This window comes from Bufo gargarizans, chromosome 3 (genome assembly GCF_014858855.1).
Source record: "Bufo gargarizans isolate SCDJY-AF-19 chromosome 3, ASM1485885v1, whole genome shotgun sequence".
Lineage (NCBI taxonomy): Eukaryota > Metazoa > Chordata > Amphibia > Anura > Bufonidae > Bufo > Bufo gargarizans.
Window position 1 is genome coordinate 241,366,407 of NC_058082.1, and position 576,716 is coordinate 241,943,122.

General features: G+C 44.3%; 1 protein-coding gene across 5 annotated transcripts in view; it reads right to left on the reverse strand.

Annotated features, from left to right (window-relative positions):
* DMD (dystrophin) overlaps nucleotides 1–25,086 on the reverse strand; it is a 3,186,583-nt gene extending 3,161,497 nt beyond the window's left edge. For all 5 annotated transcript variants that reach the window (XM_044284724.1, XM_044284721.1, XM_044284723.1 and 2 more), the window contains exon 1: nucleotides 24,847–25,086. In XM_044284724.1, the coding sequence (XP_044140659.1) occupies nucleotides 24,847–24,931 (85 nt within the window). In that variant the 5' untranslated portion in view covers nucleotides 24,932–25,086. The remainder of the gene's footprint in view (nucleotides 1–24,846) is intronic.
* Between the last annotated feature and the right edge of the window lie 551,630 nt (nucleotides 25,087–576,716).

The following is a 576,716-nucleotide window of genomic DNA, read 5'->3' on the forward strand; positions in this document are numbered from 1 at the left end:
TTTAACTCATGAGGTGGCAAATTGCTCTAGATCAATCAAATATAATCAACATACTATGTGGCTGTTCGAAAATAAGAACAAAATATATCCTAAAATAATTTAGACTGGTCAAGGTTAACCATTGTACGCTATCATGTCCTCTTGATGTTATACTTGCTTATCTGTGATAAGTGCTGTTTGCTACTTTTTCTCTCCACTATGCTACATTGTCCTATAAAGAATGTTAGCACTGTATATGTCCAGAAAAATGGACTGTGGAGAAAGATAGCACTGGGTAAATCCAGGAAAATGGGACTTTGGGAATGTTAGCACTGTATAAGTTCAGAAAATATGGATTTTATATTGTAATTAGAGAGGAGCGAATCAAAGTTGACGAAGTGGAATTAGATCCGAATTTCAGGATAAATTTGATTTGCACCGAATCCGAATTTCCTCACGCTTTGTGGTAACAAATCGCAGGTTTTCCTAAAATGGCTGTTGCATGTGTAAGGACATGGAGCAAGTAACTCTGGGAATGCGAGATCACACATAATGCCATGCATGCAGCCAATCAGCAGCCAGCCCTGTGATGTCACAGCCCTATAAATAGCCTCAGCTATCTTGGATTCTACCATTTTACAGTGAACTTAGTGCAGGGGGAGATGTCAGCAGGCGCTAGGGACAGTGCTAGGAAAGACTTCTTTGTGCTAAAAAATTATTTGCAAGTTCAAGGAAAGATTATTCAAGGTGTAAGAAAAGGACAGGGAGGAATAATTCCACAGCATTTATGTTGAACAGTGTTTAGTAGGGGAGGTTACCGCCTGGGTAATAGGAACAATCCTATTACACCTTGATGCACTGACTGGGGATCTAAATTGTCATTATACAGCTCTGTAATTCCAGCAAACCGTTCTTGTTATTGGGGTGAAGGTGCTGTTTGATACAGGCATTAACAGGGTTTATTACAAGGAAATATTTATACGTCTTATTTGCCCTTCTGTGGTGCAGTTATATGTTCTAAAGTAGAGATGCTCAACCTACGGCCCTCCAGCTGTTGTAAAACTACAACTCTCACCATGCCCTGCTGTAGGCTGATAGCTGTAAGTTGTCCAGGAATTATGGGAGTTGTAGTTTTCCAACAGCTGAAGGGCCGCAGGTTGAGCATGCCTGTTCTAAAGCATTTTTGGCTTGCATTAGTTGAAAAAAAGGGCTTATTAGCCGTTGTGTGGTAAAGTGCAAAAAATGATAGCCCTTTCTGTAGTGTATTAGTGGCAAAAGAAATATATATTTGCTGTTCAGCGGTGCCGCTATATTTTCTAAAGCCCTTTTTGGCATGTATTAGTAGCAAAAGAAAAATATATTAGACGTTCAGCAGAGCAGTTGCATGTTCTAAAGGCTTTGGCAGAGTGTATAAGTGAAAAAAGGGCCAATTTGACGTTGTGTTGTGCAGTTCTATGTTCTAAAGCCTTTTGTGGAGTGTATAATGGAAAAAATAAGGGCCTATTTGCTGTTCAGCAGTACAGTTATATGTTCTAAATCCCTTTTTGTCATGTATTAGTGGCAAATGAAAAATATATTTGCCGTTCAGCGGTGCAGTTATATGTTCTAAAGCTTTTTGTGGAGTGTATAAGTGGAAAAAAATAAGGGCCTACTTGCCATTCTGTGGTGCAGTTATATGTTTTAAAGCCCTTTTTGTCCGATATTAGTGGCAAAAGAAAAATATATTTACCGTTAAGCAGTGCAGTTATATGTTTTAAAGCCCTTTTTATCATGCATTAGTGGCAAAGGAAAAAGATATTTGCCGTTCAGTAGTACAGTTATATGTTCTAATGTCTTTTGTGGAGTGTATAAGTGGAAAAAAGAAAAATATATTTGTTGTATAGTGGTGCAGGTCGCAGCAGAGTAAGGGGGCATGTCAGCAGGAGTTGTAGCGAGAGGCCTGAGCTCCCAGTGTCATCTAGCGGTCGTGTCTTGACCAGCAACCCAGCGGTTCTTAAAGGGCTTCTGTCACCGCACTAAAGTCTTTTTTTTTTTTTGGGTACTTATAATCCCTATACTGCGATATATCAATACATAATGTTATTAATCATTTTGGTTCAGTAGATAATGCAAAAAACTGACTTTTATCATATGCAAATTACCTTCTACCAGCAAGTAGGGCGGCTACTTGCTGGTAGCAGCCACATCCTCCTCTCATAAAGACGCCCCCTCCTCATGCTGATTGACAGGGCCAGTGAACGCGCTCGTTCTCTGCTGGCCCTGTCTGCATTCAAAATCTGGCGCCTGCACCGTACCTGCCTTCAGTCGATGCAGGCGCAGTGAGGGGAGGGCGCTCGCTCGGCCGCTACTTCCTCAGTGCGCCTGCAGCGGGTGTAGATGTGACATCATCGGCGCAGGCGCATTGAGGAAGGAACGGCCGAGCGAGCGTCCTCCTCTCAGTGCGCCTGCGCCGACTGAAGACAGGTACGGCGCAGGCGCCAGATTTTGAATGCAGACAGGGCCAGCAGAGAACGAGCGCGTTCGCTGCCCTGTCAATCAACATGAGGAGGGGGCGTCTTTATGAGAGCTGTAACTGCTCCTACACCCCCACCCTGCCACAGCAGCCATGGCAGAGGAACGTGGGCGCAGAGGGCCCCCCACCCGTTCATACCTGCGAGAGGAAGGACGATGGCCCAGATATGCAGCAGCCAACTGACTACATAGGATGTCTCTATAGTAGATCGGTTTGTCCTCCCTCTCAGCGGGTGTAGAAAAGACCCTCATTTTGGACCGGTAGCGAGGGTCCAACAATGTGGAGAACCAGAAGTCATCCCTTCTGCCGAATGGTGACAATTCGGCTGTCACTACTCAATCAGGAGAGCATGTATCAGGCCATTTGTGCAAGTGACTTGGAGGGACTCCCTGCCTCAATCTCCACTGCATACTGCCACTGTGTGTCTGGGTCCTCTGCCTCATCTTTCTCATTGCTCTTCTCCTGTCACCTGTGAGCTCTTCTCCTGTCACTTCTCCTCTATGGCCTCCTCCTGATGCTGCTGCCACCTCCAGACTGTGTCATTGGGCCACTCTGTGGTTTCTTCATGCTGCTTCTACCTTACCACTATGTCATAGGGCCACTCTGTGGACTTTTCATGCTGTTCCCACCCTCCCCACTTCATAACTGGGGCCACAGTATACTTGTATAAGCATTTAATAGAACAGGTTTTGTTGACATCTATGTGGAATCAGCTGCTGACAGTGTAAAAGGAGTGCCCTTCTTCTTAACGCTAACATTGACATGTAATGCTGAGTTCACGCTTCAGTTATTTGGTCAGTTTTGGACCCGTAACTGCCCAAATAACTGAAGTGTGCAGTGATTCTACAAGTGATGCCTGTCATCTGCATGTCATACTGACTCACAGTATTGTTTCACTGCCATAGCAGACTTCCTATACGTATTACTGTAAGACACACCACTATAAAGACTCTCTTCAGCCAGGAAATAGCCTTTTTTTTAATGCTATTCGCTGCAAATAAATTTGGATCTAATCCAATTTTTTAAAAAATTCTGTGAAACGGCCGAATCAAATTTTGAGAAATTCGCTCATCTCTAACTGTAACTTTGCTGTATTGTACTTCATGTTTTGTATTAACCAAATGAATTTAGAATTTAGTATGTAGATTGGAAATATAATAAAATGTCTTTGCATTAATGCAGAATAAAACATTAATGGATATTCTCTTTCCATTTTGATAAGCTTTGTTGATTTGACTTTTTCAATTTCTACTCTATTACACAGCACATTATCATTTCAATTTTTCATCTCGTTTGTTAATGAAGGATGGCTTTTAACCTCAGTGTCTTCAATTATCTCAAAACTAAAGTGAAGCATGTCAAACACTAAAAAGAGCACATCATATTACCATAAAAAAAACATGGACGTATCTCTTAATGACATTGTATCAAGAGTAACTGAAACTTATTGTTATGTCTTTAGTTTTTTCCCTTTCGGGGAAGTGTGATCAGAAATGTGACTTCCAGTGCATTGTCTCCTGCTTTGCTGCAGCCATTCACTGGCCTAAGTTGCCACATGCCGCTTGGGGACACATCAGTGCTGAGGATAATGAATGGCTGCATGTAATAAAGGATGAGACATCAGCCTTACACTCTACTGGGAACCAGAAGGAACAGGGACAAGACCCTTGGCACTGCAACCGACATTAAATAGGTGACCACTTTAACCACTTCAACCCCGCTAGCTAAAACCCCCTTCATGACCAGGCCACTTTTTACACTTCTGCACTACACTACTTTCACCATTTATCGCTCGGTCATGCAACTTACCACCCAAATGAATTTTACCTCCTTTTCTTCTCACTAATAGAGCTTTCATTTGGTGGTATTTTATTGCTGCTGACATTTTTACTTTTTTTGTTATTAATCGAAATTTAACGATTTTTTTGCAAAAAAATGACATTTTTCACTTTCAGCTGTAAAATTTTGCAAAAAAAACAACATCCATATATAAATGTTTCGCTAAATTTATTGTTCTACATGTCTTTGATAGAAAAAAAATGTTTGGGCAAAAAAAAATGGTTTGGGTAAAAGTTATAGCGTTTACAAACTATGGTACAAAAATGTGAATTTCCGCTTTTTGAAGCAGCTCTGACTTTCTGAGTACCTGTCATGTTTCCTGAGGTTCTACAATGCCCAGACAGTACAAACACCCCACAAATGACCCCATTTCGGAAAGTAGACACCCTAAGGTATTCGCTGATGGGCATAGTGAGTTCATAGAACTTTTTATTTTTTGTCACAAGTTAGCGGAAAATGATGATTTTTATTTTAATTTTTTTTTCCCTTACAAAGTCTCATATTCCACTAACTTGCGACAAAAAATAAAAAATTCTAGGAACTCGCAGTTCCCCTCACGGAATACCTTGGGGTGTCTTCTTTCCAAAATGGGGTCACTTGTGGGGTAGTTATACTGCCCTGGCAATTTAGGGGCCCAAATGTGTGAGAAGAACTTTGCAATCGAAATGTGTAAAAAATGGCCTGCGAAATCCGAAAGGTGCACTTTGGAATATGTGCCCCTTTGCCCACCTTGGCTGCAAAAAAGTGTCACACATCTGGTATCGCCGTACTCAGGAGAAGTTGGGGAATGTGTTTTGGGGTGTCATTTTACATATACCCATGCTGGGTGAGAGAAATATCTTGGCAAAAGACAACTTTTCCAATTTTTTTTATACAAAGTTGGCATTTGACCAAGATATTTTTCTCACCCACCATGGGCATATGTAAAATGACACCCCAAAACACATTCCCCAGCTTCTCCTGAGTACGGCGATACCACATGTGTGACACTTTTTTGCAGCCTAGATGCGCAAAGGTGCCCAAATTCCTTTTAGGAGGGCATTTTTAGACATTTGGATCCCAGACTTCTTCTCACACTTTCGGGCCCCTAAAAAGCCAGGGCAGTATAAATAACCCACATGTGACCCCACTTTGGAAAGAAGACACCCCAAGGTATTCAATGAGGGGCCTGGCGAGTTCATAGAATTATTATTATTTTTTTTTTGTTTTCTTCTCACAAAAGTCTCACTTTCCGCTAACTTAGGACAAAAATTTCAATCTTTCATGGACTCAATATGCCCCTCACGGAATACCTTGGGGTGTCTTCTTTCCGAAATGGGGTCACATGTGGGGTATTTATACTGCCCTGGCTTTTTAGGGGCCCTAAAGCGTGAGAAGAAGTCTGGAAAATAAATGTCTAAAAATGTTTACGCATTTGGATTCCGTGAGGGGTATGGTGAGTTCATGTGAGATTTTATTTTTTGACACAAGTTAGTGGAATATGAGACTTAGTAAGAAAAAACAAACAAAAAAATATATATATTTTCGCTAACGTGGGCCAAAAAAATGTCTGAATGGAGCCTTACAGGGGGGGTGATCAATGACAGGGGGGTGATCAGGGAGTGTATATGGGTGATCACCCCCCTGTCATTGATCACCCCCCTGGTAAGGCTCCATTCAGACGTCCGTATGATTTTTACGGATCCATGGATACATGGATCGGATCCGCAAAACACATGCGGACGTCTGAATGGAGCCTTACAGGGGGGTGATCAATGACAGGGGGTGATCAGGGAGTGTATATGGGTGATCACCCCCCTGTCATTGATCACCCCCCTGTAAGGCTCCATTCAGACGTCCGTACGATTTTTACGGATCCATGGATACACGGATCGGATCCACAAAACACATGCGGACGTCTGAATGGAGCCTTACAGGGGGGTGATCAATGACAGGGGGTGATCAGGGAGTGTATATGGGTGATCACCCCCCTGTCATTGATCACCCCCTGTATCACTCTTATGCTGACAGCACGCAAATCTACATCTCTGGTCCAGACATCACTACATTACTATCCAGAATCCCACAATGTCTATCTTCTATATCAGCCTTCTTCTCCCCTTGCTTTCTAAAACTTAAGATGGATAAAACAGAATTCCTCATATTTCCCCCATCTTGCTTAACCCCCCCCCCAACAGACCTATCTATCTAGAATCAAGGGCTGCACACTCTCCCCGGTCAACCAAGTCCGCTGCCTTGGAGTGACCCTGGATTCTGCCCTCACATCCAAGCTCTTTCCACCACCTGCCGCCTCAAACTCAAAAACATCTTCCGCATCAGCGATTTCCTTAACTTTGAATCTGCAAAAATGCTTTTACTTGTCCTCATCATCTCTCGCCTAGACTACTGCAACATTCTCCTCTGTGGCCTTCCATCTAGCACTCTCGCACCCCTCCAATCTATCCTCAACTCTGCTGCCCGACTAATACACCTCTCACCATGTTTATCCTCTGCCTCTCCCCTCTGCCAATCCCTTCACTGGCTCCCCATTGCCCAGCAAATTCACTTCGAAATACTAACAAATACATACAAGGCTGTTCACAACCTGTCCCCTCCCTACATCTCTCAGCTACTTTCCTGATACATCCCCACACGCACTCTGCGATACTCACAAGTCCTCCTTCTCTCCTCTCCTCTTATCACCTCTTCCCACAACCGCCTCCAAGATTTCCCCTGTGCATCCCCCACACTCTTAAATTCGCTACCCCAACATATCAGACTCTCACTTACAGTGGAATCCTTCAAAAGAAACCTGAAAACCAACCTACAACCAGTGACCCTGCTGACTCTATACCACCATGACCAACCTCACCCTCACCTACTGTGTCCTTCTCCTATACCATGTAGATTGGAAGCCCTCACGGGCAGGGCCCTCTCCCCTTCTGTGCCAGTTTTTAACTTGTCTTGTTTATGCTTAGTTTAATTGCCTGTATTATGTAGGTATACTCCTTTTCATATGTACAGCACTATAGAATGAATGTTGCTTTAATAATAAATAATAATAATAATAATAATGTCACTTATGTCATAAATAGGTGCCGACAGGCAGAAAATGTTCTTCATCACCCTTTTACAGCTATTCAATATCTAGAATGGTCAGCTTTAAAGGACAGAAGTATCAGTAACCTCAAATCATATAATAACCATCTAGATCTAGCAAGAAATATACCTCACCATATAAAAATATTTCCCATCTTCATTAGCTTATTTTAGGCGTAGAAAATGCTCTAAATCTACGTAAGCAAGGAAGCTGCTGTAGATTTAGACCGGCGGTGGATGCGCCAAAAATATATAGAGGCTAATGCCTTTACATAACTTTGATAGATCCACCGCCAGCACAGGGATTACTAAGACCGGCGTCATTAATGAGCCCAATTATGTCTATAATAGCATCCTGACTAGGGCCCAGCCAATTAGTTAGCAATGTCAATAGAAGCCTTTGAGATATAGTGACCTCTGTTTTCTTGTTATACTATGATATTTTAAAGCAAACAACTATGTTTGCTGGAGGTTATTTCTTTCGATTAGGTGTAATGTAAGGTATTAGAGCCAATAAGGAAATTAAATGTTTTTCTCCATTACCGACGGTAGAGCAATTTTCTCTTTATATACTGCTTGAAAAGAAATGAAATATTGAAGGTTGACATGTTGAGATTCACATATGTGAAAAAAACGGGTTCCTGAAAGATTTTTCTAAATAGTCTCTAATATGTTATGGAACCATAGAGTATTTATATGTACTTTCAATAAGCTAAAATAGCACTGAGTGACAAAACCATGTGTGTAACTTCATTTAGACCATGACAACTTCCAGTGTAATAATAAATATTCTTGCTCATGTTAAAAGGGGAAATCCAGTTGAAATGATAATCTAGTATTGTATTTCAGAAACACATGTGAGATGATTACATTGGTGAAGTCTGTAATCTTTTCCAGAATAGAGAACATCAGTCGCTTTGGCACTGGTTATATGATTTTTACTGAAAATGTAACAGAACATTCTAGGACACTGCCATACAGTTGAGTCATGAGTCTCTGGCATATTTGACTCATTTGGACTGGATTTCTGCTTTAAAATAAACTGTCTCACTGGTCTGTTATCCTGGTTTTGTAATATGATGAATCATATTAAGTATTTTTAAAGTTTGGGCTTACAAGACCGTTAATACCAAAGTAAGTCATTACACTGACAGGATGAGTTGACTTCTTAAAATGCCATCTCTCAGAGGACAATATAGCAATTCAAAAAGGTTTTTATTTTGAAGCCCACTTCAAAGATGTTTCCATGATAAATGTCAACATTTAGTGGCCTTGTTAACTTTTTGAACAAGGCCATCACCTTTTCTCTTTATTGGTCCTTTGGGACCAGGCTGGACAGCAGAGAATTTGTAAAGATTTATCATAGAAGCCTCGCTGAAAAGAAGCAGAGGGACTGTGGATTTATCTTATTCAATCCTTGTAACTAACAAATTGACATACATACATACATAATGACTGAAACAATGATAGAAATGGCTGCAGCTCTCACCTCTGACTGGGCCTAAAAAAAGGCCAGAACTGGGCCTAATAGAATATCCAATAGAAAGAGATAATCCAGCTTCTTGTGGAGTAAAAAATAGTTCTTTATTGGCTCATCCTATAAAATCCACCAAAATCACAGTAAAAAGGTGTACAGTAACATGTTTCGGGCTACAGAATCCAGCCCTTCATCAAGACATAACACACATATTAAAACCATTCCTTTTTATGTAGCACAAGGGTCCAACCCCCTCTAATCAGCAAAGTGTCCGCACCTGGAGCCTGGAATGGGAACCATTCAGCGGTCTAGGGGAGGAGATCCAGTATCACAGGTGATGCATACATACACATAATAAGCATATCTTAGGCCACTTTCACACCTGCATTAGGTGCGGAACCGTCTGCCATCCGCACAGACGGATCCGCACCTATAAATGCAAACGATGGCATCCGTTCAGAACGGATCCGTCCGCCTTCTATGTAAAAAAAAAAAATAATAAATGGATCCGCACCTAACGCAGTTGTGAAAGTGGTCTAAGATATGTTTATTATGTGTATTTATGCATCACCTGTGATGTTGGATCTCCTCCCCTGGACCGCTGAATGGTTCCTATTCCAGGCTCCAGGTGCGGACACTTTGCTGATTAGAGGGGGTTGGACCCTTGTGCTACATAAAAAGGAATGGTTTTAATATGTGTGTTATGTCTTGATGAAGGGCTGGATTCTGTAGCCCGAAACATGTTACTGTACACCTTTTTCCTGTGATTTTGGTGGATTTTATACAATGAGCCAATAAAGAACTATTTTTTACTCCACAAGAAGCTGGATTCTCTCTTTCTAATACATAATGACTGATATGTGACAATAATGGCCTAAAATGTCATGCTTTTCAGAGCTTTGGAAGCATCTACTGTATATAGACTGTTATGTGAACATGTGGACAACAATCTGCTCAACATCTGATGACCTTATTTCAGCACACAAAATGTTGCAAAGTTATAGTACATTTAAAGAGGTTGGGCCAGGTTTTGAACTATCTTCTACCATCATCTACAATGGTTATTGGGGATAGGGGATAACTAACTGATCAGTGTGGTTTTGAACACTGGGATGCCCACTCATTCTGAGAATGTCAGGATCAGTGGGGGTCCCATAGGTAGGCCCCCCATCAATCGGTTAGTTATCTCCTATTCTGTGGATAGGTGATAAGTTCGCCCTTTACGGATTTTTCTACTCAAGGCTTCCGCTTTTGATATGCCTTATTAGAGTAGAATATAGAGGATAAATAGCAGCATACACATCAATAGCGATTGTTTGCAAAATAAAACTTTTCATTTAACTGGATAATATACAGTAGATTTTCATACATTTGGTATCCTATCATACTAGATAAAGGAAATAAACTATAAGATTTTAACTGCATACTCCATTTGGGTTCCACTTGGGCATTTTTGGTCCCAAGACAAGAAAATACCCCTCTGTTAGGCACAGATAATTTTCTTATGGATAATCACCTACAGTAATGATAATTTTCTGAATAATTTTGTTTTACAAAAACGTTATTCTGATATATCCTTGTTTGTCCCATAGACTGCAATGAAATATTATTGCAGCCAATGAGTGTTCCATTACATTCCTATAGAGCCCTGCCACATGCCAGCTAAATAGAAATGATTGCTATGGTAGCCTTACTGTAGATTCTTCAGTAAGAAAGGGGTTACTACAGCAAACAAACATATTCCTTAATCTTAACACAGCTCTCCCAGGGCAAAGCTTCTCAGGTTAGCGCTGATCACAAACATTAGCCCGGATTGCTGCTTTTTTAAATCAGCACACGTGCTTTGGAACGGCCCACCATCTTTAAGGAACTGACTTCAGCCATATGTATGGCTGAGGTTGGGAGAGTGTTAATATTGATGGTCTATCTGCAGGATAGGCCATCAATATCTGAATGATGGGGGTCTAGCTCCAGCTACCCCTGCTGATCAGCTGTTTGAAAAAGCTTCCTGGGCCAATGATGTCATGTTTTTCACTCACATGCACTAGATGCAGCTCAGCCCCATACAAGTGAAAGGGCCTGGGCTGCAACACCAAGCAAAGCTGCTATCCAATGGACAGTTTTGTGCTTCATATGCCATGGAGAGGAGCGCTGTGGCCTCTTCAAACAGCAGATCAGTGGTGGTGACAGGAGTTAATCACCTATCCTGTGAATAAAAACACCCAGAAATCCCCTTTACCTGAATTACTTTTAATTTTGACAAATCCATTATAGCACCCTAAATTTCAAAGGGATTTTCTGGGATACACTGGAAGTCTGCTCCATGCGTGTCACCTTTATGAATTTCTTATTTATTTACATTTTACCCTGTAGAGCTTATTTTGTATCACAGAAAAACAATAAAGTGTATATCGATACATTGCAGATCTGCTGAAGAAATTTCTGCACCAGAAAATCAGGTTGTTTTGGTGTCAAGCAAATAGATTTCTGCAAGCCTCATTCATGTGAATGGGGAAGTTATGGGAATTTCTGCAACAAATCTGTGTGAAAAATTTTAAAACACCGATTCCCATTTGTTAGAACCTGTTTATAAGCTAAAATATGCTGGAATTAAAGTAAATCTATTATCATAAAAAGGTCATCTTTTTCCCAAAATGATGGCTATGGTTTGAGTCACTATATTAAATGTGAAATGATATTGCGACATAATGCACTGAGGGGTTGAAAGAGGTAAGCGCTGAGGCAGGTAATCCATCTTTCTGTATCTCTTGTGCTTTACAGTCTCCTATACTGATTAAATCTTATATTCCATTGAAATTATGTGCAGAGATATTCATGAATTACTTTGACTAAGGTACTATAGTTGACCAGCAGTGAGTTTATTTTATGGCACTCTCATAGGTTCAGAAAGGGCCAGTAACTACCACCAGGCTGTTCATAAAGCACTGACGGCATGCACAGATTACTGCATTCATTCAACATAGACATGATAGAGGAGGAAGGAGACCAAGTACATAAAATATTATTTCCACATTAGACTTTTATTCTAGAAATCTAATAGACCATGCAGTTGGAGTGATATTTGTGATTATCTGTTGAGCTGCAGATATTTTGCAATCCTGTAGGCCAGCTACAAATCGAGGGTTCATATTAGGTTTCACTGTTTAGTCAATAGGATGTAATAAAAAAAAACGCATGCATTAAAGCAAGTATACAGTTTGATTAAAAGCTCACATTTGCTGCCATGTGACCCTTAAAGATGTTTTACAGAAAAGTAAAAGTTTAGTATCTTATGTCGATTTTTAAGTCAAAGCATTGTTGCCTTAATACTGTAAATATATACATATATATCAACTGTAAAAGTCATGGACATTATAGCAATCGTTTTTCATTTATTTTCATTGCATCTACCATAGTGGCTGCCACCCAGCTTTACCCGAATCCTGCAATTCAGTGTTCTGTCAACCTCTATTACACCAACACTAGTTTAATTTACAATTCAGAACTTTGGTGCCAATCGACAATCACTTGGGGAGCAATAAAGGTGTTGTCTTCTTTCAAAAATCCCTTTTAATTACGAGGGTTCAAGGACATACATTTTTATGGACAGCTTATTAGAAAAGAACAGGTAGCTATTCTTTTTAATCATGAATATAATTTACTATGAACTGTAAAAAATTACTCATAAAAAAATATACGATTAGAAGTTAATGTTAGCTATTTTCCCAAAGATATAAGGGGCTATTTTAAAAGGGACATTAAATGGGAATTAACAATGCTTAAGCCTGACCATTGCCTCGTGTAAAAATGCTGTTGATCACTTATCAAACAAACAAACATTTATTTGCCCTGTGATCACATGTTTTATGCAACACTAAAAACTAGAAATGAATGGAGGGTGGCTGCTCATCCAAGGTCTGCTCTCCTTCCCTTTGGGGGCCCCATTCTACAGATAGAGGAGGGTTCCAGAGGTAAGAATCCCACCTATTAGACATTGGTAGCATATCCTAATGTATAAGATGGACCAACCCCTTTAAGGCCCCTTTAACACTGCCTGATGCTTGGGCAGATTATCGCTTGTTCATCTGGTTATAGGATCATTCACGAGGACACCAAAATCATTGTTTGCCAGCAGCAGATTGTACCTTCTAAACAGCTCTCTGCTGCTGATAAACAAGGATTCTGTATGGGGATAACTGATGGCTTAAGCGATCATTCCTCCCCTTACTGTGGAAGTGATCGCTGCAGGTAAATGGGTAGCATCCTTTCTGACATTAGATTGTATACAGCCATGTAAAGGGGCCTTAGAAATGACTGAATAGAATGTTTTAACACATTGATAAAGGAAAATAACGCAATTTCATATTTACAAGTCATTTTTTATTTTAGGTGAAATCTCTCTTTAATAAACATTTCTGATTTTGTACTTAACAGCTGCTAAAAATGTGTTAATCCAATCAATCGTAATAAAAAAATAATAACTACACACTTGTCTACTTGTGAAGACTAAACACTGTAACATCTAATCAGTCAGCAGGCAATAATGTTGGTGGGAATGTGCTGGAATGCAGACTACCCCAAGAAATTACACATTCAGTTCATTAGATTACAGGTTCCTTGTAAAAACAAGAGACAAATTACATAAACAGTACTGACAAAATATTTCCAGCAATCAAACATATAAATCATATTCTAGAAATCGCTTGCCAGTAAACAGCACAGATTGTTTTTTTTACAAGAAGTTCTGCAAATGTAAAGGTCACCCATCAAAAAGTGTGATAATCTTCAACAGCTCATTTACTGCACTTTACTCCCACATAATAAAGGAGGAAGCTTTTCACTATAAAGACCTGAATACTGTACAGTATTTCAGACTTGTCTTGTAGTTGTAAACATAACCGCCATAATCATAGCCATATATAATATTTAAATCTCTTTTTGGACTGGGTTACTTAGGGACTATCAAAGAAAATGCTTCAGTTATACAGAACGTTTTCACAGAACATGTGAAAAAGAATAATCTGCTACACACATCTCTTTTTTGTGCGATTTTTTATTTTTTTTTAAGTGACAGCTGTCTTCTGCTGAAGGTACGGTAGGATAAACCTTCATGTTGGGACACATCTAAGCATGACAGTCAAGTGCTGTACTTGACTACATCCATCAGTCCTGTACTTGGCAATCTTGGTCAGACCCGCAGACAGTGAATGGAGTGATGGTCATGCATGAGTAATACAGATTCATTCAGACAGGGACCCATTAATCAGAACCCCAGCAATCATACAGTTATTTGCTTTCCTTTGGATACATGATTAACTCTGTTTATGGGAAAAATACATTTACATAGTTATTATTTCAATTATATTTCCATAAATCAGTACGGCTACACTACATAAAAAAAACAACTTTGTAATATATCTTATTAAAGAAAAATGCTTATTTCTCCACTTATCAAACCTTACCACCAAACTCACCACCCCCCAGGCCCCCACCTCCTACACTTGTCTATCACTCTCAATTCACTGGTAAAAGGGAAGTTAACACTACTAAGTGAAGAAGTTAGGGATGAGGGATCTTCTCTTCTCTATGTGTGCAGTGTGTAGGAGACATTATAGTATTAAGCATTTCAGTCACCTGTAGCAATTACAAGTCCACAGCAGGAGCTCTGCTTAACTCAGCACTTACAGTCTTTCAAACTTGCAGACTTGTGTGTTCTTTTTACCTCATTGTGCCAATGTTGTATGTGAGTGAGCAATTGAAGTCATACTCGCAGGTCACTGGTACAAAACCCTTTGTTTCTTTTATTTCTTTTCTTCATTCCAATATATAATGGTACATCATGAGGAATGCTGAGATAAACATTGTTCACATATCCTCCCCTCCACGTGACGTTTCGAGAGAACAGGCCCCCTTATTCTTGCGTGCAGGTAGAGGGGGAGGTGGGGTATTTATAACACCAACAGCTGATACATATATACAAACCATATCCTTTATACAAAATACATAGCCATAAATAACCCTAAAACATATAAGTGATCAATCATATAAATGCACTAAAGCCACAAATTTCATTTAACCCTTTAGCTATTAGAGACTGCGGTTTCACTATCCAAAAGGTCTCCCTTTGTAACAATCTCCTACTGTTATCCTCCTCATTGTCTCCACTTTTTACTACCTCCAGAACCTGCCACCTGAGATCTGACACCTGATGGGCCCAATCATAGAAATGTCGGGCAACCGTAGTTTAACCTTGTGTTTTCACCTCCATTGTATCCATCTTACTCTCCCTCCTGAGTTCCTTCCTAAAGCTGAACTTATGCTCATTGATTCTGATCCTTATAGCCCAAGACGTTTGCCCAAGATATATCTTACCACATGGGCATTTCAAGCAGTATATGACATTATGTATCTCGCACATTGCAAAATCTTTAATTTGTATCCTGTCTCCCTAGGTGGGGTGCACAACAGTGTCACCTTTAATTGTAGCACTACAATTCCCACAGCTCAGGCCGGGGAAAGTACCCCTCCTCTGGGTTGCAAGGAAACTCTGTCTTTCAATTTTTTTTAGAGCGTATGTCACTTCTAATCAGCATGTTATTCAGAGAGGCACCTTTTTTATAGGCAAAAAGGGGGTTCAACAAACATTCTTCCAAATTTTTGATCATGTCCAAGTACCTCCCAATATTTTAGAATTACCTTTTTTGTGAGTTTAGAATTTCAATCATATTTGGAAACATACACAAATTGTTTCTTTTGCTTATCCCTCTTTTTAACATGTCTGATGTCCTGTCTTTTTTTTTTTTTTTTTTTTACCAACCTCCATTCATCTTTTTCTTATTATAACCCCTGATGTTATAGGGTTATTTATGGCTATGTATTTTGTATAAAGGATATGGTTTGTATTTATGTATCAGCTGCTCGTGCTATAAACACCCCATCTCCCCCTCTACCTGCACTCATCAGTAAGGGGGCGTGTTCTCCCGAAACGTCATGTGAATGGAAGGAGGTGTGAACGATGTCTGTCTCAGCGTCCCTCATGATGTACCATTTTATATTGAAATGAAGTAAAGAAATAAAAGAAACAATAGGAGACATTATAGACATTATGGCTAATCTCTGCCCTTTCAGGTATAACTGAGAACTGTAAATGGAACCTGCAAAGGAGAAAACTGCTGAAAAATGCAGGATGAGTCATATAATGACCAGACATATTATTGTTTTTCGTGTATGCACACATGACAAATATGCTGTAATGCACTTATAGGATACCACCTTTCCACCAAATCTGTTTGTAAAACAGCATATAGAAACAGTAGAGACGCAATGCTGGATTTCACTGATTCGTGCCATACTGTATATATCACGATTTTAGCTCATGTTTTCTGTACTGTAATCTCCCCTTCAATGAAGGGACAGCTTTCTGTAAGGTCAATAGTGAATCAGCCTGTAAGATAAGCGACCACAATGTTTTCTATTGACACAATCAGTTTTCTGATCTTAGCGCTTGTTTAGTTCAGTGTGTGCTTCTCTGGGTCGCACAGCCCATACTTATCAACATTGCCTCACAGTCATTTATCCTGTCAATGTTTTATAGCTACATAGAAGGTAGAAATTTTGACTAATAACTTATAAAAGCCATCTGTTAAATACCAGGAAAATAACATTTCTTTTCTCTGAATATTAATATCAAAATTCTAATTTAACAGCATAAAATATAAAGAGAATAATATTGGCCTGGTCAAAATAAAAATATCTTGGCCCTGTGACATAGTATTATATTTATTGCATGGATCCTAAAAAAAATAATGTTTGCCATTTACTGAACTTACTCATTTACTATTTATGACAATAGCTAGCATAGGATGGCACCACTTGCCCATCCAATGAGCTCTTGCTCAGTCACTCTCCCAATAGCCAGGTTACTGTATAGTTATCTTCTGCGCACTGCAGATCAGCCAATTGAAATAGCTTTCTACTTTTTTGAGAAGGAGAAAAGTGACTGCAGTAACATGGCAAAGAGTATTTTGAAAAAGGGACTAATTCTGTAAGAAATTAGTATCACTTTTTTATTGTAGGAGTATTCCAGGACCAGGATCAATTTACTTTTTATTATTTACCCCCCCCCCCCCCCTTCCTACTAGTTAACCCTCACCCATTCCTTTTTTTTCTCTGAAAAGCCCTCTTCTGTTACTATGAGTAGGTCTAGTGATGTAAACTGGCTTGTTTGATTCCAGTCCTACTTCCGTCACTTCTACATTTCAAGTGGGTCCTGGTCTCTTTGGCTCTGCGCGACCAATGAAATGACAGCATTCCCTCTCATATCTACAATGCACATGAGTGAATCCAGCAGACAGGTATTGATAGACAATTGTGCATTGGACACATCATGGAGTATTTGCTAGACTCCTAGAGGGTCCTGCTCCGGGATGAAAATAAATGGTGCATGGAAAACTGTGAAGTGAGTTAAATTAAGTTCAAAGAATGATCAGTGTGCTCCAATTATGTAGTGAGGCTGAATAATCTTATAGGAATTTTTTTTAATTTTTTTTTGGAAAACAGAACACTCCTTTAAAATCCTTTTACCACCAAGTCCAGAAGTAAAGGCCAGCAGAGGTCACAAATACCAGTTGCTAGAGGTTGGATTGTTGTATTATTTTATGTCCGTGCACGGTCACAGAATTGACTCTGTAGCTTTAAATTAATTTGCAAGTATCTTAACGTCATAGCAAAATTTCCTTTCTCTGAACCAATTATCCATTATATGCATAAATGCACTGATGGGTTTAGGTCAAGGGATGACATCTTTCATATCAGTCACTAGATACTCCACGTCATTTACAAAAGATGCTGAGATAACTTAAGATAAATTCCTTTTAGAGGTTATCAAACTTTTTTATGGATAAGCTAATTTCCTCAAACATGCAGTAAGTTTAAGGTTGCATCCTGGTATTCAGACCTATGGTTAAGTAATATCGCTGTATTTTGAGCCTCCCATATATCAGCCATATAGTTTTGCCTTCATGAACTTCTGTGAAATCCAAACAAGTCCTATTATCTATAAAGGTAGTAGTGTCATTATAATACATTTCATAGCTTCGCTTGACATATTTAGGTATAACAACATGCTTTTCTGCACTATATTGTAGGTACCTGTGTACCTCAATTGTGGATGCATTTATCATAATGCAAAATATGGAAAATATATGGTAAATATTGATAAATGTTTTTTAATAGCCCAAGACACAACACAACTTATGTCATACTACACATTTACACCATTTCATGGTGGTCAAACACTAGTAGCACAAGCAGTAGCACAAGCATATAATACACTAATTAATGGCGCCTAGGCCATGTGCACGATGTTTATGAAATTATGACATAACTGGCCTAGGCTAAGCAGCGAGAAGGCCACTGCACTTACATCGGTCAGAGGCCTATCTAGAAGATAGGAGATCAGTTGCAAAGAGTTGGATAACCCCTTTAAAGAAGAAAAAAAATATAATTTAAACAGCATTTTTCCACATTTGCATGCATTTTTGTGGCTTGTGTCCATATTTTTTTGAGGGGACTAAAACCTTGAGGTCAGATTTTGGACTAAAGTCCTTAATGAGATAGAAAAGTGTCTGCCTACACAGGTTTTTGGTTTGTGGCATTTTATCAAAATATAGCATGCTATGACTAAAGTGTTTTCTTATTAGTTTCCCCATTGACTTACCTTGTGTGTCCAAATAGATCCGTTTGGCTCAGTTTCGTCAGATGGACCCCAAAATGCTGCAAACTGAGGCAAACGGATGCATTCTGAGCAAATCCTTTTCCATTCAGAATGCATTAGAATGCAAACTGATCAGTTTTGGACCGCTTGTGAGAGACCTGAACGGATCTCACAAACGGAAAGCCAAAACTCCTGTGTGAAAGTACCCTAGATGCCTGGTCATGCAGGTGGTGCTCAGGTTTTGAACATTTATGCCTCTATTCAGGCTCTGATTGCACAGCGTGCAAACCACTTGTTCTTGTTATCAGCACATTGTCTGAAGAACTGCCACTCCAGGGAACTCCTTGGATCTGGCTTTGGTGTGCTCGGTCCCTGGGTGCGGTGGGCAGTAGCAGGCGTACTGGCTAGGGGACGGCCGCTCCGCTTTTGCACACTGCTCCCTCTTTTGCTGTGCGGCTGGTGCTGTGTGACCTTGATTCCATGTGGGGTCTAGGACCTCATCATCCTCCACATCATTTTCCACCCACTCTTCACCCCTGCCCTCCTTGCCGGTCTGCACACTGCAGAAAGCCGCAGCAGTTGGCACCTGTGTTTCGTCATCATCAGAGATGTGCTGCGGTGGTCCTCCCATGTCCACATCCTTAAACATAAGTGGTTGGGCATCAGTGCACTTCTCTTCCACTTCTGGAGCAGGGCTATGTGGACGGCCCTCGTAAACACTGCCAGCAGAGTCATCAAAAAGCATAGGAGACTGATGCAAGACTTGGGGCTCAGACTGGTTGGCTGATTTGCAAGGGGGTGAAAAACAGATGCCCATGGGCTGCAGGTGCCAATTCTGCGCTTTCAGCAGGGGACCGGGTGGGAGACAATGTGAAGGAACTGGAGGCACTGTCAACCACCCAATCTACTACCACCTCTACGTGTTCTGGCCTCACCATTCGTACACCGGTATTCGGTCCTACAAAATGACGATGAACGTTCTGTCGCCTACGTGCACCTGAGGAAGGTTTTTCATTTGGGTGTGTAGCTGGCACAGATCGACCACGTCCTCTCCCTGCAACAGAAGCTCCACCAACACCAGCAGCACCACGATCAGGGCCATGTCCCTTATTTGATCCTCTCCTCATTCTTTGAGGTCACCCACTGAACTAACAGACAGATTAACTATATTATTTTCACTGTCATGTATGCAGTGCAGGTGTACTTCACGCAATAAACGGGTGTATGACGTGCACCTAACTAACAGACGGATTAACTATATCAATTTCCCTGTCACATATGCAGTGCAGGTGTACTTCACGCAATAAATAGGTACAGGTCCTTCTAAAAAAATTAGCATATTGTGATAAAGTTCATTATTTTCTGTAATGTACTGATAAACATTAGACTTTCATATATTTTAGATTCATTACACACCAACTGAAGTAGTTTAAGCTTTTTATTGTTTTAATATTAATGATTTTGGCATACAGCTCATGAAAACCCAAAATTCCTATCTCAAAAAATTAGCATATTTCATCCGACCAATAAAAGAAAAGTGTTTTTAATACAAAAAAAGTGAACCTTCAAATAATTATGTTCAGTTATGCACTCAATACTTGGTCGGGAATCCTTTTGCAGAAATGACTGCTTCAATGCGGTGTGGCATGGAGGTAATCAGCCTGTGGCACTGCTGAGGTGTTATGGAGGCCCAGGATGCTTCGATAGCGGCCTTAAGCTCATCCAGAGTGTTGGGTCTTGCGTCTCTCAACTTTCTCTTCCCAATATCCCACAGATTCTCTATGGGGTTCAGGTCAGGAGAGTTGGCAGGCCAATTGAGCACAGTAATACCATGGTCAGTAAACCATTTACCAGTGGTTTTGGCACTGTGAGCAGGTGCCAGGTCGTGCTGAAAAATGAAATCTTCATCTCCATAAAGCTTTTCAGCAGATGGAAGCATGAAGTGCTCCAAAATCTCCTGATAGCTAGCTGCATTGACCCTGCCCTTGATAAAACACAGTGGACCAACACCAGCAGCTGACATGGCACCCCAGACCATCACTGACTGTGGGTACTTGACACTGGACTTCAGGCATTTTGGCATTTCCCTCTCCCCAGTCTTCCTCCAGACTCTGGCACCTTGATTTCCGAATGACATGCAAAATTTGCTTTCATCCGAAAAAAGTACTTTGGACCACTGAGCAACAGTCCAGTGCTGCTTCTCTGTAGCCCAGGTCAGGCTCTTCTGCCGCTGTTTCTGGTTCAAAAGTGGCTTGACCTGGGGAATGCGGCACCTGTAGCACGGTGGCTCTGGATGTTTCTACTCCAGACTCAGTCCACTGCTTCCGCAGGTCCCCCAAGGTCTGGAATCAGTCCTTCTCCACAATCTTCCTCAGGGTCCGGTCACCTCTTCTCGTTGTGCAGCGTTTTCTGCCACACTTTTTCCTTCCCACAGACTTCCCACTGAGGTGCCTTGATACAGCACTCTGGGAACAGCCTATTCTTTCAGAAATTTCTTTCTGTATCCTACCCTCTTGCTTGAGGGTGTCAATGATGGCTTTCTGGATAGCAGTCAGGTCGGCAGTCTTACCCATGATTGCGGTTTTGAGTAATGAACCAGGCTGGGAGTTTTTAAAAGCCTCAGGAATCTTTTGCAGGTGTTTAGAGTTAATTAGTTGATTCAGATGATTAGGTTAATAGCTCGTTTAGAGAACCTTTTCATGATATGCTAATTTTTTTAGATAGGAATTTTGGGTTTTCATGAGCTGTATGCCAAAATCATCAATATTAAAACAATAAAAGGCTTGAACTACTTCAGTTGGTGTGTAATGAATCTAAAATATATGAAAGTCTAATGTTTATCAGTACATTACAGAAAATAATGAACTTTATCACAATATGCTAATTTTTTGAGAAGGACCTGTATATGACGTGCACCTAACTAACAGACGGATAAACTATTATATTTGTGTGTCAGGGGTAAAAAGTGCAATGTTGCATTGCACCCACAAAAAAAAGTCGCTGTAGGTCACCCATTGAATTACCAGCCAAATTTATGATTATCTTTCTGTGTCAGGGGTGCAAAGTACAATGTTGCATTGCACCCACAAAAAAATCGCTGTAGGTCATCCACAGAATTAACAGCCAGATTTATGTTTATCTTTCTGTGTCAGGGGTGCAAAGATGGTGTATTGCACCCACAAAAAAGACGCTGTAGGTCACCCTCAGAATTAACAGCCAGATTTATGATTAGCTTTCTGTGTCAGGGGTGCAAAGATGGTGTATTGCACCCACAAATCGCACTAACACTGTCCCTCACTTCAGCTGCCTGCTTTCTGTCCCTTAACTACTGAGAGCTGATGGACGGTGCTAGACGTGATCCAGCTTATATAGAGGCTGGGTCACATGATGCATCGGCCAATCACAGCCATGCCATTAGTAGGCATGGCTGTGATGGTTTCTAAGGGCATACAGCTTAAAAGCTTGTTGATTGGCTGCCCTGCAGCCTTTCATCAAGCTTTATTAAATTCACAAACACCGAACTCGAACCTGAACCTTTTCGGCAAAGTTCACGTTCGGATCCGGGTACCAAAAATCTTAAAGTTTGGTACGGACCCGAACTTTACAGTTCGGGTTCGCTCAACACTAATCACAGACACAGAGGTTTGAAAGAGATCTTAGGTATGCATCATGGACCAAAGTAGTGCATGCCCCTGTTGTTTTTCCACTGACCCATGATAAAGTCAATGGTTCCATGTGCTGTCCATGGAGAACACAGACAACACACATCAGTAATTCACTGTCATATGAAAGAGGCCTTATAGCACAGATGTACTCATTACTTTTTAGCATGTGCTGAATATTAGGGGGAATTTACCAAGGCCCCTTTTACACCGGCGAGTTTTCCGCACGGGTGCAATGCATGAAGTGAATGCATTGCACCCGCACTGAATCCTGACCCATTCATTTCTATGGGGCTGTGCACATGAGCGGTGATTTTCACGCATCACTTGTGCGTTGCATGAAAATCGCAGCAAGCTCTATTTTGTGTGTTTTTCACGCAACGCAGGCCCCATGGAAGTGAATGGGGCTGCATTAAAATCGCAAGCATCCACAAGCAAGTGCGGATGCGGTGCGATTTTCACGTACGATTGCTAGGAGACGATCGGGATGGAGACACAATGATTATTAGGTTATAAGGGAATATAAGGGAATATAATAGCATTCTTAATACAGAGAGCATAGTACAATAGGGCTGGAGGGGTTAAAAAATAAAATAAAAATTTAACTCACATTAATCCACTTGATCGTGCAGCCCGGCTTCTCTTCTGTCTTCTTCTTTGCTGTGTAGAGGAAAAGGACCTTTGATGACGTCACTGCAATCATCACATGGTCCGTCACATGATCCATCACCATGGTAAAAGATCATGTGATGGACCATGTGATGAGCGCAGTGACGTCATCAAAGGTCCTATTCCTCAAAGAGGAAGACAGAAGAGATGCCGGCTGCGCGAACAAGTGGATTAACGCGAGTTAAATTATTATTATTATTTTTTTAACCCCTCCAGCCCTATTGTACTAAGCATTCTGTATTAAGAATGTTATTATTTTCCCTTATAAGCATGATATAAGGGGAAATAATACAATCTGCACAACCTTGAACCCAAACCTGAACTTCTGTGAAGAACTTCTTTGAAGAAGTTCGGGTCTCGGTACCACATTCAGTTTTTTATCACGCGCGTGCAAAACGCATTGCACCCGCGCGATAAAAACTGAACAACGGAACGCAATCGCAGTCAAAACTGACTGCAATTGGGTACCTACTCGCGCGGGTTTGCTCGTGTGAAAGAGGCCTAAGACTTGTGTTTCATACTCTGATATTTTTTTTTAGAAAAGTGGTAAACACAGTGTAAAAGTTACAAATAAAGGTCTGAAAACTGTAAACACGTTAATAATTTTCTTACACTTTTATAATTTGTAAAAAACAAACAAACACATTATGTTCCAGTATTTGTACAATGTGCCCAGAAGAAAAGATAAAACATAAATTAAATAAAATAAATGTAGTAGTCCAGTCTACAATATAAATGGTTTCACTTCTTTTAACTACAGTATGTGTGAAAGCCATACTCAGATCAACACCTGCCCACAACACATGCCAAGAGACGTTCAAAGCTTTCATTTAGGCCTCTTTCAAACTGGCGTGTGCATTTGCATCACGGATGCGGACCCATTCACTTGAATGGGTCAGCGAATCCCGAGATGCGGAATAGTGCGAAACGGAACCCTACGGAAGCACTACTGAGTGCTTCTGTGGGGTTTCGTCACGTACTTCCGTTCCGCAAAAAGATAGAACATGTCCTATCTTTTTGCGGAAGGGCCGGATCGCGGACCCATTCAAGTGAATGGATCCACGATCTGCTGCGGCTGCCCCACGGACTGTGCTCGTGTATTGCGGCCCGCATTTTGCGGCACCAGCAACGGGCCGCACACGTCAGTGTGAAAGAGGCCTTACTGTGTTTTTCAGCACACTTTAGGTCACCTGATTTAAATAGTATTCTACTGACACACAACAAGAATATACTGTTCTGCTATACAGTATATGCCTTAACCTCTTACTACAGTTGCTGTATTATCATGCTCATCTAATAACCAAAATGAACCATACAGTACCCTATTTCATATTGTGCAGCCTTATATAGCATGCCTAGTGAACTTGTAAATAAACTAAATATTGAATGGGCTATAAATGAGTTGCTGACCTGCTGAGAAGGGAGGCAGCTGAAATAATATCTTACATGGAAGCATAGCAGACACTTCCATTTACAGCTCTACAAACCAGTTCCATTACCCAAATGGCAGACGTATCTGTCAGAAAATCTATCACTAAACAAAAGTGTGGACCATCACTTTTAGATCTCTGCATGAGATGCACACTAAAGGTAAAAAAAAGGTCACTATTATTGATCTCATTCTTTAACACCACCTCATTTAGTCGTACATTTTGTAATAAAGCATTAACCATATCAAAAGGATCAGAGTGAAAGAGTAAAATACCAAGCAAATAGGAGGAAGTTCAACAGTTCTGAGCAAGAATGGGTTAAAAATCAACTGAAATGAAATTATCCCAAAAACTGCAGCAATAGAGACTGTCTTGCAATGTTGAATGTAACAAAAGCTACAAAGCGATCGTAAATAATGTATCTGGCCTTGTAGACGGTTTGCAGGCTTGTATCCATTGATAATTAATAACAATAAGACACTTACCAGATCGATTTCTGATCATGTCAGTGAACTCATCAAGCATGGCTTCCTCCCTGTTCTCCTCCCCTTGATAAGCACTTTCAGCCATATCTCACTTGGGGTTTAGAGTTGTAAATCAAGAAGTCTTCAATGTTTTCTCTCTTCCAGTACAATACCTTTGTCCAATGTTCAGTAAATATTTCAGAAAGCTCTTGAGATCAGGATGTATGCAATACCCGCTGGGTCAGACTGGCAAAGCTGCAGAAAGAGTTTGCATTGAGACGGCAAGAGTAAACTGTCAACCCCACAGATCAGGGAAAACAGGTGCTGATCTGTTACTCCTTAAAATAGAAGCACCCAGTTTAAAACAAGTAGAATGTGAATGTGAAGTAGGGAATATTAAACCTGACACTCTATAAATCAGCATCAAGTTGTAGATTCCAGAAACTATTTCCGCACTCTTTCCAATCAATACAAAGACCAATAAAGTACCAAATTGCCAAAATAAACTCAGAGGGCATACATAATTTAGTTATACCTCACTTAGTTGCTTGCATTCAAGATATGATGGGTCTCTGTTCAATATATATTGTATCATAAAGGCTAGAGAGGATGCCAAACATTACTAGCAACCACCATTAATCCTGCTGTATTTGAGAAAATGGGCAAACAGGTACATGTGTAGTCATCGAAATGAATGACTAATTTACATTATGGAAGATTTTTTAATTAATGATATACAGTATATACTGAAATCAGCATAAATACAGCATAAAGGATGTATATAGCATTATCATATGAGTAATATTTATACCTAGAATGTTACATAAATATTTCTATATAGTAAGTAAGTCGTCAGAGTTATTTGCTTTACTGTATATAATTTTTTTTGTTTTGTAAGGTCCCCTGACAATAAGCTAGGCTGTCCAGTTGCTAGGACCCATAGAGTTCAACCTTAATCCGTAGGGAAACCTAGCAGAAGGTAAGTAGCCACAAAGAAAATCAAGCATTGCATGATGCCTATTGAGATAAATAGTAATACACATACTGTAGTTCCTCCAGGGTAAAAGGGATATAAATCTTTTTCTGGACCAGGAACTCCCTTGAAATTCAGAGATGAAGTAGTCTAGATGTCAAATATAAGTTATAGCATTGGTCAGATGTACAAAAAGATTTTAGTAGCTACATGAGTTTATACTCATTCAGGGACATCATCTCTATTTCCCACAGCACAAATATTGAAAAGAATAAGAACTGGGGCTGTTGCAATGTTGGAAACACATCTTGTTACATAAAAGGCATTTTATTCCATAACCACCCCAAAGGAAGCATTTTACTTGTGCATTTAATATTAATGGTTTGTGGTTACTTAAAAAGTGACATCTTAGGCCTCATGCACACGACCTTTTTTCGGGTCCGCATCCGAGCCGCAGTTTTTGGGGCTCGGGTGCGGACCCATTAACTTCAATGGGGCAGCAAAAGATGCGTACAGCACTCCGTGTGCTGTCCGCATCCTTTGCTCCGTTCCCTGGCCCCGCAAAAAAAATATAGCATGTCTGATTCTTGTCCGTTTTGCGGACAAGAATAGGCATTTCTACAATGGCCTGCCCGTTCTGTTCCGCAAATTGTGGAAGGCACACGAGCAGCTTCGTTTTTTGCAGAGCCGCGGTTTGCAGACCACAAAAAATGGAACGGTCGTGTGCATGTACCCTTAGCAAATGTTAGGAGAAAAGTTACTTGGGGGAATTTATTATGGGGGAAATATTTGAAGTCAGTGGTGTACTGCCAAAATAGGCAGACCACACAGCTGCTATGGGGCCCGTGGCACAGGGGAGTCCAGAGCACAAGGAAGGACCCACTTTTCTTCTGCTCCGGGCCCCTGAGAGGGGAATTTCCCTGCTTAGGAGTCCATGCTCTGACTCCATATATGGAGTCAATGTTATGAACATGAAAGGGGTATTCCCAACCATTATAACTATCAGTGATGAGCGGCATGGCAATATTCTAATTCACGATACTTTGCGAATATTTGGGCGAATATTCATCATATATTTGCAATCTCCAGTGATAATTTTATTGATTACGAAAAATTGGCAATCGGAAAATTTGTGATCAACACTACTCCTATAGGCAACTTTCCTATTGGCTGCTAGGGATGTTGCTAAGTGCTGATATTCGCAATAAATTTGCGATTAGAATATTTGTGAATACGGATATATAACACTATATTCTATTGCAAATTCTCGAAGTGGCGATATTCGACACTAGTCACTATGCTTGGAGGACACCCTGTGTACACATGTCTAATTTAGACTATTTTTTTTTTTTATGTTTCTGTGAGGATTCAAACTCACAACCATCTGCATTAAAGACAAAAACATTAACCACTGGGCTATAGAGCTCAGTGCCAAGTCATTACTTAAAAACCTCACAGAAGTTTATCTTGTATGACACAACAGAAACTTCTGAGGATTTTAATATAAGAGAAACTTCCATGAGGTTTTTCAGTAATGACTTAGCGTTAATCTCTATAGCCAAGTGGTTAAGGTTCTTGCCTTTAATGTAGATGGCTGTGAGTTCAAATCCCCACAGAACATTTAAAAAAAAGAGTCTAAATACACAGGACTCACTTCATAAAAATTCTGACCCTCATAACTAATTTGCAATTTTTTCTTCACTTCACCTTCTAAAAAAATTTAATGAAAACTGACCAAAAAGTCATCCACACTTATACACAAAATGGTTTAAATTAAAAATACAGATCGGCCTACAAAATATGAGCTCCATAGACATAACTATAAAAAAAATTATAAGGGACAAGATATAGCGATGAAAAGAAAAAATACATATTTTCCAAAGTTTGCTTTTTCAGTATTAAAATAAGAAAAACTGTTTAAATATGGTATCATTGCAATCATACTGATTCAGATAATGATGAGCATAGGTCAGTTTTACTGCATAGGGAACACTGCAAAAACAAAACCCATAAAGCGGAAAAATTGAGGTTTATTTTCAAATTTTACCTGATTTGGAATATTTCCCAGCTTCCAGTAACATTGTATGCAATCGTAAATGGAGCCCTTTAGAAAATACAACTTGTACTGCAAAAAGCAAACCCTCATATGGCTGTGTGAATGGAAAAATTAAAAAGATATGGCTCCATGAATGCAAGCATAAAAAAAAAACCAAAAATGTTTTTTTTTTTTATAGTAAGGATATATGTATTATTTGCCTGACTTTTTATTGAAGTAATGTAGGTTCTACTCACACCATGTTCATACCCTCTCTATAATTAAAGGGAACCTGTCACCGGGATTTGGGGTATAGAGCTGAGGACATGGGCTGCTAGATCACCGCTAGCACACCCGCAATACCCAGTCCCCATAGCTCTCTGTGCTTTTATTGTGTATAAAAACCGATTTGATACATATGTAAATTAACCTGAGGTGAGTCAGAGCTTGAAAATATGATTCTTCTCTGGTAACACAAGTAAGATATGACTCTTTTATGTTAATTTGCATATGTATAAAATAGTATTTTTTAACCCAATAAAACCATACAGAGCTATGGGGACTGGGTATTGCGGATGTGCTAGCGGCCATCTAGCAACCCATGTCCTCAGCTCTATACCCAAAATCCCGGAGACAGTTCCCTTTAAGTAGAGTTGAGCGGACACCTGGATGTTCGGGTTCGAGAAGTTCGGCCGAACTTCCCGGAAATGTTTGGGTTCGGGATCCGAACCCGATCCGAACTTTTTGGCACTAAAAAGGCTGTAAAACAGCCCAGGAAAGAGCTAGAAGGCTGCAAAAGGCAGCAACATGTAGGTAAATCCCCTGCAAACAAATGTGGATAGGGAAATGAATAAAAATAAAAATAAAATAAATAAAAATTAACCAATATCAATTGGAGAGAGGTCCCATAGCAGAGAATCAGGCTTCACGTCAGCCACCACTGCAACAGTCCATTGGCATATATTTAGGCCCAAGCAACCAGGCAGAGGAGAGAGGTCCCGTAACAGAGAATCTGGCTTCATGTCAGCAGAGAATCAGTCTGCATGTCATAGCAGAGAATCAGGCTTCACGTCAGCCACCACTGTAACAGTCCATTGTCATATATTTAGGCCCAGCACCCAGGCAGAGGAGAGAGGTCCCGTAACAGAGAATCTGGCTTCATGTCAGCAGAGAATCAGTCTGCATGTCATAGCAGAGAATCAGGCTTCACGTCAGCCACCACTGTAACAGTCCATTGTCATATATTTAGGCCCAGCACCCAGGCAGAGGAGAGAGGTCCCGTAACAGAGAATCTGGCTTCATGTCAGCAGAGAATCAGTCTGCATGTCATAGCAGAGAATCAGGCTTCACGTCAGCCACCACTGTAACAGTCCATTGTCATATATTTAGGCCCAGCACCCAGGCAGAGGAGAGAGGTCCCGTAACAGAGAATCTGGCTTCATGTCAGCAGAGAATCAGTCTGCATGTCATAGCAGAGAATCAGGCTTCACGTCACCCAACATTGGAACAGTCCATTGGCATATATTTAGGCCCAGGCACCCAGGCAGAGGAGAGAGGTCCCGTAACAGAGAATCTGGCTTCATGTCAGCAGAGAATCAGTCTGCATGTCATAGCAGAGAATCAGGCTTCACGTCAGCCACCACTGTAACAGTCCATTGTCATATATTTAGGCCCAGCACCCAGGCAGAGGAGAGAGGTCCCGTAACAGAGAATCTGGATTCATGTCAGCAGAGAATCAGTCTGCATGTCATAGCAGAGAATCAGGCTTCACGTCACCCAACATTGGAACAGTCCATTGGCATATATTTAGGCCCAGGCACCCAGGCAGAGGAGAGAGGTCCCGTAACAGAGAATCCGGCTTCATGTCAGCAGAGAATCAGTCTGCATGTCATAGCAGAGAATCAGGCTTCACGTCAGCCACCACTGCAACAGTCCATTGTCATATATTTAGGCCCAGCACCCAGGCAGAGGAGAGAGGTCCCGTAACAGAGAATCTGGCTTCATGTCAGCAGAGAATCAGTCTGCATGTCATAGCAGAGAATCAGGCTTCACGTCAGCCACCACTGTAACAGTCCATTGTCATATATTTAGGCCCAGCACCCAGGCAGAGGAGAGAGGTCCCGTAACAGAGAATCTGGCTTCATGTCAGCAGAGAATCAGTCTGCATGTCATAGCAGAGAATCAGGCTTCACGTCAGCCACCACTGCAACAGTCCACTGTCATATATTTAGGCCCAGCACCCAGGCAGAGGAGAGAGGTCCCGTAACAGAGAATCTGGCTTCATGTCAGCAGAGAATCAGTCTGCATGTCATAGCAGAGAATCAGACTTCACGTCAGCCACCACTGCAACAGTCCATTGTCATATATTTAGGCCCAGCACCCAGGCAGAGGAGAGAGGTCCCGTAACAGAGAATCTGGCTTCATGTCAGCAGAGAATTAGTCTGCATGTCATAGCAGAGAATCAGGCTTCACGTCACCCAACATTGGAACAGTCCATTGGCATATATTTAGGCCCCGGCACCCAGACAGAGGAGAGGTTCATTCAACTTTGGGTAGCCTCGCAATATAATGGTAAAATGAAAATAAAAATAGGATTGAATGAGGAATTCAATAATATATGGTTAAGGGGAGGTAGTTAATGTCTAATCTGCACAAGGGATGGACAGGTCCTGTGGGATCCATGCCTGGTTCATTTTTATGAACGTCAGCTTGTCCACATTGGCTGTAGACAGGCGGCTGCGTTTGTCTGTAATGACGCCCCCTGCCGTGCTGAATACACGTTCAGACAAAACGCTGGCCGCCGGGCAGGCCAGCACCTCCAAGGCATAAAAGGCTAGCTCTGGCCACGTGGACAATTTAGAGACCCAGGAGTTGAATGGGGCCGAACCATCAGTCAGTACGTGGAGGGGTGTGCGCACGTACTGTTCCACCATATTAGTGAAATGTTGCCTCCTGCTAACACGTTGCGTATCAGGTGTTGGTGCAGTTAGCTGTGGCGTGTTGACAAAACTTTTCCACATCTCTGCCAAGCTAACCCTGCCCTCAGAGGAGCTGGCCGTGACACAGCTGCCTTGGCGACCTCTTGCTCCTCCTCTGCCTTGGCCTTCCACTTGTTCCCCTGTGACATTTGGGAATGCTCTCAGTAGCGCGTCTACCAACGTGCGCTTGTACTCGCGCATCTTCCTATCACGCTCCAGTGCAGGAAGTAAGGTGGGCACATTGTCTTTGTACCGTGGATCCAGCAGGGTGGCAACCCAGTAGTCCGCACACGTTAAAATGTGGGCAACTCTGCTGTCGTTGCGCAGGCACTGCAGCATGTAGTCGCTCATGTGTGCCAGGCTGCCCAGGGGTAAGGACAAGCTGTCCTCTGTGGGAGGCGTATCGTCATCGTCCTGCCTTTCCCCCCAGCCACGCACCAGTGATGGGCCCGAGCTGCGTTGGGTGCCACCCCGCTGTGACCATGCTTCATCCTCATCCTCCTCCACCTCCTCCTCATCCTCGTCCTCCTCGTCCTCCAGTAGTGGGCCCTGGCTGGCCACATTTGTACCTGGACTCTGCTGTTGCAAAAAACCTCTCTCTGAGTCACTTCGAAGAGACTGGCCTGAAAGTGCTAAAAATGATCCTCCATCTTCCTCCTCCTCCTCCTCCTCCTCCTGGGCCACCTCCTTTTCCATCATCGCCCTAAGTGTTTTCTCAAGGAGACATAGAAGTGGTATTGTATCGCTGATAACGGCGTCATCGCCACTGGCCATGTTGGTGGAGTACTCGAAACAGCGCAACAGGGCACACAGGTCTCGCATAGAGGCCCAGTCATTGGTGGTGAAGTGGTGCTGTTCCGTAGTGCGACTGATCCGTGCGTGCTGCAGCTGAAACTCCACTATGGCCTGCTGCTGCTCGCACAGTCTGTCCAGCATGTGCAAGGTGGAGTTCCACCTGGTGGGCACGTCGCATATGAGGCGGTGAGCGGGAAGGCCGAAGTTACGCTGTAACGCAGACAGGCGAGCAGCGGCAGGATGTGAACGCCGGAAGCGCAAACAGACGGCCCGCACTTTATGCAGCATCTCTGACATGTCGGGGTAGTTGTGAATGAACTTCTGCACCACCAAATTCAGCACATGCGCCAAGCAAGGGATGTGCGTCAAAACGCTAGTCCCAGAGCTGCAACGAAATTTCGCCCATTATCGCACACCACCAGGCCGGGCTTGAGGCTCACCGGCAGCAACCACTCGTCGGTCTGTTGTTCTATACCCCGCCACAACTCCTGTGCGGTGTGGGGCCTGTCCCCCAAACATATGAGTTTCAGAATGGCCTGCTGACGTTTACCCCGGGCTGTGCTGAAGTTGGTGGTGAAGGTGTGTGGCTGACTGGATGAGCAGGTGGAAGAAGAGGAGGAGGAAGCTGAGTAGGAAGAGGTGGCAACAGGAGGCAAAGATTATTGCCCTGCGATCCTTGGCAGCGGAAGGACGTGCGCCAAACAGCTCTCCGCCTGGGGCCCAGCTGCCACTACATTTACCCAGTGTGCAGTTAGGGAGATATAGCGTCCCTGGCCGTGCTTACTGGTCCACGTATCTGTGGTTAGGTGGACCTTGCCACTGATGGCGTTGCGCAGTGCACACTTGATTTTATCGGATACTTGATTGTGCAGGGAAGGCACAGCTCTCTTGGAGAAGTAGTGCCGGCTAGGAACAGCATACTGTGGGACAGCAAGCGACATGAGCTGTTTGAAGCTGTCTGTGTCCACCAGCCTAAATGACAGCATTTCATAGGCCAGTAGTTTAGAAATGATGGCATTCAGGGCCAGGGATCGAGGGTGGCTAGGTGGGAATTTACGCTTTCTCTCAAATGTTTGTGAGATGGAGAGCTGAACTCTGCCGTGTGACATGGTTGAGATGCTTGGTGACGGAGGTGGTGGTGTTGGTGGTACATGCCCTGTTTGCTGGGCGGCAGGTGCCAATGTTCCTCAAGAGGCGGAGGAAGAGGCCGAGGCGGCAGCAGCAGAAGAGGTAGCAGGGGGAGCCTGAGTGACTTCCTTGTTTTTAAGGTGTTTACTCCACTGCAGTTCATGCTTTGCATGCAGGTGCCTGGTCATGCAGGTTGTGCTAAGGTTCAGAACGTTAATGCCTCGCTTCAGGCTCTGATGGCACAGCGTGCAAACCACTCAGGTCTTGTCGTCAGCACATTGTTTGAAGAAGTGCCATGCCAGGGAACTCCTTGAAGCTGCCTTTGGGGTGCTCGGTCCCAGATGGCGGCGGTCAGTACCAGGCGGAGTCTCTTGGCGGCGGGTGTTCTGCTTTTGCCCACTGCTCCCTCTTTTGCTACGCTGTTGGCTCGGTCTCACCACTGCCTCTTCCTCCGAACTGTGAAAGTCAGTGGCACGACCTTCATTCCATGTGGGGTCTAGGACCTCATCGTCCCCTGCATCGTCTTCCACCCAGTCTTGATCCCTGACCTCCTGTTCAGTCTGCACACTGCAGAAAGACGCAGCAGTTGGCACCTGTGTTTCGTCATCATCAGAGACATGCTGAGGTGGTATTCCCATGTCCTCATCATCAGGAAACATAAGTGGTTGTGCGTCAGTGCATTCTATCTCTTCCACCGCTGAGGAAGGGCTAGGTGGATGCCCTTGGGAAACCCTGACAGCGGAGTCTTCAAACAGCATAAGAGACTGCTGCATAACTTGCGGCTCAGACAGTTTCCCTGGTATGCATGGGGGTGATGTGACAGACTGATGGGCTTGGTTTTCAGGCGCCATCTGTGCGCTTTCTGCAGAAGACTGGGTGGGAGATTATGTGAACGTGCTGGATCCACTGTCAGCCACCCAATTGACTAATGCCTGTACCTGCTCAGGCCTTACCATCCTTAGAACGCCATTGGGCCCCACCAAATATCGCTGTAAATTATGGCGGCTACTGGGACCTGAGGTAGTTAGTACACTAGGACATGTGGCTGTGGCAGAACGGCCACGTCCTCTCCCAGCACCAGAGGGTCCACTAACACCACCACGACCATGTCCGCGTCCGCGTCCCTTACTAGATGTTTTCCTCATTGTTACCGTTCACCACAATAAGAAAAATATTATTTGGCCCAATGTATTGAATTCAAATTCAGGCCTTTTTTTACAGACACCTAACACTATCTGGCTATCTATTTAGGTACCGTATTACACTAATACAGGCACAGCAGTAACAACAGATTTAGCTGGATATAAATTTGAGGCCAATTATTTAGGCGCTGGGTGACAGGTATAGGTTTACTGACAGAATTAGACTTGGAAATGCACAGTAGCGTGTGTGTGAAGTTATTCAGAATGACCCTATGTGCACCTTGAATCTTATATACCCTTTTAGGGATAGATTTAAAATAGCTCTGATACAGCAGAAACCACTAAATTAGGAAATTGCTAAATTGGGAATTGTATTTCAACCAAGAACAAAAACTGTGCTTTGACGGACACTAAATAACTTGACCAGCCACAGCAGTAACGACAGATTTAGCTGGATATAAATTTGAGGCCTATTATTTAGGCGCTGGGTGACAGGTATACGTTTACTGACAGAATTAGACTGGGATATGGCCAAAAATAACCACACTATTGATGGTTAAATGCACTTGGTGTGACAGCTTGACCAACCACACTATTGAGGGTTAAATGCACTTGGTGACAGACTCAGCTTGCCCCTGATGTAGTATATGGCCAAAAAATAACCACACTATTGCTGGTTAAATGCACTTGGTGTGACAACTTGACCCTGATGTAGGATTTAGCCAAAAAACAACCACACCATTGAGGGTTAAATGCACTTGGTGACAGGCTCAGCTTGCCCCTGATGTAGTATATGGCCAAAAAATAACCACACTATTGCTGGTTAAATGCACTTGGTGTGACAACTTGACCCTGATGTAGGATTTAGCCAAAAAACAACCACACCATTGAGGGTTAAATGCACTTGGTGACAGGCTCAGCTTGCCCCTGATGTAGTATATGGCCAAAAAATAACCACACTATTGCTGGTTAAATGCACTTGGTGTGACAGCTTGACCCTGATGTAGGATTTAGCCAAAAAACAACCACACCATTGAGGGATAAATGCACTTGGTGGCAGCTTGTGCTGGCACACCACAAGACACAAAATGGCCGCCGATCACCCCAGAAAAAAGTGACTGAAAAACGCTCTGGGCAGCCTAAAAACAGTGAGGAATTCAATAGCAGCATTTCAATCATCCACAGCTGCAGATCGATCTCTGAATGAAGTCTTTTGGAGGAGTTAATCACTGCCTAATCTCGCCCTAACGTCGCGGCTGCAACCTCTCCCTATGCTGATCAGAGCAGAGTGACGGGCGGCGCTATGTGACTCCAGCTTAAATAGAGGCTGGGTCACATGGTGCTCTGGCCAATCACAGCCATGCCAATAGTAGGCATGGCTGTGACGGCCTCTTGGGGCAAGTAGTATGACGCTTGTTGATTGGCTGCTTTGCAGCCTTTCAAAAAGCGCCAAGAAAACGACGAACACCGAACCCGGACTTTTACGAAAATGTCCGGGTTCGGGTCCGTGTCACGGACACCCCAAAGTTCGGTACGAACCCGAACTATACAGTTCGGGTTCGCTCATCCGTACCTTTAAGGCCTCTTTCACACGACCATTTTTTTTTTCCGTTTACAGGCCGTTTTTTGCATTCCGTATATGGTCCGTATACAGAACCATTAATTTCAATGGTTCCGCAAAAAAAACAGAATGTACTCCGTATGCATTCCGTTTCCGTATTTCTGTTTTCCGTGAAAGATAGAACATGTCCTATTATTGCCCGCAAATCACGTTCCGTGGATCCATTCAAGTCAATGGATCCGCAAAAAAAAACAGAACACATACGGAAATGCATCCGTATGTCTTCCGTTTCCATTCCGTTTTTGCGGAACCATCTATTGAAAATTTTAAGCCCAGCCCAATTTTTTCTATGTAATTAGTGTATACTGTTTATGCTATACAGAAAAACGGAATGGAAAAATGGAACAGAAACTGAAACACAACAGAAACAAAAAATGAAACAACGGGTCCGTGAAAAACGGACCTGCAAAACACTGAAAAAGCCATACGGTGTCCAATTATATAACCAAATACTTTATATGTTTAAGGCCTCATGCACACAACCATTAGGTTTTTTGCAGTCCACAAATCGCAGATCCGTAAAAAAACTAAAGCCGCTTCTAGAAATGCCTATTCTTGTCCGCAAAACAGACAAGAATAAGACATGTTATATATTTTTTGCGGGGCTATGGATTGGAGCAACGGATGCGGACAGCACACGGAGTGCTGTCTGCATCTTTTGCGGCCTCATTGAAATGAATGGGTCCACATCCGAGCCACAAAAACTGCGGCTCGTATGCAGACCAAAACAACGGTCGTGTGCATGAGGCCTAATATATATGTTTTTACTGGATACCAATAAGTGAAATTGCATAGTCTACTACACTATTCAATCCTCTTTTAGTAATATTGTGGCCCGTGCCGCATTACTCACCAGAACTTGTTATCCATCTGCCCGGACCCACTTAACCTTCTCCTGCTGTTGGCAGCGTCCCTGGGTGCTGACATTCTATGCCAGAGATCAGCAACCTTCGTCACTCCAGCTGTTGTAAAAATACAACTCCCAGCATACTCCTTTCACTTCTGTGGGAGTTCATAGAACAGCCAATCAAGTGTTCCTGATGAGAGATGTAGTTTCACAATACCTGGAGTGACGGAGGTTGCTGGTCTACAGTCCAACATTTGCAGAAAATTTTGAAGAATTTGCAATTTTGTTAATTTTATTTCTCCTATATTTTCAAAAAAATTTCTTTCATCATATGTCTACTGTACAGTATGTTGGCATCATTTTGTAAATAGCATTTTATTTTTGTAGGACACTAGAAGGCTTTTAGCCTTAAAATTAATCTTTCAAATTTTCAAAAACATTTTCAAAATTTTTAAAGGACCAATTCAGATTTGAAGTGAGTTTGAGGGCTTAAATAATATAAATAACTCACAAATGTGTTAATACATTAGGTGTTCTAAAGGAATTAAAGGATGTGAAATTTAAAAATGTAATTTTTAATCCAGTCTTTTATTTTTTACTATAATACAGCAAGGGTTAACAAAAAAAAGTAAACACTCTTTATTACCCTGATTCTGCACTTATAGAAATACTAGCAGAAGGACCCGGCTTTGCACGGGTATATTTCATCTATTTAATTTAATGTTTGTGTGTGTCGTTGAAAGATATCGACTGTATTCCCCATAACAGTGACCTCTACAGCACCCCGCCCCTTTAACAGTGAACTCCACAGTCCCCCACCCATTAACACTGACCCCCCCCTCAGTGCCCCGCCACTTTAACCACTTCAACCCCGCTAGCTGAAACCCCCTTCATGACCAGAGCACTTTTTACACTTCGGCACTACACTCCTTTCACCGTTTATCGCTCGGTCATGCAACTTACCACCCAAATGAATTTTACCTCCTTTTCTTCTCACTAATGGAGCTTTCATTTGGTGGTATTTTATTGCTGCTGACATTTTAACTTTTTTTGTTATTAATCGAAATGTAACGATTTTTTTGCAAAAAAATGACATTTTTCACTTTCAGCTGTAAAATTTTGCAAAAAAAACGACATCCATATATAAATTTTTCGCTAAATTTATAGTTCTACATGTCTTTGATAAAAAAAAATGTTTGGGCAAAAAAAAAATGGTTTGGGTAAAAGTTATAGCGTTTACAAACTATGGTACAAAAATGTGAATTTCCGCTTTTTGAAGCAGCTCTGACTTTCTGAGCACCTGTCATGATTCCTGAGGTTCTACAATGCCCAGACAGTAGAAAAACCCCACAAATGACCCCATTTCGGAAAGTAGACACCCTAAGGTATTCGCTGATGGGCATAGTGAGTTCATAGAACATTTTATTTTTTGTCACAAGTTAGCGGAAAATGATGATGATTTTTTATTTTTATTTTTTTCTTACAAAGTCTCATATTCCACTAACTTGCGACAAAAAATAAAACATTCTAGGAACTCGCCATGCCCCTCACGGAATACCTTGGGGTGTCTTCTTTCCAAAATTGGGTCACTTGTGGGGTAGTTATACTGCCCTGGCAATTTAGGGGCCCAAATGTGTGAGAAGTACCTTGCAATCGAAATGTGTAAATAATGACCGGTGAAATCCGAAAGGTGCACTTTGGAAAATGTGCCCCTTTGCCCACCTTGGCTGCAAAAAAGTGTCACACATCTGGTATCGCCGTACTCAGGAGAAGTTGGGGAATGTATTTTGGCGTGCCATTTTACATATACCCATGTTGGGTGAGAGAAATATCTTGGCAAAAGACAACTTTTCCTATTTTTTTATACAAAGTTGGCATTTGACCAAGATATTTTTCTCACCCAGCATGGGTATATGTAAAATGACACCCCAAAACACATTCCCCAACTTCTCCTGAGTACGGCGATACCAGATGTGTGACACTTTTTTGCAGCCAAGGTGGGCAAAGGGGCCCAAATTCCAAAGTGCACCTTTCGGATTTCGCAGGCCATTTTTTACACATTTTGATTGCAAGGTACTTCTTACACATTTGGGCCCCTAAATTGCCAGGGCACTATAACTACGCCACAAGTGACCCCATTTTGGAAAGAAGACACCCCAAGGTATTCCGTGAGGGGCACGGCGAGTTCCTAGAATTTTTTATTTTTTGTCGCAAGTTAGTGGAATATGAGACTTTGTAAGGAAAAAAGAAAAAAAAAGAAAAATCATCATTTTCCGCTAACTTGTGACAAAAAATAAAAAATTCTAGGAACTCGCCATGCCCCTCACGGAATACCTTGGGGTGTCTTCTTTCCGAAATGGGGTCACATGTGGGGTATTTATACTGCCCTGGCTTTTTAGGGGCCCTAAAGCGTGAGAAGAAGTCTGGAATATAAATGTCTAAAAATGTTTACGCATTTGGATTCCGTGAGGGGTATGGTGAGTTCATGGGAGATTTTATTTTTTGACACAAGTTAGTAGAATATAAGACTTTGGAAGAAAAAACAAAAACAAAAACAAACAAAAAATTTCCGCTAACTTGTGCCAAAAAAAATGTCTGAATGGAGCCTTACCAGGGGGGGTGATCAATGACAGGGGGGTGATCAATGACAGGGGGGTGATCACCCATATAGACTCCCTGATCACCCCCCTGTCATTGATCACCCCCCTGGTAAGGCTCCATTCAGACGTCCGTATAATTTTTACGGATCCATGGATCGGATCCGCAAAACACATGCGGACGTCTGAATGGAGCCTTACAGGGGGGTTATCAATGACAGGGGGTGATCAGGGTGATAACCCCCCTGTCACTGATCACCCCCCCTGTAAGGCTCCATTCAGACATCCGCATGATTTTTTACGGATCCATGGATACATGGATCGGATCCACAAAACACATGTGGACGTCTGAATGGAGCCTTACAGGGGGGTTATCAATGACAGGGGGTGATCAGGGTGATCACCCCCCTGTCACTGATCACCCCCCCTGTAAGGCTCCATTCAGACATCCGCATGATTTTTACGGATCCATGGATACATGGATCGGATCCACAAAACACATGCGGACGTCTGAATGGAGCCTTACAGGGGGGTTATCAATGACAGGGGGTGATCAGGGTGATCAGGGTGATCACCCCCCTGTCACTGATCACCCCCCCTGTAAGGCTCCATTCAGACATCCGCATGATTTTTTACGGATCCATGGATACATGGATCGGATCCACAAAACACATGCGGACGTCTGAATGGAGCCTTACAGGGGGGTTATCAATGACAGGGGGTGATCAGGGTGATCACCCCCCTGTCACTGATCACCCCCCCTGTAAGGCTCCATTCAGACATCCGCATGATTTTTACGGATCCATGGATACATGGATCGGATCCACAAAACACATGTGGACGTCTGAATGGAGCCTTACAGGGGGGTGATCAATGACAGGGGGGTGATCAGGGAGTGTATATGGGTGATCACCCGCCTGTCATTGATCACCCCCTGTAAGGCTCCATTCAGACGTCCGCATGTGTTTTGCGGATCCGATCCATGTATCCATGGATCCGTAAAAATCATGCGGACGTCTGAATGGAGCCTTACAAGGGGGTGATCAATGACAGGGGGGTGATCAATGACAGGGGGTGATCAGGGAGTGTATATGGGTGATCACCCGCCTGTCATTGATCACCCCCTGTAAGGCTCCATTCAGACGTCCGCATGTGTTTTGCGGATCCGATCCATGTATCCATGGATCCGTAAAAATCATGCGGACGTCTGAATGGAGCCTTACAGGGGGTTGATCAGTGACAGGGGGGTGATCAATGACAGGGGGTGATCAGGGAGTGTATATGGGTGATCACCCGCCTGTCATTGATCACCCCCCTGTAAGGCTCCATTTAGACGTCCGTATGCGTTTTACGGATCCGATCCATGTATCCGTGGATCCGTAAAAATCATACGGACATCTGAACGGAGCCTGACGGGGGGGGGGTGATCAATGACAGGGCGGTGATCAATGACAGGGGGGTGATCAGGGAGTTTATATGGGGTGATCATGGGTGATCAGGGGTTTATAAGGGGTTAATAAGTGATGGGGGGGTGTATTGTAGTGTGGTGTTTGGTGCGACTGTACTGACCTACCTGAGTCCTCTGGTGGTCGATCCTAACAAAAGGGACCACCAGAGGACCAGGTAGGAGGTATATTAGATGCTGTTATGAAAACAGCGTCTAATATACCTGTTAGGGGTTAAAAAATTCGGATCTCCAGCCTGCCAGCGAGCGATCGCCGCTGGCAGGCTGGAGATCCACTCGCTTACCTTCCGTTCCTGTGAGCGCGCGCGCCTGTGTGCGCGCGTTCACAGGAAATCCCGGCCCTCGCGAGATGACGCATATATGCGTGACTCTGTGCAGGGCCGCCACCTCCGGACCGCACATCTGCGTTAGGCGGTCCGGAGGTGGTTAAAATGGGACCACCACAGCAGCTTATCCCCTTAACTTTGACAGTTTACAGCCGCCCGTCCCTTTAAGGCCTCTTTCACTACCATATAGCTATTTCAGTGTTTTGCGGTCCGTTTTTCACGGATCTGTTGTTCCGTTTTTTGTTTTTGTTGTGTTTCCGTTTCGGTTCCGTTTTTCCGCTCCGTTTTTCCATATGGCATATACAGTATACAGTAATTATATAGAACAAATTGGGCTGGGCATAACATTTTCAATAGATGGTTCCCCAAAAAACGGAATGGATACGAAAGACATACGGATGCATTTTCGTATGCATTCTGTTTTTTTTGCGGACCAATTTACTTTAATGGAGCCACGGAACGTGATTTGAGGCCAAATACAGGACATGTTCTATCTTTGCATGGAACAGAGACACGGAAACACAGAAACGGAATGCATACGGAGTACACTCTGTTTTTTTTTGCGGACCCATTGAAACTAATGGTTCCGTATACGGACCGTATGTGGACTGCAAAAAACGGCCCACAAAACGGAAAAAAAAACGGTAGTGTGAAAGAGGCCTAACAGTTAGTTTCACAGCACCCCACTCCCTTGACAGTGACCTCCTCAGGGGCCTGCCACCTTAACAGTGACCACCACAGTACCTTGCTGCCTTAACAGTGACCTCACATTACCCTTCTGCCTTAACAGTGACCTCCACAGCAGTTGCCCCTTTAATAGTGGCCCCTGCCCCCTTAACAGTGACCTCCACAGTGTCCGTCCCTTTAACAGTGACCTCCACAGTGGCCTTTCCCCTCAACAATAACATCCACACTGAACGCCTCTTTAACAGTGACCTCCACAATGCCTGCCCCTTTAACAGTGACCTGCACAGCACCTACCCTTTTAACAGTGACCTCCACAGTGCCCACCCCTTTAACAGTGACCTCCACAGTGCCCTTCCCTTTAACAGTGACTTCCACAGTGCCTGCCTCTTTAACAGTGACCTACACAGTGCCTGCTCCTTTAATGTTAGGGCTACACAACATGTGTCATGCAACATTTTGTCTTCAACAATTTTTATAATGATAGACTATGGTGTCGCACTGAGACATATGACATACTGCGACACGACAGATGCAAAAAATCCTTCCAAGATGGTCATGTCACAGTCGCAGCATGTCACATGTCGCAGTGCAACACCATAGACTATCATTATAAAAATTGTCGCGCGACATTGGTGCGAGATCAATGTCACACAACACATGTACGGATGTAGCAGGGTTAACACACATGCTTTATGAGACATGTTATCTAAACTAAATGCAACTAAATGCGTTAAGCAATTACTTTTCAATGGCTTTTGTTTCAATAATAACGAGATGAGTTAAGAAATTTGAGTTAAGAGTGTGTGTGTTACCCCTGCTACATCTGTAGCAGTGTAGTTGTGCCCTATGTGTCATGTGACTTATTGTCGCGCGACACATGTTGTCATGTAGCCCTAGCCTAAAGCTGACCTACAGCAGTGAAGAAAAATGGCTGGGTTGTTATGGAAACCTGGAGTAAAACTGCGTGTATGTGGAGACTAAGGGCCTGTGAGCTTCTATTGGCTAATAAGAGACAAGAGACCCTGTGAATTGCAGTTGGGATATGAAGAGAACTTGCAGGCTTGTATTGGCTAATGCAGATAATTTTTTGGGAATATCTCAGGACTGGTATGTCCTAGAGGGCTGAGACCCCCACAAGATTTCTTTCCAGGTAGCAAGGGATGCATATATAAAGTTTTGTTGAAATCGATGGTTGCGTTTTTGAGTGATGGCGGAACATACACATATATACATATATATATACATATATATATATATATATATATATATATACGTCCTTCTTTATATATATAGATGTGTGTCTATGTGTAGCTTTAGTATACTAATTAGCTCAAACACTGATGGTGTACTTTATGGACTTTAGGCCAAGATATAAGAAACTCCCCTCAAAAGACCCTATATTGGAGTCTACATTCCTGATAGAATTTATCTAGGAGTACAGTGAGCAGTTTTACCCCACATGTGTGTCATAGAATTTATTAGAACTAGGGCTCATTCACCTGACGGTAAGGTTGCCGTGCCCCTGCTGCGGACTGCAAAAAGCTGTCCACAATGAACAGGAGCAGGCCATGTGAATTCTGTACTGTGCTTCTGACCCATTGACTTGAATGGGTTCGCGATTCACAAGATACAGCTAAAGATAGGACATGTCCTATCTTTTGCAGTGCAGAGGCACAGTCTCGAAAACCCACAGAAGCGCTTCTGAGTGTTTCCATTGGCTTGTGATCCGCACCTCCACTCCGCATGTCCTATCTTTTGCCGCATCTTATGGATTGTTGACGCATTCAAGTCACCGGGTCTGCATCTGCAGGATAGAGTGCATACAGAAGGTGCCCATGTATTGTGAACCCGCTGTTTGTGGTCTGCAATACTGGCATGGATGACTCACATTTGTGTGAATGGGGCCTTAGGATTAAAAAAATAATGTTACTTTAGCCCAAACTCTTTCATTTTCACAAGGGGTACTAACAAAAAAGCACCCCCACAATTTGCATTTTTTAATGAATATGGCAACACTCCATATGTGGCTGCTGTTTGAGAAGGAGCACCATTTGGCCTTTGGAAAGCCGATTTTGCTGGAATGGTTTTGAGTGCCATGTTGCCTTTGCAGAAACTGGAGGTGCCTGTACAGTGAAAAACCCCCAAGAAGTGACCCAATTTTGGAAACTACACCCCTCAAGAAATATATTTAAGGTTTTAGTGAGCATTTTGACCTCACAGGTGCTTCATAGAATCGGGTCTTAAATTATTATTTTTTTTTAAATAAAAATTTAGTTTTAGCCCCAGATATTTTTAACCTGTAAAGGACTTGCGCCATACATGTACGGTGCTACCGGACGTGACTTAAGGACCAGTGCCATACATATATGGTGTGAGGTCCACCGGGCTCTGGGTGAAAGTCGTGGAGGGAACGGAGCGCAATGGCTGCTCTTACCGACAGGCAGTCATGCCGGGTCACATGATGGACCATGTGATTGGAGCATGTGATCTGACGTCACCACAGGTCATTTAGCCGGCAGCTCATCATTAAAGAAGTAAAGAAGAGACCGGGAACTACGCGATCAAGAGGAGAAGGTGAGTTAATTTTTTTTATTTTTTTTCACCCTCAATTGATCACCTACTAAGCATTCTGTATTCAGAATGCTATTATTTTTCCTTATAACCATGTTATATGGGAAAATAATAACATCTACACAACACCGAACCCAAACCTGAACTTCTGTGAGGAAGTTCGGGTCTGGGTACCACAGTCGGTTTTTTATCATGCGCATGCAAAACACATTGCACCCGCGCAATAAAAACTGAACATTGGAACACAATCGCAGTCAAAACTGACTGCAATTGCGTACCTAATCGCGCAGGTTTGCCACAATACACTGGGATGCAACAGGACCTAATCCGGACACGCCCGAGTGAACCCAGCCTTAGTGTTAGATATAAATCAATTTTAGTTAGGTAGTGTTAATGTAGATTTTTGCATGCACATAATATCTGTGTGCATGCGTGCGTCCTGCACCTGCTGAGCACTGATCAGAAACATGTATTTTAACATATTCTAGGTTCTTCAAAGTAGCCACCTTTTGCTTTGATTACTGCTTTGCACACTCTTGGCATTCTCTTGATGAGCTTTAAGAGGTAGTCACCTGAAATGGTCTTCCAACAGTCTTGAAGGAGTTCCCAGAGATGCTTAGCACTTGTTAGCCCTTTTGCCTTCACTCTGCGGTCCAGCTCACCCCAAGCCATCTCGATTGGGTTCAGGTCCGGTGACTGTGGAGGCCAGGTCATCTGGTGCAGCACCCCATCACTCTCCTTCATGGTCAAATAGCCCTTACACAGCCTGGAGGTGTGTTTGGGGTCATTGTCCTCTTGAAAAATAAATGATGGTCCAACCAAAAGCAAACCGGATGGAATAGCATGCCGCTGCAAGATGCTGTGGTAGCCATGCTGGTTCAGTATGCCTTCAATTTTGAATAAATCCCCAACAGTGTCACCAGCAAAGCACCCCCACACCATCACACCTCCTCCTCCATGCTTCACGGTGGGAACCCGGCATGTAGAGTCCACCCGTTCACCTTTTCTGCATCGCACAAAGACACGGTGGTTGGAACCAAAGATCTCAAATCTGGACTCATCAGACCAAAGCACAGATTTGCACTGGTCTAATGTCCATTCCTTGTGTTCTTTAGTCCAAACAAGTCTCTTCTGCTTGTTGCCTGTCCTTAGCAGTGGTTTCATGAAGTCATGAAAATAAAGAAAACTCTTTGAATGAGAAGGTGTGTCCAAACTTTTGGTCTGTACTGTATATTTAACAGTTGCAGTATTATCTTGTCTATATTTGCCAGATAGGATAGATGATGTATGAGTCTCAAAGACTCTTTGGGACTACACCAAGTGGTGAAATTTGTAAATTTTTAAATGGGGGTGATGAAAAAGGACCCTCAATTCTTCCAGTTATCAATTCATGTTTCATTACAGATTTTAGATTGTCTACCAATGAACATCTGGTATCTTTAAATTCACGTATATAAAAACCTTTTGTGAATCCTTCTAACAATAGATTAGCACTCTCCCGTTTGGATCTTTGTAGTATTGAATATTGTCTCCTTGTCCAGTGCAAAAGAAACATTTGTGTTTATATCTATAGTTTTGGAGCCATTTACACTGGTTTTCGTTATATGCAAAGCATATTTCCTTTTCGTGCTAAGGACGTTTGTAAAATATTTTCTATTATTTTTTATTATACAGTCAGGTCTATAAATATCGGGACATTGACACAATTCTAAAATTTTTGGCTCTATACACCACCATAATGGATTTGAAATTAAATGAACAAGATGTGCTTTAACTGCAGGCTGCCAGCTTTAATTTGAGGGTATTTACATCCAAATCAGGTGAACGGTGTAGGAAATACAACAGTTTGCATATATGCCTTCCACTTGTTAAGGGACCAAAAGTAATGGGACAATTGGCTTCTCACCTGTTCCATGGCCAGGTGTGTGATATTCCCTCATTATCCCAATTACAATGAGCAGATAAAAGGTCCAGAGTTCATTTCAAGTGTGCTATTTGCATTTGGAATCTGTTGCTGTCAACTCTCAAGATGAGATCCAAAGAGCTGTCACTCAGTGAAGCAAGCCATCATTAGGCTGAAAAAACTAAACCCATCAGAGAGATAGCAAAAACATTAGGCGTGGCCAAAACAACTGTTTGGAACATTCTTAAAAAGAAGGAATGCACCGGTGAGCTCAGCAAGACCAAAAGGCCTGGAAGACCACGGAAAACAACTGTGGTGGATGACCGAAGAATTATTTCCCTGGTGAAGAAAACACCCTTCACAACAGTTGGCCAGCTCAAGAACACTCTCTAGGAGGTAGGTGTATGTGTGTCAAAGTCAACAATCAAGAGAAGACTTCACCAGAGTGAATACAGAGGGTTCACTACAAGATGTAAACCATTGGTGAGCCTCAAAAACAGGAAGGTCAGATTAGAGTTTGCCAAACAACATCTAAAAAAGCCTTCACAGTTCTGGAACAACATCCTATGGACAGATGAGACCAAGATCAACTTGTACCAGAGTGATGGGAAGAGAAGAGTATGGAGAAGGAAAGGAACTGCTCATGATCCTAAGCATACCACCTCATCAGTGAAGCATGGAGGTGGTAGTGTCATGGCGTGGGCATGTATGGCTGCCAATGGAACTGATTCTCTTGTACTTATTGATGATGTGACTGCTGACAAAAGCAGCAGGATGAATTCTGAAGTGTTTCAGGCAATATTATCTGCTCATATTCAGCCAAATGCTTCAGAACTCATTGGACGACGCTTCACAGGGCAGATGGAAAATGACACAAAGCATACTGCAAAAGCAACCAAAGAGTTTTTTAAGGAAAATAAGTGGAATGTTATGCAATGGCCAAGTCAATCACCTGACCTGAATCCGATTGAGCATGCATTTCACTTGCTGAAGACAAAACTGAAGGGAAAATGCCCCAAGAATAAGCCTGAACTGAAGACAGTTGCAGTAGAGGCCTGGCAGAGCATCACCAGGGATGAAACCCAGCATCTGGTGATGTCTATGTGTTCAGGACATCAGGCTGTAATTGACTGCAAAGGATTTGCAACCAAGTATAAAAAAGTGAAAGTTTGATTTATGATTATTATTCTGTCCCATACTTTTGGTCCCATAAAAAGTGGGAGGCACATATGCAAACTGTTGTAATTCCTACACTGTTCACCTGATTTGTATGTTTCGGTCTGTACTGTACATATATAGAAATCAATTTTAGTTAGGTAGTGTTATTGTCGTTTTTTTGCACACACATAATATCTGTGTGTGTGCGTGTGTCCTGCACCTGCTGAGCGCTGATCAGAAACATCTATTTTTCTGACCGGTCTGCTCAAGATATGTGTCACCGAGGTTACTGGCCTTGGTGAGGTAAGAGCCAGTAATTTTAGGTGTCAGCGGCAGCTAGTGCTGACTGACACAATTAGTTATTTAGTGTGGCTGTAAAGCCGATCCGGGACGGCTTTTAATGGGAGCAGCCAAAGTGCAGGGTGGGTGGCTGTTCCCCACATTCCAGGCCGGGTTTTAGTTAGGGATATAAAACCCAGCTAGCAGTCTCAGCTGTGTGGATAATCCTCCATCTGACAGTGGAGCTTTGCCAGCCTCTGTGTTGGAGCCTGAGAGTTTGGGCCGGATTAAGGCCTGCTATCTTGTTTAGATGAAAGCACGTGGATTTCTGTTTCACCCAAGGACTTATGTGTTGCTGCCTGGTGTGAACAAACACCAGACTCAAGGTGAAAGTTTTTTCCTTCAAATTGACTTTTTGTTGTCTCCTTCCTTATGTGTGAATAAAACACTGAACTATTTAAGGTAAAGACGTTGTCGTTGCCTCTATACTGCGTCCGCAAGCCTGTCTACCAGAGTTACCCGAGACCAGTGGGCTGAGGTCGTCGCTCCGTTCCTGGCATCTGGTCCCCAGCAAGTATTTTTTGATCTCCCCGATGATCAAGCGGCCGACTACCTGAAAGTAAAAGGTAAGATCCTAGCGAGACTCGGGGTGATTGTATTGGTCCGGGCCCAGCGGGTGCATCAGTGGGAATGTAACCCGGCTGAACCCACCAGACCACAATATTATGATCTGCTGCACTGATTGCAAAAATGGCTGCAGCCTGACATGTTGACTCCCACTACTATGTTGGATCGGCTGCTGGCGTATGTGTTTTGGAGGGCTTTGCCGCACCCTCTCCAGCACTGGATCGGCCAGGTGTCTCTGGATAATACCTTGGAGATGGTCGACCTGGTGGAGCACTACGAGGCCACCAGAAATCTGCGAAGGGAATCTTTTGTGAGGAGGCCAGCCAAACCCCGGAAATCTCCACTCCAAAGGGCTGGTGCCCCCAGCAAACCTAGCCACAGTGGTCTGCTAGCGGTGTCACGAGCCTAGACACATAAGAGCCGACTGTCCCCATCGGGGTGAACCCATGGATACCAATTATAGTTATGGTACTCATTGTATGCCAGGAAGCTGTGCACCACAGCCACCTCCGAGACTGTAGACAATAGTCACCTATGCCAGGTGGAAGTGGGGGACACTCTGGTGATTGGATTGGATTCAGGGAGCCTGGTGTCCCTGGTAAGAGCTGCCCTGGTGCGGCCTGCCGAGTATGCTGGACAAAAATTCAACGCTGTCTGCATTCATGGGGACTTAAAGGAATATCCTACCGCCCTGGTCTTTTTGTCAATAGTGGCTGGCAGGTGGACGCATGATGTGGCCATATGAGTTAATAATTGGGAGAGACTTCCCAGGTTTCATGGCACTATGGCCGGGAACGAAAGTTACTGATACTCGGGAGACAGATGTAACCCTAGCAGAGTGGTCCAGCTCAGGGGGGAGGCCAGAACCCTGGGAACCTGAGTCAGAAGGGCCAGCAGTAGGGGTGACCGCCACTTTGGTGGAAGAGGTGGAGACAACCCCGCTAAGTGTGATGGTGGGAGACGTGGAGGACTTGCCGCCGGGTCCCGAGCTGGCAGACCTCAATGTCTCAGGAGATAATTTTGGTACAGCACGGCACCAGGACTCAAGTCTGCCTCGAGTCTGGAAAAATGTGGTAATAGTTGAGGGTGAGCTGCAACATCCGGGGGCCGAGTCTATGTTCACCTGTTTTGTGGTTCAACATGAGCTGCTGTACGGGGTGAGCATATTGAACAGCTGGTGGTGCCCAAGGTGTATTGCAAGCTCGTGTTGGAGTTAGCCCACCAACATGTTCTTGGGGGACACCTGGGCCAGCAGAAAATGCAGGACCGGATTCTACAGCAGTTCTACTGGCCCAGTGTGTTCAGAAAGGTGGAAGAGTATTGCAATTCTTGCCCAACCTGCCAGATAACCAGCCACATTTCCGTAGTCCCCTGGTCCCTCTCCCAATTATTGAGGTTCCATTCGAGCGGATCACTATGGATCTCATAGGCCCAGTACCGAAATCCGCTAGAGGGCACAACCACATCTTGGTCATCCTCGACTACACCACTCGGTACCCGGAGGCGGTGCCACTGCATCATACATCAGCCAAACTTATAGCTAAGGAGTTAATGGAGATGTTTTCCCGAGTGGGTCTTCCTAAAGAGGTTCTGACTGACCAAGAGACCCATTTTATGTCCAAGCTCATGAGAGAACTCTGTAAGTTGCTCCACATGAAACAGTTGCGGACATCCATCTATCACCCGCAAAAGGACGGCCTGGCGGAGAGGTTTAATCAAACATAAAAAAATATGTTAAAAAGAGTGGTGTCTAAGGATAAGAGGGACTGGGATCTTCTTCTGCCCTATCTCATGTCCGCAGAGTGAGAGGTGCCCCAGGCCTCTACTGGATTCTCATCCTTCGAACTGCTATACGGCAGACACCCTCACGGTTTATTGGACATGGCCAAAGAGGCGTGGGAACAACAACCCACACCGCACAAAAGTGTTGTTAAGTATGTCACCAGGATGCAAGGACAGATTGAAACAGTGTTACAGTTGTAGCAGGGTTAGCACTCCAGCTCTTAACTCAAATTTCTAACTCATTGCATCATCTTGAAATAAAAGCCATTGAAAAGCAATTGAAGGTGTTTGCTTTGATTAGATAACACAACTCAGAAATCTCAGAAAACAGCAGTGTTAACCAGGGCCGTTTGAAGGAATTTGGGGGCCCCAAGCAAAATAGACATGGAGGCCCCCCTCCCCCTCCCGCTGACAGACGCTAGCGACTTTTCCGTCTGGCAGGGCGACCTGTCAATCAGGTGACGTCACAATACGCCTGTTGTAACTGTAAACACAGCGCTCCTGTCCGTGCCCCGGTCAGTCCCTCATCCCTTCACCTACCGTTCCCTCCGGGCTCTGTTGCCTCTGCACACGCCGGGCCACCTACCTGCAATGCAGACCTCATCCCATGACAGTGTCATCCCATTTCCCCCTTCATAACAGTGTCATCCACAGATCTCCCTCCCCGCCTCTCACAGGAGTGTACATATATAACAAACATATTTCACATGAACACTTACAATTACTTTGCTTGGCCCTTGGGGATCTCGGACACCACTTCCACACTTTGGCCGGGGGCTCGGCGGAGCTAATGTTGTGTTTTATCCTAATGAGAAAGATTTCATAATAAGGATTTGGAGAAGGAGCAGAGGGATAGCAGAGCAGAGAGAGGCTGGTGCTGCTACTAGGGGGTCATACCATGGGGGAGTAATAAAGCCTACCATAATGCCCCCCCAAGTAGAAATAATTCTCCTTATAATGTGACAGTGCAAAAAATACCCCCTTATGCCCCCAGTTGAACTAATGTCCCCCATAATGTGCCAGTATAAAATACCCCTATATAGGGCCCCCAGTGAATGCCTCCATAGTGCTCCTCTCCCCCCTTCCTGCTAGTGCCCCCCCATAATGTACCAGTATAAAATGCCCCATATATCGTGCCCCAGTAGATGCCCTCATTGTCCCCCATAATTTGCAAGTATAAAATAACCCTTCTTAGTGCCCCCGTAGATGACTCCATAGTACTCCTCTCCCCCCTTCCCCATAGTACCCACCATAATGTGTCCCAGTATAAAATGCTACTGTACAGACCCCCCATATAGAACACCCCTTCTTTGTGGCCTCAGTAGATTCCCCTATAGTGCTCACCAATAATGTGCCAGTAATAAGTGCCCTCAATAACGTGCCACTGCCAGTAACAAGAGCCCCCATCACGTGCCAGTAACAAGAGCCCCCCAATGTGCCAGTAATAAGCCCCATCACGTACCAGTAATAAGCCCCATCACGTGCTAGTAATAAGCCCCCATCAAGTGCCAGTAATAAGCCCCCCCATCACGTGCCAGTAATAAGCCCCACATCACGTGCCAGTAAAAAGCCCCCCATTACATGCCAGTAATAAGCCCCCCATTACATGCCAGTAATAAGCCCCCCCATTACATGCCAGTAATAAGCCCCCCCCATTACGTGCCAGTATTAAGCCCCGCCATCATGTGCCAATATTAAGCCCCCCCATGTTCCAGTATTAATTCCCCCCATCATCATGTGCCAGTATTAAGTCCCCCATCATCATGTGCCAGTATTAAGTCCCCCCCATCATCATGTGCCAGTATTAAGCCCCCCCATCATCATGTGCCAGTATTAAGTCACCCCCCATCATCATCATGTGCCAGTATTAAGTCGCCCCCATCATCATCATGTGCCAGTATTAAGTCGTTGTCGTCCCCCATCATCATCATCATGTGCCAGTATTAAGTCCCCCCCATCATCATCATGTGCCAGTATATTAAGTCGTCCCCCCATCATCATCATGTGCCAGTATTAAGTCGTTCCCCCCCATCATCATCATGTGCCAGTATTAAGTCCCCCCCATCATCATCATGTGGCAGTATTGTAATAAAAAAATAAAAAAAACACATACTTAACTCAGTGTCAGCGATGCGATGCAGGCCTCTTCTGGCCTGTGTCCCGCGCTGTAAGGCTCAGGCGGCGTGATGACGTCATCGCGCCGCCTGCGCCGGCCTCTGATATGCTGCCGGTCTAGTGCGCCGGCAGCCTATCAGAGGAAGGGACACACCTCTCCTTCCCCTGCACCGCCGCAACACAGGCACATTACAATGGAGATGAGCGCAATGGAAGCGCTCATCTCCCTGTGCCCGGCGGCAGCAGCTCACTTGGGGGGGGGGGGGCGGGGGAGCACTGGCTCTGCTGGGGCCCCGGGCCAGCTCGGGGCCCCAAGCAATTGCTTGTTTTGCCTGTCTGTTAGCGACGGGCCTGGTGTTAACTCTACTCCACCCGTACCTCTGGTTAGGGAGCATTTGGAGGCAGTGCAGCAAACCTAGAGTAGAATCTACATCCGGCAGGCTTGGGTCTGGAACTTTAACCCGGGTGATCGGTGCTGGTGTCACCTGTAGACAGTAAGTTCCTAGCTAGGTGCAGGGGCCATACGAGGTACTTGAAAAAATTGGAGAGGTAGATTACAAGGTACATCAGCCGGGGAGGCGAAAGCCGGAGCAGGTGTACCATGTGAATCTGCTCAAACACTGGAAAGATAAGGAAACCTATACGGAAGACAGGCCACGTCCAGGGCTTCTAGGGGAAGCGGATTCGGTCCCTCTGTCTGAAGCAAGGAAAGCGTCTGCCACAGTGCAAATCGCTGACAGCCTCTCCTCTAAACAGGCTCAGGAAGCCAGGGAGTTTGTTTGTCGGAACACGGATGTGTTCTCGGACCTTCCTGGATGCACTTCCATAATCCGACATGCATTATCACTGAGCCTCAGGCAAAAGTCCGGTTAAATTTGAAATACGTAGTTGTAGATAGCTCACCACCTTTCTCAGTTTGGTGAAGGTGCTCTAGTCTGGGACTGATCACCCAATCAGTCAGAATAAAGTAAAAAATGGTAAATGAGCGACTGGCACTCACTATGTGGGTCACAACAATAGCAATTTATTAACCATAAAATAGCAAGAATTATAACATAGTATCACAATCTCCACAAGAATTAGTACATAAAATATCCCCCTAAAACATATATAAAAATATATAAAATAAGCAATCCACTGGTGTATAAGCCCTATATATCAAACAAGGGATCTCCTAAATATGATATGGACTGTCCTATTGACTGCATAACGTCCCAATGTTCCGCTTATATGGTTTGCAGATTTGTAGCGGTGTCCCTTTAAATCAAGGTGATATGCATCCGGATAGTTATTTCTGTATATTCGAGTCTCAATGTCCACACAATGTGTAGCGTCAAATACCTCTTTCAGAATAACTTAATAGTGTCTGGTGGTCATTGCTGTGGAGAGAGGATGCTTACCAGTATGTCCAAACGTCCGGCACTCTCGTTCTCCAGCTTTCCACACCACGCTGCTGCAGTCGCTTCCGGTGTCCTCGCTCTCTGGTCTGTATCACGTGTTCTCCCAGTGATATCGCCAGTTCTGTTCCAGTATTCGAATGCAATTGTACTCGCAGCAAGAAGAGAAAGAATGGAGCGCTCCAAATTCAAAAAGATGGTATCACGATCGGCGTGACTATCACATACGTGACACAGAGGGAGGGAAAGAGGAAGGCCCTGCCCAAGTGAGAGGGAAGGTGGTGACCCCTGACTCTCACTTGGTCGGCTCTATGTGAGTCCCCGGTGTTGGTTATGCCCGACTTCAAGAGGGAGTTTGTGGTACAGACAGATGCCTCTGAAGTAGCCCTCGGAGCTGTACTCTCTCAGGACATCAATGGAGCGGAACATCCCGTTGTTTTCCTGAGCTGAAAAAGTACCCCAGCCGAGACTAGGTACAGTATAGTGGAGAGAGAGTGCCTGGCCATCAAGTGGGCACTCGAGTCTCTCCGCTATTATCTGTTGGGGCGAAAGTTCCGTCTGGTGACTGACCACCCCCTTCTCAAATGTATGAGCCAAGCCAAAGAGAGGAATGCTCGGGTCACCAGGTGGTTTTTGTCTCTACAGAACTTTAAGTTTTCTATGGAACATAGGGCAGGCAGGTTACAGGAAAATGCAGATGCCTTGTCCCGGGTACACTGTCTGGCGGGTAATTACCCCCTCAGGGTTGAACAAAGGGGGAAGGTATGTAGGAAAGTGCAAGGTGCCGTCATTGACGGAAGATATGTGTCACCGAGGTTCCTGGCCTCGATGAGGTAAGAGCCGGTAATTTAACAGCCACACTATTGGTTATCTAGTGTGGCTGTAAAGCCGATCCGGGCCGGCTCTTACTGGGAGCAGCCTAAGAGCAGGGTGGGTAGCTGTTCTCCACTTTCCAGGCCGTTTTTTTTTTTTTATATTGACAATTTTTATTGTTTTTTCATATGTTAGTAAATAGCCATGGACATTATAAAATTACATCACAGGCGTAGTTCTAAAATGAGACAGGTACAAATAAAAATGGCATGTACATAACATGACCGGCATGGTCCAGTCAGGACAGGTAACAGCCAGGTTTAATCAACAGTGCTGACTTAAAGTAACAGTATGACATGAATACCTAGACACATAGAATGTGTTGTTAGTTAGGAATTTTCTAGTGCATGAACACCTTAATGTTAGTATGTAGGTTAGGGAACAAGTAGCGGGTGAGTGCCAAGAGAAACTTCTGTAGATCCTCCAGGGAGTCCAGATCTGGAGAAAGGTGGCTCTAGAACGAGACTCCTGGTGAAAAATTTATTCTAGCCTGTAAATCTGGTCCACCTTATTTACCCAATGTTCAACACTGGGAATCTCAGAGGAGAGCCAGTGTTTTGGTAGAAGTAATCTGGCAGCTGCTAACATGAGGGAAAAGAGTGATGATTTATGAGAGCCCACTCCCCCAATCCCCAGGGAGTGCAAAGTTAGTTCAGGAGTGCAGGGGAAAGAGGTCTGACAGATCTGGTTGCTGAGCTTCACTATGTTGAGCCACCAGGGTTTGATTAGCTCACAAGACCACCAGATGTGGATAAAGGAGTCTCTTTCTTTGTGACATCTCCAGCAAACATCAGAGGATCTAGGCTTCTATAGACAGGTCTTGTCTGGAGTCCTGTACCAGCGTGTTAGGACTTTGTAGCAATTTTTTTGTATATGGATGCATCTGGAGATCTTATGGGGGGTGATTAATATTTTTGTAGTCTCAGAGGGTGTCAGAGTTTGCTGTAGGTCCTTCTCCCAGAGGCTGATTACAGCAGGCTTTGCCAAAGAGGGAGGTGATTTTAATTGTTTGTATATTGTAGATATGGTTTTAGGGGGATACAGCGATTTCCCTATCATCTTCTCAAACCAACTAGACTCAAGTGAATGGGGAGTCTTTTTTGTAAGGAGGAGTGATTCTGATCTAAGAAAACGCATAAGGATAGGGTTCTGGATATGTGTTTTGAGTATCTTGTAGATATCAAGGTCAGAAAGCATACAACCGTCTTGGTCTAACAGTTTTGAAATGGCGATCTCAGATGACTTTAAGAGGATTGAAGAGCTCTCTTTCAGCTCTTTGGGAGCTAAGGCAACAACATCTTTTATAAGCATAAGGGGGGTGTCACGGCTGCGGATGGGGGAAACCCCCAGCCGTGCGGTGCCAGGAGATGGTAGGGTTACCACTTGGCCAGGACCACAGAATTAGGGAGCAGGTCATCTCCTATTGCGTCCCTAACGCTGACCCTGTCTCCTGTCAGTATGAGCCGACCTTGATGGTAGGAGGGCTCATACGCTGGAACCTATAGTCCCTACAAGCCCTCAAGTCAGCCCTGACCTAGAGAACAGGGTAGACAGCCCGTTCCTCCTGGAGACGGAGAAACAGGAGTCTAATGTGGCCAAGCTACAAAGGGAAACAGAAACAGCTATGGCAGTGACAGGCAATAGTAATCCACACAACACTCACCTGCCACAGACAACACAACCAGGAACCCATGTGCAGGTGCTGTTAGTTCAAGACACCAAGGAACACAGCACACACCAGACATCACACAGGAACCCTGGACCATAAGCTGCAATAACACAAAACCCCACACACACACCTAGATAACACCGTGTAACAAAGATTTATGACCAGAAGGGAGGCCCCCACTGGTAGATGGTAATATACAGGAGGCTGCTCCAGCTATGCCTGGCTGAGAGCAACCTACTGAGCCAAGCCAGAGACAGAGGCTTTATAGGCCTGAGTGGCCACACCCACCGGTCAGAACACACCCAGTGACATCACACACACTGGGAAGGGAGTTAACCCTTCCTACACCACAGAAGGGAAGGGAAAACACCAACTTAAAGGGAAATAGCACACACACTCACTCACCTGTTACCGCTGGCAACGGCATGCGTGGCAACCGTGTCCTGAAGAACAACCAGCAGGCCGAGACCCTGCCACCACATGCACACAACACCAGACGTTGCCGCGGACAACCGCAGGTGAAGGGAGGTGTCCAAGTGCATACAACCAACACAACCTCATGCACAACAAACACACAAAGGGAGTGCACATAAAACACGTTGCCAAGGGCAACCGCACGCATGCCTGTTATCCGCGGCAACCGCACCTGAGGCAAACCACTAAGTGCCCCCAGCTGCGGTTGACACAACACCAAAACCGCGGGTAACTGCATGCGGCTCCCAAGGAGTCACGACCATGACCAAGGGTCGTGACAGGGGGAGGGGAGTGCTACGACCCCAGAACTGGCCGAGAACCACCTCCAGACCTTTAGAGTATTTCGGATCAGGGGATTAGGATGCGGGTACAGGAGGTGGTCTGTAAGCCAGCAGAAGGGCCCGGATAGGGGAAGGTAAGAAGGCATTTTCTAATATGAGCCAGGACTTATAAGTTGGGCCTCTGATCTAATCTACCACTCTTGAAAGCTGGATAGCCTTCATGTATGTCTCGGGATCGGGTAGCCCAATGCCCTCTTTAGTTCTGGGCTTGGTTAGTGTATCAAAGGAGATACGTGGGTTTTCTCCTTGCCATATGAATTTGCGAATATGTTTGTTTAGGGAGATAATGTAAAATTTGGGGATCTCAATGGTGAGTACCTGCATCAGGTATTACCAAAGACATGAGGATATTTTTTCTCCCAAACCAGGAGAGATAGGGAAAGTCCAATGAGTCCAACTGAGCAAGCATAGATATCAGTAAAGGTTTATAGTTTAGCTTGAATAGATCTGATAGGTGGGGGGAGAGTTTCACACCAAGGTATGTCAGTTGTTGAGTACTCCAGGTAAAGGGAGAATTTGTCTGGAGGGACGAGAGAGTTGGGGGAGAGAGGCCAACATGAAGTATTTGGGACTTGGAGGGGTTGACTTTGAAATTGAATAGGGATCCAAAGTGAATACGTTTTGATAGTATCATAGTCATGGATTTGCGTGGGTTTGTTGTAAGGATCAATAAATCATCATGCTGCTAATTTAAATTCACAGCTATCTACCAGTAGGCCCCTAATCTAGTTGTCCTGTCTGAGCGCCTGTAGGAGCGTTTCAATCACTAGGACAAATAGGAGGGGTGAGAGTGGGCAGCCCTGTCTCGTTCCGTTTCTAATTGGGAAGCGGGAGGATAGGATCCTGTTGACCGACACAGACACCGATGAGCAAGAGTACATAGAGAACACAGCGTTAATGTAAGGTTCTGGTATTTGAAATTTAGAGATAGTCAACCTAATGTATGTCCAGTCAACTCTGTTAAATGCTTTGTAAGGGAGTTAGAGACAGGAGGTTAAGGGTGTCAAGGAATTGGTTAATGTTGGCCTCTTTACCCTGAGAAGGATTTGAAAGTTCAGGGGAGGGGAGATTATAGAGTGACTCCTAGAATAGTCTGAATTGTTCAGCAATCTCTTCTGCTTTAAATAATTGGGTTCCCTGAGGTGATTTAATGCTCTGAACGTAACGGGAGTTTTGTATCTGTTTTATTCTTTGCATCATAAATTTAGAAGCCTTGTTGCCATGGGCAAAGACTTTTTGTTGAACAGACATTCCAAACTTGGCTGAACATTCGTTAAGAAGGTTTTTTAGTTCAGTTCTGAGAGAGGAAAGTTCTGAGAGTTGCTGAGCAAGTAATGATTGTTTGTGAGCTTTTTTTAACACATGGATTTTTGATAGCAGAATAGTGAGTTTTTTTCTCAGATTCCTTTCTAAGGAAGGAGCAGAGACTAATCAGTCTGCCTCTAATGCAGGCTTTATGGGCGTCCCAGAGGATCTGGGGGGATATTCCTGGAGTGTTATTGGTTGAGAAATATTCCTCTAGGAAGGACGATATTTGGGATTTATGTTTGGCACTGCCCAGCAAAGACTCATTGAACCTCTAACTTGTGTGTCTACTGGCAGTGGGACGGATATCACAAAATATTGGGGAGTGATCAGATAGAGTTGTGTCTCCTATCCAGGAGGATGGGCAGGATTGTAAATGTTCTTTTGGTATTAGGATGTAGTCTATTCTGCTGTACGAGTTATTTGCTGGGGAGTAGAAGGAATAGTCTAGTAACTCAGGGTTAAGGCAGCGCCATACATCTAGGACACCTAAGCTATAGAGTTTTGTTTGTAGTAATTTGAGTGCTTTTAACGAGACAGTGGATTTCTTTGAGGAGGTGTCAATAAGCGGATTGAAGGCCAGGTTAAAGTCTCCAGCCATGATCAGAAATCTCTCTCTGTCGGTTTCTACTAGAGAGAAGAGGGTGGTGAGCCAGCTAATTTGGTCTGTATTAGGAGTGTATATGTTTACAAATGTGAACAGAGTTTGTCCCACTAGGCCTTTGAGGAGGAGGTATCTACCCTCAGGATCCTGAATGTAGGACTTGTATTGAAAGGGTAGTCCTATGTGGAAGCCTACACTGATTCCCCTCAAGGCGACACCGCCAGCCCCGCAATGATACCAGCTACGGAATTTAGAGGAGAGATTGGGATAGTTATCATGCTTGAAGTGAGTTTCCTGGAGGAAAACTATTGAGCACTTCTCTTTGTTCAGAAGGGAGACGATCTGGCATCTCTTTGAAGGAGATCTCCACCCCTTGACATTATATTATACTAGTCTGAGGTCAGACATGTTTGAATATAAAGAGAGGTATAGGTAGGGCTGTGATTAGCTTGGTAAGAAAAACATAACCAACCGGTAAAAGATGAAGGGGGAGGGTGCCACCTTGAGAAAAGGACGCCCCCAGCCACCCTCCCGGAGAGCGACACGTCGATGTGTTCCTTCTTTGCACAATCCCAATAACCAACACATAGTTGAATAGTAAGGCTAATCGGTGGTACCTGTCAAAACAACAAGAGTGTAAAACATTAAATAAATCAAGGAATAAAGAACAAAACTGACAGTTTTCCTGCCACTCAAGAGAGGATTGAGCAGCAGAGCCTCTCTGGTTAGGTAACATAAGGGGGTAAAGGAAAAGTACCTTGAGGCATTTCCCTCTTTGGAACTACTGGTACTGGAAACTACTAGTAATAGGGGTCTAAAGGAGCTATGCATTTCTGGAAGGCCACCGTTGTTGAGGTTATTCTAACTGAGTGTGGAGGGAGGGTAAGCCTCTTCTGGCCTGACTTGGGAAGAGAGCCTGGTGGGATATTAAAGATATTAAAGGTACGGGAGTGAAAGCTCCACTCGTTGTGCACTAAGGGACGCAAGTTGTTATGCTAAGTGTAAAATCCTAACTCCCCAACTATGGAATTGCCCTAGGCGAAAAACATGTAGGGGAGATCCCCACTGTCTCCTTGTACCATACCAAGTGGAGGTAGTATCTTGGCTGGGTGATGCAAGCATAGAAGCTCTTTTACCTCCACTTAGTAGTGAGAGCAGTATGGTGTGGAGCATACAGTACTAAAACATTAGCAATAAACAATCCCGTTTTGTAGGTTAGTAGGCTCTCCTTTCAAAGTGAGGTTGGCTGAGAGCTGGTTACTTATCCACAAGCGATAGATGCTTTGGGGTAGGTGGAAAGTTCCCTCTTCTGAGCCTTTGGAGTTTTGGTGTGCGAGGAAGTTCCCAAGATGATATTTTGGTAAGTCAGGTAATGCGGTTAGGTTCTGATCCATTTCCCAATTTTCTATGGGCAATGGGGAGATTTGGAGGAGGTCATAGGCTTTATTCAGGTCACTGTAGGAGGAGATGAGGATGCGGCGACCATCATGGAGGAACGAAAGCCGAAATGGAAAGGTCCAGCGTTAAATGATTTTGTGATGACGCAACCAATCTGTAAGCAGTTTTACTGTCTGTTCAGGGTTAGATCCGTCCTTGATCACTTTAACACTAAGTTTGCTGAGGTGTACACCCCTGATAAAAATGTAAGTGTAGATGAGTCCCTGTTACTTTATGAGAGTAGCTCCGGGTACACACACAGATTCCCGCATAGAGCCCCCAGAATGCCCCCCCCCCCCATACTAGGAGTTAGTGGAAAGATTGTGTGGGGCTTGCAGCACCCGCTGCTGGATAAGTTTTAAGGCCGATTTATTGGCCTGTATTTGTGGGAGGGGCTATGCCACGCTATTTAGGCTCTGTTCCCCCTCCCCTACATCCTACGTCTGCTCAACACAGATCGTGGCCATATCCGTGTGCGTCTGGTCAGTTGCCTTACTGCTCCTTATTCGCACCGTGCGCTGTGCCCACCGTTTCTACATCCAAACTCATTCGCCCGCCTTCCCAGGTAAGTTGCCGCCTCAGTCAGCGGCCCGTTGCTTAAAGTCCGGTCGGCAGCGCCGGCTCCCCAGGTAAGGGGGAGTCACGCTGCACCGGAGCGAACTGCCTGGATGCATCGGCTCCCACGCGGCAGTATAGGCAGGGTGCAGGGGTCAGCGTGGTCCCGAAATCGTTCGCAAATGTCTGGCACGGGCCGCCATGCCATTAGTGAGGCAGGTTATTTGGTTATATTTGCTGTACTTACCTCTGTGTCTTCTCCTGCTGCTGCCGGCTGCTTGCTTCACTTCACTCGGCGTCCCAGGCTCCTTCCTGTCTGGCTCCATTCGCCCCCGGTGGCCGCATCTGAGAATGCAGGACGGGGAGCTCACTACACAGGGTGTAGCAGGTTTTTAGTATGAGCACCCTCTGGTGGTCACTCCTGCTACTGCAGTTGAGAAAGAAAAAAAAAAAAAAAAGAGAAAACACATTTACTTACCTATGCCATTGTTTTACTTAGGCAGGAAAAAAAAAAAAAAGGGGAAGAAGGTTGTATTAACACGATGGGGTGTATATATATATATATATATATATATATATATATATGCGTGTGTTTCAAAAAAAAAAGGGGAAAGAAATGCCCTGCACATTTTTCAGGTCATGTTCAGTCGCCTCAAGTACGCATTCACTACGTCAGTTCATTTTCAAACCTCCGTAGTTTACGCATCATACGCATATTTGTTCGTCAATCTTGTCCACATCTCAAGTCGTGTATAGCCGTTCCTTGTCTGTTTTATGTTTTCTCCATTTCTCTCCAGGAACGTTACTTCTTTTCAGGTCTACCATCGTTTCTCAGTGACCCAGTATCATATCCAACAGGTAGTATAGGGAACGTTTCAGTACTAGTTCACCTTCTCATTTTGTCGTCTAAAAAATCTCACGGTTTTATTTAGATACTCTCCTCATTCCCGCTATTTGCTTCTTCCGTGCTGTGGGTAAGTCAGCTCAGTTGTCGGTGGCGGTAATCATTGATCACGAGGTGACGTTGTCCACGATGGCATGCGCACGCACACTACATCGTTCGGTGGTAGGGTTGTCACTGGTGTCGAGTCCCGGGTCCCGTGCCTGTGCCTCATTCTCACGTACTGTATCTACAGGATCATGTCTCATGCCTCTGACATCATGGAGGCCTCGGTCAACGGGAATACAGCCAGGTTGTCCGAAGCAGGTAGCATCCCGTCACTACGGAGTTGGACCGTGCCAAGGTTGATGGCAGAGCTGTCCAAGAGGGGTATCCCGTTTACAGCATCGGCCAGAAAAGCGGAATTATACCGCCTACTCATGTCTTCTGCAAGTCCTCAACGTCAGGAGGAAGTCTCGATGGCCACAGTCCAGACCTCGCTCAGATTCACCTCATGCTAAATAATCTTACGTCATCTGTCACGGACATCCAATCCAGACTGGACACAGTCGAGTCCCGGGGTGCCGTTCTCACTCCTTCGGGTCCAGAGCTGGCCATCCCGTCCACATCCGCTGTGGGGTGTTCCGGTACGACAGTATCTGTTCCTAATATCACCCCCGCTCATTTCATACCAGCCAACATCAGGAAAGATATTCTGGAAGGCAGGGACGTCAACCTGGCTTCCCTGTTGATTGCTACTCGGGATTTCTCTGACAGCAAAGTCATCGCGTGCGGCGATGTCTCAGTAGTACTCAGGGGCCGCGATCTCAGGCTAAACAGGAAGCTTACCATCCCGGAGTTCCTTTTAGCTTTCAGCCTGTATAGAGACTAGTGTTGAGCGCGAATATTCGAATATCGAATTTTTTTCGCGAATATCGGCACTTCGCTAATTCGCGAATATTTCGAATATAGTGATATAAATTCGATATTTCGAATATTCGTTTTTTTTTTTTTTTTTTATTTTTTTTATTGTTATATTTTTTTCTTTCCCACTTCCCTAAAGTTGTTCTTACCTGTCCTTTGGATTCCTGGCTTCCTGGCTGCTCCAGTCAGTGCCCGTTGCCGCTTCTGCCGACTTCCATGCTCATGGAGCGTCCCCATCACCATGGGAACATCTCCATATACTAGAATGTACTGTCGGATTTGAGAATTACGTTGAAATCGCAATTCGATTTTTTCAAGTTATAATAATCGAATTTCGATTTTAACTTAGCACTGCTATATGCCATATTAGGCTAACTAATATGGCATATAGCAGTGCTAAGTTAAAATCGAAATTCGATTATTATAACTTGAAAAAATCGAATTGCGATTTCAACGTAATTCTCAAATCCGACAGTACATTCTAGTATATGGAGTCGTTCCCATGGTGATGGGGACGCTCCATAAGCATGGAATATGGCTTCAATGGCTTGGTAGAATTAGCGAATTGACGAATATATTCGTTATATTCCACAAAACGAATATAACGAATGTATTCGTCATATTCCACAAAACGAATATAACGAATGTATTCGTCATATTCCACAAAACGAAGATAACGAAGTATTCTGCATCTTCATTTTAGCTACCTATTCATCAATTTCGCTAATTCTAGCAATGATATAGGAAAGTTGACTATAGAGACAGCTAAGTTTAATTCGCTATGCGATTATATTACTGCTTTTTTTTTAAATAAATAGAATAATTATAATACCTGATAATTATTATAATTATACTATTTATAAAAAAAAAGCAGTCATATAATCGCATAGCGAATTATACTTAGCTGTCTCTATAGTCAACTTTCCTATATCATTGCTAGAATTAGCGAAATTGATGAATAGGTAGCTAAAACGAAGATGCAGAATTCTTCGTTATCTTCGTTTTGTGGAATATGACGAATACTTCGTTATCTTCGTTTTGTGGAATATGACGAATACATTCGTTATATTCGTTTTGTGGAATATAACGAATATATTCGTCAATTCGCTAATTCTACCAAGCCATTGAAGCCAACCATATAGTAAACCAGGTCCAAGTTGGAATCGCAATTCGATTATTTCAAGTTATAATAATCGAATTTCGATTTCAACTTAGCACTGCTATATGCCATATTAGGCTAACTAATATGGCATATAGCAGTGCTAAGTTAATATCGAAATTCGATTATTATAACTTGAAAAAATCGAATTGCGATTTCAACGTAATTCTCAAATCCGACAGTACATTCTAGTATATGGAGTCGTTCCCATGGTGATGGGGACGCTCCATAAGCATGGAATATGGCTTCAATGGCTTGGTAGAATTAGCGAATTGACGAATATATTCGTTATATTCCACAAAACGAATATAACGAATGTATTCGTCATATTCCACAAAACGAAGATAACGAATGTATTCGTCATATTCCACAAAACGAAGATAACGAAGTATTCTGCATCTTCATTTTAGCTACCTATTCATCAATTTCGCTAATTCTAGCAATGATATAGGAAAGTTGACTATAGAGACAGCTAAGTATAATTCGCTATGCGATTATATGACTGCTTTTTTTTATAAATAGTATAATTATAATAATTATCAGGTATTATAATTATTCTATTTATTTTAAAAAAAAGCAGTAATATAATCGCATAGCGAATTAAACTTAGATGTCTCTATAGTCAACTTTCCTATATCATTGCTAGAATTAGCGAAATTGATGAATAGGTAGCTAAAACGAAGATGCAGAATACTTCGTTATCTTCGTTTTGTGGAATATGACGAATACATTCGTTATATTCGTTTTGTGGAATATGACGAATACATTCGTTATATTCGTTTTGTGGAATATAACGAATATATTCGTCAATTCGCTAATTCTACCAAGCCATTGAAGCCATATTCCATGCTTATGGAGCGTCCCCATCACCATGGGAACGACTCCATATACTAGAATGTACTGTCGGATTTGAGAATTACGTTGAAATCGCAATTCGATTTTTTCAAGTTATAATAATCGAATTTCGATTTTAACTTAGCACTGCTATATGCCATATTAGTTAGCCTAATATGGCATATAGCAGTGCTAAGTTAAAATCGAAATTCGATTATTATAACTTGAAAAAATCGAATTGCGATTTCAATAGGAGAGTAGCCTTTAAGTTAAAATCGAAATTCGATTATTTAAATCGCATATTAATCGCGATAACAAGAATAATGACGAATATTCGATTTCGACGAATATAAAACGAATATTCTATCGAATATTCGCGAATTTCGTCGAAATCGAATATGGCACCTGCCGCTCATCACTAATAGAGACGTAATTTGTTCCGTACAGCCTGGGAAGAGCTAGATCTTTATTTGTTTAGAGTGACCGAATTGGGGTACAAATATGGTGGTAGCTCATTTTACGATTATCACTGCTCCTTTTCAGCTAAAGCGGCGGCGGCCCTCAGTCAATTTCAGTTTCTCACAAACTGGGCTAATATCGACACTGAGATATTTTGCAGACACTTTGCTGGTCTTAGGGCTCCTGCTTGTTCTCTGTGTCAATCCATCTACCACACAGCAGAATGGTGTCACAAAGCCGCCTCTAGTGCCGATATTAGCCCTCCCGCACAGCCGTCTAGGCACCCTGCTCCCCTGCATGCCCCTGGTTTAGTCGACAAGTTGGGAAGGCCCATTCAATATCTCGGCAGATCACAGATCTGCAATAATTTTAACTTTTCCTCCTGCAATTATAGCCAGTGTAGGCTGTTACATGTGTGTGTGTGAATTGTTTTAGAGCCCATCCCAAGTTAGTCAGTACATTAAAAGCGGATAAGTCGTACCTCAGTGTCCGTAACGTTGATTGTCTGCTGCACTTCCTATGCAACCACCACGACCCTAGCTTCGTTCAGTTCCTCATTTCAGGGTTTAGATCAGGTTTCCAAACTGGCCTAGTCGCCTTGCCTGAATCGTCTTATGAGTGCAGGAATTTGTCAGCCCCCTAAAAAGGTGGAAGGTCCGTCCCCAGTTATTACTTTCTTAGGTATCGTTCTGGACACAGTAAACATGGTCGCTAAATTACCGGAAAACAAACTGGACAGGGTTAGGTTCACCCTCCACAATTTCACACAGACCAGGACCGTTAAAGAAAAAAAATAAAAAAAAAGTTGTAATTACAGTGTCTTTTAGGCATGTTCAATTTTGCCGTGCGAGTCATACCCAAAGGTAGGCCGTTCGTGTCACGACTGCTAGCTCTCCTTCCTTCAGCTCCCTCCCAAGACAGCCTCGTATGCCTTGACGACCAAATAGTTGCCGACTTAGCCATGTGGGATTATTTTCTTATAACTGAAATGGTATTTCTTTCCTTATCCCGGTGGTGTCCAATAGTTCCCCTATAGTCTTTTCTTATGCAGCTCCCAGCTCTGGATTCGCAGCCATTTTTGGCACACATTGGCTAGCGGACGTATGGCCTGACGAAGTCAAGATACTGCCAGGGTTTCTTCAGTCTTCAGCTTCCTGTGAGATTTACCCCTTAGTCGCAGCCGCTCATATGTGGGGTCGCGAGTGTACCGGTCACACAGTGTTGTTCATTTCCGACAATGCAGCAGTTATGGATATCCTAAATTACGGATTATCTAAATCCCTGCAGGTGTTGCCATTCCTCAGACGGCTAGTGCTTTTTTCATTTCAATATCAGTTTCGTTACACGTGCTCACATATATCAGGACAGAAAAATGTCGCAGCTGATGTGCTGTCTAGAGCTAATTTTGGCCTTTTCTCGCAGGTATTTCCCGACGCAGACGCCAGCGGAGCCACAGTCCCTCCGTTCCCTTCACTGGTTTGGACATAAACTCTCACTTAGCTACAGCTCGTTCTCTACTGGCCAAGTCCTTGTCACCCAACACGGCCAGGGCTTATCAAACAGGATGGAGGGCATTTCTTAAATTTCAAGACAAATTTCCCCAAGGCGTCCTCGATTTTACCAACTACATCCTGGCCTTCATTGGTTATTGTCACTCTGAGTTGAATTTGTCGTACTCCACAGTCAAGTCTTACTTAGCCGGTGTACGGCATTTCCGAGCCTCTAGTCAACCGCAAGCTCCCTCACTGTTCTCCATTCACGTAGTCAAGGCTACACTCAGGGGACTTGAGAAATGTAATCCTAACACGCAGCCGGGTCGCCAGGCCATCACTGGGCAAATATTTTGTCAGCTGTCCGACATGTTAGACCATAGCCCTTTCGGAGCCCAGCAAAGTCTAGTGATAAAAGCAGCCATATACCTGGCTTTCTACGGCTTCCTGAGACCAGGAGAGTTTACCTCAGCCCATAGCAGCCGCAGGTATCTGACTGTCGGACAACTGAAGACTGACACAGATAATTTCATTCTCTCGCTCATGTGCACCAAAACTTCACAGACAGGCCCTCCTACCCAGGTCACATACTACCCAACCACTCACCGCTGGTGCCCCATTCAAGTATTTCATCAGTTGTTAAGTAGTATTGACAGTTCGTCACCTCAGAGGCCACTGTTGCCTTTCAATGCCGCACACCTCACAAGCTCCCAATTTGTTTCACATGTTCGCTCCCTGATGGCCAACCTAGGCTTAGACCCGGCATCTGTCTCCGGCCACTCCTTCCGGATTGGCGCCGCTTCTGCAGCTTCCAAGAACAGAGTTCCTGCTCACGTTGTCAGGAAATTAGGGCGCTGGCACTCCTCCTGTTATTCACGATACATACCTCACCCGAACATTGAAATGTCTCACGCCTGTCAGAATCTCGTACTATAAATGCGGTTCGTAAATTAAGTTTCTGGTGGCTTGCTCTTTTGGCCTCCTTCAGTCATCCCTACGACGTTGCGGTTACGGCACAAATCAAACCGTTTAGTTAACTACTGGTTAGGGTCCCAGTTCAGGGGTAGCCCCGACCACAAGTTTTAAGGCCGATTTATTGGCCTGTATTTGTGGGAGGGGCTATGCCACGCTATTTAGGCTCTGTTCCCCCTCCCCTACATCCTACGTCTGCTCAACACACCCACCCTTCCCACCCTCCTTTTCATCATCTCACCAGGGGATGGCCTCCTTCAGTCATCCCTACGACGTTGCGGTTACGGCACAAATCAAACCGTTTAGTTAACTACTGGTTAGGGTCCCAGTTCAGGGGTAGCCCCGACCACAACTATTATACCAGTATACCCCGATTCAGATCCGTAACTGCCAGAAGTACTGTGGCTTGGGGCACAGTGTGCAAAAATCAGAGAGGCCTCCCTAGATCCCTGGTAGGGCAACCACTGAGAGTGGGTGAAAGCAGGGCTTTCCTTCATGAGAACATGCTGGCAGTTAAGTACAAGGACAAGAGGGATATTCTTTTACTGATCACCGTTCACACAAATACCATCTCCCCTGCTCATGTGCGAGGTACCACTACCACTGTCCCCAAACCAGTTTGCATCCTGGATTACAATAAGCACATGGGAGGGGTTGATCTTTCAGATCAAGTTCTGAAGCCCTACAGTACCACACAAAAAACAAAAGTGTGGTACCAAAGCTCGCCGTACACATTGTACAGGTGGCAATGTACAATGCGTACTTGCTATTTCAATCTGCAGATCACACAGGAACTTTCCTCCACTATCAAGAGTTGGTTATCAAGGCCCTAATTTTTCAAGGCCGGGGAGGGTCCCAGTACTTCAGGAAGTCATGGTGCCCGTGTTGTACCAGGGCAACATTTTCCAGGTCAAGTCCCCCAGACAGCAAGAAAGGGAGGGATCCCAAAAAGATGCAGGGTGTGTTCCAAAAGGGGGATAAGGAAAGACACCATTTACCACTGCGAAACTTGCCATAAAAAACCTGGCCTGTGCATGCAGGAGTGTTTTAGAATCTACCACACATCCATGGAGTATTAATTTCATCCTTCATGTACCCTGTAATTTTACCACCTGATCGTTGGAGCTCAAGGGCTCTAGTTTGGGACAAATAAGTCTACGAAACCGTAAACTATAGGAACCTTTCTGATATCAGCATTATCTCACACAAGATATTGTTGTCTTACCTGGATACCCTGACCACCTGAAGTTCCTATAGTTTATGGTATCGTGGACTTATATAGACTTATTTGTCCCAAACTAGAGCACTTGAGCTCCAACGATCAGGCTCCTATACACATCATCTATTAGGAGCATCCAGTGATATTTTATATTTTTATAATTTTTATTCTTTTATTGCTTTTCATTGGTGCCATAATGTGTCATGTTATGTTCTTTAATGTTTGATTTTAGTCATGTACTGAAGTGGATCACACCACTACTATTTCTGGTTTATCTGAATAAATATTTGTTATTATACTGTTCACTATACTCTTGTCCATCTGGTACCAGGTAGGTGAGTACCCCTATCACTTGACAAATCTATGAAACACCTGTTAGGTCAAAAGTGCCCTTTCCACCCCTTAAAATGTTCGTACGGGTGTGCTCTTTCCAAAATGGGTTCGCTTCTGGGGATTTTTCATTCCTGGGGACCTCAAGAAATTTTTCAAATGTGACATGGCAGCTAAAATGCATGTCTGCCAATTTGGGCCTGTGAAAACCATATTTTGCACTTTGCCTCTGGAGGCCTGCTGTACGCCAATACAACAGGCTACGAGCACATATGAGGTGTTTGCAAAATGGGGAAAAAATGGGGCACGTATACTGGGGTGCATTTTCTCCTTTAAACCCTTGTGAAAGTGAAAAATTGGGGTCTGCTTGTAATTTTTCATTTTTACAAATGTGTGCTTTGAAATGCTTCTCTCAAGTAATTCTGCCTTCTGTGAGACACCTGTTTGCTAAAAAGTACCCTTTCCACCACTTAAAATGTTCGTACCGTGGTGCTCTTTCCGAAATGGGGTCACTTCTTGGGGTTTTACATTTCTGGGGACCTCAGGAAATTTTTTAAATGTGACAATGCAGCTAAAATCCATGTCTGCCAATTCAGGCCTGCAAAAACCATATTTTGCACTTTGCCTCTAGAGGCCTGCTGTGCGCCAATACAGCAGGCTACGAGCACATATGGATGTTTAAAAGATGGGGGGGGGGAATGGGGAACATATACTGGGGTGCATTTTCTCCTTTAACCCCTTGTGAAAGTGAAAAATTGGGGTCTGCTAGTAATATTTCATTTTTACGATTGTGTGCTTTGAAATGCTTCTCAAGTAATTCTGCCTTCTGTGAGACACCTATTTGCTAAAAACTACCTTTTCCACCGCTAAAAGAGGACCTTTCACTAGAATAAAACATCTAAACTAACTATACAGACATATAGAGCGGCGCCCAGGGATCTCCCTGCACTTACTGTTATACCTGGGCGCTGCTCCGTTCTCCCGGTATAGCCTCCGGTATCTTCATAGTTAGGCTCCACCCAGTTGAACCTGCCGGCGTCTCATTCTCCCATGCTGTAGCGCTTGCCAATTGCAGCGCTCAGCTCATAGCCTGAGAGGCTTTTTTTTTCTCTCAGGCTATGAGCTGACCGCTGCGATTGGCCAGCGATACAGCATGGGAGAATTAGACGCCGGCAGGTTCAACTGGGTGGAGCCTAACTATGAAGATACAGGAGGCTATAACGGGAGAACGGAGCGGCGCCCAGGTATAACAGTAAGTGCAGGGAGATCCCTGGGCGCCGCTCTCCATGTCTGTATAGTTAGTTTAGATGCTTTATTCTAGTGAAAGGTCCTCTTTAAAATGTTCGTACGGGGGTGCTCTTTCCGAAATGTGGACATCTGGATATTATTTAATGTGACATGGCACCTAAAATCTATGTCTGCCAATTCAGGTCAGCAAAATCCATATTTAGCTGTTTGTATCTAGAGCCCTGCCATGCGCCCATACATAATATTTTTTTAGCACATATGGGGTTTGGGCTTATTTGGGGGTAAATGGGGAACAAAATGTGCGGTGCATTTTGTCCAGTTACCCCTTGTGAAAGTGAAAAATGTGGGTGTAAAGCAACTTTTTTTTTTTTTTTTTAACAGCCAAGCGTTTCCTAATTCTGTGAAATGCCTGATGGGTCTAAGTGCTCATTACACACCTTAAAATATTCCTTGAGGGGTGTAGTTATCTGAATGGGGTCACTTTTGGGGGGTTTCCACACTAGGGCTACCACTGGATGTCTTCATATGCGACATAGCTTACAAAACTCAATCCTGCAAAATCTGTCCTCCAAAAGCACTATGGCGCTACTTCCCTTTTGAAACCTGACATGCGCCTATACATCATATTTTTAACACATATCGGGTGTTTGCTATTCGGGGGGGAAATGGGGAATAAAATGAGAGGTGAATTTTGTCCTGTTTGTCCTTGTGAAAGTGTAAAATGCAACTTTTTCTGGAAAAAAATGTATAATTTTTAATTTTCACAGCCAATTCCATGATTCACCTTTGAGGACAAAGTTCTCACTACACATATTGAAATGTTCCTTGAGTGGTGCTGTTTTCAGAGAATGGAGTCACTTTTTGGGGGTTTCCACTCTAGGGGTATCTCAGGGTGTCTTCATATGCGACATAGCTCCCAAAAGACAATCCTGCAAAATCTGTCCTCCAAAAGCCACGCTACTTCTCTTTGGAACCCTGCCATGCACCCATACATAATTTTTTTTAGCACATATAGGGTGTTAACGTATTCGGGTGGGGGGAATGGGTAACAAAATGTGGGGTGCATTTTGTCCAATTTTCTCGTGTGAAAGTGTAAAATACGGGTGTAAAGCAACTTTTTCAGTAAAAAATTTTAATTTTTCATTTTCACAGCCAAGCGTTTCCTAATTCTGTAAAAAACACCTGATGGGTCAAAGTGCTCACTACACACCTTGAAATATTCCTTGAGGGGTGTAGTTTCCGTAATGGGGTCACTTTTTGAGGGTTTACACTCTAGGGCCACCTCTGGGTGTCTTCATATGCGTCATAGCTCCCAATTGCCATTCCAGCTAAATCCTCTTTCCAAAAGCCATATGGTGCTCCTTCCACTCTGAAGCCTGCTGTGCGGCCATAAATCAGTTTTTGAGCACACATGGGGTGTTTCTGTAAACTCCAGATTCAGGGTAATAGATGTTGAGCTTTGTTTGGCTGTTAACTTTTGTGTGTTGCATACAAAATTGCTTAAAATTTAAAATCTGCTAAATAAAGTGAAATTTAGAAATTTCATTCCCATTTTTATTTAATTCTCGTGGGACACAAAGGGTTAACAAAGTTTGTAAAATCAGTTTTGAATAGCTTGAGGGTGACGTTTCTAAAATGGGGTGATTTATGGGTGGTTTCTAATATGTAATCCCCAGAAAGTGACTTTATAACTGAACTGGTCCCCCAAAAATTGGGGTTTGGAAATGTTCTTAAAAATTTTAAGATTTGCTTCTAAACTTCTAAGCCTTGTAACGTCCCCTAAAAATAAAATGTCATTTTCAAAATGATCCAATGAAGTAGACATATCAGAATGTAAAGTAATAACTATTTTTGGAGGTATTACTATCTATTATAAAAGTAGAGAAATTAAAATGTGGACATTTGGACATTTTAAATTTTTTGTGGTAAATTTGGTATTTTTTTTATAAATAAAAATGAAACTTTTTTTACTCCATTTTACCACTTTCTTGAAGTACAATATGTGATGAGAAAACAGTCTCATAATCGCTTGGATATGTAAAAGCGTTTCAAAGTTATTACCACATAAATTGACACATGTCTGATTTGCTAAAAATGGCCTTGTCTTTAAGGTGAAAAAGGCAGGGTCCTGAAGGGGTAAATTGTCACAAAGGGTCATAGGAGAAAAAGCCCCCCATAATTTGTTAAGCATTTTATCTTGAATATGGCAACAAACTATAAGTGGTCATAAACTACTGAATGGGCATAAGGCTGTACAGTGTAAAACCCCAAAAGGTTTGCCAATTTTGGAAACTAATGCCCTCAAGGACTTTACCTTGATGCATACTGATAGGCTTGACCCATAGATGCTTCATAGATTTTTTTTTTTTTTTATTGGGACAAGAAACTAACAATTACATTGTATTTTAATTAAATTTTGCTTAGCCTTAAATATTCACAGTAATACTGGCAGCACGGTAGCACTGTTGCCTTGCAGTGCTGGGGTTCTGGGTTTGAATCCAAAGGACAACATCTGCATGGAGTTTGCATGTTCTCCCCGTGTTTGTGTGAGTTTCCCCTGGGTACTCCAGTTTCCTCCCACACTCCAAAGACATACTGATAGGGAACTTAAATTGTGAGCCCCATTGGGGACAGTGTGATGCTAATATCTGTAAAGCACTGCGGAATATAGCAGCGCTATATAAGTACATAAAATAAATATTTCATTTTCACAAGTGGTAATAAGAGAAAAATCACCCTGAATTTTGGTACATAACATTTCCCTGGGTATGATAATAATCCCTATGGTGATAAACTGTTGTTTGAGTACACTGCAGGTTCAGAAGAGAAAGAACATAAAGTTCAGGCCCAGGTTGGTGATTTATACAATATTGGGCAACAACTGCAGAGGCTCGGAGTTGAAATAAAAACCTCCAAGTAGTGACTCCATTTTAGAGACCACACCCCTCACAGAATTTACCAGGTGTGTAGTGAGTGTTTTGACCCTATTGGTGTTTTGCAAAATGAATGCACACCAGACAACACAAAGTGAATATTGCAGATATGCCATTTCAGTGCCCAATATTTAGTGCCAAGTGTGTTATGCTGTGATTCCTGGTTTTAGAAACACCCTACATGTGACCCTAATCTTTTGCCTGGATGTATGAGAGGGCTCAGGATTAAAGGGGGAACCATGTGCATTTGATGTGGTGATTTATACAGTTTGTGCTGACAACTGTAGTGACAATTTTGAAAACTGTGCCCCTCAAGGAATTTATTAAGGGGAGAAGTTAGCATTCTGACACCACAGATATTTTGCAGAGATTAATGTGCTGTGGACAGTGCCAACTGAAAATTTGAATTTTTCTACAGATGTGCCCAGCTTGTGTCATCTGAGACTCACACCACATCCCATAAATTGTTAGCTGCGTTCTACTGGGCACTGAACACATTCCATAAATGTGGATATAAACTGCTGTATTGGGTATGCCACAGGGTTTGGACGGGAACTAGCGCCATTTAACTCTTGGAGACTGGATTTTGCTGCAATGGTTTTCAGGTACTACATCATACTTGCAGAAACCCTAAGGAACCTGTACACTGCAAAACCACCAATAAGTGACCCCATTTTGGAACTATGCCCATCAAGGTATTTATCAAGGTGTGCAGTAAGCATTTTAATAAAGATATAGAAAGTCAAATTGCAGCGCTCCCCTGTGTATCGGATTTGGCCAGGACAAAGCCAACATAAACTGTGTAAAAAGTAGAAGGGTCCAGCTTCTGATAAAAAGATATCCATTATTTGATATTGCATTGCATTGAATAAATGATATTGTTTTATCAGAAGCTGGACACTTCTACTTTTTACACAGTAAGCATTTTAACACCACGGGAATTTGCAGAAATTAATGAGCAGCAGACTACAATATGAAAATTGAAAGTTTCCCACAGATATGGCATTTCAGTATCCAGCTTGTGCCATCTGACACTGACACTACCCCTGTAAAATTATTAGACATTTCAGAAGGGAAAGGCCACCTTTTGGCTTTTGAAGTGCAGATTATGTTGATTTCGAACAGCGCCGAGTTACCAGTACATCCATTTTCTGTGAGAGCCACATTTTTTTTTCTCTCTATGGATATCATGCGCTGCTCTGACTATGTGCAGAGGTCGGCCAGATTAGCAGCACGTGTTTAGTTTTTTGTTTTGTTTTGGAATCGTGCTAGCTCCGCCTCCCTTCAGGTGCACTGGGTGGGGTCATTGGTTTAAATCACACTCTATCCCAGTGTTCCGTGCGGGTTATAGAAATCAGTCTGGCCTCGGAAGCAAGGAAGGAAGGATTGTCTGTTCCGGCTCTGATAAGATAAGTTTGTTTTTTGTTTTTGTGGTTTGCTGTCTAGGCTGTTTGTGTTACGCCTGTCCCCTCCAGGTTCTGAGGGAGCAGGCTGCCCTTTCCTCTTTCACAATTTCAGGGATTCTAGGGTATTTGCAGCCCAGGCACGAGGACACATTATTCCCACCTTTAGGGACTGAATGTGTGCTTAGCAGTATAGGGAGAGCTGTTAGGGATTTGCTAGGAGGTGACCTTACCCCAGCTTCTCGCCTAGAAACTTGTTGCTTGGTTTATCTGTGTTTCTGAGATCCTGTCCGCCGTGACATTATAACCCAACATACTGTTACTGCCATTGCTCAGCGGGTCTGTGATGGCGTCAATTGATGCGCTAGTTGACCGCATGCAGGGATTATCCCTAGAGGTTACGGATCTGCGTAATTCAGTCACATGGTGTCAGAATGCTCTGGCAACTGGTGCAGGTCAAATTTGTGGGGAGCCTAAAGTCGCTCTTCCTGATTTGCAGGGGGTACGGATGACTTTATTCGTTTTAGAGTATATATATATTTTTTTGTGTTCAACTAACTTTGCACAATAAAAATATTTTTGAAAATAAACATGCTTTTATGTAGCCATGTGGAATATTAGTTTTATTTTTCTGGCTATGATCTTGTGTGTGAGCTTGTTGTTTGCAGAATGAGGTGATGTTTTCATTGGGACCATTTTGGGGTACATACAACTTTTTCATGACATGCCATGTTCTTCTTTTGTTTTCTATTCTGGAATAATTTTTATCTATTTTTAATGGCGTTCACCTGACGGATCGATCTTGTTATATTTTTATAAGAACGGATGTTGAAAACCAAATATGTAAAAAAAAATTTCAGCTTTGTTCAAAAAACACTTATATTTATTTATTTTACTTTTTATTTCAGTCCCAGGCGAATTTAACTTTTGATTACCTGACCAGTACAATACATATCGATAGGCTTCCGTAGCTAAGGCCTTTGTAATGCTTCCAGTTGCCATAGCAACCATTAACAGTCTGCAATCAAGTCGCAGGGAACTGATGAGAGTGATAGTCTGAGCCCCCTCTTTATGTAAACCCCTTTGATATGTCTCCTATCCTGCCTGGGACAGCAGGAGCCTTGCTGTCAGTCACAGCCAAGCCCCTTCAGCCTGTCATGCAGTACATATACATGTACAGCACATGTCGTGAAGGGATTTAAAAAATAATAATAAATGATTTACCCTGTAACATTTTAATGATTTCAATGAAGTGCCTGTATAACACAAGTTACCACTGCAGCCAATCACTGACCTCAGTGGTCTTGTGCTGTATACTGCTGAGACCAGTGAATGTGCCATGCGTTTTTTTTTTATCATTATTCTAATAGCTTCACTATTCCTTATAAGTCTCTCCACAATATTCCAGATGTGGTCTCACTACAACTCCATACAGCAGAATAATAATTTCCCTCTTCTCACTGGTTATATTTTTATTTGGGTAGGATCTCTTAAATCCTTACTTTCTTTCCATACTTTTCTTAATGATATTGATCCTGGGGTTAAGTTTACTGTTGTATATTCTTTCAGTCATATTGAAATTCTCGACACGACTGTAAATATACTAAATGGCAGATAACAAACGGAATTATTTACCAGACTTACTGATTAGAATTCTTTGCTTAGATGTAACAGTTGTCACCCTAGAAATATTATTCGACATCTACCATACAGTAAATGTTTACATGTGAAACAAATTGTTTCTAATCCTTATGAGTACCTTTGATATGGTTCACAAATTTTGGAATAGGGGTTACCCCAATTCAATATTACAACTGCAGAAAACCAAGGTACTCACTCTTGATAGACAGCAAACATTGCAGAGGACAGTCATACCCCCCTCTTAGTCCAGGGTTCCTTTTATTTCTACTTATAATGTGCAACGTTTGCGCATTAATTCTATCATCAAACGCCATGGCCTATGCTTACTTGATGTGTAAAGGGTGTTCCTGAATTTACAATTCCTCCTTCATTCTCGTATCGCAGGTGCAGGAATCTTAGGGATCAACGGGTATCTGCTGATGTATCATATAATGTGAGCCCTATACAGACTTTATTGTCCATACGGGAATCTGGTTGCTTTACTTGCTTGAGATGTGTCAACTGCCACCTGATGATCAAAAGCGACCGTTTCACACATCCAATCACGGGAGAGACATTTCTTATTAAGCATTTTTTTATATATGACAGTGATCACGTCATTTATGTACTATCCTGCCCATGTGATTTCCTTTATGTGGGTGAGACGACTCTTGACCTGAAAACTCAACTCATCCAACATTGTTACACTATTCGCAAGAAGCGTCAGGATTTACCAGTGCCCAAACATTCCTCTGAACACAAACATAGTGAACATCAGCTGCGGTTTCAGATAATTGACCCTGTCCCCTCATTAAGGAGGGGTGGCAATAGATCTGACATTTTGAATAAAAAAGAGCTCCAATGGCTCTTTAAATTAAACACGTTGAAACCCACGGGACTCATTGTACAGTCGTGGCCAAAAGTTTTGAGTATTACATAAATATTGGAAAAGTTGCTGCTTAAGATTTTATAATAAAAATTTGAATATACTCCAGAATGTTATGAAGAGTGATCAGATGAATTGCATAGTCCTTCTTTGCCATGAAAATGTACTTAATCCCAAAAAAACCTTTCCACTGCATTTCATTGCTGTCATTAAAGGACCTGCTGAGATCATTTCAGTAATCGTCTTGTTAACTCAGGTGAGAATGTTGACGAGCACAAAGTTGGAGATCATTATGTCAGGCTAATTGGGTTAAAATGGCAGGCCAGGAGTGTGATGCTTGACCAGGAGGGTGATGCTTGAAATAATTGTTCTTCCATTGTTAACCATGGTGACCTGCAAAGAAACACATGCAGCCATCATTGCGTTGCATAAAAATGGCTTCACAGGCAAGGATATTGTGGCTACTAAGATTGCACCTCAATCAACAATTTATAGGATCATCAAGAACTTCAAGAGGTTCAATTTTTGTTAAGAAGGCTCCAGACTTTCTTGTCCAAGAAAGTCCAGCAAGCTCCAGGATCGTCTCCTAAAGAGGATTCAGCTGCGGGATCGGAGTGCCACCAGTGCAGAGCTTGCTCAGGAATGGCAGCAGGCAGGTGTGAGCGCATCTGCACGCACAGTGAGGCGAAGACTTTTGGAAGATGGCCTGGTGTCAAGAAGGGCAGCAAAGAAGCCACTTCTCTCCAAAAAACCCATCAGGGACAGATTGATCTTCTGCAGAAAATATGGTGAATGGACTGCTGAGGACTGGGGCAAAGTCATATTCTCCGATAAAGCCTCTTTCCGATTGTTTGGGGCATCAGGAAAAAGGCTTGTCTGGAGAAGAAAAGGTGAGCGCTACCATCAGTCCTGTGTCATGCCAACAGTAAAGCAGCCTGAGACCATTCATGTATGGGGTTGCTTCTCATCCAAAGGAGTGGGCTCACTCACAATTTTGCCCAAAAACACAGCCATGAATAAAGAATGGCACCAAAACACCCTCCAACAGCAACTTCTTCCAACAATCCAACAACAGTTTGGTGAAGAAAAATTCATTTTCCAGGACGATGGAGGTGATAACTAAGGCAAAAGTGATACCTAAGTGGCTCGGGGACCAAAACGTTGACAGTTTGGGTCCATGGCCTGGACACTCCCCATATCTTAATCCCATTGAGAACTTGTGGTCAATCCTCAAGAGGCGGGTGGACAAACAAAAACCCACTAATTCTGACAAACTCCAAGAAGTGATTATTAAAGAATGGGTTGCTATCAGTCAGGAATTGGCCCAGAAGTTGATTGAGAGCATGCCCAGTCGAATTGCAGAGGTCCTGAAAAATAAGGGCCAACACTGCAAATACTGACTCTTTGCATAAATGTCATGTAATTGTTGATAAAAGCCTTTGAAACGTATGAAGTGCGTGTAATTATATTTCACTACATCACAGAAACAACTGAAACAAAGATCTAAAAGCAGTTTAGCTGAAAACTTTGTGAAAATTTGGCCACGATTGTAGATTTTAAATTGAACAAAATAATATGCTTATCTTCTTCACTGTAAACGTATGGTGGATGGCTTGCCCACCACTCCTGGTGCTCTCTCAATCAGCACTAATGTGATAGCAAGTTTTTTGCAGTATATATATTATAATTTTAAACTAAGCTTATTGTCATTTTCTTTCATATATCCATGATTAATAATATTTTTTTCTTTTTTCTTTTCTTCTTTTCCATTTTTTTAGATGAGCCTTGACAACATTTGACTTGCCAGGGGACGGACATAATTTTTATATTAATTAGTTCTTTTATATCTTTTTTGAGGTGAGAGGAAATGTCCATTTCTTGTCTGTAATGCATGAGGCGGCATATCTTTACATATTTGTTCTATGGGTGGTTTGACATTGTGGTGCGAGCTAGGTATGAGTGTCTACTGGGGGGCCTATAAGGGGGGGTCGCTCCACATTTATGGGGTTTTCCACCCATTTAGTTTCCTGACAGTTAGGGGCCGTCTCTCCAGTTTTTGAGTGACCTCTTTCTTCACTTCTCTAGTAATGCCACATTATTTACACACCGTTACCATTTTAATGAGGAAGCCCCTCTGTTTCTGGTTGACTTAAGAACCTAAGTATTCAGTATTATTTTCTACATGCTTGTCTCTTTCCTATATTTAGTTTAATTTAATATACGCCAGCCCTCTGTAATTGCTCTACAAGCATGTTTGCCCCTTTTTCAATAGGGTGTTAGCGCCATAGTAATAGCTAGGGCGATTATCAGTGATTACTGGCTATAGAACATTTTGCCCTTTTGTTTTCCCTTTTCCAAGATGGATGCCACCCATTCCAGAGTGGCAGTGTGCATGTCAGACATGCTCAATACTATAGAGAATTTTGCCCTCTTGTTTTCCCTCCAAAATGGCTGTCGCACAGTCCAGAGTGTCAGAGTGCATGTCAGACATCCTCAATACACTTTTGGCTTTCCTCCGCCTCCTCTATATTTTCCTTGACATGCGCATTGGAGCCGTCATTGGTGTGCACACATGTTGTTTGTCCCCTGCTGAGCCTAATCTTTTGATCTATTCATTGAATAATCATTTTCATATGAAGTATACGTGTAATAATGTTTTGTAATGCATATTAATCATGGTATTATGTGATTTGGTGTACTCACTGTATTATGTATAGGGATATGATAATTATGTGCACAATTGTATGAATACATTATGGCACCATGCACTTTTTATGGCACTTTTAGCACTTTATTTTAGTTTTTTTTTTAAGTTTAATTATGTATATTGATTCATGATTCATTGCACATGCACTTTGCATATATATATATATATATATATATATATATATATATATAGCATTTTCTTCATTTTTTACTGATTTTGGAGTGCTGCCTTTTTGCTACTTTGCGTATATTTGTAGCTATGCATCCCAGTATCCTACTCATTTTTCCTACTTCCTGTCAGATGATTACTTATTTTGAAGCTGTCAGAAATCAGACCACTTAAATCCTTCTGTTCTAAAATCCAGGCTAACACAGATACTCATGAAGGGGATTCCTTACCCCAAATGCACTATTTTACATTTGGAAACATTAAACTGCAGTTTCCATAGTTTTGGACCATATACTGTATCTAGTAAAGCTAAATCATTTCCATGTTAGAGACATCTCCAGGAATATCAGCCTTATTGCATAAACGTGTGTCATCCGAACTGGACAGACTAAAGAGACAGGATCCTGAAGAATTCATGTTCAGTAGCCTAAAAAAAAGTCATCTATATTTGTGTAGCATAGAGGCTGAAAGTCTACACTACTGCTTTTCTCTATTAATATTTGACTTGAGAGGGATCGCATAGCAAGCGGTAGGAAAACACCTTAAAAAAAAAAAAGTACTGCACCACATCTACAATTGTGTATTAATGTTGCATTTGGCAACTGTATGTATTATATAAAAAAAATATACCACAACTAGTTATGTTTAGTTTTTTTATTCAGTTGAACAGTATTCAAAAATTTCCTAGAACAGTTCTTCATGAAATCCCATTGCATGGAAAAAAAAAAAACACAGGTTGGGTGACTGTATAAATGCATTGTATTACTCATCTTAGGAACTGATTCTGAGTTACAGCTTTTTTTGTATGCTATAATACTCATTTTAGTCAGACCACACGGAGTACTGTGTACAATTCTCGGCTCCTGTGAACAAGACAGACATAGCAGGGCTGGAGAGGATTCAGAGGAGGACAACTAAAGTAATAATTGGAATGGGAGGACTAGAGAAAGATTATTAAAATTACAGTTATTCACTTGCACACGACCGTATGTATTTTGCGGTCCTCCAAAAAACAGATCCGCAAAAAATGCAGATCACCGTATCTTGCGGTACAGAACAGCTGGCCTCTAATAAAACAGTACTATCCTTGTCCATAATGTGGACAATAATTGGACATGTCCCAGTCACCACTTCTAGGAGATCTGTGGATTACTTCAATTACTTGGAATTTTAAAGTCCTATAGTCTCCGTTATGATATTCCAAAACATGACATGCTATAGGTTTATTACGATGATGACTAATATCACCAAGATGATGTCCTAACCTACGTTGCAACTCATGCTTTGTTTTATCAACACCCTGGGGGGCATTAACAGGTACATAAGTAGACCACACCCTGAGTCTTACAATTTGCTAAATCTCGCATTTGATAGGTCATACCTGTAGATACACTAGTAAAGGTGGTAGACATCAGGATCATCGGACAGCATATACAACCATTGCCGCATCTAAAGGTCCCAGGTAGTTTGCGATCAAGCCAGGTCCCCTATATATGCGGTTTTGTATAGTGAAACAATCTATTTCTGATTGATCTGTCTCTTCTATAGGTGACTTACGGTTGTGGAGAAATAAGATCACTTATGTCGGGATCCGACAAAAGGATTCCCCAATATCTTCTCAGGACACCTAGAACTCTTTTGTCAAATTTATCAATTATTCTCATAGTCTTGTTCTCCTCTTTGGGGTGAGGACTGGAAGTAAGGAGGAAGTGTCTATCTTTTTGAAGAGAATGTTTAAATGCATCTTTTAAGATCTCAGGAGGATATCCTCTTTGAGAGAAGCGTTCCCACAGATACTTTACCTGAGTTCTAAAAGATGCAGATGTGGAACAATTTCTTCTAACACTTAAATATTGTCCCCTTAGGGACAGGGCAGGTGGAACGCACAAGGAACAATATCATTATTTGCCTTGCCAGCTTGCTTTCCACTGATGTGTCTGCACAGTGCGTTCCAAGGACTGGAAGTGCTTTCAATCTGCCAGAAGCTCCGGCATTAGCACTCACTCCAGGACTTTAGTTTGTCCTCAAGTTTATAAAAATATGGATTAGGCGGCTCTCTGGTAACAATGGAGTTTGGTGCTTTTGTCCAAAGCTGACTCACCCAGTCAGAAAAAACTATTGTATGCATTAAATGGGGGACAGGCACACAATCTATGGAATAACAAATATGATTTGATTCCCAACAATTAAATGAATCTATTGCAACAATATATACATAGAACATAATACTGTAACTTAATAAAAGAGCTGGATAAAAGCATAAAATACAAGAATATCATATATAAATTATAGATAGATACAAAAAAAAAAAGATGGCTGCACACCATTATACATACAAACAATAGAGCTGAGAAATGGGGGTCAATCCAGATAAAAGTGGTACAATACCGACTATAAATAAATTAATGGAAGCTCTTAGCGCATATATTTGCTTAAACATGTGTCGGGCTCATCTACCAGACATCAAGGTGGCTTCCGCAGATGGGTCCCTAACACTAAATATACTGCCTCTCTTTGGACTTACTTAAGCCTACAATATTCAGGGCAGTGTAGGAACCAGCTACACACATACTCTGCTGAGAAGTCCCAGGTAGATGGGCGTGTTCAGTCTAAAAGAGGTGCTACCCTCAATATATACTACAAGAAAATTTAGACTAGAACCTTCAGAATCACAGGTGCATATCCATGAAGCAAAGATAATTACAAAAAACAAGATGGCTGCACATCTGCAGAAGCAACCTTGACGACTGGTAGATGGACCCAACACATGTTTGAGCAAATATGTGCGCTAAGAGCTTCCACGAATTAATTTATAGTCGGTATTGTACCACTTTTATCTGGAATGACCCCATTTCTCAGCTATATTGTTTGTATGTATAATGGTGTGCAGCCATCTTGTTTTTTTGTAATTATATTTGCTTCATGGATATGCACCTGTGATTCTGAAGGTTCTAGTCTAAATTTTCTTGTAGTTGATTATAGATAGACCATATAGTTCTGCAACAAGAGGATTTCTATAGTCGCTCTAGCAGCAAATCACATATAATCCTACAGGAAAGGAATTATTTTTAGTCCTTCAGGAAAGGAATTCTTCTAGTCCTACAAGAAAGGACGTTTTTTAGAAGCAGTCACCTCTTTCTCCTATAACATAGGTGTCCAATCATATAAAAATTGGGAATTATTTTTTTAAAAAGTCGTCTTGTGAGAAATAGTCCTGCAGGAGGAAAAATATACAGTTCTGCAAGAGAAAAGATGTATAATTCTACAAAAACGGAATAGAATTGTATAGAATTTTAGTAGTGCTGCTTTTTTTATCACTATTTAGACATGAGAATAATTGACCATCTCACTTCTTACACTTCATCTGGATCCGGAGCACACTCTCTATTCACTCAGCATACATGAAATCAGAGTGGTTTACTTACGGTTTGTCTGTCTCCAACTGTGGCGTCCCACGTGGGTGGGAGAACAGACTTACCAGCCCCAGTCCGTACGTGATCTGCCATAGGTATACTTCTATACTTGTTCGGGCTCAGCGTCATACCAGTACAGGCCCCAAAAATTAGGTATTCCCCTGACAGAAAAAAACTTGTGATGATGTGGCTGGAGGTACATTAGGTGGTCACTGGATAAAAATTTAACTGTAGGCCACTGGAGTACAGTACAGGCCCCAAAAATAAGACATTTACCTGGCAGAAAATAACTTGTGATTATGTGGCTGGAGGTATAATAGGCGGTCACTGGATACAAATTTTACTGTAGGCCAGTGGAGTACAGGCCCCAAAAATTATGCATTCACCTGACAGAAAAGAACAAGTGATTATGTGACTGGAGGTTTTAGACGGTCATTGGATAACAATTTTACTGCAGGCCAATAGAGTCTAGGCCTCAAACATTATGCATTCACCATACAGAAAAGATCAAGTGATAATATGACTGGAGGTATATTAGACGGTAATTAGATAACAATTTTACAGCAGGCCAGTGGAGTACAGGCCCCAAACATTAGGCATTCAACGGACAGAAAAGAAGAAGTGATTATGTGGCTGGAGGTATATTAGGCTGTCAGTGGATAACAATTTTACTGTAGGCCAGTACAGACCCCAAAAATTAAGCATTCACCTGACAGAAAAGAACAAGTGATTATGTGGCTGAAGGTAATTTAGACGGTCACTGGATAACTATTTTACTGTAGGCTAGTACAGGCCTCAAAAATTAGGCATTTACCTGACAGAAAAAAACAAGCGATTATGTGGCTGGAGGTACATTAGGTGGTCACTGAATAACAATTTTACTGTAGGCCAGGGGAGTACAGGCCCCAAAAATTTGGCATTCACTGGACAGAAAAGAACTTGTGATTATGTGGCTGGAGGTTCATTAGGCGGTCACTGGATAACAATTTTACTGTAGGCCAGTGCAGGTCCCAAAAATTAGGCATTCACCTGACAGAAAAGAACAAGTGATTGGCTGGAGGTACCTGCATTCCGCTAGCCCTCTCTGATGCTGGTAACATGTCTGCCATTTTGTGTTTGTACCGGGGGTCTAAGTACGTTGCCACCCAGTACTAGTCATTGCCCTTTATGCTTTTTATATGGGGGTCCCTCTTCAAACACTGGAGCATGAAGGCCCCCATTTGCACTAAATTGGAAGCGGTGGAGCGCCTTTGCTCCTGCTCATCGCCCAGGAGAATGTCGTCCTCGTAATCCTACCCCCAGCCACGGACAGCACCAGGGATCCCCAAAAAGTTTAAAGCCCCACTTAAAGCCTGCTCTTCTTGCTCCTTCTCCTCCTCCCCCCAGGCACCATCCTCCTCTGACTCCTAATCAGACTCATGCTGACTTGTGTCAGATGGAGTAGTCCCCCTGGGAATTCATTCAGCATTGCAACTTCCTCATCTTCCAGCTCCAGCTCCTCGACGGCTTGATCAATGACATGACACAATGCATGCTCCAGAAAGAAAGTGTAAGGTACAATGTCACTGATGGTGCCCTGGCTGCGACTGACCAGTTTGGTGATCTCATCAAATAGCCGCAGAAGTCTGCATGCAACGCACATGAGTAGCCACTGGCGTGGTGAAAAGAAACCAAGTTCCCCAGAACCTGTCCTGCTGCAGAGTTCGTACAGGTAGTCATTAATGGCACGTTGCTGCTGGAGCAGCATATGAAGCATATACAAGGTGGATTTTCAGCACGTAGGGCTGTCACAAATCAGATGTCCTTACGGGCAGGTGGTGTCGCCACTGAACGTGAGCAAGGCGATCCATGGCCGGTAAGATCTATAATGGCCAGAGATTTTCCTGGCCTGCTGCAAGACGTCCTGGACGCCGGGGTATTTGGCAACGAATCAATGCACGACTAAGTTCAGGACGTATGCCATGCATGGCATGTGTGTCATTTTGCCCTGTTTCAGCGCGCTCAGCAGATTGTCACCGTTGTCGCACAACACTTTACCAACTGTCAAATTGAGTGGGGTTAGCCACTGATCAGCCTGTGACCACAGAGCTGAAAGCAGTGCAGGCTTCCAGGCGCAACAGCTGCAGCACAGCATAGCAACGTCTCACCTTGCACATCAAATAGGTTCTGGGGAGCTTGGGGGGTGCAGTGGAAGAGACAGTAGCAGTGGAAAAGGAGGAGTCAGCCGAGGAGGAGAAGGAGTATGAAGTAGGAGGAGGAGAAGAAGAGGCAGGCCTGCATGCAATCTGTGGTGGTAACACCAAATCCACACGGGTGTCACAGGTTATATGCTTGATGGCTGTCAGAAGGTTCACACAGTGGGCAATAAAAGTTATGTACCTTCCCTGCCCTCCTCGGGTCGAACACATCAGGATGCTTGGGTGATCTACCGAGCACCCGAGTATAGTGGAAGTCAATGGGAGAACCCGAGCATTAAACCAGGCACCCCCTGCTCTGAAGAGGGGAGGGTATCTGGTTCATAGGAAAAGGTCAGAAATTGATGGAAACACCACCAAAATGATTCAGGAACAGCATGGGGAGGATGTCTGGATGCATCTTGGACTCCCAGGTCGATGTTGTCCAAGTAGTACGCCACTTTTACAGACTCACAATAATACACACAAAAACGAAGATAAAATCAATTTTAGAGGAAACATTGTTAGGAAACATTCTTTCCTGTATATTTACTTGTATATAAAGTGCAAGTGCTGCCAAAAATTACAAGCAAGAGGCACTCTGATACAACCTGTATATCACATAAAGGAGGGCCTCATTCACATTATGGTACAATTGTTCAGCTAGTGGGACTCCTACACTCATAAAGCCTATGCACTAAGTTAAAGGGCTGCCAAAAATTACAAGGAACCGGCACTCCAATACACCCTTTGCTACAAATAAAGGAGGGCAATCATACACAGCCTTGAAAAATTATGATTGATTGCCTGCTGGTGACCCTCAAAAACATTTGGAGCAAGCGCCTGCTAATCTGACCACCTGAAACATTATGGGCGAGGGCCTGCTGGCACTTTGGTGACTCAAGATAGCCTGGGGCCGATTGTATGACCCCGTGACGGTGACAATACATTTTTAAGTCTTCCCTTTCAAATTTTTATGTTATTTTTAGCGCCAACCATGGTGACCACGGGTAAGGAGAAATCAGTGTTCAATTCCGGAGAGGGCGCCTGAGAAACGTCTACTGCTACCACATCCAAGCAAGGCAGCATGCGTGCAAATTACCTATTAGGTATAATTAGGTAAGGGCATGCAGGTGACCTGTCCCTGTAAAAGATTGTAGGTGAGGGCCTGCTGGTGAGCTGACCCTCTAAAAGATTGTAGGTGAGGGCCTTCAGGTGAGCTGACCGTCTAAAACATTATATGCAAGAGCCTGCTGCTGAGCTGACCTTCTAAAACATTATGGTTGAGAGCCTGCTGCTGAGCTGACCATTTAAAAAAATATGGGAGAGTGCCTGCTGCTTAGCTGACCATTGAAAAAATTCACAGTGTTCAAAGCAGACCAGGTCGCCTGAATACTTCAGCAAGGAATAATGGAATAGGACTTCGGTTTGGTGGGCACCCGACCGTTTAGGGAGTGTGGACAGGGACTGGTGGTCCCTGTCCGCTCCTTTCCTATCCCCATCCCGGTGGGCGGAGTTTGGCCCCTGGGTTGGCCGTTAAATGGTTAATTCAATAGCGGGGGTAAATGCTGGGATCTGGCTATGGAGAGGAAGAGGCAGGCAGTAGGACAGGGCATATATACCACTGTCCCTCCTCTTCTTGTCCTCTTGATCGGAAGAGGCATGTGGTGAGTGTTACCCAGCGTTCTGTCCACAGATAGCCATGGCCTCAAGTGATGCCCCCATCAGGGATGCGTTCCTGGTGAGAGTAGCGGAGGGAGGAGAGGGATGGCTGCACTCCTGAGCAGCCTTGGATCTCCCCTGCCTTCCTCCTCCCCTGGACTAGCGTTTACTGCTGGGGAGTGGGGTATGGTAGAATCTGGCTCCAGGGCTTCGGTGGGGGGCAGGCGGTCTGCCTGGCATATCTTCCTCCCCACTAGGCTGGGTCATAGTCCCCCCCCTTCCCCACGCACCTTGAGCGCTGATAGATCGTCGGCTGTGGCTCCGCCCCTTCCTCCCTCCTATCTCGCCCAGCACTTCCTGTCCCCACATGTATGCTGGTAGCGCGGCCTGAGTTTGTAACAGGCAGAATGGGTGCTAACGCCACCAGCTCAGCTTCTCAAGGGCTCTCCCCTACCCCTCCTTTAACCCAGCCCTTAGTCACCCCTGCAGTTCAGTAACAGAGGGCTGAGGAGGATACAGTGGCCCCTGCTTCTGGCATGATTGATGCTGCTGCCCACGGTAGTGGAAGTGGGTCGCATATGGACATCACTGTACTACATACCCAACAAACCCAGCCCCCCCTTACGCTCCCCAGCGGTCACGCAGGCTCAGGGAACAGTCTATCTCCTCATCCTCCTCTCATAAGAGCCAGAGGTGAAGTCATGGTGGATCACGCAGGCATCAGTCCCGTCGCAGGTCTGGTGACTCAGTGTGGAGTGAACGCTCCAGGTCTTCCAGGTGGCAGTCTTCATCCTCCTCGGATGGGTCCTCGGCCGCATCGGGAGAGTCTGGTCGGGAGTCGCATGTTAAACGTAAGAGGCAGATGCCTAGCCGATCTTCCAGGGCCCATAGCCTGGTTTCTGCAACGTCTCCTCAGCCCGAGGTTCCTATGCCTGGTCCTTCAATGGCACCAGTCCCGTTTATGTGCCTGTGCTAGCAGGGGTGCATAAGGAACCCACTTAGATGAGGCCATGTGGGAAAAAGTTTGGGCTATCCAGCATGTAGATCTCTGGTCCCTCATATCAATTGACCACCATACGGTGGACAAGGAGAGGCAATTTTCAGATAAACATTATTAGTGCAGACCCAAAATTGCTAAGACCATGAACAATTGATTACAGGCCTTTTCATTTTTGGATTGCATTATGGTTCAGTGTCACCCTGAGCTTTGTTCTGAACTATTTATTTATCAGGACATCATTTACAGCGCCTACAAATCCCATGGGGGCAGGGGCGTAGATAAAGGGGGTGCAGAGGTAGCAGTCGCTACCGGGCCCGGGAACCTGAGGGGGCCCAAAGACCCTTGTGCCGCATAAGAAGACACCAGTATTATAGAAAGTGCATGCAGGTAAAGTTTACATCACTGGCTGGAGGGAAGGGGTTAGGTCAACAATTTGGCTAGGGCGTCTCAAATTTTTGCCTCAGGCAGCATGAAGGCTATGTGCCTCCCTGCCCCTAGCCACAAAGTACTGAGGGAAGGGGGGCCCAAGCTGAACTCTTGCACCAAGGCCCATGAGCCTTTAGCTACGCCTCTGCATGGGGGTAGTGCTTGGTGGCACTATGATGAGGAATTTCGGCGCTGCTTGGCGCTGCAACCTGAGATCGGTTGGGGGTAAAACCCACGGATGTTTGGCTGAGACTAATGGTCGGTCAAAGACCACCTCCCTTTTCGGGGGCAGCCGCTGGTTCAGGAGGATCTTGGCTGTCTGTTGCCCAGGGGCGTGTTGGCTGTTTAATGAGGGGAACTGCAGGTTCGCCGGTTTGTGTAGATTTAAACACGAGTGCTCAGCCTGCGGCAGCCCCCACCCGGCAAGTAGGTGCTCCCACCCTCCCATTAAACTTTCCAAGCAGCTTGAGAAGAGGGACATAAGAGGCAGATACCCCAGTGAGCGTGGTAGAGATGGGCCCCTGGCTAGACAGATACACCAATAGGCAGGCGGCCTCCCAGCTCCACGTTGGTTTTTCCTTCGGGTTTTTTATCCCTTTTGTTCTCAATCGTTCCCCCTTTTTTTTAGATAACCTGAAGTCGGCCTGTGACCTTCCGGAGGTTCTCAGGGAGAAGGTCAACAAAGAGGTTTCCCTGGGTCGGATTAGAGGTCCGTTCATTGACATACCGTTCCCTAATCTACGGGTTTCCCCGCTGGGCGTGGTCCCTAAAAAAGAGGCAGGTAAGTTCCGGTTGATACATCATCTCTCCCACCCAAAGGGTTTGTCCGTGAACTACACCATCAGTCCTGAGGATGCTTCAGTGTCGTATGTCTCCTTTTACCAGGTGGTTGAGCTGGTCAGGGAGGCGGGTAGAGGGGCCCTACTGGCTAAGTCGGACATCGAATTGGTTTTGACCTCCTCCCTGTTAATCCCGATTGTTTCCATTTGTTAGGTTGCTGCGTGGATGGCCAGTTTTACTACAACATATGTCTCCCCATTGGTTGTTCCATTTCATGCCATTACTTTGAGATGTTTGGGTCCTTCCTAGAGTGGGTCGTTCGTTAAGAGGCGGGCTCTACATCGGTTTTACATTATTTAGATGATTTTCTTTTTGTCTCCCCCGGGGCGGGTAATGGTCGCTTATCCCTGTTGAATATTTTCTTGGAAAGGATGGCTTAGTTCGGGGTTCCCATTTCGGCAGAAAAAACTGAGGGCCCGGTCACACGGCTGTTGTTTCTGGGTATCGACACGTTTTTTGGGTTGCCGCGCAAGAAGCTTCAGAAACTTCTCGGCTTGATTGATGTTTTTTTAAGCAGTCAAAAAGGTAACCCTTTAGCTTCAGTCCCTATTAGGCCTTCTATGTTTTGCATGCAGGGTAATGCCCATGGGCCGAGATTTTGCACGGCATCTGTCATTGGCCATTTGGGGTGTTAAAGCTCCTGGGCACCGCATCCAGCATTCCAAGTCACTGAAAGAAGACTTGGGAGTCTGGAGGGCTTTTTTGCAATATTACAATGGTCATACGTGTTACATAGCCAAGGAAGTCCCTAATTCCGAGTTGTCCCTTTTTTCCGATGCTGCCGGGACCTGCAGTTTTGGAACCATTTTGGGGAACGTATGGTGTGCCGCCCCATGGCCCAATTTGTGGCGTTCCCACAGGTTATGTAAGAACCTGACTGTCCTCGAGTTGTTTCCGATTACTTGCGGCCGTGGAATTATCGGGGGACAGGTTGTCCAACAGGCACCTTTCTTTTTGGACTGATAATTTGGCTTCCTCTTCCCTCCCGGTCCTGGCCTTGCTGCGATGCTTGGTGCTTCGGTGCCTCAAGTTCAATATTTATTTTAGGGCAAGGAATGCCCACAACACCTGTGGTATTTGGTGGACAGCAAATTATGTCGTTGGTCAGAGCCTCTGTTTCCCCTGCTACCTGGCAGGCTAATGGTAAGGCATGGGAGGAATGGTGGGGGATGGTGGGTGTCCGAGACATTGGTTCCAGAGATAATCTGCGCTTAGAGGTCACAATTGAATTGTGCATTTACAATCTAGGGGCGTTTCGGCAGTGGTTGCTCAACTCACTTTCCATTTTTGATTGCGCGGCTGGTCGGACGTTACCAAGCAGTTTGATATCCGGCAGGCGTTACAGGGTTGGAGGAAAGAGCTCGTCTACCGGGAGATTCACGTCCCATATCATTCAGCCTCTTAGGTAGGCTTATTGCTAAGCTTCCTGAGGTTTTTGCATCCCCCTTTGAGGTCGCTCTTTTTGCGGGGAGCTTAAGTATAGCCTTTTTTGCAGCCCTGCGAGTCAGCGAGTTGGTAGCCCCCTCCTGTCGCAAGCCGGGTGGTCTTTCTTGTACAGATATTGTCCTGGGTAATGACTCATTGAGGATTTGGGTGAGTCGTTTCATTTCATATGATTAATTAGGTTTAATTAAACTGAACCCACAAAAAAATGTTTACATTTCATCCATAAGAATATAGAATAAAAAGAAATGGACTATTTAAGTTTGAGGCATATTTTTACATTAAAGTGTGCTATTTGCAAATTATCGCACTACCCTGTGTATTGTTTTACTGATCTGTGTACTACTGGCTTAATTAAATTCAATAACTCCCTACAAAAAATAGGAACTGTGTGTGTGGCGATAATAAATGGATTTACCATAATAATTATTTCTCAATCACTGATTTATATTTTTTTCATAAAAATACAATAAATTAATTAAATATGTGAGCAGTGGCGTACATATAGGGCTCGCAGGGGTCGCAGTTGCGACCGGGCCCGGCACCCCAGGGGGGCCTGGCCGCCTGCGGACCACTGGCCCCTGCTGAAGCTGCATCTGGCATCCATCCGTCCGATTCACATATTCAATCACATTTAAGTTGCCCCCCCCGGGCCCGCCAGCCCCCTGCCCTCCTCCTTCCTTCCTCCTCCTTCAGCGCCGGGCCCGTGAACTCCAGCGAGACCTGTGTGAACTCCAGTGCAGGTCTCGCGGGAACACGCGCCTGAACTCAGACGGGATCCAGATGTGACTCAGAGAGGACGTCAGGCCAGACATTCGAGAAGAACGTCGAGACGAGAAGAGGACCGCCGAGGCGCCGACCGGAAGAACAGAAGAACTGAAGTTCCCCTCATCTCAGCAGCAGGCCAGCTGCTTTACAGAGTCTGACTATTTGAGTAGGGGGCCCTGGCCTGCTGCTGAGAACAATGACCTGCAGCAGTGAGGCCCTGGGGGGCAGCTTGAATTTATTGATGGGATTGCCAGATTGGGGCCTGGGCTGATCTAATCATCTGAGGGGTCTTTGAAAGCAAAGACGGTCTTTGCTTTCAAAGACCCCCTCAGATGATCAGATCAGCCCATCCTGCCCAGGCCACAATATGGCAATCCTATCAATAAATTCAGGCTGCCCCAGGGCCCCACTGCTGCAGGTCGTTGTTCTCAGCAGCAGGCCAGCTGCTTTACAGAGTCTAACTACTTGAGTAGGGTGCCCTGGCCTGCTGCTGAGAACAATGATCTGTAGCAGTGGGGCCCTGGGGGGCAGCCTGAATTTATTGATGGGATTGCCAGATTGGGGCCTGGGCTGATCTGATCATCTGAGGGGTCTTTGCTTTCAAAGACCCCTCAGATGATCAAATCAGCCCAGGCCCCAATCTGGCAATCCCATCAAAGCAAGGGAATTCAGCTGATTGATCCAGTGGCTGATGGGGGGGGGGTCTTTGGGCTGATGTGAGGTCTGATGGGCATGGGGGGTGGCTGGGGGTCTTTGGGTTGATGATTGATCTGGTGGCTGAGTGGGGGGTGTGATGGGGGTCTTTGGGCTGATCTGAGGTCTGATGGGCATGGGGGATGACTGGGGGGTCTTTGGGCTGATGATTGATCTGGTGGTTGAGTGGGGGGTCTTTGGGCTGATCTGAGGTCTGATGGGCATGCGGGATGACTGGGGGGTCTTTGGGCTGATGATTGATCTGGTGGCTGTGTGGGGGGGTCTTTGAGCTGATCTGAGGTCTGATGGGGATTGAGGTAGCTGATATGAGGTCTCTTTGCAGAGAGACTCACTGAGGCCAGCAGCAGCCATTTTAGTCAGATTACAGCTACTCTGCAGCTTTGTCTCTAATCTGACTGTAATGGCTGCTGCTGTATTCAGTCTCTCTGCCACTGCTGCTTTTAGGGTGGCCAGACATCCGGTTTTAGGCCTGACAGTCTGGTTTTTAGACTCCTGGTCTGACGCAAGGCCAGGACGGACGGCCATAAAAAGTCCCCCTTTTTTGTTGTTAAATATGATGGGACAGCGGGTCCGGCTTAGACACAGTCACTGCTCGTCTGCAACTGCCCCCTTGCCTGACTCTATACTACAGTCACTCACCCCACCTCATTCTCTCTCTCTCTGCCAGACATTTCTGCCAGCCTTAAACCTGACCCAGGAGCAGCACTCATTCAGCCAGCCAGAGCCCACACTGAGCCCATCTAGCCTCCAGCATTCAGCCTTGCCAGTTGCCACTGACTTTCAGCAGGTCGATTCAGCAGCGTTCAGCCGGAGCCAGCTCAGGTAATAGTTCTTATCTGGCCTTGGTATGTTCTGTATATTATTATATGTGAGCTGACCTGGTATAAGGTATACATCTTCTGGTATATTAACATGTATAACTTATACCAGCTGTACATATATAATCATATAAGGAGATACCAGGTTATACCAGCATGGTCCATATCACTATATACAGGAAGATGTATAAGTTATACGAGCTGTACATATATATAATTATATACATAAAAGGAGATGTCCAGGTTATACCAACTGTACATATATAATTATATACATAACAGGAGATGTCCAGGTTATACCAGCTGTACATATATAATTATATACATAACACGAGATGTCCAGGTTATACCAGCTGTACATATATACTTATATACAGGATATGCACAGGTTATACCAGCATGCTCCATATTGGGGAGACACATGGAGGAGTTGGGGATGCATATTCAGGGCTGCAGTTTATGGTGGAATTATAAGAATAATTAGGTTAAGTTTTGTTTTTTTTTACTTTATTTACAGAAAACTAATTCTTCAAAGTATGGCATCCTATCAACATAAGAGTGATGCTCAGAAACGTAAACAGAAAAGGGAAGACAGTTTGAGAACTTCCAAACTTCCAAAAATAAGCAGCTACTTTTCCACTCCTACACCTGCTAGTGTTCCTCCTGTACAGAGTAACACTGAAAGTGAAATGTCTGTGGAAAGTGCTGTTGATGTCAGAGAGGTGGAAAGTGCTGTTGATGTCCGAGAGGTGGAAATCAGCCTGTGCACTTACTCCAGTTCTTTAGATGTAGCAGGTGATGAGAATCCCGATGAAGGTAGTAGCACAAGTCTACCAACTAAAGAAATTGTGCAGTCAACAGAAAGCAACAAATCAGGTGATGATTTTGAATTGTTGAAATCTACAGAGGTTTCTATAGAAAGTAATGTTGTGGGAGAGAAACATGTTACTGATAGGGGACATTACCCTATTACAATAATGGATTCAAATATCAAAAGATTTATAATAGCTCATGGCCCGTGCCGACCTCCAGGACCTTTTCCACGAGATGATGAGAGAAGGTGCTTTTCTGAAAGCTATTATGTACGAGTTACAAAAACAGGCCTTAAGATCCCTGTGATGTGGCTATGCTACTCACCTAAACTTAACGTAGCCTACTGTGAACCATGCTGACTGTTTGGGGACCGTAAAAAGACAGGATTTTAACCTGCATGGGCCAAAGGAATACAGAAATGTCAAAGGCTTTCTGCAAGAATTCAGGCTCATGAGTCTTCCAAAACTCATATAGAAGCCTGTGTAGTGTATGAACAGTGGAGGAAGAACAAAACAATAGATGAGGAAAATGAAAAGCAAATTAGACAGGAAAAAAACTATTGGAGACAAGTATTACATAGGATTATCAATGTAACATTGACAATGTCAATGGCTAATCTTTCCTTCTGTGGTCATAGAGAAAAACTTGGCGAAGTAAACAATTTTCTCTCCATTATAGAGCTGCTCGTGGAGTATGACCCTGTTCTAAAGCAACTCCTCTAGTTACCCCAAAAATCAGTAAGATACTTGAGTCCTAGAATCCAAAATGAAATTATACACATACTTTCAAATAAAGTCCGGAACATCATTGTGCCTGAAATAAAACAGGCACCTTTTTTTTTCCAAATGAGTCAAATAATAAGATATGTTTCTGTGGAAAGAGATGAAAGCCAGAGAGCAACTAGTGTGGAGATCAAAGAGGTATTCCTAGGGTTTCATGCCGTTGAGGACCAGAGTGCTGCAGGCCTTGAACATGACATTGTCTCGTGCATAGAGAGCAACAGCCTCAATATAACAAAATGTCGTGGCCAGGGGTATGATGGGGCATCGACAATGAGTGGGGTGTAGTCTGGTGTTCAGGCTCGAATTGCACAGAGAGGAAAAAAATGCCTTGTATGTACATTGTGCAGCTCACAATCTCAACCTGGTACTTCAGGATGCTGTTGGGAACATATCAGAAATTTCAAGTTTTTTTGAAGTGGTCAAGGAATTGTCTGGTTTTTTGGGGGAAAGCATACGCAGATGGAACATTCTTTCATCATTCTCTACAGAGTCCTCAATTACATTGAAAAAACTTTGCCCCACTCCATGGTCATCTCGCCATGATTCACTGCTTGCTCTACGCTTTCGTTTTGTGGACATTATGCAAGCTTTCACAAAAATAAACTTGATGTCATCCAAGTCAAAAGAAAGGGATGATACTGCTCGCCTTAGAAAAAAATTAGGATCTTTTCAATTTGTTTGCCTAGTTGTCCTGCAAAGCAAGATTTTTGACACCATAAATGTGGTTTCTAAATTGTTGCAGTAAAAAAATATAGATTTATCCAGTGCAACACATCTTATACAAAAGGCAGATCAAGTCCTTTCAAAATATAGGGATAATTTTGATGGAGCAAAACAAACAGCGGTAGAACTGGCAGAAAAGTGGAACATCCAGCCGCAGTTTGAAAACAAGAGAGCAAGAAAAGTGAAGCGTCACTTTGATGAACTTTCAATAGACGAAAGGTTGCAGGATCCAGAACAATACTTTAAAACCGGTGTGTTTTATAGGTGTTTAGACATTGTGACCAACCAGCTGTCTAACCGATTTGCTGGAATGAGCAATGACATGCAGCGATTTAATATACTACAGCCTACAGTACTTGCCTCTGAAACCGATGATGATTTGTTCAAAGCTGTTTCACAGCTACAGGAATGCTACCCAGAGGACATGTCACCAGCTTTCCCAGAACAGCTTCTGAGCTTCCGATCAACTTTCAGGAATTTCAGGAAGAGATTTGTAGATGTTCCACTGTATAGGACCTTTCTCACCTTCTAATTGTTGAAAATTGTGCCTTGTCATCCAATCTACAAGATGTGTGCATAGCGTTGCTGCTGTTCCTCACCATTCCAGTTACAGTTGCAAGTGCAGAAAGGTCCTTTTCAAAATTAAAGTTTATAAAAAATTACTTGAGAAGCACCATGTCGCAACAGAGACTTTCTGGCCTAGCTCTGTTAAGTATTGAAAATCAGAGAGCTAGAAGACTTAACATTGAAGCCATTGTGGACAACTTTGCTGAAATGAAAGCACGGCAGCGTCCATTTTAAAGAGATTCGTAAGTTTTCAGTTTGGCCTTGAGTTCGGCCCTCAGTTCTGCCTTGTGTTCGGCCTTGAGTTCGGCCTTCAGTTCGGGCCTGGTTTTGGCCCTTAGTTTGGCTTGCAGTTTAGAGTTTATACTACACTTTGTTGCATGGTTTTAAATTGTTGTACTAACCAAGTTAAATAACAGTTTATTCTTTATTGTTACTAAAAGGTGCTAATACATGGTTGTTCTTTGGTTACTTTCTGCAGATCGATCTTCTCGTTGTGTTTTGGATGTTTGTTGAAAAGTTCTGTTAAAGAAGATTTTAATGTTACAGAGCTGGAAGGCATCACGTTTGAATTTACCAAGTTGGAAGTTACCATTGTTTGTCTTGCAATCCTGTTTAATGAATAAGATTCCTCGTTATGGAAGATTTGAGTAAGTTACTTCTATTATATGTCTGAACTACAGTGGAAATAGTATAAAGTGGCAAGTTATTGCTGTTTCTTATTTCTGCAGGTTCAGACTTCATCCAGCTTGCTGTAGCAAATAAAATACGGTTTGGAACCAGCTGAGAATTTGAGTAAGTTGAGTTTTTTTTTTCTTCTTGGTCCAATTGTACAATAATTGTCACAATAGAGGCAAAGGCAAAAGGATGGTAAATAAAAATGTCTTTTAAATTGGTGAATGAAAATTAGCTTCATAGACTAGTTTATCACAACAGAATAAAATTTCCTGTATTAATGTGTCTGCCTTTTCTTATTTTGTAGGTATGTCTCTTTTCAAGAAGGATGAGGATAGTTTTTGGAAGAACACCAAACTGTTAATGCCCCTAAATAAAGCTTGTTTTTGGTGGAGTAAGTACAGCATGCATCATTTTTTTTTTTCATTCTGCATGCTTATGACATATAATGTACATACCTCCCAAATCTTACCCCTGGCAATTCGCTCAGAGGTAGAGCTTGGCAGGACAACAAGATTGGCATTCAAAATCAGACTTTACCGCACAAAGTGGTACTATTGGGACTGGAGGCATGTTGGGTGAATGGTAGGGGCGGTAGTGGGGGTGGGTGCGGCGGTGGGTTGGGGGGGGCCCATGGATCAATTTCGCACCGGGGCCCCATGGATTGTGTGTATGCCACTGTATGTGAGATAACCTAACACATAGTTCTCACTAGTATTCCATATGATATGCTGGATTAATGGGAGAACACATGTTGTGCAGTTTTCATTTAAAGTTTTCTATATTAAAAAGAAATAAACAATAAAAAATAAACATCATTAGCATTGCTGCATACCAAAATACCCATACTAATAAAATATAAAATAAAATTATTCCATATGATGTTTGGCGTAACAAAATAGAAATCAATGTAGCCGATTTGCATTTTTCTCCATTGCTTCACCTAAAATAAATTGAATAAAAAGTGATCAAAATGCCATACACACCTCTTAATGGTATCAATAAAATCCACAAATTGCCCTGCAAAAAATGAGCCATCACAAAGCTCCGTAGACGTAAATGTATAAAAGTTATAGGAGTCAGAATACAGGTAATGCAAAACCAAAAATTTGTTTAAAAAAAAACACAACATATTCAAACACAAGAAATACTGTACAAATGTGGTATCTTTGTAATTGTACTGACCCACAGAATAAAGTCTGTTTTACAGCATAGGCAATGCAGTAAAAACAAAACCCATAAAACTATTGTGGAATTAATATTTTATTCTCTAATTCCACCCCATTTGGATTTTTTTTCAGGTTCCCACTACATTGTGTGCAATAGTAAATGGTGCCATTGGAAAGTGCAACATGTCATGTAAAAAACAAGTCCATACAGCATAGAGCTATATGAACAGAAAAAAAAAAAAGTTATGGCTCCTGTAAGGCAACGAATAAAAAAAAAAAAATTACTGTTTCAGGAAGGGGTCAAAGAAAACATTTTTCTCCTATGTGTTTTAGAGGTTATAACTTTTTTTTTCTTATTCAATATACCTGTATGAAACCATTTATTTTGTGGGATGATTTCAAATGTTTAATATGAATAATTTCAAAGTGCATATTTGTAGGTCAGTGTTAAATTTCTTTTGTCTGCAAAACACAAGTTTAGTGGGGAAGTGTCTTTGCTAGTTCTTTTCTCCTATCTACACCATTCAATGTTCATTATACTTTTTAACATTTATACTTACCGACACTATTTATTCTGTGTGGTCAGTACCGCTCGGACCAGCAGAGGGAAAATTCACAGCATAAAGCTCCTCTCAATATATTTATCATTCCAGGATTTAACTTGAAAACTGGTCAGACAGGGGCAAGGAAAGTAAATTATATTTATTGTAGTTCACAGAGGTGATGAGCAATGGTGAACCAGAGAACAATTCATTATTGAAGGGGCAAAGAGGACAGAAAAGACTGCTACACAGGAGCAGGGAGAAATGAGAAAGCACAGAGAATTATATTATTGAATGGAAAGGCAAGGGGTGGCACTGGAAAGGATGTGAGATGGCAAAGGAACTAGAGCATAGAAGGCAAAAATGTCATTATGGAAGAGAGAGGCCAACATTAAGAAGAAGAGTTACAGGGTAGCAGCAAACTTTATCATGAAAGAGAAGATGGAGGGAAGGCATGGAAGAGACCCACAATATACTTTCTTTATTTAACAGCACACACAGCTAAGACGAGGGGGCACTCTTAGGCCTCTTTCACACTACCGTATAGCTATATCAGTGTTTTGCGGTCCGTTTTACACGGATCAGTTGATCCATTTTTTGTTTCCGTTGTGTTTCAGTTTCTGTTCCATTTTTCCATATGGCATATACAGTATACAGTAATTACATAGAACAAATTGGGCTGGGCATAACATTTTCAATAGACGGTTCCGCCCAAAAACAGGAACGGATACGGAAGACATACGGATGCATTTCCGTATGCATTCCGTTAGTTTTGCGGACCCAATGACTTTAATGGAGCCACGGAACGTGATTTGCAGCCAAATATAAGACATGTTCTATCTTTGCATGGAACAGAGATACGGAAACACGGAAACGGAATGTATACTGAGTACATTCAGTTTTTTTTGCGGACCCATTGAAATGAATGGTTCCGTATACGAACCATATATGGAACGCAAAAAACGGCCCGCAAAACGGGAAGAAAAAAAACGTAGTGTGAAAGAGGCCTTATGTTGTGCAAAGTATTCCTTAAGGTAGAGTCCCTCAGCTCCAGGGCTTACCTACCGGTAATGATTTAAGAATATCCCACAGAATGGATACCTGTGGTAAGTCCTGATGCATGGACACTAATTATATCACCTGTTCAATACTAAAGAAATCCCGAAAACATGATCAGCAGGTGGGCCCCTAGGACTGGAGTATACGTCCACACAGTCAAGTTTCTGCATGCAGTTTTGGAAGGCAAAATCAGGAGTGGATCATAAAAAGAGAGAATGTATACAGGACAGATATGACTTCTCCTATTTTTTTTATTCACTCCTGGTGTTCGCTTCCAAACCTGTCCGTGTAGTCGTACCCTTAGGAATACTCTGCCATCCATTATTTTACTTTATCGCCTGTCAGCCTGAGCTGATTAAGAAGTTGCAGAGAGAAACAACTGCTTCTAAGTAACAGATGTTCCCCCACTTAGACCAAGTTCACACATCAGTGTTTTTGTAAGTGTTTGGTCAGCAATTTCCAGGAGTGCTTATGAGCCAAAACCAGGAGTGGAACCTCCAAAGAGATAACGTATAATGGAAAGATATACATTTGCTCTCTCTGGTTTTGGCTCACAATTACTGATGAAAATCGCTGATCAGACATGTCAGTATTCTGGCCAGTGTTTGATCAGTGACTGAGCCAAAATCATGAATGGGGCCTACACAGATATACAAAAACACTGACCAAAAAACTGTTGTCTGAAGTAGGCCTGAAACTGAGGCACAAACCACTTTAGCTCAGGACAGGATTAATCTGTTCTACTTGAATTAACACAGCTGTGGGTATGAGAAACTGGAGGGGGGAGGTGGATTAGCATGCTTAGTAGCTTCCTTGCTTTCCTCTTCCTCTCAGTGCTGATGTAGTGATATCAGAAGCAGGGGAAGCACACCAAGACATGTTTTTATTTATTCATACGTACTTCTAAATTCATAGAAGTATACTATGCATTTGGAAAATCTTCAGACCTTTTTACTTTTTTTTTTTTTTTTCACATTTTGTTCTGTTGCCGCCTTGTGCTAAAATAAATAAATCAAGCTTTACCCCATCAATCTGCATTCAGTACCCATTTTCCTAAAATGTTGGCTACATGTGTTACAAAGTGAAAGTTCAGATGCAGCTGAACTAAAATTGTCTCATGTCACAGTGTTATCATGGTTATCTCATGACAAAAACCATTGAAATGCATTGAAAAGTTAGTTACTTTTTTCTTGCCGTTGGTTGATTAATGCATTAACCATCAAGTTTAGTTCAGCAGCATCTGTAAGAAGCCCGGGAACTCAATATGACCCATAATACAGTGCAGCCAGCCAATCAGCATCCCCTGTGATGTCACAGCCCTATAGAAGCCTCTTCCTGCCGGTCTCTGCCATTTTATTGTGAGCTGAGCATAGAGACAGATGTGCCAAGCACTAGCTTTTCATTGTAGAATATTGGATAGGGACAGTGCAGGGGCAGTGAAGGGACAGTGTAGAGAGATCGTAGGGAGAGATTTTACAACTGTAGGGAGAGCATAGGGAAACTGCAGGGAAAGTGCAGGTTCAGAGTATGTGCATCTTGTTCATCTGATATGCCATTCATTATTAATCTGTTCTGTTATACATTAACTTATAATGCATCAGATTTAGTCTCAACAGGCGGTCAAATATATAGTTGCACTTACCTAATTCATCTGTTGTGCCATTTATACTTAATCTGTTCCATTATACATAGACTAAGGCTGGGTTCAGACCTGAGCGTACTGAACGTACGCTCTGTATGCGCGATTGTACGGGCGTTTGCAATCGCGCATACAGAGACAAGCGAACGCCCATTGTCGTGCGTTCCCGCTGAAGTCTATGTACGGGAACGCGCGACAAGACGCCCCAAAGAAGCTCCTGTACTTCTCGGGGCGTCGGGCGTTTTACAGCGCGATCGTACGCGCTGTAAAACACACAGGTGAGAACCACTCCCATAGGGAATCATTGGTTCTTGCCTGTTGAGCGTTTTACAGTGCGTAGGAACGCGCTGTAAAACGCTCAGGTCTGAACCCAGCCTTACTGTGCATCAATCATGAATAATTAATTGCCTTTAATAATTAATCTCTGGACTTACTCTGCATCAGACTCATTGTCAACAGGTAGTCTAATATATAGGTGCATTTACCTAGTTCATCTACTGCGCCATTAATACTTAATCTGTTCTGTTATCCATAGACTTAGTGCTCATTATTGTCAACGGCTGTCTTATATATGCACGCTTTTCTAGTTCATCTATTGCACCATTCATACTTAATCTGTTACATTACTGATTCAGTTATTGTACACTATGGCCAACAGACTGTTGCCTGGACCCTTAAAAGGAACGTTCAGTGGCAAAAATGTTGCTGTAGCTGGCCCAATAGCAGAAGGGGTGGTGGTAGCAGCAGCCGCAGCAACAGGCCAGAGTTGTCACTGTTCTACTGAATAGATTAAATGTCCAATCCCAGTTTTTCTTAAAATTAAATATATTCTTGATAAAGAGACATAAGTGCTAGAGCAACAAGAATATTGCTATGCCTTCAGATTCCACATCCTCCAATAATCTAGTAGTAGGGCCTCCTGTAACAGTCTCCCAAACTGTGTAATACCCATGGCTGTCTGCGGTATGTTAGTGAAGAATCTGTCTATCACTGGGTCAATTACATTATTAAAGTCCTCGATCAATATGACTGGAATATCTGGTAGCTGGGCAATAAAGGAAAGAACCTTTTTATTCACTTTAGGCCTCATGCACACGGCTGTTGTGCGGCCGTTCCGTGCATTGGGGACCGCAATTGCGGTCCCCAATGCACGGGCAACATCCGTGCAGCAGGCCGGACTCATTCAACTTAAATGGGTCCGTGGTCAGTCCGCACTGCAAAAAAATATGACATGTCATATTTTTTTGTGGTGCGGAGCAACGGAAAGAAACACGGAAGCACTCCGGATCCGTTTGCATTATTCATAAAAAAAAAGTCTAAGTCAAAACAGATCCGTCTTGACTTACATTGAAAGTCAATGGGGGACGGATCCGTTTTCAATTGCAACATATTGTGTCAGTGAAAAACGTATCCGTCCCCATTAACTTACATTGCAAGTCAGGACGGATCAGTTTGGCTCCGCATCCTCAGGTGGACACCAAAACGCTGCAAGCTGCGTTTTAGTGACCGCCTCAAAAACGCAAATTGATGCATTCTGAATGGATCCCAATCCATTCAGAATGCATTGGGGCTTAACTGAGCTGTTTTGGGCCGCTTATGAAGCACTGAAAAACTATAAGGAAAACAATAGAATAGTAAAAAAACTAAAAAAAGACGCCAAACTAGAGACAGAGAGATTAATTGCCAAAAAGAGAAAAACTAACCCTAAAATGTTCTTCAATTATATAAATGGTAAAAAGTATAAATCTGAAGGTGTCGGCCCTCTACAGAGCAATGAGGGGGAAGTTGCGACGAGGAGAAAGCAAAGCTATTCAATATTTCAAATAAACTGTCAGATGAAATGCAGTGCCCTGTCTGACCCAGGAAGAAGTACAACAGCGACTTAAAATGATTAAATTAGACAAATCGCCAGGACCAGATGGCATACACTCCCGCATCCTAAGAGAATTAAGTAATGTCATAGCCAAACCCTTATTTCTGATATTTACAGACTCCATACTGACAGGGAGTGTTCCACAGGATTGGCGCATAGCAAATGTGCTACCAATATTCAAAAAGGGTGCAAAAACAGACCCTGGAAATTATAGGCCGGTAAGTTTAACATCTGTTGTGGGTAAACTGCTTGAAGGTTTTTTAAGAGATGCTATCTTGGAGGATCTCAATGAAAACAAGCATCAGCATGGCTTCATGAGGGATCGATCATGTCAAACTAATTTAATCAGTTTCTTACCTTTAATCAGGTAAGTTTTAGACTTGACAGTGGTGAATCAATGGATGTCGTATATCTGGATTTCTCCAAAGCATTTGACACTGTACCACATAAAAGGTTTGTATATAAAATGAGAATGCTCGGACTGGGAGAAAATGTCTGTATGTGGGTAAGTAACTGGCTCAATGATAGAAAACAGAGGTTGGTTATTAACGCTACACACTCAGATTGGGTCACTGTCACTAGCGGAGTACCTCAGAGGTCAGTATTGGGCCCTATTCTCTTCAATATATTTATTAATGATCTGGTAGAAGGCTTGCACAGTAAAATATCAAGTTTTGCAGATGACACTAAACTGTGTAATGTAATTAACACTGAAGAGGACAATATACTGCTACAGATGGATCTGGATAGAGTAGAGGCTTGGGCAGAGAAGTGGCAGATGAGGTTTAACACTGACAAATGTAAGGTTATGTACATAGGAAGGAATAATGCAAATCACCCGTACATACTAAATAGTAAAACAGTGGGTAACACTGACATGGAAAAGGACCTAGGAATTTAACAGCAAACTAAGCAGTAAAAACTAGTGTCAGGCAGCTGCTGCCAAGGCCAATGAGATAATTGGTTGCATCAAAAGGGACATAGATGCCCGTGATGAGAACATAGTCCTACCACTTTACAAATCACTAATCAGACCACACATGGAGTACTGTGTACAGTTCTAGGCTCCTGTGAACAAGGCAGACATAGCAGAGCTGGAGAGGGTTCAGAGGAGGGCAACTAAAGTAATAACTGGAATCGGATAACTACAGTACCCTGAAAGATTATCAATAATTAGGGTTATTAACTTTAGATAAAAGACGACTGAGGGGAGATCTAATTACTATGCATAAATATATCAGGGGTCAGTACAGAGATCTATCCCATCATCTATTTAAACCCAGGACCGTGACTGTGACGAGGGGACATCCTCTGCGTCTAGAGGAAAGAAGGTTTGTACACAAACATAGAAGAGGATTCTTTATGGTAAGAGCAGTGAGACTATGGAACTCTCTGCCTGAGGAGGTGGTGATGGTGAGTACAATAAAGGAATTCAAGAGGGTCTTGGATGTATTTCTGGAGCGTAATAATATTACAGGCTATAGCTACTAGAGAGGGGTTGTTGATCCAGGGATTTATTCTGATTGCCTGAATGAAATCAGGAAGGAATTGTTTCCCCCCTTAAGTGGGGAAAATTGGCTTGTACCTCAGTTTTTTTTTTTGCCTTCATCTGGATCAACTTGCAGGATGACAGGCCGAACTGGATGGGCAGATGTATTTTTTCGGCCTTATAAGCTATGTTACTATGTATGTTACATTCTATGGCCCTGTAAACACAATTATTATTTAATTTGATTATAAAGTGGTTGGTTTAACTCAGCAAATAGCATTGATAATAATTTAAAAGACATGAATAAAAGCCATTTTATCATATATGTATTTCAAATACATTTCTTCCTACTCTGGGTGACGACATTTTAACATAACTTCATACACTTCTTGTTTCCATGGTTACAAAAACCATGAAATCCATCTGCAGTGACCGTGCTTGAACACTACAGGAAAACAAGGTGAATTATCCAATCTGTAGTGGTAACATCCAACAGAGAGGATGGTACGTTTTACAATACTAGGATAGCATGGCCACCACTTGTTGTAACCATGGAAACTTGGCAATGCTAATAAAGTTGGCAAAAGTTATATAGTTTACATACAGGGACACCCAATATGCAGCTCTACAGCTGTTTATAAACTGCAGCTCCAAGCATGTCCAGACGTAATAAAGAGATCAGCCTAGAGCAGGGCATGGTGGGAATTATACTTTCAGTACAGCAGGAGAGACACCGGTGGTCAAGGCTGCTGTCATTAAGCTAAATATGGTGCTGTGGAAGGTGACATTTGCAATTAAAAGTGTTTTATAATACATCCTCATAGTGTATCTTCATTAAGTATACACCAGTACATCAAAGTTTATACATAACTAATACACATTTTATAAAGAACTACACATACGGATGTGGGTTGGCTTACCTAATCTGCGGCGTTTAGAGGAATTGGCCTTCCCCCACTCTCTGGCCAGCATCTCCTGAGTGACCTTCTCCCACCCAAGGGTGTCCCATAGCTGAGGATACTCTTCTATCAAAGAGATCAGCTTCTCAACATCCATTTTTGGTTTGCAGCCAAGCCAGACAGGTTGGGCCGGTCTCAGCACCTGCCCATGTGCTCAGCTCCAAGTTTGTAAACACCAAACACATGGCCACAGTGGGCTGGGCCTAGCATTTGTATAACACGGATTCGCAAAAACGGATGACATACGGATGTGTTCCATATGCATTCCGTTTTTTTGCGGATCCATTGACTTAAATGGAGCAACGGAATGTGATTTGCGGGCAATAATAGGACATGTTCTATGTTTGAATGGAAATACGGAAACGGAAGGCATACGGAGTACCTTCCATTTTTTTGCTGATCCATTGAAATGAATGGTTCCGTAGATGGTATGCAAAAAACGGAACGTAAATGAAAAAAGAAAATGTTCGTGTGATTTTGCCGTCCATTTTAAACGGATCCGTTTTCAGTTTTTTTTTTGTTCCAGCAGTTCCGTTCCGTTTTGCCATTCCGTTTTTCCATTTGGTTTCCGCTTGCGATACGTTTTTGCGGATCGCAAATGGAAACGGAAGCATACAATAATGTTTAAGCAGTAAAAAATTAGGCTGGGCAAAACATTTTCAATAGATGGTCCCGCAAAAACGGAATGGATACTGAAGACATATGGATGCATTCAGTTTTTTTTTGCAGACCCATTGACTTGAATAGGGCCGCGGATGATTATTCGCGGGCAATAATAGAACAAGTTCTATATTTCAGCGGAACGGAAATACGGAAACGGAATGTAGACGGAGTACATTCCGTTTTTTTTTGCAGAATCATTGAAATGAATGGTTCCGCAAACAGACCCCAAGCCGAATCTGCAAAAACGGAACGGAAACGAAAAGAAGAAAAAAAGAGGCAAGAGGCCTTAGGGGTTGGGATATAAATAGCCACAATGACACAGGCAGTTGTAAATATCCTCCCATAGAGGCAGATATACCAACCATCCACATCCACTTCTTTGGAAAAAACATTTGAAAGCTATATTTCTATGTATAAGGATACTCACTCCTCTGGCATAGGTGGAGTACGTAGCATGTTACTAATGCCATGCCCATGAGGGTCTGAGCAAATGAGTCTCTTCCACCAATAAATGCATTTCTTGAAAAGAGCATATTAAAGGCTGATATTGCTTTATATAGCCCTTCTTTTATTAGCATCTTTCAACCCCCTGACATTCCAATTTGACAGAGCTAGCCATAGTCATCACATGCCCCACAAAAACACCAGAACAAATTATCCACAAATCTCCCTGAACCTTCTTTGGACCAACAACATTCTTCTCAGATGCACAGACCACAAAAAGTAACACCATAACTAGAGATGAGCGAATTGAAGATGACGAATTGGAATTCAATCCAAATTTCAAGAAATATTCAACTCGTACCAAAGTCGAATTTCCTCATGCTTGGAGGTAACAAATCATATTTTTTCCTAAAATGGCTGCTGCACATGTTAGAATGAGGAACTAAGAACTCTAGGAACAAGGGATCAGCACTTGCACCCCAATAAAGAGAACGGTTTGCTGGAATTACAGAGGTATCATCTATTGCAAACCTGAAAACAGCAGTAAAATTGCAATTTAGAGCCCCAGTAGGGCAGCAAGGTGTAATAGGATTGTTCCTATTACCTAGGCTGTACACTCCCTATTGAACCCTTTTCTGCTTCAATACTGTGGAATAATTCCTCCCTATTCTTTCCCTACACTTATAATGCTCTTTCCCTGAACTTCTACTCAGCAAAATAAAAAAATTTAAGTCTTTACTAGCACTTTCCCTAGCGCCTGCTAAGGTCTCTCCCTGAACTAATTACATGGGAAAATGGCTGAATCCAAAATGGCTGAGGCTATTTATAGGGCTGTGAGATCACAGGGCTGGCTGCTGATTGTCTGCAAGCATGACATTGTTGGTGATCCATCATTCCCACAGTTTTTTGCTCCATGTCCTAACATATGCAGCAGCCATTTTAGGAAAAAATTAGATTTGTTACCATTAGAAATTAATGAATCAACTTCGAACCGAACCCAAGTTCGGGAAATGTTTTTTTACAGTACAAATTAATTTATGAAGTTATTGCGCAAAGTCTCGGCAGACTTCGCAAAGAAATAACTTCAGGTCATCGGATCCAATACATTCTAATACCGTACGGAGCAAACATCCAAATCGACTTCGGATGTTTCATCCAAGGTCGATTCGCTCATCCCTAGTTACCATGAAGCATGAGGAAATTCAGATTCAGATCGAATTCCACTTCGTCAACTTTGATTCGCTCATCTCTAATTTTAATCATTGGGGACATTTTTTTAAACCATTTTTTCTATTCTTCTCTGATAATCTGTTCAAGCTCAATTAGCATAAGGATCTTAACAATTTTCAGGTTGAGCTACTGGATAAATGTGCACCAAAAGTGTCATGAACACAGGATATGACGTAATGTAGGTCCTTACGCTATTAAAATGAATGGTCCCAGGTTACAAGTAGTGAACCCCAAGGTTCAGTGCAGGGACCCCTATTATTTAATTTATTTATTAATGATATTGAGGATGGGAGAAATAGCACTGTGTCTATTTTTACAGATGACAACAAGCTGTATAGTATTGTTCATTCTATGGAAGATGTCCAAAAACTAAAATCTGACTTGGACAATCTGAGTATTTGGGCATCAACTTGGCAAACAATGTTCAATGTGGATAAATGTAAAGTTATGCATCTTGGTAGTAATAATCTCTGTGCTTCATATGTCCTAGGGATAGTAACACTGGGAGAGTGTTTGTAGAGAACAATATGGTAGATCATAAACTAAGTAGCAGCATACAATGTCAATCAGCTGTTTCTAAGGCTAGCAGTATATACTCATGTACAAATTGAGGCATGGACTTGGGGGCAAAGGATATAATATTACCACTTAATAGAGCTTTAGTGCGTCCTCATCTTGAATATGCAGTTCAGTTCTGGACACAAGTCCATAGAAAGGATACCCTGGAGCTGGAAATGTACAAAGGAGAGCAACTAAACTGATAAGGGACATGGAGGGTCTTAGTTATGAAGATAGATTAAAAGAATTAAATTTATTTACAGTAGTCTTGAGAAGAGACATCTAAGGGGGATAATTTTAACCTACACAAATATATAAATGGGCCATACAAAAAATATGGTGAAAAGCTGTTCCATGTAATACCTCCTCAAAAGAAGAGGGGGCACTGCCTCCATCTAGAGAACAAAAAGTTCAGTCTCCAGAGGCGTCAAGTCTTCTTTACTGTAAGAAATGTGAATCTGAGAATATTCTACTTCAGGACTTAGTCACAGCAGGATCAGTGGGAAGTTTTAAAAGGAGCTTAGGTAAATTGTTAAAAGTAAAAGTGGGTATGCATCCTGTTGACAGGACTTTCTTTTCAACCACACATAATAGAAAAAAACAGAACCGTTATATGCACCCATAGAAATATATTAGGATGGAGCAAAACTGAATGCCTCTTACAGGGTTATGTTTTGCATTCCATCCTAAAATTTTGTTATATAACCCTGTTATAATGGAACAGTATAATGGAATTGCTAATGCTGATGCGAACCCACCCTAAATGACATTAATGCTAATGAAAATGTGCAGAAATCTGTGTCTCACTCCCCTTTTCTAAACTTTGCATCCCCAGCTATTCATTGGTTGAACTTGATGTCATTTTTCAATTGTATTAACTATGTAACTATGTAAAATAGTAGACGTGTCAAATGTAGGGCATACATTTTCCTGTTCTTTTTTACCTTTTATCTTTTTTTATTTTTCCTGGAATTTACAAACAATAAGATTTTGTATTTTTTTATGTATTAGATGCATTTTTCCCCCAATAGTGTGTGTGTGTGTGTGGGAATGTCATCGCATCTTATAAAGCGTATACTAGTAAGCACGTCCATTATAAAAGCGCTCACTAGTGTGCAGTAGGTGCAGGGAGTGGAGCACTGCGAGCACTTCCTATTACTCACCCTCCATAGTCTTCCCTGGGGTCGCGCTGCACTTTCCTGACTGTGTGTAACCTCAGGACATAGTGTGTGCATAGTGTGTGGGGGTCTATTCTGAGCATCTGATACGGAAGTCTGATCTGAGGATCTGATCGGAAGTCTGATAAAAAAAAAACTGGGGTACGTCTTATCATCAGGTGCATCTGATAAAGCCAAAAATATAGTACCTATTTTCTTTGTTCTTGGTAATATTTTTTTTAATGTATTTATAATGACCAAATGACTAGTAAAAAAATGGACATCAATGCAGATTTAAACTCAGATTTCACCTTTTACAGCAAACAGCCTGAACTGTTTTGCATCCAGCATATCTATTGTTTCATAATGTGTTTTGTTGCAAATTTCCGATAGACGGAATATCTGCAACAAATATAATACATTAATTTATACAGTAGGATTACAGAGAATGTTCCAATGTAACAAGAAACACCACTTGTTAAAAATCTTACTTTTGGAACACCAAAGTCTCAGCATTTGGACTCCAACCATTTTAGAGATTAAATAATAGTTTAAGTTCTATGAATAATATATTTATCTCACACATCTTACAGAAACCTCCATCCTCTTCAAATATACTGCTTTTAAGAAATTATTTGAAGAGCTTATTTTCAAGGCTTAACAATCATATACGAGTGTTTGCAGCTGCTTATCTTTGATGTTTTGCACAATAAGAAATACAGCCTTTTAAGACCTTATATGTTTTCTGTGATGTGTGTGATAAAGAAAATAAATGCAGATAAATTAAACAGAAAGATCAAAGAATCTTTATTTTTATTTTTTGCAAAGGTGTAAATTGTTAAAATTTACACTAAAGAAATGAACATAAAACAAGTAAAATAAAACAGAACAATTAAATCCATTTAAAAAAGACAAGCAGTATTTAGATACATCAAAATCGATTTTGTATGGCCATACCTACCAGGGTAGCAGGCACATAAGGTGAAGTTAGCAATGAAATGTATATAAGGTGGCAGGGAAAATGTATACAATCACATTCTAAGTTTTATTATGGAGCCTCGAGGTCAAGGTTATTTCTTCTATTTGCATTATCCCTTCTGCATGACATTAGTCTTTGAATTTTGCTTGTGCTGTGACATCACTAAATTATTCCTGTACTTTGACATCATATGTGCATTACACTTGAATAATTTCAATGTTGCAAGATTATTCCTGTTCAGTGACATCATTGTCTTCAAGTACTACTGACATCACTGTGTGCATTATTCCAATATTATTGTGTAAAGCATGGAGGCTCAATGGTTTGGACTAGTGCCTTTGACCAGGCACAATATCTAAATGCGGGTTTTCTATCATATTCCAAAAATATTAAGATCTGAAATTTGGTTTCCAACAAAATTGTGTTATGTTTTGGGGTCGATTGTCTATATGGAAGCCTATGACTTCCCAGAGGGTCGCCACTCAACTCTCCCTGCGCTTTGAGTCCCTTTGAAAAAAGTGCATTGCAAATGTTTGTTATTGTCACTATGACATCAATGTGTGCACTACCCCCCTTCGGTGACTTCACTGTGCACATTATTACATCACTGTGTGCACTATCCTTGCACTGTAACATCACTTTGCATTATCCCTGACATCAATTGATGGCTTAACCTTGGGCATTAGGGAAGTAAATCATAAGCTTTTACCAGCATGTTCCAAGTGTTGCTGTGGGGACCCATGATTACTTGTTACATCCCTACCACTATGATCTTGTAAGGGGGGATAAAAGTTACACCACCACATTAGATAAGAAGACTGTGGGATGCATTACTAATGTTCATGCACAGTTTTAAACCGCACCGAAATTTGGCTCAATTTGGGGCAATGTGGGTCAGTCTGGCACATTTTTAGCACAATTTGGCTTCTCTAGTTCTTGAAAAATCTTCTGCATCTATCTTCATAAGGATAGTATGGCTTACTGGATTATGAATGTGACTTCATTAGAAAAGGATTAGGCAAAAGTGTCTAACCATATTTATCGTTCAGCCAGAGCTACTGTGATAAAGCTGATGCATGGCTAGACAGCCTGCATAAAGAGGCAATGTATTTTTGCACATTTTTCTTGGATTGTCTACTTGGTTTGAAGTTATTTTTCTTGTCATATTTACAAAATGTTGTTAGATTTGTTGTTGTACGAAATACCTATGGTATTTTATGTCTGAAGTCTAAACTTTAGTTGGAAGTGAAAGTGACTGGTCCCCTAGCTGACAGTGCCAACTAGAGATGAGTGAATCAATTCTACTGAACTAGAGATAAGAGACCCAGTTCATAACAAACTGGATTCGTTATGAACTTCCCAAAATTTAGTCCGGCATCCTAACCTGTAGTTTTTCAGACATAGCATGCAGCAAAATTTTACTGCACATTTCAGTGATAAAAAGCACTAGGGAGTAAGAAGGATGCTCACATGACCCTGAAAGGAAGTGGGTGGGGAGGGATTTCCCTGATTGCCCCATAGGCTGACAGACAGGCTGGATGAGTAATTCATTGCTGCAGAAGGCAGAGAGGTGTCCTTGCAGAATGAGTAGAAGATCATTCTGTGTTGGGCTGTGAATGAGTTACATAGTTAATATGGTTGAAAAAAGACATACGTCCATCAAGTTCAACCAAGGGATAGGTGGGAACGCAAATCCCAGAAGGAAGCGAGACTCAGATTTCTACACGTTTTCATAAGCATTATTTTTTTTTACTTTTAAGAATTCGTCTAAACCCTTTTAGAAAGTGTCCACTGTTCCTGCGGTGGGAAGTTTATTCCACAGATTCACAGTACTCACAGTAAAGAAGCTTTGACGCGTCTGGAGACTGAACTTTTTCTTCTTCAGTCGGAGGCAGTGCCCCCTTGTCTTTTGAGCACAATTTACATGGAACAGCTTTTTGCCGTATTTTTTGTATGGCCCATTTATATACTTGTATAGGTTAATCATGTCCCCCCCTTAGACATCTCTTCTAAAGACTAAATAAATTCCATTATTTTAATCTTTCTTCATAACTAAGACCCTCCATGCCCCTTATCATTTTAGTCACTCTTTTCTGTACTTTTTACAGCTGCAGTGCATCCTTTTTTATGTACTGGTGCCCAGAACTGGACTGCATATTCCAGATGAGGCCGCACCAGCGCTTTGTAAAGTAGTAGTATTACATCCTTGCCACGTGAGTCCATGCCTCATTTAATGCATGACAATATCCTGGTGGCCTTAGAAGCAGCTCATTGACAATGTATGCTGTAATTTAATCTACCATCCACAAGGACCCCCAAATCCTTCTCTATAGGTGCCTCTCCGAGTGATACATCACCTAGGACATATAAAGCACAGAGATTGATACTACCAAGATGCATAACTTTACATTTGCCCACATTGAACCTCATTTGCGAAGTTGATGCCCAATCACTCAGAGTGTTGAAGTCAGCTTGTAATATATGGACATCTTCCATAGACTGTACAGTTCTACATAGTTTAGTGTCATCTGCAAAAATCTGCAAAAACTGATATTAATCCCGTTCTCAATATCATTAATAAACAATTTAAATAATAAAGGGCCCAGCACTGAACATTGGGGTACACCACTTATAACCCGGGACCATTCTAAATAGGAATCATTGACCAGAACTCTATGGACATGGTCCTTCAGCCAGTTTTCAATCCAATTACAAACTATACTTTCAAACCTATAGACCTTACTTTACTTATTAAGCGTCTATGAAGGACAGTATCAAAAGCCTTTGCAAAATCCAGAAACACTACATCCACAGCCGCCCCTCTCTCCAGGCTACTACTCACCTCCTCATAAAAACAAATAAGGTTAGTCTGACAATGTTTCTTGAGGTGATGTGAGGTATTTCAACAACTTTATTCAGACACAAACAATATAACAAAGTCATAAACTGTCATAGCTATATAGCCTAAAGGTGGCAGTAAACATGTTAACATCTATAACTCCTAACATCCTCCCTTTCTTGTGAAATCAAATAATATATAGCATAAGATGATTGGATAAACACAATACATTCCAAAGGTGACAATGTTTTTTATAATGTATCTAGCATACAAAATCCTTATATCTTGTTGGTGTTCTAATAACCCTAGTTCTAGTATGTCTTGGTGTGGCAGGAGCTTCACATTGTTGCATATGATCATCCATCCCTGTTTCTTTGGGAGTTGTCTCATCTGGAGATGTACCTGGTGTAATCACTTCACTTATTTCAATGTTAGATTTATCATTCACATTCCTCAGAAACCTCATATTCCTTCTGTACAACTGTCTATTTGCTTCCACTTTATAAGATCGTGGAGCAACTTTCTCCAAACAAATACCTTGTCGCCAAATTTGATCTATCACCTAAAATGCTCAAAAAGCTTCCACACAAAAAATTATTATAATCAATAAGTTCCTTTATTAGACATCCATTAACAGTATATCATTAAAAACATACACAAAAGCAGCAATCATGGGAACACGATAGTGTTACAGACAAATGTATAAAAACAGAGAAAGCTCCAGACCAAAATGGGACTAGTATCCCCCCACACACAGTTGTGGCAGTGTCAGCTGAGTGGGGCTCATATGGCAAGGTGCACCCAGAACATAAATTGCAAAACACTACAACCATGTAAGGCGGTGTGAGCCTGTGTGCAACCCCACACAACAGGGACTGCAGGGGGAGAAAAAAGTACAAAATGCACAAAGTGCCACAAAACAGATTCCTCGCTGACCCTGGTCTGAAGCAGCTGCCAAATTTCATCTGTTGACGACGGCGATGGTTGAATTCGCACTGGCTGACCAATGCTTAGTTCGGGAAGTTCCTTGGCTCCTTTATCATAATATGCCTTTGCTTTTTTGCGTCTTTCAGTTAGGTTCATGACCACTCCTTTTATGACCTTTGGAAACAGCAGTTTCTGAGCAGTTGGAAGCAAAGTCCTGGTCCTTCTTGACATTAGCCGTTGTACAGGACTACTGCTGGTGCCTTCTGATGGGGTATTTCTCCAGTCAAGAACCGCTTTCCAGATAACCTTGTCATCTCGTTTAGCTTTCTTTATGAGTGTTTTTGATATTTTTACAGTAGCTTCAGCTTTACCGTTAGACTGACTGTGATATGGGGATGATGTAAGATGTTCAAATTCCTACTCTCTACAAAATCGTGCAAACTCTGAGCTGACAAACTGTGGTCCGTTATCTGTAATTACAGAATCAGGGATTCCATGTCTTCTAAAATGTGCTTTGCAACAATCTATAATTGTTTTTGAGGTGGTATCAGAAACTAAATCAATTTCCCAGAAATCTGAATAATAATCAACATTTATTAAGTAATCTTGTCCTGTTAAGGAAAATAAGTCCATGCCTAGTTTGCTCCAGGTTAGAGTGGGCAATTTGTGAGTCATCAGAGGTTCTTTTGTTTGTTTACGCATATACTCATTGCAAGTATTACAGTTCTTTATTGCCTCTATAATCTCTGGGCCCATGTGTGGCCAAAAGATGACATCCTTGGCCTTGCAAAGGCATGCTTCTATTCCTAAGTGGCTAGAATAAGTCCTCGCTATCATTTCTGGGCGCATGTTCTTTGGTATGATGACTCTGTGTCCTTTATACAGAATTCCATTTTGTATGCTTATCTCATCTCTAAAGCCCCAGTAGTCCCTGATACAAATCGGTATTTTTTCTTTCTGGTCTGGCCATCCTGTAAGAACAGTAGTTTTTAATGCTTGCAAGACTTCATCTTGTTCTGTGAACTTCTGAATTTGTTGTAGGCACAAATCAGACGCTCTTAGATATTCTGCAAAGTTTATCTCTTCCAGTTCCTTAGAAAATGCATCCTCTGGTTGCATCAAGAAAATCTCATAATCTGGGGTGTCCTTGTCCATTGTTTTGTGAGGTAATGCTGCTCTTGATAAGAAGTCTGCAATATACATTTCTGATCCTTTTTTGTAAACCACAGTCAGGTTGTATTTTTGCAACTGTAGCATCATGCGTTGTAGACGTTTTGGTGCTACTACGAGAGGATTTTTTTAAATGCTCTCTAGTGGCTTATGATCAGTCTCAATGTTAATAATATTTTTTCCATGCAAGTACTGATTAAACTTCTGGCATGCATATACAATGGCAAGACATTACTTTTCAATCTGAGCATATCTTTGTTCTGTTGAAGACAGTGTACGTGATGCAAACGTCACTGGCTGACCTCCTTGCAAAAGTGTTGCTCCAAGACCTTTTTCACTGGCATCACATTGGACTGTTACTTCTTAATTGACATTGTAGTATCTCAAAACTGGATGTTTAGTAACAATATATTTTATTTGCTTGAGGGCTTCATCATGGTTGGATTGCCAGGCCAACAAGCTGTCTTTGTCTGTCAGTCTGCGTAGTGGTTCACATACATCCAAAAGATGTAGTAAGAATTTTGAAAGGTAGTTTACAAACCCTAGTAGTCTCTGAACTGCTTGTACATTTTCAGGCTTTGGTACCTCTAAAATTGCTCTGACTTTTTCTGGATCAGGACACAGGCCTTCTGCTGTGAGTAAATGTCCCATATATGGTACCGAAGATAGCCTCAATCTCAGCTTCTTTTTATTGAATTTTAGGTTCAGCTTTCGTGCTCTCTCTAAGAGTCCAATCATATTCTTGTCATGATCCTTTGTGGCCTCCTCTGTAGTGTCACCACAGCCATACACCAATATATCATCTGCAATAACTTCCACTCCGGGCAGGTCTTCTACTGCTTCATGTTGTCTACGTTGATATTCTTCTGGTGCAGTAGCAATCCCAAAAGGCATGCGTAGCCATCGGTAATGCCCAAAGGGAGCCCAGAATATAGTGAGATAACTGCTTTTAGTGTCCAGTTTTATTTGCCAGAAGACATCCTTAGCATCCAAGACAGAAAATACTTTTGCATTTGTTAAACTTGGCAGGATTTCCTCTATAGTGGGCATTGGATAATGTGAGCGTTTTAGTGCTTTATTTAAGTCTTTGGGATCAATGCATATTCGCAGATTGCCTGGTTTCTTAACAGCAGCCATACTACTTATCCATGTCGTAGGTTCTATGACCTTTTTTTATCACTCCCAGTGTCTCTAATCTCTCTATTTTCGCCTTTAAGTCTGCTTTAAGTGGAGCTGGCACTCTAAGTGGTTGGTGTTGAACAGCAGGTATTGCTTCATCTATTTCTAGGTGATACTCTCCACGTAGACACTCTAGTCCTTTGAAAATGTCTCTATATTCAGTTGTGATCACTTCATAAGAAAAGGGTGAAGTTGTAGTTGTTTGCTGGTCATCATGTAATAATACATTATGTTCTACAAACCGGATTCCAAAAAAGTTGGGACACTAAACAAATTGTGAATAAAAACTGAATGCAACGATGTGGAGATGGCAAATGTCAATATTTTATTTGTAATAGAACGTAGATGACAGATCAAACGTTAAATCCGGGTAAATGTATCATTTTAAAGGAAAAATATGTTGATTAAAAATTTCACGATGTCAACAAATCCCTAAAAAGTTGGGACAAGTAGCAATAAGAGGCTGGAAAAAGTAAATTTGAGCATAACGAAGAGCTGGAAGACCAATTAACACTAATTAGGTCAATTGGCAACATGATTGGGTATAAAAAGAGCTTCTCAGAGTGGCAGTGTCTCTCAGAAGCCAAGATGGGTAGAGGATCACCAATTCCCACAATGTTGCGCAGAAAGATAGTGGATCAATATCAGAAAGGTGTTACCCAGCGAAAAATTGCAAAGATTTTGCATCTATCATCATCAACTGTGCATAACATCATCCGAAGATTCAGAGAATATGGAACAATCTCTGTGCGTAAGGGTCAAGGTCGTAAAACCATACTGGATGCCCGTGATCTCCGGGCCCTTAAACGACACTGAACCACAAACAGGAATGTTACTGTAAAGGAAATCACAGAATGGGCTCAGGAATACTTCCAGAAACCATTGTCAGTGAACACAATCCACCGTGCCATCCGCCGTTGCCAGCTGAAACTCTACAGTGCAAAGAAGAAGCCATTTCTAAGCAAGATCCACAAGCTCAGGCGTTTTCACTGGGCCAGGGATCATTTAAAATGGAGTGTGGCAAAATGGAAGACTGTTCTGTGGTCAGACGAGTCACGATTCAAAGTTCTTTTTGGAAATCTGGGACGCCATGTCATCCAGACCAAAGAGGACAAGGACAACCCAAGTTGTTATCAATGCTCAGTTCAGAAGCCTGCATCTCTGATGGTATGGGGTTGCATAAGTGCGTGTGGCATGGGCAGCTTGCATGTCTGGAAAGGCACCATCAATGCAGAAAAATATATTCAGGTTCTAGAACAACATATGCTCCCATCCAGACGTCATCTCTTTCAGGGAAGACCCTGCATTTTTCAACAACATAATGCCAGACCACATTCTGCATCAATCACAACATCATGGCTGCGTAGGAGAAGGATCCGGGTACTGAAATGGCCAGTCTGCAGTCCAGATCTTTTACCTATAGAGAACATTTGGCGCATCATAAAGAGGAAGGTGCAACAAAGAAGGCCCAAGACGATTGAACAGTTAGAGGCCTGTATTAGACAAGAATGGGAGAGCATTCCTATTTCTAAACTTGAGAAACTGGTCTCCTCGGTCCCCAGACGTCTGTTGAGTGCTGTAAGAAGAAGGGGAGATGCCACACAGTGGTGAAAATGGCCTTGTCCCAACTTTTTGGGGATTTATTGACACCATGAAATTCTGATTCAACATATTTTTCCCTTAACCACCTCCGGACCGCCTAACGCAGATGTGCGGTCCGGAGGTGGCGGCCCTGCGCAGAGTCACGCATATATGCCTCATCTCGCGAGGGCCGGGATTTCCTGTGAACGCGCGCACACAGGCGCGCGCGCTCACAGGAACGGAAGGTAAGCGAGTGGATCTCCAGCCTGCCAGCGGCGATCGCTCAGCTGGCAGGCTGGAGATCCAAATTTTTTAACCCCTAACAGGTATATTAGACGCTGTTTTCATAACAGCGTCTAATATACCTCCTACCTGGTCCTCTGGTGGTCCCTTTTGTTAGGATCGACCACCAGAGGACTCAGGTAGGTCAGTACAGTCGCACCAAACACCACACTACACTACACCCCCCCGTCACTTATTAACCCCTTATAAACCCCTGATCACCCATGATCACCCCATATAAACTCCCTGATCACCCCCCTGTCATTGATCACCACCCTGTCATTGATCACCCCCCCTGTCAGGCTCCGTTCAGACGTCCGTATGATTTGTAGTTCCTAGAATGCGGATGTCTGAATGGAGCCTTACAGGGGGGGGGGGGGTGATCAGTGACAGGGGGGTGATCACCCTGATCACCCTGATCACCCCCTGTCATTGATAACCCCCCTGTAAGGCTCCATTCAGACGTCCGCATGTGTTTTGTGGATCCGATCCATGTATCCATGGATCCGTAAAAATCATGCGGATGTCTGAATGGAGCCTTACAGGGGGGGTGATCAGTGACAGGGGGGTGATCACCCTGATCACCCCCTGTCATTGATAACCCCCCTGTAAGGCTCCATTCAGACGTCCGCATGTGTTTTGTGGATCCGATCCATGTATCCATGGATCCGTAAAAATCATGCGGATGTCTGAATGGAGCCTTACAGGGGGGGTGATCAGTGACAGGGGGGTGATCACCCTGATCACCCCCTGTCATTGATAACCCCCCTGTAAGGCTCCATTCAGACGTCCGCATGTGTTTTGTGGATCCAATCCATGTATCCATGGATCCGTAAAAAATCATGCGGATGTCTGAATGGAGCCTTACAGGGGGGGTGATCAGTGACAGGGGGGTGATCACCCTGATCACCCTGATCACCCTGATCACCCCCTGTCATTGATAATCCCCCTGTAAGGCTCCATTCAGACGTCCGCATGTGTTTTGCGGATCCGATCCATGGACGTCTGAATAGAGCCTTACCAGGGGGGTGATCAATGACAGGGGGGTGATCAGGGAGTCTATAGGTGGGCAAAGGTGGGTAAAGGGGCACATATTCCAAAGTGCACCTTTCGGATTTCACCGGTCATTTTTTACACATTTCGATTGCAAGGTACTTCTCACACATTTGGGCCCCTAAATTGCCAGGGCAGTATAACTACCCTACAAGTGACCCCATTTTGGAAAGAAGACACCCCAAGGTATTCCGTGAGGGGCATGGCGAGTTCCTAGAATGTTTTATTTTTTGTCGCAAGTTAGTGGAATATGAGACTTTGTAAGAAAAAAATAAAAATAAAAAATCATCATCATTTTCCGCTAACTTGTGACAAAAAATAAAAAGTTCTATGAACTCACTATGCCCATCAGCGAATACCTTAGGGTGTCTACTTTCCGAAATGGGGTCATTTGTGGGGTTTTTATACTGTCTGGGCATTGTAGAACCTCAGGAATCATGACAGGTGCTCAGAAAGTCAGAGCTGCTTCAAAAAGCGGAAATTCACATTTTTGTACCATAGTTTGTAAACGCTATAACTTTTACCCAAACCATTTTTTTTTTTTGCCCAAACATTTTTTTTTATCAAAGACATGTAGAACTATAAATTTAGCGAAAAATTTATATATGGATGTCGTTTTTTTTGCAAAATTTTACAGCTGAAAGTGAAAAATGTCATTTTTTTGCAAAAAAATCGTTACATTTCGATATATAACAAAAAAAGTAAAAATGTCAGCAGCAATAAAATACCACCAAATGAAAGCTCCATTAGTGAGAAGAAAAGGAGGTAAAATTAATTTGGGTGGTAAGTTGCATGACCGAGCGATAAACGGTGAAAGTAGTGTAGTGCAGAAGTGTAAAAAGTGCTCTGGTCATGAAGGGGGTTTCAGCTAGCGGGGTTGAAGTGGTTAAAATGGTACATTTTCTCAGTTTAAACTTTTGTTCCGTGATTTATGTTCTATTCTGAATAAAATATTAGAAGTTGGCACCTCCATATCATTGCATTCAGTTTTTATTCACGATTTGAATAGTGTCCCAACTTTTTTGGAATCCGGTTTGTACATTCAGTGTATGGAGGCCCATTTTCTGACATGTTTCTGCTGAGAGAAGTGGTTTGTGTTTACCTTGAACAACTTGAAATTGCAGTGTATATGCTTTATCTTTATATGCACAATTTAGATTACATTGGCCCATAGGTATCATATAGGTATCATTGTGCCATTTTAATTTGACATTACTCTTCTGTAATGTTGGCTTTCCTTCTTTAACAATTTTACAATAGTCTTTGTATGTCATAAGGTTGCAGGTGGCCCCACAGTCTAACTGACAGTGTAACCTTTCCCCTGCTTCTCTGTCAATGCTGAGTTCTAATGGTACAAACCACTGTGATCCCGGACTGCTTACTGCTGCTATTTGATGAATAATAGTGAATACTGATTCTTCTGAGCTGCTGCTCTTGATCTGTGCAGCCATATGTATTCTGGCATTTTCTTTTTGCCTGCATACTCTAGAAAAATGGTTTTGCTTTTTGCATTTACTACAGGTTTCTCCATATGCAGGACAGTGGTCTCTGCCCCAGGGGAGGTTGTTTCCACAGTATCTACATCTGATTGTTTTTACTTTGCTTTCTTTCATGGGCTTTTTATATGTTTTAGCAGTATAATGTACAGCTTCAGTTTCACTTTTGCTTTCTTGCATTGCTTGTATTTGCATTTCTGTAAATTCATGGTTTCTACACATACTAATGGCTCTCTGTAGGTTCAGGTCTGGTACTCTGAGCATTCTCTTTCTAGCATTAATGTCTTTTGATCCCAGAACGATTCTGTCTCTGATAAGTTCATCATGTAATACTCCATACTCACATGTAGCGGCTAGCTGCCTCAGTCTAGTCACATACTGATCTATAGTTTCCAATGGGCCTTGGTTTGTGGTATTGAATATATACCTCTCATATATGTTGTTACGTGAAGGCATAAAATGACTCTGTAATGCATCCAGAGTTTTCTAATGTCCTGCTTGGCATCAGAGAGGGAGAGGTGCTGACAAATACGCAGTCAGTCTCTCCCCATCACCGAGCGCAGTGTCGCTAATCTTAGCTTGGAGTCTTTCTTATCAAGTTCAGTTGCCGCCTCATAATCTTCTCACTGGGATTTGAAAAATGTCCAGTTAACTGCTAGGTCCCCTTTACAGTCCATGGGAGAACGCACAGGGAAGTTGTTTGCAGCCATTTTCTGTAACACTGTGTGTCTCTTATTATTAAATTACCAGAGAAACAATTCTTGTTGATCTTTTGTTCTGATATTAGGACTTTAGTGGTTTCCAAAACACCAAAGCCCTCTCCACTTCTGACACCATGTTTCCTAAGGCGATGTGAGGTATTTCAACAACAACTTTATGCAGACACAAACAATATAACAAAGTTTATAAACTGTTATATCTATATAGCCTACAGGTGGCAGTAAACATGTTAACATAACTCCTAACAGACAACTTCTGTTCTTGGTAAACCCATGCTGGTTATCACATGTACAGCAGGCTGGTTTTCCAGCCTGCATTTGTGGGAGGGGCATAGGGTTACTTAACCTTCCCTCGCTGCATCCATCAGACGTCGGCATTGCGTGGTGCGCATCTCGTGTTTCGGTGACGTCATCCGGGTGCGACTTCCGGTTCCGGCCTTCCCTGTGTAGACGAGCAGCGGCGGCGGCATCTTTCATCTCCGTGGTAAGCGACTCGGGCCCGGTTTCGTACTGCCGCCCGTCGGTACGTCCGGCCGGCCGGCCCCAGCCTCATGATCCCCCCTCGCTCACCAAGCTCCCTCCGCATGGCCATCCTGGCAGCCCCTGCTGATTCCCGCCCGGTCCCTCCCACGTCCGGCACCCTCGTCAGACTCGAGTGCGCCATCCTCGGTTCAAGTGGCCACCGCAGCTGGGGGCCGGGGGGGCCGCGGGCAGCAGCGGGGTTTTTTTTCGCCGTCCCCGTGGCAGGGCCTGCCCAAGTAATCATAATAAACTTGTATTATATTGCATATTCCCCCATTATGAGCTGTTTTTTGCACATGACATAATCTGACCAAGCGGCAGCGTGCTACGGAGACGCGCGCCGGCCACACAAGCTCCTCCTCCTAGCCCGAGGCGGCCTACAGGGGGCGTTGTGCGGTCCAATACTGCACAGGGACTGTGAAAACGTGCATCTATTGCTTCCTCCCTGCACGTTCTTTCAATCCACGTTCACACACCTTTTTGCCAGGAACAACTCTCCTGACGGGCCAGGCAGTCTCCGGCAGGGTCAGTGACCACCGGAGCACGCCATCACTCCTCAGAGGAGCAGCCCTCACCCACCCCGGAGGGGCTGCACCCAGACACGCACACGCAGCAGAGTGCCGGGGCCTTCCGCTCGGGGCGGGTCCGCCCCGCTACAGCTCCTCCAGGGTTCGTGCACCCCGGTTTCCGGTGCCGGAGCTGTGGTGGGGGGAGCTTGCCCAGAGCGGATCAGCAGGGCAAGTCAGGTCCCCTTCCTGGCACGCTGCACGGCACAGGCGTATCTTCCACCCTTCACCAGCCCCCCCTCATCCGTCCATTGCTCCTGGCAAAAAAAAAAATATATATATATACCTCTTCGTGTTCTGTCACCCTGTTCTGTTCAGGTTCTCTTCGTGTCCTGTCACCTGATCCGTTCAGGTTCTCTTCGTGTCCCGTCACCTGATCCGTTCAGGTTCTCTTCGTGTCCCGTCACCTGATCCGTTCAGGTTCTCTTCGTGTCCCGTCACCTGCTCCGTTCAGGTTCTCTTCGTGTCCTGTCACCTGATCCGTTCAGGTTCTCTTCGTGTTCTGTCACCCTGATCCGTTCAGGTTCTCTTCGTGTCCTGTCACCCTGATCCGTTCAGGTTCTCTTCGTGTCCTGTCACCTGATCCGTTCAGGTTCTCTTCATGTCCTGTCACCTGATCCATTCAGGTTCGCCTCGTGTCCCGCCTCCAGATACGTTCATGTTCTCTCTCGTGTCCTGTCTCCATGTCTTCTCAGGTTCTGTTCGGGTCCTGTCACCTGATACGTTCAGGTTCGTTTCATGTCCTGCCACCTGATACGTTCAGGCTCGTTTCGTGTCCTGCCACCTGATACGTTCAGGTTCACTTCATGTCCTGCCACCTGACACGTTCAGGTTCGTTTCATGTCCTGCCGCCTGATACGTTCAGGTTCGTTCGTGCCTTCTCACCTGACACTTTCAGGTTCATTTCGTGTCCTGTCACCTTTTAGGTTCAGGTTTTCTCGTGTCCTGTCACCTGTTTTTTCAGCTTTCTCTTCATGTTCCGTTACCCTTCATGTCCGGGCGCCCGATACGGTCAGGTTTCGTCATGTCCCCTTGCTTGTCAGGCTCAGTTTGTCTCCTTCACGATCCGCATGGATTTTCAGGGCCGGTTGCCTGACTCTCCCACTATCACTCAATGTTTTCCAGTCGTCCCGTCAAGGTCCTTCACCCGTCCTTGTCCACCCATGTCAACTCCCTCCCCACTGTCCTGTCACGCTTTTTTCGGCTTCAACATGCCATCACAGTCAGTTCAGGCTCTTCACCTCTCTCATTCGGGTCCCGTTGGCTCTCCGTCGCCGTCATGCGCGGGTCATGTCGCCTCGCTGGCGGCCACTATGGTAAATTCCACGTTGACACCCAGCTGAGGCCTCGTCACCAGGGGCATCTCGGCTTTCGGTCTCGTTTACGGGACCCAACCTTTCCAAGTCACCTGTCGAGCAGCTCATGCTCCTTTCATTACCCGACATGCTCAGGCCAACTCGTTTTCCGGCTTCGTGGGGGCCTCTCGGCCATGGTACCATTTTCTTGTTCTCCAGCAACCATCTCCCGGCATACCCCGGGGTCTTCAGTCCGATCTTTCTGCACAATCCATCACTCTCGTTAACTCCTGGCCCGCTCAGGTTGTCATTTTTCTTCCCTCATTCAGGTCTCGTTCTTCCTGATCATCATCTGCGTAAGTTCCGTTTTCAGAAATATTGTTCGGCGTACCTCTTCACGCAGGTACCTGTTAAATTCTGCCTCGCTTACAAATCCCAGGTTGCGGTTGCGAGGTCTCACCCTCTTCGTGAATTTTCCCGGGCTTTCGCTTACTCCCAGGTTCCCCTTTTTTTTCCACCCCAATTCCTCTTTACTCCAGGTAAGAAAAAAAAAATAAAAAACTTTTGTGGGGTTATTTGCATGAGTTTTGTCATTTCAATTTAGATCCTCCCAACAGGGTCCAGCTCAAACGAGGGCCATCCTTCCCGATACCATGTCCCACGTGTCTGACATTGAAGACTCAATGTCTATCCCGGAGTCAGCAATCTCCGAGGCAGCCAGCCGGGCTTCATACAGGCACTGGACCATCCCCAGGTTGATCACCGAACTCAAAAAGAAGGGGATCCGTTACTCTGCATCGGCTCGAAAGGCAGAGCTATATCGTCTGCTCTTTCCTGAAACGCCCAGGGCCCCTGAACCACCCAGAGCTTCCGAAGACCTGGTCTCCATGTCGACCATCCAGCTATCATTGACCCAGCTCCACGCAACCATAAACAATCTGGCATCCTCGATTTCGGACATCGACTCACGACTCCAGGTCATCGAGAACAAGGATTCCGCATCTCCTCCCCCGGCGGAGCCCGAAGCCGTTCCTTCTACTTCCTGGACCAACCCACCAGGTACAAGTCTTGGCACTCCCGACATCGCCCCCGCTTTCTTTGTACCAGAGAACATCAGGCGGGATATCCTAGCAGGAAAGGACATCAACTTGGCCGCTATCCTGATCTCTACCCACGACACAGTCGAAAATCGGACAATTGCCTGCGGTGACGTATCGGTGGTGCTGAGATCTAAAGACGTCCGACTTAACAGAAAACTCACCATTCCCGAGTTCATGCTGACCTTCAGCCTGTACCGTGACATCGCGTGCTCCGTTCATCCCCACCGCAGGGAAGAACTAGATACCTACCTATACCGGATCACCGAGCTAGGTTACAAGTACAGCGGCTCTGCTTTCTACGAGTATCACCGGTCATTTTCCGCAAAAGCTGCAGCGGCGTTCCTCCAGTACCAGCATGTCACCAACTGGGCCGTCCTAGATATGGTCACTAGGACCGAAGTGTGACTTTTTCTCACCTCACTGACTAGTTTTTTTATATAAAACATACATTTTAATGGTTCATTTTAAAATATTTATTTATTACCACTCTAAATTTTAAAATTCCTCAAATATTGGAGAGATGGGAATTATATATAGTACTGACAATGCGGACTTGTTGGGGTACCTGATATCTTCTCAGGGCTGTCTCCCTTCTCTTTATGTATCCTACTCCTATCTGTCAGTCTATTTAATATCTCGGCTCTTATTTTACTATATGCACTCTCTCCCCTGTTGGGGTTCCCCTCTCTCCAATATTGAACTAAAAATCAATGTCACTCCTGCATCCCTACATGTTTCGCCGTACAAACGGCTTCTTCAGGGGATGGCGTGCAGGTAACAGCGTGTGTGAGGCTATTCCAAGGCTTTATGCCTTCTCTTAGTGTGGGCGAGTGTCGTCCAGCCAATCGCTGCAAGATTCAGCTTGATTGACACTCCTCGCAGCCAATAGGTGTTTGTTGCCGGTATTCCGGGTTGACGTCATCAGTCCTCCTTTGATGACTTAGCGTCGCCTACCCGTGACGTTTCTACTCTGCGTCGCGGGTCCTCCTCTGATGACGTGTAGCCCTTGTAGCTCTAGAAGAACTATTCAGAGAAAGCAGTGGAGAAAATCTAACAGGTCAAGCACCATTCACAGACCTACATCCGAAATCAAGGTATACTCCCCCCTTCTCAGGGTATGCAAGTGTTGAGACATTTGTCAACCTTGTAACGAAAGATCTGAAGACAATAAAAACGAAAAAGAGTGAGGTAGGGAACAACCTCAGCCCAGAAGAGAAGGTAGCTTTAACTGACTTGATAGAAAGAGAAAATGTGGTGGTGAAACCCTCTGATAAAGGGGGCAATATTGTCTTAATGAAACAGGAATATTACATCAATATGGTAAATAGATTATTAAGGGATGGGAAAACATATAAAAAATTAGAACTAAATCCTACAGAGAAATTCAAAAAAGAACTTGAAACCCTTTTGAAAGATGCCAAAAAAGAGAACCTGATCTCGAAAGAAGAATTCAAAATGTTGTTTAATCCATACCCCACAATAGCAACTTTTTACGCCTTACCCAAGGTACACAAAAAAAGAGACCCCTTACCTGGCAGACCGATAGTCTCCGGAAACGACAATCTGTGTGAAGGCATCAGTACATACGTGGATATAATGATCAGACCATTCGTTGCAAGTCTTCCATCCTATATTAAAGATACACTAGATCTGGTCAGGAAATTGAAAGATATCGAAGTAAGCCCCAACACCTTAATAGCGAGCCTCGATGTTGAGGCGCTATACACAAGTATAAGTCATGAGTTAGGAATAGAAGCAGTCCGAAAATATCTATACACTAAAGGGATCCACTTTCACAATCATAATGAGCTTGTAATAGAAATGTTACAATTTCTTCTCACTCACAATTATTTTATTTTTGACGGCACTTATTATTTGCAGACACACGGGACCGCAATGGGCACGGTTTGTGCACCAAGTTTTGCGAATTTATTTTTAGGGTGGTGGGAAGATGAGCACGTTTTCACAGAAACTAATACTAAATACACGGATTCAATATTATTTTGGGGAAGATTTATAGATGATATTTTAATTCTCTGGGAAGGGACAAAAACAGAATTCATTCATTTCACGGAGGAATTAAATACTAACAGTCTAGGCCTCAAATTTACTATGGAGATCCAAGAGCATAGCATTGGCTTTCTAGATCTAAAAATCATGATGGATGAGAGAGGCAAAATACAAACCGAGATATATAGGAAATCTACATCAACGAACAGTTTCCTACACTGGCAGAGCTTCCATCCAGAACCATTAAAGAAAGGAATCCCCATAGGACAATATCTTAGGGCAAGACGGAACTGTACTGACATTGAGGCCTTCACCAGAGAAAGTGAAACCCTATATTCCAGATTCAGAACAAGAGGCTACCCGAAGAAAGTGTTGCACCAGGCATACAATAGAGCAAAAAGTACAGATAGAGATGACCTTCTGAGGGAAAAAAGGAGAAATACTGACAAGATGATCAGATGCATAGGGACATTTGATGTACAGAATAGACAGGTGTACAATATTCTGAAAAAACATTGGCATGTCTTGAAATCAGACAGAGACTTGGTACAGATACTTCCAAAAAATCCAAGTATCACATACAGGCGTGGGACAAATCTAAAGGAAATGTTGGTGAAAAGCCATTTTCAAAAAACTATCAGAAAAAAAGAAACTTGGTTAAGAACGAAAGGCTCATACCCATGCGGAGCATGCAGCTTCTGCAAATATATGGCACCCAAGAAGGAATTTGTAAACCCTGTCGATGGTAAAACTTACCAGATTAGGGAATACATAAATTGCAGAAGCACGGGTATCGTATATGGAATACAATGCGAGTGCAACAAGTTATACGTAGGAAAAACCATTCAAGAATTTAGAAGAAGAATTTCTAAACATTTTAGTGTCCTAAATACAACGGAAGAGACACCTTTATCCAGACACTTGCAGAGATTCCATAAGGGCCAAACCACAGGCCTAAAGATATGGGGGATACAGAAAATAAAGACAAACCCCAGACAAGGGAGCATAGACAAGAAACTCCAACAAGAGGAGACGAGGTGGATATACCGCCTCCATGCATTAGCACCGAATGGCCTAAATGAAGGATTCACCTTTTCTTCCTTTCTATAATAATATAATTTTTGAGTTAACGGCAATATGATACTCAACAAACAAAAGTGAAAAAAGATGAACAGGAAAAGTAAAATCAAATAAGGAACTCTAATTTAGATCATTGTGAGAGGCTTCCGGAAGCTAAAACAATAAATATAATATCAAGTATTACAAATGGCAAAAATCGTGGACAGAGAAATGTCATCTATCCAATCGGACGGTACGAATAACAATGATAAATGAGGTACTGACCTATAGTTCTTGCTCCAGACAAGCATTCTAGGGAGAAAGATATCCGAGGAAAGGAGGAAAAAGGAACCTATAGAAAAATAATAATGAAATAATTATAAGCAGACATTATAGTATGAATAAGAGGAAATAACAAGAATGCAATTGGGGAAGGGGGAAAAAAAAGGAGGAGGTAAAGAGATAAAAAGAAGGAAAAAGAAAAAAGGAAAAAAGAACAAAAGGAGAGATAAAATAATAAAACAAATAAAAATTCATCAAAAACTTAAAAAACAACAATAATATTAAAATAAAAAATAATAAATAAAAAACAATAAATAATAATAATAAAAAAATAATAAAAATAAAAACAGAGACAAAAAGATAAAAATTTGAAAAAGGAATAAAAGAAAAGAAAACATAAAAAAATTAAAAATTAAAAAATAACATAAAATAAATAAAAAATAAAAAATAAATACAAAAAATAAACAATAGGAGTAAGATGTTAGATAATTCAATAGGGATTAATAAAGAAAATATCTATAGGACACATAAAAGAATACAATTCTCTCTATGTAAATAATAACAAAGAGTGATACAAATGTGCAATATAAGTATCATAAAATAAGCTTAGTTCTCTTCCCTCCCCCGAAGAATTAATATAGGAAGGAAATGGATTTGGAAACAACAAATTAATAAACAATGAATAACATGGATTAAAGATATAAAAATTCCCCTATATAAAAATAATAATTAATACATGAGATATTCCCCCTGAAGTAGCGAAAATGTAGGCAATGTCAAAACTAGCTCTTCCCAATGGTTCTCTCTCATTTCTTCCTCCACCGTCATCTCTCACCTTCTTCTTTAGAAAATGATAGAGCTCGGGCGCAAGCGCAGGTAAGGCAGTCGGGGAGAGAAACCGCTCGAGACGTTGAAAAAATCTCTAAGTCTTGACGCATGCGCGAAGCAAGAACCAAGGCAAACCGAAAGAGTAAGTACACGTCATCAGAGGAGGACCCGCGACGCAGAGTAGAAACGTCACGGGTAGGCGACGCTAAGTCATCAAAGGAGGACTGATGACGTCAACCCGGAATACCGGCAACAAACACCTATTGGCTGCGAGGAGTGTCAATCAAGCTGAATCTTGCAGCGATTGGCTGGACGACACTCGCCCACACTAAGAGAAGGCATAAAGCCTTGGAATAGCCTCACACACGCTGTTACCTGCACGCCATCCCCTGAAGAAGCCGTTTGTACGGCGAAACATGTAGGGATGCAGGAGTGACATTGATTTTTAGTTCAATATTGGAGAGAGGGGAACCCCAACAGGGGAGAGAGTGCATATAGTAAAATAAGAGCCGAGATATTAAATAGACTGACAGATAGGAGTAGGATACATAAAGAGAAGGGAGACAGCCCTGAGAAGATATCAGGTACCCCAACAAGTCCGCATTGTCAGTACTATATATAATTCCCATCTCTCCAATATTTGAGGAATTTTAAAATTTAGAGTGGTAATAAATAAATATTTTAAAATGAACCATTAAAATGTATGTTTTATATAAAAAAACTAGTCAGTGAGGTGAGAAAAAGTCACACTTCGGTCCTAGTGACCACTGAACTTCATATATATATATAGAAATATAGTGTGACCACCCCCTGAAGGACCTAAAAGTCTGTTGAATAAATGAAAAAAGTCCTAGATATGGAACTCTTTTGCAGGCATTTTGCCGGCCAGAAAGCCCCGGCTTGTGCCAGCTGCCAGTCTGTCCTCCATGCTTCCGACTGGTGCCCCCATATCTCCAATCCAACTTCTGCCAGACCAACGAGCAACTCCAGTGCGCCATGGTCCAACCCCCTTACGGACAAACTCGGGCGACCTATCACCTTTTTAGGGAAGAACCAAGTTTGCAATAATTTTAATCTGGGTTTCTGCAGCTATGACAAGTGTAAAGCCTTACACATCTGCTCCATTTGCTTTAGGGCCCATCCGCAGTCCTCCTGTTACCAGCGCACGGCCAAGCGCTCATGACTAGGCGGGGTCGACATTGACCTATTACTCTCCCTCCTCCAATGGCATCATGATCCCAGTTTCGTCCTGTTCCTCAAGCAGGGTTTCTCCGAAGGCTTCCACACAGGGTTAGTCACCCTCCCACAGGTCACCCATGAATGCCCCAACCTTCTGTCTTCTCTCGCGGACCCCGTGGCAGTGGACGAGTTGTTGGAGGCCGAATTGCAGAAGGGCTTCATAATCGGTCCGTTCGCTCAGTCTCCTTTCCTGGTGTATCGGGTCAGCCCCATAGGTCTGTTCACCAAAAAAACCTCAAATAAAAAGAGATTAATATACGACCTGTCTGCTCCTCATGCATCCAGCACCCCCAGCTTAAATTCCCTGGTCCCTTCAGACGAATTTTCAATGCAATACTCTTCTTTGGATGAGGCCATAGAGCTCATCTTACAGGTTGGGGCAGGAGCCTGGTTGTCAAAGGCTGACATTTCTGATGCCTTTAAGCTGCTGCCAATCCTGCCTCACCTGTGGAGGTTCTATGGCATCAAATGGAGGGCTAAGTATTATTTCGCCACCCGCTTGACATTCGGGTCAAAGAGCAGCCCCTGGCTCTTTGACCAGTTCGCCCAAGCTCTCCACTGGATCCTGGTGAATCATGTCCACTGTCCGAGGGTGATCCATTACTTGGATGACTTCTTGCCCAGGACAGGCTGGACAGCCTACTCAACCTGTTCAGCCGCCTGAACGTTCCCGTGGCTTCGGCAAAGGTCGAGGGACCGTCCAGGGTGATCACCTTCCTAGGCATCACCCTGGACACCGTCAAGATAGAGGCCAGCCTTCCCCGGGACAAATTAGTCAGACTCAGGGACTCTGTGGCCAGGCTTGTGGGTACCCGCACGGTGTCAAAATTGGAACTCCAATTTTTATTGGGGTCCTTCAATTTTGCCGCCAGGATCATGCCCCAGGGCAGATCCTTCACCTCTGGCCTGCTCAGACTCCTCCCAACAGCCTCGGATCAGCATGCCCTCGTCCACCTCAGACGCGATGCATTGGCAGACCTGGCCATGTGGTCAGTCTTTTTGTCCAGCTGGAATGGCATCTCCCTCTTTGTTCCTCAGTGGAACGATGCCTCCCCCTTGGTGTTCTCTGACGCTGCTGCTTCCCTTTGGTTTCGGGGCCATCTGCGGGGACCAATGGTTTTCGGGTCCTTTGCCCACGCAGGTCTCTTCCGACCAGGAGGCTGCCAAGTCCTCCCCCTTACTGGTATACCCCATCGTAGCGGCTGCTCACGTCTGGGGGCAGTCATGGAGGGACAAGCCGGTGTGCTGCATGACAGACAACCAAGCAGTTGTCGACATCCTCGCCAGGGGCAGATCCAGCTCCCCCAAGGTTATGCGTCTAGTTCGCAAGCTCACCTGGCTGTCCTTACAACACAATTTCCGTATCATCTGCAGGCACATCGAAGGCAAGAAAAACACCGCAGCTGATGCCCTGTCCCGCCTAAACTTTAATTTGTTTTTTCAGATCATGCCGGGAGCACGGAGAGTCGGGATCACCCCCCCAGGGTTCGAAGACTTGATAATGGACTAGATAAGTACATCTCCGCAGCCCATGGTCTCATCCGCAAGTCACTCTCAGCCAACACTGCCCGGAACTATTTAACGGGGTGGAACACCTTCAGACGGTTTTCACTTCTTCACCCCAGGGGGGACAGGGACAAAGTCTCCTTCGTCCTGGCCTTCCTGGCTTACTGCCACAAGGAGCTACGACTATCCCACAATACCATCAGACTCTACCTGGCAGGGATCCAGCATCACCACATGGTCAGTCACCACAGTCACTCCTCCTTTTTTTCCTCTCAGGCGGTCAAGGCGGTCCTGAGGGGCATCCAGAAGCTCTCTCCTCCATCCGCTCCCACCAGGCAACCGGTCACAGGGGACATTTTCCCAAAAATTTCGGCCGCCCTAGATGGTAGTCCCTTTGGCCCTTTCAAAAGCCTGGTCCTCAAAGCTGCCCTCTATCTCAGCTTCTACGGGTTCCTCAGGCCTGGGGAGTTCTGCTGCACCTCGGCACGGAACTTAGGGCCAGCAATCGGTCAGCTCCACCGCAGTCTCGACCATTTCATTTTCTTCCTTCCTTCCTCCAAGACCTCCCAAGTCGGTCCGCCAGTGCAGATCGAGTATTTCAATTCATTCAACCCTTGGTGTCCCGTGACAGTTTTCAACCAGCTGCTCTCCGCTCTACGTGACAGAACTCCCGACAGCCCATTACTGCCTTTTCCCGTGCTCTCACTGACTTCTGCGCAGTTCATCAACTTCATTAGCCTCGGGGCTAGGTTTTCACGCTGCCTCAATATCCGGGCACTCTTTCCGAATCGGAGCCGCATCCGCTGCTTCCAAACACGGCGTGCCCGCTCACGTCATACGGAAGATGGGACGGTGGCAGTCTTCGTGCTTTTCCCGTTATGTCCCCCATCCACGGGCCGAGATCGCCAGGGCCTTCTCCAGTCTGGTTCTGTAAATTGCTCAACCAATAAACTGCCTAAATCCATGTTTTGCCCCCTTTTCTGGCTCACCCGCGTTACATGGCTAAAGGCACACCACTAGCCAAGTTAGGTTCCACATCTCCAGTTCTCCTCCTTCGGCCAGCGCTCCCCCGGAGCCTTGACCACAAGTACAGCAGGCTGGTTTTCCAGCCTGCATTTGTGGGAGGGGCATAGGGTACTTAACCTTCCCTCGCTGCATCCATCAGACGTCGGCATCGCGTGGTGCCCCACCCTACCCTCCCTCATCTCCAGTCTCGCTCCAAGCTCAGACTCCCTGGGTTAGCCCCCTTTTCTGGCTCACCCGCGTTACATGGCTAAAGGCACACCACTAGCCAAGTTAGGTTCCACATCTCCAGTTCTCCACCTTCGGCCAGCGCTCCCCCGGAGCCTTGACCACAAATAATATTATTTATAGTCACATACTCCTGTATATAGTCCCTTAAGAGTCCTTCAAACATTTTTCCCATAACAGAAGTTAAACTAACTGGTCTATAATTACCTGTGGAGAACCTTGATCCTTTTTTGAATATGGGTACCACGTTTGCCTTGCACAAATCACTTGGCACTGTACCAGTCCCTAGAGAATCTTTAGAAATGATAAACAGGTGAATGGGTCTTGCAGTGTCTGACAGAAAATGATCTTAAGGACAGTGTACAGTGAAGCTTCTATTCTAAGGGGCACGGAAAGGAAAGACTAGAATGAAGAATTGTATAGAATAGGGAATGGCAGGGAAATCTGTCAGCCAGGGAGTAAGAAGTGAGGAGCTGAGGCTGGTTATGCCTGGCAGTACATCCCCCCTCCAATTAATGCATTATAACAGAGCAGCAGCTTCTGCAGAACATCAGCTATTTTAACAGAAAAACATTTGTGTGTGTGTGTGTGTATGTGCGGGACGCATCTCCACACAGTGGAAATTTATTTATGTTTTGAAGTTTGGTAAAATAGCATATAAGTGTGTCTTACAATACACAAGACTGTGGACAATTATACCTCAGAGTAATAACGTGAAATAGTAGACAGAGATACATGTTGATGCATCTTCACACACATGAAATTACATTTTTTCGCTTGAAGTTTGATAAAATAGCAAGGGTCCAGAATCTGAGTAGTAGCAAGATCAGTTATTTTGACAAAATTAATAGTAGTAGGACTCAGTTGTCCCTGCTGGCTTCAGAAAGGCGCAACATTATCATTGAAGAAAAAGAGGATGAGATTTTGGATTGGATGGCTCACTCCTGCTCTCTGTCATAGCAGGATGACATGGGGTGACTTCTGAATCTGACACCGATAATTTCTCCGGACTGGATGCTTCAGAGAGGTAGAAATATAGCAATACAAAAAAATATATTTTCATATGCTAAGGATGGTCAAAATAATAGCAAAAGTCGGGTGAAGGATGTGAATATTTCCAATGTAGCAAGACACTTTGTGCAGGTTCACACCTGCAGGACAAAGGGCTTTTGTGCCTTTGCAGTAGAAAGGGTCTTTGCACCTTTGAGAGGTGGTGACCACCATAAAAAAACTCCTCCTTCGTGAGGCGTATTGGATATTTAGGCTAAACAGCAGAGCTCCTGCAGGCCAGAACCTAAAAATGGAGCTGATGTACATCTATCAATAATATGTGCTGGAGGTCAGTAAACAGATGTCTTTCCAAGCCGGTCATATAGATCCCTGTATGAAGGCCTTTTATAGCATAGGGTGTAGGCCATATAAGTGTTAGTTACCATATGTTTTATTAGATAGTATGCCATTCACACTATGCGGTTTTTTGTCCAGTGAGATGTTGGAAGTCTGGAGGTGGAGACTGTCAGTGTCCCATGATTTGAGACAAATAGGGGTTAATCTGGAGAAAGCCTGTGCATAGTGTGATAAGCATCTATGACTTGATTATGTGTGTTTAGGTAACAGGTTATAATCATGATGGAGTGATCAATGGTGGAGGCCTCTCCCTCCCCTTGACTTTGGATAGGAGGGATTAGGGCACACTTAAATTCATGCTCTCCATTATGATACTTTGTTACAACTAAGGACGTTGTGTCTGAAACGCATCAACAATCACTGTATACAAGGTGGAAGTGTCTGCTGCATTATTTTATACAAAAATAAAGGAGAAGTTTTAGAGGACGTTTATTGATTCTGAAGCCGTCTTTCTACATATTTTCTGCGCTGCCTAAAACTGGGACACACCTAAGGCTTCAAGAGTCGGGAGGAATTAAAGACCAGAGAGGTGAGCTGGATAAAGTATGTGGTAATAGTGGCACCTGTAGCCATGGCATTGACAGTGGGGGCAGTGACAGTGGCAGTTGGGGCAAATGCACAGCAGGGGAGAGGGCTATGGAGCCCACCATGATATTTGAAGGTGTGATAAAAGTGGCAGGGAGGGTGAGGACTCTAATGACAATTGTGTGCTGGACAAGCGGCATCGGTAGCAATAAAGAGCAGAGGCAACATACCTCCCAAAGAACAGCCAGGGCCATGTCTGTTTCTGGATCTGGTGATGCCACTATCACTGTGGGTGGGTTAGGCTGCCTCTAGCTCTGAGCGAGCAACTACTTTATGGTGTTTTTTCTCTACAAGTTGAGGACATAAAACCACAGTTGCGTGCTAGATGTGCAGGCTTAAAATAAGCCTTGGCCGTTCAAACACAATTGTAGGTACCAGATATATATTGCAGCACATGGGGTGGCATCACTAGCAAGTTGAAATCTCGTAAGTAAATAAAAAGCATTACATCTAATTGTGAAGGTGGTACGTCACTATTTTATTCTGTTTTGTCCAAGACTAACAGGGGAAGATATTAAATCAACGGAAGAATCCACAACCACGGACAATCGGTGCATGTTGAGAAAATGTAGCTGGAGAAGACTGGGTGGAGACCATAGAGTCTGGGATCCTTAGGCGGCATAGCTGGTGATAAGAAGGATTTTCCTCCACTAGTTTTTCTAAGATTATTCCTGTGGCGCGGATCCGGTGACGCTTTATATTTATTATGGCTACTGCTGCTGCCCGCATCATGCCAATGCTGCTTTTATGCCACTGTTGCTGTCTAACTACCCTCATGTCTTCTAATGCTACTGCTGCCTACACTATGTCACTGCCACCTTCATGCCACTGTTGCTGACTACCTACCAACATGTTGCATATGGCTGCTGCCACTGCCTCCATCGTGCTACTGCTGCGGCCTGTCTAACCTCATGTTCCGTTAGGCTGATTCTGCTGCTGCCTCCATCAAGCAACTTCTGCTATCAAGCCACTGCTGCTGACTGCCTACTATCATGGTCCATAAGGCTTCTGCTGCCTGCCTACAAACAATTACTATATGGCTGCTGCACTTGCCACCACCATCTCAGATGCCACGTTCATCACTGATAACGGCATCTGACGTTAAAATTGAGGCCTTTCAGGGGTTAATCAGGGTAAAAAATAAAAACATACTCACCTTATCCACTTTCTTGTGGAGAGGTTATCATCGCCATCTTGATTGAAGAAACCACACAAAATGGTGCAGTGACGTGATGATGTGGTGGCACTTTATAATAGGGCTTCCTCCTCAATATCAGAGATTCAGCTCTTCCTTAGGCCCCATGCACACTGCCGTGTTTCACGGCCGTGTGCGGGCCGTGGAACCGCGGCCTGGATCTCTCCTGAGAGCAGGAGCGCACGGCGTCACTGGTTGCTATGACGCCGTGCGCTCCCTGCTGCCGCTGCAATACAGTAATACACTGGTATGATCTATACCAGTGTATTACTGTACTGTGCCGGCAGCAGGGAGCGCACGGCGTCATAGCAACCAGTGACGCCGTGCGCTCCTGCTCTCAGGAGAGATCCAGGCCGCGGTTCCACGGCCCGCACACGGCCGTGAAACACGGCAGTGTGCATGGGGCCATATACTGTAGTACACTGTCCTATTCAGGGATCGATTTTCAAATAAAGTCTGTGCCCTGCTGCTTCCTTTATAGCAGTTTGCCTGTGTAAAAACAATAATTCTTTGAGGCAGCAGCAGGTTTAAGTAGTGGCATATAAAAGGTTGCAATTAATATTATTTTATAGCAGGGATAGCTAAGTGTGTAAAAAAAAAAAAGCATGATCCTTCTTCTATGCCTACAATACTTTGCACACATACAACACATATGAGGTGCTCTCTGAGGATGGTCCGTTTGGTGTAAGGAAGACCTGCGATTGCCCAGTTAAAAGATTTGGTTCTTAGTTTGTCCATCAGAAATTATTCAGTCAACTGGAGACCAGAGTGACTTAATTATCAGGTAAGCATCAGTTGGCTCTATGCCAGAGTGGCTAGTTCATTGCAACAGGGAGGCAATAAGTGACAAGTTGCCTGTGGAGATGCTGCATAGTGAGTCACATGGCCTGCTCTTGGAAACCATTGCAATATCGACAAACAAGGCCTAAAGGACTTTATTGTAAAGCAGACTTACCAGAAGAGTATTTACCACTTTAGAGTAGTGGGGCTGATATAATCTTAGAAGGAACAGCTTTTGAAGCTTTGTGCATGCTATTGCAGACACTGCATAGGCTAAGCATAATATCCGCTGTGGGAGAAACATAGAAACATAGAATGTGTCGGCAGATAAGAACCATTTGGCCCATCTAGTCTGCCCAATATACTGAATACTATGAATAGCCCTTGGCCCTATCTTATATGAAGGATGGCCTTATGCCTATTCCATGCATGCTTAAACTCCTCCACTGTATTTGCCGCTACCACTTCTGCAGGAAGGCTATTCCATGCATTCACTACTCTCTCAGTAAAGGAATGCTTCCTGACATTACTAGGGGTAAGATCTGGGGAGTCTTCTAGAGCTGTGTGAGAGGTCAGTCCAAAAGGGAGCCAAAGTGGGTGGTGATGTTAGATTCAATCCTGTAGGAGGCTACTGCTGGAGGCTTATGGGAAGGGAAAGGTGACATATAGCATATTTGTTATACAGCTAAACAAACACATATTGAAGTAGTATTTTTCTGTAGGCTTAAGAATTTTTAACCCGACCATTTCTGGACTGGATAGCTGAGAGGGGATAGTGCCCATCTTTCTCTGTCCAACTATCTTTGGGGTTGAAAATGGCTGACATGCTATTAAAGTTTGGAGAACGCTTGCAAAAAATTAGTGTGTTTGGTAACTGCTAAAAGTATATTTAACATTTTATACCTGTGCTGGGTTTAAGGACAAGCTGCTATAAGATTAAAATGGAAAAACATGAATCTTTTTCACACTTGAGTGATGTACAGGGTCCCCCAGTCAAGGATGACAGAAGCCAATGCAGTGCAATTTGGAGCTCATGTGGGGCAACAAGCTTGGCAGTTACAGAGTTGTTACAAGAGAAAACGGGCTTAGTAGATACAATCTCAGATGGGACAATAAGACAAATACTTTTAACAGTTTCTTATATAGACCACAGGCTTTCCAGGGAACTTGGACCAGGATTTGGAAGTACTGTAAGCCAACACTGCTACAGGCTACCCTTCTGCGGCTGGATGTTGCTCTATTTATGCCCTCTCTAGGCTCTGAAGAGCTAGGCCAATTGATGAACACCACTGTGCCTTTACTGTTGGGTAACTATCATGAAGGGTTCAGTTATCTCACCCAGTTGCAGTGTTATCCAGCACTCTTTCCGTGCGGCTAGCATGCTTCTGACCAGAATGTACTGTCTGACTGCATTCTCAGGAATGTAAATCCCATAACATTGCAATTTCAATGTTGGGATGCATGGGGGCCAAAGCCTTATTAATAACAGAATACATTTATATGTACAATATTATTAATAAGAGAAAATACTGACCACAAGACTGTAAACCAATAAAGTTTATTGATACTTATCATAACAGAAAATTGCCTTGTTCAAGATGTAAATATCACAGTCTTCAAGATTCAGGATATGCAGTAGCTGCTGGTAAAAGGCGAGTAAAAGCATGAGGCGCCTATAAAAGAAGAACAGCGGTTAAATCTCAGTGATGACGAAAGAAGAAGACATCAGAGAGGAGAAACTTATATGTGCTCTACAATGGAAGAACTATTACTGCAACTAATATACAGATCAGAAGAACTAGGCAACAAAGTATGGCTTGGGCAATGCTTTTCCATGAACACACCGCAGACAATTGGACTAGAGCCCCTCCATGCCAGTGACACTGCAAGCTATGGAAATCGTGATAGTAACTCTCTTAGTATTAGAGATGTCTTTTCCCATGCGTCCAGCTCCGTACACTGTTTTAGTTCAACTGGCAGTGGATCCTGCTATCACCAGATCAGTAGGAACCGAACTGATACTCATAACCCATCCTAAGGATAGAAAAGTACACCAGGGGAAGAACCATCACATAATAGGAAGACAGTGAGTAAAATAGCTTACTCTCCTCCACAATTCATTGAGAAAAAAAATTAAAAATGAGAAAAATGGAAAAAAAAGATAAAAGGAAAACTGGTTAGCATGAGGAAGCAGAAGAGGATACTTACCTTTTTACCAACAAAAATTGTCAGGACTCAAGCAGGACACTGCGGGACAGAACGAATCAACGGCTGGCAAAGAAGACGTCAGAGAGTGAGATGGATAACCACACCCACACGGATAATAGTAACTGCATTATGCAGGGCACTAATGGTAACAATACAGCTACTATTTCTACTGAAAACATGCAGCTACTTAGCAAATTAATTTCATTCATTCAACAAAAAGGAAACCAATAACAACAAAACAAAGGTTAACCTTAAAGGTGCTTTTAAAAAAGAGAGAAAACATACATCTATGTATAGATACAAATTAGCCGTGTATCCATCCATGTCATGGGGAGCTAAAGATGCAGGTCTTTGGCTAAACTTAATTCTGCCCAAAATCTTGATATAATAAAATAAACATACAGTCAGGTCCATAAATATTGGGACATTGACACAAGTCTAACATTTTTGGCTCTATACACCACCACAATGGATTTGAAATGAAACAAGATGTGCTTTAACTGCTGACTGTCAGCTTTAGTTTGAGGGTATTTACATCCAAATCAGGTGAACAGTGTAGGAAATACAACAGTTTGCATATATGCCTCCCACTTTTTAAGGGACCAAAAGTATGGGACAGAATAATAATCAGAAATCAAACTTTCACTTTTTAATACTTGGTTGCAAATCCTTTGCAGTCCATTACAGCCTGAAGTCCTGAACGCATAGACATCACCAGATGCTGGGTTTCATCCCTGGTGATGCTCTGCCAGGCCTCTACTGCAACTGTCTTAAGTTCTGGCTTATTCTTGGGGCATTTTCCCTTCAGTTTTGTCTTCAGCAAGTGAAATGCATGCTCAATCGGATTCAGGTCAGGTGATTGACTTGGCCATTGCATAACATTCCACTTATTTTACTTAAAAAACTCTTTGGTTGCTTTTGCAGTATGCTTTGGGTCATTTTCCATCTGCCCTGTGAAGCGTCGTCCAATGAGTTCTGAAGCATTTGGCTGAATATGAGCAGATAATATTGCCTGAAACACTTCAGAATTCATCCTGCTGCTTTTGTCAGCAGTCACATCATCAATAAGTACAAGAGAATCAGTTCCATTGGCAGCCATACATGCCCACGCCATGACACTACCACCACCATGCTTCACTGATGAGGTGGTATGCTTAGGATCATGAGCAGTTCCTTTCCTTCTCCATACTCTTCTCTTCCCATCACTCTGGTACAAGTTGATCTTGGTCTCATCTGTCCATAGGATGTTGTTCCAGAACTGTGAAGGCTTTTTTAGATGTTGTTTGGCAAACTCTAATCTGGCCTTCCTGTTTTTGAGGCTCACCAATGGTTTACATCTTGTAGTGAACCCTCTGTATTCACTCTGGTGAAGTCTTCTCTTGATTGTTGACTTTGACACACATACACCTACCTTCTAGAGAGTGTTATTGATCTGGCCAACTGTTGTGAAGGGTGTTTTCTTCACCAGGGAAAGAATTCTTCGGTCATCCACCACAGTTGTTTTCCGTGGTCTTCCAGGTCTTTTGGTGTTGCTGAGATCACCGGTGCATTCCTTCTTTTTAAGAATGTTCCAAACTGTTGTTTTGGCCATGCCTAATGTTTTTGCTATCTCTCTGATGGGTTTGTTTTGTTTTTTTCAGTCTAATGATGGGTTGCTTCACTGATAGTGACTGCCCTTTGGATCTCATCTTGAGAGTTGACAGCAACAGATTCCAAATGCAAATAGCACACTTTAAATGAACTCTGGACCTTTTATCTGCTCATTGTAATTGGGATAATGAGGGAATATCACACACCTGGCCATGGAACAGGTGAGAAGCCAATTGTCCCATTACTTTTGGTCCCTTAACAAGTGGAAGGCATATATGCAAACTGTTGTATTTCCTACACCGTTCACCTGATTTGGATGTAAATACCCTCAAATTAAAGCTGGCAGCCTGCAGTTAAAGCACATCTTGTTCATTTAATTTCAAATCCATTATGGTGGTGTATAGAGCCAAAAATTTTAGAATTGTGTCAATGTCCCAATATTTATAGACCTGATCGTATAATAAAAAATAATAGAAAATATTTTACAAACGTCATTAGCACGAAAAGTGAATATGCTTTGCATATAACGAAAACCAGTGCAAATGGCTCAAAAACTATAGATATAAACACAAATGTTTATTTTGCACTGGACAATGAGACAATACTACAAAGATCCAAACAGGGAGAGTGCTAATCTATTGTTTGAAGGATTCACAAAAGGTTTTTATATACGTGAATTTAAAGATACCAGATGTTCATTGGTAGACAATCTAAAATCTGTAATGAAACATGAATTGATAACTGGAAGAATTGAGGGTCCTTTTTCATCACCCCCATTTAAAAATTTACGAATTTCACCACTAGGTGTAGTCCCAAAGAGTCTTTGAGACTCATACATCATCTATCCTATCTGGCAAATATATACAAGATAATACTGCAACTGTTAAATATACAGTACAGACCAAAAGTTTGGACACACCTTCTCATTCAAAGAGTTTTCTTTATTTTCATGACTATGAAAATTGTAGATTCACACTGAAGGCATCAAAACTATGAATTAACACATGTAGAATTATATACATAACAAAAATATGAATAACTGAAAATATGTCATATTCTAGGTTCTTCAAAGTAGCCACCTTTTGCTTTGATTACTGCTTTGCACACTCTTGGCATTCTCTTGATGAGCTTCAAGAGGTAGTCATCTGAAATGGTTTTCACTTCACAGTTGTGCCCTGTCAGGTTTAATAAGTGGGATTTCTTGCCTTATAAATGGGGTTGGGACCATCAGTTGCGTTGTGGAGAAGTCAGATGGATACACAGCTGATAGTCCTACTGAATAGACTGTTAGAATTTGTATTATGGCAAGAAAAAAGCAGCTAAGTAAAGAAAAACGAGTGGCCATCATTACTTTAAGAAATGAAGGTCAGTCAGTCTGAAAAATTGGGAAAACTTTGAAAGTGTCCCCAAGTGCAGTCACAAAAACCATCAAGCGCTACAAAGAAACTGGCTCACATGCCATCCACCCCAGGAAAGGAAGACCAAGAGTCACCTCTGCTGCGGAGGATACGTTCATCCGAGTCACCAGCCTCAGAAATCGCAGGTTAACAGCAGCTCAGATTAGAGACCAGGTCAATGCCACACAGAGTTCTAGCAGCAGACACATCTCTAGAACAACTGTTAAGAGGAGACTGTGTGAATCAGGCCTTCATGGTAGAATATCTGCTAGGAAACCACTGCTAAGGACAGGCAACAAGCAGAAGAGACTTGTTTGGGCTAAAGAACACAAGGAATGGACATTAGACCAGTGGAAATCTGTGCTTTGGTCTGATGAGTCCAAATTTGAGATCTTTGATTCCAACCACCGTGCCTTTGTGCGACGCAGAAAAGGTGATCGGATGGACTCTACATGCCTGGTTCCCACCGTGAAGCATGGAGGAGGAGGTGTGATGGTGTGGGGGTGCTTTGCTGGTGACACTGTTGGGGATTTATTCAAAATTGAAGGCATACTGAACCAGCATGGCTACCACAGCATCTTGCAGCGGCATGCTATTCCATCCGGTTTGCGTTTAGTTGGACCATCATTTATTTTTCAACAGGACAATGACCCCAAACACATCTCCAGGCTGTGTAAGGGCTATTTGACCATGAAGAAGAGTGATGGGGTGCTGCGCCAGATGACCTGGCCTCCACAGTCACCGGACCTGAACCCAATCGAGATGGTTTGGGGTGAGCTGGACCGCAGAGTCAAGGCAAAAGGACTAACAAGTGCTAAGCATCTCTGGGAACTCCTTCAAGACTGTTGGAAGACCATTTCAGGTGACTACCTCTTGAAGCTCATCAAGAGAATGGCAAGAGTGTGCAAAGCAGTAATCAAAGCAAAAGGTGGCTACTTTGAAGAACATGACATATTTTCAGTTGTTTCACACTTTTTTGTTATGTATATAATTCCACATGTGTTAATTCCTAGTTTTGATGCCTTCAGTGTGAATCTACAATTTTCATAGTCATGAAAATAGAGAAAACTCTTTGAATATGAAGGTGTGTCCAAACTTTTGGTCTGTACTGTATATGATTAAATAGCACTGTTGAATACACTTTATGCGGACTATTGAATGAACAGTAGGATTCAGCTAATCTCATGAGAAGGAATTCCTATTGACTTATACAAGGAATCCTTAGTTTTTTCTTATATATTGCTTGTTTTCCCCATATTCAATATTATAATGTGTGTCAGCATGCACGTTTCTGTTTGATGTTTTATGATACTTTTATGATAGTTTTATAGTGTTTTATTGACATTTGTCTATTCATTAAATTCAGCGTGATCACTTTATGTACTGTGTATTATACATGTAGCCACACATACAGAGTGCCAGTCCGTATTTTTCTATTATTTCCAATATTTTTCTCTGTACGAGTGATACAGCCATTTGGACTAGAGCACATGTTCCCTGTCACATAAGAGTGAGCTATTCCTACTACTTTTTTCTCAACAATTGGCTTTAATAGACAGTCACACACCAGTTCAGTTTGGGTGGTATTGCCATCTGAATAAGGTCAGCAGTAACCCATGGTAATGGAACATTAAATTAGCAGAAATGAAAAAGGATACATATCTTCTTTAACGTGGGTCAAGAACACTTCCAAACCTCTTACACACTCCATCGTCGATACTAAAACCCACGACCCTAGTGTATTGCATCTACAGAAGTAGGCATTCAAGTTTTTTCATGTAACGTGAATATTTTTATGCATATCAATACAGTTTTTTTTATGTTTTAACCTTATACAAGGTCCTCCACCAATTCATTGACTATTTAATGTTAAAGAAGAGAATACCATGTTGATTTTCTCCAAGACGTTATTTTATACATGTCTATATACCTCTGTACAAAACTAAATGTGCTAAAAAGCACTTGCATACCTGTTCATCATAATTTGTTTTTATATTATAATATTATTATTATTATTAATATTATTATTTTCGTGCTGTCATTGAGTTTTGTTGATCATACCATGCAGTCTAAAGGAATCAATTACTTCAGTATATTTCATTTTCACAGAAAACTAATTTGATTTTCACAATTTTGATTAAAATACAAAGTGCAGTAGATTTTTGGCAATGATTCCATGGCAGCAGGAGGTAAATGTGGGTCAAACTTTCTATACCTAGAACCTACATTATTCGAAAAGTACACATTTGTCATTACAAACACTTAGGACAGTATAGTCCATGTTAACAGTATTAAAAAGATGGTAATCTTGCTTCATTCTCTTTCAGTCATACTCTTATAGAGAATAATGGTAGAATGAAAGGAGAACTATAATTATCATTTTCTTCCCTGTGACATTTCCAATGCATGGGTTGAAATTATCATTGCATTCCATAGAAGGGTTGGCTGCACTTCAGGTAGCTGCACATTTGTTCACTTCCATCACTTGTGAGTCAGAAATAAATATACACACGCACCCAAGACGTGAAATTCATTACTCATTCATTTCTGTTGCTTATTTCATTCTTTCTGCCTATTATTCTTATTTCAGTTATCAGTATGATGCTTCTAGTAAAACAGATTTTAATGTAAAGAAACATATCAAGGGTCATAACAATTTAGTGCTGTGTGGTACAGTAAAAGCACAATAACTTGCATATATATATATATATATATATATATATATATATATATACACACACACACACTGTATTTTTCGCACAGGCCCATAAGACGCAAATATTTACACTAGCAAGCATTTTTGACAGTCCAATACAAGTGTTAGATACTGCTGTTATATTCTGGTAATAAAAAAAAACTAAAATTTTGGGCAAGAAAATACATCTGGGGCCTTTGCTGCATTTGTCTAGGTGAAATATAAGCTTTAAATACTGCAATTATATTCTGGGTTTTAAAGAAAAACACACATTTTTTGCAAGATAATACATTTTAAGTCCTTTGCTAAATTTGTAAAAGTCAAATACAAACTCTAAATACTGCAGTTATATTCTGGATTTAAAAAACACCAATTTTTTGCAAGACCCTACATCTGTGGACTTTGCTGCATTTGTAACAGTCAAATACAAGCGTTAGATACTGCTGTTATATTCTGGTATTAAAAAAACACCCATTTTGTGAAAGACATTTGGGGCCTATACTGCTTTTGTCACAGTCATATACAACCAGTCAATACTGCAGTTGCATTGTTGTTGACAAATTTACATTTTTTGTGACCATGAAGTGATTATAAAATTCGCCTGTCACACTATTGTGTGACCTCAAGAAATTTTTCCTCTTTCTGACGCCGGCACTGCCTTACTCTCAGTGAACTTAATTGTTGACTATTGGCGGTTACATTGTAGCCTGACATAAACCATCTGTTAGTTTGGTGGGTGAACACAAAGAATGAGGAGATCGTCAAATAAGGGACGTGGCCCCGGTTGTGGTGCTGCTGTTGGAGCTCCTGTTGCAGGGAGAGGACGTGGTCGATCTGTGCCAGCTACACACACAAGTGAAACACCTTAGGCTAGTTTCACACTAGCGTTCGTCGGTCCGCTCGTGAGCTCCGTTTGAAGGAGCTCGCGAGCGGACCCGAACGCCTCCGTCCAGCCCTGATGCAGTCTGAATGGAGCGGATCCGCTCAGACTGCATCAGTCTGGCGGCGTTCAGCCTCCGCTCCGCTCGCCTCCGCACGGACAGGCGGACAGCTGAACGCTGCTTGCAGCGTTCAGCTGTCCTCCTGGCCGTGCGGAGGCGAGCGGATCCGTTCAGACTTACAATGTAAGTCAATGGGAACGGATCCGCTTGAAGAGGTCACCATATGGCTCAATCTTCAAGCGGATCCGTCCCCCATTGACTTTACATTGAAAGTCTGAACGGATCCGCTCATGCATCCTGCGCACTTAGAAAATTTTCTAAGTTATTAATGCAGACGGATCCGTACTGAACGGAGCCTCCGTCTGCATTAATATGATCGGATCCGTTCAGAACGGATCCGATCAAGCGCAAGTGTGAAAGTAGCCTTACTCAGGTGCGAGTAGGTGACAGAACCTTCAGCGTTATTTGGTCGGGCCAAATACAGCTCTACGAATAGTGAGGCCAGAACAAGTACAGGCGATAGTAGATTGGGTGGCTGACAGTGCCTCCATTTCTTTTACATTGTCTCCCACCAAGTTTCCTGCTGAAAGATCAGAGTTAGCACCTGCAGCTAATGTCCATCAGTCTTTCACCTCACGCCCTTGCAAATCAGCCAAGCAGTCCGATCTCCAAGTCATGAAGCAGTCTCTTCTGCTTTTTGATGACTCTGCTAGCAGGGTTTCCCAGGGCCATCCACATAGCCCTGCCCCAGAAGTGGAAGAGATTTTGAGTGCACTGATGCCCAACCACTTATGTTTCAGGATGAGTACATGGGAAGACCACCGCAGCACGTCTCGGATGATGACGAAACACAGGTGCCAACTGCTGTGGCTTTCTGCAGTGTGCAGACCGACAAGGATGGCAGGGGTGAAGACTGGGTGGAAGATGATGTGGAGGACGATGAGGTCCTCAACCCCACATGGAATCAAGGTCATGCGAGTGACCTGTGTAGTTCGGAGGATGAGGCGGTGGTCGCACAGAGCCACCATCACAGCAGAAGAGGGAGCAGGGTGCAAAAGCGGAGACAGTATGCCTGCTGCTGTCCACAGCACCAAGGGACTGAGCACACCAAAGCCAGCTCCAAGGAGTTCCCTGGCGTGGCAGTTCTTCAGACAATGTGCTGACGACAAGACACGAGTGTTTTGCACGCTGTGCAATCAGAGCATGAAGTGAGGCATAAACATTCTAAACCTGAGCACAACCGGCATTACCAGGCATCTAAGTGCAAAGCACGAGCTGCAGTGGAGTAGACACCTCAAAAACAAAGAAAGGTCTCTGGCTCCTCCTGCTTACTCTTCTGCTGCAGTCTCGGCCTCTTCATCCCCCTTTGGAGTGACAGTGGCACCAGCCACCCCGCAAACAGAGGATCTGCCAGCAACGCCACCACCTGGGTCACTGAGCATCTCCACAATGTCCCATGGAAGCGTTCAGCTGTAGCTCCGAAACACTGGAGCGAAAGAGGAAGTACCCCCCTACCCACCTGCGATCCCTGGCCCTGAATGCAAGCATTTTAAAATGACTGGCCTTTGAAATTCTGTCATTCCAGTCTGGTGGAGAAGGAGAGTTTTAAAAGCCTTATGGTGGTGGCTGTCCCCCCGTTAGTCGTGCCTAGCCGCCGCTACTTCTCCAGGCAAGCCACCCCTTCCCTGCACAACCAAGTGGGGGACAAAATCAGGTGTGCACTGTGCAACGCCATCTGTGGCAAGGTCCACCTAATTGCGGATACGTAGACCAGTAAGCACGGTCAGGGAAGTTATATCTCCTTAACAGCACACTGGGTAAATGCGGTGGCGGCTGAGCCTGAGGCGTTTAGCAGTTTGGCGCATGTCCTCTTGTTGCCTCCTCCTTCTACTTCACTTCCTCATCCTCTACCGCATCCTCATCCTGTCAGCTTAACACCTTCACCACTAACTTCAGCACAGCCAGGGGTAAACAACAGCAGGCAGTTTTAAAACTTATCTGTTTGGGGGACAAACCCCACACCGCGCAGGAGCTGTGGGCGGGCATGGAACAACAGACCGATGAGTGGTTCGTGCCAGTGAGCCTCAAGCCCTGCCTGGTAGTCTGCGATAATGGGTGAAATCTCGTAGCAGCTCTGGGCCTAGCTGGTTTGATGCACATCCCTTGCCTGGCGCATGTGCTGAATTTGGTGGTGCAGAGGTTCCTTAAATATTACCCCGATATGTCAGAGCTGCTGCAAAAAGTGCAGGCCGTCTGTGTGTGCTTTCGGTGTTCTCACCCTGCTGCTGCTCGCCTGTCAGAGTTACTTCGGCCTTCCCGCTCACTGCCTCATATGCGACGTGCCCACAAGGTGTAACTCCACCTTGCACATGCTGGCCAGACTGTGCGAGCAGCAGCAGGCGATAGTGGACTTTCAGCTGCAGCACGCACGGGTGAGTCACCACTTCACTACCAAAGAGTGGGCCGCCATGCAAGACCTGTGTGCCTTGTTGCGCTTTTTCAAGTACTCCACCAACATGGCCACTGCTGATGACGCCGTTATCAGCGTTACTTTCCCACTTCTATACCTCCTTGAAAAAATGCTTCGGGAGATTATGGAAGAGGATGTGGCACAGAACGAGGAGGAGGAAGAGGGATAATTTCCAAGGGTTTCAGGCCAGTCATTCACAAGTGGCTCTGAGGGTAGGTTCCTGCACCCACAAACACCAGGTATACAATTCTCCAGCAAGGGGACAGTTCTGGAGGATGAGGAGGTGGAGGATGAGGAGGAAGAGATGGAGGATGAGGAACCGTGTTCACAGCAGGGTGGCACCCAAACCAGCTCATGGCCTTCACTGACAAATGCTCATCTTTTGCGCTAGAAAGTACATTTGCGGCCTACACTGCATTTTGGACAGTACGAATGGTGAGGCCAGAACAAGTACAGACTATAATGAAACATAGATAACTGGGCACTCTCAGGATATCTGGACCATTTGAAATGTATTAACATATAATTGCATGAATAACTGTACGTGCTGACAGTGATAATATTAAAATATAAAATACCTATCTGCTAAACCATAAAACACAACATGCAGTAATACAATATTACAAATGGAAAATGGTATACTAAAAATATAAAATACTAAAATTTGAGGAGTAAAATGGAATATTCAATATTATCTCATATGAATATTCAGCAAATATTCGTATGGTAAAGTCTCGTACTAAATGGTTGCGATAAACCAATGTCCTTTAACAACGTCCCTTTCGATATGTATCAGGGATATTGAAAAATAAGCAAAGTCCCAATGCGCAATCAATGAAAAAACTCAAGCGGCGTCCCGCTAATAGCATCCACCAGCGGCGTCCCACTGGAATAGTGGACCTCGTTCTCCTAGATCAAGATTATTATTTTTAATTTTTATGTATTTTATGTTATTTTAAGTCATTTCCCTATCCACACTTGCCATGCTCGTAACCAAATTTTGCTGCCATTTGTAGCTCTCTAGCCCTTTCCATGACTTATTTAGAGCCATTTTTGTGCTCCAACGTTCGGGTCCCAATTGACTTCAATGGGGTTTGTGTTCAAGTTCGGGTCCTGAACTCAATTTTTTTTGTGAAGTTCGGCTGAACCCTGTCGAACCCGAACATCCAGGTGTCCGCTCAACTCTACTGCTGACCAGAAAGAACACAAAGCCCCATCACACATTTGTCTCCATGGACAACAGTTCTTCCCAGTCTTTTTATTATTTTTCAAAAATATATTTATAATCCCCAAGCCTTTTGGGAAAATATTCTGTGGACTAACAAGATAAAAGTGGAACTTTTGTGAAGGTGTGTGTGCTGTTATATTTTATGTAAAACTAACACAGCATTTTAGAAAAGGAACATCAAACATGGTGGTGGTAGTGTCATGGTCTGGGGCTGCTTTGCTGCTTCAGAACCTACATGACTTGCTGGAATTGATGGAATTATGAATTCTGCTCTCTACCAAAAAATCCTGAAGGAGAATGTCCAGCCATCAGTTTTTGGCCTTAAGCTCAAGTGTGTTTGGGTTCTGCAGCAGGACAACGGTCCAAAGCACACAAGCAAGTCCACCACTGAATGGCTGAAAAAAATAATAAGGATTTGGAGTGGCCCAAAGTCCGGACTTAAATCTGATTGAGATGCTTGTGGCATGATCTTAAACAGGACGTTCATGCACGAAAACTCTCCAATGTAGCTAAATTTAAACTATTCTGCAAATAAGAGTGGGCCAAAATACCTCCAGAAAGATGTGATAGATTCATTGCCAGTTATTGCAAATGCTTGATTGCAGTTGTTGCCACCAAGGGTGGCACAACCAGTAAGCAGGTTTAGGGGGCAATCACTTTTTCACCTAGGGGCAGTTTGATTTGGATAGCTTTTTTCCCTTAATAAATGAAATCATCATTTAAAAACTGCATGTTTTTTTTGTCTGTGAAGGTTCTCATTTATCCAGGTCATTGTATATATGTAAAGAATAAATCAAGGCAATTGGACGTACTGTAGATTTCTTGAAAACGTTTCACTCGTTCTTCCAACGAGCTTTCTCAATTCTGAGTGACTGTACAAAAATTCTGGGAATAAATATGTAACTGAATCAACATCTGGTAATTATACCCAGCATTGGGTCAAAGGTGTTGATTTCCATTATCCTAATTGGAGTCAGGTGATAAAGACTTCCCAGAAAAAGGTGTCAAGACAGCATTTAATGTGGCAGACAATAGATGTCTAACCCCCCCCCTCCGCCTCTATTCAAGCTTGGCTTCTCCATTTTTACGTAGATGGCCTCCTTTTCGCCTCATTTGTACCATTTTTGTGCTCCAACGTTCGTGTCCCAATTGACTTCAATGGGGTTTGTGTTCAAGTTCGGGTCATGAACTCATATTTTTTTGTGAAGTTCGGCTGAACCCGTCGAACCCGAACATCCAGGTGTCCCCTCAACTCTACTGCTGACCAGAAAGAACACAAAGCCCCATCACACATTTGTCTCCATGGACAACAGTTCTTCCCAGTCTTTCTATTATTTTTCAAAAATATATTTATAATCCCCAAGCCTTTTGGGAAAATATTCTGTGGACTAACGAGATAAAAGTGGAACTTTTGTGAAGGTGTGTGTGCCGTTATATTTTATGTAAAACTAACACAGCATTTTAGAAAAGGAACATCAAACATGGTGGTGGTAGTGTGATGCATGTTTTTTTTATTTACTCAGGTTATCTTTGACAAAAACTATCACTGTTGTCAATAGTTAGAGGTTTCAAATACTATCACAGAACAAAACGTTACCCCTCATGAAAATATACCTTTTATTAAATTCTTTCTAAAATAAACCATAAATCACCACATCAATATCACTATAGTTACTCTCTTAATTTTGGCACTTGTCATGCTCCATATATGTAATTTAGATAAATAAAGTCATGGTGTAGCCAGAACATATGTCCGCCCTTCTTTACTCATGGTTGTACCAATCGAGTAAATTCACCACTGAATGGAGCATAATAGGCATGGATTAAATTTCCTTCAAGGGCTTTCAGGCTTTTTGAAGAGAAGTGGGGTCCATAGTGAAGTCAGGTCTCCTGTCCCTGCTTGTCCCTTCACTACCCCTACCTACAAGAGGAACACCCGCCCTGAAAGGGGCAACCCCACTTCTCGTGGCTAAGCCCTCAAAGCCCCTCTCTCTAGCCCTATCAATTGTGCCCAACTTGCTACTTGGATCCCAATTTCAGATAGACATCACAACGCATTTCTCCAGTTCCTAGGATATACTGGTTTTTCAAGGGACCTTAGATTAGCTAGGCTAAACAGACAATACTGTGCCAAAATCCAAATGGCGCGAATGTTGGGAAGAGGGAGGATCGGGGAAGTGCAGGTGGCATTTAGGAGCGTGCATTCCAGGATGGAATGCATTTATCCCTCTACCTGGAAAAGAGTGGGGGGGGGGGGGAGCAAGTAGGGTTATTTAAAGCCATCTAGGGATAGGGGATATGGCACACCACTTTTCATCTGAGGTGGCCAGTGGATTTCTGCACAGTATTGTCTGTTTAGCCTAGATTATCTAAGGTCACATTTGAAGACCCCCTGATGCACCCCTAGAGTAGAAATTTCAAAAACGTGACCTCATTTTGGAAACTACAATTCTCAAGGTATTCAAAACTAATTTTACAAACTTTGTTAACCCTTTAGGTGTTTCACAAGAATTAAAAGAAAATGTAGATGACATTTCAGAATTTCACTTTTTGGGCTGATTTTCCATTTTAATCAATTTTTTTTCCCGCTAACAAAGCAAGGGTTAACAGCCAAACAAAACTCAATATTTATTACCCTGATTCTGTAATTAACATATTTTTTGTCCTATAAGACGCACCAGCCCATAAGACGCACCTAGGTTTTCGAGGAGGAAAAACCAAAAGGTGTGCTTTTGGTGGGTTTGAACTAATGGCGGTCTGTGCATGACACTATTATAGGGGATCTGTGGATGATGCACTGTTATGGGGTGGGGGATTTGTGGATGGCACTGTTATGTGGGAGATTTGTGGATGGCACTGTTATGGGGGAGATGTGGATGGCATTATGATGGGGGGTCTGTGGATGGCATTATGATGGTGGGGGGGATCTGTGGATGGCATTATGATGGTGGGGGGATCTGTGGATGGCATTATGATGGGGGGATCTGTGGATGGCACTGTTATGGGGTAGGTGGATCTGTGGATGACACTGCTATATGTGTCATCCACAGATCCCCCATAACAGTCCAATCCACAGATCCCCCATCATAATACCATCCACAGACCCCCCCCCCCCATCATTATCCCATTCACAGATTCCTAGAGAGGGACTGTAGTAGGCAGGGAGAGCGGCGGTACACGTCACGCTCCTGTAGTAAGCACTAGCAGCTAGCTGGCAGGCCGGGTGGCTGTAACTCACTGAGGTCACGTGCCTGCTCCGCCTATTTCATTCATGGTGTACAAGGTAACAAAAAAATTAAAAATAAAATAAAAATCGCTGTTTTGGCAGTTTAAATTTTTTGCAATTTACAATGCTCATCTGACAGTTAAGATTATGTGGTACTTTTATAGAGCAGGTTGTTATGGATGCAACAATACCAAATATTTTGTATATATACTTTTTGGTTGTTGTTTCAGTTTTACATAATAAAGCATTTTTGAAAAAAAAATCTTTAGTGTCTGCATATTCTGAAAGCCATAGTATTTATTTTATTTTGGGCGACTGTCTTATGTAGGGGCTCATTCATTTTCGATAAGAGATGACGATTTGATTGGTACTATTTTAGTGTGCATATGACTTTTTGATTGCTTGGTATTACACTTTTTGTGATGTAAAGTGGCTATTTTGACACTTTTTTTTTTACGGTGTTCACCTGAGGGGTTAGGTTATGTTATATTTTTATACAGCAGGTTGTTACAGATGTGGCGACACCTAATATGTATACTTTTTTCATTTATTTAAGTTTTACACAATAAAAGCATTTTTGAAACAAAATAAAATCATGTTTTAGTATCTCTATATACTGAGCCATATTTATATTTTTATTTTTTGGACGATTGTCTTAGGTATGTTTAATTTTTTTTGCGGGATGAGATGACGGTTTAATTGGTACTATTTTGGAGTTTGTATTAATTTTTTATCCCTTGGTATTTCTTTTTTTTGTCATGTAAGGGGACAAAAATGGCTTTTTGACACAGTTTTTATTTTTTTACGGTATTCACCTGAGGCTTTAGGTCATGTGATATTTTAATAGACCTGATTGTTACGGACACGGTGATACTTAACATGTATACTTTTTCTTTAAGATTTACACAATAATAGCATTTTTCAAACAAAAAATAATAATGTTTTAGTGTCTCCATAGTCTGAAAGCCATAGCTTTTTTATCTTTTGTGGGGGGCATACACCTTTTTTATTGCTTGGTGTTGCACTTTTTGTGATGTAAGGTGACAAAAAATTGTTTTAGCACAGTTTTTAGTAAAAAAAAATTCTACAGACTTCAGGTGAGGGGGTGGATCATGTGATATTTTTGTAAAGCCGGTCGTTACGAATGCGGCAATACCTAATATGTCTGGTTTTCTTTTTGTTCTAATTTTTTTTTACAATTTTGTGTGTTTTATTTTGGGAAATGTTATATATATTTTTTACTTGAAAATTTATTTTTTTATTATGAAAAACTTTTTTTTTTACTTTTTTTAAACTGAGCGGTCTGATCCCCTCTGCAATGCATTACAATACAACCTGTATTGTAATCCATTGGCTGTCAGCTTTTATGCTGACAGCCTGCCTGTGAGACCCAGCTCCTCCGCTCTCCTCCCTCCCCAGATCCTGCTCAAGCCCTATGGTTCCCCCCACTATCTGCCACTCGCCCGTGGCCTGCTGCCCACCTTGGCCGTCCTCCTTCTGCAAATGGCAGTGGAAGGAGCCGGAGCATCTGCTCTCCTACTTAGCTCCACATACCTCTTACATCCAGTGATGTCACCTTTGTTGTAGATGTTCTCTTTCCTCATCTTCTCCATTCAGACCAGACCATCATGATGATTTTTTAGCCATCTCCCCTCTCTGCAGAGATTGACAAACAGACATTTGTACACATTTTCATCATCTTCACATCTTCTGAACACCCTTTCCTGCCACCCCCAATACTATACTGCAGAAACAGTCCCCCTGGAAATACTACTACCACACAGATAGTGCCCCCTTCAACAATTATTGGCACACAGTGCTCTAAAAAATAACTGCGCCCAAACACTAATAGTATAAAGATAATGTCCCCCCAAAATAATTGTGCTAAGCTGTTTCTGTGCTAGTGTTGATCACGAATATTCAAATTTTTATCGCGATTATAGGTACTTCGAAAATTCACGAATATTTCAAATATAGTTATATATATTCATAATTTCAATTTTATTTTATTTTATTTTTTTTTCCGACTTTTTTTTTTATCAGTACACATGATCCCTTCCTGCTTCTAGCTTGTGGGCCAATAAGAAGGCTGCAATATACTTGACTTTAGGAGTAGTAGTGTTTGCGAATTTTGCTCTATATTAGTTTTTTCGAATATTCGCTATATTGCTATATATTCTTGTTTTAGAATATTACGAATATTCGAAAAAACGAAGTTATAACAATATAGCGAATATTCGAAAAAAAACTAATATAGAGCAATTTAGCTAATACAGTGCTATAATCATTTTTTTTATAATTACAACTATTAGAGAAAGAAGATTATAGCACTATATTAGCTAAATTGCTCTATATTCGTTTTTTTTCGAATATTCGCTATATTGCTATATATTCTTGTTTTAGAATATTACAAATATTCGAAAAAACGAAGTTATAGCAATATAGCGAATATTCGAAAAAAATCGAATATAGAGCAATTTAGCTAATATAGTGCTATAATCTTCTTTGTCTAATAGTTGTAATTTTTTTCTCATCTGAAGTTCACATTGGAAAAAAATTACAACTATAAAAAAAATACGATTATAGCACTATATTAGCTAAATTGCACTATATTTGTTTTTTTTTGAATATTCGCTATATTGCTATATATTCTTGTTTTAGAATATTACGAATATTCGAAAAAACTAAGTTATAGCAATATAGCGAATATTCAAAAAAATCGAATATAGAGCAATTTAGCTAATATAGTGCTATAATCTTCTTTGTCTAATAGTTGTAAGTTGAAAAATTTGCAATAAAAATTCGAATCCGAAAATTCGAATTACGAAAATTCGCATATTACACAATCATTACCTTGCCGATTTTGCCGAGTAAAAAAAATGTTTGTGAATATTCGCAAAATATCTCGAATTCGAATATGAACCCTGCCGCTCATCACTATTCTGTGCCAGGGTGCCCCCCAAAGTAACAGTCCTCCCTAAAATCCCACCAATAGAAATAATTATCTGCCAGAGCACACTTAGTAGTAATAATGCCCATATAGTGCCCATACTAGTAATCATGTTCCTCATATCCCCCCAGTAGTAGTAAAGCTTACCATATTGCCCCATAGTAGTAATAATTCTCCTTATAATATGACAGTACATGAAATACCCCCACTTAGTGCCCACATTTGAGCTAATGTCCCCATAATGTATGCCAATATAAAATACCCCTATATAGTGCCCCAGTAAACTCCCTAATAGTGCTCCTCTCCCCCATAATATTCTAGCAAAAAAATGCCCCTTCTTAGTGCCTCCAGCAGATGCCCCTATAGTGCTCCTCTCGCCCATAATGTTCCAGTAAAAAATGCCCCTTCTTAGTTCCACCAGATGCCCCAATAGTGCTTCACTCTCCATAGTGCTCCCAAATAGTGCCCTATAGTGCCTCCCATAATGTGCCAATACAATAATGCTCCCATTGTGCCACCATATGTCATAGTGCCTCCCATTATGTGCCAATAAAAAAGGCCCCTTTAGAGCCCGCACTTCTGCATAGTGCCCCCAAATAATGCCCCTATAGTGCCACCAGAGGCCCCATAGTGACACTCTCCCCTATAGTGCCCCCCAAAATGTGACAATAAAAAAAAGCCCCTTTAGAGCCACCAGATGCCCCCATAGTGCTCCTCTCCCCCATGGTGCCCCCCCCCCACAAAATGGGCAACAAATAAATGCCCCCAGAGTGCCACTCCAAAAACAATGGGGTTGTAAGAAATGCCAGATGCCCCCATAGTGCAAGCTCCCGCCCCCCCCCCAAAAAAATAAATAAATAAACTTAAAACTTACCTTCATCAGCGGTGATGCGATGCAGGCCTCTTCCGGCCTGTGTCCCCCACTGTGTGCTGCGGCCTATCAGAAGAATAGGGAAGGGAGACGCCTCTCCCTCCCCTGCCCCGCCCACCATCTGTGTTATTGTCTTGAGGACGGTGATACAGATGACAATGGAGATGAGCGCTTCCACAATGCCTCCTACTGCCCCATCAGAACTAGAACCAGGGCTAAAGGGATAAAAAAAATAATTAAATATTCGCTGGTTGTTCTAGGGGGTCCAGACCCGCTTGACCACCCCTGTCGATGCGCCACTGAATATACCTTCTAACATAGAAAGTATATTATAGTGCATTTGTATTGTGCAGCAGTTGTGTGTGGTTCCGCTGAGATACCGCAGCTAAATAGAGGGATAAGCGCTATTGGAATAAGTAATTGCAACAGGTGTGATATACCTGTCGCCCCCCCCCCCCCCAATTTTTTTTATAGAGGGGTGTAATATACCTATAATATACCTTCTAACATAGAAAGTATATTATAGTGCATTTGTATTGTGCAGCAGTTGCGTGCGGTTCTGCTGAGATACCGCAGCTGAATAGAGGGACAAGTGCTATTGGAATAAGTAATTGCAACAGGTGTGATATACCTGTGGCCCCCCCCCCAAAAAAAAAATGATAGAGGGGTGTAATATACCTATAATATACCTTCTAACATAAAAAGTATATTATAGTGCATTTGTATTGTGCAGCAGTTGTGTGCTGTTCTGCTGAGATATTGCTAGATAGAGGGATAAACGCTATTGGAATAACTAATTGCAACTGGTGTGATATACCTGTTGCCCCAAAAAAAGGGCATCCCAGAGATATATGGCCACGTTCAGCGGCAAGTGAATGTATCTCTGGCACCCAGTGTCAGTGCCAGGATACATCTGACCACAGACACGTGGTCTAGCAAACACGGACAGGGAAGGTACATTTTTTCTGCCCATTGGGTGTACTTTCTGACGGCTGTCAAGCATGCAACCCATGGCACCCATGTGGATTTAGTGTTGCCGCCACAGATTGCATGCAGGCCTGCCTCTTCTTCTCCTTCTCCATCCTCCGTCTCCTACTTGGCTGATGCCTCCTTTTCCACTGCTACCACCTCTTCCGCTGCACCCCCCCCAGCTCCCCAGAACCTATTTGACGTTCCAGGTGAGACGTTGCCATTAGGGATGAGCGAACTCGAACTGTATAGTTCGGGTTCGTACCGAATTTTGGGGTGTCCGTGACACGGACCCGAACCCGGACATTTTTCGTAAAAGTCCGGGTTCGGGTTCGGTGTTCGTCGCTTTCTTGGCGCTTTTGTGACGCTTTCTTGGCGCTTTTTGAAAGGCTGCAAAGCAGCCAATCAACAAGCGTCATACTACTTGCCCCAAGAGGCCATCACAGCCATGCCTACTATTGGCATGGATGTGATTGGCCAGAGCACCATGTGACCCAGCCTCTATTTAAGCTGGAGTCACATAGCGCCGCCCGTCACTCTGCTCTGATTAGCGTAGGGAGAGGTTGCGGCTGCGACAGTAGGGCGAGATTAGGCAGATTAACTCCTCCAAAGGACTTGATTAACTGATCGATCTGCAGCTGTGGATCATTGAGCTGCTGATCCTCAATTGCTCACTGTTTTTAGGCTGCCCAGACCGTTTGTCAGTCACATTTTTCTGGGGTGATCGGCGGCCATTTTGTGTCTTGTGGTGCGCCAGCACAAGCTGCGACCAAGTGCATTTAACCCTCAATGGTGTGGTTGTTTTTTGGCTAAAGCCTACATCAGGGTGAAGCTGTGACACCAAGTGCATTTAACCAGCAATAGTCTGTTCATTTTTTGGCCATATACAAAATCAGGGGCAAGCTGCGCCTGTCACCAAGTGCATTTAACCCTCAATGGTGTGGTTGTTTTTTGGCTAAAGCCTACATCAGGGTGAAGCTGTCACACCAAGTGCATTTAACCAGCAATAGTCTGTTCATTTTTTGGCCATATACAAAATCAGGGGCAAGCTGCGCCTGTCACCAAGTGCATTTAACCCTCAATGGTGTGGTTGTTTTTTGGCTAAAGCCTACATCAGGGTGAAGCTGTCACACCAAGTGCATTTAACCAGCAATAGTCTGTTCATTTTTTGGCCATATACAAAATCAGGGGCAAGCTGCGCCTGTCACCAAGTGCATTTAACCCTCAATGGTGTGGTTGTTTTTTGGCTAAAGCCTACATCAGGGTGAAGCTGTCACACCAAGTGCATTTAACCAGCAATAGTCTGTTCATTTTTTGGCCATATACAAAATCAGGGGCAAGCTGCGCCTGTCACCAAGTGCATTTAACCCTCAATGGTGTGGTTGTTTTCTGGCTAAAGCCTACATCAGGGTGAAGCTGTCACACCAAGTGCATTTAACCAGCAATAGTCTGTTTATTTTTTGGCCATATACTACATCAGGGGCAAGCTGCGCCCGTCACCAAGTGCATTTAACCCTCAGTAGTGTGGTTGGTCAAGCTGTGACACCAAGTGCATTTAACCAGCAATAGTCTGTTCATTTTTTGGCCATATACTACATCAGGGGCAAGCTGCGCCCGTCACCAAGTGCATTTAACCAGCAATAGTGTGGTTATTTTTTGGCCATATCCCAGTCTAATTCTGTCACTAAATCCATACCGGTCACCCAGCGCCTAAATACTAGGCCTCAAATTTATATCCCGCTAAATCTCTCGTTACCGCTGTCCTGTTGTAGCTGGGAAAGTTATTTAGTGTCCGTCAAAGCACATTTTTTGTTCTGGGTTGAAGTACAATTCCCAATTTAGCAATTTCATAATTTAGTGGTTTCTGCTATATCAGAGCTATTTGAAATCTATCCCTAAAAGGGTATATAATATTCAAGGTGCACATTGGGTCATTCAGAATAACTTCACACACACCCGCTACTGTGTATTTTCAAGTCTAATTCTGTCACTAAACCCATACCTGTCACCCAGCGCCTAAATACTAGGCCTCAAATTTATATCCTGCTAAATCTCTCGTTACCGCTGTCCTGTTGTAGCTGGGAAAGTTATTTAGTGTCCGTCAAAGCACATTTTTTCTTCTGGGTTGAAATACAATTCCCAATTTAGCAATTTCATAATTTAGTGGTTTCTGCTATATCAGAGCTATTTGAAATCTATCCCTAAAAGGGTAGATCATATTGAAGGTGCACATAGGGTCATTCAGAATAACTTCACACACACCCGCTACTGTGTATTTCCAAGTCTAATTCTGTCACTAAACCCATACCTGTCACCCAGCGCCTAAATACTAGGCCTCAAATTTATATCCCGCTAAATCTCTCGTTACCGCTGTCCTGTTGTAGCTGGGAAAGTTATTTAGTGTCCGTCAAAGCACATTTTTTGTTCTGGGTTGAAGTACAATTCCCAATTTAGCAATTTCATAATTTAGTGGTTTCTGCTATATCAGAGCTATTTGAAATCTATCCCTAAAAGGGTATATAATATTCAAGGTGCACATTGGGTCATTCAGAATAACTTCACACACACCCGCTACTGTGTATTTTCAAGTCTAATTCTGTCACTAAACCCATACCTGTCACCCAGCGCCTAAATACTAGGCCTCAAATTTATATCCTGCTAAATCTCTCGTTACCGCTGTACTGTTGTTGCTGGGCAAGATATTTAGTGTCCGTCAAAGCACATTTTTTGTTCTGGGTTGAAATACAATTCCCAATTTAGCAATTTCATAATTTAGTGGTTTCTGCTATATCAGAGCTATTTGAAATCTATCCCTAAAAGGGTATATAATATTCAAGGTGCACATAGGGTCATTCAGAATAACTTCACACACACGCTTCTGTGCATTTCCAAGTCTAATTCTGTCACTAAATCCATACCGGTCACCCAGCGCCTAAATACTAGGCCTCAAATTTATATCCTGCTAAATCTCTCGTTACCGCTGTACTGTTGTTGCTGGGCAAGATATTTAGTGTCCGTCAAAGCACATTTTTTGTTCTGGGTTGAAATACAATTCCCAATTTAGCAATTTCATAATTTAGTGGTTTCTGCTATATCAGAGCTATTTGAAATCTATCCCTAAAAGGGTATATAATATTCAAGGTGCACATAGGGTCATTCAGAATAACTTCACACACCCGCTACTGTGCATTTCCAAATCTAATTCTGTCACTAAACCCATACCTGTCACCCAGCGCCTAAATACTAGGCCTCAAATTTATATCCCGCTAAATCTCTCGTTACCGCTGTCCTGTTGTGGCTGGGAAAGTTATTTAGTGTCCGTCAAAGCACATTTTTTGTTCTGGGTTGAAATACAATTCCCAATTTAGCAATTTCATAATTTAGTCGTTTCTGCTATATCAGAGCTATTTGAAATCTATCCCTAAAAGGGTAGATCATATTGAAGGTGCACATAGGGTCATTCAGAATAACTTCACACACACGCTTCTGTGCATTTCCAAGTCTAATTCTGTCACTAAATCCATACCGGTCACCCAGCGCCTAAATACTAGGCCTCAAATTTATATCCCGCTGAATTTGAATACAATACATTGGGCCAAATAATATATTTGTTGTTGTGGTGAACCATAACAATGAGAAAAACATCTAGTAAGGGACGCGGACGTGGACATGGTCGTGGTGGTGTTAGTGGACCCTCTGGTGCTGGGAGAGGACGTGGCCGTTCTGCCACATCCACACGTCCTAGTGTACCAACTACCTCAGGTCCCAGTAGCCGCCAGAATTTACAGCGATATATGGTGGGGCCCAATGCCGTTCTAAGGATGGTAAGGCCTGAGCAGGTACAGGCATTAGTCAATTGGGTGGCCGACAGTGGATCCAGCACGTTCACATTATCTCCCACCCAGTCTTCTGCAGAAAGCGCACAGATGGCGCCTGAAAACCAACCCCATCAGTCTGTCACATCACCCCCATGCATACCAGGGAAACTGTCTCAGCCTCAAGTTATGCAGCAGTCTCTTATGCTGTTTGAAGACTCCGCTGGCAGGGTTTCCCAAGGGCATCCACCTAGCCCTTCCCCAGCGGTGAAAGACATAGAATGCACTGACGCACAACCACTTATGTTTCCTGATGATGAGGACATGGGAATACCACCTCAGCATGTCTCTGATGATGACGAAACACAGGTGCCAACTGCTGCGTCTTTCTGCAGTGTGCAGACTGAACAGGAGGTCAGGGATCAAGACTGGGTGGAAGACGATGCAGGGGACGATGAGGTCCTAGACCCCACATGGAATGAAGGTCGTGCCACTGACTTTCACAGTTCGGAGGAAGAGGCAGTGGTGAGACCGAGCCAACAGCGTAGCAAAAGAGGGAGCAGTGGGCAAAAGCAGAACACCCGCCGCCAAGAGACTCCGCCTGCTACTGACCGCCGCCATCTGGGACCGAGCACCCCAAAGGCAGCTTCAAGGAGTTCCCTGGCATGGCACTTCTTCAAACAATGTGCTGACGACAAGACCCGAGTGGTTTGCACGCTGTGCCATCAGAGCCTGAAGCGAGGCATTAACGTTCTGAACCTGAGCACAACCTGCATGACCAGGCACCTGCATGCAAAGCATGAACTGCAGTGGAGTAAACACCTTAAAACCAAGGAAGTCACTCAGGCTCCCCCTGCTACCTCTTCTGCTGCTGCCGCCTCGGCCTATTCTGCTGCTGCCGCCTCGGCCTCTTCCTCCGCCTCTGGAGGAACGTTGGCACCTGCCGCCCAGCAAACAGGGGATGTACCACCAACACCACCACCACCACCTCCGTCACCAAGCGTCTCAACCATGTCACACGCCAGCGTTCAGCTCTCCATCTCACAAACATTTGATAGAAAGCGTAAATTCCCACCTAGCCACCCTCGATCCCTGGCCCTGAATGCCAGCATTTCTAAACTACTGGCCTATGAAATGCTGTCATTTAGGCTGGTGGACACAGACAGCTTCAAACAGCTCATGTCGCTTGCTGTCCCACAGTATGTTGTTCCCAGCCGGCACTACTTCTCCAAGAGAGCCGTGCCTTCCCTGCACAACCAAGTATCCGATAAAATCAAGTGTGCACTGCGCAACGCCATCTGTGGCAAGGTCCACCTAACCACAGATACGTGGACCAGTAAGCACGGCCAGGGACGCTATATCTCCCTAACTGCACACTGGGTAAATGTAGTGGCAGCTGGGCCCCAGGCGGAGAGCTGTTTGGCGCACGTCCTTCCGCCGCCAAGGATCGCAGGGCAACATTCTTTGCCTCCTGTTGCCACCTACTCCTTCTCGGCTTCCTCCTCCTCTTCTTCCACCTGCTCATCCAGTCAGCCACACACCTTCACCACCAACTTCAGCACAGCCGGGGTAAACGTCAGCAGGCCATTCTGAAACTCATATGTTTGGGGGACAGGCCCCACACCGCACAGGAGTTGTGGCGGGGTATTGAACAACAGACCGACGAGTGGTTGCTGCCGGTGAGCCTCAAGCCCGGCCTGGTGGTGTGTGATAATGGGCGAAATCTCGTTGCAGCTCTGGGACTAGCCAATTTGACGCACATCCCTTGCTTGGCGCATGTGCTGAATTTGGTGGTGCAGAAGTTCATTCACAACTACCCCGACATGTCAGAGCTGCTGCATAAAGTGCGGGCCGTCTGTTCGCGCTTCCGGCGTTCACATCCTGCCGCTGCTCGCCTGTCTGCGCTACAGCGTAACTTCGGCCTTCCCGCTCACCGCCTCATATGCGACGTGCCCACCAGGTGGAACTCCACCTTGCACATGCTGGACAGACTGTGCGAGCAGCAGCAGGCCATAGTGGAGTTTCAGCTGCAGCACGCACGGGTCAGTCGCACTACAGAACAGCACCACTTCACCACCAATGACTGGGCCTCCATGCGAGACCTGTGTGCCCTGTTGCGCTGTTTCGAGTACTCCACCAACATGGCCAGTGGCGATGACACCGTTATCAGCGTTACAATACCACTTCTATGTCTCCTTGAGAAAACACTTAGGGCGATGATGGAAGAGGAGGTGGCCCAGGAGGAGGAGGAGGAGGAGGAGGAAGAGGGGTCATTTTTAGCACTTTCAGGCCAGTCTCTTCGAAGTGACTCAGAGGGAGGTTTTTGGCAACAGCAGAGGCCAGGTACAAATGTGGCCAGCCAGGGCCCACTACTGGAGGACGAGGAGGACGAGGATGAGGAGGAGGTGGAGGAGGATGAGGATGAAGCATGGTCACAGCGGGGTGGCACCCAACGCAGCTCGGGTCCATCACTGGTGCGTGGCTGGGGGGAAAGGCAGGACGATGACGATACGCCTCCCACAGAGGACAGCTTGTCCTTACCCCTGGGCAGCCTGGCACACATGAGCGACTACATGCTGCAGTGCCTGCGCAACGACAGCAGAGTTGCCCACATTTTAACCTGTGCGGACTACTGGGTTGCCACCCTGCTGGATCCACGCTACAAAGACAATGTGCCCACCTTACTTCCTGCACTGGAGCGTGATAGGAAGATGCGCGAGTACAAGCGCACGTTGGTAGACGCGCTACTGAGAGCATTCCCAAATGTCACAGGGGAACAAGTGGAAGCCCAAGGCCAAGGCAGAGGAGGAGCAAGAGGTCGCCAAGGCAGCTGTGTCACGGCCAGCTCCTCTGAGGGCAGGGTTAGCATGGCAGAGATGTGGAAAACTTTTGTCAACACGCCACAGCTAACTGCACCACCACCTGATACGCAACGTGTTAGCAGGAGGCAACATTTCACTAACATGGTGGAACAGTACGTGTGCACACCCCTCCACGTACTGACTGATGGTTCGGCCCCATTCAACTTCTGGGTCTCTAAATTGTCCACGTGGCCAGAGCTAGCCTTTTATGCCTTGGAGGTGCTGGCCTGCCCGGCAGCCAGCGTTTTGTCTGAACGTGTATTCAGCACGGCAGGGGGCGTCATTACAGACAAACGCAGCCGCCTGTCTACAGCCAATGTGGACAAGCTGACGTTCATAAAAATGAACCAGGCATGGATCCCACAGGACCTGTCCGTCCCTTGTCCAGATTAGACATTAACTACCTCCCCATAACCATATATTATTGGACTCCAGGGCACTTCCTCATTCAATCCTATTTTTATTTTCATTTTACCATTATATTGCAAGGCTACCCAAAGTTGAATGAACCTCTCCTCTGCCTGTGTGCTAGGCCTAAATATATGCCAATGGATTGTTGCAGTGGTGGCTGACGTGAAGCCTGATTCATCTGCTATGATATGCAGACTGATTCTCTGCTGACATGAAGCCAGATTGTCTGTTACGGGACCTCTCTCCTCTGCCTGGGTGCTAGGCCTAAATATATGACAATGGACTGTTGCAGTGGTGGCTGACGTGAAGCCTGATTCTCTGCTATGACATGCAGACTGATTCTCTGGTGACATGAAGCCAGATCCTCTGTTACGGGACCTCTCTCCTCTGCCTGGGTGCTGGGCCTAAATATATGAAAATGGACTGTTGCAGTGGTGGGTGACGTGAAGCCTGATTCTCTGCTATGACATGCAGACTGATTCTCTGCTGACATGAAGCCAGATCTCTGTTACGGGACCTCTCTCCTCTGCCTGTGTGCTGGGCCTAAATATATGCCAATGGACTGTTGCAGTGGTGGCTGACGTGAAGCCTCATTCTCTGCTATGACATGCAGACTGATTCTCTGCTGACATGAAGCCAGATTGCTCTGTTACGGGACCTCTCTCCTCTGCCTGGGTGCTGGGCCTAAATATCTGACAATGGACTGTTGCATTGGTGGCTGACGTGAAGCCTGATTCTCTGCTATGAAATGAAGACTGATTCTCTGCTGACATGAAGCCAGATTGTCTGTTACGGGACCTCTCTCCTCTGCCTGTGTGCTAGGGCCTAAATATATGCCAATGGATTGTTGCAGTGGTGGCTGACGTGAAGCCTGATTCTCTGCTATGACATGCAGACTGATTCTCTGGTGACATGAAGCCAGATCCTCTGTTACGGGACCTCTCTCCTCTGCCTGGGTGCTGGGCCTAAATTATGACAATGGACTGTTGCAGTGGTGGGTGACGTGAAGCCTGATTCTCTGCTATGACATGCAGACTGATTCTCTGGTGACATGAAGCCAGATCCTCTGTTACGGGACCTCTCTCCTCTGCCTGGGTGCTGGGCCTAAATTTATGAAAATGGACTGTTGCAGTGGTGGGTGACGTGAAGCCTCATTCTCTGCTATGACATGCAGACTGATTCTCTGGTGACATGAAGCCAGATCCTCTGTTACGGGACCTCTCTCCTCTGCCTGGGTGCTGGGCCTAAATTTATGAAAATGGACTGTTGCAGTGGTGGGTGACGTGAAGCCTCATTCTCTGCTATGACATGCAGACTGATTCTCTGCTGACATGAAGCCAGATTGTCTGTTACGGGACCTCTCTCCTCTGCCTGGGTGCTGGGCCTGAATTTATGACAATGGACTGTTGCAGTGGTGGCTGACGTGAAGCCTGATTCTCTGCTATGATATGAAGACTGATTCTCTGCTGACATGAAGCCAGATTGTCTGTTACGGGACCTCTCTCCTCTGCCTGGGTGCCGGGGCCTAAATATCTGAGAATGGACTGTTCCAGTGGTGGGTAACGGGAAGCCAGATTCTCTGCTATGATATGAAGACTGATTCTCTGCTGACATGAAGCCAGATTGTCTGTTACGGGACCTCTCTCCTCTGCCTGGGTGCTGGGCCTAAATTTATGAAAATGGACTATTACAGTGGTGGGTGACGTGCCTCTGCCTGGGTGCCGGGGCCTAAATATCTGAGAATGGACTGTTCCAGTGGTGGGTGACGGGAAGCCAGATTCTCTGCTATGGAACCTCTCTCCAATTGATTTTGGTTAATTTTTATTTATTTAATTTTTATTTTAATTAATTTCCCTATCCACATTTGTTTGCAGGGGATTTACCTACATGTTGCTGCCTTTTGCAGCCCTCTAGCCCTTTCCTGGGCTGTTTTACAGCCGTTTTAGTGCCGAAAAGTTCGGGTCCCCATTGACTTCAATGGGGTTCGGGTTCGGGACGAAGTTCGGATCGGGTTCGGATCCCGAACCCGAACATTTCCGGGATGTTCGGCCGAACTTCTGGAACCCGAACATCCAGGTGTTCGCTCAACTCTAGTTGCCATGCTGTACTGCGGCTGTTGTGCATGGAAGCCAAGAGCCACACCAGTCTTACACTGCTTTCAGCTCTGTGGTCACAGGCCGATCAGTGGCTAACCCCGCTCATTTTAACAGTTGTTAAAGTGGTGTTCGACAACGGTGCCAATCTGCTGAGCATGCTGAAACAGGGCAAAATGACACACGTACCAATCATGGCACCCATCCTGAACTTAGTCATGCAGCGATTTGTTGCCAAATACCGCAGGATCCAGGACGTCTTGTGGCAGACCAGGAAAATCTCTACCCATTTTAGAAGATCTTACACGCCATGGCTCGCCTTGCTAATGTTCAGCGGTGACACCACTTGCCCATCAGACGTCTGATTTGTGACTGCCCAACGCGCTGGAACTCCACCTTACATAGGCTGCTCCAGCAGAAACGTGCCATTAACGACTACCTCTACGAATTCTGCAGCAGGACAGGTTCTGGGGAGCTTGTTTTTTTTTCCACCACACCAGTGGCCTCTCATGCACAACACATGCAGACTTCTGCGGCCATTTGTTGAGATCACCAAACTGGTCAGTCCCAGCCAGGGCACCATCAGTGACATCGTACCTTACGCCTTCTTTCTGGAGCATGCATTGCGTTGTGACGTTGATCAAGCAGTCGAGGAGCAGGAGCAGGAACATGAGAAAGTCGCAATGCTGAATGAATTCCCAGGGGGGCTACTCCATCTGAGACAAGTCAGCAGGAGTCTGAAAAGGAGTCAGAGGAGGATGGCGCCTGGGGGAAGGAAGAGGAGGAGCAAGAAGAGCAGGATTTAAACTTTTCTGGGATCACTGGTGTTGTCCGTGGCTGGGGGGAGGAGACCGAGGACGACACTCTCCTGGGCGATGAGCAGGAGCCAGGCCGCTCCACCGCTTCCAATTTAGCGCAAATGTGGGCCTTCATGCTCCAGTGTTTGAAGAGGACCCCTGTATAAAAAGCATAAAGGCCAAGGACCAGTACTGGGTGGCAACATACTTAGACCCCGGGTACAAACACAAAATGGCAGACATGTTACTAGCATCACAGAGGGCTGTCAGAATGCAGCATTTCCAGGCCTTGCTGCATTCTTCTGTTGTGGGCGCTGGCAGAGGAATTTCCACCCACAGAGGAACAGTTGCCGGTACCAATCCTACAGCACATGCAAGAAGAGGGAGGTTTGAAGATGTGTTGGTCCCTTCTGTTTGAGATCATTCTTGCAGCCAACCCAATGACATTAACCCTCCGGATCCAGTGTCAGGGAACACCTAGACCAACAGGTGTCCTACTACATTGGGTTAATGATTGATGTGGACACTCTGAGAAGCGAGGAACCGCTTGACTACTGGGTGTGCTGGCTTGACCTGTGGCCAGAGCTAGCACAATTTGCCATGGAACGCTTGGCTTTCCCCTCGTCGAGTGTCCTGTCAAAAAGGACATTCAGCGCAGCAGGGGGGACCGATAAGCGCACTCGCCTAGCTCACGACAGTGTGGACTACCTCACATTTCTAAAAATTAATTAGGCATGGATCTCAGAGGAATTCAAAACCTGTGAAGACCACGTTTAATTGAATTTCCTCATGCCAGCCCTCACATATCCACCACAACCCAGAACAAAGAATGGTCCATGTCTTCTGTAAATACAGCGGCATAAAAGGCATTTTCTGTCCGGTGAATGCCTAATGTTTTGGGCCACGGAGGAATTCAACACCTGTGATGACCACGTGTTATTAAATTTTAACTATTATCATTAGTTTTTTTTTCAAGAGGGAGGATTTCGTTAGCCATGTTTTTTTTATCTAATTTTATTTATTTTTTAGTTCTTTTAAACATATGTATTTGACATGTATTTGTACTGGCCTGCAGTAAAATTGATATCCAATGACCATCTAATATACCTCCAGCCACATAATCACTTGATATTTTCTGTACAGCGAATGCATCATTTTTGGGGCCTGTAATCTAACTGGCTAACAATGTAACTGTTATACGGTGACCGCCTAATATTCCCTCAGCCACATTATCAATTGTTCTTTTCTGTATGGTGAATGAATAATTTTTGGGGCCTGTAGTCCACTGGCCTGCAGTAAAATTGATATCCAATGACTGTCTAATATACCTCCAGCCACATAATCACTTGATATTTTCTGTCCAGTGAATGAATAATTTTGGGGGCCTGTAGTCTACTGGCCTGCAGTAAAATTGATATCCATTGATCGCCTAATATACCTCCAGCCACATAATCACTTGTTGTTTTCTGTCTGGTGAATAAATAATTTTTGGGGCCTATAGTCCACTGCCCTGCCGTAAAATTGATATCCATTGACCGTCTAATATGCTTCCAACCACATAATCACTTGGTCTTTTCTGTATGGTGAATGCATCATTTTTGGGGCCTATAATCTAACTGATCAACAGTAAAATTGTCATAGGGTGACCGCCTAATGTACCTCAAGCCACATTATCAATAGTTTTTTTCTGTACGGTGAATGAATAATTTTTGGAGCCTGTAGTCCACTGGCCTGCAGTAAAATTGATATCCAATGACCGTCTAATATACCTCCAGCCACATAATCATTTGATCTTTTCTGTATGGTGACTGCATAATTTTTGGGGCCTGTACTCCCGTGGTCTAAAATAACTTTTCTATGCTCCAACAGGGCACATTTTTGAAAGTTTCCCTTTAAGATGCATAATAATGGCCCCTCTTTAAAAACATATTTTTGTGGGAATTTTTGCCATTTATCCCCCTCTGGTATGTCACTGTCTATGTTGTGGGACGATTTGTGCACTTCTAGTAAGTATTTAGTGGCTGAAAATATGACCTAAAGGTTTTTCAGGTTAACCTGCCATTAAAGTGAATGGGGCCTGCCACAAACTTGCGGTTCGCAAACATTTGATCACGTTCGTCCATCACTAGTTTAAAGGATTTTTATTTTTCCATTGATGTAACTTTTTGATCGCTTTTTATTCTATTTCTTGTGTGGAGGATGAACATAAAACAGAAATTCTGGTACGCATGGTAAGGCCTCATGCACACGACAGTATTTTTTCACGGTCCGCAAAAACGGGGTCCGTAGGTCCGTGATCCGTGACTGTTTTTTCGTCTGTGGGTCTTCCTTGATTTTTGGAGGATCCAAGGACATGAAAAAAAAGTTGTTTTGGTGTCCGCCTGGCCGTGCGGAGCCAAACAGATCCACCCTGAATTACAATGCAAGTCAATGGGGACGGATCCGTTTGACGTTGACACAATATGGTGCAATTGCAAACGGATCCGTCCCCCCATTGACTTTTAATATAAAGTCAGGAGTCCCTTTTATACCATCGGATCGGAGTTTTCTCCAATCCGATGGTATATTTTAACTTGAATCGTCCCCATCACCATGGGAACGCCTCTATGTTAGAATATACTGTCGGATATGAGTTAGATCTTGAAAACTCATATCCGACAGTATATTCTAACACAGAGGCGTTCCCATGGTGATGGGGACGCTTCTAGTTAGAATATACTACAAACTGTGTACATGACTGCCCCCTGCTGCCTGGCAGCACCCGATCTCTTACAGGGGGCAGTGATCAGCACAATTAACCCCTCAGGTGCCGCACCTGAAGGGGTTAATTGTACTATCATATCCCCCTGTAAGAGATCAGGGCTGCCAGGCAGCAGGGGGCAGACCCCCCCTCCCCAGTTTGAATATCATTGGTGGCCAGTGCGGCCCCCCCTTCCTCCCTCTATTGTAATATTTCGTTGGTGGCACAGTGTGCGCCCCCTCCCTTCCTCCCTCTATTGTAATAATTCGTTGGTGGCACAGTGTGCGCCCCCGTCCCCTCCTTCCTCCCTCTATTGTATCAATTCGTTGGTGGCACAGTGTGCGCCCCCCATCGGCCCCCCTTCCTCCCTCTATTGTAATAAATCGTTGGTGGCACAGTGTGCGCCCCCCATCGGCCCCCCCTTCCTCCCTCTATTGTAATAATTTGTTGGTGGCACAGTGTGCGCCCCCCATCGGCCCTCCCTCCCTCTATAGCATTAACAACATTGGTGGCCAGTGTGCGGCCTCCCATCCCCTCCCCCCCCCGATCATTGGTGGCAGCGGAGTTCCGATCGGAGTCCCAGTTTAATCGCTGGGGCTCCGATCGGTAACCATGGCAAACAGGACGCTACTGCAGCCCTGGTTGCCATGGTTACTTAGCAATAGTACAATAGTAGAAGCATCATACTTACCTGCTGGCTGCTGCAATGTCTGTGTCCGGCCAGGAGCTCCTCCTATTGGTAAGTGACAGTTCATTTAGCAATGCGCCGCACAGACCTGTCACTTACCAGTAGGTGGAGCTCCCGGCCGGACACAGAAATCGCAGCAGCTAGCAGGTAAGTATGATGCTTCTACTATTGTACTATTGCTAAGTAACCATGGCAACCAGGACTGGTTGCCATGGTTACCGATCGGAGCCCCAGCAATTAAACTGGGAATCTGATCGGAACTCCGCTGCCACTAATGATCGGGGGGGGGAGATGGGAGGCCGCACACTGGCCACCAATGTTGTTAATGCTATAGAGGGAGGGGGGCCGATGGGGGGCGCACACTGTGCCACCAACGAATTATTACAATAGAGGGAGGAAGGGGGGCCCGATGGGGGCCGTACACTGTGCCACCAACAAATTATTACAATAGAGGGAGGAAGGGGGGGCCGATGGGGGGCGCACACTGTGCCACCAACAAATTATTACAATAGAGGGAGGAAGGGAGGGGCCGATGGGGGCCGCACACTGTGCCACCAACAAATTATTACAGTAGAGGGAGGAAGGGGGGCGGTACTGGCCACCATCGAAATTTAAACTGGGGAGAGAGGGGGTCTGCCCCCTGCTGCCTGGCAGCCCCGGATCTCTTATAGGGGGCTATGATCCGCACAATTAACCCCTTCAGGTGCAGCACCTGAGGGGTTAATTGTACGGATCACGGCCCCCTGTAAGAGATCGGGTGCTGCCAGGCAGCAGGGGGCAGTCTTGTACACAGTTTGTAGTGTATTCTAACTAGAAGCGTCCCCATCACCATGGGAACGCCTCTGTGTTAGAATATACTGTCGGATATGAGTTTTCATGAAGTGAAAACTTAGATCTGAAAAAGCTTTTATGCAGACGGATCTTCGGATCCGTCTGTATGAAAGCAACCTACAGCCACGGATCACGGACGCGGATGCCAATCTTGTGTGCATCCGTGTTCTTTCATGGACCCATTGACTTGAATGGGTCCGTGAACCGTTGTCCGTCAAAAAAATAGGACAGGTCATATTTTTTTGACGGACAGGATACACGGTCTCGGCTGCAAAACGGTGCACTTTCTGATTTTTCCACGGACCCATTGAAAGTCAATGGGTCCGCGAAAAAAAACGGAAAACGGCACAACGGCCACGGATGCATACAACGGTCGTGTGCATGAGGCCTAAATGATATTTCAGTTAGATAGTATTGGCTACACTTTTCAGTTTTTTAATATTTTTTTATTTAAAGCAGTTCTGCAGGTTTTTTAAACTGATGATCTATCCTCTGGATAGATCATCAGCATCTGATCAGTGGGGGTCCAACACCCGGGACCCCTGTCTATCAGCTGTTTGAAAAGGCAGCGGCGCTAGCAGTAGTGTCGTGGCCTTCTCGCTGTTTACTGCAGGGCATGTGATGTCACGACTAGTATCTAATGTCCTGGGCGGAGCTAAGCTCCATTCAAGTAAACAGATCTTAGCCCCGCCCAGGCCATCGATACTAGTTGTAACGTCACTGGGCCTGCGGCAAACAGCGAGAAGGCTGTGGCGCTACTGCCAGCGCCGCTGCCTTCTCAAACAGCTGATCAGCAGGGGTCCTGGGCGTCGGACCCCCACCGATCAGATGCTGATGATCTATCCAGAGAATAGATCATCAGTTAAAAAAAAAAAATGCAGAACCCCTTTAAATGAGCGTTTTGTGTCTACTTTTGTTTATATATTTTCTTAACATTTCATTTAACTTTTTTCACTTTTATATTCTCATTAGCAGACTAAGATTATGTTGCAGGATAAAGGAGAGGATCCTCCTTCTATCCCTTCATGCTGCCTGCTTGACCCCATCCAGCCCCCATGTCCACCACAAATTGAAGTGAAAGCTTCAAGCCCAGTATATGCAGCTGTCTTTTCAACCTGCTCAAATTCAAGCTAGATCGCATCTTGATCTGATTTTCTTCTCTTGTTTTAAAGGCCATGGCAGAGGGTTAAAAGGCTACATATGCTATAACCACTATTGTTTGGAATGTTTCTGCTTTGCTATACAGGTCTGTGTCCTCTAAATATCAAGCTAGTGGCACCTCAGGAAACAAAGAGTTTAGATAGAAAGCGTGGAGTATGAATCCTTGCCTGCAGTTTGTATAATTCAGACAAGAAGTTTCTAAATGCCAACATGCCAACAGTATATTTATATTACCTAGCACCATCCCCAGCCAGCTCCATTTCTAATGTACCCTATCTAATGCTCCATATCTAATGTAAATACTACAAAATAAATTGAGGAGCTCACACACAGAAGTGGAGTATGATATCCATGATTTTATAAACTGTGTAACAGTGGGAGTAGTTTACCTGGCACAGTGCAACTGCCTTCTTGATTACGTGGGAAAGACTAAGAGGGAGTTTAGACGCCGCATGAGAGATCATTATAATGACATTGCAAATGAAAAGGACACCTCAGTGGCAAGACATGTAAACCAAGTACATAGAGGTGATGCATCATGCCTGAAATTTGTAGGCATTCAACACATTCCCCAACTGAGAAGAGGGGGGGATTGGGACAATAAAATCTTGAAGGCAGAGGCAAAGTTGATCTTTAAATTAAAAACGGTGACACCAAATGGCCTGAATGACTATCTTTCATTCAAGCCATTTTTACAATAAAGGAATAGACATCTAATGATGAAATCCCGGGTTTCGGAGGGGTCTTCAGGACCTTGACCTGTGATTTAGGCTAAGGGGTTAACCCCTGTTCCAATGAGGGATTCAAATCTGATCTCGGAGCGTTTCTATAATATAAGTATCCACAAACTGCCTAAATGCCCCAAAACATATTCCTCCCGTGGAATCCCATCTAGGGGCACTATATGATATGTAGTGTCGCCTGGATATGTTCGGCAATTCTGTATGGTAGGGTACATCTATGGTATATGTAATATACATATGCAATTCATGGTCCCAATAAGTAAGCCTAACTATCCAGTGTGATGCACATCAAGGGTCATTAAAGGTCTGATCAACACAAGGGTTAACAAAATGTGTCCTAACATTTCTAAAAGAAATAGGACTGAATAAGTAAACTAAATCAGTCAGAATCAATCTCTAAATATCATCTTATGTAGTGATGATCAAGCAAATCAGATAAAGTAGTCACCTTACACATCAATCTTACATACTGTCGACCGTAAGGAACTCCGCTTGGAACTGTAAGGAACTGTAAAGGAGTATTGATCGCTACCGATGCTGTCAGGGGTTTGACAGCAACGGCATAAACAGGAAGTGAGGGGCAAGGCTGATAGCCGGGGACGCGCTGTGAGATCCCCATAGCAACAATGACGCCCCCTAGTGTGCGTCACACCCAGAAGGCAGGGCAGGGCGGGCCAGGATAGCAGAGCGCTGCCCTCTGGCCCTCCTTCGTTCCCTAGGGATTGGTGTCATCCAAGTGGACGGTACTTTGAGCATAAAAGGAGACAGAGTCGTTTAGCAAGCTGCCACTGACGTTTTCTTATAAAGAAACTCTGCCACTGCACAGATTGCTCCCTGATGAGCCATTGTATTATGGCAAAACGCGTCAGTGGGGCTTGTAGGCAGCTGTTAGGAGAAGGGACAAGTAGGTCAGGCCCGAGGTTCCAGTGGCTGGGGGTCGCTCTTTTCAGGGCGAGTGCTCCGACTACAGACAGTTAGCCTATCTCCCCACTCTAGACTAGAGTTTGAGGGTCATAAACAAGTAGGCATAGCTGAATAGCAAGTAGTGAGCATCTCACGCAAAACTTACCTAAGAAGCAACCCCCACCATTAACCGTCAAGTTCTGATTAGGGCAAAAGACCACTGAAATCCTCTTCTCCTATTAAAAAGTTATACGCACAGCAGTGTGTTTAATAGAAATTTTAGTAACACTGTCTCACTTATTTTAACGGGAATAATCAAAGTTATGTATTATTAGTTCTCACAAAGGTACACTCAGTTTATGATATAAAAATTTGCTAGGATCTTCTATCAATGTCAGATAGTTGCAGATCACACCTCTGGGACCCACTCCTATTTCCAGAATGGGGACCCCCAAAGTGAAGGGAGAGCAGCTGCACATCCAGAGCCACCCTTCATTCACTGTTATAGGAGTTTTGAAAATGCTGACTGCTATTTCTGGTTGTCCCAAAGAGGTGAATGGAGAGATGACTACTCTTGCTCTGCTTTCCCTACATTCACTGTTATGGGACTTCCAAAAATAGTTGAATCTGCTAGTCCTGCTATTTCCTATAAGTCCTATAGCAGTGAATAGGGAGCAAGAAGTGCATGTGCAGAGTGCTCTCCTTCACTTCCAAGGCCTCTTTAGTTTGATCCAGCTGTAGCTTGTATGGCCGCACAATACTCAGCCACAAGGCAGCCATTACGTGAGCAAATCATGGCTGTACCCAAGTCCCAGAAAAGTTTGAATACAGATGTAGCAGACATTAAAATAATTCCTGGCACTTTACTTAGTACAGGTGAAAAAAGACACAAGTCCATCAAGTTCAACCAAGTGATAAGTAGAGATATGAATTTTAGGAAAGGGGGGTGAGAACAAGACTTCTCTACATTTTCATAAGCATTAGGGCTCATTCAGGCGACTGTATTCAATTTAGCGGTCCAAAAATTGCACATTTGCAAAACACGGATAACAGCCGTGTGCGTTCTACATTTTGCGGAACGGAACTACCAGCCATATGACAGAAATGCTTATTCTTGTCCACAATTAAGGATGAGAATAGGACATGTTCTATCTTTTTTGTGGGGCCACAGAACGGAAGTATGGATGCGGACAGCACAAGGCCACTAAGCCTAATAATAGACGCCAGTTCTTGGTCTTTACGGATCACGGTCACAGAGCATGCCTAGAAAACATTGATGTCAATGATGTACCCCCTGTCCATTGTGTCTATGGCCCACGTGCAGCCCCCAAAATCATGTTCACCAAATAGGATTTTAAAACTGTGAAAAAAAGATTAGAGAAAAATAATATGTGTTGCTATTTGGTTCTTACTGACAGAAAAAAAATTATGTTACACATTTCCTTTAAAGAATTTGGCAAGAGAAATTTTCCTTATCCTCTGGGCTGTCTTTGCTCTTATCTGTACCCGCAGGCGGCCTCTGTTCAACACCATCCACAGTACAATCTTTCTGTTTTTGCTGCCCATTTTTCCCCTGGTGCTGCAAATAATTTTTCAAGGATTTCTCTGCTTCTCTGGCTGATAGCAAAGAGCTTGTATTTCCATTTTCATCCTAGACTTTTAAGGTGACAGGAGCGAATCGAGATTTGTGTCAGAGATCCGAAGTCGATTAGTCCAAACACTTCAGTTTTAGGCTAGGTCTACACGACATTTGTCGCGCAACATTTTGTTGCACTAATGTTACGCGACAATTTTTATAATGGCAGTCTATGGTGTCGCACTGCAACATGTGACATGCTGCGACTGCGACGCAACAGTTGCAGAAAAATCCATCTCGAATGGATTTTCTGCGACTGTTGCTTCGCAGTTGCAGCATGTAGCATGTTGCAGTGCGACACCATAGACTGCCATTTTAAAAATTGTCGCGGGACATTAGTGCAACAAAATGTTGCGCGACAAATGTCGTCGTGTAGACCTAGCCTAAGCCCCCCTGACATGAGCATCGGAGCAGTTCATGCTCCGATGCTCTCCCTTGCCCTCCGCAAGATCGCGCAGGGCAAGGGCTCTTTTATTTACTTTAACACACTGCCTGGAGGAGGCTTCTGCCCAGCAGTGTGTTCGGTGACATCACCAGCTCTGATGGGGAAGGCTTTAGCACTGCCCTAGCCGTTTTACAGGGTAGGACAGCACTAAAACCCGCCCATCAGTGCCGGTAACGTCACAATGGCTAACTGCTGGATGGAAGCCTCCGCCTGGCACCCGAAGGAGAGCCTGGTTCATCAGCGGAACTGCATAAAATTCCTTTGCCCGGCGTGATTCAGCACAGGGAAAAGGAGAGCATCGGAGCATGAACTGCTCTGATGTTCCTGCCAGGGGCTGCCTGGGTGAAATTCTGGGTATGTCCGGATTCATCTCTGAACCCGGACAACCCCTTTAAAAAGTATTGCCTCCGTGGAGGCAAAATTCATTTCACCCGAAGTCACACAAGACTTTGGTGAATTAGTTTGGTAATCACATCTACGTCTTAAAACATTTTTAAACAGCAACCCAAAGTTGGGTTTGGTACCGAGGCACCAGCCAATACCAAAGCCCACTTCGGATTCCTATTTTAAAATGCTATGTGAAGTCTTGCACGACAGGTGAGAAGACTTTTGCCTACATGGAGGCAATACATTTTAAAGCTGTACATGAGACAGCATTAAAACTGAAATGTTTGAACAAATCAATGTCTGTTTCGAAACTCGGATGTCTGATCCTAAACTCGATTCGCTCAACACTAGTGACAGGTTATTGAAGTTGAATGTGTTTTTGGCATAGGGCAGAACACATTTTCCAGAAAGCTTTACAGTGGCTGGCTGCCTCCACAGCAGAAGGTTCAAACAGGAGGACTTTTGTAGCCGAAATTTCCAGGGGACCCTTACTATTTCTATATACCCATAGGGAACGTCTACATGAAATTTCTCGTTCAACTAGTCGCAGAAATGTTACACAACATTTTTTATAATGGCAGTCTATGGTGTTGTACTGTCACATGCTGAAACATGACAATTGCACACAAATCCATCCAATTTGGATTTTTGTGTGACTGTCGCAACACAGTCGTAGCATGTCACATGTCGCAGTGCAATACCATAGACCAGGGCTGGCCAACCTGTGGCTCTTCAGCTGTTTCAAAACTACAACTCCCAGCATGCCCAGACAGCCTACAGCTATCAGCCTACAGCAGGGCAGGGTGGGAGTTGTAGTTTTACAACAGCTGGAGAGCCGCAGGTTGGCCATCCCTGCCATAGACTATCATTGCAAAAAATGTTACGCAACATAAATGTCACACAACACAAGCTGCAGTGTATTTGTACCCTTTTGTCGCATGACTTATTGTCACATGTAGACGTATCCTTAGTATGTCCACCTTATTAAAGACAAAATATTTCAGAATGACTTTTCTCGTCACCTTGAGCTTCGCCTTGACTTTAGTTCTGGCCACACCAGGTGTGCAGGTTCCATTCTGTAATTCTGGAAGCCTCTTCCCATGTGCGGTGCATTTCAGGGGCTGGAAGACACAGCTTCGGATGACATTAGACTTGCCTGTAAAAAAATAAATAAATAAATTACCCCATATATTATATAATAATGTATTTTACAAACTGTAATATTTTAACTGATTTAATCTAAACTAATCTAGATATTATTACTTTTAAAGGTCATCATTTTATTCATAAAAAAAAAAAAAAACACCCAGCCAACAAATAGCTTCAGGAGTGCTTGCAAAGGAGCACAATGTGCCATATTTCTATATAGGAGACATAGAATATATATGAGATCACAGCCATTCTGAGTCATTTAACTGCCGCCTACAAGGTCTCAGCATAGCTTCCATTCCTTTATCTACTCCACTTCTGTTTCCAGTTACTGCACTGTTAATAGATTGACAGACAGCAACAGCGTACTGAAGAAGAGGAGACAGAAGGGAGAGGGTACACTTCACAACTGACTCTGCCAAGGCCATTGATTCTTTTAGTGTGAGAACATGAACAGTGAAAGGCTGCGGCTCTTCATATAGATGTAGCAGAGCTCAGTTGCAATGCAGTGGAACTTAATTTCTCATTCAGCACAGCTTGTAATGTCCATGTGTTAGCTGTGATTATCTATTGAACTCGAAAAGGCTACTTTATATTAGTCATGCTGTGCACAATGGAAAATGAAGGTCACTAGAAACAATAAAATTAGATTGAGGCCCAAACTTTCTCCATAATCAAAGAAAGAAAAAAAGAATACATAAAACAGTCACACGCCTCCTGCACACGACCATATGGCTTTTTCAGTGTTTCGCAGTCCGTTTTTCACGGATCCGTTGTTCTGTTTTTTGTTTCCGTTGTGTTTCCGTTCCGTTTTTCCATATGGCATACACAGTATTACAGTAATTACATAGAAAAAATAGATGGTTCTGCAAAAAACGGAACGGATACGGAAGACATATGGAGTATGTTCTTTTTTTTGCGGCCCCATTGACTTGAATAGAGCCTTGGAATGTTATTTGCAGGCAATAATAGGACATGTTATATCTTTGAACGGAATGCATACGGAATACATTCCATTTTTTTGCCGAACCATTGAAATTAATGGTTCGGTATACGGAAAGCAAAAAACTGCCTGTAAATGGAAAAACGGCCTCAGACAAAGTCCTTATAGAAGTGACAGCCCCAGTGCTCCATCTGGGAGAAGCCAAGAGAGTTGTCTTTTTTTCTGAAAATTCACATATTTTTCACTATTAGGGCTCATTCACATGACCGTGGTTTTGTTCCGCATCCAAGCCGCATTTTTTGCGGCTCGGGTGCGAACCCATTCACTTCAATGGGGCCGCAAAAGATGTGGATAGTACTCCGTGTGCTGTCCGCATCCGTTGCTCCGCTCCTTGTCAGCATCCATTGCCCCCACAAAAATATAGAGCATGTCCTATTGTCCGCAATTGTCGCCTGTTCCATTCCGCAAATTTGCAGAACACACACAAGCGGCATCTGTGTTTTGCGGACCACAAAACACAGCGCGATCATGTGAATTCACCCTAAATGAACCATCATTCTTGCAGGAGGCCACAGCCAAGAACAGAAGCTGATCATAATTAGGTTTGACAGTGGGATCATCAGAGGATCTATTATATGGTAAGCAGGGCCAGGACGAAGGGTAGGCAGGAGAGGGGGTTCAATTTTCTTAACCAAAATAAATATGTGGTGGTACTTGAATAAATTATTTTGGTGGTAATTATCATCATTTTACAGCTCACAGAAAATGCTGGTAGTGAGTTCTTATCAGTGTATTGAGTCATGTGTTACTTATAATCTTTATTATTTGTTATGGTTTTTGAAGTTTTCTGTGAATAATGTTGGCAGCCTGTGATTTTGGGTTGTCCAGAAAAAAAAAAAAAGATTGTGGTTGGCAAACCTGTTGCAAAATGGAGCAGGTGGAAGTAAGGTGGGCAGGAATATGTGTTCCCTAGCCTCTGACAAGTAGTGCACATAGTGAGAGCACTCTAGGCAGCAGGCATCTTCCCATGTTCTCCTCTCTTCCATCCCCCAGCTCTGTGAAACCTACAGCATACCCATCCTCCTCCTTAGGCCTCTTGCACACGACCGTATGTAGTTTGCTGTCCGCAAAAAATTGATCCAAAAAAATACGGATGACATCCGTGTGCATTCTATATTTTCCCGAACAGAACAGCTGGCCCCTAATAGAACAGTACTATCCTTAATGCGGACAATAGGTCATGTTCTATTTTTCTGCAGAATGGAAATACGGAAACGGAATGGAGTATCTTCCATTTTTTTTGTGGACCCATTGAAATAAAATTGGTTCCGTATACGGTCCGCAAAAAGAAAACAATGGAACGGACACGGATAGAAAATACATTCGTGTGCAAGAGGCCTTACTTCTCTGGGATCAGGCTGCTGCATTATAGGAGTAGGCAGTCCGGACAGACAGAAAGAGGTTGGAGGCAGGCTGCTGAGACAGTTTTTACGGGCAAGAAGGATAATATCGGATGAGAGTATGGTTGAGGATAGGCTACAAAAAATGGGACAAAGATTCAGGGACAGGAAATATCCTAAAAAGTTGATAGATCGACATCTTGAAAAAGTGAGGAATCAAGATCGACAACAGCTATTAAGTACAACAGAGAAAAATAAGGAGCAAAAAGTTAGTCGAATCCCTTTTGTATCCACATACACAAAGATGAGTAATAAGATCTCCAATATAATAAGACAGAATTGGCATATATTGGGACAGTCCTTTCCAAAGGTAGTAGAATTTCAATCTCCCCGTTAATGTCATATAAGAGACCAAAAAACCTTAGGGACAGCCTGGTGACGGCTGATGTAAAAATTAAAAAGAAAGAGGATGGAAGAGGGGATGTTACCCTTGCTTGGGCTGCTGCAATTGCGGCAGCCTAATCAAGGCCGACTCCTTCTTCCACCCGAGAACTGGGAAAAAATATGACATCAGGGGACACTATACGTGTAATACAGAGTTTGTTATTTATAGTTTGCAGTGCCCGTGTGGCCTTCTTTACATTGGGGAAACAACACAACCATGTAAAAATAGAATAAACCAACACAGGTACACAATACGCAAGCTATTTGCTAAAAAAGAAAGCCAGCAAAATCAGGATTGTGAGGACGAGGTCGAGTTGCCGGTACCAGAGCATTTTTGGAAATGTAGGCATAATGTTTCCCAATTAAGGTATAGGATAATAGACAGTGTTCCTAAGTTGAGGAGGGGTGGTGATAGGGAGAAGCTATTAAAAAAAGAAAGAGCTACGATGGATCTATGAATTGGAGACCATGGAGCCAAAAGGCTTGAATAGGGAATTTAAGGTGGGCTCACTCTTCTGAACCCTAAGTCAGGATGTGTGATTTACACGCTTGGCCTAAAGCCATATGTGTGTTTTCCTTTTGTATAATTTGACCTCTTTGTTCATGTAGTATATTAACTGACTTTTATGTATCCTCATTTTTTACTTACATTTACATTTTCAATTTTTATCTTGATTTTTAGATGCAGCCGTGCACATGCTGTGCGAGAACCGTACATGGAATCTATAAAAGACTTACTAGTGGAGTGAATAAATCCATCTGGGGAGTCTCTGGGAGGTAGTGTGATGCTATCCAGATGTATACCGGAGAAATTGGATTTAATAATTGGTGACTGTGAACGGGGGAATTTGCTGCTGTCATTCTAGGGATTGATAGGAATGGAAATGGAGTGAGATGGTGACTAGGCTGACTAATGAAATGGCATTCTATCCATAAAAAACTAAACAGGAGAAGGGGTAAGGGAGATGGCTTATCCAATTTTTGGATTATAGCCCTCCATCCCCTGGATCCCGTAAGAATGAATGTGACTATAGGGCTGGATGGCCATGAGGGCTGGGGGTTGACTCCCCTGGAGCTTATGGTCTATATACCAGCTGTAGATTGAATGGTGGATAGTCCTAACAGTGATCTAATATAGCACCATGGGGTTCACCCAGAATATAACATGAAAATGGACCCTGAATGACATCGGTAGTTCCCATGCTGCAGCGTCCCATATATAGTAAAATAACTGGTGTAATGAATGCTCTGGTGTGCTCTGGATCGCCCGCCTTATGTCTCAGAAAGACCTTCTCCAGAAGTTGTATGTATAATTAGAGCCTTGCGTCCGGTAGCATAGCAACCTATGATCAGGTGACAGTACGTCACTGTAGACCTCTAGTCATGTGATCGGGAACTCCGTCGCATGTCAGAAGGACTGGCGGAAGTGAATCAGAAGGGCGGAAGTGACGCTACCGGCGCAAGCGCAGTTTGAACTGAGGGACGCCAGGTGAGGTAATACACAGTGTATACAGTGTGTCAATACACCGGAGCGATGTAGATCCGGGCGGGGCTCGAACAGCATGGAGGCACAGTAGGCTAAAACCTGAATAATTGAACTAATGAGGATTTGTGTTTTGTATTATATATTAGAAACGGTACAGAATGTGCACAGAGGGTTAAAAGGGCATGTCTAAATTGTGGCCAATGTGAGGCCAAGGGGAGGTATTTATATGTTCACTATACCATGTTTGTATTGTGCTTGATAAAGACCGTTTGGTCGAAACGTTGCCACAAGAGGTGAAATAAAAGTGCCGCGACTTCTTCATCTGTTGCTATTTATTACGGGAACCCCCAGACCGGGATCCAACGCTGCAGGCACCACCACGAATTGGAATACTGGGACCCCAGTGAGTAGTGCTGACCTAACAATATTTTTTTTGAGACAGGAAACTTAACTCTGTCATGGGGAAGAGCAACACACCTCTTCCTCCTGCCTGTCAGTTACTGAACACCACTTCTCCCTCTACTGCCACCCTGCAAAAGGGGCCCTGCTAGTGAATCAAGCTGTCAGCAGGAGAGAAGTCCAGATATCTGCTAATGGTGAGTTTATTTACCTGGGTGTACTGTCTGTCTATCATAGACACACATTTATGTGATAGGTACTTTATGATAGATAGATAGATAGATAGATAGATAGATAGATTATAGGGTGGCCACTCAGGCCACCTTAAAAAGACTGACTTTAAAACCTCACCCCCCGGCTCCGCTAAGTCACGCCCCCCTACAACCGGACCTCTGGCCACCCTGATAGATAGATTGAGAGATAGATGGAGTGGAGTTTCGCTCTGGTAGACAGGATTAGCGGACGCAGTATAGAGGCAACAACAAGTTCTTTGGATCAAACAGTTCAGTGTTTTATTCACACTTTAGGCAAGTGACAAAAGAAGCAATCATATTCAAACAAAAAGTCACCTTGCGGTGTTGGTATTTATTCACACTATGTGGCAATTCTGCCTCAAAAAATCCTTGCTGACAGCAGCACCAACCTGTTTTCACTCCAAACAGGTAGCAAGCCTTCATCCAGACCTGTGGCGACTCTAGGAACAATATATATGGGGGGGCACAAAGATACCACAGTCAAAAATGGGGGGGCAAAAACAAAATAAGTATATATAAATAAGATTACAAAATACGAGAGAATTGCGGTATGCAGGGATACCTTTATAATAAAACAGTTTACTTACAAAATAAGCTATTCAGTCGTCTGCTGTGCCGTCCTCTGCTTGCTTCCGCAGATTCTTTCCCCTTTCTGTCTCTCGTCAGTGCGCAGGCGCACTGTTATGGTGGATCTGTGGAAGACACACTGTTAGGGGGGCATCTGTTGATTACACATTATGCCTCTCATTAGCCCTCATTATGCCTCTCATATCAGCCTCCATATCAGCCCTTATGCCTCATTAGCCCCTATTATAAGCCCTTATGCCTCATTAGCCCCCATTATTCCTCTTATTAGCCCCCATTATGCCTCTTATCACCCCCATATCAGCCACCAATGCCTCTCATTAGCCCCCATATCAGCCCTTATGCCTCATTAGCCCCCATTATAAGCCCTTATGCCTCATTAGCACCATTATTCCTCTTATTAGCCCCCATTATGCCTCATTAGCCCCCATTATAAGCCATTATGCCTCATTAGCCCACATGATGCCTCTTATTTGCCCCCATATGCCTAATTAGCCCCCATTATGCCTCTTATTAGCGCCCATATGCCTCATTAGCCCCCATATGCCTCTAATAGTCTAATAACCCCCATTGTGTCTCTAATTAGCCCCATTATGCATCATTAGCCCCCATATACCTCCAATTAGCCCCCATATACCTCCAATTAGCCCTCATAGCCCCCATATGCCTCCTATTAGCCCCCATATGCCTCCTATTAGCCCCCATAGCCTCCATATGCCTCCAATTAGCCCCCATATGCCTCCAATTAGCCTTCATAATGGAAGCACTCATTAGTATTCACCTGGGGGAATCAGCGGGGGGGGCACCCGGGGGGCAAAGAACAACATAGGGGGAGGCGATTGCCCACCCTCGCCCCCCTCTAGCGACGCCACTAATCCAGACACACAGACTCCTGAGCTCCACTGTCAGAGGGAGGTAAATCCACACACCTGGCAGTGCTGGCTGGTTTTTATATCTGGCAAAACCCGGCCTGGAACATGGGGAGCAGTCACCCACCCAACACTTTGATTACTCCCAGTAAGTGCTGTCCCGGATCAGCTATGACAGCCATGCTAACTTTCAAGGTGTCAACTAGCAATAGCTGCTGCTGACACATGAAATACCGGCTCTTACTTCACCGAGGCCAGGAACCTCGGTGACACATACCTTCCATACACAACGGTCCCTTGAGCCTTCCTACAATAGATACGAGAGACTATGGCTTCATGCACATGGCCGTATTCGTGTTTTGAACTGCAAACAATGGATTCACGAAATACAGATACCTTTCTGTGTGTATTCAGCATTTTTGTCATTCACCTCAATAGAATGGGCGATTCTGTCTGCAATGAATAAGAAATGTTTTATAATTTGTGAAATGGCGACACAGATCCGCAAAAAACATGGAAATGTGTATGGCCTCATAGAAATTAATAGGTCATTGTGCAATCCTCAGAAAATACGGATTACACATGGATCAAAAATATGGTTGCATGAGGTCTTATGGTGATTTTTTTTAACACAGCATTTTGCAGTGTCTTTATTGGGAGGCTTTCTGAATGTTTATCTCCAATTGATGCGTTGGTTGCCCATGTTGAAAAAATAGCACATAGTGGGGGTCATTTATCAAGGGTCTTTAATATCCCCTGTGCTACCGGAGAATGCGCTGAATTTATGACAGGGAGCAGGCCTTGTCATCAATTAGGCTCATCCTCTGCCAGTCCTTGTACCCTCTGTATGTGTTTTTGCAGGGATACCTCTGCTTGGAATAGAACAACAGTCTGGCCCCTGTTGTGTGAATAGAGGACTATGAATATGTTTCACATATACGTAGAAGACAAACAGAGCAGTAATGCATAGAGATTTATGAGGTGAGGTTTTGAGGTTATGTAGAAGCTGAGGTGTGTACTGTGAGGTTCTTCAGCAGCTGGGGTGTGATTTTGAGGTTCTGCAGCAGCTCAGATGTGTATGAGGATGTTCTGCATCAGCTGCGGTGTGTATTGTGAAATTCTGAAGCAGCTGAGATGTGTAATATGAGGTTCTGCAGCAGCTAAGGTGTGATTGGGAGGTTCAGCAGTAGCTGAGGTGTGTATTATGAGGTTCTGCAGCAGCTGAGGTGTGTCTTATCAGGTTCTGCAGCAGCTGAGGCGTGTATTATGATGTTCTGCAGCAACTGAGGTGTGTATTATGAGGTATGCAGCAGCTGAGGTGTATATGATGTTACTGGAGCATTTTTTGGTTGTTTGCCCTGTTGACTCTTTTTCATTGTTTTTTGCTGTGTGTATCGGGGGCATGGGGGCATATTCCTCATTTGCCTAGGGCACCTAAATGCATTGTCCAGGCCCTGATGGTATGGAATTGTCAAAACCAGGCACCCACTGTAAGCTCTCTATGGAGGGTCTAGCCTGACAGCTAGCAGTATTTCTTAGCAGCTCCATGATTTCTGTGAAGCTGCAGATTCTGGGGAGATGTTTAGAAACATCTATAAAAAGTTATATATGAACCATCCTGATGTCTAGACGTTGGTCGTCTGCAAGCAGTCAAGTTGTAAACCATTTATGAACATATAATATTGCCTGTAAGCACGCATGAATGATAGAAAGAGGTAAAACGCCCACTCCATAGGTCTCAAGGCAGATCATTTAAACCAGTTTAACACATATACTGTATGTGCAGCACTATATTAATAATCCTAGCAGGCATCTATTACGATATATTATAATATTAATATGAACCTCTGTAAATATTCTATATTATAAATGACTATAATTATTTGATTGAACCAGAATATTCCCTTATACCTTATCACAAGCAGCCCTGACAGATTACTCAGCTGTAGTTTCTGGTATCAAAATAGGCTCTATAGTCATAAAGTGATTTCAGTTTTTCAGATTTATTTCAAATTAAGCTTGTGCACATTATGTTGTAAAACACACAAAAAGCAAATTAAATGATAAGAAATTGTAATTTCACAGTCAAATACCATGCTTATTTTGCTATAAATCTATGTCCTATAAGCTTTCAGGAACCAGACCAGACTTCTTTAAAATTGCTCACATCTGCCACCTTGTGGTGGTTTAGTTGTGCAAACATCTCGTAGAATTCAGGTTTGGTTTCTTATATGCATATATTTATATGCAAATCTAGATTAAATAATATTTTTGAATAAATAAAAAATATATTAAAATAGACAACACACTGAAAATGAAAAATAAAACAAGCTGGGTACAATAACTTATCAGATAAATTATTTTTACAGACCAAAGCATAAAAGCTGGACATAGTGCTACAGAAGATAGATCTATGTTTCATATGCTTTAAATTAGAGTATGCCTTCTGTTTTACTTCTAATTACAAATACTTTTTTATTTATTTTATAATACAGTATATCTTTATAGGTGCAAAGCTACAATATCTGATATATCTGACAATTTTTTTTTTTTTTGTGGATACATGTCCTTGTTGAGGCAAATATCTTGCACGTTCTTAGGCCCCTTGCAGACGAGCGCTCCTTTTGCAGAGAGTCCGCAACGCAGCTCCCGGCCTAACCTTCCAGCGCTGCCGGGGGTCCCATAGCATTATATTGATTTATGATGCTATGTAACCCTTACAGTTCTAGAATGTATTGGATAACACTGGCATAATGCTGCCAGCGTTATCCAATACATTACAGAACTGTAAGGGTTACATAGCATCATAAATCAATATAATGCTATGTGACCCCGCCAGTGCTGGGAGTTCAGGCAGGGTGCTGCGATGCGGACTCGCTGCGGGAGGAACGCTCGTCTGAAAGGGGGCTTAAGGTGGCCATATACATTTGCTCATACCAGTGTATTACTGTACTGTGCCGGCAGCAGGGAGCGCACGGCGTCATAGCAACCAGTGACGCCGTGCGCTCCTGCTCTCAGGAGGGATCCAGGCCGCAGTTCCACGGCCCGCACACGGCTGTGAAACACGGCAGTGTGCATGGGGCATAAAGGTGGTCCCTGAAGAACATAACTCTGTTGATGAAATAATGATCCCTTTCAGGGGGAAATTCAGCAGTATCAAACAGTACATGAGTGGCAAGCCAAACCCATGGGGGTTCAAGCTGTGGGCAAGGACTGGAATCTCTGGTATACTTTGTGATTTTGATGTGTACCAAGGAAGTGTGAATGGAATACGGGCAAGATCTGAACTTGAAAACGCAAAAAAACAAATGCAATGGCACTCTGCAACCAGCACTCTGCCCTGCCTTTATGCTGGATGTTGAATGAGGCATGACGAGGGTATTGGTTATCCCTGTTCGTCTCAACCATTACTTTCATACCCCCTTACTCACCTCTAACCACCATTAAACATTTCCACCCCAGAGCCCTAATCCCAATAAAAACTCGGACCACCAATTGGAAATGTAATGGCCACAGCAGCCGTTTATTAAATAACATTTACAACCATAACATAACATAATACAGTATAACCCAAATGGGGGGGGGGAAGTCCTTGAAGCCCCAAAACATCGAGCTGTCAAACCAGGGTGAGCCATTCTTGCCTCCAGCCGTACCGCCCAGCTCAAAGGCACCATCGAATGACCCCCCCCTCGATTCACCACAACCGCTCGGTCCACCTGGGAGTCCAGCCCCCACCGTGGGGCCCCCCCAATTGTCCTCAGATTCCACCGTGCCCAACTCCAAGGACCCCCCCCCCCCACCGCCACAAGCCGCCGTGACAAAAACCCACTCCCCACAATAAATTCCAGCACCCCTACCCCAATCCCCTTCATTCCAAAACTGCCCAACAAAACAGGGGGAGGGTGGGTGGGAGCTTTTCTCTCTACCTAAAATGGCCCCTAGCCTTCCTCTTCCCTGCCTATTTAACCCCTTAACTCCACCCCCTCATACCCCCAACCTATCCTAGCCTATTCTCCCTGCCAAAGCCCCCTCCCTCTCCTCTAGCCCGACCACTCCCCCCCCCCCAGCTCACTGAAACCAAACCCCCTGTCATGGGGGCCTCCCCTAAAGGGGGCTCCGCCCCCCCTCAGTCCGGCCACTGCTTTAGTGTACATTTTGGCCAAAGCTTAATAAGCCACTCACCACGTCAAGGTCTCCTCTATGAGTGGTCCCTAACACTAGTTCCTACCTGTTATGGGTCATGACAGCCACACAAATTCCAGGGAGCGCAGGTACAGCATGCACGCCAGGCACACTCTGCTTTTAACCCTGTCCGGTACCATAACAGCTTCCATCGGATCCAGGGATGCAAGTACCAACATGCATGCTGAGCCCACTATATACTTCTCCTGGAGCCAAATGGCTACTGGTAGGTGCTATAAAAGCAGACTCAGTTTTATACTGACTTTAAACTTGACTTTTAGACTGTACTGATTTTACAGTGTATATATAAGCATATGTAGTAATTTTGCTGCATGTATTTATTATGTTTGTCGCACTTGCACCCTCGCACTGCGCACTGTCACTTGCATTTTCTGTATTGCATGTCTTATCATTAATATGATGTATATATATTTTTTCTAGTATTTTTATCAATTTACCTGTTGCATCATGTTTTTGTCACATAATTTTGTTCATTGGTATAATCACTGTGTATTTATTAGTCCATGTATAAGGAGAAAGTACTTGCTTGCAATCTGTGAGCGATTCGTATTATGCTCCTAATAAGGGTGTTGCATGGTCTGTTGCTGAATCATGTTTTTGTCACATTAATTATGAGTATAATCACTGCGTATTTAGTAATTTATGTATACGGGGAAAGCACTTGTTGTGCAATCTGTGAGAAAGTTGCATTACTCTCCCAACAAGGGTGTTGCATGATCCGCATCTATTCGTCCATTCGCTTGGATTTAAATGAGTATAGGAGCTACATAGACATGCAAGGTTCTCTCCACCCACCTGCTGGTTGGGCGGACACCGTTGCTGAACGACCGCAGACGCTGTGTCCGGATCATCTGGCTTGCGGGGGCACGTCATCCTTGCTTCCGGTCATGTGGTCATATCTGGTTTGCTGTGCAGAGCTGGTGTGGCACGGGCTGGGGGCGGGGCCTTCTCGTCCCTGTGGCAGGTGCTCTGGTCGAAGGCGCATGCGCGGCGGTGATGTCATATATGAGGTCCGCTGGGGGTATGCAATAGGACGTTAGCACCCCGCAGGTGCAGAGTGTTGGTGAATTGATGGCTACACCTGATTGGTTCACGTAGATAGTCCGGGTATAAAGGGAGGGTCATATGGCAGGTTCATTGTGCCCTGTGAAAAAGCCAGTGAGCAAAACGGTTGTCGGGCCGCCCCCCAGCCAGGTTGGTTATTCACTTGTTATGTACTGAGTATGCCAGTATTGCTGCTTGTTAGGGTCCACCGGCAGCAAGCTGTCCTTTGTATAATATTATGCTCATTGGTCTCCTCAAGCCGCTCAGGGTTGGTAGTTAAATCCGGGATGTGGTCGAGCATTCATTGAGGTGCTCTGATTATTGCATCTTGTTTGATATGGTTCCCAGAGTACCACACAAGCAGTGGCAACAACAATGTATTAATATACAGTATGTACAGTTTTTTTTGGGGGGGTGTTTTCATCCATGTATGCATATATGTTTAATAAAGATTTGTATGAACATTACCGCTGGTGTGTTTTGCATTTATAGGATTTTTATCAGCTAGCACATCCACTTCTGTGTTCCAGCGCAGCGTACAGAAGTCCATATCCCAGGCCTTTGAACGGAAGTGCAAATACCCAGCCACCCACTCACAGGCCATAGCACTAAATGCACAGCTTTCCAAATTGCTTGCCCTGGAAAGGTTGCAATTTAGACTGGTGGACACTGAGGCCTTCCGCAGCCTGATGGTGGTGGCCATCCCGTGTTACTCTGTCCCCAGCCACCAATATTTCTCACGGTGTGCAGTCCCAGCCTTACACCAGCATGTGTCCTGTAACATCACCCGTGCCCTGACCAACGCAGTTATTGGGAAGGTCCACTTAGCGACTGACACATGGACAAGTGCTTTTGGCCAGGGACACTACATTTCCCTGATGGCACACCGGGTGAACGTTGTGGAGGCCGGGAGCGAGTCGTACGCTGGGGTGGCACAGGTGCTACAGATGCCAAGGAGTGTGGGCCTTTCCTTCCCTCAAGGATTCCATCACCACTTACGTTAGTGGCTGCAACCCCCCCTTCTCCTCCTCCTCCACTTCTACCTCTGAAATATCATCTTGCAGCACCAGTTAGACATCAGTCAGTAGCTGGAAGCAGTGTAGCACTGGACTGGGGAAGCGGAAGCAGGCAGTGCTTAAACTGATCTTATCACGACCGGCGTACCGATCACATACGTGACGCAAAGGGAGGGAAAAGGGAAGGTCCTGTCCAAGGGAGAGGGAAAGGTGGTGACCCCTAACTCACCTTGAGGCTGGCACCTGACTGCCCTGAAGTCCCTAGACGGGTTTCTCACCCGTACGCCGATCACGTGCCTAAACTCTGGCTTTCCCTAAGATGAGCCCTAGGTAGTGAATAGGGCAGTGGAAGCTCTATATCTGGCAACCAGAGAAGTGGGAGAGGAGAATATAAGGAGGTTGGGAGTGACAGACAAGAAACAGCTGAGGAGAAGAAGCTACGGATCCCTGAGTGAGACAAAAAGGATTGCAAGGCAAACACAGAAAGCTATCATTAAGAAGCAGCATGATCTTTATACATAGAGCGCGCAGCCACCCGCTGTGACTTCCTGACCCCGGGTATAACTGAGTCAGACGTGGCTCTTGACACCCTCGTGACAGATCTGCTTAGGCGACAAACAGCACACCGCCTCAGAGCTGTGGCAGGGGATAAGAGACCAGACTGAGCTGTGGCTCTCACCACTCAACCTAGAACCAGGCATGGTAGTGTCTGATAATGGCCATAACTTGGTGGCGGCTTTGGAGCTCGGCAAGCTCACACACATACCATGCCTAGCCCACGTTTTCAACCTAGTGGTTCAGTGGTTTCTCAAAACCTACCCCAATTTGCCTGAGCAACTGATGAAGGTGCGCCATGTGTGTGCCCATTTCCACAAGACATCGACAGCTTCCGCCGGTCTGGCAACGCTGCAGCAGCGCTTTCAATTGCCAGCTCGCCGACTATTGTGCGGCATGAGCACGCACTGGAACTCCTCATTCCACATGTTATAAAGGCTTTATAAGCAGTAGTGGAATACCAGCTACAACATGGTCGTCGCCTTTCCAGTCAGCTTCTGATCTTCACAAGCGACAAGTGGGCATTGATTGAAAGCCAAGATTATGGGCGAGCACACTGCACTTGGACTTCAATAAAATCAGATAAAATTGTGAATAAAATTTAATCACAATAGATAAACACGTGTGTAATAATAAGATGCAATACAATAAAATGCAAATACAATAAGAATAAAATAAAAATAAAATGCAATGCTTGAAATCCAAAGTTCACACAGATATTAGTTCATAGGTGGAAATGGTTCCCTATTGTCACAATGAATGCTGGGGTATGTATGTAACTGCACAGTGATAAAGTGCTCTGCAGTTATAAGTTATGCAGGTAAACATGCACAAAGAAATATAGCTTCGGACTCCTGCACAATAATAGAGTGCTGTATAGTCACTGGACTCCAATATGGACAATGTGGGTAAGTAAGGTAAAACTCCTGTATGCAATATCTCAATTGGCAGTCTTATTGCCCATAATATTGTGCACAGTGAGATAAATATTACAATGGTTCTAGTCCCAAGCCAATGGCATATATAATTCCGTGAATTGGATCTTCTTACCTTCCATCTAGGTGGTATCATGCATATGCGTCTTTTCAATCGTTAAGCGAGGGACGAGCGTCGTGGGCCACTGCCGGCGTCTCGCTCCGTAGTCCTCCAGCTCACTTACCCGAAATCTCGCGGGACTTGGAGCGAAGTCTTGGTTTTGCCTGACCAGGTGTCTTTCTCACTTATTTGATCTTAGTACTGATCGTTCAAGTGTTTCTCTGTCTCAATATTTCAGCATGGCCATGCTTATGGGTGCGGAGGTGCTTCTTTCACAGGTATGCGATCCAGCCCAGACGCGTTTCGGGAACACTCCTTCCCTTCATTAGTGGGGATTGATGTCTGACCTCTGTGAGGTTTTACGCATTTTTAAGGAATCAACACAGATGGTGAGCGGCGATAACTATCAGCGTAACCATCCCACTTCTATGTCTACTTAAACGCTCGCTGCTCACAATTAAGGCGGACGCTTTGCATGTAGAAGAGGTGGAAATGGGGGAAGACAGTTCACAGGGTGATGGCCAGACCACCCTCAGTTCATCTTCTCAGTGCGAGTTGGATGATGATGAGGAGAAGGAGGAGGAGGAGCAGGAGACGGTTGACTCCGCTACAGAGGGTAGTCCAATGGAAGTTTTATTCCATCTGTTCAGTGTGGATGGGTAGAAGAGGAGAAAGAGGATGAGGAAATTAAGAGTCATTCTCCTGATGAGGACAGCAAAGTCTTGTCTGTTGGGATTCTGAAAAACATGGCTTACTTTACGTTAGGCTGCCTTTCACGTGACCCTCGCGTTGTACGCATTTTGGCCAACACAGATTACTGGTTGTTCACCCTTCTCGACCCCCGCTACAAAGAGAACTTCTCATCTCTCATTTCTGTGGTGGAGAGAACTAGGAAAATGGTGCAATATGAGAAGGTCCTTGTGGGAAATTTGCTCCAAAAATTTCCAGCTGACAACGCTGACTGCAGAGTACGTAGTTCCTTGGTCAACTAAGGATGGGAGACGAGAGTAACACACAGCAGTTCCAACAGAGGTGTAGCAACACTCTCCAAGGCCTGGCACAGTTTTATGACACCTCGCCAGCACCCTCAACCTGATGTGCAGCCTAGTGTCACAAGGAGGGAAGATGGTGAAGGAGTACGTAGCAGACCATGTCAGCGTCCTCAGTGATCCTTATGTGCCTCACAACTATTGGCTGTCCAAGATGGACACGTGGCACGAACTGGCACTCTACACCTTGGAGGTGCTGGCCTGCCCCGCCTCAAGCGTTTTGTCAGATCTTGTATTTAGTGCTGCTGGGGGCATAATAACTGATAAGCGCATCCGCCTGTCAACTGAAAATGCTGACCGGTTGACTGTTAAAAAATGAACAAGGCCTGAATTGCCCCTGACTTCTCTATTCCACCAGAGGAAAGCGGCTGAACTTAAAGGGACTCTAAATGTGGCTTTCATGGTGTATTGAATACACTGTATTCCCAAGCACCCCTTCCATCCCTAAAAAGGGTATATGGTTCAATCTCCCTTTTCTCGTCCTCCTCCTCCATCATATCAACATGCTTATTAGGCAGCCCTCGCTCCAAATGTTTTAGAGGGTCAGCTCAGCAGCAGGCCCTCGCCCATAATGTTCTAGAGGGTCACCAGCAGGCCCTCAACCATAATGTTTTTGAGGGTAACCAGCAGGTCCTCACCCATAATGTTTTAGAGAGTCACTAGAATGCCCTCGCCCATAATGTTTTTGAAGGTCACCAGCAGACCCTCACCCCTAATGTTTTAGATGGTCACATCAGCAGAAGGCCCTCTCTCCTAATGGTTTAGAAGGTCAGATCAGCAGCAGGTACTCGCCCCTAATGTTTTAGAGGGTCAGATCAGCAGCAGACCCTCACCCCTAATGTTTTAGATGGTCGCATCAGCAGCAAGCCCTCGCTCCTAATGTTTTAGATCTTCAGCTCAGCAGCAGGCACTGACCCCTAATGTTTTAGAGGGTCAGATCAGGAGGCTCTTGCTCCAATAGTTTTTGATGGTCACCAGCAGGCCATCAATCATAATTTTTCAAGGGTGTGTAGGATGCTCTCCTTTATGTGTACTAAAGGGTGCATTGTAGTGCCAGTTCCTTGTAATTTTAAGCAGCCCTTTCACTTGCAGTGCATAGGCTTTATGAGTGTAGGACTCCCTCTACCTGAACAACTGTACCACAATGTGAATGAGGCCCTCCTTTATGTGATATACAGGTTGTATCGGAGTGCCTCTTCCTTGATTTCCGTAATTTTTGGCAGCACTTGCACTTTATATACAAGTCAATACACAGGAAAGAATGTTTCCTAACAATTTTTCCTCTAAAATCGATTTTATCTTCAGTTTTGTGCGTATTATTGTCAATCTGTAAAAGTGGTGTACTACCGGACAACATCATTCTTAGCAGCAACCTGGGAGTCCAAGATGCATCCTGACATCCTCCTCGTGCTGTTCCCGAACCATTTCAGTGTTTTTTCCATCAATTTCTGACCTTTTCCTGTGAACCAGACACCCTCCCCTCTTCAGAGCAGGGGGTGCCTGGTTTAATGCTTGGGTTCTCCCATTGACTTCCATTGTGCTCGGTGCTCGGTAGAGCGCCCGAGCATCCCGAGGTGTTCTACTCGAGCACTTTGGTGCTTGACCAACACTAATAATCATGCCTGAGCATCCTTAAAAACAATAGGAACAGAACATTGATAAGTCAAGAAAAAACTCCATACCAAAGTAGGAACAGTGTCAGTGGTCCAACCCCCGTACCTCGATGCTTGTTTTGCGTGTTCCTGCTTCGTCAGGAGGAAGGGGCTGAACTAACTGATGTTCCAAAAAATATTGTGAAAAAACAACCAAAGACAAAGGTACTGTATGTTCTTGATTGTTTTTTCACAATATTTAATCTATTTTTTGATGATAAGATACTGTTTGTTTAGTGTTTTTTGCACAATACCCACAAGCACTTGATATACAGTATAGGGGTTTTCTCCTTTTAATATTTTTTATTATTTAACTTTCAGATTATGCATATTATTCCTAATAATTGATCATATATATTTGATTATCACAATATTTAATAGGATATGTTGCTGTAGTTTAGGTGTTAAAATTATTTTGATGTATATATGTAGTCTTAGGGTGGCTGTACCTCCAAGTGAATGGTACCGGTGCTCGTATCGGGACTTGTTGCCCCCTCAGTCACTATTAACTTAAACAACAATATTACTTCTTGGATAGGCACTCAGACATCTAGAGTACATGCAGCATACACAATTTTATTCACAATAATATAACAACAATCTATAAGAACAATTAAAATGATGAATGAGATAGGAATAAATATATGAATAAATAAATAATAGTAAATTACTCCATAAACTCGATGTATATAGAATTAGCTCCACCCTGATATGGAAGGTATTTAGTCTATTGATATCAATCCTCTTACTATTCATTGCTTTTCATTATCTAGTCCATCCACTATAAAATTGATGAGGTAGTTCAAGACAAATAGTTCATTAGGACAGTTCTCCTTAGTTATATTAATTAAATTAATAAGACATTTAGCTTTTTCTCTCGAAATTATAGCATTAAATCTTTAGACGGTTAGGGATCATATCGATCTAGCGGTATACGTATATTCAATATCACACGATTAGATTCCAGAGGTACTCACTGTTCAGTCGGTCTCTGCGAGGTATATATATAAAGAGCATTACCACACTAATCTTCAGTGTGGGCCTTTCTTGCTTACCTCCGCTTCCAACCTTATTTAGTTGGGAATCACCTCTATTCTTGTGTGATTTTTCCATCAGAATTCAGCGTCCCTCGTGTTGTCGACTCCTTCTCCAGTCGGTCACATGATGAATCGGCCAATTGAGAGTCTGTTTTTCCCTGCTTGCCGGCTAAGCAGAGATTTCAAATTGTATATTGATCGTTCTAACTACTGAATCAGCTGATTTTATAATAATTCTGTGTCATTTCTTCCAGCACATGCTAAATGCAGGTATCATGAAGCCAAAGTTCCTCCCAGACGCGTTTTGAAGTCTTGTTAATTGTCTGACTAGGGATGAGCGAACTCGAACTGTATAGTTCGGGTTCGTACCGAATTTTGGGGTGTCCGTGACACGGACCCGAACCCGGACATTTTCGTAAAAGTCCGGGTTCGGGTTCGGTGTTCGTCGCTTTCTTCGCGCTTTTGTGACGCTTTCTTGGCGCTTTTTGAAAGGCTGCAAAGCAGCCAATCAACAAGCGTCATACTACTTGCCCCAAGAGGCCATCACAGCCATGCCTACTATTGGCATGGCTGTGATTGGCCAGAGCACCATGTGACCCAGCCTCTATTTAAGCTGGAGTCACATAGCGCCGCCCGTCACTCTGCTCTGATTAGCGTAGGGAGAGGTTGCGGCTGCGACAGTAGGGCGAGATTAGGCAGATTAACTCCTCCAAAGGACTTGATTAACTGATCGATCTGCAGCTGTGGATCATTGAGCTGCTGATCCTCAATTGCTCACTGTTTTTAGGCTGCACAGACCGTTTGTCAGTCTCATTTTTCTGGGGTGATCGGCGGCCATTTTGTGTCTTGTGGTGCGCCAGCACAAGCTGCGACCAAGTGCATTTAACCCTCAATGGTGTGGTTGTTTTTTGGCTAAAGCCTACATCAGGGTGAAGCTGTCACACCAAGTGCATTTATCCAGCAATAGTCTGTTCATTTTTTGGCCATATACAAAATCAGGGGCAAGCTGCGCCTGTCACCAAGTGCATTTAACCCTCAATGGTGTGGTTGTTTTTTGGCTAAAGCCTACATCAGGGTGAAGCTGTGACACCAAGTGCATTTAACCAGCAATAGTCTGTTCATTTTTTGGCCATATACAAAATCAGGGGCAAGCTGCGCCTGTCACCAAGTGCATTTAACCCTCAATGGTGTGGTTGTTTTTTGGCTAAAGCCTACATCAGGGTGAAGCTGTCACACCAAGTGCATTTAACCAGCAATAGTCTGTTCATTTTTTGGCCATATACAAAATCAGGGGCAAGCTGCGCCTGTCACCAAGTGCATTTAACCCTCAATGGTGTGGTTGTTTTTTGGCTAAAGCCTACATCAGGGTGAAGCTGTCACACCAAGTGCATTTAACCAGCAATAGTCTGTTTATTTTTTGGCCATATCCCAGTCTAATTCTGTCACTAAATCCATACCGGTCACCCAGCGCCTAAATACTAGGCCTCAAATTTATATCCAGCTAAATCTGTCCCTAGTGCTGTAGCTGGGCGAGTTATTTAGTGTCCGTTCAAGCACATTTCTTGTTCTGGGTTGAAATACAATTCCCAATTTAGCAATTTCATAATTTAGTGGTTCCTGCTATATCAGAGCTATTTGAAATCTATCCCAAAAAGGGTATATAATATTGAAGGTGCACATTGGGTCATTCAGAATAACTTCACACACACCCGCTACTGTGTATTTCCAAGTCTAATTCTGTCACTAAACCCATACCTGTCACCCAGCGCCTAAATACTAGGCCTCAAATTTAAATCCCTCTAAATCTCTCGTTACCCACCGCTGTACTGTTGTTGCTGGGCAAGATATTTAGTGTCCGTCAAAGCACATTTTTTGTTCTGGGTTGAAGTACAATTCCCAATTTAGCAATTTCATAATTTAGTGGTTTCTGCTATATCAGAGCTATTTGAAATCTATCCCTAAAAGGGTATATAATATTGAAGGTGCACATAGGGTCATTCAGAATAACTTCACACACACGCTTCTGTGCATTTCCAAGTCTAATTCTGTCACTAAATCCATACCGGTGACCCAGCGCCTAAATACTAGGCCTCAAATTTAAATCCCTCTAAATCTCTCGTTACCCACCGCTGTACTGTTGTTGCTGGGCAAGATATTTAGTGTCCGTCAAAGCACATTTTTTGTTCTGGGTTGAAGTACAATTCCCAATTTAGCAATTTCATAATTTAGTGGTTTCTGCTATATCAGAGCTATTTGAAATCTATCCCTAAAAGGGTATATAATATTGAAGGTGCACATAGGGTCATTCAGAATAACTTCACACACACGCTTCTGTGCATTTCCAAGTCTAATTCTGTCACTAAATCCATACCGGTGACCCAGCGCCTAAATACTAGGCCTCAAATTTAAATCCCTCTAAATCTCTCGTTACCCACCGCTGTACTGTTGTTGCTGGGCAAGATATTTAGTGTCCGTCAAAGCACATTTTTTGTTCTGGGTTGAAGTACAATTCCCAATTTAGCAATTTCATAATTTAGTGGTTTCTGCTATATCAGAGCTATTTGAAATCTATCCCTAAAAGGGTATATAATATTGAAGGTGCACATAGGGTCATTCAGAATAACTTCACACACACGCTTCTGTGCATTTCCAAGTCTAATTCTGTCACTAAATCCATACCGGTGACCCAGCGCCTAAATACTAGGCCTCAAATTTAAATCCCTCTAAATCTCTCGTTACCCACCGCTGTACTGTTGTTGCTGGGCAAGATATTTAGTGTCCGTCAAAGCACATTTTTTGTTCTGGGTTGAAGTACAATTCCCAATTTAGCAATTTCATAATTTAGTGGTTTCTGCTATATCAGAGCTATTTGAAATCTATCCCTAAAAGGGTATATAATATTGAAGGTGCACATAGGGTCATTCAGAATAACTTCACACACACGCTTCTGTGCATTTCCAAGTCTAATTCTGTCACTAAATCCATACCGGTGACCCAGCGCCTAAATACTAGGCCTCAAATTTAAATCCCTCTAAATCTCTCGTTACCCACCGCTGTACTGTTGTTGCTGGGCAAGATATTTAGTGTCCGTCAAAGCACATTTTTTGTTCTGGGTTGAAGTACAATTCCCAATTTAGCAATTTCATAATTTAGTGGTTTCTGCTATATCAGAGCTATTTGAAATCTATCCCTAAAAGGGTATATAATATTGAAGGTGCACATAGGGTCATTCAGAATAACTTCACACACACGCTTCTGTGCATTTCCAAGTCTAATTCTGTCACTAAATCCATACCGGTGACCCAGCGCCTAAATACTAGGCCTCAAATTTAAATCCCTCTAAATCTCTCGTTACCCACCGCTGTACTGTTGTTGCTGGGCAAGATATTTAGTGTCCGTCAAAGCACATTTTTTGTTCTGGGTTGAAGTACAATTCCCAATTTAGCAATTTCATAATTTAGTGGTTTCTGCTATATCAGAGCTATTTGAAATCTATCCCTAAAAGGGTATATAATATTGAAGGTGCACATAGGGTCATTCAGAATAACTTCACACACACGCTTCTGTGCATTTCCAAGTCTAATTCTGTCACTAAATCCATACCGGTGACCCAGCGCCTAAATACTAGGCCTCAAATTTAAATCCCTCTAAATCTCTCGTTACCCACCGCTGTACTGTTGTTGCTGGGCAAGATATTTAGTGTCCGTCAAAGCACATTTTTTGTTCTGGGTTGAAGTACAATTCCCAATTTAGCAATTTCATAATTTAGTGGTTCCTGCTATATCAGAGCTATTTGAAATCTATCCCAAAAAGGGTATATAATATTGAAGGTGCACATTGGGTCATTCAGAATAACTTCACACACACCCGCTACTGTGTATTTCCAAGTCTAATTCTGTCACTAAACCCATACCTGTCACCCAGCGCCTAAATACTAGGCCTCAAATTTAAATCCCTCTAAATCTCTCGTTACCGCTGTCCTGTTGTAGCTGGGAAAGTTATTTAGTGCCCGTCAAAGCACATTTTTTGTTCTGGGTTGAAGTACAATTCCCAATTTAGCAATTTCATAATTTAGTGGTTCCTGCTATATCAGAGCTATTTGAAATCTATCCCAAAAAGGGTATATAATATTCAAGGTGCACATTGGGTCATTCAGAATAACTTCACACACACGCTTCTGTGCATTTCCAAGTCTAATTCTGTCACTAAATCCATACCGGTCACCCAGCGCCTAAATACTAGGCCTCAAATTTATATCCCGCTGAATTTGAATACAATACATTGGGCCAAATAATATATTTGTTGTTGTGGTGAACCATAACAATGAGAAAAACATCTAGTAAGGGACGCGGACGTGGACATGGTCGTGGTGGTGTTAGTGGACCCTCTGGTGCTGGGAGAGGACGTGGCCGTTCTGCCACATCCACACGTCCTAGTGTACCAACTACCTCAGGTCCCAGTAGCCGCCAGAATTTACAGCGATATATGGTGGGGCCCAATGCCGTTCTAAGGATGGTAAGGCCTGAGCAGGTACAGGCATTAGTCAATTGGGTGGCCGACAGTGGATCCAGCACGTTCACATTATCTCCCACCCAGTCTTCTGCAGAAAGCGCACAGATGGCGCCTGAAAACCAACCCCATCAGTCTGTCACATCACCCCCATGCATACCAGGGAAACTGTCTCAGCCTCAAGTTATGCAGCAGTCTCTTATGCTGTTTGAAGACTCCGCTGGCAGGGTTTCCCAAGGGCATCCACCTAGCCCTTCCCCAGCGGTGAAAGACATAGAATGCACTGACGCACAACCACTTATGTTTCCTGATGATGAGGACATGGGAATACCACCTCAGCATGTCTCTGATGATGACGAAACACAGGTGCCAACTGCTGCGTCTTTCTGCAGTGTGCAGACTGAACAGGAGGTCAGGGATCAAGACTGGGTGGAAGACGATGCAGGGGACGATGAGGTCCTAGACCCCACATGGAATGAAGGTCGTGCCACTGACTTTCACAGTTCGGAGGAAGAGGCAGTGGTGAGACCGAGCCAACAGCGTAGCAAAAGAGGGAGCAGTGGGCAAAAGCAGAACACCCGCCGCCAAGAGACTCCGCCTGCTACTGACCGCCGCCATCTGGGACCGAGCACCCCAAAGGCAGCTTCAAGGAGTTCCCTGGCATGGCACTTCTTCAAACAATGTGCTGACGACAAGACCCGAGTGGTTTGCACGCTGTGCCATCAGAGCCTGAAGCGAGGCATTAACGTTCTGAACCTGAGCACAACCTGCATGACCAGGCACCTGCATGCAAAGCATGAACTGCAGTGGAGTAAACACCTTAAAACCAAGGAAGTCACTCAGGCTCCCCCTGCTACCTCTTCTGCTGCTGCCGCCTCGGCCTATTCTGCTGCTGCCGCCTCGGCCTCTTCCTCCGCCTCTGGAGGAACGTTGGCACCTGCCGCCCAGCAAACAGGGGATGTACCACCAACACCACCACCACCACCTCCGTCACCAAGCGTCTCAACCATGTCACACGCCAGCGTTCAGCTCTCCATCTCACAAACATTTGATAGAAAGCGTAAATTCCCACCTAGCCACCCTCGATCCCTGGCCCTGAATGCCAGCATTTCTAAACTACTGGCCTATGAAATGCTGTCATTTAGGCTGGTGGACACAGACAGCTTCAAACAGCTCATGTCGCTTGCTGTCCCACAGTATGTTGTTCCCAGCCGGCACTACTTCTCCAAGAGAGCCGTGCCTTCCCTGCACAACCAAGTATCCGATAAAATCAAGTGTGCACTGCGCAACGCCATCTGTGGCAAGGTCCACCTAACCACAGATACGTGGACCAGTAAGCACGGCCAGGGACGCTATATCTCCCTAACTGCACACTGGGTAAATGTAGTGGCAGCTGGGCCCCAGGCGGAGAGCTGTTTGGCGCACGTCCTTCCGCCGCCAAGGATCGCAGGGCAACATTCTTTGCCTCCTGTTGCCACCTCCTCCTTCTCGGCTTCCTCCTCCTCTTCTTCCACCTGCTCATCCAGTCAGCCACACACCTTCACCACCAACTTCAGCACAGCCCGGGGTAAACGTCAGCAGGCCATTCTGAAACTCATATGTTTGGGGGACAGGCCCCACACCGCACAGGAGTTGTGGCGGGGTATAGAACAACAGACCGACGAGTGGTTGCTGCCGGTGAGCCTCAAGCCCGGCCTGGTGGTGTGTGATAATGGGCGAAATCTCGTTGCAGCTCTGGGACTAGCCAATTTGACGCACATCCCTTGCTTGGCGCATGTGCTGAATTTGGTGGTGCAGAAGTTCATTCACAACTACCCCGACATGTCAGAGCTGCTGCATAAAGTGCGGGCCGTCTGTTCGCGCTTCCGGCGTTCACATCCTGCCGCTGCTCGCCTGTCTGCGCTACAGCGTAACTTCGGCCTTCCCGCTCACCGCCTCATATGCGACGTGCCCACCAGGTGGAACTCCACCTTGCACATGCTGGACAGACTGTGCGAGCAGCAGCAGGCCATAGTGGAGTTTCAGCTGCAGCACGCACGGGTCAGTCGCACTACAGAACAGCACCACTTCACCACCAATGACTGGGCCTCCATGCGAGACCTGTGTGCCCTGTTGCGCTGTTTCGAGTACTCCACCAACATGGCCAGTGGCGATGACACCGTTATCAGCGTTACAATACCACTTCTATGTCTCCTTGAGAAAACACTTAGGGCGATGATGGAACAGGAGGTGGCCCAGGAGGAGGAGGAGGAGGATGAGGAAGAGGGGTCATTTTTAGCACTTTCAGGCCAGTCTCTTCGAAGTGACTCAGAGGGAGGTTTTTTGCAACAGCAGAGGCCAGGTACAAATGTGGCCAGCCAGGGCCCACTACTGGAGGACGAGGAGGACGAGGATGAGGAGGAGGTGGAGGAGGATGAGGATGAAGCATGGTCACAGCGGGGTGGCACCCAACGCAGCTCGGGTCCATCACTGGTGCGTGGCTGGGGGGAAAGGCAGGACGATGACGATACGCCTCCCACAGAGGACAGCTTGTCCTTACCCCTGGGCAGCCTGGCACACATGAGCGACTACATGCTGCAGTGCCTGCGCAACGACAGCAGAGTTGCCCACATTTTAACCTGTGCGGACTACTGGGTTGCCACCCTGCTGGATCCACGCTACAAAGACAATGTGCCCACCTTACTTCCTGCACTGGAGCGTGATAGGAAGATGCGCGAGTACAAGCGCACGTTGGTAGACGCGCTACTGAGAGCATTCCCAAATGTCACAGGGGAACAAGTGGAAGCCCAAGGCCAAGGCAGAGGAGGAGCAAGAGGTCGCCAAGGCAGCTGTGTCACGGCCAGCTCCTCTGAGGGCAGGGTTAGCATGGCAGAGATGTGGAAAACTTTTGTCAACACGCCACAGCTAACTGCACCACCACCTGATACGCAACGTGTTAGCAGGAGGCAACATTTCACTAACATGGTGGAACAGTACGTGTGCACACCCCTCCACGTACTGACTGATGGTTCGGCCCCATTCAACTTCTGGGTCTCTAAATTGTCCACGTGGCCAGAGCTAGCCTTTTATGCCTTGGAGGTGCTGGCCTGCCCGGCAGCCAGCGTTTTGTCTGAACGTGTATTCAGCACGGCAGGGGGCGTCATTACAGACAAACGCAGCCGCCTGTCTACAGCCAATGTGGACAAGCTGACGTTCATAAAAATGAACCAGGCATGGATCCCACAGGACCTGTCCGTCCCTTGTCCAGATTAGACATTAACTACCTCCCCATAACCATATATTATTGGACTCCAGGGCACTTCCTCATTCAATCCTATTTTTATTTTCATTTTACCATTATATTGCGATGCTACCCAAAGTTGAATGAACCTCTCCTCTGCCTGTGTGCTAGGCCTAAATATATGCCAATGGACTGTTGCAGTGGTGGCTGACATGAAGCCTGATTCTCTGCTATGACATGCAGACTAATTCTCTGCTGACATGAAGCCAGATTGTCTGTTACGGGACCTCTCTCCTCTGCCTGGGTGCTGGGCCTAAATTTATGAAAATTGACTCTTACAGTGGTGGGTGACGTGAAGCCTGATTCTCTGCTATGATATGAAGACTGATTCTCTGCTGACATGAAGCCAGATTGTCTGTTACGGGACCTTTCTCCTCTGCCTGGGTTCTGGGCCTAAATTTATGAAAATTGACTCTTACAGTGGTGGGTGACGTGAAGCCTGATTCTCTGCTATGATATGAAGACTGATTCTCTGCTGACATGAAGCCAGATTGTCTGTTACGGGACCTTTCTCCTCTGCCTGGGTTCTGGGCCTAAATTTATGAAAATTGACTCTTACAGTGGTGGGTGACGTGAAGCCTGATTCTCTGCTATGATATGAAGACTGATTCTCTGCTGACATGAAGCCAGATTGTCTGTTACGGGACCTTTCTCCTCTGCCTGGGTTCTGGGCCTAAATTTATGAAAATTGACTCTTACAGTGGTGGGTGACGTGAAGCCTGATTCTCTGCTATGATATGAAGACTGATTCTCTGCTGACATGAAGCCAGATTGTCTGTTACGGGACCTTTCTCCTCTGCCTGGGTTCTGGGCCTAAATTTATGAAAATTGACTCTTACAGTGGTGGGTGACGTGAAGCCTGATTCTCTGCTATGATATGAAGACTGATTCTCTGCTGACATGAAGACAGATTGTCTGTTACGGGACCTTTCTCCTCTGCCTGGGTTCTGGGCCTAAATTTATGAAAATTGACTCTTACAGTGGTGGGTGACGTGAAGCCTGATTCTCTGCTATGATATGAAGACTGATTCTCTGCTGACATGAAGACAGATTCTCTGTTACGGGACCTCTCTCCTCTGCCTGTGTGTGTGCTGGGCCTAAATATATGCCAATGGACTGTTGCAGTGGTGGCTGACGTGAAGCCTCATTCTCTGCTATGACATGCAGACTAATTCTCTGCTGACATGAAGACAGATTCTCTGTTACGGGACCTCTCTCCTCTGCCTGTGTGTGTGCTGGGCCTAAATATATGCCAATGGACTGTTGCAGTGGTGGCTGACGTGAAGCCTGATTCTCTGCTATGACATGCAGACTAATTCTCTGCTGACATGAAGCCAGATTGTCTGTTACGGGACCTCTCTCCTCTGCCTGTGTGTGTGCTGGGCCTAAATATATGCCAATGGACTGTTGCAGTGGTGGCTGACGTGAAGCCTCATTCTCTGCTATGACATGCAGACTAATTCTCTGCTGACATGAAGACAGATTCTCTGTTACGGGACCTCCCTCCTCTGCCTGGGTGCTGGGCCTAAATATATGCCAATGGACTGTTGCAGTGGTGGCTGACGTGAAGCCTCATTCTCTGCTATGACATGCAGACTAATTCTCTGCTGACATGAAGACAGATTCTCTGTTACGGGACCTCTCTCCTCTGCCTGGGTGCCGGGGCCTAAATATCTGAGAATGGACTGTTCCAGTGGTGGGTGACGGGAAGCCAGATTCTCTGCTATGGAACCTCTCTCCAATTGATTTTGGTTAATTTTTATTTATTTAATTTTTATTTTAATTCATTTCCCTATCCACATTTGTTTGCAGGGGATTTACCTACATGTTGCTGCCTTTTGCAGCCCTCTAGCTCTTTCCTGGGCTGTTTTACAGCCTTTTTAGTGCCGAAAAGTTCGGGTCCCCATTGACTTCAATGGGGTTCGGGTTCGGGACGAAGTTCGGATCGGGTTCGGATCCCGAACCCGAACATTTCCGGGATGTTCGGCCGAACTTCTCGAACCCGAACATCCAGGTGTTCGCTCAACTCTATGTCTGACTTCTTCCTTAGTGGTAACTTGGCTTCTAAATAAGACGTCCTTTTATACCTCACTTCCTTTTTTCTACTGATGGCCACAAAACAAGGCATTGGAGTTTTTCCAGGATTTAGTTATTGAGTACATTTATTCCATCACTTGCCCTCTTAATTTACATTAACTTATCTTCCCATTATAACAGATAAAACATATTAAAATATAATAAATTAAAATAATATAATAAACAATAAAATAAACATTAAAATCACATGCGTTTTCTATGCGGTTTCAATTCTAAAAGCTGCTAAAATCCTCTGGAATATAAAGGGGCCTGGGCACTGGCCGCTTGAACGCCGCCCCTGGCACCTTCAGAACCTAATTAACATATTGAATAAAATATGGGGACTATAATGCAGATCATGGTGTTAGTGTTCTATAATGGTCAGTTTAGGTGAAAGACTCCCTTTACAACCTGTATATACTGTACATAAATTGGCCGTTTATTTAGTCTCTTTCTCCACTGAAGAATCCTACCACATTGCCAGAGAAAACATCTAGGGGCAGGGAGGGGCAGGGAGCAACAGGATGAGGCTCCTGTGTTGAGCTGCCCTGCTGTTCAAGACTCACTTCAGCCGTGTGTTCAATGAGACTGTAAAGTAGAGATCAAAGGGGCTTTGGGAAACATCAGAATGCGAGTGGCAAGGTGACTATGCAGTATTGTATTATTTCATTTACAGTTTTCTCCATTCTGAGCCTGTTTAAAAAAAAAAACAAGCAAAAAAATAAAATATTGACTAGACAACCCCTTTGCATCTTGCAGAATTCATACAATGATGACTGGGCTACTCTGAAAGCGAAATGTATCCTTACTAGAGATGAGCGAATTTCATGTTATGAAATTCATTCACATTTCGTTTGGTGGTAAAAGGTGAATTGCGTTATAGATTCCGTTACCATGGACCATAACATAATTCTATGACGGAATGCATAACGGAATGCCTTTAGAGGCATTCCGTTATTCATTCCATCATAATAGAAGTCTATGGCCTGCATAACAGATCCGTCCCATTTCCATTATGCAGGGGAGCCCATAGACTTATATTATGATGGAATGAATAACGGAATGCCTCTAAAGGCATTCCGTTATGCATTCAGTCATAGAATTACGTTATGGTCCGTGGTAACAGAATCCATAACGCAATTCACCTTTACCACCAAACAAAACGTGAACAAATTTCAAAATATGAAATTGGCTCATCTCTAGTCCTCACCATTACTAATAATTGATGCTTTGTTTCTGTATACTAAGTGCTTTCATTCCTCATGTCATGATAGCGGAGGAAATACTGTGAAACAAACTCATTTATCATTTTTGTTATGCATGTTGAAGTCTCATCCTCTATAGCAGAATCTTGTTTAATATCTGACATAATCAGTTTATATCTACAAAGTGAAAAGCTGATACTCTTAATTTCACCTCTCAGTATTTTCATACAAAAGCTAAAAACATGTTTGGAAATATTTAAATGCATGGTTGTTTTTAAGCAAGATAAAGCAAGTCAGTAAAATAGACTGGTGTCAATGTAATCCACCTTTAACCCCTTCCCGCATTATCACGTACATGGGGGAATATGGTGCCTTACCATATTCCCACGTGCATGTACGTGATGGGATCTGGCGGGTGCGGGAGCTGCACCTGCCAGATCCGCAGCAAAGGCCTGGCTGTTACTGATAGCCGGGCCCCTGCTGCGTCCGCTGGCATCGCTGTATGCTGTGATGCCGACGGATTAACCCTTTCACATGCCGCGGTTAACGCTGACCATGGCATGTGCAGGGTTTACAAAAAGAGGGGGCTCCCTCTGACTCCATCGGCCCCCCGCACTGCGCTGGCAGGGGCCCGATGGTTGCTATGGCAGCCCGATGCCTTACACAGGCATCGGAGCCTGCCAGCTACAGAAGCCCAGGAGATTCATCCAACATACCGCTTAGACTGCCAGCGTCAAACCCTGAAAACGTGAAAAAAATAAAGTTTCAAGTAAAAAAATGTGGTGATACCTAATATGGATGCGGTGATAAATAATAAAATAAAGTATACATATTAGGTAAGTTTTACACAATAACAACAGTTTTGAAACAAAAAAAATATGTTTTAGTGTCTCCATAGTCTGAGAGCCATATTTTTTTTTTTTAGGCGATTGTCTACGGTAGGGGCTCATTTTTTACGGGATGAGATGATGGTTAGATTGGTACTATTTTAGGGTGCATATGACTTTTTGATCGCTTGGTATTAGACTTTTTGCGATGTAAGGTGACAAATAAAAATGGCTTTTTGTTCACAGTTTTTATTTAATTTTTTTACGGTGTTCATCTGAGGGGTTAGTTTATGTGATATTTTTAGTCACCTTACATCGCAAAAAGTGTAATACCAAGTGATCAAAATGTCATATGCACCCTAAAATAGTACCAATCAAACCGTCATCTCAAGTCATGACAAAAAAGAATGAGCCCCTACATAAGACAGTCATCCAAAAAATACAAACTATGGCTTTCAGAATATGGAAAAACTAAAAAATATTTTTCAAAAATTCTTTATGTAAAACTGAAAGAAACAAATAAAAAAAAGTTGTCATATTTGGTATTGTCGCGTCCGTAACAACCAGCTCTATAAAAATATCACATGATCTAACCTGTCAGATGAATGTTGTAAATAACAAAAAATAAAAACGGTGCAAAAACAGCAATTTTTTTGTTACCTTGCCTCACAAAAAGTGTAATAGAGTAACCAAAAATCCTATGTACCCCAAAATAGTACCATGAATGTGATCCAGCTCCATACAACATAAGAAGTTACACTAAGATAATAGACCGCTGAAGAAGGCTTTGACAGGCAGAAATGTCTGGTCGCCAAATCTAGTGAATGTGACTGCTTTAAATTTTCTGAAATGTAATGTGATGTAACACTAATAAATGTCATAAACTGCAGACAAAATAAGCTGTGCATCTAATACATTCCAGACCTGTAAGGGTTACATAGCATCATAAATTAATATAATGCATCTGCTTCTGGCCCCATAGCTATTACCAAACAGCTGATCACTGGGTGTGGGGTCTTGGGGCACTACCTATCAGCTAGTGGTCACCTTTTCTGAGGATTGAACATCATTGAATAAAAGGTGGAAAATGCCTTTAAGTGATAGAACAGCTACAGTCTAAGGACAAAAGCAATAGAAAGTTATTAAGCACAAGGAAAGTACATCATGATTAGGGTTGAGCGAACCCGAACTGTAAAGTTCGAGTTTGTACCGAACTTTTGGATTTTTTGACCCTGGACCCGAACCTGAACATATCATTAAAAGTTCAGGTTCGGTGTTGCCCCCTTTTGTGGCGCTTTTTGAAGTTTTTAACTCTGTGCCCTTAGAAGCCATCACAGCCATGCCTACTAATGGCATGGCTGTGATTGGCCAGTGCAGCATGTGACCCAGCCTCTATATAAGCTGGAGTCACGTAGCGCTGCACGTCACTCTGCTGTGCTTAGTATAGGGAGAGGTTGCAGCTGGTGATTTCAGGGAGAGAATAGGAGAGAATCTTTGCTCAAACCGTAAATCTAACTCACTGATCTACATACAGTATATTGACTCAAATTTATGACTATCATGAAGTACAATATGTCACAAGAAAACTATCTCAGAATGGCTTGGATAAATAAAAGTGTTCCAAAGCAATTATAACATAAAGTGACGCATGTCAGATTTGTAAATTTTGACCTGGACACTGGGGCATCAATGACCATTGGTCATGAAAGGGTTAAACAAACACCTGTTTGAGCAAAAAACAAATTGTTGGCAGCCTTTGCTGCAGATGTCAATGTGAGATACAGTCTTTACATACTGTCTTTCTATTCAGTTATTTGAAATAAAGCCATTTTGGGCACAATTCTTTGATAGCGTCCTAGTATGGATTAGGGCGTGTAAGATACACCCTTTAAATACAGGGCTTCTATTCAGGTATTTGAAATACCGCCATTTGGTGCACAAATCTTTAATTGAGGCCTAGTGTAGGTCAGGCTGCGAGAGATACACCCTGTATATACAGGGCTTATATTCTTCTATTAATTGTTGCACCCTTGCAGCATCAGCACGTTCGAAATTCCAGGGTTATATACTGCTGTCATATTCAGTTATTAAACTAACACTCTTTTGACAAAAATATATATATATATATTTGGCAGCCTTTGCTGCAGAGGTCATTGTGAGATACACCCTTTAAATACAGGGGTTCTAGTCAGGTATTTGAAATACAGTCATTTTTGGAAAACAAATTTAATTGAGAGATACACCCTGTACATACTGTCATTCTATTCTACTATTAATTAAACACCCATTTAGGGTGCATTCACATGACCGTATTTTTGGCTCCGCATCCGTTATGCAATTTTGCGGAACGGGTGCGGACCTATTAATTTCAATGGGGCCGCAAAAGATGCGGACAGCACACAATGTGCTGTCCGCATCTGTAGATTTATTCTGAGGCCCCACAATCCCGGAAAAGAATAGGCATTTATATCATAGGGCCGACTACATTCACACGGCCGGTATCCGCGTTTTGCGGACCGCAAAACACATATGGTCGTGTGAATGTAGCCTTAGGGCAAGATCCTAAATTAGAGAAATATGAGGAGAGCGTCAAATAACGGACGTAGCCCAGGTCGTGGTGCTGCTGGTGGAGCTACTGCTGCAGGGAGAGGACGTGGTCGATCTGTGCCAGCTACACGCACAAGTGAAACCCCTTCCTCAGGTGTGAGTAGGCGACAGAACCTGCAGCGGTATTTGGTCGGGCCTAATGCAGCTCTACGAATGGCGAGGCCCGAACAAGTACAGGCGAAAGTAAATTGGGTTGCTGACAGTGGCTCCAGTTCCTTCACATTGTCTCCCACCCAGTCTCATTCTGAAAGACCACAGTTGGCACCTGCAGCCGATGTCCATCAGTCTTTCACCTCACCACCTTGCAAATCAGCCAAGCAGTCTGAGCCCCAAGTCATGCAACAGTCTCTTCTGCTTTTTGATGACTGTTAGCAGGGTTTCCCAGGGCACCGATACCCAACCAATCATCTTTCAAGATGAGTACATGGGAGGACCATCGCAGCACATCTCGGATGATGACGAAACACAGGTGCCAACTGCTGGGGCTTTCGAAAGTGTGCAGACCGACAAGGAGGGCAGGGACGAAGACTAGGTGGAAGATGATGTGGAGGACGATGAGGTCCTCGACCCCACATGGAATCAAGGTCATGCGAGTGACCCACAGTATGGAGTTCGGATGAAGAGGCGGTGGTTGCACAGAGCCACCATCACAGCAGAAGAGGGAGCAGGGTGCAAAAGTGGAGCGGCCGTCCTCTAGACAGTACGCCTGCTACTTGACAGCAAGGGACCGAGCACACCAATTCCAGCTCTAAGGAGTTCCCTGGCGTGGCAGTTCTTGAGACAATGTGCTGACGACAAGACACAAGTGGTTTGCATAATGTGCAATCAGAGCCTGAAGCGAGGCATAAATGTTCTCAACCTGAGCACAACCTGCATGACCAGGCATTATCACGTACATGGGGGAATATGGTGCCTTACCATATTCCCACGTGCATGTACGTGATGGGATCTGGTGGGTGCAGGAGCTGCACCCGCCAGATCCGCAGCAAAGGCCTGGCTGTTACTGATAGCCGGGCCCCTGCTGCGTCCGCTGGCATCGCTGTATGCTGTGATGCCGACGGATTAACCCTTTCGCATGCCGCGGTTAACGCTGACCATGGTATGTGCAGGGTTTACAAAAAGAGGGGGCTCCATTAAACCCTGGGGGGATACAGTTGTAAAAATAGTCTAATTCCTACTCCACTCCAAGGCTGTACTTTTCTGCCTCTGTTTTGAGTAGTGAGTTGTGGCACATTTTGCCTACTTTCATGGAGATGTGTGCCTAATTTCAGCTCACTAGCACCACATTTTCATGTGCATACTAATTAGACCAGTCTTAGAGAATACGGAAAAAAAAAAGGTCCATGGAGGGATGAGATGTATGTGCCTTGAGATGCTAGTGAATTAAGAAGATAAATTATAGAGTGTGTTCAACACTCATGGGGTGGTGGTGTTAACAGTGCATATTGTACATCAAAGTAACTCAGTTGCTATCAATAGGGGTGAGTGAATACAATTTATCTCAAGTTTGCCAAATCTTTCCCAAATCGTTGGGGGTCTAGCAAACGAGAAACTTTTGCAAATCGAATTGGACAGATCGCTCAAAATGGCAACGACATCTGTACAGATTAGAACAAAGCATAGCAGGGCAGGAGAGATAAAAAAGGATGATCACATGACCCTGGGCACTGTCCTGTCTTGCAAGGTTGTCCATAATGCCTTGCATTTAACCTGAGCCAATCAGGAGGACAATATTGACATGTGTCATAGGCACTATTTAAGATCCTAACCAGAAAACCCTTGTGTGTTTACATTGGTGCGACAGGACATCTGGCAGGAGAGAGCAAATAAAAGCTTATCTTTTGACGCACAATACAGTTAGGCAAACATTGACAGTTTAAAGGGGTTGTCCCATGAAAAATATTCTACAGTTTTTAAACCAGCACCTGCATATGAATACTTTTGTAATTGCATGTAATTAAAAATTTTGCAGCACCACCTGCAGTTTGTTCTTTTTGTTATTTCTTTGACCTGTTTACTGAGAAGGCCGCACATGCTCAGTTTCATTCTTCAACTGCTTCCTGAGCTGTGATAGGGAGAGCTGAGACACACACCCTTAGGCCTCTTTCACTCTACATTTTTTTTTTTCGTTTTGCGGTCCATTTTTTGCGTTCCGTATACGGAACCATTAATTTCAATGGGTTCGCAAAAAAAACGGAATGTACTGCATTCCATTTCCGTGTTTCCGTATCTCCGTTCCGTGCAAAGACAGAACATGTCCTATATTTGGCCGCAGATCACTTTCCGTGGCTCCATTAAAGTCAATGGGTCTGCAAAAAAAAATGGAATGCATACGGAAATGCATCCGTATGTCTTCTGTATCCGTTCCGTTTTTTGCAGAACCATCTATTGAAAATGTAATGCCCAGCCCAATTTGTTCTATGTAAGTACTGTATACTGTATATGCCATACTGAAAAACAGAACGGAAAAACGGAACCGAAACGGAAACACAACGGAAACAAAAAAATGGAAAAAGTGGACCGCAAAAAAAACACTGAAATAGCCATACGGTAGTGTGAAAGAGGCCTTAGCTGCAGCAGAAAAGACACTCCCCTTGGGGAGATTTCTGGATCTATGTGAGGTACAGGGCTGGTTAGAGGTTATCATGTACTATATGATGTCTGATTTTTATTTTTTACAGTATTCATGGGATAACCCCTTTAAGCAAAGTTAAGAACTAGTTACTGTATTTATTTTTAATTAATTGATTCACAGAGAAAGGTGGTAGCTACGGAAGGGACAGATTCCCACTCACTGTAGTGTACTGGTGTGCATCACTAGGCTGCAGCCATTCAGTGAGGTTCTGCTTTTACTGCACATCAATATTTAATGCTACAGTACTCATTTTTTTCTTAACGTGTATGATCTTCAATACTAATCTTGGCACTAACAGTGTACTGCCTGACATTTTTTTTTTTTTTTTTTTTTAATTCATTACAGACTATTTTACCTGACATGTTGTTCTGCATCACTCAACTAAACATATATATTTTTTAAGTGTTAGGAATTTTATTACTAAAATTCCATTCATCACAGATGACTGTACCTGATGCGTTGTTCAGCGTCATTCACTATTATACTGTAATTAACTCTGTCCAATCACACATTTTTTCAAACTAATTACACAAAGATGTAATCCGGTACACTAGAGGAATCGCTTGATATGAGCAGTGTCTAATGTGATGAAAAAAAGATTCAAGCCAACAAAGGAGGCCATTTGGACAATCACAATACATTAGTAAATGCCTTGTATTAACTTTGTCTTTGTGATAAATGTCATACAGGCAACACCTGTAAGATGCAATTCCCTGTGGGAAGGTGCCCGAGCAATAGGTTTGTTTAGCTTGCTAGTCCCTGCAAATGTCAATTGTTCCGTTTGTGTGCTGTGTACCGACCTCTGATTATTCTATGTTGCCTGCCCTGACCAATGCCTAATTATGGTATTGACCCATTGCTGCCTTCCCTGACCTCGGACCATTTACCATATTTATGAACTCTGCATGTCAAGAACTTAGCCTGTTCTTATTATTTTTCCTGACCCCTTGATGCACTGCATTGGTGTCTCTGATCCCCATGGGTCAGTAGCCAACCACACAGATACTACTCCAAAAGGAAGCAGTCTGGTGTTTTCCCGGTAGCAAAGTCCAGATCCCTTTAAAAGATTTGAAGGTTGAAAACCAGGGAAATGCCAGGATAATGCTCTTAGATTTAGAAAGTCCTATCCAAGTCTTGGTTCCTGTTATATCTCCAGCCTGATTTCCAGGTGCTTGCAATGGAGTCTTTGACCCCATGGGTCTATGAACTACAACAGGACAATCCCAGGAGGTAGCGACCTGGTTGCTCCCCTGCAGCAAAGTCCACATTCATGTACAGGGGTTAAAGGGTAACTACCAGGGGGGAGCCAAATAATGTTCATAGGATTAGCACGAAGTTAAACAAATAATTTGGCGCAGTGTGTCCACACTCACTGCCATGTTATAATAAAAAAGGGATAATTTTTGGACTTTATTATTAAAAGAAAAATTTGACAGTGCAGTATATTTTTAAACAAGCAATTTGTTACCACTAGCTAACATGTCTTTACCCATAGGCATATATCCATTTTGTGGACCAGTTCCTACCGAACTGGGTTCAGTCTGAACCATAGGCGTCGCTACAGGGGGCAGGGGGGGGCAATTCCTTGCCTCCCCACATGCCCCCTGCTGATTCCCCTTTAAAACGCTGGCTGCTGCTAGTGCAGCGGCGATCTGTCAGTTTTGCCAAACTGAAAGTACTGCCCGTGCTGCCCACCCACTTCACTATGGGCTCCTCGGCAGTCTACAGCCAAGTGAATCTTCCCCACCCACCTCAGCTGCTATTGGCTGGGAGGGAGAGGGCAGCACTGCCATTGGCTGCCTGTGCCTGCAGAGGCAGAAAAGAATGCAGCTTGGGGATGTAATATCAGGAAACATTGTTGCGCTCCCCTCCCCCTGACACCACGCCTAGAGAAAGAAGGCATGAGGACAGAGCACATCAGAACTGTAAGTACCTTTTCTATCTGCGATGCACCCCTGACCAGCGCCCCCTGCATTACATGCGCCCCTGACCAGTGCCTCCTGTGTTACATGCCCCCCTGACCTGCGCCCCCTGCATTACATGCTCCCCTGACCAGCGCCTCCTGCGTTACATTTACCCCTGACCAGCGCCCCCTGCATTACATGCACCCCTGACCAGCGCCCCCTGCCTTACATGCACCCCTGACTAGCACACCTTGCGTTACATTCACCCCTGACTAGCACACCTTACGTTACATGCACCCATGACCAGTGCACACTGAGTTACACGCACCCCTGATTGCTGCATTCTGCATTACAAGCAAAATAAGTGCTATTAGTTGCACACACCAATAACACCCACAGGATTATTCCACAAAAGGGTGAAGAGTTTGGAGAAAAGTCAGGAGAAGTGAACAATATATTACAACATAACTGATTTGAAAAAAAAAATCTCCAATTCTGCTCACTTTCCTATTCAGTTATGTTGTCCTAGATTGTTCCCTTCTCCAAACTCTTCACCTTTTTGTGAATAAGCCTGTGAGCCACTGGCGTAGGGATCACCATAGCAGCCATAGCTATGGGGCCCTATGCCACTGGGGGCCGGGGCCGCCAGCTGAGGATTTTTTTTTAAAATTCATGTGGCGAGTGCGTTGGCGGAGTGTGGGCGGTTCGGCACGCAGACATTGAAGTGGCTAAGGTGAGGGCTGGCTGACTCTGGCTGGGTAGTGGGGACTGGTAAAACTGTGCTGATGCACTGTGGTATCCGATTAGTGGAGCAGCAGTGAGTGGAAGCTGCTGCTCCACCAATCATTTCAAGTAATGCTTCAGTCACAAACAGGGCCCGCTCCAAGACTCCTAGAAGCTCCATGTGGACCCTGGACAGTGCAAAAGCAACACTATGCTGTTTTTTGGGGGGGGCAACTGGTTCCAATAGCGTTTGTCCCTCTGTATAGCTGCGGTATCCCAGCAGAACCGCACACAATTGCTGCACAATACAAATGCACTATAATATACTTTCTATGTTAGAAAGTATATTATAAGTATATTACACCCCTCACTATGTCACACCTATCGATAGCATACCTATACCAGTCCTTAAAAGGACTTTTGTGGCCCTATTAACTAGCGTTTGGTGTCCCTAACAGTCTGTCCCTGCTCCACACAGCAACCTCTTCCTACACTGGTAAAAGACTGAATGTAAAATGGCAGCCAGATCGGGTTTATTTATAAGGTAGAAGGTGTGTCCATGTGCTGAAATGTCTCAATTGGCTGTCCTGTCCCACCTGATGGATGTGTCATGGGTCAAATTTCGGCACAATGCAAAAAAATATGGTGCCGGCAGACATCGCTATATGTTCGCCTGTTCAGCGAACGGCAGAAGAGCAAAGTTTCCACGAAACGACCGGTGGGCGAACCGCAACGCCATCTCTAGTAGACCTTCCTGCAGTCAGTATGCCAATTGCACACTCCCTCAAACGTTGTGACCTCTGTGGCATTGTGCTGTGTGATCAAACTGCACATTTCAGAGTGCAGTCTAAGGCACACCTGTGCAATATTAATGCTGTCTAATCAGCACCTTGATATGCCACACCTGTGGTTGGGATGGATTATCTCGGCAAAAGAGAAGTGCTCAATAACACAGATTTAGACAGATTTGTGAACAATATTTGAGAGTAATGGGTCTTTGGTGTATGTAGAAAATGTTTCAGATCTTTGAATTCAGCTAATGCAAAATGGGAGAAAACCCGAAAGTGTTGCGTTTACTGAATTTTTCGCCCCATAAGACGCACTCCTCCCCCCCAAAAAATGGGGGGAAATTGGCCCTGCGTCTTATGGGGCGAATGCTGACATTTTTACATCGCAAGCTGCGATGTATAAGTGAGCGGGGAGGGACTGGGAGGAGGAGCTGGGGGGGCGAGAATTGCGGCGGGGCCGGTGCAGTTACTGTACTCTGGCCCCGCGGCTCCAATGCTGCACTATACAAATATAAAATGTCTCATTCAATTAAAAGTGATTAAACATGCCCCCCCCCACACTTTTAATATTACCGTACACCCTAACAGCTTCTGTAGAATGCAGACAGGCAGGCTGGGCGGGCGGCAGCGTAACTCCCTGATGTCACGTGAATGAAGCAGGTGGCACAGTTACTTGATGCCAGTGATTGACGCGCCGGCCGCCCGGCCTGCCTGCCTGGGTTGTACAGAAGCTGTTAGGATGTACGGTAATATTAGGAGTGAGGGGGCATGTGTAATCACTTTTAATTGAATGAGACATTTTATATTTGCATACTGCAGCACTGGAGCGGTGGGGGGGGGGGGGGAATCTGTGGATGACAGTTTTTATGGGGGACATCTGATGGTAGACCACCTGCTTCGGAGCAACCTACCTACCAGGGAAGTAGTGGTGCAGGGGTTCACGGAAATAGCGGCGATAGCAGTCAGTCAGTGCAGCGGTTATATTTGTTATTTTGTATTTCAGTACAAAAAGATAAATATCTTCTCAGTTCACTTTGGCGGTTACTTGTGTTGAAAGCGTTTAGTTGCCTATTTCAGTTTTCTGAACTTATATGTGGTGAAGGCGTTCAGTGTCCTATTTCAGTACAAAAAGGAAAAAATATATATACGCACTTCACTGGTGCATTTATTTCTGCTAAAAGCATTTACGGTCCTTTTTCAGTACAAGAAAGAAAAATATACGCATTTCACTTCTGCAGTTATTATTTCAGTACAAAAACAAAATATCTTTATTGAAGTATCTTGATGAACTTAGCTTTGAGCGCGGAAGAGTCACTATCTTTACGCTTTGTCTTCTCATTGTCTGTAGCTACTAGAGGCCTGTTCATGCCAGGCAGATTCCCCCAGAAGTATCTTGGTCGATCGACACTCTGTCATTGTGCCATTCTGTGGCTTCCTCATGCTGCTGCCACCTCCAGACTGTCATTGTGCCACTTTGTGACCTATTCATGCTGCTGCTGACACTTCCAGACTCTGTTGTTGTGCCATTCTGTGGCTTCCACATGCTGCTGCCACCTCCAGACTGTTGTTGTGCCACTCTGTGGCCTACTCATGCTGCTGCCACCTCCAGACTCGGTCATTGTGCCATTCTGTGTCTTCCACATTCTGCTGCCACCTCCAGACTCGGTCATTGAGCCATTCTGTGGCTTCCACATGCTGCTGCCACCTCCAGACTCGGTCGTTGAGACACTCTGTGGCCTACTCATGCTGCTTCCACCTCACCACTATGTCATAGGTCCATTATTTTGGCTTTCAGCCTGGCTGACATCATCATTTATTTGATACTTCTTCTGTAGTAATATGCGGTAAAATCTTTTGTGATGTATTTAGGTGGTAAAACTATTTGTAATCAGCGTTCAGCGCTGCAGTTATATGCGGTGAAATCTTTTGTGATGTATTTTGAGGGAAAAACTAATTTCATCCAGCATTCAGCGCTGCAGTCATATGTGGTAAAGTCTTTTGTAACCTATTAAGGTGGAAAGCAAATTGGATTCAGCATTCAGCGCTGCAGTTATTTGCGGGAAAATCTTTTGTAACTTATTTTGGTTGAAAAACAAATTTTATTCAGCATTCAGCACTGTAGTAATATGTGGTAAAATCTTTATTGAAGTATGTCAGTCGAAAAACAAAATTAATTCAGCGGTCAGCGCTACGGTTATATGCGGTAAAATCTTTATTGAAGTATCTTGATGAACTTAGCTTTGAGCGCAGAAGAGTCGCTATCTTTACGCTTTGTCTTCTCATTGTCTGTAGCTACTAGAGGCCTGTTCATGCCAGGCAGATTCCCCCAGAAGTATCTTGGTCGATCGACACTCTGTCATTGTGCCATTCTGTGGCTTCCTCATGCTGCTGCCACCTCCAGACTGTCATTGTGCCACTTTGTGACCTATTCATGCTGCTGCCGACACTTCCAGACTCTGTTGTTGTGCCATTCTGTGGCTTCCACATGCTGCTGCCACCTCCAGACTCGGTCATTGTGCCATTCTGTGTCTTCCACATTCTGCTGCCACCTTCAGGCTCGGTCATTGAGCCATTCTGTGGCTTCCACATGCTGCTGCCACCTCCAGACTCGGCCATTGAGACACTCTGTGGCCTACTCATGCTGCTTCCATCTCACCACTATGTCATTGGTCCATTATTTGGGCTTTCAGCCTGGCTGACATCATCATTTATTTGATACTTCTTCTGATCTGTCAGAAGGAAGGAAAAATGAGACGCACAACGGATCCTATCTGTGTATCCTATCAGCTTATGATTTGGTAGGCAAAAGCAGGAGTGGGTACAAAACACAGAAGACATGCAAACATTTCGGACATCGGTTCACATGTCATTTCTGTTTTAGATCCACTCCTGGGTTTTTGGGCATTAGCAATACTGATGGAATACTGACCAAATGTTGACTGAGTGAAGGAAGTACAACATCCGGCAATAAGTACTTGATGACATCTACTGTACTTTTATACAGGTGAAACTCTAAAAATGAGAATATCGTGCAAAGTTCATTTATTTCAGTAATGCAACTTAAAAGGTAAAACTAACATATGAGAAAAACTCATTACATGCAAAGCGAGATATTTCAAGCCTTTATTTGTTATAATTTGGATGATTATGACTTACAGCTTATGAAAACCCCAAAGTCCCAATTTTGAGGTACCCATTGCTCAGGGGGTATGGATTAATTAGCTGACTAGAGTGTGACACTTTGAGCCTAGAATATTGAACCTTTTCACAAAATTTTATATCAAGACATGGAGGCTTAACCCTTTCTTTACTGTCCACCAATAGCAGCAAAGAATACAACAGTAGAAAAAAATGGAAACTATGGTGATAGACAACTCCCCTCCCCAAACCCCATATAATAGTCAGCACCTCCCATGGACTTCCTCTTTCTTTGCTGCTCCTCAGAGAGTTAAGTACATCTTTATTATCTATGTTCACTTTAGTGTCTTTTATTTATGCTAGGTTCATTTCCAGGGCCCCAGACCTTTAGCTGTTTCCTTTACTCCTTTCCCACTTTCTGGCTTCTCTTTATCTGCTGCTCCGTCGCATCGCCGTTTTTCCTTCGGCGATTTTCTCTCTCCCTGCAGCCGGCGCTCCCTCCCGCTGCGCTTGTGTCTTGTTCCAGAATGTTGCCACAAGTCTCACGAGACTTCGGCGGCCATCTTACCTTCCGTCCTTCTGTCTCTCTTCTCGTCCTCTGCTACTGGTCTGGGCCCTGGTGAGCTCTCCCTCTTTATTATCAGCCTGTCTAGAGGCCAATCCCCTGCTGGTTGGTGTTTCTTCTTGCCCTCTTTAGTAGTCTCCCCTGTTGTAGGCTATATATATATATATATATATACATATATATATATATATATATATATATATTTTAATATTTTTTATTTTTTGGGGCTCTCATCTATCATACCAAAATCAAAAGGTCCTAGTCCCCAATTATCACCTCGGGATTTGGATTTACCCCAAATGTCTGACCATTCCCTGGCCATCTCATGCCCCCCCTCCCCTGCTGATGACCTCAGGGCCGTACCGTCGGATGCCCAAGCCCTAGTGCTGCAGCGCTCTGTCTCGGATGCCATCTTGACAGCCATGGGATCTATGTCCTCCGTCCTGTCCCAGACCATTTCTGATGCCCCTCGGACTCATCCAACGGCCAAAAAGGCCTCCACCTCACGAACGCGCTTACTGCGTCCTACGCAAAACCCTGAAGAAGGTACCCCCACTATAACTACAGCCCAATCCGGCCACCTTAACCATACTGCCTCCAGAAACAATAGAAACGGTGCAACTTTTTCCACCCATGATAGCGTGCCTATGTCGCGCAAAAGAGCCTTTCCGCACCAGGCAGAATGGGTGCGGCAGTTGAAATGTGCTAGATCACAACTGGAGAGAGACTCCGACTGAGAATTCGGGTCTGGTGAGGAGGCTGATGAGGAAGCTGTAGGTGACTCCAATGAGGATAATGGCGGACAGGACTCCGACCATTTTGCCCCTGCCCAATCGGGTTTACTAACTAGTGGCTCTAGTAATGACCGCTCTACTTCTGCGGGCTCTACTCTTATGGACCCTTCAGGGGAACCCATGCTTGACCCGGACGCTCTCCATCATCCGAGGTCCGCAGAATGGTTCCCAGCAGACCACGTAGCTAAATACCTGGAAAATTTGGTGCGGCACCCTCTTAGCAAGTCGGCGCGCAATAAACTTAGGGCAGAATGTCCTAGACCTCAAAATGACCCAATTTCTGTCTAAATTAGGATGGAATACCTGCAAGGGTCTGGATTCCACGTAAAAATCATGCCAAGACAAACTCCTAGATATATTTGGTCCGTTGGCAAAATTATTTGACCTGGCTGAAGTAGCCAGAGCCGAAAACAAACAGGTGGACCCGGAAGAACTCCGGGGCTGGATTCAGAGGGCTATTTGCATTGCTGGCAGCGTGAACACTTCCCTGTCTATTGAGAGGCGTAAAGCCATTCTATTTAAAATTGAACCCAAACTGGCTAACCTTGCCCTCACTGAGGCGGGCAAATGACGCCCAGGGCCTTTTATTCAGGGAATCCTTTATTAAGGATCTGGGGCACTTCGTTGGTGCCTTTACAGCCTTAGACAAGGCTCAATCCTCTATGAAGAGGGTTTTTCAAGGTCGGGTCTCCACCAGGGTCGGGGCAGTAGCAGGGGCTATCTGTCTGGCCGGTCTAGTTACCATTCCCGAGGTTCAGAGACCACCCTACCAGGAGGCGAGACAGCAATCTCCTTTCTTCCCGTCCCGTGGAAGACCATGGTGCCCTAGAGGTTTCAGAGGGAGCCCCAGTTCCAGACGCCCTTACGGTAAGTTGTCATCCCCACATTTTTGTAGGGGGCAGACTCTGTTATTTTTTCCAAGCCTGGCTGGACATCACCTCAGATCCTTGGGAGCTGTCCACTGTAAAAGGGTTCTCGATAGAGTTGCTTCCAGACCCCACATCATCTCCCCCCTCCTAACCCTATGGTACTGTCGAATACAGACCGCGCCCTAATAGACAAGGAGCTTTCTGCCCTCCATGTAAAGGGTGCGATAGAACCTTCCACACGGGCGTTTTAAGCAACATCTTCCTGGTACAAAAGAAAGGCAGACAGTTGCGCCCAGTTATAAACCTCCGGGCCCTAAACACTCTGGTACGTTACCACCACTTCAAAATGGTGGGCATCCATCTCCTGCAGGATTTTCTCCTGCAAGGAGACTGGATGGCAAAATTGTATCTAAGGCATGCGTACTTGACGGTCCTGGTGACCAAAGCCTCCAGGGACCTACTTCGGTTCCGTTGGAAGGGTGGTGTTTGGTGTTTCACATGCCTCCCTTTCAAGCTCTCCTCCGCTCCGTGGTGCTTCACCAAATTTATGCGTCCTGTCATGGCTTGGCTGTGCAGTCGTGGTGTTTGTCTGATAGTCTATCTGGACGATATTCTCCTTATGGCGCAAGACCACTCGGTCCTCTTGTCACACCTTTGGTGGACAATAGATCTCTCTCGCATGGGTTTTCTCCTCAATTGGGAAAAATCCCACCTGTCCCCTTCTCGATGGATAGAATTCCTTGGGTTCACTGTGGATTCGGAGGCGGAGTCCCTCAGCCTCCCTCCAGCAAAGGTACGCTCCATCCGCAAAGAACTTTGCCGCACTTTAACATACCCCCAGCTGACGAATCCCGACTTCACATCAATGCCCTGGAACTTCTGGCCGGCTCCTTCACGATCCGGAGCTTCATGAACGAAACCGCCAATGCGTGCTTCAGGTTGCGCATGGACAACATCTCAGCAATCCGCTACGTCAACCATTTGGGTGGCATGCATTCGGTGAGGCTGGCCTACTTGGCGAAGGACTTATGGGCCTATTGTCTGAACAAGAATCTGGTAATTCACGCTGAATATCTTCCTGCTCTCCACAACACCCACGCGGATTGGAGCTCACGCTACCTAGCGGACAGCAGCGATTGGAGATTTGAAGTGGAGGTATTCTCTGCTATTTCGTAACTCTGCTATTTGACCCGTTGTCATCGACCTCTTCGCTTCCCGGCTCAATGCCCAATTACCTCGATTCTATAGCTGGCGCCCAGATCCAGCAGCGGAAGCAGTGGACGCTTTTTTGCAAGATTGGACTGACCTGCTCCTTTACGCCTTCCCTCCATTTGCCATGATCCCTCGGATGCTTCTCCAAGTTCGTCGTCAGATGGCCGACTTGATCCTACTGACTCCGTTCTGGGGGACCCAATCTTGGTTTCCACAACTCCTGGAATTGGCAGGTAGATGTTCCCAGACCCCTACCTACCCACCGGGATCTTCTGTTGGGTCCATTAGGCCAGCAACATCCCCTCCTTTTAGACGAGTCATTGCGGATTCTTGCATGGAAGATTTCAGGGACCCCTGGGAAATCTGAGGAGTTTTGGACTCTACTCGATGCCTCTTGGCAAACGTGTGTGCTCCCGACACCTGTAGAACCTATGGGGAAGCCTAGAGAACTTGGTCTCGCTGGTGCTTGGCTTGGGACATGGATCCCGTTTCAGCTCCTGTAACGGAGATTCTCCAATTCCTCACTTCACTGTTCGAGGCCGGTAAGGCGTATCGCTCGATCACTCTTTTCAGATCAGCTATATCTTCGGCCCACCAGGGTTTCAAGGGCCGACCTGCTGGCCAACACCATGTGGTATGCCGCTTGCTTCGGGGTTCACGCCTTGCACGTCCCCCCAGACCCTGACACTCAGCTACTTGGGATGTTTCCTGCGTTCTGTCACTTTTTTCTTCCTGGCCTTCTAGTTCAGACCTCATGCTTCATCAACTGTCAGCTAAATTGGTATCCCTGTCTGCCTCATTTCCTGCAGGCCCTGGACTACGATGCAAGGTCTTTCACCCCAGAGGGGGTGACCTTTAATATATCTAGACGCACTAAAATGATGATTCGTGCGGTCTCATATACCAGTTTTCCGTCATCTCCGTTATTGTGCCAGGTGGCCTGTTTGAGGGAGTACAAACTTTGTACCATTTCTTCCCCGCAGCTTTTTCTTTCGATTCGCCAACCCTTCACTCCGGTATCCAGCACTACATTGTCCCGTAGGGTGAAATGGGTGTTGTCGCTAGCTAGAGTGGATACGTCCATTTTTGGCACCCATTTCGCCAAAATGGGCGCCAACCACTTCTATTATTAGCCACTTCTATTATTACTTCAGGTACACGCTTGGAAGACTTGATGAGGATGGCAGACTGGTCCTGTGAATCCACCTTTAGAGAATTTTATTTTCAACCTCAGCCACATGTTTTTTCTTCCGTCATCGACCTACTTTAAACTTGCAATAGGAGCCTCCGTGTCTTGATATAAAATTGCATGATTTTGTTATTCCATGACATAAAGTAATGATTTTATAAAAGACACAGAGGCGAGTATTGTCTCAACCCTCTTAGGTTTTACCAATTCCCACCCATTTCTTTTCATACATCTTAGGTGGGTAAGTATAGTTTTACCTTCTAACTTTAACTTATCTGGTTACTTGCAGTTTTTTCTGTGGGTTCGTTATCTGCCTCATTCTGCCCTAATTATCCAGTAATTTTGAAAATTACGTCTTGGCAGGTGCAATCTCTCTGGTACAGCTTTAACGTGGGTGCTCCTATTTTATGTCTTCACAGGTTGAACCTACACGTTGAGTTCCACTTAATGACCCTCCCTTTATCCGGTACTTCATCTCGTTGTTTGGAGTTCGGCGGATACGGCTAGAAGCATTCCAGATTGTCGTCGTTTGGTCACCGGTTGATGGTTTAGTTCCAGTTCACAGATGGTTCCTGATAGCTATCCAGCTGGATTTTGGGATAGTTGATTCTTCAGTGTCCGGGACTGTTTGTTGAGGGTTCAGGGTCGCACCTCCAAAGAAAGAGGAAGTCCATGGGAGGTGCTGACTATTATATGGGGTTTGGGGAGGGGAGTGGTCTATCACCATAATTCCCATTTTTTTCTACTGTTGGATTCTTTGCTGCTATTGGCGGACAGTAAAGAAAGGGTTAAGCAATACTCGCCTCCGTGTCTTTTATAAAATCATGACTTTACATCATGAAATAGCAAAATCATGCAATTTTAAGCTGCATTAATGCACTTCCTTTTAACTTGCATTATTGAAATAAATGGACTTTGGCACAATATTAAAATTTTTCGAGTTTCACCTGTATTATATAGATTCATTACACACAGAATGAGCTCTTTCAAGCATTTATTTCATGTCTGTATGTGTATTTTAATCCTGCTAACATGCACACTTTGGGGCAGATTTATCATAGCTTGGGGGCATATGCTGTGCTATGATAACCAGATGTGCTGTCTAATTTATGAAAAGTTTTATGCTTCATTATAAATCAGGCACAGCATACGGCAGTCTGTGTGCCTGAACTAAAATATACACCAGCTCCTGTCTGGCATAGATTTCAGTCTTCTTCCACGCTAGAAAACTAGTGTGGAAGATGATACCACTCCCTGACTTTTTTGGGAAAGTGGAAAATCTGGCTGAGTAATGGCATATCCGCCCAAAAATTTTAGCAAGTGCCAGTGGCGCACCATGAACCGGACATAAGTGGTGGCGGTAGCAGGGCCGTGAGAAATTAGTGCTTCCATCTCTCTATATTCAATGCTGCAGCTGGTCATGAGAGCAATGTCTCCCTGTCCCACCATTACCTCTGACAGACTTCAAGCCTAGTGCATAAGAGGTGCAAAGAGGCCTGCACCTTATTGCTGACAGCCATATAGAGGTAGGTATTTTAGCATATTTTTAATTTCACACAATGGGGGAATTGTTTCTACTGGTGGCACTACATAAGGGCATTTTGTACTGGTGCACATAAGGGGATGTTTTTGAAGTGGAATACATTATGGGGAGCAATATTGAGAAAATGGCTGTACTGGGGGCACTAAGATTGGGGTATTTTTTGTACTGCACACAGAAGGGGGCATTTTTTGCACTGCTTTTTTATCTATTGGCACACATTTGGAGGGGGTATTTTTTTGTACTAGCATACATTATACGGGGGGATTTTTGGCACTGCCATACATTACAAGGGAGAACTTTTTGCACTGGTGCACATTATAAAAGGATATATATATATATATATATATATATATTTTTTTTTTACTGGGGAACATTGTAAGGGGGTACTTTTGTACTGGCACACATTCGGTAGCATATTTTTTACTGGCACACATTATAAGGTTAATTATTATTATTAATGGGGAACTGTGGGGAACTTGTATTATGGGCACAATGAGGGTACTATCAACGCTAAGTGCACTTTGGGGAGACCTATTACTGTGGGAGACACCCTGGCACATTATCAGTTTAGCAGAATTATTTTTGGGGGAAGTTCTGTTTAGAACATTATCAGTGTCATGGAGACTATTTGCTCCCCAATACTGTACTGCAGGGGGAATGTTTCTGCAGTACAGTATTGGGGAGCACAGAGAGCATAGTATTGAGGGTAGCAGGATGGGCAGTTCAGAAGGTGAGAGAATGATGGAAAAGTAGGAAACTGTGGGGAAAAGTTATCATCTCCCTTGTGCTAGAAAAGTGGATTTAAAAAGTTGTAAACTGTGTGTTTGTGACTTTTAAAATGCACCTTTTTTGAAAAAAAATAAGTCACAAGTGCCACTTTTTACACTACCCTTGGTAGTGGGCATGAGAAGGGCAGGAAAGTGGTGTGGCCAACAGCAAAGACAAATTTATCTTGAGTAACACCAGTTTTCTGGTGCAAATGAAGCAGCTCAGAACTGTCATAGATTTCTGTTTAGGCGCGCAGACTGCTGGACAATGCACCTAATTTATGATGAGGCCTGCGCCTTGTTATAAATGTGGTGCATCCTCCAACAGTGCAGGGGATATCAAGACTGGTGCAGAAAGCATCTGTCTCTTTGTCAAACTCTGCAGAAACAAAAGATGGCTGAAATAAATCATCATGGTGGTCTGGTCTGAATGGGGAAGATGAGAAAAGAGAACATCTACATCAGAGAAGACATCACTGGATGTAAGAAATGTGGTGCTGTATTGCTCTGTATGTTTTATAGCGTTGTATGTATTGTTTTCCAAGTATATATTTAACGGTTGGGCTAGAGGGAAGGGGTTAAGTTGAGAATATGGCTAAATTTTCGCCTGTGGCAGCAGAAAAGCTAGGTGCACCTCTGCCCCTTGCCACAAAACACTGACGGAATGACTGACTGCAGTATTGAATTCTTGCTCCTGGCCAGCACCATCTCTACACTACACAAGCACAGGCTGCCTAGAATGGTTGCCTAGGGCCTCAGGGCACGTGATGGTCTTGCAGCAAGCACAAATTGGCCCTTCCAGACCAGATGTGCTGAGGATGAGCATTGTGGAAGACAGGCTGGGCTGGGTGATTCCAGAGACATGGGTAAGCTGCCAGCAGAGCATGGGGTCTGCCTGCAGAGTGGCATGGGGGTGGCTTACAGTGTGACTGGAGTTGGAACTTACAAGGTGTGTTGAGGTATGAAGTTGAGGTTTAGATTGGGTATTGAGGGTGGGGGGGAGGGAGGGCGAGTTGAACTCTTGCACCAGGGGCCATGAGCCTTTAGATACACCCTTATATACATTATACATGACAGACCTTTTTTAAAAGCGAGGCGGAAGTGAAAGATGCAGATGTCAAAAATTGTAAACAGTTGAAGTGAACACAGTTACAAAGAAGTTAAGAAAAAAATGAGACAAAGGGATGTTATAATACATAGTTAAAATGAATGACCCCCTATTAAATGTAATTGTGCTGCAGCACATAATGGAGTCATAGAGGTAATAGTTTGTTCCTGATCTGAGCATCTAAATTAAATTGTGCTATTTTTGCGGGTATTTTACTGTATATAGGCACATTTTAACGGCTCAGTTGAGTTTGATTCCATTCTACAGAAAGCTGAAGAGGGCAAATACTGAAAAAAGCTAGAGCAAATAAGAGCTTATCCTTCTTAACATACTATTTCAATGAATGTAATGATTAGCTAATATATATATAATTTTATACAGGGACAGTTGGTCAATATTGACTCTGCCCTATTGGTCAATGTCATGTTCCTCTGGTAAGATCAGGTAATAAAATGTATATAACAATTCTCAAAATTTCTCTCACTAGGTTACTTAGGCTACTTTCACACTATCATTTCTATTTTCCGGTAATGAGATCCATCATAGGGTCTCAATACTGGAGGAAAACGCTTCCGTTTTGTCCCCATTCATTGTCAATGGGGACAAAACGTAACTGAACAGAACGGAATGCTCCTAAAAGCATTCTGTTCCGTTTGGTTTCATTCCCATACCGGATAATATTAAACTCAGATGCTGCGATCAGCGATGAATGTGGCATCTGGGAGGTACAATGATAGGGAGCGGTGCAATCGCCGTTCCCTGTCATTGCACCCACTACTTACAAAGAAATGAAGTAATTCATCACAAAACATAACTTTTTGTAAAATTTGGTGAAGCAGCCAAATCTAATTTTACAAAACTTTGCTCATCACTAGCAATTATTTTTGCTGTATTTTATCATTATTTTAATGTAAAGTATAGCAATGTCTTGCTGTCCTTTAAAGGGTTTCTACTAGGGATGAGCGAACTCGAACTGTATAGTTCGGGTTCGTACCGAATAGGGATGAGCGAACTCGAACTGTATAGTTCGGGTTCGTACCGAATTTTGGGGTGTCCGTGACACGGACCCGAACCCGGACATTTTCGTAAAAGTCCGGGTTCGGGTTCGGTGTTCGTCGCTTTCTTCGCGCTTTTGTGACGCTTTCTTGGCGCTTTTTGAAAGGCTGCAAAGCAGCCAATCAACAAGCGTCATACTACTTGCCCCAAGAGGCCATCACAGCCATGCCTACTATTGGCATGGCTGTGATTGGCCAGAGCACCATGTGACCCAGCCTCTATTTAAGCTGGAGTCACATAGCGCCGCCCGTCACTCTGCTCTGATTAGCGTAGGGAGAGGTTGCGGCTGCGACAGTAGGGCGAGATTAGGCAGATTAACTCCTCCAAAGGACTTGATTAACTGATCGATCTGCAGCTGTGGATCATTGAGCTGCTGATCCTCAATTGCTCACTGTTTTTAGGCTGCACAGACCGTTTGTCAGTCACATTTTTCTGGGGTGATCGGCGGCCATTTTGTGTCTTGTGGTGCGCCAGCACAAGCTGCGACCAAGTGCATTTAACCCTCAATGGTGTGGTTGTTTTTTGGCTAAAGCCTACATCAGGGTGAAGCTGTCACACCAAGTGCATTTAACCAGCAATAGTCTGTTCATTTTTTGGCCATATACAAAATCAGGGGCAAGCTGCGCCTGTCACCAAGTGCATTTAACCCTCAATGGTGTGGTTGTTTTTTGGCTAAAGCCTACATCAGGGTGAAGCTGTCACACCAAGTGCATTTAACCAGCAATAGTCTGTTCATTTTTTGGCCATATACTAAATCAGGGGCAAGCTGCGCCTGTCACCAAGTGCATTTAACCCTCAATGGTGTGGTTGTTTTTTGGCTAAAGCCTACATCAGGGTGAAGCTGTCACACCAAGTGCATTTAACCAGCAATAGTCTGTTTATTTTTTGGCCATATCCCAGTCTAATTCTGTCACTAAATCCATACCGGTCACCCAGCGCCTAAATACTAGGCCTCAAATTTATATCCAGCTAAATCTGTCCCTAGTGCTGTAGCTGGGCGAGTTATTTAGTGTCCGTTCAAGCACATTTCTTGTTCTGGGTTGAAATACAATTCCCAATTTAGCAATTTCATAATTTAGTGGTTTCTGCTATATCAGAGCTATTTGAAATCTATCCCTAAAAGGGTATATAATATTCAAGGTGCACATTGGGTCATTCAGAATAACTTCACACACACCCGCTACTGTGTATTTCCAAGTCTAATTCTGGCACTAAACCCATACCTGTCACCCAGCGCCTAAATACTAGGCCTCAAATTTATATCCCGCTAAATCTGTCCTTAGTGCTGTAGCTGGGCGAGTTATTTAGTGTCCGTTCAAGCACATTTCTTGTTCTGGGTTGAAATACAATTCCCAATTTAGCAATTTCATAATTTAGTGGTTTCTGCTATATCAGAGCTATTTGAAATCTATCCCTAAAAGGGTATATAATATTCAAGGTGCACATTGGGTCATTCAGAATAACTTCACACACACCCGCTACTGTGTATTTCCAAGTCTAATTCTGGCACTAAACCCATACCTGTCACCCAGCGCCTAAATACTAGGCCTCAAATTTATATCCCGCTAAATCTGTCCTTAGTGCTGTAGCTGGGCGAGTTATTTAGTGTCCGTTCAAGCACATTTCTTGTTCTGGGTTGAAATACAATTCCCAATTTAGCAATTTCATAATTTAGTGGTTTCTGCTATATCAGAGCTATTTGAAATCTATCCCTAAAAGGGTATATAATATTCAAGGTGCACATTGGGTCATTCAGAATAACTTCACACACACCCGCTACTGTGTATTTCCAAGTCTAATTCTGGCACTAAACCCATACCTGTCACCCAGCGCCTAAATACTAGGCCTCAAATTTATATCCCGCTAAATCTGTCCTTAGTGCTGTAGCTGGGCGAGTTATTTAGTGTCCGTTCAAGCACATTTCTTGTTCTGGGTTGAAATACAATTCCCAATTTAGCAATTTCATAATTTAGTGGTTTCTGCTATATCAGAGCTATTTGAAATCTATCCCTAAAAGGGTATATAATATTCAAGGTGCACATTGGGTCATTCAGAATAACTTCACACACACCCGCTACTGTGTATTTCCAAGTCTAATTCTGGCACTAAACCCATACCTGTCACCCAGCGCCTAAATACTAGGCCTCAAATTTATATCCCGCTAAATCTGTCCTTAGTGCTGTAGCTGGGCGAGTTATTTAGTGTCCGTTCAAGCACATTTCTTGTTCTGGGTTGAAATACAATTCCCAATTTAGCAATTTCATAATTTAGTGGTTTCTGCTATATCAGAGCTATTTGAAATCTATCCCTAAAAGGGTATATAATATTCAAGGTGCACATTGGGTCATTCAGAATAACTTCACACACACCCGCTACTGTGTATTTCCAAGTCTAATTCTGGCACTAAACCCATACCTGTCACCCAGCGCCTAAATACTAGGCCTCAAATTTATATCCTGCTAAATCTCTCGTTAACGCTGTCCTGTTGTGGCTGGGAAAGTTATTTAGTGTCCGTCAAAGCACATTTTTTGTTCTGGGTTGAAATACAATTCCCAATTTAGCAATTTCATAATTTAGTGGTTTCTGCTATATCAGAGCTATTTGAAATCTATCCCTAAAAGGGTATATAATATTCAAGGTGCACATAGGGTCATTCAGAATAACTTCACACACACGCTTCTGTGCATTTCCAAGTCTAATTCTGTCACTAAATCCATACCGGTCACCCAGCGCCTAAATACTAGGCCTCAAATTTATATCCAGCTAAATCTGTCCCTAGTGCTGTAGCTGGGCGAGTTATTTAGTGTCCGTTCAAGCACATTTCTTGTTCTGGGTTGAAATACAATTCCCAATTTAGCAATTTCATAATTTAGTGGTTTCTGCTATATCAGAGCTATTTGAAATCTATCCCTAAAAGGGTATATAATATTGAAGGTGCACATAGGGTCATTCAGAATAACTTCACACACACGCTTCTGTGCATTTCCAAGTCTAATTCTGTCACTAAATCCATACCGGTCACCCAGCGCCTAAATACTAGGCCTCAAATTTATATCCAGCTAAATCTGTCCCTAGTGCTGTAGCTGGGCGAGTTATTTAGTGTCCGTTCAAGCACATTTCTTGTTCTGGGTTGAAATACAATTCCCAATTTAGCAATTTCATAATTTAGTGGTTTCTGCTATATCAGAGCTATTTGAAATCTATCCCTAAAAGGGTATATAATATTCAAGGTGCACATAGGGTCATTCAGAATAACTTCACACACCCGCTACTGTGCATTTCCAAATCTAATTCTGTCACTAAACCCATACCTGTCACCCAGCGCCTAAATACTAGGCCTCAAATTTATATCCCGCTAAATCTCTCGTTACCGCTGTCCTGTTGTGGCTGGGAAAGTTATTTAGTGTCCGTCAAAGCACATTTTTTGTTCTGGGTTGAAATACAATTCCCAATTTAGCAATTTCATAATTTAGTCGTTTCTGCTATATCAGAGCTATTTGAAATCTATCCCTAAAAGGGTAGATCATATTGAAGGTGCACATAGGGTCATTCAGAATAACTTCACACACACGCTTCTGTGCATTTCCAAGTCTAATTCTGTCACTAAATCCATACCGGTCACCCAGCGCCTAAATACTAGGCCTCAAATTTATATCCCGCTGAATTTGAATACAATACATTGGGCCAAATAATATATTTGTTGTTGTGGTGAACCATAACAATGAGAAAAACATCTAGTAAGGGACGCGGACGTGGACATGGTCGTGGTGGTGTTAGTGGACCCTCTGGTGCTGGGAGAGGACGTGGCCGTTCTGCCACATCCACACGTCCTAGTGTACCAACTACCTCAGGTCCCAGTAGCCGCCAGAATTTACAGCGATATATGGTGGGGCCCAATGCCGTTCTAAGGATGGTAAGGCCTGAGCAGGTACAGGCATTAGTCAATTGGGTGGCCGACAGTGGATCCAGCACGTTCACATTATCTCCCACCCAGTCTTCTGCAGAAAGCGCACAGATGGCGCCTGAAAACCAACCCCATCAGTCTGTCACATCACCCCCATGCATACCAGGGAAACTGTCTCAGCCTCAAGTTATGCAGCAGTCTCTTATGCTGTTTGAAGACTCCGCTGGCAGGGTTTCCCAAGGGCATCCACCTAGCCCTTCCCCAGCGGTGAAAGACATAGAATGCACTGACGCACAACCACTTATGTTTCCTGATGATGAGGACATGGGAATACCACCTCAGCATGTCTCTGATGATGACGAAACACAGGTGCCAACTGCTGCGTCTTTCTGCAGTGTGCAGACTGAACAGGAGGTCAGGGATCAAGACTGGGTGGAAGACGATGCAGGGGACGATGAGGTCCTAGACCCCACATGGAATGAAGGTCGTGCCACTGACTTTCACAGTTCGGAGGAAGAGGCAGTGGTGAGACCGAGCCAACAGCGTAGCAAAAGAGGGAGCAGTGGGCAAAAGCAGAACACCCGCCGCCAAGAGACTCCGCCTGCTACTGACCGCCGCCATCTGGGACCGAGCACCCCAAAGGCAGCTTCAAGGAGTTCCCTGGCATGGCACTTCTTCAAACAATGTGCTGACGACAAGACCCGAGTGGTTTGCACGCTGTGCCATCAGAGCCTGAAGCGAGGCATTAACGTTCTGAACCTGAGCACAACCTGCATGACCAGGCACCTGCATGCAAAGCATGAACTGCAGTGGAGTAAACACCTTAAAACCAAGGAAGTCACTCAGGCTCCCCCTGCTACCTCTTCTGCTGCTGCCGCCTCGGCCTATTCTGCTGCTGCCGCCTCGGCCTCTTCCTCCGCCTCTGGAGGAACGTTGGCACCTGCCGCCCAGCAAACAGGGGATGTACCACCAACACCACCACCACCACCTCCGTCACCAAGCGTCTCAACCATGTCACACGCCAGCGTTCAGCTCTCCATCTCACAAACATTTGATAGAAAGCGTAAATTCCCACCTAGCCACCCTCGATCCCTGGCCCTGAATGCCAGCATTTCTAAACTACTGGCCTATGAAATGCTGTCATTTAGGCTGGTGGACACAGACAGCTTCAAACAGCTCATGTCGCTTGCTGTCCCACAGTATGTTGTTCCCAGCCGGCACTACTTCTCCAAGAGAGCCGTGCCTTCCCTGCACAACCAAGTATCCGATAAAATCAAGTGTGCACTGCGCAACGCCATCTGTGGCAAGGTCCACCTAACCACAGATACGTGGACCAGTAAGCACGGCCAGGGACGCTATATCTCCCTAACTGCACACTGGGTAAATGTAGTGGCAGCTGGGCCCCAGGCGGAGAGCTGTTTGGCGCACGTCCTTCCGCCGCCAAGGATCGCAGGGCAACATTCTTTGCCTCCTGTTGCCACCTCCTCCTTCTCGGCTTCCTCCTCCTCTTCTTCCACCTGCTCATCCAGTCAGCCACACACCTTCACCACCAACTTCAGCACAGCCCGGGGTAAACGTCAGCAGGCCATTCTGAAACTCATATGTTTGGGGGACAGGCCCCACACCGCACAGGAGTTGTGGCGGGGTATAGAACAACAGACCGACGAGTGGTTGCTGCCGGTGAGCCTCAAGCCCGGCCTGGTGGTGTGTGATAATGGGCGAAATCTCGTTGCAGCTCTGGGACTAGCCAATTTGACGCACATCCCTTGCTTGGCGCATGTGCTGAATTTGGTGGTGCAGAAGTTCATTCACAACTACCCCGACATGTCAGAGCTGCTGCATAAAGTGCGGGCCGTCTGTTCGCGCTTCCGGCGTTCACATCCTGCCTGCTGCTCGCCTGTCTGCGCTACAGCGTAACTTCGGCCTTCCCGCTCACCGCCTCATATGCGACGTGCCCACCAGGTGGAACTCCACCTTGCACATGCTGGACAGACTGTGCGAGCAGCAGCAGGCCATAGTGGAGTTTCAGCTGCAGCACGCACGGGTCAGTCGCACTACAGAACAGCACCACTTCACCACCAATGACTGGGCCTCCATGCGAGACCTGTGTGCCCTGTTGCGCTGTTTCGAGTACTCCACCAACATGGCCAGTGGCGATGACACCGTTATCAGCGTTACAATACCACTTCTATGTCTCCTTGAGAAAACACTTAGGGCGATGATGGAAGAGGAGGTGGCCCAGGAGGAGGAGGAGGAGGAGGAGGAAGAGGGGTCATTTTTAGCACTTTCAGGCCAGTCTCTTCGAAGTGACTCAGAGGGAGGTTTTTGGCAACAGCAGAGGCCAGGTACAAATGTGGCCAGCCAGGGCCCACTACTGGAGGACGAGGAGGACGAGGATGAGGAGGAGGTGGAGGAGGATGAGGATGAAGCATGGTCACAGCGGGGTGGCACCCAACGCAGCTCGGGTCCATCACTGGTGCGTGGCTGGGGGGAAAGGCAGGACGATGACGATACGCCTCCCACAGAGGACAGCTTGTCCTTATCCCTGGGCAGCCTGGCACACATGAGCGACTACATGCTGCAGTGCCTGCGCAACGACAGCAGAGTTGCCCACATTTTAACCTGTGCGGACTACTGGGTTGCCACCCTGCTGGATCCACGCTACAAAGACAATGTGCCCACCTTACTTCCTGCACTGGAGCGTGATAGGAAGATGCGCGAGTACAAGCGCACGTTGGTAGACGCGCTACTGAGAGCATTCCCAAATGTCACAGGGGAACAAGTGGAAGCCCAAGGCCAAGGCAGAGGAGGAGCAAGAGGTCGCCAAGGCAGCTGTGTCACGGCCAGCTCCTCTGAGGGCAGGGTTAGCATGGCAGAGATGTGGAAAACTTTTGTCAACACGCCACAGCTAACTGCACCACCACCTGATACGCAACGTGTTAGCAGGAGGCAACATTTCACTAACATGGTGGAACAGTACGTGTGCACACCCCTCCACGTACTGACTGATGGTTCGGCCCCATTCAACTTCTGGGTCTCTAAATTGTCCACGTGGCCAGAGCTAGCCTTTTATGCCTTGGAGGTGCTGGCCTGCCCGGCAGCCAGCGTTTTGTCTGAACGTGTATTCAGCACGGCAGGGGGCGTCATTACAGACAAACGCAGCCGCCTGTCTACAGCCAATGTGGACAAGCTGACGTTCATAAAAATGAACCAGGCATGGATCCCACAGGACCTGTCCGTCCCTTGTCCAGATTAGACATTAACTACCTCCCCATAACCATATATTATTGGACTCCAGGGCACTTCCTCATTCAATCCTATTTTTATTTTCATTTTACCATTATATTGCGAGGCTACCCAAAGTTGAATGAACCTCTCCTCTGCCTGTGTGCTAGGCCTAAATATATGCCAATGGACTGTTGCAGTGGTGGGTGACGTGAAGCCTCATTCTCTGCTATGACATGCAGACTAATTCTCTGCTGACATGAAGACAGATTCTCTGTTACGGGACCTCCCTCCTCTGCCTGGGTGCTGGGCCTAAATATATGCCAATGGACTGTTGCAGTGGTGGGTGACGTGAAGCCTGATTCTCTGCTATGACATGCAGACTAATTCTCTGCTGACATGAAGACAGATTCTCTGTTACGGGACCTCTCTCCTCTGCCTGTGTGTGTGCTGGGCCTAAATATATGCCAATGGACTGTTGCAGTGGTGGCTGACGTGAAGCCTCATTCTCTGCTATGACATGCAGACTAATTCTCTGCTGACATGAAGCCAGATTGTCTGTTACGGGACCTCTCTCCTCTGCCTGTGTGTGTGCTGGGCCTAAATATATGCCAATGGACTGTTGCAGTGGTGGCTGACGTGAAGCCTCATTCTCTGCTATGACATGCAGACTAATTCTCTGCTGACATGAAGACAGATTCTCTGTTACGGGACCTCTCTCCTCTGCCTGTGTGTGTGCTGGGCCTAAATATATGCCAATGGACTGTTGCAGTGGTGGCTGACGTGAAGCCTCATTCTCTGCTATGACATGCAGACTAATTCTCTGCTGACATGAAGCCAGATTGTCTGTTACGGGACCTCTCTCCTCTGCCTGTGTGTGTGCTGGGCCTAAATATATGCCAATGGACTGTTGCAGTGGTGGCTGACGTGAAGCCTCATTCTCTGCTATGACATGCAGACTAATTCTCTGCTGACATGAAGACAGATTCTCTGTTACGGGACCTCCCTCCTCTGCCTGGGTGCTGGGCCTAAATATATGCCAATGGACTGTTGCAGTGGTGGCTGACGTGAAGCCTCATTCTCTGCTATGACATGCAGACTAATTCTCTGCTGACATGAAGACAGATTCTCTGTTACGGGACCTCCCTCCTCTGCCTGGGTGCTGGGCCTAAATATATGCCAATGGACTGTTGCAGTGGTGGGTGACGTGAAGCCTCATTCTCTGCTATGACATGCAGACTGATTCTCTGCTGACATGAAGCCAGATTGTCTGTTACGGGACCTCCCTCCTCTGCCTGGGTGCTGGGCCTAAATATATGCCAATGGACTGTTGCAGTGGTGGCTGACGTGAAGCCTCATTCTCTGCTATGACATGCAGACTGATTCTCTGCTGACATGAAGCCAGATTGTCTGTTACGGGACCTCTCTCCTCTGCCTGTGTGCTAGGCCTAAATATATGCCAATGGACTGTTGCAGTGGTGGCTGACGTGAAGCCTCATTCTCTGCTATGACATGCAGACTGATTCTCTGCTGACATGAAGCCAGATCGTCTGTTACGGGACCTCTCTGCTCTGCCTGTGTGCTAGGCCTAAATATATGCCAATGGACTGTTGCAGTGGTGGGTGACGTGAAGCCTCATTCTCTGCTATGACATGCAGACTGATTCTCTGCTGTCATGAAGCCAGATTGTCTGTTACGGGACCTCTCTGCTCTGCCTGTGTGCTAGGCCTAAATATATGCCAATGGACTGTTGCAGTGGTGGGTGACGTGAAGCCTCATTCTCTGCTATGACATGCAGACTGATTCTCTGCTGACATGAAGCCAGATTGTCTGTTACGGGACCTCTCTCCTCTTCCTGTGTGCTAGGCCTAAATATATGCCAATGGACTGTTGCAGTGGTGGCTGACGTGAAGCCTCATTCTCTGCTATGACATGCAGACTAATTCTCTGCTGACATGAAGCCAGATTGTCTGTTACGGGACCTCTCTCCTCTGCCTGGGTGCTGGGCCTAAATTTATGACAATGGACTGTTGCAGTGGTGGCTGACGTGAAGCCTGATTCTCTGCTATGACATGCAGACTGATTCTCTGCTGACATGAAGCCAGATCCTCTGTTACGGGACCTCTCTCCTCTGCCTGTGTGTGTGCTGGGCCTAAATATATGCCAATGGACTGTTGCAGTGGTGGCTGACGTGAAGCCTCATTCTCTGCTATGACATGCAGACTGATTCTCTGCTGACATGAAGCCAGATTCTCTGTTACGGGACCTCTCTCCTCTGCCTGTGTGTGTGCTGGGCCTAAATATATGCCAATGGACTGTTGCAGTGGTGGCTGACGTGAAGCCTCATTCTCTGCTATGACATGCAGACTAATTCTCTGCTGACATGAAGACAGATTCTCTGTTACGGGACCTCCCTCCTCTGCCTGGGTGCTGGGCCTAAATATATGCCAATGGACTGTTGCAGTTATGGCTGACGTGAAGCCTCATTCTCTGCTATGACATGCAGACTAATTCTCTGCTGACATGAAGACAGATTCTCTGTTACGGGACCTCTCTCCTCTGCCTGGGTGCCGGGGCCTAAATATCTGAGAATGGACTGTTCCAGTGGTGGGTGACGGGAAGCCAGATTCTCTGCTATGGAACCTCTCTCCAATTGATTTTGGTTAATTTTTATTTATTTAATTTTTATTTTAATTCATTTCCCTATCCACATTTGTTTGCAGGGGATTTACCTACATGTTGCTGCCTTTTGCAGCCCTCTAGCTCTTTCCTGGGCTGTTTTACAGCCTTTTTAGTGCCGAAAAGTTCGGGTCCCCATTGACTTCAATGGGGTTCGGGTTCGGGACGAAGTTCGGATCGGGTTCGGATCCCGAACCCGAACATTTCCGGGATGTTCGGCCGAACTTCTCGAACCCGAACATCCAGGTGTTCGCTCAACTCTAGTTTCTACCACTTAGGTGTCACATATTTAGCTGTCAGACACTAGCGATCCGCTAGTGTCTGCTCTGGCCAACCATCCTAATATAATTGCTTTTGGGGCGGTGGTTTGGCTACAAAAAACTACTTTTATTAATATGCTAATGAGCCTCTAGGTGCTATGGGGGCGTCATTAGCACCTAGAGGCTCCGTCTACCTTCAGAAACTGCCGCCGCCCAGCGCGTCCCTCCAGCCCGCCCATCTCTTCCTGAATGCGATCCTCCTTGTGAGCGCCTGTATTCTGCGCATGCGCAGTGAATGTCTGACAGCTTCCCTGCTCAGACATCTCCACTGCGCCTGTTCCTCGGAGCACTATATTGTCATCGCGCAGGCGCAGTGGAGATGTCTGAGCAAGGAAGCGGTCAGACATTCACTGCGCATGCGCGGAATACAGGCGCTCACAAGGAGGATCGCATTCAGGAAGAGATGGGCGGGCTGGAGGGACGCGCTCGGCGGCGGCAGTTTCTGAAGGTAGACGGAGCCTCTAGGTGCTAATGACGCCCCCATAGCACCTAGAGGCTCATTAGCATATTAATAAAAGTAGTTTTTTTAGCCAAACCACCGCCCCAAAAGCAATTATATTAGGATGGTTGGCCAGAGCAGACACTAGCGGATCGCTAGTGTCTGACAGCTAAATATGTGACACCTAAGTGGTAGAAACCCTTTAAAAATATGCAGGGCAAGAAATTATGCCAAGTCACTTCTCAGTTTGTTAGCTCTTGTCAGGAGACAACAGAATAAAGAGGCAAATTGATTGCCAGTAATTTACTGAGGTACGCTAAGCTGTACTTGATATAGTTCACTGCCTCTTTCCCGTGTGGAAAAATAGTCAAAATCATTAGTAAGTTAATTTTAGGTTGAAAATCATGTGACATATTTATTTGGAGAGATGGAAATGGAATAATATATGCATAAAATCGCATAGTAAATGAAAAAAACTAAAATATTGATCAGAACTTGACAATAACATACATTACATAAAATAGACTGCAAAACTCCAATCCAGAATGTGCAATATAAAACAAGTAAACCAGCTGTGGGCCCAGCAGCTAAAATGGCAATAATAATAATCGATCCAACATAAAACAGCCAAAGTGTCCGTTTATATATTAGTGAATCTACAATCCGCCTGGTAATGTCAGTCACCAAATATAATCTCTCAAAGGAAGTAAAATATGTATTTCAGCACTGAGTGTTACACTGTAATATCCTCCATTAGATTAGTGCTCCATCCAGCAAATGTCAGTCTTATTAGCATGATGTTGAGCAGGCATGCTCAACCTGTGGCCCTCCAGCTGTTGTAAAACTACAACTCCCACAATTCCCTGCTGTAGGCTGATACCTGTAGGCTGTTCGGGCATACTGGGAGTTGTAGTTTTGCAACAGCTGGAGGGCCGCAGGTTGAGCATGCCTGATGTTGAGGATCCCACCTGTGCTGACATAGATCTCAGTTGCTGTATCAGTAGCTGCATTCAGTACAACACATGGATCACTCACCACTCTTGATGCAGAATTTGCATGTTTGCAATGCTTTGCTGGCGTTCTCAGACAAGAGTCTTCTAGTCAGATTTGGAACTTCGCTCATGTGCCGTGTCAACAGCGAGCGGGCTGCACCAGGGGCGTAGGTATATAGTGTGCGGCAGGCAAATGGATGTGCAATGTGCATGTGAGAGATATTTCTCTGCTGTCCATACATACATGCTACAGACATAGTGCTGTGATGTCATAACAATACTTAGTGCACCAATCAGTAATATCTACTTAGACATGATAAAATGTGAAGTTGTATGTATTGCGAAAAAAATATTTGCATAATTAGCGCCGCAATCACAAATATTTTAAAGCACTCTATCTGCCTATAACGCAATTGTTCTGACATTCATGTGAAATGTAATCAAATACACTGCTGTAATGTAAAATTACTTCTGCGATCAGGAGTTCTTCCTCACTGTCGCGAAAATTGCTGCCAACCATGTTTTCTAATGTCATCAAACTTCGGGTAGTTTGAAAACAGTTGCTAAACTAGGCCACGTCTGTTTTGCGCGTGCGCAATACACAAATATTACATGGCCGATTTTCGCAATTAAAAAGTTATGAAAGGAGATCACAAATTCTCGAATTTGCGAATACTCGACAAAATAATTGTGAAATATTGTGAATTTGAATATAGCCCTTGCCACTAGTGACATATATGTGCACTGCCTATGTGACAGGGAAATTAATATAGTTGATCTGTCTGTTAGTTAGGTGCACATTATATACCCATTTTGGTGTGAGGTACACCTGCACTGCATACGTGACAGGGAAATGAATATAGTAAATTAATCTGTTAGTTCTGTCGGTGAAATGCCATATTTTTTGCAATTTCCCCCCCCCAAAAAATGGGGGGAAAATGGTAGTGCGTCTTATAAAGTGAATGGTGCATTTTTTATATTGCGGACACTGATACATCACCGGCCGCTATGCTGCGCAGAGCGACCTGCGATGTATCAGTTACAGTAAGCGGGGTGGGAGGAGGGGCTGGAGGCCGGAAACTGCTGTTGCACTTGCATCGGGGCCCGATACAGTCACTGTACTCCATAACATCGGGCCCCGCTCACAGCAGTCTTAATATGTAAAGTCTAATCCTCAACCAGAACCGTTGCCCCTCCGTGCCCATGCTGTGGACCACAAATTGCGGTCTGCAATGTATGTGCACCGGCCCAGCTGCCGCATGCAGATCGCGACCAATTAACTTTAATGGGGTCCGCAATTCGTCCATTCCGCAAAAAGATAGAGCAAGTTCTATCTTTTTGCGGTGCGGAGGCACGGAACGGAACCCACAGAAGCACTCCGTAGTGCTTTCATAGGGTTCTGTTTCGTGGTTTCATTCCGCACCGTATCTCCGGATTTGCGGACCCATTCAAGTGAATGGGTCCGCATCCGTGATGCGGAATGCACATGGCTGGTGCCCTGTGTATTGCGGACCCGCTGTATGTGGGCCGCAATACGGCAATGGAGTGGCAACGGTCGTGTGAACAAGCCCTAACTAGCATAATTGTCTGTATTCATCATTATTAAAACTGGCGGTTTAGGAACGTGAATGAGTGTGTGATGTTACACTGCCGGCCTGCCCGCCGCTTTGATAGTGAGTACTACTAGACTACTACTGCCAATATCTGCAGTGAATATAGTATGTGACCTTGCTATATATGATAAAATAATTTACACTTTCTGCTACTGCCCATGGACTCCATCCACCAGCTCTGAAGGTACATGCCCTGTTAGTGCCCCTTAGCTATGACCCTGTGCAGCTGCCCCACCTGTACTTCCCTGATGGCAACAATAAGTTTAACCAATGTACTAACCCCTTTTAGAGTATTTTTCCGCTGTGACTCTAAACATCTTGTGGTGGTCCCTGGAGAAGCTGTAGCTATATGCTGTATCAGGTGAGGAGAGGGGAACTGATGAAACACTTAATGAGGGTGCTTATCACCTTGGCAAGGACTGCAGCCAGAAGGGCAGGGTGATAAGCAGAAGTCCGATCTAACAAGTACGGTGCCATACGCAGACTGTAATCTGTATGATTTATCTGTAAACGCTCTAACTGATCCTGCTAGGATACCTATTTGATAGATTTGGACCATTGGCACGTGCAATTAGTCATTCCTCAACAAAGACACTTCTGCTATGTTATTGTCACAAGTACTTACAACTACAAATTACAACCACAGCTCCCCCCATATAAATGTGCCATCCACAGATCCCCATAACAGTGTCAACCACAGATTCTCCATAACAATGCGTCATCCACAGATCCCCCATAACAGTGCGTCATCCACAGACCCCCTCCATAACAGCGTCATCCACAGATCCCCATAATAGTGTAATCAACAGATCCCGCATAATAGTGTCATCCACAGACCACCATTAGTTCAAAAGCCACCAAAATCCCACCTTTTGGTTCAGAATATAGTTTTTCTTATTTTCCTCCTCAAAAACCTAGGTGCATCTTATCATCAGGTGCGTCTTATAAAGCAAAAAATACGGTATTCCCATTTTTGGTGTGACGTACACGTGCACTGCATACGTGACAGGGAAATTAATATAGTTAATCCGTCTGTTAGTTCGGTGGGTGACATACAGTTAGGTCCATATATATTTGGACACTGACACTAATTTTGTTTTTATTACCTGTTTACTAAAACATATTATAGTTATATAATAGACATAAACATAAAGTTCAGACTTTTAGCTTTCATTTGAGGGTATCTACATTAACCACCTCAGCACCCCTAGGTTAAACCCCCCTAATGACCAGACCACTTTTTACAATTCTGCACTAGACTACTTTCACGGTTTATTGCTCGGTCATACAACCTACCACCCAGCTTTCATTTGGTGGTATTTTATTGCTGCTGAAATTTTTACATTTTTTTATATTAATCAAAATTGACCAAAATTTTTGCAAAAAAATGAAATTTTTCACTTTCTGTTTTAACATTTTTCAAATAAAACTACATTTATATATAAAATTTTCTCTAAATTTATTGTTCTACATGTCTTTGATAAAAAAAAATACAATAAGTGTATATTTATTGGTTTGGGTAAAAGTTATAGCGTTTACAAACTATGGTACAAAAAAATGTATTTACGCACTTTGACTTTCTGAGCACCTGTCATGTTTCCTGAGGTTCTACAATGCCCAGACAGTAGAAACACCCCACAAATGACCCCATTTCGAAAAGTAGACACCCTAAGGTATTCGCTGATGGGCATAGTGAGTTCATGGAAGTTTTTATTTTTTGTCACAAGTTTTTATTTTTGTTCTTACAAAGCCTCATATTCCACTAACTTGTGCCAAAAAAATAAAATTTTACATGAACTCACCATACCCTTCACAGAATACTTTGGGGTGTCTTCTTTCCAAAATGGGGTCACATGTGGGGTATTTATACTGCCCTAAAGTGAGAGATGTAGTTTGGAATCCAAATGCGTAAAAATGCCCTGTGAAATCCTAAAAGTACTCATTGGAATTTTGGCCCCTTTGTGCACCTAGGCTGCAAAAAAGTGTCACGCATGTGGTATTGCCGTACTCAGGAGAAGTAGGGCAATGTGTTTTGAGGTGTATTTTTACATATACCCATACAATACACCCCAAACCACATTGCCCTACTTTTCCCGAGTACAGCAATACCACATGTGTGACACTTTTTTGCAGCCTAGGTGCGCAAAGGGGGGCCAAATTCCAGTAAGTACCTTTTAGGAGGGCATTTTTAGGCATTTGGATTCCAAACTACTTCTAATGCTTTAGGGCCCCTAAAATTCCAGGGCAGTATAAATACCCCACAAGTGACCCCATTTTGGAAAGAAGACACCACAAGGTATTCTGTGAGGGGCATGGCAAGTTCATAGAAGTTTTTTTTTTTTGGCACAAGTTAGCGGAAATTATTATTATTTTTTTCTTACAAAGTCTCATATTCCACTAACTTGTGACACAAAAAATAAAATTTTACATGAACTCGCCATGCCCCTCACGGAATACCTTTGGGTGTCTTCTTTCCAAAATGGGGTCACATGTGGGGTATTTATACTGCCCTGGCATTTTAGGGGCCCTAAAGCGTGAGAAGAAGTCTAAAAATGCCCTTCTAAAAGGTACTCATTGGAATTTGGGCCCCTTTGTGCACCTAGGCTGCAAAAAAGTGTCACACATGTGGTATCACCGTACTCAGAAGAAGTAGGGCAATGTGTTTTGGGATGTATTTTTACATATACCCATACTGTGTGTGAGAACTATATCTGTAAATGACAACTTTTTACATTTTTTATACAAAGTTGTCAATTTACTGAGATATTTCTCTCGCCCAGCATGGATATATGTAAAAATACACCCCAAACCACATTGCCCTACTTCTCCTGAGTACGGCGATACCACATGTGTGACACTTTTTTGCAGCCAAGATGCGCAAAGAGGCCCAAATTCCAATGAGTACCTTTAGGATTTCACAGGGCATTTTTACGTATTTGGATTCCGTGAGGGGTATAGTGAGTTCATGTAAGATTTAATTTTTTCTCACAAGTTAGTGGAATATGAGACTTTGTAAGAAAAAAAAAATATATAACATTTCCGCTAACTTGTGCCCAAAAAAAAAAAATCTTCTATGAACTTTCCATGCCCCTCAAAAGTGATCTTTATAGCGTTGCAGCGATTTTACGGTGTTTTTGCAGTGATCATTAAAAAAGATGCTGTCACTGCGGTGGGGCAGACTGAGTGCAAGTGTGCGCACAACATCAGGCCTGATCGGGCGAACACTGCGTTTTTTGTAGAGCCTATAGAACATGTCATATTCTTATCCGCAATTTCGGACAAGAAAAGGCATTTTCTATACAGTTCTGGCAATGTGCGGATCCGCAAAATGCGGAAAGAACATTGCTGTTGTCTGAATGGGGCCTTACAGGGGGGTGATCAATGACAGGGGGGGTGATCAGGGGTTAATAAAGGGTTAATAAGTGACAGGGGGGGTGTAGTGTAGTGTGGTGATTGGTGCTACTTACAGAGCTGCCTGTGTCCTCTGGTGGTCGATCCAAGCAAAAGGGACCACCAGAGGACCAGGTAGCAGGTATATTATTTGCTGTTAACAAAACAGCGTCTAATATACCTTTTTGTGGTTTAAAAAATCGCATCTACAGCCTGCCAGCGAATGATCGCTGCTGGCAGGCTGTAGATCAACTTCTGAGCTTAGCGTTGCTGTGAACGCATGCGCGTTCACACGAAATCTCGCCTCTCACGAGATGACGCACCGGTGCGTCTAGGAGGAATAACCCGGCCGCCCGCAGGACGCATCCCTGCGTTAGGTGGTCAGGAGGAGGTTAAAATTGAATGAAGGGTTTAGGAATTTCAGCTCCTTTACATGAGGCACCATGGTTTTTAAAGGGACCAAAAGTAATTGGACAATTGACTCAAAGGCTGTTTCATGGGCAGGTGTGGGCAATTCCTTCATTATTTCATTTTCAATTAAGCACATAAAAGGCTTGGAGTTGATTTGAGGTGTGGTGCTTGCATTTTGAAGATTTTCCTGATAATTAAACATGCTGTCAAAGGAGCTTTCCATGCAAGTGAAACAAGCCATCCTTCATTTGGAAAACAGAAAAAACCCATCCGAGAAATTGCTACACTATTAGGAGTGGAAAAATCTACAGTTTGGTACTTCCTGAGAAAGAAAGAAAGCACTGGTGACCTCAACAATGCAAAAAGACCTGGACGCCCATTAAAGACAACAGTGGTGGATGATCGCAGAATAATTACTATGGTGAAAAGAAGCCCCTTTACAACAGCCAAACAAGTGAACAACCCTCTCCAGGATATAGGCGTATCAATATCCAAATCTCCCGTTAAGAGAAGACTGCATGAAAGTAAATGAAAGTAAATATAGAGGGTTCACTGCAGGTTGCAAGCCACTCATAAGCCTCAAGAATAAGAAGGTTAGATTGGACTTTGGTAAAAAAAATCTTAAAAAACAGCACACTTCTGGAAGAGCATTCTTTCGACAGATGAAACCAAGATCAACCTCTACCAGAATGATTGAAAAAAAAAGTATGGCGAAGGCATGGTAGAGCTCATGATCCAAAGCATACCACATCATCTGTAAAACTTGGTGGAGGCAGTGTGATGGCTTGGGAATGCATGACTGCCAGTGGCACTAGGTCCCTAGTGTTTATTGATGATGTGACACAAGACAGAAGCAGCAGGATGAATTCTGGAGTTTTTAGAGACATACTGTGTGCTCAAATGCAGCCAAACTGATTGGTTGACGTTTCATAATACAGATGGACAATAACCCGAAACATAAAGCCAAAGCAACCCAGGAGTTTATTAATGCAAAGAAGTGGAATATTCTTTAATGGCCAAGTCAGTCACCTGATCTGAACCCAATAGAGCAGGCATCCTCAAACTGTGGCCCTCCAGCTGTTGCAAAACTACAACTCCCAGCATCCCCGAACAGCCTACAGGTATCAGCCTACAGCAGGGCTTTGTGGGAGTTATAGTTTTACAACAGCTGGAGGGCCGCAGTTTGAGGATGCCTGCAATAGAGCATGCATTTTACTAGGCCCACAAACAAACAGCAACTGAAAACCGTTGCAGTAAATGCCTGGCAGAACATTAACAAGGAGGAAACACAGCGTCTGGTGATATTCATAAGTTCAAGACTTCAGGCAGTCATTGCCAACAAAGGATTTTCAACCAAGTACTAGAAATTAACATATTATTTACAATTATTTAATTTGTCCAATTACATTTAAGCCCCTGAAATGAAGGGATTGAGTTAAAAAAATGCTTTAGTTCCTCACATTTTTATGAAATCATTTTGTTCTACCCACTGAATTAAAGCTAAAAGACTGAACTTCAACTGCATTTGAATAGTTTTGTTCAAAATCCATTGTGGTAATGTACAGAACAAAAATTTGAAAAATGTTGTCTCTGACCAAATATATATGGACCTAACTGTATACCCATTTTTGGTGTGAGATACACATGCACTTTATAAGTGACACAGAAATTATAGTTATTCTGTTAGTTCGTCCGGTGACATATACCCATTTTTGGTGTGGGATAAACGTGCACTGCATATGTGACAGGGAAATTAATATAGTTAATCTGTCTGTTAGTTTGGTGGGTGACATCAAAGAATGAGGAGAGCATCAAATAAGGGATGTGGCCCTAGTTGTGATGCTGCTGGTGCTGGTGGAGCTCCTGTTGCAGGGAGAGGATGTGGTTGATCTGTGCCCACTGCACTCCCAAATGAAACACCTTCCTCAGGTGCACGTAGGCGACAGGACATTCAGCGTCATTTTGTAGGCCCGAATACCGGTGTACGAATGGTGAGGCCAGAACAACTAGAGGCGGTAGTAGATTTGATTGCTGACATGTCTCCAGTTCCTTCACAACTTCTCCCACTCGGTCCCTTGCTGAAACTGCAAAGTTGGCACCTGCAGCCCATGGGCATCTGTCTTTCGCTTCACCTCCTTGCAAATCAGCCAAGCAGCCTGATCCCCAAGTCATGTAGCAGTCTCTTATGCTTTGCTGGCAGGGTTTAAGTGGGCCATCCACCTAGCCCTGCCCCAGAAGTGGAAGAGATTGAGTGCACTGATGCCCAACCAGTTGTGTTTTTGGATGTGGACATGGTAGGACCACCGCAGCACATCTCTGAACATGATGATGATGAAACACAGCTACCAACTACTGCGGCTTTCTGCAGTGTGCAGACCGGCAATGAGGGCAGGGGTGAAAAGTGGGCGGAAGATGATGTGGAGGATGATGAGGTCCTAGACCCCACATGGAATCAAAGTCATGCGAGTGACGTGTGCAGTTCGGAGGAAGAGGTGGTGGTCACACATCGCCAGCCGCACAACAAAAGAGGGAGCATGGTGCAAAGGCAGAGTGCCCATCCCCTAGCCAGTATGCGTGCTACTGCCCACCGCACCTAGGGACTGAGCACACCAAAGCCAGCTCCAAGGACGACAAGACAGTGGTTTGGACGCTGTGCAATCAGAGCCTGAAGCAAGGCATAAATGTTCTAAACCTGAGCACCACCTGCATGACTGTAGTGGAGTACACACCTGAAAAACCATAAAAGATCTCAGGCTCCTCTTGCTCCCTCTTCTGCTGCAGTCTCAGCCTCTTCCTTCCCCTCTGGAGTGACAGTGGCACCTGCCACCCCGCAAATAAAGAATGTGGCAGAAACACCACCACCTCCACCACCATCACCCAGCATGTCCACACTGTGCCATAGATGCATTCAGCTGTCCATCCCCCAAGCACTGGAGGGAAAGAGGAAGTACTACCCTACCCACCAGCAATCCCTGGCCCTGAATGCCAGCATTTAAAAATACCTGGTCTTTGAAATGCTGTTATTCCATCTGGTGAAGACATAGACTTTTAAAAACCTTATGGCGGTGGCTATCCCACAGTACGTGGTTCACTGCTTAACCTCAAGCCTGGCCTGGTGGTGTGCGATAACGCGCAAAATCTTGAGGCAGCTCTAGTTGGGCTAGTTGGTTTGACGCACATCCCTTGCCTGGCGCATGTGCTTAATTTGGTGGTGCAGAGGTCCCTGAAAAATTACCCCGATATGTCAGAGCTGCTGCAGAAAGTGCGGGCCATCTGTACGCACTTTTGGCGTTCTCACCCTGCTGCTGCTCACCTGTCTGCGATGCAATGTAACTTCGACCTTTCCGCTCACCACCTCATTTGCAATGTACCTACAAGGTGGAACTCCACCTTGCACATGCTGCAGAGACTGTGCGAGCAGCAGCAGGCGATAGTGGAGTTTTAGCTGCAGCACGCACAGGTGAGACGCGGAACAGCACTACTTCCCCACCGAGTGGGCCTCCATGCGGGACGTGTGCACCGTGTTTCGAGTACTCCACCAACATGACCAGTGCCAATGACGCAGTCCTCAGCATTACTATCTTACTACTATATCTCCTTGAATAAACACTTTGGGCGATGGTGGAAGATGATGTGACACAGGAGGAAGAGGAGGAGGACGAAGAGGGATCATTTCCACAGTGATCAGGCCAGTCAATCACAAGTGGCTCAGAGGGTGGGTTTCTGCACCAACAGAGGCCAGATTCCAATTGTCCTGCCAGGGCACAGTACTGCAGGATGAGGAGGAGGAGCATGATGATGAGGAAGAACCGTGTTCACAGCAGGGTGGCACCCAAAGCAGCTTATGGGCATCAATGGAGTGTGGCTGGGGGGATACAGAGGACACAGACGATACACCTCCCACAGAGGACAGCTTTTGTTGCCTATGTGCAACCTGGCACACATGAGCGACTACATGCTGCAGTGCCTGCGCAATGACCGTTGAGTTGCCCACATTCTAACCACTGCTGATTACTGGGTGGCCATGCTGCTGGATCCCCGCTACAAGGACAACGTGCTGTCCTTAATTCAGTAACCGGAGTGTAATCAGAAGATGCACTAGTACAAGCGCACATTGGTAGACGCACTGCAGATGGCATTCACACCTGACTGCGGGGGCTCAGTGGAAGCACAAGGCGAAGGCAGAGGAGGAAGAAGTTTTAAACGCAGCTGGGGCACCGCCAGCACCTCAGAAGGGAAGGTTAGCATAGCAGAAATGTGTAAAAGCTTTGTCAGCACGCCACAACAACCAGCACCACCAGCTGATACGGAACATCTTAGCAGGAGGCAGCATTTCAGCAACATGGTGGAACACTACGTGTGCACATGCCTACACGTACTGACTGATGAGTCTGCCCCATCCAACTTCAGGGTCTCTAAATTGGGCTCATGGCCTAAGCTTGCCCTTTTAAGCCTTGGAGGTTCTGTCCTGCCCTGCAGCAAGTGTATTGTCCGAACATGTGTTTAGCACAGACAAGCGCAGCCGTATGTGCACATCCAACGTAGACAAGCTCATGTTCATTAAAATGAACCAGGCATGGATCCCACAAGACTTGTCCATACCTTGTGCTGAGTAGACAAATATACCAGCTGCACCCAGCCATTGTTATACTCCAGAGCACTTTCTATTTGCATTCTCTTTTTCTCTTTCCCAATCTTTTGAGGTCTTCCCAAATTTATAAAAAAAAAAAATAAGGGAGAAAAGAAAAAAAAACTGTGTTGGTTACCTTCTTCTCCTCCACCGCCGCTTCCACCTACACCGACACGTCCACCGCCTCCTCAACCTCCTGCTCCACTTTCACCTACGCCTCTTAGTTCAAGATTATTATTATTTTTCTATTCTAAGTCATTTACCTATCTATATTTGTTTGCAGGACAACTGTCCTGCTCTGACCTCCATTTTGCTTCCTTTTGCAGCCCTCTTGCCCTTACTATGACTATTTTACAGCTATTTTAGTGCACCAAAGTTCAGGTCTCTATTGACCTCAACAGGGTTTGGGTCATGTTAGGGTCCCAAACCCGAAGTTTGACCCGAAGTTCGGCCGAACACGGCGAACCCAAACATTCACAGGTCCACTTATCCCTACCCACTGTGACAACTAATCGGTTTGGCTTTGGGCTAACTCTAAGGGTGTTTTCCTGGCGGTCCCCTGGATTTCACCCGTTAATGCCTATACAGGGATCTGGTCTTCATTGTTGGGGAGCCACCAGACCACTAGCCCTTGAGATAGACCAGTGTAGTTGGTGACTAACCCCTGGGGGTCAGAGACATAGGTGCAATGCACCAAGGGGTCAGGTAGAATTCCTTGTCAGGAGGCAGGCCGAGGTCAGAGCAAACAGAGCTCAAACACATCTGAGGTTGGTTTAGGCAGCAATAGAGCAATATGGAAAACAGGCTACGCACAGGGTGGACAGCATAGAGTCTGTTGACAGGCAGAAGTTAATTACATGGGCAATCAGACAGAATAACACACTTTCACTGATTAGGAACCTAAAGCTCAGGTCATCCTCCTATTGAAGAAGGTGCCTTATATACCCAAGGGCCAGCCATAGGCTGATGAAGGATTTGGATGTGTACACGATGGCCCTTTATGAGGCCGGGAATGAGCATGCGCTCCCTATAGGACAGGATCTTAAGACCTGCACTGGGAATGTTGGCTGAGACTGCTTCTGACTGGAAAAGGAGGGCGAACAGACCTGGACTGCCACCTGCCTGAGAGAGCTGGTTGTATGAGTAATAGGGCACTTGTGCCCACAAGATAAAGAAGGAGTGGGCATGGAACACATGCACAACACTTATATCATATAGCTAGCACTTGTAAGTATTTTTAGACCGCATCATTCAAAGACCCATAAGATTTTTATTTTTCCATTGAATGATCTGTGTGATGGATAACATGCAGATTTCATTGGTGCCATTTTGGGGTATATTTGACTTCTTGATCTTTTTTTAGCACATTTTTGCTGTGGTGGAAAAAAAAACTAAAATGTCAATTTTCATCATACAAGCTAAATATTATAACACAGGGCACTGCTCATGTGTCATCACTGTTCTGAATTAATACAGCTCTGTGCATTAACTACCTTGCTGCCATGACATACAGAGCCTAAAGGGAGTAATAATATGTGGTAATCATACAGCTAAAGAGGTTCTCCAGTCCTGTACCTATAATGGGTCTTTCAGATAACTTGTGGAGAGAATTTACAAACTCATTATTCTCCTTAAAGGGAACCTGTCATCAAGTTTTTGCTGACCTCACTGAGGGCAGCATAAATTAGTGACAGAAAGGCTGATTTTAGCAGTGTGTCACTCATGAGCTAAACGTAAGTGGTTGCTGAGAACCAGCATCATAATCATTACAACTCAGGCCTTGAAAAGAGTCAGATCTACCTGAGAAGAGTCATGGTTATTCATAATCTCTTGCTCTCCCCATCCATCTGCTGATGATTGGCAGTTCTCTCAGGCCAGTCTGCAATGATTGTGATGTTGTTTCTCAGCAACAACTTGCTTTTAACCTAAATATGACAGACCTCTGAAATCAACTCACCTGTCTCTACTTTATTCTGCCGTTAGTATGGGCAGCATAAAGTTAATGACAGGTTCCCTGCTCTCTGGTTCTGTGCCTAACATGGGTCTTCTAGCTATTCTGTGGACAGAATTCACTTTCAACAGTAATTACCCTTCCATTGCTCAGCTGATTCTTCAATCCCCAGTGGAGTCACAAGACTGCACAAATGGGTGCAGGCTCTTCCTCTGGCATCCCAACTTCATGCGCTCCTATTTATTCCTGTTCAGCTGCAGTGATGGTCAGTTCTCAGTGTTCGCCAGAGAACACATGCGGGCTGCCATCTTTAGTAAGGTAGACTCACCCATCCTGCGATGCACAGGTAAGCCCTTAACCGTGCCTGTGTCGGGAGCCGGTCTGAAATCAAATGCAGTCACCGGGAGCAGTCAGTTCCGAGAACAGCCGCCAGGGGCCTTCATCGGGCTGTTCTCGGAACTGCCTGCTCCCGGTGACGGCATTTGATTTCAGACCGGCTCCCGGCACAGGTAAGGGCTTATCTTTTCATCACCGGACGGCGGAGTCTACCTTACTAAAGATGGAAGCCCGCATGTGTTCGCTGGCAAACACTGCGAACTGACCATCACTGTTCAGCTGTATAATGTACAGTACATGCAGCTGATCAGGAAGAAACCGAAGCAAATTCGGTCAGGATATCAGACGAAAAGCCTATAGTCAGCTGAGCAGTCTCATGACTAGAGTTGAGCGAACACCTGGATGTTCGGGTTCGAGAAGTTCGGCCGAACATCCCGGAAATGTTCGGGTTCGGGATCCGAACCCGATCCGAATTTCGTCCCGAACCCGAACCCCATTGAAGTCAATGGGGACCCGAACTTTTCGGCACTAAAAAGGCTGTAAAACAGCCCAGGAAAGAGCTAGAGGGCTGCAAAAGGCAGCAACATGTAGGTAAATCCCCTGCAAACAAATGTGGATAGGGAAATGAATTAAAATAAAAATTAAATAAATAAAAATTAACCAAAATCAATTGGAGAGAGGTCCCATAGCAGAGAATCTGGCTTCACGTCAGCCACCACTGCAACAGTCCATTGGCATATATTTAGGCCCAGCACCCAGGCAGAGGAGGGAGGTCCCGTAACAGAGAATCTGTCTTCATGTCAGCAGAGAATCAGTCTGCATGTCATAGCAGAGAATGAGGCTTCACGTCAGCCACCACTGCAACAGTCCATTGGCATATATTTAGGCCCAGCACCCAGGCAGAGGAGGGAGGTCCCGTAACAGAGAATCTGTCTTCATGTCAGCAGAGAATCAGTCTGCATGTCATAGCAGAGAATGAGGCTTCACGTCAGCCACCACTGCAACAGTCCATTGGCATATATTTAGGCCCAGCACACACACAGGCAGAGGAGAGAGGTCCCGTAACAGAGAATCTGTCTTCATGTCAGCAGAGAATTAGTCTGCATGTCATAGCAGAGAATGAGGCTTCACGTCAGCCACCACTGCAACAGTCCATTGGCATATATTTAGGCCCAGCACACACACAGGCAGAGGAGAGAGGTCCCGTAACAGAGAATCTGTCTTCATGTCAGCAGAGAATCAGTCTGCATGTCATAGCAGAGAATGAGGCTTCACGTCAGCCACCACTGCAACAGTCCATTGGCATATATTTAGGCCCAGCACACACACAGGCAGAGGAGAGAGGTCCCGTAACAGAGAATCTGGCTTCATGTCAGCAGAGAATCAGTCTGCATGTCATAGCAGAGAATGAGGCTTCACGTCAGCCACCACTGCAACAGTCCATTGGCATATATTTAGGCCCAGCACACACACAGGCAGAGGAGAGAGGTCCCGTAACAGACAATCTGTCTTCATGTCAGCAGAGAATTAGTCTGCATGTCATAGCAGAGAATGAGGCTTCACGTCAGCCACCACTGCAACAGTCCATTGGCATATATTTAGGCCCAGCACACACACAGGCAGAGGAGAGAGGTCCCGTAACAGACAATCTGGCTTCATGTCAGCAGAGAATCAGTCTGCATGTCATAGCAGAGAATGAGGCTTCACGTCAGCCACCACTGCAACAGCCCATTTGCATATATTTAAGCCCAGCACACACACAGGCAGAGGAGAGAGGTCCCGTAACAGAGAATCTGGCTTCATGTCAGCAGAGAATCAGTCTGCATGTCATAGCAGAGAATGAGGCTTCACGTCAGCCACCACTGCAACAGTCCATTGGCATATATTTAGGCCCAGCACCCAGGCAGAGGAGGGAGGTCTCGTAACAGAGAATCTGGCTTCATGTCAGCAGAGAATCAGTCTGCATGTCATAGCAGAGAATGAGGCTTCACGTCAGCCACCACTGCAACAGTCCATTGGCATATATTTAGGCCCAGCACCCAGGCAGAGGAGGGAGGTCTCGTAACAGAGAATCTGGCTTCATGTCAGCAGAGAATCAGTCTGCATGTCATAGCAGAGAATGAGGCTTCACGTCAGCCACCACTGCAACAGTCCATTGGCATATATTTAGGCCCAGCACACACACAGGCAGAGGAGAGAGGTCCCGTAACAGAGAATCTGTCTTCATGTCAGCAGAGAATTAGTCTGCATGTCATAGCAGAGAATGAGGCTTCACGTCAGCCACCACTGCAACAGTCCATTGGCATATATTTAGGCCCAGCACACAGGCAGAGGAGAGAGGTCCCGTAACAGACAATCTGGCTTCATGTCAGCAGAGAATCATTCTGCATGTCATAGCAGAGAATCAGGCTTCACATCACCCAACATTGGAACAGTCCATTGGCATATATTTAGGCCCCGGCACCCAGACACAGGAGAGGTTCATTCAACTTTGGGTAGCCTCGCAATATAATGGTAAAATGAAAATAAAAATAGGATTGAATGAGGAAGTGCCCTGGAGTCCAATAATATATGGTTAAGGGGAGGTAGTTAATGTCTAATCTGGACAAGGGACGGACAGATCCTGTGGGATCCATGCCTGGTTCATTTTTATGAACGTCAGCTTGTCCACATTGGCTGTAGACAGGCGGCTGCGTTTGTCTGTAATGACGCCCCCTGCCGTGCTGAATACACGTTCAGACAAAACGCTGGCCGCCGGGCAGGCCAGCACCTCCAAGGCATAAAAGGCTAGCTCTGGCCACGTGGACAATTTAGAGACCCAGAAGTTGAATGGGGCCGAACCATCAGTCAGTACGTGGAGGGGTGTGCACACGTACTGTTCCACCATGTTAGTGAAATGTTGCCTCCTGCTAACACGTTGCGTATCAGGTGGTGGTGCAGTTAGCTGTGGCGTGTTGACAAAAGTTTTCCACATCTCTGCCATGCTAACCCTGCCCTCAAAGGAGCTGGCATTGACACAGCTGCCTTGGCGACCTCTTGCTCCTCCTCTGCCTTGGCCTTGGGCTTCCACTTGTTCCCCTGTGACATTTGGGAATGCTCTCAGTAGCGCGTCTACCAACGTGCGCTTGTACTCGCGCATCTTCCTATCACGCTCCAGTGCAGGAAGTAAGGTGGGCACATTGTCTTTGTAGCGTGGATCCAGAAGGGTGGCAACCCAGTAGTCCGCACAGGTTAAAATGTGGGCAACTCTGCTGTCGTTGCGCAGGCACTGCAGCATGTAGTCGCTCATGTGTGCCAGGCTGCCCAGGGGTAAGGACAAGCTGTCCTCTGTGGGAGGCGTATCGTCATCGTCCTGCCTTTCCCCCCAGCCACGCACCAGTGATGGACCCGAGCTGCGTTGGGTGCCACCCCGCTGTGACCATGCTTCATCCTCATCCTCCTCCACCTCCTCCTCATCCTCGTCCTCCTCGTCCTCCAGTAGTGGGCCCTGTCTGGCCACATTTGTACCTGGCCTCTGCTGTTGCCAAAAACCTCCCTCTGAGTCACTTCGAAGAGACTGGCCTGAAAGTGCTAAAAATGACCCCTCTTCCTCCTCCTCCTCCTCCTCCTGGGCCACCTCCTCTTGCATCATCGCCCTAAGTGTTTTCTCAAGGAGACATAGAAGTGGTATTGTAACGCTGATAACGGCGTCATCGCCACTGGCCATGTTGGTGGAGTACTCGAAACAGCGCAACAGGGCACACAGGTCTCGCATGGAGGCCCAGTCATTGGTGGTGAAGTGGTGCTGTTCTGTAGTGCGAACTGACCCGTGCGTGCTGCAGCTGAAACTCCACTATGGCCTGCTGCTGCTCGCACAGTCTGTCCAGCATGTGCAAGGTGGAGTTCCACCTGGTGGGCACGTCGCATATGAGGCGGTGAGCGGGAAGGCCGAAGTTACGCTGTAGCGCAGACAGGCGAGCAGCAGCAGGATGTGAACGCCGGAAGCGCGAACAGACGGCCCGCACTTTATGCAGCAGCTCTGACATGTCGGGGTAGTTGTGAATGAACTTCTGCACCACCAAATTCAGCACATGCGCCAAGCAAGGGATGTGCGTCAAATTGGCTAGTCCCAGAGCTGCAACGAGATTTCGCCCATTATCGCACACCACCAGGCCGGGCTTGAGGCTCACCGGCAGCAACCACTCGTCGGTCTGTTGTTCTATACCCCGCCACAACTCCTGTGCGGTGTGGGGCCTGTCCCCCAAACATATGAGTTTCAGAATGGCCTGCTGACGTTTACCCCGGGCTGTGCTGAAGTTGGTGGTGAAGGTGTGTGGCTGACTGGATGAGCAGGTGGAAGAAGAGGAGGAGGAAGCCGAGAAGGAGGAGGTGGCAACAGGAGGCAAAGAATGTTGCCCTGCGATCCTTGGCGGCGGAAGGACGTGCGCCAAACAGCTCTCCGCCTGGGGCCCAGCTGCCACTACATTTACCCAGTGTGCAGTTAGGGAGATATAGCGTCCCTGGCCGTGCTTACTGGTCCACGTATCTGTGGTTAGGTGGACCTTGCCACAGATGGCGTTGCGCAGTGCACACTTGATTTTATCGGATACTTGGTTGTGCAGGGAAGGCACGGCTCTCTTGGAGAAGTAGTGGCGGCTGGGAACAACATACTGTGGGACAGCAAGCGACATGAGCTGTTTGAAGCTGTCTGTGTCCACCAGCCTAAATGACAGCATTTCATAGGCCAGTAGTTTAGAAATGCTGGCATTCAGGGCCAGGGATCGAGGGTGGCTAGGTGGGAATTTACGCTTTCTATCAAATGTTTGTGAGATGGAGAGCTGAACGCTGGCGTGTGACATGGTTGAGACGCTTGGTGACGGAGGTGGTGGTGGTGGTGTTGGTGGTACATCCCCTGTTTGCTGGGCGGCAGGTGCCAACGTTCCTCCAGAGGCGGAGGAAGAGGCCGAGGCGGCAGCAGCAGAAGAGGCCGAGGCGGCAGCAGCAGAAGAGGTAGCAGGGGGAGCCTGAGTGACTTCCTTGGTTTTAAGGTGTTTACTCCACTGCAGTTCATGCTTTGCATGCAGGTGCCTGGTCATGCAGGTTGTGCTCAGGTTCAGAACGTTAATGCCTCGCTTCAGGCTCTGATGGCACAGCGTGCAAACCACTCGGGTCTTGTCGTCAGCACATTGTTTGAAGAAGTGCCATGCCAGGGAACTCCTTGAAGCTGCCTTTGGGGTGCTCGGTCCCAGATGGCGGCGGTCAGTAGCAGGCGGAGTCTCTTGGCGGCGGGTGTTCTGCTTTTGCCCACTGCTCCCTCTTTTGCTACGCTGTTGGCTCGGTCTCACCACTGCCTCTTCCTCCGAACTGTGAAAGTCAGTGGCACGACCTTCATTCCATGTGGGGTCTAGGACCTCATCATCCCCTGCATCGTCTTCCACCCAGTCTTGATCCCTGACCTCCTGTTCAGTCTGCACACTGCAGAAAGACGCAGCAGTTGGCACCTGTGTTTCGTCATCATCAGAGACATGCTGAGGTGGTATTCCCATGTCCTCATCATCAGGAAACATAAGTGGTTGTGCGTCAGTGCATTCTATATCTTTCACCGCTGGGGAAGGGCTAGGTGGATGCCCTTGGGAAACCCTGCCAGCGGAGTCTTCAAACAGCATAAGAGACTGCTGCATAACTTGAGGCTGAGACAGTTTCCCTGGTATGCATGGGGGTGATGTGACAGACTGATGGGGTTGGTTTTCAGGCGCCATCTGTGCGCTTTCTGCAGAAGACTGGGTGGGAGATAATGTGAACGTGCTGGATCCACTGTCGGCCACCCAATTGACTAATGCCTGTACCTGCTCAGGCCTTACCATCCTTAGAACGGCATTGGGCCCCACCATATATCGCTGTAAATTCTGGCGGCTACTGGGACCTGAGGTAGTTGGTACACTAGGACGTGTGGATGTGGCAGAACGGCCACGTCCTCTCCCAGCACCAGAGGGTCCACTAACACCACCACGACCATGTCCACGTCCGCGTCCCTTACTAGATGTTTTTCTCATTGTTATGGTTCACCACAACAACAAAATATTATTTGGCCCAATGTATTGTATTCAAATTCAGCGGGATATAAATTTGAGGCCTAGTATTTAGGCGCTGGGTGACCGGTATGGATTTACTAACAGAATTAGACTTGGAAATGCACAGTAGCGTGTGTGTGAAGTTATTCTGAATGACCCTATGTGCACCTTGAATATTATATACCCTTTTAGGGATAGATTTCAAATAGCTCTGATACTAGCAGAAACCACTAAATTATGAAATTGCTAAATTGGGAATTGTATTTCAACCCAGAACAAAAAATGTGCTTTGACGGACACTAAATAACTTTCCCAGCCACAACAGGACAGCGGTAACGAGAGATTTAGCGGGATATAAATTTGAGGCCTAGTATTTAGGCGCTGGGTGACAGGTATGGGTTTAGTGACAGAATTAGACTTGGAAATACACAGTAGCGGGTGTGTGTGAAGTTATTCTGAATGACCCAATGTGCACCTTGAATATTATATACCCTTTTAGGGATAGATTTCAAATAGCTCTGATATAGCAGAAACCACTAAATTATGAAATTGCTAAATTGGGAATTGTATTTCAACCCAGAACAAAAAATGTGCTTTGACGGACACTAAATAACTTTCCCAGCCACAACAGGACAGCGGTAACGAGAGATTTAGCAGGGATATAAATTTGAGGCCTAGTATTTAGGCGCTGGGTGACAGGTATGGGTTTAGTGACAGAATTAGACTTGGAAATACACAGTAGCGGGTGTGTGTGAAGTTATTCTGAATGACCCAATGTGCACCTTGAATATTATATACCCTTTTAGGGATAGATTTCAAATAGCTCTGATATAGCAGAAACCACTAAATTATGAAATTGCTAAATTGGGAATTGTATTTCAACCCAGAACAAAAAATGTGCTTTGACGGACACTAAATAACTTTCCCAGCCACAACAGGACAGCGGTAACGAGAGATTTAGCAGGATATAAATTTGAGGCCTAGTATTTAGGCGCTGGGTGACAGGTATGGGTTTAGTGACAGAATTAGACTTGGAAATACACAGTAGCGGGTGTGTGTGAAGTTATTCTGAATGACCCAATGTGCACCTTGAATATTATATACCCTTTTAGGGATAGATTTCAAATAGCTCTGATATAGCAGAAACCACTAAATTATGAAATTGCTAAATTGGGAATTGTATTTCAACCCAGAACAAAAAATGTGCTTTGACGGACACTAAATAACTTTCCCAGCCACAACAGGACAGCGGTAACGAGAGATTTAGCGGGATATAAATTTGAGGCCTAGTATTTAGGCGCTGGGTGACAGGTATGGGTTTAGTGACAGAATTAGACTTGGAAATGCACAGTAGCGGATGTGTGTGAAGTTATTCTGAATGACCCTATGTGCACCTTGAATATTATATACCCTTTTAGGGATAGATTTCAAATAGCTCTGATATAGCAGAAACCACTAAATTATGAAATTGCTAAATTGGGAATTGTATTTCAACCCAGAACAAAAAATGTGCTTTGACGGACACTAAATAACTTTCCCAGCCACAACAGGACAGCGGTAACGAGAGATTTAGCAGGATATAAATTTGAGGCCTAGTATTTAGGCGCTGGGTGACAGGTATGGGTTTAGTGACAGAATTAGACTTGGAAATACACAGTAGCGGGTGTGTGTGAAGTTATTCTGAATGACCCAATGTGCACCTTGAATATTATATACCCTTTTAGGGATAGATTTCAAATAGCTCTGATATAGCAGAAACCACTAAATTATGAAATTGCTAAATTGGGAATTGTATTTCAACCCAGAACAAAAAATGTGCTTTGACGGACACTAAATAACTTTCCCAGCCACAACAGGACAGCGGTAACGAGAGATTTAGCAGGATATAAATTTGAGGCCTAGTATTTAGGCGCTGGGTGACAGGTATGGGTTTAGTGACAGAATTAGACTTGGAAATACACAGTAGCGGGTGTGTGTGAAGTTATTCTGAATGACCCAATGTGCACCTTGAATATTATATACCCTTTTAGGGATAGATTTCAAATAGCTCTGATATAGCAGAAACCACTAAATTATGAAATTGCTAAATTGGGAATTGTATTTCAACCCAGAACAAAAAATGTGCTTTGACGGACACTAAATAACTTTCCCAGCCACAACAGGACAGCGGTAACGAGAGATTTAGCGGGATATACATTTGAGGCCTAGTATTTAGGCGCTGGGTGACAGGTATGGGTTTAGTGACAGAATTAGACTTGGAAATGCACAGTAGCGGATGTGTGTGAAGTTATTCTGAATGACCCTATGTGCACCTTGAATATTATATACCCTTTTAGGGATAGATTTTAAATAGCTCTGATATAGCAGAAACCACTAAATTATGAAATTGCTAAATTGGGAATTGTATTTCAACCCAGAACAAAAAATGTGCTTTGACGGACACTAAATAACTTTCCCAGCCACAACAGGACAGCGGTAACGAGAGATTTAGCAGGATATAAATTTGAGGCCTAGTATTTAGGCGCTGGGTGACAGGTATGGGTTTAGTGACAGAATTAGACTTGGAAATACACAGTAGCGGGTGTGTGTGAAGTTATTCTGAATGACCCAATGTGCACCTTGAATATTATATACCCTTTTAGGGATAGATTTCAAATAGCTCTGATATAGCAGAAACCACTAAATTATGAAATTGCTAAATTGGGAATTGTATTTCAACCCAGAACAAAAAATGTGCTTTGACGGACACTAAATAACTTTCCCAGCCACAACAGGACAGCGGTAACGAGAGATTTAGCGGGATATAAATTTGAGGCCTAGTATTTAGGCGCTGGGTGACAGGTATGGGTTTAGTGACAGAATTAGACTTGGAAATGCACAGTAGCGGGTGTGTGTGAAGTTATTCTGAATGACCCTATGTGCACCTTGAATATTATATACCCTTTTAGGGATAGATTTCAAATAGCTCTGATATAGCAGGAACCACTAAATTATGAAATTGCTAAATTGGGAATTGTACTTCAACCCAGAACAAAAAATGTGCTTTGACGGACACTAAATAACTTTCCCAGCCACAACAGGACAGCGGTAACGAGAGATTTAGCGGGATATAAATTTGAGGCCTAGTATTTAGGCGCTGGGTGACCGGTATGGATTTAGTGACAGAATTAGACTGGGATATGGCCAAAAAATAACCACACTATTGCTGGTTAAATGCACTTGGTGACGGGCGCAGCTTGCCCCTGATGTAGTATATGGCCAAAAAATGAACAGACTATTGCTGGTTAAATGCACTTGGTGTCACAGCTTGACCAACCACACTACTGAGGGTTAAATGCACTTGGTGACGGGCGCAGCTTGCCCCTGATGTAGTATATGGCCAAAAAATGAACAGACTATTGCTGGTTAAATGCACTTGGTGTGACAGCTTCACCCTGATGTAGGCTTTAGCCAAAAAACAACCACACCATTGAGGGTTAAATGCACTTGGTGACAGGCGCAGCTTGCCCCTGATTTAGTATATGGCCAAAAAATGAACAGACTATTGCTGGTTAAATGCACTTGGTGTGACAGCTTCACCCTGATGTAGGCTTTAGCCAAAAAACAACCACACCATTGAGGGTTAAATGCACTTGGTGACAGGCGCAGCTTGCCCCTGATTTAGTATATGGCCAAAAAATGAACAGACTATTGCTGGTTAAATGCACTTGGTGTGACAGCTTCACCCTGATGTAGGCTTTAGCCAAAAAACAACCACACCATTGAGGGTTAAATGCACTTGGTGACAGGCGCAGCTTGCCCCTGATTTAGTATATGGCAAAAAAATGAACAGACTATTGCTGGTTAAATGCACTTGGTGTGACAGCTTCACCCTGATGTAGGCTTTAGCCAAAAAACAACCACACCATTGAGGGTTAAATGCACTTGGTCGCAGCTTGGATGCACTTGGTCGCAGCACCGCACAAGACACAAAATGGCCGCCGATCACCCCAGAAAAAAGTGACTGACAAACGGTCTGGGCAGCCTAAAAACAGTGAGTGAGCATTTGAATTTCAGCAGCTCAATGATGCACAGCTGCAGATCGATCGATTAATCAAGTGAAGTCCTTTGGAGGAGTTAATCTGCCTAATCTCGCCCTACTGTCGCATCCACAACCTCTCCCTACGCTAATCAGAGCAGAGTGACGGGCGGCGCTATGTGACTCCAGCTTAAATAGAGGCTGGGTCACATGGTGCTCTGGCCAATCACAGCCATGCCAATAGTAGGCATGGCTGTGACGGCCTCTTGGGACAAGCAGTATGACGCTTGTTGATTGGCTGCTTTGCAGCCTTTCAAAAAGCGCCAAGAAAGCGTCACAAAAGCGCCAAGAAAGCGACGAACACCGAACCCGAACCCGGACTTTTACGAAAATGTCCGGGTTCGGGTCCGTGTCACGGACACCCCAAAATTCGGTACGAACCCGAACTATACAGTTCGAGTTCGCTCATCCCTACTCATGACCCCAGCTGGGATTGCTGAATCCACAGAGCAATTGAGGGGTAGGGTACTGCTGAACATTAGTAACTAGATTTAAGGTAAACATTTTTCTAAATGTGCACTTTTATTTCTACTAATATTCTGCCTATATCTAAAAATATAATTTATTTTAGAAATCACAAAATCTTGCATCCCAAACATGGATGATTCACAATTACGAGGCCTTAATACATGAATAGTGCTAAAATACAATCCATGGCATCCCTTCAACAGTAAATGTCTCATTCAGGCTATGTTATTACTATGTATCGGTTGCTGTCAGCAAAAGTACAAGGTCCTGTTGCTAAGCACTCAATGTTTCCAGGCAGATTTATCCGCTTTTACTTTAAATGTCCCTACTTGTTGTTAGGCAAATTTTCCTTTTCATGAAAAAAAGGATTCTGCTGTTTAATTTATTTCCTTGTACAAAAAATCACAGGCATAACTTTGAGCAGTAATGAGAGTTGTATGATGACAATTTTCTTTTTTAACTTTGTGTTTTATGCATTTGCTTTATGTGAGTAATCACTTGTCTAAACAATTTGCATATTTCGATGAATTTCCTTTCTGGTTTGATTAGACTTCCAAATGTAAAATGGTTGTTATTTTGTAACCGCGAGTTCAATAAAAATTACATATCTTTACATATAGCACTTGCCCTAAACCTTTTTAGTCCTCTAACATTCCTAAGTCAAGCACCGCAAGTGAAGCACATTATATCAAAGTAAGGCTATAATCATACATTGCACAAATACTCCTAAAGACATGGAATGAACCCCATAGGGTACGTATACCTACCAACACGCCCTTTCATGTGCAGTACATGAGAAAATGTTCTGGAGTCCCCATTAGGGATGAGCGAACTCGAACTGTATAGTTCGGGTTCGTACCGAATTTTGGGGTGTCCGTGACACGGACCCGAACCCGGACATTTTCGTAAAAGTCCGGGTTCGGGTTCGGTATTCGTCGCTTTCTTCGCGCTTTTGTGACGCTTTCTTGGCGCTTTTTGAAAGGCTGCAAAGCAGCCAATCAACAAGCGTCATACTACTTGCCCCAAGAGGCCATCACAGCCATGCCTACTATTGGCATGGCTGTGATTGGCCAGAGCACCATGTGACCCAGCCTCTATTTAAGCTGGAGTCACATAGCGCCGCCCGTCACTCTGCTCTGATTAGCGTAGGGAGAGGTTGCGGCTGCGACAGTAGGGCGAGATTAGGCAGATTAACTCCTCCAAAGGACTTGATTAACTGATCGATCTGCAGCTGTGGATCATTGAGCTGCTGATCCTCAATTGCTCACTGTTTTTAGGCTGCACAGACCGTTTGTCAGTCTCATTTTTCTGGGGTGATCGGCGGCCATTTTGTGTCTTGTGGTGCGCCAGCACAAGCTGCGACCAAGTGCATTTAACCCTCAATGGTGTGGTTGTTTTTTGGCTAAAGCCTACATCAGGGTGAAGCTGTCACACCAAGTGCATTTAACCAGCAATAGTCTGTTCATTTTTTGGCCATATACAAAATCAGGGGCAAGCTGCGCCTGTCACCAAGTGCATTTAACCCTCAATGGTGTGGTTGTTTTTTGGCTAAAGCCTACATCAGGGTGAAGCTGTCACACCAAGTGCATTTAACCAGCAATAGTCTGTTCATTTTTTGGCCATATACAAAATCAGGGGCAAGCTGCGCCTGTCACCAAGTGCATTTAACCCTCAATGGTGTGGTTGTTTTTTGGCTAAAGCCTACATCAGGGTGAAGCTGTCACACCAAGTGCATTTAACCAGCAATAGTCTGTTCATTTTTTGGCCATATACAAAATCAGGGGCAAGCTGCGCCTGTCACCAAGTGCATTTAACCCTCAATGGTGTGGTTGTTTTTTGGCTAAAGCCTACATCAGGGTGAAGCTGTCACACCAAGTGCATTTAACCAGCAATAGTCTGTTCATTTTTTGGCCATATCCCAGTCTAATTCTGTCACTAAATCCATACCGGTCACCCAGCGCCTAAATACTAGGCCTCAAATTTATATCCAGCTAAATCTGTCCCTAGTGCTGTAGCTGGGCGAGTTATTTAGTGTCCGTTCAAGCACATTTCTTGTTCTGGGTTGAAATACAATTCCCAATTTAGCAATTTCATAATTTAGTGGTTCCTGCTATATCAGAGCTATTTGAAATCTATCCCAAAAAGGGTATATAATATTGAAGGTGCACATTGGGTCATTCAGAATAACTTCACACACACCCGCTACTGTGTATTTCCAAGTCTAATTCTGTCACTAAACCCATACCTGTCACCCAGCGCCTAAATACTAGGCCTCAAATTTAAATCCCTCTAAATCTCTCGTTACCCACCGCTGTACTGTTGTTGCTGGGCAAGATATTTAGTGTCCGTCAAAGCACATTTTTTGTTCTGGGTTGAAGTACAATTCCCAATTTAGCAATTTCATAATTTAGTGGTTTCTGCTATATCAGAGCTATTTGAAATCTATCCCTAAAAGGGTATATAATATTGAAGGTGCACATAGGGTCATTCAGAATAACTTCACACACACGCTTCTGTGCATTTCCAAGTCTAATTCTGTCACTAAATCCATACCGGTGACCCAGCGCCTAAATACTAGGCCTCAAATTTAAATCCCTCTAAATCTCTCGTTACCCACCACTGTACTGTTGTTGCTGGGCAAGATATTTAGTGTCCGTCAAAGCACATTTTTTGTTCTGGGTTGAAGTACAATTCCCAATTTAGCAATTTCATAATTTAGTGGTTTCTGCTATATCAGAGCTATTTGAAATCTATCCCTAAAAGGGTATATAATATTGAAGGTGCACATAGGGTCATTCAGAATAACTTCACACACACGCTTCTGTGCATTTCCAAGTCTAATTCTGTCACTAAATCCATACCGGTGACCCAGCGCCTAAATACTAGGCCTCAAATTTAAATCCCTCTAAATCTCTCGTTACCCACCGCTGTACTGTTGTTGCTGGGCAAGATATTTAGTGTCCGTCAAAGCACATTTTTTGTTCTGGGTTGAAGTACAATTCCCAATTTAGCAATTTCATAATTTAGTGGTTTCTGCTATATCAGAGCTATTTGAAATCTATCCCTAAAAGGGTATATAATATTGAAGGTGCACATAGGGTCATTCAGAATAACTTCACACACACGCTTCTGTGCATTTCCAAGTCTAATTCTGTCACTAAATCCATACCGGTGACCCAGCGCCTAAATACTAGGCCTCAAATTTAAATCCCTCTAAATCTCTCGTTACCCACCGCTGTACTGTTGTTGCTGGGCAAGATATTTAGTGTCCGTCAAAGCACATTTTTTGTTCTGGGTTGAAGTACAATTCCCAATTTAGCAATTTCATAATTTAGTGGTTCCTGCTATATCAGAGCTATTTGAAATCTATCCCTAAAAGGGTATATAATATTGAAGGTGCACATAGGGTCATTCAGAATAACTTCACACACACCCGCTACTGTGTATTTCCAAGTCTAATTCTGTCACTAAACCCATACCTGTCACCCAGCGCCTAAATACTAGGCCTCAAATTTAAATCCCTCTAAATCTCTCGTTACCCACCGCTGTACTGTTGTTGCTGGGCAAGATATTTAGTGTCCGTCAAAGCACATTTTTTGTTCTGGGTTGAAGTACAATTCCCAATTTAGCAATTTCATAATTTAGTGGTTTCTGCTATATCAGAGCTATTTGAAATCTATCCCTAAAAGGGTATATAATATTGAAGGTGCACATAGGGTCATTCAGAATAACTTCACACACACCGCTTCTGTGCATTTCCAAGTCTAATTCTGTCACTAAATCCATACCGGTGACCCAGCGCCTAAATACTAGGCCTCAAATTTAAATCCCTCTAAATCTCTCGTTACCCACCGCTGTACTGTTGTTGCTGGGCAAGATATTTAGTGTCCGTCAAAGCACATTTTTTGTTCTGGGTTGAAGTACAATTCCCAATTTAGCAATTTCATAATTTAGTGGTTTCTGCTATATCAGAGCTATTTGAAATCTATCCCTAAAAGGGTATATAATATTGAAGGTGCACATAGGGTCATTCAGAATAACTTCACACACACCGCTACTGTGCATTTCCAAGTCTAATTCTGTCACTAAATCCATACCGGTGACCCAGCGCCTAAATACTAGGCCTCAAATTTAATTCCCTCTAAATCTCTCGTTACCCACCGCTGTACTGTTGTTGCTGGGCAAGATATTTAGTGTCCGTCAAAGCACATTTTTTGTTCTGGGTTGAAGTACAATTCCCAATTTAGCAATTTCATAATTTAGTGGTTTCTGCTATATCAGAGCTATTTGAAATCTATCCCTAAAAGGGTATATAATATTGAAGGTGCACATATGGTCATTCAGAATAACTTCACACACACCCGCTACTGTGTATTTCCAAGTCTAATTCTGTCACTAAATCCATACCGGTGACCCAGCGCCTAAATACTAGGCCTCAAATTTAAATCCCTCTAAATCTCTCGTTACCCACCGCTGTACTGTTGTTGCTGGGCAAGATATTTAGTGTCCGTCAAAGCACATTTTTTGTTCTGGGTTGAAGTACAATTCCCAATTTAGCAATTTCATAATTTAGTGGTTTCTGCTATATCAGAGCTATTTGAAATCTATCCCTAAAAGGGTATATAATATTGAAGGTGCACATAGGGTCATTCAGAATAACTTCACACACACGCTTCTGTGCATTTCCAAGTCTAATTCTGTCACTAAATCCATACCGGTGACCCAGCGCCTAAATACTAGGCCTCAAATTTAAATCCCTCTAAATCTCTCGTTACCCACCGCTGTACTGTTGTTGCTGGGCAAGATATTTAGTGTCCGTCAAAGCACATTTTTTGTTCTGGGTTGAAGTACAATTCCCAATTTAGCAATTTCATAATTTAGTGGTTTCTGCTATATCAGAGCTATTTGAAATCTATCCCTAAAAGGGTATATAATATTGAAGGTGCACATAGGGTCATTCAGAATAACTTCACACACACCGCTACTGTGTATTTCCAAGTCTAATTCTGTCACTAAATCCATACCGGTGACCCAGCGCCTAAATACTAGGCCTCAAATTTAAATCCCTCTAAATCTCTCGTTACCCACCGCTGTACTGTTGTTGCTGGGCAAGATATTTAGTGTCCGTCAAAGCACATTTTTTGTTCTGGGTTGAAGTACAATTCCCAATTTAGCAATTTCATAATTTAGTGGTTTCCTGCTATATCAGAGCTATTTGAAATCTATCCCTAAAAGGGTATATAATATTGAAGGTGCACATTAGGGTCATTCAGAATAACTTCACACACACCGCTTACTGTGTATTTCCAAGTCTAATTCTGTCACTAAACCCATACCTGTCACCCAGCGCCTAAATACTAGGCCTCAAATTTGAATCCCTCTAAATCTCTCGTTACCCACCGCTGTACTGTTGTTGCTGGGCAAGATATTTAGTGTCCGTCAAAGCACATTTTTTGTTCTGGGTTGAAGTACAATTCCCAATTTAGCAATTTCATAATTTAGTGGTTTCTGCTATATCAGAGCTATTTGAAATCTATCCCTAAAAGGGTATATAATATTGAAGGTGCACATAGGGTCATTCAGAATAACTTCACACACACCGCTTACTGTGCATTTCCAAGTCTAATTCTGTCACTAAATCCATACCGGTGACCCAGCGCCTAAATACTAGGCCTCAAATTTAAATCCCTCTAAATCTCTCGTTACCGCTGTACTGTTGTAGCTGGGAAAGTTATTTAGTGCCCGTCAAAGCACATTTTTTGTTCTGGGTTGAAGTACAATTCCCAATTTAGCAATTTCATAATTTAGTGGTTCCTGCTATATCAGAGCTATTTGAAATCTATCCCTAAAAGGGTATATAATATTCAAGGTGCACATTGGGTCATTCAGAATAACTTCACACACACGCTTCTGTGCATTTCCAAGTCTAATTCTGTCACTAAATCCATACCGGTCACCCAGCGCCTAAATACTAGGCCTCAAATTTATATCCCGCTGAATTTGAATACAATACATTGGGCCAAATAATATATTTGTTGTTGTGGTGAACCATAACAATGAGAAAAACATCTAGTAAGGGACGCGGACGTGGACATGGTCGTGGTGGTGTTAGTGGACCCTCTGGTGCTGGGAGAGGACGTGGCCGTTCTGCCACATCCACACGTCCTAGTGTACCAACTACCTCAGGTCCCAGTAGCCGCCAGAATTTACAGCGATATATGGTGGGGCCCAATGCCGTTCTAAGGATGGTAAGGCCTGAGCAGGTACAGGCATTAGTCAATTGGGTGGCCGACAGTGGATCCAGCACGTTCACATTATCTCCCACCCAGTCTTCTGCAGAAAGCGCACAGATGGCGCCTGAAAACCAACCCCATCAGTCTGTCACATCACCCCCATGCATACCAGGGAAACTGTCTCAGCCTCAAGTTATGCAGCAGTCTCTTATGCTGTTTGAAGACTCCGCTGGCAGGGTTTCCCAAGGGCATCCACCTAGCCCTTCCCCAGCGGTGAAAGACATAGAATGCACTGACGCACAACCACTTATGTTTCCTGATGATGAGGACATGGGAATACCACCTCAGCATGTCTCTGATGATGACGAAACACAGGTGCCAACTGCTGCGTCTTTCTGCAGTGTGCAGACTGAACAGGAGGTCAGGGATCAAGACTGGGTGGAAGACGATGCAGGGGACGATGAGGTCCTAGACCCCACATGGAATGAAGGTCGTGCCACTGACTTTCACAGTTCGGAGGAAGAGGCAGTGGTGAGACCGAGCCAACAGCGTAGCAAAAGAGGGAGCAGTGGGCAAAAGCAGAACACCCGCCGCCAAGAGACTCCGCCTGCTACTGACCGCCGCCATCTGGGACCGAGCACCCCAAAGGCAGCTTCAAGGAGTTCCCTGGCATGGCACTTCTTCAAACAATGTGCTGACGACAAGACCCGAGTGGTTTGCACGCTGTGCCATCAGAGCCTGAAGCGAGGCATTAACGTTCTGAACCTGAGCACAACCTGCATGACCAGGCACCTGCATGCAAAGCATGAACTGCAGTGGAGTAAACACCTTAAAACCAAGGAAGTCACTCAGGCTCCCCCTGCTACCTCTTCTGCTGCTGCCGCCTCGGCCTATTCTGCTGCTGCCGCCTCGGCCTCTTCCTCCGCCTCTGGAGGAACGTTGGCACCTGCCGCCCAGCAAACAGGGGATGTACCACCAACACCACCACCACCACCTCCGTCACCAAGCGTCTCAACCATGTCACACGCCAGCGTTCAGCTCTCCATCTCACAAACATTTGATAGAAAGCGTAAATTCCCACCTAGCCACCCTCGATCCCTGGCCCTGAATGCCAGCATTTCTAAACTACTGGCCTATGAAATGCTGTCATTTAGGCTGGTGGACACAGACAGCTTCAAACAGCTCATGTCGCTTGCTGTCCCACAGTATGTTGTTCCCAGCCGGCACTACTTCTCCAAGAGAGCCGTGCCTTCCCTGCACAACCAAGTATCCGATAAAATCAAGTGTGCACTGCGCAACGCCATCTGTAGCAAGGTCCACCTAACCACAGATACGTGGACCAGTAAGCACGGCCAGGGACGCTATATCTCCCTAACTGCACACTGGGTAAATGTAGTGGCAGCTGGGCCCCAGGCGGAGAGCTGTTTGGCGCACGTCCTGCCGCCGCCAAGGATCGCAGGGCAACATTCTTTGCCTCCTGTTGCCACCTCCTCCTTCTCGGCTTCCTCCTCCTCTTCTTCCACCTGCTCATCCAGTCAGCCACACACCTTCACCACCAACTTCAGCACAGCCCGGGGTAAACGTCAGCAGGCCATTCTGAAACTCATATGTTTGGGGGACAGGCCCCACACCGCACAGGAGTTGTGGCGGGGTATTGAACAACAGACCGACGAGTGGTTGCTGCCGGTGAGCCTCAAGCCCGGCCTGGTGGTGTGTGATAATGGGCGAAATCTCGTTGCAGCTCTGGGACTAGCCAATTTGACGCACATCCCTTGCTTGGCGCATGTGCTGAATTTGGTGGTGCAGAAGTTCATTCACAACTACCCCGACATGTCAGAGCTGCTGCATAAAGTGCGGGCCGTCTGTTCGCGCTTCCGGCGTTCACATCCTGCCGCTGCTCGCCTGTCTGCGCTACAGCGTAACTTCGGCCTTCCCGCTCACCGCCTCATATGCGACGTGCCCACCAGGTGGAACTCCACCTTGCACATGCTGGACAGACTGTGCGAGCAGTAGCAGGCCATAGTGGAGTTTCAGCTGCAGCACGCACGGGTCAGTCGCACTACAGAACAGCACCACTTCACCACCAATGACTGGGCCTCCATGCGAGACCTGTGTGCCCTGTTGCGCTGTTTCGAGTACTCCACCAACATGGCCAGTGGCGATGACACCGTTATCAGCGTTACAATACCACTTCTATGTCTCCTTGAGAAAACACTTAGGGCGATGATGGAACAGGAGGTGGCCCAGGAGGAGGAGGAGGAGGATGAGGAAGAGGGGTCATTTTTAGCACTTTCAGGCCAGTCTCTTCGAAGTGACTCAGAGGGAGGTTTTTTGCAACAGCAGAGGCCAGGTACAAATGTGGCCAGCCAGGGCCCACTACTGGAGGACGAGGAGGACGAGGATGAGGAGGAGGTGGAGGAGGATGAGGATGAAGCATGGTCACAGCGGGGTGGCACCCAACGCAGCTCGGGTCCATCACTGGTGCGTGGCTGGGGGGAAAGGCAGGACGATGACGATACGCCTCCCACAGAGGACAGCTTGTCCTTACCCCTGGGCAGCCTGGCACACATGAGCGACTACATGCTGCAGTGCCTGCGCAACGACAGCAGAGTTGCCCACATTTTAACCTGTGCGGACTACTGGGTTGCCACCCTGCTGGATCCACGCTACAAAGACAATGTGCCCACCTTACTTCCTGCACTGGAGCGTGATAGGAAGATGCGCGAGTACAAGCGCACGTTGGTAGACGCGCTACTGAGAGCATTCCCAAATGTCACAGGGGAACAAGTGGAAGCCCAAGGCCAAGGCAGAGGAGGAGCAAGAGGTCGCCAAGGCAGCTGTGTCACGGCCAGCTCCTCTGAGGGCAGGGTTAGCATGGCAGAGATGTGGAAAACTTTTGTCAACACGCCACAGCTAACTGCACCACCACCTGATACGCAACGTGTTAGCAGGAGGCAACATTTCACTAACATGGTGGAACAGTACGTGTGCACACCCCTCCACGTACTGACTGATGGTTCGGCCCCATTCAACTTCTGGGTCTCTAAATTGTCCACGTGGCCAGAGCTAGCCTTTTATGCCTTGGAGGTGCTGGCCTGCCCGGCAGCCAGCGTTTTGTCTGAACGTGTATTCAGCACGGCAGGGGGCGTCATTACAGACAAACGCAGCCGCCTGTCTACAGCCAATGTGGACAAGCTGACGTTCATAAAAATGAACCAGGCATGGATCCCACAGGACCTGTCCGTCCCTTGTCCAGATTAGACATTAACTACCTCCCCATAACCATATATTATTGGACTCCAGGGCACTTCCTCATTCAATCCTATTTTTATTTTCATTTTACCATTATATTGCGATGCTACCCAAAGTTGAATGAACCTCTCCTCTGCCTGTGTGCTAGGCCTAAATATATGCCAATGGACTGTTGCAGTGGTGGCTGACATGAAGCCTGATTCTCTGCTATGACATGCAGACTAATTCTCTGCTGACATGAAGCCAGATTGTCTGTTACGGGACCTCTCTCCTCTGCCTGGGTGCTGGGCCTAAATTTATGACAATGGACTGTTGCAGTGGTGGCTGACGTGAAGCCTGATTCTCTGCTATGACATGCAGACTGATTCTCTGCTGACATGAAGCCAGATCGTCTGTTACGGGACCTCTCTGCTCTGCCTGTGTGCTAGGCCTAAATATATGCCAATGGACTGTTGCAGTGGTGGGTGACGTGAAGCCTCATTCTCTGCTATGACATGCAGACTGATTCTCTGCTGACATGAAGCCAGATTGTCTGTTACGGGACCTCTCTGCTCTGCCTGTGTGCTAGGCCTAAATATATGCCAATGGACTGTTGCAGTGGTGGGTGACGTGAAGCCTCATTCTCTGCTATGACATGCAGACTGATTCTCTGCTGTCATGAAGCCAGATTGTCTGTTACGGGACCTCTCTGCTCTGCCTGTGTGCTAGGCCTAAATATATGCCAATGGACTGTTGCAGTGGTGGGTGACGTGAAGCCTCATTCTCTGCTATGACATGCAGACTGATTCTCTGCTGACATGAAGCCAGATTCTCTGTTACGGGACCTCTCTGCTCTGCCTGTGTGCTAGGCCTAAATATATGCCAATGGACTGTTGCAGTGGTGGGTGACGTGAAGCCTCATTCTCTGCTATGACATGCAGACTGATTCTCTGCTGTCATGAAGCCAGATTGTCTGTTACGGGACCTCTCTGCTCTGCCTGTGTGCTAGGCCTAAATATATGCCAATGGACTGTTGCAGTGGTGGGTGACGTGAAGCCTCATTCTCTGCTATGACATGCAGACTAATTCTCTGCTGACATGAAGACAGATTCTCTGTTACGGGACCTCTCTCCTCTGCCTGTGTGTGTGCTGGGCCTAAATATATGCCAATGGACTGTTGCAGTGGTGGCTGACGTGAAGCCTCATTCTCTGCTATGACATGCAGACTGATTCTCTGCTGACATGAAGCCAGATTCTCTGTTACGGGACCTCTCTCCTCTGCCTGTGTGTGTGCTGGGCCTAAATATATGCCAATGGACTGTTGCAGTGGTGGCTGACGTGAAGCCTCATTCTCTGCTATGACATGCAGACTGATTCTCTGCTGACATGAAGCCAGATTCTCTGTTACGGGACCTCTCTCCTCTGCCTGTGTGTGTGCTGGGCCTAAATATATGCCAATGGACTGTTGCAGTGGTGGCTGACGTGAAGCCTCATTCTCTGCTATGACATGCAGACTGATTCTCTGCTGACATGAAGCCAGATTCTCTGTTACGGGACCTCTCTCCTCTGCCTGTGTGTGTGCTGGGCCTAAATATATGCCAATGGACTGTTGCAGTGGTGGCTGACGTGAAGCCTCATTCTCTGCTATGACATGCAGACTGATTCTCTGCTGACATGAAGCCAGATTCTCTGTTACGGGACCTCTCTCCTCTGCCTGTGTGCTAGGCCTAAATATATGCCAATGGACTGTTGCAGTGGTGGCTGACGTGAAGCCTCATTCTCTGCTATGACATGCAGACTAATTCTCTGCTGACATGAAGACAGATTCTCTGTTACGGGACCTCTCTCCTCTGCCTGGGTGCCGGGGCCTAAATATCTGAGAATGGACTGTTCCAGTGGTGGGTGACGGGAAGCCAGATTCTCTGCTATGGAACCTCTCTCCAATTGATTTTGGTTAATTTTTATTTATTTAATTTTTATTTTAATTAATTTCCCTATCCACATTTGTTTGCAGGGGATTTACCTACATGTTGCTGCCTTTTGCAGCCCTCTAGCCCTTTCCTGGGCTGTTTTACAGCCGTTTTAGTGCCGAAAAGTTCGGGTCCCCATTGACTTCAATGGGGTTCGGGTTCGGGACGAAGTTCGGATCGGGTTCGGATCCCGAACCCGAACATTTCCGGGATGTTCGGCCGAACTTCTCGAACCCGAACATCCAGGTGTTCGCTCAACTCTAGTCCCCATCACAAGATTTTAAATGCTGTAGGTTGGCAATTTTGTCTCTTCAAAAGAATACTGTATATATTGAAATCATTATAAATCTATAGCAGGGGAGCATGACAGCCTTAATGAGACCCTCCAATTGTAAATACAATGCAAAAAAATATATTAGCAGCAAAATGGATAGAACATTTACATTGTGTCCTCTTTTTCACCTTTTTGGCAGTGATATTGTCAGTTCTAGGGAACTTCTTCTGCCATCTAAAATGGCTGCACCACTTATCTTATTACCTGATGCACACTATGCATTGATATGCCAAAACACTGATGCACACTGTGCAGTAGTCCAATACACTTTCTGCTGTTGTTGGATAGTGTTGAGCGCGAATATTCGAATTGCGAATTTTTTTCTCGAATATCGCAATTTCGAGATTTCGCAAATATTTAGAATATCGTTCTATATATTCGCGAATTCGAATATTCGTTTTTTTTTTTTTATTATTATATTTTTTTCTTTCCCACTTCTCTAAAGTTGTTCTTACCTGTCCTTTGGATTCCTGGCTTCCTGGCTGCTCCAGTCAGTGGCGTTTTCAACTTACTGCTATATTCCATATTAGCTAAATTACAATCTAATCTATATGTGTATTTTACGAAATTTCGTAAATTGCGATGCAAATAATATAACACGAAATAATCGCATGAAGATTTCAATTTAGCACTGCTATATTCCATATTCTAGCCTAATATGGAATATAGCTGTGCTAAGTTAGCACTGCTATATTCCATACTAGGCTAGAATATGGAATATAGCAGTGCTAAGTTGAAATCTTCATGCGATTATTTCGTGTTATATTACTCGCATCGCAATTTCGACTTTTGCAAATGTTCTTAATATTGCTCTAACTTCGTCTTTTAGAATATTACGAATATTCTAAAAGACGAAAGTTAGAGCAATATTACGAAATTTCGTAAAATACACATAGATTGTATTTAAGCTAATATACTGCTATAGTAATATTTTTTAATAGTGTACATATTTTACAAAACTTAAGTTCAGAAGAGGCAAAAAAAATTTAGAGGCAAAAAAAGGGATTATATCACTATATTAGCTAAATTACAATCTATATGTGTATTTTACGAAATTTCGTAATATTGCTCTAACTTCGTCTTTTAGAATATTCGTAATATTCTAAGAGACGAAGTTAGAGCAAATCACGAAATTTCGTAAAATACACATATTAGCCTAGCCATAGTCAATTAGCATAGGAACGTTGCCTTATACTATCAAGATAAATAATCACAATACGCGAAAAAAAAATCGTATATTATTCGCGATCATTGGAATAATTACGAATATCGCGAAATCGAATATGGCACCTCCCGCTCATCACTATTGTTGGATTGACCAGCCCTGCTCACACGGGTAGTGCTGGCTAATCCGAGAGGAGGTCTAAACAAGCAGGAAATGTCCTGGACTGCCAATGTACAATGGTGTTTGAAAGTGTGTCAACCCATCAGAATTTTCTGCATAAATTTCAAATTTTACCTAAAACTACAGTGGGGCAAAAAAGTATTTAGTCAGCCACCAATTTTTCCCACTTATAAAAGATGAGATGTAATTTTCATCATAGGCACACTTCAGCTATGACAGAATGGGGGCAAAGAATACAGGAAATCACATTGTAGGATTTCTAATCAATTAATTGGTAAATTCCTCAGTAAAATAAGTATTTGTTCACCTACAAACAAGCAAGATTTCTGGCTCTCACAGACCTGTAACTTCTTCTTTAGAGGCCCCTCTGTCCTCCACTCGTTACCTGTATTAATGGCACCTGTTTGAACTTGTTATCAGAATAAAAGACACCTGTCCTCAACCTCAAACAGTGACACTCCAAACTCCACTATGGCCAAGACCAAAGAGAATTCAAAGGACATCATAAACAAAATTGTAGACCTGCACCAGGCTGGGAAGACTGAATCTGCAATAGGCAAGCAGCTTGGTGTGAATAAATCAACTTTGTGGGAGAAATTATTAGAAAATGGAAGACATACAAGAGCACTGATAATGTCACCACCAGACATCTGAGAAGCTCTGACAGACGTTCTTCAGAACCTCCTGCTTGAGGTTCCATTTGTTTTGCTTTCGTTTTCTCATCTCGTTAGCCTCTCTCAGCTGTCATGTAGTTGCACTGATTGCATCCCTTTAAATCCCTTCCCATACTGCATCACTTTGCGGTTTATACAACATCCTGGAGTGTTTGCATGCTGGATGCTACTACTGATTCTTCTACAGATAAGTTTGTTCATTCATTTGTGTTTTCCTGTTTGCTGGTTCCTAGGAGACCCTGACTCCCTCCGTATTTAGTGTAGGGAGCCGGTGGTCATGTCCCCTCACTATTATAGGGTGTTCAGGTGTCAAACGAGGGTATGCAATCATCTACCATAGAGATTTTTGCATAGGCTGAGCAGTAAGGGAGAGAGCCAGGGCTGTTGCAGGGCTTACCCTTTGGTTCCTTAGTTTTTGGATCCAGTCGGATCTTCATTTTGTGTCTTCTAGTTTTCTGTACACCTTCCGTGACAGATAATCTCCCTCGATCTGGGGCTCCATGCAAGATCTCACACCGTGGGGTCAAAATGATCACAAGAATGGTGAGCAAAAATCCCAGAACCACACAGGGGGACCTAGTGAATGACTTGCAGAGAGCTGGAACCAAAGTAACAAAGGCTACCATCAGTAACACACTACGCCGCCAGGGACTCAAATCATGCAGTGCCAGATGTGTCCGCCTGCTTAAGCTAGTAGATGTCCGGGCCCTTCTAAAGTTTGCTAGAGAGCATTTGGATGATCTAGAAGAGAATTGGGAGAATGTCATATGGTCATATGAAACCAAAATAGAACTTTTTGGTAAAAACTCAACTTGTCTTCTTTGGAGGAGAAAGAATGCTGAGTTGCATCCAAAGAACACCATACCTACTGTAAAGCTTTGGGGCTGTTTTTCTGTAAAGGGACCAGGACGACTGATCCGTGTAAAGGAAAGAATAAATGGGGCCATGTATCATGAGATTTTGAGTGAAAATCTCCTTCCATCAGCAAGGGCATTGAAGATTGGCTGGGTCTTTCAGCATGACAATGATCCAAAACACACCACCCAGGCAACGAAGGAGTGGCTTCGTAATAAGAATTTCAAGGTCCTGGAGTGGCCTAGCCAGTCTCCAGATCTCAACCCCATAGAAAACCTTTGGAAGGAGTGGAAAGTCAGTGTTGTCCAGCGACAGCCCCTAAAACATCACTGCTCTAGAGGAGATCTGCATGGAGGAATGGGCAAAAATACCAGCAACAGTGTGTGAAAACCTTGTGACGACTTACAGAAAACCTTTGACCTCTGTCACTGCCAACAAAGGGTATATAAAAAAGTATTGAGATGAACTTTTGTTATTGACCAAATACTTATTTTCAACCATAATTTGCTAATAAATTATTTACAAATCAGACAATGTGATTTTCAAGATTTTTTTTCGTAGTTGAGGTATACCTATGATAAAAAATTACAGGCCTCTCTCATCTTTTTAAGTGGGAGAACTTGCACAATTGGTGGCTGACTAAATACTGTTTTGCCCTACTGTATATTATATTTCCACACAAGTCCTAAAAGAAGATAAAAATAACCTATCAAACAAATGAGTACAAAATATTACACATGGTCATTTATTTATTGATGAAAATAATCCAATATCACATGTCTGTGAGTGGCAAAAGGAAGAGAACCTTTAGGAATAGCTGACAATTTAAAAGTGATATTACAGTTGTCAATCAATGGAGTGACAATTAGGTGTGACTGGACCAACTGTTTTATTTGGACAGGAATCTATCAAAGTCTGATCTCCACAACACGTCTGTAGAAGTATATCCTGGCATGAACAAATTAGATTTCTGAGAAGAGTTATTGATGCTCATCAGACTCAAAACCATCTCCAAGCAGTTTAGATTCCACAATACACAATCAGACAGATTGTGTACGCATGGAGTAAATTCAAGATCATTGGTTGGCCAACAAAGATCATGGCAAAAGCAAGGCGTGTAATAGTCTGTGAGTTCACAAAGGAACCCAAGGTAACATCTAAGCACGTCAAAATCCTTTCTCACATATTAGCTAATGTAACATTGCTGCCCATCTGCAGTTTGCTAAAGATCACCTAAAAAAGAAAGAAGGCTTTTGGAACAACATTTGGAAACAGATGAGACCAAAAGGAGAAGCATTATGTTTGGAGAAAGCAAAACACTACATTTTGAGCCAGTTTTGCTGCATCTGGACGGGCACAGCTTGACATCATTGGTGGACCTTAAGTACATAAGTCATTCTACCAAAGAATAGGTAAAGAAAAATAAGGTTAAAGTTTTGGAATGGCCAAGTCAAAGACCTGACCTTAAAGGGTTATTCCAGTTATGTAGAGTTGTCCACCTACCCACAGAATAGGGGATAACTACTATATCGCTAAACATATTCTCTGCCAGGGTACAAAACATCCCTTTTTTCAATATGAATGAGGCATCTGTGAAGATTTTCTCCCACCTCCTGCTGAGGACAATGAATAGATCTGCCATTGCTGATGTTGCCCCATCATGCCATTGCCAATGTCTGACTGCATACCATCATGTTCTGTATGGTGTGACAGCTGCTGCTTCCACTGTTGCTACAGCTTCTACTCCCTGCTGCTAATCCCTCTACTGCCACTTCCATTACAACTACTGCTACTAACATTACCCCTACACAGCTCCCACTACTACGACTACTACCCTAACACAGCCACGCAAACATCTACTTGCTGCTTTGTCTGTTCCACGCTGTGATGATACTGTTGGTGGTATTATTGCTGCCACTATTACCCCTACACACCTTACCTTTTGTACAGCCACACTGTACTGCTGCTGCACTCAGACGTAGAGTGGCTCCTTGTTTTTTGAGGGGGTTTAACAGAATAGCTTCTCGTTATTTTTTTTTGTATGGTCTGTTTATATATTTTTTTTATCTTTGCTCTTAGCTAAGATCTTCCAGGCCCTTTATTAGTTTTGTTGCTCTCCTTTGCACTTTTTCTAACTCCAAGGCATATTCCAGTTGAGGCTGTACCCCTACCAATGCTTTGTATAGTGGCAATATTACATCCCTGTCCCACGAGTTCATACCTTTTAATACAAGACAAAATTCTGTTGGCCTTAGAGGCAGATGACTGGCATTGCATGTTGTGTTAGTTTATAATCTACTAATATACCTAGATCATTTTCAAGAAGTGACTCCCACTAGGATATATACTGCATGTAGATTATTAGCACCCAGGTGCATAACTTTATATTTACAGTATCTATATTGAACTTCATTTGTCAAGTGGAGGCCCAAACAGTAAGTTTGTCCAAGTCAGCTTGTAACTTTAACATCTTCCATAGACTCTACCGTATTACAAAGTTTGATGAAATATGCAAAAATAGAAACAGCACTACATTGGCGGACTGAGAACCCTCAGGGCCCCCGGGCAAAATAAATCAAGGGCCCTCTTACAGGTCCCACCCATGTTCTGCCACAAGCCCCACTCTTGTCCGTCCTCCATGCCCCGCCTCCAGCCACACCCTACACAATCTTAAGTAAGATTTCAAAGTTAAAGCGACACAAAAGGCACCCGGACCACTACAGCTCATTGAAGTGGTCTGGGTACAGTGTCCCTTTTGCAAATCGAGCTGCAATGTTCTAGAGAAACTGCAATGTTTATGTTCCAGCAACAAGTCAGCCTCTAGTGTATGGCAGCCACCTGAGGGATTCCTGGATTAAAACAGGCCTTTGGTCCAGTATCTGACGCTGGACGTCCTCACACTCTGCATGATGACCTCCAGGGTCAGATTTTTCCCCATAGGAAAGCATTGATTCAATGCTTTTCTTATGGGGTGATCTAATGCATGCAAGGCATTTGCCACACATTAGCACCTGCAGCAAAGCCTTCGCTAGAGAGCTGCCAGGATAAGATTTCTAGTTGCCATGGCGACCTGGGATTTGTTGAGCCCTGCTCTAATGTAATAGAAAAATATATTAAGTGTATAAATGCACTGAACCACAGAAAAGCTGCCCTAACGAGATTCGCATCCCTGAAATTCTTTGATCCCACAACAATGGACAAACAGCATGAAGTGAAGTAGACTGATCTACAGGGACCTGGAGAGGGGTATATCTAATACAGTTCTTTAGAGAGTGTGTTAGAAAGAATCCCCTCCAGGCCCCATTAGAGACTACAATGGAGTCTAATAAGCTTGGAAGGGGTTATTTCTAACAGATGCCATCTCAGCATCCATTAGTGAGCCTCTGTTAGAAACAGTCCCCTCCAGGCCCCAGTATAGACTACAATTGAGGGCTAATGGGCCATGGAGAGGGGTCTTTCTAGCAGAGGCTATCTCAGTGTCCTTTAGAGAGTGTGTTCGAAAGAATGCCCTCCCATTAGAGACTACAATGGAGTCTAATGGGCCTGGAGGGGGGTCTTTCCAACACTCTGGTTCCTATTCACAATAGAGCAACAGAAAATAGCTCGCTGATACCTAGGCCAAGTTGGCTCCTCTTATCTCAATTACGGTTGCTGTCTGGCAGTCTGTGGGCTTGCTGGCTGTGGCTGGCAGGCTGTGGGCCTGGATGGCTGGCCTGTGGGCTGGCTAATGGCTTGCAATCCAGAGAGGGATTGTTGAAGCTATGTAAGTAGTCATAAAAAAACCTGTAGAAGGGTATGTTGGACAGTGGATTATGGTTATTTGGAGGTTGGAGGGAGAATAACTATTGTGAGAGGACACATATCTGGGCATAACTACTGGGAAGGGAGCACATATCTGGGCATAACTACTGTGAAGGGGGGGAGGCCCTTCACAGTAGTTATTAACCCCTTTCAGCAGTCCCCCCTTCAGCGAATGGGGGACTTCTGAAAGGGGTTAATAGCTACTGTGAAGGGCCTAGCCATCTGGGCAACCCCACATATCATCCCCCCACCCCCCTTATACTTGTTCGGCTGATCCGCTACTTGCGGGCTGTGTGGGCATGAGTTCAGTCACTTAGGTGCGCAATCCCATCCTGCGGCGCGCGATACCACGAGACCCATGACATACAGTGGCAGGTTTCCTGGAATTACACGCTGCAAATGACTGAACTCATGCCCGCGCAGCCTCCAAGTAGCTGAACAACTACAAAAGGGGTGGGGAATAGCCAAATTAAAAAATATTTGTAACCAAAAGGTGTGCTTTTGGTGGGTTTTGAACTAACGGTGGTCTGTGGATGACACTATTATTAGGGGCTCTGTGGATGGCACTGTTATGGGGGCTCTGAATGGCATGACCCTGTTATGGGGGGATCTGTGGATGACATATATGTAAGCCATGTACCAGGGTTGGCTCCACAGGATACAGCGAAGTCATGGACAAGGAAAGCGACACTGACACCAGCTTTATACGCAAGAACAGAAACTTTACTTTAACAATAGTGATAACACAACAATATAAGTATACACAGACTAAGTTATACCGCAGGCCCACAGTCACCGTCCCCGTCCGAGTGACAGGCCTAGCCCGATGGTGCACACAGCAAAGCCTGCAAATCATGCTGTGCCGCTAAAGAGGACTCACCTAGCCGGTGGCAGACACAGCAGAGCGTGCAAGTGAAATACTGCGTCGCAGTTCAGTACAGTAAGGCCTAGCAAAACATATAACCCTGACTATCTAACTACTTTCAGGCCTAGGCTAATCTCTTTTACTTCAGACGCCACACAGTATAATATAATCAGTAACCAGGTGTACTGACCTGCGTCCGTTCTGGGCCCAAGGATGCCGCTTACCCGGGATGGCGACCAACCTCTCAGCAACCGTGCGGCCTTGCTTGATAATCAGACTTGTGCCCACACACTGTAAATGGACTTCCTGGAACAATCTCTCTTTTAAAGAGCCAGATCCAGTAAGGGACAACAGCTAATCTCCTTCCTATGTGTGTCCATTCACTCCCGGACATCCGCAAGCCAGAATGGAATCGGATTCAGTCTCTCACAGAACATACCTTCCACCATCTCAGATTAGCTCCCACTTCCTCGTTCTCTTCAGAAGCACACTGCATGAGTCATCATCTGCTATGCATATTCAAATCCCAGAGTGTGCTGGCTGTAGCTGAAAAACAGTGGCCTCTAGTGTCCAAAGTGCCAAATGACAGTTTCAATACAATTAGGCACAAACATCAGACAGGAAAAACTGTTACAAAATCTCACACATATATAGCATCTTATGCTATATTTGTCATCCACAGATTTCCCCCATAACCGTGTCTCTGTGAGTAAATGACCCCCAATACAGGGTCTAGGGGCCGGCATCTGGTGTTGTAATGGCAGCGGGCCTGGTGCAGTCACTGTATTCTTTTACACTGGGCCCTGCTCACTGTAATATTGAGGCATTAATGTAGGTGCAGTACGCAGCCCTGCAGGGTGAGGCGAATGGTGAGGTCACAGGGGTAGCTGCTAACTGAGGGTGGTTATAGTACTCGCAGTCTTTTATATACCCTGGGCAGACATACAGCAGTGATGGAGAGGCTGGCACATGGGTCCTCTGGGTCACTCTCTGTGTATAGGGACCAGGCCTGATGGTAGGTGAGGTGCCATGGATGTTGCAGGCTTTTAATGTGCCGGTGGCAAGATCCCTTTAAGTTTGTGACGCCAGTGTTGGTAACATTGGCACACCAATTTATTGTAGGAATAATTGAGGAACACGATGTTGTGGTCAACCAAAACTTCCTTTTACTGAAACAGTTCAACTATTTACAGTCTTTGGTCAGTTCCACATGTAAACAGGTTGTAACAGGCAGGCTTGATATAAAAAACGGCAGGCAATGTCTTTGCAAGATACTCAGACGGAATAACACTTACAGATCAGGCTGCACTTTTCCTCAGAATCCTGTCTGTCTTTCTCCAAGGCCCGTATGCCCTATAGCTGGCTTTATCCTTGGGTAGGGAAAACTTCCTCTGGTATATACATCCTTGCTGTAGAATATCCTTCTGCCCTTCAGCTCTCTGTTTGGCTGGGAATACACTTGGCTCTGCACTGCACCTGTAAGGGAACTTGGTTTTCTCAGGAGGTTGGTTGTCCTTACCAGACATCTGAGAAGCTCTGACAGACGTTCTTCAGAACCTCCTCCTTGAGGTTCCTTTTGTTTTGCTTTCGTTTTCTCATCTCGTTAGCCTCTCTCAGCTGTCATGTAGTTGCACTGATTGCATCCCTTTAAATCCCTTCCCATACTGCATCACTTTGCAGTTTATACAACTTCCTGGAGTGTGTGCATGCTGGATGCTACTACTGAGTCCTATACAGATAAGTTTTGTTCATTCATTTGTGTTTTCCTGTTTGCTGGATCCCAGGTGACCCTGACTCCCTCCGTATCAAGTGTAGGGAGCCGGTGGTCGTGTCCCCTCACTATTATAGGGTGTCCAGGTGTTATACAGTCGAGGAACGAGGATATGCGATCATCTATCATTGAGATTTTTGCATAGGCTGAGCAGTTAGGGAGAGAGCCAGGTCTGTTGCAGGGCTCTCCCTTTGGTTCCTTAGTTTTGGATCCAGTCAGTCGGATCTTCATTTTGTGTCTTCTAGTTTTCTGTATACCTTCCGCGACATTGGTTTTCTCCTGGTGGCAAACTTCTGAGCTTCTTTGCTCAGGAACCCTCAGGCAGGCTAGACTTCACTAACTAGCCTCCTGCACTATACTGCACTGCCTCTTTCCTGTCTGGGCCTAGCTATATATACTAAGGGGATCCCTAGCTCCCTCTACTGTCTAGGAGGAGGAACTACCCCTAACAGGCCTGCTACAGTAGATAACAGGGAAAACACATACAAACATCATATAAAATACAATGACCATGTTCCACAGGAGGTGGAGAATAACGTGGCCATATTGACCCTTGTGTAGTGCCCACATTTACCTAGTGGGATACTACATACCCCGCTGCTTTGAGGTTGCCCGTACTCGGCGCAACATAGGGGGCCCACCCAGCTGGAAACTGCAACCTGAAAGACAAAATGAAAAGCAGGCATACACCATAATCACTACTTTTGCAGTACAAATATATCAGGCAGCTCCGCTGGCAAATGAACAAGTGTGGTGATAAGGGGTGTCATTCTCTTCATACAGGATATAACAGGGAACAGGGGCGCTGACCTGGCACAGCGTATCAGGAAAAACCAGGATAGTCCATAATAATGAAAATTGAAACAGTAACATAGGTTCCTGGAGGCTCAAAAGAACAAAATGAGTCCGTACCTGGGTCTTGTAGATAGTTAAACAGGGGTTTCCCGGGAGGGGCTACTCTGGCTCACAATGTAGTCTCCGAATCTCACAGGTGGGTGCCCCTTAGTAGGCCGCGTGTACCTTCTTACTGGCAGAGGCTCTTCCTGCCTTGATTCAGGGGGACCAGAGGAATCCAAAGGCGCTGGAGCCCTTTCAAGTACACCCTGGGACCGGTCATCCTGGGGTTGAGGACTAGCAGGAACTGTAGTCGGTACCACCAAGTTCAACCAGGGTGTGAGGAACCAATGAAGTGGCTCCTTGTCATGTAACAGGTTTTCAACAGCCTGCATAGGATCAACAGGTTGGGCTGACAACTCGGGCTCAGGAGACTCTGGCTCAATGTCTCCTGCTGCAGTTTCTTCTTCTATGCAGGGTTTTAAATGATTTCTGTGTACAATTTGGGAGCCTTTAACTTCCCTGGAAATTTGATAAATGTGGGCCTCAGCATTAGGAATAGCAGTTATAAAGTAGGGAGTGCTTTCCCACTTACTGTCCAGTTTACTGGTTCAGTGAATATCCTTCAACCAAACCATGTCTCCTAAAGCTAGAGGTTCCGCATGAGCAGCCAGGTCATAGTCTCTCTGCTGTCGCTCTCGGGCACTTTCCATGCACTCCTGAACAATCTCCTTGGCATTAAGGAGACGTCTTTGATGCTCCACCACCCAATCAGTCTTTGGTAGTGGGTTGATGACATCAGGCACTTGTACATCCAAGGAATGGTCGGCAGGCAGCCCCCCTTGACGGCCGAACATCAAATAGAAGGGCGTGTATCCGGTGGAACAGTGAATTGTATTGTTATATGTATACATAAGTTGTGGCAGCAGAGTAGGCCAATTACCCCTTGTCTCAGGGGGTACTGCTCTTAGCATTTCAATGAGAGTTTGATTCAACTTTTCACAAAGCCCGTTACCTTGCGGATGATAGGCTGTGGTCTGGACCTTCTGGCAATTATGTAGCAGGCACATCTCTTGGAACAACTGTGATACAAACGCAGACCCCTGGTCGGTGAGGATTTTCTCTGGGCAGCCGTAGGGCAGGAGGAAATTCTTCCAGAATACTTCCGCCGCCGTCTTGGCTGTCAGGTCCTTCACGGGCACTGCTACAGCAAACTTAGTGAAGTGACCAATAATAGTCATGGCATAAGTATAACCTGAGCGACTTGGCTCCAACTTCACATGATCAATGGCAACAAGCTCCAGAGGAGTTTTACTCACAATAGGATGGAGAGGTGCTCTCTGATCATGGCGTTCACTTCTCCCGACGGCACAGGCAGTACATTCCCGACACCATCTTTCAATGTCTTCTCTCATCCCAATCCAATAGTACCTTCTGCGAATGGTATGGTGGCCTTAGTTTTCTGCACGCCTAAGTGTCCGGACTGGTTATGATACATCTCTAACACCAGACTGGCATCTCGACGGGGTATGAGGATCTGGTACACCCTATAGCAGGACACTGGATCAAGGATCCTCCTCAGCAACAGGCCTTTTTGAAGGAAGAGTTGGTGGCGATGTCTCCTGTCGGAATATTTATGCTGTCTCCGATTGACAGTCTATATTATTTATGTGAATAAATTAAAATCGGTAATAAAGGAGATTCTAACTTATTATCATAAATATCAAGCTAAAACAAGCTCGTGATCTGCGTTGAATTGAAGACAAAACCCAGTTACAGACAAAATATATATGTAATTTATTAATACAATTTATAGTGCAAAATAATATATATAATAAAATTGGCGATAATAAAATTCAATCAATGATATGCAAAATAGTGATAAAGACAAAAATAATTGAGAACATATATATATATACACAATTATGCCTTCTTATAATAATACCCCTCAATTATATGTAAAATCAATTTAATACTTGATTTCTCTCAGCCGACAAATGTCCGATTAAACCCAAATCTGGTTTATCTTTTATCTATATAAATATATATATATATATATATATATATATATATATATATATATATTATCAACCATACTGGTCTAGAACTGAATTCAATTCCTTGGAGATAATATTGTGTTTTCACTAGTATATTTTCAATCTCCCTGTATTGGATAAATTTTCAGGATGATGCTGCAGGTACACCCCAATCTTATTCCAAAACAGATACTATACACAAAGTATGGTTAATTGAATATATATATATATATATATATATATATATATATATATATGTATATATATAGATATGTATTATATTAATTAATTATCCTATAAAATATAGGTAAGGTTATACTATACCAAAATGTCAGCTAGCAGAAATCAGTTTCAATGGTTCTAAGATGGCTGCCTCCAATGACTGAAAAGGTGGTCAGGGCTGGATCTGGTCTTTTGAAGATGATCGTCCCTTCAGGATGGTCTTTTGAAGATGGTCAGAGAGAGAGCTAGAGAGCTCTAGAGATCGATCTTTTCTGTCAGCCCATACCATCTTTTTATCCTATCTTAGAAAGGGCTTGGCCAAGTTTTATCATTAACTAGTGACCTCACTTTATAATCAATATAACCTCCCTCTAGTATTTTACCCTAACACTAGATGGCACTAGTATTCTATACAAAAATCGAACCACTCGCTTATTTCTCTTATTTTATACTAGCAATGAATGTTATCTAAGGTTTCAGACAAAACCTTGAGAAGATCTTGAATAGACAATGACTTTTATACTTAGTCAAACACCTTGTTTATCCTTAAATCTTTTGACCAGACCTAATTAAATCAAGATAAACAGGGCTTTCTCAATTCATTGTTCTTGGAAGAGACAGGGTTTGTTCATGATCACCTGTGTCCACATTTCTCCATTCAAGAAAACCTTAAGGAAAGAAATAATTAATTTGTGTGTTACACTGAGAGAGATTCTAAAGATGACAGAGGAGTTTGTACCTTGTTTCTAATCTTAAAACTGAATCTAGCTATAAGGACCATACATATATATATATATATATATATATATATATATATATACATATATACTATATATTCAGCACACCTATTAAAATTGATAATATAAAATCAATCTACTCATACATTGATTCATATAAAACCACAAAGAAAGATTAGAGTCTTTCTATTCATTAAAATCAGCACATTTCTAATACATTGTCTTATCTAGGCAATTACATTTCATTAGACCTTGGGACATCTCCTTCTCACAAAAAAAGATTTAGGTAAACACTTTGGTACATATCGTAAACCTTAGGTTAGCAATTCCAGAGTAAAAAAAAATCCTGAATTCACTCTGCCTTTTAAAATAAGACAAAATGGTTGTCCCTTAGGCTCATGTCCATACTCTTATATAGGCCTTATACTTATGGACTTTATTCATACCCAAAAGTTCTGACAAATCACCCCCCTTCTTCCCACGTTAGTCAAGGATCCCCTTAAGACCTAACTGGGAGAAGGTCGGAAGAATTTTCATGTTCATCAATATTTTATCTGAGTCTTTTGTCGCATCATAAAGTCAATCCTGGAAAAGTATATTATCACAGAGATCCTGTGTCCAATGGTTTTAGCATGTAAGAAAAATGCAAAACTTGGCACCAATCATGCCATTATTGCTGTGACTTTGTTCTCATGCATAATGTACCAATTTGGTTCCTTTCCCAAGCTAAGATGGTGATATCTTCATCCAATGAATGTCCTTGGATCCAATTTCGCAAAGATTCTTGAAGTACAATCTTCTTAGTCATTATGCACAATCCTGGGACATCTGAAACACGGATGTAGATTCGGGTTGATGATTAGTTCCGTCTTCAATTGGACCTCTCGGATCAACACCATCCGCATGATATCGGTATCTTTGTTGTCATCATCATCGCCAGGAATCACGTCTGGTTCCGCCCGTCCTTTTTCTATAAAATAAAATTAAAGTATGAATAGATATTCTTTAATCTTTTGAGATATACAGTTTCCCTAGCGTTGCCATGTAAAATGCTTTGTATGGAAACACCAGAATTGGAACATCTGTGAACTGAGAGAAATCAGATTAATGCAATCCTTATTCATTCTTTTATTCAGCGTCATCTTCTATGATTCTCAGTTGTGATCTCGGATGACATACTGGCAATTGATTTACATGGACCCATTTCTCGATGAAACCATTTTTGGTATTAATTTTCACCTTATAAACTACAGGTGATATTTTATCAATTACATCATACGGACCTTTCCATGATGGGAGAAATTTTCTTTCTTTTACCCGATCCCGGGCAAAGTTATAGAGATACACTCTATCTCCTACCTCATATTCATTTTTGGTCATTTTCAAGTCATAATAAGTTTTGTTACTTATGGCGGCTTTCTCAAGATTCTTCTGCGCGAAAGCAAACGCGTGTTGAAGATACTTACGAAGGTCCTCCACATACTGATGTGTCGTGGCTGCATTGATCAGGTTATGATCTGATGTGCGATACAACAGATGTTGAGGAAGTACCATTCTTCTCCCTGTCATCAGCTCAAAAGTTGACATCTGGGTAGCCGTGCTTGGAGTAGCTCTAATGGCCATGAGTACTAATGGTAACCTTATATCCCAGTCTTTACCCGACTCCTTAACATATTTCTTAAGGATGTAGTGATTCATATGTAATCTTTTCTCCACGATGACCAGCTGTAGGTGCATCATGGGCATGCTGTAACATTAAACCTCTAAATGTAGTAGGAACTACCCACTGCTGAATACCATTTTTAGAGGTTCTCATTAATAACCCATCCTGAATACTAAATTGGGATTTGGATTTCATAAGTAATCGGAGGTCTTCTTTTTGGGTATAATTATCCTCCGATATGGGATTATTATTAGGATCCTCAATATGTTTATAGAAGATTCCCAATATAAGATCTCCCTTCTGGCTTTTGATCAGATCCTCACTAGAAGATTATTGGCTCCACTGAACTATACTATTTTCAGTTTTGGCCTTAGCCTGTTGTCTAGTGATAGCGTCAATGGGAATCATCTCTAGTAAATGATCTATATTCACATGATCACCACTTATGGCTCCTTGTTTGGCTAGTTTGTCAGCTAGGTCATTACCCTCTTTATCTTTATTTTGGGTTTTGGAATGACCTTTAGTCTTTTTCCAATAAATGGTTAGATCATTATGTCGGACTAGCTCATCTATGGCACAAAACAACTTGGCGTGTTTCACTGGTTTGTTATTGGACCGTAACATATGACTCCTCTTCCATGTGGGCATATATTCTACAAAACTGTTCCGCACATAATTTGAATCGGTAACTATGACGAATTCCTTTATATTGTGCTCTATAGCAATTTTAACGGTTTGGTAGACAGCTGCTAATTCGGCTACCTGGCTACTCTTAGCACCAATACTGTAACCTATTGAAATACTCGGGCACCCATCTATCCACGTAATACCAATTCCTGCCACTAGTTTTATTTCGTCCCCTACAATGGTGTGGTAAGCACAACCATCTATGTACGCACAGGGGAGTAGAGAGCAATAGTCGTCTTCATACACTTTGTAAGGGGAAGATTTTTGTTCCTCTAGAAAATCATCTACCAGCTCTTCTGTATGTGGATTAGCGGCGCTATCATGCAGTTCAGCAAGTCCTTGGGCTACTGGGCACTTTTTATTTTGCTTATACTGAACTTCCAACGGCCATCCTTGTAAAGACAAGGTACAAGCAGTGATCCTGCTGTTAGACAAGTTACCATCCCTAATTTTATCACTCTGTAGATATTGTAGGGGTTGATGGGCCGTTTCAACAATGATTTTCTCACCCTGTACAAAACTTCTAAAGTTTTGAAGCACCCAGACTGTGGCTAGTAAAGCTTTTTCACAGTCGCTAAACTTTATTTCTACTGGTGACAGTGATTTACTTGCATAAGCTATAACTTTATGCAATTTATCCTGTTTTTGGCAGAGGACAGCACTAATACTAAGATTTGTAAAACCAGTTTCCAGATAAAAGGGTTTACCCCCCTCTGGATAAACTAGACATGGGGCTTGGGTGAGTCTACTTTTAAGCTCAGACATAGCTTGTTCCTGATCCTCCCCCCATGTCCAGGGTACACCTTTCTTTAACAATGTCAGCAATGGTTTACTAATCTCAGCATAGTTATCAATGAATTTACGGGAGTAATTCATCATTCCCACCTTTTTCTTCTGGGGATTCAGGCCTTCACAGGTAACCTCATGTCCAAGGAAATTTACCTTAGTTCGACACCACTGGGCTTTCTGTAAAGAAATTTTCACACCTGCCTCTTTCAACTGATTCAGTACATGCCTAATTTCTTGGATATGCTGGTCAAATGAAGTACTTTTCATCAAAATGTCATCTACATAAGTTAAATTTCCTCTTTCTGTGGCATCAGGCATAGCCTTATATAAAAATACCGCAAATTCATGACCTGAATTTATGTACCCAAACGGTAGTCTAGTCCAGGCAAATTGTTCTTTACCAAAAGTAAAGGCTAATTTGTATTGATCTTCAGGGCTCACTTTGATGGTCCAATATCCCTGAGCGCAATCTAAGGTGGTAAAGATCCTAGCGCCTTGCATTTGTACCAAGCATTGGTCTATATATGGCACGGGCCAGCCGGACATATATACACATTTATTTAGCTGACGAAGATCAGCACATAAACGCCATTGACCATTCGGTTTAAGAAGTCCAAGAATAGGATTGTTATAAGAACTGTGCACTGGTCTTATAATACCTCTCTCCTTGAGATTTTGGATTATTTCCGCTAGCGAGTCGTAACAAGCTAGTGGAAGACGATATTGCTTGATATAAACGGGAGGTGCCTCAGGATCAGTCTGGATCCTGGCAATGTGTATGTCAGTCAGACCACAATCAAAGGAATCTTTAGCAAAGATATCCTTGAATTGTAAGAGAACTTCCTTTAGTTGTTGTCGCTCTGGGTCATTGGAGCATCCATCTGCTAATGAGATTTGTTGCTGGACCATTTCCATAAACCCTGGGAAAACTTCTGGTTGACCTATTTCATAGGTTTCCTCCAACCTGTCAGTGAGTTCATGATTTGACTTACCTGCTTTTTCAGCAAACTCATGATATTCCTGGGCTTCCTGCTCATTGATTGTATGATCAAAGGTAAGAGAGGATTCCTCTACCTTACAGGTGCCGTCTTCAAGATTAAAAGGATATACTGAACTAATGGTGAACAACCCTTCAGGAGAAGAATAAAATGTTTGTTCAACCAATTGTTCTTCTGTTAGATACGATTCAGGTATTAGGCCAATAATTACATTCTGAAACCCAAAAGTATAATAATCTGAATCTAATGCCATACCAATGATAGTGTCTTTAAACAAATGAACTTCATTTGGCATACCATTATTCACAATTATTTGGGTTTTAAAGGTTCGTAAATTCACCATAGGGGTATGATTTACTGAAATGCCTAATTGTTGCATTCTGTTTGATAAGCATATCAATGCATCACAATTCTTTAATTTTTGGCCTTTTGACACCTGAATGGGTAACAGGAAATTATTAGTACCTGGAGGGATGATTAATTCTTGTAGCACTAATACACTGACTGCATAAGGCAGTATCTGGGATGACTTGAGTGCTTCATGTTCATCCATAAAACCATCAGGATTCCCTTTTAATCTTGTCCACAATGTGGAATTCACTATATCCACATGGATAGCAAAACGATGTAAAATATTGTTGCCAATATACATAGGATATCTGGGTTCATCAAGCACCAGGAATAAATGAGTAGCCGATTTTCCTGCAATAGAAATGGTTAATATACATTTTGCAATTATATTATGATCATCAGAATCACTATCTAAGTCATGTATCCAATTATCTTGTGGATTTGGATATCGAATCACTTTAGAATTGGTCACTTGATTTAGTAGATCCCTACTAATATAACTGTTTTCATGGCGCAAATCCAATTTAGCCCTCTTAGTTCTTCCTAAGTCATTCACCTGTACTGGGAAGAACATCTCATCATCCACCTTTTCCATTCCCACTAGGAATTGTTCGTGACCATTAAACCCAATAGGGTCAGTAGTTTCTGGGTGTAGGTGGATTGTAAGAACATCCCCTTCCAAACAGACATCTTTTACTCGTTCAGGAGACACACATATGGTGTTATCTTCCTGTTCACCTCTAGTGGAATTTGGAGTGATTTGCAGGAAAGAGACATCAGGGACTTGGCTATTTCGGAAATGTACCTCAATGGAATCCGGCCTTTCCTCTATCACATGGCAGTTACGCCTATTGTGATAGGATTGTGATTGTTCATAATTAATGGGCATCCTCACTTGAGACCATATCACCTTACTAACAAAATCAATAACTGGACATAATCTTTTCAGGAAATCGATGCCAATAATTAATCTATCAATGGGCATATCCACGATCAATGTAGGATGGCTAATTACTTTGTTTCCTACTTTAAAATCCAGCCAAGCTTCACCTAAAACCTTGAGGGCATTGCCTGAGACACTTACCAGGTTAGCATTAAAACTTTTTAACTTATACCTGTTAGAAGATACATCCTGCAATTGTTGGAAATACTTTAAAGATAATAAAGTTGCTTGGCTACCTGTATCTATCAAGGCTATTATTGGCGAGAAATTATCAAATAATTCAACTTTCATATAATATCTATTATCTATTTCCTGTATGGAACAAAGATATTTGGAATGATTATTGAAATGGTTTTCCTGCTCAGCAGTTAGACTTGTCCTCAACTCCTCCTCCTTCCTTTTATGAGCAGGATTGCATGTCTTCTTCTGTGCAGCTGAAGACTTTGTGTGCTGTAAGACAGAACAAACAGGTTTCCCCTCCCCCTTGCCATATGGCTTTGTAAGGGTTAAATTCCTTTTAAAGGGAAAGACAATCATATTAGATTGCTCCACTTTACATACATTTAAGTCATCAACCTCTGCAACATTTGACATACTTACCTGCTTCTCCCCCTTTATATTTGGGGAGGATTCTCTACAGGAGGGGTTACCCCTAAAAAAGGATTTTTGGTGTTTAGCAGTGATTGTTTTAGACAATTCCTCCATTCGTTGCATCAACATACCAAACTGATCTTGGATTTGATCCATTCGATCATATAAGTTACTTCTCTTTCTCCCATAATCTTTGGGAGATTGATTTTGGTACCGATATGATTGTGATCTCCCAGAACCATCTGACTCAGAACCACTTTGAGCCCTTTCTGGCCTACGTTGATATCCCCTATAATAATTATTTTGATATCTTTGAAAAGGAGGGAACTGTCTATTTCTAAACTCCTTCTGGTGGTTTGGGTTCTTTTCAGCAACATTTGGACCCTTATTCCCATCTGGCCTAGGCTGAATTTTATTTGGCTGGGAAGGTCTAGGAGTTTTTAACACATCAGCATAACTTCTTTTAGGGCTTTCAAATTTTCCCTGATCTCTTTTTATGTGAGTTTCTGCTATTTCCTCACTCGCTCTTTTAAATTTTCTATCAGGAGACTCATCACAATTTTGTATTGCAGCGTACAGAGTTGTACTCTCAGTGAGTCTTTCTGGGATGGTAATCCCTGGCCAAAATAAATTTTATTTTATTGGGCAAAGCGTCATAAAATAACTGGATGAATTCACTACCTTCAAAATTGGGATCTTTTTCGGATAAACTATAGGCATTTTTGAGGACTGACAAAAATTCCCTGGGACTTTGATTATGTCTACATTTCAGGGTAAATAAGGCCCTCCTTGCAGCAGTAGCGGACTTATAGGGACCAAATTCAGTTTTTATTTCTGCGACCACATCTGACCAAGAATCCCTACCCATATCTCTAAGGGAATTAAAGAAATACCGGTGTTTTGGTTCGAATACCCAGGTAATAAATTCAAGTTTCTGTATGTCCTGTTCTAAATGTAAAGTTTTCATGTCCTCCTCATATATTTCCAAATGACTTATTATGGAGGGTGATCCTTTTTTAGCAAACTGACCCACAGTTTCCTTGAGAAACTTGATCACTTTAGTAGTGTCTCTCATGGGTTGATAAGATCTCTGTACTGAACTTTTAGAGGACCTAGGAGGCGAAATCGGTCTTAATTTAGGAAGAGAATGTTCTCTCAGAGCCATTAACTCTTCTCCATTAAAGGGGTTGTCATATTTACTTTCTGCTTCTGATTCCCCCCTGGAATATTTTACCTTCACTCTATTAGAATCCTTAGGCTGTCTGAATTAAAGAGGTTCAAGATCCCGGTTATCTAACTCTGTTTGTAAATTTCTCTTGTCCTTATACAACTTTTTACATTCCTCATCTAGATCCACCATAGACAATTGACATTTAGACAGTTCATTAGTAGCCTGACTTAATTTCCATTCCAGAGTACTTATTACCTCTCTCTGTTGATTGTCTCTGTCATTATATTCTGATAATTTAGCAGACCATTGTGATAATTCACCAGAAACCATGGCCGCCTTATTTTCCATTTCAGATAAATCTTTTTGAAATTTATCAATTTCATATGCCTGTTCAACATTTTTATATTTTGCTTTTTCTAATTGCTTTGCTATTTCAACAACTAAATATACAAATTCAGGCCAAGATTGAAGGATTAATGAATCCTTATCTTTCTTATGTTTAGCTTGGGAAATGTGACAGAGATAATCAGTAGTGATGAGCGGCAGGGGCAATATTCGAATTCGCAATATTTCGCGAATATTTGGGCGAATATTCGCCATATATTCGAGAATTCGCGAATTCATGATCTCCAGGCATTATTTTCTTGATTGCGAAATTTCGCATAAAATTCGCATATAAATTTTCGCATAAAAATTCGCATGAACTGGTATTTCCACAAAAATCAAATATTCGCAATTACGAATATATTATGCGAAATTCGAAATATTCGCGAATTCTCGAAGTGCCGATATTCGCGATTAACATTCGCAATTCAAATATTCGTGATCAACACTAATAATCAGCAAACCGGGATTTATCAGACCAGATATCATCTGCATATTCTACAGCTCTCTTTTCCAATTCAACCCTCCAATCCTTTAAATCTCTCTTAATATCCAACCTGTCATGCATATGACCCATCACAATATATTCAATTAATTCTTGAGTCTTTCTATCATGCATATCAGTCTTTACCACTGCAGCAGCAGCAGCCTGCATGCCTTGGCTAGCCTCGCCATTGTTCTCAGACATATTTTTACTTGTTGCACTACAAGTACCACAATAACTTTATCAAATATATATTTTGCACCCCAAAATTTTGTTTCTATTACAAGCAGATCTCGGTAGGGACCTCCAGATTAATGTCGGAATATTTATGCTGTCTCCGATTGACAGTCTATATTATTTATGTGAATAAATTAAAATCGGTAATAAAGGAGATTCTAACTTATTATCATAAATATCAAGCTAAAACAAGCTCATGATCTGCGTTGAATTGAAGACAAAACCCAGTTACAGACAAAATATATATGTAATTTATTAATACAATTTATAGTGCAAAATAATATATATAATAAAATTGGCGATAATAAAATTCAATCAATGATATGCAAAATAGTGACAAAGACAAAATTAATTGAGAACATATATATACACAATTTTATATCAAGACACGGAGGCTCATATTTGCTTAACTCTTTCTTTACTGGAATTTAGCAGCAAAGACAATTGAAGAAAAAAAAAAACCATAAGAGTAACCATGGTAACAACTCCACCCCTTCTACCCCTATATAAGGGACATCTCTGGCTGGCCACTTCCTCTTTCTTTGCTGCTCCAGCAGATAAGTACCTTGATTATTTTCTCTATACTAGGTTTTTTAGTGGTATTATCATTTATTATCTTTATTATTCTTATTCTTTTAGTACTTGGAGATATTTTTGCCCTTTTAGGTTTTAGGGCTCTTGTGTCTGCCCTATTTGTCCCCACAGCTTCCGACTGTATTTTACCCCTCCCCATTTCGGTTTTTATATGGTCCGTTTACTTGCACGTCCCTTTAGTCCTTTTGCCATTTTATCAAATTGCCGCCTATTGTTTTTTCTTCATCCCGGCTCGCTGCACATTCCCTCCGTGGTCTGGGCAGTCTTGCGGCCATTCCCCCCCCCCTCTCTTCTCCTTACCTCTCCCTTGTTCCCGGCCTTCGCGCGCTTTGTAATCTCGCGAGGGACGGGATTTTCTCTGCCGCAGCCTTGCTTGGTCTCTCCGGCGCTGAGATCTCGCGATTCGGGGCGAGATTTGCGGACGTCATCTTGCCTGACACTCCGCTCATTGGCCCTTACACTAGGGAGGTGTAGGCTTGTGCTAGCCACTCCCCCTCTAGTGTCCGTTTCCCTCAGTGCCTCCGGCGTTTTCTTCTGAGTCGCATTATTGTTCGCTTTCTCCATCTCTTACGTCGGTGTTTGCTGTTGGGGTGACTAACTCCTTCAGTTTAATAGTTCACTATGTCTACTGTTCCTGCCTCCCCGGCCGTCTCTATTCAGGATAGACACTCAGGTCAGGTACCTACCCCCACTCCTCACAGAGTTAATGAGTCCTCTACCCCTGTGGCTCAGGCTTCTGGCTTGCAGCAATCTATTTCTGATGCTATAGTTGCGGCAATGGGGACCATGTCAGCTTCTCTGACTCAATCAATTTCACAGGCCCTCGTGTCTCACCCTGTTTCTGATATGCCCCCTCCTGCCTCCAGAACACTCATGAATGATGGCTCTGTCCCATCAATTGACTGCGCGAATAAGTCGCGTAAAAGAGCTAACCCGCGCCCGGCAGAAAGGGCACGATTATGGAAAACCGCCCGGGCTCTTCCGGAGCCGGTTTCTGATTCAGACGCAGAGTCTGTTGAGGAGGCTTTTGAAAATTGGTCCAATCATTCAGGGGATGATTTAAATGATATAGCAGTTGACCCTGCACTTGAAGGCCCGTCTCTGACAACGGGTGTCATAGTTGAACCTACGTTAGACGTCAAGGACGCAATTATTGACCCTATGGGGGACCCCCTTTTTAACCCTGACCAGTTGCATCACCCACGGTCCTCGGAGTGGCTTCCCGCCACCCACGTGACCCAGTATCTGGAAGCTAGAATCCGCACGCCTCTTTCCAAAGAGGCCCGCAGCAAGCTTCGGGCGGAATGCCCTCGTCCCCTTATCCCTAATAGGATATGTGAAACCCCTAGCGTTGACCCTAAGGTGGTCCAATTCCTAGCTAAATCTGGGTTTAACCCACGCAAGGGGCTTGACTCTGCCTTAAAAGCGTGTCAAGATAAACTTCTGGATGTCACTGGCCCTCTCGCCAAAATTTTTGATTTAGCCGAGGCTGCTAGAATGGCCGGCACGCAGGTAGATCCTGAAGACCTTAGTGGCTGGGCCCAAAGGGCCATATGTTTGATAGGCAACGTGAATACTTCCATTGCCATTGAGAGGAGGAAAGCTATTTTAATGAAGATTGAGCCCAAACTGGCCAATTTGTCCCTATCTGAATCGGGTAAAGAAGCTCAGGGCCTCCTCTTTGGGGATCCTTTCATAAAGGAGCTAGGCAAATATGTAGGGGCCTTTACGGCTCTTGATAAGGCGCAGAGCTCAATGCGCCGTGTTTTCCAGCCTCGTTTTTCCTCCAGGGCCGGCAGTCTCAGGGGCCGACTGTCCGGCCGCTCCAATTTCCAGCCCAGAGGCACAGGCAGAGGCTCCTTTAACTATCGTCAGTCCCTCCAGGACCCCAAATATCAGCCAACCTTCTTTCCTTCACGAGGAGGTTTTTCCCGCTCCAGAGGTTTCCGAGGCGCTCCAGGATCCAGACGCCCGTATGGTAAGTCATCTCTGTGTGCCATATCCTATTTCACATCAGGTTGGGGGAAGACTCCGTTTCTTTTCCCATGCGTGGTCAAGGATAACCTCAGATCAGTGGGTCCTCTCCACGGTTCAGGGGTTCATCATCGAGTTGGTGTCCACCCCAAGGAACCTCCCTCACATTCAGAGTTTTCCTTGCTCAAACCTAACCCAGTCCCTCTTGGACGCGGAGCTTGCATCACTTTTCCAGAAACAGGCGATAGAGTTATCTCCCGTTCCTCATTCAGGAATGCTAAGCAGTATCTTCCTGGTCCAGAAAAAGGGTGGCCAATTTCGTCCAGTCATAAACCTCATGCAGTTGAATGTCTTCGTTCGTTACAGACATTTCAAGATGGAGGGCATCCATCTGTTGAGGGATATGCTGCAACCAAGAGACTGGTTCGTAAAATTAGACCTGAAGGATGCATATCTCACAGTCCCGGTGGCTCCGGCATCCCGCAGCCTCCTTCAGTTTCATTGGAAAGACCAAATCTGGCGCTTTACTTGCCTCCCGTTTGGTCTGTCCTCCGCACCATGGTGCTTTACAAAACTCATGAAACCAGTGGTGGCCTGGCTCAGAGGGAGGGGGATTCGTCTGATCATTTATTTGGACGACATCCTGATTATGGCCCAAGGTCCTCTCCTTCTGCTTGGTCACCTGAGGTTGACCAAAGACCTTCTTCAAGACTTAGGATTTATTCTCAATCTGGAGAAGTCTTGCCTCATTCCGGCCACGTCCATAGAATTCCTAGGGTTTACCATAGATTCTGGGAGTCAAACGCTCAGCTTGCCTGCAGTCAAAGTCAAAGCGATCCGCAAAGAGATTCGTCATTCTCTCGCCCTCCCACAGGTTTCCCTTCGTCAGCTAGCTCGTCTGATAGGTCTTCTTTCCTCGTCCATCCAGGCGATCTTCCCAGCTCCTCTCCACTATCGAGCTCTTCAGAGGCTCAAGATCGCTCACCTCAGAGCGGGGGCCTCATATTCGGACACTCTGGTTTTGGATACGGAAACCAGACACGAATTGGTGTGGTGGATCCACAACTTGGCAGTGTGGAACGGCCGTGCCATTTTTGGCCCACGTCCGGACCTGGTCATCGAGTCGGATGCCAGTCTCATGGGCTGGGGAGCCCATTGTCAGGGGATATCCACGGGAGGAGCATGGTCCCCAGACGAGCTGCACTTGCATATCAATGCTCTCGAGCTCTTAGCGGGGTCCTTTGCGATCCGCAGCTTTGCACAGGACTCGGTTCGAGCGTGTATTCGTTTACGGATGGACAATATCTCCGCTGTCCGTTATGTGAACTGCCTGGGTGGGACACGTTCCAAGGTTCTATGTTCTCTAGCCAAAGACTTTTGGGAATTTTGCCTTTCCAGGGGAATATCGGTTGTGGCCGAATACCTTCCAGGACTCCACAACACTTTGGCCGACTGGAGTTCTCGCTGTCTTTCAGATTCCAGCGACTGGAAGTTGGATTCGACGGTTTTCCAAGATATTCTATATCTTTGGGGTCCGTTATCCATCGATTTATTCGCGTCCCGGTTGAACGCTCAACTCCCCAGATTTTTCAGTTGGCGTCCGGACCCGGAGGCAGAGGCGGTGGATGCCTTCCTCCAGCCCTGGGGGGAATCTCTTCTCTACGCCTTCCCTCCGTTCGCACTCATCCCACGGGTGCTTGCTCACGTTTGTCACCAACAGGCTCAATTAGTCTTGATAGTGCCATACTGGAGGACTCAGTCTTGGTTCCCCCAGTTACTGAACCTTTTGTCGGAGGAGCCTCGGCTCTTACCGTCTTTTCCTCGGCTTCTACTCGACCCTTATGGTCGTCCTCACCCTCTACTTCTAGACGGGTCGCTTCTTCTTCTCGCATGTCGAATTTCAGGGGTTCCTGGGATTCCTCGAGTTTTTCGGCGGCGACTAGGCAGCTATTGGAATCTGCATGGGCTCCGGGCACTAGACGAGCCTATCATGCCTCATGGGACGTCTGGTGTCGTTGGTGCGATCCACGGGACTTGGATCCCGTACAAGCTCCTGTAACAGAGATTCTTCAATTCCTCACTTCACTCTTTGAGGCGGGGAAGGCTTTCCGTACTCTCAACGTGTACCGTTCTGCCATTTCTTCCAGGCATGCCGGTTTTGACGGGTTCCCCGCCGGCCAACATCCCTTAGTGTGCAGATTGTTACGCGGTTGCCGGTTAGCTCGGCCTCCTAGACCTCGTTTTACTTCCACTTGGGACGTTGCTACAGTTCTCAGATTTCTGGAGTCTTGGCCTTCCAACGCTTTGTTGTCTCTTCGTCAACTTTCGGCCAAGTTAGTAACCCTTCTTTGCTTGATTTCGTGCAAACGGGTCTCGGACGTCCGCGCTCTAGATTTTGACGCACGCTATTTTACTCCGGATGGGGTTCTGTTCAATATATCTAGACGTACTAAGACGGGTATTAAGTCCGTTTCTTATCCGTCTTTTCCTTCGTCTCTGCAGTTATGTCCGGTGGCTTGCTTGCGGGAGTATGAAGCTCGCACGCTGCCTTTCCGCGATGAAAATGCCCCTCAGCTTTTCATTTCCTTCCGTCGGCCTTTTTCTCCGGTTACCAGTGTCACTCTGTCCCGTTGGGTTAAATGGATCTTGTCCCTTTCAGGTATTGACACATCCATATTTACCGCGCATTCGGTGCGCGGTGCAGCGGCTACCTCTATGTCCATAGCTGGTGCTCGTTTGGAGGATGTTTTAAGACTGGCGGATTGGTCCCGAGTCGCTACCTTTCGAGAGTTCTATTTTAGACCGGTTCCTCATGCTTTTTCCTCTGTGATTGCTCAGCTTTAAACTAGCAAATATGAGCCTCCGTGTCTTGATATAAAATTCAGGATTTTCCTAAGTTATGACGTAAAGTCATGATTTTATGAAAGACACGGAGGCGAGTATTTCCCACCCGTTAGTTCTTTTACCCATCCCACTGATTTTTGGTATTTCTTAACTATCGCTTATATTAACTTTAACATTATTGGTGTATTGTTCATTTATTTATTGATCCGTGTTTAAATTCTCGGATCCGGATACTTATTATTATATTACCATGATTTCCCATTTTTTCCTCCAGGTTAAATGCCTTCTGTCACATTTCTCCAGAAAGATCGCTTTCTACCATCGGTTCCCAGGTTGTTGCACCTTTCTGATACTCACCTTCCAGAGGTTCCGTTGGCTATTCCGCGGCTGATGTTCCGGCTGCTGTTGTCCGTTTCAGGGTTCAGTTTTTTCGCCGTTTGAAGACTGCAAAGAAAGAGGAAGTGGCCAGCCAGAGATGTCCCTTATATAGGGGTAGAAGGGGTGGAGTTGTTACCATGGTTACTCTTATGGTTTTTTTTTTTCTTCAATTGTCTTTGCTGCTAAATTCCAGTAAAGAAAGAGTTAAGCAAATACTCGCCTCCGTGTCTTTCATAAAATCATGACTTTACGTCATAACTTAGGAAAATCCTGAATTATGCCTTCTTATAATAATACTCCTCAATTATATTTAAAATCAATTTAATGCTTGATTTCTCTCAGCCGACAAATGTCCGATTAAACCCAAATCTGGTTTATCTTTTATCTATATAAATATATATATATATTATCAACCATACTGGTCTAGAACTGAATTCAATTCCTTGGAGATAATATCGTGTTTTCACTAGTATATTTTCAATCTCCCTGTATTGGATTAATTTTCAGGATGATGCTGCAGGTACACCCCAATCTTATTCCAAAACAGATACTATACACAAAGTATGGTTAATTGAATATATATAGATATGTATTATATTAATTAATTATCCTATAAAATATAGGTAAGGTTATACTATACCAAAATGTCAGCTAGCAGAAATCAGTTTCAATGGTTCTAAGATGGCTGCCTCCAGTGACTGAAAAGGTGGTCAGGGCTGGATCTGGTCTTTTGAAGATGATCGTCCCTTCAGGATGGTCTTTTGAAGATGGTCAGAGAGAGAGAGTTAGAGAGCTCTAGAGATCGATCTTTTCTGTCAGCCCATACCATCTTTTTAACCTATCTTAGAAAGGGCTTGGCCAAGTTTTATCATTAACTAGTGACCTCACTTTATGTTTCAAAAGGCATTTATTGGATTTTAGCATAGATAGATATGCATAGACATGAGCAAATAAAAGGATATGTTATACAAAAACAATAACTATTCTTGGAGGAATGTATGTCATATTGCATATTGTTGCATCATACTATTGAATACAGTAGTATTTCTGACATGAGGAAAGAGCAACGAAAGTCAGAGACATGGCACTGGAGTGTATAGTTAGTAGAATCACAGAGAGATAGTATATTGCAAGTCTGGAGCATAGGAGGAAGCTAGCCAAGGTTCCCAGACCTTCTCAAATATTGGGAATGTATCTGCGCGTATAGCTGATAATTTTTCAAAGACCATTATTTTATTAACCCTTTCAATAACACTCTGGTAAGAGAGTGAATCAGTTCGCCATTTAAAAGCTATGTGAATTCTCGCAGCCAACAGTATATATTGGGAAAGTTTAAATCTGGCAAAGGGTAGCCAATGAGGTTTATCTCCCAGAATGCATAGAGGCAGTGTAAGTGGATAGTTACAATCTAAAACAGAAGATATCAAGTCTGTTATTCGGGTCCAAAACCCTTCAGCCACAGGGCATGACCACCATGTATGAAGCAAGGTTCCTTCCTCTTTACATCCTCTAAAGCATAAGGGAGAGACCTCGGGGTAGATGGTATGAAGCCTCGTTGGTACCATATAGGTTCTATGTAGCACTTTAATGGAAGTTTCCGCCAGTGTAACCTGCCATGAACCCTTTGTAAGAGTTAGTGAGCGTTGAGACCATTTAGAAGTAGAGAATTCCTGTTGCAGGTCTCTCTCCCATGCTTTCATATAATCTAATTTATGACCTTCGGGAATGGAGTTCAGGGCTGCATACATCCTTGAGAGGAGGCCCTGCCTGTATAGCGAGTAATTAATAGAGCGCTCAAAGGGAGAAAATTCTACACTATGGTTTGGTATCAGGTTAGACCTAAGATAAGAGAAGACCTGGTTCATGAGGAGAAAGTCTCCTACAGGGGGAGCGTATTTCTCTTTAAAGTCTGAGATGGATATTAATTTACCTCTAACCAGAAGTTTGTGGAGGGTACATAGCTGATTAGATGACCACCAACTAAGGTTATTACCTTCTAGGCCTGGAAGAAAACCCGGGTTACCTACAATGCTCAGTAAGGGCGAAGGCCTAGATTGCAGGGAAAATTTAAACCTAACTGACCTCCAAAGAATCAGCGAATAATAAGTCAAAAGGGAATAATTACGAACTGCTGGAGGAATGGGTGCGGTATTCCAGACCAGGGCTTTCCATGTATAGGGAAGAAGGATAGTGCGTTCAAGTGGGATCCAATAGGGGGTGGTCCTGTGGGTTTAAATGGGTCAGAAACATTTGAGCCAATCTAGCTGCTTGATAATATTTTACTAAGTCCGGTACTGATAGTCCCCCATGTGACCTATGTCTACACATTACTGCCTTGGATATATGAGGACGTTTATTAGCCCATATAAATCTCAATACATCTCTCTGAACTACCCTCAGATCCCTTACTTGAGCTGGGATTGGTAAAGCCCTGAATAAATAGAGGAGTCTCGGGAGGACTACCATTCTGAAGATATTTATCTTACCCACCCAAGACATGACCTCACTTTGTAATCAATATAACCTCCCTCTAGTATTTTACCCTAACACTAGATGGCACTAGTATTCCATACAAAAATCGAACCACTCGCTTATTTCTCTTATTTTATACTAGCAATGAATGTTATCTAAGGTTTCAGACAAAACCTTGAGAAGATCTTGAATAGACAATGACTTTTATACTTAGTCAAACACCTTGTTTATCCTTAAATCTTTTGACCAGACCTAATTAAATCAAGATAAACAGGGCTATCTCAATTCATTGTTCTTGGAAGAGACAGGGTTTGTTCATGATCACCTGTGTCCACATTTCTCCATTCAAGAAAACCTCAAGGAAAGAAATAATTAATTTGTGTGTTACACTGAGAGAGATTCTAAAAATGACAGAGGAGTTTGTACCTTGTTTCTAATCTTAAAACTGAATCTAGCTATAAGGACCATACTCTTATATATATATACTATATATTCAGCACACCTATTAAAATTGATAATATAAAATCAATCATCTGGTGCTTCTGTAGTGAGAAGCAGAGACAGGGCATCAGCATTATCATTTGAACGGCCTGCTCTGTATTTCACCGTGAAGTCATAGTTGGCAAGGTGGGAGGCCCATCTTTGCTCGAGGGCCCCTAACTTGGCTGTATTCAGATGTGCCAGGCAATTGTTGTCCGTGAAGGCGACAAACGGAGTGGCAGCAAAGTAGTCCTTGAACTTTTCAGTCACAGCCCACACTAAAGCAAGGAACTTTAGATTGAAGGAACTATAATTCTGATTGTTTTTCTCAGCTCCCCTCAGGGATCTGTTGGCGCAGGCAATCACCCTCTCTTTGTTGTCTTGCACCTGAGCCAACACGCCTCCCAGGCCTCTTTTACTGGCATCCGTATAGAGGTGGAACGGCTTCTGATAATCCAGGTAACCGAGGACAGGGGGCTCAGTCAGCTTCTTCTTTAGGAGCTGGAAGGCAATCTCCCGTTCTTCATTCCATTCAACAGGGATAGGAGTTTTTGGACTCTTTTTTTGGATGCCCCCTTAGGAGTTCCTGGATTGGACCCGCAATCTGTGCAAAATGTGGGATGAAGCATCTGTAATATCCTGCAAAGCTGAGGAAACTTCTCACCTCCTTCTCGGTGGTAGGAGTAGGCCAATTACGGACATCAGCAAGTTTATCAGGATCAGGCTGGACTCCTTCTGCGCTAACAACTTGCCCTAGGTACTTAACTGCTGGTTTCAGCAGATGGCACTTGGACGGCTTGATTTTAAGGCCATATTTAACGAGGACTTGAAACACTTCAGCCTGATGTTTTAAATGATCCTCATATGTTTTCGAGTATATAATGACGTCATCCAAGTATAGCAGTACAGTCTCAAAGTTCTTATGGCCTAAACAACGCTCCATCAACCGCTGGAACATCCCTGGAGCGTTACACAGTCCAAAAGGCATGTAATTAAATTCAAACAGGCCCATAGGCATAGTCAAAGCAGTCTTTTCCCGGTCTTCCAGGGCCATAGGTACCTGCCAGTATCCACTGGTTAAGTTCAGAGTTGAGAAGTAGGCTGATGACCCCAGGGCAGTCAAAGACTCTTCAATGCGTGGCAATGGATAAGCGTCTTTGTGGGTGATTTGGTTGATTTTTCTATAGTCCACGCAGAACCTAATACTGCCATCTTTTTTATGAACAAGAACTAGGGGTGCAGCCCAGGGACTATGACTGTCCCGGATTTTATTAGAGTCCTTCATTTCCTGTATCATCTCTTTTACGGACTGATAGGTAGTAGGTGGTATGGGTCTGTATCTCTCCTTGATAGGAGGATGAGAGCCAGTGGGTATGGTGGGTTTGATTACACTGACCTCCTCGTAGTCCGTGGAGTGCTTGCTAAAAGCCTTGTGGTGCTCTTTCACCAGATTCAGGACTCCCTCTTTTTGCTCCTTTGGGGTGGATTCGTTCCCCACATGAAGTTCCTCCCACCAGGATACTGAAGAGGCGCTGGCAGGGGCGCTGCTGCTCTGTGCGGTTTGGAACGTCTTCGTGGCAGGCAGATGGATAACATCCTGGAAGGATACCTGGAACAGCTGAGCAACAGGGCAGTGCTTAGAGAGAGTAACAGGGTGATCACCGAAATTAATCAAACGAACAGGCACTTTACCTTGAGATACAGTCACCAGGCTCTTGGCTGCTCGCACAAAGGTATAATTCTCAATTTGGATAGGCTCCACTAGGGCTTGATAGTCTTGGCCCTGGATCCCTAGAACAGCACGGCACCACAGGATGATCTGGGAATTTGGTGGCAGGATTACCGGCCGGGCAGTACAGATTTCTCCTTTTCCATTTGCAAATTTTTGCTGAGCACACAGCACACTGATAGTCTTTTGAATGACTCTTTTAGAAGCAGGTGAAGCTGAAGGTATGGATTGGTTCAATGCCTCAAGCCCCTCGGAGTAACAATTTTTAAAAACATTAGTCCCTAAGATCACGGGGTCCCTTTATCTTGTAGTGGTAAGGTGGCTTCTCCCACCTGAAGGGTAGGTTCCCAGTACCCATGGACTTTCACCGGCTTGCCGTTGCTAGCAATAATATCCAGCCAGGATTCCGGTGGCTGGGTGAGGAGACTTGAATCCCAGAATTTGTCAAAGTTGGGTTGTTGAATGGTGGTGACCTGAGACCCAGTATCCAGCAAGGCTTCAAGAGGTATCCCATTGATGCATATGTTAATTTTTGGACGAGACCCTACGTATCTGGGCATCCAACTTGGATCCTTTAGACCTACTGTTCTACCTCCCGAGGGGCGCCCTTGGCCTCGGGGATGGCCCGTTTAACTGCCAACACGTTGATTCAGTATGTCCATATTTTTTACAATAGTGGCAGACAGGCTGCTTGCGATTCTTAGGCCAGTAACTCGGTCGCCCATCGAGTTCTTTGGGGTAGACCTCTTTATATGCAGGCAGGAGGAGCCTTTAAGGAAAGGGGCTTTCGTCTTCCAATAACAATGGTCTTTCCCATTCCTCTATTTTCCTGCACACTTTTTCTAGGCTCTTAGTGAGATGGTTAACTTGCTCCATTAACGCCGCCACCACATATGTTACTGGAGCCTGCGTGGCTTGACTGGCTCCGGACGGCCTCACATTAATAGTTTTTGACTGTCAGGCTTGAGGTTCAAGGGAGGCCGCTGGCCCCATGGGTGGGTTTTGACCTAGGATACTGATGGTCAGCTCTTTAAAGTCCAAAAACGCACAATTGGGGTGTTGGGCCGACAGCATCCTCAGCTGGCCCTTTAAGTGCTCAGTGTTTACCCCCGCAATTAACTGCCCTCAAGGTCTCTTGCAGGGACAAAGAAAAATCACAGAGTGACTCACCTGGCTGTTGCTTCCTGCTGAAAAATCGCATCTTAACTTCTGACACTGTTCTGGCCCCAAACGTGGTGCCGAGGTGATCAAAAAATCTGTTCCAGGCTATTCTTTTCAGAGCTGGGCCATGACATGACTTCCCTGCGGGCGGCCCCTTCAAGCTGTGCTAAGAGGATCTCCATTTGTTGCTCAGTGGAGATAGGATACAGCCAGAATAAGGCCAGGATCTGGTCTTTAAAGTCCTTCAGTTTGTGGGCTTCCCCTGGCGGAGCAGGCCAAAATCCGAATTGGATGTGTTTTTCCCCTGGTTTAAGTCTCTTATTACTAACGAGGGACCTCCCCCCAGTCTCCCAGCAAGGATCGGAATTCTCCCGGTGCTCGAATATATATATATATATACAGTATATATATATATATTTATTCTGTATACCAGGTTTTGTATTAGTATTTTTCCCAGCATGCCTTGTATGTCTCTCTCTCTCTCTATATACATATATATATATATATATATATATATGTATATATATATATATATATATATACACCGTATATATATATATATATATATATATATATATATTTGCTACCAAACATTTACCTTATTTCATAACTAGATTTAACCATAATGGCCATAATATATATCTAATAATACCAATAATAGATACCATGTTTCACTAGGAATTACAAGCCTCATCAGTTTTTTTTTACTTTCTGCTTCTGTCACTGCATATGAACACTGGGGCAGTTGTATGGCAGCAGTGTGAATCAGCTTTGGTGGCAGCTCCCAATACTTGAGTCGATGAACTGATGCAGGCACCTGAACTTCCTGTATGTATGATATAATTACAGCATAAGAACTGTTCCACACAGGATCTTTGTATAGGTGGCACAAACTCATATTCCATTTATGGACAGGTGGAGAAAATGTTTTAAAGGTTTATGGAGTGATGAAGAAGGTTCCTGACAAGGATAACACTATGAAATCACTCTCTAAAAGTACAAAAAGGCGAGACATCTCTGTTCTGTCCATTGCATGGCATTGTGCTGCTTTGGTGTTTGCTAGGAACTGGAAAAGCACCGTCGGTAGCCAGAGAACCATCATAATAAGCTTTGTGGTCTTCATCATTTGCTAAAGCTGAAAAAATCTCTCAGACTCAGAGCTTCAAAGCTGGGATCCCATGTTTTTACACAAACTTGCCTACATGTAGTTTGCCGTGCAGGTGTTGGCCCTAGTATGTTTGGACAACTCATCGCTGCTCAAGAACTCTATTTGATGAACAAATCAATTCATCCAAATTGATTTGCTCTTCTCTAATTGTTAGCTGCTATTATCCTTTGACATGGCCTGATTTATGTCCGAAATGAGCATTGATCTATAGCACTGGTTTATAGCCTACTTCCTGGTCCCTCAGGACAGGAAATGCGACCACATTTTTTTTTTTTTTTTACATACTTGGGACTATTTTCATACATTATAGCAAAAGGATAATTGTTTACTAACTGAATGACTTTCTGGAGCACCAAACAGTATTTTTTAATAAATCAGCATTTTAGATTTGCCAATTGTACCTGTTCTTCCATCTTGGAGTCAATGACCCACACCCAGCCATAAATTGTTGCTTAGCTAAACTACGAAAATGTCCGAATGCAGCTGGCTAAAATAGAACACGGATAAAACTAAAGTATTTCTGGTTGAAGGTCATCGCCTGACAGCAAAATGGCAGCTTGCACATCCAACACCTCTATTCCAGGGAAGCACAACCCTTTAAATCTAAGGCCATATATGCAATTTGGATGTAGTTTTTTGATGGGGAACTGTATCTCAGAAAACAGATAGCAGCCATTGCTAAATCCTCATACTGCCACCTGAGGAACATTACAAAAACTAAACACCCGATTCCACCAGAAAAATTATCAACACTGATATATATATTCACTTGGAGAGAATGAACAGATGGCTCACTATGAGTAATCACGCTAGGTGCTCTGGACAAAAAGAGCCACCTCTTGCTCTTGATAGAATAAATTGAAATAGAGTGAAATTGGACCGGCACTCAAAACACCCAGAGGAATGTGGATCCAAACTTATTTATTTAAGTACAATAAAATAAATCGAATGTGTATATTGGCATCAGAAATACAATTTTATCGATGGAATATCGATTATAAAAAATTCACTACAATGAATCGATCCAATAAAATCGAATAGGTTCAAATTCATACATAAAAATACAAATAAAAAACAATATCCTTAATCGATAGATCTGAGTATTTTTCTCAGTTGAAGTCCCAGTATAACAAACCTATGTTATATGGGTGAGTCCCAGTGGAAATGATCAAAGCTGTGTCCCAGTGGAAGTAATCAAAGCTGTGTCCTCAGAGCTTTATATAAGAGACATGGTTTTGCCTTTTCAGGCTTGCATAGTTAATAAATGCAACCAGCTTTCACGATTAAGCGTATACATTTTTAGTTACTCACAACCTTTGGCGCTGATCGAGAGGTTCTTTACATGGGAATTATTTCAGGTGGCATCACACCATTCACATCCCAGTCCAGCAGTGTTGGTTTCCCTCTGCAGCAGCTCTCAGGATCTCGTCACAGAATATCACAGGACTTGGTCCATCTGTAGGTTTTCGTGAGTCAAACAAAAACCTTTTCTTGTGTAGTTGGTTTCAATACATGGCCATGTAAAAATAGCAGTCGAGTTCACGCACAGGTATTCCGCCCAGACGCGTTTCGAGATAGCTTATCTCTGTCTTAGTGGGTAACCTGTGGTCTGAGAACCTCGACTTTTAAACTCTCCACATCATTCCTTAATTGTCCACACTGGATTTCAACAGGTGTTAGTAATTGGATTTGGTGGTTACAATGCCTAGTTGTTTCAAAATGAGGTCTCAGAATTTTCAGAAACCATCTGATCTATTCTTATCGATTTTCTGTAATTACAAACATTTTGCCAGAATTATCGAGTATAAAGAAGGATATATCACATATAAAAGAAAAGAAAAGCAAAGCAGGATACATTCATATATATATATATATATATATATATATATATATATCTTGAGGATTATAATCACACATTGACTGCTACAGCATCTAGCTCTTCATTACAATATTCTCTATTTTATTTATTTACAAATCAGTCCCTACTTGATCGATGTTTCATTAATTCGAACTCAATCGATATTTTTCTTGTTCGATTTTTCAACTTGTTCGATTCTTTTATTTTTTTATTTTTTGACTCATTCGATTTTTTCATTTTCTGACTCATTTGATTATTTATTTATTTTTTACTCATAGTGTGTAGGTGCGTTTTTGGTGCGTTTATGATATATATATATATATATATATATATATATATATATATATATATATGTATGTGTGTCTTTATGACCTCATGGCTGGGTTACTGCAATGCCCTTTACATAGGCCTCCCAGACAAAGCAATACACCACCTCCAGTTACAGTAGTTTGAAATGCTGCAGCTAGATTAACAATCAATCAGCTCCAGCAAGCTAGCAAGCTCTCTAAATGGGCTGCCCATGAAATTGAGAATACCTTTTGGTTTTCAAATGTGCATGCAGACCGTTAAAGCCATAACAGCTTAGGCACCATCAATGTGAAAGAACTACTGCAGGCCTACATCCCTTCAGATCAGCAGGAACAAACTAAACTGTTCATAGCCAGGTCCAGCCATAAGGCCTCTTTAACATGTCTGTGTCCATAATAACCTCCATAACGAGATGGTCAAAGGTTAGTCTGTGAAGATGTCTGTGCAGGATCCGTGTTTCACCCGTGCATGTCTCCATGGTTTTTCCACTGACCGTGGTCCTCCTATGTGTATATAAACACATTAAAATCAATTGGTATATGTGCTGTCCGTGAGGAACACAGCACACATCCGTGATTCAGTGACTCATTTAAAAGTCCTAAAACTTTTTAAGCCAGGGCCTTCTCTCATGAAAACCCCAAACTGTGGAACACACTAGCACGATCATTAAGAGATGTATCATCATTGAAATATAAAAAAAAAAATGCAGCTGTTTCGTTTGCCATTTGAGAGCAAATAACTCACTTGCTGTCTTCAGAGGACATTATAACAGCCAATTATTTACTCCTGGATTGGGCTTTCAGTCCATTTTGAGAACATTTTTTTGTCATTCAGCAAACCATTTTTTTATAGCACATTGTAAACCCACCAAACTTTTGCAACTTTGCCAGATATTCTTTAAAGGGAACCAGTCACCAGGATTTTGTGTATAGAGCTGAGGACATGGGTTGCTAGATGGCCGGTAGCACATCCGCAATACCCAGTCCCCGTAGCTCTGTGTGCTTTTATTGTGTAAATAAACCGATTTGATACATATGCAAATTAACCTGAGATGAGTCCTGTATGTGATATGAGTCAGGGACAGGACTCATCTCAGGTTAATTTGCATATGTATCAAATCGGTTTATTTACACAATAGAAGCACACAGAGCTATGGGGACTGGATATTTCAGATGTGCTAGCGGCGATCTAGCAGCCCATGTCCTCAGCTCTTTGCACAAAATCCCGGTGACAGGTTCCCTTTAAGGCTTATGCAGACTACTTTGGCATTTCATTACAATGAGGTTTCAGAATTCTAAAAGAATGCACAGAAAGTTGTAACAGTATAATACTTACCAAAGTGACTGACAGATTTCAATTTAAACAAAAGATCTTGATTGAATACAAATTAAAATACTGACATTGCGGACACATTAGCGGAGTATTCTTAATATGCAGTCGCATTTCTTCTGATGGATTGCAAGTAGGATAAATCTGAATACTTTGATATTAAAGTCATTATATAATGACTTGCTTCACTTTCAAATAATATAAACACTGAAACCTAATAATTCTTTACGGATTGTCCTTGTCATACTGTACTTCAAACATGCCCCATCAAAATGTTAACTGATTTTTGTACATTTACAACATATAATAAAAATTATAGCAACAATAATAATAGTCTAATATTTGCGATTTACATTCATAAAAAGAAAGGATAAACTAAGCAAGCAAGATATGGCACAACATTTTCTTATTCTGGTTTCTGTAGCTGCGTTGATATGAACTCACCATCTGTATTTGGTATAGACACTGTAGGGCACATTTATTAAGACCGGCATTTTAGATGCCTGTCTTAATAAAGCCCCATAGCTGGCGGAGGATCATCGAATTTATGAAGAGGAGCAGGCCTTTCCATAACTTTGGCACATCCAGCGCCAGTTCGAAATGTAAGACATCGTCCAAGCTGTCTTACATTTAGGCATTTTTCCGGAAAATGATAAATGAGACGAGCCTGCCAGCCCATCACTTTCCCCGCCCATGCCACGCCAACAATTTTAGACCTGGCATGTGGTGAGTGAAGTCTCAGAACTAACCTGAAATACGCCTAATTTAGATGTATTTCAGTATAATAAATGACCCTATAAATGGCAAATGGCAAGGCAATATTTTTCTTTTGCATAGTCAAACATTCTTTTTTTTTTTATGTCCTGTCTACTACCTAACTCTTTCTAAAAGAATTAGACAAGACTGTCTTTGCATTTGGCCCAAGGATAAGACTAGAGATGAATGAAATTCCCAAGACTGCAAATAAATGGCAAATTCACTCAGCTTTATTTACGCTTTACAATATATGGACTATCCAAGAGTGAGTGTCACGGATGGTGTTGCAGAAAACAAGAAGTAACAAATAAAGATCCGACTGACTTGATCCCAAACTAAGGAACAAAAGGGTGAGCCCTATTAAAGCCCTATAGCTCTCCCTGACTGCTCAGCCCATGCAAAGATCTCTGTGATAGAAAGTTGCATGTCCACATACCTAGACTGAGTGACACCTAAAAACCCTATAATAGTGAGGGGACACGACCAACGGCTCCCTGCACTTAATACGGAGGGAGTCAGGGTCACCTAGAATCAAGTCAACAGGAAAACACAAATAAAGGGATAGACTTATCTAAGAAAGCAGCAGTAGCAAACTTCTAGCAGTGAGCACAATCCAGAAAGTAGTATAATCCGCAAAGTGAGGCAGTATGGGAGGGGATATAAAGGGAGGCAATCACTGCTAATAGATGACAGCTGGGAGAGGAAGAAGAGATGTCAAAGCGAAACCAAAACAAAAGAACATCATGCAGGAGGTACTGAAGAACGTCTGTCAGAACTTCTCAGATATCTGGCGGTGACAGTACCCCTCCCTCTACGAGTGGACTCCGGACACTCAGAGCCCACCTTCTCAGGATGGGACCTATGGAACGCCCTGATAAGACGAGTGGCCTTAATGTCCGCCACTGGAACCCACATCCTCTCCTCAGGACCATAACCCTCCCAATGAACGAGGTACCGAAGAGAACCGCGCATAATACGAGAGTCCACAATCCTAGAGACCTGAAATTCAAGATAACCATCAACCACAATTGGAGGTGGAGGCAAAGAGGAAGGTACAGTGGGTTGGACATAAGGTTTTAATAGGGACTTGTGAAAAACATTATGGATCTTACAAGTCTGAGGAAGATCAAGACGGTAAGCAACGGGATTGATGACGGACAAGATTTTGTAAGGCCCAATACACTTAGGACCCAACTTCCAGGAGGGAACCTTCAATTTGATATTCTTAGTAGACAACCACACCAGATCACCAACATTCAGGTCCGGACCAGGCACACGTCTCTTATCCGCCACACGCTTATATCTCTCACTCATGCTTTTTAGATTATCCTGAATCTTTTGCCAAATAGATGACAAAGACGAGGAGAATCTCTTCTCATCAGGTAAACCATAAGACCCCTCTCCAGAGAATGTCCCAAACTGTGGATGAAACCCATATGCACCAAAAAATGGTGACTTATCAGAGGACTCCTGACGATGGTTATTTAAAGTAAACTCAGCAAGGGACAAAAAAGAACACCAATCCACCCGATTCTCCACCACAAAACAGCGCAGATATGTCTCCAGATTCTGATTGACGCGCTCTGTCTGGCCATTCGACTGCAGGTGGAAAGCAGAAGAGAATGACAACCGAACCCCCAAGCGAGAAGAGAAAGCCTTCCAAAATCTGGAAACAAACTGCGTGCCCCTATCAGAGACTATGTCTGAAGGAACACCATGCAATTTGACAATGTGATCAATAAATGCCTGCGCCAGCGTTTTAGCATTGGGCAACCCAGGAAAAGGAATGAAATGCACCATTTTGCTAAAACGGTCCACCACCACCAGAATCACAGTCTTCCCCGAGGAACGAGGCAGGTCCGTAATGAAGTCCATGAACAGATGTGTCCAAGGATGGGAAGGAATGGGTAACGGGAGGAGAGGACCTGATGGCCGTGAATGAGGGACTTTGGCATGAGCGCAGGTCTCGCAGGCTGCCACAAAACCCTCAACTGACTTACAAAGCACCGGCCACCAGAATCTCCGAGCAATGAGATCCACTGTGGCTCTACCCCCCCCGGGCGCCCAGCAAGTAAAAACCTTGTGTCGTAAAGCGAGAGGCACAAACAACCTCCCAGGAGGACAAAGATCAGGAGCCTCTGCCTGGGCTGCCTGAACCTCTGCCTCCAATTCAGGATAAAGAGCAGAGACCACCACCCCTTCAGCCAAAATGGGACCGGGTCTTCAAAGTTCCCCCCTCCCGGAAAACCACATGACAGGGCATTAGCCTTCACATTCTTAACCCCAGGGCGGAACGTGACAACAAAATTAAACCTTGAAAAGAACAAAGACCATCTGGCCTGTCTTGGGTTCAGACACTTGGCTGACTCCAAGTTGGACAACCAATTAAACCAACAACCTGTTGGTAAGATGTATGTCACAACATAGAAACCCAAAAAGTAATCCACACGGGATACCCATACATACACAAAATATGAAATGTTATTGAATAATTACATACACGTAATAACAAGACCATATAAGACAATGAATTAAAAAATATAAAGCAGCAATACAGGTGATGTAGCAAATGGCAGCTCACATGCTGACCGGCATGGTATAATATCCCAAAATGTAAAATTAAACTAGGCACCTAGTGAATACCAACAGTGCCTGAAAGAAAAGGATTTTTTTTTATTCATATGCCAATATAATCCTGATATATCAAGAACGCCCTGTATAAACTAGCCCTCACATAAGGTCCCTGCAGGTGACCTGAAGTGGGCATACAGGCAGCAATGCACTAAAGAAGTAACAGACAATTACCTGGGCAATGGTAGCAAATGTGGATGCAACCTCCGGTCAGGTGTCAGCACACCCCGACGTACGTTTCGCTCCTGCTTTTTCAAGGGGCATATCAAATTAAGCACACAGCCACAATATATATCCAAAAGTTAATTGTAAAATCTGGGGCATCTGTGGATGGACCAATAGAGTGTCGCCATGGGCGGGATCCCGCTGGCAGGAAGTACTAGCTTGTCATACGATCACATGATCAGAGGAGGACCGCCTTCCACCTCACGTCACAGTTGAGGACTTAAACATTCTCATAGTATTACAGTTTAGGCGGCTCATCTCAGGTTCGGTCGCGCGACAGCGATGCCGGCAGGAGGCGCCTAATATCATATCTCACCCGGTAACCTAGATCTCGCGAGAGCCCGCACATGGCGTCATCACTTAGTCGCGGTCACATGACCGCCGCAGTTGCCACTGCGTCACGTGATCACATCCAAGTCATCTCCTCCCAAGGTATGCAACAAATCTCAGCCAGAGGGACACCGTATATACATACAAGATAGACATCCAGGACATCCAAACCAGCATATAATGCAAATAATATTATAATACTATATCATAAATATATAAATATATAAAAATCATGCTAAATATACGGCTCACAAGTGTAATCATTTACTTAGATATGGGTCTAAAATAACACACAAAGGAGCAAATACTAGTGTGAATAAGTCCACAATATGTCTAGATGCAATAAAGTGCACGTATAGTAAGGACATGATAAAAAATAATAATACACATGTCAGAGTTTTACAATACCTATGTAGTTCATATAATCTCAATAAATATACTAACAATAAGTGACCAAATCAAATAAAGTGCAAGTGCAATAAAAGTGAGACGTGCAAGTGAAGGTGACATGCTGTGAAATAAGTGTTTATTAAATACGACAATAGTAAATAAAATATATGCATAAACTGAGAAAAAGGGGAAAAGTCATCAAAGTCCCATCATGTCATAAAGATCCAGCATCCCAGACGAAAGAGGTAAATACTTTCATCCATATGGCACCATCATCATCCAACAATTTTCCCCTAATCTGGAATATAATGGGTCATGAGTAGAGTTGAGCGAACACCTGGATGTTCGGGTTCGAGAAGTTCGGCCGAACATCCCGGAAATGTTCGGGTTCGGGATCCGAACCCGATCCGAACTTCGTCCCGAACCCGAACCCCATTGAAGTCAATGGGGACCCGAACTTTTCGGCACTAAAAAGGCTGTAAAACAGCCCAGGAAAGAGCTAGAGGGCTGCAAAAGGCAGCAACATGTAGGTAAATCCCCTGCAAACAAATGTGGATAGGGAAATGAATTAAAATAAAAATTAAATAAATAAAAATTAACCAAAATCAATTGGAGAGAGGTTCCATAGCAGAGAATCTGGCTTCCCGTCACCCACCACTGCAACAGTCCATTCTCAGATATTTAGGCCCCGGCACCCAGGCAGAGGAGAGAGGTCCCGTAACAGAGAATCTGTCTTCATGTCAGCAGAGAATTAGTCTGCATGTCATAGCAGAGAATGAGGCTTCACGTCAGCCACCACTGCAACAGTCCATTGGCATATATTTAGGCCCAGCACCCAGGCAGAGGAGGGAGGTCCCGTAACAGAGAATCTGTCTTCATGTCAGCAGAGAATTAGTCTGCATGTCATAGCAGAGAATGAGGCTTCACGTCAGCCACCACTGCAACAGTCCATTGGCATATATTTAGGCCCAGCACACACACAGGCAGAGGAGAGAGGTCCCGTAACAGAGAATCTGGCTTCATGTCAGCAGAGAATCAGTCTGCATGTCATAGCAGAGAATGAGGCTTCACGTCAGCCACCACTGCAACAGTCCATTGGCATATATTTAGGCCCAGCACACACACAGGCAGAGGAGAGAGGTCCCGTAACAGAGGATCTGGCTTCATGTCAGCAGAGAATCAGTCTGCATGTCATAGCAGAGAATCAGGCTTCACGTCAGCCACCACTGCAACAGTCCATTGTCATAAATTTAGGCCCAGCACCCAGGCAGAGGAGAGAGGTCCCGTAACAGACAATCTGGCTTCATGTCAGCAGAGAATTAGTCTGCATGTCATAGCAGAGAATGAGGCTTCACGTCAGCCACCACTGCAACAGTCCATTGGCATATATTTAGGCCTAGCACACAGGCAGAGGAGAGAGGTCCCGTAACAGACAATCTGGCTTCATGTCAGCAGAGAATCAGTCTGCATGTCATAGCAGAGAATGAGGCTTCACGTCACCCACCACTGCAACAGTCCATTGGCATATATTTAGGCCTAGCACACAGGCAGAGCAGAGAGGTCCCGTAACAGACAATCTGGCTTCATGACAGCAGAGAATCAGTCTGCATGTCATAGCAGAGAATGAGGCTTCACGTCACCCACCACTGCAACAGTCCATTGGCATATATTTAGGCCTAGCACACAGGCAGAGCAGAGAGGTCCCGTAACAGACGATCTGGCTTCATGTCAGCAGAGAATCAGTCTGCATGTCATAGCAGAGAATGAGGCTTCACGTCAGCCACCACTGCAACAGTCCATTGGCATATATTTAGGCCCAGCACACACACAGGCAGAGGAGAGAGGTCCCGTAACAGACAATCTGGCTTCATGTCAGCAGAGAATTAGTCTGCATGTCATAGCAGAGAATGAGGCTTCACGTCAGCCACCACTGCAACAGTCCATTGGCATATATTTAGGCCCAGCACACACACAGGCAGAGGAGAGAGGTCCCGTAACAGAGAATCTGTCTTCATGTCAGCAGAGAATTAGTCTGCATGTCATAGCAGAGAATCAGGCTTCACGTCACCCACCACTGCAACAGTCCATTGGCATATATTTAGGCCCAGCACCCAGGCAGAGGAGGGAGGTCCCGTAACAGAGAATCTGTCTTCATGTCAGCAGAGAATTAGTCTGCATGTCATAGCAGAGAATGAGGCTTCACGTCAGCCACCACTGCAACAGTCCATTGGCATATATTTAGGCCCAGCACACACACAGGCAGAGGAGAGAGGTCCCGTAACAGACAATCTGGCTTCATGTCAGCAGAGAATTAGTCTGCATGTCATAGCAGAGAATGAGGCTTCACGTCAGCCACCACTGCAACAGTCCATTGGCATATATTTAGGCCCAGCACACACACAGGCAGAGGAGAGAGGTCCCGTAACAGAGAATCTGTCTTCATGTCAGCAGAGAATTAGTCTGCATGTCATAGCAGAGAATCAGGCTTCACGTCACCCACCACTGCAACAGTCCATTGGCATATATTTAGGCCCAGCACCCAGGCAGAGGAGGGAGGTCCCGTAACAGAGAATCTGTCTTCATGTCAGCAGAGAATTAGTCTGCATGTCATAGCAGAGAATGAGGCTTCACGTCAGCCACCACTGCAACAGTCCATTGGCATATATTTAGGCCCAGCACACACACAGGCAGAGGAGAGAGGTCCCGTAACAGAGAATCTGTCTTCATGTCAGCAGAGAATTAGTCTGCATGTCATAGCAGAGAATGAGGCTTCACGTCAGCCACCACTGCAACAGTCCATTGGCATATATTTAGGCCCAGCACACACACAGGCAGAGGAGAGAGGTCCCGTAACAGACAATCTGGCTTCATGTCAGCAGAGAATTAGTCTGCATGTCATAGCAGAGAATGAGGCTTCACGTCACCCACCACTGCAACAGTCCATTGGCATATATTTAGGCCCAGCACCCAGGCAAAGGAGGGAGGTCCCGTAACAGAGAATCTGTCTTCATGTCAGCAGAGAATTAGTCTGCATGTCATAGCAGAGAATGAGGCTTCACGTCAGCCACCACTGCAACAGTCCATTGGCATATATTTAGGCCCAGCACACACACAGGCAGAGGAGAGAGGTCCCGTAACAGAGAATCTGGCTTCATGTCAGCAGAGAATCAGTCTGCATGTCATAGCAGAGAATCAGGCTTCACGTCAGCCACCACTGCAACAGTCCATTGTCATAAATTTAGGCCCAGCACCCAGGCAGAGGAGAGAGGTCCCGTAACATGGAATCTGGCTTCATGTCAGCAGAGAATCAGTCTTCATATCATAGCAGAGAATCAGGCTTCACGTCACCCACCACTGTAAGAGTCAATTTTCATAAATTTAGGCCCAGAACCCAGGCAGAGGAGAAAGGTCCCGTAACAGACAATCTGGCTTCATGTCAGCAGAGAATCAGTCTTCATATCATAGCAGAGAATCAGGCTTCACGTCACCCACCACTGTAAGAGTCAATTTTCATAAATTTAGGCCCAGAACCCAGGCAGAGGAGAAAGGTCCCGTAACAGACAATCTGGCTTCATGTCAGCAGAGAATCAGTCTTCATATCATAGCAGAGAATCAGGCTTCACGTCACCCACCACTGCAACAGTCCATTGGCATATATTTAGGCCTAGCACACAGGCAGAGCAGAGAGGTCCCGTAACAGACAATCTGGCTTCATGACAGCAGAGAATCAGTCTGCATGTCATAGCAGAGAATCAGGCTTCACGTCAGCCACCACTGCAACAGTCCATTGTCATAAATTTAGGCCCAGCACCCAGGCAGAGGAGAGAGGTCCCGTAACAGAGGATCTGGCTTCATGTCAGCAGAGAATCAGTCTGCATGTCATAGCAGAGAATGAGGCTTCACGTCAGCCACCACTGCAACAGTCCATTGTCATAAATTTAGGCCCAGCACCCAGGCAGAGGAGAGAGGTCCCGTAAAAGAGGATCTGGCTTCATGTCAGCAGAGAATCAGTCTGCATGTCATAGCAGAGAATGAGGCTTCACGTCACCCACCACTGCAACAGTCCATTGGCATATATTTAGGCCTAGCACACAGGCAGAGCAGAGAGGTCCCGTAACAGACAATCTGGCTTCATGACAGCAGAGAATCAGTCTGCATGTCATAGCAGAGAATCAGGCTTCACGTCAGCCACCACTGCAACAGTCCATTGGCATATATTTAGGCCTAGCACACAGGCAGAGGAGAGAGGTCCCGTAACAGACAATCTGGCTTCATGTCAGCAGAGATTCAGTCTGCATGTCATAGCAGAGAATGAGGCTTCACGTCAGCCACCACTGCAACAGTCCATTGTCATAAATTTAGGCCCAGCACCCAGGCAGAGGAGAGAGGTCCCGTAACAGACAATCTGGCTTCATGTCAGCAGAGAATTAGTCTGCATGTCATAGCAGAGAATCAGGCTTCATGTCAGCCACCACTGCAACAGTCCATTGGCATATATTTAGGCCTAGCACACAGGCAGAGGAGAGGTTCATTCAACTTTGGGTAGCATCGCAATATAATGGTAAAATGAAAATAAAAATAGGATTGAATGAGGAAGTGCCCTGGAGTCCAATAATATATGGTTATGGGGAGGTAGTTAATGTCTAATCTGGACAAGGGACGGACAGGTCCTGTGGGATCCATGCCTGGTTCATTTTTATGAACGTCAGCTTGTCCACATTGGCTGTAGACAGGCGGCTGCGTTTGTCTGTAATGACGCCCCCTGCCGTGCTGAATACACGTTCAGACAAAACGCTGGCTGCCGGGCAGGCCAGCACCTCCAAGGCATAAAAGGCTAGCTCTGGCCACGTGGACAATTTAGAGACCCAGAAGTTGAATGGGGCCGAACCATCAGTCAGTACGTGGAGGGGTGTGCACACGTACTGTTCCACCATGTTAGTGAAATGTTGCCTCCTGCTAACACGTTGCGTATCAGGTGGTGGTGCAGTTAGCTGTGGCGTGTTGACAAAAGTTTTCCACATCTCTGCCATGCTAACCCTGCCCTCAGAGGAGCTGGCCGTGACACAGCTGCCTTGGCGACCTCTTGCTCCTCCTCTGCCTTGGCCTTGGGCTTCCACTTGTTCCCCTGTGACATTTGGGAATGCTCTCAGTAGCGCGTCTACCAACGTGCGCTTGTACTCGCGCATCTTCCTATCACGCTCCAGTGCAGGAAGTAAGGTGGGCACATTGTCTTTGTAGCGTGGATCCAGCAGGGTGGCAACCCAGTAGTCCGCACAGGTTAAAATGTGGGCAACTCTGCTGTCGTTGCGCAGGCACTGCAGCATGTAGTCGCTCATGTGTGCCAGGCTGCCCAGGGATAAGGACAAGCTGTCCTCTGTGGGAGGCGTATCGTCATCGTCCTGCCTTTCCCCCCAGCCACGCACCAGTGATGGACCCGAGCTGCGTTGGGTGCCACCCCGCTGTGACCATGCTTCATCCTCATCCTCCTCCACCTCCTCCTCATCCTCGTCCTCCTCGTCCTCCAGTAGTGGGCCCTGGCTGGCCACATTTGTACCTGGCCTCTGCTGTTGCCAAAAACCTCCCTCTGAGTCACTTCGAAGAGACTGGCCTGAAAGTGCTAAAAATGACCCCTCTTCCTCCTCCTCCTCCTCCTCCTCCTGGGCCACCTCCTCTTCCATCATCGCCCTAAGTGTTTTCTCAAGGAGACATAGAAGTGGTATTGTAACGCTGATAACGGTGTCATCGCCACTGGCCATGTTGGTGGAGTACTCGAAACAGCGCAACAGGGCACACAGGTCTCGCATGGAGGCCCAGTCATTGGTGGTGAAGTGGTGCTGTTCTGTAGTGCGACTGACCCGTGCGTGCTGCAGCTGAAACTCCACTATGGCCTGCTGCTGCTCGCACAGTCTGTCCAGCATGTGCAAGGTGGAGTTCCACCTGGTGGGCACGTCGCATATGAGGCGGTGAGCGGGAAGGCCGAAGTTACGCTGTAGCGCAGACAGGCGAGCAGCAGCAGGATGTGAACGCCGGAAGCGCGAACAGACGGCCCGCACTTTATGCAGCAGCTCTGACATGTCGGGGTAGTTGTGAATGAACTTCTGCACCACCAAATTCAGCACATGCGCCAAGCAAGGGATGTGCGTCAAATTGGCTAGTCCCAGAGCTGCAACGAGATTTCGCCCATTATCACACACCACCAGGCCGGGCTTGAGGCTCACCGGCAGCAACCACTCGTCGGTCTGTTGTTCTATACCCCGCCACAACTCCTGTGCGGTGTGGGGCCTGTCCCCCAAACATATGAGTTTCAGAATGGCCTGCTGACGTTTACCCCGGGCTGTGCTGAAGTTGGTGGTGAAGGTGTGTGGCTGACTGGATGAGCAGGTGGAAGAAGAGGAGGAGGAAGCCGAGAAGGAGGAGGTGGCAACAGGAGGCAAAGAATGTTGCCCTGCGATCCTTGGCGGCGGAAGGACGTGCGCCAAACAGCTCTCCGCCTGGGGCCCAGCTGCCACTACATTTACCCAGTGTGCAGTTAGGGAGATATAGCGTCCCTGGCCGTGCTTACTGGTCCACGTATCTGTGGTTAGGTGGACCTTGCCACAGATGGCGTTGCGCAGTGCACACTTGATTTTATCGGATACTTGGTTGTGCAGGGAAGGCACGGCTCTCTTGGAGAAGTAGTGCCGGCTGGGAACAACATACTGTGGGACAGCAAGCGACATGAGCTGTTTGAAGCTGTCTGTGTCCACCAGCCTAAATGACAGCATTTCATAGGCCAGTAGTTTAGAAATGCTGGCATTCAGGGCCAGGGATCGAGGGTGGCTAGGTGGGAATTTACGCTTTCTATCAAATGTTTGTGAGATGGAGAGCTGAACGCTGGCGTGTGACATGGTTGAGACGCTTGGTGACGGAGGTGGTGGTGGTGGTGTTGGTGGTACATCCCCTGTTTGCTGGGCGGCAGGTGCCAACGTTCCTCCAGAGGCGGAGGAAGAGGCCGAGGCGGCAGCAGCAGAATAGGCCGAGGCGGCAGCAGCAGAAGAGGTAGCAGGGGGAGCCTGAGTGACTTCCTTGGTTTTAAGGTGTTTACTCCACTGCAGTTCATGCTTTGCATGCAGGTGCCTGGTCATGCAGGTTGTGCTCAGGTTCAGAACGTTAATGCCTCGCTTCAGGCTCTGATGGCACAGCGTGCAAACCACTCGGGTCTTGTCGTCAGCACATTGTTTGAAGAAGTGCCATGCCAGGGAACTCCTTGAAGCTGCCTTTGGGGTGCTCGGTCCCAGATGGCGGCGGTCAGTAGCAGGCGGAGTCTCTTGGCGGCGGGTGTTCTGCTTTTGCCCACTGCTCCCTCTTTTGCTACGCTGTTGGCTCGGTCTCACCACTGCCTCTTCCTCCGAACTGTGAAAGTCAGTGGCACGACCTTCATTCCATGTGGGGTCTAGGACCTCATCGTCCCCTGCATCGTCTTCCACCCAGTCTTGATCCCTGACCTCCTGTTCAGTCTGCACACTGCAGAAAGACGCAGCAGTTGGCACCTGTGTTTCGTCATCATCAGAGACATGCTGAGGTGGTATTCCCATGTCCTCATCATCAGGAAACATAAGTGGTTGTGCGTCAGTGCATTCTATGTCTTTCACCGCTGGGGAAGGGCTAGGTGGATGCCCTTGGGAAACCCTGCCAGCGGAGTCTTCAAACAGCATAAGAGACTGCTGCATAACTTGAGGCTGAGACAGTTTCCCTGGTATGCATGGGGGTGATGTGACAGACTGATGGGGTTGGTTTTCAGGCGCCATCTGTGCGCTTTCTGCAGAAGACTGGGTGGGAGATAATGTGAACGTGCTGGATCCACTGTCGGCCACCCAATTGACTAATGCCTGTACCTGCTCAGGCCTTACCATCCTTAGAACGGCATTGGGCCCCACCATATATCGCTGTAAATTCTGGCGGCTACTGGGACCTGAGGTAGTTGGTACACTAGGACGTGTGGATGTGGCAGAACGGCCACGTCCTCTCCCAGCACCAGAGGGTCCACTAACACCACCACGACCATGTCCACGTCCGCGTCCCTTACTAGATGTTTTTCTCATTGTTATGGTTCACCACAACAACAAATATATTATTTGGCCCAATGTATTGTATTCAAATTCAGCGGGATATAAATTTGAGGCCTAGTATTTAGGCGCTGGGTGACCGGTATGGATTTAGTGACAGAATTAGACTTGGAAATGCACAGAAGCGTGTGTGTGAAGTTATTCTGAATGACCCTATGTGCACCTTCAATATGATCTACCCTTTTAGGGATAGATTTCAAATAGCTCTGATATAGCAGAAACGACTAAATTATGAAATTGCTAAATTGGGAATTGTATTTCAACCCAGAACAAAAAATGTGCTTTGACGGACACTAAATAACTTTCCCAGCCACAACAGGACAGCGGTAACGAGAGATTTAGCGGGATATAAATTTGAGGCCTAGTATTTAGGCGCTGGGTGACAGGTATGGGTTTAGTGACAGAATTAGATTTGGAAATGCACAGTAGCGGGTGTGTGAAGTTATTCTGAATGACCCTATGTGCACCTTGAATATTATATACCCTTTTAGGGATAGATTTCAAATAGCTCTGATATAGCAGAAACCACTAAATTATGAAATTGCTAAATTGGGAATTGTATTTCAACCCAGAACAAGAAATGTGCTTGAACTGACACTAAATAACTCGCCCAGCTACAGCACTAGGGACAGATTTAGCTGGATATAAATTTGAGGCCTAGTATTTAGGCGCTGGGTGACCGGTATGGATTTAGTGACAGAATTAGACTTGGAAATGCACAGAAGCGTGTGTGTGAAGTTATTCTGAATGACCCTATGTGCACCTTGAATATTATATACCCTTTTAGGGATAGATTTCAAATAGCTCTGATATAGCAGAAACCACTAAATTATGAAATTGCTAAATTGGGAATTGTATTTCAACCCAGAACAAGAAATGTGCTTGAACGGACACTAAATAACTCGCCCAGCTACAGCACTAAGGACAGATTTAGCGGGATATAAATTTGAGGCCTAGTATTTAGGCGCTGGGTGACAGGTATGGGTTTAGTGCCAGAATTAGACTTGGAAATACACAGTAGCGGGTGTGTGTGAAGTTATTCTGAATGACCCAATGTGCACCTTGAATATTATATACCCTTTTAGGGATAGATTTCAAATAGCTCTGATATAGCAGAAACCACTAAATTATGAAATTGCTAAATTGGGAATTGTATTTCAACCCAGAACAAGAAATGTGCTTGAACGGACACTAAATAACTCGCCCAGCTACAGCACTAAGGACAGATTTAGCGGGATATAAATTTGAGGCCTAGTATTTAGGCGCTGGGTGACAGGTATGGGTTTAGTGACAGAATTAGATTTGGAAATGCACAGTAGCGGGTGTGTGAAGTTATTCTGAATGACCCTATGTGCACCTTGAATATTATATACCCTTTTAGGGATAGATTTCAAATAGCTCTGATATAGCAGAAACCACTAAATTATGAAATTGCTAAATTGGGAATTGTATTTCAACCCAGAACAAGAAATGTGCTTGAACGGACACTAAATAACTCGCCCAGCTACAGCACTAGGGACAGATTTAGCTGGATATAAATTTGAGGCCTAGTATTTAGGCGCTGGGTGACCGGTATGGATTTAGTGACAGAATTAGACTTGGAAATGCACAGAAGCGTGTGTGTGAAGTTATTCTGAATGACCCTATGTGCACCTTGAATATTATATACCCTTTTAGGGATAGATTTCAAATAGCTCTGATATAGCAGAAACCACTAAATTATGAAATTGCTAAATTGGGAATTGTATTTCAACCCAGAACAAGAAATGTGCTTGAACGGACACTAAATAACTCGCCCAGCTACAGCACTAAGGACAGATTTAGCGGGATATAAATTTGAGGCCTAGTATTTAGGCGCTGGGTGACAGGTATGGGTTTAGTGCCAGAATTAGACTTGGAAATACACAGTAGCGGGTGTGTGTGAAGTTATTCTGAATGACCCAATGTGCACCTTGAATATTATATACCCTTTTAGGGATAGATTTCAAATAGCTCTGATATAGCAGAAACCACTAAATTATGAAATTGCTAAATTGGGAATTGTATTTCAACCCAGAACAAGAAATGTGCTTGAACGGACACTAAATAACTCGCCCAGCTACAGCACTAAGGACAGATTTAGCGGGATATAAATTTGAGGCCTAGTATTTAGGCGCTGGGTGACAGGTATGGGTTTAGTGCCAGAATTAGACTTGGAAATACACAGTAGCGGGTGTGTGTGAAGTTATTCTGAATGACCCAATGTGCACCTTGAATATTATATACCCTTTTAGGGATAGATTTCAAATAGCTCTGATATAGCAGAAACCACTAAATTATGAAATTGCTAAATTGGGAATTGTATTTCAACCCAGAACAAGAAATGTGCTTGAACGGACACTAAATAACTCGCCCAGCTACAGCACTAAGGACAGATTTAGCGGGATATAAATTTGAGACCTAGTATTTAGGCGCTGGGTGACAGGTATGGGTTTAGTGCCAGAATTAGACTTGGAAATACACAGTAGCGGGTGTGTGTGAAGTTATTCTGAATGACCCAATGTGCACCTTGAATATTATATACCCTTTTAGGGATAGATTTCAAATAGCTCTGATATAGCAGAAACCACTAAATTAGGAAATTGCTAAATTGGGAATTGTATTTCAACCCAGAACAAGAAATGTGCTTGAACGGACACTAAATAACTCGCCCAGCTACAGCACTAAGGACAGATTTAGCGGGATATAAATTTGAGGCCTAGTATTTAGGCGCTGGGTGACAGGTATGGGTTTAGTGACAGAATTAGACTTGGAAATGCACAGTAGCGGTGTGTGTGAAGTTATTCTGAATGACCCTATGTGCACCTTGAATATTATATACCCTTTTAGGGATAGATTTCAAATAGCTCTGATATAGCAGAAACCACTAAATTATGAAATTGCTAAATTGGGAATTGTATTTCAACCCAGAACAAGAAATGTGCTTGAACGGACACTAAATAACTCGCCCAGCTACAGCACTAGGGACAGATTTAGCTGGATATAAATTTGAGGCCTAGTATTTAGGCGCTGGGTGACAGGTATGGGTTTAGTGACAGAATTAGACTTGGAAATACACAGTAGCGGTGTGTGTGAAGTTATTCTGAATGACCCTATGTGCACCTTGAATATTATATACCCTTTTAGGGATAGATTTCAAATAGCTCTGATATAGCAGAAACCACTAAATTATGAAATTGCTAAATTGGGAATTGTATTTCAACCCAGAACAAGAAATGTGCTTGAACGGACACTAAATAACTCGCCCAGCTACAGCACTAAGGACAGATTTAGCGGGATATAAATTTGAGGCCTAGTATTTAGGCGCTGGGTGACAGGTATGGGTTTAGTGCCAGAATTAGACTTGGAAATACACAGTAGCGGGTGTGTGTGAAGTTATTCTGAATGACCCAATGTGCACCTTGAATATTATATACCCTTTTAGGGATAGATTTCAAATAGCTCTGATATAGCAGAAACCACTAAATTATGAAATTGCTAAATTGGGAATTGTATTTCAACCCAGAACAAGAAATGTGCTTGAACGGACACTAAATAACTCGCCCAGCTACAGCACTAAGGACAGATTTAGCGGGATATAAATTTGAGGCCTAGTATTTAGGCGCTGGGTGACAGGTATGGGTTTAGTGCCAGAATTAGACTTGGAAATACACAGTAGCGGGTGTGTGTGAAGTTATTCTGAATGACCCAATGTGCACCTTGAATATTATATACCCTTTTAGGGATAGATTTCAAATAGCTCTGATATAGCAGAAACCACTAAATTATGAAATTGCTAAATTGGGAATTGTATTTCAACCCAGAACAAGAAATGTGCTTGAACGGACACTAAATAACTCGCCCAGCTACAGCACTAAGGACAGATTTAGCGGGATATAAATTTGAGGCCTAGTATTTAGGCGCTGGGTGACAGGTATGGGTTTAGTGCCAGAATTAGACTTGGAAATACACAGTAGCGGGTGTGTGTGAAGTTATTCTGAATGACCCAATGTGCACCTTGAATATTATATACCCTTTTAGGGATAGATTTCAAATAGCTCTGATATAGCAGAAACCACTAAATTATGAAATTGCTAAATTGGGAATTGTATTTCAACCCAGAACAAGAAATGTGCTTGAACGGACACTAAATAACTCGCCCAGCTACAGCACTAAGGACAGATTTAGCGGGATATAAATTTGAGGCCTAGTATTTAGGCGCTGGGTGACAGGTATGGGTTTAGTGCCAGAATTAGACTTGGAAATACACAGTAGCGGGTGTGTGTGAAGTTATTCTGAATGACCCAATGTGCACCTTGAATATTATATACCCTTTTAGGGATAGATTTCAAATAGCTCTGATATAGCAGAAACCACTAAATTATGAAATTGCTAAATTGGGAATTGTATTTCAACCCAGAACAAGAAATGTGCTTGAACGGACACTAAATAACTCGCCCAGCTACAGCACTAAGGACAGATTTAGCGGGATATAAATTTGAGGCCTAGTATTTAGGCGCTGGGTGACAGGTATGGGTTTAGTGCCAGAATTAGACTTGGAAATACACAGTAGCGGGTGTGTGTGAAGTTATTCTGAATGACCCAATGTGCACCTTGAATATTATATACCCTTTTAGGGATAGATTTCAAATAGCTCTGATATAGCAGAAACCACTAAATTATGAAATTGCTAAATTGGGAATTGTATTTCAACCCAGAACAAGAAATGTGCTTGAACGGACACTAAATAACTCGCCCAGCTACAGCACTAGGGACAGATTTAGCTGGATATAAATTTGAGGCCTAGTATTTAGGCGCTGGGTGACCGGTATGGATTTAGTGACAGAATTAGACTGGGATATGGCCAAAAAATAAACAGACTATTGCTGGTTAAATGCACTTGGTGTGACAGCTTCACCCTGATGTAGGCTTTAGCCAAAAAACAACCACACCATTGAGGGTTAAATGCACTTGGTGACAGGCGCAGCTTGCCCCTGATTTAGTATATGGCCAAAAAATGAACAGACTATTGCTGGTTAAATGCACTTGGTGTGACAGCTTCACCCTGATGTAGGCTTTAGCCAAAAAACAACCACACCATTGAGGGTTAAATGCACTTGGTGACAGGCGCAGCTTGCCCCTGATTTTGTATATGGCCAAAAAATGAACAGACTATTGCTGGTTAAATGCACTTGGTGTGACAGCTTCACCCTGATGTAGGCTTTAGCCAAAAAACAACCACACCATTGAGGGTTAAATGCACTTGGTCGCAGCTTGTGCTGGCGCACCACAAGACACAAAATGGCCGCCGATCACCCCAGAAAAATGTGACTGACAAACGGTCTGTGCAGCCTAAAAACAGTGAGCAATTGAGGATCAGCAGCTCAATGATCCACAGCTGCAGATCGATCAGTTAATCAAGTCCTTTGGAGGAGTTAATCTGCCTAATCTCGCCCTACTGTCGCAGCCGCAACCTCTCCCTACGCTAATCAGAGCAGAGTGACGGGCGGCGCTATGTGACTCCAGCTTAAATAGAGGCTGGGTCACATGGTGCTCTGGCCAATCACAGCCATGCCAATAGTAGGCATGGCTGTGATGGCCTCTTGGGGCAAGTAGTATGACGCTTGTTGATTGGCTGCTTTGCAGCCTTTCAAAAAGCGCCAAGAAAGCGTCACAAAAGCGCGAAGAAAGCGACGAACACCGAACCCGAACCCGGACTTTTACGAAAATGTCCGGGTTCGGGTCCGTGTCACGGACACCCCAAAATTCGGTACGAACCCGAACTATACAGTTCGAGTTCGCTCATCCCTAGTCATGAGTGCTGAGTAGTAAATGTACATATCTGTTAAAAATACTATAAACAGTAAAAAGTATACAGTTAAAAACACACTACTACATGTCGGTTTGGACAACCAGGCCGCAGGTCGCCAAATTGTACAAAGAGCACAAGGCACAGAAGTAATCAATAATCAATAGTCACAACCCCACAAGTTCTGTCTAGATAAATGGGGTATAGCTAATATTCTCATTGAGGCCATTTGGTGAAACCGTATTGAGGAGAAAGATCCATTTGGTCTCACGCTAAGCCAACAGTTTCTTCCAATTACCCCCTCTTTTTGGAATAAGTACTCGGTCATTCCTCTGATCCGTAGTAGAGTTCCGTCTAAGCCGTGTTTGTCTTTAAAATGCCTGGCCAGAGTCTTCAGCTGTGTTATGTCCTCCTCCTCACATGCCGCATTATTGGACAAAACATGCTCCCTGACTCTTCTTTTTAGTGGGCATGAGGTCAGGCCAACATAAATAAGATCACATGGGCAGACGGCCCAATACACCACTCCGATAGTATTACAATTAATGGTGTGTGTGATCTTATATGTCTTATCAGTTATCACCATTCGAGTTATGGAAGTGGGTCGCCCTCTCCATATTGGGACAGGCGACACACCTCCCACATTCCTTACTTCCCCATGGGGATCCCTTGGTTCCAAACGGGTTCACTTCTCTGCGGACATAGTCACTACGGACCAAATGGTCCCGTAGATTTCTTGCCCTCCAAAAGGTCATAGAGGGATGTGGAGAAATGGCCCCACACAGTTTGGTATCCTGTGATAGTATTCCCCAATATTTGGTTAGAGACATATTTACCTCTTTCCATCTCTTGCTGTAACCAGTGATAAATCTGATAGGTTGTATCTCTTGACTTTTATGCATATCTTTTTTCTTATAGAGCAGATCTTGTCTCTTAGATGTTCTCGCTCTTCTATAGGCCCTCTCAATACAACGCCTTCCATAGCCCCTTTGTTCAAATCTCTCTTTATGATCGTTCGCCTGAAATTCAAAAGTCTCATCAGACGAGCATATTCGACGAGCACGTAGAAATTGCCCCACTGGTATGTTTTTTAATTAAATTACCGGGGGTGTGACGAATTTGCGTGCAGTACTGAATTCACCGAGGTTTTCTTTCTGTACAGGTCAGTCATTAAATGTCCGCTTGAATCCACCTGGAAGACCACATCCAGGAACTCAACGTTTGTGCGGGCAACCTTAAACGTAAGTTTGATATTATAATCGTTGTTATTCAACAGTCCAATAAATCTGCCAAATTCTTCCATGGTCCCCTGCCAGATGATCAGGATGTCATCAATGTAGCATCCCCAATATTGGATGCCACTGGCCTCTGGCAGAGGATCAGTCTGGAGAATCCTCCTCTCCCACAGCCCCAGGAACAAATTGGCATATGAGGGCACACATGACGCCCCCATTGCCGTACCCTGGAGCTGTAGGTAGAAGGACCCCCCAAACATGAAGAAATTGTGTGTCAAGATATATTCCAAAAGGGACAGAATGAACCGACCCTTAGCCTTACCCATATTGGAACTGTTCAAGAAGAATGCCGCTGCTTCCAGACCGTCATGATGGCGGATAGAAGTATAAAGTGATTAAACATCACATGTAACAATAAACATATCAGGTTCCAAATGGATATTCTCCAATTTTTTTAGGACATCTGTCGTGTCCTTCAAATGGGATGGCAGTTCTTCTACCAATGGCTGTAGGAAATAATCGACATATTGGCAGACTGCATCGTTGAGGCTGTTGATTCCCGCGAAGATCGGTCTCCCAGGTGGGTTCAGCGGATTCTTATGCACCTTCGGTAAGAGGTAAAGGGTCGGTATAACAGAACATTCAGATAATAAACAGGCACGTTGTTTTACTGAGATAACACCTTCTTCCACACCTGCTTTCAAAATTATCCCTAACTCCTGTTTAAATTTTTCAAGGGGGTTATATGTAAGTTTTTTATAACACTCCCCATCAGATGGCCACAGGACAATATTTCCGCCCTTATCTGCCGGCTTAATCACAACATCTGACCATTTTTCAATCTCGTTAAGGGCTCTCCTCTCCTGAATAGTACAATTATCTCTACCCCCGTAGTTGTTTATCTTGGAGAGCTCATTCTCAACTAATTTAACAAAAATCCCTATATTTGGATATAAAAATAAAGCAGGAAATTTGTTGGATTTGGGAATTAGAGTTCTAGGAAACTCACCAGATTTTTCCTCTTTATCCTGTTCATCCAATACAGATGTCAAAATGTTCAGGGCTTCTTGTTCAGCTGGGGTAGTGAAATTAGGATCAGATCTTGGATAAAAAATCTTTTTAAAAATCAGGCACCTAGCAAAAAGATGGAGGTCTTTCACTGTAGAAAAATAGTCATAGTTACAAGTTGGTGAAAAAGACAACCCTTTTCCTAATATGGACAGTTGGTCCCCTGTGAGGACCCTGTCAGATAGATTTATTACCTGCAGTTTATAACCGCCATCCTGACGTCTCTTATGGGTTGTGTGGTTTCAAACGTTTTCCGCTTATTCAGCCTCCTTAGATACCTCTGTGCTTCCTGTCCAGATGTGTTTCCATCCTCACTGGCAGAGGTGCCAGTGATCTCCCTTTATGTGACCTGTACTTCCATCGATACATTCTATTGGTCTACATATCCTGCAAATCACATTGGAACTTTCTAGATTTAACTGTTTTGACTCCAAGTAGGCCAGATTCTTATGGTCGGTACACGGTAATAGGGTGTCTGGCTCCCTCTAGCCAATGGCGCCATTCCTCAAAAGCTAACTTGATGGCCAACAACTCCCTATCTCCCACATCATAATTTCTCTCTGCGGTGGAGAATTTCTTTGAGAAAAAGGCACACGGACACCATTTGGCAGGAGAGGGACCCTAAGACAAGACCGCATCCCACACCCACCTCAGAAGCCTCCACCTCAACAATGAGAGACATCAGGTTGTACCAAGATGGGAGCGGAAGCAAAACTCTATTTGATACTAGAAAAGGCCTCACGCGCCTCTACCGACCAGGAGGAAAAATCTACCCTCTTTCTAGTCATATCAGTGAGTGGCTTAACAACAGAGGAATAATTCAAAATGAACTTCCTGTAATAATTGGCAAAACCCAAAAAGCGCATCAGCGCCTTCTGATTCTCAGGAAGCTCCTAATGAAGCACAGAGCGGACCTTCTCGGGGTCCATGCGAAAACCAGAAGCGGAGAGGAGAAAACCCAGAAATTGAATTTCTGGAACTGCAAACACACATTTTTCCAGTTTAGCGTACAATTTATTCTCCCGCAGAATGAGCAAGACCTGACGTAGGTGGTCCTTATGAGTTTTGAAATCAGGAGAAAAAATCTAAATGTCATCTAGTTACACTAGTACAAATTTCCCCATTAAATGATAAAAAATGCTGTTCACAAAATGTTGGAAGATGGCTGGAGCATTCATCAAACCAAAAGGCATAACCAAATTCTCAAAATGGCCCTCACGGGTATTGAAGGCCATCTTCCATTTGTCCCCTTCTCTGAGCCTGACCAGGTTGTATGCCCCTCTTAAATCCAACTTGGAAAAAACTTTAGCCCCAACAATCTGGTTAAACAGGTCCGGGATCAGAGGAAGCAGATAAGGGTCACGAATTGTGATACTGTTCAGCTCCCTGAAATCCAAACATGGTCTTAAAAAAACATATTTTTTCTTAAAACAAAAAAAAAAACAGCAGCAACAGGTGATTTCGAGGGTCGTATGTGTCCCTTTCTCAGGCTCTCAGAGATATAAGTATGCATAGCGACCCTTTCAGGTTGGGAGAGATTGTATAAACGAGATTTAGGCAGCTTGGCACCTGGGATGAGATTAATAGGGCAATCGTACTCCCTGTGAGGGGGCAGCTCCTGAACACCACTCTCAGAAAACACATCCGAAAATTTAGAGAGAAAAGATGGTACAGTCTTAGTAGAAACCTCTGAAAGAGACATCGAGAGGCAATTCTCTCTGCAAAAGTCACTCCAACCATTTATTTGCCTCGCTTGCCAATCAATGGTGGGGTTATGTTTAGTGAGCCAGGGTAGCCCCAACACTAGAGGAGTAGGTAACCCGCTTAGGACGAAACATGACACATTCTCAACATGAGCATCACCCACAGTCAAACGGATATTGTGAACTATGCCCTTTAACGATTTTTGAGACAGTGGAGCTGAATCAATAGCAAAAACAGGTATGTCCTTTCCCAAAGTGCATACCTGGAAACCATGTGTTATAGCAAATTGATTATCAATGAGATTGACAGCTGCTCCACTATCTACAAAAATCTCACAAACAATGTTCTTGCTCTCTAGCGCCACCCTGGCAGGTAGGACAAAACGGGAACTACAAGCAAACGGAAAACCTTTAATTTCCACATCAACCTTGCCAATTGTAACAGATGGAACGTTTTTAGAGGACTTTTTTCTTTTTGTTTCTTTATTACTCTCAAAAAACTCCCTGAATCTCCTAGAGGGACAAAATACCTCCACAACAGAAACAAACCCTCCTCTGAGAGCTGAATCCTCTGTTGTTAGAGGCAAGCAAACCCAGCTGCATGGGTTCCTGCTCAGAGGGGATTGAGAGAGACTGAGACCCTTGGGCACTGAATGAGACCGTCCCACTGTCCTTGGCCCGAGACATGGCAGACTCCAAGATGGTAGGTCTCTCATGAAAGGCAAATGCATCTTTCAATCCCTCTGAAAGACCATGGCAAAATTTACTTCAGAGTGCAGCATCATTCCAACCAGTATCAGCTGCCGATCTCCAAAATTCTGAACAGTATATCTCTGCGGACTGTTTACCCTGGCATAAAAGACGCAGTTTAGATTCAGCCAGAGCAATACGATCCGGATCATCATGTATCTGACCCAGAGCTACAAAAAATTCATCAACTGATCGGAGGGGCCGTGCCCCCACCGGCAGCAAAAAGGCCCAAGACTGAGCATTATCCCTCAGCAGTGATATGATGATCCCCACCCTCTGCTCCTCATCACCAGAGGAATGGGGAAGTAGGCAAAAATGGAGTTTGCAAGCCTCTCTACAACGAACAAAATTCTCACTACCCCCAGAGAAGGTATCCGGAAGCGAGATCTTAGGCTCAGAACACACTCCATGAATGCAAACAGAACCGGTCACCTGAAACTGAGACACAGTTTTACGGAGCTCTGCGACCTACAGTGAAAGAGCTTGCATGCGGTCCGTCAAGGCTGAAAGCGGATCCATGCTTAACACGGTTTTGGCGGTTTATAATGTCATGGATCGTGTTGCAGAAAACAAGAAGTAACAAATAAAGATCCGACTGACTTGATCCCAAACTAAGGAACAAAAGGGTGAGCCCTATTAAAGCCCTATAGCTCTCCCTGACTGCTCAGCCCATGCAAAGATCTCTGTGATAGAAAGTTGCATGTCCACGTACCTAGACTGAGTGACACCTGAAAACCCTATAATAGTGAGGAGACATGACCACCGGCTCCCTGCACTTAATACGGAGGGAGTCAGGGTCATCTAGAATCAAGCCAACAGGAAAACACAAATAAAGGGATAGACTTATCTGAGAAACCAGCAGTAGCAAACTTCTAGCAGTGAGCACAATCCAGGAAGTAGTATAAAAAGCAAAGTGAGGCAGTATGGGAGGGGATATAAAGGGAGGTAATCACTGCCAATAGATGACAGCTGGGAGAGGGAGACGAGATGTCAAAGAGAAACCAAAACCAAAGAACATCATGCAGGAGTTACTGAAGAACGTCTGTCAGAACTTCTCAGATATCTCAGGCGGTGACAGTGAGCTACAAAACTGGGTCTTGTTTGCTTATCATATGAAATGATCTTGCCGTGTAATCTGTAAGTCCATCACAAAAATAATTTTGAAAAGCCAGTGCACAAGAGAAAGGAAATTGCGGCACTCGCCTTCGGATGTAAAAAACTTACTTATTCTTCCATTGTTAAAAACTGGGTCAGTGGGACAGACAACATAGAATGCAAATATAAAAAATCGGCAACAGCCGTTTTGCGCTTGCATGCGAAACAGCTGTTGCCGATTTTTTACATTTGCATTCTATGGTGTTTGTCCCGCTGACCCAGTTTTTAACAATAGAAGAATAAAGAATGTTTTTTACACTGAAAGGTGAGTGCCGCAATTTCCTTTCTCTTGTGCACTGGATTCTTGAATATATTGCCTGTCAATGCAGAGCACCACTGGATGATTCACTATATACTGTTTGCTTTGGTTTGCATTTGTGACGCTATCAGTATAAGAATGTCATGACATTCACGTAGTGCCACCCAAGCTATTTCTACTGTCTGATTTTTAATTTTGAAAAGCATTTACTCCCGAAATAAATTTATATAGCAAATAAACTGGATTTTTAAAACCATAGGGCAAAGAGCCAATGCACTAATGGATAAATGTCTCCAGTTCAGAATTGATGTTGGCGCATTTTGGCAGAAATCTCTTTGTTGTAGTGTAGGCGACAAAAGTCACATTGCAACCCCTCCCACCTCAATAAAAAAAAAAAAATGAAATATTAAAAGTTTAATGTATCATTATACTTTATGTTACAGTATTTATGCTTTAAAAAGTGTTAAAAAAATATAAAATAATTGGTCTTGAAATAAAACAGTTATGAGTAGTGATTGATAAGTGCAATTGTCCTACGTGCCTTCCCCAAATGTCAGCCGCGTTAATTGTGCTTTCTACTGCACATTAAAACTTACTTCTGAATGTAGTTTGGAAGAAGTTTCCTCATTAGTCATATTTCGAAAAGCAACTTTAAGAAATGAAATCAGTGGGGCATATTTCATAGACTTTCCTACTGTGTTCTCACTATTTCATTCTATCTTTCATCTGATCCTCTGCACAACTGACTGATGGCACTAGCAGAAGAGCACCATTTGTTAGGATGGCAGCAGTGGGTGTAATGTGACCTATTATGTTTAATCTTCAGCAAGTCACTTTCTATGCTGTTTTTTTACACTATTTAGTTCAAAGGGAATAAGAAAGCAGATGGAAGGAAAAGGAGGGAGTTAATTTTACACTTGCTGAGCTCACTTAATAAAAGAGAACAACAAAAAATATAATAAAATAAGCAGATGGTTTAATCAATAAGATTTCACATGTTTCTGGGATTAAATGTAAAAGTTAAATGTCTGCAATGGTACTGTCATACATTAAAATGCAAGCTTTTAAAGATGGAGGAAAAAAGATGGAGCAGTGTGAAAAGACAGTACTACATCTGTAGTTACATGCTAGACTGGTCATATATACTTAACTTACATGCAGAAGTCAAAATATGCAAAAGTATTCTTCTGCATCCTCTGCATATCAGCGCTCCTTGGACTGTGCTATAGTTGCCTGCCTCTTGATTGACAGGAGCAGGAAAGATAACTATGGCACTGTCAATCAAGAAGGAAAGTGAGGGGCTGGCATAGAATGCAGTAGGTGCAAAGGTACGCAGAGTGCCTAGGGTTGGCTCATGGTGCACTTAACTACTCATTTGCATATGGATGAAAAGTACTTTTTCTCCAGAATGAAGTGACATCACTAACTGAAAGGCATTATTACATCCAACTGAACTGTGCCCTACAAGGCATTGTGCCTGGTTTAACAGTGAGTTTCCTGAAGCTACAGGAGATTCACTATGCTCTATGGGGACTAGCCATAGGCAGGCTCCATAGGAGTATAGCTCTGGCATCTTTCTTAGGGCCTGAGGCTGCCATAGCAACTGAACAGCACTGCAGGGAGGTATGTTGTGCTGGTATTTGTTTGGTGTTGCTTGGGATATATTATGTGCTGCATTTTGGTATGTGGTGCTGCTAGGGAGACATTGTGTGCTACACTGCAGTATGTGGCACTTCTGTATGTATTGTGTACTATTATTTTTCAGCAATATGAGGTGCACTTTATCACCTGCATGTTACTTTTTGGCACATCACGTGTTTGTTTGTTTTCCGATATGCCTTTTATCTGTGTGTTGGCTTGACTCTTTTTTAATCCTGGAGCGCATCCTCCCTTCTATTGTTCCCTGGTCTTGGCAGTATCCTCCAGTGCAGGTATTTGACTTGCGTTCTACGACTCCTCCTAAGCCCTGGAATACATTGTCACTCAGACTGTGCCTTTTACGTGCATGATGTGCCACAACATCGGTACGCAATGTTTTGCGCTCATGTCTATGAATCACCATTGGCTATTGCTGTGTCCCAGGTGCTTTGTATCATAGGAAAACATCATCTTCTGGCGCTATTATGACCTTGATTCATGACTAGGGATGAGCGAACTCGAACTGTATAGTTCGGGTTCGTACCGAATTTTGGGGTGTCCGTGACACGGACCCGAACCCGGACATTTTCGTAAAAGTCCGGGTTCGGGTTCGGTGTTCGTCGCTTTCTTCGCGCTTTTGTGACGCTTTCTTGGCGCTTTTTGAAAGGCTGCAAAGCAGCCAATCAACAAGCGTCATACTACTTGCCCCAAGAGGCCATCACAGCCATGCCTACTATTGGCATGGCTGTGATTGGCCAGAGCACCATGTGACCCAGCCTCTATTTAAGCTGGAGTCACATAGCGCCGCCCGTCACTCTGCTCTGATTAGCGTAGGGAGAGGTTGCGGCTGCGACAGTAGGGCGAGATTAGGCAGATTAACTCCTCCAAAGGACTTGATTAACTGATCGATCTGCAGCTGTGGATCATTGAGCTGCTGATCCTCAATTGCTCACTGTTTTTAGGCTGCACAGACCGTTTGTCAGTCTCATTTTTCTGGGGTGATCGGCGGCCATTTTGTGTCTTGTGGTGCGCCAGCACAAGCTGCGACCAAGTGCATTTAACCCTCAATGGTGTGGTTGTTTTTTGGCTAAAGCCTACATCAGGGTGAAGCTGTCACACCAAGTGCATTTAACCAGCAATAGTCTGTTCATTTTTTGGCCATATACAAAATCAGGGGCAAGCTGCGCCTGTCACCAAGTGCATTTAACCCTCAATGGTGTGGTTGTTTTTTGGCTAAAGCCTACATCAGGGTGAAGCTGTCACACCAAGTGCATTTAACCAGCAATAGTCTGTTCATTTTTTGGCCATATACAAAATCAGGGGCAAGCTGCGCCTGTCACCAAGTGCATTTAACCCTCAATGGTGTGGTTGTTTTTTGGCTAAAGCCTACATCAGGGTGAAGCTGTCACACCAAGTGCATTTAACCAGCAATAGTCTGTTCATTTTTTGGCCATATACAAAATCAGGGGCAAGCTGCGCCTGTCACCAAGTGCATTTAACCCTCAATGGTGTGGTTGTTTTTTGGCTAAAGCCTACATCAGGGTGAAGCTGTCACACCAAGTGCATTTAACCAGCAATAGTCTGTTCATTTTTTGGCCATATCCCAGTCTAATTCTGTCACTAAATCCATACCGGTCACCCAGCGCCTAAATACTAGGCCTCAAATTTATATCCAGCTAAATCTGTCCCTAGTGCTGTAGCTGGGCGAGTTATTTAGTGTCCGTTCAAGCACATTTCTTGTTCTGGGTTGAAATACAATTCCCAATTTAGCAATTTCATAATTTAGTGGTTCCTGCTATATCAGAGCTATTTGAAATCTATCCCAAAAAGGGTATATAATATTGAAGGTGCACATTGGGTCATTCAGAATAACTTCACACACACCCGCTACTGTGTATTTCCAAGTCTAATTCTGTCACTAAACCCATACCTGTCACCCAGCGCCTAAATACTAGGCCTCAAATTTAAATCCCTCTAAATCTCTCGTTACCCACCGCTGTACTGTTGTTGCTGGGCAAGATATTTAGTGTCCGTCAAAGCACATTTTTTGTTCTGGGTTGAAGTACAATTCCCAATTTAGCAATTTCATAATTTAGTGGTTTCTGCTATATCAGAGCTATTTGAAATCTATCCCTAAAAGGGTATATAATATTGAAGGTGCACATAGGGTCATTCAGAATAACTTCACACACACGCTTCTGTGCATTTCCAAGTCTAATTCTGTCACTAAATCCATACCGGTGACCCAGCGCCTAAATACTAGGCCTCAAATTTAAATCCCTCTAAATCTCTCGTTACCCACCACTGTACTGTTGTTGCTGGGCAAGATATTTAGTGTCCGTCAAAGCACATTTTTTGTTCTGGGTTGAAGTACAATTCCCAATTTAGCAATTTCATAATTTAGTGGTTTCTGCTATATCAGAGCTATTTGAAATCTATCCCTAAAAGGGTATATAATATTGAAGGTGCACATAGGGTCATTCAGAATAACTTCACACACACGCTTCTGTGCATTTCCAAGTCTAATTCTGTCACTAAATCCATACCGGTGACCCAGCGCCTAAATACTAGGCCTCAAATTTAAATCCCTCTAAATCTCTCGTTACCCACCGCTGTACTGTTGTTGCTGGGCAAGATATTTAGTGTCCGTCAAAGCACATTTTTTGTTCTGGGTTGAAGTACAATTCCCAATTTAGCAATTTCATAATTTAGTGGTTTCTGCTATATCAGAGCTATTTGAAATCTATCCCTAAAAGGGTATATAATATTGAAGGTGCACATAGGGTCATTCAGAATAACTTCACACACACGCTTCTGTGCATTTCCAAGTCTAATTCTGTCACTAAATCCATACCGGTGACCCAGCGCCTAAATACTAGGCCTCAAATTTAAATCCCTCTAAATCTCTCGTTACCCACCGCTGTACTGTTGTTGCTGGGCAAGATATTTAGTGTCCGTCAAAGCACATTTTTTGTTCTGGGTTGAAGTACAATTCCCAATTTAGCAATTTCATAATTTAGTGGTTTCTGCTATATCAGAGCTATTTGAAATCTATCCCTAAAAGGGTATATAATATTGAAGGTGCACATAGGGTCATTCAGAATAACTTCACACACACGCTTCTGTGCATTTCCAAGTCTAATTCTGTCACTAAATCCATACCGGTGACCCAGCGCCTAAATACTAGGCCTCAAATTTAAATCCCTCTAAATCTCTCGTTACCCACCGCTGTACTGTTGTTGCTGGGCAAGATATTTAGTGTCCGTCAAAGCACATTTTTTGTTCTGGGTTGAAGTACAATTCCCAATTTAGCAATTTCATAATTTAGTGGTTCCTGCTATATCAGAGCTATTTGAAATCTATCCCAAAAAGGGTATATGATATTGAAGGTGCACATTGGGTCATTCAGAATAACTTCACACACACCCGCTACTGTGTATTTCCAAGTCTAATTCTGTCACTAAACCCATACCTGTCACCCAGCGCCTAAATACTAGGCCTCAAATTTAAATCCCTCTAAATCTCTCGTTACCGCTGTCCTGTTGTAGCTGGGAAAGTTATTTAGTGTCCGTCAAAGCACATTTTTTGTTCTGGGTTGAAGTACAATTCCCAATTTAGCAATTTCATAATTTAGTGGTTTCTGCTATATCAGAGCTATTTGAAATCTATCCCTAAAAGGGTATATAATATTGAAGGTGCACATAGGGTCATTCAGAATAACTTCACACACACGCTTCTGTGCATTTCCAAGTCTAATTCTGTCACTAAATCCATACCGGTGACCCAGCGCCTAAATACTAGGCCTCAAATTTAAATCCCTCTAAATCTCTCGTTACCCACCGCTGTACTGTTGTTGCTGGGCAAGATATTTAGTGTCCGTCAAAGCACATTTTTTGTTCTGGGTTGAAGTACAATTCCCAATTTAGCAATTTCATAATTTAGTGGTTCCTGCTATATCAGAGCTATTTGAAATCTATCCCAAAAAGGGTATATAATATTGAAGGTGCACATTGGGTCATTCAGAATAACTTCACACACACCCGCTACTGTGTATTTCCAAGTCTAATTCTGTCACTAAACCCATACCTGTCACCCAGCGCCTAAATACTAGGCCTCAAATTTAAATCCCTCTAAATCTCTCGTTACCGCTGTACTGTTGTAGCTGGGAAAGTTATTTAGTGCCCGTCAAAGCACATTTTTTGTTCTGGGTTGAAGTACAATTCCCAATTTAGCAATTTCATAATTTAGTGGTTCCTGCTATATCAGAGCTATTTGAAATCTATCCCAAAAAGGGTATATAATATTCAAGGTGCACATTGGGTCATTCAGAATAACTTCACACACACGCTTCTGTGCATTTCCAAGTCTAATTCTGTCACTAAATCCATACCGGTCACCCAGCGCCTAAATACTAGGCCTCAAATTTATATCCCACTGAATTTGAATACAATACATTGGGCCAAATAATATATTTGTTGTTGTGGTGAACCATAACAATGAGAAAAACATCTAGTAAGGGACGCGGACGTGGACATGGTCGTGGTGGTGTTAGTGGACCCTCTGGTGCTGGGAGAGGACGTGGCCGTTCTGCCACATCCACACGTCCTAGTGTACCAACTACCTCAGGTCCCAGTAGCCGCCAGAATTTACAGCGATATATGGTGGGGCCCAATGCCGTTCTAAGGATGGTAAGGCCTGAGCAGGTACAGGCATTAGTCAATTGGGTGGCCGACAGTGGATCCAGCACGTTCACATTATCTCCCACCCAGTCTTCTGCAGAAAGCGCACAGATGGCGCCTGAAAACCAACCCCATCAGTCTGTCACATCACCCCCATGCATACCAGGGAAACTGTCTCAGCCTCAAGTTATGCAGCAGTCTCTTATGCTGTTTGAAGACTCCGCTGGCAGGGTTTCCCAAGGGCATCCACCTAGCCCTTCCCCAGCGGTGAAAGACATAGAATGCACTGACGCACAACCACTTATGTTTCCTGATGATGAGGACATGGGAATACCACCTCAGCATGTCTCTGATGATGACGAAACACAGGTGCCAACTGCTGCGTCTTTCTGCAGTGTGCAGACTGAACAGGAGGTCAGGGATCAAGACTGGGTGGAAGACGATGCAGGGGACGATGAGGTCCTAGACCCCACATGGAATGAAGGTCGTGCCACTGACTTTCACAGTTCGGAGGAAGAGGCAGTGGTGAGACCGAGCCAACAGCGTAGCAAAAGAGGGAGCAGTGGGCAAAAGCAGAACACCCGCCGCCAAGAGACTCCGCCTGCTACTGACCGCCGCCATCTGGGACCGAGCACCCCAAAGGCAGCTTCAAGGAGTTCCCTGGCATGGCACTTCTTCAAACAATGTGCTGACGACAAGACCCGAGTGGTTTGCACGCTGTGCCATCAGAGCCTGAAGCGAGGCATTAACGTTCTGAACCTGAGCACAACCTGCATGACCAGGCACCTGCATGCAAAGCATGAACTGCAGTGGAGTAAACACCTTAAAACCAAGGAAGTCACTCAGGCTCCCCCTGCTACCTCTTCTGCTGCTGCCGCCTCGGCCTATTCTGCTGCTGCCACCTCGGCCTCTTCCTCCGCCTCTGGAGGAACGTTGGCACCTGCCGCCCAGCAAACAGGGGATGTACCACCAACACCACCACCACCACCTCCGTCACCAAGCGTCTCAACCATGTCACACGCCAGCGTTCAGCTCTCCATCTCACAAACATTTGATAGAAAGCGTAAATTCCCACCTAGCCACCCTCGATCCCTGGCCCTGAATGCCAGCATTTCTAAACTACTGGCCTATGAAATGCTGTCATTTAGGCTGGTGGACACAGACAGCTTCAAACAGCTCATGTCGCTTGCTGTCCCACAGTATGTTGTTCCCAGCCGGCACTACTTCTCCAAGAGAGCCGTGCCTTCCCTGCACAACCAAGTATCCGATAAAATCAAGTGTGCACTGCGCAACGCCATCTGTAGCAAGGTCCACCTAACCACAGATACGTGGACCAGTAAGCACGGCCAGGGACGCTATATCTCCCTAACTGCACACTGGGTAAATGTAGTGGCAGCTGGGCCCCAGGCGGAGAGCTGTTTGGCGCACGTCCTGCCGCCGCCAAGGATCGCAGGGCAACATTCTTTGCCTCCTGTTGCCACCTCCTCCTTCTCGGCTTCCTCCTCCTCTTCTTCCACCTGCTCATCCAGTCAGCCACACACCTTCACCACCAACTTCAGCACAGCCCGGGGTAAACGTCAGCAGGCCATTCTGAAACTCATATGTTTGGGGGACAGGCCCCACACCGCACAGGAGTTGTGGCGGGGTATTGAACAACAGACCGACGAGTGGTTGCTGCCGGTGAGCCTCAAGCCCGGCCTGGTGGTGTGTGATAATGGGCGAAATCTCGTTGCAGCTCTGGGACTAGCCAATTTGACGCACATCCCTTGCTTGGCGCATGTGCTGAATTTGGTGGTGCAGAAGTTCATTCACAACTACCCCGACATGTCAGAGCTGCTGCATAAAGTGCGGGCCGTCTGTTCGCGCTTCCGGCGTTCACATCCTGCCGCTGCTCGCCTGTCTGCGCTACAGCGTAACTTCGGCCTTCCCGCTCACCGCCTCATATGCGACGTGCCCACCAGGTGGAACTCCACCTTGCACATGCTGGACAGACTGTGCGAGCAGCAGCAGGCCATAGTGGAGTTTCAGCTGCAGCACGCACGGGTCAGTCGCACTACAGAACAGCACCACTTCACCACCAATGACTGGGCCTCCATGCGAGACCTGTGTGCCCTGTTGCGCTGTTTCGAGTACTCCACCAACATGGCCAGTGGCGATGACACCGTTATCAGCGTTACAATACCACTTCTATGTCTCCTTGAGAAAACACTTAGGGCGATGATGGAACAGGAGGTGGCCCAGGAGGAGGAGGAGGAGGATGAGGAAGAGGGGTCATTTTTAGCACTTTCAGGCCAGTCTCTTCGAAGTGACTCAGAGGGAGGTTTTTTGCAACAGCAGAGGCCAGGTACAAATGTGGCCAGCCAGGGCCCACTACTGGAGGACGAGGAGGACGAGGATGAGGAGGAGGTGGAGGAGGATGAGGATGAAGCATGGTCACAGCGGGGTGGCACCCAACGCAGCTCGGGTCCATCACTGGTGCGTGGCTGGGGGGAAAGGCAGGACGATGACGATACGCCTCCCACAGAGGACAGCTTGTCCTTACCCCTGGGCAGCCTGGCACACATGAGCGACTACATGCTGCAGTGCCTGCGCAACGACAGCAGAGTTGCCCACATTTTAACCTGTGCGGACTACTGGGTTGCCACCCTGCTGGATCCACGCTACAAAGACAATGTGCCCACCTTACTTCCTGCACTGGAGCGTGATAGGAAGATGCGCGAGTACAAGCGCACGTTGGTAGACGCGCTACTGAGAGCATTCCCAAATGTCACAGGGGAACAAGTGGAAGCCCAAGGCCAAGGCAGAGGAGGAGCAAGAGGTCGCCAAGGCAGCTGTGTCACGGCCAGCTCCTCTGAGGGCAGGGTTAGCATGGCAGAGATGTGGAAAACTTTTGTCAACACGCCACAGCTAACTGCACCACCACCTGATACGCAACGTGTTAGCAGGAGGCAACATTTCACTAACATGGTGGAACAGTACGTGTGCACACCCCTCCACGTACTGACTGATGGTTCGGCCCCATTCAACTTCTGGGTCTCTAAATTGTCCACGTGGCCAGAGCTAGCCTTTTATGCCTTGGAGGTGCTGGCCTGCCCGGCAGCCAGCGTTTTGTCTGAACGTGTATTCAGCACGGCAGGGGGCGTCATTACAGACAAACGCAGCCGCCTGTCTACAGCCAATGTGGACAAGCTGACGTTCATAAAAATGAACCAGGCATGGATCCCACAGGACCTGTCCGTCCCTTGTCCAGATTAGACATTAACTACCTCCCCATAACCATATATTATTGGACTCCAGGGCACTTCCTCATTCAATCCTATTTTTATTTTCATTTTACCATTATATTGCGATGCTACCCAAAGTTGAATGAACCTCTCCTCTGCCTGTGTGCTAGGCCTAAATATATGCCAATGGACTGTTGCAGTGGTGGCTGACATGAAGCCTGATTCTCTGCTATGACATGCAGACTAATTCTCTGCTGACATGAAGCCAGATTGTCTGTTACGGGACCTCTCTCCTCTGCCTGGGTGCTGGGCCTAAATTTATGACAATGGACTGTTGCAGTGGTGGCTGACGTGAAGCCTGATTCTCTGCTATGACATGCAGACTGATTCTCTGCTGACATGAAGCCAGATCGTCTGTTACGGGACCTCTCTGCTCTGCCTGTGTGCTAGGCCTAAATATATGCCAATGGACTGTTGCAGTGGTGGGTGACGTGAAGCCTCATTCTCTGCTATGACATGCAGACTGATTCTCTGCTGACATGAAGCCAGATTGTCTGTTACGGGACCTCTCTGCTCTGCCTGTGTGCTAGGCCTAAATATATGCCAATGGACTGTTGCAGTGGTGGGTGACGTGAAGCCTCATTCTCTGCTATGACATGCAGACTGATTCTCTGCTGTCATGAAGCCAGATTGTCTGTTACGGGACCTCTCTGCTCTGCCTGTGTGCTAGGCCTAAATATATGCCAATGGACTGTTGCAGTGGTGGGTGACGTGAAGCCTCATTCTCTGCTATGACATGCAGACTGATTCTCTGCTGACATGAAGCCAGATTGTCTGTTACGGGACCTCTCTGCTCTGCCTGTGTGCTAGGCCTAAATATATGCCAATGGACTGTTGCAGTGGTGGGTGACGTGAAGCCTCATTCTCTGCTATGACATGCAGACTGATTCTCTGCTGTCATGAAGCCAGATTGTCTGTTACGGGACCTCTCTGCTCTGCCTGTGTGCTAGGCCTAAATATATGCCAATGGACTGTTGCAGTGGTGGGTGACGTGAAGCCTCATTCTCTGCTATGACATGCAGACTGATTCTCTGCTGACATGAAGCCAGATTGTCTGTTACGGGACCTCTCTGCTCTGCCTGTGTGCTAGGCCTAAATATATGCCAATGGACTGTTGCAGTGGTGGGTGACGTGAAGCCTCATTCTCTGCTATGACATGCAGACTGATTCTCTGCTGTCATGAAGCCAGATTGTCTGTTACGGGACCTCTCTGCTCTGCCTGTGTGCTAGGCCTAAATATATGCCAATGGACTGTTGCAGTGGTGGGTGACGTGAAGCCTCATTCTCTGCTATGACATGCAGACTAATTCTCTGCTGACATGAAGACAGATTCTCTGTTACGGGACCTCTCTCCTCTGCCTGTGTGTGTGCTGGGCCTAAATATATGCCAATGGACTGTTGCAGTGGTGGCTGACGTGAAGCCTCATTCTCTGCTATGACATGCAGACTGATTCTCTGCTGACATGAAGCCAGATTCTCTGTTACGGGACCTCTCTCCTCTGCCTGTGTGTGTGCTGGGCCTAAATATATGCCAATGGACTGTTGCAGTGGTGGCTGACGTGAAGCCTCATTCTCTGCTATGACATGCAGACTGATTCTCTGCTGACATGAAGCCAGATTCTCTGTTACGGGACCTCTCTCCTCTGCCTGTGTGTGTGCTGGGCCTAAATATATGCCAATGGACTGTTGCAGTGGTGGCTGACGTGAAGCCTCATTCTCTGCTATGACATGCAGACTGATTCTCTGCTGACATGAAGCCAGATTCTCTGTTACGGGACCTCTCTCCTCTGCCTGTGTGCTAGGCCTAAATATATGCCAATGGACTGTTGCAGTGGTGGCTGACGTGAAGCCTCATTCTCTGCTATGACATGCAGACTAATTCTCTGCTGACATGAAGACAGATTCTCTGTTACGGGACCTCTCTCCTCTGCCTGGGTGCCGGGGCCTAAATATCTGAGAATGGACTGTTCCAGTGGTGGGTGACGGGAAGCCAGATTCTCTGCTATGGAACCTCTCTCCAATTGATTTTGGTTAATTTTTATTTATTTAATTTTTATTTTAATTAATTTCCCTATCCACATTCGTTTGCAGGGGATTTACCTACATGTTGCTGCCTTTTGCAGCCCTCTAGCCCTTTCCTGGGCTGTTTTACAGCCGTTTTAGTGCCGAAAAGTTCGGGTCCCCATTGACTTCAATGGGGTTCGGGTTCGGGACGAAGTTCGGATCGGGTTCGGATCCCGAACCCGAACATTTCCGGGATGTTCGGCCGAACTTCTCGAACCCGAACATCCAGGTGTTCGCTCAACTCTATTCATGACTAGAGATGAGCAAATTTCAGGACTCCCCTCCATAACTGAAATGAAACAGATCCGTTTTGCAGCTCATAGACTTCTATTATGATGGAATGAATAATGGAATCCATAACGCGATTCTGCTTTTACCACCAAATGAAGCGTGAGCAAATTTCAAAATATGAAATTTGCTCATCTCTATTCAGGACTATTGTCTATCTTGTACATTAAGGGTGAGCAATCATCATTTACTACAACTGTTATACCTAGAGATGAGCAAATCTAAGCTGACGAAGTGGAATTCGTTTAGAATTTCAGGAAAAATTTGATTTGCAGCAAATGTGAATTTCCTCGTGCTTCGTGGTAACGAATCACATTTTTCCTAAAATGGCGGCTACACATGTGAGGACTGAGGGCATGGGGCAAGGAACTCTGGGAAGGCGGGATCACCCAGATTGACATGTCATGCATGCAGCCAATCAGCCCTGTGATGCCACAGCCCCAGGGCCGTCTTTACCAAGGGGCAAAAAGGGCAGCTGCCCCGGGCCCATTTGCTCCTGGGGGGCCCAAGGCAGCTGCCTCTTGAGCCCTGCTAGCTACTGCCCCAGGTGTCAAGCTGTCGGTGTACTTTAACCCCTTAAGGACGCAGGGCGTATCGGTACACCCTATTTCCCGAGTCCTTAAGGACTCAGGGCGTACCGGTACGTCCTAACTTTAAATGCAGATTCCGGCCCCGCAGGGGTTAATGGAAACGGGATGCCGGCTGAAATCATTCAGCCGGCATCCTGTGACAACGCCAGGGGGGGTCATGTGACCCCCCCCCCCCCCCCTATCGGCGATCGCCGCAAACCGCAGGTCAATTCAAATCTGCGGTTTGCTGCTCTTTTTGCAGTTTCTGATCCCCGCGGTCCCTGACCGCGGGGATCAGAAACTTTAGTGTACCTCAAATATAGATTTTACATCCCCCCTGCACCCCTGCATGATTTTTTGCCGGCGGGTGGTGCAGGGGGGGGAGTTGTGGGCGGTGGGGGCGGTGCGGGAGGCGGGCGGTGCGGCAGGCGGGATTGCGATCCCCCGCCCGCCTCCCCTTGAAAATTCGTTGGTGTAGAGTGGGTATACCAGGGTGCCAGCACATTGCTGGCACCCTGGTATAAACGGCTGACATCGGTGATGCGATGTCAGCCGTTTAACCCTTTCCATACAGCGGTCCGTACGGACCACTGTATGGAAAAAGTTAACAGTAAGAAATAGCTCCCTCTCCCATCGGGGGGCTGCAGTGCCTTTGCAGCCCCCCGAATGGAGAGGGATGGAGCTCCCAGACAGCCCGCCCCGAAGCCCCGTCCTTACCCTTCCCCGTCTGCGCAGTTCTGACCACTACTGAGCAGACGGGGAAGGTTCCCATGGCAACAGGACGCAGTCTCAGGCATCCGGCTGTCCATGGTGCTGAACAGATCTGTGCTGAAGGCAGAGATCTGTTCAGACAAAGTGTAAGTAAAATACAGTACTGTACAATATATATTGTACTGTACTGTATTATACAGACATCAGACCCACTGGATCTTCAAGAACCAAGTGGGTCTGGGTCAAAAAAAAAGTGAAAAAAAGTGAAAAAAAAGTAAAAATCAAAAAAACACATTTATCACTGAATAAAAATGAAAAAAATAAAATTCCCTACACATGTTTGGTATCGCCGCGTCCGTAATGACCTGATCTATAAAACAGTCATGTTACTTTCCCCGCACGGTGAACTCCATAAAAAAAAAAAAAAACTATTAGGAAATTGAAATTTTGCCCACCTTACTTCCCAAAAAAGGTAATAAAAGTGATCAAAAAAGTCGCATGTACGCCAAAATAGTACCAATCAAACCGTCATCTCATCCCACAAAAATCATACCCTACCCAAAATAATTGCCAAAAAACTGAAAAAACTATGGCTCTCAGACTATGGAAACACTAAAACATGATTTTTTTTGTTTCAAAAATAAAATCATTGTGTAAAACTTAAATAAATAAAACAAAGTATACATATTAGGTATCGCCGCGTCCGTATCGACCGGCTCTATAAAAATATGACATGACCTAACCCCTCAGGTGACCACCGTAAAAAAATAAAAATAAAAACGGTGTAAAAAAAGCCATTTTGTCATCTTACGTCACAATAAAGTGTAATAGCAAGCGATTAAAAAGTCATGTGCACCCCAAAATAGGGCCAATCAAACCGTCATCTCATCCCGCAAAAATTGAGACCCTACTTAAAATAATCGCCCAAAAACTGAAAAAACTATGGCTCTTAGACTATGGAGACACTAAAACATTTTTTTTGTTTTAAAAATGAAATCATTGTGTAAAACTTACATAAAAAAAAAATTGTATACATATTAGGTATCGCCGCGTCCGTGACAACCTGCTCTATAAAATTACCACATGATCTAACCTGTCAGATGAATGTTGTAAATAACAAAAAAAAAACGTGCCAAAAAATCTATTTCTTGTTACCTTGCCACACAAAAAAGTGTAATATAGAGCAACCAAAAATCATATGTACCCTAGTACCAACAAAACTGCCACCCTATCCCCTAGTTTCTAAAATGGGGTCACTTTTTTGGAGTTTATACTCTGGGGGTGCATCAGGGGGGCTTCAAATGGGACATGGTGTCAAAAAAAAACAGTCCAGCAAAATCTGCCTTCCAAAAACTGTATGGCATTCCTTTCCTTCTGCGCCCTGCCGTGTGCCCGTACAGCGGTTTACGAACACATATGGGGTGTTTCTGTAAACTACAGAATCCGGGCCATAAATAATGAGTTTTGTTTGGCTGTTAACCCTTGTTTTGTAACTGGAAAAAAAATATTAAAATAGAAAATCTGCCAAAAAAGTGAAATTTTGAAATTGTATCTCTATTTTCCATTAAATCTTGTGCAACATCTAAAGGGTTAACAAAGTTTCTAAAATCAGTTTTGAATACCTTGAGGGGTGTACTTTCTTAGATGGGGTCACTTTTAGGGAGTTTCTGCTCTAGGGTTGCATCAGGAAGCTTCAAATGGGACATGGTGTCAAAAAAACAGTCCAGCAAAATCTGCCTTCCAAAAACCATACGGCGCACCTTTCACTCTACGCCCCGCTGTGTGGCCGTACAGTAGTTTACGGCCACATATGGGGTGTTTCTGTAAACGGCAGAGTAAGGGCAATAAAGATACAGTCTTGTTTGGCTGTTAACCCTTGCTTTGTTAGTGGAAAAAATGGGTTAAAATGGAAAATTAGGCAAAAAAATGAAATTCTCAAATTTCATCCCCATTTGCCAATAACTCTTGTGCAACACCTAAAGGGTTAACAAAGTTTGTAAAATCAGTTTTGAATACCTTGAGGGGTGTAGTTTATAGAATGGGGTCATTTTTGGGCGGTTTCTATTATGTAAGCCTCGCAAAGTGACTTCAGAGCTGTAGTGGTCCCTAAAAATTGGGTTTTTGTAAATTTCAGAAAAATTTCAAGATTTGCTTCTAAACTTCTAAGCCTTGTAACATCCCCAAAAAATAAAATATCATTCCCAAAATGCTACAAACATGAAGTAGACATATGGGGAATGTAAAGTCATCACAATTTTTGGGGGTATTACTATGTATTACAGAAGTAGAGAAACTGAAACTTCACTGTTTTGACCCAATTTTAGCAGTGTCATGAAGTACAATATGTGACAAAAAAACAATCTCAGAACGGCCTGGGTAAGTCAAAGCGTTTTAAAGTTATCAGCACTTAAATTGACACTGGTCAGATTTGCAAAAAATGGCCAAGTCCTTAAGGTGAAATAGGGCTGAGTCCTTAAGGGGTTAACGTTGTGATCTAGGACCTTAATGACATCATCACCATGTGACCAGTAACCTAGCAATTACTGGTCACATGGCTATGAGGTCATCACAGGTCCTATCAGGAGTGTTGCAGAAGTTAACTGTGGAGCTTTTTTGTGTGAAGATTACATCAGAAAAAGGTGACAGGGGCTGTTATGTTAATATACTGAAACTACTGTATAGTGGGGTGCTGTATATTGTGTGGGGGCCTGTATACTGTGGGGGGCTGTATATTGTGTGGGACTGTATACTGTGTGGTGGGCTGTATACTGTGGGGGGCCTGTATACTGTGGGGACTGTATACTGTGTGGTGGGCTGTATACTGTGTGGGGGCCTGTATACTGTGGGGGGCTGTATATTGTGTGGGACTGTATACTGTGTGGTGGGCTGTATACTGTGTGGGGCTGTATACTGTGGGGGGCCTGTATACTGTGGGGGCTATATACTGTGTGGTGGGCTGTATACTATGTGGTGGGTTGTATACTGTGTGGGGGCCTGTATACTGTGTGGTGGGCTGTATACTGTGTGGTGGGCTGTATACTGTGTCAGGGGGCAGTATACTGTGGGGGGGCTGTATACTGTGTGGGGGCCTGCATACTGTGTGGTGGGCTGTATACTGTGGGGGCCTGTATACTGTGGGGGGCTGTATAGTGTGGGGGGCCTGTATAGTGTGGGGGGGCCTGTATAGTGTGGGGAGGGGGCTGTATAGTGTGGGGGCCTGTATAGTGTGGGGGGCTGTATATTGTGGAGTGCTATACTGCTGTACTGTATAATGTGGGGGTCTGTATACTGTGGGTGCGGTATAGTGTGGAGTGCTATACTGCTGTACTGTATAGTGTGGGGGGCTGTATCGTGTATAGTTTGGGGTGCTGTATACAGTGAGGTGTTGTATACTGTGAGGTGTTGTATACTGTGGGGTGCTGTATACTGTGGGCTGCTATATTGCTCTACTATATACTGTGGGGTACTGTATAGTGTGGGGTGCTATACTGCATACTGTGTGGTGCTGTATACTATAGGGTGCTATACTGCATACTGTGGGGTGCTGGGTGCACTGTAACACTAGGGTGAGCTGAGCCATGGTCTCCTTTCTGCAGAGCGGTGCCCACTTCCAGCCTGAGCCCAGAGCACTGATCCTGAGCCACTGGAGTCTTCAGAACTGGAAGTATTTATAGTCATTCACTGTACTCTACCAGATGTGTGGATTTTTTGTGTGTGTGTTGTGGTGGAGGGCGTGATTGCCTGCTAAGGTGTGGGAAGGCGGGATCCAGTGGGCCCAAGTAAATTTTTGCCCAGGGTCCAATCAATATTAAAGACGGCCCTGCACAGCCCTATAAATATGGCGGCCATCTTAGAGTCAGACATTTTCCAGTGTTCGAGTACAGGGACAGATGTGAGAAGGCGCTAAGGACAGCAATTGAAAAAACCTGATTGTGGAAAAAAAAGACAGAAAAAAACTATTTATAAGTGCAGGGAAAGGATAGGGAGGAATCATTTCACAGCATCTTAGTGCAGGGAGAGATGTCAGAAGGCGCTAGGAACAGTGCCAGAAAAGTGATTTACAAGTGCAGGGAACGATTATTTGGGGATCCAAATATCCATTACACAGCTCTGTCATTACAGCTATTTATTATTGGGCTGCAATTGCTATGTTGAAAAGCCTTTAGTGGCATATATCTCAGTATCTTTAGTATCTTAGTTACTTAAAGGGATGCTAAAATAAAATAACAAACTTTATTGTGCTTCTAGTTTAAAAACTGGGAGGATAATAACATTGTTACTCAGTACATATCATATACAATATATCAGATCAGTCAGAGCGGCACCCTATTACCATTGGTTTGATGCCTAAGTGATGAAACACACTGCTGATCCTATAAATTATAGTGTGGGTGCGGGAGGTTAATTTTTGTCACACTGATAACCACCACTACCTCACTTGGTGTGCCGCAGATCTAACCCTACCCCAATTTACTAGTCCGTAGGTGCCCTGTCTAAAACCTATGTGTCCCTCAGTCCAATACTGTCTCTGTTGCCTATTGTTTTTACATGTCATTAGTTGCACCTAGCTAAATACATTGTCAACTCTGGCTCAACGCGTTTCTGGCTAATATATAGCCCTAATCAGGAGCCCTAATGTAGATCAGCTACCAGGCTTTTCAACATAACAGACAGACAAACATATACAAACGCACGCCACCTCTGCATGTGGCAGCGTTATCGGCACTAGTTCGGCCATAAGACAGACACCAACACCCACTATTTTATATCATTGTACTCCGCCCACTAGCGCAGATCTGACCAATCAGCTGGCTCGGCTCCGGAAGTAGGAGCGCTCAATCCAAGCCACTCCCCGGGACAAGCTTCAGTCTTCACTACTAGTTATGAGCGTCAGGGGTCATATTTGAATTTGCAATATTTCTCGAATATTTTGTAGAATATTCGTTGAATATTCGCAAATTTGAATATTCTTTACATTCTTCATTTTTTTACTCGAAAAATCATCAAGGTAATGATCGCGTAATATGCAATCATTACCTTGCCTAGTAGACACGGAAATACATTTCACTAATTTGTCTGTTACATTTTTGGGTGAAATTCACACATTTTTGGCTGTGATATACCCCTGCTCTACCTAGTAGATAGGGAAATACAGTTCACTAATTTGTCTGCTACATTGTTGGGTGAAATTCACCAATTTTTGGCTGTAATATACCCCTGCTCTACCTAGTAGATAGGGAAATACAGTTCACTAATTTGTCTGCTACATTGTTGGGTGAAATTCACCAATTTTTGGCTGTGATATACCCCTGCTCTACCTAGTAGACAGGAAAATATATTTCACAAATTTGTCTGTTACATTGTCGGGTGAAATTCACAAATTTTTGGCTATGATATACCCCTGCTCTACCTAGTAAATAGGGAAATACAGTTCACTAATTTGTCTGTTACATTGTCTGGTGACATTCATCAATTTTTGGCTGTGATATACCCCTGCTCTACCTAGTGGACAAGGAAATACATTTCACTAATTCATCTGTTACATTGTTGGGTTACAAATGCTCATCTTTTATGCTAGAAAGTACATTTGCGGCCTACACTGCATTTAGGACAGTACGAATGGTGAGGCCAGAACAAGTATAGACTATAGTAGATTGGGGGGCTGACAGTGCCTACAGTTCCTTCGCATTGTCTTCGACCCAGTCCCCTGCTGAAAGATCAGAGTTGGCACCTATAGCCCTTGGTCATCTGTCTTTCAACTCACCCCCTTGCAAATCAGGCAAGCAGTCTGAGCCCCAAGTAATGCAGCAGTCTTTCATGCTTTTTGATGACTCTGCTGGCAGGGTTTCCGTGGGCCATCCACATAGCCCTGCACCAGAAGTGGAAGAGATTTAGTGCACTGATGCCCAACTACTTATGTTTCAGGATGAGGACATTGAAAGACCACCACAGCACGTCTCTAATGACAAAACACAGATGCCAACTGATGCGGCTTTCTGCAGTCTGCAGACTGACAAGAAGGGCAGGGGTAAAGAGTGGGTGGAAGATGATCTGGAGGATGATGAGATACTAGACCCCAAATGGAATGAAGGTCATGTGAGTGACCTGTCTAGTTTGGAGGAAGAGGCGGTGGTCACACAGAGGCACCAGCACAGCAAAAGAGGGAGCAGGGTGCAAAAGCGTCTGTTACATTCTTGGGTGACATTTTACCATTTTTGCCGTGAATAAATCCCTGCTCTGCATAGTTGACAGGGTCATCAATTTCAAAAAATTGTCTGTTATATTGTCAGGTGACTTTTACCAATTTTGCCTTATACAAACCCCCGCTCTGCATAGGTGACAGGGACCTAATTTTTGTAAAATCGTCTGTTCAATTGTTGGGTGACATGAACCCAGTTTTGCCATGAATAAACCCCTGCTCTGCATAGTTGACAGGAACCAATTTTTTTTTAAATCGTCTGTTCCATTGGTAGGTGACATTAACCAATTTTTGCTGATGAAAGACCCCTGCTCTGCATAGGTGACAGGGACCAAAATGTCTAAAGTTTGTCTTTAATTGACGCCCGCCACCTCCTTTCATTCGATCCTTCCGCTTTAACAACTAGTCCACATTACCCATGATCACCATGGTAGGCGCAGAAAAGAACATCGAAAGTTGATAGAAAAGATATCCAATTGAATCGTGGACGTGGTTGAGCAGTATGTGTGCACACGCCTACACGTACTGACTGATGGATCTGCCCTCTTCAACGTCTGGGTCTATAAATTGGGCACATGGCCTGAGCTTGCCCTTTACGCCTTGGAGGTGCTGGCCTGCCCTGCAGCCAGTGTATTATCTGAACGTTTGTTTGGCACGGCTGGAGGGGGTTATCACAGGTTATATTTCCCAATGTTTTGGGGTGTACCCTAATTTTAACAAAAAAAATTAAAACCAAAAACCACTGTTGGCTACCTCATCCTCCTCCACCGCCTCTTCCACCTACACTGCCACATTCACTGCCTCCTCAACCTCCCACTCAATATCGACCTCCTCCTCCTAGATCAAGATTATTACTTTTTATTTTTACGTATTTTATGTTATTTTAAGTCATTCCCCTATCCACATTTGTTTGCAGAGCATTTGCCATGCTCTTAACAACATTGTGCTGCCATTTGCAGCACTATAGCCCTTTACATTACTTTTTAGAGCCATTTTATTGCTCAAAAGTTTGGGTCCCCATTGACTTCAAAGGGGTTCGGGTTCAGGGTCAAGTTCGGGTCCCGAATTCAAACTTTTTTGTTATGTTCGGCCGACCCTGTCGTACCTGAACATCCATTTGTCCGCTCAACTCTAGTCATATATAATAGTCATATTTATTTTTTATGACTATGTTACCACCCTTATTGCTGGGTTTTATTACTAGTGTATCATTCTTGCTCAGGGCATCCAGGGCTTCACTTTCCTGTGGTGTTGGATTTGACCTAATATGATCTTTTTGTAATTTTAGAGCTTTTATGCCCTGGGTGACTAAATTTACAAAAGTGTCTATTTCTTTATACTATTGAGAAAGGAGGTGTTAGTTTAGACTTAGGTTTTAGGGTAGCAAAAGGTGGTTCTAAGGTTGTTTCTAGGCCTTCATTTTCTCTAACTAGACTCTCCAAGGTCTCAATACATTTTCTCTTCTTGTCATACATTCTTTTCCAATCATGTTCAGAATGTAGGTGTTTTGTGGAGTGCCAGTTTTCGTGCAAACAGATTAATGTCTTTAATCCATATGAATTTATCATATTGCGGTACTGGTGAAAATGTAAGACCCTTTTGTAACAATGACCCCTCTGTTCCGTTATTTCATATGAAAAAAGATTAATGATCTGTCCATTTTCAATTGGGTTATTATTTATTTTCTCTATTTGTTGTAACCCCATTTTTCTTGGTCCTGTAATTGGATCCCTGGATAGCCTAAAAAAAGAGAGGCAATTGCTGTATTTTTCTCCCTAGGTGGGTTTGGTATTTGAGCTGCCTGAGTCGATTGTGTACTCATAGTTTGTCGTGAATCGGTTGCCTGGTTTGATTGTGACAAAGACAAAAGGCTCTAAGCCATCAAAATATCTGAGGGGGCTATATTGGTATTTGCATTTGTTTCTTTTGTACTTAAACCTGAGGTCCTCGATAGAATTTTTTTGCTTGTTCCTATGTCCGGGAATATTTGTCTCTTATCAACCTGATCTTTAGTTTCTCTGTTTGGTGTTTTGTACCTTATCTTTTTTAATTTTCTTTTTGTACCTCCTCTTTGTTTCTGTTCTCCAGATTGTACCGAAACCTCTGTGCCTGAAGTTTTCGTGTCTAAAAAATCTGTATACTCGGTTGCCTTCAAAGTCTGTGCGATCCCTAATGTATTTTCTATGCTTTCTTTCTTTTTTTTTGTTTTGTAGGTAGTCCAAATTCTTTTTAAGTTTAGGCTCTAAGTTAGTGTAATCTGGATGTTGGCTGAATGTTTGTATCTCTTTAATCTCTTTTTCCAATTGCTCATCCAATTTATTGAAAACTATTTTTTCATACTCTAATAAGTATTTTCTATGTTTCAGTGAGCAATCTGTTAACAGTAATAGTTCCCAACCTTTTGTAAATATTTGGTTTTAGTGAAACTTTTAGCCCCTATATACTAGTCCCTGTTGTAAATACGTTTCTAAACTTGTCGCTTCCCACCTAGATCTTATATGTTGATTATAAGGTTTATTAATGTTTTTAAAGGCTGTATTTATATCTATCTGGTTTAGAGGCAGATTTGTGTTTGAAACAACTTGCTTTGCCTCTATATTGAGATTTTCTAAGTTTGGTTTCTGTTTAAGGAAGCCTGCCATTCCAGGAGTTATTTTTTAGTCACAGATGAATGCTAAAGGGGACCCATGGGGGGGGGGGGGGATTATCTCTATCTTTCAGGGAATTTTTTGGGGGATCAAATAGTTTGTAGAGGGGTAACCTCCAGATTAAATTTATTTAGATGCAAAGACCCTTTTTGGCCCAGAACATATTTATAAATATTACTAAATCAGATAGCATGGGCTATAAGGTTCTGTTTTTGGCCTCTTTATTCTTTGTTTAAAACTTTTATTTTTATTTAAAATAAAATATTCAAAAAGGAAAATATGAGTAGTTATTTACAATCACATAAAGCTTTTTTGTAAATAACTACACATATTTTCCTTTTTAGAAGGTTAGAGGATGTTACATACCAATTTTCATGGCAATTGGAGAAAATTGGTATGTCGTGAATCGGTTGCCTGGTTTGATTGTGACAAAGACAAAAGGCTCTAAGCCATCAAAATATCTGAGGGGGCTATATTGGTATTTGCATTACTGGAGGGGTAACCTCCAGATTAAATTTATTTAGAAGCAAAGACCCTTTTTGGCCCAGAACATATTTATAAATATTACTAAATCAGATAGCATGGGCTATAAGGTTCTGTTTTTGGCCTCTTTATTCTTTGTTTAAAACTTTTATTTTTATTTAAAATAAAATATTCAAAAAGGAAAATATGAGTAGTTATTTACAATCACATAAAGCTTTTTTGTAAATAACTACACATATTTTCCTTTTTAGAAGGTTAGAGGATGTTACATACCAATTTTCATGGCAATTGGAGAAAATTAAAGGAAACCTGTCACCAGGATTTTGTGTATAGAGCTGAGGACATGTGTTGCTAGAGGGCCGCTAGCACATCCGCAATCCCCAATCCCCAATCCCCAAAGCTCTGTTTGCTTTTATTGTGTAAAAACAAACAATTTGATACATATGCAAATTAACCTGAGATGAGTCCTGTTCCTGACTCATCTTACCTACAGGACTCATCTCAGGTTAATTTGCATATGTATAATTTTTTTTTTTTTTTTACACAATAAAAGCACACAGAGCTATGGGACTGGGTATTGCAGATGTGCTAGCGGCAATCTATCAACCCATGTCCTCAGCTCTATATCCAAAATCCCGATGACAGGTTCCCTTTAAAAGGTAACTGTCATGTTTTCATAAAAAAAATTAATAAAACAATTTTAGCATATATTACTGCTGCAGCAGCATTATGCATAAAGCAGTCTTCACATACCACTGTTTTTCTTGAGTTTTTCCCTTAGTTAGAGCTGTTTAAACATTAACAATAGGAGGACCTTCTCAAGATGGCTCCTCTGCCAGTTCTCAAAGGCCAAAACTGCTTTCCCTCACTTCCCATACACACTTGTTGTAGCCAGCAGCTCCCTGCCAGCTAATCAGATTGGATTACTGAGAGACACACCTCCTCACTCTGAAGCCTAATGCAGGCATGCACTGTGAAGGACCGCACCTCTCTCTTCTGTTTACATTAAGTTGGGAGACAAACAAGCCCTAGTAATGGTCTTGGAAAGGGAGCAGTGGAAAGGGACAGAGGACATTAATGAAAGCTGTTATAAGGTAATTACAGATCTTTTGGCAATCATTGACAGACTAACTCAGGTATACATGCCTAGCTCTAATAAACTAGCAAATAAAATAAAAAATATGACAGTTAGGCCTCATGCACACGACTGTTGTGTACATCCACGTCCGTTCCATCATTTTTCACAGTTTAGCAGAGGTCCCATTCATTTCTATGGAGCTGTGAAAAAAAACAGATAGTCCTCCGTTTTTTCTCCGCATCCGTGATTCCAGTCCGTCAAAAAAATTTAACCCGTCCTATTCTTGTCAGTGGAAAACAGAGGACAGACCCATTCAAGTCAATGGGTCAGTCAAAAAAAAGGGATGCACAACTGGTATGTCATCCGTGTCCGAGTCCGTGTCCGTTTTTTTCTACAAGACCTTGGTGCAATAAAATTACACTTTTCATTAACCTTCATTTTTTTGCCCCTGTCAGACAAAAAAAAGGAAGACACAAGGAAACACAACTGAAGCAAATTGTCGTGTGCATGAGGCCTCACCCTTTAAATTCATTTAGAATCAATTTGAGCATGGGTCAAGTTTTCTATTAAAATTAAACAGACCAGACACAAAATTAATTTCAACAAGTTCATGTTCATGTATCACTACCTTGTACTCATTGATACATTTAACTCCTGGTGTTAATGTACAAAATGTGCAGAAGGTGTAACATTTTTAGGATAACACTAAAGTGGCAGATGACCAAAAGAAATGGCTTAAAAGCCCTTTGGTTCTGGCGAGAAGCCAAACTTTCTTGACAACCCTCTGTGGTTGAGAGAGCTTCATGCACACTTTCTTTACTTATTTCAATTTTTCACTCTTAATCTCTTTTGCTATTCTTGTGAATCACTAATGCTGGAACAAAATGAAAAGTTATTTGCGTGATCCCAAGTGGCAGCAGTAGAGATAAAAGGGCTATCCAAAAAACTTAGGCAGAACCCTGTAAAGCAGAGCCTTTAATCTTTCCATAAACTTTTCTACATACTGTAATCAAATTAATATAAAAAAAGAAATAAATAAAAAATAAATAAAAAAAATGAGTTTTATCTCTCCTCCACAGGTTAGCAGCAAGCATTACCAATGTTGGCGCTCTTACATAGTCTTTCCATGAAACTATATTTTCAAATATAAAGTACAATACAGAATTAAGTTTCTAATCAGTTTAAACCTAGAGAAGGATTTTGGTAGGCTTTTATACCCCACTGCCAGCTAAAAGCACTGTAATCTTTTAATGAATAGTAAAGTGCAAATGTTATGAAATCTGAAAAAAAACTGTATGGTACTTATTTCTATTTGTTTAATAAAATGTCATTAGTCTGCATTTACTGGTCATTAATCTTCGCAGAAAATATTTTAACTATTGTTGTTTGAGGTAGATTTAGAAACCATAAAAAACTGTATTGCAGCTGCAGTGATTTTTGAAGGGTACGCTGTTGATATACTGTAAATGTAGAAAGTGAAAATGATAGTGAATTGCAATCTAGTCTCATAGGACTAGATTTTATATAAAAAATGTTACCTCTTTGTTATTTTTTTTATTAATTTTAGCTTTTTGTCACCCATCCCTAAGCTATGATGCAATAACAGCATTAGTAAATAATGTCACTGACAAATATAGCTATGGGTAAACGCATGTTTAACAATCAGCGTGGGCAGATGTTTAAACACACACAGTGTTATAGCAAAAAGACTTGTTGAGATCAAGGGTCCAGAAATTAGGTCTTTTCTTGGGGCAGATCCCTGCCTTTGTTTATACACACATATGTTAATGTCTGTAGAAAGAGTGGCTAGTTCTGCACAAGCAATCTAAAATTATGCTTCAATAGAGTGCCTGCTCATTCATACATAAACAAGTGATAATTGTCAGAACAAAGAGCCGCTTGTTCTGAACAAGCTTTGAACAATTCTCCCTTTTAATTGGGAGCAGCAGTATTAGAGTGTGGATGTGGAAAGGGTAGGGCAATCGTGGCAATGGCAGTAACAGCACAGACCAGACAAGGCAGTAGATGTGTGTTGTAGTAGTAATGATGACAGTGTAGTAGTAAAGAAGTGGGAGTAGGGGTAATGGAATTGGCAGTGGGGGATTAGCAACAGGGAATAGTAGTTTCTGCAGTGGCAGCAGCAGAAACAGCAGCTACACTGTACAAAACATGTTGGTAAGCAGGCAGACAGCACAATAGCATGATGGCGGCATCAACCATGTGGTACAGAACATGATAGCAGGTAGGCAGAAAGCACAGTGGCATGAAGGTGGCAGTGGCAGCAGCAGCCATATGGTACAAAACCTGATGAGAGGCAGACAAGGGCACTGTCAACGACGGCAGATTTATTCATCAACCTCATTCAGAGGAGTCTGAAGATCCTCACTGATCTCCATGGTAATGAATCGTTTTTTTTTCCCTAAAATGACAGCTATACGTGTTACAAAGTGAAAGTAAGAAGCCTGGGAATGTATTATCACCCATAATGCCTTGCATCCAATCAGCAGCTAGCCATCCCCTGTAATGTCACAGCCCTTTAAAAGCCTCATCCCATGCGATTAAGAACTAGGGAGACATGGCAAGCACTAGGGACAGTGTTGCTAAAAGCTTTTAAGTCTGCTTTTGTTGTGGCAAGTAGGGATATTTTGTGAATATGTGTCCGTACTTGCAGCATCAAGGTGTAAACAAAAAGAAAAAGATGTTTAATATCCAAATTATTATTGGTGGTGTGGGTGAGGAGCAAGAAAACCAACTTTTGTCTTTTACTGGTAGTACTTATTTTCTCCTGTCTGCCGAAGTGGCGCTATAGTCGAAAACTGTGAAAATCGAAGCATTTATCGACAGTGGGGCAGGTGTTAATTTGATTGATGGACAGTTTGTTGACAGGTTGACTACTAATGCATTAGAGAAAAGTATTTCTGTCTTTGCAATTGACTCAGCACCTCTCACCCAAAAATGCCTGTCGCAGGTAGTGAATGACATTCATTTAAGAGTGGGTGATTTTCATCAGGAATCTATCTCCTGTTATGTGTTGGAGGGCTTGCCTGTACAGTTGGTGTTGGGTCTACCATGGTTAAGCAAACATAACCCTAACATCGACTGGCAAGCGAGACAGATTCTCGATTGGAGTTATTTTTGCATGGACAACTGTCTTAATGCATCATCCTCTATGGTTACCACTAAAACTGTTCCCTTGTTCATTTCTGAATTTTCTGATTTGTTCTCTGAGAGTGGTAATGTCATGGTCCCTCCTGTGTGAGAGGTTAGAAGATCGGATAGACTTGCTGCACGTGAGGTTATCTGACAGGTTTCTCTGTTTTACTCTATGTATGTTGTTGTTTGGCAGGATTTCACCTCTCCTCAGGTGCCACTTGCTATGAGGCTCTATTTAGATCTGCCTCACACTGCTGACCTTGCAGTTGATAGTTTCTGCCTGGAGTTGCTAGTGCTGGTTTGTCTTGGATCTCCTGCTTCTTCATACATCTCTAAGATAAGTGCTTGTTGCCTTCACTGTTTATTATTATCTGGTGTGTGTTGTTTCTAGGCCTCAGGGAGACACAGGTCCCTTTATTCTGGAAGGAACCAGCTGTCGTATCCCCTCTACCTATCCTAGGGCTCGTCAGTTTTAGCAGGGCTTTAGGTATCCGGTGTACGAGTATTTCCACCATCAGGATCTGCTCATACTGGCAGGAGTTAGGGAAAGGCCTAGGGATTATTAGGAGGTCACCATCCCTCTTCCTTAGCTTTTGAGGCCTAGATTGTTGTCTATTCGTTGTGGTGTGTATTTAGTGTTTTCCCTTCCCCTTAACCTGTGACATTATCACCCACCTAAACTGTTAACCTTGGTTTTATCATTGCAGCTATGGATACTGTTTCTGCACTGGTCGATCGTATATAGGGGCTGTTTTTGGAGGTGGCTGACCTCTGCATGGCTGTTGCACAGTTTCAGAGACCACAAGTGTTGGGTTCCAGCAGCGGGAACCAGGCCTGCCCTGAACCGAAGGTTGCTTTCCCGGATAGGTTTTCCAGAGGAAGTGACAACTTTGTTTGGTTCAGGGAATCGTGCAAATTGTTTTTCAGACTGCATCCTAGCTGTTCTGGGGACGAGAGTCAGAGAGTCCGGATTATTATTTTGTTGCTGAAAGGAAACGCTCAGTCTTGGGCTTTCTCTTTGCCGACTGGTTCACAATCCCTCCGGTCGGTAGATGAATTTTTCAGAGCTCTGGGACTTATCTACGATGACCTAGATCTGGTTTCCCTGGCCAAATCTTAGTTGCGTTGCTTGCGGCAGGGAGAGCGCTGAGTGCTATTGCTCTGAATTTAGGAAGTGGGCAACTGATACGGAGTGGAATGACCCAGCTCTCCATAGTCAAATTTGTCAAAGACTGTCTGAGAACCTGAAGGACGCCTTGGCATTTCACACAAATCCAGAGTCATAGGAGACGGCCATGTCTCAGGCGGTGCGTATTGATAGACGCCTGAGGGAGAGATCTAAAGTTCCTCTAGCTCGGGACATATTATCATACAGGGAAGCGATCTCTTCTGACACTCTGGGTAAAGAGAAACTAAAGCTTGTGTCTCATGATGAGTCAATACAATTGGGTCAGGTCACACCTGGACCAGGTGATAAAACTTTAGGGTTAAGAAAAGACTTAGCTTTTTCTGTGGTCAAGGAGGACATTTTGTTAACGTATGTTAAGCATCAAGCTGAAAAGGGAAAAAAAGTCCTAATTGGTCTAGTCCTCTTCTCACTCTTGGTAGTGTGGATGGGAACGTTGAGAATGTACTTTTGTCTTTTACCGATAGTACCCGATTTCTCCTGCCTGCCAAGGTGGCGTTAGATTCCAAAACTGTGGAAATGGAAGTATTTATTGACAGTGGGGCAGGGGTTAACTTGGTGGATGGCCAGCTTGTCCTTATGCATGGTTTGACAACAAGCGCATTAGACAAAAATATTTCTGTGTTTGTGATTGATTCCGCCCTCTCTCTCAAAAGTGTCTGTCTCAAATGGTGCAGGACATTTGCCTAAAGGTGGGAGATTCTCATATTGAATGCATTTCATGTTTTGTGCTGAAGGGTTTGCCTGCTCCTCTGGTGTTAGGTTTACCATGGTTAGTCAAACATAACCCTACTATTGATTGGCAAGCGAGACAGATTCTCGATTAGAGTGATTTCTGCCTTGACAACTGTCTTAGCACGTCACTTTCTGTTGTAACTACAAAAATGTTACCTCCTTTCCTTTTCATATTTTTCTGATGTATTCTCTGAGGGTGTAGAATAGGAGCTGCCTACTCATCGGGAGTATGATTGCCCCGTCAACCTTATTCCCGGAGCTAGATTGCCAAAGTCTCAGTTGTATAATCTTTCCTCACTGCCACAGAGCCGTGCTGCCCCCCCTGCAGCCCTCAATGTGCCTTTTTATTTTATAGCAAGCGGGTGTGCAATCCCCCACCTGCAGCTCTCAATGTGCCGGTTTATTTTTGCCGCGCTTCAGCGGGAGATCCCCGCCCCCTCCTCTCCCTCCCTCGCTCCCTCTTTCATTTTCAGGATGGCAGAGCGTTAGCAGAGTGTGAGCAGACAGCTGACACTCTGCTTGAAATGGCGGACTTCTGTGTGTCAGCCGTTTAACCCCTTCTATGCTGCAGTCCATAGGGACTGCTGAATGGAAGGGGTTAACAGGGAGAGTGCTCCCTCTCCCATAGGGGGCTGCTGTGCTTCTGCAGCCACCCAATACTTGACGGGATCACAGAGGGTGGGGGCCTCCCTCCCCCATCAGCCACTGCTCTGTTGTGGCAGCAGCTGATGGTTACCATGGCAACCAGCCACCTTCACAGGCTTCCGGCTTGCCATAGTAAGGCTAAAATCAGGCTTCTGCTAAAGGCAGCAGCAGCTTGATCAGCCTGTGTGTAAAGTCACAATACACTACAGTACAATATATAGTGTACTGTAGTGTACTATATCGGCATCAGACCCACTGGATCTTCAAGAACCAAGTGGGTCTGGGTTAAAAAAAAAGTAAAAAAAAAAAGTAAAAAAAAAGAATTTCTTCTTATAGCCGCACATTTATCACTGATTAAAAATTCAAGAAAATAAAGTACACTGCACATGTTTGATATCACCGCGTCCGTAATTACCTGATCTATGAAAGGGTCATATTACTTTCCCCGGTGAACGGCATAAAAAAATTAATAAATGATGAAATTTAAATTTTGCAGACTTCACTTCCAAAAAAGATAATAAAAGTGATAAAAAAAGTTGTATGTACGCCAAAATGGTACCAATAAACCGTCACCTCATCCCACAAAAAATGAGCCCCTACATAAGACTAACGCCCAAAAATAAAAAAAATATGGCTCTGACTATGGAGACACATTATTTTCTTCTTCTAAAATGCTTTTATTCTGTTAAAGTAAAAAAAAAAAAAAAAATTACAAAAAGTAGACATTAGGGATCGCCTTGTCCGGAAGAACCTGCTCTATAAAAATACCACATGAGCTAACCCGTCAGATGAACAACGTAAAAAAATAAACTGCAATACAAAAAGTGCAATACCAAGCAATCAAAAAGGCATATGCACCCCAAAATAGTGCCAATCAAACTGTCATCTCATCCCGCAAAACTTGAGCCCCTACCTGAGACAATTGGTTAAAAAATAAAAAAGCCATGGCTCTCAGACAATGGAGACAATAAATATGATTAGGACATATTAGGTATTGCCGCATATTAGGTATTGCCGCATCAGTAAAAACCTGCTCTATAAAAATACCTCATGACCTAACCCTTCAAGTAAACACAGTAAAAAAAAAAATTGCCAAAATATCAATTTTTTGTCACCTTACATCACAAAAAGTGCAATACCAAGCTATCAGAAAGTCACAATCACCCTAATATAGTACCATTCAAACTGCCATCTCATCCCACAAAAAAGGAAATCCTACCTAAGACAATCATTCAAAAAATAAAAAAGCTATCACTCTCAGACAATGGAATATGTTTTTGGGGTTTTTTGCTTCAAAACTGCTATTATTGGGCTAAAGTGAAACAAATAAATAAAACGGATACATATTAGGTATTGACGCATCCATATAAACCTTCTCTATAAAAATACCACATGACCTAACCCCTCAGATGAACACCGTAAAAAAATTTAAACTGTGCCAAAATAGCCATTTTTTGTCACCTTACATCACAAAAAGTGCAATACCAAGCGTTTAAAAAGTCATAATCACCCTAAAATAGTACTGTTTAAACCGCCATCTCATCCCGCAAAAAATTAGATACTACCTAAGACAATCGGTCAAAAAATAAAAAAGCTATCACTCTCAGACAATGGAAACACTAAAATATGTTAGTTTTTTTTTTTGCTTCAAAACTTCTATTATTGGGCTAAAGTAAAACAAATAAAAAAAAGATACATATTAGGTATCGCCGCATCCATAAGAACCTGTTCTATAAAAAATATCACATGACCTATCCCCCCCGATTGATGAACACCGTAAAAAAAATTAAATAGAAACAGTGCCAAAATAGCCATTTTTTGTCACCTTACATCACTCACTTACTACAGCGCTTTGAGTGACGATTCGCCAGCAGGGTGAGGGGCCTCACAGACACTGCAGGCTGCCAGACTGATGACTCATACTATCCACATGAACCAGCACGCAAGGACTGAGTTCTCAGTGTGATGTCATAAGGAGGAGTGGACGGCCAGGAAGTAAACAGCAGAGCTGGCTGCAGTTGAGGATGAAATATGGGCAAATGGTGCCCTTGTGCTTTTTTCTCTAAAATACTCTCTTGTGCCATACTCTCTTGTGCCAAAATAAATTATGATGTAGGTAATAGAGAGTTGTTGGCCATTAAATTGGCTTTTGAAGAGTGGCGTCATTGGTTGGAAGGAGCGATTCATCCTGTTACGGTAATTACTGATCACAAAAATCTGGCCTACCTGCAGTCGGCTAAACGTCTGAACCCAAGGCAGGACAGATGGTTGTTGTTTTTTACTAGATTTAATTTCATTGTCACTTATTGTCCTGGGATTAAAAACTTCAAAGCAGATGCCTTGTCACGTAGCTTTCCCAGGGGGGTAATTCTGGGGATCCTGCTCCAATATTGGCTGATGGGGTGGTTGTATCCACCCTTTATACTGAACTTGAGGCAGAGGTGTTGGAGGCCCAGGGAGAGACACCCAATTGCTGTCCTCCAGGTAAGTTATTTGTTCCTTTGGAACTAAGGCACAAGGAACATCACAATACTGTTCTTACGGGACATCCTGGGAGCAGATCCACTGTGGATCTCATTTCTTTAAGATTCTGGTGGCTAGGGTTACGGAAATGTGTTGAGGGCTATGTTTGTGAGACTTGTGCGCGTGCTAAGGTGGCTCATACTCGGCCTTCAGTATCTTTACTTCCCTTGTCTATCCCATCCTGACCCTGGACTCATTTGTCCATACATTTTATCACAGATTTACAGAATTCTTCGCGAAAAACTGTGATTCTGGTGGTTTGCCTAGTCTACCCAATGCTAAAACTCTGGCACAGGTGTTTGTCGACAACATCATGAAACTACATGGCATTCCCTCTGATGTGGTGTCTGATAGAGGGACTCAATTTGTTTGCAGATTCTGGAAGGTGTTCTGTACTCGTCTGTGGGTCCAGTTGTCCTTTTTTTCGGCCTTTCATCCTCAGTCGAACGGGCAGACTAAACGCACTAACCAGAATCTGGAGACTTATTTGAGATGTTTTTATAGAGTTGAGCGGATACCTGGATGTTCGGGTTCTCCAGGTTCGGCCGAACTTCGCAAAAAAGTTTGAGTTCGGTACCCGAACTTGACCCCGAACCTGAACCCCATTGAAGTCAATGGGGACCCGAACTTTGGAGCACTAAAATAACATAGTAACATAGTAACATAGTACATAAGGCCGAAAAAAGACACTTGTCCATCCAGTTCGGCCTGTCATCCTGCAAGTTGATCCAGAGGAAGGCAAAAAAGAACTGTGAGGTAGAAGCCAATTTTCCTCACTTTAGGGGAATAAAAAATTCCTTCCCGACTCCAATCAGGCAATCAGAATAACTCCCTGGATCAACGACCCCTCTCTAGTATCTATAGCCTGTAATATTATTACACTCCAGAAATACATCCAGGCCCCTCTTGAATTCCTTTATTGTACTCACCATCACCACCTCCTCAGGCAGAGAGTTCCATAGTCTTACTGCTCTTACCGTAAAGAATCCTCTTCTATGTTTGTGTACAAACCTTCTTTCCTCTAGACGCAGAGGATGTCCCCTCGTCACAGTCACAGTCCTGTGGATAAATAGATGATGGGAGAGATCTCTGTACTGACCCCTGATATATTTATACATAGTAATTAGATCTCCCCTCAGTCGTCTTTTTTCTAAAGTGAATAACCCTAATTTTGATAATCTTTCAGGGTACTGTAGTTGCTCCATTCCAGTTATTACTTTAGTTGCCCTCCTCTGGACCCTCTCCAGCTCTGCTATGTCTGCCTTGTTCACTGGAGCCCAGAACTGTACACAGTACTCCATGTGTGGTCTGACTAATGATTTGTAAAGTGGTAGGACTATGTTCTCATCACGGGCATCTATGCCCCTTTTGATGCAAACCATTATCTTATTGGCAGCTGCCTGACACTGGTTTTTGCAGCTTAGTTTGCTGGTTATTAAAATTCCTAGATCCTTTTCCATGTCAGCATTACCGAGTGTTTTACCATTTAGTATGTACGGGTGACTTGTATTATTCCTTCCCATGTGCATAACTTTGCATTTGTCAGTGTTAAACCTCATCTGCCACTTATCTGCCCAAGCCTCCAATCTATCCAGGTCCCTCTGTAGTAGTATACTGTCCTCTTTAGTGTTAATTACTTTACACCGTTTAGTGTCATCTGCGGAAATTGATATTTTACTATGCATGCCTTCTACAAGATCATTAATAAATATATTGAAGAGAATAGGGCCCAATACTGCCCCCTGAGGTACTCCACTAGTGACAGTGACCCATGGCTCTAAAAAAGTAATGGAAAGGGTTTGATGGCAGCAAAATGTGGTTAAGAGCATAGCAAGTGCTCTGCAAACAAATGTGGATAGGGAAATTTATTAAAATAACATAAAATATGTAAAAATTTTTAATTATAATCTTGATCTAGGAGGAGGAGGTCCATATGGAGTAGAAGATTGAGGAGGCGGTGGATTTGGCGTGTAGGTGGAAGGGGCGGTGGAGGAGGAGGAGGTAGCCAACACTTGTTTTTGTTTTTTATTTTACTTAATTTATTCTTTTTTTGTTTAAATTTGGGTAGACCCCAAAACATTGGGAAATATAAAAAATAAAACAAAGAGAAAATGCGCTGGAGTACAACAATGGCTGGGTGAGGCCAGTATACATGTCTATTCTGCACAAGGTACGGACAAGTCCTGTGGGATCCCTGCTAGTTCATTTTAATAAACATGAGCTTGTCCACATTGGCTGTCGATAGGCGGCTGCGTTTGTCTGTGATAACCCCCTCCTGCAGTGCTAAACAAACGTTCAGACAATACGCTCGCAGCAGGGAAGGGCAGCACCTCCAAGGTGTAAAGGGCAAGCTCATGCCATGTGCCAAATTTGGAGACCCAGAAGTTGAAGGGGCAGACCCATTAGTCAGTACGTGTTGGCGTGTGCACACATACTGCTCCACCATGTCGCACGTCCCCGTGATGTACACGATCCAATTGGATATCTTCCCTATCAACTTTCGATGTTCTTTTATGCACCTACCATGGTGATCCGGGTAATGGGGAATCAGGGTTCCATGCCGGAGAGGGAGCCTGAGAAAGGAATACCACATCCAAGGGAGGCGTATATGTGGAACAAGTTATTAAATCGGAAGAATCGAATGAAAGGAGGTGGCGCGTGTCAGTTACCCACTCATGACTCGGGGAGGTAAGGACGATAAATAACAATACAGGACTCTTAAGATGCCCTGTTATTGGAGTGAGTAATAAAAAATCATAGGGAATGTCACTGCGGTTTTTTGGATTAGGAAACGTTATGCAGGAGAGGCCCTGCTGCCTTTTTGTTGACTCTAGATAACTTCTGCCTGATCGCACGTTCCAGTGATGTCTGCTATCCAATTGGATATCTTCCCTATCAACTTTCAATGTTCTGTTATGCACCTACCATGGTGATCATGGGTAACAGGGAATCAGGGTTACAGGCCGGTGAGGGAGCCTGAGAAAGGGATATCACATCCAAGGGAGGTCAATGGCTGAAATGTGATCGGGCGGAAATGTGGGCCAAGTTATTAAATTAAATTCAGGACATGCGTCAGGCAAGGGATGTGCGTCAAACCAGCTAGGCCCAGAGCTGCTACGAGATTTTGCCTATTATCACACACCACCAGGCTGGGCTTGAGGCTCACTGGCACCAAAGGCTTATCGGTCTGTTGTTCCATGACCGTCCACAACTCCTGCGCCATGTGGGGTTTGTCCCCCAAACAGATAAGTTTTGCCTGCTGTCGTTTACCCCTGGCTGTGCTGAAGTTGGTGGTGAAGGTGTTACGCTGACCGGATGAGGAGGCGTTAGTGGATGAGGAAAGGGAGTATGAGGAGGAAGCAACAGGAGGCAAAGAGAAACGCCCTGCAATCCTCGGTGGTGGAAGGACATGCACCAAACTGCTTTCTGCATTTAGCCAGTGTGCTGTTAGGGAGATATATCATCCCTGACCGTGCTTACTGGTCCACGTAGCCATAGTTATGTGAACCTTGCCACAGATGGCGTTGCGCAGTGCACACTTGATTTTGTCCCCCACTTGGTTGTGCAGGGAAGGGATGGCACGCCTAGAAAAGTAGCGACGGCTGGGCACAATGTACTGCAGGGGCGTTGCTAGGGTCTCAAAAGATCCGGGGCACAAGCCCCAATAAATATGCCCCCCCCCGCACTATGCTGTACTTGCTATACAGCGGCACTTACCTGTCACATCCAGGGCCTCCAGGTGACGTCTCCTCTCTGTCATCATCTTCTACACTCGGTCTGGACAACTTCTCTCAGCCGCCTCATCTCTGCAGAGTGTGACACACAGACATCTTAGCTTCCTCACATTCTATCATTATCCCCCAACTGGAGTCCCCACAGTGTTATCCTGCTGCTTGCTGTGCCAAAACCTCAACCCCCCCCCAATGCCCCCTAAATCCTAAAGAAACATTACTGCCCCCCATAGTAATAGTGCTCCTCATAGTCCCACCAATAGTAATTCCCTTCTAGAATGCCCTCGTTAGTAACACTGCCCCAACCGTGATAATGCTCCTCAACAATGCCCCCATTATTAGAAGAGCCCTCCCATATTAATAATACCCTCACAGAGTACCCAGTAGAAATAAGGCCCCCTATTGTTCCCCCAGTGGTGATAAAGCTTCCTACAGACCCCTCAGTAGTAATAAGACCCCCATAGTGCGCTTAGTAGAAATAAGGCAGATCTGTAAGACCCTCCTATAGAGCCCCCAGTAGTAATAAGACCGCCTATAATGTCCCCTGGATCTGCAGTGCCCCCTGCAGTTATAATCCTCCCTCCACTATACAGTCCCATGTAAATAACATCACCTCCTCCCCAGCCGCCTCCAACGCACAATCCCATGTAAACATCACCTCCTAAGGCTACTTTCACACTTGCGTTCGTGCAGATCTGTCCTGTACTTGTACAGGACGGAGCCGCACCGATATAATACAAACGAATGCATCCATTCAGGACCGATCCATTTGTATTGGATTTGAATTTCTAAGTCCCAATACGGATCCGTCCTGACTTACATTAAAAGTCAATGGGGGACGGATCCGTTTACAATTGCACCATTTTGTGTCAATGCAAAGAGATCCGTCCCTATTGACTTACATTGTAAGTCAGGACGGATCCGTTTGGCTCCGCAAGGCCATGCGGACACAAAAACACTGCTTGCAAAATGGAACGGGGGGGCATACAGAGCCGAACTAATGCATTCTGAATGGAGCCGCATCCATTCAGAATGCATTGAGGTTAAACCGATGCATTTGGGGCTGCTTGTGAGAGATCTGAAACGGATCTCACAAGCGGATCACCAAACGCAAGTGTGAACGTAGCCTAAACCAGTGTTTCCCAACCAGTGTGCCTCCAGCTGTTGCAAAACTACAACTCCCAGCATGCCCGCATAGCCAAAGGCTGTCCAGGCATGCTGGGAGTTGTAGTTTTGCAACAGCTGGAGGCACACTGGTTGGGGAACACGGGCCTAAACATTAAGTCCCATGTACATAAACATCATTCCCTCCCCCAGCCCCCTCAAGCACACAGTTCCATGTCAATAACATCCCTCCCTTCAGCCCTAACATACATACTAGTTAAATAACTACAACTCCCAGCATTGCTCTGCCTCTCCCTTCACTTACCTCTCCTGCACAGACATAAGCATTAGGCTCCTTCTCCTCTTCACTCCGGTCCAATCCTGCACTGGTCACATGATGGTGACATCATCCAGGTTATCCTATCACAGCCTGTTTTGCTGATCACATGACCTGTGATGTCACCAAAGGTCCTTCACCTCTTCCCAGAGTAAGATTCAATTGTATTGCCGTTCTGTGTACTGTAATACAGTTGTATCTAGCAGGCAGGCAGGACATTCGGGGCATGGGACAAAACATCCGGGGCCCAGGCCCCGAATGTTTTAACCTAGCGACGCCCCTGATGTACTGTGGGACAGCCACCGCCATCAGATTCTTAAAACTGTCTGTGTCCACCAGACGCAATGACAGAATTTCAAATGCCAGTAATTTTTAAAATGCTGGCATTCAGGGCCAGGGATCGCTCGTCAGTAGGGGGGTACTTCCTGTTCCGCTCCAGTGTTTAGGAGATAGAGAGCTGAATGCTTCTGTGGGACATTGTGGAGATGCTTGGTGACCCAGATGGTGGTGTTGCAGGCAGATTTTCTGTTTGCGGTGTGGCAGGTGGCACTGTCACTCCTGAGGGGGAGCCAGAGACCTTTCTTGGTTTTTGAGGTGTCTACTCCACTGCAGCTTGTGCTTTGCACTTAGATGCCTGGTAATGCAGGTTGTGCTCAGGTTGAGAACGTTTATGCCTTGCTTCAGGCTCTGATTGCACAGCGTGCAAACCACTCGTGTCTTGTCGTCAGCACATTGTCTGAAGAACTGCCACGCCAGGGAACTCCTTGGAGCTGGCTTTGGTGTGCTCGGTCCCTTGGTGCCGTGGGCAATAGCAGGCGTACTGTCTAGGGGACGGCCTCTCCGCTTTTGCACCCTGCTCCCTCTTCTGCTTTGCTGGTGGCTCTGTGTGACCAACGCCTCTTCCTCCAAACTACACAGGTCACTCGCATGACCTTGATTCCATGTGGGGTCAAGGACCTCATCGTCCTCCACATCATCTTCCACCCAGTCTTCACTCCTGCCCTCCTTGTCGGTCTTCACACTGCAGAAAGCCACAGCAGTTGGTACCTGTGTTTCCTCATCATCCTAGACCTGCTGCAGTGGTCCTCCCATGTACTCATCCTGAAACGTAAGTGGTTGGCCATCGATGCACTCAATCTCTTCCACTTATCGGGCAGGGCCATGTGGATGGCCCTGGGAAATACTGCTAGCAGAGTCATCAAAAAGCAGAAGAGACTGCTCAGACTGCTTGGCTGATTTGCAAGGAGGTGAAAGACTGATTGCCATGGGCTGCAGATGCTAACTCTGATATTTCAGCAGGGGACTGGGTGGGAGACAATGTGAATGAACTGGAGGCACTGTCAGCCATCCAATCTACTAGTGCCTGTACTTGTTCTGGCCTCACCATTCGTAGAGCGGCATTCGGGTCTACTAAATATCGCTGAAGGCTCTGTCACCTACATGCACCTGAGGAAGGTGTTTAATTTGGGCGTGTAGCTGGCACAGATCGACACGTCCTATCCCTGTAACAGGAGCTCCACAAACAGCAACACGACCAGGGCCACATCTCTTATTTGACGCTCTCCTCATTTTTTGCTGTCACCCACCAAAGTAACAGAAGTTTTTACTAAACTTAGTTGCCTGTCACCTATGCAGAGCAGGGGATTTTAAATGGCAAAAATGGGTTAATGTCACCCACCAATGGAACAGACAATTTTTAAAAAATTATTTCCCTGTCTGCTATGTAGAGCAGGGGTATAAAAGAGCCAAAAAAGGGTTAATGTCACCCAACAATGTAACAGACAAAATTTTTTAACATTATTTCCCTGTCTGCTATGTAGAACAGGGGTATAAAACAGCCAACAATTATATTATTGTCCCTGGCACATATGCAGGTGCAGGTGTACTTCACTTAAAAAAAAAAATTGTCGCCCACCTAACAGACGGATTAAGTATTAAATTAATAATATTAATAAATTAATAATATTAATAATTATTTGCATTGCGCCCACCACAAAATTGCTGTAGGCAGATAAATTATCTTTATGTGTCTGGGGTATAAAAAGGATGTATTGCACATGTGTCCTGGCTGGACAATTGTGTACCTGGCCTATGTTGTTGCAGGAACCCACCCTTCGAGCCACTTGTGAATAACTGGCCTGATAACCGTGGAAATGTCACCCCACAATCCTACAGATGGATTTACTGTATTTATTTGCCTGGCTGTCAGATATGCAGCGCAGGCCGCAAAGGTACTTTATGGCCAAAAAACAGCATTTTTTTCAGCCACAATGCACAAATTGTATTCACTGATTATATTTCACTATCAGATTTGCAGTGCAGGCCGCAAAGGTACTTTATGGCCTAAAAGTGTGCTTTTTTCAAATGACAATGTAACATCAGTATTTAACGGTTTTATTGGACTGTCAGAAATGCAGCACAGGCCACAAATGTACTATCTAGCACAAAAAGGGTGTTTTTTTTTCAAACGACACTGTAACAGCAGTATTTGCCTGTTTTATTGGACTGTCAGAAATGCAGCAAAGGTACTTTATGGAAAAAATATAAGATTTTTTCACCCACAGTGAAACAGATGGATTTAATGATTTTATTTCACTATTAGATTTGCAGTGCGGGCCGCAAAGGTACTTTATGGCCAAATAAAAAGTGTTTTTTTGTTTTTTTTATCCACAATGTCCCAGTTGAATTCACTTATTACATTTCATCAGATTTGCAGTGCAGGCCGCAAATGTACTTTTTAGCAAAAAAAATTTTATTTGTCCCCCCAGAATCAGATGGATTTACTGAATTGATTACACTCACATGTGCAGCACAGGGGTACTTTACAGAAAAAAAATTGAATCTGTCACCCCCTGGGTCCCTGAACTCACAGATGGATTACCTATATTATTTTCCCTTCCCCTGGCACAAATGCAGTGCAGGTGCAATAAAAAAAATGGGTATATGTTGCCCACTGAACTAAAAGAACAGGATTAACTTATTGTCCTTGGCACATATGCAGTGCTTTTGCACTGAACTTGCACAAAATGGCCGCCGACACCCGCCTAACTAACAAACGGATAACATTTATTTTTCTGTGTCAATGGGCTCAGGGCAGAGTACAAAAATGTTGCATTGCACCCACAAAAAAAACCAAAAAAAAAACGCTGTATAGCGCAGCGTTAATAACAAGTTCTGATATCAGATAGATTCTTTCTTATTCTCTCCCTCACAGCAGCAGCATCCTATCCCTACACTAGTAAGAGCTGAGTGACGTGCGGCACTACGCGAGTCCAGATTATATAAAGGTTGGGTCACATGCTGCACTGGCCAATTACAGCCATGCCATTAGTAGGCATGGCTGTGATGGCTTCTAAGGGCACACGAGTTAAACACTAGTTGATTGGCTGCCCTGCAGCCTTTAAAAAAGCGCCATTAAATCGCCGAACACCGAACTCAAACCCAAACTTTTACTGAAATGTTCAGGTTCGGGTCCGGGGTAAAAAAATCCTAAAGTTCGGTACGAACCCGAACTTTACAGTTCGCTCAACCCATGTCTCTGAGAATCAAGAGGAGTGGTCTTCATTTTTGTCATTGACCAAGTTTGCCATAAATGGCCGTAGACAGGAGTCCACTGATAAGTCGCTGTGTTTTGGATTCCATCTGCCGTTTGGCACATTTTCTGGCACTGAGACGTCTGGTATACCTGAAGAGGAAAGATTCTCCTCTTCCTTGTCATCTATTTGCTGGAAGATATAAATTTTTTTTTTATAAAATGTGCAAAAAGTATAAACGTATGGCTGACAAGAGACTTGTGAGTGGTCCGGACCTGTGAGTGGGTGATTCTGTGTCCACAAGAAACATTAAGTTGAAGGTACCCTCTTGGAAGTTGGGGCTATACAAGATCTCTTCCATTAATAATCTGGTTGCTTTTTGGCTTGAGCTTCCGCAGGCTTTGAAGATTCATAATGTGTTTCACAAGTCATTGCTGAAAAGATATGTTGAACCTGCTGAACCATCCTCCCTGCCACCACCTCCTGTCATGGTGTATGGTAATCTTGAGTTTCCTATTGCCAGGATAGTGAACTCACATATTTTTTGTAGATCTCTTCAGTACCTCATGCACTGGAAGGGTTACGGTCCAGAGGAAAAAATGTGGGTTTCTGCGACCGACGTGAATGCCAGTTGCCTTGTGAGGACCTTTTACAGGGCGCATCCTGATAAAATCGGTCCTGGGTGTCCAGAGGCCACCTGTAGAAGGGGGGTACTGTCATGGTCCCTCCTGTGAGAGAGGTAAGAAGATCGGATAGACTTGCTGCACGTTAGGCTACCTAACAGGTCTCTCTGTTTTCCTCTATGTATGTTGTTGTTTGGCAGGATCTCACCTCTCCTCAGCTGCCGCTCATTATCAGTGATGAGGCTCTGTTTAGATCCGCCTCACACTGCTAACCATGCGGTTGATAGTTTCTGCTTGGAGTTGCTAGTGCTGGTTTGTCTTGGATCTCCTTCTTCTCCATAAATCTCTAAGCTAAGTACTTGTTCCCTTCGCTGTTTCTTATTATCTGGTGTGTTGTTTCTAGGCCTCAGGGAGACGCAGGTTCCTTCATTCTGGAAGGAACCAGCTGTCTCATCCCCTGCTACCTATCCTAGGTCTCGTCAGTTTTAGCAGGGCTTTAGGTATCCAGTGTATGAGTATTTCCACCATCAGGATCTGCTCATACTAGCAGGAGTTAGGGAAAGGCCTAGGGGTTACTAGGAGGTCACCATCCTCTTTCTTAGCTTTTGAGGCCTAGATTGTTGTCTATTTGTTGTGGTTTGTATTTGGTGTTTTCCCTTTCCCTTAACCTATGACAGGTAATCAGGAGTTTCCTCCGCACCAGGAGTATGACTGTCCCGTCAATCTTATTCCCGGAGCTAAATTTCCCAAATCTCGGTTGTATGGTCTTTCCGAACACGAAAGAAAGGCCATGCGTGAGTATATCACCGAGTGTTTGGCAAAGGGACATAGTAGACCATCCAGGTCCCCAGTGGCTGCTGGATTTTTCTTTATAAATAAAAAGGATGGTACCCTGAGGACATGTCTGGACTTCCGTGAGCTCAATCGGATTACCGTCCGTGATCCTCCCCCCTTCCTTAGATTCTGGATTTGTTTAGTCAGATTGTTGGTGCTAAGGTGTTCTCTAAATTGTATCTGAATGGGGGATATAATTTGGTAAGGATCAAGGAGGGGGATGAGTGGAAGACCACATTTAATACCCCTGAGGGTCATTTTGAAAACCTGGTCATGCCCTTTGGGTTAACCAATGCTCCTGCAGTTTTTCAACACTTTGTCAATGACATCTTTTATCATCTGGTGGGGAGGTTTGTAGTTGTATACATTGATGACATACTAATTTATTTGCCTAATATGGAGACTCATCAGGATCACGTGAGACAGGTGTTACAGATCCTAAGAGAGAATAAGTTGTATGCTAAGATGAAAAAGTGTGTATTTACTGTTCAGGAAGTGCAATTTCAGGGTTACCGGCTCTCATCCTCAGGTTTTTGTATGGATCCCGAGAATTTCCGTGCCGTGTTAGACTGGGATCAATCCGAAAATCTGAAGGCGCTTATGCAATTTTTGGGGTTTACCAACTACTACCGTAAATTTATCTTGAACTATTCAATAGTGGTTAGACCTTTAACAGACATGGCTAGGAAGGGTGCTGATATTTCTATCTGGTCTGATGCGGCATTACAGGCCATTTCTGCTGTGAAAGAATGTTTCACTTTGGCCCCTATTCTGGTGCAATCGGACGTGTCATTTATTGTTGAGGTTGAAGCGTCTGAGGTAGGGGTAGGAGCAATCTTGTTGCAGGGTCCTTCACCCAGTAAATGGCGCCCATGTGTATTTTTCTTTAAAAACCCTCAACTGCTGAAAGTAATTATGATGTGGGAAATAGGGAATTGCTAGCCATTAAGTTGGCGTTCGAGGAATGGTGGCATTGGTTGGAAGGAGCAATTCATCCCTTTACAGTAACTATTGATCACAAGAATTTGGCCTACCTGGAGTCGGCTAAGCGACTGAACCCAAGGCAGACAAGATGGTCATTGTTTTCCACCAGATTTAATTTCATCGTCAATTACCGCCCTGGGGTTAAGAACGTCAAGGCAGATGGTTTGGAGGATGCCCCGGACTCTTGTCCTTCTGGGAAATGTTTTGTTCCCCCCGAATTACATCACAAGGTGTTCGCGAAACATCACTGTACGCTGCTTTCTGGGTACCCTGGGAGCAGATCGACTGCTGATCTGATCTCATCTCTCGCAGATTCTGGTGGCCAGGGTTGCGTAAATGTGTTGAGGACTATGTGTCAGCCTGTGGTACATGTGCACTTGCTAAGGTGACACATACTTGGCCTTCTGGATCTCTGCTTCCATTGCCCATCCTGACCACACCTTGGACCCATTTGTCCATAGATTTTATCACAGATTTACCGAATTCTTTGGTAAAAAAAACGTGATTCTGGTGGTTGTCGATTGTTGTCGTAAAATGGCATACTTTATTGCATTACCTAGTCTACCCAATGCTAAAACTCTGGCACAGGTGTTTGCCGACAACATCATGAAACTACATGGCATTCCCTCTGATGTGGTGTCCGATAGAGGGACTTAGTTTGTTTCCAGAATCTGGAAAGCGTTCTGTACTCTTCTGGGTGTACAATTGTCCTTCTCTTCGGCTTTTCATCCTGTTTCATCCTTTTCATTCTGTTTTGTTTCAGAGAATCAGGAAGAGTGGTCTTCATGTTTGTCGTTTACTGAGTTTGCTATAAATAACCGTAGACAGGAATCCACTGATAAGTCACAGTTTTTTGTGGCATATGGGTTCCATGCACAGTTTGGTACACTTTCTGGTGCTCAAAATTCTGGCATTCCTGAGATGGAATGATTTTCCTCTTCTTTGTCTTCTATTTGGCGGAAAATTCAAAATAACCTGAAAAAGATGGGCAACAGGTATAAGAGTATGGCTGACAGGAGACGTATGAGTGATCCGGATCTGAGAGTGGGTGATTCTGTGTGGTTGTCTACAAGAAACATTAAACTTAAGGTTTCTTCTTGGAAGTTGGGCCCAAGATTTATTGGTGCATATAAGATCACTGCCATCGTTAACCCTGTAGCCTTCTGTCTTGAACTTCCTCAGGCTTTGAAAATCCATAACGTATTTCATAAATCATTGTTAAATAAATGTGTCCAAACTGCTGAGCCGTCCTCCTTACCTCCCGCTCCTGTCATGGTGAACTGCAATTTAGAATTTCATATCAGCAGGATTGTGGACTCCTGAGTTTTCTGGAGATCTCCCCAGTATCTCATTCATTGGAGAGGATACGGACCAGAGGAGAGAATGTGGGTTCCAGTGACCAATGTTAATGCTAGTCGTCTGGTGAGAGCATTCCACAGAGTTAATCCTGATAAGGTTGGTCCTGGGTGCCCGGAAGTCACCTGTAGAAGGGGGAGATACTGTCACACCTGACAGGTGTTAGAAGGTCTGAAAGACTGACTGCACATGAGTGATCTGACATGTAATACAATGTACAATACAATGAAATGTTGTCCATGGCATCTAGGATTGCTCCAAACAACATTTCATTGTATTGTACATTGTATTACATTGTATTGTACAGTGACAATAAAGGCATCTTATCTTATCCTCTTTTGGTTTCCCTTTGTCTGTGTGTTGCTAGTATGTCCACACTTACTGTTCAGGTGTGGATCATGTGACCTTTACCCCTCCCTATTTAGTCTGACTTTACCCATCACTCCTTGCTCTGGATAGCTTCATTTGGTTAAGTGTTCCGCTTGTTGTGTTTTGTATCCCCCCCCCCCCCCCCCGGTTGTTTACTAGGCCACAGTGAGACACTGGTTCCTTCACCAGGGAAGAAACCGGTTGCATCTACCCTATCATTACCTTTAGGGCATCTGAGGGTTACCAGGGTTTTCCAGGTTCCTGTGTATGGGCATCTCTACCATCAAGAGGTGCCCATATGGATAGGAGTTAGGGCCAGAGCAGGGTTTTATAGGTGTTGATCGTTTTACTTCCCTAGCGGTGAGGCCCAGTGTCTTTCCTTTTCCTTCTTGTTGTCCTTTGGTGTTTTCCCCTACTACATCCGTGACAATATGCAAGTGAAATTCCAGTAAGTTGGAACTTCATAGATTAACCAGTGTTGCAGCAGACTTTTCTGTCACTGGAAGTCCAGGAGGGGGTTCCATGCCATGTAAGAATGGCTGAAATATGAGGACAGTTTTCTGGACTTTGCCAGTAGCTTCTGGAAGCCAGTGTACTGTACTTTTTTTAAAAGTGTCGCACAACTAGGTTTATCACATGCACCATGAAATGAGCATGTGTTATTTCCCCCAAATACTGCATGGCCACAATGCTCTAGTGATTGTCGCTGACTACCTTGCCCAGTTGGAGTAGGCGGGAAGACAGCCCGCAGGATGTTTGCTTCTTTACGCAATTTAGCAAGGTATCAGCTGTGTAGCTACTTTCGCCCTGGTCGATCAGCTCTAACATTGTACGGCAATAATTCACTTCACACATTATGTGATAGGATGGAAAGGAAGTGGAACCAATGCTCTGGGGATGGGATAATGTCCATAAAGGAGGAAGTGGATAAGTGGCTTGGCTTAGGCCTAGCATGTTTTTGGCCTGTGCCCAAAGTATCATCTGCATCACTTGTTTCTGATGCACATCTGGCCATGGCAGTTCTTTGGGGGGTTCTGGCCATACATTGCCTCTGCTCTGTATTGCGGCCACTACCATCACCCTTAACCTCTGATGTTCTCTCCTCCTCAGCGAGCCAATCCAGCTCCCAGGTGCTGTTCAACACCCAATTGTCATTGGAGTCCTTAACCTCCCTGACACTTTTATCAGACTGTGATATAATTCATCCTGAGTTCCTTGGCCCCCTTCCAAAGACCCTGCTTTTTTTGTATTTTCCACCACAGTGGCTACAGCTGTCACTGCTACCACCACTAACACAGCTATGCATGTGGTGCCCAACCTCCCCCTTAACCCCTTCCTCATGGCAGTCCAAATCCAGTAACCTCCACATCATCATGCTGTGACTGAAATGAGGAGTGAGTCATGTTAGTTGTGGTAGTAATGGCAGCTGTAGACGCGGTGGTGGCAGTAGGGGCATTGGTCGCGACAGTGACACTTGGGGCAAATACAGAGCAGGGGATTGGTAGGGTGCCAAGAAGCTCACTATGATATATCACAGTGTAACAAAAGTGGCAGGGAGAGTGGGGACTCTGATGATGTATGTTAGACAGGACCTAGGAGCTTGATCAGGGTGCTCAAGAAGAGGTAACATAAGAGGAGGAGGGTGGTGGCAGCAGTGGCAATAAACATCAGAGGCAATGTACAACCAGAACCTCCCCTAACAATGTCATAGCCAGATCTGCTTTTATTATGGTCAGCTCAGGAATAGGGATGAGCGAACTCGAACTGTATAGTTCGGGTTCGTACCGAATTTTGGGGTGTCCGTGACACGGACCCGAACCCGGACATTTTCGTAAAAGTCCGGGTTCGGGTTCGGTGTTCGTCGCTTTCTTCGCGCTTTTGTGACGCTTTCTTGGCGCTTTTTGAAAGGCTGCAAAGCAGCCAATCAACAAGCGTCATACTACTTGCCCCAAGAGGCCATCACAGCCATGCCTACTATTGGCATGGCTGTGATTGGCCAGAGCACCATGTGACCCAGCCTCTATTTAAGCTGGAGTCACATAGCGCCGCCCGTCACTCTGCTCTGATTAGCGTAGGGAGAGGTTGCGGCTGCGACAGTAGGGCGAGATTAGGCAGATTAACTCCTCCAAAGGACTTGATTAACTGATCGATCTGCAGCTGTGGATCATTGAGCTGCTGATCCTCAATTGCTCACTGTTTTTAGGCTGCACAGACCGTTTGTCAGTCTCATTTTTCTGGGGTGATCGGCGGCCATTTTGTGTCTTGTGGTGCGCCAGCACAAGCTGCGACCAAGTGCATTTAACCCTCAATGGTGTGGTTGTTTTTTGGCTAAAGCCTACATCAGGGTGAAGCTGTGACACCAAGTGCATTTAACCAGCAATAGTCTGTTCATTTTTTGGCCATATCCCAGTCTAATTCTGTCACTAAATCCATACCGGTCACCCAGCGCCTAAATACTAGGCCTCAAATTTATATCCAGCTAAATCTGTCCCTAGTGCTGTAGCTGGGCGAGTTATTTAGTGTCCGTTCAAGCACATTTCTTGTTCTGGGTTGAAATACAATTCCCAATTTAGCAATTTCATAATTTAGTGGTTCCTGCTATATCAGAGCTCTTTGAAATCTATCCCAAAAAGGGTATATAATATTGAAGGTGCACATAGGGTCATTCAGAGTAACTTCACACACACCCGCTACTGTGTATTTCCAAGTCTAATTCTGTCACTAAATCCATACCGGTGACCCAGCGCCTAAATACTAGGCCTCAAATTTAATTCCCTCTAAATCTCTCGTTACCCACCGCTGTACTGTTGTTGCTGGGCAAGATATTTAGTGTCCGTCAAAGCACATTTTTTGTTCTGGGTTGAAGTACAATTCCCAATTTAGCAATTTCATAATTTAGTGGTTTCTGCTATATCAGAGCTATTTGAAATCTATCCCAAAAAGGGTATATAATATTGAAGGTGCACATAGGGTCATTCAGAATAACTTCACACACACCCGCTACTGTGTATTTCCAAGTCTAATTCTGTCACTAAACCCATACCTGTCACCCAGCGCCTAAATACTAGGCCTCAAATTTAAATCCCTCTAAATCTCTCGTTACCGTTGTCCTGTTGTAGCTGGGAAAGTTATTTAGTGCCCGTCAAAGCACATTTTTTGTTCTGGGTTGAAGTACAATTCCCAATTTAGCAATTTCATAATTTAGTGGTTCCTGCTATATCAGAGCTATTTGAAATCTATCCCAAAAAGGGTATATAATATTGAAGGTGCACATAGGGTCATTCAGAATAACTTCACACACACCCGCTACTGTGTATTTCCAAGTCTAATTCTGTCACTAAATCCATACCGGTGACCCAGCGCCTAAATACTAGGCCTCAAATTTAATTCCCTCTAAATCTCTCGTTACCCACCGCTGTACTGTTGTTGCTGGGCAAGATATTTAGTGTCCGTCAAAGCACATTTTTTGTTCTGGGTTGAAGTACAATTCCCAATTTAGCAATTTCATAATTTAGTGGTTTCTGCTATATCAGAGCTATTTGAAATCTATCCCTAAAAGGGTATATAATATTGAAGGTGCACATAGGGTCATTCAGAATAACTTCACACACACCCGCTACTGTGTATTTCCAAGTCTAATTCTGTCACTAAACCCATACCTGTCACCCAGCGCCTAAATACTAGGCCTCAAATTTATATCCAGCTAAATCTGTCCCTAGTGCTGTAGCTGGGCGAGTTATTTAGTGTCCGTTCAAGCACATTTCTTGTTCTGGGTTGAAATACAATTCCCAATTTAGCAATTTCATAATTTAGTGGTTCCTGCTATATCAGAGCTCTTTGAAATCTATCCCAAAAAGGGTATATAATATTGAAGGTGCACATAGGGTCATTCAGAGTAACTTCACACACACCCGCTACTGTGTATTTCCAAGTCTAATTCTGTCACTAAATCCATACCGGTGACCCAGCGCCTAAATACTAGGCCTCAAATTTAATTCCCTCTAAATCTCTCGTTACCCACCGCTGTACTGTTGTTGCTGGGCAAGATATTTAGTGTCCGTCAAAGCACATTTTTTGTTCTGGGTTGAAGTACAATTCCCAATTTAGCAATTTCATAATTTAGTGGTTTCTGCTATATCAGAGCTATTTGAAATCTATCCCAAAAAGGGTATATAATATTGAAGGTGCACATAGGGTCATTCAGAATAACTTCACACACACCCGCTACTGTGTATTTCCAAGTCTAATTCTGTCACTAAACCCATACCTGTCACCCAGCGCCTAAATACTAGGCCTCAAATTTAAATCCCTCTAAATCTCTCGTTACCGTTGTCCTGTTGTAGCTGGGAAAGTTATTTAGTGCCCGTCAAAGCACATTTTTTGTTCTGGGTTGAAGTACAATTCCCAATTTAGCAATTTCATAATTTAGTGGTTCCTGCTATATCAGAGCTATTTGAAATCTATCCCAAAAAGGGTATATAATATTGAAGGTGCACATAGGGTCATTCAGAATAACTTCACACACACCCGCTACTGTGTATTTCCAAGTCTAATTCTGTCACTAAATCCATACCGGTGACCCAGCGCCTAAATACTAGGCCTCAAATTTAATTCCCTCTAAATCTCTCGTTACCCACCGGTGTACTGTTGTTGCTGGGCAAGATATTTAGTGTCCGTCAAAGCACATTTTTTGTTCTGGGTTGAAGTACAATTCCCAATTTAGCAATTTCATAATTTAGTGGTTTCTGCTATATCAGAGCTATTTGAAATCTATCCCTAAAAGGGTATATAATATTGAAGGTGCACATAGGGTCATTCAGAATAACTTCACACACACCCGCTACTGTGTATTTCCAAGTCTAATTCTGTCACTAAACCCATACCTGTCACCCAGCGCCTAAATACTAGGCCTCAAATTTAAATCCCTCTAAATCTCTCGTTACCGTTGTCCTGTTGTAGCTGGGAAAGTTATTTAGTGCCCGTCAAAGCACATTTTTTGTTCTGGGTTGAAGTACAATTCCCAATTTAGCAATTTCATAATTTAGTGGTTCCTGCTATATCAGAGCTATTTGAAATCTATCCCAAAAAGGGTATATAATATTGAAGGTGCACATTGGGTCATTCAGAATAACTTCACACACACGCTTCTGTGCATTTCCAAGTCTAATTCTGTCACTAAATCCATACCGGTGACCCAGCGCCTAAATACTAGGCCTCAAATTTAATTCCCTCTAAATCTCTCGTTACCCACCGCTGTACTGTTGTTGCTGGGCAAGATATTTAGTGTCCGTCAAAGCACATTTTTTGTTCTGGGTTGAAGTACAATTCCCAATTTAGCAATTTCATAATTTAGTGGTTTCTGCTATATCAGAGCTATTTGAAATCTATCCCTAAAAGGGTATATAATATTGAAGGTGCACATAGGGTCATTCAGAATAACTTCACACACACCCGCTACTGTGTATTTCCAAGTCTAATTCTGTCACTAAATCCATACCGGTGACCCAGCGCCTAAATACTAGGCCTCAAATTTAATTCCCTCTAAATCTCTCGTTACCCACCGTTGTACTGTTGTTGCTGGGCAAGATATTTAGTGTCCGTCAAAGCACATTTTTTGTTCTGGGTTGAAGTACAATTCCCAATTTAGCAATTTCATAATTTAGTGGTTTCTGCTATATCAGAGCTATTTGAAATCTATCCCTAAAAGGGTATATAATATTCAAGGTGCACATTGGGTCATTCAGAATAACTTCACACACACACGCTTCTGTGCATTTCCAAGTCTAATTCTGTCACTAAATCCATACCGGTCACCCAGCGCCTAAATACTAGGCCTCAAATTTATATCCCGCTGAATTTGAATACAATACATTGGGCCAAATAATATATTTGTTGTTGTGGTGAACCATAACAATGAGAAAAACATCTAGTAAGGGACGCGGACGTGGACATGGTCGTGGTGGTGTTAGTGGACCCTCTGGTGCTGGGAGAGGACGTGGCCGTTCTGCCACATCCACACGTCCTAGTGTACCAACTACTTCAGGTCCCAGTAGCCGCCAGAATTTACAGCGATATATGGTGGGGCCCAATGCCGTTCTAAGGATGGTAAGGCCTGAGCAGGTACAGGCATTAGTCAATTGGGTGGCCGACAGTGGATCCAGCACGTTCACATTATCTCCCACCCAGTCTTCTGCAGAAAGCGCACAGATGGCGCCTGAAAACCAACCCCATCAGTCTGTCACATCACCCCCATGCATACCAGGGAAACTGTCTCAGCCTCAAGTTATGCAGCAGTCTCTTATGCTGTTTGAAGACTCCGCTGGCAGGGTTTCCCAAGGGCATCCACCTAGCCCTTCCCCAGCGGTGAAAGACATAGAATGCACTGACGCACAACCACTTATGTTTCCTGATGATGAGGACATGGGAATACCACCTCAGCATGTCTCTGATGATGACGAAACACAGGTGCCAACTGCTGCGTCTTTCTGCAGTGTGCAGACTGAACAGGAGGTCAGGGATCAAGACTGGGTGGAAGACGATGCAGGGGACGATGAGGTCCTAGACCCCACATGGAATGAAGGTCGTGCCACTGACTTTCACAGTTCGGAGGAAGAGGCAGTGGTGAGACCGAGCCAACAGCGTAGCAAAAGAGGGAGCAGTGGGCAAAAGCAGAACACCCGCCGCCAAGAGACTCCGCCTGCTACTGACCGCCGCCATCTGGGACCGAGCACCCCAAAGGCAGCTTCAAGGAGTTCCCTGGCATGGCACTTCTTCAAACAATGTGCTGACGACAAGACCCGAGTGGTTTGCACGCTGTGCCATCAGAGCCTGAAGCGAGGCATTAACGTTCTGAACCTGAGCACAACCTGCATGACCAGGCACCTGCATGCAAAGCATGAACTGCAGTGGAGTAAACACCTTAAAACCAAGGAAGTCACTCAGGCTCCCCCTGCTACCTCTTCTGCTGCTGCCGCCTCGGCCTATTCTGCTGCTGCCGCCTCGGCCTCTTCCTCCGCCTCTGGAGGAACGTTGGCACCTGCCGCCCAGCAAACAGGGGATGTACCACCAACACCACCACCACCACCTCCGTCACCAAGCGTCTCAACCATGTCACACGCCAGCGTTCAGCTCTCCATCTCACAAACATTTGATAGAAAGCGTAAATTCCCACCTAGCCACCCTCGATCCCTGGCCCTGAATGCCAGCATTTCTAAACTACTGGCCTATGAAATGCTGTCATTTAGGCTGGTGGACACAGACAGCTTCAAACAGCTCATGTCGCTTGCTGTCCCACAGTATGTTGTTCCCAGCCGGCACTACTTCTCCAAGAGAGCCGTGCCTTCCCTGCACAACCAAGTATCCGATAAAATCAAGTGTGCACTGCGCAACGCCATCTGTAGAAAGGTCCACCTAACCACAGATACGTGGACCAGTAAGCACGGCCAGGGACGCTATATCTCCCTAACTGCACACTGGGTAAATGTAGTGGCAGCTGGGCCCCAGGCGGAGAGCTGTTTGGCGCACGTCCTTCCGCCGCCAAGGATCGCAGGGCAACATTCTTTGCCTCCTGTTGCCACCTCCTCCTTCTCGGCTTCCTCCTCCTCTTCTTCCACCTGCTCATCCAGTCAGCCACACACCTTCACCACCAACTTCAGCACAGCCCGGGGTAAACGTCAGCAGGCCATTCTGAAACTCATATGTTTGGGGGACAGGCCCCACACCGCACAGGAGTTGTGGCGGGGTATAGAACAACAGACCGACGAGTGGTTGCTGCCGGTGAGCCTCAAGCCCGGCCTGGTGGTGTGTGATAATGGGCGAAATCTCGTTGCAGCTCTGGGACTAGCCAATTTGACGCACATCCCTTGCTTGGCGCATGTGCTGAATTTGGTGGTGCAGAAGTTCATTCACAACTACCCCGACATGTCAGAGCTGCTGCATAAAGTGCGGGCCGTCTGTTCGCGCTTCCGGCGTTCACATCCTGCTGCTGCTCGCCTGTCTGCGCTACAGCGTAACTTCGGCCTTCCCGCTCACCGCCTCATATGCGACGTGCCCACCAGGTGGAACTCCACCTTGCACATGCTGGACAGACTGTGCGAGCAGCAGCAGGCCATAGTGGAGTTTCAGCTGCAGCACGCACGGGTCAGTCGCACTACAGAACAGCACCACTTCACCACCAATGACTGGGCCTCCATGCGAGACCTGTGTGCCCTGTTGCGCTGTTTCGAGTACTCCACCAACATGGCCAGTGGCGATGACACCGTTATCAGCGTTACAATACCACTTCTATGTCTCCTTGAGAAAACACTTAGGGCGATGATGGAACAGGAGGTGGCCCAGGAGGAGGAGGAGGAGGATGAGGAAGAGGGGTCATTTTTAGCACTTTCAGGCCAGTCTCTTCGAAGTGACTCAGAGGGAGGTTTTTTGCAACAGCAGAGGCCAGGTACAAATGTGGCCAGCCAGGGCCCACTACTGGAGGACGAGGAGGACGAGGATGAGGAGGAGGTGGAGGAGGATGAGGATGAAGCATGGTCACAGCGGGGTGGCACCCAACGCAGCTCGGGTCCATCACTGGTGCGTGGCTGGGGGGAAAGGCAGGACGATGACGATACGCCTCCCACAGAGGACAGCTTGTCCTTACCCCTGGGCAGCCTGGCACACATGAGCGACTACATGCTGCAGTGCCTGCGCAACGACAGCAGAGTTGCCCACATTTTAACCTGTGCGGACTACTGGGTTGCCACCCTGCTGGATCCACGCTACAAAGACAATGTGCCCACCTTACTTCCTGCACTGGAGCGTGATAGGAAGATGCGCGAGTACAAGCGCACGTTGGTAGACGCGCTACTGAGAGCATTCCCAAATGTCACAGGGGAACAAGTGGAAGCCCAAGGCCAAGGCAGAGGAGGAGCAAGAGGTCGCCAAGGCAGCTGTGTCACGGCCAGCTCCTCTGAGGGCAGGGTTAGCATGGCAGAGATGTGGAAAACTTTTGTCAACACGCCACAGCTAACTGCACCACCACCTGATACGCAACGTGTTAGCAGGAGGCAACATTTTACTAACATGGTGGAACAGTACGTGTGCACACCCCTCCACGTACTGACTGATGGTTCGGCCCCATTCAACTTCTGGGTCTCTAAATTGTCCACGTGGCCAGAGCTAGCCTTTTATGCCTTGGAGGTGCTGGCCTGCCCGGCAGCCAGCGTTTTGTCTGAACGTGTATTCAGCACGGCAGGGGGCGTCATTACAGACAAACGCAGCCGCCTGTCTACAGCCAATGTGGACAAGCTGACGTTCATAAAAATGAACCAGGCATGGATCCCACAGGACCTGTCCGTCCCTTGTCCAGATTAGACATTAACTACCTCCCCATAACCATATATTATTGGACTCCAGGGCACTTCCTCATTCAATCCTATTTTTATTTTCATTTTACCATTATATTGCGATGCTACCCAAAGTTGAATGAACCTCTCCTCTGCCTGTGTGCTAGGCCTAAATATATGCCAATGGACTGTTGCAGTGGTGGCTGACATGAAGCCTGATTCTCTGCTATGACATGCAGACTAATTCTCTGCTGACATGAAGCCAGATTGTCTGTTACGGGACCTCTCTCCTCTGCCTGGGTGCTGGGCCTAAATTTATGACAATGGACTGTTGCAGTGGTGGCTGACGTGAAGCCTGATTCTCTGCTATGACATGCAGACTGATTCTCTGCTGTCATGAAGCCAGATTGTCTGTTACGGGACCTTTCTCCTCTACCTGGGTTCTGGGCCTAAATTTATGAAAATTGACTCTTACAGTGGTGGGTGACGTGAAGCCTGATTCTCTGCTATGATATGAAGACTGATTCTCTGCTGACATGAAGCCAGATTGTCTGTTACGGGACCTTTCTCCTCTGCCTGGGTTCTGGGCCTAAATTTATGAAAATTGACTCTTACAGTGGTGGGTGACGTGAAGCCTGATTCTCTGCTATGATATGAAGACTGATTCTCTGCTGACATGAAGCCAGATTGTCTGTTACGGGACCTCTCTCCTCTGCCTGGGTGCTGGGCCTAAATTTATGACAATGGACTGTTGCAGTGGTGGCTGACGTGAAGCCTGATTCTCTGCTATGACATGCAGACTGATTCTCTGCTGTCATGAAGCCAGATTGTCTGTTACGGGACCTTTCTCCTCTACCTGGGTTCTGGGCCTAAATTTATGAAAATTGACTCTTACAGTGGTGGGTGACGTGAAGCCTGATTCTCTGCTATGATATGAAGACTGATTCTCTGCTGACATGAAGCCAGATTGTCTGTTACGGGACCTTTCTCCTCTGCCTGGGTTCTGGGCCTAAATTTATGAAAATTGACTCTTACAGTGGTGGGTGACGTGAAGCCTGATTCTCTGCTATGATATGAAGACTGATTCTCTGCTGACATGAAGCCAGATTGTCTGTTACGGGACCTTTCTCCTCTGCCTGGGTTCTGGGCCTAAATTTATGAAAATTGACTCTTACAGTGGTGGGTGACGTGAAGCCTGATTCTCTGCTATGATATGAAGACTGATTCTCTGCTGACATGAAGCCAGATTGTCTGTTACGGGACCTTTCTCCTCTGCCTGGGTTCTGGGCCTAAATTTATGAAAATTGACTCTTACAGTGGTGGGTGACGTGAAGCCTGATTCTCTGCTATGATATGAAGACTGATTCTCTGCTGACATGAAGCCAGATTGTCTGTTACGGGACCTTTCTCCTCTGCCTGGGTTCTGGGCCTAAATTTATGAAAATTGACTCTTACAGTGGTGGGTGACGTGAAGCCTGATTCTCTGCTATGATATGAAGACTGATTCTCTGCTGACATGAAGCCAGATTGTCTGTTACGGGACCTTTCTCCTCTGCCTGGGTTCTGGGCCTAAATTTATGAAAATTGACTCTTACAGTGGTGGGTGACGTGAAGCCTGATTCTCTGCTATGATATGAAGACTGATTCTCTGCTGACATGAAGCCAGATTGTCTGTTACGGGACCTTTCTCCTCTGCCTGGGTTCTGGGCCTAAATTTATGAAAATTGACTCTTACAGTGGTGGGTGACGTGAAGCCTGATTCTCTGCTATGATATGAAGACTGATTCTCTGCTGACATGAAGCCAGATTGTCTGTTACGGGACCTCTCTCCTCTGCCTGGGTGCTGGGCCTAAATATATGCCAATGGACTGTTGCAGTGGTGGCTGACGTGAAGCCTCATTCTCTGCTATGACATGCAGACTAATTCTCTGCTGACATGAAGACAGATTCTCTGTTACGGGACCTCTCTCCTCTGCCTGGGTGCCGGGGCCTAAATATCTGAGAATGGACTGTTCCAGTGGTGGCTGACGTGAAGCCTCATTCTCTGCTATGACATGCAGACTAATTCTCTGCTGACATGAAGACAGATTCTCTGTTACGGGACCTCCCTCCTCTGCCTGGGTGCTGGGCCTAAATATATGCCAATGGACTGTTGCAGTGGTGGCTGACGTGAAGCCTCATTCTCTGCTATGACATGCAGACTAATTCTCTGCTGACATGAAGACAGATTCTCTGTTACGGGACCTCCCTCCTCTGCCTGGGTGCTGGGCCTAAATATATGCCAATGGACTGTTGCAGTGGTGGCTGACGTGAAGCCTCATTCTCTGCTATGACATGCAGACTGATTCTCTGCTGACATGAAGCCAGATTCTCTGTTACGGGACCTCTCTCCTCTGCCTGTGTGTGTGCTGGGCCTAAATATATGCCAATGGACTGTTGCAGTGGTGGCTGACGTGAAGCCTCATTCTCTGCTATGACATGCAGACTGATTCTCTGCTGACATGAAGCCAGATTCTCTGTTACGGGACCTCTCTCCTCTGCCTGTGTGTGTGCTGGGCCTAAATATATGCCAATGGACTGTTGCAGTGGTGGCTGACGTGAAGCCTCATTCTCTGCTATGACATGCAGACTAATTCTCTGCTGACATGAAGACAGATTCTCTGTTACGGGACCTCCCTCCTCTGCCTGGGTGCTGGGCCTAAATATATGCCAATGGACTGTTGCAGTGGTGGCTGACGTGAAGCCTCATTCTCTGCTATGACATGCAGACTGATTCTCTGCTGACATGAAGCCAGATTCTCTGTTACGGGACCTCTCTCCTCTGCCTGTGTGTGTGCTGGGCCTAAATATATGCCAATGGACTGTTGCAGTGGTGGCTGACGTGAAGCCTCATTCTCTGCTATGACATGCAGACTGATTCTCTGCTGACATGAAGCCAGATTCTCTGTTACGGGACCTCTCTCCTCTGCCTGTGTGTGTGCTGGGCCTAAATATATGCCAATGGACTGTTGCAGTGGTGGCTGACGTGAAGCCTCATTCTCTGCTATGACATGCAGACTAATTCTCTGCTGACATGAAGACAGATTCTCTGTTACGGGACCTCCCTCCTCTGCCTGGGTGCTGGGCCTAAATATATGCCAATGGACTGTTGCAGTGGTGGCTGACGTGAAGCCTCATTCTCTGCTATGACATGCAGACTAATTCTCTGCTGACATGAAGACAGATTCTCTGTTACGGGACCTCTCTCCTCTGCCTGGGTGCCGGGGCCTAAATATCTGAGAATGGACTGTTCCAGTGGTGGGTGACGGGAAGCCAGATTCTCTGCTATGGAACCTCTCTCCAATTGATTTTGGTTAATTTTTATTTATTTAATTTTTATTTTAATTCATTTCCCTATCCACATTTGTTTGCAGGGGATTTACCTACATGTTGCTGCCTTTTGCAGCCCTCTAGCTCTTTCCTGGGCTGTTTTACAGCCTTTTTAGTGCCGAAAAGTTCGGGTCCCCATTGACTTCAATGGGGTTCGGGTTCGGGACGAAGTTCGGATCGGGTTCGGATCCCGAACCCGAACATTTCCGGGATGTTCGGCCGAACTTCTCGAACCCGAACATCCAGGTGTTCGCTCAACTCTACTCAGGAACTAACGATTCAGCTGATACTGTGGGCAGAGGCCAAAAAATGCCAGACTTAAGCCAAGATCATCTGCTACTAGGTATATGCAAGTATCTCCTGTGAACATGTGGCCGTAAATGACCCACATAGTTTTCTGATCACAAAAAACAATCAATTAATAGAGGAGTAATATTTGTATTTGGATCACATGTTATTTATTTCTCATTTCACACCCTCTAAACTGTTATTTGCTTTTGTTGATGTTACTCGGCACTACTCCATTCTGTTTAAGGATAGCTCTGCCATTTAAGCTGTCACCTGCTGTTTAACTAGGAATATTACATGTACAAAACAGTTGCATAATAATAAGATCAATGCACAATAAGATCAATGACCTGGAAATAAATACACAGAATGACATTGGTGTTAGCAATAAAAGACAGTAGCGGAGTGAAAGTATAGTAACAGGTAAGTATGATTTTTTTTTATTTGATACTGTTATTGATATCACATGCCGCGATCATGTACGAACGCGCCATCTGAGGGGGTACAATGACGGGGAGCGGCACAATCACCACTCCCTGTCATTGCACCCACTGCTTACAAAGAAATGTGCTTCATGACGAAGTAATTCGTCACAAAGAATTTTTTTGTAAAATTCAATGAAGGAGCCAAATCAAACTTTTGAATAATTCACTCATCACTGATTATTAGGCAAAGACATTGTCCTACTTTCTAACATTCTTTTACTGAGCGTAAATTTGTAACACAAAAATGAAAATGCTGATTAAAGCCAAGATTTCATAGGACCCTCATAAATTCACATTATTCTTGGGAATAATTTAAACATTCTTTTCCTTTCTTATAGTGCCACCAAGTGGTGTATTTCGGTATTAATAAACTTTTACTATTGGTTAGCAGAGCACTCAAAAATCTTTTTATTTGAATCATTATATCTGAGGCGTATTGAGGCACAAACTACTGCATGTTCCTTTACATGCTTGGGAAGTGTGTATGCTTCAATGGATGGCAGTATTGCAGAATGAAAAAGTTAAAATGTACAGCTGATCATATGGAAAACAATTATAGTGCAGGAGTGTACACAATAATTGTGTTTTATAAATACATTACATAACAAATTCAGATTTTTATTAGGAGCAGATGTGGTCCAGATATTAATATCTATACACTAGGAGAAAGAACGTTTTGTCAGTCTAGGATTCTGAATACTGAATGTGTTTGTGTATTAATTTGTGGTTTAGCATACCGGTTTATATTTTGCACCCTGAGTCAATACAGTGGGTTATACTTAAATTACTTTGTTTTTGTTTTATTGTTAGATATATGCTTCACTTTGGACAAATGTGACCAAATCAGACATAAACTTCTGTAGTGCAATTGAACAATTCCTAATGCAGTTTTGACATAATGCATTTTGATTTTCTACTTCCCTTTTCCCTTTTTCTTCTCTTTCTCTTTTGTTTCCTTTTTTTTAATGTTTTATATGCTGACATAGATTGTGAGTAGCCAATAGAATATTTACGAAAAACATTTCCTCGTTTTCTTGCTCGTTGTGTCCCTTTTGATATAAACTTGCGTCTTTGGATTAGAAACCAGGTATTCATTTGTAATATTCACTTTGAATCACTGTTAAACATTACGCAGAGGTGTAGCTAGGCTGCACCTGGGGCAAGGATTCAGCATCATTCACCCAACCCCTGCACCCCATTTGTCACTCAAATTTTCATAAAAATTGAAAAGTTCAGTGGCCGCGCAATTCTTTTTAAGCCACTCCTCTAACTCCACCCAGTACATAACTATACTCACCCAGTCCCATTTACCTAATAAAATCTATCATAGGGTACACAGCATTACCCCACTGCATCCAGGGTTTCACTAGCGTGTCGGTATGATGTCCACTGGATCCGGAACAAGAGCAAAAAGAATAATGACATTAGAAAGGGATAGTGACTGCTCCTGTGAAATCCCAAGCAGGGGACTGTGCTGGCCCTGTAAGACCGAGCCATCCCAATTTATAACAGAGTATTCTAGGGCATTCCCCCCTGTGCTACCACACAGTATTAATGCCCACATTGTGCCCCCTCACAGTATTTATGCCCAAGTTGTGCCTCCTTCACAGTAGTTATGCCCACATCATGCCTCCTTTACAGCAAAAATGACCATATTGTGCCCCTTCACTGCAGTTTTGCCCACATTATGTCCCCTCACAGCAGTTATGTCCTCCTTGTGGCCCCATTCAGAGTAGTAATGTCCTCATTGTGGCCCTATCACATTAGTTATGCCCACCTTGGTGCCCCTTCATAGTAATATTGTGCCCCTCCACTGCAGTTTTGCCCCCTTGTGGCCCCTAGTGACCTCTCCAGCTCCATAACAAAAAATAAAATAAAAGCATAAATATTCACTAGTGATGAGTGGCAGGGGCAATATTTTGTGAATATTTTGTAGAATATTCGTCATATATTTGTGAATTCGCGAATTAGAGATTATATTCTTGATTGCGAAAATCAGCAATGTATTATTCACGTAATGTGCGCGAAATACAGGTGTGGGGAAGGCAACTTTTCTATTGGTTGCTAGGGATGTTGCTAAGCTGCGACAAAGCCTTCTCATTGGCCCACAAGCTAGAAGAAGGGAGGGATGATCACCTGATATGTACTGTTAAAAAAAATAAAAAGAATATTCGTCATTACGAATATACACTCACCTAAAGAATTATTAGGGACACCATACTAATACGGTGTTGGACCCCCTTTTGCCTTCAGAACTGCCTTAATTCTACATGGCATTGATTCAACAAGGTGCTGATAGCATTATTTAGAAATGTTGGCCCATATTGATAGGATAGCATCTTACAGTTGATGGAGATTTGAGGGATGAACATCCAGGGCACGAAGCTCCCGTTCCACCACATCCCAAAGATGCTCTATTGGGTTGAGATCTGGTGACTGTGGGGGCCATTTTAGTACAGTGAACTCAATGTCATGTTCAAGAAACCAATTTGAAATGATTCGAGCTTTGTGACATGGTGCATTATCCTGCTGGAAGTAACCATCAGAGGATGGGTACATGGTGGTCATGAAGGAATGGACATGGTCAGAAACAATGCTCAGGTAGCCTGTGGCATTTAAACAATGGCCAATTGGCACTAAGGGGCCTAAAATGTACCCAGAAAACATCCCCCACACCATTACACCACCACCACCAGCCTGCACAGTGGTAACAAGGCATGATGGATACATGTTCTCATTCTGTTTACGCCAAATTCGGACTCTACCATTTGAATGTCTCAACAGAAATCGAGACTCATCAGACCAGGCAACATTTTTCCAGTCTTCAACAGTCCAATTTTGGTGAGCTTGTGCAAATTGTAGCCTCTTTTTCCTATTTGTAGTGGAGATGAGTGGTACCCGGTGGGGTCTTCTGCTGTTGTAGCCCATCCGCCTCAAGGTTGTGCATGTTGTGGCTTCTCAAATGCTTTGCTGCATACCTCGGTTGTAATGAGTGGTTATTTCAGTCAACGTTGCTCTTCTATCAGCTCGAATCAGTCGGCGCATTCTCCTCTGACCTCTAGCTTCAACAAGGCATTTTCGCCCACAGGACTGCCGCATACTGGATGTTTTTCCCTTTTCACACCATTCTTTGTAAACCCTAGAAAAGGTTGTGCGTGAAAATCCCAGTAACTGAGCAGATTGTGAAATACTCAGACCGGCCCTTCTGGCACCAACAACCATGCTACGCTCAAAATTGCTTAAATCACCTTTCTTTCCCATTCTGACATTCAGTTTGGAGTTCAGGAGATTGTCTTGACCAGGACCACAACCCTATATGCATTGAAGCAACTGCCATGTGATTGGTTGACTAGATAATCGCATTAATGAGAAATAGAACAGGTGTTCCTAATAATTCTTTAGGTGAGTGTATAGCACTATATTCGAAATATTCGCAAACTCTCGAAGTGCCGATGTTCACAAAAAAAAATTGCCTTTTGAATATTTGCACTCCACACTAATACTCACACATTTCCCTGATGATCAGCACATTGGGCTGTTGGTTGTGCAAGATGATTTCTAGGCTTTCACCTCTCCTCCCACACATCCAGCAGCACAATGTGAGGCCTGATAGGGAGCGCCAGAGCTCAGCTGAACAATGAAGCAAGGAGCAGATGGCTCCCTGCTTTACCATGTAAACGCACTGCCCAGTGGGTGCGCCTCCCCAGCCTCTTCGCCAGTGGCTCGCGCGCCGGCTGACCACCCCTGCCTACACACTTGCATTAGGGGTTCCTAAGACTTCAAAGAGCCAGCTTTCCGCCAGAGGTCACACTTCCTGTCATATAGAGGTTGAGGATATAAATCCTGACATTTTTGTACTGCCTTTTTTTTGAAAAATTTGGTTTGATCCAAATAGATTTGCAGCAAATTACGTTAAAAAGCATCTATTTCCTGGCTGCAGAGAGCCTTTGTAGTGGTGTAGGACACTTTCCCTTGCAGTAACACGTATAGGAAGTCTGCTTTGGTAGTGAAATAATACTGTGAGTCCGTATGACATACATATGACATGCAGATGACAGGCGTTGCTCTTAGAATCACTGCAAAGTTCACCTTTTTGGGCAGTCATTGGGCCAAAACTGACCAAATCACTCAAGTATGAGCTCAGCCTTAGAGGTCGATGTTAACGCCAAGAAGTGCACTCCTTTTACACCGTCGCCAGCTGAGTCCACATAGATGTCTACAGAACCTGTTCTATTAAACACTTATACAAGTTGAGCCCCCCCCCCGACAGAGTGGAGAGGGTGTCAGAAGTAAGTTTGTTTTGACGTCACTGATTATTTTGCCCTTCCTCTGATCTGTCAGAACAATAACCCACAAAAATCGAATCCTTTCTGTGGAGCATTCGCCTTCACTTAGTTAGCATTTGGTCAGTAATCCATCAGTATTGCTAATGCCAACAAAAAACAGGAGTGGATCCAAAACAGAGATAACACGTGAACTGAATATTTGCAAGTCTTCTATGTTTTGTACCCTCTCCTGCTTTTGGCAACCAAATCACAAACCAATTCTGATGGGACCAGGCCTTACAGTTGCTACACAGAGATGATCTGTTGTGTGTCTCATTTTACCTTCGTTCTGACAGATCAGAGGAAGGGTCAAATAAATGATCATGTCAGCCAAGCCAAAAATGCTAAAGAGTGGCCCAGTCATGAAGTGGGGAGGGTGGCAACAGCATGAGAAATACACAGAGTGGCCCTATGACATAGTGGTGAGGTGAAAGCAGCATGAGGAAACCACAGAGTGGCCCAATGACAGAGTCTGCAGGTGGTGCCACCATCAGGAGGCCATAGAGAGGCACAATCACAGAGTGTGTAGGTGGCGGCAGCATCAGTAGCACAATAACAGAGTGTGGAGGTGGCAGCAGCATCACAAGGCCACAGAGTGTCAAGGTGGCATAGTGTGGAGGTGGCAGCAGCGTCAATTGGCCCCAGAGTGGCACAATGGCAGTGTGGAGGTGGCTGCAGCATCAGGAGACCACAGAGTGGCAAGGTGACATAGTATGGAGGTGGCAGCAGCATCAGGAGGCCACACAGTGGCAAGGTGGCATAGTGTGGAGGTAGCAGCAGCATAAGGAGACCACAGAGTGGCAAGGTGACATAGTGGTAAGGTGGATGCAGCATCATTAGGCCACAGAGTGGCATAATGGCAGTGTGGAGGTGGCGGAAGCATCAGGAGGCCACAGAGTGGCAAGGTGACATAGTGTGGAGGTGGCGGCAGCATCAAGAGGCCACAGAGTGGCAAGGTGACATAGTGTGGAGGTGGCAGCATCATGAGGAGACCACAGAGTGGCAAGGCAACATAGTGGTAAGGTGGAAGCAGCATCAGGAGACCCCAGAGTGGCCCAATCACAGAGTCTGTAGGTGGCAACAGCATCAGGAGGCCACAAAGTGGCACAATGACAGAGTGTGGAGGTAGCGGCAGCATCAGAAGACCACAGAGTGGTAAAGGTGACATAGTGGTAAGGTGGATGCAGCATCAGGATGCCACAGAGTGGCAAGGTGACATAGTGTGGAGGTTTGTGGCAAAATCAGTACCTGCTGAAGATGGTGGGTGAAAGAAGGAGCACTTGTATGTGGTATCAGGCGGGTGGCAGCATCAGAATAGTAGCTAAGGCAGGTAGCCAGAAAAAAACTGTCTTTTTTGTCAAAGTGTTGGTGTGGCACCATGGATGATCTAGTCTGATGCATCAGGAATTGGTGGGTGGAAATCCGGGCTGATCTATGCCTGATTCATCTTGACAAAGGCCAGTCTCTCCACATTTTGGGTGGACAGGCAAATTCTTCTTGTGGTAACTATGGCCCCCGCCTCACTAAACACCTGCTCTGATGCCACACTATTGGCCGGGCAGGACAGCTTTTCCAGGGCAAAATCGGCCAGTTGTGGCCGCAAATCCAGTTTGGATGCCCAGTAGTCCAGAGGCTCTTCAATGTGCTGGAAGGGTGCACTCCAAGTATTCCACCACTTGCTGGTTCAGGTTATGCTCTAAGTCTAGCTGCTGGTGAGTAGTTTCTTCACTAGGCAGGTAAAAAAAGCTGCTCATCAGCAACTGTAGACTCAGGCTGCTGCTGATAGAGCTGATACTGCTCCTGCCACCCCACCCCTCCCCAGCAACCATGGCAGAGGAACGTGAGCGCAGAAGGCCCCCCACCCGGTCAGACCTGCGAGAGGATGGACAATGGCGCATATAGGCAGTGGCCAACTGACTACATAGGATGTCTCTGTAGTAGTTCAGTTTGTCCTGCCTCTCAGCAGGTGTAATAAAGGTGACCATTTTGGAGTAGTGAGGATCCAACAAGTTGGAGAGCCAGAAGTCATCCCTCTGCCGAATAGTGACAATTCGGCTGTCACTACCCAAGCTAGTGAGCATGCAGCGAGCTATTTCTGCAAGTGACTTGGAGGGACCCCATGCCTCCATCTACACTGCATACTACCACAGAGTGTCTGGGTCCTCTGCCTTATCTTATGTCATCTGCCTCATCGCCCTGTATCTCCTCTGGATGCTCCTGCTCCAACTGCTTCTCCTCTCCTGTCACCTGTGTAGAAAAAACACCAATTTCGCTAGACATTGCTTGTGCTCCAATGTCTTCTTCCTCCATCAGTTTAGCCCCCACAGGGCTCATGTGGCCATAAGATCTTGGCGCGACATCTCAGGTCCCCTGATCAGCCAGATTTACCAGCATCTGTTCCAGGACATGAAGCAGTGGCATGAAATCGTTCACCCAGTAGTCCTGGTGACTGACAAATAACGTGGCCTCCTCAAAGGGCCTGTGCAAAAGACAGGTGTCATGCATGAGTTGCCACTAGCTGACATCAAAGTTACACAGGGGGTACTCCTGTCCGCTTGGATCATCAGGAAATAGTTTATGGCCTTTCTCTGTTCGTAAAGTCGGTCCAACATATGGAGAGCGGAATTCCAATGGGTGGAAACGTCGCATATCAGCCTATGTTGGGGGATGCTGTTCGGCCGCTGTAGCTGGAGGAGGGTGTGCTTTGCGGTGTATGAGTGGCTGAAGTGCATACAAAGTTTCCTGGCCATTTTTAGGATGTCTTGCAGATGGGTGGAAGACTTCAGGAATCGCTTGACAACCAGATTGAACACGTGTGCCATGCAGTGCGCATGGCTCAGCCCTCCTTAACGCAGCGCCTACAAAAGGTTATTCCCGTTGTTGGTCACCATGGTTCGGATTTTCAGTTGTCGCGGAGAAAGCCAGGATTCAATTTCTTGCTGACGGACAAGGAGCAGTTCCTCCTCTGTGTGACTTTGTTCGCCCAGGCAAACAAGGTGCAGAACAGCGTGACACTGCTGTGCCCTTCACATGTGGTATGCTGGAGGGGTACTGTGAATTGTCCTTGCAGTAGAGGCTGAGGATATTGTCGCTGGACCAACGGCGTGGCAACGTGGAGGTGGAAGCAGCGTCACCTGGCCAAGTTTCACCCAGTGGACCGTAAAGGACATGTATTGTCCCTGGCCGTAGTGATAACTCCACATGTCGGCCCACCTTCTGTTCTACATGTATGTGCGCAGGGCTGTACTACCTTTTTGGCAAAGAAATGATGGCTTGGGACTCTCTACCTTGGCTCGGCACAAGCCATCAGTTCTCTGAAAGGTGCAGAGTCCACCACTTGGAAAGGGAGGGACTGCAGCACCAGCAACTTGGACAGGAGCACGTTCAGCTTCTGCGCCGTTGGATGAGTGCACGCATACTGTTGTCTCTTGGCAATCGCTTCGGTGATCGATTGCTGATGGAATGAGTGACAAGGAGGAGCAGAAGCATCAGGACCAGCAGATGATGGGAAGGACAGACAGCTTCTTTCGGCTGAGGTGGTAGAGCCTTGACTGCCTGAACCGTGTGTGTGCCACTGGGTGATGCAGAGGGTGCTGCTGTGCTGCTGCAGGCTTGGCCACCACATCAGAGCCACGGTTGTCCCAGGCCACTTTAAGGTGATGCTGCATATGTTGTCGCAGGGCCTTGGTGCCAACATTGGCACCCTGGCCACACTTCACATTTTGCACACAGATTCTACATATGGCAACATTCACCTCCTCTGGAGGCTTAAAATAAAACTGCCACACCGATGAGTAGGTGATATTATCCCAGCACTACGCACTGACTGACTGCTACCGCCGCTGCCTCCTTGAATTCCTGCACCACTACTTCCCGGGCAGGTAGGCTCCCTTGAAGCTGGTGGTCTACCCAAGCACGTTTTGGCTTCCGACCTCCCACTGCTGGCACCCTGCTGACTCCTGGCCACACTAGCGACTTGCTGGCTCACGAGCAAGCTGCCACCCTCTTCTTCCAATGACGATGAAGTCCCTTCATCACCCAGCTTCCAAGTTCGATCAGCTACATCATCATCGAGTAGTGTCTGCACGTCACTGATGTCCTCCTCAACCGTCTCTCTCGCAACACCAGCTCCCTCACCACTCTCCTCATCACGACTTTCCTGCCTAGCAGAGGAAGCGGCAGATTTGTCCTCCAGATCTTGGCTAGGCAGTAGCTGCTGACTGCCCTCTAGTAGCTGTACCTTGCTGAAAAGTGGAGCCGAGCCAATGGCATATAATACTTCTTGCAGTGAGGGAACTGAAAATGAGAGAGGAAGGTTTAGGGCAGGTGGGGGCACAGGGACTGCTCTCTTGCCATGCCAACTAACCGTTGTGTCAGAGGAACCCACCTACTCTTGGCTGGGGGTGTCTGATGTCAATTGGGACGAAGTGGATGACCAAGTCAACCATTCATGAACCGCTAGGTTGCTGGTCGAGACACGATCGTTAGATGACACCGGGAGCTCAGTCCTCTTGCTGCGACCCCTTACTCTGTTGTGACCTCTTCCTGCGCCAGAAACATTTAGGCCTCCCTGCACTTCTCTGTCTGACATACTGTTAGATCAAATAACCAAATGTTAGATCAAATATATTTTTATTTTGCCCCTAATACACGGCAAACAGAATATATCACTGCATCGGTGAAAAGCAATTAAGCCCTAATTTTTTTCTACCTTCACACAACACAAAAGGCTTTTCCACAGATAAGTGCAATGCAGAACAGCAAATATATTTTTATTTTGCCTCTAATACACAGCAAACAGGCCATTTAGAGTATATCACTGCACCGCTGAATGGCAATTAGACCCTAATTATTTACTACTTTGACATAACACAAAAGACTTTTCCACAGATAAGTGCAATGCAGAACGGCGAGTATATTTTTATTTTGCCACTAATACACGGCAAACAGATCTTTAGAGTATATCACTGTACCGCTGAATGGCAATTAGGCCCTAATTATTTTCTACTTTGACACAACACAAAAGGCTTTTCAACAGATAAGTGCAATGCAGAACAGCGAATATATTTTTATTTTGCCACTAATACACGGCAAACAGGCCTTTAGAGTATATAACTGCACCGCTGAAAGGCAATTAGGCCCTAATTATTATTTACTTTGACACAACACAAAAGGCTTTTCAACAGAAAAGTGCAACGCAGAACGGCAAATATATTTTTATTTCGCAACTAAGGCCTCCTGCACACGACCGTAGGTGTCCCGTTGCCATATTGCGGACCACATTTGCGGACCTGCAATACACGGGCACCGTTCCGTGTGCATTCTGCATCACGGAGGCGGACCCATTCACTTCAATGGGTCCGCAAATCCGGAGATGCAGAATGGTGCAGAACGGAAGCACGGAATAGAATTCTATAGAAGCACTACGGATTGCTTCCGTGGGGTTTCATCCCGTACTTCCGTTCCGCAAAAAGATAAGTGCAACGCAGAACAGCGAATATACTTTTATTTCACCACTAATACATGGCAAACAGGCCTTTAGAGTATAAGGCTGAGTTCACACGAGCGTGACAGATTTGGTCCAGATGCGTTCAGGGTGCGTTCAGTTAAACTCGCACCATTTTGCAAGCAAGTTCAGTCAGTTTTGGCTGCAATTGCGTTTAGTTGTTCAGTTTTTTCCGCGCGGGTGCAATGCGTTTTGATGCTTTTTTCACGCGCGTGATAAAAAACTGAAGGTTTACAAACAACATCTCCTAGCAACCATCAGTGAAAAACGCATCGCACCCGCACTTGCTTGCAGATGCAATGCGTTATTAACGCAGCCCCATTCACTTCTATGGAGCCAGGGCTGCGCGAAAAACGCAGAATATAGAACATGCTGCGATTTTAAAGCATTGCAGAAGTGATGCGTGAAAAACAACGCTCATGTACACAGCCCCATTGAAATGAATGGGTCAGGATTCAGTGCAGGTGCAATGCGTTCACCTACTGCATTGCACCCGCGCGGAAATCTCGCCCGTGTGAACTCAGCCTTAACACTGCACCGGTTAACAGCAATTAGGCCCTAATTTTTTTCTACTTTGACACAACACAAAAGGCTTTTCAACAGATAAGTGCAAAGTTGGACGGCGAATATATTTTTATTTTGCCACGAATACACGGCAAACAGGTCTTTAGAGTATATCACTGCACTGCACAAGGGCAAATAAATTTTTCTTTTGCCACTAATACACGGCAAAACACTGTACAAGAGTACATAAATAAGACGTACTGTAGAAATATTTCCTTGCAATAAACCCTGTTAATGGCTGTATCAAACAACACTTTCACCCCAATAACAAGAACGGTTACAATCTACAATCGGAAAATAAAAAAACTGATTAGAAAAAAGGATATGTGTCACTATCTTTTTTTAACTAGCAGAAAAAAAGGTGACAAATTCCCTGATTCATGCTAGAAAATTCTAAAAAAACTAAGATACAATACTAGAATATCTGTTTTTTTTAAATGTTTTTTTGTATGTATGATAAAATTGATTTAAAAAATTGTCTTTAACTCCTTAGTGACCACCCATACGTGTTTTTACGGCGGTTACTAAGGGGTCTTAGGCTGGTCCACTGCTTTTTTACGACGACCCAGTCTAAGCGCTGCACGGGTCTACAGTGGAGTGGGGAGCGGTGACCCAGCTGTCACATGAGAGCCGCGGCCATGTTCTTACAGCCCGGACCAATTGTGATTGTGGGGTGATGATGTGTGTGAAGGCTGTCTGGGGTCTGATGTAGGCCCCAGACCAGCCTTTAGTCATTTTCAGCAGGCTGCGCCTCTCTGGCACAGCCTGCTGGTCAATGTTAGAATAGCATTGTCATTAAAATGCAATGCACTATGGGAATAGTGCATTGCATTTTAAAAGCAATCAAAAAGCTATCTGTTATAGTCCCCTTGTGGGACTGTTAAGTGGTTAAAAAAAAAAGGAAAAAGTCTCAAGGAAAAAAATTGCAAATAATAAATAAAAATCTTTCCCATATATTTGGTATTGCCGCGTCTATAATGACCAGGACTACATAAATATCATGTAAATTATCCCCTACGGTGATAAAAAAAAATTCCACCACAGGTTGCCTTATTTTTTTATTTACAATGTTTGATGTGCAATAAAACTGACCAGTTACTTTCATTCTACAGGTCAGTATGAATCCAATGATACCTTATATCAGGCATGCTCTCAAAAAGTCGTACACAGCCCTGAATGGTATCAATGAAAACTACATATCACCCTGCAAAAAAAATTAACACTCAAAGAGCTCCATACATGTAACTACAAAATAGGATTTTTTTTTACCAATATCAAAATGCAAGAAAACTATACATCTAAGGCTTAGATGTATAGTTTTCTTGCATTTTGATATTGGTAAAAAAAAATGCCTATTTTGTAGTTACATGTATGGAGCTCTTTGAGTGTTAATTTTTTTGCAGGGTGATATGTAGTTGTCATTGATGCCATTCAGGGCTGTGTACGACTTTTTGATCCCTTTTTATTACATTTTTTGTGGGAAATGAAGCAACCAAAAACTGTGAATCAACCATCTTAATGTTTTTTTTTCCGTTTCACTGCCATATGGGGAAAATATATACTATACTATATGTTATATAATATGGGCGTTTTTGCATGTGGCAATACTCATAATATATATTTTGTATTTTTTTTGTTTTCGATTTTATTTTGTGGAAAGGGTGGTGATTTGCATTTTTATATATTTAAAAAAAACAAAAAACTTTTTTTTTCACTTTTTTATAGTACTCATAGGGAACTAGTCTCCTATGGAGCCCTGCTACAGACAGGGGCTCCATAGGAAACTATGCAACAGCCTCATGTCATTCTCTATTCCAGTGGCTGCTGTACACAAGCTGCAGCTCCTCTGATTGCCCCTGGAGGGAGTTGGAGCATACCCGGAGGTCTGGAAATTGGAAGAGTGCAACTCTAAAGACCTATGTCTCATCATCTGAGAGTTAGAATGTTAGCAGCACCAGCCATCTGGCCAGTAGTAGAAGTAATAGTAGGCCACAGTTATCCTTGGCTTACAAACAATAGATTGTGTAGTGAATGGCTTATTCTTCCTCTCAGTCACAGCAGAGTCTGACATCATGCCCTGGAACTAGGGTTTACAGTATTCATCCTGCTTCCGCAACCCCAGAGAAACATTTTAGTTGCATCCTCTCTGTTTTCACTGCCCTCTCCAAATTAGGCGCAGGGGCGAAACTACTATAGCGGCAGACCATGCGACTGCTATGGGGCCCAGAGCAAGAGAGTCTTAGTTGTGATTATCTCATCTCCTCTTCTACTGGAGGTGAAAACTTGGTCAGGACTCTACCCTCTAAAGGAACAACGTTTAGCAAATGAGACAGTGGAAAAATGACATTGAAAAAGGGTCATTGAAAGTGGTTTAGGTGGAAACCCTTTGTCCTGTGTGGGGGACCTGGTTTGATCCTTGCTATAGGGCCCTTACTTCTCTATGTACGCCACTGGTTAGGAGCCTTCTTTTTTTTCTAAAAAGAGGCAAGAAAAGCCCATATGCTATAGAAGATACTCAAGACACTATCCCTGTAGATGACAGTCAGCATTTGGACTGCCAATAGACGGAGGACTAATGTTTAGATGTGTGGGTAGCAGTAATATTGGCAAGTACCATTGTCGTGGTGGTGGTTGGGGCAGTGGCAGCGACAGGAGTAGGGAATCAGGAGGGAGGCCAAGGAGCCCCTGATAACATATCAAAGTCTGATCAAAGTGGAGTGGAGTGGCGCAGTGCCAGCAGCATTAAAGAGCAGAAGCAAAAAAAATCCAGAACCAGATGAGCTATTATGGTTAGCTCTGGAACTGGTGATAATGTGTGTGCAGGCTCAAAACTTGCCAGACGTAAACCAAGTTTGGCTGCTGCTAGCTCTGTGCAAGTATCTCCTGTATCGCAGTTTTTGACACAGTGCCCGAAGACAAAAGCATTATCATGTGCAATATCTACAGGATTAAAAAAAAGTCATCAGTGTTCAAACACAAACATTGATGCCACAGCTCTATTGAACCACATGAATCAGCAGTTAATATGGGAAAACAGAAATGGCTGCCAGCTAGTGCAACAAGTCCCTCCTTATCCCAATCTCCTTTGAGCTAGCCAGGCTGCATCTTCGTGCTGTACAGTGTTCTTTTTTATTGTCATTGGTAATAGAATGTCTGGCAGGAAACAACTCTATGCGCCCAGCAATCTGCAGGTGCGCAAGATTAACTCTCTCCTGACCAAGATGCTAGTGGCGCAGTGATTGCCTTCCACTTTAGTGGATTCTGCTGCCTTTACAGAGCTGATAGTGTGTGCTCAGCCTCACAGGAAGATACCTAGCCACCATTATTTTTTTTTAAAAAGTCATTTGGTGGAGAACGTTTGCCTCTCCTTGCAATTCTCACTGTTTGGCCAGATGGCCAGATGCAAGCCATGGTGGATGTCTTTTATGGCCCACTGGGTCAATGTTTTTCACTCCGAGGCAGCAACACAGCAACGAGGCCAGGTCCTATTGAAACCTCCACCTTTGTGTCAGTGTGGTTTCCACACAAGGCACTCAGTCTCCTCTATGTACTCCTCCACGGACATCCTCCTGTCCCCAACAGAGACAGGGCACAGCATTGCTCCTACTCCCCCTCCCTCCTATCAAAGGAAGGCATTGCCATGCCATGTTGGAGCTGATCAGCCTAGGCAACAGTAGTCACCCAGCCGACTAAATTACATTAAGCAGCAAACATTGTGTTGTCTCCCTGCCAACTCCAACTGGGCAAGATGGTCAGCATCAATGGCAGAATCATCATATCTGTGCTGAATTTGGCCATTTTTGTTTTTGGCTCGCAGAGTGTGCTAGTCATGTCCAGGAGACTATCGTTGCATTTCATCTATTTTTATTTGGCAAGGAAATCCCTCCTGTATTTTCAGAGATAGAACGGTCTGCCACTGCACCACTTGATCCACAACATTCCAACTTATTGGAATTTCACCTTCATTGCTGTAAGCTACAGTGTCTGTATGAGCAGTATGAAGCCATGAATGATTTTGTCATGCACCAAACCACCTTTGCAGGGCACATGTGTTGTTTCAAGGTCAAACAGTGTCAGCTCATTAGAGAGAGTTGCATACTCAGGTCCTTCAAAGAGGCCACCAGATTTGTCAGTCGGGAAAACTGTGGCATCAATTATATCCTCCCCATTATATTTATCTTAGAGCAGATGCTCATGCTGATGCAGCAAGGGAAGGCAGGAAAAGAACAACTTCTTCCTTTTTGCAGGCTGCCCTGTAGCTATTGGGAACCCAAACTGAGAAAGTCCTATCGGGAGAGGATGTGGAGCTGCCACTGGAGGAGAAGGGGCAGGAAGATGAGGAGTCGCTTTTGCAGAAGGACAAGGGTAATGATGAAGATGATGACAATACTAGATATGATGACCAGTGGGGGCGGAGCAAGAAGGAACTGGATCTTTGGGCATGCTTGTGAGAATGGCAAGCTGCATGTTTGCTTGCTTTCGTAATTACAAGTATATCCTGAATCATTTCTATGACGTGTTATTGCTGATCAGCCTAGGTGATAGTAGCCACACAGGCGAACACTTGCTGAAGTGCATCAAGCAGCCAGACATCTCTCTGGCTGTCTTCACGCTAATTCCAACTGGGCAAGGTGTCAGCGACAATTGCAGAAATATTGTTGCCATGCCGCATTTGGGAGAAATAACCCATGACATATGATCAATTGTGCAACACTTTATGAAAAAGTACACTGAATTGCAGAGGGTGCTGGCTATTGTTTACTATTGCACCACTTTATCCATGATGTTTCAACTCATTGGATTTCTACCATGCATACACTAGAGCATTTATACAAGTAGTGTACAATTTTTGAAAGGATTCTAATATGAAAAAACATAACATGCAATGGCATAGTGTATTTTTAAATTCACAGTTTGTTCATGCGTTTGCTCTTAGAATATATATATATATATATATATATATGTAAAATGGGATTGCTCTCTCACACAGGGTCGCAATCACAGACTTCTCCTCTGACAACAAGGTTAAAGTCCAAATGGTGCTTTATTTTGGTACTTCAGCACCAGAACAAACATAAAAATAATGAAATAAACACCTGCCCATCTGGGCACTAGCTAATACAGAGGTCTTCTGCCTGACTCACCTCTAAAGCACAGTTTACACACATGGTCTCAGGCTCCAACCCTTAGCAGGTCAGCTCACCAAACATAAGTCCAGGGGAGAGATCTGGCTTCACGAAATCCATACGGTCTAGCAGCCCACCTGGCTGTGACCACACAAGCCTCTGAGGCTTCCCTCTCTGTACGGTCACTTCCACTCCCCCAGACTCATACACAGAGGGTTGACTTATCCCAGCTTGATTAACCCAGCTGGCCTCACCTGGGGCCAGGGAACCTGTAATTAGTGATGGATGAGCATCTGCCGGGACGGTTCGCGAACGCGATCGCACGAACGCAATCAAATGTTTGTGAACCGCAAGTTTGCGGCGGGTCCTATTCATTTTAATGGCAGGCGAACCTGAAAAACCTTCAGCTCATATTTGCAGCCAAGAAATTATTACTAGAAGTGCTCAAATAGTCCCACAACATGGACAGTGACATACCAGATGTATTATTTGAAATCTCCATAATATATATTTTTTTCAATGCAAAATATCGTCAATGTAATTTTCGCGTACGAGCATGCGCAAATGCACTATACAGTACCCAAATGCACTATAAAGAAAGTATATTGGTATATAACACCCCGCTTCAATCAGTTTTTTTGGGGGGCGACTGGTATATCACACCAGTAGAAATTATTTGTTCCAATAATGCTTGTCCCTCTATATACCTGCAGTATCGCAGCAGAACCGCACACAACTGCCGAACAATACAAATGCACTATAGTATACTTTCTAACATAGAAAGTATATTATAACATTGTACAAGGAAGGCAATCCATTAGAATATACATGAAGATAAAACGTAAACTTTAATAATTTAACTATGAGGGTCCATTCACACGTCTGCAAGTGTTTTGCGAATCCGCAAAACACGGACACCGGCAATGTGCATTCCGCAATATGTGGACCGCACATCACCGGCACTATAATAGAAAATGCCTAATCTTGTCTGCAATTGCGGACAAGAATAGGACATGTTCTATTTTTTTGCGGAAACGGAAGCACAGATGCGGAAGTGCGGATCCGAAATGAATGTGTCGGCACCCATTTTGCGGAAGTGTGAATGGAAAAGATATCCTTAAAAATGAAAATAAATGTAATTATTAAAGTTAAGCAAAAAGCATAGATGTGGTAGGCAATAACAAGTGCTCGGCGGCACCAAATCGGAAACCATATGTCCTACCATATGTGCACACCCTAAGCACACCCCTGTGCTCCGCCTCCTGCACTGCCGCCTGCCAGCCGCCCCGCACTACTGTCCGACCGCACAGCTTCATCATGTCAGAGAGTGACATACATACTGCTGGTCTCATCTGTAGTGTAATCCAGTCCAGACTCCACCCCCACTGCTCCGCAGTGCTGTGCTCCTTGTCTCAGTCTCCCGGCGGCCGGCGGCGTAAAACGTCACTCACTCCGACGTTACGCGCCTGCTCCGCCTGCTTCATTAATAAAGTGGGAGGAGCATGCACGTGCGGCGTGACGGAGTGAGTGACGTCACGTTACGCTGCCGCCGGCTGCCTATTTTGAATGTGAAGAGCGGGAGCCTGCCTGCCCGCCCGCGCCAAGTGTGCCTAACTGCCCATGCCCAGTAGTGAATGGATTCTGATCTTGTCTACAAACAGTCTTTTGTGCACTGCCAGCAGTCTGCCACTGTCTGTGAAAAATAAAAAGTCTGGAGTCCTGACTGTCCCAGTAAGTTAGTGAAGTGTCAAGTGATAGATAAGGACTATTAGATAGTAATATACATACTAGTACATAATTTGCACAAGTTTATTATTTACAACCTAAAGGGAACCTGTCACCAAAAAAATTGCTTATTAAAGAGGACCTTTCACCAGAATTAAACTTCTAAAGTAACTATACAGGCATGTAGAGCGGCGCCCAGGGACCCCCCTGCACTTACTGTTATACCTGGGCACCGCTCCGTTCTCCCGTAATTGCCTCCGGTATCTTTACAGTTAGGCTCCACCCAGGGGAACCTGCCGGCGCCTCCTTCTCCCATGCTGCAGCGCTGGCCAATCAAAGCGCTCAGCTCTCTCTCAGGCTATGAGCTGAGCGCTGTGATTGGCCAGCGCTACAGCATGGGAGAATGAGCCGACGGCAGGTTCCCCTGGGTGGAGCCTAACTGTAAAGATACCGGAGGCAATTACGGGAGAACGGAGCGGCGCCCAGGTATAACAGTAAGTGCAGGGGGGTCCCTGGGCGCCGCTCTACATGCCTGTATAGTTACTTTAGAAGTTTAATTCTGGTGAAAGGTCCTCTTTAAGCTGTTAATAGTACCTTGTAGTGCTGCATAGTAGTGTCCTAATGCACTTTTTCTTCGTTTAGCCGCATTTAGCCTCCTTGGGAAATCCATGTTTTATTCAGCCGCTGCCCCGTGCTTCAAGTCACCTGTCCCCCATTCCAAAGAAACCCAGGTTTCAGAGTGCTTGTGCGACTGGGCCCCTGACTTAAAGGGAACCTGTCATGTGGATATTTGATTATAATCTAACTAATTATATACAATCATTAACTACTAAAAAGTGCCTTAGATGTATTTACTTACTGGCGTGACAGATGGTTACCTCATAATATACACACAAAGATGCCGCATGCTAATGAGCTGATTCGAGTCCAGCGTGATGTCATTGAGTCCAGCGTATATTTAATTCAGAGCTATAGCCACTCCCCCGCCCACCTGCTGCTGATTCCTATGGAAACTAACTGTCATTCAGCAGCAGGTGGGCGGGGAGAGTCAGGAGCTCATGAATATTCATGACTCATCATTATCAGCTGGAGCTTTTCAATACAAGATGTTGGCAGATTGACTGGGTCAATTAAAGAAAGTGACCCAGCATTTTGCTAAGCGAATCAGTCACTTATTTATGTTGCCCTTAGTTAGGACACCATAAAACTGGTGACAGGTTCCCTTTAAGTGATGTTGCAAAATGATAAGCGTGGTGGTAGTATGGAGATAGAAGAATGAGGCAGGATTGAATCCAACTAAGAAGTTTACTGTAACCAGGATCTTGTTAACAGTTTACATCCAGATATAAAACAGTCTCTTATAAACATGCAGGTTGGATGTGATGAATCCCAGTAACAGGCTGTACATGTAGTTATGTCTCAGGCTATTGTAGGTAGTTATGTACTCACTGATATTCAGCTCTTTGCCTTGCTTCAGTCTCAGTAGAGTTAGTTCAAGTCTTTATCTTCTACGCACAAGTGATACAACAGATATCTTATCTGTACTTAAAATAACGGTGAGGCTGTCGGAAGCTAATAAATCCTTCACCTTGGTACAAAGGCGCCTAAAGTCTAGAAAAATAGCTTTGTCCTTCCTTTGTCTTTTCACAATAAACTTAGCAAAATGCACTCAATACTCTGGAAGAGTAGATGGTAGAATACAGACTTCACCTCTGCCTTTTTTCCTGGCTTGACACTGAGATACAAATTGGCTCCTCTGGCCCGTGGAGCCCAAGAGAGAGCTGAGAGGAGAGGGGACCTCTCCTTCCCCCTAGCTCCTCACTCCATCTCCTTCAACCTCCACACTCTAAACTAAACCCCAATGACTAGGCCTGAATTGTGCTATATATACTGTGATTCTATCCTCATCTAGTAGTGGAATGTGTGTAGTGCACCTGACAGCCTGGTAACAGGAATTTCACATAAGAATGAAATATAGCATGATATAACATGTGACATAATAAGCTTTTGCAGTGCCCACATACACTAGTAGTCATCATCAAGTGGAGAAAAAATGGCACAACAGTAAAATTACCAAAAACTGGACGTCCCTCCAAAATTGATGAAAAGACGAGAATAAAACTGGTCTGGGAGGCTACCACGAGGCCTACAGCAACATTAAAGGAGTTGCAGGAATATCTGGCAAGTACTGGATATGTGGTACATGTGACAACAATCTCCCTTATTCTTCATATGTCTAGGCTATGGGGTAGAGTGGCAAGACGAAAGCCTTTTCTTATGAAGAAAAACATCCAAGCCAGGCTATACTTTGCAAAAACACATCTGAAGTCTCCCAAAGCATGTGAGAAAAGGTGTTATGGTCTGATGAAACCAAGGTTGAACTTTTTGGCCATAATTCCAAAAGATATGTTTGGCGCAAAAACAACACTGCACTTCACCAAAAGAACACCATACTCATAGTGAAGCATGGTTGTGGCAGCATCAAGTTTTGGGGCTGTTTTTCTTCAGCTGGAACTGGGGCCTTAGTTAAGCTAGAGGGAATTATGAACAGTTCCAAATACCAGTCAATATTGGCACAAAACCTTCAGGCTTTAGCTAGAAAGCTGAACATGAAGAGGAACTTCATCTTTCAGCATGACAACGACCCAAAGTACACATCCAAATCAACAAAGGAATGGCTTCACCAGAAGAAGATTAAAGTTTTTGGAATGGCCCAGCCAGAGCCCAGACCTGAATCTGATTGAAAATCTGTGGGGTGATCTGAAGAGGGCTTTGCACTCGCAATCTGACAGATTTGGAGTGTTTTTGCAAAGAAGAGTGGGCAAATCTTAGCAAGTCTAAATGTGCCATGCTGATTGACTCATACCCAAAAAGACTGACTGATGTAATAAAATCAAAAGGTGCTTCAACAAAGTATTAGTTTAAGGGTGTGCACACTTAAGCAACCATATTATTTTATTTTTATATTTTTACTTCCCTCTACCTAAAAGATTTCAGTTTGTTTTTAAATTGAGTTGTACAGTTTATAGGTCACATTAAGGCCTCCTGCACACGAACGTTGTGTGCATCCGTGGCCGTTGTGCCGTTTTCCGGTTTTTTTCACGGACCCATTGACTTTCAATGGGTCCGTGGAAAAATCGGAAAATGCACCGTTTGGCAGCCGCATCCGTGAGCCGTGTTTCCTGGCCGTGAAAAAAATATGACCTGTCCTATTTTTTTCACGGCCAACGGTTCACGGGCCCATTCAAGTCAATGGGTCCGTGAAAGAACACGGATGCACACAAGATTGGCATCCGTGTCCGTGATCCGTGGCCGTAGGTTAGTTTCATACAGACGGATCCGAAGATCCGTCTGCATAAAAGCTTTTTCAGAGCTGAGTTTTCACTTCGTGAAAACTCAGATCCGACAGTATATTCTAACACAGAAGCGTTCCCATGGTGATGGGACGCTTCTAGTTAGAATACACTACAAACTGTGTACAAGACTGCCCCCTGCTGCCTGGCAGCACCCGATCTCTTACAGGGGGATATGATAGTGCGGCACCTGAAGGGGTTAATTGTACTATCATATCCCCCTGTAAGAGATCAGGGCTGCCAGGCAGCAGGGGGCAGACCCCCCCCCCCTCCCAGTTTGAATATCATTGTGCGGCCCCCCCCTCCCCTGTTGTTAACTCGTTGGTGGCCAGTGTGCGCACCCCCCTCCCTCCCTCCCTCTATTGTTTTAATACATTGGGGCCAGTGTGCGCGCGCCCCCAACCCCCCCCTCCCTCCCTCTATTGTTTTAATACATTGGGGCCAGTGTGCGCACCCCCCAACCCCCCCCCCCCCTCCCTCCCTCTATTGTAATAATAGCATTGGGGCCAGTGTGCGCAACCCCCCCCCCCCCCCCCCCGATCATCGGTGGCAGCGGAGTAGAAGATTTTCATACTTACCTGGCTGCTGGCTGCTGCGATGTCTGCGTCCGGCCGGGAGCTCCTCCTACTGGTAAGTGACAGCAATGCGCCGCACAGACCTGTCACTTACCAGTAGGAGGAGCTCCCGGCCGGACACAGAGATCGCAGCAGCCAGCAGCCAGGTAAATATGAATCTTCTACTCCGCTGCCACCGATGATCGGGGGGGGGGGGGGGGCACACTGGCCCCAATGCTATTATTACAATAGAGGGAGGGAGGGGGGGGGGGGTTGGGGGGGCGCGCACACTGGCCCCAATGCTATTATTACAATAGAGGGAGGGAGGGGGGGGGGGTGGGGGGGCGCGCACACTGGCCCCAATGCTATTATTACAATAGAGGGAGGGGGGTGCGCACACTGGCCACCAACGAGTTAACAATAGGGGAGGGGGGGCCCACTGGCCACCAATGAGTTAAAAACAGGGGGGGGGTCTGCCCCCTGCTGCCTGGCAGCACCTGCCAGGCAGCAGGGGGCAGTCATGTACACAGTTTTTTTGTATATTCTAACCTGAAGCGTCTCCATCACCATGGGAACGCCTCTGTGTTAGAATATACTGTCGGAAATGAGTTTCACGATGTAGCTCATATCCGACAGTATATTCTAACATAGAGGCGTTCCCATGGTGATGGGGACGCTACAAGTTAAAATATACCATCGGATTGGAGAAAACTCCAATCCGATGGTATAACAGAACTCCAGACTTTACATTGAAAGTCAATGGGGACGGATCCGTTTGAAATGGCACCATATTGTGTCAACATCAAACGGATCCGTCCCCATTGACTTGCATTGTAATTCAGGACGGATCCGTTTGGCTCCGCACGGCCAGGCGGACACCAAAATGACTTTTTTTTCATGTCCGTGGATCCTCCAAAAATCAAGGAAGACCCACGGACGGAAAAACGGTCACGGATCACGGACCTACGGACCCCGTTTTTGCGGACCGTGTAAAAAAACGTTCGTGTGCAGGAGGCCTAAAGGTGGAAAAATTTCTGAAATGATTTATCTTTTTCTCATTTTTTTACATCACAGAAACCAGACTTTTTATATCCACTGTATATACAGTGCTGCCCATAATTATTCATACCCCAGGAAAACTTAAAGCGAACCTTTCACCTCATTTTCACTTTATAAACTAGCAACAGTACCTTAGAGATTATCTTCAGTGTGTTCTTATACATGTTAGTGCCGCTTTCCTGCGCTCTTTATTCTTGAAAAAAATCGTCTTATAAAGTTCACATTTCTTGCTCCAACAGTCACGCAACAAGTCAAGGGGGTATCCCTTCCCTCACCTCTGGCCGTACCTCCCCTGCCCTAACCCCGCCTCTATGCTCTGTAATTGACAGCCGGCTCAGTCGCCGGGATCCCGTCTTTCTTGCGGACACAAGAGCGATCCTGTAACAGAATCGCACATGCGCCGTACGCGATGCCTGCCTGTCGGCGAATGAGGAGGACGGCGCATGCGCAGGATTCACAAGCGCGGTCCCGGCGACTGAGCCGGCTGTCAATTACAGAGCATAGAGGCGGGGTTAGGGCAGGGGAGGTACAGCCAGAGGTGAGGGAAGGGATACCCCCTTGACTTGTTGCGTGACTGTTGGAGCAGGAAATGTGAACTTTATAAGACGATTTTTTCAAGAATAAAGAGCGCAGGAAAGCGGCACTAACATGTATAAGAACACACTGAAGATAATCTATAAGGTACTGTTGCTAGTTTATAAAGTGAAAATGAGGTGAAAGGTTCGCTTTAAAGTTACTTTTATTCAACCAGCAAGTAATTTTTTGACGGGAAATGACATAGGTGTCTCCCAAAAGATAATAAGATGATGTACAAGAGGCATTATTGTGGGGAAAAAAAAAACATTTCTCAGCTTTTATTTACATTTGGGCAAAAATTGTCCAGTCCAAAATTATTCATACCCTTCTCAATAATCAATAGAAAAGCCTTTATTGGCTATTACAACAATCTAATGCTTCTTATAATTGCAGACCAGCTTTTTGCATGTCTCCACAGGTATTTTTGCCCATTCATCTTTAGCAATGAGCTCCAAATCTTTCAGGTTGGAATGTCTTCTTGCCATCACCCTGATCTTTAGCTCCCTCCAAAAATTCTCAATTGGATTCAAGTCTGGACTCTGGCTGGGCCACTCCAAAACGTTCATGTTGTTGTCTGCTAACCATTTCTTCACCACTTTTGCTGTGTGTTTTGGGTCATTGTCATGCTGAAATGTCCACTGGTGCCCAAGGCCAAGTTTCTCTGCAGACTGCCTGATGTTGTCGTTGAGAATCCTCATGTATTGCTCTTTTTTCATGGTGCCATTTACTGTGATTAGGTTCCCTGGTCCATTGGCTGAAAAATACCCCCAAAGCAATAGGTTTCCACCACCAAGTTTGACAGTGGGGATGGTGTTCTTTGGGTTGAAGGCTTCTCCTTTTTTACGCCAAATAAAGGAAACTGTGACCAAACAATTCAATGTGAAACATTGTGACCAGACAATTACATTTTTGTTTCATCTGACCATAACACAGAAGACCAGAAGTTTTCTTCTTTGTTCAGATGAGCTTTTGCAAAGGCCAAGCAAGCTTTTGTGAGCCTTATCTGAAAAAGTGGCATCCTCCTTGGTCTGCATTGTGCAGTGTCCGTTGGATTGTCTGCCTTGAGACATTGCCACCAGCAGAGCCCAGATTCACCAGGATGACCTTGGTGGTGATCCTTGGATTCTTTTTCACCTCTCTAACTATCCTCCGACCACGTCCTCTGAGATTTTCCACTTATAAAGAGTGTGCTTTTTAATCACTCATGTTTGAGCCGAAATGTCACTCTTTGCCACCATATGGGTGATTAAAAAACACACTTTTTGATTGAAGATACGCTTTGGAGTGCAGTCCGAGTTTTTTGCTCTTTATAAGTGGGTAAGCACCTGTTACCGTACTTGGATATTGCACCCGTTTTCCCTTATACTCTCTTAGGGTGGTGCTGCCAGTGGTTTCCTTTACTATATATATATATATATATATATATATATATATATATATACAGGTGAAACTCGAAAAATTTGAATATTGTGCAGAAGTCCATTTATTTCAGTAATGCAAATTAAAAGGAATTGCAATAAGGCAGCTTAAAATTAGAATTTTGTGAAAAGGTTCAATATTCTAGGCTCAAAGTGTCACACTCTAGTCAGATAATTAAGCCATACCTCCTAAGCAAAGGGTACTTCAAAATTGAGACTTTGGGGTTTCATAAAATATAACAAATAAAGGCTTGAAATTAGAGTTGAGCGGACACCTGGATGTTCGGGTTCGAGAAGTTCGGCCGAACTTCCCGAAAATGTTCGGGTTCGGGATCCGAACCCGATCCGAACTTCGTCCCGAACCCGAACCCCATTGAAATCAATGGGGACCCGAACTTTTCGGGACTAAAAAGGCTGTAAAACAGCCCAGGAAAGGGCTAGAGGGCTGCAAAAGGCAGCAACATGTAGGTAAATCCCCTGCAAACAAATTTGGATAGGGAAATGAATTAAAATAAAAATGAAATAAATAAAAATTAACCAAAATCAATTGGACAGAGGTCCCATAGCAGAGAATCTGGCTTCACGTCACCCACCACTGGAACAGTCCATTCTCAGATATTTAGGCCCCGGCACCCAGGCAGAGGAGAGAGGTCCCGTAACAGAGAATCTGTCTTCATGTCAGCAGAGAATCAGTCTGCATGTCATAGCAGAGAATCAGGCTTCACGTCAGCCACCACTGCAACAGTCCATTGTCATAAATTTAGGCCCAGCACCCAGGCAGAGGAGAGAGGTTCCGTAACAGACAATCTGGCTTCATGTCAGCAGAGAATTAGTCTGCATGTCATAGCAGAGAATCAGGCTTCACGTCAGCCACCACTGCAACAGTCCATTGTCATAAATTTAGGCCCAGCACCCAGGCAGAGGAGAGAGGTCCCGTAACAGACAATCTGGCTTCATGTCAGCAGAGAATCAGTCTTCATGTCATAGCAGAGAATCAGTCTTCATGTCATAGCAGAGAATCAGGCTTCACGTCACCCACCACTGTAAGAGTCCATTTTCATAAATTTAGGCACAGCACCCAGGCAGAGGAGAGAGGTCCCGTAACAGACAATCTGGCTTCATGTCAGCAGAGAATCAGTCTTCATATCATAGCAGAGAATCAGGCTTCACGTCACCCACCACTGTAAGAGTCCATTTTCATAAATTTAGGCCCAGCACCCAGGCAGAGGAGAGAGGTCCCGTAACAGACAATCTGGCTTCATGTCAGCAGAGAATTAGTCTGCATGTCATAGCAGAGAATCAGGCTTCACGTCAGCCACCACTGCAACAGTCCATTGGCATATATTTAGGCCCAGCACACAGGCAGAGGAGAGAGGTCCCGTAACAGAGGATCTGGCTTCATGTCAGCAGAGAATCAGTCTGCATGTCATAGCAGAAAATCAGGCTTCACGTCAGCCACCACTGCAACAGTCCATTGTCAGATATTTAGGCCCAGCACCCAGGCAGAGGAGAGAGGTCCCGTAACAGACAATCTGGCTTCATGTCAGCAGAGAATTAGTCTGCATGTCATAGCAGAGAATCAGGCTTCACGTCAGCCACCACTGCAACAGTCCATTGGCATATATTTAGGCCCAGCACACAGGCAGAGGAGAGAGGTCGCGTAACAGAGGATCTGGCTTCATGTCAGCAGAGAATCAGTCTGCATGTCATAGCAGAAAATCAGGCTTCACGTCAGCCACCACTGCAACAGTCCATTGTCAGATATTTAGGCCCAGCACCCAGGCAGAGGAGAGAGGTCCCGTAACAGACAATCTGGCTTCATGTCAGCAGAGAATCAGTCTTCATGTCATAGCAGAGAATCAGTCTTCATGTCATAGCAGAGAATCAGGCTTCACGTCACCCACCACTGTAAGAGTCCATTTTCATATATTTAGGCCCAGCACCCAGGCAGAGGAGAGAGGTCCCGTAACAGAGGATCTGGCTTCATGTCAGCAGAGAATTAGTCTGCATGTCATAGCAGAGAATCAGGCTTCACGTCACCCAACATTGGAACAGTCCATTGGCATATATTTAGGCCCCGGCACCCAGACAGAGGAGAGGTTCATTCAACTTTGGGTAGCCTCGCAATATAATGGTAAAATGAAAATAAAAATAGGATTGACTGAGGAAGTGCCCTGGAGTCCAATAATATATGGTTAAGGGGAGGTAGTTAATGTCTAATCTGGACAAGGGACGGACAGGTCCTGTGGGATCCATGCCTGGTTCATTTTTATGAACGTCAGCTTGTCCACATTGGCTGTAGACAGACGGCTGCGTTTGTCTGTAATGACGCCCCCTGCCGTGCTGAATACACGTTCAGACAAAACGCTGGCTGCCGGGCAGGCCAGCACCTCCAAGGCATAAAAGGCTAGCTCTGGCCACGTGGACAATTTAGAGACCCAGAAGTTGAATGGGGCCGAACCATCAGTCAGTACGTGGAGGGGTGTGCACACGTACTGTTCCACCATGTTAGTGAAATGTTGCCTCCTGCTAACACGTTGCGTATCAGGTGGTGGTGCAGTTAGCTGTGGCGTGTTGACAAAAGTTTTCCACATCTCTGCCATGCTAACCCTGCCCTCAGAGGAGCTGGCTGTGACACAGCTGCCTTGGCGACCTCTTGCTCCTCCTCTGCCTTGGCCTTGGGCTTCCACTTGTTCCCCTGTGACATTTGGGAATGCTCTCAGTAGCGCGTCTACCAACGTGCGCTTGTACTCGCGCATCTTCCTATCACGCTCCAGTGCAGGAAGTAAGGTGGGCACATTGTCTTTGTAGCGTGGATCCAGCAGGGTGGCAACCCAGTAGTCCGCACAGGTTAAAATGTGGGCAACTCTGCTGTCGTAGCGCAGGCACTGCAGCATGTAGTCGCTCATGTGTGCCAGGCTGCCCAGGGGTAAGGACAAGCTGTCCTCTGTGGGAGGCGTATCGTCATCGTCCTGCCTTTCCCCCCAGCCACGCACCAGTGATGGACCCGAGCTGCGTTGGGTGCCACCCCGCTGTGACCATGCTTCATCCTCATCCTCCTCCACCTCCTCCTCATCCTCGTCCTCCTCGTCCTCCAGTAGTGGGCCCTGGCTGGCCACATTTGTACCTGGCCTCTGCTGTTGCCAAAAACCTCCCTCTGAGTCACTTCGAAGAGACTGGCCTGAAAGTGCTAAAAATGACCCCTCTTCCTCCTCCTCCTCCTCCTCCTCCTGGGCCACCTCCTCTTCCATCATCGCCCTAAGTGTTTTCTCAAGGAGACATAGAAGTGGTATTGTAACGCTGATAACGGCGTCATCGCCACTGGCCATGTTGGTGGAGTACTCGAAACAGTGCTGCAGTGCTGCGTGCTGCAGCTGAAACTCCACTATGGCCTGCTGCTGCTCGCACAGTCTGTCCAGCATGTGCAAGGTGGAGTTCCACCTGGTGGGCACGTCGCATATGAGGCGGTGAGCGGGAAGGCCGAAGTTACGCTGTAGCGCAGACAGGCGAGCAGCAGCAGGATGTGAACGCCGGAAGCGCGAACAGACGGCCCGCACTTTATGCAGCAGCTCTGACATGTCGGGGTAGTTGTGAATGAACTTCTGCACCACCAAATTCAGCACATGCGCCAAGCAAGGGATGTGCGTCAAATTGGCTAGTCCTAGAGCTGCAACGAGATTTCGCCCATTATCACACACCACCAGGCCGGGCTTGAGGCTCACCGGCAGCAACCACTCGTCGGTCTGTTGTTCTATACCCCGCCACAACTCCTGTGCGGTGTGGGGCCTGTCCCCCAAACATATGAGTTTCAGAATGGCCTGCTGACGTTTACCCCGGGCTGTGCTGAAGTTGGTGGTGAAGGTGTGTGGCTGACTGGATGAGCAGGTGGAAGAAGAGGAGGAGGAAGCCGAGAAGGAGGAGGTGGCAGCAGGAGGCAAAGAATGTTGCCCTGCGATCCTTGGCGGCGGAAGGACGTGCGCTAAACAGCTCTCCGCCTGGGGCCCAGCTGCCACTACATTTACCCAGTGTGCAGTTAGGGAGATATAGCGTCCCTGGCCGTGCTTACTGGTCCACGTATCTGTGGTTAGGTGGACCTTGCTACAGATGGTGTTGCGCAGTGCACACTTGATTTTATCTGATACTTGTTTGTGCAGGGAAGGCACGGCTCTCTTGGAGAAGTAGTGGTGGCTGGGAACAACATACTGTGGGACAGCAAGCGACATGAGCTGTTTGAAGCTGTCTGTGTCCACCAGCCTAAATGACAGCATTTCATAGGCCAGTAGTTTAGAAATGCTGGCATTCAGGGCCAGGGATCGAGGGTGGCTAGGTGGGAATTTACGCTTTCTCTCAAATGTTTGTGAGATGGAGAGCTGAACGCTGCCGTGTGACATGGTTGAGACGCTTGGTGACGGAGGTGGTGCTGGTGTTGGTGGTACATCCCCTGTTTGCTGGGCGGCAGGTGCCAACGTTCCTCCAGAGGCGGAGGAAGAGGCCGAGGCGGCAGCAGCAGAAGAGGCCGAGGCGGCAGCAGCAGAAGAGGTAGCAGGGGGAGCCTGAGTGACTTCCTTGGTTTTAAGGTGTTTACTCCACTGCAGTTCATGCTTTGCATGCAGGTGCCTGGTCATGCAGGTTGAGAACGTTAATGCCTCGCTTCAGGCTCTGATGGCACAGCGTGCAAACCACTCGGGTCTTGTCGTCAGCACATTGTTTGAAGAAGTGCCATGCCAGGGAACTCATTGAAGCTGCCTTTGGGGTGCTCGGTCCCAGATGGCGGCGGTCAGTAGCAGGCGGAGTCTCTTGGCGGCGGGTGTTCTGCTTTTGCCCACTGCTCCCTCTTTTGCTACGCTGTTGGCTCGGTCTCACCACTGCCTCTTCCTCCGAACTGTGAAAGTCAGTGGCACGACCTTCATTCCATGTGGGGTCTAGGACCTCATCGTCCCCTGCATCGTCTTCCACCCAGTCTTGATCCCTGACCTCCTGTTCAGTCTGCACACTGCAGAAAGACGCAGCAGTTGGCACCTGTGTTTCGTCATCATCAGAGACCTGCTGAGGTGGTATTCCCATGTCCTCATCATCAGGAAACATAAGTGGTTGTGCGTCAGTGCAGTCTATGTCTTCCACCGCTGGGGAAGGGCTAGGTGGATGCCCTTGGGAAACCCTGCCAGCGGAGTCTTCAAACAGCATAAGAGACTGCTGCATAACTTGAGGCTCAGACAGTTTCCCTGATATGCATGGGGGTGATGTGACAGACTGATGGGGTTGGTTTTCAGGCGCCATCTGTGCGCTTTCTGCAGAAGACTAGGTGGGAGATAATGTGAACGTGCTGGATCCACTGTCGGCCACCCAATTGACTAATGCCTGTACCTGCTCAGGCCTTACCATCCTTAGAACGGCATTGGGCCCCACCATATATCGCTGTAAATTCTGGCGGCTACTGGGACCTGAGGTAGTTGGTACACTAGGACGTGTGGATGTGGCAGAACGGCCACGTCCTCTCCCAGCACCAGAGGGTCCACTAACACCACCACGACTATGTCCACGTCCGCGTCCCTTACTAGATGTTTTCCTCATTGTTATGGTTCACCACAACAACAAAAATATTATTTGGCCCAATGTATTGTATTCAAATTCAGCTGAATATAAATTTGAGGCCTAGTATTTAGGCACTGGGTCACCGGTATGGATTTACTGACAGAATTAGACTTGGAAATGCACAGTAGCGACCCTATGTGCACCTTGAATATTATATACCCTTTTAGGGATAGATTTCAAATAGCTCTGATATAGCAGAAACCACTAAATTATGAAATTGCTAAATTGGGAATTGTATTTCAACCCAGAACAAAAAATGTGCTTTGACGGACACTAAATAACTTTCCCAGCCACAACAGTACAGCGGTAACGAGAGATTTAGCGGGATATAAATTTGAGGCCTAGTATTTAGGCGCTGGGTGACCAGTATGGATTTACTAACAGAATTAGACTTGGAAATGCACAGTAGCGTGTGTGTGAAGTTATTCTGAATGACCCTATGTGCACCTTGAATATTATATACCCTTTTAGGGATAGATTTCAAATAGCTCTGATATAGCAGAAACCACTAAATTATGAAATTGCTAAATTTGGAATTGTATTTCAACCCTGAACAAAAAATGTGCTTTGACGGACACTAAATAACTTGCCCAGCCACAACAGTACAGCAGTAACGACAGATTTAGCGGGATATAAATTTGAGGCCTAGTATTTAGGCGCTGGGTGACCGGTATGGATTTACTGACAGAATTAGACTGGGATATGGCCAAAAAATAACCACACTATTGCTGGTTAAATGCAATTGGTGTGACAGCTTGACCAACCACACTACTGAGGGTTAAATGCACTTGGTGACGGGCGCAGCTTGCCCCTGATGTAGTATATGGCCAAAAAATGAACAGACTATTGCTGGTTAAATGCACTTGGTGTGACAGCTTGACCAACCACACTACTGAGGGTTAAATGCACTTGGTGACGGGCGCAGCTTGCCCCTGATGTAGTATATGGCCAAAAAATGAACAGACTATTGCTGGTTAAATGCACTTGGTGTTTCAGCTTGACCAACCACACTACTGAGGGTTAAATGCACTTGGTGACGGGCGCAGCTTGCCCCTGATGTAGTATATGGCCAAAAAATGAACAGACTATTGCTGGTTAAATGCACTTGGTGTGACAGCTTCACCCTGATGTAGGCTTTAGCCAAAAAACAACCACACCATTGAGGGTTAAATGCACTTGGTGACAGGCGCAGCTTGCCCCTGAAGTAGTATATGGCCAAAAAATGAACAGACTATTGCTGGTTAAATGCACTTGGTGTGACAGCTTGACCAACCACACTACTGAGGGTTAAATGCACTTGGTGACGGGCGCAGCTTGCCCCTGATGTAGTATATGGCCAAAAAATGAACAGACTATTGCTGGTTAAATGCACTTGGTGTGACAGCTTGACCAACCACACTACTGAGGGTTAAATGCACTTGGTGACGGGCGCAGCTTGCCCCTGATGTAGTATATGGCCAAAAAATGAACAGACTATTGCTGGTTAAATGCACTTGGTGTCACAGCTTGACCAACCACACTACTGAGGGTTAAATGCACTTGGTGACGGGCGCAGCTTGCCCCTGATGTAGTATATGGCCAAAAAATAAACAGACTATTGCTGGTTAAATGCACTTGGTGTGACAGCTTCACCCTGATGTAGGCTTTAGCCAAAAAACAACCACACCATTGAGGGTTAAATGCACTTGGTGACAGGCGCAGCTTGCCCCTGATGTAGTATATGGCCAAAAAATAAACAGACTATTGCTGGTTAAATGCACTTGGTGTGACAGCTTCACCCTGATGTAGGCTTTAGCCAAAAAAACAACCACACCATTGAGGGTTAAATGCACTTGGTCGCAGCTTGTGCTGGCGCACCACAAGACACAAAATGGCCGCCGATCACCCCAGAAAAAAGTGACTGACAAACGGTCTGGGCAGCCTAAAAACTGTGAGCAATTGAATTTCAGCAGCTCAATGATGCACAGCTGCAGATCGATCGATTAATCAAGTCCTTTGGAGGAGTTAATCTGCCTAATCTCGCCCTACTGTCGCAGCTGCAACCTCTCCCTACGCTAATCAGAGCAGAGTGACGGGCGGCGCTATGTGACTCCAGCTTAAATAGAGGCTGGGTCACATGGTGCTCTGGCCAATCACAGCCATGCCAATAGTAGGCATGGCTGTGACGGCCTCTTGGGGCAAGTAGTATGACGCTTGTTGATTGGCTGCTTTGCAGCCTTTCAAAAAGCGCCAAGAAAGCGTCACAAAAGCGCCAAGAAAGCGACGAACACCGAACCCGAACCCGGACTTTTACGAAAATGTCCGGGTTCGGGTCCGTGTCACAGACACCCCAAAATTCGGTACGATCCCGAACTATACAGTTCAAGTTCGCTCATCCCTACTTGAAATATCTCGCTTTGCATGTAATGAGTCGATCTCATATATTAAGTTTCACCTTTTAAGTTGCATTACAGAAATAAATGAACTTTGCACGATATTCAAATTTTTCGCGTTTCACCTGTATATTTATATAATATATATATATTATATAGAGCTGAGTGTATGTGTGTGTATATATGTATGTCCGCTAAAGGAATTCGTATCATCCGTACCGCATTTACAATCAAGAAATTTGGCACACAGGTACATCATGTGTCCGGGAAGGTTTTAGACCAGGTTTCAGCTCTCTAGAATGTACCGTTCGTGAGATAGCTTAGTCACGTGACCCTTATCAGCCAATAGAAGCTTGCAGGCCAGTCTCCACACAGACACAGCTTTACACCAGGTTTCCATAACAACCCAACCATTTATCTTCACTTCTACAGGTCAGCTTTAAAGTAAATCTGTCACCAGGATAATCGCTATTAAAGTAAAGCCATGGCCTAATAGCACTTAGTATTTCCAGATGTGCCTTTGTTCCACCAATAGATGTTTTTATCCTCTGAAAATCCAGTTTATTTGGTATGCAAATGTCCCAGTAAGGTGCCCAGAGGGGCGTCACTCTTGCTGGAAGGGGCCCAGACACCCCCCCTGCCACAATGTGTCCACCCTCAAAAGAAAAACTTAAAATGGAGGTCAGTGTTAAGGGGCAGATTGCTGTAGAGGCGACTGTTAAGGGAGGTCACTGTCAAGGGGGTGAAGTGCTATGAAACTCACTGTTAAAGGGGAAGGCTGCTATAAAGGTGAAAGATAAGGGGGTGGACTGATGGAGTGTTGTGGAAATCACTGTTAAGGAGATGGGGTACTGTGGAGGTCACTAATAAAGGGGCAGCCGTTGTGGAGGTCACTGTTAAAGGGGCGTGCTGCTTTGGAGGTCACTGTTAAGGGGGAGGGATGCTGTGGAGGTCACTGTTAAATGGTCAGGCGGCTGTGAAGGTCACTGTTAAAGGGATGAGATTCTTTGGAGATCACTGTTAAAGGGGCAGACACTGTGGAGATTTCTGTTAAGGGGGTAGGGAACGGTGGAGGTCACAATTAAGAGGACGGTCTGCTATGAAGGTCAGTGTTACAGGAGCGGGTTATTGTAGAAATCACTGTTAACGAGATGGGATACTGTTAAAGGGGCGGGTACTGTAGATGTCACTGTTATAGTGGATGCTGTCGATATCTATACACACAGAAATATTAAATTAAATAAATTAAATATACCTGTGCAAAGCCAGGTCTTTCTGCCAGTATCTATATATATATATATATATATATATATATATATAGAAAAAAATCCTGAGGGAGCACCACCTTCAATATGGGTGCAAAATCCACAAGGGCGGCGGCAAAGACCCAATATTATAACTGAAGAAAGATAGGACTGCACTCCGGATAAAAGTGAAATTCTGTGAGGCTTTATTCACCCATAGTATGGCAACTTTGCAAAAGTTGCCATACTATGGGTGAATAAAGCCTCACAGAATTTCACTTTTATCCGGAGTGCAGTCCTATCTTTCTTCAGTTATATATATATATATTGAAAATATATAGTCCTAGGAGACCTTAAAGTGTCATATACCAATCCTTAGGCTATTTGTAGCATATTTGAATTGTGTAGAATCGATTCAGAAACAAATCAATATTTGATTAATTATTTGACAAATGGGACACAAAATGAATTTCAAGAAATCTGTTCATCTCTAGTCTATTTGCATACTTTTTTTTAATCAGCACACTCACCAAGAGGCCATTTGTATACATTTTGATCAAGGTTACCTGAGCACTATATGGCGACCAAAGCACAGCGCCTGCAGGTTGCATGATCCAGCAGTCCAACAGCACATCTGCTGTCAAACTATTCCCTGTTGGCACTGGGTCCCACCAACCCACAAGCACAGTCTCACAACAACAACAACAGCAACCACACAATATTTTGCCAGATGTCAAAAGCTTACCCTGGTGTTGAAGTTGCCCTTAATCAAGGCTGAGTATGTTTGCCCTACTGCCCCAAATTAATAGTAACCCAAGGGTTTTACGTGCATGGAAGAAAATAACTGTGACACACACACACACTGGGGTCAAAGCAAATTCTCATTTATTACAGGAAGAGCAGCAGTTTAAAAATACATCAGAGGGGCATTCCCTCTGAGGCACGTGGCATTGTTACATTGGCTAGAATATGAAAATATGAAAAGAGATAACACTTGGCATCTGCGCATTGTGCATTGTTCTTCTAATTATGTTATGCAAACTATGTAAATATCTAACTATAGGCGCCATCTTGCAATGGAGTCTCCACTAACAGCAGAAAAGCATATATGACGTAGAAAGGAGGCGTGTTCTCCTCGGTAGGATGGAACCTTCGTGCTCTGCAGAAGATGAGGTGTTGTCTGAGAGCTGGAGTATGTGAGAGCTTTCTTAGCTGATTCAGAGAATGAAGTCCACATCTCTATCACTGGTGAATGGTGAGTTAGCTTTTGATCAAAAGACATAAAAATGTCCTTGTATATAGTATATAAAGTATATTGTATATAAATTATGGTATTGCATACATTTAAGTATGCTGAGAAGCAATATAATTATGCTGGGAAGCAAAGGATCAATACATTGCATGTGGATGTACGATCCATGGTCTCTCTTTTTCCTTTGGAATTTTGGTTCTGTACTTATGTAGTGGGTTTAGTTTTTAAAATTGTTTAGGGGGTCTGGTTTGCATGCATATTTATTATTGGATCAGGTCACTGTCCGTGTGTATTTTACATTGCAATGAAAAGGGTCATATGCACTATTTGCAAGTCAAAAAGAGCTATGATGGGAGCTCTTCCCATCCCAACAATCATGTGCCGGTAACTACAGAAGCTGTTAGGTCTTATCAGACACATCAGCACAGCAGTAAGGCTCCAGAGGCTGTATCCCCCTTGTAAGTGGGGCTAATTTGTTATCTCCAGTTATAGAATAAATGAACAATAAAAAATGTTATGTATAGGTGTTCCACATCTTATATGACCTTTTTGGGGACACAATCTGCAAAATAATTAATGATAAATCAATATTATCTACATCCCCTTGTATCAAAACAATTCAAAAGTTTTTCTAGAGAATTAGCTCTTTAGCTGTTTCATTTCAAAACAAATTTTTCAGACTTGTTTGAGAACTTATTTTTTGAGCGACAAAATTCTAGCAGTCTTTTTTTTTTTGTTGGATCCACTATTATGTAACATATTAATTAATGATTAGTGTTGAGCGAATTGATTTCGATCAGAATTTCAGGAAAAATTTGATTCACCACAAAGCACTTTGTGGCAACAAGAAAAAACATACTCGCTTTACCATTTGCATGGGAAGAGGCTATTGTGGCTGCGATGGCCTTTCCGCGAGCAAATGGATAAGGTGAGTATTTATTTATTTATTTATGTTACCCTGATTAACCCTTGAAAGGCCTAAATTGTACAACGGGAAGAAGATAAAAAGAGCATTTTCATCACATTTCCTAGTAAGAATAATGCAACAAATACTAATTCTAGAGCTCCATTAGGGCATGAAAAAGGTGAATATCCAAGATGTCAGATAAAATTTGAGCTTTGGTAAGGTAAGGGTGGACACGTGCATTCTGTATGATATAACTGCATTTTAGAAACATAATAGTAGCGTAGTTTTAATATAAAAACACATATTATTCCCTTCCTTCCTCCACCAATTTTTTCATTTATTTAACTTTTTTTTGTTGTATGTATAACTGACACGGTTATAAACTATCAGTATTTCAAATGTGTAGATATTTGCAGCTCTAGGGTACCAAAGTACAAAATTTGCTTAATAATTCCATATGCCTCAATTCAGCCTTACTCTTACACGGCTACAGCTGTAAATCTTTAGTTTCAATTGTTTATTTAGATACAAAAGAGAGTTATATAATATTATCTGGTGTGAAGTTAATGAACCTCAGCAGCGGTCCCCTTAAGGGAGTAGGTTCGATCTCCTGAACGAATTTATAAACAGAAAATGCGGGAACCGCGCTCTAACAAACAGTTAATGTCAGTTCTTGAACCTTGCAACCACAGAAGACCGGACGTCCACTCCAGCTCGCAGAGGCGAAAATAATGTTCGTACGAACAGATGTATAAACCGCCTCCTGCTGGTCCACAGGTCTTATAAAGGTTCACCAACCATGGAATCCAAAACCCCGGACACGGATACCTTCAAGAAGGAATAGAACAAATGGTGCAATACCCTCGGGATCTTAAGACGTAAGCGGTTTATTGTACTTACAATTATTAAATGACAAACTTGCACATAGAAATGCCCGACCCGGGTTTCGCTATTCGCTTCTTCAGGGGCTGCGATGCACTCACCGCTGCAAACACGAGTAAAATGTCTTCTACCCCGGAACTGAAACTGACTTCCGTTTTCAGATTGCTTATCACCTACAGGTGTCCGATATCACATGTGCATGATATAAACATATAAAATCAAAAATGCATAATATAAACATATAAAATCGAGTGTGCATAATACAGACGTATAAAATAACATGAATGATCGACACATACAGTATAAATACATAAAAAATTCTTTTCTCATATAAAATGATTATAAAATATATAAAAAATGTGCTGGTATCAAAAGATCAAGCCATACAAACTGCTTTTATATCCCACTCTATATTTAATCCCTGTGGGTGTAAAGTGTCCATCTCATATATCCATTGCGCCTCTTTTTTATTAATTTGCGTGGCGGGATTACCTCCACGCCAATAGCGTTTTACTAGTTCAATACCGCAAAATTTTAAACCATTGGGATCTTTTTGGTGGACTCTTTTAAAATGGGCTGAAACACTATGTGTCTCTAGCCCCTTTCTGATATTTCTAATGTGTTCTGCCACCCGAACTTTAAGCTTCCTAAGTGTTCTACCTATATATTGGAGCCCACAAGGGCACTCCAACATATAGATAACTCCCATGGTTTCACAGGAGATATTTCCCTTTATCTTTAACGTGGTAGTTTTGGAGGTAGATATAATTTCTTTTATTTTAGATTTTTTCTTTTCTTCCCTGGAGCGGTTTTTGCAACAAGGGCAGAAACCACACCAGGTAAAGGCATTAGAGGAATTAGTAGTGGTGGGATCATTTTTCACAAAGCTGTGTACAATGCGGTTCCTGACAGTAGGGGCTCTTTTAAAAATAAACGGAGGTATTTTTGGGATAAGGTCTCCAATAACCCGATCATTTTTTAAAACATTCCAGTTCTGATGGATAATTTTTCTGATCTGGGGGCACATAGTAGAATAGGACGTGGAGAAGGCAAATTGGTACTTATCCCTTATCTGATTTGGATCCATATTTTTATTCTTTATTTTAGGGTTATCTGATTTTACTTCTTCTCTCTGTTTATATAATGTTTCCTTTTCATATCCCTTTTCTATGAACCGATCTATAATGATGTTACTTTGATTCTCAAAATCTTCTACATTGGTGCAATTCCTTCTGATACGTTGTAGCTGTCCTTTCGGTACATTGCACAACCAGGGCTTATGATGACAGCTACTCCTTTCTATATATCCATTCCGATCAGTGGGCTTGAAATAAGTTTTGGTTGTGACATGACAAAATAATAATTAAACCAGCCGACAAAGGGGGGGGGATAGTGGTGTTAGATAAGGCTGATTATGATGCCGAAATGGTGAGAATCTTGAGTGATGAAAAGACATACAAAAAACTAAGAGGTGATCCGGTCATCGAATATAAAAAGCAATTAAAAATCCTTCTGGATAGAGGTTTTGCTCAAGGGGTCCTTAACCAGAAAGAATATCAGTATTTAAACAATTTACATCCAAAAACTCCCACTATATATTATTTACCAAAGGTGCACAAAAATGTGGAGCGCCCCCCTGGGAGACCGATAGTCGACTCAATCACCAGTAGAGTATCAGAGTATATAGATATTTTTTTACAGCGTTTTGTGACTACTACTCCCTCTTATTTAAGAGACACAGGGCATATATTGGAGTTGATGAAAGATATTGATAACATCTCAGATAACACCTATTTAATGACCCTGGATGTTACATCGTTATATACTATAATACCTAACGAAATCGGCATGAACGCGGTCAAATTTTATTTGGATGGGGATGAGCAGATGGGTGAAAATCAAAAAACATTTATCCTGGACTGTATAGAATATTGTTTAAAACACAATTATTTTTGGTATAATGATTACTATTTTCTGCAAACTTCTGGTGTGGCGATGGGTGCGAAATTCGCACCAAGTTTATTTTTAAAAGAGCCCCTACTGTCAGGAACCGCATTGTACACAGCTTTGTGAAAAATGATCCCACCACTACTAATTCCTCTAATGCCTTTACCTGGTGTGGTTTCTGCCCTTGTTGCAAAAACCGCTCCAGGGAAGAAAAGAAAAAATCTAAAATAAAAGAAATTATATCTACCTCCAAAACTACCACGTTAAAGATAAAGGGAAATATCTCCTGTGAAACCATGGGAGTTATCTATATGTTGGAGTGCCCTTGTGGGCTCCAATATATAGGTAGAACACTTAGGAAGCTTAAAGTTCGGGTGGCAGAACACATTAGAAATATCAGAAAGGGGCTAGAGACACATAGTGTTTCAGCCCATTTTAAAAGAGTCCACCAAAAAGATCCCAATGGTTTAAAATTTTGCGGTATTGAACTAGTAAAACGCTATTGGCGTGGAGGTAATCCCGCCACGCAAATTAATAAAAAAGAGGCGCAATGGATATATGAGATGGACACTTTACACCCACAGGGATTAAATATAGAGTGGGATATAAAAGCAGTTTGTATGGCTTGATCTTTTGATACCAGCACATTTTTTATATATTTTATAATCATTTTATATGAGAAAAGAATTTTTTATGTATTTATACTGTATGTGTCGATCATTCATGTTATTTTATACGTCTGTATTATGCACACTCGATTTTATATGTTTATATTATGCATTTTTGATTTTATATGTTTATATCATGCACATGTGATATCGGACACCTGTAGGTGATAAGCAATCTGAAAACGGAAGTCAGTTTCAGTTCCGGGGTAGAAGACATTTTACTCGTGTTTGCAGCGGTGAGTGCATCGCAGCCCCTGAAGAAGCGAATAGCGAAACCCGGGTCGGGCATTTCTATGTGCAAGTTTGTCATTTAATAATTGTAAGTACAATAAACCGCTTACGTCTTAAGATCCCGAGGGTATTGCACCATTTGTTCTATTCCTTCTTGAAGGTATCCGTGTCCGGGGTTTTGGATTCCATGGTTGGTGAACCTTTATAAGACCTGTGGACCAGCAGGAGGCGGTTTATACATCTGTTCGTACGAACATTATTTTCGCCTCTGCGAGCTGGAGTGGACGTCCGGTCTTCTGTGGTTGCAAGGTTCAAGAACTGACATTAACTGTTTGTTAGAGCGCGGTTCCCGCATTTTCTGTTTATCAATTGTTTATTTGTTTACAGCGCGTCTTGTAGATGTGTTGTATTTTCATCCCGGAGGAATCAAACTTCATATTTCAAAGATATATTCAATTTGTTTTTATTTTATTTAAGCCTAGGAGACCTAGTTGTGCAAGAATCATCACATTTATCAGTTTATTTCAGTCTTATGTACTGTATGTGTATTAAAAGCTGGTTGGGTGTTATTCACTTACTTTGAAAGAAACAAGAAATTTGAATTATAGTCCAACAAAGAAACAGGTCACAGAAAGTCACACAATACAATAAATGCAACTCATTTCAGAACATTTGACTCTTGTATAGTTTATAGATTATTATCTTGTCATAAATCAGTAAATCTGGAGTGCCGGAAGTTGCAGATCTATGCTCTATACAATAGTATAATAGTAAAATTTGTAGACTACTATATATATATATATATATATATATATATATATATATATATGTATATATATACACATATGTGAAAAAATGATGCAAAGTAAGAATGCTTTCAAAAATAGAAATGTTAATAGTTAATTTTTATCAGTTAACTAAATGCAATGTGAATATGTAACACCCGAGAGTTGGGTTACTTAACGCTTAGCAGAGCTGGAGAGGGTCCAGAGGAGGGCAACTAAAGTAATAACTGGAATGGGGCAACTACAGTACCCAGAAATATTATCAACATTAGGGCTATTCACTTTAGAAAAAAGACGACTGAGGAGAGATCTAATTAATATGTATAAATATATCAGGGGTCAGTACAGAGATCTATCCCATCAGCTATTTATCCCCAGGACTGTGACTGTGACGAAGGTATAGGAGAAAAAAAATGTAGAGGGTTAATCACCAGACTTACTTGGAAGCCAATCCAAGAAGTCTGTATAATTAATTGCAGGGCGCCAGAGGAGGAAAGAATAAGAATAAATAGGACAAAGAGTTAGGTCAAGTAATTGATGTGGTCTGTAGTGTGAACTAGTTCAACACATACATGAAGTAAAGGAGAAGAGAAAAATGGTGTGTGACCACAGTATGAGGCGCCAGTCAAGCCAAAGGAAAATTATCAAGAACAAAATCCGTGGGATCTATATATTCAACCCGTACCGACCAATGCTGATACACGTACTAGAAGTGTATAAGATTAGGACCAATTCCTGGTCACTAATTAGCGGTGATAACAGTAGCAGGAGTATAGAACGGGATTAGACCCTGAACAAACAGATCCTGAGTGGGTATCGTATAACTAGTAGTAAAACAATGGTTTTACTACTAGTTATACGATACCCACTCAGGATATCACCGCTAATTAGTGACCAGGAATTGGTCCTAATCTTTTACACTTCTAGTACGTGTATCAGCATTGGTCCGTACGGGTTGAATATATAGATCCCACAGATTTTGTTCTTGATAATTTTCCTTTGGCTTGACTGGCGCCTCACACTGTGGTCACACACCATTTTTCTCTTCTCCTTTACTGTGACGAGGGGACATCCTCTGCGTCTGGAGGAAAGAAGGTTTGTACACAAACATAGAAGAGGATTCTTTACGGTAAGAGCAGTGAGACTATGGAACTCTCTGCCTGAGGAGGTGGTGATGGTGAGTACAATAAAGGAATTCAAGAGGGGCCTGGATGTATTTCTGGAGTGTAATAATATTACAGGCTATAGCTACTAGAGAGGGGTCATTGATCCAGGGAGTTATTCTGATTGCCTGATTGGAGTCAGGAAGGAATTTTTTATTCCCCTAAAGTGAGGAAAATTGGCTTCTACCTCACAGTTTTTTGTTTTTTTGCCTTCCTCTGGATCAACTTGCAGGATAACAGGCCGAAATGGATGGACAAATGTCTTTTTTTGGCCTTATGTACTATGTTACTATGTTACCCCGCTACTATCTGCTAAGAGCATTAACATGGTCATCTGATGTGATTTCGCTCATGTCATTCACAACTGTGCAGATGAAACCATTTTAAATGTGATATTTTCCTTGTAATGTTTCAGGTCTACCAGCAGGTGGCGGCATCGTTGGTAGGAATAGTTTTAATGTTATGGCCATTCAGAATGGAACGTTCCAGTTCTGTTCTGCCCCCCCCCCCCCCCTGCTTACGGGAAGTGGAGTTTCTCGGCTGAGACAAAAGATCATCATTCCCAGTCTGAGCCCTTCAGCCTCAGCTGGTGAGAAGCAAGCAGCCACCTCCAGAACTCCAGGAAGAACCATACCCTGTGAGCATAACTGTGAGTACCGTCCAGAGACCAGGAGAAGCTAAATTCCTCCTCAGCTAGTCAGTCCCCAATACAGCAGAAGATAGTGCAGAAGATAGTAGTTCCTGTCATATTACAGAGCCATAAGCAGGTGACTTATCCTGCAGAGAGCTCCAGGCACATTATAGAAGCAGAAGACAGATCCCTGCCACATATTGCCAATACCTGCTTGGACCCAAGACTATTGCTGTATCTCACATGGATTACTGCTGCATATAGTAAAGACAAGTTTGAACTTTATTCCAAGTCCGGATCTCAATTCTTGCTGCAAATCCCTCAATTACTCCTACTAGCAACACACTCATTTTATTGCAAGTGAGCCAGGATCCAGGAGTCCAGCCGTACCCAGGTAGAAGACACCATTGACACTATTACCATTACCACACAGAGACATTACACCACTCTGGCATTCCTAGCCTGGTACGTGAGTTACAACATCTTAAAGGGCCCTGTGTTAGTACCCTGCGCACGCTGCAATTGGCGTCATGAACAAACCATAGACTATTATACCCATATCCTGACCCACTGCATAATTGGCGTCCGTGTAACCGTACCACGGTCCGTCTCATTGCATTAAAGTGGCGTCACTCGAACAGGATATGAATTAAATTGTGTGCCTCACCAGGATTTACCTTTGTGCCTTACTGCATGTACTCATTGCTAAAGAGTGTGGGCTTGCATCTGCTGCAGCACAGTGGCAGCGCAGGGGTTAAGCAACTATCCAGATATCTCCACCCAGCAGAGGGGAGGGAACCAAACAGCCTGTCTCCACAGAGAAAGCATTCCTACAGCAGCAGGAACAAAAGTGTTGAATACAAGTTCCCAGGAGGACAAAGAGATCACTGCCCATACAGGAAGCAGGAAGTAAAGCGGCAGCCATTTAAAAAAAGGGAAAATACAGCATTTTCTTCATTGAATGTTGGAGAACCGTCTGCTATTGGACCTGAGTGAGTACTATTGTGCAAATAGCCTTGCTAAAGGCTGTTAATAGTTGTTATCTGTCTGCCAGAGCATCATACGTCCCGAAATTGAGCAGTTGCAGCGACTCTTAAAGGAGCCAAGCACCAATTCTGCTGCAGTCACCCATAGCAACCTGCATCTAAAATTGCATTGTAGCCAGTACTAAATTCCTCTAATCTGGTACTGGGCATTAAGGGACATGTCTGACAACTGAAGATAGCACCCACTTGGACCACAGCGATCCACCAGCAGCAGCGGCAGCCACCTGCATTATGCCTCTCACTATGCCATACTATTTTGGGGCACCCTGGCTCCCAAGTTGCTCAGGAGAACCCCATTCACTCAGGGAATTCCATGATAAAATGCTAGCCACGTTTAAGCTATATCCTGTATCACAGGATCACAAAGTGGAAATCCTGATTGGCCAGTTACAGGGAGCTGCGCTCCGGGAGGTCAAGTCCTGGCCCCAGTCAGAGCGAAAATCCGCTGAGCAGATCCTAGACCAACTCAGTACCACCTTTGAGACTAGGACCGCCTCTGAACTGAAAGTATAACTGTCATATATTTTTTTGGGGGAGTATTGGATTGTGGTGATTAATATCACCTTGGTGGCCCTATTTCAACTTTTCACTGTGTATTCAATTACCCCTTAATTCCACAGTTTTGTTCCCTGTACTGCCTACTTTTACCTGTGCTTAAAATAAGGTTGCTAGGCATGGTCCGTCTATCTGTTGAAGGATGGAGGATGCTGCGTGCAAGGTCAGATTACTGACAGCCAGGGACTGTAAGTAAATGATTAAAGCCAGGTCCTCCCCAGCAGCTGATAACAGTGCCTGGGCTGTGTGCACTTCTCCCTGTCCCTGCGCTTGGCAGACGCTCCCTCACTCAGCAGAGATGGAGAATGCAGAGTTGGTGCAGCGCAGACCAGGGAAGGGAGATCTGCTATCTGCTCAGTGTATAAATGAAAGCAACATGTGGTAAGAGGACCCCTTTGTGCTGCAGGAGATTAACCCTTTAGGGGGAGGGCTCTGGTTACTGACACTTTTGGGGAGCTATTGTTACTGGCTAGTAAGGGCAGGCGGGATTAGCCTCAGGGTGAGGGCAGTGGTGGCCTTCTTAACTGAATAGTGAAATTGCAGTTTTATGCAGACTGGTTGCTAAGGGCTGAATCTTATTAAATATGGGGTAAGTCAGTCTAATATTAACTGATTCTGGAATATCATGTTATTAGTAACTACATATATGAAAATTGAAATTAGGGTCTAAATGTGACAGTTATCCTTTAAAATGTGCTTCTTTGGAAAGCGGCAGCAGTCAAAGGAGACCTTGAGAGACTTTGCCCTGTCCCTGCAGGAAGCCCTGCCATATTACAGAGCCATAAGCAGATGACTTGTCCTGCAGAGAGCTCCAGGCACATTATAGAAGCAGAAGATAGATCCCTGCCACATATTGCCAATACCTGCTGGGACCCAAGACTATTGCTTTATCTCACTTGGATGAAAGCTGCATATAGTAAAGACAAGTTTGAACTTTTTTCCAAGTCTGGATCTCAATTATTGCTGCAAATCCCTCAATTACTCCTACTAGCAACACACTCATTTTATTGCAAGTGAGCCAGGATCCAGGAGTCCAGCCGTTACCAGGTAGGAGACACAGTTGACACTATTACTATTGCCACACAGAGACATTACACCACTCTGGCATTCCTAGCCTGGTACGTGAGTTACAACATCTTAAAGGGCCCTGTGTTAGTACCCTGCACACGCTGCAATTGGCGTCACTAACAAACCATAGACTATTATACACATATCCTGACCCACTGCATAATTGGCGTCCGTGTAACCGTACCACGGTCCGTCTCATTGCAAACATGACAGAAGAGAACAGCTGAGGGGACATAGCACAGAAAAGATCAGCTAGAGGGCAAAAGAGGGAAGTAGAGGGCAGTTGATGGGAGAAAACAAGTGGGAGCATCTTGGGGGACAGAGGGACAAGAAAGCAGCTAGGAAGCAGAGGAAAGAAGCTGGGGAGAAAGTATAGAATAGCTAAAAGGTGGAGACAGAGACTAGAAGGGGGTAGCTGAAGGGGTCAGAGGTAGTGATGAGCAACAGGGATCATATTCGAATTCTTGATATTTAGCAAATATTTTGTAGAATATTAGGAGAATATTCGCAAATTCAAATATTCGTTATATTCTACATTCTTTTTTTTACTCGAAAGTCACCCAGTTAATGATCGCGTAATATGCGGTGGGTCATTGGCCCACAAGCAACTTAAGCAAGGAGGAATCATGACTTCAGCTAGAAAAATTACGAATATTCTAAAAAATAAATAAATATTAAATATAGTTCTATATATAAGTTATAGGGATTAGAATATGACGATGAAAAGAAAAAAAAAATTCATTATTTTTTTTTTCAGTACTAAAATGCAAGAAAAACTATACATGTGTGGTATTGTTCTAATCATCCTGACCTAGAGAAAGAAGGAAAGTTTTACCACATAGGAAACGCCGTAAAAAAGAAATCCCATAAAGCTTTGGCAGAATTGCATTTTCAATTCCGCCTCATTTTGATTTTTTTTTTCCAGTTGCCCGCTACATCATATGCAATATTGAATACTGCCATTAGATAGGACAACTTGTCCTGCAAAGACTAAGCCCTCATAAGGCTATGTGAACGGAAAAAAAAAAAAGCTATGGCTGGGAAGGCAGGGAGTGATAAACAAAAATGCAAAAATGGTTAAAGTCATTTTTGGCCATTATCATGTTTTTTAAAAATGCCAAATGCCAAAATGTGATAGACCAAGTTAGAAAATTTGGCCCACTGTCAGCTGAAATTACATGCGTATAGCCTGTTCAGCTAAGTTAGATTGTTTGCTATTGTGCTCAAGGACTGTACTGACAATTAGATGGGATCTTGTTACCGTTCACTAGCAGAATTATCAAAAGGGCAGAAGTGGCTTTACAAAAAATATAGATGCAATTAGAGCATGTCATGCATGACCTGATGCATAAAAGTGAACTGAATATGATTAATGAGTAAGCTTTTTGTTAACAGTAAATTTCATGGCTTTTTTTTTTTTTTTGTAAAGGCTGTTTTCGGGGCAGTTTCGAGATCCAAAGCCAAAAGTGGATTATTAAAGAACGGGGGATAGAAAGGAAGGATACCTACTGTATCCACCCCTGGCTTTGGCTTAAAGAGAACCTTTCACCGATTATTACACTGTGAACTAAGTATACAGACATGTAGAGTGGCGCCCGGGGATCTCACTGCACTTACTATTATCCCTGGGCGCCGCTCCGTTCTCCTGCTATGCCCCCCTGTATCTCCGCTCACTAAGTTATAGTAGGCGGAGTCTGCCCTTGTTCTTCTGTAGCGCTGGCCAATCGCATTGCAGAGCTCACAGCCTGGGAGAAAATAACCTCCCAGGCTATGAGCTCCGCGCTGCGATTGGCCAGCGCTAGAGCAGAACAAGGGCAGACTCCGCCTACCATAACTTAGTGACTGAAATCTCCGCCTACTATAACTTAGTAAGCGGAGATACCGGAGGACATAGCAGGAGAACGGAGCGGCGCCCGGGGATAATAGTAAGTGCAGTGGGATCCCCGGGCGCCGCTCTAAATGTCTGTATACTTAGTTCACATTGTAATAATCGGTGAAAGGACCTCTATAAAAAAAATGCATCAAAACTGCAGAGGTGTTTAGGTTGCTGTTGAATACAGCTTTTTGTGAATGTTTTAAATGCAGCATTTTGGGTCACAGCAATGAGTGATAAAGTCCATCCCTTCTCATTCCCTTTCAACCCATTCTGGTTTATTATAAAACTGCATAAAACTGTCATAAATGGCTGTTTATGACACCACCTTTACAAATGTTTTTGATCGCAGCTATATTTTCTTTACAAGAACATTGTAACACTTTAAGTTTGCCAGCAGATGGCGCCCATTGAACATATATATATATATATATATATATATATATATATATACATTGAAAAACAAAGAGATAGATAGATCATTTTTATTTTATACATTGTAGGAGAGTACCTGGGGTGGTGGCAGATGGGAGGTACGTGCCACCGGGGGTCCTGGCCCCGGTGGAGTAAGAGCCGGAAAAGTGCATTTTGCAGCGGTTATGCTGTTAACACAGCGGATCTGGGTCGGCTTTTACTGGGAGCTGGCAGATATGTGGGCGGGTGCCTGTCTCCCCACGGTCCAGGCCAGGTTTTGCAGGGAAGGGTTAAAACCTGACCAGCAACAAGGGTGTGGTGTGCAATGTGGAGCCTCTGTGTTCTCTGGCTGTGAGAATAAGAAGTGGAGGTGAGCTGGGCTGTGTGCTGAGGCCTGTAAAGGAGTGTGCGGGATCCCACAGCTGAAGCCAGGAGGGATCCGTGTCCTGTGGCTAGAAGCAGGACCCATGGACTTACTTCACCAAGGAGAAAAAGGTGACATTACTCCTGGCTTTAAATAGACTTTGCTTTATGTGACTGAAACAGGCCTCAAGTAGCCTGCAGCAGGGACTTACTGTGTTTGAACTGTTATTTTTCTGTTGTGTGTGACCACCCTCCCTATGAACTGCACCGTCTTTCACTTGTATACACCATGTGAATAAACAAAGCATTGTGTTTTACACCAAGACCGGTCTGTGTTGCCTCTATACTGCACTCGCTACCACTGCCTACCAGAGCGGATCCCCACAATTGGTGGCTTGCAGCGGGCATACTGCAGTGAGGCTGGCTAAGAATATTTATCCGGGTGGTGCATGGCTGCATGTCATACATTAAACCAGCCAGCTTGGTCATCCCGAACAAAATGGAGGAGCTGGTTAAGTAGTTGGTGCAGAGCAATGCACAACAGCAACAAACAAACAGTTTGCTGGTACAACAAATGGCGCTTATACAAGAGGCTCTGCGTGCGTCCCAGCAAGAGACCCCACCGTCAGTGATTCCGTCCCCGTCGGCTCCCAGGGATAAAGTCCGTTCAGCATTATGGAAAATGGCTCCAGAGGACGATGTAGAGGCCTTCCTGATGGTGTTTGAGAGGACCGCGGAACAGGAGAACTTACTGTCGGGACAGTGGGCTGAAGTGGTGGTGCCATTTCTACTCAGTGACGCCAAAAAAGCGTACTTCGACCTCAGCAGGGAGGACGCCCAGGACTATGGGAAGCTGAAGGCTGAGGTGATGGCGCGCTTAGGGGTTACTACCTATGTGCGGGCGCAAAGAGTACATCGGTTGGCCTTTTCTGAGTCCAGACCCGTCCGGTCTCAGGCATATGACCTGGTTCATCTGGTGAGGAAGTGGCTCCAGCCGGAAACTTTGAGCCCCTCCCAAATGGTCGAGCGAGTGGTCGTGGACCGTTTCGTGCGGGCACTGCCAAGGGCCATACAGCGCTGGGTTGGTCAGGGAGACCCCGGCAACCTGGATCAGTTAGTAAGCCCAGTCGAGAGGTATGTGGCGACCCAGGACTTGGTGCAGGACTCAACGCAGGCACGGGAGTCCCGTCAGGCTCCCTCTCAGGCTAGGGATCCGGAAAAAAGGACCCAACCACAAAGGGGGGGGAAGGCTAGTCCTAATCCAGGGAAGAGAGACCGGGGAGGGACCACGGGGATTCAATGTTGGCACTGCCACGGCCTGGGACATAGGGCAGCGAACTGTCCTCAAACACCTGAACCCATGGACTGGTTCGCTCGCCGGTCCTCTTACTTTGCCCGGCCTGTATGTACCGCGGATGCCCGGCCGGCCGCCGATATGCCACCTCTGTGCCAAGTCTTGGTTGATGGGCATCCGATTAATGCTTTGCTGGACTCTAGGAGCCTGGTGACCCTAGTGCATGAGTCCTTAGTGTCTGAGACACTCCCAGAGAAGCAAACCCTGTCCATTGTCTGTATCCATGGGGACCGCCGGGAGTACCCCACTGCCAGGGTTACCATGTCAGTGTTGGGCAAAGAGGTGCAGCATGTCGTCGGAGTGGGACGCCAAATCCCTTATGCCGCCATACTGGGAAGGGATTTTCCTTTGTTCTGGACTCTATGGAAGAGCGATATGCCTTCTCTTAGGGACAGACGACAATCTGGCCCAGTGCCAGAAGATCCCGATGCAGGGATACCAGCTGTAGGGGTCACCACATCACCTATAGAGTGTAATCCCGATAGGTTTCCCCTAGAGGTGTTGGCAGGCAAATCCGTGGAAACCCCGTCCATCCTGGACCTGGAGGTATCCCGTGACACGTTCGGGACCGCCCAGCTCCAGGATCCGACATTATTGCGGGCGAGGGAAGGGGTGACAGTGGTAAATGGGGTGTCTCAGCACCCAGGGGCCGACTCTGTGTTTCCCCATCTGGCTTTTAACCAGGACCTGCTGTACAGGGTGGACAAAGTGCAGCAGGAGGTAGTGGAGCAGCTGGTAGTCCCCCAGCCATACCGCCGTGTGGTACTGGACTTGGCCCACTAACACATGCTGGGAGGACATTTGGGCGTAAAAAAAAAAACAAGAGCGGATTCTGCAAAGGTTCTATTGGCCCAGGGTTTATGAGGAGGTCAAAAGGTTTTGCCAATCCTGTCCAGTGTGTCAGATGACAAGCCCCCAGCCCCACTATCGCAGTCCCCTAGTACCCATGCCCATCATCGAGGTCCCCTTCGAAAGAATAGGATTGGATCTGGTAGGCCCCATAAACAAGTCAGCCAGAGGGCACCAGCATATCTTGGTGGTCTTAGACTATGCCACCAGATATCCTGAAGCGATCCCACTACGTCATACTTCAGCTAACCTCATAGCTAAAGAACTCATGGGTATGTTCGCATAGGTGGGGATTCCAAAAGAGATCCTGACCGACCAGGGGACCCCCTTCATGTCTAAGGTGACGAGGGAGCTCTGCAAGCTTTTAGGGGTTAAACGGTTACACACGTCCGTATACCATCCTCAAACCGACGGACTCGTGGAGCGCTTTAACAAAACCCTAAAAACTATGCTCAAAAGAACCGTAGCCAAAGACGGAAAGGATTGGGACCTGTTGCTGCCGTACGTATTGTTCGCAGTGCGAGAAGTGCCCCAGGCATCTACGGGATTCTCCCCCATCGAGCTATTATACGGTCGACGTCCAAGAGGGTTGCTGGACATCGCTAAAGAGGCGTGGGAGCAACAGCCCACCCCACACAAGAGTATTATAGAGCATATAGAAAAGATGCAGGACCGTATAGAGACAGTACTACCAATCGTCCGGGAACACATGGTGGCCGCCCAACTGGCACAGAGCCGGGTATACAACCAGAGTGCCCAGGTCCGGACATTTAACCCGGGTGACCGGGTACTAGTGCTAATCCCCACCATTTACAGTAAGTTTTTGGCTCGGTGGCAAGGTCCCTACGAGGTGAAAGAGAAGGTAGGGTCAGTAAATTACAAGATACCGCAGCCAGGTCGGCAGAAGCCAGAACAGGTATATCATGTAAATTTACTGAAATCGTGGAGAGATAGGAAGTGTCTCATTGGGGACGGCCAAAGCACACAGTCATGTGTGGGGGGAAGATCCCAGCTCCACCCGAGGTCCCAGAGGGCACCTCCGCGGTAAAGATAGCGGGTGGTCTGTCGACCAAACAAGCTCAGGAAGCCAAAGAGTTGGTGAGTCGAAATAGGGACGTGTTCTCTGAGCTTCCTGGTCGAACTTTGGTAGTCCGACATGACATCGTCACCGAGCCCCACGTCAGGGTACGGTTAAAGCCGAATCGTGTACCGGAGGCCCGGCAACAGGCCATTTCAGAAGAAGTAAGCAGGGATGAGCAGGTGGAAGAGGCGTTCTCCCGTTTGAAGTCGGCTCTGTGTGGGTCCCCGGTTTTGGTGACACCAGACTTCACACGGGAATTTGTCGTTCAGATGGACGCCTCTGGAGTGGGCCTAGGGGCAGTACTCTCTCAGGAAATCAGTGGGGAGGAACACCCCATTGTCTTCCTGAGTCGCAAACTCACCCCAAAAGAAACCAGGTACAGTGTGGTAGAGAGAGAATGCCTGGCCATTAAGTGGGCCCTCAAGTCCCTGAGGTACTATCTGTTAGGGAGAAGGTTCCGTCTGGTGACCGACCATTCCCCTCTCCAGTGGATGAGCTGGGCCAAGGAGGGGAGTGCCCGGGTCACCAGATGGTTCTTGTCCCTCCAGAATTTTAAGTTCAGTGTCGAACACAGGGCAGGCCGCTTACAGGGGAATGCCGATGCCCTGTCCCGGGTACACTGTTGTACATGTGTCCAACCTCTCAGGATTGAACAGGGTGTGCGACCCTTCAGGGTTGAACAAAGGGGGGGGGGGGAATATGTAGGAGAGTACCTGGGGTGGTGGTGGTAGATGGGAGGTACGTGCCACTGGGGGTCCTGGCCCCGGTGGAGTAGGAGCCGGAAAAGTTCATTTTGCAGCGGTTATGCTGTTAACACAGCAGATCCGGGTCGGCTCTTACTGGGAGCAGGCAGATATGCAGGCGGGTGCCTGTCTCCCCACGGTCCTAATGTTTTGTCCCAGGCCCTGAATGTACTGCCTGCCTGTTATATATAACTGCTGTATTGCAGTCCTCAGGACAGCAACACAATTGAATCTAATGCACTGCAAGAGCTGCAGGACCTGTGATGACCTCATAGGTCATGTGATCAGTGCTAAATGCAGTAGCTGAAAAGGACCTGGAATGATGTCACCATTATGTGACCAGTGCAGGAGAGGACGGCTCAGCAGTGAAGAAAAGCTCTGGGAAGAGGCTGAGGTGAGATCTGCTACATGAGGGGTGGTAAGTGAAGACTGCTCAGTGTGAGAGGCAGAGCAATGTTGGGAGTTGTAGTTTTTTAACTGGGACTGTATGTTAGGACTGAAGGGAGGGAAGTTATTTACATGGGACAGTGAGGTGGAGTGATGTTAATTACATGGGACTGAAATTTGGAAATGGCTGGGGAAGGGTGATGCTATTTATATGGGACTGTATGATGAAGGCAGCTGTGGAAGGGAGTGATATTTAATTGGGACTGCATGTTGGAGCTGGCTGTGGAGGGGGTGATTTTATTTACATGGGCCTGTATGTTGGTAGGGGCAGGAGAGATGGTGTGATGTTATTTACATGGGACTGTATTTTGGAGGGGGCTGTAGATAGAGAGGGATGTTTTTTTACATGGGACTGTACATTGGAGGAGACTTGAGAGATGGTGTGATGATATTTATATGGGACTCTATGGCGGAGGGAGGGAAATAGTGTTATTTACATGGGACTGTATTGCAGAGGTGCTGAGGAAATATAATTTCTGAGGACACTAAACGGAGAAATATAACTACAGGGGTCACTGCAGGGGGCATTATAAATATTGGGGGCACTGCAGGGCGAGCATTATAACATTAGGGAGCAGTATAAATACTGGGGGCACTGTGGGGGCATTCTAAATCTAGGGGACATTAGGCGTCCTACTACTGTGGGCTCTATAGGAGGGATCCACATTATTTCTACTAAGAGCACTATTGTGGCCTTATTACTACTGAGGGGTCTGTAAGGGCATTATTAATACTGGAGGGCTCTTCTACTAATGAAGGCCACTCTTGGGGAGCATTATCACTGTTGGGTCCAGTATGGGGCAATATTACTAATGAGAGCATTGTAGAAGGAAATGATTATTGGTGGGACTATGAGGAGCACTGTTACTATGGGGGGCACTCATTTTTATCCAGGATAGTTTTTGGGGGTACAGAAAAATAGGCAAGCTAAGATGTCTGTGTGTCACACCCTGCAGAGACAAAGCGGCTGAGAGAAGTGTCCGGACCGAATGGAGAAGATGATGACAGAGACTATCTTCATCAGAGGAGACATCACCTGGGAGGCCCTGGATGTGAGAGGTATGTGCTGCTGTATAGAAAGTACAGTAAAATGTCTTCAGTGCTAGTGTTTGCAGGGGGGGGGGGGGGGGGTTGCGAATGTTCAACTTAGCCTACAGCCTTTCCTAAGTGATAGCCTATATTGACGATAGGGAGTCCCTAGCTGATCAGTTATTCACTTGTTGCCAGAAGTTGGCTCTGAAACTAAACAGAACTGTCAGCATTGTAGGATATCACTCATCACTGCAGCACTGCTCCCAATTAGGCCATCACTTAGAAAAGGCTGAACAATCTATTTGATGATTGCATTGTATGTACACAGTAGTATGAGAGCATAAGAGCAACATGGTTGAATGCTATATGAAAATATTTCATTACTTTGAGTGAAGTGTGTGGATTATGTTTTGGGCATCATTTTTAAGTGTACTTTTTAGTATTTGAATAGTAAGTATGGTTACATAGGTAAGTAGGGATTTTATACTCATGACCTATCCTCATTATAGGTCATCAGCATCTGATCATTGGGGGTCTGACTCTCGGCCCTCCACTGATGAGCTGTTTGAAGTGGCTAGAGTCCTACAGACTTTTTCTGAGCCAGTGACATCACATTCATCCATCACATGATCTTGGCACAGGTTAGTCCCATTCAAGTGAATCGTGCTGAACTATGATACCAAGGACAGCTACTATCCAATGGATGGCGCTGTGCTTGGTAAGCTGCAAGAGGGCTGCGGCACCCACCTAAATACAATGACCTCTTCAAACAGCTAATTAGCGTTGGTGTCAGAAGCGCTAAGACTAGGCTGCCATCAAAAAGTGGAGCCCTAGCCTAAGGCCGCTAAGTGATTTTCATAAAAAGTTGTCTTGGACATCCCATATTGTAGCAATGCATATGTTTTAAAGAGGGCCTTCCAAGGATAAATAAGCCATTGGACCCTCTTCCTGGAACTTTAATTTTGGGTTACTAGTATAAGCAACACTCTGGCAAGCCCAACACCAGACAAATAGTCAGGAACAACCCATTAACATTGAATTAAGTAAAAAAAAAAACCTCACTGCTCCAAAATGTAGAAGATAGACTTTATATGCATTAGCTGGTGTTGCGTTGCATGGAAAACACTGGACAAGAGATCAATTAGGGAAAGTTAGTGAAACATGCAAAAAAAATAAAAAATCAGTTCATTTTATTGATCAATCTTAAAAAAGCGCTATGATTAATAATGATTTATTTTGGCCAGAAACAACCCAGGTCATAAATCACAGATCAAGATGGGAATGAATCACAGAGGACTGGTCAGTTCTCCATTTATTAATGCTCTACTCTCAATCCTCTGGCGCTGATCTATATAATGTGCTGCGGTATCGCAGCAGTACCGCAATGCCTGCTGCCTAAGGGAAACTTCAATAAAAAATGATATACACGATACTGCGCACAACTTCCCCTGTGCCTAGCAGATCCAGCAGTATCGTGTATATCATTTTTTTATTGAAGTTCTCCGTACATGTTTTCTACATCCCCATAATACCGTATAACAATAGAGCATCTTTTCTTAGAATTCTGCATAGTGGCATCCCCCGTTATTCCTCCTACATATGTATAAATAAATTGATAGCTGGGTATTAGTAGTGGGGATGTGTCCCCCTACTCAGTTTGACATTGTCATATTCAGTGCTGACAGTACAAAATTGTGCGTAGACACACCTTAGTGACAAGAACAATTCCATTAAGTTGTTGATTTATTCATAAATTGCTAGCAGGAATAACAGTACAGTTCCGAATTCTAAGAAAATATGTTACAGAAATGTTATATTAAAAGGATTTACTAAACCAAAATAGGCCAAAGAACTTATAGGTCCTCTTTAACTCTTTCACATATTGGTCAGTGATGTCAATGATAGGAGCCTAATATGCGTCTCTGGGTTTTAGAGAAGTATACAGTATAAGTGTTAATGTCTGGTGAGTACTTTTTCTCATTATGGAAAGTGCATAGTACAAGTAATAAATATTGAAGTTCAGGAAACCCTGCTATTGTTTTTATTGGGAAAATATAAGCAAAATAGAGTATCTTTCTTCTGTTGGAAAGGTAATTTGCATATCTTTGGTTTTCTGAGAAAGATATACAAATTTCCTTTCCTGACAAAAAGGAAATGAAAGCTAAGCCTTTTATATGCCACCAAACAGTTCACATGCCAATTTTCATATATTTATCCATAAACCAAGAGAAGCAATGCATAGCCTACAATACACCTCATGTATACTAGGCAGTCTCCATAATACAGTCCTGATCAAAGTTTAAGACCACTTGAAAAATGGCAAAAAATCTTATTTTACATTGTTGGATCTTAACAAGGTTCCAAGTAGAGCTTCAACATACAACAAGAAGAAATGAGAGTGAGACAAAACATTTTTTGAGCATTCAATTTATTGAAAATAACAATTAAACTGAAACAGGCTGCTTTTCAGCTGATCCGAATTTTAGGACCAAATGCCTTTAAAAGGCCAAATCTGTGCAAATATGTGGATTCATTGTCATTTTCTGTCAGGTACTCACACGTTGTGATGGCAAAGGCAAAAAAACTCTCCCTTTTTGAACGTGGTCGGGTTGTTGAACTGCATAAGCAGGGTCTCTCAGAGCGCGCCATCGCTGCTGAGGTGGGACACAGTAAGACAGTCATTTGGAATTTCTTAAATGATCCTGAGGGTTATGGAACAAAAAAGTCAAGTGGAAGACCCCAAAAAATGTCATCAGCACTGAGCCGGAGGATCTAATTGGCTGTCCGTCAAGACACTGGATGATCCTCGATCCAAATTAAGGCCCTTACTGGTGCTGACTGTAGCCCAATAACCATCAGACGGCATCTGAGACTGAAGGGCTTCAAAAACAAAAAACTTCTTCAAAGACCTCGTCTCCTTGAACGCCACAGAGCTGCTAATTTGGACTTTGCAAGAGAGCACCAAACATGGGACATTCAAAGGTGTAAGAAAGTTTGATTCTCTGATGAGAAAAAAATGTAACCTTGATGGCCCTGATGGTTTCCAATGTTACTGGCATGACAAGCAGATTCCACCTGAGATGTTTTCTACGCGCCACAGTGGAGGGGGCACCATAATGGTCTGGGGTGCTTTTTCCTTCAGTGGAACAATGAAGTTTCAGGAAGTTCAGGGGCGTCAAATGGCCGCTGGCTATGTCCAGATGTTGCAGAGAGCAACTGAGGGCCCTCGTCTGTGTGGTAACGACTGGGTTTTTCAACAGGACAACGCTACAGTACACAATGCCTGCAGGACAAGGGACTTCTTCCAGGAGAATAATATCACTCTTTTGGCCCATCCTGCATGTTCCCCTGATCTAAATCCTATTGAGAACCTTTGGGGATGGATGGCAAGGGAAGTTTACAAAAATGGACAACAGTTCCAGACAGTAGATGGCCTTCGTGCGGCCGTCTTCACCACTTGGAGAAATGTTCCCACTCACCTCATGGAAACGCTTGCATCAAGCATGCCGAAACTAATTTTTGAAGTGATCAACAATAACGGCGGAGTTCATGTTTGGAAGTTGGACTTCTGTTTTGGGGGGGTTTAGTGTTTTTTTTTTTTTTGTTTTTTTTTTTGGAGGTGTGGTCCTAAACTTTTGATCAGCTGAAAAACAGCCTGTTTCAGTTTATTCATTGTTTTAATTAAATTGAATGCTCAAAAAATGTTTTGTCTCACTCCCATTTCTTCTTGTTGCATGTTGAAGCTCTACTTGGAAACCTTGTTAAGATCCAACCATGCTAAATATGATTTTTTTTGCCATTTTTCAAAAGGTCTTAAACTTTTTTATCAGGACTGTATAAATAGTGCCCACCCAGAAGCTCCTCAAGGCCGCTTAGGAAAGCAAAGTCAGATATGTCTGCTTTTGACTGATAAAGAGCATTTGCCTGAAACAAACTCTTTGTAGCTGGCTTAGCTGTTATTTTTGGAGGCCTGCTAATGGGTCAAGCATGAATTTTGGATGGCTATGCTACATTGACAGATGATAAATACTCAGCATTCTTTACTTTTTAGAAGGAAAGCTGATTTGCATGAGTTTTTCAACACATTTGCTTTCTTTTAACTCTTTTCTGACATTTGTAACTGCACCGATCTGCAAAATACAGAGAGCTTCTGTGTGCACTCCCATTATAGAAATTGCTATTCTTCCTATTTTTGCCTGTTTTGCAGAAAAGAATTGCAATAATTGTATAATGGTACAGCGGATTGTCTACAGAAGGTATTTGTATTTTGTTGATCTGTCGTTCCGGAGTGCAAAACATTTAGGCTGGGTTCACACGGGCGTGTCCGGATTAGGTCCGGATGCGTCCCGGTGTATTGCGGCAAACCCCCGCGATTAGGTACGCAATTGCAGTCAGTTTTGACTGCGATTGCGTTCCGATGTTCAGTTTTTATCGCACGGGTGCAATGTGTTTTGCACGTGCGTGATAAAAAACCGACTGTGGTACCCAGACCCGAACTTCTTCACAAAAGTTCAGGTTTGGGTTCGGTGTTGTGTAGATGTTATTATTTTCCCTTATAACATGGTTATAAGGGAAAATAATAGCATTCTGAATACAGAATGCTTAGTAGGTGATCAATTGAGGGTTAAAAAAAATAACTCACATTCTCCTCTTGATCGCGTAGTTCCCGGTCTCTTCTTTACTTCTTTAATGATGAACTACCGGCTAAAGGACCTGTGGTGACGTCAGATCACATGCTCAAATCACATGGTCCATCACCACAAGTTAATTTAAAAAAAAATGTTTTAACCCTCAATTGATCACCTACTAAGCATTCTGTATTCAGTTCAACCATGTTATAAGGGAAAATAATACAGTGAATAGACTGTCACCTAGCAACCATGCGTGAAAATCGCACCGCATCCGCACTGAAATCTCGCCCGTGTGAACTCAGCCTTATGATTGAGTGTGTAGCCTAAAAACGCGTTTGTCTTAGAATTTCTTTCAGACAGACTCCAATGCACATGCACTTTCATGTGGCAGGAAAGAAGACACAGCTGGCAAATTTGTGAAAAAGCAAACACAATTTAAGTGGAAAAGAAAGCTGAGTGTTTTACACCAGCTAATATATTGTAACCATACCAAACCAATGCTTCAAGCATCACTAGGATAAACAAAGCCATCTGCAAGTAGCAGGTACTATTGTTACTATGGAGTCTGCCTAGTACACATAAGGTGTATTATAGGCTATGCATAGATTCTCTTGGTTTCTGACAAAAATATATGCAATGGCATGAGAAAGGCTCAGCTTTCTTTTCCTTTTTTTTGTCAGGAAAGATAATTTGGATATCTTTACCAGAAACCCAAATATATGCAAATCACCTTTACAGCAGAAGTAAGATGCTAATATGCATATATTTTTCCCAGCATGGCCTTCAATACTTATCACTCATACTAGGTGCTCTGCATAATGAGAAAGAGTACCCACCATACAACACATATATTTCCCTGATACCCAGAGAAGAATATAAGGCTTGTTATCTCTCTCTCTTCCTATTCCCGCCTCTGGGTCTTTTATGAAAAAAATCCTGTGGGACGAGGTAATTGTTATATACCAAATCAATAAAAAAATAAAATTAAAAAAAATAGCAAATTGGACCCTAAATATATATCAATAGAAAAAATGGGCAGCACTCCAGAAAGTAAAACAGTACAAAAGTCTTTATTTACCCCAGTGGGACATGCGCAATGTTTCAGCTCTAGACAGGAGCCTTTCACAAGCGCTTGAGAAAGGCTCCTGTCTAGAGCCGAAACGTTGCGCATGTCCCACTGGGGCAAATAAAGACTTTTTTTTGCTGCCCATTTTTTCTATTTTTGTATTTCTGTATTGGCTTTGATCCGCATTGGGCCAGTTGCACCCACCAGCTTGCATCAAGGACGGTGCTGCCATTGTTTTTTTTTTTTTCGTTTTTTCTTTATATATATATCTATATATATATATATATATATATATATATATATATATATATATATTGCAAATAACACATATTGCTTTTTAAATTCTTAGTTGCTTTTGATAAGATAAGAACTCATCTTACATCCTCCAACTGTTGGAACTGTTGAAAAAAAGAACTCCAAGAGTTTTTGTTTTGTCGCTTCAGCTATGAAAACATGTTAGTCATGCAGAATCTGCACTATAGCATAAATCTGCATGACTTCCATAAAATAATACATGAAACGTTTAATTTGAAACACTTCTCCAGCTACTAAGTCAAGTATGCTGTTTAATGAAACATTAACTTGGCAGCCCATGAAAGCACTAGAAAGTTAATTAAAATCTGCCTGAGTATTGTGGGAACTTTTGAATAAGGCTGATTGTTTCTTTTTTTTTTCAAGACCATTTCTATGTACCTGCTCTAAGCCTTATGTAATTACTGGAGATAATACATTCTCACTGGTGAATATATCCAAAAGAATACTGATCAGATTCAGGGGTAAAAAAAATAACTATAATATTTGTGAGCCACATCATTACTTTAGAATATTAAGACTAATATGTTTTTCTATGAAAGTTAAGGATTTTGAAATTGTGAGTCTTTTTTATACATGGTTACTCATATGACTGTGGTTCATTATGACTCCATGTGCATTCCGTGTCTGTATGTCTGCATGGCTGTTCTACAAAATGATAAAACGTCCTATTATTGTCGGCATTACAGACAAGGATAGGACTGTTCTATTAGACGCCGGCTATTCTGTTCCGCATAATGTGAAATGCACACACCCGGTATCGATGTTTTGCGGATCTGCAATTTGCAGACTGCAAAACATCCAACAGTCCTGTTCACAAGCACTTACAGTTATAACAGAGATATTAAAGATGAAGTATGATGGCAGACATTCATAGCAAAATGCCCAAACATATATGTGGCAGAATTTACACATATATGGATATTCTGCACTTAAGTCAGTCAGAAACAAGACACATGCAGTGCACACCAATCACTCATTGGACACATGTGGCACACAAGAAACTTATACATGGCTCAAATGCCACTGATGCATATGTCAAATACTGCACATACATCACTGATACATAGTGTTGGGCGCAAATATTCGAATCGCGGATATCGGCACTTTGAGAATTCGCAAATATTTAGAATATAGTGATATATATTCGTATTTTCAAATATTCTAAAAAAAAATTTCTTCATCTGAACCCATGATCCCTCCCTGCTTCTTGCTTGTGGGTCAATGAGAAGGCTGCAATGTTTTTGTCTGAGCTTAGCAACATCCCTAGCAACTAGAGTTGAGCGGACACCTGGGGTTCGGCCGTACTTCACAAAAAAGTTTGAGTTCGGGACCCGAACTTGACCCCGACCCCGAACCCCATTGAAGTCAATGGGAACCCGAACTTTTGAGCACTAAAATGGCTGTAAAAATTTCATGGAAAGGGCTAGAGGGCTGCAAATGGCATCAAAATGTTATTAAGAGCATGGTAAGTGCTCTGCAAACAAATATGGATAGGAAAATGACTTTAAATTACATAAAATAGGTAAAAATAAAAAATAATAATCTTGATCTAGAAGGACAAAGTCCATATGGAGTAGGAGGTTGAGCAGGCGGGCAAGCTCAGGCCATGTGCCCAATTTGGAAACCCAGAAGTTGCAGGGGCTGACCCCTGTCAGTCAGTTCTTGTAGGCGTGTGCACACTTACTGCTCCACCATGTTGCACGTTCCCGCGATGTTCACGATCCAATTTGATATATGCTTTATCAACTTTCGATGTTCTTTTATGCGTCTACCATGGTGATCATGGGTGGCGGGGAATCAGGATTCCAGGCCGGAGAGGGAGCCTGAGAAAAGGATACCACGTGCAAGGGAGTTCAATGGATGAAATTAAATGTAATCGAGCGGAAATGTGGGACAAAGTATTGGAGCATAAGCTTCCAAGTTAAGGAGGGGGCGTGCTGCAATTACCCATTCCCGACTCGGGGAGGTAGTGACGATAAATAACAATACAGGACTCTTAAGATGACCTGTTATTGGATTGATTAATAAAAAATTATAGGGAATGTCACTATGGTATTTTGGATTTGTAAACGTTAGCCAGGAGAGACCCTTTGTTGACTCTAGCTAACTTCTGCCTGATCACACGTCCCTGTGACGTCTACCATCCATTTGAATATCTTCTCTATCAACTTTTGATGTTCTTTTCTGAGCCTACCATGTTCATCATGGTTATCTGTGAATCAGGGTTCCAAGCCGGAGAGGGAGCGTGAGAAAGAGAGACAACATCCAAGGGAGGATTAATTGTTTCAAATTAAAAACGATAGAGTGGAAATATGGGACAAAGTATTAAAGCGTAAATGTGGGACAACTTTTTAAAGTTTAAGCATTGAATGAAAGGATGTCGCGCATCAATTAATGAAGAATTTCTTAAATTGTATTTCCTGTCAACATATGCAGAGCAAGGGTTTCTATCTGGCAAAATTTGAAAAATGTCGCCTGACAATGTAACAGACATTAAATTTATGTTCCTGTCACCTATGCAGAGGTGCCCCAGTGCCATCCACCATCCATTCTCTATCAACTTTCGATGTTCTTTTCTGAGCCTACCATCTTGATCACGGTTATCGGCGAATCAGGGTTCCACGACGGAGAGGGAGCGTGAGAAAGAGAGACCACATCCAAGGGAGATAAATTTATAAATTTTTTGGGGGATTGAGCGGAAATATGGAAAAAGTTATTGAGGAGCAAATGTGGGACAAATTACTGAAGCGCAAATGTGTGAAAAGTTATTGAGGTGCAAATGTGGGACAAATTACCAAAGAGCAAATGTGGGAAAAGTTATTGAAGCGCAATAGTGTGACAACCTTTTAATCATTGAAAGAAAGAAGGTGGCGTGCATCAATTAAAGAAGAATTTCTTAAATTTTATTCCCTGTCACCTATGCAGAGCAGGGGTTTATTTATGTCCAAAATTGTAAAAATGTCAACCCAAGAATGTAACAGAAAAATTACAGAAATGTATTAATCTGTCTACTTGGTAGAGCAGGGGTCTATGACAGAAATAAATTGTTTATTGTCACCGAAAAATGTAAAAGGAAAAATTATTGAAATTTATTAAGCTGTCAACTAGGTATAGCAGTGGTGCATCACACCCAAAAATAGGTCAATTTCACATGAAAATGTAACGGACAATTTTATTTTTATTTTTTAACCTGTCTACTAGGTACATCACACCCAAAAATTGGTGAATATCACCCGTAACAGACAAAGTAGTGAAATGACATAAAATAAAATACGTACAAATAAATAAAAAAAAATGATTTATGAGGTGGAGTAGGAGTTTGAGGAGGCGGTGGAAATAGCGGTGTAGGTGGAAGAGGCGGTGGAGGAGGACAAGGTAGCCAACACTGGTTTTAATGATTTTTTTTTTTAAATTAGGGTACACCCCAAAAGAGTGTGAAATATCTAAAATACAAGAATGAGCAATTGTGCTGCAGTATAACAATGGCTGGTATACATGTCTGTGGGATCCATGCCTGGTTTATTTTAATGAACGTGAGTTTGTCCACATTAGATGTGGACAGGCAGCTGCACGTGTCTGTGATGATGCCTCCTGCCGTGCTAAACACACGTTCAGATAATACACTGGCTGCAGGGCAGGCCAGCACCTCCAAGGCGTAAAGGGCAAGCTCAGGCCATGTGCCCAATTTGGAGACCCAGAAGTTGAAGGGGGTAGTCCCATCATTCAGTACGTGTAGGCGTGTGCACACATACTGCTCCACCATGTTGGTGAAATGCTGCCTCCTGCTAAGACGTTCCATATCAGCTGGTGGTGCTGGTTGTTTTGGCATGCTGACAAAGCTTTTCCAAATTTCAGCCATGCTAACCCTGCCTTCTGAGGTGCTGGCGGTGCCCCAGCTGCATTGGTGACCTCATCCTCGTCCTCTGCTTTCGCCTTGTGCTTCCACTGTGCCCCCGCTGTCAGGTGGGAATGCCACCAGCGGCATGTCTACCAGCGTGCGCTTGTACTCGCGCATCTTACGATCACTCTCCAGTGAGGGAATTAGGGACGGTATGTTGTCCTTGTAATGCGGATTTAGCATTGTGGCCACCCAGTAATCAGCACAAGTTAGAATGTGGGCAACTCGGCGGTCGTTGTGGAGACACTGCAGAATGTAATCGCTCATGTGTGCCAGGCTGCCCAGAGGCAATGAAAAGCTGTCCTCTGTGGGAGGTGTATCGTCTGTGTCCTCTGTATCCTCCCCAGCCACGCACCAGTGATTGCCAGGAGCTGGTCTGGGTGCCACCCTGCTGTGAACATGGTTCCTCTTCCTCCATCTCCTCATCCTCCACCTCGTCATCCTCCAGAACTGTGCCCTGGCTGGACAATTGTGTACCTGGTGTTTGTGGGTGCAGGAACCCACCCTCGGAGCCACTTGTGAATGATTGACCAGAAACCCTACAAAATGATCCCTCTTCCTCCTCCTCCTCCTCCTGTGCCACATCCTCTTCCATCATTGTCAGCAGCGTTTTTTTAAGGAGGCATAGAAGTGGGATAGTTACGCTGAGAACAGCGTTATCGGCACTGGCCATGTTGGTGGAGTACTTAAAACAGCACAACATGGAATACAGATCTCGCATGAAGGCCCAGTCATTGGTGGTGAAGTGGTGCTGTTCCGTAGAGTGACTCATCTGTGCGTGCTGCAGCTGAAACTCCACTATCGCCTGCTGCTGCTTGCACAGTCTGGCCAGCATGTGCAAGGTGGAGTTCCACCTTGTGGGCACGTCGCATATGAGGCGGTCAGCGGGAATGCCGAAGTTGCGCTGCAGCGCTGACAGGCAAGCAGCAGCAGGGTGAGAACGTCGAAAGAGTTCAGACGCCCCGCACTTTATGCAGCAGATCTGACCTATCTGGGTCATTTTTAAGGAATCTCTGCACCACGAAATTCAGCACATGCGCCAGGCAAGGGATGTGTGTCAAACCGGTTAGTCCCAGAGCTGCTACGAGATTTCGCCCATTATCGCACAGCACCAGGCTGGACTTGAGGCTCACTGGCACCAACCACTCATCGGTCTGTTGTTCAAGGCCCGTACACACCTCCTGCTCGCTGTGGGGTTTGTCCCCCAAACATATACGTTTTAAAACTGCCTGCTGTCGTTTACCCCTGGCTGTGCTGAAGTTGGTGGTGAAGGTGTTACACTGACCGGATGAGAAGCTGGTAGAGGATGAGGAAGCGAAGTAGAAGGAGGAAGCAACAGGAGGCAAAAATGAAGCGCCCTGCAATCCTCGGTGGTGAAAGGACATGTGCCAAACTGCTATCCGCCTCAGGCCCAGCTGTCACTGCATTTAACCAGTGTGCTGTTAATGAGATATAGCATCCCTGACCGTGCTTACTGGTCCACGTATCTATAGTTAGGTGCACCTTGCCACAGATGGTATTGCGCAGTGCACACCTGATTTTGTCCCCTACTTGGTTGTGCATTGAAGGGATGGCTCGCCTGAAAAAGTAGTGGCTGCTGGGCACGACATACTGTGGGACAGCCACCGCCATAAGCTGTTCTGGTGGCTCTGTGCGACCACCGCCTCTTCCTCCGAACTGCACAGGTCACTTGCATGACCTTGATTCCATGTGGGGTCGAGGACCTCATCGTCCTCCACATCATCTTCCCCCCAGTCTTCACCCCTGTCCTCCCTGTTAGTCTGCACACTTTCGAAAGCCCCAGCAGTTGGCACCTGTGTTTCATCATCATCCGAGATGTGCTGCGATGGTCCTCCCATGTACTCATCTTGAAACATAAGTGGTTGGGCATCGGTGCACTCAATCTCTTCCACTTCTGGGGCAAGGATAGGTGGATACCCCTGGGAAACCCAGAAGAGACTGCTGCATGACTTGGGTCTCAGACTGCTTGGCTGATTTTCAAGGGGGTGAGGTGAAAGACTAATGGACATCGGCTGCAGGTGCCAACTCTGATCTTTTAGCAGGATACTGGGTGGGAGACAATGTGAAGGAACTTGAGGCACTGTCAGCAACCCAATCTACTATCGCCTGTATTTGTTCTGGCCTCACCATTTGTAGAGCCGCATTAGGCCCAACCAAATACCGATGCAGGTTCTGTCGCCTACTCGCACCTGAGGAAGGTGTTTCACTTGTGCGTGTAGCTGGCACAGATCGACCATGTCCTCTCCCTGCAACAAGAGCTCCACCAGAAGCACCACAACTGGGGCCACGTCCCTTATTTGACGCTCTCCTCATATTTCTTAAATTTAGGATCTTGCCCAAAATGAGTGTTTTTCTAATAGCAGAATAGAACAACATTATCTAAATGGTGTATCTCACACGTACAGATGTAGACTCGGCCACAATTTACGATTTTTGCCCAAAATGGGTGTTTTTCTAATAGCAGACTAGAACACCAGTATGTCACAGACTAGAACAGGCCGTATCTCACAATGACATATGCAGCAAAGGCTGCAAAATAAACTTTTTTGCCCAAAACTGGTGTTTTTTTAATAAATGAATATGACAGCAGTATATAACCCTTGAATTTCACACGTGCTGATGCTGCAAGGCCAGAGAAATTGTGTATTTTGCCCAAAAAATGTGTTTTATTAATAGAAGAATATAACCACAGTATATAAATGGTGTATATCATACCGACTGATCGAGACTAGGCCGCAATTAAATTTGTTTGCCCAAAATGGCTGTATTTCCAATAACTGAATAGAACCACAGTATGTAAAGGCTGTATGTCACAATTACATATGCAGCAAAGGCTGCAAAATAAACTTTTTTGCCCAAAGCATTTTTTTATTTTTTATAAATAAATATGACAGCAGTATATAACCCTTGAATATCACACGTGCTGATGCTGCAAGGCCAGAAAAATTGTGTATTTTGGCAAAAAAAGTATGTTTTTAAAAACCCAGACAATTATGGCTGTATTTCTAGCTTAAATTACACACTGACTAATCCAGATGTTGTATATTGCAAAAAAAGTTTTTTTTTTTTTTTTTTTTTTTTGTAACAGAATATGAAAGCTGTATATATTAAACTTGAATTTGACACGTGCAGATCTGTAAAATAGTGTATTTTGGCAAAAAAAAGTGTGTTTTTAAAAACCAAGAAAATGATGGCTGTATTTCTAGCTTAAATTGCACACTGACTAATCCAGATGTTGGATATTGCCCCCAAAAAATGTTGTTGTTTTTTACTAACTGAATATGAAAGCTGTATAAAACCCTTAAATTTCACTCGTGCTGATGCTGCAAGCTCTGTAAAATTGGGTATTTTGGCAAAAAAAGTGTGTTTTAAAAACCAAGAAAATTATGTCTGTATTTCTAGCTTAAATTGCACACTGACTAATCCAGATGTTGTATATTGCCAAAAAACAGTGGTTTTTTTAGTAACTGAATATGAAAGCTGTATATATTAAACTCGAATTTCACAGGTGCAGATCTGTAAAATAGTGTATTTTGGGGGAAAAGTGTGTTTTTAAAAACCCAGAAAATTATGGCTGTATTTCTAGCTTAAATTGCACACTGACTAATCCAGATGTTGGATATTGCCAAAAAAAGGGTGTTTTTTTTTTTTTTTTTTTTTTTACAACCAGATTATTAGTGCAGTATTTCAAGCTTGGATTTGAATGTCACAAAACCTCAGATGCAGTGCTAGTGCACTGAGCTTGCATAAAATGGCCGCCGCCGCCCACCTATTTAACAGACGGATAAAAGTTTTTTTTTTCTGTCACTGGGCTCAGGGCAGGGTAAAAAGATTGGGCCCTACACCCACACAACTAAATGTATGTAGATCGCTGAGTTAGATTCCAGTTCTGAACAAAGATTCTCTCCTATTCTCTCCCTGAATCACCAGCAGCATCCTCTCCCTACACTAATAACAGCAGAGTTACATGCAGCGCTACGTGACTCAAGCTTATATAGCGACTGGGTCACATGCTGCACTGGCCAATCGAGGCATGGCTGTGATGGCTTCTATGGTCAGACAGTTTAGGTTATATCCTGATATTAAACCCAATATATGCCCTAAGTAGGGATTCCTATACTATTCAAAGAATAGAAAAGCTCGCATAAGCCTGTGGTATACACCATAATATGGAACCTACAAACAACTACCAGACTGCTTATGAATTAATGTCATTTTATTGCATGAATACAAATAACTATCTCACAAACATGGTTGAAAAAACATAGGTGCAGGTAAAAAGCGACATCATCTGGAGGAGGAACACAGCGGATACTACGTTCATAAATCTGTCCATCTAAATAAACCTGACTAACAATAAAGTGCAAGTGCAAAAAACATATTCCATAATAATCAAATGGACATCCACCGGTTACCCATGCTCTGCTCCCTCCAGGATGGCGCCATCCCAGAAGCGCGTTTCAGCGAACCTTCGTCTGGGGTTACATCTCTAGGGAAAATATCGGTACAGACAACACCGAAACCCAATCCTATCCCGAGGCTGGGAGAATGTGGCAATAATTAATGGAAAACCACAACAACCTGGGGCCATGTCGATGTTTCCCTGTTTTCTGGTTCATCAGAATATGCTGTATTATATTGAACAGTTGGTGGTGCCCCAGGCTTATCGCAAACTCATGTTAGAGTTAGCCCACCAGCATGTTCTTGTGGGTCATCTGGGAATGCAGAAAACAGAGAACCAGATATTACAACGGTTTTACTGGCCCAGTGTGTTTAGAGAGGTGGACAAGTTTTGCAAGTCTTGCCTGACCTGCCAAACAACTAGCCCCTAACACCTTTTCCGCAGTCCCTTAGTACCTCTCCCAATCATCGAGGTACCCTTTGAGCAAATCGCTATAGACCTCAAAGGTCCAGTACCGAAGTCCGCTAGAGGACACCAACACAACTTGTTCATCCTAGATTACGCCACTCGGTATTAGGAGGCTGTGCCACTGCGACATACATCGGCCAAACTTATAGCTAAAGAGTTAATGGAGATGTTTTCCTGAGTGGGGCTACCTAAATAGGTTCTGACTGACCAGGGGACCCCTTTTTATGTCCAAGGTCATGAGGGAACTCTGTAAGTTGCTGCACATCAAACAGCTACAGACATTCGTTTATCATCCGCAAACTGACGGCCTGGCAGAAAGCTTTAACCAAACATTAAAAAAAAAAAAAGAGTGGTGTCTAAGGATGGGAAGGGCTGGGACCTTCTTCTGCCATATCTTATGTTTGCACTTCAAGAGGTGCCCCAGGCCTCTACTGGGTTCTTACCCTTCGATCTGCTATATGGCAGACATCCTCGTTGGTCTGTTGGACATAACCAAAGAGGCATGGAAGCAACAACCCACTCCACATAAAAGTGTTATTGAATACGTCACCGAGATGCAGGAACATATGGAAACAGTGTTGCCTCTTATAAGACAGCATATGGAGGCAGCTCGGCGAGCTCAAAGTCGGGTCTATAATCGACAGGCTCGTGTCCGGATCTTTAATCCGGGGGATCGGGTTTTGGTTCTGGTACTGATCGCGGACAGTAAGTTCCTGGCTAGGTGGCAGGGGTCCTACAAAGTAATCGTAAAAGTTGGAGAGATAAACTACAAGGTGCACCGGCCAGGGCTGCGAAAGCCGGAGCAAATGTACCGTGTGAATTTAGTCAAACCTTGGAAAGATAGGGAGACTGGTACTTACAACAGGAAAGAGGTTCCGGTCCCTCGGTCTGATGCAAGAGAAGCGGTTGCCACAGTGAAGATTGCTGACAGCCTCTCCTCTAAACAGACTCAGGAGGCCAAGGAGTTTGTCAGCAGGAACATGGATGTGTTCTCAGACCTCCCCGGACGCACTTCCACAATTCACTATTGTTACTGAGCCTCAGGAAAAAGTCTGGTTAAAACCATACCGGGTACCCGAGGCTCGGCGACAAGCCATCTCAAAGGAAGTGCAGCTAATGCTGCAACTAGATGTTATTGAGGAGTCTAAAAGTGAGTGGCCCAGTCCTATAGTTTAAATACCCAAACTGGATGGGACGTTATGGTTCTGTAACGATTTTCATAAACTAAACGAGATTTCCAAATTTGATGTGTATCCCATGCATCGGGTGAATGAGCTTATCGAGAGGTTAGGACAAGCCTGGTATTTGTTTGTTTTGGACCTCACCAAAGGGTACTGGCAGGTACCCTTGATGGAGGCTGTCAAAAAGAAAACTTCCTTCATCACACCAGAGGAGCTGTACCAATATAAGGTGTTACCCTTTGGTCTGCATAGCGCCCCTGCCACTTTTTACTGGCTTATGGACATTTTGCTTTGTCCACTTCGTCGCTACGCTTCGGCTACAATATTATCATCCACAGTACCAACTGGGAAAGTCACCTACCCAAAGTGCAGGCCGTAGTGAACAAGTGAACAAAATAGTGAACAAAATAGAGGCAATACGAATTTGTCCCCGACCTGTCACTACTAGGCAAGTAGATGACAGTATGAGGAGGCCACCTAGTGGCATGGTGACATAGTGTCGAGATGGCAGCAACCGCAGCAGCATGATACCACAGAGTGGCAAGGTGACATAGTGTGGAGGTGGCGGCAGCAACAGCAGCAGCATGATACCACAGAGTGACAAGGTGACATAGTGTGAAGATGGCATCAAAAGCTGCAGCATGATACCACAGAGTGACAAGGTGACATAGTGTGGAGATGGCAGCAGCATGATACCACAGAGTGGCAAGGTAACATAGTGTGGATATGGATGATCTAATCCTCTGAATCAGGCATCGGTGGGTGGAAATCTTTGTCGACCCATGCCTGATTCATCTTGACAAAAAAAAGTCTCTCCACATTTGTACAGGCGAGTTCTTCTTGGGGTATCTATGGCCCCCGCCGTACTAAACACTTGCTCTGATGCCACACTACTGGCGGGGCAGGACAGCTTTTCCAGGGCAAACTCTGCCAGTTGCGGCCACAATTCCAGTTTGGCTGCCCAGTAGTCCAGCAGATCTTCAATGTGGGGTGGCAGGGTGCTGTCCAAGTATGCCACCACCTTCTGGCTCAGGTTCTGCTCCAGGTCTACCTGCTGCTGCTGGTGAGTAGTTTCTTCAATATGCGGGTAAAGAAAGCTGCTCATCATGGACTCTAGATACAGGCTGCTGCTGATGGAGCTGCTACTGTTCCTGCCACCACACCCCTCCCCAGCAGCCATGGGAGTGGAATGTGAGCTCAGAGCCCCCCCCCCCCCCCGGGTTAGATCTCCGAGAGGATGTACAATGGCGCAGATAGGCAGAGGCCAACTGACGACATATGATGTCTCTGTAGTACTATAGTTTGTCCTCCCTCTCAGTGGGTCTAAAAAAGGCCCTCCTTTTGAAAAGGTAGCGAGGGTCCAACATGGTGGAGAGCCAGAAGTCGTCCCTCTGTTGAATGGTGACAATTGTGCGGTCGCTACGCAAACAAGTGAGCAGGAGGTGGGCAATTTGTGCAAGTGACTCTGAGGGATTCCCTGCATACTGCCACGGTGTGTCTGGGTCCTCTGTCTCGTCTTCCTCATCGCCCTCTTGGTCCTCTGGCTGCTCCTGCTCCTCCACTTCTGTCACCACAGTAGAAAAAACACTCAATTGGCTACATATTGCCTGTGCTCCAATGTCCTCCTCCCCTTCTTCCTCCTCTTCCAGTTCAGCCCCCACAGGGCTCACGTGGCAGTGAGATCTAGGTGCAACGTCTCAAGTCTCCTGACAAGCTATATTCACCAGCATCTGTTCCAGGACATGAAGCAGTGGAATGACGTCGTTCATCCCGTAGTCCTGACGACTGACAAATAAAGTGGCCTGCCACTAGCTGACATCGAAGTTACAAAGGGGAGTACTCCTGTCTGCTTGGATCATCAAGAAATCGTTGATGGCCTTTCTCTGTTCGTACAGTTGGTCCAACATATGGAGGGTGGAATTCCAACGGGTGGAAACGTTGCATATCAGCCTATGTTAGGGGATGCCGTTCTTCCGCTGCAGCTCAAGGAGGGTGTGCTTTGCGGTGTATGAGTGGCTGAAGTGCATGCAAAGTTTCCTGGCCATTTTTAAGATGTCTTGCAGATGGGTGGAAGACTTCAGGAACCGCTTGACAACCAGATTGAACACGTGTGCCATGTAGGGTGCATGGCTCAGCCTTCTTTGACGCAGCACCGACAACATGTTCTTCCCATTGTCGGTTACCATTTTTTGGATTTTCAGTTGTCGCAGAGAAGGCAAGCAGTCGATTTCTTTCTGAAGGACACGGAGCAGTTCCTCCACTGTGTGAGTACGTTCGCCCAGGAAAACCAGGTGCAGAACCACGTGACACCGCCATGCCCTGCACATGTGGATTGCTGGAGGGGCACTTGTCCCTGCAGTGGAGGCTGAGGACATGGTGGAGGATGAGGAGGCAGAGGCTGACATTGTCACAGGACAAATGGTGTGACAACGTGGAGGTGGAAGCTGCATCACCTGGCCAAGTTGCTGGTGTGGCTGTGCAGGAATCACATTCACTCAGTGGCCCGTAACAGAAATGTATTGTCCCTGACCGTAGTTACAAATCCACACGTCGGCGCTACCGTGCACTTCAGCAGACCCAGACAGGCTCAACTCACCTTCTGTTCTACATACGTGTTCAGGGCTGGTACTGCCTTTTGTGAAAATAAATGACGGCTTGGGACTCTCCACCTTGGCTCGGCACAAGACATCAGTTCTATAAAAGGTGCAGAGTCCACCACTTGGAAAGGGAGGGACTGCAGCACCAGCAACTTGTCCAGGAGCAAGTTCAGCTTCTGCGCCGTATGATGTGTGCATGCATACTGTTGTCTCTTGGCAATTGCTTCAGTGATTGATTGCTGGTGGAATGACTGACAAGGAGTAGGAGGAGGAGCAGGAGCTTCAGCAGACGATGGGACAGACAGACAGCTCCCTTCTGCTGAGCCGGTGTTGCCGTGACTGCCTGCAATGGGGTGTGTGCCACTAGGTGATGCAGTGCTGGCTGCGGCAGGCTGAACCACCACATTAGAGCCACGATTGTCCCACGCCACTTTATGCTGTTGCTGCATATGTTGTCACAGGGCAGTGGAGCCAACATTGGCCCCCTGGCCGCGCCTCACCTTCTGCCCACAGATTCGACATATGGCCTTGTTCAACTCCTTCGGAGTCTTGACAAAAAACCGCCACACCGCCGAGTAGCTGATTTTTTTTTTCCCCCAACACTCCGCACTGACTGCTAGTGCCGCTGCTTGCGTAAACCCGTGGAATACTCCTTTCCGGGCAGCTAGGCTGCTTTGAAGTGGGTGGTCTACCTCGGGCCCGTTTGGCTGTGACTCCTAGCCATGCTACCAAGTTGCTGGCTCAGCCGCTGCCTCGTAAGCAAGCTGCCACCCTCTTCTCCCGATGATGATGAAGCCCCTTTTTCATCCGGCTCCCAAGTGCGATCGGCTTCATCATCGAGTAGTGTCTGCAAGTCACTGGTGTCCTCCTCAACGCTCTATGGATCAGGAGCCTGACCTCTTGCAACACCACCTCCCACGCAACTCTCCTCATCACTACATGCCTACCTAGTGTAGGAAGCGGCGGATGTCTCCTTTAAATATTGGCTGGGCATTAGCTGCTGATTGTCCTTGAGTAGCTCGTCCTCGCTGAATAGTAGAGCTGAGCCCACAGCAGATTGTATTTACTTACGTGGCTGAGGGAACAGCAAAGGACAGAGGCAGTTTGAGGACAGGTGAGCACAGTGCCTGATCACGGGCCATGCCAACTAAGGGTTGTGTCTGACGAACCCACAGACTGATGTCACTTGGGATGAATTGGATGACCGAGTTAACCAATCAATAACCGCTGGGTTGCTGGTCAAGACACAAACAATAGATGACACCGGGAGCTCAGGCCTCTCGCTGCGACTCCTGCTGCCACGGCCCCATAATCTGCTGCAATCTCTGCCTGCACCAGAAACATTTATGCCTTTCCTACTCCTCTGTGCATGTCCTGGCACTTCTCTGTCTGACATACTTTTAGCTGAACTAAAATAATTATAAGCAAATTAAAACAACCATAAAAGCCCGGAATATATTTCTCTTTTCGGACAGAAAATGGCCACTAACCACTTTTAGCACAAATACAAGTAAACGTGAACTGCCTATAAATTTCTCGTTTGAAATAGGCCACTAAATTATTATAGTGGAAATAAAAAAAAAACATGAACTGCGTATATATTTTTTGCATTCGACTGAAAAAGGCCAATAAATGATTTTAATGTAAATAACAGGAAAATTTTATTGCGTATATTTTTCGCTTTTGTTTCTTACATATGGCAATAAACGCTTTTAGCACAAATAACACCAAAATGTGAACTGTGTATATTTTTTCTCTAATTGTACTGAACTGGCAATAAATGGTTTGAACGCAAATAACACCAAATGTCAACTGTGTGTATGAAATAACTGCAGAAGTGACTTGAGTAAATATATTTCTTGTTGAACTGAAATAGGCCACTATACACTTTCACCAGAAATTATTGCAACAGTCTAGTGGGTATGTATTTTTCTTGTATTACTGAAATAAGGCCACTCTACGCTTTCACCAGAAATAACTGTAACAGTGCAGTGGGTATATACAGTCCTGATCAAAAATTTAAGACCACTTGAAAAATTGCAAAAAATCATATTTTACATTGTTGGATCTTAACAAGGTTCCAAGTAGAGCTTCAACATGCAACAAGAAGAAATGGGAGTGAGACAAAACATTTTTTGAGCATTCAATTAATTGAAAATAGCAATTAAACTGAAACAGGCTGTTTTTCAGCTGATCCAAATTTTAGGACCACATGCCTTTAGGCCAAATCTGTGCAAAGATGTGGATTCATTGTCAATTTCTGTCAGGTAGTCACGCATTGTGATTGCAAAGGCAAAAAAACTCTCCCTTTTTTAACGTGGTCGGGTTGTTGAACTGCATAAGCAGGGTCTCTCAGAGCGCGCCATTGCTGCTGAGTTGGGACACAGTAAGAGTCATTTGGAATTTCTTAAATGATCCTGAGGGTTATGGAACAAAAAAGTCAAGTGGAAGACCTAAATAAAAAATGTCACCAGCACTGAGCCGGAGGATCTATTTGGCTGTCCGTCAAGACACTGGACGATCCTCGACCCAAATGAAGGCCCTTACTGGTGCTAACTGCAGCTCCATAACCATCAGACGGCATCTGAGACTGAAGGGCTTCAAAAACAAAAAACGTCTTCAAAGACCTTGTCTCCTTGAACGCCAAAGAACTGCTCGTTTGGACTTTGCTAGAGAGCACCAAACATGGGACATTCAAAGGTGGAAGACAGTTTTATTCTCAGATTTTTTTTTTTTTACCTTGATGGTCCTGATGGTTTCCAACGTTACTGGCATGATAAGCAAATCCCACCTGAGATGTTTTCTACGCGCCACAGTGGAGGGGGCGCCATAATGGTCTGGGGTGCTTTTTCCTTCAGTCTGCAGAACACATTTCTCTTGCACCCCAATAACTAATTGCTGGAATAACATAGAGGTATTATGAGACTATCTGGATCCCCACGTAATGTTTCCCTGCACTTGTAAATCAATTGTTTTCACAATGAGGATTTCACTATAACTCTTCCTAGCATCTACAAATGTCTGTCCCTGACTGTGAAATGATTCCTCTCACTGTCCTTTCCCTGCACTTGTAAATCGCTGGTTTTCACAATGAGGAAATTCTGATGACTCCCCCTACTAGCATCTGCACACGTCTCTCCCTGCCTATGAAATTATTCCTCTTGCTATCCTTTCACTGCAGTAGTAAATCGCTTCTTTCCTTTTTTTTTTTTTTTTTTTTTTATTCGTTTTTCTTTCATTGTAGGAAATAATGCAATTTGTTGCCACGAAGCTTGAGAATATTTGTATTCGTTCAGAATCTAATTTTTCCTGAAATTCGGAACAAATTTGACTTTGTCAGCTTCGATTCACTCATCTCTACTTATCACCTGTCGTCAGGGTGGATAAAAATAATTTATTTAAAATAAATAAATAATAATCGGATTTTTTTTATTAAAATTGGATTTTTTTTTAATATAAAATGCTTTTTGAGTAAAATATATTATAATTATGTAGAATAAGGCTGTATATGTTAATTTTTTTTGTAAATAAAGTCCATTAATCCATTCACAATGTCATGCTCTTCCAGAGGTTTTTTAAAGATTATTGGGCAGTTTCTCTGCCTACAAGATATTATCACAGATGCTTGGTTTACTTTTGCAGTTCTCAAAACTGAATTTGACTCAACAGAGATCACATGCTTCTTCACAGCAAAAATTTTATAACATGAACAGAGTTGAGGAAAATACCTTAATCCTAACTTCTACAAACCTATAAATACAGAATCAACCTAATCAAACTAATATGAAAAGTTGTTATTCTAAAAATCTTCATCTACTTGCATATTATAAGTTATACCAGCAATAGTCTTTATGTAGAAAACTATGATTTAAATAAAGCCTTACTGACTAGTGATCTAAATTGTGATTTAAATTGTGATTTAAATCAGTTTGATTTAAATCAAATCCACCCTGCCTGTCGTGTCATAGCTGTTGGACCTTTTCCCATTCCCTATCCTTAAAGGGTTTCTTTGGGTGTAAAAAAATAAAATAAAATAAAAATTAAAAATCTGTCTCAAAATATGTGTCAAACTAAAATAGAAATGCTAGCCTGTTAAAGGACCTGTGTTCACTTTTCTAGTTATCCTCTATCCACAGGATCGGGGATAACTAAGTGATCCGTGGGGGTCTGAATGCTGGAGCCCCCACTCATCCCCCTTCTTAATTGAGTGGCAGATCGAGCATATGCCTGCCTCTCCATCCATTCTCTATGCAATCGCTGGAGATGGCAAAGTACAGCGCTAGCTATTTCCAGTGGTCCCAAAGAGAATAAGTAGAGCAGCAGGGCATATGTGTGGCCTGCCACACCATTAAAAAGGGGATACAGGACCCGTTCCTGGAATCAGTGGGTCGCAAAATCGGACCCCACTAATCATACAGTTATGCCATATGGTGTGGAGAGGATAACTTGAAAACCTGGACAACCTCTTTAAATCCTCTATCACTCCACCACCAGTATCTCTTTACATGTCAGCAGTGATGCCTGTAAATACGGAATATCATTGCTACCGCCATGTAGACCATATGTGTCAATACTGGAGAATTTGACGCACTGTGCAGACTTTTTCGGGCATAAGTCCAACCTCCTTTGCAGGTGATAACCTTTAACAAAGCCCAAGCAAAGGTGCTAGAGGAGCAACGTGAGCAAAGGGCACGAACAGAGGGTCATAACTGAAGCAGAGGCATTAGGGTCACCTGAGGCAAGGTAATAGTGGTTATCCTGGAGCAGAGGTATTAGGGGGGCAACTGGAGAATAGGCATTATTAGGGGTTAATTTAGAGTGGGGGCATTGGGGGGCATCTGGAGCTGTGGCACGTATGGGGGTGCTCCTAAAACAGAGACATTGGGGGGATCTAGGGCAGTCCCCCCAATGCCACTCTGAACTCTGCAGAGAGCAACACACATACACAGATCTGAGTCTACTATAAACAAATCCCCTATTCCCCCTTACAGTCTCCTACAGCTCACTACTGTCACACACATGAGAAATCAGCCCAGCACTGCAGAGAAGTCCTTCTCTCCAGCAACCACAGTTTTCTGACAGCAGGGAGGGCAGAAGGATGGCCAGACATGTTCTCTCCTCCTTCACTGCCAGCAGTCCAGGAAGTTTAGAAGATACTCCTGGGCCTCCTGTACAATTTACACCAGTAGGAGGCTGCTTCGCCGTGCGATACTGCCACCTAGTGGCTACAATAATTATCTCTCCTGAGAAACGAGAGAAATAATTACTCCTCCATCTTATCTCCGGGTGCAGGAGACTGGGGGCCTACCTAGGTATCCCCGCCTCCTTTGTGTGCCAGTCCGATTCTGCTTTTACTTGTACAATGTGTGGAAGCCTTCTCCACTATATTTGAATCTAATCTGGCACAAATTCATCATAAAATAAAGCAGTCAGCTAAAATGTCTGCAGAACACATTTCTCTAAATTTCTGTCTTTCATCTGCAGTTAAACTATCTTTGTCATTGATTACAAATGTACTGTACAAAATATTACTGCACTCAATAGAATACATCAAAATAATGCATTAGTCTTGCTCCTAGTTTGAAATAGTATGATATTTAGGTTATGACAAGCTTAATACTATAGGAATATTGGCTCTCGGCAAGAATATGATGCATCAACACATCAAAGTTGAATGCACAAGCAGTTGCTATAAATTCCCCCTATCTGTGTTTCAAGACAAATGTTGATCATTATCACAGAAAAGTACTGAAAATACCAATTCTGTACTAGCTAATATGAAATGACTTTTTTTTTAAGCTTCCCTACGGCAACTTTAATTCACAGTTTTAGATATCTCCTTAGAAGTGTTTATAGTGTAAAATAGTTATACTATGGGAAAACAGGAAAAGAAAAAACAAATACATGGTCTGTTGTGCCATAGTTGAGATAAGATTGTATTTTGAATTGCATCTTCATATTCATCAGATATACCGCAAGGATTTTCTACATAATTAATGTGTCTGCATTTTTATTAACAGGGGGGATTACACCTACTAGGGGCACTACAATGGGCATTATACCTAATCGGGCACTACAAAGGGGCATTATTCTTAATGAGTGTTATGCCTACTGGAGGTAGTATAGGGGTGTCATAGCTACTAGGGGTGCTACAGGGGTCATTATCCCTACTGGGGGTACTATTGGGGGAATTTTTATTACTGAGAGCACTACAAAGGGCATTATATCTATGAGGGTACTAGAGGAGGCATTAGAAGTACTGGGAGCACTCTAGATGCATTAGAACTACTGGGGTACTATAAGAGATGTTAGAACTACTAGGAGCACTATGGAGGGCTCTACAAGGGGGCTTTATGGCTGAATCACGCAGGTAAAAGGCTTTTTTGGAGATCTGGTGATGTACCATGCTCTTCATGGTGAAAACTAGGGCAAGCGTGAGCAACAGAGCATAAAATTATCTGATGCTCATATCAGTGGGGCCGGAGGGGTAAAAATGGAGGTATGACTTTCCTTCTGCTTCTTTATCTTTTGCACCAGAACCCATGCCAGTGGAAAAAGTCAGGTTGTACAAAGAGAAAGGTCAGCATAGGCATTCCAATGATCTGTGTCAATATTGCAGAACCTTGCCACCACAAGTAGGGAAACATTCAAGTCTAGGGACTGTAGGAAAGACAGCACTAGATGAACATCAGTTCTCTACAGAACTGTCTTGTGATTATAAGGTTTGCATGCATGCCTTTAAAGATTCTGGCTCGGAAGGAAACTTCTTGCATCAGGTCTTGTTGAAACAGTACTACATACCTGTCCAGTGTATAAAATCCCTTGGTGTGACATCTGTCAATTAGTAGACTGTCTCAGATACCATACAGCATGTCACCATGCTTTTGGAGCTTCAAGCGTGCTCTCTCCACAAGGAGAACATTTCTTTGTATATCTGCCTGATTCTACTAATTCCCTACTGCTGGGGTTACCCTGGCTCAACCTGCACAGTCCTGTCCTGGATTGGAAGTACAATCAGATTCTACATTGGGATTCAGATAGTCACTCTTTATTTCTGACTTCTTTGCAGCCTGTACAGCTTTCACAGATTCCACAAAACCTGCAAGGGTTACCAGCAGCCTACTCCACTTTTACAGCTTTCTTCCAATCACCTGTATTATTTTCCTATAGATTTAATTGTGAGAATCACACCTGCATATGGCCATGTTTATCCTCTAAACCTCACCAATTAAATGTGCACAACAAAAAGTAGTATGAAAATATTCTTTATTAGTACATACAAAAAGATTATACATAGGCGGATAAAAACACACAGGACAAAATGGGACCAATACCTAAAAAAAACACAATGGAAATATACTGCTATTCTCCTACTAGATGCTAGGCAGATAATTGAACCACCATATATACGACTTACGTCACAAGGATTGGATATACCAAATGCCTACAGCATAATGTATTAAAGTGCAAAGTGCAGCACCACAATATAGTGACAAGAGGATAAAGGTAAATGATAAGGTATACTAACCAGGCAGAGTCCCAAAAACCCAGACGCATGTTTTGCGTTGGCTTCCTCAGGGGATGTGTAGACATAGTGACAAACAGGGCTTTTTATATAGATATTAATGAACCATATTAAAAACACTTGAGGTGTACCTGATGATGTGTGGCCACACATGAGGATGTAGATGGCGTGCATTTCAGGTTGGAACTCATGCCGTCACTTCCTTTTCAAGTAGAACCGCCCATAATAGAGCTATCCAACTAGTATTAGTAATTTCATGACAGCAATAGAAACTACGCTGGCTTAAATAGAGGGAGTGAGGTGAATAATTGAAATAAGAGATATACAAAGGAAAATGTTTATCCTCTGTTTCAGCCTGAAACTCAAGTCATGCCTGACTATATTAAAGAAAACTTGGAAAAGGGGGTTTATCTAAAGCTGAAAGGTCACTTGAATCTTGCATTGATTACTGTGGTCTAGATAAAGTTACGGTAAGGAATAAATATCCCCTACCCTTGTTCTCAGAAATATTTAACAGGGTATGTGGTACCAGGATGTTCACCAAATGATATCTGTATGGAGCATATAAACATGTTCTGTATACATTAAGGAGATGAGTTGAAAACCTCTTTCAATGCCTGTGACTGCCTCTACAAGTATTTCCTCTTAGCAATGCTCCAGCAGTTTTCCAAGAATTTGTGAATTACATCTTTTGGCATTTTTGCTACACCTGTGTTGTCATGTTCATAGCTTGATGACATTCTGATCTTTTTTCCAGACCTAATCTCTCGCAAAAATATCTGAACCATATTCCATCAGCCAAGGGAGAATAAACTCTATGCAAACTTTTTTTTAAAAAGGTGTTTTTGAGAGAACCTTTTTTCCTTTCCTGGGCTTTATTTATCAAGCCTTACAAATGGACCTGAAGAAGTTGTCTGTTGTAATGAACTGGTTATGTCCTATGTGTATATTGGCAACACAATGTTTCCTGGGCTTTGCAAACTACGACAGGCAGTTCATTCCAACTTCTCCACTTTGACGGCACCAATCTCTACTCTGACTCAGAGGACTACTTCTGGCAAGATAGGCACATATGGCTACTTTTTTTAAAGCATTCTCTGTAGCAGAGCAAAATTACTTTATCAGAAACATAAAGTTACTGGCCATGAAACTGGTCCTGATGGAGTGGTCTTATCTGGAGTTTGTTTACACTGATCATAAAAACTTGACAATCTGCTCAAAATGTCTTTGCATTTTACCTGTTTTGATTTCTTGCTACATTTCCTTTCTGCAGACATGAACATTAAGATGGATGCCTTGTCCTGGTCCTTTGATCCAGCTGACCAGTAGGAGGTACTAAATCATATCATTGATCCTGCCAAGATAGTGACGGTGGCTCCTGTACAATTTAAAGACATTCTGCCTGGTAAAATGTGTTCCCTTGCACAAGAGGAAGGAGTCATCACTTTAAGATCTCCAGTCACCCTGCCAACCTGACTACTATACATTATTGTTGGCTTACTGTCTCTGACATATTTGGGTCTATGTATCTGCCTGTACTATTTGTTCCTAGAACAAGATTCCAAAAATAGAAACCTGCTGGATTTCTTTGTTTACCCGTGCCCGAGGTACCGTGACAGCATTTTGCCACAGACTTTATAATCAATTTGCCAATTTGCCACTTCTCTTGCAGGTTGTATGGGAGCTTCTGAACTATAGGATTCACACCTCTAGCAGTGTCAAGGAATGTCAATCCCACCAGATCCCCTTCTGCCTTTGCTACACTCAGCTCCATTAATAAGTCACTTAACTCTCTTAAATAAGGCACTTTCTATGACCTCTGCTGCACCATAAGCCTCATCAAGTCTATCCAGACCCTTTTTAGACCAATGTGTGGATAATTTACATTAATGTCTCTAATCCTTTTAGTGTGTTCGGTGTACTCACTTCCTAGCCATTGTACCAGGAGATCCAGTTCCTCACTATATGACAGACCTAAGTCTCTGGTTGCATTTTGGAAGGAAGCTCCCAAGCTCGACAGTTCTCAGCGCGGTCGCTGAACTTTACAAGTCCCTTGGTGACCAGCTCACGTCGAGCAAGGAACCTGGCAATGTGCATTGTGGCTTGATTGGCGCTGGAACCGGCTGGTGTTGTCAGAGTGAATGTGTGGTGCACGGCCATACCTGTTGGTAGTATCCGGTTTAATCTGGTCTGTGAAATACCGTTCTGAAGCAAAGGGCATCTCTCTTAGCGGGGTGGATTTCTGATTCTCTGTTCTGGACAGAGGTTGTTGTAGCCGGTTTCACTCTATGTATTCTCTAGTTTGCTGCAAGGAGACTAAGACAAAGTATGTGAACCCTTTGGAATGATATCGATTTCTGCACAAATTGGTCATAAAATGTGTTCTGATCTTCATCTAAGTCATAACAATAGACAATCACAGTCTGCTTAAACTAATAACACACAAATAATTAAATGTTACCATGTTTTATTGAACACACCATGTAAACATTCACAGTGCAGGTGGAAAAAGTATGTGAACCCCTAGACTAATGACATCTCCAAGAGCTAATTTGAGTGAGGTGTCAGCCAACTGGAGTCCAATCAATGAGATGAGATTGTAGGTATTGGTTACAGCTGCCCTGCCCTATAAAAAACACACACACCAGTTCTGGGTTAGCTTTTCACAAGAAACATTGCCTGATGTGAATGATGCCTCGCACAGAAGAGCTCTCAGAAGACCTACGATTAAGAATTGTTGACTTGCATAAAGCTGGAAAGGGTTATAAAAGTATCTCCAAAAGCCTTGCTGTTTGTCAGTCCACGGTAAGACAAATTGTCTATAAATGGAGAACGTTCAGCACTGCTGGTACTCTCCCTAAGAGTGGCCAGCCTGTAAAGATGACTGCAAGAGCACAGCGCAGACTGCTCAATGAGGTGAAGAAGAATCCTAGAGTCTCAGCTAAAGACTTACAAAAGTCTCTGGCATATGCTAACATCCCTGTTAGCGAATCTACGATACATAAAACAGTAAACAAGAATGGATTTAATGGGAGTATACCGCAGAGGAAGCCACTGCTGTCCAAAAAAAAAACATTGCTGCACGTTTACAGTTTGCACAAGAGCACCTGGATGTTCCACAGCAGTTCTTGCAAAATATTCTGTGGACAGATGAAACCAAAGTTAAGTTGTTTCGAAGAAACACACCACACTATGTGTGGAGAAAAAGAGGCACAGCACACTAACCTCAAAACCTCATTCCAACTGTGAAGTAAGGTGGTGGGGGCATCATGGTTTGGGGCTGTTTTGCTATCATCAAAGGAAAAATGAATTCCCAAGTTTATCAAGAAATTTTTGCAGGAGAACTTAAGGCCATCTGTCCATCAGCTGAAGCTCAACAGAAGATGGATGTTGCAACAGGACAACGACCCAAATCATAGAAGTAAATCAACAACAGAATGGCTTAACCAGAAGAAAATACGCCTTTTGGAGTGGCCCAGTCAGAGCCCTGACCTCAAACTGATTGAGATTCTGTGGCATGACCTCAAGAAAGCGATTCACACCAGGCATCCCAAGAATATTGCTGAACTGAAGCAGTTCTGTAAAGAGGAATGGTCAAGAATTACTCCTGACCATTGTGCATGTCTGATCTGCAACTACAGGAAACGTTTGGTTGAAGTTATTGCTGCCAAAGGAGGTTCAACCAGTTATTAAATCCAAGGTTTCACATACTTTTTCCACCTGCACTGTGAATGTTTATATGGTGTGTTTAATAAAAACATGGTAACATGTAATTCTTTGTGTGTTATTAGTTTAAGCAGACTGTGATTGTCTATTTTTGTGACTTAGATGAAGATCAGATCTCATTTTATGACAAATTTGTACAGAAATCCATATCATTTCAAAGGGTTTACATACTTTTTCTTGCAACTGTATACAGGTGAAACTAAAAAAAATTTGAATATTGTGCAAAGTACATTTATTTCTGTAATGCAACTTAAAAGGTGAAACTAACATATGAGATAGATCCATTACATGCAAAGCGAGATATTTCAAGCCTTTATTTGTTATAATTTGGATGATTATGGCTTTCAGTTTATGAAACCCCAAAGTCACAATTATGAGGTACCCTTTGCTCAGGGGGTATGGATTAATTAGCTGACTAGAGTGTGACACTTTGAGCCTAGAATATTGAACCTTTTTCACAAAATTCTAATTTTAAGCTGCATTAATGCAATTCCTTTTCACTTGCATTACTAAAATAAATGGATTTTTGCATGATATTCAAATTTTTCGAGTTTCACCTGTACTTTCTATATAGTGCATTTGCATTTGTGTGCGGTTCTGCTGAGATACCACAGCTATACAAAGGGACAAACGCTATTGGAACAACTAATTGCAATTGTTGTGATATTCCAGTTGCCTCCCCAAAAAACTGATTGAGGCAGCCGTGTGATATACCTGTAATATAATTTATATATAGTGCATATGCTGCATTTGTGTTCGGTTCTGCTAAGATACCGCAACTATACAGAGGGACAAACGCTACTGAAAGATCTAATTTCAACTGGTGTGATATACCCCTTGCCCTCCAAAAAAACTGATTGAGTCAGGGGTGTGATATACCTATAATATACTTTCTATATAGTGCATTTGTATTGTGCAGCATTTGTGTGTGGTTCTGCTGAGATACCGAAGCTATACAGAGGAACAAACACTATTGGAAGAATTGTTTCAACTAGTGTGATATACCAGTTGCCCCCCCCCCCCCCCAAAAAAAAAAAAAACAAAAAAAAACATAAAAAAATGATTGAGGCAGGGATGTGATATACTTACAAATTCACTATATAGAAAGTATATTATAAGTATATCTCATCCCTGCCTCAATCAGTTTTTTTTGGGGGGAAGGGCAACTGGTATATCACACTAGTTGAAACAATTCTTCCAATAGTGTTTGTTCCTCTGTATAGCTTCGGTATCTCAGCTGAACCACACACAAATGCTGCACAATACAAATGCACTATATAGAAAGTATATTATATTGTGCAGCATTTGTGTGCGGGTCTGCTGAGATAATACAGCTATACAGAGAGACAAACGCTATTGGAACAACTAATTGCAACTGGTGTGATATACCAGTTGCCCCCCCCCCCCCCCCCAAAAAAAAAAACTGATTAAGGCAGGGGTGGGATATATATCTATAATAAAATGTATACTGTATATATTAAATGTGCAGCAATTGTGTGCGGTTCTGCTGAGATACCGAAGCTATACAGATGGACAAACGCTAGTGGAACAACTAATTTCATCTGGTTTGATATACCAGTTGCCCCCCAAAAAAACGGATTGAGGCAGGGGTGTGATATACCTATACTATACTTTCTATATAGTGCATTTGCATTGTGCAGCATTTCAGCGGCAAGTGAATGTATCTCTGGCACACAGTGTCGGTGCCAAGATACATCTGACCAAAGGCACGTGGCCTAGCAAACACAGGCAGGTAAGGTACATAACTTTTACTGCCCACTGGGTGAACCTTCTGATGGCGGTCAAGCATGTAACACGTGGCACCGTGTGGATTTGGTGTTACCGCCACTGATTTCATGCAGACCTGCCTCTTTTTTTCCTCCTCCTACTCCATCCTCCGTCTCCTCCTCAGATGATCCCTCGTTTTCCAGTGCTGCCGCCTCTTGTGCTGCACCCCCCAAGCTCCCCAGAACCTATTCGATGTGCCAGGTGAGACGTTGCCATGCTGTGCTGCATCTGTTGTGCCTGGAAGCCAAGAGCCACACCGATCGAGCAATCCTTTCAGCTCTGCGGTCACAGGCCGTTCAGTGGCTAACCCCGCTCAATTTCATAGTTGGTAAAGTGGTGTGCGTCAATGGTGCCAATCTGCTGAGCGCGCTGAAACAGGGCAAAATGACACACGTGCTGTGCATGGCACACGTCCTGAACTTAGTCGTCCAGCGATTCATTGCCAAATACCCCGGGGTCCAGGACGTCTTGCGGCAGGCCAGGAAAATCTCTGGACATTTTAGAAGATCTTACACGGCCATAGCTCCCCTTGCTGACGTTCAGTGGTGACACCCCTTGCCCGTCAGAGGTCTGATTTGTGACTGCCTGACGAGCTGGAACTCCACCTTGTATAGGCTTGATAGGCTGCTCCAGCAGAAAGGTGCCATTAACAACTACCTGTACGAACTCTGCGGCAGGACAGGTTCTGGGGAGCTTGTTTTTTTTCACCACGCCAGAGGCTGCTCATACGCGACACATGCAGACTTCTGCAGCCATTTGATGAGATCACCAAACTGGTCAGTCGCAGCCAGGGTGCCATCAGTGACACACTGGCGGATCTAGGGGGGGGGGAATGGGTCAATGGGTCAGAGAATATAGTGAGAGATAGGGCATCCGATCGCCCTGCTACTGTAAACAGTGTCTGGGCTGGTGCGGTTCTGGGCATCCCCCGTACTCTGTGCAGCCTCTCGCTCACTCTCTCTCTCTGCCGCCATGGCTCTCCCTCCTCTGCTCTATTCCAGCTCCAATATGGAAAGCGTGTAAACCCGTGCTGGATTCCGGGCCTGGCTGCAGGCGGGCGCTGCTGTTTGGCGCATCTGTGGCTGTCGCGCGGCTTGTCCGCTCTGCGCTGTGGTGTGCACGGTGCGCTGCGTTGCAGGATGTGTGCGCCTGGTTGGCTGGCCTTGCGCCTCCTGTGCTGCGGCCGGGCCTAGTTTTCTGGCTGTCAACGTGCGCCCCTCCTCCCGCTGGCGGGCCTCCTCCTTCTGCACAAGGCCCTTTCTCCTCCTCCTCCTGCTGCCGGCCAGGTTAGTTGTAAAGAAGCTTCCCACATGCTTTGCCCTCTCCCTGCCATTTGCGGCTGCGCTCAGCCGGACTCCCACTCCCACCAGACGCAGGTATAAAATAAACATGCATGCTACGTGTGCACTCCGAGCAGCCACTCAAGTCCCCTGCCACATGTACCAGAGCTTAGGGTGCTGCACGGGCTGTGTGTGCTGCTGCAGAACCTCAGCCAGGACAAGATGTTCTGCAGCAGCTCCCTGTGCACACAGGTTGCTTGCATTAAACCTGCAAATAACATCTGCCAGTGTGATGGACAGCTTAGCCTGACAAGATGTTCTGCAGCAGCATTATCAGTGCACTCCAAGGCTTCAGCTGCTGCAGAACCTCAGCCAGGCAAGATGTTCTGCAGCAGCACAGACTGGAAGTGCCCTTTCCAGAGACCAGGCTCTGGTTCCGCCACTGCCGTGACATCGTACCTTACACCTTCTTTCTGGAGCTTGCATTGCTTCGTGTCATTGATCAAGCCATCAAGGAGCAGGAATATGAGGAAGTGCAATGCTGAATGAATTCCCAGGGGGGCTACTCCATCTGAGACAAGGAAGCAGGAGTATGAAGAGGAGTCAGAAGAGGATGGTGCCTGAGGTAGAGGAGGAGGAGGAGCAAGAAGAGCAGGCTTTAAACTTTTCTGGTATCCCTGGTGTTGTCTGTGGATGTGGGGAGGAAACCGAGGACAACATTCTCCTGGGCTAAGAGCAGGAGCCAGGCCTTTCCAACACTTCCAATTTAGTGCAAATGGGGGCCTTCATGCTCCAGTGTTTGAAGAGGGACCTGTCACGGTCACATTGTTGTTTGACCATGACGCAGTTGCCGTGCAGACTGGTTGCCGGGGTCAACGTGTAGTTTTTGGTTTGCGCGCGCACTTCCCTTTAAAGTCTGTCTCCCTGCTGTGTGGTGAGCGAGGGGTTAATTTTCTAGCTGGTGGGGATTTAGGTGTGTCCTGGGTGTGCTCACTTTGTGGATATTACCTGTGGATTCCTGGCTGGAGTCAGTGGTACTCCAGCCTTGTTTGGTGTTGGAGCTCTGCTGGATGAATCAGCCCTATCCTTGAGGGCCACCTTGTTGGACATAAATTGTCTCCCCTTGTATCCTCCATGTACCCTCGCCTCTCTTGTTGTATGTCTGGTGTGGGTTTATGTTCTGGGTCTGGTGTATGTTTAGTGCGTTATTATGTGTGTGGTTTGTTGATGTTGTGTCCAGCATGTCTGCTAGACATTTCCCCTGACTGTTGTTTCCTCCGAAAGGGGGCCCCATTGGTTTGCCGGAGGGGTGAAACAGAAGTCTAGAAAATGCAGTTGTTGGAGTGCTGGTTCCTGTTTGTCTGTGCGTAATGCATCCTTATGGTGTTGGATTGCAGTGCGTTTGTATGGGTTACAGTTTTCTACGGTGTGTTCTTCTTTGGTGTCTTCCAGCAGCTGTGGCAGGTAAGTGACCAGGTTTTCTGTTGTTCTTGGTTCAGTTGTCTCTGGCCACTGGTTACTTACCTGTCATTCTACTTGGTGTCCTTTTCCTTTGTTGCTAGGCCTGTGGGAGACTTTGCTTCATCCGTTTCATGGATGAAACTGGTTGTCTCTTATTCCTGACCCCTATGCTAGGGGTTGTTAGGGTCAGTAGGGCCCAGGTTCCAGTGTATGAGACCTCCCACCATTAGGGTGCACTGATACGGTCAGGAGATCAGGGCTAGGATGAGGGTTGTATTGGAGTTTTTCATCTTCCCTATCCTTGCTTACTGGCCTGGTTACTTCATTTATTCCCTTAATTATACGGTTGGGGGTTTTCCCCACTCCCCACCGTGAAAGTACCCCCGTATAAAAAGCATAAAGGGCAAGGACCAGTACTGGGTGGCAACGTACTTATACCCCTGGTACAAACACAAAATGGCAGACATGTTACCAGCATTACTGTGGCAGATGTGTTGCATGCCCTAATATGGAATGAGCATATGATTTTGTGGATTTAGCTGGAAAATGGACCTTCCAGATTAAACACAATCTTACTTGCTCTAGTTTCAGGGTCATTTACTACACCTCCTGTCCATGTGCGAAAATATATGTGGGGTTAATGACCAGTGAGTTAAAGATCCGGGTACGAGAGCATGTGAAGGATATCATTGCAGCAGATAACATAGAAAGAAGTGAGGACCTCAAACCTGTAGAGAGACACTTCAAGGAGTTCCATGCATGCAATCCTATTTTAATAAAGGTGAGAGAGATTGACTGCATTAGGCATTAAGAGCACACAATATTTTAAAAAAATTGGCCCAAAAAAGAAAGCCGCTGGATATGGACACTTGGTACATTATGTCCAAGTGTCACGGATGGTGTTGCAGAAAGCTGGAACTTATACATAAACATCCAACTGGCTTGATCCCAAACTAATGAGCATATGGGTGAGCCCTATAAAACCCCTAGAGCTCTCCCTGACTGCTATGCTCATGCAAAGGTCTTTATCGTAGACGATTGCATGTCCACGTACCTCATACTATGCGACACCTGAAAACCCTATAATAGTGAGGGGACACGACCACCGGCTCCCTGCACTTAATACGGACGGAGTCAGGGTCACCTAGAATCAAGCCAGCAAGGAAACACAAATAAAGGAAACAGACTTATCTGAGGAATCAGCAGAAGCAGCATCCAGCAGTGAACACAATCCAAGAAGAAGTATAAACCGCAAAGTGAGGCCGTATGGGAGGGAATATAAAGGGAGACAATTAGCGTAAATAGGTGACAGCTGGGAGAAGGAAAGGAGATGAGAAAGTGAAACCAAAACAAAGAACTTCATGCAGGTAGAGAAGAACATCTAACGGACCTTCTCACAGAAGTGGCGGTGACACCAAGAGTAGGGTTGAGCGAACCCGAACTGTAAAGTTCAGGTTTGTACCGAACTTTAGGATTTTTGGACCCCGGACCCGAACTTTTCAGTAAAAGTTCTGGTTCGGTGTTCAGTGAGTTAATGGCGCTTTTTGAAAGGCTGCAGAGTAGCCAATCAACAAGTGTTCAACTTGTGTGCCCTTAGAAGCTATCACAGCCATGCCTACTAATAGCATGGCTGTGATTGGCCAGTGCAGCGTGTGACTCAGCCTCTATATAAGCTGGAGTTATGTAGTGCTGCATGTCACTCTGCTCTTATTAGTGTAGGGATAGGATGCTGCTATGAGGGAGAGAATAGAAAATAATCAGTTATCTGAAGTGCTTGTTAACTCAGCGATCTACAGCAATTTTATTTGGTTAGGGCAGTGCACAATTTTTTTTTACCCTGCTCTGAGCCCAGTGACACAGCATTTTTTATTTTATTTGTCTGTTTGTTAGGTGGGCGGCGTTGGCGGCCATTTTATGCAAGTTCAGTGTACCAGCAAAGCATATTTGCATTTCTGACAGTGAAATACAAGCTTGAAATACTGCAATTATATTCTGGGTTTAAAAAAACACCAATTCTTTGCAATACTCTACATCTGGTGCCTTTGCTGCATTTGTCACAGTGAAATACAAGCGTTAGATAGTGCCGTTGTATTCTGGTATTAAAAAAACACCAATTTTGGGCAAGATAATACATTTGCTGCATTTCTGAAAGTCCAATACAAGCGTGAAATACTGCTGTTATATTCTGGTATTCTTAAGAGATAATGCATTTGTGGCCTTTGTTGCATTTGTGACAGTGAAATACAAGCTTGAAATACTACAATTATATTCTTGTTTACAAAAAAATAAAACACCCACTTTGGGCAAGATAATACTTTTCCGGCCTTTGCTGCATTTCTGACAGTCCAATACAAGTGTTAGATACTGCTGTTACATTCTTTTTTTTTTTTTTTTTTTTTAAACACCCATTTTGGGCAAGATAATACATTTGTGGCCTTTGTTGCATTTGCAACAGTCAAATACAAACTTTAAATAATGCTGTTATATTCTGGGTTTAAAAACAACAATTGTTTGCAAGACCCTATATCTGGGGCCTTTGCTGCATTTGTCACAGTCAAATACAATCAGTCAATACTGCAGTTACATTGTTGGTTGACAAATTAAAAAATGTTGTGACTGTGAAGTAATTGTATAAAATTCAACTGTCACACTGTTGTGTGACCTCAAGAAATGTTTCCTCTTTATGACACCGGCACTGTCTTACTCTCAGTTAACTTAATTGTTGACTATTGGCGGTTACATTGTCGTCTGACATAAACCATCTGTTAGTTTGGTAGGTGAATGCAAAGAATGAGGAGAGTGTCAAATAAGGGACATGGCCCCGGTCGTGGTGCTATTGGTGGAGCTCTGTTGCAGGGAGAAGACGTGGTCGATCTGTTCCAGCTACACGCACAAGTGAAACACCTTCCTCAGGTGCGAGTAGGCGACAGAACCTTCAGCGTTATTTGGTAGGGCCGAATGCGGCTCTACGAATGGTGAGGCCAGAACAAGTACAGGCAATAGTAGATTGGGTTGCCGACAGTGCCTCCAGTTCCTTCACATTGTCTCCCACCCAGTCTCCTGCTGAAAGATGAGAGTTGGCACCTGCAGCCCATGTCCATCAGTCCTTCACCTCACCCTCTTGCAAATCAGCCAAGCAGTCTGAGACCCAAGTCATGGAGCAGTCGCTTCTGCTTTTTGATGACTCTTTTAGCAGGGTTTCACAGGGCCATCCACATAGCCCTGCTTCAGAAGTGAAAGAGATTGAGTGCACCGATGCCCAACCACTTATGTTTCAGGATGAGTACACGGGGGGACCACCGCATCATGTCTCGGATGATGACGAAACACAGGTACCAACTGCTGTGGCATTCTGCAGTGTGCAGACCAACAAGGAGGGCAGGGGTAACGACTGGGTGGAAGATGATGGAATCAAGGTCTTGCAAGTGACCTGTGTAGTTCGGAGGAAGAGGCGGTGGTCGCACAGAGCCACCAGCACAGCAGAAGAGGGAGCAGGGTGCAAAAGCGGAGCAGCCGTCCAATTGACAGTATGCCTGCTACTGCCCACTGCAGCAAGGGACCAAGCACACCAAAGCCAGCTCCAAGGAGTTCCCTGGCGTGGCAGTTTTTCAGACAATGTGCTGATGATAAGACACGAGTGGTTTGCACACTGTGCAATCAGAGCCTGAAGCGAAGCATAAAAGTTCTCAACCTGGGCACAACCTGCATGACCAGGCATCTAGGTGCAAAGCACGAGCTGCAGTGGAGTAGACACCACAAAAACAAAGGAAGGTCTCTGGCACCTTCTACTTCCTCTTCTGCTGCAGTCTCGGCCTCTTCATCCACCTCTGGACCACCTGGGTCGCCAAGCATTTCCACAATGTCCCATGGAAGCGTTCAACTCTCTATCTCCTAAACACTGGAGCGAAAGAGGAAGAACTCCCATACCCACCCGCGATCTCTGGCCCTGAATGCCAGCATTTCAAAATTACTGGCCTTTGAAATGCTGTCATTCCGTCTGGTGGAGATGGAGAGTTTTAAAGGCCTTATGGTGGTGGCTGTCCCACAGTACGTCGTGCCCAGCCGCCACTACTTTTCTAGGCGAGTCATCCCTTCCCTGCACAACCAAGTGGGGGACAAAATCAGGTGTGCACTGCGCAACGCCATCTGTGACAAGGTCCACATAACTACGGATACGTGGACCAGTAAGCACGGTCAGGGACGTTATATCTCCCTAACAGCACACTGGGTAAATGCAGTGGCGGCTGGGCCTGAGGCGAATAGCAGTTTGGCGCATATCCTTCCACCACCGAGGATTGCAGGGCGCTTCAGTTTGCTTCCTCCTCCTACTCCTCCTCCTCCTACTCCTCCTCTTCTACCGCCTTCTCATCCGTAACAGCGTAACACCTTCACCACCAACTTCAGCATAGCCAGGGGTAGGTAAACAACAGCAGGCAGTTTTAAAACGTATCTGTTTGGGGGAAAAACCCCACACCGCGCATGAGCTGTGAACGGGCATGGAACAATAGACCAATGAGTGGTTGGTGACAGTGAGCCTCAAGCCGTGCCTGGTGGTATGCGATAATGGCCGAAATCTCATAGCAGCTCTGGGACGAGCTGGTTTGACGCACATCCCTTGCATGGCGCATGTGCTGAATTTGGTGGTGCAGAGATTCCTTAAAAATTATCCCGCTATGTCAGAGTTGCTTCAGAAAGTGCGGGCCGTCTGTGCGTGCTTTCGGCATTCTCGCCCTACTGCTGCTTGCCTGTCAGTGCTACAGCGAAACTTGGGCCTTCCCTCTCACCGCATGATATGCGACGTGCCCACAAGGTGGAACTCTACCTTTACACATGCTGGCCAGACTGTGCGAGCAGCAGCAGGCGATAGTGGAGTTTCAGCTGCAGCACGCACGGGTGATTCGCTCTGCTGAACAGCACCACTTCAACACCAATGACTGGGCCTCCATGCAAGACCTGTGTGCCTTGTTGAGTATTCCACCAACATGGCCAGTGCCGATGAGGCCGTTCTCAGCGTTACTATCCCACTTCTATGCCTCCTTGAAAAAACGCTGCTGGCGATGATGGAAGAGGATGTGGCACAGGAGGAGGAGGTAGAGGAGGAAGAGGAGGAGGAGATCATTTCATAGGGTTTCAGGCCAGTCATTCACAAGTGGCTCTGATGGTGGGTTCCTGCACCCACAAACGCCAGGTACACAATTGTCCAGCCATGGTGGAGCAGTATGTGTGCGCATGCCTACACATACTGAATGATGGGTCTGCCCCCTTCAACTTCTGGGTCTCCAAATTGGGCACATGGCCTGAGCTTGCCTTTTCACTCCTTGAAGGTGCCGGCCTGCCCTGCAGCCAGTGTATTGTCTGAACGTTTGTTTAGCATGTCTGGAGGGGGTTATAACAGGTTATATTTCCCCAATGTTTTGAAGTGTACCCTAATTTAAACAAAAGAAAAAAAACATTTAAATCAAAAAACAGTGTTGGCTACTCCATATGGACATCGTCCGTCTAGATCAAGATTATTATTTTGTATTTTTATGTATTTTGTTATTTTAAGTCAATTCCCTATCCACATTTAACCACATTTTGCTGCCATTTGCAGCTCTCTAGCCCTTTCCATGACTATTTTTTAGAGCCATTTTAGTGCTCAAAAGTTCGGGTCCCCATTGACTTCAATAGGGGTTTTGTGAAGTCCGGCCAAACCCGACGAACCCAAACATCCAGGTGTCCGCTCAACTCTATCCAAGAGGTCTAAATAAGAATCTGGTTTTATCAGTGTTCCTTTTGATCACTAGGACCACGACTATGGTTTTCCCCTTTTTTTTTCATGTTTTTAACCACTTGATTACTGATTTTATTTATGGTGTTTTTGTTCTTCCTTTTTTTATTTTTGTATAGGTAATCTTCCAATGAGGACAGCTATGGATGATTTGTTTTTGTTTTTATCTTGAACTCTTCTTCGTGGGATGCCATCCATATATTTATGTGCCAATTGGACTCGTTATAAATTATGGGGCCCTACTTATGGGTTCTGCTGTTTTGTTTGTTTTTCGTTTATACCATATCTTACATCATTCCATTCTTTTTATCTCTTTTTTCACTTTTCTCACCTTTTTCAATTTTTTTTTTCCATTTTCATTATTTATTATTTTCACTTTTATCTTTTTTCATTTTCCCATCAAATTTTTTCCACATTTTTATTCATTATCATTTCATTCTATTTCACATTTCTGTCTTATATTCAACACATTTTGTGTATTTTTTTCTATATATTCTATATTTTTTTTATATTTAATCCATGTCATCATCCTAATCACTTTTTTCAAATTTAGAATTTTTGGGGGGATTTAACATACACAATATATATATAATATATATAATGTATTTTATTATTAAATTTATATCATTTTTAAGAAATTTTATTGCAATTATGTGTATTTACACATATATATTTAAAAAAATAATAAAAAAAATTAAATAAATATATATATATATATATATATATATATTGAAAAAGGCCTCATTGAGTAGGCCGAAACGTTGCTGGGGAATAAAGTTTTGGGGTCTTCATCCTGTCACCGAAATCTGGAAGTGCTGCCTCGTTCTTTGGGAAGTGTGTGTGTGTGTGTGTGTGTATATATATATATATACAGTACAGACCAAAAGTTTGGACACACCTTCTCATTCAAAGAGTTTTCTTTATTTTCATGATTATGAAAATTGCAGATTCACACTGAAGGCATCAAAACTATGAATTAACACATGTGGAATTACATAACAAAAAAGTGTGAAACAACTGAAAATATGTCATATTCTAGGTTCTTCAAAGTAGCCACCTTTTGCTTTGATTACTGCTTTGCACACTCTTGGCATTCTCTTGATGAGCTTCAAGAGGTAGTCATCTGAAATGGTCTTCCAACAGTCTTGAAGGAGTTCCCAGAGATGCTTAGCACTTGTTGGCCCTTTTGCCTTCACTCTGCGGTCCAGCTCGCCCCAAACCATCTCGATTGGGTTCAGTTCCGGTGACTGTGGAGGCCAGGTCATCTGGCGCAGCACCCCATCACTGTCCTTCATGGTCAAATAGCCCTTACAGAGCATGGAGATGTGTTTGGGGTCATTGTCCTGTTGAAAAATAAATGATGCTATGAAGATCAAGGAACTCTCCAAACAAGTAAAGGACAGTGTTGTTGAGAAGTACAAGTCAGGGTTAGGTTATACAAAAATCTCTGATGATTCCCAGGAGCATTATCAAATCTAACATAACCAAATGGAAAAAACATGGCACAACAGCAAACCTGCCAAGAGACGGCCGCCCACCAAAACTCATTAATCAGAGAGTCAGCACAGACACCTAAGGTAACCCTGGAGTAGCTGCAAAGTTCCACAGCAGAGACTGAAGTATCTGTACATAGGACGACAATAAGCCGTACGCTCCATAGAGTTGGGCTTTATGGCAGAGTGGCCAGAATAAAGCCATTACTTTTATCTAAAAACAAATAGGCTTGTGAGTTTGCGAAAAAAGCATGTGGGAGACTCCCAAAATGTATGGAGGAAGGTGCTCTGGTCTGAGGAGACTAAAATTGAACTTTTCCACCATCAAAAGAAAACGCTATGTCTGGCGCAAACCCAACACATCATATCACCCAAAGAACACCATCCCTACAGTGAAACATGCTGGTGGCAGCATCATGCTGTGGGGATGGGACTTAGAAATTGGTCAGAGCTGAGGCAAAGATGAATGGTGCTAAATACAGGGATATTCTTGAGCAAAACCTGTCCTACTCTGTGCATGATCTAAGGCTAGGACAGAGATTCACCTTCCAGCAGGACAATGACCCCAAATACACTGCTAAAGCAACACTTGAGTGGTTTAAGGGGATACCTGTAAATGTGTTGAAATGGCCTAGTCAAAGCCCAGATCTCAATCCATTAGAAAATCTGTGGTCAGACTTAAAGATTGCCGTTCACAAGTGCAAACCATCCAACTTGAAGGAGCTGGAGCAGTTTTGCAAGGAGGAATGGGCGAAAATCGCAGTGGTAAGATGTGGTAAGCTCATAGAGACTTATCCATAGCAACTTGGAGCTGTGATTGCCGCAAAAGGTGGCTCTATAAAGTATTGACTTTAGGGGGGTGAATAGTTATGCACATTGACTTTTTCTGTTATTTTGTCCTATTTGTTGTTTGATTCACAATAAAAAAAAAAAAAAAAAAAACATCTTTAAAGTTGTGGGCATGTTCTATAAATTAAATGATGCAAATCCTCAAACAATACATCTTAATTCCAGGTTGTTGCAATACTTTTGCAGGGCACTGTGTATAGTTAATGATCTACTTAACAGTATGTGTATATATATATATATATGTATATATATATATACAGTATACATTCTATATGGAATTGTTGTCAGTATAAGAGTTCATTTATTTGTTCGTTTTGCTATTTTATATTCAAGATTTTATGCATCCATGCCATATATCTTCCGGGTGATATTTCTTTGCTTGAGCGAGGTGCACACAGTGACGCGGGGCTGCTCTCTGTACCCTCCGTCCAGCGTGTCTCCATGCCAATTGGACGCATCACATGATTCATCATGTGAACCTATGCATCACGGCATGACGCCTAGCCGAGGGACCACGGAGCTCCTGCTGCCGTGCTTGATGCGGCCGCATACATGCTCAGGTGAGTAAAATTTAACAGTATCAGGGTCCTCATTGGCCAGAGGGAAGTTCAAATAGTGTATCCTGCAGTGATGGCATTACCCTCAGACAAAGGGACACCAAAACGCGCGTCGGGGTAACGCCATACCGGCATACAGATTCCACTGGTGTTTTAGGTGAGTCTGACCTGGCTTCTCACATACTATTCAGGTTGTTACCTCTTGTGCCATGGTATTAGGTTATGTTTAGGGGAGATTAGGGCTGTGTACATCTCATCCACTAAATGGTTTTTGTGTGAGGACCTATGTATTATTGGCTTTCCTCGCCATTTGTTGGTCCATTTTAGTCCTATTCATGTTACCCATTTTACGAATGCTGTGGGCTCACCTTATAATCAATGAATATGCTATGTATTTGACTTAAGGATCTTTGACTATATATATTCTACCTTCATTTCAGTGGTCTATATCACGCCGGGATGGTGTTTTTTTTTCTGCCCCTTCTCCCTTTTTTAATGGCAATATATACAGTTATTTTTATTATGTAACAATAAAGTATCTTTCTCAATTGATTGTTCATGAGCTCTAGTTTCTCTAGTTTTTGTTATATATTTAGGGAGCTTTACCAAGTTATTTCTGTGTGGATAGTCCTTACATGTAGCAGCAATACTAATTGGTACTTTCTTGTCAGGGATACCAATGGTCATATGTGTTTTTCTAATGTTACCAGTATCACAGAGGGCTGTGAGAATGCAGCACTTCCAGGCCTTGCTTCGAGAGATGCTGCATTCTGATGTTACAAACTTACGGACGCTGGCAGAGGAATTTCCACCCACAGAGAAACAGTTGTGAATACCAATCCTACAGCACATGCAAGAAGAGTGCGGTTTGAAGATGTGTTGGCCACTTCGGATATGAGATTACTCTTGCAGCCAACTCATCGACAGTCGCCCTCTGGATACAGCCTCAGGGAATGCCTAGACCTACACGTTCTGAGCAGCGAGGAACCCCCTGACTACTGGATGTGCAGGCTTGACCTATGGCCAGAGCTGGCACAATTTGTCATGGAACTCTTAGCTTGCCCCTTGTCGAGTGTCCTGTCCGAAAGGACGTTCAGTGCAGCAGGGGGGATCGTGACCGATAAGCACACTCGCCTAGCTCACGACAATGTGGACTACCTCACATTTATAAAAATTAATGAGGCATGGATCTCGGATGAATTCAACACCTGTGACGACCACACTTAATTGAATTTCCTCATGGCAGCCCACACATATCCGTCACCACACAGAACAAATAATGCTCCCTGTCTTATGTAAATACAGCGGCTTAAAAGGCCTTTTCTGTCCGGTGAATGCCTAATCTTTGAGACCTCAGAGGAATTCAGAGTTGAGCAGACACCTAGATGTTCGGGTTCAGCAGGTTCGGCCGAACTTGAAAAAAAGAGGGCCCGAACTATTGGCCACTAAAATGGCTCTAAAATAGTCCTGGAAAGGGCTAGAGGGGTGCAACAGGCATCAAAATGTGCTTAAGAGCATGTCAATTGTTCTGCAAACAAATGTGGATAGGGAAATGGCTTAAAATAACATAAAATACTGAAAATGTAAAAATAAAAATCTGGATCTATGAGTAGGAGGTTGAGGAGGCGGTGGATGCGTGGATGTGGCGGTGTAGATTAACGTGTAGGTGGAAGCGGCGGTGAAGGAGGAATAGGTAGCCAACACTGATTTGTGGTGTTTTTATTTTTAAATTGGGGTATCCCCCAAAATATTGGGACATATAACAAAATAAAACAAAGAATAAGTGCACTTGAGTACAAGAATGGATGGTTGAGGCTGGTATAAATGTCTATTCTGCACAAGGTACGGACAAGTCCTGTGGGATCCATGCCTGGTTCATTTTAATAAACTTAAGCTTGTCCACATTGGCTGTGGCCTGTGATAATGCTCTCTACCATGCTAAACACACATTCACACTATACACTGGCTGCAGGGCAGGTCAGCACCTTCAAGGCTAACAAAGCTTTTCCACATTTGGGCCTTGCTAACCCTGCCTTCTCAGGTGCTAGCGATGCCCCAGCTGCATTGGTGGCCTCTTCCTCCTCCTCTGCCTTCGCCTTGTGCCTCCACTGTGCCCCCGCTGTCAGGTGGGAATGCCATCATCAGCGTGCGCTTGTAGTCGCATATCTTCCGATCAGTAACAGATGTTTTTACTAAATTTAGTTCACTGTCAGCAATGCAGAGCAGGGGTTCATTCACGGCAAAAGGGGGTTCATGTCACCCAGCAATAGAACAAAGGATTTTGAGAGATTTAGGCCCCTGTCAACCAGGCACAGCAGGGGTTCATTCACTGCAAAAGGGTGTTCATGTCACCCAGCAATAGAACAGAGGATTTTGAGAGATTTAGGCCCCTGTCACCCAGGCACAGCAGGGGTTCATTCACGGCAAAAGGGGGTTCATGTCACCCAGCAATAGAACAGATGATTTTGAGAGATTTAGGCCCATGTCACCCAGGCACAGCAGGGGTTTGTATGTGCCAAAAATGGTAAAATGTCACCCGACAATTGAAAATAAGAATTTTTTCAATTTAGGGCACTAAAAATTGGCACTTTTTTGCATTAAAATGGCTTTAAAATAGTCCTTGAAAAGGCTAGAGGGATGTAAAAGGCAGTAAAACGTGCTTAAGAGCATGGCAACTGCTCTGCAAACAAATGTGGATAGGGAAATAACTTAAAATGAAATAAAATAACTAAAAATTACAAATTATTAACCTGCAACTCAGAGAAGGAGGTGGATATGGAGTCGGAGGTTGAGGAGGCGGTGAATGTGATGTTGTAGGTGGAGTCAGCAATAGAGGAGGAGGAGGCAGCCAACAATCTTTTTTTTTTTCTTTTTTTATTGGGGTAGGTAGCCCCCAAAATATTGGGACAAATAAAAAAAATAAAAGAAAAGAAAGAATCATTGCACTTGACTTAAGTACAAGAATGTATGTTTGATGGTGGTATAAATGTCTATGCTGCACAAGGTACAGACAAGTCTTGTGGGATCCAAGCCTGGTTCATTTTAACAAACGTGAGCTTGTCCACGTTGGTTGTGGACAGGCGGCTGCATCTGTCTGTAATTACGCCTCCTGCCGTGCTAAATACAAGTTCAGAGATTACACTGCCTGCAGGGCAGGCCAGCACCTCTAAGGCATACTGGGCAAGCTCTGGCCATGTGGACTATTTGGAGACCCAGAAGTTGAATGGGGCAGAACCATCAGTCAGTACGTGTAGACGTGTGCACAGGTACTGTTCCACCATGTTGTTCAAATGCTGCCTCTTGGTAACATACTCCATATCGGCAGTTGGGGCTGGTTGTTGCGGCGAGGTGACAAAGCTTTTCCACCTGTCGGCCATGCTAACCCTGCCTTCTGAGGTGCTGGAGCTGACACAGCTGCGTTGGCGACCTCTTCCTCCTCCCCTGCCTTCGCCTTGTGCTTCCACTTGTCCCCCGGCGTCAGTCGGGAATGTTCTCAGGAGCGCGTCTACCAGCGTGCGCCTGTAGTCGCGCATCTTCCGATCACGCTTCAGTGAGGGAATTAAAGACGGCACATTGTCTTTGTAATGGGGATCAAGCAGGGTGGCCACCCAGTAGTCAGCACACGTTAAAATGTGGGCAACTCTGCTGTCATTGCGCAGGCACTGCAACATGCAGTTGCTCATGTGTGCCAGGCTGCCCAGAGGTAAGGACAAGCTGTCCTCTGTGGGAGGCATATTGTCTGCGTCCTCCATATCCCCCCAGCCCCGCACCAGTGATGGGCCCGAGCTGCGTTGGATGCCACCCCGCTGTGAACATCCTTCTTCCCCATCCTCCTCATCCTCCTCCTCCTTGTCCTCCAGTAGTGGGCCCTGGCTGGCCAAATTTGTACCTGGCCTCTGCTGTTGCAAAAATCCTCTTTCAGAGCCACTTCTAAAAGACTGGCCTGAAAGTGTTAGAGATGACCCCTCTTCCTCCTCCTCGTCCTGGTCCACATCCTCTTCCATCATCGCACTAAGTGTTTTCTCAAGGAGACATAGAAGTGGTATTGTAAGGCTGATATCTGCATCATCGCCACTGGCCATGTTGGTGGAGTACTCAAAACAGTGCAACAGGGCACACAGGTCTTGCATGGAGGCCCAGTCATTGGTGGCGAAGTGGTGCTGTTCCGCAGTGCGACTCACCCAATGCGTGCTGCAGCTGAAACTGCACTATGGCCTGTTGCTGCTCGCACAGTCTCTCCAGCATGTGCAAGGTGGAGTTCCACCTGGTGGGCACGTCGCATATGAGGCGGTGAGCGGGAAGGCCGAAGTTACGCCGTTGAGCAGACAGCCGAGCGTCGGCAGGATGAGAACGCCGGAAGCACGCACTGACGGACTGCACTTTATGGAGCAGCTCTGACATGTCGGGGTACTTGTGAATGAATTTCTGCACCACCAAATTCAGCACATGCGCCAGGCAAGGGATATGCATCAAACAGGCTAGTCCCAGAGCTGCAATGAGGTTTCGCCCATTATCGCACACCACCAGGCCGGGCTTGAGGCTCACTGGCAGTGGTTGATTCACAATTTTTTCTTCGTTACTCTTACCCCAAAATTTTTTATATTTTTTTACTTTAAATATTTAACTTTTTTTTTCTTATTATGATATTGTAGCTCATGTTCGAGTCTACAAAACAACAAATTTTTTTTCTTATAATTATGAACCATCATGGTTCTTATAGATCCATGATGAGTGGAGAATTGCTAATTTCTTATGTTGGCCTGCCACCTGCTGGCCAAGATAAGAATTGCAGCTTAATAACCTGGGTCTCTTCAGAGAGACCCTGCATATTCAATTCAATTACCGTCATTCTCTTGGCCACAGAGGACGTCGGTAAAAAGCCAGGAAGCGCAAGCTTCTGGGTTTTATAGCTTTTCCATGCTGTGGTCACACTTGATGACAGTATCAAAAGGCTTTAAGGACCGTGATCAGCATTATTGCCGGTCGCAGTCATTAGCCACAGGTCTCTGCTGTTTGAAACAATGGAGAACCACCGGCCATGTTTACCTATCACTCCAGCGCCGTACATGTACGGTGCTGGTAGCAAATAGTTAATAATATAGAGATGTAGCAAACCACAGCTATATAGGTGGAGCACTATTATATTTTAGTAACATGACCCAATGTTGTACTTCACTGTTTGTACTATCTAGAGCATTGTGATACTAAAATAAATAACTACACCATCTATACAAATGAGGCTTGCTACATCTGTATATTAGCTGCAAAATATTTTCTGCTTCATAATAAAAGTTCTACATTGTTGGAGGTAAAGCATCTTTTCATTACCTTTAATGAATACAGTGTGAAAATTGCACTATATTTTCTTTTTTTTTTTTGTGGGTGTTGAAAAAATGCTTGCCATGTACTTTCTTACAGCTTGTTATTATTAATACTGGCTTTGTCACTGAGGCTTCTAGGCAGCTCTGAATGCCCTAGTGTACATCTATTCATTAATCCTGTGAAATGTACTGATGGCACTTCCATACCTATACATAGCTTTATGTACGCATTGTTTGGCATGCTGTTAACAGCCTCCAAAAACGTAAATATTTCAAATGGACAATATAAATGCAACCATTTCTTCTTAAAATATAAAAAAGGATAAATATTGCAATATTTTATATTTTCATCTACAATGCCTTCGGAAAATTCTTGAGATAATTTTACTTTTTTCACATTGTATTATGCTGCAGCCTTGTGCTAAAGGGAAAAAAATTAAATAAAATTCCCATCACTCTGCACTCAATACACCAGAATAACAAAGAGAAAACAGAAAGTTTGAAATATTTATAATTTATTAAAAAGAAAAAAAGAAAAATATTGCATTTATATTTGAACCCTATACTCAGAATTAATCTGAAACAGTGATTGAACCTTTGACCCAGCCTGAGAGCCAGAGCACTCTGGATCAGGTTTTTGTGAGGAATATGGATTAATATTTACTGTCAGCCATGTCCTCACACCCCCCATATGCTGACAGATAGCAGAGGTACAGAACTCCACAGGTGGGCCCTGCTTCAAAGCCCCAGCCCTGAGGGTAATTTGATGCACCTCTTGGCATGTTCAGTGTACATGCAAAATAAGTTCCCCCCCCCCCCCAGTCATCTGAGTGTCAGTTGGCAAGAGCAGCCCCCAGGGGGTCCAAGCTTCAAGGAGAAGTTCACACCTCAATGCACCAGTTTGGAACCACCTGAAACCTGCAGGAAAACCCTCAGCATGGGGTATCCGCTCTTGCCCAGGATCAATGAGACTTCCCAGACATGTTGGCACCGACCTTTCATAAGGAATTATGAATCGCCTGGCCATCGCAGGCGCAAACCAGATACATATTTGTGTCCCGGTGGCCACGAGGTAGGTTCCCATGGTCTTTGTGTACGGGGACGAGGTCAGGATAGGGAGATACCCATATCTCCCCACAGAAACCACATAACGGTACCAGGTTTGGGCTCTACTTGTAGCCGGAACCCAGGCGGGTCCATTAGTCCCAGAACCATCTCCCTGTGACCCTCTGGTCTGGAGCTATGAACCCTATAGGGTTTTGTGGGTCATTTGCTGTCAGCCCAGAAGAGGGGGAGTTGACCCCTCCCTGAGGCAGGGAGGGGATGGGCCGGCTACAGGTTAAAAGTCTGGTGCCAGCAAGTAGGCGCGTCTTTCTCTGAAGAGGGGTCACATCCTACACATGTGTTTAGAGGGACCCAGGAAATAGCTGAGTTCATGGCCCTTCATATGGACTGCAGCAAATAACATCTCAAAGGAACTTTCATCATACTCGGTAACTGACTTTTACACTGCTTAACCCTGTTGTAACCATATAACCTGTATCTGTAACCTCAGACCACTGTATGTATTGTCTGTGTATATTGTGTTATATCTAGTGTGCTCTTACAGCGATTAAATCTATAATTTAATCTTGTGCTATCTTGTATCTCGATCACGAATCCCCATGTCCGTGTTTTGGCCTAGTTATAAGCTACCGTGGGTTGGTTTCTGACCCTATATAATCCCGTTAGCAAACCGGGCTTATATCAAACGAGAAACTGGTGGCAGTTACCCGGGCTGAGTGTGTGCTGTTTTCACTGCCGCAGTGAAAAGGCTCTCTCAGCTTGTTGCCTCTCTGTGCCCGCGTGGGCAGGAGGTGTGTGTGTGTGTAAACTATACCAACCTGACCTTACGTGCTCCTCTGGAGGGCGTAACTTTACATTTTTGGTAAACCCTGTGATCATACCAGGTCTCGTGAGCTCGACGTGGGTGACGTCAGCGGGCACGAGGGGTGGTATTCATCACAGTTTTCATTAATAACTTTTTCTGTACTTTGCTCCATTCAGCTTTACCTAATCTTGCCAGGTCTCCCTGTGTCAGCTACTGAAAAACAGTCCCTCAGTATAATGCTGCCACCACCATGTTTCACTGTAGGGATGCAACTGGGCAGGTGATGGACAGTGCCTGGTTTCCTCCAGACATGACACTAAGATTTGAGGCCAAATAGTTAAATGTTGGTTTAAGCAGACCAGAGAATCCTGGTTCTCGCATTTTTTTTTCCAAACTCCAGGTTGGCTTTCATATGTCATTTACTGAAGAGAGGTTTCTTTCTGGCCACTCCGCTATAAAGACCAGATTCCTGGTTGTTCTAAACTTTTTTCATTTAATAATTATGTCAGCCACTGTGCTCTTGGGAACTTGCAGTGCAGCAGAAATATTTTAGTCCCCTTCTGTGCCTCCATACAATTTTGTCTCTGAGCTCTACAGGTAGTTCTTTCCTTCTCGTGGCTTTTTTTTTGTCTGATATGCATTATCATCTGTGAGACCTTATATAGACAGGAATGTTTCTTTCCAACTGATGTCTAATCGACTGAATTTACCACAGGTGGACTCCAAACAAGGTGTAGAAACATCTCAAAGATTATCAAGAGAAAAGGGAGGCCAACAGAGCTAAATTTCAAATTCATACATATTGCAAAGGTTCTGAATACTTAGGTCCATGTGAAATTTTATAGCATTGTGGATGTGCGATCCAGTTCTGTTTTTCTTCCCCTGATAACCATGTGAAATTTTAGTTTTTTTCCATGTAATAAATTTGCAAAAATTTCTAAAAATCTGTTTTCACTTCCTCATTATGGCGTACTGAATGTAAATTGATCGGTGAAAACTTGAACTTTTTTTGATTTATAGCACAAAGCTGCAACTCAATTGACTAAAGTGAAAGGGTCTGAAGATTTTCCAAATGCATTTTATCTATTTAGCTGTTTTTATCTGTTTAGCTCCTATATTCTAAGCAACCACAATGCCTTTTGTATCACCTTTCTATCTAATGTCAAACTGGCATACAAGAGCATAAAAAATTCCTCCAGTGGATATTATTATTATTATTTATTATTTAAGCGCCATTCATTCCATAGCGCTGTACATATGATATAACCTTGGCACAATAATAGGCCCTTAAGATAAAAGATCACTAAAGATGTAGCAGAATGCAACCCCATTTGGAGATGACTTTGCAGTTAAAGGGGAGTCGATCAACAGGTTTCACTCCCCTAAAGTATTTTTGTAATGAGAATCCCACTTGCAACCTTATTCCAATGAATTAGCATGTGCACTTTGAGAACTCCCTATTGTGGGCAAGGGCTTTAATTTCCTTTTGCATAAGCAGTGCTCCCTATTGACATAGTCTCACTTGCATATGGTGCTGGAGATATTATAACTTCATTTTCTAAGGTATGCTGCCTTACTACGGACTAACTATACTAAGTATGCATTTACAACAGTGTTCACGTTTCCTATTAAATTTTAGGGAGGTAAAAAGCAAGGAAATGTTCCATAATCATATGCCACCAGGGTAAATTTCTGATCTACTGATTTTTCTATGCCTCTCTTCTATGCCCCTCTACTACTTTCCCCACAGATTTCCAGCAACAGTCCACCCTAAAGAGCCAATATAATATTCTGTGTTCTCTGTCGTCCCCATAGATTCCCTGCTACCTTCTGCCTGACAAAGAACCTCTACAACTTTCTGTGCCACCTTCTCCTAACATAGCCCCTGCCACCTTTTGTATTCCTTGTCCCCACCATCGTTCTTAAAGCCCATAGGACCCTCTGTCCTGCTACAATCTTCTTTTGTCTTTTCTTCAATAACATAGCCCCTATCATTTACTGTATTTCACATGCCTAATTCCCTATAACAATGCCCTTGACAGCTTTTGCCCCCTAATCTAACAGAGCCTATGTCACCCGCTTTTTTACTCCTTCCTGTAAAATAGTTCATATCAGCTGTTGTTGTCTAATAATGGATTCTTGCCACATTCTGTATTTTATGTTAACTCCCCTTATAGAGCCTCTAGCACCTTCTAATCTCCCACCCACAGACTCTTTGGTAGTAATGGGCAGAAAAAAATTCTAATAGCTGTCCTGTCCCACTGTGTACAGTGTATGTTCAGAATATATTGTCAATATCTATATATGCAGAATTATTTATGTGTATAGCATATTGAAGTATTATTTGTGCACAGTGTATGAGAGAAGCGATATATGATGGGGTTATTGGTGTGTGCAAAGTTTAGCATTAGTGGTGTATCCTGTGAAATAGTGTATACCTTTTGTGTATACCATATGATGGTCATGCCATTATTTCTTGTACGTTATGGCAGCAATATCAACTTATACTCTAAAGTGATATTATTAATAGTAAATGTTTTTTTTTTTTTTCTCATAATGAGCTAGCAAAAGAAAATAATAAAAAGTGCCCCATCCTTCACTGGTTTCCATATGCCAGACTTAATTGTCAATAAGAATCACTGGACCACATTTGTTATTGTGAGACCATCTAGATTTGGGTGAAAATTGCTTTAAAAAATGGCACAGTGCCTACCTTCCATGATGTATCCTCCTTCAAAGGCAGAGGGACCATTAGCAAAAACGAGGGAATGCACTTGCATTTTTGTTCACTCAGGGTTGAAGAAGAAGTGAATATGAGAGATGTTCTTTAGTTGAAAGCAGCAGGAGCTGGTAAGGGTTTGGATGTGTGGCTTAAAGGGCAGGGTAGAATCAAATGTTATCCCCAGACAGTGGATTTGTCATACTGGATAAAGCATGGTATTGTTAACTGTAATGGATAGATCTGGTAGGTGGGCTGAGTGACACGGAGGAAAGATAACGGATTCCTTTTTCTCCATGTTGAGTTTTAAGAAGCAGGAAGAGAAAAATAGATATATTGCTAATAGACATGCTGGGACTATGGATAGAAGGGAAGTGACATTTGAACTAGATTTGGGGTATATTTTAGTGTCATCAGCATAGAGGTGGTATTGGAAGCCATGGAACTTTATGAGCTGTCCCAGGCCAATTATTTAAATAGGAAAAGTAGAAGATCCAGGACAGAAGTTTGAGGAACATCAACAGAGAGGGCATGATGAGGAAGTGGTGTATAAAGGGGAAAGTCTGAAGGTTCTTTTTGTGAGGTATGAGGAGATCCAGGAGAGGGCCAGATCTCTGATGCTGAGGGACGAGACAGTTCGCACAACAGGAGAGAGTGGTTGATTTTCAAAAGTAAAGAACCGATCAAGAAGGAGGAGCACAGAGTAACGACATTTAGCTTTGGCAGCTAGCAGATCATTGGTGACTTTGGTTTCAGTGGAGTGATAGGAACAGAAGCTGGGATGAGTGGGATGAGAGGTGGGAGGATAGTTTTAGATGGACATGTTGTTCTAGGAGTTTTTGAGCAAATAAATGATGGGTTGATCACAAGATAAGGAGGATGGGTCCAGGGAAGGCTTCCTGAGTCTGGATGTGATGGTGGCATGATTAAAAGAGGAAGGCAAGATACCAGTGCTTAGTGATAGGTTGAAGAGGTGGGTTAGTGCAGTGGTAAGGGTATGGCTGAGGTGATATGGGATTGGGTCAATTGGTGAGTAGTGATGAGCGAGCATGCTCGGCCGAATACCTGTTCGACTCGAGAATCGCTATGCTCGGCACATGGCTCGAACTCAATGCTTGAGTCTTCTCTCCGCACGTTTTTACGGGTTTTAGGCAGCCAATAAAGATGCAGGTAAGTACTGCCCTCACTGTAATGCCAGTAGCCATGTTAGTTGCTGGCATTACAGTGATTGGCTGGCCGCAACGCTTCATTGGGTGCTATATAACACCCGATGGCGCATGTTCAGCTCAGACGTAAGCAGGGAGAGCAGAGTGTAGGAAGGGAAAGACAGAGTAGGGAGCAAATTTCACTGTTTTTATTCTGAGAAAGCTTTCCAAGACCCAAAAATCCTTTTAAGGACTACTGTGTGTGTTTTAGAGCAGCAATCTATTTACCTTCAGTCTTAGGAACAGTGTTGAGGAAGGGACAGATAGTTCAGGGAGAGAATTTGCTGTTTTTACTATCAAAAATTTTTCAAAGACCCCAAAGTCCTTTTAAGGACTACTGTATGTGTTTTACAGCAGCAAGATATTTTCATTTTATACCCATTAGTGACATATACTGTACATCATCCGCAGACTGTGTCTTTAATAATCTGGGCCATATCTAGTGTCCATAGTGTGTGGCTTTGTGTAAAAAATACTGAACTACATCTGCAAACAGAGTCTGTATTACAAATTCAAATAATCTGGGCCTAATTTAGTGTCCATAATCTGTAGTGTTCTGTAACCAATAATGCACTATATCAGAAAACATTATCGGTATGGCAAGTTCCAATAATCTGGGTCTAATATAGTGTGCATATTCTGTGAGTTTCTGTGACATATACTGTCCTGTGAAGCAACACTGGAAAATGCCGCGCTCTTCCACAGGAAGCCAGGAGCCCGGACTTCGCCCTGAACCTTGGGCGCACAACGGATCCCAAAAGAAAGAAAGATGTTCCAGCTTCACTGAAAAATACTTGAGGCTTTATTCAATCCCGTGCAGATAAAAACCAACATACAGCAATGCAGAAAATCGACCGGTTTCGGATCACTGTAGATGTGGATCCTTAGTCATGATGTGCATCAGTAGGAGGTGAGATCGAGACTAAATAGTGAACCACCAAACACAGGTGATCACAATCAGGTACAGGACACACCTCCTGATGACATCCATCACAGATAAAATGCATAGTAATAACAACATAGTAGTTGTTATTACTATGCATTTTATCTGTGAAGGATGTCATCAGGAGGTGTGTCCTGTACCTGATTGTGATCACCTGTGCTTGGTGGTTCACTATTTAGTCTCGACCTCACCTCCTATTGATGCACATCATGACTAAGGATCCGCATCTACAGTGATCCGAAACCGGTCGATTTTCTGCATTGCTGTATGTTGGTTTTTATCTGCACTGGATTGAATAAAGCCTCAAGTATTTTTCAGTGAAGCTGGACCATCTTTCTTTCTTTTGATATACTATGTCTTTAGCGGACAGTAAAACAATCTGCGCCACATCCAGTGGCAAAACCATTAATATGAAGAAGGTGAGCACTAAGGGACGGGGAAGTGGGCGTCATGCTGATGGTGCACTCAGAGGCTGTGGCCCTGGGTGCAATGAAACTGTTCCTGCTGCCAGTGCAACATAAAAAAAAAACCGAAAAAAACATTCACTGTGCTAGCTTCAAGTCCAACTTAGCTGGGCGGCGCAGGACAACACTGTCCAGGTCGGACCAGTGCGAACAGTTGGTCGGTTGGATTGCTGAATATAATGTTTCCAGTCAGTTAATCACCACCCTCTCTTCCACCAAGTCCAGTCTCTGTAGCCGAGAGTCTGGTCAACCGAATCCTCACTCTAATCATCCTTCCTCCCATCATGGAGAGGCTTTCCAAACGAGTTATCCCACTCTCGGATATTCGAGGAGCTCTTTCCAGCTCCACTATTAGATTTGGCCCTTGCGCCCAGCACGCTTGAAGAAGGACCTGAGATATTTTGCCCTGATTCCAAACCTCTTGAGCCTTTACAGTCTCAAGAAGATGACGGGGGTGAACGGTAATCATTCGCTTACGAGGTGGATAATGATGAGACACAGTTGTCAATCATTGAGGTTGTGGTTAGGTCAAGTCAGGAGGATGAGCAGTTAAGAAGTGGAAGAGGAGGTGGTGGACGATGAGTTCACTGACTCAACATGGGAAGGTGAAAAGTGGAGCGAGGACAGCAGTACAGAAGCGGAGGGATCCGCAGTACCTCAACAGGCTGGAAGAGGCATGCGTAAATCTACCTTGCGAAGGGGTAGGTGTTCTGCAGTATGGTGCTTTTTTGAGGAAAGAGCAGATGACAAAAGAGTGGTAGTTTGCAACCTGTGCCGTACCAAAATGAGACAGGGCGTGAATATTAGCAACCAAATGCCTGCGTCCACAATCTGGGTCTGCGGGTCACACGACTGCCTCCTCTTCCCCTGTGTTATGTACTGCTGGCAAATTCCCTGTCAAAGGCACAGACCCAGATGCCCCTCACTCTGCACCTGGACCTTCGCATGAACCATCAGCGACAACATCCACTTTCCTGTCAAGGCGCAGTGTTCAAATGTCCATAACACAGTCATTTGAACGCAAGCGCAAATACCCACCCACCAACCCACCCACAACCCATAACACTAAATGCACAACTTTCTAAATTACTGGCTCTTGAAATGTTGCTATTTAGGCTTGTGGACACTGAGACCTTCTGCAGCCTGATTTTGGCGGCCGTCCCTCGGTACGCAGACCCCAGCCGCCACTATTTTTCACAGTGGGCCATGCCCGCCTTACACCAGCATGTGTCCCAGAACATCACCCGTGCCCTGACCAATGCACTTACTGGGAAGGTCCACTTCACCGCGGACACATGGACAATAGCTGGTGGCCAGGGACGCTACATTTTCCTAACCACACACTGGGTGAATGTTGTGGAGGCCGGGAGTGAGCCGTACCCTGAGATGGCACAGGTGCTACCCATGCCCAGGATTGCGGGCCCTACGTCTATCAGGGTCTCCGCAAGCAGATATGTTACTGGTTCCAACCCCCAATTCTCCTCCTCTGCCGCCTCCTCCTTCACTTCCACCTACAGCAGCAGTCAGCCATCAGTCGCTAGCTGGAAACAGTGTAGCACTGCTGTGGGTAAGCATCAACAGACCATGCGGAAGCTGATCTTCTTAGGGGACAAAAAGCACACCGCCGCAGAGCTGTGGCAAGGTATAAGAGACCAGACCAAGCTGTGGCTCTCGCCACTCAACAATGGCCATAACTTGGTGGCGGCTTTGGAGCTTGGCATCCTGACACACCATGCCTAGCCCACGTCTTAAACTTAGTGGTTCGTGTGTGCCCATTTCCTCAAGTCGTCCACAGCTTCAGCCGGTCTGTCAACGTTGCAGCAGCGATTGCGGTTTCCAGCTCACTGACTGTTGTGCGACGTGAGCACACGCTGGAACTCTATGTTCTACATGTTGGCCTGGCTTTGTGAGCAGCACAGGTCAGCTGTGGAATACTAGCTGCAACATGGTTGTCGACTTTCAAGTCAGCTGCCACTATTCACAAGCGAGGAGTGGGCATTGATGTCAGACCTCTGTGAGGTTTTAAAAAACTTTGATGAATCCACACAGATGATTAGTGGCTATAACGCTATTATCAGCGTAATCATCCCACTGCTGTGTCTACTCAAATGATCGTTGCTCACAATTAAGGCCGACACTCTGAATGTGGTAGATGAGGAAATGGGGGAGGACATTACACAGGGTGATAGCCAGACCACCCACAGTTCGTCTTCTCAGCGCGAATTGGACCATGAAGAGGAGGAGGAGGAGAAGGAGCTGGAGACAGTTGCCTTTGCTACAGAGGGTAGTACCCATGGAACTTTAGTTCCATCTGTTCAGTGTGGATGGGCAGAAAAGGAGGATGAGGAGATGGAGAGTCATCCTGATGTCGACAACGATGTCTAGCCTGTTGGTACTCTGGCACATATGGCTGACTTCATGTTAGGCTGCCTTTCCCGCGACCCTCGCATTATACGCATTTTATACAACACGGATTACTGGGTGTTCATCCTTCTTGACCCCGCTACAAAAATAACTTCTCATCTCTCCTTCCTGTGGTGGAGAGGATGAGTAAAACGGTGCAATACCATAATGTACTTGTTGAGAGATTGCTCCAAAATTTTCCATCTGACAACGCAGCCAGCAGAGTCCGTACTTCCTTAGGCAAACAAGGAAGGGAGACAAGGGGAACACGCAGCAGTTCCAACAAAGGCAGAGAAAAATTCTCCAAGGAATGGGGCACTTTCATGACACCCCGCTAGCAACCTCTCCCTAGTGATACAAGGAGGGAAAAGTTTTGGAAGATGGTGAAGGAATATATAGCAGATCGTGTCAGCGTCCTAAATGATCCCTCAGTGCATTACAATACTGGATGTCCAAGCTGGACACGTGGCACGAACTTGCGCTCTACACCTTGGAGGTGCTGGCCTGCCCTGCCGCCAGCGTTTTGTCTGAACGTGTATTTAGTGCTGTTGGTGGCATTATAACAGATAAGCGTATCCGCTTGTCCATTGGCAATGCTGAAAGGTTGACTCTGACTTCTCAACTCCACCTGAGAGCTGAGCTAATGATGAACATAAAGGCAATTTCAATCTATCATTTATAATGTACTCAATCTACTGTAGTGTATTCCCATGTACCTTTTTCACCACAAAAAAGAGTATATGGTTGAATCTTGTTTTCTCCTCCTCCAGATTGTCTAGATTGCCTCCCCTCAAATTTTTTTTAATAGGGTCAGCTCAACTGCAGGCCCTCAACTCAAATTTTTTTTTAATAGGGTCAGCTCACCAGCAGGCCCTCGCCTCTAATGTTTTAGAGGGACAGTTCAGCAGCAGGCCCTCGACCCTAATGTTTTAGAGGGCCAGCTCAGCAGCAGGCCGTCACATATAACGTTTTACAGCGTCAGCTCACCAGCAGGCCCTCTCCCCTAATGTTTTAGAGGTTCAGCTCAGCAGCAGGCCATCGCATATAATGTTTTACAGGGTCATCTCACCAGCAGGCCCGCACCTAAATCTTTTACTTGGTCAGCTCACCTGCAGGCCCACAACTCAATGTGAATGAGGCCCTCCTTTATATGATATACATGCTGTATCGGAATGCCTCTTCATTGTAATTTTTGGCAGGACTTGCACTTTATATACAAGCAAATATACAGGAAAGAATGTTTTCAATCAATTTTTCCTATAAAATTGATTTTTTTATTAGATTATGGGCCTGGTGATCACTTTTAGCCCTTTTAAGCTGCATCAGCAGCAGCATGGTGATAAAAGCATGAGGAGGCCACAGAGTGGCACAATGACTAAGTCTGGATAAAAGATTAAGGCCACAAATTGCTTAGAAAGATGCAGATGGAAACAATCTGTGGCGCTGTATCACGGTCACCTGCAGATTAATGCAAACCAGGGCCGTAGCTATAGGGGAAGCAGGGGAAGCTTCAGCTTTGGGGCCCTGACCCAGAAGGGGCCCATCCAGCAGAGGAGGACTAAAGAACTTGGTCAGGGCCCCCTTGCAGTGTCCCACTACCCTTGTGGGTACTGCAAAGTTGTTGTATTATGCTCTTTATGCTTTATATAGCCTGTTTTTAAGCTGCTATGAATTTTTATGCATAATCCCTGCTTACAAGTATGTCTAACTGCATTTCACTGAGCCTACCACTAGGGGGAGATAATACCTCCCATATATATAGTCAAGCTCAGGCCTAGTTAGTTCCAGTTGAGACTAGAGTTGCAGTTGAGAGACCAGTTGTGTCAAGTGCTGTCTGCAAGTTTGAGCCGTCAGCCAGATTTCAGCCCAGAGCTGAAGTGCTCCATTTACTCAGATACTACTAAGGAAAGAGACCCCCAAAGGGTTATGTCCATTTTCTACTTGTGCCTTAGGACCTTTGGATTCCCAAGTGAAGGAGTCACCATCCTCCGGCAACTTCACCAGCCTGAACCAGTATCACCAGGACCAGCCCTGAAGTCCACTACCCGTAAGGCTGCAATTTCATTACATTTAATAGTTAGAGAGGGACATTTACACCTGTCAACAGAGGACTTGCAGCAGTGTTATCTTTGTACCAGAGTTTTATTCTGGATTTCATCCTTACTGTCTCAGTCTCAAGTTCCTCCATTAACACTACAGTAAAAGGTTGTACCTCCATAAAAAGTTACTGGCGTCACGATTACAAGGGACCTTGCCGCTGGCATATTAATACGGTCCACCAAGGGCACCTTGAACCACCATCTGGCCAGTGTCCCTTACACCAGAGTGTGCCCCAGAGAATCCTTGTGCCGTTCTCCTCTTCACTTATGCGAGCCTGCCCAGGGACGACGTAACCATGAGTAACCAGAACTGTATTTACCTCGGCCCACCTATTGCTCACACCGTGACCTCATGCATAAATTCCCCTGTTAGGTCTGGCATACCGCACCCTCAACAGTATTACACAATGAAATTAGATACAGTGACAGTATAGACAGTGTCTGAAACTGATGGAACAGCTGCTGGCCCTGGTCTGAGAGAGCAATCTTTACTAAGCCACAGGAATGGGGGTGGCATGAATGAAAGGGGTCGCTAAAAATTTACTGTGGGATGGAGCCCCATTCAAAAATTTGCTGTGGGGCCCAGTCAATTCTAGATACGCCACTGATGCAGCCCACAAAAGCAAGTTGGGTTTACCGATTACAAAATCTTAATTAAATTGTGGGCCTGGTGATCAGTTTAAGGGCTGTTTCACACGAGTGAGTCCATTGCGGGAATCGCGCTCCATGTGTGAGTGTGATCCTCCGCTCTGGACTTGCTGGAGCGCACGGCATTATCATGATTTATAATGCTATGTGTCTCTGCATGACCTTATTTCCACAGAATCATAGTGACATAAAGCTGTCAGTATGATTTTGTAGAAATAAGGTCATGCAGAGACACATAGCATTATAAATCATGATAATGCTGTGTGCTCCTGCAAGTCCACAGCGGAGGATCACACTCACACATGGAGCACGATTCCCGCAATGGACTCGCTCGTGTGAAACAGCCCTAAGGCATTTTAAGCAGCAGTAGCATGGTGATAAAAATGAGTGGCAAGGTGACATGGTGTGGAGATGCCAGCATTAGGAGGCCACATAATGGCACAATGACTGAGTCTGGATAAAATACTGAGGCCACAGATTGTTTCCATCTGCATCTTTATAAGCAATCTGTGGAGCTGTATCACCATAACCTGCAGCCATCAAATTCAAATTGGATTTCTCAGTTCCACCTCAGCTCACCAGCAGGCCCGCACCTAAAATCTTTTACTGGTTCAACTCACATGCAGGCCCGCAACTCATGCTTACTTGCTTTGTAGTAGGCGCATAAAATAACATCGAAAGTTAATAGGGAAGATATCCAAATGGATCGTGGACGTCACGGGGATGTGCGATCAGGCAGAAGTTATCTAGAGTCAACAAAGTGGCAGAAGGGCCTCTCTTTTATAACGTTTCCTCTTCCAAAATACCGCAGTGACATTCCCTGTAATTTTGTATTACTTATTCCAATAACAGGGCATCTTAAGAGTCCTGTATTGTTATTAGGAGGTATTGTTATTTATCGTCAATACCTCCCCGAGTCGGGAGTGGATAATTGCCGCGCGCCTGCTGCCTTCCTTTGAGTCTTGAACTTTAATAACTTGACCCACCCTCTCTACCCAATCATATTTCAGCCATTGACCTCCCTTGGATGTGGTATCCCTTTCTCCAGCTCCCTCTCCGGCATTGAACCCCGATTCCCTATTACCTGATTACCTGCTTGCAATTTTATTGCAGCACTTGCATGTTATATACAATTTTTCCTGTAAAATAGATTTTTTGGGGGGTTTTGTGTGTATTTTTGTCAGTCTGTAAAAGTGCCGTACAACTCGGACAACATGGTTCCCAGCACCGACCTGGGAGTCCAAGATGCATCCAGACATCATCCCCATGGTGTTCCCGATCCATTTCAGTGGTGTTTCTGTCGCTTTCTGACTTTCTCCAATGGACTAGGCGCCCTCCCCTCTTCAGAGCAGGGGTGCCTGGTTGTCTTCTATTGACTTCCATTATAGCCGAGCATACGAATATAGCAATGTGTTCAGCCCAAACACCCGAATACTTTGGTGCTAGATCATTACTAGTAAACATATTAAATACTTTAACCAACCAAAGTGGCACCTCAATCACTGTAAACACAGGTGCATCTCAAATTAGAAATTATCATCAAAAAGTTAATTTATCTCAATTCAATAGAAAACGTGAAACTCTTATTTTATATAGTCTTATGTCAGACATGCTACTCAACGTGCTGTCCAGCATTCTATGCAAGCTGCTGTCTTCATTGCTCCAGTCTCTGTTCCCTTACAGCAATCCTTCCTCAGTCAATAGATGAGGTTCCTTGGGTATTTAAAGCACCTTCTCCAGGAAGAGGGTGCCTGAGCTTAATGGTTCCCTGTGACCAGCAAAGGTGTTTGGAAGACTTAGTGCCTCAGCGATTTCCTTGTGATTTACTACCGTTATCCAGCCTGTGTTCCTGCCAGGTACCCATCCTGCTTGTTTACTGTAAGAAGGTACAAGGAATCATCGTGGACGATAGGTATGTGTCACCGAGTTTCCTGGCCTCGGTGGAGTAAGAGGCAGTTTTCATGTGTCAGCAGCAGGTGCTGTGTGACACCTTGCCATCTAGTATGGCTGTAAATAGCTGATTCGGGACGGCTCTTACTGGAAGTAGTCAAAGTGCTGGGTGGGTGACTACTCCCCACGTTCCAGGCTGGGTTTTGACAGGCCTATAAAAATCAGCCAGCAGTGTCAGGTGGGTGGTATTACTCCTCTCTGACACTGGAGCTGTGTGAAACTCTGCTGAGATCTGAGGCCTGTGTGTGGGCTGAACGCTGAAGACAGTGTGTCAGGCGAGCAGGCCGCCTAAAGCCTGAAGGTAGACTTTCTGAGGCTGAGCATTTAGCCGGGTGTGGATTAAATACTCAAGATCAAAGATAAATGTTTTTCTGTGTGAACTGTTCATAATGTGAACCTGCTACTAGTGTGAATAAACACTGCAGTCTTTGAGTTACAAACGTGTCTTTGTCTCTATATTGCACCCGCTTGTCCTGTCTACCAGAGCGAATCCGCACAGTACTTCTGATATCACTGTTTGGTTTCAGTTCAAGTCTGTGTTTGCTTTCCTAGTCTGTCTGCTTGGTTCCTGCCTGCCTTGTATTTGCATCCACCACTAACTGCCTACAAGCTCTCCTAGTGTCTTCTGTTCTGTGTTGACAATTATCTGCACTTCCAGTATTGTAACTATCCATATTGCTTCTGCGATTGTGGTACAGTTTCCCAGCATCCCAGCCATCCAGCCAAGTTTCCTACAATAAATTTCTGCCTAAAATGCTATCCCAAGAGGTAGCGGTCTGGTTGCTCCCCTGCACAGGGGTGAAAAGTTGAAAACCAAGAGAGCGCCAGAATAACGCCCTTAGCATTTAGCCCAAAGCCAAACCAGTTAGTTGGCACAGTGGGTCCACCTTTGCTGATCCGAGCCATATAGACTCATTACACACATAGTCAAAGTCAGAAGTATCTTACCTGGGCTAAGGAGAAAAAGGACTGTACTGTTGCTCAGTGGTCCAAAGTCCTATTTTTACTTGGAAATCAAGGTCCCAGAGTCTGAAGGAGGAGTGGGGAGGCACACAATTCAAGTTGCTTGAGGTCCAGTCTGAAGTTTCCATAATGAGTAATGGTTTGTGGAGCCATGTCATCTGCTGTTGATGTCCGCTGTGTTATATAAAGTCCAAAGTCAGCACAGGCATCTCATAGGAACTTTTCAAGCACTTCATGTTTCCCTCTGATGACAAGCTTTATAGAGATGCTAATTTCATTTCCCAGCAGGACTTGGCACCTGCCCACACTGCCAAAAGTACCAATACCTGGTTTAATAACCATGGTATAACTATGCTTAATTGGCCAGCAATCTCACCTTAGCTAAACCCCATAGAGAATCTATGACGTATTGTCAAAAGAAAGATGAGAGAAACCAGACTCAACAATGCAGACGAGATGAAGGCTGCTATCAACCTGGGCTTCCATAACACCTCAGCAGTGCCACAGGCTGGTCAGTTTCATACCACGCCACATTGATGCAGAGTAATTCATGTAAAAGAAGCCACAACCAAGTACAGAGTGCATATACTGTACATATTTTTTAGAAGGCCAACATTTCTATATTAAAAATAATTTTTTAATTGGTCTAACTTTTGGGGTTTCATTAGCTGTAAGCCATAATCAGCATTAAAAGAAATAAGCACTTGAAATAGATCACTTTGTACGTAATGAATTTATACAATGCATAAGTTTCAGTTTCTCAACTGAATTTCTGAAATGAATTAACTTTTCAATGATATTCTAATTTGTTAAGATGTACCTGTATAGCTATTCCGTTTTTTCACATACCATAGAGATTTTCCAGATCAGTGGTTTATGAATAGATTTTATTACTGTAGTGCTTGCAGGCTGCTCCTCTATTTTTATAAAGAAGCAAAGCCAACAGCCACTTTGGCTCTGAAAGGATTAAAAACAGAAGATACTTTTTTGTTGTTTATTGTACCAACTAGTACATGATCTGCCTTAAACCTTGCACAAGAAAAGATCACGTCACATCCACAGTAGCTGGGTAGATATATTCTCTACAATATCGTTATGCTCACTACCAGAAGCATTATGCCTGTGCACTGAGGACATCTAGAACAGCTGTCTATCATGGTAGAAAATGACAGGTTTGTTAGTAAGAGATGCCAGAAGTGGTTTACACTTTAACAGAACGGTCATTAAGTGTAGGGATGACTGACTTCTCCTTGGAAAGTAACAGTATTTTTGTTGCTCTTGGTAACAACAAATTGATTTTTATTATAATGTGGTTTTCTGAGGAGAGCAACACAGCTATTTTAGAACTTAAGTGAAGATAAAATTGATGGAGTTAATATTTGTATATGGTACTTTTCTTTTTTAAGTGTTTTATGTGTTTTTCCACCGGAATGTATTCAGATAACATTGTGTGCTGGGATGCTGACATAACAATATTGTTCAGAACTTTATTCTTAATGGCGCATGAAATCAGGGAGAATGAATAAAAACACCTACATTAAAATATTTACAGTCATTCATTTTTAAATTAGATGTTAAAAAAGACAAATAACTCATAAGTTCCCATGCTTGCCTACCCTTTTATCAGTTCAGTAAAAGTGCATAATTTTGATTAACTAGCAAAGTCATGCAACTCCAATAACCTTCATGCAACTCAAAGACTGAAAAAAAAATGTTGGGGACATAAAGATTTTTGTATACCCCCTTTAGTACTTGTACAGTAACTAAACCTGCGCATACGGTACATATTTTTTGCAAGCTTAAGGCCTCAAGATCGTGGTCATATTATTGCTAATTCATTTAATGTACCTTAGTATGCCTCCAAATTGATAAAGAGGTATTTTTTTTTTCTGTCTGATTCCACTAACAATAAGTCATAAGTACATTGCTTTCCTAGGGGATGATAGTTCTATACATACAACACCTGGTAAATTATTGTCAACACACAGAGTCCCGTACGGATTCACAGTACAGTAAGCATGAAACATAAAAAAGAATAAAAAAATAAACAACAAAAATTCATGATACATGTTTCTAGATAAACAATCAATACTTGTCAGGGGTGTCAGACCACACCCAGGTTCTTTTTGGGCGCTGAGTGGCTGCATATGCATGGCTCCCCACCTAATGGTGGCAGAAGGAAACAGAATGAACAATGGCTTTACTATGAAGCAGCAAGCTTGGTGGTTACAACAAGAGGCAAATGGCTTGATGGCTAAAGTCTCATGTAGGGCAATGAGCATTTAGTGGCAACATTCTATCAATGAGGGCATAGGTGGACACATACAGTCCCTTAAAATCACACCTACACTTTCAGATAACTTTGTGTGTCTACATGAGTGACCATTATATGACTTGTATATGGCATTTATTTGCAGTTTTGGCCAGAGATCCTGATCCCTAACTCTCGCTCAAATAACTCTAAAGCCCTATTATAGAGAATCTCTGGAAAATATTGATGTCAATAAAGCACTTGGTATGAGATAGAAAACTATAAGCTCCACCAGCTTCTATGTATACATATTTCTACATGCAGCTCTCTCCTCACTCCCTCTCCATAGACTTCTATGCAAGCTTGTAGTCTGATACTTCGGTAACTTTACAGTCTATTTTTATCTCAACTTGCAGAAAATTCAGAGATATTAGTTTAGGAAGCAGGGGAGGGGGAAGTGTTGATAAGAGGAGAAGGAGACATTTTTCTCTCATAACATATTGCAAAGTTTCTTCCACCTGTACTATTGCTTTATGCTAAATATTATGAAATGTGAGTGACCATTTTAGAGTAAACAAGATGGGTCTACATGGTTGTATTTACCTACAGCAACGTGGCTGGTCTCTTACTCCTGTTCTGGCTTTTCTATAGATCTGCTGATAGTGTGTGGGCTAGGAAATGCAAGTTAGCTACTCCTGCTCCAGGGTATGTTTCTTCCGTGTGTGTTACTACTGCTCAATCCCTTGCTAAGCCCTTCATTGCACAAATTGGTGGGTTCCTGTATTTGCTAGCTAACTACCACATACTGTAAGCTTAGCTTTCTCTCCTCAAACTGCAGAATCTCTTAGCACTCTCTCAACGTTGCCTGCATGCTATAGACTACAAGGCTCTTTTGCACAGTTACTATACCTATATTTATGCATTCAACAAAACCTCAGATTTGAACCTTACTCTGACACCTGACTCAGCCCAGGAATACTGCATATTTAGCAGTAACCCCATCACAGGCAAATATTAACAGCCAAATATTACAACATATAAAGTGTGTTCTATAAATTATGTTCTCTATAAACAATGCAGTTACATCTATATGTATATGCAGTTCTCATAGACATCCTGTCACAAGGCATAACTTCTATATCACAGGCTACCTGTAGTGTAAATATATAAGTGCAAAGGGTGTAGAACAAGTGAGCGGTACCTAAATACCCCACTGGCTTCTCACAGTGACATAAAGTACATAATAATGTATCAAATGTCAATATGGTGTTTTTTAATCACTTAAGTTGTGTTTTGCAGTCCACAAAACACGGATGGCGGACAGCCTTTAATATAACTGCCTTTTCTTGTCCGCAAAGCGCGGACAAGAATAGGACAGGTTATATTTTTTTTGTGGACCACAGAACGGAGCAACGGATGCGGGCAGCATATTTTGCGGCCCCTCTTAAGTGAATGGCTCCACATCCGAGCCGCCAAAACTGCGTCTCGGATGCGGACCAAAACAACGGCCGTGTTCATGAGGCCTAAAGGGAATCTGTCAACAATGACCTTCTTGTCAAACTATTTGCATAGACATATAGCTGTGATTTACCTGATTAAAATTAGATTTTTGTTTTGTTAATCCATTCCTGAGTTATGATACTTGCTTTTATTAATACGCAGATTATGCCTTTGATGCAATTAAGGTGTCACCATTGCTTTTACTGCCAAGTCCCAAGCTCCACTTCTTTCTGTGGCCAGTCCTTCCCAGGCTGCTTAGCCATTGCCTGGGCCTGTCAATCAAATGCCTAATTTTATTATTAAGAAAAGCATCATAACTCAGGAACAGAGCTTGGATCAACAAAAAGAAAACAGTGACACATAATAAACAGCTCAGACGTACAGTCAGGTCCATAAATATTGGGACATCGACACAATTGTAAAATTTTTGGCTCTATACACCACCACAATGGATGTGCTTTAACTGCAGACTGTCAGCTTTAATTTGAGGGTATTTACATCCAAATCAGGTGAACGGTGTAGGGATTACAACAGTTTGCATGTGTGCCTACCACTTATTAAGGAACAAAAAGTAATGGTACAATTGGCTTCTCAGCTGTTCCATGGCCACTTGTGTGTTATTCCCTCATTATCCCAATTATAATGAGCAGATAAAAGGTCCAGAGTTCATTTCAAGTGTGGTATTTGCATTTGGAATCTGTTGCTGTCAACTCTCAAGATGAGATCCAAAGAGCGGTCACTATCAGTGAAGCAAGCCATCATTAGACTGAAAAAACAAAACAAACCCATCAGAGAGATAGCAAAAACATTAGACATGGCCAAAACAACTGTTTGGAACATTCTTAAAAAGAAGGAACGCAACGGTGAGCTCAGCAACACCAAAAGACCCGAAAGACCACAAAATACAACTGTGGTGGATGACCGAAGAATTCTTTCCTTGGTGAAGAAAACACCCTTTACAACAGTTGGCCAGATCAAGAACACTCTCCAGGAGATAGGTATATGTGTGTCAAAGTCAACAATCAAGAGAAGACTTCACCAGAGTGAATACAGAGGGTTCACCACAATATGTAAATGTCACGGATGGTGTTGCAGAAAACAAGACGTAACAAATAAAGATCCAACTGACTTGATCCCAAAACTAAGGAACAAAAGGGTGAGCCCTATTAACGCCCTATAGCTCTCCCTGACTTCTCAGCCCATGCAAAGATCTCTATGATAGATAATTGCATGCCCTCGTGCCTCGACTGTATGACACCTGAACACCCTATAATAGTGAGGGGACACGACCACCGGCTCCCTGCACTTAATACGGAGGGAGTCAGGGTCACCTAGGATCGAGCCAATAGGAAAACACAAATAGAGTAACAGACTTATCTGAAGAGCCAGCAGTTGCAGCATCTAGCAGTGAGCACCATCCAGGAAATTGTATAGACCGCAAAGTGAGGCAGTATGGGAAAGGATATAAAGGGAGGCAATCACTGCTAATAGATGACAGCTGGGAGAGGGAGAAGAGATGTCAAAGTGAAACCAAAACAAGAGAACATCATGCAGGAGGTACTGAAGAACGTCTATCAGAACTTTTCAGAGATCTGGCGGTGACAGTAAACCATTTGTGAGCCTCAAAAACAGGAAGGCCAGATTAGAGTTTGCCAAATGACATCTAAAAAAGCCTTCACAGTTCTGGAACAACATCCTATGGACAGATGAGACCAAGATCAACTTGTACCAGAGTGAGGGGAAGAAAAGAGTATGGAGAAGGAAAGGAACTGCTCATGATCCTAAGCATACCACCTCATCAGTAAAGCATGGTGGTAGTAGTGTCATGTCGTAAGAATAGTGATGAGCGTCAGGGGTCATATTCGAATTCACGATATTTCGCAAATATTTTGTAGAATATTTGTTGAATATTCGCAAATTCGAATATCCGTTATATTCTATGATTTTTTTTACTCGAAAAATCGGCAAGGTAATGATTGTGTAATATGCGAATTTTCATAATTCGAATTTTCATATTCTAATTTTGATTGCAAATTTTTCAACTTACAACTATTAGACAAAGAAGATTATAGCACTATATTAGCTAAATTGCTCTATATTCGATTTTTTTGGAATATTCTCCATATTGCTATAACTTTAGTTTTTTCGAATAATCGTAATTAGGGATGAGCGAACTCGAACTGTATAGTTCGGGTTCGTACCGAATTTTGGGGTGTCCGTGACACGGACCCGAACCCGGACATTTTCGTAAAAGTCCGGGTTCGGGTTCGGTGTTCGTCGCTTTCTTGGCGCTTTTGTGACGCTTTCTTGGCGCTTTTTGAAAGGCTGCAAAGCAGCCAATCAACAAGCGTCATACTACTTGCCCCAAGAGGCCATCACAGCCATGCCTACTATTGGCATGGCTGTGATTGGCCAGAGCACCATGTGACCCAGCCTCTATTTAAGCTGGAGTCACATAGCGCCGCCCGTCACTCTGCTCTGATTAGCGTAGGGAGAGGTTGCGGCTGCGACAGTAGGGCGAGATTAGGCAGATTAACTCCTCCAAAGGACTTGATTAACTGATCGATCTGCAGCTGTGGATCATTGAGCTGCTGATCCTCAATTGCTCACTGTTTTTAGGCTGCACAGACCGTTTGTCAGTCTCATTTTTCTGGGGTGATCGGCGGCCATTTTGTGTCTTGTGGTGCGCCAGCACAAGCTGCGACCAAGTGCATTTAACCCTCAATGGTGTGGTTGTTTTTTGGCTAAAGCCTACATCAGGGTGAAGCTGTCACACCAAGTGCATTTAACCAGCAATAGTCTGTTCATTTTTTGGCCATATACAAAATCAGGGGCAAGCTGCGCCTGTCACCAAGTGCATTTAACCCTCAATGGTGTGGTTGTTTTTTGGCTAAAGCCTACATCAGGGTGAAGCTGTGACACCAAGTGCATTTAACCAGCAATAGTCTGTTCATTTTTTGGCCATATACAAAATCAGGGGCAAGCTGCGCCTGTCACCAAGTGCATTTAACCCTCAATGGTGTGGTTGTTTTTTGGCTAAAGCCTACATCAGGGTGAAGCTGTCACACCAAGTGCATTTAACCAGCAATAGTCTGTTCATTTTTTGGCCATATACAAAATCAGGGGCAAGCTGCGCCTGTCACCAAGTGCATTTAACCCTCAATGGTGTGGTTGTTTTTTGGCTAAAGCCTACATCAGGGTGAAGCTGTCACACCAAGTGCATTTAACCAGCAATAGTCTGTTTATTTTTTGGCCATATCCCAGTCTAATTCTGTCACTAAATCCATACCGGTCACCCAGCGCCTAAATACTAGGCCTCAAATTTATATCCAGCTAAATCTGTCCCTAGTGCTGTAGCTGGGCGAGTTATTTAGTGTCCGTTCAAGCACATTTCTTGTTCTGGGTTGAAATACAATTCCCAATTTAGCAATTTCATAATTTAGTGGTTCCTGCTATATCAGAGCTATTTGAAATCTATCCCAAAAAGGGTATATAATATTGAAGGTGCACATTGGGTCATTCAGAATAACTTCACACACACGCTTCTGTGCATTTCCAAGTCTAATTCTGTCACTAAATCCATACCGGTGACCCAGCGCCTAAATACTAGGCCTCAAATTTAAATCCCTCTAAATCTCTCGTTACCCACCGCTGTACTGTTGTTGCTGGGCAAGATATTTAGTGTCCGTCAAAGCACATTTTTTGTTCTGGGTTGAAGTACAATTCCCAATTTAGCAATTTCATAATTTAGTGGTTTCTGCTATATCAGAGCTATTTGAAATCTATCCCTAAAAGGGTATATAATATTGAAGGTGCACATTGGGTCATTCAGAATAACTTCACACACACGCTTCTGTGCATTTCCAAGTCTAATTCTGTCACTAAATCCATACCGGTGACCCAGCGCCTAAATACTAGGCCTCAAATTTAAATCCCTCTAAATCTCTCGTTACCCACCGCTGTACTGTTGTTGCTGGGCAAGATATTTAGTGTCCGTCAAAGCACATTTTTTGTTCTGGGTTGAAGTACAATTCCCAATTTAGCAATTTCATAATTTAGTGGTTTCTGCTATATCAGAGCTATTTGAAATCTATCCCTAAAAGGGTATATAATATTGAAGGTGCACATAGGGTCATTCAGAATAACTTCACACACACGCTTCTGTGCATTTCCAAGTCTAATTCTGTCACTAAATCCATACCGGTGACCCAGCGCCTAAATACTAGGCCTCAAATTTATATCCCGCTAAATCTCTCGTTACCGCTGTACTGTTGTTGCTGGGCAAGATATTTAGTGTCCGTCAAAGCACATTTTTTGTTCTGGGTTGAAGTACAATTCCCAATTTAGCAATTTCATAATTTAGTGGTTCCTGCTATATCAGAGCTATTTGAAATCTATCCCAAAAAGGGTATATAATATTGAAGGTGCACATTGGGTCATTCAGAATAACTTCACACACACCCGCTACTGTGTATTTCCAAGTCTAATTCTGTCACTAAACCCATACCTGTCACCCAGCGCCTAAATACTAGGCCTCAAATTTAAATCCCTCTAAATCTCTCGTTACCGCTGTACTGTTGTTGCTGGGCAAGATATTTAGTGTCCGTCAAAGCACATTTTTTGTTCTGGGTTGAAGTACAATTCCCAATTTAGCAATTTCATAATTTAGTGGTTCCTGCTATATCAGAGCTATTTGGAATCTATCCCTAAAAGGGTATATAATATTGAAGGTGCACATTGGGTCATTCAGAATAACTTCACACACACCCGCTACTGTGTATTTCCAAGTCTAATTCTGTCACTAAACCCATACCTGTCACCCAGCGCCTAAATACTAGGCCTCAAATTTAAATCCCTCTAAATCTCTCGTTACCGCTGTACTGTTGTTGCTGGGCAAGATATTTAGTGTCCGTCAAAGCACATTTTTTGTTCTGGGTTGAAGTACAATTCCCAATTTAGCAATTTCATAATTTAGTGGTTTCTGCTATATCAGAGCTATTTGAAATCTATCCCTAAAAGGGTATATAATATTGAAGGTGCACATTGGGTCATTCAGAATAACTTCACACACACGCTTCTGTGCATTTCCAAGTCTAATTCTGTCACTAAATCCATACCGGTGACCCAGCGCCTAAATACTAGGCCTCAAATTTAAATCCCTCTAAATCTCTCGTTACCCACCGCTGTACTGTTGTTGCTGGGCAAGATATTTAGTGTCCGTCAAAGCACATTTTTTGTTCTGGGTTGAAGTACAATTCCCAATTTAGCAATTTCATAATTTAGTGGTTTCTGCTATATCAGAGCTATTTGAAATCTATCCCTAAAAGGGTATATAATATTGAAGGTGCACATAGGGTCATTCAGAATAACTTCACACACACGCTTCTGTGCATTTCCAAGTCTAATTCTGTCACTAAATCCATACCGGTGACCCAGCGCCTAAATACTAGGCCTCAAATTTAAATCCCTCTAAATCTCTCGTTACCCACCGCTGTACTGTTGTTGCTGGGCAAGATATTTAGTGTCCGTCAAAGCACATTTTTTGTTCTGGGTTGAAGTACAATTCCCAATTTAGCAATTTCATAATTTAGTGGTTTCTGCTATATCAGAGCTATTTGAAATCTATCCCTAAAAGGGTATATAATATTGAAGGTGCACATTGGGTCATTCAGAATAACTTCACACACACGCTTCTGTGCATTTCCAAGTCTAATTCTGTCACTAAATCCATACCGGTGACCCAGCGCCTAAATACTAGGCCTCAAATTTAAATCCCTCTAAATCTCTCGTTACCCACCGCTGTACTGTTGTTGCTGGGCAAGATATTTAGTGTCCGTCAAAGCACATTTTTTGTTCTGGGTTGAAGTACAATTCCCAATTTAGCAATTTCATAATTTAGTGGTTTCTGCTATATCAGAGCTATTTGAAATCTATCCCTAAAAGGGTATATAATATTGAAGGTGCACATAGGGTCATTCAGAATAACTTCACACACACGCTTCTGTGCATTTCCAAGTCTAATTCTGTCACTAAATCCATACCGGTGACCCAGCGCCTAAATACTAGGCCTCAAATTTAAATCCCTCTAAATCTCTCGTTACCGCTGTCCTGTTGTAGCTGGGAAAGTTATTTAGTGCCCGTCAAAGCACATTTTTTGTTCTGGGTTGAAGTACAATTCCCAATTTAGCAATTTCATAATTTAGTGGTTCCTGCTATATCAGAGCTATTTGAAATCTATCCCAAAAAGGGTATATAATATTCAAGGTGCACATTGGGTCATTCAGAATAACTTCACACACACGCTTCTGTGCATTTCCAAGTCTAATTCTGTCACTAAATCCATACCGGTCACCCAGCGCCTAAATACTAGGCCTCAAATTTATATCCCGCTGAATTTGAATACAATACATTGGGCCAAATAATATATTTGTTGTTGTGGTGAACCATAACAATGAGAAAAACATCTAGTAAGGGACGCGGACGTGGACATGGTCGTGGTGGTGTTAGTGGACCCTCTGGTGCTGGGAGAGGACGTGGCCGTTCTGCCACATCCACACGTCCTAGTGTACCAACTACCTCAGGTCCCAGTAGCCGCCAGAATTTACAGCGATATATGGTGGGGCCCAATGCCGTTCTAAGGATGGTAAGGCCTGAGCAGGTACAGGCATTAGTCAATTGGGTGGCCGACAGTGGATCCAGCACGTTCACATTATCTCCCACCCAGTCTTCTGCAGAAAGCGCACAGATGGCGCCTGAAAACCAACCCCATCAGTCTGTCACATCACCCCCATGCATACCAGGGAAACTGTCTCAGCCTCAAGTTATGCAGCAGTCTCTTATGCTGTTTGAAGACTCCGCTGGCAGGGTTTCCCAAGGGCATCCACCTAGCCCTTCCCCAGCGGTGAAAGACATAGAATGCACTGACGCACAACCACTTATGTTTCCTGATGATGAGGACATGGGAATACCACCTCAGCATGTCTCTGATGATGACGAAACACAGGTGCCAACTGCTGCGTCTTTCTGCAGTGTGCAGACTGAACAGGAGGTCAGGGATCAAGACTGGGTGGAAGACGATGCAGGGGACGATGAGGTCCTAGACCCCACATGGAATGAAGGTCGTGCCACTGACTTTCACAGTTCGGAGGAAGAGGCAGTGGTGAGACCGAGCCAACAGCGTAGCAAAAGAGGGAGCAGTGGGCAAAAGCAGAACACCCGCCGCCAAGAGACTCCGCCTGCTACTGACCGCCGCCATCTGGGACCGAGCACCCCAAAGGCAGCTTCAAGGAGTTCCCTGGCATGGCACTTCTTCAAACAATGTGCTGACGACAAGACCCGAGTGGTTTGCACGCTGTGCCATCAGAGCCTGAAGCGAGGCATTAACGTTCTGAACCTGAGCACAACCTGCATGACCAGGCACCTGCATGCAAAGCATGAACTGCAGTGGAGTAAACACCTTAAAACCAAGGAAGTCACTCAGGCTCCCCCTGCTACCTCTTCTGCTGCTGCCGCCTCGGCCTATTCTGCTGCTGCCGCCTCGGCCTCTTCCTCCGCCTCTGGAGGAACGTTGGCACCTGCCGCCCAGCAAACAGGGGATGTACCACCAACACCACCACCACCACCTCCGTCACCAAGCGTCTCAACCATGTCACACGCCAGCGTTCAGCTCTCCATCTCACAAACATTTGATAGAAAGCGTAAATTCCCACCTAGCCACCCTCGATCCCTGGCCCTGAATGCCAGCATTTCTAAACTACTGGCCTATGAAATGCTGTCATTTAGGCTGGTGGACACAGACAGCTTCAAACAGCTCATGTCGCTTGCTGTCCCACAGTATGTTGTTCCCAGCCGGCACTACTTCTCCAAGAGAGCCGTGCCTTCCCTGCACAACCAAGTATCCGATAAAATCAAGTGTGCACTGCGCAACGCCATCTGTAGCAAGGTCCACCTAACCACAGATACGTGGACCAGTAAGCACGGCCAGGGACGCTATATCTCCCTAACTGCACACTGGGTAAATGTAGTGGCAGCTGGGCCCCAGGCGGAGAGCTGTTTGGCGCACGTCCTGCCGCCGCCAAGGATCGCAGGGCAACATTCTTTGCCTCCTGTTGCCACCTCCTCCTTCTCGGCTTCCTCCTCCTCTTCTTCCACCTGCTCATCCAGTCAGCCACACACCTTCACCACCAACTTCAGCACAGCCCGGGGTAAACGTCAGCAGGCCATTCTGAAACTCATATGTTTGGGGGACAGGCCCCACACCGCACAGGAGTTGTGGCGGGGTATTGAACAACAGACCGACGAGTGGTTGCTGCCGGTGAGCCTCAAGCCCGGCCTGGTGGTGTGTGATAATGGGCGAAATCTCGTTGCAGCTCTGGGACTAGCCAATTTGACGCACATCCCTTGCTTGGCGCATGTGCTGAATTTGGTGGTGCAGAAGTTCATTCACAACTACCCCGACATGTCAGAGCTGCTGCATAAAGTGCGGGCCGTCTGTTCGCGCTTCCGGCGTTCACATCCTGCCGCTGCTCGCCTGTCTGCGCTACAGCGTAACTTCGGCCTTCCCGCTCACCGCCTCATATGCGACGTGCCCACCAGGTGGAACTCCACCTTGCACATGCTGGACAGACTGTGCGAGCAGCAGCAGGCCATAGTGGAGTTTCAGCTGCAGCACGCACGGGTCAGTCGCACTACAGAACAGCACCACTTCACCACCAATGACTGGGCCTCCATGCGAGACCTGTGTGCCCTGTTGCGCTGTTTCGAGTACTCCACCAACATGGCCAGTGGCGATGACACCGTTATCAGCGTTACAATACCACTTCTATGTCTCCTTGAGAAAACACTTAGGGCGATGATGGAACAGGAGGTGGCCCAGGAGGAGGAGGAGGAGGATGAGGAAGAGGGGTCATTTTTAGCACTTTCAGGCCAGTCTCTTCGAAGTGACTCAGAGGGAGGTTTTTTGCAACAGCAGAGGCCAGGTACAAATGTGGCCAGCCAGGGCCCACTACTGGAGGACGAGGAGGACGAGGATGAGGAGGAGGTGGAGGAGGATGAGGATGAAGCATGGTCACAGCGGGGTGGCACCCAACGCAGCTCGGGTCCATCACTGGTGCGTGGCTGGGGGGAAAGGCAGGACGATGACGATACGCCTCCCACAGAGGACAGCTTGTCCTTACCCCTGGGCAGCCTGGCACACATGAGCGACTACATGCTGCAGTGCCTGCGCAACGACAGCAGAGTTGCCCACATTTTAACCTGTGCGGACTACTGGGTTGCCACCCTGCTGGATCCACGCTACAAAGACAATGTGCCCACCTTACTTCCTGCACTGGAGCGTGATAGGAAGATGCGCGAGTACAAGCGCACGTTGGTAGACGCGCTACTGAGAGCATTCCCAAATGTCACAGGGGAACAAGTGGAAGCCCAAGGCCAAGGCAGAGGAGGAGCAAGAGGTCGCCAAGGCAGCTGTGTCACGGCCAGCTCCTCTGAGGGCAGGGTTAGCATGGCAGAGATGTGGAAAACTTTTGTCAACACGCCACAGCTAACTGCACCACCACCTGATACGCAACGTGTTAGCAGGAGGCAACATTTCACTAACATGGTGGAACAGTACGTGTGCACACCCCTCCACGTACTGACTGATGGTTCGGCCCCATTCAACTTCTGGGTCTCTAAATTGTCCACGTGGCCAGAGCTAGCCTTTTATGCCTTGGAGGTGCTGGCCTGCCCGGCAGCCAGCGTTTTGTCTGAACGTGTATTCAGCACGGCAGGGGGCGTCATTACAGACAAACGCAGCCGCCTGTCTACAGCCAATGTGGACAAGCTGACGTTCATAAAAATGAACCAGGCATGGATCCCACAGGACCTGTCCGTCCCTTGTCCAGATTAGACATTAACTACCTCCCCATAACCATATATTATTGGACTCCAGGGCACTTCCTCATTCAATCCTATTTTTATTTTCATTTTACCATTATATTGCGATGCTACCCAAAGTTGAATGAACCTCTCCTCTGCCTGTGTGCTAGGCCTAAATATATGCCAATGGACTGTTGCAGTGGTGGCTGACATGAAGCCTGATTCTCTGCTATGACATGCAGACTAATTCTCTGCTGACATGAAGCCAGATTGTCTGTTACGGGACCTCTCTCCTCTGCCTGGGTGCTGGGCCTAAATTTATGACAATGGACTGTTGCAGTGGTGGCTGACGTGAAGCCTGATTCTCTGCTATGACATGCAGACTGATTCTCTGCTGTCATGAAGCCAGATTGTCTGTTACGGGACCTTTCTCCTCTACCTGGGTTCTGGGCCTAAATTTATGAAAATTGACTCTTACAGTGGTGGGTGACGTGAAGCCTGATTCTCTGCTATGATATGAAGACTGATTCTCTGCTGACATGAAGCCAGATTGTCTGTTACGGGACCTTTCTCCTCTGCCTGGGTTCTGGGCCTAAATTTATGAAAATTGACTCTTACAGTGGTGGGTGACGTGAAGCCTGATTCTCTGCTATGATATGAAGACTGATTCTCTGCTGACATGAAGCCAGATTGTCTGTTACGGGACCTTTCTCCTCTGCCTGGGTTCTGGGCCTAAATTTATGAAAATTGACTCTTACAGTGGTGGGTGACGTGAAGCCTGATTCTCTGCTATGATATGAAGACTGATTCTCTGCTGACATGAAGCCAGATTGTCTGTTACGGGACCTTTCTCCTCTGCCTGGGTTCTGGGCCTAAATTTATGAAAATTGACTCTTACAGTGGTGGGTGACGTGAAGCCTGATTCTCTGCTATGATATGAAGACTGATTCTCTGCTGACATGAAGCCAGATTGTCTGTTACGGGACCTTTCTCCTCTGCCTGGGTTCTGGGCCTAAATTTATGAAAATTGACTCTTACAGTGGTGGGTGACGTGAAGCCTGATTCTCTGCTATGATATGAAGACTGATTCTCTGCTGACATGAAGCCAGATTCTCTGTTACGGGACCTCTCTCCTCTGCCTGGGTGCTGGGCCTAAATTTATGACAATGGACTGTTGCAGTGGTGGCTGACGTGAAGCCTGATTCTCTGCTATGACATGCAGACTGATTCTCTGCTGACATGAAGCCAGATTCTCTGTTACGGGACCTCTCTCCTCTGCCTGTGTGTGTGCTGGGCCTAAATATATGCCAATGGACTGTTGCAGTGGTGGCTGACGTGAAGCCTCATTCTCTGCTATGACATGCAGACTAATTCTCTGCTGACATGAAGACAGATTCTCTGTTACGGGACCTCTCTCCTCTGCCTGGGTGCCGGGGCCTAAATATCTGAGAATGGACTGTTCCAGTGGTGGGTGACGGGAAGCCAGATTCTCTGCTATGGAACCTCTCTCCAATTGATTTTGGTTAATTTTTATTTATTTAATTTTTATTTTAATTCATTTCCCTATCCACATTTGTTTGCAGGGGATTTACCTACATGTTGCTGCCTTTTGCAGCCCTCTAGCTCTTTCCTGGGCTGTTTTACAGCCTTTTTAGTGCCGAAAAGTTCGGGTCCCCATTGACTTCAATGGGGTTCGGGTTCGGGACGAAGTTCGGATCGGGTTCGGATCCCGAACCCGAACATTTCCGGGATGTTCGGCCGAACTTCTCGAACCCGAACATCCAGGTGTTCGCTCAACTCTAATCGTAATATTCTAAAACAAGAATATATAGCAATATAGCGAATATTCGAAAAAAAACGAACATAGAGCAATTTAGCTAATATAGTGCTATAATCTTTTTTTTTACAGTTGTAATTTTTTTTTCCAATCTGGACTTCAGATGAGAAAAAAATTACAACTATTAGACAAAGAAGATTATAGCACTATATTAGCTAAATTGCTCTATATTCGTTTTTTTTGAATATTCGCTATATTGCTATAACTTAGTTTTTTTGAATATTCGTAATATTCTAAAACAAGAATATATAGCAATATAGCGAATGTTAGAAAAAAACAAATATACAGCAAAATTCGCAAACACTACTACTCCTAAAGTCAAGTATATTGCAGTCTTCTTATTGGCCCACAAACTAGAAGCAGGGAGGGAATGTGTACTGAATAAAAAAAAAAATAATCAAATAAAAAAAAAGGAAAAAAAAATGCAAATATTCGAAATTATGAATATATATATAACTATATTCGAAATATTCGCGAATTTTCGAAGTACCTATATTCGCGATAAAAATTCGAATATTCGTGATCAACACTACCCAAGAACAAGCAGGAACTGAAGACAGTTGCAGTAGAGGCCTGGCAGAGCATCACTAGGGATGAAACCCTGCGTCTGGTGATGTCTATGCGTTCCAGACTTCAGTCTGTAATTGACTGCAAAGGATTTGCAACCAAGTATTAAAAAGTGAAAGTTTTATTTATGATTATTATTCTGTCCCATTACTTTTGATTCCTTAACAAGTGGAAGGCACATATGCAAACTGTTGTAATTCGGACACCAATCACCTGATTTGGATGTAAATACACTCAAATTAAAGCTGACAGTCTGCAGTTAAAGGACATCTTGTTTGTTTCATTTTAAATCCATTGTGGTGGTGCATAGAGCCAAGATTGTTAGAATTGTGTCGATGTCCCAATATTTATGGACCTGTCTGTATATACGTGCCATGCACCATCCTATACAATCTCCTACACCAATTAAATGTGCACAGCATGGATAATAAAATATTATCTTTATTAATACAGTACAACATCTGGATTAGTCAGTGTGCAATTTAAGCTAGAAATACACCCATCATATTCTGGGGTTTGAAAAATACACTTTTTTCCAGAAAACAGTATTTTCCTGTTCTACAAGTGTTAAATTCAAGTTTAATATATACAGCTTTCATATTCTGTTACCAAAAAAAAACACTTTTTTGGCAATCTACATTTTGATTAGTCAGTGTGCAATTTAAGCTAAAAATACACCCATCATTTTCTGGGATTTGAAAAACACACTTTTTTGACAAAAAACACTATTTTCAGGCATTGCAGCATCAGCACGTGTTAAATTACAGGCTTATATGCTGCTGTCAAATTCAGTTGTTAAACAAACACTCGTTCTGGCACAATTTTTTTTGTTGGAAGCCTTTGATGCAGATGTCATTGTGAGATACACCCTTAATACATTTGGGTTACATTAAGAGATTTTAAATACCGCCATTTGGTGCACCAATATTGAATTGAGGCCTACACTGGTTCAGGCCCTGTGAGATACTACCTCTACATACAGAGGTTTGATTCAGGAATTTGAAATACAGCCATTTTGGGCAAAGATATATTTACTTCAGGCCTATACTGGTTCAGACCGTGTGAGATACCCCCTCTACATACAGGGGTTTGAATCAGGCATTTGAAATACAGCCATTTGACATACAGACATTTTGTGCAAAGATATATTTTCTTCAGGCCTACACTGGTTCAGGCCCTGTGAAATACTCCCTCTACATACAGGGGTTTGATTCAGGGATTTGAAATACAGCCATTTGAAATAAGGCCATTTTGTGCAAAGATATATTTTCTTCAGGCCTACACTGGTTCAGGCCCTGTGAGATACTCCCTCTACATACAAGGGTTTGAATCAGGCATTTGAAATACAGCCATTTAACCACCTCCCGACCACCTAACGCACCGATGCGTCCGGGAGGTGGTTGATTTACTCCTCCTGGACACATCGGCGCGTCATCTCGCGAGACACGAGATTTTGTCACAGCCGGCCCGCGCATGCGCATCGCGGGCCGGCATTTCGTCAAGGAGTATTTCGTCAGCAACCTGCCAGCCAATGATCGTGGCTGGCAGGTTGCTGATTTAAAAAAAAAACTATCAGAGTGCCAGATAACAGATCATATTTGTAAATATGATCTGTTATATGGCTGGCCTGCTCCTCTGCTGGTTCTTTTCGTCGGTTGGATCCAGCAGAGGAGCAGGCTACACAGTGAGTACACCAACACCACATACTAGCCCCAGATCACCCCCCTGAACCCCAATTAACCCTTTGATCACCCCTTTGATCGCCCCTGTCAATCACTAGTGAAAGGAAAAAAGTGATCAGTGCAAACTGTCACTTTTTTTTTTTCACTGGTATTGACCGTTAGGTTTTAGGTATAGTTTAGGCCCCTTGGTTAGGTAGTTTAGGGATCAGTTAGCGCCCAGCCCACCGCACCGCACCGCAGTCCGTTATTCGCTGATTAGCGTATCGCTAATCAGCATTTGTACTTTTATAGTATCTGGAAGTGATCAAAACTGATCACGGTCAGATCTATAATTGTATTAGTGTCACTTTAGGTTCGCCCTCCACCCAGAACGTAGTGTTTTCCCGATCAGGCCTGATCGGTCGCCCACACGTGCGTTCGCCCACGCCCGCCCCACCGCAGTGACAAAAAATATATTTTTTTGATCACTGCACATTCACTTTACATGCGCTGCGGCGATAAAAAAAAATCAGTTTTGATATTTTTTATCAACCGCAGCAGCCTCCGGTACTTCGCTAGCCTTCCATTTGTAAGACAGGCTGCTTTTTTTTCTTGGGTAGTCTCAGGAAATACCCCTAAATTTAGTTGCCCACATGTCAAACAGGGGGTATTCTTCTGAAGAGGCCTACAGGCTTCTGACCCAGTCGGATGAGGAATGGGAACCCTCATCTGATGAATCTAGCGGGTCAGAATACGAACCTGTAGAAAGCAGTGGCTCTCTGACCCAAAGTTCGGACGAGGAGGCTGAGGTCCCTGATAGCACCAGGCGTACCCGGCCCCGTGTCGCTAGACCGCAGGTTGCGCAGGATCCGCTTCAAGAGCAGCAGAGTGGGGCTGGTGCTGTCGGATTACGTGGTGAGGCATACACCAGCAGCGCAGCCCTTCCTGGACCTAGTACCAGCACTGCCGTAGAACATGGTGAAGTAGCGAGCACCAGAAGGGCAGTTGAAGCTGGTACGGTGGCACGTGCAGTAGTGACCCTGTCGCAGCCACCGCAAAGACGTGCCCGTAGAGCCCCTAGAATCCCTGAGGTGCTGGCAAACCCTGATTGGCAGTCCCCAACTTCAGCCGCACCTGTAGTTCCCCCTTTCACCGCCCAGTCTGGAGTTCGGGTTGAGACAGCTCAGATCGGTTCGGCCCTGGGATTTTTTGAGCTGTTCTTGACTGCGGAGCTCTTAGACTTAGTTGTGGCAGAGACAAACCGGTATGCCACACAATTTATAACCGCTAACCCGGGAAGCTTTTATGCCCAGCCTTTCTGGTGGAAACCAGTCCAAGTTTCCGAAATTAAAATTTTTGGGGGCCTTCTCCTCAACATGGGTCTAACTAAAAAGCATGAATTGCGGTCATATTGGTCCACAAACCCAATTCATCACATGCCCATGTTCTCTGCTGCTATGTCCAGGACACGATTTGAGACCATCCTGCGTTTCCTACACTTTAGTGATAACAGCACCTCCCGTCCCAGAGGCCACCCTGCTTTTGACCGGCTCCACAAAATTCGGCCCCTCATAGACCATTTCAACCTGAAATTTGCAGATTTGTATACCCCTGAGCAAAACATCTGCGTAGACGAGCCCCTGATACATTTTACCGGGCGCCTTGGCTTCAAACAATACATCCCAAGCAAGCGCGCCCGGTATGGGGTCAAATTGTATAAGCTCTGTGAAAGGGCCACAGGCTATACCCACAAATTTTGTGTCTATGAGAGAAAAGATCAGACCCTGGAGCCGGTCGGTTGCCCTGACTACCTGGGGAGCAGTGGGAAGATAGTCTGGGACTTGGTGTCACCCTTAGGGTCCATTCACACGTCCGTTGTTTGTTTCCTGATCTGTTCCGTTTTTTGCTGAACAGATCTGGACCAGATCTGGACCCATTCATTTTCAATGGGTCCTGAGAAAAAATCTGACATTGTGCTGTCCGTTTTTTTTCAGGACCCATTGAAAATGAATGGGTCCAGATCTGGTCCAGATCTGTCCAGCAAAAAACGGAACAGATCAGGAAACAAACAACGAACGTGTGAATGGACCCTTATTCGGCAAGGGGTACCATCTTTATGTGGACAATTTCTACACAAGTGTGGCCCTCTTTAGGCATTTGTTTCTAGAACGGATTGGCACCTATGGTACCGCGCAAACTAGCTTCCCCCAACGGCTCGTTAGCACTCGTCTTGCAAGGGGGCAGAGGGCCGCACTGTGTAACGAAGAACTGCTCGCGGTGAAATGGAGAGACAAGCGTGACGTTTACATGCTCTCCTCCATTCACGCAGACACGACAATACAAATTGAGCGAGCAACCCGTGTCATTGAAAAGCCCCTCTCAGTCCACGACTATAACCTTCACATGGGAGGGGTGGACTTCAATGACCAGATGTTGGCTCCGTATTTAGTTTCCCGCAGAACCAGACGCTGGTATAAGAAGGTGTCTGTATATTTAATTCAATTGGCTCTGTATAATAGTTTTGTTCTCTACAGTAAGGCTGGGAGAACTGGATCCTTCCTCAAATTTCAGGAAGAGATCATCGAGAACCTCCTGTACCCAGGAGGTTCCGTGGCCCCATCCACCAGTGTAGTTAGCCATCTACACGAGCTACATTTCCCCAATGTCGTTGCTGGTACCTCAACCCAACCGTCACCCCGAAAAAGATGTTGTGTCTGTAGCAGGAGTGGAATAAGGCATGACACCCGCTATTTCTGTCCTGACTGTCCTGAGCACCCTGCCCTATGCTTAGGGGAGTGTTTCCGGAAGTACCACGCACAGGCACACCTAGCATAGGAATCATCTCACCAGGACAGGCACACAGGGCTATTAGGGCCCATTCACTCACACAGCTGCTGCAAACGTCTCCTTTTACCTGGGACAAAATGCATAACGCACTTCGCCACATCTTTGGGCGATTTGCGCTTTGCACATTGACCCATGGGGAAGGAGAGGTTTGTTCTATAAAGGTAAAAAAAAAAAAACACCAGTAAGCAAAAAGGTTAATGTTTAGTTCAAAAAGTTAAGTTTATATGTTCTGTTCCAAAGTTAATAAAATTATTGCGTTGCGGCCTGGTTTTTTCTTTTTTTACCTTCCAGGTGGACCAACCGATCGACTAGCTGCAGCACAGATGTGCATTCTGACAGAAGCATTGCGCGGCTGTCAGATTACACGCAAGTCGGTGTATGCGGCGCTGCAAGACGAGATTTCTACTCTGCAGTAACAGATACGTTTGCCGAGGCATACGAGCTGAGGAGGAGGCGGCGTTCCTATGCTTTGGCAAACACTTTGTATGTAAAAAATAAAAAAATAAAAAAATAAAAATCCCGGCAATGATTTATTCATCCACATCGATAGATGTGAATGGAGAAATCTGGTTTGCCAGGGCATACGAGCTAAGTGGGTATGGATGTTGGGCGGAGCTCCTATGTCCTGGCAGACGCCTTTTCCCTCCTTTTTTTTTTTTTGGGCAGAGATTTTTTCATCCACATTGATCGATGCGAATGAAGAAATCTGTGCCGTTCATTTTTTTCTTTCAGCCCAGAGGCTGAACGGAAAAAAAAAAATCTCATTACCTGTATGCTCAATATAAGGAGAATAGCAGAAACTCCTAATGCTGGCCATACATGTAATGATTGCGGAGACCCTCAAATGCCAGGGCAGTACAAACACCCCACAACTGACCCCATTTTGGAAAGAAGACACCCCAAGGTATTCGCTGAGGGGCATATTGAGTCCATGAAAGATTTTAATTTTTGTCCTAAGTTAGCAGAAAGTGAGACTTTGTGAGAAAAAACAAAAAAAAATCTATTTCCGCTAACTTATGCCAAAAAAATAAATTTCTATGAACTCGCCATGCCCCTCATTGAATACCTTGGGGTGTCTTCTTTCCAAAGTGGGGTCACATGTGGGGTATATATACTGCCCTGGCTTTTTAGGGGCCCTAAAGCGTGAGAAGAAGTCTGGGATCCAAATGTCTAAAAATGCCCTCCTAAAAGGAATTTGGGCACTTTTGCAGCCTAGATGCGCAAAAGTGTCAGACATATGGTATCGCTGTACTCAGGAGAAGCTGGGGAATGTGTTTTGGGGTGTCATTTTTAGTGTTGAGCGCGAATATTCGAATATCGAATTTTTTTCGCGAATATCGGCACTTCGCTAATTCGCGAATATTTCGAATATAGTGATATAAATTCGATATTTCGAATATTCGTTTTTTTTTTTTTTTTGTTTTTTTTTTTATTGTTATATTTTTTTCTTTCCCACTTCCCTAAAGTTGTTCTTACCTGTCCTTTGGATTCCTGGCTTCCTGGCTGCTCCAGTCAGTGCCCGTTGCCGCTTCTGCCGACTTCCATGCTCATGGAGCGTCCCCATCACCATGGGAACATCTCCATATACTAGAATGTACTGTCGGATTTGAGAATTACGTTGAAATCGCAATTCGATTTTTTCAAGTTATAAAATTCGAATTTCGATTTTAACTTAGCACTGCTATATGCCATATTAGTTAGCCTAATATGGCATATAGCAGTGCTAAGTTAAAATCGAAATTCGATTATTATAACTTGAAAAAATCGAATTGCGATTTCAACGTAATTCTCAAATCCGACAGTACATTCTAGTATATGGAGTCGTTCCCATGGTGATGGGGACGCTCCATAAGCATGGAATATGGCTTCAATGGCTTGGTAGAATTAGCGAATTGACGAATATATTCGTTATATTCCACAAAACGAATATAACGAATGTATTCGTCATATTCCACAAAACGAATATAACGAATGTATTCGTCATATTCCACAAAACGAAGATAACGAAGTATTCTGCATCTTCATTTTAGCTACCTATTCATCAATTTCGCTAATTCTAGCAATGATATAGGAAAGTTAACTATAGAGACAGCTAAGTATAATTCGCTATGCGATTATATGACTGCTTTTTTTTATAAATAGTATAATTATAATAATTATCAGGTATTATAATTATTCTATTTATTTTTAAAAAAAAGCAGTAATATAATCGCATAGCGAATTAAACTTAGCTGTCCAGTCAGTGCCCGTTGCCGCTTCTGCCGACTTCCATGCTCATGGAGCGTCCCCATCACCATGGGAACATCTCCATATACTAGAATGTACTGTCGGATTTGAGAATTACGTTGAAATCGCAATTCGATTTTTTCAAGTTATAAAATTCGAATTTCGATTTTAACTTAGCACTGCTATATGCCATATTAGTTAGCCTAATATGGCATATAACAGTGCTAAGCTAAAATCGAAATTCGATTATTATAACTTGACATAATCGAATTGCGATTCCAACTTGGACCTGGTTTACTATATGGTTGGCTTCAATGGCTTGGTAGAATTAGCGAATTGACGAATATATTCGTTATATTCCACAAAACGAATATATTCGTCATATTCCACAAAACGAAGATAACGAAGTATTCGTCATATTCCACAAAACGAAGATAACGAAGTATTCTGCATCTTCATTTTAGCTACCTATTCATCAATTTCGCTAATTCTAGCAATGATATAGGAAAGTTGACTATAGAGACAGCTAAGTATAATTCGCTATGCGATTATATTACTGCTTTTTTTTAAAATAAATAGAATAATTATAATACCTGATAATTATTATAATTATACTATTTATAAAAAAAAGCAGTCATATAATCGCATAGCGAATTATACTTAGCTGTCTCTATAGTCAACTTTCCTATATCATTGCTAGAATTAGCGAAATTGATGAATAGGTAGCTAAAATGAAGATGCAGAATACTTCGTTATCTTCGTTTTGTGGAATATGACGAATACATTCGTTATATTCGTTTTGTGGAATATGACGAATACATTCGTTATATTCGTTTTGTGGAATATAACGAATATATTCGTCAATTCGCTAATTCTACCAAGCCATTGAAGCCATATTCCATGCTTATGGAGCGTCCCCATCACCATGGGAACGACTCCATATACTAGAATGTACTGTCGGATTTGAGAATTACGTTGAAATCGCAATTCGATTTTTTCAAGTTATAATAATCGAATTTCGATTTTAACTTAGCACTGCTATATGCCATATTAGGCTAACTAATATGGCATATAGCAGTGCTAAGTTAAAATCGAAATTCGAATTTTATAACTTGAAAAAATCGAATTGCAATTTCAATAGGAGAGTAGCCTTTAAGTTAAAATCGAAATTCGATTATTTAAATCGCATATTAATCGCAATAACAAGAATAATGACGAATATTCGATTTCGACGAATATAAAACGAATATTCTATCGAATATTCGCGAATTTCGTCGAAATCGAATATGGCACCTGCCGCTCATCACTAGTCATTTTACATATACCCATGCTGGGTGAGATAAATATCTTGGTCAAATGCCAACTTTGTATAAAAAAATGGGAAAAGTTGTCTTTTGCCAAGATATTTCTCTCACCCAGCATGGGTATATGTAAAATGACACCCCAAAACACATTCCCCAACTTCTCCTGAGTACAGCGATACCAGATGCGTGACACTTTTTTGCAGCCAAGGTGGGCAAAGGGGCACATATTCCAAAGTGCACCTTTCGGATTTCGCAGGCCATTTTTTACACATTTTGATTGCAAAGTACTTCTCACACATTTGGGCCCCTAAATTGCCAGGGCAGTATAACTACGCCACAAGTGACCCCATTTTGGAAAGAAGACACCGCAAGGTATTCCGTGAGGGGCATGGCGAGTTCTTAGAATTTTTTATTTTTTGTTGCAAGTTAGTGGAATATGAGACATTGTAAGGAAAAAAATAAATAAAAAATCATCATTTTCCGCTAACTTGTGACAAAAAATAAAAAATTCTAGGAACTCGCCATGCCCCTCACGGAATATCTTGGGGTGTCTTCTTTCCAAAATGGGGTCACTTGTGGGGTAGTTATACTGCCCTGGCAATTTAGGGGCCCAAATGTGTGAGAAGTATTTTGCAATCAAAATGTGTAAAAAATGGCCTGCAAAATCCGAAAGGTGCTCTTTGGAATATGTGCCCCTTTGCCAAACTTGGCTGCAAAAAAGTGTCACACATCTGGTATCGCCGTACTCAGGAGAAGTTGGGGAATGTGTTTTGGGGTGTCATTTTACATATACCCATGCTGGGTGAGAAAAATATCTTGGTCAAATGCCAACTTTGTATAAAAAAAAATGGAAAAGTTGTCTTTTGCCAAGATATTTCTCTCACCCAGCATGGTTATATGTAAAATGACACCCCAAAACACATTGCCCAACTTCTCCTGAGTACGGCGATACCAGATGTGTGACACTTTTTTGCAGCCTAGGTGGGCAAAGGGACCCACATTCCAAAGTGCACCTTTCGGATTTCACCGATCATTTTTTACAGATTTCGATTGCAAACTACTTCTAACACATATGGGCCCCTAAATTGCCAGGGCAGTATAACTACGCCACAAGTGACCCCATTTTGGAAAGAAGACACCCCAAGGTATTCCGTGAGGGGCATGGCGAGTTCCTAGAATTTTTTATTTTTTGTCGCAAGTTAGTGGAATATGAGACATTGTAAGGAAAAAAAAAAAAGGAAAAATCATCATTTTCCGCTAACTTGTGACAAAAAATTAAAAATTCTACGAACTCGCCATGCCCCTCACGGAATACCTTGGGGTGTCTTCTTTCCAAAATGGGGTCACTTGTGGGGTAGTTATACTGCCCTGGCAATTTAGGGGCCCAAATGTGTGAGAAGTACTTTGCAATCAAAATGTGTAAAAAATGGACTGCAAAATCCGAAAGGTGCTCTTTGGAATATGTGCCCCTTTGCCCACCTTGGCCTAGGTGGGCAAAGGGACCCACATTCCAAAGTGCACCTTTCGGATTTCACCGGTCATTTTTTACAGATTTTGATTGCAAAGTACTTCTCACACATATGGGCCCCTAAATTGCCAGGGCAGTATAACTACGCCACAAGTGACCCCATTTTGGAAAGAAGACACCCCAAGGTATTCCATGAGGGGCATGGCGAGTTCCTAGAATTTTTAATTTTTTGTCGCAAGTTAGTGGAATATGAGACTTTGTAAGGAAAAAAATAATAATAAAATCATCATTTTCCGCTAACTTGTGACAAAAAATAAAAAGTTCTATGAACTCACTATGCCCATCAGCGAATACCTTAGGGTGTCTACTTTCCAAAATGGGGTCATTTGTGGGGTTTTTCTACTGTTTGGGCATTGTAGAACCTCAGGAATCATGACAGGTGCTCAGAAAGTCAGAGCTGTTTCAAAAAGCGGAAATTCACATTTTTGTACCATAGTGTGTAAACGCTATAACTTTTACCCAAACCAATTTTTTTGCCCAAACATTTTTTTTTATCAAAGACATGTAGAACAATAAATTTGGCGAAAAATTTATATATGGATGTCGTTTTTTTTTGCAAAATTTTACAGCTGAAAGTGAAAAATGACATTTTTTTGCAAAAAAATCGTTACATTTTGATTAATAACAAAAAAAGTAAAAATGTCAGCAGCAATAAAATACCACCAAATGAAAGCTCTATTAGTGAGAAGAAAAGGAGGTAAAATTCATTTGGGTGGTAAGTTGCATGACCGAGCGATAAACGGTGAAAGTAGTGTAGTGCAGAAGTGTAAAAAGTGGCCTGGACATGAAGGGGGTTTCAGCTAGCGGGGTTGAAGTGGTTAAAATACAGCCAGTTTGGGCAAAAAAATATTTTATTGAGGCCTTGTCTGGTTCAGGCCGTGTGAGATATACCCTTTACATACTGTCGTTCTATTCTACTATTAATTAAGCACCCATTTAGGGCAAGAACCTAAATTTGAAAAATATGAGGAGACTCAAATAAGGGACGTGGCCCAGGTCATGGTGCTGCTGGTGGAGCTCCTGTTGCAGGGAGAGGATGTGGTCGATCTGTGCCAGCTACACGCACAAGTGAAACCCCTTCCTCAGGTGCGAGTAGGCGACAAAACCTGCAGCGGTATTTGGTCGGGCCTAATGCTGCTCTACGAATGGTGAGGCCTAAACAAGTACAGGCAATAGTAGATTGGGTTGCTGACAGTGGATCCAGTTCCATCACATTGTCTTCCACCCAGTCTCCTGCTGAAAGACCACAGTTGGCACCTGCAGCCCATGTCCATCAGTCTTTCACCTCACTCCCTTGCAAATCAGTCAAGCAGTCTGAGCCCTAAGTCATGCAGCAGTCTCTTCTGCTTTTTGATAACTCTGTTAGCAGGGTTTCCCAGGGCCATCCACCTAGCCCTGCCCCAGAAGTGGAAGAGATGCCCAACCACTTATCTTTCAAGATGAGTACATGTCAGGACCATCGCAGCATGTCTCGGATGATGACGAAAAACAGGTGCCAACTGATGGGGCTTTCGAATGTGTGCAGATCGACAAGGAAGGCAGGTGTAAAGACTGGGTGGAAGATGGTGTGGAGGACGATGAGGTCCTCAACCCCACATGGAATCAAGGTCATGCGAGTGACCTATGTAGTTCGGAGGAAGAGGCGGTGGTCGCACAGAGCCACCAGCACAGCAGAAGAGGGAGCAGGGTGCAAAAGCGGAGAGGCCGTCCTCTAGACAGTACGCCTGCTACAGCCCATGGCACCAAGAGACCGAGCACACCAAAGACAGCTCCAAGGAGTTGCCTGGTGTGGCAGTTCTTTAGACAATGTGCTGACGACAAGACAAGAGTGGTTTGCACCCTGAGCAATCAGAGCCTGAAGCGAGGCATAAACGTTCTTAACCTGAGCACAACCTGCATGACCAGGCATTTAAGTGCAAAGCACGAGCTTCAGTGGAATAGAACTAAGAAAGGTCTCTGGCTCCTCCTGCTTCCTCTTCTGCTGCAGTCGCGGCCTCTTCATCCACCTCTGGAGTGACAGTGCCACCTGGAACCCCGCAAACAGAGGATCTGCCAGCAGCACCAACACCCGGGTCACCAAGCTTCTCCACAATGTCCCACGGAAGCATTCAGCTCTCCATATCCCAAATGCTGGAGAGGAAGAGGACGTACCCCCCTACCCACCTGCGATCCCTAGCCCTGAATGCCAGCATTTCTAAATTACTGGGCTTTGAAATGCTATCATTCCGTCTGGTGGAGACGGATAGTTTTAAAGGCCTTATGGCTGTGGCTGTCCCACAGTATGTTGTGTCCAGACGCCGCTACTTTTCAAGGCGAGCCATCCCTTCCCTTCACAACCAAGTAGGGGACAAAATTCGGTGTGCACTGCACAACGCCATCTGTGGCAAGGTGCACCTGACTACGGATACGTAGACCAGTAAGCACGGTCAGGGCCGTTATATATCCATAACAGCACACTGGGTAAATGCAGTGGCGGCTGGGCCTGAGGCGGATAGCAGTTTGGCGCATGTCCTTCCAACACTGAGGATTGAAGGGCGCTTCAGTTTGCCTCCTGTTGCTTCCTCCTCCTACTCTGCTTCCTCATCCTCTACCAGCTCCTCATCCAGTCAGCGTAATACCTTCACCACCAACTTCTGCACAGCCAGAGGTAAACGTCAGCAGGCAGTTTTAAAATGTATCTGTTTGGGGGACAAACCCCACACCGCGCAAGAGCTGTGGACGTGCCTTGAACAACAGACCGATGAGTGGTTTGTGCCAGTGAGCCTCAAGCCCAGCCTGGTGGTGTGCGATAATGGGTGAAATCTCGTAGCAGCTCTGGGACTAGCCGGTTTGACGCACATCCCTTGCCTGGCGCATGTGCTGAATTTGGTGGTGCAGAGATTCCTTAAAAATTACCCCGATATGTCAGAGCTGCTTCATAAAGTGTGGGCCGTCTGTGCGCGTTTTCAGCGTTCTCATGCCGCTGCTGCTCGCCTGACAGCGCTGGAGCGTAACTTCGGCCTTCACGCTCACCACCTAATATGCGACATGCCCACAAGGCGGAACTCCACCTTGCTCATGCTGGCCAGACTGTGCGAGCAGCAGCAGGCGATAGTGGAGTTTCAGCTGCAGCACACACGGGTGAGTCGCTCGGCGTTACAGCACCACTTCACCACCAATGACTGGTCCTCTATGCGAGACCTGTGTTCCTTGTTGCACTGTTTCGAGTATTCCACCAACATGGCCAGTGCCGAAAACGCCGTTCTCAGTGTTACTATCCCACTTTTATGCCTCCTTGAAAAAACGCTCCTGGCGATGATGGAAGAGGATGTGGCACAGGAGGAGCAGGAGGAAGAGGGATCATTTCGTAGGGTTTCTGGCCAGTCATTCCCAAGTGGCTCCGAGGGTGGGTTCCTTCACCCACAGACAAGTGGTACACAATTGTCCAGCCAGGGCACAGTTCAGGAGGATGACGAGGTGGAGGATGACTAGGAGGAGATGGAGGAGGAGGAACCATGTTCACAGAAGAGTGGCACCCAGACCAGCTCATGGCCATCACTGGTGCGTGGATGGGGGGATACAGAAGACACAGACGATACACCTCCCACAGAGGACAGCTTTTCGTTGCCTCTGGGCAGCCTGTCACACATGAGCGATTACATGCTGCAGTGTCTCTTCAATGACCGCCAAGTTGCCCACATTCTAACTTGTGCTGATTACTGGGTGGCCACGCTGCTGGATCCCCGTTACAAGGACAACGTACCGTCCTGAATTCCATCACTGGAGCGTGATCGTAAGATGCGCGAGTACAAGAGCACGCTGGTAGACACGCTGGCATTCCCTCCTGACAGCAGGGGCACAGTGGAAGCACAAGGTGAAGGCAGAGGACGAGGAAGAGGTCGCCAACGCAGCTGGGACATCGCCAGCACCTCAGAAGGCAGTGTTAGCATGGCCGAAATGTGGAAGAGCTTTGTCAGCACGCCACAACAACCAGCTGATATGGAACGTCTTAGCAGGAGGCAGCATTTCACCAACATGGTGGAGTAATATGTGTGCACACGCCTACACGTACTGAATGATGGGTCTGCCCCCTTCAACTTCTGAGTCTCCAAATTGAGCTTGCCCTTTACTCCTTGGAGGTGCTGGCCTTCCCTGCAGCCAGTGTATTATCTGAATGTGTGTTTAGCACGGCAGGGGGTGTCATCACAGACAAGCGCAGCCGCCTGTCCACAGCCAATGTGGACAAGCTCACATTCATTAAAATGAACCAGGCATGTATCCCTCAGGACTTGTCCGAACCTTGTGCAGAATAGACATGTATACCGGCACTAAACAGCCATCGTTATACTGCAGTGCAATTGCTCATGTTTGTATTTTGGATATTTCACACTCTTTTGGAGTGTACCTTAATTTTACAAAATTTAATTAAAACCAAAAACCTGTGTTGGCTATCTCGTCCTCCTCCACCACCGCTTCCACCTACTCCGTTACGTCCACCGCCTCCTCAAACTCCTACTCCATATGGAACTCCATTTTTTTTGTACATGTTTTATTTCATTTCACTACTTTGTCATTAACATTTTCTGGTGAAATTAACAAATTTTTGAGTGTATAGTACCACTGCTATACCTAGTAGGCCGGTTAAAAAAAAAAATTCTCGGGTGAAATTCTAAAATTTTGGGGTGTATGGTACCACTGCTATACCTAGTAGGCCATTGAAAAAAAAAAGAATTGTCATTATCATTTTTGGGCGAAACTCACCAATTTTTGGGTGTATAGTACCACTGCTATACCTAGTAGGCCGGTTAAAAAAAAAAAATTTCATTTTCGGGTCAAATTCACCAATTTTGGTGTGTATAGTACCACTGCTATACCTAGTAGATCGGTAAAAATAAAATGTCAGTTACATTTTATGGTGAAATTAACAAATTTCTGGGTGTATAGTACCACTGCTTTACCTAGTACACATGTTAAACCAAAAATAATAATTGTCAGTTATATATTCTGGTGAAATTCACCAATTTTTTGGTGTGCTGTACCACTCCTATACCTAGTAGACCGAAAAAAATAAAATAATTGTCAGTTAAATTTTTGGGTGAAATTCACCAATTTTTGGGTGTAATATACCCCTCCTCTACCTAGTTGACAGCTTAATAAATTTCAATAATTTTTCTGTTACATTCTTGGGTTGACATTATACAATTTTAGATGTGAATAAACACCTGCTATGCATAGGTGAAAGGGAATACAATTTAATAAATTATTCAGTAATTAATGCGCACCACATCCTTTCATTTAATGCTTAAACTTTGAAAAGTTGTCACACTTTTATGCTTTAATAATTTCTCCCATATTTCAACTCTATAATTTTAAATTAGAAAAAATGAATCTTTTAAATTAGAAAAAATTGAAAGTTGATAGAGCAGATATCAAATTGGATTGTGAACATCACGAGGATGTGCGACATGGTGGAGCAGTAAGTGTGCACACGCTTACACGAACTGACTGACAGGGGTCAGCCCCTGAAACTTCTGGGTCTCCAATTGGGCACATGGCCTGAGCTTGCCCTTTACCCCTTGCAGGTGCTGGCTTGCCCTGCAGCCAGTGTATTGTCTGAACATGTGTTTAGCATGACTGGAGGGGGTTATCACAGGTTATACTTCCTAATGTTTTGGGGTGTACCCTTATTTTGCAAACAACATTTAAAACCAAAATGCAGTCTAGGCTACGTCCTCCTCCTCCACCGCCGCTTCCACCTACACCGCCACATCCACCGCCTCCTCAACCTCCTACTCCATATGGACCTGGTCCTCCTAGATCATTATAATTTTTTATTTTTACGTATTGTATGTTATTTTAAGTCATTTTCCTATCCACATTTGTTTCCAGAGTACTTGCCATGCTCTTAACCACATTTTGACGCTATTTGCAGCCCTCTAGCCCTTTCCATTACATTTTTACAGCCATTTTAGTGCTCAAAAGTTCTGGTCCCCATTGACTTCACTGGGGTTTGGGTTTGGGGTCAAGTTCGGGTCCCGAAATCAAACTTTTTTCCGAGGTTCGGCCGAACCCGTCAAACTCGAACGTCCAGGTGTCCGTTCAACTCTACTACTAACAAAACAAGCAATATCCTACAACCAAGAACTTTCATTTAGGAACTTTTATTTAGGAGCGCTCCATCCATCCGATTGACTCACTCAAACAGCCCGGCGGATCCCGATCACGTGACCATCTCGCGGTCACGTGCATATACTACGTCACACTACAGACACTCAACACACGCTTAGACACCACGAGGGACGCCGTGAGCCAGGGAGCCAAACAGTGAGAAGCATCGGCCCAAAACACTGACAGAGGACATACAGGCGTGGTGGGTAAGTGAATTTTGAACCCATGACAATACGGGACTCCGCACTCAGGTTCAGAACACCAATTCCCCCACAGCATTCTTCGCTACGTAAAGATTTTCTGTATACTTGACTGTACACTTATATATACACTACCTTGCAGTGAAATTATTTTATAAAAACAAAAGGAATATTCCACCATTACCAGCTGTTGGGAAGTGAGACCACCCCACTGTATCCTATTGAAAAGTACTACACTATATATCGCTCAGTAGCACTGTTGTACGGCTCAGATTTCATCAACTTTTACCACTTTTTATCTTTTTATTTTTAACCATTTATTTTTCATGGACTTGATTCACAATTTTTTTTTCACCAAAGCCTGGTACCAGCCATTATATCACACACCTACCATTTCTTTTCCATCTGGCACACACATCCAGTGTCCGGAGTCTTCATTCACTTATTCGACGCCTATTGTCAAGCAAATATACAAAATCTAAAACAGTTTTTAAAATAAAACTATTTGGAACTAAAACTATTTGATATAATCCCATCTAAGAGTGTGCCTGCTACCCCTCTTACCATATACTTCTGTGGCATGTATAAGTGGGAAAAAAAAAGTGCCATTCTATGTTTTAAAGCTTTTTTTTCCATGTATTAGTGGCAAAAGTAAAATAAATAAAGGGCTTATTAGCCGTTGTGTGTTGAAGTGCTAAACTTACAGCACAGTTTTTTGTGTATTAGTGGCAAAAGAAAAATGTATTTGCTGTTCAGCGGTGCAGTTATATGTTCTAAAGCCTTCTGTGACGTGTATAAGTGGAAAAAAATAAGGACCTATTTGCCATTCAGCGGTGCAGTTATATGTTGTAAAGCCCTATTTTGTGTATCTTAGTGTGAAAAAAGGGTGTTTAGCCATTGTGTGGTGAAGTGAGAAAATTACAGACTTTTTTTGGGGGGTGTTTTATTTTCCTTTTTATTTATTTATTTATATGTTTCTGACACAGACAGAGGTCACAGCAGAGTAAGGGGCCGTGGCAGCAGGGGTCACTTCGAGAGGTCTGAGCTCCCAGTGTCAGTTAGCGGTCGTGTCTTGACCAGCAACCAAGTGGTTCTTGAATGGTTGACTCGATCTTTGACTGCGTCGCAAGTGACATCAGACACCCTCATCCAAGAGTCAGTGGGTTCGTCAGACACAACCCTCAGTTGGCATGGCCCGGGAGCAGGCCCTGTGCCCTCACCTGTCACCAACCTGCCTCTGTTCTTTCCTGTTACCTCAGCCAGAGAAGTATTATATGTTGTGGAATCAGCTCCACTATACAGCGAGGACGAGCTACTACAAGACAGTCAGCAACTACTGGGAAGCCAAGATGTGGAGGAGACATCTGCTGCTTCTTCCACTAGGTGGGCAAGTAGTGATAAGGAAAGTGGCGTGTGATCTGGTGTTGCCAGAGACGGTTGAGGAGGACATCAGTGAGGTGCAGACAGTACTCGATGATTTAGGTGATCGCACTTGGGATCGGGTCAATTAGGGGCTTCATAATCATCGGGAGAAGAGGGTGGCAGCTTGCCCGTGAGGAAGCAAAGGAGCCAGCAAGTCGCTAGTGTGGCCGGGAGTTAGCAGAGTGGCAGCAGTGGGAGGTCGGGAGCCAAACGTGCCTGGGGTAGACCACCCACTATGCAGGAGCCTACCTGCCCAGGAAGTAACAATGCACGAGTTCATGGAGGCAGCCACGGTAACAGTCAGTCAGTGCATAGTGTTGGGGGTAAAATCACCTACTCGGCGCTGTGGCAGTTTTTTGTTAAGCCGTCAGAGGAGATGAACATGGCAATATGTAGAATCTGTGGGCAGAAGGTGAAGCGTGGCCAGGGTGTCAATGTTGGCACCATGGCCTTGCATCAACATATGCAGCATCACAATTAGTGATGATCGAGCATGCTCAGTCGAACACCAGTTCGGCTCGAGCATCTCGATGCTTGGCACATAGCGGTATCCGGCTGAATACTGCATGTGCTCGAGCGCAATGCTCGAGTCTCCGCCCCACACGTTTCAACGTGCAGGTAAATATTGCCCTCACTATAATGCCGTAGCCATGTTGGCTGCTGGCATTACAGTGATTGGCTGACTGGAACACGTCATCGCGTGCTATATGGCTCATTCTTAGTCAGGGAGAGCTATGCTGAGGAAGGGACAGACAGTGTAGGGAGTGATTTAAGAATATTTTTACCACCAAAACTTTTCAGAGACCCAAGACCCAAAAGTCCTTTTAAGGACTATTGTGTGTGGCAGCAGCAATATCTTGTTTTAGCGCAAACTGCGATAAATAGCTAAAAAATAAAAAAAATATCTGTGACATCCAGTGTACTTTTTCAATAGACGGTATCCACTGCGGACAGTGACATTAGCTGCGCCACATCTCCAGTGTAAAGTGTGCACATCCAAAAAATATCTGTGACATCCAGTGTACTTTTTAATAGATGGTGTCCGTATCGGACAGTGACATTAGCTGCGCCAAATCTCCAGTGTAAAGTGTGCACATCCAAAAAATATCTGTGACATCCAGTGTACTTTTTAATAGATGGTGTCCGTATCGGACAGTGACATTAGCTGCGCCAAATCTCCAGTGTAAAGTGTGCACATCCAAAAATTTATCTGTGACATCCAGTGTACTTTTTCAATAGACGGTGTCTGCTTCTGACAGTGACATTAGCTGCGCTACATGTCCAGTGTAAAGTGTGTGCATCCCAAAAATATCTGTGACACCCAGTGTACTTTTTCAATAGACAGTGTCCACTGCGGATAGTGACATTAGCTGCGACACATCTCCAGTGTAAAGTGTACGCATCCAAAAAATATCTGTGTCATCCAGTGTACTTTTTCTGTAGACGGTGTCCGCTGCGGAAAGTGACATTAGCTGCGCCACATCTCCAGTATAAAGTGTGTGCATCCAAATATGTATCTGTGACAACCATTGTACTTTTTCAATAGATGGTATCCGCTTCTGACAGTGACATTAGCTGCGTCAGATCTCCAGTGTAAAGTTCGCACATCCAAAAATGTATCACTGACATCCAGTGTACTTTCTCAATAGACAGTGTCCGCTTCTGACAGTGACATTAGCTGCGCCACATCTCCAGTGTAAAGTGTGCACATCCAAAAAATAGCTGTGACATCCAGTGTACTTTTTCAATAGACAGTGTCCGCTGCGGACAGTGACATTAGCTGTGCCACATCTCCAGTGTAAAGTGTGCACATCCAAAAAATAGCTGTGACATCCAGTGTACTTTTTCAATAGACAGTGTCCGCTGCGGACAGTGACATTAGCTGCGCCACATCTCCAGTGTAAAGTGTGCGCATCCAAAAATGTACCTGTGACATCCATTGTACTTTTTCAATAGACGGTGTCCGCTACTGACAGTGACATTAGCAGCACCACATCTCCAGTGTAAAGTGCGCGCATCCAAAAATATCAGTGACATCCAGTGTACTTTTTCAATAGACGGTGTCCACTTCGGACAGTGACATTAGCTGCGTCAGATCTCCAGTGTAAAGTGTACGCATCCAAAAAATATCTGTGTCATCCTGTGTACTTTTTCAATAGACGTTGTCCACTGCGGACAGTGACATTAGCTGCGCCACATCTCCAGTATAAAGTGTACGCATCCAAAAAATATCTGTGTCATCCAGTGCACTTTTTCTGTAGACGGTGTCTGCTGCGGTAAGTGACATTAGCTGCGCCACATCTCCAGTATAAAGTGTGCGCATCCAAATATGTATCTGTGACAACCATTGTACTTTTTCAATAGATGGTATCCGCTTCTGACAGTGACATTAGCTGCGTCAGATCTCCAGGGTAAAGTTCGCACATCCAAAAATGTATCACTGACATCCAGTGTACTTTCTCAATAGACAGTGTCTGCTTCTGACAGTGACATTAGCTGCGCCACATCTCCAGTGTAAAGTGTGCACATCCAAAAAATAGCTGTGACATCCAGTGTACTTTTTCAATAGACAGTGTCCGCTGCGGACAGTGACATGAGCTGTGCCACATCTCCAGTTGAAAGTAGACAGTGACATTACCAGTGCCACATCTCAAGTGTCACGTGTGCACTTAAAAAAATTAATCTGTGACATACAGTGTACTTTTTACGTAGACGCTGCGAACAGTGACATTACCAATGGTACCTCTCCTGTATAACATTTTCTCATCCCAAATACCTGTGGCATTCCCTGTAATTTTTTTTTAGCCTCTAGTGACAGCATTGACATTATCTGCAGGATATCTCCTGTGTAACGTTTCCACATCCCAAATACCATTTAAAAAAAATTTGCGCATACACTTTCAAATCCTGAGCTACTGTACGTGTGACATACTTTCAAGCATAAATAACATTTAATATGAAGAAGGCGAGCAGTAAGGGACAGGGAAGTGTCTATGATGCTGATGGTGCACGCAGAGGCCGTGGCCCTGGGCGTGGTAAAACAGTGCCTGCTGCCAGAGCACAAGAAAAACAGTCATCCACGATACCTAGCTTCATGTCCCAGTTTGCAGGGCAGCGCAGGACACCACTCTTAGGCTGGGTTCACACCTGAGTGTTTTACAGCGCGTTCCTACGCGCTGTAAAACGCTCAACAAAGAGAAACCAATGCTTCCCTATCGGCATGGTTCTCACCTGGGCGTTTTACAGCGAGTACGATCGCGCTGTAAAACGCCCGACGCCCCAAGAAGTACATGAGCTTCTTTGGGGCGTCTTGTCGCGCGTTCCCGTACATAGACTTTCGGGAACGCGCGACAATGGGCGTTCGCTTGTCTCTGTTTGCGCGATTGCAAACGCCGGTACAATCGCACATACAGAGCGCTCCATCGCGAACGCTCAGGTGGTACAATCGCACACCACCCTGTCTTCCACGAAGTCCAGTCTCGGTAGCCAAAAGTTTGCTCAACTCAATCCTCACCCTGATCCTCCTTCCTGCCACCATGGAGAGTCTGGGCAAACAAGTGATTTTAGACTCGGATATTCTGAGCAGCTATTTTTTGTGCCATTCCATGATTTGGCCCTCTCGCCAAGCACGCTTGAAGAGAGACAAATCTTGTGCCCTGATTCCCAAACTCTTAAGCATCCCCAGTCACAAGAAGATGACTAGTGATGAGCAGGGCAATATTCAAATTTGCTATATTTTGTGAATATTTGGTAGACTATTCGTCATATATTTGCAAATTCGAGAAAATTTGGCATTGTAATATTTGCGTAATGCGCGCAAAATACAGGCGTGGGTCACTATAGATACATTTTCCAAGCTGCTACAAGTTTCCTGAGACTGGAGAAAATGGTTGGCATTGCAGAACATTACAATAGTTTATATGCAGATAGAGTGCTCCAATATATTCGCAATTGCGAAATCGGCACTAATGATGTGAATATTTTGGCGCAATACGTGTAACTTCACACTTTAACAGGTCTGACTTCTTATTAGTGAATGGTGCCCTAAGTATTGTTGTGAACTTGTGATATCACAGCACTATGTATGTATGGACAGCAGAACCTCTCAGCTACACTATATCACTATCTAACCTACACTGACTATCTCCCACTAACTAGCTGTAATATATATAAGATAACTAACTAACTAAGGCTACTTTCACACTGGCGTTTCTGGGTCCGCTTGTGAGATCAATTTCAGGGCTCTCACAAGCGGCCCAAAACGGATCAGTTTAGCCCCAATGATTCTGAATGGATAAGGATCCGTTCAGAATGCATCAGTTTGCCTCCGTTCAGCCTCCATTCCGCTCTGCAGGTGGGCACCAAAACGCAGACGGATCCGTTTTCACTGACACAATATGGTGCAATTGAAAACGGATCCGCCTCCCATTGACTTTCAATGTAAGTCAAAACAGACGCATTTGCATTATCATGAACATTTTTTTTGTTCATGGTAATCCAAATGGATCCGTTCTGAACAGATACAAGCGTTTGCGTTATAGGTGCGGATTCGTCTGTGCAGATACCAGACGGATCCGCACCTAACGCAGGTGTGAAAGTACTTTCCTATTGGTTTCTAGGGATGTTGCTAAGCTCAGACAAACACATTGCAGCCTTCTTATTGGCCCACAAGCAAGAAGGAAGGTTACTGATGAAAAAAAAATCTAGACAATTTGAATTTACTAATAAATATCACTATATTCTAAATGTTCACAAATTCTCGAATTATTCGCGATTAATATTCGGTATTCGAATATTCGCGCCCAACACTAATGATAACATGGGAAATGGCAATCACTGTTTAATAAGGTGGATGATGATGAGACACAGTTGCCAATAAGTCAATGGCAATTAATGTCTCAAGAGGTTGATATAGAGGATGAGACACATGGTTCGGGAACAGCATGGGGAGGATGTCTAGATGCATCTTGGACTTCCTGGTCGCTGCTGGGAACGATGTTGTCAGAGTAGTACGCCACTTTTACAGACTGACAAAAATACACACAAAACTGATGATAAAATAGATTTTAGAGGAAAAATTGTTAGGAAACATTCTTTCCTGTATATGGACTTGTATATAAAGTGCAAGTGCTGCCAAAAATTACAAGGAAGAGGCACTCCGATACAACTTGTATATCACATAAAGGAGGGCCTCATTCACATTGTGGTACAATTGTTCAGCTAGTGGGACTCCTACACTCATAAAGCCTATGCACTAAGTGAAAGGGCTGTCAAAATTTACAAGGAACCGGCACTACAATATACCCTTTGTTACACATAATGGAGGGCATCATACACACACTTGAAAAATTCTGATTGATGGCCTGCTGGTGACCCTCAAAAACATTTGGAGCAAGGGCCTGCTGATCTGACCATCTAAAACATTATGGGCGAGGCCTGCTGCCACTTTGGTGACTCTAGAAAACCTGGGGCCAATCGCACGTCCTTATAACAGCGACAATCCATTCAGATGTCTGCCCTATCAACTTTCAATGTTATTTTCAGCGCCAACCATGGTGACCATGGGTAAGGGGGAATCAGTGTTCGATTCTTGAGAGGGAGCCTGAGAAACAGCTACGGCTACCCCATCCAAGCAAGGCATCATGCGCGTAAATTACCTATTAGGTATAATTAGGTGAGGGCCTGTCAGTGGCGTCTCTAGCTTTCATATTTTGGGGGCGCACACTGGGGGCCAGGACAAAAGTAGGGGGGGCAGCTATAACAACGATACATTTACACAAGTACGCTTAGAAATGCTGCGATATTTTACCCAATACCTAAAACCGCAACAGGGAAGAAAAGTACAGCTGTCTGTCGATGACACTTTTATAGAGAGGGGGATCTGTGGATGACACTGCCAGGCTACAGCCTACAGGTACTGCCTGTTAGTTGTTATCGAGCGAGTGCTGATTTCTGCAGGTCAGAGCATACGGATTACTGTGTGGCACAGTGTAGAGGTATACTGTGTGGCACAGTGTAGAGGTATACTGTGGGGCACAGTGTAGAGGTATACTGTGGGGCACAGTGTAGAGGTATACTGTGGGGCACAGTGTAGAGGTATACTGTGGGGCACAGTGTAGAGGTATACTGTACATTGTGGGGCACAGTGTAGAGGTATACTGTACGGCACAGTGTAGAGGTATACTGTATATTGTGTGGCACAGTGTAGAGGTATACTGTATATTGTGGGGCACAGTGTAGAGGTATACTGTATATTGTGGGGCACAGTGTAGCGGTATACTGTATATTGTGGGGCACAGTGTAGAGGTATACAGTATATTGTGAGGCACAGTGTAGGCTATGTGTGTATAACATAAACATATTTCACATGAACACTTACAGTTACTTGGCTTGGCCCTTGGGGATCTCGGAACCACTTCCACACTTTGGCCAGGGGCTTGGCGGAGCTGATGTTGTGCTTTATCCTAATGATAAAGATTTCATAATAAGGATTTGGAGAAGGGGCAGAGGGATAGCAGAGCAGGAAGAGGCTGGTGCTGCTACTAGGGGGTCATACCATGGGGGATTAATAAAACCCACCATAATGCCCCCCAGTAGAAATAATTCTCCTTATAATGTGACAATGCAAAAAATACCCCCTTATGCCCCCAGTTGAGCTAATGTCCCCCATAATGTGCCAGTATAAAATACCCCTATATAGTGCCCCCAGTAAATGCCCCCATAGTGCTCCTCTCCCCCTTCCTCCTAGTGCCCCCCATAATGTACCAGTATAAAATGCCCCAGTAGATGCCCTCAGTGTCCCCCATAATTTTCAAGTATAAATTACCCCTTCTTAGTGCCCCCGTAGATGACTCCATAGTACTCCTCTCCCCCCTTCCCCATAGTACCCACATTAATGTGTCCCAGTATAAAATGCTACTGTACAGAGCCCCCCATATAAAACACCCCTTCTTTGTGGCGTCAGTAGATGCCCCTATAGTGCCCCCATTACGTGTCAGTAATAAGCCCCCATTACGTGCCAGTAATAAGCCCCCCATTACGTGCCAGTAATAAGCCCCCATTACGTGCCAGTAATAAGACCCCCATTACGTGCCAGTAATAAGACCCCCCATTACGTGCCAGTAATAAGACCCCCCATCACGTGCCAGTAATAAGCCCCCCCATCACGTGCCAGTAATAAGCCCCCCCATCATGTGCCAGTATTAAGCCCCCCTATCATGTGCCAGTATTAAGGCCCCCTCATCATGTGCCAGTATCAAGGCCCCCCATCATGTGCCAGTATTAAGTAAGTCCCCCCATCATGTGCCAGTATTAAGTAAGTCCCCCATCATGTGCCAGTATTAAGTAAGCCCCCCATCATGTGCCAGTATTAAGTAAGTCGCCCCCCATCATGTGCCAGTATTAATTCCCCCCTATCATGTGCCAGTATTAAGTAAGTCCCCCCCATCATGTGCCAGTATTAAGTAAGTCCCCCCCATCATGTGCCAGTATTAGGTAAGTCCCCCGTCCCCCCCATCATGTGCCAGGATCACTATTGTAAAAAAAAAAAAAACACTTAATACTTACCTCTGTCAGCGATGCGATGCAGGCCTCTTCTGGCCTGTGTCCCACGCTGTATGGCTCAGGCGGCCTAGTGCCTGCAGCCTATCAGAGCAAGGGGAAGGGACACGCCTCTCCCTTCCCTGCACCGCCGCTGGCACAGGCAGATTACTAAGGAGATGAGCGCAATGGAAGCGCTCATCTCCCTGTGCCCGGCGGCGGCTCACTTGGGGGTGGGGCATTTTAGTTGGGGGGGTACATGGGGGGGCACAGCATGATGTAGGCGGGGCCGTGGCCCCCTCTGGCCCCCCCCCTGGCGACGCCAGGTAAGCAGACCCTGTAAAAGATTGTAGGTGAGGGCCTGCTGGTGAGCTGACCCTCTAAAATATTGTAGGTGATGGCCTGCAGGTGAGCTGACCCTCTAAAAGATTATATGTGATGGCCTGCAGGTGACATGACCCTCTAAAAATTATATGCGAGGGCCTGCTGCTGAGCTGACCCTCTAAAACATTAGAGTTAAGGGCCTGCTGCCGAGCTGACCATCTAAAACATTATGGTTGAGGGCCTGCTGCTGAGCTGACCATTTAAAAATTATAGTAGAGGGCCTGCTGCTTAGTAGAACATTTTACAATGTATAATTTAGAGTGTTCAAAGCAGGCAGGGTCGCCTGAATACTTCAGCTAGGAAAAATGGAATAAGACTCCGGTTCTATTTGTTGGTTTTCAGAACTGGGGCCATGATTAAGAGGGACGGAGAGGGGCATCCGTATTGCGCCGCTAGAGGTGAAATTCTTTGAGAGACGCAAGACGAACCAAAGCGAAAGCATTTGCCAAGAATGTTTTAATTAATCAAAAATGAAAGTCAGAGGTTTGAAGACGATCAGATATCGTCGTAGCTCTGACCATAAACGATTACGACCGGCGATCTGGCGGCTTTATTCCCATGACCCGCCGAGCTGCTTCCAGGAAACCAAAGTTTTTGGGTTCTGGGGGGAGTATGGATTAAACGCTGACAAAGTACACTGTATGTGACAGATACATTTTTGAAGCGCACACGTTACACTGCAGATGTGGCCCTGGTAAGGTCACTATCTGAAGCGGACACCATCTATGGAAAAATTACATTGCATGTCACAGATACATTTTTGAAGTGCACACTGGGAAGAATATGGATTATCATTTACTGGCAGCCCTGATTTTCACCTGATTCACCTTGGTCAGTGTACATGCAAAATATGTTCTCACCCCCTAGCCATCTGCTGTCAGATACAAAGCCCCCAGGGGTCCAGGCTTCAAGGAGTCCCCAGGTGGATAAAGTCACACCTCAACCAGCCAGTTTGGAGGCAAGCTAATCCTGCAGGAAAAAACCCCAGCAGGAGGTCTCAGCCTTTGCCCAGGATCAATGATACCTCCCAGACATGTTGGCACCTACATTTCATAAGGAATTATGAATCGTCCGTCCATCCCAGGCATAATTCTGTTATCTTTTTGCGATCCTGGGGCAAAGCCAAACATCCACGTGGTTCTGGCTTGATGCTAGGATGCCCAGGAGGGAAGATATACATATTTCCCCACAGGAACCAAATAACTGTACCATGCTTGGACTCTAGTTGTAGCCAGAACCCAGGCAAATGAATTATGCCCGGAACCATCTTCCTGCGACATTCTGGTTGGGGGTTATTAGCCCTAAGGGGTTTTATGGGTCATGTTCTGCCAGCACCAGAGAAGGAGAAGTGGACCCTACTAGTGATGAGCGAGCATGCTCGGCTGAGTACTGGTTCGGCTCGAGCATCGCTATGCTAGGCTTGTGGCGGTACTCGGCCGAATACCACGTGTGCTCATCGCATTGCTCGAGTCTCCTCCCCGCACGTTTGGCACCTCCTGAAGCATACAATCAGCGTTCAGGTAAGTAATTCCCTCCAGTGTAATGCCTAGCCATGTTAGCTATAAGCCTTACACTGGTTACCTGGCCGGAACACGTGGTACTAGTTTATATAGGAGCCGACGTCCCGCGCTCGGATCATTCAGCGTCAGGGAGAGCCGACAGTAGGCAGGGACATATAGCGGTTTGCTGAAATTATGATTGAACTCCCAAAAAGCTCTTGAAAGACAAAACAGTCCTCTTCAGGACTAAAGTGTGTGTTTGACATGGCATCAAAGCACCCTAATCAGTGGGCTGAACTCCTGGGTCCACATTCTGGGTCTGCCGGCCACCCCACTGCTCCCTCTTCCACTGTGTTATGCACTGCTGGCCAATCCCCTGTCAAAGGCGTAGGTCCGGATGCCCCTTGCCCTGCACCTGGGTCTTCACATGCACCATCAACAAATACATCCACTTCCCTGTCCCAGCACAGCATCCAATTGTCCTTACCCCAGGCATTTGAACGCAAGCGGAAATACCCACCCACTGTCCATAGCTCTAAATGTGCAACTTTCACAATTACTGGTTACTGGCCCTTAAAATGTTGCCATATAGGCTTGTGGAGACTGAGGTCTTCCACACCGCTGCAGAGCTGTGGCAGGGTATAAGGGACCAGACCGAGCTGTGGTTGTTGCCACTCAACCTACAACCAGGCATGGTTGTGTCTGACAATGGCCGTAACTTGGTGGTGGCTTTGGAGCTTGGCAACTTGATGCATGTGCCATGCCTAGCGCACTTATTCAATTTAGTGGTTCTGCGCTTTATTAAAACATACCCAAATTTGACAGAGCTACTAGTAAAGGCGCGCCGCGTGGGTGCCCATTTCCACAAGTCGTCTACAGCTTCAGCCGCTCTGTCAATTCTGCAGGAGCGCTTGGGGCTTCCAGCTCACTGACTGTTGTGCGATTCACAAGCAAGGAGTGGGCATTGATGGCAGACCACTGTGAGGTGTTAAGAAACTTTGTGGAATCCACACAGATGGTTAGTGGCAATAATGCTATAATCAGCGTAAGCATCCCACTTCTGTGTCTACTCAAACGATCGCTTCTCACAATTAAGGACGACGCTCTGAATGTGGCAGACGTGTAAATGTGGGAGGACTTTAGTGTGGGTGATAGCCAGACCACCCACATTTCGTCTTCTCAGAGCGAATTAGACCATGAGAAGGAGGAGGAGGAAAAGGAGGAGGAGGAGGAGGAGCTGGAGAATGTTGCCTCTGCTATAGAGGGTACTACAGACAGAACTTTAATTCCACTGGTTCGACGTGGATGGGCACAAGGGCATGAGGAAGAGGATGAGCAGATGGAGAGTCATGCTGACGTCGACATAGACGTCTTGCCTGTTGGCACTCTGGCACACATGGCTGACTTCATGTTAGGCTGCCTTTCCTTGACCTTTGCGTTATACGCATTTTAGACAACACGGATTACTGGGTGTTCACCCTTCTCGACCCCCGCTACAAAGAGAACTTCTCATCTCTCATTCCTACGGTGGAGAAGGCAAGTAAAATGGTGCAATACCAGAAAGTCCTTGTTGAGAAATTGCTCCAAACATTTACATCTGACAATGCTGGCAGCAGAGTCTGTACTTCCTTTGGCAACCGAGGAAGGGAGACAAGGGGAACACACAACAGTTCCAACAAATGCAGGGCAACTCTGTCCAAGGCATGGTACACTTTTATGACACCCTGCCAGCAAGCTCACCGTGAAGCGTGGCCTAGTGGCTCACAGAGGGACAAGTTTTGGAAGATGGTTAAAATATACATAGCAGACCGTGAAAGCGTCCTGAATGATCCTTTGGTGCCTTACAACTACTGGGTATCCAAGCTTGACACGTGGACTGAACTTGCGCTCTATGCCTTGGAGGTGCTGGCCTGCCCTGCCGCCAGCGTATTGTCTGAGCGTGTATTTAGTGCTGCTGGTGGCATTATAACAGATAAGCGTATACGCTTGTCCACTGGCAATGCTGACAGGTTGACTCAGATAAAAATGAACAAGGCCTGGATTGCCCCTGACTTATCCACTCCACCAGAGGAACACTGAGCTAATGAGGAACAAACACGCAATTTTAATGTATGCTTTACAATGTACTCAATCCACAAGATTCAGATGCACCCTTTTCACCTCTAAAAAAGGGTATATGTTTGAATCCTGTTTTCTCATCCTCCTCCTGTTCCATACAGTATATTTGTTCTCAGTACAATGTTTTATGGGGTTCGCTCACCTTCAGGCCCTCGCCTCCAATGTTTCACACTGTCTGCTCATCTGTAGGCCCTCACTACAATGTTTTATGAGGTTCGCTCACCTGCAGGCCCTCACCTCCAATGTTTCATACGGTCTGCTCACCTGTAGACCTCAGTACAATGTTTTATAGAGTTCGCTCACCTTCAGGTCCTCATCTCCAATGTTTCATACGGTCTGCTCACCTGAAGGCCCTCACTACTATGTTTTATGGGGTTCGCTCACCTTCAGGCCCTCACCTCCAATGTTTCATACAGTCTGCTCACCTGTAGGCCCTCAGTACAATGTTTTATGGGGTTAGCTCACCTTTAGGTCCTCACCTCCAATGTTTCATATGGTCTGCTCACCTGTAGGCCCTCAGTACAATGTTTTATGGGGTTAGCTCACCTTCAGGCCCTCACCTCCAATGTTTCATACAGTCTGCTCACCTGTTGGCCCTAACTACCATGTTTTATGGGGGACGCTCACCTTCATGCCCTCACCTCCAATGTTTTATATGGTCTGCTCAACTGTAGGCCCTCACTACAATGTTTTATGAGGTTTGCTCACCTTCAGGCCCTCACCTCTAATGTTTTCCAGGGTCAGCTCACCAGCAGGCCCTCAACCATAATGTTTAAGAGGGTCAGCTCAGCAGAAAGCCCTCACCCATAATGTTTTAGAGGGTCACCAGCAGGCCATTAATTATAATTTTTAATGGGTGTGTATGATGCCCTCCTGTAACGGGGTGCCGAAGGCACACTCGGTCTCCCATCAGCCGCAGACCTGCTGCTTAGCTTTGGGAGCGAAGATCTGTGTTTGACCTCGTTCCCAGGGCGGCTTTGCTAGCTGGGAGGCTCCCTGCTCCTAGGTCTGCCTTTAGCGCCGAGCTGATCACTCGGTGCTCGACTGGTCGGTCTGTCGGTCATGTGATGCTGGTCACGTCACATGACCCTCACTCCCCACTATAAATACAGGCAGCCTGCTGGCCACAGGTTACCTGTTAATTTAGGTTCCTGGCAGTTGTTGGATACCTGATCCTGTTCCCTGACGATCCTTTGCCTGCTCCTCCTGTACTGCGCATCCTTCCTGGTATATTGACCTCGGCTTCCACCTGACTATTCTTTGCGGACTCCTTTGGTACTTCTCGACTTTCCTGGTATTTATAACCCCGGCTTCTCCTGACCTTTTTTTGCTTATCCTTCTGTACTGCGTTGTCCTCTTGGTTTTGACCCGGTCCGTTCACTATCCGTTATTTGTCTTGTCTGTCCTTCCCGCACGTATCCTAAGTTAGGGACTGCCGTCCAGTTGCTCCCTGTCATCAGGACTCGTGAGGCAAATAGGCAGGGCCAGGGGTGAGGGTGGAGTGCAGTGGTAAACTATCCTCCCCCCTGTATGTGTGTGTGTGTGTGTTCGTGACCGTTACACCCCTTTTATGTGTAATAAAAGGTGCATTGGAGTGCCGGTTCCTTGTCATTTTTGGCAGCCATTTCAGTTAGTGCATAGGCTGTATGAGTGTAGGAGTCCCACTACCTGAACAATTGTACCACCATGTGAATGAGGCCCTCCTTTAGGTGAAATACAGGCTGTATCAGAGTGCTTCTTCTTGTAATTTTTGGCAGCACTTACACTGTATATACAATTGAATCTACAGGAAAGAAAGTTTCCTGACATTTTATTGGGGGGCCATGGACAACATGGTTCCCAGCAGCGACATTGGTGGCCAAGATGCATCCAGACATGGTCCCTCTACTGTTCCTGATCGATTTCAGAGGTGTTTCCATCACTTTTAGACCTTTTCCTATGGTCCAGGCACCCTCCCCTCATCCGAGCAGGGGATGCCTGGTTGTCTCCCATTGACTTCCATTATACTCGGGTGCTCGGCCGAGAGCACAAATATCGCGATGTGGACCAAACACACAAACACTTTGGTGCTCGCTCATCACTAGACCCTACCCATAGGCTAGGAGCGGAGCGTCCGGCTACAGGTCATAAGCCCATGCAAGCCAGTGGGCAGTGTCTTTTCTTAAGAGGGTCACATCATGCCAATGTGTTTGGAGAGACCGGGAACCAGCTGACATCACTGCCCCCACGTGACTGCAGCCAAGGACTATTCCACCATTATAACCCAAAGGAACTTTCATCTACCCGGTAACTGACTTTTGCTCTGCTTAACCCTGTTGTACCTATATCACCTGTATTTGTAACCTCAGACCGCTGTATATATTCCCTGTGTATATTGTGTCCTCTAGTGTGCCATTAAGGCGATTAATTATATAATTTAATCTTGTGCTATCTTGTATCTCAATCACGAATCCCCATGTCCGTGTTTCTGCCTAGTTATAAGCTACCGCAGGTTGGTTTCTCACAGGCTTAGATCAAACGAGAAGCTGGTAGCAGATTTCCCAGGCCGAGGACGCGCTGTTTCACTGCGGCAGTGAAAAGGCTCTCTCAGCTTGTTGCCTCTCTGTACCCCCGTGGACAAGAGGTGTCTGGGTAAACTGTGCCAAGCTGACCTTACCTGCTCCTCTGGAGGGCGGGACGTCACGCTTTGGTAACAAGTGACCATACTGCGTCTCGTGAGCTCGATGTAGGGGACGTCAAGTGGGCACGAGGTCTGGTATTCGTTACATATTGGTGGCAGCAAAGTGAGATCGAGATACTAGTGTGAGTGTGGGACCCCAGACACTAAGGACTGCCAGCAGTAGCTTTTGCCACTGGAGTCTTAAGATCATCTCAACACTAGACAGTCTGAGTGCAAATACAATAAGGTGTGTGTGCATCAGGTTGCAGGCTGTGTCAGTGACTATCAGTTGCAATGACTGCCAGTATCACAAGGAGCAAAGCTAAGGAGATGGCCGATGCTTTGAATGGAGGTGGGGAGGACACAGTCTAGATAATGGGCCCAGAGGAGGTGGAGGGCAATTTTCTTCAAGGCGAGGGGGAGCACAGCCAAAGCTCCTCCCCAAGGAGCCAGTTGCCGGAGGTGAGGTCCGCGGTGGGCCTCACTCCACCTGCCCATCCCCCCCCCAGCCAAGCCGGCTCAGCTGCTCTTCTACAAGCTGCCATCGAGCGTCTCCAGGCTGGAGACCAGGCAGCCTCTGTTCTCCTCATAGCGGCTGCAGAGCGTCAGGAGATGTGTGGACCGGTGGGTCAGATTCCTCACACCACGGCTCAAAGGAAAGGCACTTTAAATCTTTGGGTACCTGCCCAGCAAGACCATCCTGAGCTATGAGGACATCAAACAGGCTCTGGTCAGGCAGTATAACTTAACCCCTGAGTCGTACTGGAAAAAGCGGAGGAAGCAGGGTTCTACCCAGAGCTGGGCTGATCCCATGCGAGCCTTGCTGAGAGCGGTCGACAAATGGACCACAGGATTGGAACTCACCACCGTCCAGCAGCTGATGGAGCTCATCGACACAGAGCAGTCCTTGTGGAATTGCCCAGGGGACCTACAGTAGTACCTCCGTGACCGGAAGCTAAAGGCGGCCTCCGCAACAGCAGCCCTGGCCAATGAATACACCAACAACAGGACTTCAGAGGCCCAGAAACCTTTCGGCTGGAAAGGGAGTAAGACACACTCGGCCTCTGCTGCCTCTGCCCCTAGGCTCAAGTGGGCACCGGCCCCGACTTCACTTTTGACGTTGGTGGGGGAACCCCGACTTTGCCACCTGTATAAACAGCCAGGACACTTCAAGACCATGTATCCCCAGCGCCAGAGGGACCTGTCCCAGTCATGGACCTGGAAACCGTCCACTGTGTTGTGTGTGAGTGGGGGTTGTGGGAGGTCCCTTGACAATTGTCAACCGGTCACCGTCGGCCAGGCCATGGCCATGGGACTTAGAGACACCGGCGCTGACATGACACTGGTACGGCCTGAACTGGTGGCACCACATGATTTACTGGCTGGGAGATCCCTTACTGTCTCCGGGATTGGAGGAGTAGAACTGTCGCTTCCCGTCGCCAAGGTCTATTTGGACTGGGTCAAGGAGTAAGGGGGGTAGCCACAAAAATCCCTGCCAGTGTTTTTCTGGGGATGGACCTGGGGCGGCTTTTGTCTAAGTACTTCGCCGCTGACACCCCGAGGACCGATTCCGCAGAATGTGATGTAATGTCCACCCCTGATGATACTGTGAATGTTCATAACATGCCTGTTGATGTTGGGGTGGGGGATGTAATGTGTACCTCTGCCCTCAGTGGGGAGGGGGTCATTCCTGCCAGCTGTGCTGAGGCCCCAGGGTGCTGGAACCTGTTGTCCTCCGGTGTGGTGACTGAGGGGGACAAGCAGGGGGCAGACAGCTGAGGATGCAAATTAGGTCAGGGCTGTCCCAGGAGAAGTAGGGCTGCCAGGTAAAGCCTCAGTGCACTGTTCCTACACAACTGAGATGTCAGAGGGCCAGGTTAGTCCGTTTGGACTGGCGACTTGCTCGGGAGCTGAGGGGAAGCAGGCACTATTAGGGGTGGCAACAGCCATAGCTGCTGTCACATGCAGTGGGAGTGCTGGGGCCCCAGAGGCCTCTCAGGGGTCTGGTGGCTTTCCCTCTTCCGACCAAGTGGCTGCAAAGTCAGATGGAGGCCCGGAGACAAGGCCCAGGGACCTGACAGAGGACGTGGCAGTCTCGTCTATTCTGACCACATCCGGTCAGGGGTTTCAGGTGGCGTTAGTGGCTAACCCCAGCCTGGACGCTCCCATGGAGCAGGTGGCACAGCCTCCCTTGGACTCAGACCTCACCTGTACCGGGTCATAGTCTAGCAGGGCTCACCGGAGGAGTTGCCTAGGGACCGGCAGGTAGTAGCACTGAGAGGGGACGTGGCAGTCTCATCTATTCTGACCCCGACCGCAGGGGCCGCTAATACAGAGGCCTGGACGGGAGACATAGCCACCCCTGGGGCGTCGGTCATCGAGTGTGTCATGCACTTCCAGGAAAAGGCGCAGGCCTTCTCGCGGTTAGTGCATGAAAGTATGGGGCAGGCCCAGACCAACCATAAGCAGGGGTTCAACTAGGAGGCTTGTGAGAGGACCTACCACATGGGTCAGCAAGCATGGATACTGGTTCCCATACCTCAGGACAAGCTTTAGGCGGCCTGGGAAGGCCCGTACCTCGCACACCAGCGGCTCAATGCCAGGATGTACCTGGTCACCCTGGACCATGCCCCCAGGGAAGGTGGAAGACCTTCCCCGTGAACCTGTTGCAGGCGCATCAGGAGCAGGAAGCAGGTGCCCTCCAGGAATGCCGCCCCTTCTGGGAAATGTTAACCAAAAAGCCCGGAAGGATGGTGTCCACAGGGGACGATCCACGGAAGTATCTGGAGCAGATGATCGGGCAGATCTGCCAGGCAGGCTTGACCATTATGCCAGGAAAGTTACAGCTGGGCATAAGTGAGGGGCCCCGGGCAGGCAGGGAGGCTTCGGAACCGGACCCCAGGAGAGTGGATGCCAGTGCATCCTGGCCCACCCTCCAGGACAAGAACCAGGTGATGTCCTTCCTGCTCACTGCCGGGTACTATAGGGGGTTCGCACCCCACTATAGTAGCCTGGCGAGGCCCATGATGGACTGCACCAGGAAAAAGCTTCCCTCCGCAGTCGGTTGGGCAACCGACTGCAAGACGGCCTTCCAGGCGCTGAAGGCCACCCTTTCCAGGTTCCCGGTACTACAGGCAGCCGACTTCACGCGGCCGTTTATAGTACCAACTGATGCCATTAATTTCGGCCTCGGTGTCATGCTCAGTCTGGGTGTCTCTATTGGCCAAGAACAAATGGGAGGTGGGTATGTGGGAGCCTTGCGCAATTCGCCACCAGAGAGGGTGCAGATGGGCGCACGGGGAAACACAGTAATGTGCATCCTCTAGTGCTCTCAAAAGTGGGGAGGTCTGAGGAATATGGATTATCATTTACTGGCAGCCCTGATTTTAATTTGATTAAGCTTGGTCAGTGTACATGCAAAATATGTTCTCACCCTCCAGCCATCTTCTGTCCCCAGGTGGATAAAGTCACACCTCAACCAGCCAGTTTGGAGGCAAGCTAATCCTGCAGAAAATCCCCCAGCAGGAGGTCTCAGCCCTTGCCCAGGATCAATGATACCTCCCAGACATGTTGGCACCTACATTTCATAAGGAATTATGAATTGTCCATCTATCCCAGGCATAATTTGGTTATCTTTTTTGCGATCCTGGGGCAAAGCCAAACATCCATGTGGCCCCGGCTTGATGCTAGATGCCCGGGAGGGGAGATATACATATTTCTCCACAGAAACCAAATAACAGAACCATGTTGGACTCTAGTTGTAGCCGGATTCCAGGCGCATCAATTGGGCCCGGAACCATCTTCCTGCGACATTCTGATCTGGGGCTATGAGCCCTAAGGGGTTTTGTGGGTCATTTTCTGCCAGCACCAGAGAAGGAGGAGTGGACCCTAACCATTGGTGGGGAAGGGAGCGACCGGCTATAGGTCATAAGCCCATGCAAGCCAGTGGGCAGTGTCTTTTCTGACGGGGGTTTATCTGTGTGACCTTAGAAGCCATCACAGCCATGCCTACTAATGGCATGGCTGTGATTGTCCAGTGCAGCATGTGACCCAGCCTCCATATAAGCTGGAGTCGCGTAGTGCTGCATGTCACTCTGCTGTGCTTAGTGTAGGGAGAGGATGCTGCTGCTGTGAGGGAGAATCTTTAATCAGAACTCCAATTGAACTCAGTGATCTACATAGATTTAGTTGTGTGGGTGCAGTGCACAATCTTTTTACCCTGCCCTGAGCCCAGTGACAAAGAAAAATAACTTTTATCCGTCTGTTAGTTAGGTGGGCGTCGGCAGCCATTTTATGCAAGTTCAGTGCACCAATAATCTGGTTTTAAAAAACACCCTTTTTGGCAATATCCTACATCTGGTGCCTTTGCAGCATTAGTCAGTGTGCAATTTAAGCTAGAAATACAGCTATAATTTTCTGGGTTTTAAAAAACACCCTTTTTGGGCAAAAGACACAATTTTACAGCCCTTGCTGCATCTGCATGTGTGAAATTCAAGCGTTATATACAGCTGTCATATTCTATTAGTAAAAAAACACATTTTAGGCAAAAAACTTAATATTGCACCCCCTTCTGCATCTGTTATTGTTAAAAACAATTTTGAAATACTTCAATAATTTTGTGGCTTTGAAAGAACACTCATTTTTGGCAATAACCTTCATTTTGGGCCAATTTTACAGCCCTTGCTGCATCTGCACGTGTGAAATTCAAGCGTTATAAACTGCTGTCATATTCTGTTATTTAAAAAAAACACCCATTTTGGGCAAAAAAAAATATTTTTCAGCATTTGCTGCATATGTCATTGTGAGATACACCCTTTAGATACTGTGGTTCTATTCTGCTATTAATAAAACACCCCTTTTGGGCAAAAAACTTTCATTTCGGCCTAGTCTGTATCTGTACGTGTGAGATACACCCTTAACATACTGTGGTTCTATTCTGTTATAAAAAAACACCAATTTTGGGCAAAAAAAAAAAAATTTGCAGCCTTTGCTGCATATGTCATTGTGAGAAACACCCTTTAGATACTGTGGTTCTATTCTGCTATTAATTAAAAAAAACTTTTGGGCAAGAAACGTAATTTTGCAGCCCTTGCTGCATCTGTCATTGTTTAAAACCAGTTGGAAATACTTCAATAATTTTCTGGCTTTGAAAAAACACACATTTTTGGCAATAACCTTCATTTTGGGCCTCTGCCGCATTAGTCAGTGTGCATTTTAAGCTAGAAATACAGCTATAATTTTCTGGGTTTATATACTCGTGTCATATTCTGTTATAAAAAAAACACCCATTTTGGGCAAAAAACTTAATTTTGCAGCCTTTGCTGCATATGTCATTGTGAGATACACCCTTTAGATTCTGTGGTTCTATTCTGCTATTAATAAAACACACCTTTTGGGGATTTTTTTTTTAAATTTCAGCCTAGTCTGCATCTGTACGTGTGAGATACACACTTTAGATACTGTGGTTCTATTCTGCTATTAATAAAACACAGAGAACAAATACAGGCGATAGTAGATTGGGTTGCTGACATTGCCTCCAGTTCCTTCACATTGTCTCCCACCCAGTCTCCTGCTGAAAGATCAGAGTTGCCACCTGCAACCAATGTCCATCAGTCTTTCACCTCACCCCCTTGCAAATCAGCCAAGCAGTCTGAGCCCCAAGTCATGCAGCAGTCTCTTCTGCTTTTTGATGACACTATTAGCAGGGTTTCTCAGAGCCATCCACCTATCCCTGCCCCAGAAGAAATTGAGTGCACCGATGCCCAACCACTTATGTTTCAAGATAAGTACATGGGAGGACCATCGCAGCACATCTCGGATGATGACAAAACACAGGTGCCAACTGCTGGGGCTTTTGAAAGTGTGCAGACTGACAAGGAGGGCAGGGGTGAAGACTGGGTGGAAGATAGGTGGACAATTTATCAACTTTATAAAGTGTTGCTTAAAACACGATTTAATAATACACATTCTCCGGCACCAAAGGCTTGGCAAATTGATTGTCCCGTGATTTCTATATTGGTGAATTTAACTTTACTTCCTTATAATTTTATTCAAGTTTTGATTAAATTTAATTTTCAATATTTCATAAATTTAATAATAAAATGTTTGTGTTGCCTAAGACAGGAGAGAATCTGCCAGTCTTCTGTTTATTCAACAATGTGGTTACAATGGAGAAAGCATAAAAAAAAAAACTATTTCTCTCCACCTGGAGACAAACTCTATCAAGATTGATGCAAGTGCAGTATCGGCTGCTCACATGTGTAGCCGCCATTTTAGAAAAATGTGATTCGTTACCACAAAGCACGAGGAAATTTGCATTAGTTGCAAATTTAATTTTGACATAAAATCTAAACAAATTCCACTTTGTCAGCTTCGATTCACTTTTCTTTAGTGACAGGGTCTGAGACTACTGGTTACTTCCCAGATGAACGAACCAGCGTATCCCTGAGGCCTAGTAAACAACGAGCAAATGGGAGGAACAAAATACCAAGAGAAGTACACTTATCTTCAATAGAAAATGGATGAGCAGGAACTCGGATGAGGACCACACACCAGCTCTTCCAACTCCAGGCAGAGAATGTCAACCGCATGGTATGAAGTATGAGTCCAGACTAAATAGAGGAGCAGTAATGACCACAAGCTTCGCCTGAGAGAAGAGGTGTGGTCATTACCAACAACAACACTGCAACAAGTGAAAACAGATAGGCCGTCAAATAGCCTAACGTGCAACCAGTCCCTTAGATATTCTAACCTCTGTCACTGGAGGAACCGTGACAGTACCCCCCCCCCTTCTACGGGTGACCTCCAGACACTCAAGACGACCTTATCCAGATGGGCCCTGTGAAAGGCTTTCACAAGGCGACTAGCATTAATGTCGGCCGCTGGACCCTACATTCTTTCCTCTGGACCGTAATCCTTCCAGTGAACGATCTGAAATTCAAGATTACCGTCCACCATGACAGGAGCAGGAGGCAAGGAGGAAGGTTCAGCAGGTTCTACATATCTCTTCAGCAATGATTTGTGGAAAACAGCTAAAGTTCAAGACGAAAGGCTAACGGGTTAATAATGGCAGAGATCTTATATGGACCTATAAACCTTGGACCCAACTTTCAAGAAGGTACCTTCAACTTAATTTTTATTTTGGAGAGCCACACAGAATCACCCACTCTCAGGTCCGGACAACTCATATGTCTCTTGTCAGCCATCCATTTATACTTGTTGCCCATTTTTCTTTTTCTTTTTTGGAATTTTCTGCCAAATAGATGACAAAGAAGAGGAAAATCTTTCCTCTTCAGGTATACCAGAAGTCTCAGTACCAGAAAATGTGCCAAACGGTGGATGGAACCAATATGCCCCAAAAAACGGCGACTTATCAGTGGACTCTTGCCTACGGTTATTTATGGCAAACTCGGCCAAAGACAAAAATGAAGACCACTCCTCCTGATTTTCTGAAACAAAACATCTCAAATAAGTCTCCAGATTATGGTTAGTGCGTTCAGTCTGTCCATTCAACTGAGGATGAAAGGCCGAAGAGAAGGACAATTGTACCCCCAGGCGAGTACAGAACACCTATCAGATTCTGGAAACAAACTGAGTCCCCCTATCAAACACCACATCAGAGGGAATACCATGTAGCTTCACAATGTTATCAACAGACACTTGTGCAAGAGTTTTGGCATTAGGCAGACCTGATAATGCTAAAAAAGTGTTACATCTTGCTGAAGCGATCAACAACCACCAGGATCACCATTTTTCCTAAGGAATTTGGCAAATCTGTGATAAAGTCCATGGACAAATGAGTCCAAGGTTGGGAAGGGATGGACAACGCAAGTAGAGATCCTGAAGGCCGAGTATGTGCCACCTTAGCACGTGCACAAATACCTCAAGCTGACACATAGCCCTCAACACATTTACGCAACCCCGGCCACCAGAATCTATGAAAAATGAGATCTACCGTGGATCTTCTCCCAGGGTGTCCTGTAAGAACTGTACAGTGATGGTCCTCAAACACTTTGTGTCGTAATTCGAAAGGAACAAACAATTTCCCCAGAAGACAGGTCTCCAGTGCATCTCCCTGGGCCTCCCACACTTCTGCCTCAAGGTCAGGATAAAGGGGGGATATTACCACCCCTTTAGCCATTATCGGACCGGGATCTTCCCAATCACCCAGGAAAGATACGCGACAAAGCATCCGCCTTGACATTCTTAACCCCAAGGCGATAGATGACAAGGAAATTAAATCTGGTAAAAAATGACCATCTGGCCTGCCTTGGGTTCAGACGTTTAGCTGACTCCAGGTAAGCCAGATTTTTGTGATCGGTAATAGGTTGTATCGCTCCCTCCAACCAATGATGCCATTCTTCAAAAGCCAACTTAATGGCCAGAAACTCTCTATTACCTATGTCATAATTTTTTTCAGCAGTTGAGAGCTTCCTAGAGAAAAAAGCACATGGGTGCTAATTACTAGGTGAAGGGCCCTTCCCCAAGACTGCTCCTACCCCTACCTCAGATGCGTCAACTTCCACAATGAATGGCTGTGACACATCCAGTTGCACCAGTATAGGAGCAGAAGCAAACCATTCCTTCACCGCTGAAAAGGCTCATAGTGCCTCATTAGACCAGAGTCATCCAAACCTTTCCTAGTCATGTCCGTTAAATATTTAACTACAGTCGAGCAGTTCAAAATGAACTGGTGAAGTTGGTGAACCCCAAAAACCACATAAGCACTTTCAGATTTTCGGGTCGATCCCAGTCCAACACAGCACGAACCTTCTCTGGATGCATCGGAAACCTGGAGATAAGAGTAAGTAACCCAGGAATTGCACTTCCTGAACTGCAAATACACACTTTTACAAATTAGAATACAATTTATCCTCTCTTAGGATCTGTAACACTTGTCTCACGTGATCCTGATGCGTCTCCATGTCAGAAGAATAAATTAGAATATCATCCAGATACTCCACCACAAACCTGCCCACCAGATTATGAAAGATGTCATTGATGAAATGTTGAAAAACAGCAGGGGCATTGGTTAACCCAAAAGGCATGACCATATTCTCAAAATGACCTTCAGGGGTATTAAAGACCATCTTCCATTCGTTCCCCTCCTTGATCCTTACCAGATTTTATGCCCCCCCTCAAATCCAACTTAGACAACACCTTGGCACCGACAATCTGATTGAACAAATCTGGGATCAAAGGAAGGGGATAAGAATCATATACAGTAATGCGATTAAGCTCATGGAAGTCCAAACTTGGCCTAAGAGTTCCGTCCTTTTTCTTAACAAAGAAGAACCCTGCGTCCACTGGAGATTTGGATTGTCTAATATGACCTTTAGCCAAACTCTCTGTGATATATTCTCGCATGGCTGCTCTTTTGGGTTCAGAAAGATTATACAACCAAGACTTGGGCAACCTAGCTCCAGGAACAAGGTTGACAGGGCAATCATACTCGCGATTGTGGAGGTAACTCCTGGTTTCCACTTTCAGAGAATACATCAGAAAAATCTGAAATAAACAAATGTACAACTTTAGTGATGACAACAGAAAGCGATGTGCTAAGACAGTTGTATATGCAATAATCACTCCAATCAAGAATCTGTCTCGCTTGCCAATCGATGTTAGAATTATGTTTGCTTAACCATGGTAACCCTAGCACCAAGGGAGCAGGCAGACCCTCCAGCACAAAACACGAAATGGATTCTTGATGAAATTCACCCACTTTTAAATGGATGTCCTGCACCATTTGTGACAAACATTTCTGTGTGAGGGGAGCAGAATCAAAATATTTTTGTCTAATGCACTTGTTATCAACCCATGCATACGGGCAAACTGACCATCAACTAGGTTAACCCCTGTCCCACTGTCAATAAACACTTCAATTGTCACAGTTTTGGAATCTAGCGCCACCTTGGCAGACAGGAGAAAGTGGGTACTACCAGCAAATGATAAAAGTAAATGATCAGATTCCCCACTCACACCACCAAGAGTGAGCAGAGGATGAAACATGATACCTCCTTTCAGCCACGTATCTGCAGAGTTTCACAGAAAAATGTTTAGATTTCTCACTTTGCTATCATCCTCAGATAACAGACCTCCCCTCCACCCGTAGTGCCCATAAATATAATGCCCTCTGTATAATTATAATATATACTGGCCCCTCTGTGTTATTATTATTCTTAATATTATTATTATTACGGCAGCACATACCTGTTACATCCAGTAACGTCTCCAGTAGACCTTCCTCAACATCTTCATTCGGAGATAAGACCGCCATGATACCTCCTTTCAGCCACGTATCTGCAGAGTTTCACAGAAAAATGTTTAGATTTCTCACTTTGCTATCATCCTCAGATAACAGACCTCCCCTCCACCCGTAGTGCCCATAAATATAATGCCCTCTGTATAATTATAATATATACTGGCCCCTCTGTGTTATTATTATTCTTAATATTATAATGGCCCCCTCTGTATTAGGCTCCATTCACACGTCCGCAAAATGTGTCCGCATCCATTCTGCAATTGTGCGGAACGGCTGCGGGCCCATGCATTCTCTATGGGGACGGAATGGATGCGGAAAGCACACAGTGTGCTCTTCGCATCCGCATTGCCGGAGCGGCCTGCCGAACTTCCGGTCCGTGGCTCTGGAAAAAAATAGAACATATCCTATTCTTGTCCGCAGCTGTGGACAAAAATAGACTGTTCTATGGGGGTGCCGGCCGGGTGTATTGCGGATCCGCAAAACACTGCGGACGTGTGAATGGACCCTAATAGTAATAATTATGGTGCTCTTCAGCCCCTCCAGCATACAGTCCCATGTAAAAAACATCACTCCTTGCCTTCAGCCCCTCCAACATACAGTCCCATGTAAATATCACTCTTCCTCTCTTCGCTGCCTGCCTTAAGCCCCTTCAGCATACGGTCCCATGAACAATACATTACGCCCCGCCTTCAGCCCCTCCAACATACAGTCCCATGTAAATATCACTCTTCCTCTCTTCGCTGCCTGCCTTAAGCCCCTTCAGCATACAGTCCCATGTACAATACATTACGCCCCGCCTTCAGCCCCTCCAACATACAGTCCCATGTAAATTTTACCCTTCCTCTCTTCGATACCTGCCTTGAGCCCCTTCAGCATACAGTCCCATGTAAAATACATCACGCCCTGCCTTCAGCCCCTCCAACATACAGTCCCATGTAAAATACAAAACTCCCCCGGCCTTCAGCCCTTCCAGCATACAGTCCCCATGTAAAATAATATCACCCCTCCTGCCTTCAGCCCCTCCAGCTTACAGTCCCCATGTAAATAATATCACTTCACCCCCCTCTCTTCAGACCCCTCTAACAGTCTCCAGTGTACAAGGATTATTCCTCCTCCCTTCAGCCCCTGCAACCCCCCCCCCCCCCAAGTACACATAACAGTCAATCTTCTCCTCCAAATACTGACCTGTAGCTTCTGCTCCTCTCTCCAATATCCTGCTCTGTTGAATTTCCTGCATATCTTGAAGCCCCGCCCCTGTATGATGAGACTCCGCCTCTTTCCCTACATCATACCTCCCTAGAGCAAATCCATTCTAGCGCTCTACTGTCTCATAGGCTTCAGACCCCTAGCCTAAAGCCTATGTGAAGGATCGCATCTGGAGTTGGCAGATGGCAGTGCAGCACGGAGGTGATGATTAGGGTGTGCCCAAGCACACCCGACACACCCCGTGTGCATGCCTATGTTACTATGGGAAGCAGATGGCTAGTCTTCATTTCTCCCGTAGAGATTCTGCTTGAGAAATAAGCCATTAAACAGTCCTTAGTGATACAATGTGCAGTGCGAACAGAAGGCAGAATATTTATAAGTAAAGACACAGGGGGGTCATTTATCAATCAGAAATTTGCCTAAATTAGAATGCTACTTCTTCTTGCTCACGCCAGGTCTAAAAATGGGGTCTGGCTTGGGCGGGGACTGGTGTGAGTGGGGACTGACTGAGAGGCCGTCTCATTTACTATTTTATAAGCCTGTTTTAGGTGTAGAAAATGGTCTACATGTAAGACAGTTAGGAACATTTTGAAGTGGTCCGCCAAAGTTCTGTACAGGCTGGCGCAGTGCATGGTCTTAATAAATGTGCCCCACAGTTTGCAGAAGCTCTCTGCTTTGATGAATTGAGGGGATTGGACAAATATGAAAGTCCTCTGTGTTAATGGGAACCTATCAGCAGAATTTAGCCCCTAAAACAGACACCAACCTGTCACCCATTGTGGTGACAGATTTACAATGAGGATCTTCCTTCATCTGTCCATGAAGGAAAAAAGAGAACTTTGATACATTCAGATGCTAGCAAGAAGTTGATCTCCTGAGGAGTCATGCTAGTTGGTTCCCCTCCTGGCTTGAGTGATATCTTACAGACTGAGCATGTCATCACAAACCTCCTAAAATTGTAATAAGCGCATGTGCAGTGACACATGGTGCTTTGGTTTAACTTTTCACTGCACACTGCTCACAAGCTAAATGGTGCTTTAGGAGGCTTATGCCTTAAAGTTTTTCTTTATCATGTAAAAACTGACACAAGATCGGAGCTCATCTCTGTAAACCTGCCACCATAATGGAGGGTAGGTAGGTGGCAGTTTAGGGGGGACCAAATAAAACCCGATGAAAGGTCCTTTAAATCCATGTGCCAATAGACCATATGGATGAAAATTGTTTGAACCCGTTTAAGGTGAAATTCACACAATGATGTATGCCTACATAAACATTTGAATAACTTAGAAAACTCTTAGGGACCAATCACACTGTGTCTTTTGCCATGAAATTTTGGCATGGACACCTGCACAGAAATTTCACTGGTGGCCACATAGAAGATAGGTCTTCAGTAAAGAAATTTGAGAAAACCCTTTTAAGTACAGTATATACATACATACATGTATATAATATATAAACCTCTGTTCAGTAACTTCAGGCATTATTAATTCACTGGCTGTGGGCTCTTTAAATAGTGTTGAGAACTTTATACATATACATTCATATCTACTATGAAGAAACAAAAATATGAAAATGCTAACCTTCTAACTATAATATTGCATATAAAGTCTACATATAACAGGATATGATACTGTGTGAAGTGTTGTGTCCCATATGTGAAAACACCAGAGAAGATATCATATTTGAAATAGAACTGGGTATAAGGAAAAACAATCTGGTCAGCTGTCAGTATGCAGTAGTTCAAAAACACATCCCGGCTGACCACTTTTGCTGCCAGATCTTTATGAGTACCAAAGACTGCATACATTTTTTATGGTAATCAGAATATTATTGTATATATGATGAAAAGTAGACAGTAAATTGACAAGTCCGCAGGCACTTTATGATGTACTAAAATGTATTTCCTAATAGCATTCCCAATTAGAGACTTGAGATAATCAACGTTAATTAAGGAATGGCATATTGGATAACCACTTGAGAACAGAAGGTTGTGATTGATTGTCTTGCAGCAAGAACTAATGATTACGCTTGATTTGAAGTAAATGACTATTGTACAATCTGCAGCTGATCAGCTGTCATTGCCAGAGGAAGTAGGGAGTAGCCATCGAAATCAACGGGAGACCTTGCAATACAAGGTTCTTGAGTGCTCTCCCCTTTATGAGCCAGAATGGAGAATCACTGCAGAGAAATTGTCCGGCAAGACATAGCTTCTAATGTTGATCAAGCACGCTTGGCCGAACGCCAGTCAGTGTATTTAAATGCAATTTAGCATCTATTTCTGAAAAGTTTCTGGCAGGATTTGAACACCCAACCCCTTGTACATTAGAGCCAAGTACCTTATCCACTCAGCTATAAACCATATAGTAGTTTCTGATGCAGTGAGTAGTTTTTCTGACAGAGTTTAGCATTCAGCTTTATAGCTGAGTGGATAAGGTCATTGCCTCTAATGTAGAATGTTGGTAGTTCAAATCCCGGTAGAAACTTTTCAGAAATTAGATTTAAATACACTGGGGTGTCCCCAAGCACTGACTCTATATATGGATATCACTATAGCTATATATGGAGTCAGAGCACAGACTCTTAAGCCAAACTAGAGTCCCGACACCCTCGCCTCTTCAGAGCAGGGGGTGTCTGGGGTTCTCCCATTGACTTCCATTGTGCTTGGGTGCTCGGTAGAATACCCGAGCATTGCAAACTGTTCTACTCAAGCACAGGAGCACTTTGATGCTTGATCAACACTAATAGCTTGCCCCAAAGAGAACAACTAATGCTCTGGGGTTAGGGAAGTTGGTCCAGAGCTGGTGCCAGCTTCCATTTCAAAAGGGTTTGTATTTATAAGACAATCCTTTAAGTCAATTTCTTCAGTGTTAATATATTTTATTTAATATCACTATGGACATTTAGCAATGTGTGTATGTGCATTGATTTCTGGTATCCTGAAGGGAGAACAAACAAGATGTCTTTTTGTTTCCCATAAGCTTTAAATTTGCTAATGCATAAATATACATGCATACAGTATAGTATGTGTGGGTATACTAAGAGACACCAAATATGACCCACTGAAGATAAAAAAAATTGTGGAATATTTAGTACACTAATTAAAACATGCACAAAACTAAATAATATGCAATTAAGGAAAAAAGAATCTACAAAAAATAAACAGCTTCAAATATATTTTATTTTATAGACAGAAATGAAATCTCTAGGCACAGTATTAGGCATTAAAAGAACACAGAGGCAATAGGTTAGTGTGTACTGTTCTGTACAAAAATACAGTCTGAATAAATTACATTGCTAGCTATAAGATTGGACTTCACTTACCAGTCAGTTCATTGCATGTTTAATATTATACAGTCACATGCTATTCCATATATATATATATATATATCAGTTTTAAACACATAATTATCTCTATATTTTATTTGTACTTACAAAAATGTAACATAACTGTGCAAGTGTTTAAAGCAGGATATGCAATGCTGGCACATATACATGATATGCCATAGAAACTGGAATTCTTAATTGACCCCTGATGGTATTCTTTTGACAGTTTGCATTTACTCTATAAAACTAATTAAGGATCTGATTTGTTCATTCATGTCAAAAACAAGAACAAGACCGATAAAACTACCAACTGGAAAAGTTACAAAGAAGCTTAAAGCTAATCTAATGTAGAACATATACTGGCTGAATGGTCAAGATACGACAGTAGTTACAAGGGGGCTTTATCCGCCACCCTTTTTTGCACACTATCTAGGTTTCGTCAATTTAAAGCAACGGTTATTACTTTTTTAAATCCTTATCTTAATTTTCACTATATATCAGATTAAAACAAAGTTTAAAAAATAAACCAACTTTAGTTTATAAGCATAATCTCTTCAAGTACCATATGACTTGGAAAGTAAATAAATGTACCATATAATGAATATTTTTAAAAATGAAACACAGTAGTGCTCTAAGAATTTAAATGAATTATATGATTTTTTAAATAAAATAATTTACAATTTTATCTACGGTGACATTTTGAGTTAATAATGACAGCACTTTATGACCTTGTGTACCAGAGTTCAGAATGGCTCTAAGACACTAAGAGAAAGCTAAAACAAGTCTATGGAAGTAAATAATGAACAGACGATGGACCACAATAAGAACATATTAGAGGTTATAGTTACTAGAATTCTGTAATAATATTAGAAGTTATAGTTACTAAAATTCTATAATAATATTAGGAGTTATAGTTACTAGAATTCCAGAGAAAGGTCGTTGATCCAGGGAGTTATTCTGATTACCTGATTGAAGTCAGGAAGTCATTTTTTCCTCTAAAATTAGGAAAATTGTTTTCTACCTCATGAGATTTTTTTTGCCTTCCTCTGGATTAATTTGCAGGATAACAGGCTGAACTGGATGGAGAGATATATATATTTTTTTCAGCCTTACAAAGTAAGTAAGTGAACTTGATGGACGTATGTATTTTTTCAACCCTATTAATTACATATGCAACTATGTAACTATATACTATGCTATATAAAATATAGTAGTTGTCTACTCAGATGTGAAGTACATTGCTTGTGGTTTATTTTACTTTGGATTGTTCAATATAATATTGAGAAATCATAAAGTAAGGAATGCAATGGAGAAACAAGGTATGTAATATGTCTTTTATAGCCTAAAGATCTGACAAATTTTATACATATTTATCATCTTTACAACCATTTTACACTTACAACACTTTCTATGAATTGCAATATATTTTCCAGCATTCTTGGAAATCGGTCATAATTACTCCATATATCTTATAGTAGGAGCTATCTCTTTGTCCTATCTTGTGTTATGTACTTGTCCCTATGGATTTCTTACAACAGATTATAACATCAGATTTATTTCTACAGCCGTGCAGTGGGCCTTTTCTAAAGTGATTTTTACAGTAACACTAATGTGAAAATAGTTAAAAATTAAACAGTTCAGGTATGCTGATATATGAGGAATTAATAATTGTACCTTGGGCTTACCTATATGGATAGAAGATAAGTTTTTTTTAAAGCTTATTGAGAAGATTATTAATGATTTGCTGTGAGGAAGAAAGAGGTTAAGCCTTAAATTGCAAGCCCTTGGATCAGGGAGGTTTGAATCTTCCCTACTTCAAGGGCTATTTTATAGCCAGGCAACTGTGGCTATATTGCGAATGGAAGAAAAGTGTATTGTGTACTACCTTGGTGAAGAGATCTCCGTATAACAATATATTCACACTATTGAAATCGGGGCAATTGATCAATATGCAACAGGAGTACGGAGAGGCTAAAACGTTATTATCTAAGGCATTGGACACTATTAGAAGATGTCTGAAAATAACGGGATCTCTTCAGTGTACTCCCCTTTGGCATAATTCTCAATTACAGGTTTTAGACCAAATATCCGGGGACCAGTATTGGCAAAAAAATAATATATTACATGTAGCACAAGTGGTGAAGAATGGAGAGATATTTCCATTCTTGGTGTTAGGACAAACTAAGACTATGGTTGGTTTGTCCTGGTTTAGATATTTTCAACTACAGTACAGACCAAAAGTTTGGACACACCTTCTCAT